Source organism: Dermacentor albipictus, chromosome 1 (genome assembly GCF_038994185.2).
Source record: "Dermacentor albipictus isolate Rhodes 1998 colony chromosome 1, USDA_Dalb.pri_finalv2, whole genome shotgun sequence".
Classification (NCBI taxonomy): Eukaryota; Metazoa; Arthropoda; class Arachnida; order Ixodida; family Ixodidae; genus Dermacentor; species Dermacentor albipictus.
Genome location: NC_091821.1, coordinates 253,649,256 through 254,157,896, shown reverse-complemented (window position 1 = coordinate 254,157,896; position 508,641 = coordinate 253,649,256). Strand labels below are relative to the sequence as shown.

Here is a 508,641-nt window from a genome sequence, read left to right as displayed (position 1 = left end):
ACGGAGCAGGAGGTGATTTCTTAGGCACTATGGCAATAGATGATGCTTCAGGACGTGATCGTGTTGCTAAATGGTGTACAGGCAGAAATTGCACAGTTAATCACCAACAGCACTGATGTCCATGAGAGAAGCTAGTAGATTGATGTGGCCACAAACATATCCCGAGACAGGCGGAAAAGGCACTTGAACTTGAATTCAGAATAGTTTTTTCCCAATCTCAAGGTATCCGTTTCTTTTTTATCTCACGAGCTTATGCACCAGCATTGCAATTACTACTCATTCTCGCTGTCGGAGTGGCTGTCCATAATTTTTCTTATGGCATGGCAGCCACAAGTCTAACAAACATACGCCCCAAAGGGTGTACATTTTTCTAAGAGCGTACACTCTTACAAAAATTTACACCCTTTGGGGCGTATCTTGTCCCACAACAATAATCGTCATCCGTGCTGCCCGCGTTTCCTTTCTTTAACGCTGCGAGCCCGGTACTTTCCAGTCACGAACGGCATGCGCCTTATCAGTGTGACGCAGCATTCTCGACAGGAAAGTAGCGAGCGCAGAGTTTTCAGGAAAGGAAACGCAAGCAAGGCAGATGACGATTATTGTTGTGGGACAAATAAACACCCCAAAGGGTGCAACCGTTTTAAGAGTGTAGTCACGAACGGCTTGCGCGTTATCAGCTTGACACAGCATTATCGACAGGAAAGTAGCGAGCGCCGAGTTTTCAAGAGAGCAAACGCAAGCAAGGCAGATAGACGCCCTGAAGAGCACGCTGACGAGTCAGCCCTGTTGCGATCGGCCAGCAGGGGTAGTGATCTTCTAGCCTCTCCTGCCCCGCTGCGACGAATGGCTTCGTGAAGCTCACAATGTGTCCCCCTCGGACAGACCTGCGGCGTCAGCAAGGCGAGACACGTCTGGCGGACCGAGTATTGTTTGTTGGTTCACTGTTGCCTTCACGGACCAATGGGAGCAAGAAAACTCACGGAAAAGGGTGTTCTAAGGCGTTTCCTCACGGACTCCGGTAACCGCCACGGTCGTTTGACAAACGCCCCAGCTAACTGCGGGGTCATGAAAGCAAGACGCGCCAGCTTGAGTCAAGCGTGGCAATCCCAGTCTACGCAGCTCCCCTCCTTTCTGTGTGTGCAGTGAACAAAGTTGCGGAGTACCGTATTTATTCGATTCTAAGCACCCCCTTTTTTTCATGATCGCGATGCCCAAAGTGAGGGGGGGTGCTTAGATTCGAAAAATCTGGAGTGACACCCCCCCTCTCCCTTTTCGCTGCGACTTCACGACGAGACGGATGCGAGAAATAACATTTTATTTTTCAAACATCCAAAAGAAAAATCGGTGCAGACAGTGAGCCCACCGCTTGTGTCGGATGCTTGGTCACTATCACTGCCACTCACGAGTTCGCGCGGCTCTGCAGTCCGGCTGTGCGGCAAGATCGCGCTGCGGACGCCGTTCCACCTAGCTCGGGACTCCGACGGCTCCGGCTCGATGACAGAGCGAGCAAGCGCGCCTGGCGGTCTTGGCTACGCGCTCTTCTTAACAAATAGGGGGGTGCTTAGATTCACATGCAAATTTTTTTTCCAAATTTTTTGCGAAAGTAGAGGGGGGTGCTTAGAATCGCGAAAATACGGTGTGAGAACCCTCGCCCTCAACGCGGGTCCTTTGAAGACTTTGGACGCTCCGATTGGACGAAGGTTAGATGGCAGCTTTCCGGGCCTAGGGATTTAAGGAGGACTTTAGACAGGCGTTTTCGGCTTCCCGGTCTGCTTCACTTCGGTCATGCTAGACTAATGAGATGCAACGTTCTTCACCTTTCCAGTAAATATTGTAAATAAACCCAGTACTCCTCGTTCTCGATGAGAACACGTTCCTCACTTCAACAACGTTCTTAGCGTGGATGAGTCGGACGACGGCATGGGCCAACTACCCCTTTTTGGGTATGCTGCCGCTGCGTCTGCTTATCGCGAATCGCCGCGAGGGAAGCACATCGCTGGCGTAAATCGCACAGTCAAGCCTGTGCAACTGCCCTGTTGTCTTTTAAGCGGCAGTACACCCTGCTAGATGCTATGTTCGTTTGTACGCGGAACATCTGGGAGCACTGCAATCACGGAGCGCAAGCGGGCATATCACGTGGTATTTCTTGTATCTGGCGGGCTTCTGCAGCAAGTAGAAAAAGACTAATACCTAACAGATAGAAAATTAGAAACTGTTTAATCGGACGTTTTGCAAAGCGTTGTGCAACTTTCTAATTGAAATTTTTAGCCTGACTTCGTTGCTTCAGGAGTTGGTTAATTTATCATGGCTAATTACGCCATTAAGCAGAATTTACTTCGTACAGTAGTGAGCAACATGCATTTGGCCGCGCCGTCTTATGGTGCATGGGCATATTTTTTAACTCTGGCTGAAGTTAGATGGGACACCCTGTATGTCAGTCATGGAAGTGTGGCGGCAGGCCAAACGCATCGACTATCATCAGAAATTATGAAAACCTGAGACAAACCAGCAGCTTTGAAGGGTCCCTCACCAGGCCGCATGGTAAATTTTGGTTATACGCTGGAAATTGTTACGTGACCTCTAGGGATCGTTCTGCCGCAAGAATTTTTCAAATTGGTTCGTTAATGGCCGAGATAGGAATAAGTGAACTCTGGTTAAGACGAACTCGGTTAAGCCGAATTCTCGTATATAATGAACAACATTGGAACGTTTGTTTGATTTTCCATATATTCAATGCAAAGAAGTCCGCTTAAGACCGCTTAAGCACGTCAGGTGGTTCGCCTCAGACGTGCTCTTCGGTTAAGACTAACATTCCGAGTGACCGCCATTGTTACCAATCCTGGATGCTAGGGTGCCTCGATGTGACGCGCCTGGGGGCGCGCACATCAAGACACCCTGTTGGAGGTCTGCAGCGCACATCGCCCGTGGACAGAGGCGAAAGCAAGAGGAAACAAAGCGACAGTGACGTTTGACTTCGTAAACGCGGGTGACGCGCAAGCGCATGGGGGCTATAGCGCATACAAAGCTATCGGCCCTCGGTGCGCCTAGACTGTCCGCATCGCAGATCGTATTCAAGACAGGGCTCACGCGGCCGCGCCGTAGGCAGCAGCCGCCGGAGTAGAACGCCCCCTTGTAAATATTCGCTTACTAGCTAAATTAATTAGCATGGCGTCAGCGCGCACAGGCAAACATGAACACATCACACTCGATGACCGCAGACGCTCGCTGACAAAACGCTGGCGTGAAGAATCGCGGCAGCAGCAGCGAGCGAAGTAACCTTTGCGCTGTCTATCGCTTCACGCAAACTGAGCGGCCAGAACACAGCGCACGCAAAACTACGAGCCATCGGCCCACCTATTGGCCTCGAGATCGAACAGAGTCGGCTCCTAGCGGCGAGGTGACGAAGCTCCTAAGTGTGGATGCCGGTGGCCCGTCGCCGCTCCAGCCGCAGTGTGCAGCGATCGTAGTTCGCGAAATCACGATGGATGTTGACGAGGACGGTTTGTTCGATGGTTAGTAACCTCTAAACCTGTTATTCTTTCATTTTTGCAACGGAAATTCGTAAAGTAAATCGCCGTACGTTTTTAGTGTACTGATGCGAAAAGCATTTGCTTAACGCGACCACACCATGTGCGCTCGTCTCCTTTCAACGTGTTGCGAGGTTAACATGCGTTCTTTTTCCGTTTTACAGCACCCTTGCCTCTAAGCACAATTCTCAACCATGTTAGGGACGGTGTCAGGTGTCTCGTCGAAGGCGACCAAGTCGTTGCGGCGGGCCACATCATTGAGTGTAGTGCCGTCGCTTCCACCTGCTGCTCTGACGGTCCTGTGCACGTTATCGCATTCGTGCTGCAGTCGTCGGCGCTTAGTAAACACCCACACCATATGCCCACACCGAGTCGACCTGAATTTGTCCGACGAGACAAAAATAGCAGAATTGAACTGCACATGCCCTGCAGGGAAAAGTATTGCCTCAAGTTGTTCGGATGCAGTTAGTTGGTCGCGGCGCGTATCGCGATTTGTTTACATTACATCGCACTAAGCTGACTCGCTGATTTGCGATGTGTTTACGTTATGCGATAAATTTAGAGAACTTATGTTGCTTTATCAATTTTTGTTATTAGCCAGACCTACGAAATCGCGAGTTAGTTTCAGAGTGTTACTACCATTGTAAAATGTTTTCGAGTCGCTTTATAACCAGTTGCAACCGTTACACGAAGCTCAAATAAAGCATGCAACGTATAATTTATGTTGTATCATAATCATTAGATCCCTTTAATTACTTTCGCATGCAGGCACTTGAATTTGCAGTGGTGCTTGAATGCAGTGCATCGGGCTTCAATTTTTTCCGCCCCCCTATAAAAGAGAGAACAAAATATGTCAATATGAGCAGTAGCAATAAATTCGCTCGCGCATGTTCGTTCATCGCTTAATGGACCATCCGCTGTTGGCTCGCGAAACGACACTGTTTAATCTGTACGAGATCATGCGTACACACTTGCCGGGTTTCGGTGCTCGTATTTACACTTCTGAACACAGAGAACAATTCCCGTGGCTGAGGAAAGACAACGGAAAACGTGACAACTAGTCACGCTCGGTGACGGTCGTTTAAACGGACTCGCAGCTGAGCGCGAACCTTGAATTCACTGCGCAGGCGGCGCATGAAGTTTATAAAATAAATTGCATGCGTGGACACACGGTTAATTTACTTGCGGAAGTATATAAAAGCACAGGCAACTCATTACTGGCATCCCAGGCACGCCGACACGAACTTTCGCGGACTGCAACGATCTTCACACGCACAGCAACCACACAGCAACTACGCATGCAGCAAACATTAATGCCTAGATTGCCGATTAGGATTCCCAAACGTGATATCATATTGGACTACTCGCCATCCTTTTTCGTCAGCGAACGCTTGAACGCACCATCGTCGAAATGCTTACTGCACACCATCGCATACTTGGAAGGCGCCTTGCCGTTCCGAAGCCTGACGAGCCATTCTCGGCGATGTGCCGCGTCAACGGGATAGTAGTGAAAGCTTATCCCTGGCTCTGTGCAATATGTGCTGCATTGCGGAACCGAACAAAATCTCACGATGGTAAATGAAGCGTATTCTGCGGGCACGGAGCACAGAATCGCGAAATGAAAACAGTAGCTCCCTACACTTCCACACACCGCACGGGCGACGCATCCACACTAACGGGGCGACGGCGCTGCCACCTATAGGTCGATCTCGATAGCGTTCAGGATAAAGCCCGGGCGACGGAAGACGCCCCCTTTGGGCACAAGAGATTGAGCCACCATCGTAGACTCGCCGTCGCACGTTTTCACTCGCACACATAGTGTACGGCGTGCGAGGACGATGTTATAACGAGATGAACCCGTCCGTATCGCAAACGAAACCTGTAGCAACTGCCAGAGGTCAACCCAGCGCGTCTCCGCCTACCTTCCTCCTCCGCGACGCTGCACCTCGTTTCTCCTTTCCCACTATAAGCTCAATGTCACCTAGACTGTTTAACCGGCACCAGCGCTTAGAAGATGGGGACCTGTAGAAGCGTCTAGATTTTTCGAATTGGGTCCTCGCACAAGCGATGAGTCACCGTACTTTTTGAGCAACATCGTGTGCACATATGAAGCTAGTTTTCGCAAATACTCCTAGGTAAATTTGCATAGTGCACACTATGTTACCGGTCGGAAAAAAAAAATGTACGAATTTAGTACGTCGCTGGAAACACGTCGCTGGATACTGTACTGGAAACAGTATGCATTAGGTTTTCTTGGAGTAACGCAACGGCTCTTGAAAATGTATTGGTACATGATAGTTGGGACACCCTGTATAATTCACTCAATAACCGAAATGAGGTCAAGCCGGATTCACTCGAAATCGGGATCAACAGCAGCCATGCGCAGCAACGCTTATACTCAGACTCGCAGAGAAAGAAAAAAAAATGAGAGAGGGAGAGAGGCTGCAGTTTCGCCGGAAAGGCGAAGCAATATTAGTGATAGCCAATTATGCGACAATTACACAAAGGAAGATCACACCATCGATAGTACTCAGGCTGTGAAATTGAACTATCTCCTCTATCAGGTCTTCTAAATTCTCCCAGAAAGCCGTCGCTTTAGCGAACAATTCTTCGAGGTCACATGAAGTTTCTTCAAGTGCAAGAAATGTATATATATGTGGGGTTCGAAAAGTTGGTGGCCCGCCCCCCCCTCCCCCTCCGGAAAAATGAAAACTTTCCGCCTATGCTGCTAGGTATATACAACGCCACTGCAGTTTTGGAGACACTTGACGCCGCTAGTCACTTTCGTCAAACCGCAATGGAAATGGCTCGAGGTGCATGCACAGGACAGGCCTCAGGACCTAGCTGCCTGGCACTACCGCGCGAGTCACAGTGTGCCGCCACGCTGGCAGAGGCGAGGTCCTGGCCGCTGGAGCACTGGAGCTCTGAAAGCCTGCGCAGGGCTCCGAACGGCGGCCCCCTCAGTTCCCAGCACCTTCGGCAACACCATGCACCGTCCGAAAGTTGAAGGCGCGCTCCGGCTCTACGAACAACTGAGCAAGGACATGGCCAGGCCCCCAACACGTCAAAGCGCGCAAAGATATTCCAAGCATCAGCGCGAAACGAACACCACGGTACGCACTGGAGCAGCTCACACGAGCCGTCATGCACCGAGTTCAGCAGGCACCTAGACCAAATGCCGGTGCCGCCGGAAATCCACAGGTTTTTTCTAACGGGTAGAGATGTTCCTGACCTGGTGCTCGGCTCTCGTGGGGGTTAACATCTCGAATAGGGGGCCCAATAGAGATTTCATGAGTTGTCACTGAACGCCTGGCTGTCCAACCACAGAAGAGCATCGAAAGGACGCCGTGTATAATTCGCTCACACGCTGTGGGAGGCAAGTGCTGCCGTCAGGTGCCTACCGGTACAATAGATACAAGCGCGCTCCCGGCCTGGTGCTCAGCCATTATGCAACAGAACGGATTACTGGGCTAGTTAGTTTACTTGCATCTTGAAACTGTGAAAGCGCACAAAGACCATTATGGGACCTTAACACTTGGAAAAGGGTGCAATTGTCTCCAACCCGAAAGCGTCCCCACCTCAACAGATGCATTTGGGGCGCCACATCGGAAATGGCCGCCATGGGAGCTAGCGGCTTAAATATCTTTCTTCGTGCTCACGAGAGTTTCGACGGGAATTTATGGTGCACGCTTCTTTCCCAAGCGTATCACCCCTGAAGAAATACGAACGCCAGGCCGGGGTACAGCTATGCCCGTTTGAGAACCAGTGGATGCCCGGCGGCGGTGGGATTTGAACCCACAACCTCCCGCAGCCGAGGCGGGCGCTCTACATCTAGGCCACGGTCGAAGTGTACACCGACGGCTCGGTGTTGCAAGACGGCCGATCATTCAGCAAGGCAGCCGTCATTCCAACGCCTATGGCGACTATGGAGACTATGGCGACTAGGCAAGGAAGGAAGGAAGGAAAACTTTATTTGGTCCTGCAAGTAGTGATAATTCATCACTAAGCGGGCCGCTCCCACGTCGGGACCGGAAGGCCAAGCATCACGGCCACATCGTGAGCCTGCTGGACAGCCCAGAATTGTTCATCCAGGTCCGGGCTGCGAAGTGCAGCCTCCCACCTGGACGCATCCTTGATCGCCGAGTCTTCAATTCTTTCGCAAGACCAGAGCATGTGTTCGAGCGTGGCTAAAGCACCACAATCTTGGCAATAAGGCTCTGTATACGTCTCTGGATAAAACATGTTCAGTCTCCGTGGGCAAGGATAAGTACCAGTCTGTAGTAAGCGTAATGCAAGTGCCTGAGCCCTGTTTAGTTTAGGATGCGGCAAACTGTAAACCCTGCGATTAAGAAGGTAATACTTCGTGATTTCATTGTATGTGGAAGGGGAGTCTCTATTCTCGGGGAGTACCGCCACGCCGTTGCGCGGGGCAGAGCGGAGGGTAAGATCTCGCGCTGCCTCATGAGCGGACTCATTGAGATTCGGAGGGGCTCCCTCGATCATCCCAAGGTGAGCAGGGAACCAACATAAGTAGTGTTGAGAGATCTCACATGTCTGCATAATTTTAAAAGCAACCTTAGCCACCGAGCCCTTCTCAAAGGCCCTAACGGCCGACTTTGAATCGCTATATACAAAAGGCCTGCGCCTGTCAACCAAGGCGAGCGCAATAGCCGCTTGCTCTGCGACCTCTGGCCTATCAGTCCGAACGGTAGCAGCGTTAACGAGACTGCCCTCATTGTCCACGACAACTATGGTAAACACCTTTCTCTCCTCGTTGAAAGAAGCATCGACGAAGCCAACCTTCTGATTCTCATCACGAATGAGTCTCAGTAGGCAAGCTCCCCTTGCCTTTCTTCTACCAACATTTCGCTCCGGATGCATGTTCCTGGGAACAGGCTTGACATGATATACCGATTACGGACCTTCACGGGAATACCGACATGAAGCTGCGAAATCTTCTCCTGAGGAACCCCTAACTCTCTCAGAATCTGCCGACCCGTGCTAGTCGTAGAGAGACGCGCCATCTGCGTCCTCTCCTGAGCCTCGGCTATCTCATCCAAGGTATTATGAATTCCCAGCTGGAGAAGTCGGTCGGTGCTGGTGCACATTGGCACGCCCAACACTTTCTTCGTGATCTTCCTAATCTGCGTGTCAAGCTTCTCCTTCTCCGATGGTTTCCACTTGTGCATGGCCGCCACATAAGTGAAGTGACACAATACAAATGCGTGCATAAGTCTAATGAGACTGTCCTCCTTGAACCCCGTCTGCCTGTTGGCCACCCTTTTCACTAGGTGTACCGCATTTTCTGTCTTGGCAATGATCTTCTGGATCGTCAGCGTGTTGGCGCCGTTCGACTCAATAATCATCCCCAGAACCCTAATCTTATCAACCCTAGGTATGAGATCACCATTTCTTGTACGAAGCTGAATGCTCAGCTGGTCCACGGGGATCCATCCTCTTGGCTTGCGTCCCCTTCTAGTGGGACTGTACAGCAACAGCTCCGACTTGGAGGGGGAGCACGTTAACCCCGTCGGGTCCAAATAATTCTCAATTACATGTACTGCCTCCTGCAGAACACTTTCTATATAGCCCTCACTACCACCGGGACACCATATGGTCACGTCATCTGCATACATGGTGTGCCTAATCCCCTCAATCTCCAAGAGCTTCTTGGTCAATCCGACCATGGCCAGATTGAACAATGTGGGCGAGATGACGGCCCCTTGAGGAGTGCCCCTGTCTCCAAGATTGAACGTCTTTGACTCCAGCTCCGCAACCTTCAAGGTAGCCTTCCTGCCTGACAGGAAGGACCTGACATAGTCATGAAAGCGCGCGCCGAGGCCAAGATCCGAAATGGACTTAAGAATTATTATAAGAGTGGCGAACGTTGTCAAAAGCCTTCTCCAGGTCCAGCCCTAGGATGGCCTTAACGCCCCTTCCATCTCCATCAATGACCTGATGCTTGATGAGCTTCATTGCGTCTTGAGTCGACAGCCCGGCCCTAAAACCAATCATAGTGTGGGGGTAGACCTGGTTCTCCTCAAGGTACCTTGTAAGCCGATTAAGCACCGCATGCTCGGCTACCTTGCCCACACACGAAGTGAGCGAAATAGGCCTTAAGTTATCGATGCTCGGGACTTTGCCAGCCTTGGGAATCAGCACCGTGAGAGCTGTCTTCCACTGCTCCGGAACCACCCCGTCTCTCCACATAGCGTTAACCTCCCCGGTAAGGTACTTGATTGACCTATCGTCCAGATTTTTCAAGAGCTTGTTCGAAATCCCGTCCGCTCCGGGAGCCGACTTGCTCTTAAGGTTATGCAAAACCGTGCGTACCTCTTCCACAGAAAAGTCCTCATCTAGGGAAAAGTTGTCCTCTCCCGTGTAGGCCTGCTCCGTCAGAAAAGCATCCGGGTCCGCAACAGGAAGGTATTTGTTGGCCAGCTTTTCAACCAGCTCTTCCTCCGAGGCAGACCCCACTGCTTCGTGTACAGCTCTAGCAAGGACGTGCCCCTGACTAACCCTCGTATTGGAGTCGTTCAGCAAATGCTTAAGCAAGCCCCACGACCTCCCGTTGCGCACCTGCTCGTCCACCGAGTTGCATACCTCATCCCACTGTTGCCTAGACAAAAGCTTACAGTGCTCCTCAATCAGCTTATTCAGCTCGGAAATCTTTTTACGCAGCCTGCGATTAAGCCTCTGCTTCTTCCACCTAGCTAGCATAGACCGCTTGGCTTCAATCAGATGGGCCAGCCTGCTATCAACACTATCCACCTCCAAATCCGTAGTGATCTCCTTCGTAGCCTCCTTTACATCCTCCCTCACCTGGGTGACCCAATCCTCCAGGGACGGCCGGTACAGGCCTTCGAATTCCTTCCCCCTTTCTCCTCTCCTCCCGGATCATCCGAAACTTATCCCAGTCTATAAACGTTAACGCCCTAGGGCGCCTACCCTCAACCTCAAAAACGACTTGGTTAATATAATGATCACTACCTAGGTCTTCGGCAAGATTGCACCAACTAGGCTTGGCTGTGTTCTTTACAAAGCAGAGGTCTTGGGTAGATCGATCCCTACACGTCGACGTCCCTATACGTGTCGGAAAGGCAGGGTCAGTGACCAGCGTAAGGTCAAACTCTGCAGCGTTCTGCCAAAGGTCTCTCCCTTTTACTGTGTCATGCTTGTAACCCCACACGTGATACGGAGCATTAAAATCCCCAGCCACGATAAGCGGATGGTCCCTGGCAAGCTTAGAAGCCTTCTGCAGAAGCAGCTTGAATCTCTGCACCCTGTCCCTCGGGGCACTATACACGTTCAGAATAAACACGCTTTTCTTGTTCACCCGGTTAGGAATCACCTCAATCATGACATATTCCAGGGAAATTAAAGGTATCTTTAGATCATGGATCACATGCGTCCGTTTGCTATCCAACAGCATGCAGGTCCCCCGAGCTTTGGATCCGCCGAAGACGGTTCGGTAGCCCGTCAGAGAAACTTCTTCCTTCATTGTCTCCTGCAGTAGAATAGCCTGCGGCCTACCCTTACACGCGCGAATATACTGCTGTAGAGGCGCCCGTTTACGAGCATACCCCCTACAGTTCCATTGCCACACACAAAAAGCCTCATTTTGTCGCGCCATGTTGAAGCATTTGCTGCGAGCCATCTTGCTGAACCTGAGACTTCCCTGTCGTGGAACCAGCCGACTGAGATCCGGACCTAAGAAGGGGAGGGGCACTCAGACTGGATTTGTTTTCGAACACCTCTATTCTACATTGCAGCTCCTTGAACCTTCCATAAATCGAGCCGAGCGACTCTGTGAGACGCGTATTCGCCAGACCATCATTGACCTGCTTAACACTATCTACAACACTCGACAGCAACTCCTTCACCTCAGATCTCAACTTCCTCGACGCGGGCTCCACCTCGTGAGTCATCGCCTTCCTCTTTGAGGGGCGCGACCCACTATAGCCTCACCTACATCAGCAAAATCCATGCTCTCTATGGGCTCAGGCATTGCCCTCTCTGCCGGTGCAGGTCCTGCCAAACCCTTAAGGGCCGAGATTTCTGCCCTAAGCAGCCTCACCATTTCTCTCAACTCTGCGTTTTCCTCTTCTAGCCTCTTGAATCTCGCCTCATTCTTGCTTTGCTCTGGCCTTACCAAACTAGGCATCTCCGTTCGAGCACTTGTGCGCTCCGTCCAGGTAGTACCACTTGCCGCTCCATTGGGGCCCTTGCCTTGTAGACCCTGCAGCACACCACTCTTGCGCACACCTTGTCCCGACGTCCCATTGGGGCCACGCGCACTCTCAGTTCCCAACTGTCCGTCCAGTCCGAAGCGCACCTTAGACGCCGATCTGCTCCCAGACCGGCCGCCGGAGCGGCTGCGAGATGCTCTACCTTGTCTCCTTGATCTTGAACGTCGACGCCCACGATCTTGTCCTTGCCCGCTCTCCAGCGTCTTCCCCAACGTCGGGAACTGGCTGTCGTCGTACCTGAAGCCTCCCTTCTCTTCATCCTCCGCCTTGATGTCCACCATAGCCCGCTCAAAACGACGGCGCCGGACCACATATGGGGTACGGAACCGCTGCTGGCACTCCTTGGCAGCCGTTATATGCTCTCCCCCACACAGTTCACGCTTGGGGGTACACCGGTGGGCCTCACTGGGATTGGTTGAACCGCAGCCCCTGCAAACCACTTCTTCCGGCGAGGGGCAGACGTCAGCGCGATGCCCCAGCTTTCCACAAGCATAACAAACATCAATCTGCTTGCGGTAAAGCGTGCACCTAACCAGCGCGTTACCATAACGAACGTAGTTGGGCACCTTGTATCCATCGAAGGCGATGATGACCGTACCCGACTCCTTGATGCGTTTCGCCGCCAGGGCCAGGGGATTACGCGGGTTGACAATCTTGCGACTGAGCGCTTCGGGTCCCTCGCTGAGAGGAACATTTCTTATGATTCCCTTGCACGTTTCATGCGGCGCCGCGCGATATGCCGCAGCTTCATGCATGTGCCCAGCAACGCATAAATCCTTGATCCTCACGTACTTCGCAGCATTTTCTTCTTCCGGCGTGCTAACCACCACAATATTCTGCTGATAATTGGGGCAGATCGTGTCCGCTTCTCGCTTTACCTCGTCTATGCAAGCAGCAGCCGCGATTGCATCAGCCACCGTGGCCGCACCAATTTTAGAAATATTCAGACCTCCCCTAATCCTGACGATAATCTTGATATCATTTTTCGGCAGCGGAGGCATTTTACCGCGAAGGATGATACCCTTCTTGACGCTATAGGCGAGTTTGGACTCACTTTGCCGTTCTTGGGTCCCGGCCCGCCGTTAGGGCTAACAGCGTTGCCGCCGTATGATGGCCTTGGCTTGATCGTAGAATTCCTCTGGGTGTAAATTTTCCAGCCAGCATCCTCCGACACGTCTTCCGGAGCAATATCTTTGCCTTCCACAGCGTATTCCATCATGACGAAAGCGTCAAGCGGCCGGGGAACCGGCGCGGCCCACGAGCACGGCGGGCTCGGCGATAAGGGTTAACACCTCTGGCGGCGTAGTCGACGAGAAAGGCCGTAAAATCAAGTACAGTCCACTCACTGAAGAAGGTCCTATATCCCGGTATACCGTGTAACTTCGCGGATCCGCTGAGCACAGAATTAGGCACCAAAGAGAGAAAAATTCGGTCAAAACTGCCCATAAAGCGGGAGCCGACGCGGACACGTATCACTACTTGTAGTGGGGAGAGAGCGAGGTAAGGACGAGACGATTTATAGTGAGAAACTTGCACTGCTTATTCAATGGTTGGTGAAGGATAAGAAGAAGAGAATGAAAGAAGTTAAAAAGTACATTGCGGGGCCCCTTAAATAGGCCCACTAAAGTCGTAGGCGGGATCTTGCTCACGTCAACGTCACGTGACATGCACTGACTCCCCCTCGTTGCTTTTCGGCTGCTCCCACTTTCTTGGGCGATGTTCTCCTGAGCTTGCCTCCGCTGGTGGCAACCCGCGGGCCTGGTCGTAGATGGACTGCTGATCCATTCTCCCAGGGTGACGTTTTCACGAGCGTGCCTCCGCTGGCGGCAACCAGCGGATCCTGTCTGATTCGCGGAAAGCGTTCTCCTTGGTCGCACAGACCCAAAGGGGCCTGTCATCACTGCGGGGCGCCTGCCAGACTGGTAACCACTCAAGATAACCACAGCAAATTAGGAATCCACCCTTCGTTTCGGCTAGGCATGGTCTTTGAGCATCCTTTTTGCCCGGGGTGTTACACGCCAACCGTAACAGCATGTATATAGATGACAGGCACAACCTTTGCTCCTATTGCCCCTATTGTTGCCCCTATTCACGTCCGTCCCCCTCGAAACCGACTTCTTTAGGCGCTCAGCCACAGTGGCCACTGCTACACTAGGATAACCTGCTTCTAATAGGCGCCGGACCTGTGAATTAGTGCAAGAGTCGGCTTTTATTGACAGATGCGGTGTTTCCACGGGAGCTTTTCTAGAAATTCTTTCAATGTACTTGAAGTCGACGCTGATTGGGAGGAGGGATGGCGTTTTTCTGCAGAAATCAAGCATTTGTATTGGCTCAAAGGTTGCCCCTATTCTTAGAAATAATTACCTGAGTAAGAATGACAGCTGTTTAGAGAAAGCCTTAGGTGATAGCGTTATCAAGATATTTCGTTACGTTGATGATTACGTGATTTTCTGCAATAAGGAAGAATTCGATTCCGCTGCTACCTCAGTAAGTGAGCAATTTAACCTTTATGAGGGAGGATTAAAGTTTACCGAGAAATTTCCTCAGCGACGCGTAATTCAGTTTCTTGACATTTCCTTGATCTTCGAACAAAATCATGTTTGTTGGCAGTACTCCCCAAGATCTTCGAAGCCGTTGCTAAACTTTCAATCCAAGCATTCTAAATTAGTAAAAAACGGAATTGCCATGTCGTGCCTTAAGTCTTCCCTCACCAGATCCTGCATGCACAAAATGAGCGCCAGTTTTAATGCGCAGGTCCGGCGCCTATTAGAAGCAGGTTATCCTAGTGTAGCAGTGGCCACTGTGGCTGAGCGCCTAAAGAAATCGGTTTCGAGAGGGACGGACGTGATTACAGAGAGCAGTAGTAGCAAAAAAAGAGTAGTGGCTATTCCGTATATTCATTCAGTGTCGCACAGGCTTAACTAAGTTGCAAGTAGATATGATGTTAATGTTGCTTTCAGTGCTCCCAATAAGCTAGGTAAGATATGCGCTGCCGTACAGAAGAAAAAGTATCAGGTAAAAGGCAAGAAAAAGAACAGATATTTGTCCAGTGAAGCACAATAAGAACAACAGTTTTACTGACTGTCGTAAGGGTGTGGTTTATAAAATTCGCCTTAGCTGTGGCCAGTTCTACGTAGGGCAAACGGGACGGTGTATCAGTCAGAGGCTAATGGAACATAAAAGGTCGTTAACAGGTGGATCGCCTTCTAATCTTTCCCTACATTGCCAAGATTGTAAGTGCACGCCAGAGTTAGATGAATGCGCGATATTGTACAGACATAAGAAAGAAGATACGCGTCTTATGGTAGAGGCATGGCATATCTATAATGGTGGAAGTGCATGAGTGAGTCAGCCTTCGATCACTTTACATAAGATCACTTTAAAGTTTGCCTACAACGCAAGTACGCGTTCTGTTCAGTGACCACAAGGCTAGTGCGCTTCTGATTACGTACTTGTGAGGTTGACCAGATTGTTCAGTGGCACCATTACGTGAGATAAGTACGCCACTGCGATAGATTGGAAACATGCTGTTCGTGTAGTTAGGCCACTTAAGTTATGTTCGGCTGTTTTCATTTGTTGTTTGCATCGTCAACGACCCATTTGTTTTTCAACAACAATAGTACTCTGGTCTTGTCGGCAATCGAGGAGAAATGGATAGCTGTTTGGAAGGGTGGTTGGAACTGTTTTGTCAAAATTGGGGAAAGAAAAGATCAGGGTTCATTTTGACTCAGTAATAGCCTGGCGAGTCAGGGGTGAAGAGCCTGCGCTTACACGTGGGGCAGCGCTGTGTTGTTTTGTTTGTTTGACGTATGTTCTCCAGGGCCCAGGATCCCGAAGTTCGTCAAACGAGGCTCGACACTAAAGGCCAAGATATAGTCCGGCGTTATCGGCGCACCAGGCCGCGGCAGGCGAAGTCGGATACGCTGCGCTAGCGACGCCAGGGGTGCAAGAAATTTGCTTCCTCTAGAGTTCGGCGTGCGCGCGCAGCTCGAGGCTGGCGCCATCTGTGCGTCCGGGAGCGCAACTTCGCCGCGGCGAACAGCTGTTTACATGGCGCATGCGCGTCGTTCGGGTAGCGCGCGCGCTTCTCGTTCCGCGCGCTGTTTGTGTGCTAAAATGAAAACTTTTGCGGGATGGCGTTAACTTGTCCTTACAGCCAGAAAAAAAAAAACATAAGGTTTTTACGTGCGAAAACCACTTTCTTTCTCACCTGGGCTTCTTTAACGTGTACCTAAATCTAAGCACACGGGTGTTTTTCGCATTTCGCCCCCATCGAAATGCGGCCGCCGTGCCTGACAGCCAGAACATTCCACTCATATTGCTAGTGCTTCGGCTACGTCAAAAACGAAAGCGGACCATGTATGTACATGCGAAAGCTATTCGGCAAGCGCCCTCAACTCGGCGACTACCACCAGCTAGTACAGGAGCTGCGAAATGCAGCTTACCTGTGGCGAGACCACACTGCTTTCGTATAGCTTCCCACGCGTTGTTCTTGCGCTCTGTGTCGCGGTGGTCCATGCGTTTCACATCGTATACACATGGAAGGTTGCAAATCGCTTGAAGCAGGCGTCCTCACTCGCGCTGTCATCCCACACGGATGTTCAAAAAACCACAGCCGCACTGTCAGTACGCGCACCGCAGGCCGCCATTCTGCCTTCTGCTCGCTGCCGCTGCAGCGCGCACTGCATTCTGGTCTAGCGGCAGCCGCGTGAAATAGAACACGCTCTATGTCCGCGCCGGCGGCGTTGTGCTCGCCAAGCGCGCCTAAGCACGCCGGCTACGCCGGGACGCCGGACTGTAGAGTGCGCGCTTTTCACCGACGTCGCTTAACCGCGCCGCGCGTGGCCGCGCGCGCGCGTTACGCCGGACTATATCTTGCCCTTAAAACCCTGCAGGTTCTTTCAGCGTTCCTCATGGCCAACGAATTGAGTTCACCGGCCATTCAGAACAACCGGGGCGAGGACGAGCTGTTAGATATGGCGCCGTTTCCTGAGGCTACTTCGAGTTCCCCAGACCACATCGAATCGCAGCACAGCTAATTGAGGAATGCAGAAGCAGGAAAGCACATTCCAGAGGAGACACGTGCAAACAAGTTTGCGGCCCCCAGGTCGTGTGCCGCCGGGATTAGAAGGGGCCCTAGGACAATGGAGCCTAATCGTCCCCCCTCTTCGCCTTTGAAGAAGACATTTGCTACCGCTGCGCGGCCGTAGCACCGGGAGCAGGTGGGTCCTCGGACAATGGAGCATGAGCACCCCCCCCCCCTTCTCCTCCTTTGAAGAAGCGCATTGCACCACTGCGAGGCAAGACCACAGAGAGCCGCCGGGTGTGACAACGCGATACGGGCGCCAACCATTGGCTGAAAGTGGCGTCATCTGAGCGGACTCTCCCATTGGTCAAACATGACGCGACTTCCAGTGCTCGAAGGGTTTATAAGAAGCATTCCAGAGAGACCAGAGCATTCCCTGATTCCCTGATTGACCTCTCTCGAACTTCTTGCCGCGGGCCGCAGCGTCCGAGTTGCTGCCGGCCCGTAATGACTGTACGACTGTTACTTGACTCTCACCTCTCTGTATATAATGTAAAATAAATCTCCCAAGTTGGGTTTTCATCCCGAAGTCCGTCCTTCAACCCCTACACCGCCTAACAAATCTTATCGCACAGCGTGGGACGCGCCTGCATGTATCCAAAGTTTCTGGAAAGTTATCGATGCTTCTATCCGCTGTCTGTTGTCGCCGAACCTTGTGTTATGTGATTTCATCGCGGGACGCGAATGGTGTAGAACTTTGTGGGCACAGGTTCGCTCAATAAAAGTTAGTTTTGTCCTTCACAGTATTGCTACTGTGAAGGACTGTGAATCTGCTAGTACATAGCCTCGAACTACAGCAAGTGTAGAAATTAATCGGGCGCTACTAACTTTCTCGATGCGCTCTTCGATGTTTGGTACAGAATAAATCTGATCTTTAGTGATCGCATTTAGCCTGCGGTAATCTACGCAACGACCCGGATCCTTGCCGGTACCTCAACTAAGATCACAGGCCCTCGAGGTGTAATCGCTCTGGCAACGCTCGATAACACCTAGAGTCAACTTTTTTTTTTTCACCTCCGCATCCATAATTGCACGTTGGCGCGGTGACACTCGATAAGCCTTTGAACGTATCGGCTCCAAATAAGTGAGCTCGATGTCGTGTGTAAGAAACGATGTCATTCCTGGCCTATCTACAAATAAGTCCTGAAATTCTTGCAGGATTTCAGCTCCCGCTCTGCTCCAGGCTCCAACTGCGCTTTAGAGACTAGTTCCATTATTAGTTGTACCCTAGCCTCTCCGCTAGTGACTGATACGAGCCCTGGAAGCTCTACTGGAATCTCTTCGGGGAACGTTTACCCGTGCAACAGCATCGTTTATGTTGCTTCGGATGTTCCGCAGGCTGGGATCCTTGTCTTCTCAGACTTCAAGGCTGAGCTGTCTATCTCTAACAGCCGCTGCAGGCATTCCGACGTAGGCGCTACAAACAAATCTGGCGACTGCTGTTCCAAAAACTCGGCTGCTGCCACTACCGGGACTTTTGCTGCGCGGATTCAAACCCCTGCGGTTCCAACGCGGAGGCATTCTCGATCTCCGCTTTCTGAGGTTCCGCGGACAGCCATCCACCTCAGTTAGTTCCGTCTTCGCGACTACTTTTGCAGCTAACTCACGAGCTTTCGATCTCGTTAGTGCTATCACGCTAGCCTCCCCGAACATTAGCCCTTTCTCGCGCAGAATCTGATCCGACCTATTTGAGAACAGGTAAGGGTATTGCGGCGGAAGCGTAGGCGATACGGCAGCTTCCGTCTCAAGTGTGCTGAAAGGACCTTTAATAGATGCCTTTGCGACCGGAGGACATGCACTGTTAGCTTCTACAGTTTGCTTAATCCAGGCGCATTCACCCGTGAACACCCCAGGTTCCACATAATAGTTGTGAACCACATCCATAGTAGCCGCGGAGTCACACCGTACGCCACATGGTTTCCTGTTTACCTCAAGGTCGCGCATGTACGGTCGAACAGCTTCATGTTCTCCTAATTGTAACCGACCGATAAAAGCACTACCTTTGCCTTGTTGCATTGCGCAGCAATGTGCCATGGTTTGTGGCAGTTGTAACAAAGAAAATTTTTCCTTGCTTCCAATTTCTTTTGCTGCTCTGCCTTAACTTCAGAGGTCCCTTCCGACCAGGAAGTATTACATTTTGATGTACCCTCATTCATAAGCTCGTCCTTTGTTCTTTTCAGCCTGGGCTTCGGCCTGCCGACCTTGACATTGGGATTGGGATAGCCTTTTCGACCATCGCTGACTTCACGAGCTGACGCGATACAAATTCCTCGGCTAGTTCAGCGGCTCTGGCTACCGTGCTAACTTCTGGCCTATCCTGAACACAGTACCTCACCTTCTCAGGTAACCGGCTATAAAATTGTTCAAGTGCAAAGCACTGAACAACCTTCGCGTGATCACCATGGCTTTTTGTTCCTTGAGCCATTCATCCATGTTTTACATAAGCTTATATGCAAATTCTGTATAGGACTCATTCTTAGCCTTTTTCCATTTCGCGAAACTTCCGCCGGAACGCTGCTGCTGACAGCCTATACTTCATCAGCAAAGTGGACTTTATCTTATCATAATTCTGCGCTTCCTCTCTGGTTAAGCGAGCGATTACGTCCGTTGCCTCACCCGGTAACAGTGTGAGCAGACGCTGTGACCACGATTCGCGGGAGAACCCTTGCTTCTCACACATCTGCTCGAAAATCACCAAGAACAATGTCCTCTCCGAGCTTAAAGCGCCGCATTAGCTCTGTCATCTTTATTGATACGCGCTCTCCTGCACTGTTTCCTTCGCCCCTCTGCCCTGCTGCTCGAGCGCGTTCTATTTTAAGCTCGAGTCGCTTCAATTCAAGTGTGTGTTTCCTTTCCTCACGCTCTTTCTGTTCTTTACGTTCCCGGTGTTCACGCTCTTCTGTCTGACATTTTGCAGTCTCCCTCTCTCTAATGATCTCCAGCCATTCCGTAAGCTCACCATCCTCAGCCTCTAGAGCAAGAATAGCCTCAATCAACTGTGGTTTTCGGCGTGCGTCAGTGACATCCATGTGCAACTCCTTCGCCAGCTACAACTCCGGTTTACGCAATGACTTCAAATTCATGGCTGTTTTGAGTGCTGCTCTCCCTACTGTACACAACTATCTTGCTGCAACCTAGCTAGGCTACAACGATAGCTCGAATTACCCGTTCTGTTCTAACCATTCAACAAAACCTGACAACACTCAGCAGAGAAAGTCCCACACTCACCACCTTGCAGTCAAGAATCCGGCGTAGATATTGCAAACGCTGCATTCAGTTGCGACTTGGTAGACGAGGCTCGTAGATCCATGTCCCATCGCCGCTTACCAGTTGTTATGGGGACGGGGTTTTGTGACCTTCAACAGCGTCTGCTTGGAGCTCGAACCAGGTTGACCATCGGAGAGGGTTCGACAGGGAAGACGAGGTGAGATAAAAACAAATAACATAAGTTTAATACACCATTACGGGTGACCGTTGCGCGTCGAGACAAAAAAATACAGAAACATTCAGCGTGCGTGCACCTGCACGCAAGGACAGAGCAGATGTGATTACACGTGGTGGCTCGCTGGCTTTCTAATGCCCTCCACCTTGTCAGCACACATCGGGTCGACCTACACAGAGAGGTCATGGGAGGGAAACCATTCCTTGGCGTAGAGAGATTGAACGTAAGCCACGTCGGGTAAACCCACACAGAGGGTCATGGGAGGGAAACCACTCCTTGGCGCAGTGGGGTTGAACGAAAGACAGAGGGGAGTAAGATTTGCACACTCCGCGCATAATCGCGTCGCACACACTCGAAGGACAAGTATTTTCTTGTTGATGAGCGTGATGATTAGGCACTCCCTTGTCCCAGGCGTTTGTTATCTCTTCCATTCATTGCTGGTCAAAGTGAACCGTAACACTGCAGGTGCTCCCGCCCTCGAGCCGCCTATCCCGCGGGCCCGATCCTCCAGGCAATGTCATCCGCGTATATCGCGATGTATACCCGGTGTCGGGCGCGAACTAATTTTTTATAACGATACTGATGTTATTTTCTCCCGTATCCCAACCGAAAGCAGTACATCTGCAGTACATCTGCAGACGTAGGAGCATGTAGCAGAAATTTACGTTGCTCAGCCGGTTTGTGAGCGACCTAGTGACATTTGGATGCGCATTCCTTTTCAGCCGAATAACGCAGAAATACGGAGAAGATAAATAATAATAATAAAAACGAAATATGAGGACTTCTGCATGCTTGGCCGATTTGCGAACGACGGTCACATTGCGGAGCGCACTGCTCATTGACTTGACCCGTGCCATCTGGCACACTGCTGCACACGAAAGCACTGCGTGTACTCTGGCTCTTGAGAGGTGCAGCCGTCAGCTGCCGCCACCCGTATTGATCAGCGGCCCTTCGTGCCGCGCGACGACCGATTGAGGTCCTCGCTGTTTGCACGGCTCTCTCTCGGTGCTTCGCACGCTGGCAGCTCGCCAGCGGCCGTCTTCAGTAAGTGCAGCTTCTGAACAAGACTGTATGCGAGGATCCTGTGCATTTGGCAAGCACGGGGAATCGACTGTCCGTATGTCCTTTGCATGCATGTTGGAAATGGCACCATCGTTGTGTGACACGTGGCCGCCTTTATAAGGCGTCAAACGCCTGACCCGTTCGCAGGAACCCCCCGCAGCGAATCGTGGTTGGCAAGACTTCGCTCCACATTACTTTGGCGAAGGACGAACGACTGTGATTTGGGAAATGCTTCTGACGCCCATTTTTTCGTGTTTCAGAAAGTAAGGTACTGAAAACGTTTGAGACATCTCACGTCTCACGTTTTTCAGGATCCTTACGTGATTTGAATGCGAGGCATAATGACGTCTCTAATTGGTAACGTTCATAATACGTGACGTCATACATTGTCGCATGTCCTTCACAACTCTACCTTAATCCACCTTAATCCTTCTTGCTCTAATTTGTGCCAACCTTAATACGCCGTATTCCACCTTAATCCACCTTGCTCTAATTTGTACCAACCGTAGTCCACGTTAATCCACCTGAATCACTTTGCTCTATTTTGTACCAAGCTTAATACATTTTAATCCACCTTAATCCACTTTATTTCACCTTCATTCACTTTACTTCACCTTAATTCACTTTACTCCACCTTAAGTCACCTTACTCTTGCTCTAATTTTAATTCACTTCGCTCTAATTTTAATTCACTTCGCTCTAATTCGCCGTGGGACTTCGCAGTGCGAGCCGCCGCAGGTCCAGTGCCGGGAACCTGACGTCATCACTTGGTCACGTGGGTTGTGCTGTCATCGGGTGTTAACTCCCGACGCCAGATTTTCTGCTTGATGGGGCATATAAAGCTTTGGCATTAAAAAACTAGCAGTGCTCAGAGAACTCGCAACAGAGTCATGGTTGCGCTGTAGTCCTAATCGAGACTGCTTATTGGGGACGAGGAGTCGCGATCTATCGGATGCGCCTCTCTTGCGTAGTATGAGAGATCACGTGGCGCGCTCCTCACAGGTTTGGCTTACGGCGCTCAATAAAAACACCACGTGGCAGCCCTCCTGGACATTTCTGTCAGTACTCTCAAAACAAGGGAAGGCTTTGCTGTCGAAACAATAATCTTAGGCAAACTGAAAGCACAAAATCGTTTACAGATGCTATCTCTTTACCGAATATGTACAGTGAACGCCACTGCGCGCTGTCGCCGCGAGGGAGTCTCCCGAATCGGCTTCTTGCGTGAAAAGTAAGCAAATGCCGAGAGCAAACTAGGTGAAATATGTTCGTATAGTGGGCTGTCTGTATAACCAAATGGAGCATAACAAAATGAAGCCTCAATGCAACGATCGCACGGGTTCACAGTGACCGACTGCGCGCCTGTATGCATGTCCGTGCACAATGTTTCACTTTCGCTGCGTGCGCGTTTTCGCACCGTACCGTGAGTTTTAGGTCGCAGCATATGAGCATTCGACAGTACACAAGCAACCACTGTAGCGCGGAAGTTATCAGAGCTGTTCAAAAATAATTTCGTTATAGAGACTTCGACGCCTACGGCGACTGTGATGTGCCGTCGCGAGGATTCAATGCTCTCTCTTTCTTCTAAATTCTTGGACGTTTCAATGAAATTGCGTCAAATTGTATGTTCATCGGTCTTCTCGGCGTACGATTTCCTGCTGCTTCTTTTTCGTAATCCAGTGCAATAATTCATAACACAAACATGACCATATGCCATGCCTTTATTTAATGTTCTTCTTACCACTCCCTTTCCATTCCAGTGAACTTGCCAGTATCTAGCATCAACAAGTTCATAGACCTAGCCGCCATGACATTAGCCGGGCAGTGGGCGCGGGCGAGCGTTTCAGTGCGCGTTTTTTGCTACTCACCGAACGTCGCAGTCTCGGCGTGGTAGCAGAAATTGTCCTCGCGTCTGCGCTTCTGCATACCCGACTTATAGCCGATGGCTGTTTGCCGGTTCAAAGTTTCGTGAGCCAAGCTTCACGCAGCGTCTTGTCCTGCGGCTACGTGTGAATAAGGCTGACACCGGGCTCCGTTGCGTACGTCCGGCACTGCGGTACTCAGCAGTAGCCTACCATGCTGCACGCCTCCAAAGGCAGCACTACCTATTGTAGGGCTTTCAAATGTTGTCATACATCCAAGCCGGCAACGCCTCACCACTTAATCAGAACCGCAGTGCAATGGGGACTTTAAACTTTCGTTTTCAGCTCGCTTCGGCGCTTCCGAAGCAGCCGACGCGGCCGCTGTGTCCACGTGATCCCTCATGCAACGTCACGCCGACGGTGGCGCCAGCTTTTCCAGTGGTGGAACTCGCCCCCAATAAAGAACACCCGCCCGGCGCCGTCCAACTAAGCTACCTTCTTACGTCGGAAATTTTCACAGCGAAGCTATTGGCTTCTCGTTGGTCGGCATTTTTCGTGTCCGCGTCCATGGGCATAAATGTGGGCCGATCCCGGAGGTAGCGAAATACCGGGCCGACCCGCTGCCGAGGTGAAGTAGGATTCAAGCACTCAGCAAATTGAAGCGAAAAGTGCATACATTATTTGGAATCACGCATACAACGTACATAACAGCATTCGTTTCAATAAAGAAAAAGCACAAAACAACCATCCAAACCACATAATTGATGATAAGGCGCTCGAGCCTGAAAACAATGCGAAGCACGTAACGCTCCCCGCATAAGTTTTCTGGTAACGATTGTTGTTGCGCAAGCTACCACGGCGACGGCAGCCTGTGACGTGGGGGGTGACGTCACTAACCTTTCGTATATAAAAGAAGCAGCCTAGCAAATGATTTCATTGTTGTTGCTGCACCGCTATGGGTAGGCAACGCATAGTTAGGACTCCCGATTAGCGGCGTGAATACGAGGAGCGGCAAAGGGGGAAAAAAAAGGCAATACAACCAGCGGCGGCGTGCTGTCACAATTACCACTACTCCTGTTAATACTAGTACTCTAAATTACCTTTTCTACCATTACTCTAAATTACCATTACTACCATTACTCTAAAACAATAAAGCATTGCATACCCCCCTCAGCAGTTCTGGTGGTTTTCAACCTATTCGCTTACGCAGGGCCGGGATGGCGATTCAGTTTCTTTTCTTTTTTTTTTTTTGCGTGAAAGAAGTACTTGAATTACCATACAAGTGTTTTTCCCCCCGATAATTTACGCATAGTGGGAGCGTAGTACGTATAAACTTTCTCAGAGAAGTTACTTCCCAAATGCGCTATTTTTGGATTTGTCACGAAAGACCGACAGCAGGCGCAACGTCTCACAATTAATGAAAGCTTCTAAAACGTTTGACATCGCAGAGGTGAACCTTTGAATTTGTACGCCTATACATGGATGCAACCGCAAGGCTTAAGGCGACACGTGGGAATCAAGATTTTACGCGCTTAAGCATGCCGGCGAGGTTTAAGAGCTAACAAATTTATTTGCTTTCCCTTTCTGATTGAGCCAATCAGTTTCTTGTTTGCTTTATGTATAATTATTTTTGTTAAGTCAGTTTCATATTGTGCTTCAATATATTTATCTTTCTTTTTTCTTAAACATATTACTGTGTTGGACGTAAATTGTTCCTACTTAAAAAGTCGTGTAATGATACAGGTATTTAATACACGTATGTTTATAATGTATGCTGTGTAGTGTTATGCTGTGTTACTTCACCGTTGAGCAATGTACGCTTGACAAGGCCTTAGTCAGCGAGACAATATTCTGCCTTTAGCTCTGCCATCCAAGACTTTCACCGTGTCTGAACCAATGCTAAATAAATCGAAATAAATAAATAAATAAAATTAATTCTTTTTTGTCTTTGTTTTACAATGCTGCGGACACTTGGCAATGTCAGACCCGCCGTGGTAGCCCAGTAGCTATAGGGCGTTGCGCTGCCGAGCGCGAGGTCGCCGGTTCGATCCCGGACGCGGCGGCCGCATTTCGATGGTGCGGAATGCGAAAACGCTTTGTGCATAGCGCGCATTGGGTGCACGTTAAAGAGCACCAGGGGTCAAAATCCGGATCCCCCGAACTACGGCGTGTCTCATGACCAGATCGTTGTTTTGGCACGTAAAACCCCAGATATTAAAAAAAAAACTTGGTCCAATCGCACGCACATACACAGAGAGACAGACAGATAGGCGCAAGAAAAATGTTACACCACATTGTATCAGGTGTTTAAACTATACAGAATTTTTAAACATCGCCTGTGGCACACAACATAATGGTTGTCATTGAGTTGGATTTCTCGATGCCGCGGACATCACTTACACAAGAAATAAAAATGCGCGATTGACTAATTACCAAATTTCACTAAGCTTTAGCTAATAAATTTACACCTCGTATTGCGGTTTACGAAATGTAGCAGCTGCGTTTGCAAGGCATAATTAGTCGAAACGAATTCTGAGGCACACACACACACACACACACACACAAACACACACACACACACACACACACACACACACACACATACACACACACACACACACACACACACACACACACATATATATATATATATATATATATATATATATATATATATATATACGGGAAAGATAAAGGGGTACAAAATTGTGCTTTGTGATGACAACTGCATGCCATAGCACTTGTGTGCGTACGTTGGTTTTTGGTTTGTACAGCCGGCGTTTATGTTTGATGCTGTAGGTGTCTTTGTTTTGCAGCGAAGCTGTTTATGGCTAGGGTTCCATGTATTTTTCGTGTCCGTCAACAAATCTGCGTGTGCAAAGTCTCAGCGCCTGAATTTGATGCAAAATCACTTCATTTTATGGAAAAGCTTATACGTCTCATAACTTGGATATGCATTTTCAGTAGATTGGTTATCAACAAGCACCAATTTCAACATCAGTACACTCTCAGGTAGATAGTGGTGGTTGCAACATCTTTATTGAATATCATGGCGAGATCTCAGATTGGCCCCTGTTGGGGGCGACTCCTTCGGCCCAAGTGACAATTTTCAGGTAGATATCTTTTTTTTGTTGCTTCCGGGGGTATAAGCCATTGCTTAGGGGGTATGAGCCATTCATTGTCTTACGTGATGGACAAATTTCTCGTTGGGTAGGCATAGAAATGCTTACGCATTTAATAACAGAGGTGACACGAGAATGTGTGTGCATATCTATCGTCATGATGACCACCGATCAGGGCAATAAATGTGTTCGTACCTTTGGTCAAAATTCTGTGTCACCTCTGTGTCGTGTGCTAAGCAGTTTCGCTGGTCATACACCTTCACAGAGTAGAATGGCTCATTATTTTTTTACTTATGTTTATATTGTTTTTTAGGGCAGTAAGTTGGGGTGCTATCGTGCCTGGGCTTTTCACCTCTTCCCTTTTTAATGCAAATAACGTTTTAAGGCGCACAAACGCAATTTCACTTGTATAGTGTGTAAGCAGGTTTGCTGCTTGGACTAATTTGTCACTACTTCTGCTCCGTGTTCAAGCGGTAGTGTTGGGACAGAACTGACAAGAGAAGGCGTACGCATGCGAGTATTGAATGTAGCCGATAGGCGGACGTTCTTGATTATTTATACTTTTTGTGCGCAAACAAACAGGGACGAAGAATAGGGGCAACACAAGGACGAGCGCTCTCTAACAACTGGTTTTATTTTTGAAGAACTACTTACTTAAATACCCACAGAACTACGCGATCAAGTCAAAAGAGCAACGTCAATATTACATATAACACTTGTGATAAAAAAAAAAGACGTGGACAAAAGCCATCCGGTCATACTAAAAACAGCAAAGTGCATAAAAACAACCACTTACAATAAAATGCGTTAAAAATGTGATGATAAAAGCGAATTTTCTTTATCTAACAATAAAAAAAATTCGCTTCTATCATCACATCTTTAACGCATTTTATTGTAAGTGGTTGTTTTTATGCACTTTGCTGTTTTTAGTATGACCGGGTGGCTTTTGTCCACGTTTTTTTGTTATCACAAGTGTTATATGTAATATTGACGTTGCTCTTTTGACTTGATCGCGCAGGTCAGCGGGTATCATATGCGCTGTAGGCGTGCTCTGTTCACTAGATCGCGCAGTTCTGTGGGTATTTAAGTAAGTAGTTCAAAAATAAAACCAGTTGTTAGAAAGCGCTCGTCCTTGTGTTGCCCCTATTCTTCGTCCCTGTTTGTTTGCGCACAAAAAGTATAAATATGAATATGTTCCAACTAGGCCATCTCGCAGTTATGCTTCAGTTCTTGATTAACCTCCCAAGAACTTGAGCTATTACCGACATCTGTCATCTTTGACGGCGTTATATGAGGTAAGCAAAAAAAAAAACAAACAAACTTTCGCATGCATGGGATACGCCACTAAACATAAGCTATTCATTACCCGTTTATGTTTTTTTTTTCTGTTTTGACCCCCTGAGTAAGAAAAGACGCTATGCATCAGAAGCTATGCCGTACACAAATATCAAAGAAAAAAAAATTGTCCGTTCTTTGTTGGCGCAGTTAACGGGGTTGCCGTTCAGTGTTGTCTTACACGAAATATCACCAAGGCAAACAATCACACTCGTACGCGCACCACGCGAATTCAGTCTGCCTTGGAATACCGCGGCGTCCTAATGAAATGGTCACGCTGTGCAGGCTAGCGGCGCTTGGCATAGATCCCGCCTTCGTCGCTCGAGAGGGTTGCCGGAAGTCTTTCATTGCGCCCCTGATGATTCCTAGGCGCCGTATAAATTGCTTCGCAAGGACAGAAACCTCGAGTAAGCAGCTCTCACGCGCCGACGGAGGCAGCAGCTTCTGCGGGCACGCTAAGCGCGTAGTCGGCCTGAGCGTAAGACAGCGTAAAACCAATAACCACGAGTGAGCCCGAATAAGAGAATATGGGTGAGAGCAGCGACAGGTGCCGGTGAGTGACACAGCGAACCGACGTGCAGGGAGTATGCGCAAACGGTCGCGGAGAGCGGATAATCAGAAAGAAACGTCCCGTCTGCAGCTGTGAAGACGGCAGCTCATGGAGTTCTCGTGGTCTGGCCGGCAGCTCCCATATAGCCCCGATATGGATGGCATCGGACCGCTCTTCTACGTAGCGTTCGCCGTCCTCCTTGTATCTGGAGTCGTTGGCAACATGTCTGTGGTGCTCATGGCCTGCTGTTACGGCCGTGTGCGGACGCCCGCCGGCCTCTATGTTGTCAACGTAGCCGTCGCGGATCTACTCATCTGCACCTTCGGTGTGTTACTTGACCCCGTGTCAGTGCTCCTGCGTCGCTGGCCCTTTGGCGTAGTGCTTTGCTACGCGTGCTCCTTTTCCGAGCACCTTGGAGTGTTTGTGCACGGCTACACGCTCGTTGTGGCCGCCGCTCGCTTCGTCGCCGGCGCACCTCCCAAGCCGGGGTCTTGCCACCTGAACAACGTCGGCGTCTGGTTTCTGGGCACAGTCGTCTGCTTGCCTCATATGCTGCTCATCGATTCTCGCGCGCTGGCTGTCCACGGGCAGTGCGTTGTCAAGTGGCCCGGGACTGTCAAGATGCTGGAGCCGTTCGTCTCCTTTGCCGCGATTGCTGCATTTCCATTTCTGCTGGTCACAGTCTCGTACGCCTGGCTCCGAGCGTCCCTGTGGCTGGGCAGAGGCACGAGGCGTTCGTTTGTGCGGCGGGCGAGCATAGTGCGTGTCTTTTGGCTCATGTCACTACTGCTGCTGCTTTGTCGGACACCCCTGCACGTGACCCGGTGCCTGCTTGGCGTGTGGACAGCTATGAGGGCCAGTACACACCTCACCGTGGTGGTACTTGCCACGAGGGCAATCGCCGCCGCTGTCGTCTGCTTCACGGCAGCCTTCTTTTTCGATCTTAGTGCCAAGCAACTTTCGAGAAGGGTGAGACAGGTGCCCTCGGTAGCGGCAAACCACGGCTCATAAGGACGAGTGTACACCACTATCTGGCTAGAACGGCGACTTTTACAGTAATTTCTTATCGCCGAGTGTTACGATTCAAGCACGTATGTGAACTTTGATTAACTATTGCTCATCGTAGACCTGTTTTGCATTTTATAAGGTGCTGGCAAGCTCGAATTTATGCACATTGTACTGCTGCGCTATGTGCGAAGTGTCATTTGTGCATGCGCAGGAACCCACAACATCGTTTCGCTGAGCCCCGCTAAGGGGCCCTAATGTTAAGGAACGTTAATTGTGCGCCCTCATACGTGGCTCTATTAAGCGCCCTAATGCGCAGGAACGTTGTTGTGGCTTCCTGCGCATGCAGAAAGCCACAACAACGTTTCGCTGAGGCTCTCTAAAGCGCTCCAATAGAAGTACACTGTATGTGTGTTCGCAAATTATTTTGTCGATGGCGCGGAAGCATGAAATTATAGTTCTGTCGCATAATTCGCTTCAAAGTGTCGGCCGATGTTTGCACTTAACGCATACTACGTGGAGATCAACTTCCTTTTTATGCATTTATATGTTTATTCATGTTACCTCTATAAAGGCCCTCACGGGGAGGGTATTACATATGGGGGGGGGCACATAGGGGGGGGGGGGGGCTTTGCTTTGATTAGCGGATAGAATTAAGGAGCATGCTGGGACACAAGCCCGCTTTCGCCCCTGCGTTGTACAAAGTATACACATCTAAAGAGAGCGGCGGGAGGGGGTGCAGCAACCCTTGCCTCGATCTCCCGTCGCCGCTGTAACGGCCTCAGCGCTGGTTGGTCTGTTGGATGCCCATTTGCCGCAATTAAGCGGTGGCCCTGTGTTGTTCTTGTTATGTATGAACCAGCTGACTTACCGCGTAAGTGCTTATTTGTAGAGACCGCGCCAGACGGCGTATAGCCCTTTCGTGTAAAGGTTGACGCCCTCGCGTAGTCGCGGCTCGGTGGAAACGCGGATAAACAAAGTTTGTCCCTGTATAATATGGCCGACCTGATGCTTTATTCTGTAACGTAAATTTTCTTCTATTTTATACTTGTCATCTGTCTGGGCGCACGTCTGTAACTCACTGGGGTGTGCTTGAGCAAAATAATCGTTATGAAATAATGGCCCTGGCAGCCGCGGCTTTATGAGGAGCGGTAAAAACGATTAACTTGAATAGTTCGTAACGAACGCTACGTATTCGAAGTGAGGAAGAAGTAGAACCACTAATAGAAAAAATGTGCTACGCCGGGCCTCGCAGTGTGCAAAGAAACTTCGAGGGGCATTGTGCGCATGAGCTGACATCGCTCCTTGATCCATCAACTGATGCTATTTGCTTGATCTCTAGCGCTGATTATAAGAGTGGCGTTGCATGTCACCTCCCTCATAAAGGGCCGCTGTTGGTGTATAACAAGCGGAGTATTGTATTTAGCGTTGTCTGCCGGAGTGTGTCTGCAGTATTTGAAAGTATGCCGATGAGCACCGCTGCTTAAGAGCGAAGAGATGTCACTTCATTTTCGTCCTGTTTTATTTATTCGAACATTACAATCACCAATAACCCTGTACCTGTGTATGTACGCAAATATTTTTGTTCATACTTATCTGTATGCTGGAGACACATGCCTGTATGATTAAATTACAGTAGCAACCCAGCTTTGCCTTTAGAGAGGAGACGTGTCAGGTAAGACGACTGGTGTTTTGGATAAACCTAAATAATGGGAAGGTTGGTCGGCGTTTGGATCAGGGAAGGCGCCAGTGTACTACTGTTGGGGGAATGGGGGCTGTAACCAGAATATGATTATCCATTTTCATTGGAGGTGCACGAGGGCACTCCATCAGTTGGCACTGCAAGGTGGAAGGAGAGAGGCGATGGCGCCCGCCCTCGCGCCCATTTAGAGTTGCCCCTGGTTTGGGATATTGGTGGGCTCGTTTGTTGGTAGGTTCGAATTTGTCAGTAAGAGCTTGACGCAAGTATAGCTCCACCTATAAAAATGTCGGCCATCGTGTCTGATGCATATGGCGTGGTTCATCCTTTCTTCCTTAGTTTTGCATCTCAAGGCCTGAGCATCTCGGCTTTGGACGTTGCTTTTGAAATTTGGACAGACTAGGAGTGCGACAGTTTGTTAGATGATAGTAATATATGCAACCCTTGGCTGAGCTGCACTTTACCAATAACCTCATGTGAGATGACTGATGTAATGTACCTAGAAGCTTAGCATTTTATACTTTCTTTATGCAGGAGGCGCTTGCCGTAATGTAAGAAGGTGACAGCGCCTATCTTATGTGCCTTTAAAAAATAAACAGGCTTTCTCTGATATATCTTTTGCGTCAGAAAATAAAAAGGCATCGTGTAATGTCCAATGAGCAATCTGCGTATGTGCCACCGGGTACGTGACTATTCCTGGCCAATACCCCAGAATGGATACGTGCCACTGTGACACAGGCGGTGTACAAGGCTTAAATGACGTAGAGATGTAAGTACAGATGTGTACTTACTTGCACATCCGTACTGTGACATAAGGGGTGCATTAAGTATGTGTCATTCTTCCCTCTGCATGTACATCATACCATTCTTCCACCGACAAGGATCAAGCATAGCCGACGTCTCGCAGTGTGGATCCACCTGAACTGGTGGTTGCATTTCGGTATAGCTTGGGAACAGTGAGGTGCAAAAACACAAACATTGCATGACATTAAAGTTGTGTTTTGAGCGGTGCATAAACATCGAGATTACACGTTACATAAAATGAATGTAAAGACAATCGTACGCATCGCACTTAGCTTTATATAGAGTTTCTGAGCAGACAAGCTTGGAATGCCGGCTTACATGATCTTCGCACCAGAAGGCGACGAAGGCGCACCGTAGTTCTTTCGTTCAAGTGAAATTGTTGGACCACCCTGACACTCCCGCGTTCTTTCTTACTTGTGTGTGTTTCTCTCTCTCTCTCTCTCTCTACATGTGCATTTCCCTTTCATCTTCCGCTTTTTTCTTACCCATTTCCCAGGACAGAGTAGCAAATTGGATGTTTGCCTTTCGGTTAATCTCTCCGCCTTGCGCATCTCATTTCGCTCTCTCTCCTTCTACTTAGAAGTAACTACGAGAAGAAGGGGGGTTAACCTAGGGGCCCGATTTTTAATAATCATATCATGAGAAGCCAACAAACAAGGACACCACGAAAAACATAGGGGAAATAACTTGCACTTACTAATTGAATGAAAAAAATGATAAATTAATGACAATGAAAGTGGATGAAAAAAACAACTTGCCGCAGGTGGGGAACGATCCCATGTCTTCGCATTAGGCGTGCGATGCCCTAACCACTTGAGCTACCGCGGCGCGGTTTCCCCATCCACTTTCTTGCGTATTTATGTGTTACTACTAGCACTAACCTTGCGAGCGTTAGCCAGCGCCACCACTCATAAACCTTGGCGGTTAGAGCATCGCACGCGTAATGCGAAGACGTGGGGTCGTTCTCCACCTGCGGCAAGTTCTTTTTCATTCACTTTCATTGTCATTAATTTATCATTTCTTTAATTCAATTAGTAAGTACAAGTAATTTCTCCTATGGTTTCCTTGGTGTCTTTGTTTGTTGGCTTCTAATGATTCGAAGTAACTAGAATTATTTTATTACGTTCAATTATTCGTTTCACGATAGCTTCGTTTCACATAAGTTTCCAACATTTGCGTTGAATCTGCGTAACTTTTTTTTCCCTTTTACCATTTGTCTTACTGACCTTGAGAAATTAGCTTTGGTCTTCTTTCTCTCTCTTTCATTCCCCTTCCTTCTCCCCACGTGTAGTGTAACGAACTGGACAAATTCTAGTTAACCTCCTCTCCTTTCCTTTTCCCTCTCTCTTCTTTAGCTGCTGTGCATCGGTTGAAACGTCTCTATATGCACAATCTATTTGTAGTGTTTTGTTGTTGCTGTTTAATGATCGTACACACATGTGAAGGTAGGCTGCATTAGTACCGGCTATTCCAATACACAGCTGAGAAATTTTAGCTATCGATTTACACATAAATGCGCACGCTCGTACCACAACAAACATACTTAGACTACAAAGAAAGCAGATGTAAACAAGACACAAAAAATCAAACCAGGAGAAGCGACCTATATGCATCCGCGTTAAAAAAAAAGAAGACTACTTTGCGTAGGACACTGCATAAAAAATGCGATTTTATTATGAGAACACACTGACAACATCCATGAAAACCAACCCACACAAATTCTGGAAAACATTTACTCCATCTGGTCGCTGTTCTTCATCCTTTGTTGTTAATGGTAAACCATGTTCTAACCCCCCTGTTATCTCTGAAGCTTTTAATAAATATTTTAAATCGGTATTTGACAGCGACAACGACACTAGGCCGATGTTTAGTCCAGTCACTGGATTGCCATCCTTGCCGAAGTTGGATATAAGTTATAACGGAGTTCTGGATCTTTTGTTGCAAATTGACACGACCAAAAGTGCTGGAGCCGATAAGCTCCCTAACATGTTTCTAAAAAAGTATTCTGAGTGGTGTGCCCGGTACTTGACTGTTATTTTCCAAAAATCCCTTCAAACTGAAACCGTTCCACAAACCTGGAAAATAGCTTATGTAGTACTAGTAGTTGTGTCTGGTAACAAACAAAGCCTCTCCAATTATAGACCAATTTCGTTAATGTGCACTTGCTCCAAGGTATTGGAACACATTATTCATAAACATATTGTCTTGTACTTCTCTAGCAATAATCTTCTGTCTAATAATCAGCATGGTTTTCGGGCTGGGTTTTCTACTCTCACGCAGTTAATTGAATTCGCACACGACATTGCATCATGCCTCAATCATCGCGGTCAGATGGACGCCATTTTTATCGACTACTCAAAAGCATTCGATTTGGTTTGTGATAGTAAGCTCATTACTAAACTTAGCGCCTTTTTCAAGGGAACTCACGGTGTCCGACTACTAAGCTGGATTAAGGACTACTTGCGATTAAGATCACAGTTTGTCATGTTTAATCACTCTCAATCAACGTCTGTCTGTATAACATCTGGCGTCCCGCAGGGATTAGTTCTAGGGCCACTTTTATTTCTCATTTACATTAATGACGTGCATAGTCGTCCAGATAACTAATAACACGTTAGTTAAAACCCGTTTATATGCAGATGACTGCGTTCTGTATTCAAATATAAATAATGCATGCGACTAGCTTACTCTAAATGTGTTTTCTTCATTCTGTGATTGGAGCAACACATGGCAGATGAGGTTAAATTTTAGCAAAACTGTATCGATGACATTCACTAAGAAGAAAAATCCTTTTCGTTTTTCGTACACTAACAACACACATCAACTAACGCACGTGAACGAGTTTAAGTACCTAGGTGCAACGTTCTGTTCAAACTTGAATTGGTCTAAGCATGTAGATTTAACTTGCTCCAAGGCACTCAGGAAACTCGGGTTCTTAAAACGTACATTAAAAGATGCAACCAAAAACTGACCAAGCTGACGGCGTACAAATCTTTAGTAAGGCCTGTACTTGAATATGCATCGGCGGTCTGGTCGCCACACTTCGCCAAAGGCATAATTAAACTTGAAAATGTGCAGAAAAAAACAATAAGATTTATATATAAGCGTTATGACCGTCACTTCTCTCCCACAGTTCACGCCCGCACGTTATCACTTGACACACTTCAACACAGACGCATATGTGATCGCATCATCCTACTTCATAAGATTATCAACAAGCGTATTTATGTTGACGGCCCTTTTCTTTCGCCAGTTCTTCAGCACGTGTCACTCCCCGTTCCAACCCGCTTAACATCGTGGCGTTTATGCCATTTTTAGACAGCTTCAAATTTTCATTTTTTTCCTTTCACAGTCGAATTGTGGAACGATTTAGATGGCACGTTACGTGAAATGTCTGTTGATCATTTTGTTCGAGAATTGCCAAATCATGTATTTTCTTCATAATTCTGTACTGTTTTCTCTGTAAATCTTTGCACTCACATTTGTAATCATGCACTTTCCTAATATTGTTTATGTATAATCTTCTGTACCACTCCTGCAATGTCCCAATTCATGGGATAGCAGTATTTGTAAATAAAAAATAAATAAATTCAACGAGTAAACCAAGACGTCATTGCTGTGTGGAGTGGCTTCTATTGTACGGTTTTCTGTAAACAGGAAAATTGGCCGTAGCTTAGATACCTTTCTGCACCGTTTACGACTAGACGTGGCCTACACATACCGCTTCTTACACCGCATGAGTTAAGTCACTTGGACAGACGTGAATTTTCCATTACGGAAATACTTAGTCTATGGCCTCGCCCCGCTAAGCGTAGATGTGCTTTGACAACCCTACGGGATTTCCTTGTAGACGGCAATCTAATCAACGTGATTTGATTTGTTGATTCTTATGAGCTCGTATGTAACTCGGCAGAAAACGGTGTTTCTGCCGCTCCTTTTATTATCTCTTTCAGAGAGACGATATCCGTAGTTTAGAAGAACTTGTTGTTGGGCGAGTTGGTAGATATTAGCGAACATTGTTTAACTGCGCGAACAAACGGGCCACAAAGACAGCATGGGACATGGACGGGCGCAGCATGGGACATGGACTCTGCGCCCGTCCATGTCCCATGCTGTCTTTGTGGTCCGTTTGTTCGCGCAGTTAAACAATGTTCGCAGACTATATACCATGACCTCCAGCGAAGCCGATAATAGAGGGGTGTTGTGCACACGGCCGCTGACACGCCGGCTGACACACAGCCGTGTCACCGGCCTTGTGCATAGCACCCCTTTATTCGCAATTCTACACCCTCGCCGCTAACACACCTTCGGTCGTTGCCGCACCCACCTGCCCTACCCCCTCTCCCCTTTAGAAGAACCCTACCTATATATACTGTGCCGAGGAAAGCATATGTCGTCTTGAAAAAGACAAGTCCACTTGTCGAAACGTTGGCTCCTGCTTTTACCTTGTTCTCGTTTTGCTCATCGTGTTGAAATTCCATCTCCCGCCGTCCCCGCCTTTTCCCTGTTCTCGTGTGAGACGCTCGCTGTGGTCACCGTCGCCTCCATCGCTACCACTTGATACGTTGCCACTTTCTTCTTCTGTAATCTCATCTACTGTACTCATTCCTTCCAGTATCTTAGAAATGAAGTAGTGCTGGAAAAGTCGTGAGATTAGACGTAATAGTTCTGCGGAAACCCGCAAGGTGGAGAGAAGTAATTAATAAAGGGAAAATGAGACATCCACCCAAACATAGCAAATTGCTACTAAGGAAACTTATGCGAGTTCCTCGAAAGAAAAGGCCCCGCAGTTGAGGACGAATTTTTCTTCAACTGCGAGGCTTTTTCTTTCGAGGAACTCGTATGAGTTTTCTTTGTAGCAATTTGCTACGTTTGGGCAGATGTCTCATTTTCCCTTTATTAGTCGTGAGCTTCGTTTGTGTAGCAACAATGCCGGTTCCACGCCGTCAAGTAGCAGTTCATCTCAGCCTGTCCCCGTATAGTTTCTCCCTCTGAGTCTCTCCCTAAACAGACTGTGAACGGTGGTTGCAATGGACTTTTCGAATCATCGAATCGCACCTTCAGTGCTACCGCCTCAAACATCGTAACCGAATCGACGCCGACTTGGCAGTTTCTTACTCAACATACTGTTAAAAAATTAGTTTTGTGCAGAGTGCGAAGCACTGGGCAGCGATAGATATAGCGTACATTAGGTGCCCTGATATTCGGACTGTTTCGCGAAGCTGTGTCACACGAACAAGTCGCGCGTCACTGTCAACGTCAATTCTAGCCTTGTATGAAGTCCACCCGTCGGGAAAGTGCCGCGGATTAGACAGGACACGCAGAGCTAGCAGGTGGCGGATACGGTTGGAGGGTAGTAGGACGCTAAAGCTTACTAATGTCCAGAGGGCATGGTGCGTCTCATTCACATTATCCTCTTAGGCAGGAGAGAGTGATAACTTCAATGCTCCTTAAGATGGAAAACTGAGCGAGTTGGCATGCGATCATATTGATGTTTGTCCAGCGCTCACAGTTGGTCGAAAGACAAGGAAAGCGCGAGGCACATGCACTGACTCACATCTTACTTTTAACGTTAAGGGCCCCGTGTCGCATAAAATCCGGTGTCGGCGTCTCGCATCGGGCGTCGTTTAGTGAAAAATCATTCCGAACCACAACCATCGACGCCCTCCGCGTGGCGCAGAGGCATTACTGAACTAATTCAATTCCTCAAAGTGAGATGCGTCAGAAAAATTGTAAAGTACAACCTAAACACAAACTGCAGACATGATAGCGTCGGACTGTAATTTGAGTATACCAGAAAACGTAGTTTTGTTACGCGGAAACCCAAACATAAACCCCTTTTCCAGAGTTTCTATCATTCATAGAGCGGCGTGCTGCTCTCGGTTTGTTGCAACAACACCATCCAGAGGGCACTAACCTCCGCGCATCCGCGGCCCACAGAAAGCTCGACCACTCGCCTTCGTGCACAGAGTTCGCCACCAGTGTTTCCCGGTAAGCATTGCGGTTACATAAGCTGCAGTTGCCGGAGAGAGAGAGAGAGAGAGAGAGAGAGAGAGAGAGAAGTCATAAGGGAAAGGTAGAGAGGTTAACCAGGCTGAGCCCGGTAGGCAGTGTTGACGTCTTAGCGGATTTTCCGCTAGATCTAGCAGTTTTTTGTAAGTTTAGTGGAGTAAATTTGCATTTAGCGGTTAGTGGATTATTTAGCGGAAATTAAATAAAATGTTAGTAGATAGTAAAATTTTACCTAATTTTCATGCATGATAGTGGATTTTCAGCTCATTTTAGCTCGCTGGTGGTGGCGCTTCTGTCTTGTTTGGAAAGTTTCGATTTCCACAGTGCACGGCGTGCCCGTGCCATCCGCTAGTTGTCTGCAACTAACCCTAGCCATGCCGAAAGCTGCGAAAGTGCGCTGCACTCAGAAGTTCCGAGAGGAATGGCTGAAGGACCCAGACCTATGCACATGGCTTGTCTGTAAGCGAAAGTCGGACGGAGTGAAGTTTGCCGAGTGTAAGTACTGCAACTGTCAACTTGCTTCTAAGTACAGTGGTTCGAAGGAGCACAAAGCTAGCAAGAAACACCAGCGTGCGACGGCAGTACTTTGTACGACGCAAGCGCAAATTTGTTTCACGAAAAAAAAGATCAGAACATCTTTGTTAGCACAGCCAAAGGCAAGGCAGCATTGTTCATCGCCGAACATTGCAGCATTGTCACGGCCACTCATTTAGCAGAATTCGTCAGGAAATCATTCACTGATAGTGTGGCCGACAAGGATTATCGAATGAAGAGGACAAAATGCGCAGCAATTATGAAGAACGTATTACATTTTAAAGAGGACATCAAAGCCCACATCGGTTACAGTAAATACAGTATTATTGTCGATGAGTCCACAGACATACCCATCACGAAGTATCTGCATGTGTCAGTTATATATTACCGCACTCAAAGGTCAGAAATCGTAACAACGTTTCTCTTTAAATGCTAAGAGCCTGCAATGCAGATGGCATTGTCGAAAGTATAAAATGTACACTAAAGGAATACGGTCTAAAGCTCGAAAACATGGTTGGTATTGGGACTGCCAACATAGGCGCCGACTACGGGGCGGCTCCTAGGCCCGAGCGCCCCCCTCCCCCGGGCGATGCCGAAGCACCTCCCACACACACACCTAAAGTTCCGTTACCAGAGCTTTGCCACCCACATCCTTTGAAGTTCCTTTTGATTTGCCTCGACTTTTTCACTTGAAACTTTACTAGGGCTAATAGCTTACTGTATCATTGTTGGCGTGGACGTGCACAGCTTTTAATTCATACTTTCCCTTTATTTCTGCAAACCCTAACAATAGGAGGGCACGCGCATTAGAAGCGCTAGCCACGGCTGCCTCATCCGTATTTTCTTACTTCAACATTGTTTTAAACTTTCATTGTAAACACCATGCACAAATAAAATATGTTTAAATATACACACAGGACAAAGTTTATTATATTTTGAAAGTGATGGAGGCATATTGCCAATTAAAATTTATTTCTAAAGGGATGGATAGCCTATGCCTTGAGAATGAATATGTTGTTGTATGTTTACCCCGCTTCGAATTGCTTTGCGTGCTTTTCTGACCATGAAAAAAAAAAAAACCAATAGACTTCAGTGACCCATTCGACAGTGTTTTAGCAATGGCGTGTTAAATGCACGTGAATATTGTGTGTCTCAGTATTGCTTCTTTTTCCAGTAAGCAATGCTAACGACTCATGAAAAAAACATTTCTAATAATTTAGAACATTTACTAGGGATGTAAAAATAGTCACTTGCATGCAAAGGTCATAAATATATGCAGGGAGTCCCAATTAACTATCATGCAACAAGATTTTAAAAAAGAGCAATGTGTCACTCGAAAAAAAAAAAACCTAGTGCATATTGTTTACAGTACAGTGGAGTAGCTGCCCGTAATTTTTTCATTACTGAGATTTCCTTAGGTAATTGTAATGAATTATCTAACTCGAGATGTCCTACGCTAATTATCAAAGTGTCAATGAGGCATTGAAGGCACCGCCAAGGGACTATGGAGCACGAAATATGGAGGACGCGAAATATGGAGAATGCCACGTGACTGCGCTCCTACCCAGATCATAAAGCAGCGCCCTCGAACAGGCTCCATCTGAGTTAGTCGGAACGAAATAAAGAAAATAAAGAAAAACATCGTGATAGAGCTGGTGCCTTATCTGCCGCACCCCGAGCGGAGTAACACGTCACGTTTGATGTTAGTTGGAAACAAGCTGCGATAGCTGTTGTCTTAGCGTAAATAAAGTGCACGAATGTCTTTTTTTTTTTGCCAAAAAAGCTATCACCACAAAAGCGAATTGACAACGTCGGCGCAAAGGTTTAAAGGTGCGTTTTGTTTCGTCCCAGTCGCCATGCCTTTCTCTAATGAGCAGAAGGTAAACATGATCCTTGCCTTGGGATCTGCAAATGGCAACAAGAGGAAGGACGCTAATAATTAACAGTCATGAAAGTGTGGTGGTAGACCAAACGCATCGACTATCGTCAGAAATTATGAAAACCTGAGACAAACCGGTAGCTTCAAGAAACAGTGGTGGAGGACTCCATCTTTGAGTCCTAGCCTATACGCACGAATTTTCTAGCATTTATGGCCTGAAACCTTCATGCTATAGTATGCGGGACGTGGCCGCCCAGGTACCAATTCCCAAGTTATCAGTTTGGAGGATTCTAAATGACGGCCTTTCACCCGTACCACCTTAACCAGCACCAATGCTTAGAAGATAAGGACCGGTAGAATCGTCTAGATTTCTCGAATTGGGTCCTAGCAAATGCCGATGAGTCACCGGAGTTTTTGAGCAACATTCTATGCACAGATGAAGCTTATTTTCGCAGAAACGCCTAGGTAAGTTTGCCCAATGCAGACTATTGGAGGCACTCCAATCTACACTGGGCAAAGCGCAATCGGCACCAGTACCAGTGGTCGCTCAATGTGTGCTTCGAAATTTACACCGGTGCTATAACAGGTCCCATCTTCTTCGCTCACACACTGACTGGGCAGCGTTAGGTGAACAAAATCCTTGAAGGAGTGGTGTATAAGTTTCTCAGTGAAGCCCCGCTGTCCCGTCTTCACGTCTTCCACTTCTGTGGTGTCAGCAAGATGGGGCACCCACACATATCTGCAGCCGAACACGAAACTTGCTGGATGGGACCTTTCATGCGCAATAGATTGGAAGGCACGATCCTGTAAATTGGCCGGCAAGGTCACCTGACTTCTTCCCACTCCCAATTAAAAATATTATGGGGTTTTACGCGCCAAAACCACTTTCTGATTATGAGGCACGCCGTAGTGGAGGACTCCGGAGATTTCGACCACCTGGGGTTCTTTAACGTGCACCTAAATCTAAGTACACGGGTGTTTTCGCCCCATCGAAATGCGGCCGCCGTGGCCGGGATTCGATCCCGCGACCTCGTGCTCAGCAGCCCAATTTCATAGCCACTGAGCAACCGCGGCGGGTGATACCAAATTTTGAATGCCTTGTTTGGAGGAATTCTTGACAACCGAGATGGCAACACTGCCGGTAGGCTACCCTGAACTGGGGAAGCGTTAAAGGAGATTGACATAGGAGAAGGAAGAAAGAAGGTCACAGTCTCCACTGTTACGCACTCAAGCGTGCATAAATGAGTCAGTCACAGGCGGTCATACAGGCTGGTGCATTTGAAGAAACGCGCCAGCGCCTGTGTGGCCTTGCACATAGCAGACGCACGAGACCACGGGCCCAAGATCTTCTCTTGTGTGAAAGGACGGTCGTCTAAGTGCTCCAAAGCTGTACGATGGGCGCTCCTCTCGTCTTCGTACGTAGGGCAGTTACACAAGGAAACGCGAGAAGCAGTCGGGGTTACTTGAATGCTATCGCGTTCCACTGTTAAAGGCAAAGCTTAAGCCTCCTGCAATTTTTTATGGGGAAGAACACGATGAAAGAAAACTAACAGCACATAACTAAAACACGTGGAAAAAAAAACGAACGCATGCAAATTTCAGAACGGCATATGAAAAGCAATGCGCACTTCTGGTACTTCTGATAGGCTGCCGCACGCGCTGACCAAATATTTAAATTCTTTATCCCAGAGCCATATTGACTGTTGACTCGCACAGCTTTTTCCTTTCCGTCTGATGTGGAAGGCTTCATAATTTTATATCATATTATTTCATACCAAACGAAACGGGATGTGCTGCGTGAATTGATCACCAATACGTCTCTGGGATGAAGGATTTGAATATTTGATCGGCACGTGCAGCAGCCTAAGATAAAGTGCCACTGGCGCGCATGGCTTCTTATAGGGCACTTTCAAAATTTCCCAAACGTTCTAGTTTTAGTGTTACACGTTTTAGTAATGCACTGTTAATTTTATTTTTTCCTGTGTTTCCGAATAAAAGTCAGTTGAGAGTCAGCGCATGTCCCGTGAACTTTCCTTGTCTTTCGTCCAACTGTGAGCGCTGCACAAGCTTCAACATGATTGGTAGTCTCTGACCAACGAGCCTATGAAGTCGTGCATAGTATACTCTTTAGTGGCATTAATATAGATGGTGGTTATTTCTATGCAGAAGGCGCATGGGGAATATGGTTGCAGTATTTTTAGTATTCGCGGTGTCATGTTCGCAAAACCATAAGCTGCTTTTAATCAGATTTTGCAAAAGAGTGTGTACTCAACTTGCATTCGATTGTTGGATTGATAGATTTATTACGTTTCCTTTCTTTTTCTAGCACTGGACATACCTTACCATACTGGATAGCCTAAACATACGACGATTTCCCTGCTCGAACGTCGCGCTCCTGTCACCCACGCCCCCTTACTTGAACTATTCTTTGCTTACTCTCTCCCTTTATTTCTCTTTCTATTCCCCTTTCCCCCACCCCCAGTGTAGGGTAGCAAACCGGATGCTGTTCTGGTTGACCTCCCTGCCTTTCCTCGTTCGTTCGTTCGTTCGTTCGTTCGTTCGTTCGTTCGTTCGTTCGTTCGTTCGTTCGTTCGTTCGTTCGTTCGTTCGTTCGTTCGTACACCTATAGTTCGTACGCCCGAAGAACAACATGCGTACCAGGAGCGCCGGAGAGAACAGCAATGAGAATGTAAACGGCGCCTGCGCGAAACGACCACTGACGAAGAATGTTCCTACGATGCTGAGCGAAAACGACAATCGCGAGCCCGGGCACCTCTGAACGAGCAACCACGCCAGACTCGCAACGCAAATAAAAAAAAAATGACAACCGTTCCACTATGTGAAGATGGAATGGCAGCGAAAGCACTTTGCTTTTTGTTTGAGAGCTTTTACTGTCGTTAGCTTTCGCTGCCATTTCATCTTCACAGAGTGGAATGGTTGTCATTTTTTGTACTTTCGTTTTATGATTCTACATCACATTGTATAACCTATTTTAATTGTTGTGCTGTGCATTTCTTCCTACATCACGTTATTCTATGAAAACTGTAATAGCGCCTGTTTGATTTCTTTTTTCGACTTACGTTGTCCGGTTTTCTTATAATTTGTTTGTTTCAGTCTTCCTTCTGCAAATTTAATGCACACTGGATGATCATGTTTTTACCGGCAAAGATACCTTGTTGAAACTACAACATAAATAAATAGCTAAATAACTAACTAACTAACTAACTAACTAACTAACTAACTAACTAACTAACTAACTAACTAACTAACTAACTAACTAACTAACTAACTAACTAACTAACTAACTAACTAACTAACTAACTAACTAACTAACTAACTAACTAACTAACTAACTAAATAGAGCGTCGCATTGTAATAGCCGATAAGCGTTTTATTACTTTTTTCTTAGTCATTCCAGGATGGCTTCCAGAATACAAGGAAGACCTGTCCGCACATGTGCGAAGTGAACTCGGAGAATACTGCTGTGTGACTTCTGCATGCGTAGTGAAGAATTTCACTTTTGCATGGCCTTTTTTTTATTGTTGTTCTTTAGGTAGGTTAATGAACGGCCAAGGGGGGGTCTGACAGCCGCAAACATATCGGAGGATGAGGGCCACTCAGGTTATTGCTAAACTTACGAGCACGCGGTCACACGTGGGCTCGTAACATTAACGTTGCCGCATTTGCATGCCACATCCTGCCCTTTAACACAACTGCTGAAGTGCTAGAGGGCAGTTTCCAACAATACTGATTGCTGTTACACAATCACAATTAACCACCAAAAAATCTGAACTTGGTCTTTTTAGTGCAACAGCATATATACGGACCTTCCAGTCGCGCTCGCCGAGTCGTCGTCAAATCCCGGGCGCTGGCGAAGAAAGAACAATAATCATAAATAAAAAAGGATAGCCCTCGCACTGTGCGATGAGACCGCCCAATTTCCCGCCATGCGAAGCCTGTCGTGGGCTGCGGCATCCTTGAAAACTGAGCCTAGCGCAGCGCCCTGGAGGGCAGATGAAGCCGCGGGACGCTAGCTGAGCGTGCGATGAAAGCTGCAACTAAACTCCGGGACCCGAGGCCTAAGCAAAGCGAAAACGCAAGACCGTGCTGTTCGGGAGCAGGAGACAGACGCGCTTTGTGTGTAGCGTGACGATGCGACAGCGCCTATAAAAGAAAAAAAACAAAACAAGCCCTACTTTTCGTAATATTCTAGTGCCTTGATATTGTTGGCTATGCGTCGTCCTCCCGAAACTGCGAGCTACATTAAAAAAAAGAAAAACAGTCGTTAGTGTTACGGTCACCATAAACAGGCCTCTGGATCCGAAAAACTTTACTATTGACTTTTTCCTCCGCTCTTTGCATACAAAAAAATACAGTTGAGGAGAGAAACAGTTTCGACAGCGATATATTTTCTCGGTTCTTTTAGGTGCGCATAAAGTTTCACGCGCATTTAAACACCACGGCTCTCTTACATGCGACTTCTTGGCGTCGACCTAAAGTTTACTGCCCGCATTCATTTTAACCCTTACGCTAAAGGTTACTTCACTTGCTCCCAGCACAAGAAATAATACACAGAAAATAAGCTTTTTTTGACGAGATACTGCATGATGTATTTTTGGTGTATAATAAGCTCTTTTCGGCGAAAGCTTAAAAGTGGTAAACCAGGCATATTGTGGACCTCAAGGATTTGGTGACGCACAACAGTACGAGAAACTATAGAAGTTTTTTTCGTCTGAACAGTCGCATTTGTCTATAGCGTCAAAATTCCAAGACTGTCCACGTTTATGGCACATATTCAGCAAGCAGAAGATTGCCAAGGCAAAATGCCGGACCATTACCTCAAGTATGCACCTCAATGACGACATGTCGCCGTGCAGATATATGTACAACCTTCCCATTTCTTGGCCCTCCTCCTCCTCGCAATCTTTAGAGCCAAAGCGTATGCGGAGCGTAGCGGGAGATAAAAGAAAGGCGATAGGGCAGGAGGAGGGGACAGTGGAACCATGAGGCCCAAAGCGGAGGAGGAGCGGAGGGGAGACGGCTTGCGCATGCGCAGAGTTTCCGGCGGCCTGGGCATCCGCAGCACGTGGGCAATCTCATCTGCATTTCAGAGGAGGGGGGGCAGGGTGCCGTGAAAGGGGGAAGGCTATGCTGGTCCGCGACGTCAGCTGCTGAGGTCAGTCCGCGGTACTAGCGTGTGTGACGGGGATCACTGCTCCTGCAAGGGGCGATGGCGAGCAGGTATACGAGTAAGGCTCGATGTGACGTTCCCTTGGTTGTTGTCGCCACTGACGCTGGTGCATGACTTCCCCGCTGCGAAGGGACGCTCTCGTCGTTGGTGGAACGAAAGTGAAAGAAAAGCGTAGTGCCGCGCAAGACGGGATGTGCGGCGACGATGGTTACGATATGGCGTCGGAGTAGTGCGCATCGTCTCGATGGAAACAAAGTGCTGCATGAGCGGAGGTCTCGCTGCGGTGGCTGCTGTGAATCGCCCCCACGCGTCACCCACGCACTGCCTCTCGTTATCTCCCGATTAGCGAGGCAGACGCGCCACACTTCGCTCTGTTTGGAACGAGCCGCACAAGATAGATCGTCCGCGCCAGCCAATATATCGCGAAATGAAAACACGTATAGAGCTGCGCTCAAATTTTGCGTTAGGGAGTATCGTAATTGTCGGTGAATTTTTTCTTCCGCACTTTTTCTGAGTGTTGCGATCGGATATGGTGGCAGTTATCTTTCAATAGGTGAAGCGCCAATAGCGACGACACACAAGAAGGAATACAGACAGGACAAGCGCTTTGTCCTGTCTGTATTCCTTCTTGTGTGTCGTCACTATTGACGCTTCACCTATTGAAAGCTATGCACCAACTAGCCCCACAACGTGTTTTACTGAGTTATCTTGTCGTCCTCGACTACTTTCTAATCAGGAACAGAGGAAACGCAGCTTGCGGTTGACTCGTGCGCTCGAAATCGTCAGTCTGTTTGGAAATGGCTACTTTGCTTTTTTTTGTACGTTGCACCGGACACATGGGATTCTGCAGCGTTAGCGTTAAAGGAATGTCGCCACAGCCACTCTGTTCAAGAATGCAGGGCCAGTGTAATGTAGCCATTTCTTTCGCTCGATTCTATTCCTTTCGTATCATCCACCTCTCACAACCGGCCGACCGTGGTGGTGACCTAGGTGTGACGCACCTTTGATCACTCACAAAGCGTGAAAAGGATTGGAAAAGGATTAGAATAAAGTCGTTACATTATCTCGGCTCTGCTTATTCCGATGAGGGCAAAATGAGTCAGTTTGCAACAGCGGAACTGATGGTTACCAATGGCCTCACTGTCTCACTGCCTTATTAGCTGCTTATAAGGCAGAGGTGTAAAGGCGGGAGAACAACAATTTGAGCGCAGCTCCATACGTGTTTTTATTTCGCGATATATTGACACAAATAATTTGAGACTGAGATCACCGTGCCCGACTGGCAGTAGACCAGTGCCGTCAACGGCCGTCAAAGAAGGAGGTGCAGTACAGTATGGGAACGCTGGCATGATGAGCGGCATCGGAGTCAGTTGTGGAAGAATACAGCGACGAACGGGCGAGCAGTGGCACGAGCGTGTTCGAGCGGTTACGCCGAGGGACACCGAAGCTCAACCCAGGAACAGGCGCCCCTAAGAGCTGCGCTCTAAAAATTCAGTATTGCCTGACGAAATGTTCAAGCGTTATAAATAGGTTGTTTCCGAGTTTCGTATCAGGGCAGCTATTTTCTCACAGCATTGAAGGCCGATGGCAAATATCATCATCGAAAGGAGGGAAATAAGTACACCCCTTGCGCATAGCACTGCTTGCGCATGGTATACTGAAGCAATTCGAGAAGGGATCTTTTATTAAGGGTGTTCCAGCTTCATAACTTCCCGGCGACGATCTGCGCGCGCAACAGCTTCGCGCGGCCTCCGAGATGCAATTGCACGGCATGCCACCGTCTCGGAATGTATAGCACACTGCGGTCGTCACCACTGCTCGGAAGAGCTGAACGATCAGCGTGTCGAAAGGAAATGTTTTTCGTTCTGGTTTCAGTTTTGTTTCACCGAGAAAAGTTCTGTTCCGGTTATGCTTCAGAATGAAAAGATCCGTGACGGTTCATAACGGTTTTGGTGCACATGCAAAGATTTTCTAAGCAAGTAACGATAATAACACAGTATTCATTTTTGTCAGCACGTGAATTATGAATTATGAGATCATGCTCAGTGCCTTGAGTGAAGGCACTGAGCAATATTTCAGTCGCAGCACGTCATCGAGTGTACTCGCCGAAATGCGAGACTGCTGTTTCGACGAAACGATTATAAACGAATGATAAAACTTCGGTAACAAAGTGTTGCACGAGTAGAAAACGAAAAGATAAGCTCTTTAGCACGCTAGCCTTGGGTTTTGCGACGATGCCGATCTGCTAGGGCACTGAGCGGCAGGCATGGATAGTGGAGCTCTCGACGGGCTATCGCTCGCACTACCACTGCCTGAAATATGCGCTTATGTGGACCCCTGTAATACGCGCTAACTCTGACTTTGCCTGACGCCGATTGTTTCGGATTGTCGACTTTCCCCTTGAACCGAAAACCGACCAAAAATGTTTCAGTTTGACTCCGAAACAAAATAATAAATAATGTTTCGGTTACGTTTTCGTTCCGGACAAAAATATCGTTTTGTTTTGTTTTTCGTTTTCGTTCCGTTCCGACACACTGTGAACAACACGTAAACGGCCGGAGATAGGCGGCAAAATTCGATTCCGTTCTGCTGCATTGATTTATTTAATAGCGTCAAAGGCGTTAGGGGCCCCCAATGGCCATTGTTACCAGCCCACTACAGGTAATGTTGACACCGTGTTGGCGTTGGGGCGCCAGCTACAATTTGTGACAAAATTTTCATCTTGAAGGGGCAGCGCAATATGACGAGGACAGAAGGCAGGAACACACAGGACAGCGCTGCCTTCTGTCTTCGTCATATTGCGCTTTCCCTTCAAGATGTTCAACCAGTACCAACTCGCCCAAACGTCGATCCCTCTCCAAAATTTTCAATGTTTTGAATTAAGCCTCTTAGGGAAGGGAGGGGTTGGGGGGGGGGGGTCATAATAGCTTCTACTCGAGTTCTGAAGAAAATTCACGGACATTTGGTCTAGGCCTGCGATGTGGGACTTGTCGAAATAGCTCGACACGTCGACCTGCTGTCAAAGCCATCTTTATTTAAGACACATAGGCGTCATTACCTATTTTTTTGCATCATTGAGCAAGCGAGTTAGCATGCAAGCTTTACCACGTAATCATCAATTTTCCCAAATTTTCATTTTTTACTTAAGAAAACGCGTAAAGAATCTCTTTTCTTTAACCAGTAAATATTTTCTGAAATTTTGCATTTGCTATTGCAGTAGCCATTGGCGAAGTCAGTATGGTCGTTCAGAGGGAAAGCGCGATGACCAATTGTAACTGTGGGTGAGGAAACAAAGGTTTTGCGCCCCTGATCAAATGAGTGTCCGGTTAATGAGGCAGCTGACCCAACGGGAAGAGTACGAATAACATTTTCAGAGCTGTTTAGTGCATTTAGATATAATATGGCTAGATTGGCTAATATGGCTAGCGTATCTCACGGGCTCAGGACAGCTAACGTTGCCGCAACTGTGTGACTGCAGCTTTTAAAGAATAATTTTTGCGCCGGTCTAAAGGCGCACCATTGACTAATTGTGCCAAAAAAATTTAACAGCTGCGAGAGCTAGCGGACATTAGCAAAAAGACGTGATACGGCTCTCGAAGTGATTGGCCCCGTTGTTCTTCGGCGCCGCTAGCGTAAATTTAAGTTAACCTAAACAAGCCAAATGCCCAAATCGTTCCAAACGTCATGGGCCTGTAAAACAACAGCCAGCGCGAGCAGCGCCTCTTCGATACGACAGCCTCCGAAAGAAACAAAATAGCTTGACCGGTCCTTTTCTGTATATGTCAGCGCGAGGGACAGTGTTTCAAACGCAGTGCGAGTCACGTGTCACGTTAAACGCAGCTGCAGCGTAACAGCTGCTGAACTATCTCAGCGCATCAAAAAACCATTTTTTTCTGTTGGAAAGGCGCAAGCGAAAAAAAAAAAAGAAAGACATTCTGGTTTCAACTTTCTTCTGCCAGATGGCGCCGCCTTTTCGTTACTGAGCTTGATAGCCATGACCACCACTCCGTTTCAAAGGGACTCTTTAAATGCTGCAGGTCCGTTTGCTCATAGAATATATCCGTGCATCTATTTACGCATGTCATAATGCTCTACTTAGAGGTTTCACACATTTTACTCCTAACACTAATTATATATGTTTAAGTGAGTACTGAGTAATTTCACCCATGGATCGGCTCTTTGTATTTTATAGTTTGTATTAATTGCATTATATGCCGAGCCGAAATTCACTCTAAAATAAACAAAACACTTACGCGACACAAGTACATGCGCCTTGTTTAATAAACATCAATTAGGTATTTGAAGCAACGTCCCGCAAACCTCAAGTGGCGGAAACGTTTGCCCCTTCAAAACTAGCTTTTCTGCAACATTATGCTTAATGCGGTGAAGCTGCTTGCGACCTGCTCTTGTGGAAACTGCGTTGCGAAGAAACGGTGGCCCTTGTTTTCAAGCTTTCTGTCGCTCAGCGAAATCAAGGTTTTCTATAGGAAAAAAGCAAGGGCCTGGCCGCCTCCTTGCAGAGCCGACCTCGGGACCACTCCACCTCGAGGAAGAAGAGAGCATCGGTCCCCCTCCCCCATAGAGCACCCCTTTTCTGCCGCAAGGCTTCGCCTATCAAATGCAGAAGTAAGGACGTTTTAAAAAAAAGTTTGGCTGTAGGAGCGGCATAGTCATATTGTCGAGTTTCGGGGCTACTGTGGTAGTTGCTCAGAAGGAGTGCATGCTGGGCCAGTTATTCCATACTGAAGAAATGCAGCGTGCTACAGACGGACGGACAAGCAAAAAGCGATGAGAAAGGCGTTTTGTCATGTTTCGTCGGCGCCCTTGTCGTCGCCTCCTTTTCTCTACTCCTTGTAAGTCGCACTGCGTTTTTTCAGTGCAATAATGACGTAACTTTTGCGCAACGGGGTTGGCCTAGAAGCGCTCAGAACTGTTTTAATTGATTCAATCATTGCCTGATTGTGCTTTACGTCCCAAAGCTCAGCGGCAGGATTCGAGTGACTCCATCTCGAGAGCTCTGGATTAAGTTTAATCACGTTGGCTTCATTCACGTGCACTCTAGTACATATAAGCAAACAAGCAACAGCATTTTATACTCCGGTTGCAAGACCAATTCTGAACAGGCTTGAGCCAATCCAGATCAAGCTCTTTGCAAATACAGGACTTAAAAATTAAATTATGGGGTTTTACGTGCCAAAACCACTTTCTGATTATGAGGCACGCCGTAGTGGAGGACTCCGGATAATTTGGACCATCTGGGGTTCTTTAACGTGCACCTAAATTTAAGTACACGGGTGTTTTCGCATTTCGCCCCCATCGAAATGCGGCCGCCGGCCGGGATTCGATCCCGCGACCTTGTGTTCAGTAGCCTAACACCATAGCCACTGAGCAACGACGGCGGGTAAATACAGGACTGCAAACCCGTATCAAGCATGAAATGCTTTTATCACCAGTTGTCGGCGACTTTCAAGTGACCTTGAGCCAAAAGCCAAAGCCGTTATCCAGGCAAGTTGTGAGAACAAAAGGAGATAATTCGGATAATCAGTCAAAACTTAAGAAAATACGGTCTCTGGCCCTCAACCCTCTGTACAGGACCACATTACATGCGCTAGCTACTGCCCAGACAAGTTAAAAAATATTGCTTCCGAGTTCTTCCTAATCTTTGTTCACAATATCACTCAAGCTGTAACATCTAGTGCGCTGAAGTTTTATTTGTCATTTCCGATGGAGGGGGCGGGGAGGCGGATGCGACGTTCAAACGGCCGATTTAGGGCACCAAACACTTCATTGTCATCTTTTAGCGCTGAGACGGTTGCCTGTGTTGAACGCCAGTGGTCCATGAGTTCCGCGGCGCGGGTTTTGCGCCACGTCGATCTTGTCGCCATAAACTCTGTCTCCCTGTCTCCCATAAACTCCAGGGAGACAGAGTTTATGGCGACAAGATCGACGTGGCGCAAAACCCGCGCCGCGGAACTCATGGACCACTGGCGTTCAACACAGGCAACCGTCTCAGCGCTAAAAGATGACAATGAAGTGTTTGGTGCCCTAAATCGGCCGTTTGAACGTCGCATCCGCCTCCCCGCCCCCTCCATCGGAAATGACAAATAAAACTTCAGCGCACTAGATGTTACAGCTTGAGTGATATTGCCACGCCACGAACTTCCGACTCTAACGCAGGGAACTCGTCACTTCCGGGTATCGGCTTCTCAGTAGGTTGTGGTTTGGGACCACTAATGAAGGACACTCGACGGTGTAAGGCGCTTACACAAAAGGGGCAGCCACCGAAACTCACTGGATGGTCACTCCCACAATTAGCACAAAAAAAATCTGCCTTGCAGGCTTTGTAATCGTGGGCGCCACCGCATCATTTGCAACGTTGATCTTTGATGCAAACTTTGGCTACATGCCCAAAGCGTTGGCACCTAAAGCCTTAGGGAGGAGCTTCAACGAATTCTTTGACTGCATGCTTGGTAAAACCGAGGTCAATTTTTTCGGGGCGCTCGGTGTTGGGAGCAAACATTATCACAACAGAGTTAGTAGGTTTCGCTGCCCATTCTTTTTGTTGAGTCTCCACCCGGCGCATCAGACGTTTCATGTGCAGAACACCTTGCGGTTTCAAGTAGTCAAGAAGGTCGCTTTCCGAATACCACACTGGTACTCCCCTAATAACTCATGTGTGAGTCATGTAGGAGTGGGGCAACCGGGCTTTAACTCTTATGTCACCAATCTGAGAGCACCGGAGAAGAATGTCAACTTGCTCTTCTGTTGCGATATCTATAGATGAAGAGCACCTTGCGTTGCGAAGCGACTGCGAATCGGGGCAGATCCCAGCAGTACTTTAATGGTTTCGAAGAGCTTGATAGGGTTCCGCTCTCTCAAATCAACACCTTTTTCTGTTGGCAAAACTAGCACTGGGATTCCGACCGTTCTTTGCTTCCGATGACTCGCCACCTTGAAGCCATCGCTGTCCACTTCCGCCATATCAGCCACTTCCTCGTCAGGGTCGACGATAGTTGAGTCGACCCCACTGAGCGATGAGGACGCACCGGACATCTGATCGTCCCTGATGTCTGGCCATGGCCTCACGCCTTGCGAGGCTATGGCTGCCTCTGCCACGCTGGCTTCTTTCGGATGGCGCTGTCCCTTTAAAAATGGCGGCGCCGGAGCAGCCGTACCCTTCCCATAGGGACAGTACCGCCTTAAAGATGCAGCCGTCTTCCAAGGATATAAATAACTTACTTAATGAATAGCAAACCCTATGCAAAAATTACAGAGCTGAGGGGACAACAGATCAAACAGCGTCAGAAAGCTGAGAAAACGTACCCCATATAATTGCGGCATAGCACTTGCAGACATTCCCCAAGTTTTCCTAGTGAAGCACATGACAAGATGACAGATGCCTGTGAACTGCTTTTCATGTACGTTACATGGATCTTCATGACATGTATCTGTCAGTTATGACGCCTAGGTATTTGTATGACTGCACATTGGGTATCGTTTGCCCATTGATAAATACAGTGTGGTGCGTCATGGGCTTACGCGGAAACACCACAAGTGCTCATTTCTCAGGTGAAATTGCCAGGCCTTGACTGCGGAGGTAAATTGTAGTCCAAGTGGCAGCTTTTCGTAGCCTTGCGCGCACCTGTAGGCGTGTTACTCCAGACGCCCAAACGCATATGTCATGCGCGTACATTGATGATTTAACTGTGCTTGGAAGGCGACCAAGGAGACCAATTAGAGCGAGATTGAGCTATGTAGGGCTCAGTATGCCACCCTGGGGGACGCCATAGTAGGTGTAATCTAAAGAAGTGCGGCCGTCCCCGGTGCTCACAAAGGAAGATCGCTGAGATAAATAGCCGCATATCCATAAAAACATCGGACTACGAGGACGACGAGGAGCGGCGAGGATGGCTTCGTGTGTAATTTTCTCGTGCACCCATTTTACGTCAAGGAACAAAGAAGCGTAGAGAGGCTTACATCTTTTTTGCTGATGAACCTAGGTGAATCATGTCAACCACATTATCAATCGATGAGCGCCCATGTCGGAAGTCTGCCGTGGCATCTGGGGAGATATTGTGCTATTCCATCTATCTCCGTCACTTTGCCCACATAGCTTTCCAATGCGATCGGGCGATATATGAAAGCTCCAACGGCGACTTGCCAGGCTTCAGTACTGGAACTGCGCCACTGGTCTTCCAGCCTGTGGGTAGTGTACCATCTAGCCAGGATTCATTACACATTTGTAGTTGAACACTCCTCGCCCGCTCACCCCAGATGACGCAGGGCTCCGTAAGAAATTCCGTAAGGTCCTGGTGATGACATACGTCTGCACAAAGCTAGTGGCGCCTTGAGTTCATAGATGGTAAATGGTAGAGCCATGCGAGAATCAGGTGGTGAGGGGAAGCTGATGAAAGGTGGTGAATTAGTGGGAGGCTGCGAGTTGCCCGGATTTATTCTGCGAAATCTTCCGCGACACGAATATCTGGTCGCTGTTGGAAAAGGGCCAAAGCCTTGAACGGGTATACCGCTGTACGGGGATTGTCCTGAGACCTCGTACCGTCTTCCATAAGTGCGCCAAGGGCTTAGGAGGCTCTAGCAATTCCCATAAAGCAGTCCACCGTTGAAACTCCAGCTTATCTAACCGGTCCTTGATCTTCTTTCGCATGCGTCTAGCAGTCCGTAGATCGTCCATTGAGTTCGTGCGTCGGTATCTACGTTCGGCAAGTCTCTGGATACGATTCACATACCTCTTAGTTATGCCTATGTACCTGAATGGCTTTCCCAGAAGAGCTGATAACGGACAGCCCGTGCTTACGACTCACGTCTAATATTTTCGGTTGTGGAACACGGGTCACTTGGAACAGTGACGCTCAATACCTTTCGGCGGGATTTGAGTTGCGCCATCACGCGTCCGTATTGCCCTCACGTTTAACGCGGGTCACTACTTTCTTTGAACAAGGGCTCATCTGGACATGGCGTTCTTCCGTTTTCACGAAGTACGATGTGAATACTCAACAAAGTCTCGCGTTCTTTCTTTTTCTTTTAATTTGCGCTGAATTTGTGTTTTGAAGTGCAGGGTGTCCCAGCTAACGTTAGCCAAACTTTTAAAAACGAAAGGTAGAATATACGAGGACGCACCCAAAAAGTATTCTGTCAGCAGTGACGTACCTCACCAGGAGGATTTTTTTTTTTCATATTTGAACTATCGATAATTAGATGAGATTAACTACCGAACTTATAAATTACTGAATTCAGGGCGCGAATTTTGATGGAAAAGTAAGGATTGTCTTTTAAAACACCCGATCCAGTTGTTTTCAGTGTACTATGTCTCGCTTAATAATATTTTCTGCGTTATAAAGAAAACGCGCCAAATACGAATATAGCCGCACAATTACTCGTCCGCGCGTCGCGACACCAGCGGTCCCAGGCGTCACTCGGAAGAATTAACTTCGCTCAATGCCTTTGTCCTCCTCTGTGCCGCTGCGCACCGCATTGGCTTCGCGCTTCACGCGGAAGAGGCAGCTCGCAGTTCGCGGTGACCAACGTCATTACCATATGCCTCGCCACTTTCACGTGACCGCCGAGGCAGGCATTGAGCAGAGTTAATTCTGTCACTGCTGACGGAAACCACATTGGTTGCGTCCTCGTATGTGTTATATCTTATTTTTAGGGGCTTGGCTAGCATTAGCTGCGACGCCCTGTATAGGCAGCATAAAGGCACCGATGGTTTCGTATACAATGGCTGCGAGTACTGTGAGCGACAGCCTTTAAGCTATATGCAGTGTCACACTTCACTCTCGAAGAAAGTGCGTATTTTGCCTGAATAATTAAAAAGAAAGGAAGTCCAAAAAGGAGCAGCAGACAAACATGTGGCGTTTTTCCGAGAAGGTTACTGTCGACAGAAACGGATCTGTCAGCGTAAGCGTTAGTCTGCGATAAAAATTATGCAAATCCAACGCAAACGTTGCAATCTTATGTGAAAAGAATCTTTAGCAAAGGGTTTAATTAAATGCAGTAAACTGGTCATCTTCTGCACCGTTCTTTGGAGCGTGGCAATTACACGTGCCTGCCTGGCCCGACGGAAAGACTCGGAGACCCGCACCACGGGACTCACGCAAGCGCGGATTACGCGGCTTCCCCGATCGGCGCAGTTTTCATTAAATCGTCTCCGGAATCGGCCCACTTTTCTAGCGCACTGTCTCCAGGATTAGCCTACTTCACTAGGTGAGAGACTGATCGAGCAGCTGCGCCAAAGCCCGGGAAAGAAGGCACTGAAAGTTTCGCTTTAATAAAAGAATTATGCGCTTGAAGGCGTATGTTTGCTGCAGTGAGAATATTTCTTTACGCTTTGTTGTTTCGTCGCTTATTTTATCCGAGAACAGAACCGACCACCGGCACATTTGCCGGGATAGTGCAGATGGCTATATACAAGTCCACTCGACATACAAGTGCTGTTCTTTGTAATCTGTTTGGCAAGACAGCAGCAGCAGCACCGTCACCGAAGTCCGGGACGGTTTGTGAAGAAAGCTTCGCTTTAGAAGCTTTCTTGAACCACTATAGCAGGGGCCAGTTTGTGAGCACACATTTGTATTCGCGAATGAGTAACGGCCGAGCTTCGCTCATCGCCGGCTTTGCACCGACTGTCAGGCCACCTAAATTTTTGTTGCCACGCCGGAGTCAGACCACGAAAGCATAACATTTATCCGGTTATGCCAGGCTTTACATTGCCTAGCTCAACCATCTCTGTTTTCTGCAACAGAGTGTACGAATAGAGTCATAAAAATAAAGTACTTACCTAAATTTTTTTTACTTTTTCTTTTTTCTTGTAACGGTTTTTTTTTTGTTGTTGTTCGTAGTTTCGCAGCCCGAGCCAGCGTATTGAGAAGCGCTCAAACCGCGACCGGCAGGGGCCGGGCCGCAGTGTGGCGAGAGAATCAGGAGGCACGGTGCACCAGCTTAAACTCTGAACTTTAATCACTGGTTAGTGTACACACGGTTAGTGAGTCCATTATGTGGCCAAGCACCTATACACAAAGCTGACAGAGAAGTGTGTTACACTAGGTGCGGAGCGAGCGAGGTTCCCGGCCACGTGGCTCGCGGCAGACCGCCGTCGTCCGCCCGGGCAGAGAAGTAGACCGCTACATACTGCATCTCGGTGCCTTGCCTAATGCCTTGGAGAGCTCCAAGCCAGCTAGCTGCGAACCTATGTAGAGAGAGCGCTATAGAGAGGAGAAACACGAGGGGTGCAAAGAGTCGAGGGGTGGTTAAGGCGGCGGGGTTTGTCTTGCACGAAAGAGAGATAGAGAGATAGACAGACACTAGCACACACACCGCTAACGCTTTACTCGTTGTATCGACCTTTTTTTCTTGTTTGTGTGTTGCCAGGATGAACCTGCGGTTATGAGACGTGAGAAGGCGGAACCTGTGCAGGGGAGGGCCAGGGGAGGTGCAGCGGTCGCGAGCCTTCTAGCTGGGCGTCGTTCCCCGGCGATGCAGCGGTGCCAGTTCCCTTACACAACTTCCGTGGCCCGCCCGGGCAGCGCACGCACACCACCACTAAGACGCGAGAGCGCTCCCACTCCCCACGCGCGCGATTCGTTGTTTGGAGCCGTCCCCGGGACGCCGCCCGAGGCGCGCGCCCCCCGAGGCACCCGCCGAGACGCGGCTCCCCAACTTCCGCGCACAGTCGGGACGGCTGACGGGCCTCGCCCTTCTCCGCCGCGCCCTTCCACTCTCGTTTCTGCCTGTCTGTGATGGCAGCGCCCAGCGTAGGGAGCAGTCACCATATGGTGAACCCCCGTGTATCTACGCAACGAGTTCGTAGCTGCGCTGCCATTAGAGGGTTACGAGATGCGAGGGAAAAAGAGCGCCTGCTTGAGAATCATCTGGATGACACGCCCTGAATTAGGAAAACAGTGCTTCGCGAATATTAAGGCGAGCGTTCGACAGATGAACTTTTCCGCAGGACGATACTGGCGCCTGCTTCCTTCAGACAGTGTTGGAATCCTGCCGACGCCCGAGAGCACCTGGTCTAGAACACTTGCGATCAGTTTAGTCAGAATAAGCACGCTGAGAACTGAGACGCGCCCAAGGGTTAGAGGTTGCCTTTTATTGCGCTCGCGTGAACTTAATTTTGATTTACTATTCGGTAACGCCAGCACAAATGCGCCTTTCTGCAATTCGGCGCATACAAAGCGCTTTAAATAAAGTGCTTCACTTTGCTTTCTTTTTCTTAGTGCTTTTACTCGCTTGTATGACATTGCACTAACTTTCGTGCCACGTGTCACTAGTCTTCCATAGCGCAAGTATATTAAATCTGCTTATTGCCCTCGTTTGTACGGGGGCTACGGTGGAACCGGCCTATCAGTCTGTGACAAGGTGGGTGGACGTGCGTTAAACCGAGGCCCCGGCCAAGGCACGTTCAACCACCTCAACCATGGTGGGAGCGTAAACACGTGTCACCTTGACTGAGACGGGCCCACTTGTCCTAATCTGGCTGTGCGCTCAAGGCGAAACAGAGCAGCACGTCTTAATCAAGGGCGCCCGGAGCTGAAACTGCACCTCGCCGTTCGTGGGATGTTCTCTTACCGTTGTTCTGTGCGCTTCCCGCAGTTTCCCGCTTAGGAGCCGCTAGAGAGAACGCGCGCTCAGCACACGCGTCGAGGTAGAAGAGTAAAGCAGCCCCGCTTTTCTTCTTCGCACTACCTTTTATTTCACCACAGTTCGAGGGTGGGAGGGAGCAGAAGAGGGGTGCGCGGCCTGGTCAGTGAGTCCGCGACGGCGGCGTCCGGCTGTTCGGGCGCGCGGCTCTGCTCGCATGACCGTGCGTGCGCCGCCCCGGCGCAAGCGGTTAACGTCCCACTGCATGGGTCCCCCTCTCACTGCTTTGCACATCTAGGCTTTAGAGAGAAAAATAATACATCTACAGGCACTTACACACGCAAGGGAAAAGAAAGGATGCCGGTGGCGAAACGGACCGTTTTAGAAAGAAGCAGCGCTTCGTCGAGCAGCGCAGTTTGATCGTCACTTCGCCTGCGCTCCCCCGACTCAATCGAAGAATGGTCAGCGCTAATTCACTGTTCGAGTTTGCTGCATTTTGTGCACTTGAGTGAAACGAGGCCACTCATAGCAATCATTTTGTAGATTCCAAGTACCTACCGCTTTGTAAGTTTTGTTGTAGCCTTGGGGGCTCGGTCGAGCGTTAGGGTGACTCAGAGATAAAAGGAGACTACTGATAACATTGCTAGCATGATTGGCGCACATTGCATTCCACCGTTTAGAGCCCAATATGTCGAAGAGCCTTAACATCATTAAGCTGATTTGTACGAATTCTCTTTACGCTGCTCCTGATTTTGCTAATTTGTTCACTAATACCAGTGCTGCCATTTCTCACACATTTCGTGACTTGCAAGACTCAACAAACAGTACCGAAGGTGACTGTGATCACTTGAATGTGGGCTACTTTCACTCATGGTAAGCATATCAGAAGCGTATGCATCCTTCAAGGTACCTGGCCAGCAGTGGTATGGTATCGGGAGCTGTGCAGCTTAGAAGCAAGATTTTAATGTACAGGGCCACATAAATAAAAGTTTTCAAGAAAGAAGAATGAGTATAACGCATTGTCGAATGCTTCTTTATGTGTTTCCAATGCAAGGCCAACCTACCTGATCTGCTCTGAGCTTCCGACGGTGAACGGCCCCTAGCAAGATTAACGCCAGATGCTTCCAAGGCCACGCTCCTTTTTTCTCAAACGGCTCGCTTCAACACCCTGGTACGCAAGGCGCACGCAGGCGTCCGGTTATTGCTGTACAGAGCCAGAAAACTATGTCGCCAGCAGGCAGCAACTCTTAGCATACATATATTGTACAAAGACGCGCTGCAGACCATCTATCTAGCAGACGTTGACTCACGCGTGACCTTTGACGCTTCGCGTAAGCCGAAGCGGCGCGAAAGTAGCTTCGCCACAATTGTGTGTTGTGTTAAGCTCGCACACTGCATCTACGTCGCGTTCCTTCTCGGAATTCTGGAGCGTCCCTTTGAATGCATGCACAAAACAACAGGCGGCGTACGCTCGGTGGCGAGAGGAGGGGAGACGTCGGGAAGCCCAACGGCTTGCGGGTGCCTCGGAAGTGCGCCACGGGACTGCCGATGTGTTGCCGCCCGACTATATTTACTGCCAGCTATGACGCTACAAGAAACGCGACACAGCGATTCGCGAAAGAAAGAACAAACACAACGCACACCGAAACCAAACACATTTTCTTTTTCTTTTATGAAAACGGCCTGTTCCAGCGTAAGTATTTTCCCCCGTTCTTCTTCCTTGGCTAAAGCCCACGTTATTCGAAAATCCCGTGCACCATTCGCGGGTTGAATTTCGACAGCTGACGTCTGCAGCTGAGCTACACAAAAACCAGATCTACAACCACGGCGGTCATTTTAATGTCGACAACATCAAGAATTGAACCGTTTGTGTCGAAGCCAGAAAGTTGTGTCTTCGGTTCCTTTTTTCCCCTCTCCTCCCCGGCTTTTCCATGTCAGACAAAAGCGGGAAGAAAAAAAAAAACAACAACAACAAACAGACAGCCTAGCTCGTGTATTTAGACAAAAGGCAAAAATTGCACGTCGATACGTCGCTTGAAACATGGCCACTGTTTGATAGACAGTTATTCCCCTCCAAGACGCGAGAGAGTCACATACGTCACAGCAAAACGGTTACACACCGCATTTCGGGGGCGAATACTGCACAACACACAATGGCAGGCAGCCGTACCCCAGATAGGACAACGATACAGGAGGTTGTCACATATGTACACGAAAAGCTAGAAATAGACATAGGCCGAGAAGGGAAAAGGAGGGGGAGGGGTGCGCGGGCTCAGCTGCGGGCGACTCCATCAGGAGGCTCCCGCAGCTCGTCCGCCGCTCGGCCGTCCGCGCGTTCTTCCCCGATTGAGCAACTGTCTGGCGCGCTGTGGTCGGGGCCGTTTCCGGGTCCGAGAACGCCGCTTCCGCCCCGGGCCCACATTCCATTCCGGCTTCTCGCGAACCGAGGCAAAACTGCACGCGCACCGTGCCAGCTCTCATTGGACATAAGGCGAAGCGCAACTACTGACGCATGAAGGTGCGTTGGCCAACACCAAGGCCTTACGCGCTTCTATACCTACACCTTCAGACCAATAAAAACTGGCTCGACGCACAAGAAAGCATGCGCGTCTCGGCGTTAGCCAGAACTTTCGCTGGACGCACTGGCGTCGTGCCAAAAGCGCTGGCAGAAGGCGCCAGTGGCATCCGATGATCGAGCGAGGAACAGGGACTGCACTTCCAGGCCAGCGTCTATACAAGAGATCTTTGGCGGTGGCAGTTCACTTGGTGCAAACAGCACGTGGTCTTCGGTCGAAAGTGGTCAGTGCTTACAGCGCCAGTGCGACGTCTGCGCTGCTTTACGATAAAAACAAAACATCAATGGCTCATGTGGACCACGCCGAAAACTTGGATAAGACATGCGCGCTGCTCACAGTTTCGCCTTCGGCTCAGAAAAGCCAGGAATGGAGTGTAGTCGCGTACCCGACCGCGTGCGGACGTCCCGCACGCCGCGGACCGCACGGCTTCGACGAGTTCGATCGACCTCGTAGGCGCTGAGTAGAATCATGACGCATGTCACCTATGGTTCGCGACCTGGAGAGAATGTACCGAGCTCCCGCGAGCGCCCTTCATTCTCTCCGAAAACAAGAAAAGGAAGGAGAAAGATCCCACGAAAGCTAGCTTGCTGCGCTGATGCCTCGACCTGTGGTGTGGTCGGGGTTCTTGACACCGCCACTCCCTCTGCTAGGGTCCGCATAAATTTCTTATAAAACACAAGAAGATGCATAAGTAGGTAGAAAACCTCGTCTCACTACTTGTTTTTATTCATCACGGTCTACTTGTCGTGAAAAGCACGCGCGTTCTTTTTTTCTCCTCAATACTACTATAGTTCCAATCTTCGGAATTAGACATCGAAGGTTACGCAGGGGACAAGAGAGGGACACGAATTCACAAGGCCCAGCTGCAATCCGCTGGGTTCAACATGGCTCCTCAAGGCCTTCTAACGTTCGACGCCGAACAACAGCAACATTTCGGCGACTGCAGAGGCCCCGCGGAGGGCGCTAAGGAAAAGCGCCGTGACGCGAACACGTGGTCAGCCGTGCGGCCCGCGGGCCCAGCCGCCGGGCGGTGTAGGGGAAGGCGGCCCGGTTCCGATTAGGGGGGCGCGCTGGGAGGCAGCGCCTTTTGGGGGCCAATGGCCGATTCAGCCTCGCTGCCGAGGGGAAGACGACTGGGGGAACCGGCTGTAGCCGCGTCTCTGCCGGCGCTCGTCCGTTGTACTTTCGTTTTGTATCCTTGGTGGCGTGTCTCCGAGCGCGCCCCCGGCAGGCCGCCACTGCTGGAAGAGCGCGTATTTTGCTGGGCGCGAGCCTCTGGGCGAAAAATAGAGTATCCGTTCTAGCAAGCGGCCCGGGGAAGGCGGCCCTGTGCCCTCCCCCGTCCCGTGCGGCCTTGCTCTGCGTCGTCGTCGGTGTTCTGCGGAGGCGGCGCAGCTCTGCGCCCTGCTGCTTGCATAGCTGGAGGCCCGCACTCACTGCAGTACGCACTTGCCTTCGATGCTCGACTTCAGCTCGTTCACCTGCGTCTCGATGGTGTTCCGCAGTCCTGCGACAGACACACACAACAGCTTTTTGTCAAGCTTTCCAAAGACTTCGCTCGCTGGTGGCGAGCGATGCGGAACTCAACGCGAGAAGGTGCCGCTTCCGCTGTGCTGCAGTTGCCTCGGGTGCGTTGCAAAGAAAGTGCAACCCAGGATAAATATGCAAGACCTGTTTCGAGTGGGGGGCTAGAAGGTTTAAAATAGGGCGCTCGGTGCGCGTGAGTGATGCTGTGCCAATTAATCCGGGAAGAAAGTTTTCCTGTTTCAGTTTACATTGCTAAATGAATAAACCGATGCACTTAAACGAGAGAAATCTGCCAGCCAGAACTTGTACCGGCCCTGGTTCTGTCATGTCCTGGTTTAAGCCCTATAATATTAAGACCAGATGACCGTGACTACTCCACTGATAGGAGACAACACTATATAGAGCTGACAACGAGGAACTCGCTACCGTATTTACGAACATGCCTCGAATTAATGCTCCTTGATTCCTTCAGTTAAGCAAGGTGCCTCGATGCGCGTGTATCGATAGGCATAGAAGGTGCCCTACCGCCAAGACCATCAAGTAGTGTCCCTGTATACGCTCGCAAAGGGAGCAGCATATTTGGGAGCATATACAGGGACACTACCGGCCGAGTAGAGGGCGGTATCAGCTTTATAGACTGAATTCATCACCACTTTCCAACAGCGTTTTTCCGCAGTTGCTGAGCTACGGAGAAAATTTCAATTGACGAAGCGATGATTGCACTGTTGCACTGCTCAGCGCTGTCTTAAGGGTTGTCCTCTCGGCTGAGCCTGTGCTCGGAGGCAAGTCGAGGCCAGGTTTCCTCGTTACTCACTTGTGAGATCATCCTGTTCCGCGGCCTCGTTTTCCGCGGCGATCTCCTCGGGTGTCTTTTTTCGCCGATTGAGACTGCCAGCGGCAAAATCATCCACCTCGGCAGGCTTCTCCTCCTCCTTCTTCTTGATGCCATACTGCATAAAGAGCCAGGGAGGGGAAGAAACATGAATGACCGCTAAGCAGCGTTTGACACTAGCGTTACACTAGCCAACACATAGTACTGCTTAGTGCTGTTGGGGCAAGTGATACGACTGTAGAAACGACATTCTTGAGTCTTAAAAACGTGAGAATAGTTCTCATGCGGTAATAGTTATCGGCCACTATCCATGTACTTGATGCTTTACTTGTGGTGTAACTTGGAAGATCCGCGTTCACTATCATGGTCCAGCCACGCTTTCAGTGGAATTGTTATTAGAAAGAATGCGCTGGGGGCTGAAGCCAGCTTAGTACGTTCCGTGCCAAGACAAGCACCACTCTACGCTGAAGTGACAGTGAACAATGACATTTCAAGTTGAACTGATAGTGAATAACGACATCTGAAGTACAGCGCTCGTTTAACGCCTTCAACGAAGCCACACTGTCCGTAGGCGTCGTATAAAAACGTAATGTTTAGTTGATATTGCTACTACCACAGCCTTGAAACTAGAACTAAAGTTAAGTTCGAAGCATGACAACAATCATCGGTTTTCTGAAACGTTCCTCGTTCTGCCCATTTCAATGCCTATATCAGGCGCTTAGACAAGGGGAACGCGGTCACTTGCTGCCAAGTCCACTCGACGCGTCCACCCCCTCACCCCTTTCCTTTGTTATATATTTATGTATTGCAATGTTGTCATGAGAACAATGAAGTTGTGGCTCTTAAAAAAAGTAAATAAATCACTTGGGATACTTTGAACAATAGTGAAAGGAACGCTGTTTTTCTTTCTCCTTCTTGCTCGGACGGGCATGCTTCCTTTCGGCGAGTATACGACAGAGATTCCCCTTTTGTCTTTGGCAGAACAAAGCCCGCCACTGCGGCATGTGCGCAGTTCCAAGCGCAACGACCATCGATACCTATCCGTCCTAGGTTATGCGCTTTAATCCGGCAGGTTGGTGCGGCGGACACGGCGCGTCGCCACTCATCGTCCCTCCGCTAATGTTGCGTGCAGAGACCTCGGTCTTTGCACGTAGAACTTGGAAGCCATTTCACATTAGAATTAGGCATTACGCGCTGCTCCCGCTTAGAGGCACGAGTGCGACGACCAACGCTTCTAAATGCGAAGCATTTCTTGGCGAACATTTGCCACTTTGACAGTATTTATCAATTTATCTAGCTGTCTAGCCGTCTGCGTCTTGGTGCTCTTATGGTCTTTTCGTGAACTTGGTAGGCTGCCCGCACACTGCTTCGCATAAAATCGATTCCCACAGGTCGTGGGATCTGCCTGCTTTTCGTGGTATCTCGCGCTACGCAACCGCTGCTCTGAATTCCTGCCCCAGTGTGGTTAGGGATATTGTTAAACAAAGAAAGCACGCAGCAAAAGAGCAACTCGCCTGCCGGTTTCTTACTGCTAACTGTTGGAAAAGTGGACAGAAATTTCCTTTCAATAAAAGAGGTCTGAGTTTTTTGTGAACTTGTTAGTAGAGCGTAAATTATATGCCACCCTTTTGTTCTCATGATTCCTCGGCAAGCAGTGAAATACCAAAGATATATAAAAATCGGTCATGAAAGCTTTGTCTTAATTTTTTTTAAAGCGCTAGTTCTTATTTTTTTTAGTGTGTATGAAATAGTAAAAGAATATGAAGAAATAAAGGCAAAAGAAACCAACACCGATTGAGAACCTCCTAAATACTCTTCAAGCTGACGATGTCGCGATGAAAACTACAGTGACCCAGAGCACGTTCCGAAGTTTTAAAAGCTTGGGATGGGAACGTGCACTGGCACACCGTAGACTCTCACGCACCACGTTTCCCTCGGAGAAAATGGCTGGGAATGGCGTTTCAGCGAGCACCGTTTCTGAGAGCGTCTAACCACGTAAACGGGTGGCCTAGAGGCGCGCGTGGACCAGGAAAGAAAGCAGAAGGAATGGTACCTGGCAGCCGGTTACGCGCATTCTGCGCCGAAGGGATTTCTACAAAAGGCGCAGCTCATCTCTAAACAAAAAAAAAAAAAACAAAAAAAAAATCGGAGAAAGAACGCCATATCGTCTTGCTGCGTTTCCAGCTCCTTTTCTTCATTCCTGTGTGTTACTGCAGGGAAACGTAAGCAATACGGATGATACGCGCGGCGATGCAAAAAGCTATCACTGTCTCGCGAGATTCACGCTAAACGGTAGGCGACATTTAACGCTCAACGTGAGATGCATGCCGTTTTATGAAGCGTGGTGCTGCATTTCTTTCTTTTAAAAGGAACAGGAGCGCCAGTAGTACATTTTCTTCTTTTGTTCTTGCATGCTTAGCGTGCTGTGGAAATTAAAAACAAAGAAATTCAATCTCGAAGTGCCGCGCTTTCAGACAAAGACCGAAAAGCCAGGAGGCAGAACGGATTAAAAAAAAAAAGAAATGCCCATACGACTTCTTCGTGTGCACTCACTCGTTCAAAAAGTCACTGCATGACGTAGAGCTGCGTGCTCCATCCGCTTTGCGTTCGGCTTCGTGAAGATGCTCGTTTGTCTCAATATGAAATGTCAACCGTGTAAGTGTGTGCGGGTAAGCTCCTCGCGAATCATCGGGCCCTCGCCGACTAGATCACTCGCAACGCAAGAGGCGCGATCGCGATGACAGCGACGCTTCCTGGGAGCACGGCCGAGTACCACGCCTGATTGTGAAAAATTGATGATTCCCCAATAACGCGGTGATTTACAGCAAACGAAAAATTAGCTTGAAAAAAAAAATGGAGTCGCAGTTTCGCGTTTTATGCGCTCTCATATAGAGACAAAGAAAAGCAGGGGTGATAGTCACAAAACGCTCGTACGCTAGAATTGTTCGTAAGCGAAGATCTTAGCCCATCCTGACGCTGAACATATTATTAGCGAAGGCGGCCAGCCAATGTCAAAGAGCGCTTAAAAATGAAACGTGTTTTTTGAATTCGGGGACAGGGGACGAATTCACAAAGCTTTCGTTCGTAAATGCTTTTTTGCTATTGGTCGGCTTTCTTCGCTAATGATATGTCCAGCATCTCGATTGGCTGATAATTTCTATTGCGAACAATTGAAGCGTAAGGGCCTTTTGTGAACACGGGCGCAGTTCCATAAACGGGCAACAAATACTATATACAAAGCGACAGCGGTACCATTTGCTATGAATATTTGACAGTTAGTACTGGTATAGACTGCCCAAAACCTAAAGCAGTCAAGCGGCTCGGGTGAAGCGGTGACGTCATCTGACGGTGCGCCGTGTACAGGCATTTCGTGGTAACTCGCATGTGGCACTGTTGTGCTGCTTGAGCACAATCCAAGCACTTTACGGCCCGGCGTGCCCAACATGACGTCCGGATCTTTAGTATGCGTTCCGAGGCTTCAACATTTTCTTTTTTTTTTTTGCGCGTGTCGACCACCGGAGGACGTTCAAGCGTTCATGACGTCGTACAGTAAGCGCACCGCACGGAGCTACCATTTCAAATGGATCCTGCATCATAAGCTGATGGAAGGGTGCAGCAGCATGCGTAACATTTTTCGGATTGTAGCGAACTTTCGCACTCAGAAGCGCTCTCAGCGGGGCTGAGAATACAGAGATATGCACCACTTCTTCGAGTGCTGGCAGTGCTTTTGAATGCGGCGATACATTGCGCTTATGTCAGCTCTCAGAGGGGAACTCACTATCGCGTCCACGCAAGTATAACGGTGAAGTAGTCGCAGCTATACACGTGCGTTTGCAGAAGGCACAGAAAAGATGGGAAGTCGGTGGGCTGTTGATTCGGGCGGCGGAAATCTTCTTTCCGAGCCGAAAGAGGGAAAGCGTGTTAAGCGGGCGTGCGTGTGCGCCCGTGCGTGCTCCTAATTAAATTCCCGGTGGGTCTCACGCACGCCTCGGTGAACACACGTCGCATTCGAGAGGAACACGCGAAGTTCCTTGCTCCTTTCACCGGCCGCTGCTGCCGGCACCCGCTTCCTGCGCTGACAGGGGTCAGGCGCTGCCGCTGGAACCGCACTGCAGTAATCAGTGCGGTCAGAAGGAAGCTGACCGAGTGAGTGGTGTGTGCACTCGGGATTTTGTGATCAACATCCCTGGTTTTTTGCTATTTCTTACCAACAGACCCTGTTTCTCTTTCTTTCCTGACCTTCTTTCTGGCAAGGCAGCGGTTTTGGTGCTTTATCGTTCAGTCTTTGGACGCGCCTGATTAAAAGTCGGCGGCACGCTGTGGACCCAGAAATCAAAACTCTTGGTATCCGATCACGGGGAAAGATAAACAAGGCAGACGAGGCTTCGAGGCATGTACGCATGTAAGTGGCGCCCTACTTCTTCTGTATCTGAATTCACAAAGATTATGCTTCGTAAGTGCTGTTTTCCAATGGCCGAGTGCCTTCGTTCATAATACGTTAAACGTACATGATGATTGGCTGGAGTTTGCTCTTGCAAACAGTTATATAGCGTAAGAGCGTTTCTTGTGACTGCTGATCCAGATTATGCCGTTCCTTTTGCTTGCTGTAATTCGTTGTGGATTTGTCAGAACTACAATACACTTTTCTGCCGAACACCGTAGTGTCGCGGAGCATTTAGGAGGAGTCAGGCTTAAAAAGACTTCATTCTTTGTCCTTTTATATGCGTGCTTAAACACACAGAGATATACAGACAAGAACAAATGAGAGAATAAAAATAAAGCAATGTCGTCGCAGAGAGACTTGTAAATCCATTTTTCAGTTGCTTTCAAGCCTTCGTAATCATCTCATCACTTTGTGTGCAACTAATGACGGCCGAAACAAGATAATTTTAGGGAGAAGTTACTGTTTAAGGACAAGAAAGACTGCTCAACTTCTCAGGCATGTTGTTAAATGAAACTCTACTGCTGAAGTTCTGTTTTATTTTCTCTCCATAATGCTTACTACTTCTTTTGTCTTTGAACAAACGCGAGTCATTCTTAAATTATTCTGCGAAACAAGCTATACAGAAGCACCAGCTCACCTGTAGGTCGGAACGCTGTGTTAGAAAAGCACTTGATATTTGAACAAGCATGATTGATAAGACAAGCGGTGGGAATGGCAAGTAATCTTTGAAAGCGCGTCATTGAGTGCTTGCGATGACTATGAGCTATATTGTAATTCGAATGCGCCTGCAGGATGACATTTGTCAATCCTCGTTTTACTCATCTCTCTTCCCTACGCTTTCATTCACAGGTACATTAACTATTGCATATCGCCCCGGATATTGCATATCTGCGCGGAGCCGATTTACGGACCTGGGGGACCCAACGACGAGGACTCTACCTTGGCCACCGCCAGGACCCGTAATGAAGCCCCTGGGCACGCGTAAGTGCGCGCACGCAAAGAACGCTGCACCTTGGAAGAAGCCCGTCGAGAATAAAACCTTTTTATTGTCCTCTCTTCCCCCGCTCCCTTTCTTTTTTCTCTTCCAGTTAAGAGTCACGCTGCAAAAAACAACTTTCTTTTCTTCTTGGATGTCGTCTCTCCAAGGCGCTCCCTGCGGCCTCATTATTTGCGATACTCTTAACCTAACGTGAGGCCCGAAAGCCACGCCGCTGCACACGTAAGAACCCCTGGAGCCTGGCGCTGTTTCTGTCGCAGGCCGTATCTGCAAGCGGCCACTCACGAACGCGCCGCTGTGGGCGGCGGAACGCGGGGGCCCGGCGCGTCGCTCGCTAACTGTGATGCAGTGGGAAAAAGGGGCAGCTTTGATCAGAAATTATTTAACGACGCTGCGGGTTCCCGCGCGTCACGCAGCGGGAGGCCAGCAGGAGAGCGGCGCAGGCGGTTCTGGGCGTGAGGAGAAAAAAAAGGCTAACTGGATTACAGGCTCTTCAGATATTGTTTAGGGGAGGCGGTTCGGCAACGGCCGGCGGAGAATAACGTGAGCTCCCGCGCTGCGTGGCTCGCCGAGCGGAACATATTTAAGACTGCGCCTCTTGGCGAAACAGCGCTAAAGGCATTTCTGCAAGCATTGCGACAGAGGGGCGGCTCGCCTTCTTGCGCGTTTTCCTGCGCTGCATTTGTTTCTTCGCCCCTCGCGGGAAACGGGGAGGAATTTCGAGAAAAGGAGCGGGGCGGGCTTGGGTCGTCCGTGCCCCAGAATCTGAACATCGTGCACGGCGCGGTTGGAGTGTTTCGGTATGTGGAATATTTTTTGCTCGAAACAGTGCGTTCTCGAACGTGATGTTGGACGAGACGCCCTCGCTGGGAAAGAACAAAAGAAGACTGCGGTTGCCCAAAAAAATAACGGAAGAAGAAAGCGCCTCCTGGAGAACGGAGACAGGACCAGGCCGAAGGGCGAGTGGTTGCGCGGGTGGAGACGCTTCAAGAAAACCTTTTTCGATGCAGATTTTCCGAGTTGCATTTGACTTTTGAGCCCGGGCGGCATGGGACGGAATCGATATTCCATTGCTATTCCCGTCGGGTAGGAAGAATCGAAGAGAAGGCGCAACCACTGGAGACCCCACAGCGTGCAAACAAGAAGACAACGCGAGAAAGGAGAATAAGAAGGGAGCAACAACGAAGCCAGCGGGAAGACGAAAGAAAAAACAAAAAAAAACCCCGTGGCAGCAACTCGAGGGAGAGGGTTAAAAAATAAAGTAAGCAGCGAGTTGAACAAGACAGCGGAAGCCAGTGTCGCCTAAGCGGAAGACAAATTAACGCCGCGGAAGAAAGGACGCGCTTTCCCTGATCGGCTGTTGCTTTGCCTGACAGAGCGCGCAGCGAGCCCCCCCTCGAGGGAAGCGAAGTGCTCCGGAGGGAAGGCAAGGGGACCGCGCGAACTTGCGTCGGTGGCGGCGTCGCCTGTCGCGCGTGCCTTGTCGGGGCTGGGAGAAATGTGCGCCTCGCGACCGCGCTGGCGAGCACCAAACATCCCGCCGTCGTTGTCGCGTCCGTCTGCGACGATCGTAAACAGGATGGAGCCGCAAATGGTCGCGCGCGTGCTGCCCCCGCCCGTGGGGAGGAAAGCGTCTGCCAGGCTCGGCACGGCGCAACTAGAAAAGCCCCGACGTCGAGGAGGCTGGGTGCAACGCAAGAGCTGTTTTCTCGTATCCGGCTTTTCCTTCGTCTGTTGCAGCACGGCATAAAATCGGAACGCATGTTACAGGCGGTCGAAGGAGCGATGGTGACTGCGCTCCTTCGACCACCTCTGTGAGCACTCTGGCTGAGCCGATGCTTCTGCTAAAAAAACAAGAAAAAAAAAACAAGGTAGCATCCAAGCGACAGGATTGTTTGAACAACACTGGCTCGGCCTCGCGCTCCAGTTTAATTTGTTAAAGCGGCGTTCCATCAGTACAGTCTTCAAATGATTGGTCGGTGGCGCCAGGTTGAATTCGTTTTTTTTTTGCTTATTTTCATGGCGCGTGTATTGCTAAGTAACAGATCGAGAATTACTTATGACCCACTCCTTCCCATAATAATGCATGAAGATGTAGCCCCACATGCTTATACAAAAGAACAAGACTTTCTCATTAAAAAAAAAAAAACGCTGACATTGCAGGAAAGGTTGACCGACCCCTAACCAGTGAACAATGCTGCGGCTCGCCGCAGCCCTCATGAAAGAAAGCGACGAAGGAATAGCAGACGGTTGCGTCCTCTAACTCGACCTCGCACCACGTCTCATGAAAAACCCAAGGCAACGAGGATCCGGTAAAGAGGGTAAAGAAAATAAAGTTTTATCTCCCCCGCTCTCCGACAGTAGCTTTTCAATACACAGGCTTAGCGAGTAGAGGTAATTATTTTAATACACTTCAACGAGTGTGTTAAGGCACAAGTGTCCAGCATTCGCCAAATTCACAACTGCAGAGCGTCCAGCGCGGACAAGGATGATATCTCTGACGAGAGAAGTCGATAGCTCCCGCATTAAAGAGAGAGAGAGAGAGAGTAAAGGGAAGGAAAGAAACGCAGGTTAGCCAGTGTAAATACCGGTGGACTACCCTATGCTGGGGAAAGGGGTAAAGAGAATAAAAGGTGAAAGATGGAAAAAAATTTTTTTCGCCGCGTGAGAGCACTTCGAGTGCTATCCTGGCTTAGCCAACGCTGGGGACAGCAAGCACAAATAAGGAATGAAATAGGGGCGTAAAAATTGTCGAGAGCCAAGCAGCAACGTTGGCAAGTCTGAGCAGCATGCTGGAACAATTGCAGCGAACTCTGCATGTAGAGTGCGGGATTCCTATACAGGGAGATTTGTTGGGCGCAAAGTGCAGTCTCCAGAGCCAGTTCGAGAAAAGAAAACCGAGCTCACATGCACTCGTGAGCACGCGCAGCACACGGTCTATGGAATTTACTTCCAAAGTCACACGTTTCGTGCATGTGAACGGTAACACGATAAGCGAGTATCGTGTTTCGAGAGGTTCCGGACCTGTATTGATACCTTATATTTTACAATATCTTTCTTATTATTATTACTATTACATGAAAAGGAGTTGCCGTCGCCATTGTATGCGTGAGTAAATCTTTTTCTTTTATCTTCGTTTCTATTTAAAAAAAATGCAGATCGAACGCCTTTCGCTATAGTGAGTTGACAAGTTGCTTTCCTATAGCGAGTGATAACTTCCTTTTGATATAGTGAGTCGGTTTAACTTGTACCAAAAGACGAGCTCGTCTTGCGTTCTCGAGTCGCTGGGCGCGTTATTTCGACCGGTCTTCGCGTGCCCACCTACACAGAGGTGTTAAAAAACTTCCGCCTTCTCCTCGTGTACACGTGTCAGCACCAGCTGGGTGGTGATGACCGCGTCCTCGTTTACGGCTTACGCCACCTACGCGTAGGCCCCATTGTTTTGCGCGCTCGATAGTAGGCCGAGTTTTTTTTTTTTTTTGAAGTTAATGTTAGGAGAGGTTGGCGCCTTTATGTGGTGGCACCGGCTACTCCTTGTCACTTGGCTGACGAAACAAATTTACGCAAAAAGGGAGAATAGCGACACTAAATATAACACTCAGTAGAACACCGGATCAATAAAAAATATACAGTCCAACAGTACATGAGTCGCAAAGGTCTGTGCATGAGTTCAGTCCACGTACGCATATATGAAGTCCGATGTTTTGAACAGCCAAAACACACAACAACACTTGTAATACACTCCACGTACAGGACAGAATTATACGTATTGCGTAAAAGTTGCGATCACCACATAAACCAACTATGCACCACGATCAACGTTTATGTAACTCATTTAGCGTATTCGGATTGTCCAATACTTAATATTTTCCCAAAATGTTGGTGTCCTCTAAAAACGTTTTCAGAGCAAGAAGCGCTCTTTATTGAAGGCCCGCAGTTGGCCATGGGCCAAGTATCTTTTTTAGAGTGAATGGTCTTCTGTCTAATATAAACAAATTAGCTTGCAGTACCGTTCTTTGTGTATCGTATTTCGAGCACTCGAGAAGAAGATGATGCACATCGTCTGGATGGCCACAAGAACACTGCGGACTAGAGACACGTTTTATTCTGTACAAGAAGTGTCTCGTAAATGCAGTACCAAGACGCAGCCGGTGTACCAAAGTTTCAAATTTTCTGTTGTTTCTTAGAGTTTCCGGCATTGATAAGTTTATACATGGGTCTATTGAGTATAACTCCGAGTTTTTAGTTTGCTGGTCAAACCAGGTAGTTTTGCTGAGATGACAAGAAATCTGTCTCAGGATCAGACGGACTTCACTACGCAATAGGGGAAGATTGGTGGTCTCTGCGTTATTATGCGCTCGATTCGCAGCTGCGTCCGCTGCAGTATTGCCAGGAATATTGCAGTGCCCAGGTATCCATTGTAATGCAATTACGTGGTCCATTGCGTTTGCTTTGGTAAGTTCTTTGAGCGTCTCATACAATAGCGAAGTGTTCAAAGAATTTTTCTTATTGCTCTGTAGTAATGTGAGAGCGGCTTGCGAATCGCTAAAGATAACCCATTTTTGCGAATGTCTTTCTGATGTTATGAAACGCAAAGCACACAGGATTGCAAATAGTTCTGCCATGGTGGAAGATGTCTCCCGGGATAATTTGAATGTTTGCTCTAGCGCTAAATGTGGAATGACGAATGCTGAAGTCGAGGAATTTTTATGACACGAACCATCTGTATAAACGTGGATGTACTGGGGATATAATGAGTAAATTTGGAAGAGTGCCAGTTGCTGTGCGGCTACTATGAACATGTCTCTCTTTGATATAATCCGAGTTCTTGAGTTGTCGTGCACGCCTCGTAGATCCATTGTGCTAGGACGCACTTAATTTTCGCGACTGCTTCTCAACTGCCACGTGCCCGTAATTTCGTCTTCTCCTCCTCGCATCGCAGACGTCAGCACTCTTTTTCGTTCTTTATATAGTACGCCTCTTTATTTGAATATGCATCGGACAATAGTGCGCCCTTACCGCGGCTTTATTTTTTGTTTTCAGTCATTTTTATGGTTGGGGGCGTTCGGTATAAGACTCAATTCGCGAAATTTTCTGACGTAGCTGGGTTTCACGCACAAAGGCCGTGAGGATCCATTATGTGCTTGTTGGTACCTCGGCAACACTCCAACGCGCTCGATATAATGAAGGCCTGGGAGTTTTTCTTTTTCTCGATATTTTGAGACGGTTCTTCTTTCCCACGTTACCGTTTAATGAATTAGCGGTAAAGACAATATTCAGCCGCTTAATTGTACTTTGCATGCATGGGACCAGCCTTACAAGAAAGGAGAGCTCTCGTCTTGGCCACTGCGGACAAAATACACACACATACAACACCGGACGCCTTGTTTAATTGAAAATAATGGAGTGGCAAAGTCTCTAGCCGGTTTGCAATGAAACAACGAGCTTGACGCCGCACGGAGTCTCATCCACCGGCAAGTTGTATGTGTTCTACACTGCGGGTATCATTTTCATGTAAAAAAGTTCTCTATCTTGTCCTTCTCACTTTTAGCCATCGAGTCCTAAGCGATTTTCTTTAGCAGAGTTCGCTGCCATAATTCCAACGAACGATGAATAAAATACACACTCCTTGATATTGTTAACATGTACTCATAATGGTGCGCACCGTCAACGTGCTCTGTGCTAAGGAAGAACCTCGAGATGTCACAAAATAACGGTCGTTCCTTTCCTGCACATCAATTACGACAGAGCGAACGTGAGGACTAAGCCTTGAAGTTGCACGAAAACATTTTACGCAGACAGTTAGCATATACGAAACAAATCATACAGCCCATAATATTTAATTTGTTCCCCGTAAATGCGAATTAACATAATTTATACTACCACTGCGTGGCTTTTAAATCTAAGGAAACATCCTGAAGGATCCTAAAATATCCTTAAAGTCTGTCGATTTCCACAGCGGTTTAGTTTTAGACAAACAGCAGCAAATCGACAGTCTCACAACGACCTCCTACGTGCGAAGTTCTACATCGAAGCTGTATATGGCTAACCGATTCGTACGCCCGTCTGTCTTCTGTACGCCGAAAACTCATCCGGCACAACCCTATGCGCATGCGCGAAAAAAAGAGAAAGAGAGGCGCGCGATTGGCTGCGCCAGTAGTGACGTCGTTGCTCTCCATCGCAGCCGAGCGCACGCGCAGCAGTTTCTCCCCGGCTCGGAAATGGGTAGGCCACACGTCATACACGCTCCTGAGGAGCAGGCAGTTTTGGATCAGACACGCCGCGAGCAGAACCGGGAACGAGTTCGTCTACGCCGTGCCGATGCTGCGCGGCCCGGGCACAAGAACAGGCTCGTGCAGCCGTGCGCAAGCAGCAACTGTGTACCGAGCCCAGCCTACCAAGCCGTCGTTTAATAAACCGTCGAGGTTAACCCAGTGATAAACATCAGGGCCGCACGTTACAGCTTCGCTGGTTAACTATCGGTACGGAGTGCTTGGGCGGTGATTTTCTTATACATCTTCATCATCTTTATATATTTGTCTAGAGTTCGCCTACCTTTCTCCTCTCAAATATTTCCCCTACGGGGTGGCCTCGCTCATAAAGTGTTCCCCCGCACCCTATGTGATGTGACATTGAATAAATTACTGTTATTAAAAAAAAGCCAAAGAAGTCGCGTCAATATATGCCCATTGTTTGAATAAACTGCGGCTGTCACTGGTAAACGAGGAACGCACTTACCTCGCCGTTATGATACTTAATTTCTTGGACAGCTAATGAAAGAAGCTTAGATCTGGCCCTCCACTATTCTTTGTCTAATGATCTACCACTGATTGCATTTTTGTCAACGTTGATTGAGTATTGAGTAAATGAAAGCGAAATGAAAAAGTGCTGAAAATGAACTTTCTGTACTTCATAAGGAAGATTCGCCGGCTCATTTTTAATATTTCTCGGAGCTTCTGCGAGTGTCTCTGGTATGCTCTATTTTTTTAGCATTATTTAATTCTCCCGTTGCGTAATTAGAGGTCGCATTACTGAAATCGCCGGTAACCTATAGGTCATGCATGAAATTTATCCGAAGATGAAGAGAAAGTTGAGAAATGCTGACAAGGAGCAATGGCGGACCAGAAAAAGAGCGAGCCTAAAGAAAACAGGGGCGAAAGCGAGGAACGAGTAGCCCCACTCAATGAGCGGTAACAGCGTGCGCGCGGTGAAGCCATTTGCGAAACAGCAGAAGCCCGACGTGGCGTGCGTATACCTGTTGCGCAAGCGCTTTCGCGTTATAGCTGTTGCGCCAGGTATAAGGAGCACCCTCCCTTTGACGAGCATTGCGTCACCATCTCTTTCTCCATTTAAAGATTCTTTTCGAACTTTAGCCTCTATTTTTGGCGCTCTTAGCCACATCAAATTTGGAAAACAAATGAGAGGCCACCATGACGGGTAAAAGGGAAATGCGAGACGTATTCGCATCGCGTCCAGTGTTGCTGCTCGAACGATTCAACAGCTTGCGTTCTCTGAATGTTCTGCAACATGCAGCTTCCTAATCTTATTATCTTAGTATGATGCTCTAATAGCAACGTCGTCTGGGCGAGACGACGGAATGGTGCGGAATGGCCGGCCAGTTCCCCTTCCGATCCCAGACAATTGTTGCGCGCGAAAGAGTAGGGATGATATTACGGGGCCTCGGCGCTAATGTTTGTGGAGCCAGGACTCGTAAGGTCAGGAAAAGCCGGCGTCTCTATTGACCTGAAAGGATTATGAGAGGCTGCCGGCAGGCTCGGCGCTACGTCTAGGCAGCCATAAAAGAGCGGAAACGAGATCTGCGCGTTGGCGTACACTGGCAGCATCTAGTGAGACCAGCGAGGCCGTTACTACAGCACTGAAGCTGTTCGGAGAAGAGGTAAGTGGGAGAAAAAAAAGCGGGCGCAGAAGTAAATATCGCAGGTGATGCAAACGTGAACGAGACAAAAAAAAAGCGCCTAAAGGTATAGTGGACGATTCATCCAAGCGGCATCTTTTTAGCCGAGCGTATTATACTAAGGCCTCTCACTAAAGATAAAGAACAAATTTTAAGCGCCGCAATCGTTTCGAATGAATTTTCTCCCAACATTGTCCAATGCGATACGGATCCGCAAGAGGGTCATTTTTGTCAGGATTTTCAGGATGATTTTGTTGTACGCTACACGTCTGACCCACCATTGGTCACCAGACTTTCTGAGTTTATTTGAATATTATTTCGTACATGGTTGCACTATAGTGGCTCGATCGTCGGACGGCACCAAGAATAGCGCTCTGGGGAGCTTCCAAGAATGGTCATTACAAAACGTACCGCACCAGTTCCCGAGTGCCGCGAGTCCCGCAATGGCTGCAGTATAAAACGACTTAAGCCCGCTTCTCCGCATCCCTATACGAGACATCCGAGTAAGCCTCCTCCAGAAATTGAATACCATAACGGGAAGGTAATCTTCAATGGCGTTCCGAAATTCCTTCCGCCGTCTTAGGAAGGGAAGGAGAAGGCCCATAGAGCGGCGAGTGGTGGCCGTTACCGATCACTGGGTGCTGAACCACAGCACTCCGAGACCGTCTCACTCGTCCCTTTATTTCAAATCTTGGCTGTTGCGCCCTGAAGTCCACGGAAAACTCACAAAAGGAAACGGCGACGGGAATACGTAAACAGCGTACGTGGGAAAACTGCGAGACGACTCCGGCTTTTGCCCGTGGGGAGATCAGCGCACGAGCGCCCTTCTTTGAGCGGCGTTTGCATGGCAGCACCGTTGGTGGGTGGGGAAAAAAGAAAAAAGACAGAAAAGGCACTGGGACTTGGAGTATGGGCGTATACATTTAGAGTTTTTTCGGCTAGAAAAAGGATCGCTTGACGCGATCTACGGAAGTGCGATGGCTTGGCGGTAGCGGTTTATGCTAAGCTCCCTTTCTCTTTCAATCTCTCTCTCTCTCTCTCACACACACACAAACACAAACACAAACACACACACACACACACACACACACACACACGCACGCACGCACGCACGCACACACACACACACACACACACACACACACCACAAACGCACGCACCAGTGTTGCCAACTAAAACTTAAATAACACCTTCTAATCGAGACCATAAGAAACTAAAGCCCGCGATACGAGTACCCTAAATACTCTATAAACCCGCTAAATGCTCACGACAATCAGAATCAAGTTCAAAATATGTTGTATTGTGTCTATGTAAAACAACGTTAAAAAAGCACATTGGGCAGGAAAGTTTCTTTTCTCCTCCATAGAAGATGTAAATTATCAATATGGATAAGTGCTCTTTTGTGTGACTGTGAAGTGAGGAAACACATTTTAAATTAAATTAGGGGGTTTTACGTGCCAAAACCACTTTCTGATTATGAGGCACGCCGTAGTGCAGGACTCCCGAAATTTGGACCACCTGGTGTTCTTTAACGTGCACCTAAATCTAAGTACCACTGGTGTTTTCGCATTTCGCCCCTATCGAAATACGGCCGCCGTGGCCGGAATTCGATCCCGCGACCTCGTGCTTAGCAGCCTAACCCCATAGCCACTAAGAAACCACGGCAGGTGCGGAAACATACTGCGAAACGAACAAAAAAATGTTTCCGTGAACTACGATCGCTGGCCGGAAAACAGGCTGAACTACGGGATAGTGATTAAAATTACAGAATAATGTACTCTGTTTCACCATGGTATGGTCACGCGTCCTCTGTGTGCATTTGTTTGCAATTGGAGCTGTGTCTAATTGTGCCATCTCTGACCTCGTAGACCTCCATTGTGCCGATTTTGCGAACGATGCGATCGGGCAGCGTGTAAACTCAAGCAGCATTTATCGTTTCTTCGGAGACCAGCTCACGGAGTAAAGATGACGCTTGTAATTGCAGTGGACATTCTGTTTCGTAATTTAGATTTATTTACGTTCATTGGCTGAAAACAAGCTCAACTTCTGTGGTGAACCGCGGAAGCAAAAGTGCTGATAGAGAGCACCCAGCCGACTCCCCGAAGGGGTTTCTGTTAAAGGCATTTTTGTATTTCTTCACCTCGTTCCCAGAAAGAAACCGTGTCTTCCATCAACTAGTCTAGAAGCGTTGGCTGCTGTACCCATTTTTTCCGGGATTTTCGGGTGTATTTCCCCGGACCCATTTCACCAGGCGAAATCCCCTAAAGCGCACCTGTGAAAATGGCGAAGAGCGAAACTGCTACGAACTGCCTAAACTGCTATAGTTGAGCGGAGGCATGGAGACGTGGAAGAAGAAATGCGCAACACACTGCTCATGGATGATTCTTATTTCCAAAAGAGCATGGATAAGCTGCATGTTTGCGACATGTTAAGCCCTAATTATAGTAAAAAAATGCAGTTTTGTACTCATAAAAAAAAGAAGCCAGCATTACAATAAACCGATAAAAAAACGATCATCTGCAAGACAACAAATTATCCCGTTAGGCAGTGCAGAAAGTTGCTAAAGTTAGTGAAAGACAGCTAAATTGGCAACGCTGGCACACACGCACGTACAGACAGACAGACAGACAGACAGACAGACAGACAGACAGACAGACAGACAGACAGACAGACAGACAGACAGACAGACAGACAGACAGACAGACAGACAGACAGGCAGACAGGCAGACAGACAGACAGACAGACAGACAGACAGACAGACAGACAGACAGACAGACAGACAGACAGACAGACAGACAGACAGACAGACAGACAGACAGACTATATAATGCCAAGAGTGGCGCAGGCTAACTCTCCCATTGTAAGGTTATAAATAAATACATGTATGTAAATACCGTCAGACACTGCACAGATGGACAGCCGTCAGCGTAACTTAAGAGGAAGCTTTAGCTCGGGCCCAACTCCGACGCGGCCTATTCAAATACATGTAAAACGCAAAAAACGTTTTTCTGAGATAATTCCTGGACCGATTTTAACGAAATTTGTTGCATTTGACAGAGAAAGTTAAATTATAGTGACTGTTGAAGCGGAATTTCGATTTAGGTCCTGAATTCTGTTAACATTTTTTTCAAAAATTCGAAAGTTTGGAAAAAAAATATAGAATCACGAAGTTTACAAATTTACAGCTCTGCATCAAGAGCAGATATCGCGGCTCTGTAAACGGCATCCATTAGATCATCAAAAGCGGACAAATCCGATACGTCCATTTATATCTTACGTGAATTTGTTACGTTGTTTGCAAAGGTTTTGCAAAAGCTGTATTTCAATATTACTAAATTTTTTGAGATTCATGTGTAAAACGTAAATTTTGTCCGCTTTAGATGTACTACCAGATGCAACTCACAGAATCGTATTATCATTTTTCGTTGCTAAGTTACAGAGTTGTAAACTTTATAATTTCGTTTTCTGAAAATTTTCAATTATTGCCAATTTTTAATAAAAACTGAGGACCTAAATCGAAAATTTGGCACTAAAATTAATTAGATTTTCAGGTTTTCGTTTATATGCAACAAACCTCGTCAAATATGGTTCAGTGGTTGCCGAGAAAAACGAATTTTCCTTTTACATGTATTTAGATAGGAGCACTTGAGCTAAAGCTTCCTCTTAATTGCTAGAGCATCGCATGCGTTGTGTGGAGATTATGGGTTTGATTCCATCAGGTGGAAAGGTTGTGTATTCTGTCAGTTCCGATCATTTCCGTTTTCTGCTCATAAGAGTGTTCAGTAGATCTTAAATTTACCTTCATTCATCCTTAATTAATTAAACACTTTAACACCAAAGAAACAGTTGATTGCCCCGTGCTTCCTTGGCTGATTTATTGTCTCTCAGCTCCTTATGCATATGTAAGTTTCCCGGGTCTCATAATGTCTGTGTATCGCCGATAGCAAGTCGGTCCCTGACAGTGCTTTTGGAATAACAAGATCAGAGATGCTATCCGAGAAAACCACACTGGCACTATACTAAACTTAGCCTGACTTTTACGTATTCTTTGTGTTTGAAATCTCGCTTCTCCTTAATGAACTTTATTTCGCTGATGATTCTTTGGCTAGCTGGTTTTGCATTGTCCCAATTATTTTTTCATTGTAGTATGAGCTGCAATAATTATTCCTACGACGTATTTAAAGAGGAGACAGATGGATGTCATTGAATAATAACCGGAGAGAGAAATAGAGGGAGTGGAAGGTTAACAATAAATGAATCTGGGGCCAAGTTCGCAAAGCTTTTTGGTTCGTAAGTGCTTTTTTTGCCGTTGGCCGGCTGCATTCGCTAGTAATTGTCCAGCGTCAGGATTGACTGAAATTTTGATTTTAAGAAAAATTCTAGCTTAAGAGCTTTTTGTGATTATGGGCCCAGATCCTTGGCGCCAGGCATCTCTCACAGCCTATCTCGCAGGCCCATAGACCGCAGAAAACGAAGTAGCGCGCTATAGCTATACCTTCAGCGCAGACATCCGTAGTGACTACCGTCACCAATATATTTTCTTCTGACAGTGGGCGACTGTTCATCTTGACAGGCGCACTGCACGGCATTTGCCAATCCACACTGTAAAGCGGACTAATAGAGACCAGCCGTACATTTGCCTGATCGCCGCCGCAGATGTCACAGGAATGACTGTAGGCCGTCGGAAGGAGCAATGAATAAAGCCTGGCAAATAAGGCACCAAGCCACAAGTGGCAAACTTTCTTCACTCCGTGGTAGTCTACGCAGAAAACGAAGCTGCAAGTCAGGGGTCAATGCGTGTGAACGAGTGTTCGTGAAAACGGTCGAGTTCCACAAGATTAATGTGTATCACGCCTCACAGGACGAAGTCTATGCCTGTGGCATACCTTTTCGAGAGCGGAATCAAAATGCATCGCCAGCTGTGGGGCAGATGGAGCAGTTTAGTCGGTGCGAATTCTAATCTATGTATTCAGTACAACCTATAGAATATGTAAAGAATGGCGGCTCTTGGAACTGCTGCTATCATGGTCTGCAAATGACAAGAAAATGAAATTATGGGGACTGTTGAACACGCTTAAATTTTCGTATATACACAAGTACCGAAAACATCGTAATGTGGGCCTTCTCGCATGCTACAATCTCCGTCGAAATGAAATCGCATTCGCTGCGATTCTCACCTGAAGGACGAAGCTCACGTCATGTAGAATGTCGATTATTGCTTCATAAGACGCAAACAATGGTGTTCATAGTATTGGAATCGCAAGATCTGGAAATTTTTCGTCCTCATGACGACTGCTAACACATTAGCACCTTTCCTACTGCAGAGAGGCAGAGTGGTTACATTGAGCCGAGAGGAGGAGCAGTCGGCCGGAAGAGCGTACCTCTGGCCTGCTGCTCCTCACCGGGGCAAGGGGAGAGGAGGGGAAAGGAAAATGGTAGGCGAAGCTCTAAGAGCGACGCACCGCAATGAAGCATCGATGCAATGCAGGGCAGCCAACGAGATCTACTTCTGCTTAACGCCCTCTGCTTCTATGTACATCATACCCATCTATCTCTCTAATCCTCGCTAGGAACCTACGTGGTAAGTATTGGTTTTGATATAAAGTGCTACGAGTATGCTTTCTAAAAACCGGTCAGCAGAATTTAATGAATTCGAATGACAACCGGCGGCACATTGTAAGAATGAGCCAAAAATAACTACAGCTAAATAAAAATAACGGTTTTTTTCAGAGCTAAGTAATGTTGGTGGCAAATTATGATCTAAAATGCAGGAATACTGAATAAGAAGTTAGTAAGTTAGGACATTCATTATTTAAGCACAGGAACAGCATTCGATTTCCTGCACTGCACACTGACTTCTGTAAGAACATTTAGCGTAGATAACATCTGAAAACTAATTTGGTTTTTTAGCGATAGGACGTAGATTATTTTTGCGGATATCACCCGAAAATTCCCTAATTTCGCTTTAGTTTTAGCGCGTCTTATCGATGTGAACAAAAAGAAAGCTTATTTTCTTTTAGTACGATCTAATGGATTACAAACAATGTCATTCTATCGTAAGTAGTGCTTTGTATGAGGACAGTGAGAAGTGGAAATAAATCTGGGCCCGTGTTCGCAACGAGCTCAGACGCTAGAATTCTTCGAAAGAGCGACTTACAGACAACCCTGTTGATGGACGTACTATTAAAGAAGGCGGCCGGCCAACGGCAAGAACCTCTCGCGAACGAACGTTTTGTGAATACAGCCCCGGTCACCGAATTCGACAACAGGGGCTGTTGCGCTGCAACACATTAGTTGTGTTTTACATTAGCCTGCTGCAAAACAAATTCACCTCGTGGATAGCTAGCCGTGTTGCCACACGGAAGTTTCTTTGCGAAAGTTTCTTTGTTCCTTGCGAACGCACCTGTCAAGTATTGTATGTATGCTCTGATAACACAGCTGAATGAGAATAAAAAACTCTGTGACATCGCATCATTGTTCCTAAAGATTAGCGACGGTTACTGTGATGCTGCAACCATCTACAAAACCTGGTTTCCAGGCAAGGAAAAAAGAAAGAAAAAAGGCCATCTTACTTAATTTACTAAGTCAAAACGGTAACTCTTTTTAAAAGAAGCAGACTCACCATTTGTTTATTCATCGCCTCGTTATACTATTACGAGTTTCCTGTGAAAAAATGCAAGCCACTTGCCAGAGAAGCTGATATTTATACAATACGAACCCTAATGAAGTCATAGCAGACGAGTTGCGCTTCATGGGTAAGAGTGCTACAGATTGACCGTTAGGTTGAAGGAAAACCTCTCGCTTTGATGAAACAAGGTTCATGGCACATCACGAAAGTGCCAAAGCAGTTGCAGGGGTAGTTGCAAGCTACGTACCTGAAGGCTGATCGCTGTTCAGGAGGTCTAAGACATAAGACAATGCTGCAACTGATCATGAGATGACTTGTAATGCTGTAGGAAAGGTGAATGTCTAGGACTTGAAGCTTACAATGGCTGTAATCAAAGTTATGGCGAGATGAAACTGTAAAGAACCATAACAGGTCACCGCTGCTTACACATATCATCGGTAATCAGCGAAGAAGTCCTCTTTATGCAAGACTTTGGCACTCATTGGCTCGGTCAAATAGCTCTAGGCGTTATTCAATGCCTCCTAAGTGTAGTTAAACGAAGCTCCTACGGATTTTCTGACAAAGGAAGATACTGTGCCTGAGTATACAGGTGCGTCGCTTCTCTCCTGTGGAGCATGTGCACCTCAGACAGTCAGTGGAATCGTACCTGAGCGAGGCCTCTTGGCCTTTGGAATACTGGACAGCTCCCTAGATTTCCCTAGAACACCTACCACGTGTCCGCGGCTCTGGACAGCGTCTGCCTTGGATTGAGTGCAGGCGGGGAGACTGGCTGGGTACCCGCCAGATAAGGGCGCTACTTCCCTATGCCGCGGTGGCGTCGGGAAGTGTTGTGGCTCACCTTGTCTCTGATCTGCTGCCTCATCTTCTCACGTTCTTCCTCCATCCGCCGGTGCTTCTCCTTTCGTCTTTCCTCGGCTTCCCGTAGCGCCTCGAGCCGCTCCTGCTCCGCTTCGGCTTCGGCTTCTTTGTCTTCCGAGGTCTCCCCGTCCCCTCCGATCTGGCCTGCAGCGGGGAAAAAAGAGGGACAAAGCAGTCAGTGGAGCGCTCCCGTGCAGGGACACACAGTGCGCGGTTTCGAGAGCGCGCTGACTTGTGGACTGGAGCAGCCCCACGCCGCCGAGTGCCGCCGGCCCTTTGGGATGGCGAGCCTGTCTGGCGCCAGGTGTTCGTGGCGCGGGCTCCTACTTTTCGATCTCAACTGCGCGCACAGCGCCCGGGTCCTGCTGGAGGGGCGGCTCGCGCTCAGCGCCGCGGCCGGCGGCCCGCGGAAGGCGCCGCCGGCGCCGCTGTTCGTGCGCGGGGCCGCGCGGCACCAGTTGCGCGGTACGTGCACGCTTCGACTCGACAGCGGGGACAGTGCCGCACGACGGCGGGCCCGAAATCAAATGAAAGTGAACCTGGTGTTAATTATTCCGAGTGTACGCGGACTGTTTCGAAAGAGAAAGCAATTTCTAGCTAAACTTGTCCGTTAACTACATTTTACCAAACTTCTCCCGCAATGTTCGTGGCTTGGAATTCCGCGGCGCTTAATGCGGCACCGACAAAAATTCTTCTTCAAACGCGTCTTGCAGCGGCAGCGAGGTATGGGAGGTACTTATGAATTCCAAACATCTGAACGACTTTAACTGGAACGCCTTTTGTGTGTGTGTCTCCATGTGTGCGCGTTCGGTTTCTTTTTTTTTTGCGTTTTCCTCTCTGTCATCTTTCTAACCCCTATCCCCCATCCCCAGTGTAGGGTAGCAAACCGGAGACTCATATCTGGTTAACCTCCCTGCCTTTCCTCTCCATTCTCTCTCTCTCTCCCCAAACATCTGCTCGTCTCACAAGAACCCCGATTGCGTTCGACGATATCGAGGAAACGAGAAAATGCTCGTCTACTTTTCTTTCTAGATAAAGCATTCCTTACTGCGTCCTCTGTCAGGCTTTGTACGACTTCAAGCAAGAACTGGAATCTCAGATTAACACAGCGTTAAGAGAGTATAGTAAAACTGAGCCTTTACTCCGTCTCTAAAAGTAGTGTTTCTTTTGAGGTCAGTTTCAGTAATGGCGGCTTCTATTCTGGTTCCCAAGGATTGCAAGTAATGTAACGTGTTCACCATGCGTTTCACTTGTAGGTCCAAATTTGCATATCGCCGTCTTTTAATAAAAGTTGTGTTATATGTACTTCTTTCTTCTTTTTTTTTTGCTGGTATGTTGGGTTTACGCAATTCATAAACTGAATTGTACGTGCACCGTTCACTCGAAATGCTGTCGGATGGAACGCGTTCATTCACCCTGTTACCTGAAAATATAAACATGTGAAACGACTCGTAGAGAAAAAAAATAGCGCCGATGCATTATTCAGTGGACGTGGTTTGTGCGTAATAATATAAAGCTGGGTCTTCGAAATCTATGCGATCATCCCGAGCCGCGAGAGTTGTCCGGTTTATTACTCTAGCATGCAAATTTGGTGTGAAGCTGATATTTCTACCGTGGATCCATACCGTACCAGTTTCGCTGACATCTTTACGTGAAGTACGCGCACATCTCCAAAGTTATTCCTCACAAAGAATTCATCCTTTTGTCTTGGCAGACTTTCTTCACAAAATTCGTTCGGTGCACGCGGTTACTCGTTTGCACCCGTGCTTGAACCAATTTTTCTCTCCAGGATCGGAGCCCACGCACGGCTGTCATTACACCGGCGCTCAACCATGGTGCTGAACTCGCGCCCGACGTAGCGTCGATCTTTCCGCGAACGTTCAAAGCGAGGGGAAATTAAGAACGCCGAAAGTGCGGCAACGAAAACAAAACACGAAGCATCACAAAAGAAAAGAATCCCGAAGAGAAAGCAAAACAAGTAGTGCGCGGTCCCGCGATACGCGCACGCGACGCTCGATATGAGAGTGCGTTCCCTGTGCTGAGCCTGCCCGCCCATCGGGACCGCTTTTCAATCACTGCACGACCCTTGCGTCCGTTGTGCGGGCAGAGAGCATTTAAGATCCTGGCCCCCTCTTCTCCCCCTTTCCCCGGAACATCGAGCGCAGCGAGGGGCTTACACGCAAGAGAAGTACAAAGAATGAACTTTCCACTTGGCGCCATCCCCCACATTTCTTCCCCCTCACTCTGTGGTTCTGCACGACGTCGACTGCTGCGAGGTGCATAGATACGCCTCGCGCTAACGGATGACACTTAAGCTCAACGAGAAGACGCAGCATTCCTTCAGCCCTGATTTTGGGCTGCAGCCCTGAGAAGAAAGAAAGAAAGAAAGAAAGATAGATAGATAGATAGATAGATAGATAGATAGATAGATAGATAGATAGATAGATAGATAGATAGATAGATAGATAGATAGATAGATAGATAGATAGATAGATAGATAGATAGATAGATAGATAGATACCTTGGTCTTCAAATACTTGGTCTTAAATACCTTGGTCTTCATTTCTCCCATGACATGTCATGGTCGAAACACATTGACATCATATGTAACAAAGCTTTTAGACGTCTCGGTTACCTCCATCGTTCACTGCGTAAGGCTCCAAAGGACACCAAACTGATGACGTATAAAACACTTATCCGACCTATTCTTGATTATGGCTGCATCATATGGAATCCTCATAAGAAATCCGATATTAAAAAGTTAGAATCAGTCCAAAAGAAATCAGTGCGCTTCATTTTTCGCAACTATAGCCGAGATTTTTCCCCTTCTTCCCATTATACAGCTACAGGTCTTACAGTTCTTTCATCTCGCCGCCGCTTAGAATGCATGAAATTTTTACACACGATTATTCATTCTGAGCGCCTTGATACACTAAATAATTATTTGAACTTTAGTCCACCTTCTATCACTAGAAGTTCTCATAATCTCAACCTTATCCCTTTCTTTTGCCGAACGGAGATGTTCAAGCACAGCTTCTTTCCACTGGCCATTGAACTCTGGAATGCACTGCCTGGAAGCATCCGCTCTTTATCTATGCAAGAATTTTTGAAGGCAATTACATATACTTGATATTCATATTTATTTTTGGGCTTGTATCTCGTTTTCTTGCTTTCCTTTTTTTTCCACTACCCACTCCTGCAATAGCCTCACCGAGGCTGCAGTATGTATAAATAAATAAATAAAAATAAATAAAATTGATAGATAGAATTTTATTTAAAAGCGAAGAGGTCGGTTAGAAAAGCTTTGTCCTACTGCTCCGAGTAGGAGAAAGGGGTGGGGGAGAGTTGAGGGAACAAGGAAGCAAAAAGAGAGAGAGAGATGGAGCGCCGGATCACGATGCTTAGCTGGTGGGCACGGAATTTTTTATTTATATAAAAATTAGGTCAACATACTTTTTTTCTTTTGGTTACTGGTTCTCTTCGAGAATATGCTGTCATGTATACGCGTATTCGGATGGGTCGAGCAGTGCGAACGGCGCTGTGGATGAGAAATGGGCCTACAGTTAACTACATATTATTTATTACAATGTCGACCATGACCATGATGGAGAATTACGAAACACAGAGTTATATGCTGTGGCTCAGCAATACGGTGACGTTCATACCGTGCTTATAAAATGTTGTGCATCGCGCGAGCAACTTCGCCGATTCGCCTGACTACCCTGCAGACCTGCCGAAATTTACAAAAATTGTGTAACTGACGGAAAGCACTTTTCTTCTACAAGATAAACGTTGCCAAATTAGAGATAAGCGTTGTTTACGCATGGGTACGCTCCGACAAAGTAAGATGAAAATATAATATATATCACAGAATTTCACAGAACATGCCGTCTTTTTGTGCAAATGGTCGTTGAGTGCGCGCATGGTGTGTGCAGGCCAGGCATTGCGAGAGGTGCTGTTAAGAAACTGTTTCGCTTGAAATGCAAGACGCGTACTGCGAATTTTAATGTTCCTAGCCGGAGCATACGTTCTTTAAGGGGCCCAGAAAATAGCAAAGAGGAAAGATGCAGCTAGATTTTTTACGATCTGCAGTAGTTTCAGGATTTGCACGTGTTCGCGATTATAGTACAGTCTGAAGAGGCTGCATGCAATAGACTCCGGCGAGGAAAAAAGAAAAGCGAACTCGGCCGTCTGTGTCGCTGAAGACCACTCTGTGGATGCTATTCGCACACGGTGCTTTATTAACTCGGAATGGCGCCAGTTAGCAAAGAGGGTAGCTGCTGCCCCCAGAATGTTAGCTGCACGCTCCGCAGTATTCTGGCGACCAGATTTTTTTTTTCATCCGAGCAATCTCTCAGATGAAAAAGGGAATCATTCTGCGTCGCAGATTCCGGGTCTTCTTCGCCAATGGTCTCGCAGCTTCTTTCCTCTTGTTCACAAACCGCGCTTTCCGCTTAGCTGCGCGAAATGCGGAGACAGCGAGACCGGCGCACTATGCTTCAATATTTCTTTTATTCCGCTTCTCGCGGAGAGATGAGATAAAAAGAGGTCGGACGGCAGCGTTGCCACAACGCAGCAGCTGCGCGGGCGGCAAACAACACTGCGGCTAACGGGAGCGCTTCAACCACTGCTGATTTACGATGCGCGCGTGCTCCTCGCTCGATCCTCTCCCCCACCCGCAACCCCTTGTTTTGTTTCGCAAACAGGGTAGGGGCCGTTTCGAGCCAGCGGCTAGACGAAGTGACGAAAAACTAAACGCGAGTCAAATGTATACGAAAAGAAAAGAAAGAAGTACCGCCGAGCCCTCGGAGAGCGTTTCCAAGCAAAGTCCCGCGCCTCGCTGCGTAACCCCGCATGCGCGAGCTGGCGCCCCTGTGTTTACCGCGCATTACTGGGATACAGGGCGGCCACGCGTCGCAGCGTGTACGCGCGCTTCTATTTGCAGAGCAGTGCGCGCGACCGCTGTGGCTTGTCTGGGCCCCCGGCGGCGCTGCTCCTGCTCTGCCGCCTACACGCGCTACGCTTGCCGCAGTTTTACAGCGGTCGCCAGAAAACCAGCATCGAGGAAAGAGCTTCCCAAAACACACGCGTCCGTGTACTCTTCTCAGGGTTCACACACACACACAAAAAAACAAGGAAAATGGGAGCGATTGATAAAAGGAGGAAACCAGATAGACGCCTTGGGACGAGAGAGGAGCTGCCTGCTTTGGCTGCTGCGCAGCTCCGCAAATAAAAGGTAAAAAAAGGTAGAACAACTACGACAACAAACTATGAGGTAAGAAATAGAATAAAATTAACGATAAAAAGCAGGATAAACAGGTACGCAAAGAGCAAGAAATCCAGCAATAACACAAAATTTGCAGACTGAGTGCACGTGTATACACAGTAGGTGACACTGAATGAAGGATATTGAAGACCCCATTCGCTGGCTAGAAGTACCCATTTGATGAGGTAACATGTACAAGAGGAGAGAGAAACTACGAGAGGACAGGAGAGCACACTGCAGCTGTAAAAAAGGCCCAAGAGGAAGCACGAAGATCGTAACAGGAAGACAACACGTTTTGAAAGTTATCAAGATGGAGAAAATTACAGTTTGTGTTCTGACTTTGTCTTCTGGGGAAAAGCGAGTGTCTGCTGCAAGAGAAGCAACGTGCAAGGGCCTGTGTTCCCTGGTAATCTTCCGCGGAACCCGCAGTGAAACGGAAGCTAGTTGATCAGTGAATTTAATAATTCGTGAATGATTTTATGCCAGATTAAGACGTCGATACGATTACGTCTGCAATCAAGTGACGGAAGTGTAGCATAATTATTCAAACTTGAAAAGTTGTCGGTGCGCGAGGTCAGAAAACGATGTTCATATATACTCAATCGGTCTTTCTGCCTCCGGTCAGTTATTATGCTATTTGATTTGTTTGTGCCATTCCACACCGCTGAGGCGTATTCAAAAATGGAAGACGTATGGATGTGAGCAATTCGATGAAGGGAAGTGTGGTACGGAAATCGTTTTCAAGTCTGCAGACGGAACCGATCGTTCGCAGGTCTCGTGATGCTACGCGGTTATAGCGAACGGAGAAGCTTAGCGTACTGTCATAAAGAATACTGAGATCACTTTTTTCAACAACCCTCGTCAACACTGCACCATACACTCAATAAAGAAAGACGAAATTATGGGTTTTATGCAAATATGACCTAATTCTTGTTTTAGACAAATTTATAGTGGGCTTCTTTAATTGGTTGCATAACAGTTTGAGGGTCGGACTACTGAGCGCGACAGTCCTGAATGCTGCGCATCTCTTTTAATGTTTTGACGTCGTCAGCGTAAACAAGAGATGTAGACTTCTGGATTGCTGAGGAAACGTCATTCATAAAAACAAAGAAGAGAAGCGAATCTAACATGGCACCTTGGGGTATACTATCACTAGATACTGTAAAAACAAAAAAACGATTGATCATTGACGCTCACGATGCAGGACCTAGCGAGGAGGTAGCTACGTGGTAGACCTATAATAGCCGCTTCAACACTGTAATGCACAAGTTTCTTGAGCCGTGGGGGATGATTTGCTGCGTCAAAGGCTTTGCTGAAGTCGCAATACACAGCATCAACTTGGCCCCTTTGCGTGGTGGGCGTGAAACCTGCATCATAAAGCTTACAAGTTTGGCGCTCGTAGCGGCCAGAAAGAAATCCATGGTGATTTGGAAGGAGAACGATTTGAAAACTGAACAACAATACAAAGAGTCTCCTTATGGCATTCTTAAGGGAAACTGTTTTGATGGACGTGTGCTGAAACACCGCACTCACTTTATACGTGACGCTCAGCTGGAGAAATTGCCGGCCTTCATCGCCAAGCTAAACCCACCAGCTGCTATAACTCACGCCCACCACCGCCACAGCTTAAATATGGCACAGAGAAAAGAAATCAGCCGATAGCTTTTGCCGCCGGGTTTGAAGATAGGAAAAAAGCGAGCGGTCTTTTACGCACGCCGGAGAAGTGCAATTATTCAGAAAGTTATATTAAAGAATGACGTCAGCATTGGTACAGAGATACTGCAGTAAGTTTTGATAATGGTGGTCGCAATGCCATCAGACTCCCGAGGCATTCGCAGACGAGATTCTCCTCAAAGATTAACGTGCTGGAAGTTCGAACAGAGGAGCGAGGCTCTTCTGTTCCTGGAGCGGCCATTCGCAGGGATATTTTGCGTGCACTTGCGGGCTTTTTTCACACTCGGAAAAACACTTTTTTGTATCACGCATTAAGGAACAGAAAGCTGTATCGGGAGTTTTTCATGTCACTCTACAATTTCCCCATTGACACATTTCATCTAACTATAATATTTGATAATTAGATTAATTAATTAAGACTAATTATCTAATTAGGTCGAATGAAAAATATGTAGTTTGAGTATCTGCAAGCGACTGCACACAACATTACATTTGTTCTGTCCAACTACGTGGCATTTGCATATTTTAAAACTCTGGCTAAAGTTAGCTAGGATACCTTGCATAGACGAAATGTACAGCGAAAAAATTAGCGGCTGCTTGTACTTATCCACCACACGAGTAGAGCATATAGATATGTCCTGTACGTTCACTGGAGCGCATACGAAAGTGTCTCCAAAAGACCGCCGGTGGGTTAGCGGTGCTCTTCTCCAATGACTCAATATGATACTTCTGATCCCCCTAATACAGCTAACTGCAGAGAGACTGCAGGAGTCTCCTGCCAGCAACAATAATGACAACTACCTCTTCTAATAGCAGTACTAGTTGCAGTAGCAGTAGTAAACACGCGAACTACTGCTTCAACCCTAAACATTTGGAGGAGGCTTAGGCTTCGCCTTTACGTGTTAAACGCGATAGCATTCAAATACCGCTGACTCCTTCTCATGCTTTCGGGCAACTGCAGCTTATGCAACCGTAACGTTTACCGGGAAACGCTGGCGAAGAACGCTGTGCACGAAAGCAAGCTTTCTGGCACAAACACGGCCTCTTGCATGGGTCAATTTGCTGCTATTGTTTCGCACGCTTAATACTTCAGTCTGAGCTAGAAGAGCTAACATAAAAGACACGCGCTGTCGGTGTTTGTTTTTTTGCATTACATTTGTTTGCGGGCTGCCGTTCTCAAAATTCCGAGGAATAACTTTGTAAAGAATGAAAGACAAGGCACGAGCAACTTTGGTGGTAGAAGAGTGGTTGGGTATGCGTGGTCTGGAATTTGGCTCGAAATTCATTTTGCCGAAGCGACGTCCGACACCGGACGCGTTAAAAGACATTTCAACCAAACGGTCTGTCTCTATCCAGCTGCACAACTTCCGGCTCCGCGCGCCACAGTTCATTATTGCGATAGCAACTATGTTGACATTCCAGGCTCATTTCTGCCGTCGGCGTCGGCGTGGGCATCGCCGTCGTCGTGAGGTTCCGTGTAAAGTCCACGGGCGATAAAATCGTCGCCGCGCACCGTATGCTGTATGTGCGAGTGAAAGCTTGCGAGGGTGAGCCGGCAATCGCGCATCAATCTCGCGCACGCAACAGCGGTAAGAGGGGAGGAAGGCGCCACCTTCCATTGCGCGCAAGGCCTCGGTGGGAGGGTAGGGAGGGGGGGGGGGCGTGCTCTACTCCGAGCGGTTCGGGCGGCGGCGCGCGCCCGGCCGGACCGCTGTATCCTGAGAACCATCCGAGACGGGTACAGAGCGAGCGCTGCGCTGCGCTGCTATCGATGCTTGGGTCACGTTGAAGCGAGAGGTAGCACGAAGGTCAATTCGCTCGCTGCTGCTGCCGCGTTTCCTCACTGCAGCGTTTTGACAGCGAGTTTCCGCGGTCATCGAGTGAGATGTGTTCATGTTGGCTTGCGCGCGCGTGACACAATGCTTGTTAATTTATTTAGAATGCCAATGGTTACAAGTTTATATGGCCGATAAATCTACTGTCCTTACGACGTATAGATGTTCACTAATTTGCTATCGCAATCGATGCTTCGCCTTTCGGGCGAAACTGCGCCTTTTTTTATCCAAGGATTTGGTAACGAATTCACAAAGCTCTGCGTTCATAAGTGCTCCTTACAATTGGCCACTCGCCTTCGCTAAAGATACGTCCGACGTTATTCACGATAGGCTAAAAAAAAGTTTTACTGCTAGAACTTTTTTTTGCCAGTACGGGCACGAAACCTGTAGTCACGCGCTTCACGTTGCACTGGTCGTTTACGCACCGCCCTTATTCAGTGTCCATCCCTGTGTACAAAAACAAAAGGCACAAGCGCGGCTTCATGGAGTCTCAGTAGTTGCTGCACCGGCGCACGTTTATGGTTGCCGTGGCTCATGCATATACTGAACGGGGTTGCTACGTTCTGCTGCTGGAAACGCCTGCTCCGGTCGCAGCCTGAGCTAGTGCGCCTGCATTCGGGGCCGTCGTCCCATTTCTGCCTCTCCCTTTACAAAAAGCGGGCGGCTATTACGGAGACGAATGGGCAGTTCAAAATGGCCGGTTTACGAAGGCAGCGAGCACTTTTCCCGAAATCCCGAAAAACGAGTGGACGATAGAACTGCGTCAATAAGTACAATGCAGAGAGACATGAAAGTGACAACAGCAGACCACGAAGTCCGTTCCAAGTTATTTGGCCAAATGTGTTACTGCTCTTTGCTGTTACCGAAAAGCCTGTGACTGAAGATGGCGCGCCAAATAGCTCGACAAGAAGTCTGAAAAGTGAGGAGAGACCAATCGGGCTTCCACGGGTTTATCCAGGGCCCGAATTTTCTAACGGTCTATTTCATTCTCCATTATTTTATCATGCGTCCTGTCGAGCAGCCGAACCCAGCGAGAATGACCACTCGGCTGCGTCCGATCCACGTCCGAGCGAATGACGAAGGACGGAAAGAATGGCAAATGAAATGGTTCGTTAGAAAATGGCGGCCTCAGGTTCCCAAAAGAACCTTTGTCGTTCGATCGTATTTTCCCTGTTTCAAACTTGTTGCCGGGACTCGTCTTCAGTAGCAATGACATAAGTAACAATAAGTATTAGTAACGAACCTGGATTGAATAAACAAGTAACAAATTTCCTGGTCCACTGTCATGCTCCTTCGTTTCTCTTTCTGTCGTGCTCATTGGTGCTGCTGTTCTTGTGTCCACTTCTGTTTCGAGATTTAGCAATTCTATGAATGAGAGCAACACCGGGAAAGGTGAACAATAGTGACGTGCACAGCGACTAGCATTGTGTGCGCTTTTTTCAATTAATTAAGATGGCATATACGATAAAAAAAATACGAAGCATGTTGCAGCCATTTTTTATGACATTTATTCCTTTCTTTATTGAACCTGAGTTGCGTCTTCTTTCCTGAAAATCGTCTTAATTAGGCGAAGAGGCCACAAAGCCGTTAAAGAAACCTCTTAAGCAGTAAAGGGAGTTCTACAAAGCGCAGTAATTGCTCACCTCCACTTCTAGCGTTGAACCGAAATGCTTCGCGACGACAAATGAGAAATGGCTTATTACGCTCATGCGCAAGACGTGCGACTGACTCAACGAGATTGAATAGTGAAATAAAGCACATGGTCCCTAACAGACAGGCAAGGCCCGAGGCAAATAGAAACAAACGAAGCAATTTGACAGCCAAGCTATACGAAGCGGCACACTGCGCACGATAGGCTTTACTTCCAGCAACGAAAACAACTTCGCTCGAAACTTGCGTCAGCTGTGAAATATGTAGTATGAGTTTCTGGCCTGCTCGGCCGGTAGTGGGCGAGTTTTTGCAGCAAGCTGTCCGCACAGGGCGTGTCGTGTCTACTCCCATTAGTCTTAGAGACGCTGCCGAAAACAGCCAACGCGGCGGGTTGAACGTCGAGAAACAAAATACCACCGAAACAGAAACGCCGGTTTCTGCAAAGTTTAGCCGCCGTCCAGATTAGCTGGCAGTCTTACCTGCAGCACGCGCCGACATGCACGCGCTACGCAGATTATAAATCAGAGCGCCCCGCCCATCGTATAAGCCGGCGCAAGCGTATCGCTCTTAACGCACTATATGCATGCTGTCCGAACAGAGGCGGGAGTGGGAAAGGGACGCAATAGCCTGACAAACAACGCCTGTTGCCCGACGAACGTGCTCGCTGAAAGCTCTCCCAGCTTGCTTATACAGCCACCTTCCGCCGACGCAGGAGCTCGCTGCTATAGATAAACGGATGTTCTTATCATATTTGGGGGGGGGGGAGGGGGGGAGGGGGGGGGGTCTGGATTACAAAGCAAGAGTAAAGCCGCTAGAAAGCTCCTTAAAAGAACCAAAGAGTGCATTAACTTTCGCGACGTTGTTCAACCTCACCGCCGCCAGTAAAAGGAAGAGGCGAAACCTGAAAAACTGTGCAACTATATACGTCGCTAAGAAGTTCGAGCAAGCTCTCTGTAGCATTCATCCTTAACTAGGGACAATTACAGGGACTAAAGCTGCGCAATACCGTTCGTTTCGGAGCTTTTAAACCTAACTAGAAAGCAACTTTTGAAATTCTTCGTCGTCAAGTCTGCGTTGATGAGCGGTGTTCAATGCTGCAGGAACGCTGCTTTTAATAAGAACTAGTTTTAAGAAATAAGCTGGTTATAATGTGCTCCGACGTCGCCACTGAGGAGAAGTAATGTAATTGGTAACAATTGGAGAAAGCAGAATTACGAGCAGTCCTGGAGAAGAAGGTCTGAGGAGCAAAAGTCCCCGAAGGAAAAGAAGGCACCGGCTGCTAGGAGCCTTTCAATTTACTCACTGCACTGGGAAGATAACTTCACTTGGTCTAGCATTAACGCAAGCACCGTCACCGAGAAAGAAATATGGTCAAGCTTGCAACAGCGCAAGGAATGGACACGAAATTGGACATCCGCAGCAATTCTCTGAAACAACGCAGCTGATATTGAACGGCGAGTGTTTCACAAGCCGCACGTGCGGAGAAAATCAGAGCTGAGCATTGTCTTGTCGATGTCTGTAGCTCCGACTTGAATTCGTATGTTTAATAAAGCAAGTAAACCAATGGGTTTGTGCCGCCAGAGCACTGCTGTATTTGTGTTCGTTCTTCGCAAGAAAGTGTGCGCAGTCAACTTACAACAAAGAACATTCCACGTGCGTATGTGACACTCGAAATGAAAGCTTCGTATTTTGCTTACTCAATTCTGGAACGCTGCGGCAAAAGCTTTTCGCATGTACAAAAAGGAAAGATATAAAATATAGCTTATTGAACAGCAGATAAACAGTATAATGCATGGTACTCTTGCAGTTTTTGTACTATCTCTCTGTCTATACTATATATAGATGAAGAAATCCACGTTCAGAAACATAACGAATTTATTTTCAACGATTCGACCCGGGACCGGCATTTATCAACAGCCGTGATAAAGAGTCGAAACATCGAAAATAAATTCGTTATGTTTTTAATGTGGATGTCTGCAAATAACTGTACAGCTGCGCTCATGTACATATATATATATATATATATATATATATATATATATATATATATATATATATATATATATATCTGTATGTATGTATATTCGAGGCTTGTATTTGCTTTCTTGAGTTTTGAATGACGTGTGTTAAGAGTTACCTTTAGTTTTTCTAGTGCTCAGTTCTCTTTTTCCTAGAATGGTCCTCAATTCCATGTTATAAAATAAAAGTAATACAAGCTGCGCGATAGTGTAGTGGTTATATAGAGCGTCCAGCGCACAACTGCCCATTGCGGCAGGCATGAATTTACAATTATTACTAGAGGGAACGCTGGGTAGTACATGGATTTGCCTATCATATTCGTGCTTGTGGATTCAGACGTTCTGTGGCTTTGTTTATTATGCTTTATCTGCCTTCGTTGTCCTAAATATCAGAGCAATCAATGCTTCTATAAGTGCAGAAAGCTCTGCGAACATGCACAATCGCTACTAATTGCAACGATTAAGCCTGTCGAGGTGACCAAATCGAAATGCGCCGGCTTGCCCACGAGAAATTCATATGTGCCTTCTAGGTCGCTTGTCGATGCATACGTCAGTGGCGTAATGGTTTCAATTTCGAGGTTCTGTGATTGATGTCCTGTGTTCAAACGCGGCCTTGGCACAATTTTAATAATATATATGTAATTATTTATTACACAGTACTTTGTTGAAATTACGAGTTTGCGATATCACGAAGCCGTTTGAAGCCAGGAGGGCGAAGTTTAGGCAAATCCATGTACTATACCTATCACTTCCATGCTGGCTGAACCATCCCGATTGCAGCTTCCGTAGACACTAACGCCAGAGTTCCCTCTAGTAATTATTGTATAAAAGTCTATGGCTGCAGGAGCGTGAGCTCGAATCACAGTCGCGGTGGTGGGCCATGCTTTGATTTGTTCTTGGTGGCAGAGGGTGAAGGCGAGGGTAACCTGATGACGACGATCGTCTTCAGCCGTGAATTGGCACAGTAAATCTAGTTACGAGCTCTCAACTGTTGTCGCCGTAAAAGGAACCTGTCCACCCAGTACACATCGCCCTCAGTTAACTGGCGTAGCTAGCTAAATGGTGAGAATGTAGAAGTACGGACTCAGAAAACACCTTTATACGCCCTATCATCAAGTCTCACATTTTTCAATTCACACGGTTCGCCCGCAGCTTTATCACGACTGGTCCAAAGCGTTTTGATGTTTGCCCGAAATCGAGCAGCGTAGCTTTCTTTTTTTCAATTAGACTACACAGAAGGTCACATCTGACCTTTGCGCTTTGTTAAAGGTCATTTCTTCGTGAGCTGTATTGTCAGTGCTTGGTAATAAAGCACACAACGGTGAAGCTGTGCGGGACGAGCTAGTCAGCTGGCGAGGTTCCCGTTGCGTGTATCGGACACGTCCCATTTCGGTGCCGCCGAGACACGACGCCATTCGACCGAGGAGCGAGCGTTCCGAACATCTGCCGGACCAGATGTTCAGAAAAGAAGAGGGAAATGACAACGCTCCAAGAGGGGGAGACGCGGCCATAGCAGATCTCTTCAACAGAGCAGTGCGCCATGACACTGACGGTGTTCGGCGCAAGTAACAAAGCATGGCGTAAACGACAGACTTGCCCGTTAAACCAGAGTCGCTTCTGTTTCTTCGATTCGCCAGTCCCCGCTTACGCTTACGCCTACAACATTTTGCTCTCATCCTCATAGCTTCAAAAATACCAGAACGCGCAGCATGTTCTTCTTATCTCGCCATACTACAGAAATTGTGCGCACTTAAAGCTGCCTATTTCTCGTGATTCCACTTGAAGGAGCAACCTTGCCAAAGCTCTTAGTGAAATATCAATACAGTCCTTCCTTCCAGTGTTTGCTATTCATATTCAAGAAGGAAAAAAAAAGGAGAGAGAGAGAGAGAGAGAGAGAGAGAGAGAGAGAGAGAGAGAGAGCGATGTACTAGCGGCAAACAATTCATAGCTATACGCGTGTCGATCCGTCGTACACGCGACATGTATAAGCAAATATAGTCAATACTTATTCGTGCACTTCACTACGTGTACTCAGCGATGGCACCGAGGACGAAATAAGCATCACGGTCTACTCCATCATAAATTGGATGCACAAAAGCTTCGCGATGGAAGCGAAGCAGGCTAACAACCTGCTGCCTGAAGTAGCCGTCGTTGAAAAACGCTCAGGCAGTGCAATGCCGTAAAGACGGTCGCTTTTTACTATGCAATTTTCTTTTTTTGCTGAAAGTGCCTTCGTGTACGTCGGAATCGCGATGAGACAGAGAACGGTGAACAGCAGTTCGTGTCATCCTTCGACTTTGTAAATTACGAGGAACGCTGCGCTGCTTAAGAATAACGTAGCACGGCGTACCCATCAAATGTGAGTGTTTTTGAGTTGTCCCGACAGCCTTAAAACTACGTGCTTGTGCTATTATTCTACTATTGGCATACGCTACGCTGAAAAAGAAGATCTCAGTTGATTTAGATTGACGGCGAAAGATAAAACCAGACGTATCGAACTGCAAGAGACTTTGGAGTATAATTACGCTCAAGGTCCCTCCAGGAGCGTAGCCGTAAATTAATGGTGACCTTTTCTTTCTGTCCTGTAGAATTCGCGACTACATAAAGAATCGACAGTGACACGAGATTATGTTGTTTGTTGTAACTCGTATATAAGCGAAATGTAAAAGATGACGCCTTGCACTAGGGAAAGTACCATTCGGTTAACACAGGGACGTCGTAAATGCTACTCTATATGTGTGCATTACTGAACGCTCGTTATACACAGGCTAAAATCTTGAAGCTTAAAGCTCTGCTCTCCCACGGCGCAACACTGAACTGCTATCGGCTGTATGCCTTGAGGGTTGAGCGACGAAAACACGCAGCGAATAATTTATTTTCAATATTTCGATGGCCGGCTGATCCCGTTATTTATGAGAACAATGAAGGGTTCCTTGGGGGTTGTTTCGCTTCCCTGATGTCTTCATAACATTATGTTACATGGTGCAGACTTTCTTCGCATGTTTTCGGAACAACAGCTGACTGCCAGTCTATCATGATTTAGTCGCAAAACGCCCCCATGCCCCAATTCCATCATCTCTTCCGAGAACTTTGCGAACTGTTTGAGTTATTTAAAGCCGCGGCAATTTCGAACGCATTGCTGATATGTCCGGGCGCAAGCGTCATAACTTCATCACGTCGTCGCTAGCGATCCTCATGCTAAGGTCTTTAACCACGCTAAATTTCCTTTTCGAATAAATTCCTATCCACTATACATGTACTCAGAGTTTGATACTTTCGCTGCTTAGCTTATTCTTTAGAAATAACATAAAAAAAGCTAAGCAACGAAAGTATCAAGCTCTGAGCATATGTAGTGGTACAAAAGTTAATTGCCGAGGCAAAGAAACAGATTTTTCTTAGCTAAGAGGTCACGACACAGTCGTATAGCAAATGATGTAGAATGGGCGCACGCCGCAGGATACAAAGCCTACTGCAACCACTTCTTATCACTGGCTACCATACATCTTGGCCAAGAGAAGCACCGCACATGAGAACGAGAAATAAATAATGAATGAAAGAAAGAAAGTGAAAGAAATGAAATCTGTGTGTGTCTGTATAAAGAAGTAATGAAAAAAAGAAAGAAAGAAAGAAAGAAGGAAAGAAAGAAAGAAAGAAAAAAAAGAAAGATAAAGTGGCATGAAAAAAAAAAGCGCCAAGTCCGCGTTATAGCTGCACGCGTGGCGTACCGCCGTGTAAAAGCTCCACTAGGTCCAAGGGCCGTTTCACCTTTCCACTGAAGCGCTTTGCACGACGAAGCTTCTTCACACACTGTCAGGCAGGCCGACTAGCTTTTGCGTTATTGCGTCCTCCCCTGCCCTCACTCGCCGTAACTCTTCCAGCGCTGGCAGGCGGTGGCAATTTTCACGCGGCCTCGGCATCGTGCAGCGTTCTGCGCGCCAAAGTGGAATGTGGCCGCCCTTCTCCACGTTCTTTTAATTACGTGCCTATCTCACGTGCAGTCCCTCACCTAGGCGCCAAACGAAGCTTGTGTCGGCACGAGCTATGCCACTACGCAGAAATAGTCAAGTGAAACGTGAACGAGCAGGTGCGCAAAGTTTGTCGGCGCCTTTGTTTCAACGCTTGTCTGAGGCGACCGTACGAGCGAAGGCAGAAGCAAAATGAAGGCACAAAAGCCGGGAAGAAAAGTTTGGGTAACGTGGAGAGCGATGGCGCAGTTTCGGCGAGCAGCAGTTGTTAGACGAGTGGCGCCTTGTAGCAGCTACTTTAGATAATGCGCAATACGGCATGCAAATGAGGCTAAGGTAGGATGCACATACAACGATTTTCGCTGTAACCGCGCGCTGAATGCTCAGGGCTAGATGATAATAAACTTGGCAAAATAATGAAGCCATCCAGCCTGAATACGAGTGTCGGTGCTTTCTGTGCATACGTGCTAAATTTAAGCGCTCGTCGCCCAATATGAAAGAACGAAGAATGTTTATGGAGAGAACGAACGGATGCTGCAAATGGATTACTTGTTAGTTGGAGCGTATGGCTGTGCTATAGTTGCACGGTGATGAACACCAGTATGACATGCGCCTCGTGGTGGGACTGCCTCAGAATGTAACCTCACAAGTTGTTGACAGCCCACACCTGACGTGGATTTCGGTGGTCAAATGTGGACTGCATCAGGCCACGTATATACAGTGATGCGTGTGCAGTAGGTGCCGTGTTCCCTTTCAGCGACATGGCACTAAATCGTTCCCTAACCATCGCTAAGTCAGAGAAACGACGCCTGACACACAGGGCAACGTTGCTCAGCGCATGCGCATTGGTAAGGCTGTTTCTTGTGGGACAGAGACGCAACCAGAAAGGCGATGAGTCGTCCCGGCTCAAGCTCGCGTAATCCTCCGGCTTGAGCCGTATTTCACAAAGGATGAAAGAAAGGGAGAGCGGGAGCTTTCGGGGCGGCGGCATCTTCGGGCTGCGCAGGCAATCGATCTGCCTCGAAATATAAATCGAAGGGGCGACCCAGATTTTAGCGATCGAGGGACGTCGCGCCTGCGACGCCACAGAACGCAGCAGCGGTGGCGTGAGAGCGCAAATTCAGTTCTCAAAACCAACGCGCTGGTTATCTGCGCCGCGTCAGAGACAGATGCGCCTGATAACAAGTGGATGCGGCGCCTTGATCGGAACGTTTGACACATTCTTCACAAAATTTGGAGGACGCTTAAGCTTCGTTTTTAAGAGTGGAACGCAATAGCATTCCCTCACTGCTTCTCCCGGCAACTGCAGCGCACGTAACCGTAATGCTTTCCTCGAAGCGTTGGCGGCGAACGCTCTGCACGAAGGCGAGCATTCTGGGGCGCACCGCTCCTACGAAGACAGACCTCAAACGGCAGCTGGAAAATGGGTTTGTGTTCGAGTTTCCGCGTAACAGAATTATGTCTTCTCGTACATTCAAATTACAAGCAGATGCTATCATGTCTGGAGGTTGTTTGTAAGTCGTACTTTACGAATTTTCTGACGCATTTTACTTTGAGAAATTCAATTAGTTCAGTAACGCCTATGCGCCACGCGAAGGGCCTGCGTGGATCGGGATGCGTGGTTCGGGATTAGTTTTCTCATACGGACAACGTCGCCGCCGCTGACGCCGGATTTTCTGCGACGCGGGGCCCTTAACGCTGTCGCGTTAAAACGAAAAGCGTGCGCCAGTGTGTCTTCTCATGCAGACAAAAGAAGGTGCGTTCAGGCACCTTCTTGAGGATCTCTTTTTCTTTCTTCGCCATTCGAAGGTGCGCCTATGTGTTGATGCAGGATACATTACTACGTACAAGTTTTGAGTTGCCACACAAACAAACAGACAAGCAAACACCGTCAGTCATCTCGCTCTACTGCATTCGTTTATGCGTGTTATGTAATCTTTTTTTTTTCTTTTTGTATTGCATCGTTGCTTCGGTGCTACGAGAGCAGATACTGAAAGAAAAATGAAAGTGTCTTCGCGATGCATTTGTTTCTCTGCTCCAAGTTCGACAACTCCCGGAAGAGACATTGGATAAATAAATAAATAAATAAATAAATAAATAAATAAATAAATAAATAAATAAATAAATAAATAAATAAATAGCAGAAAAATGACTATGTGACATTCGCGATTTTGTTCTTGCATGAACTCGGGTTAAAATGTAAACTGCACAAGTGAAAAATTCTCTAAATGCTGTTGCGGAAACAGGAACTTTAAATCGAACCAACGTTGCTCTGCACGCCGACGCGGTCTTACGCAGGCACTGCCTACCAAAGAATGTCTTTCAGTACGGTGCTTCAAAGTTTTTATAAAGCTCACCTAATCGGGCTCTCGACCTTCTTATAGAGGAAGATAACTGCACTTGCTTCTAGCATCAGCCGTCATTTCGCAGACGCAACGAAGAACGCGGCCTAAACTGAAAAGATGCGTTGCATCGATATAAGTCGAATTTTCATTTAGTTACGCCTTTGACGCGTATAGGAGGCCGTCCCCTTACGCCAGGAAGGGCCAAGTATGATTGTTGTTGTCCCTTACGAAATGACAGAATTCTGGGATATTTATTACATTGTATTATGGAGTTCTACGTGCCAAAACCACGATGTGACGATGAGGCGCCCCATCGTGGGGGACTCCGGATTATTTGGCAACCTGGCAATTCTTAAACGTGCACTCAATGCATGGTACGTGGGTGTATTTGCATTTCACCCCATCTAAATGCGGCCGCCGCGGCCGGGATTCGATCCTGCATTCTCGGGCTTAGCTGTGCAACGCCAAAGCCAGTATGCCACCAAGGCGGGAAAAATTCTGGTATAATAGGCTACTGAACAACCGGCTACCCCAACAACATAAACAATAAAATCACGCTTAAATGAGAAAAGATTCACCGCCGATTACGATACTCTCTAATGCAAATTTGACCGCAGCTCTATATGTGTTTTCAATTCGGGATATATTGAGGGAAGGAATTTGAGAGAGACATGCAGCAAAGTCAGCAATCGTCGAATATATGATCTGCGGCTCAAGCCCATCGGCTTTTATACATGGCTCGTCGAAAGTTCCATTGGAATCGCTGGTGCCGCGTGGCTTCCAGAAAGTACTACACAATTCACGTCGCGCATGCAATCTGGTTACAAAACTATCGCAAACCATGACAATCAAAACAAGCGTGAACGATACTATACCAAGCGAACCAAACAAGCGCGAGCGAGAGCTGACGCGAGCAGAGGATAGTACGAAACGAGCGGTCCTGCTCATACCAGACGCGAGTACTCATCGAGCCGTCGGGCAGATCAGCGTGACACCAGTTTCTGGCGCGTACACCACTGAAAGGGCCGTGCTCATTGTTTTTCGCCGTTTGCGGCTCTCGTCTTTCATCGCGCGCTCCGTGTTCGTTCCTACACCTCTCGCTGTGCTCGTTCGCTCGGTTGCGCCGCCGCTCGCCGCAGGAACGGGCGCCTGCTCTAAAGGAAAGCGGACTACAGTGCCTGCGAGTGTGCGTGCTTGCGTGGCGCACCACCTTCTTTCTACGATTCCTCCTCTCCAACCTGCACACCTTCTCATTAGGCGTGTACGGTACGTGACTGGGGCGTGCTCACCACACTCCCCCTCCAGTTTTTTTGTCGTGCATCCCGCGTCGTTACTCCGAGTACGGCGCGTTTCTATACTTTGCACGCTTCAGTTTTTTTTTCCCCCTCGCGTCGCGCCAATGTCAGTCAACGCAGCTACCGTGCGGCGGCGAGCGAGAATTTTATGCAGGCGGGCGCGCAAGTGTCGGGAGACGGCGCCTCGTCACGCACTCCACAAGTGTGAGCGCGCACGCCAACTCGCTAGGGCACGCCCGCGTGCTTTCGGCGGCGGAGCGGTCCAGCGGCTCGTCCGCTCGCTGGACCGACTCCTAATGGAGAGCGGGCCCACTGTGGGCACTCATCGCGACACGCCAAGATGTCTCCTCGAAAAGAGCACTCCGCGCCATTGCTTCTGCTAGAAGGCGGCACTCTCGGCGCACCTCTTGTCGGCGGGACGAAGAGTCGAGGGCACTCCTGCCCGCAGTCGTCCATCGCATTCGGCTCTGCCCTCGCCGAGGCAACGCACTGGTCGCCCGCGCCGAGCACGCCACTCGGAACACACGCGCGTGCCTCGGGCACTGTGTGGCACGGCGCCGAAATTGCCTTTTCAATATAGTCCCCCACCTGTCCATATAGGGTCCGTTGTTCAGAATTCACGCGCCCCCGGGGGAAACGCTGTAGAACCGCGCCGCCGGCGCGGGCACTTACGCTTCTCCAAGAACCGGAGCGCGCGTGCCGCCGATTCAATATACGCAAATATCAGCGGCGAAGCGTGCGCGTGCGCGATTGCCTTGCGTGCGAACCGAGTTGAGCAGAGAGAAACAACAGTCGAGGTTCGACGGAAGCAGACATTGGGCACGAAGCGGTTTCTCGCACTGGAACAATATCCATTATGGACAGCGACGGGTGTGGCACGTTTCGCGTCCGTCTGGTGTTGTCTGCACGGGCCTTGGTTCATTCAACCGTGGAGAAGAAACGATAGGCATTTCTCGTTGCCAGCGCGATTTCTAAGTCACTTTCGTTGTGGTTCAATATGCAGCTTCTGAGCCTTAATAGATGTGTGCAGCTTTCTCATCTTCCTCACACAACATGCAGCATATTTAAGTACGGGACGGGAACATCAGTTCTGCCGGCTGGTCATCACATAGTATGTGCATCAAAGCGCGCACGTGACTCAGAACCTCTTACAATTACACTCATTAACCTAACTACAAGCCACTGGTAACCACCACTACCATGTCATCGCGGTAGTGGTGGTTGTGTTGTTCCCATGAACAGTACTACCCTGGCAAAAAGGGGTGAGGGGGGGGGGGGGACGATTGCTCTGACTGGAAGTCGCTATACAGGGTGTTTCAGCGAACACTTTCAAGATGCTTTAAAGGTTGCCTGTGGCAGATAGCTCGATTGTAGTTTTTAAGCCGGTCTACTCGAAGCGGCGGACACTACTTGCACAAAAAAATGAAATGCAAAAGCGACTAATTAACAAGAATCCACTAAATAATAATTTAGCTAATTATCTTATGACCCATATTGCAAATTACAAATTCTGGCAGTGGACTTCGCAAGGCGGATCCACTTGGAACGAATTCTCAAGACGACACCAGTTTCGAGATATAAATTCCCGAACTTTGCGGAGAAATGCATTGGCGTTCCACTTACTTGTGTGCTTCAGTGCATGAAACGGCATATTGTTAACAAATTAACTGGAACGCCAATGCATTTCTCCGCAAAGTTCTGGAATTTATATCTCGAAACTGGTGTTATCTTGAAAATTCGTTCCAAGTGGATCTGCCTTGCGAATTCCACGGCTAGAATTTGTAAATTGCAATATGGGACATAATGTAATTAGTTAAAAACTAAATTAGTGAATTTTTTCAATTAGTCGATTTTGCATCTGAATTTTTTGTGCAAGTATTGTCCGCCGCTTCGAGTAGACCAGCTCATGAACTAGAATTGTGATATCTGCTACAGGCAACTTTAAAGATTTTTTAGTGTTAGCTGAAACACCCTGTATATACTTAAAACCCAAAGCGTGCTATTATTCTTCAGTTAGTTTCCACTGGAAACTAATCCTTTAGTTAGTTTTCAGTCACGTCAACAATGCCGAACTTTCTCCTTTGAGCTCCTTAGTAGCAATAGCAATTGTCGACAAAACTTACTGGAAAGATGACCACGTGAGAGTTGGTGAAGTGCTGCTTTAGAATTCGTAGGTACGACCACATCCTCGTGAGGGAAAACCCCCAGATTGCGGAGCGCAGCAGCAACGGCGGCATATTGTGCAGATGCTGATGAGATTGTATACCATGCAGGGACAACCAGGCCATGTAATAGAACTAGACGGGATCCAGTACACAGCCGCGCATTCTCTGGCATCTACACGGACTTATCCTTGATGCTAGCTCGCTCATGACACCTGTGATGTAACTTTGAAGAACAGTAGACACATTGCTAGGGTGATGGCATAAGACAGGGGCGAATGGAGATCGCTGGGAGAGGCCTTCGTCTAGCAAGGAGTATAGAGCGGCTGCTGCTGCTGTTGATATGGCGCTATTACAGGGCTGCATTTCTCTGGAGTAGTTTCTAATGCTACGTTTATTCTGGTAATCTGTTATTTACATGGCAATCACCCGTGGTTTGAGAGGAAGCGCTTCAATGATATGCAGTGAACTCTGCCGGCGTATATGCAGGCACCTGCATGCTACTCTGGATAGGGAATGGGGTCGAGGACAGAAATGCGCTAGGGAGAGGAAGGCGGGAAAAGAAAAAACAAACAAAACAAACAAACCTGTGTGCGTGGTTTAGTTTTTAATTAGGCGTATAGCATAGCCAGCGTGTGATGTAATTGCGGTGTAGATGCATGAACACGTGTTTCTTCGCATTCTGCTCAACAAACGTGCACAACGAAACCACTGTTTGGCTCAAGGTTTACTAACTTAGATTGTCATGCTCAGAGTGAATAACATCTTCATTGCTTAGACAATGCCTGCATTGTTCTTGAATTATACTGTAGCGTTGAATGATAATCTGCAATTTCATGTTCGAACGAGGCCGAACGTTCGCAAAGCGATACTTTTTGTCAAAGGGTAACCAATCAGTACTTACGGAATGTTTACCTGCTGGAACATGAAACCGAATGTGCGAGAATGCGATATCGCTACACTAAAAATATTGGAACAATAATTCGATCTAGCTATGCAGCTTAGCCTATTTGCATCTGTTTCCAGAGGTGCTTCTGGCTTTTGGGAACAATGCGCTTCCGACGCAGAAACCTTGGAGTCCAGCTCCCGACGACAGCTGCATGAGCAGAGCCATATGCCCTGCGGTATGGTCTAGGAAAAATTAATGTACCGTAATAGCCAATCGTCGCATGCCTTATATGACTTCGAGTCTAGCCGCACCCAGTCGGCACACGCAATTTATGCGCGCCAAGCAACGGAATATGGTAGCAAGTCACCACAAAACATCGCTGCATATACAGGGCACCGCACACGCACTACTCTCTCGAACAGCGCGACGGTAGAACGCCGAGATTCGGGCACAAAGCGTGGCTGGCGGAGTAATTACCCAAATGGAATGGCCCCATGAGTCCACACGCTCTCCTCGGTGAGGGACTGAGCGCTGCCTCGCGTCACGTGTGCGAGCTATCCTGCACTGTCTGCAGCCCCACCCGTTGCCACCACGCAGGATAAAAAGAAAGAAAACTACGCTGTTCGACGAATGGCGCCTAAATTGGTCAATCAAAAGATGTACTGCTCTTTGAAACTGATTTTTGGGCGAATCAGACAATTTGAGATGAGTGCTGGTGCCTCCTCGCACCGCGGTGTGATCGCTGAATAAGTTTTCGCACAATGGTGTCCCCACAGTGAGCTAACGTATGACAGTCACTTGCCTGCATAATTATGCTACACGTGAGACGCAAAAGCCAAGTGGAAGAATGTGTGATTCCTTGTTGAAAAAAGCCTGTAGGCAAATGAACACGTTGAACTTGCCTTCTCAGCTTCAAAAAACGTTACGTTGCACTTTAGACGTTCGATTATGACGCGTTCGGCCATGGCGACCTATTACACATTAGTATAATCAGTGACATACATTGCGTACGGTCGTCTTCCGGAGCACTGACTTGAATCGGACACCAATTGCTGTTAACGTGTGTGTTTGTGATGTGTGCGTGTGTACAACGTATGAGTGAGGTCATTTCCCTATCACCTTTGTTATTCATAGTAACATGGTACATGTATGACCAGGCAAAAGTTTCCAACATCCAATAAAGAAAAATAAAGATGCAAAAATAAAGACACAAAACGAGCACAAGAAGCAAACGAAGACCACCTATTCGAAACGTGGGGGGCCAAGCGCGCCCTCGGGGACCTGGAAGACCAACGACAACTCGTCGCCAGGACCAAGAGGGCAGTCGAAGCCAGAGGGCTCCTGAGCTAAGGAGCCTTTCCATCTTAGGGTCATACCGGGCCTCGCTCGGGTCACTGTTTCGAATAATAAACGTTTCTCTCTCTCTCTCTCTCTCTACTTTGCTCATTCCCACCCAAAAGAAAAAGAATGCAAGAAAGAAAGAAAGAAAGAAAGAAAGAAAGAAAGAAAGAAGGAAAGAAAGAAACGGGACCACAACTAGAGTAGACAACAAAATAATATGACTAGAGGAGCCGAGATGTCAAAAGCCGGATGCCGTCGATGAACAGTTGTCTCTTGCGTGACATTGCAACAGGACGCCTGCGTTTTGTGCAACATGTCGCAAACATTGCGTAGGATGCTGCTTATGGCGCGCCAGCGACCCAGAGATCAGGACTACGCAGGAAACTTTCGGAAGTAGGCAACAGAGAAAGTGAGTTATCTTGACAATTACAGCAGATTATGGCACAGAAGTTCAGAACATGAAAAAAAAAAGAACGATAAGAGTGCGCAGACACCTCGGCCTGTATAGGTGTAGCTGCAAGGAGGCAAGGCGATGCGGCGCACGCGGGTTCTGAAGGGAAAGCCGAAGAAGGAGCAGTGAAACAAAAGCTCTTGCGCAAGGGTCTGGCCGAGGTGAGCTCATCAAGCCAGAAGAAACTAAAAACGAGACGGTGAGCTCCTTAAGTGAACTGCAAACAGATAAGCGCCCACTCTTTCCTGCGCCGCCCTTAGAAGGCGGGCTTCTCCGCACTGTGCGCCGGACACTGCCTACTAGGCCACGTCGCCTCGCCTGCTATTTCAGCAGCACGCTTTCCCTATTTCCGTTCCAGCGCAGGTTGAAGACATGGGAGACACGTGGCCGAGGCCACAGGGCGCGAGAACAAACGAAGCAACGACAGAAGCAGGAACTTGCGCGCTCCCAACCGTTCTTACCATGAGCAGCGCAAGTTGGAACTTGGCGCGTGTCGCATTATGTATATACAAAGCAGCTTGCTGCGCATAGTAACGTGACGGAATAACGGTGCTGCGCCACCCCCCCCCCCCCCCCCCCCCCCCCAGCGTGCTTCGCTCGGAACCGCAGATTCTTTCTTCGCTTTCGTCTTGTTTTTTCAGCGCACGCACGGAGCCACCTCTTAATTACGCAAGGAAGTTTACGGCCGGCAGCACCGTATAGCGGTGCACGAGGGCAATCGAGCTGCAGACGCGAATGTTATCCCACGCGACGTTCTGTGCTGCACCGACGTGGGCTGTAAAAGGGGAGATATCTGGGTTACCGCTGGGACCATCCGGGACTGTGTGTCGATGGTTTACTCTGCGTTCCTCATTCGGCTGGGAAGCCGCTCGGGTGCACAAAACGCCTAGCTGAATGCCGGCTTGCGCACATCGGCGGGATAACAAAGTGCGGAGGGGGGGGGGAGGGGGCGGCGGAGCAGGCGTGGTTGGAAAGACGCGACTGCATAGACTCTTTTTCTGTGATTGTTTCTCGCGTTGCGGCATTTCGAAAACGGGCGCGTGCTGCGTCATTCTGTTCGTTATAGTTGCTCGCTTTCTATTGTTGTGAGTGAGAACATTGCCATCGTTTGGTTCTCAGGAAGAACCTACTGGCATGCACGCTGGCCCTGATGTTGCCTCATCCAGATCGCCCCAGTTGCAGTGTCTCTGGTACTGAAGATGCCACTGCGCTTCCCGATAATAGAGAACGGATATATATTTTTTCAACTGTGCCATGTTCGGTTCATAAGGTATCATCGTCAGCACCCGCTGAATCAATATTTCCTTGAAAGATCTCCTACTGCGTTTGAGATTTGTGCGCCTTAAGGTATTGTCATTTAACACTGATGCTGCTACTCTGAGCAGCCGAAACGGAGAGAAAAATAATTCGGTCGCCGTATAACATAAGTAAGTAGGTAGATTCAACTGGGGGAGCGGGGGGGGGGGGGGCAAAATGGAGACGTTGGAAGTTTTATCATGCTTCCCGGTGTCTATATTGCCTTCAGAAAATGAAAATAAAATACAACTATGTATACATTCTAACTGATGCTATATTTTGACTCCAACTTTCTAGCACACGACATACTTTGCTATATATTTCGCAAACCCATACAAATCAGCAAGCAGTACATCTGGATAAGCTGACACCTCGAACTAGCGTCTAACACGTATTTAATTTATCCGCAGTTGCTACGTCCACAATCCCGCAACAGTAAAATTGCCGCGCTGACTTTCGTCCTTTCGCACGTGGAGTTCGAGCGCACTTTTTTTCATCAAATGTTTCTCTATAAGGGAGAGCAATAAACGATAGCAACAGACTGGCTTACCTGATAAAAAAAAGTGCACCAGCTAAGTCGCTAAACTTCGTTTTACCTTTCGCATGCTGACATGCCAATGTCTCGCAGTATTCACTATAAACATGGATCTCCCCCAGAAACAGAAAAGGAGCGTGTTACAGTACGTCAAAAGACAAAGATGCCAAAGTCCTTGCGGCCACTTACTAATCGGCGCAAGCCAACGGGCGCCGCCGCTTCGTTCGACGACGCTCCTGAATCGATACGTTATCACTTCGCAGCTAGCCCTTCTTTGAACCAAAACGAACGGCCAACAGACGTCGTTCGCCCTCTCTGTTCCACAGCGCGGCGCAGAAGCGACAGGTGTCCGGCGGCAGCGGTGGCCGACACGGATCCATAAAGTGCGCCCCACCCGAAATAGAAACACCAGCCGACAGTGCCGTATGCGGGTCCCCCAACGCGTGGCCATCGACATGCCGGCAAGCGGACAACCGTGGCGCGGGGGCGGCACCTGCGCGACACACGCAGCTGGTAGCGCGCGCAACTGTCGCAATGCTCGGGGCTTCGCCGACCTTGCGGAGCAGTCGGCCGCTGCTTCGTCTGCTGCTGCTGCTGCGCGGTGGTGCGCCAATCGATGGCCGCTAGGAGCGTCGAACGGCCCAGCGGCGCGCGTTGAGCGCTGGCCGCACGCCATTTATCTTGCGCCCAGTCTCCCACGCGCGTTCATCGGCCCTCGTCAGTTGCGCGGCGAAAGTGCAAGTATATCGCGCTCGATCCCCCTGCCGCCTTTTCCTCGAACCTTGCTTCGCCGTCACTTAAGTTGCAAAGCGAAGGCGGAGAGGAGGAACAGGGCAACAGCAGGCGACCACTTGCGTCTGCGCGTTAGCTAGGGGAAAAAAAAAAAAAACGTTTAAAAAAGCAAAACACAAAGACGCGTAAACGCAAACCGGGATTCCTTGCTGCTCTCTCAATCTCTCCGGGCGTTGTTTATCGGGACTAATTCGGTGCTGCTGTTCATAAATGGAGCTAGTTTTGATGGAATGCAAGTTTTATAGCTGTTCTCTTTTATTATCATCTCAGGATCAACTGTTGCTCGAAACCAAATCGCAGCGCACGACAGAATATGAACTGTTATTACAATATAAGTATTTAAAACCGGAGTATATGCGGCAGCTGCTCTGCAAAGCATATTTGCAGAGTCACGCTTTGAAAAAGAAACACAAATGAAAGATCTGCAAGAACAATTGCTGTCACCTATGTAAACTATACAATTATGCAGCCCTCTTACTCAGCCAGACAGGCCGCAATAAATCAATAAATAATATATAAATAAATAAATAAATAAATATATATATATATATATATATATATATATATATATATATATATATATATATATATATATATATATATATATATATATATATATATATATATACATATATATATCGCACATATCGGAGAATATTATTATTATCCGAGGCTGATAAACTTTAAAGGATTCAGCTAAACGGTACACGCGCCGAAACATGTCATATATTCGCATCTTGAATAGATGACAAAACAAAAGAGAAGTGATATAGACATAAGAGCAAAAACTAATGTAAGTAAAGTAAAAGAGAGAGAGGGAAAGAGAAAGCGGACGGAGAGAATGAAGGCCGAGCAGTTTAACGAAAATTGCACCCACTTAGATACCATACACTGAGGGACAGGAAACTTCAAGGGTGAGGAGAATGCACAAAGTGAACTCCATCACACACACACGCATCACAGTTCTCCACGCACTAGAGGCTTTTCCACAGTCTAGAGAAAGAACGACACCTAGATTGCGCGTAATGTATGCTGACAGCTGCAACTTCGTCATATCTTCCTTCTTGAAGCATCTCTCAGCCATTGGGCAAGGAATTCGCGCACAGTCGAAATAAATTGAATCTCACGTTCTGCCCACCTCACGGCTCTTGAGAGAGCGCTTTTTTTTAGAAATAAAAACATCGTCTGCCGCGACGCCACTGCTTTATTCATCGAGTAACGCGGCCTGGAAGCTTAGACAAATATCGCATCGGTGTTACTTGTGTGGATCGACATTCGTGCTGTCTGCTCGAATCAGCGAAACAAATATTCGATCTCATATTTACCTAGCACACCGACGGCCACCTTCATATTTTTTTTCTCAGTGCATTGCTACCTTTCCTACTCTCATGAAACATTCATCATGCGGCATGTGTGATGCCTGAACAGAAACGGCAGCTCGAGATCTCTCACCGCCAACTCGACGGTTTGAGCGTAAACCTTCTCGCCATTCTGAGCCGGCGTCACCGTGAAACAAAGCACTAGCGGCATATTTGATTTCTCTGATTGTTTTCTTCTTCTTCCTGGTAATCTAATGATTTCCTTATGAAAAGCTTCACAAGCGAGAGCCATAGTCTTGACGAAGCTTTTCTGAAAATTCAGTGCACAAAGTGTTTTTAGCTCAATCACTTGCAATGCTTGTTTTTTCTTTAGCTTTTTTTGGCATATGAGTCACATTTCAACGGTGAAACTCAACGGATGCTTTTTCACAAAGCAGGTGCATATTCTCCCAGTCTATAATGTATGCGGCAGTAAAAACAAAGCAACCATAAAATAAAGAAGTGTTCCCTCACAACGCCACCAAAAACGTGTTCACTGAGAAGATTAAAGAGCTGGTAGTTTGCGCTTCGGCCATATTTCTCGCTGCCTTTCATTTTTTCAGCGTTAAAAATCGGCGCAACACCATCGTGAAGGTGCACGCAACTAGCACTGTTCATCGCTTTACTAAAGAAGTCAAACCATAAGAATCGCCAAAAATGCATTTTCAGTTTATTGCGAAAGTATCCTGCTAGAAGCGCCATACCTTAAACTTATACGCACTGATACAATCCAGAGCACCGTAACTGCATTAGCGAAGTTTATTAGCCGGCTGGCTATGCCAACCCAAGAGCCAATTTGAGCTCGCTTCGTTGTTTGTGAGTGAATAGCCTCTAAGAATGAGAGGCTCGTGTATGTATAATGTAACAACTCTTTTCGCTCGATCGATTCCTTTCTTATGATACAGCGCACACGACCGCCCTGGTGATTACTTAGGCGCATCACCGCTCGAAGCACTAACGAAGTGTGAAAAGAAAAACATGATAATTAGAATAGAATTAATACATTAGCGATGCCCTTATCTGCGACAGTAATTAGAACATAAGTAATGAATATATAAATATAAGTAAATAGATAAAGGATCAGTAATTAGTAAACGAATAGTGACAGTATATATATATATATATATATTGTTAGGGCTCGTATATATATGAGAGAAGAGGGGACACCGAGGGGTTCGATTTGTGTGATCCTCTACATATAAAGCCAACCGACAATGAAGCCAAGGAACGCATCGCGGAAATTATATTCACTCGTTCATTCATAGCCAGGGTCTCAAATCTGGCAGTCTTGCCGTCATTAGGCAGCATACGAGGGTTTATTAGCCACGTGCCTGCACTCCTAAGTTCACGTGTTACGTGACGCCATCGAGCAAAAAACAAAAAAAAAAAGGATGTGCCCCATCTGCCCACCACAGCTCTGAGTGGTTCTGGCTGACACTCCCAGGGCTATATCGAGTCAACATAAATATCCAAGTTAGTGGACGGATTGATAGCCGTCGCTGTAGCACAATTGGTAGTGCAAGGCACGCGTAATGCGGAGGTTGCTGGCTGGGCTTCCAGCGGCGACAAGTTGTCGTTTGGTCCACTTTCATTTCCCTTTTCTTAATTAGTTTCCCCCTGACAATTTCAACCATAGTTAATTTCCCCGATGTTTCCTTGGCTTCATTGTCTGTTGGCCTTATATATATATAATGTTGCGGTTTAGCTCTATAGTCGGATACAACTTTAGAAAAAAGGGGGCGTTTACTCCTCCGAGGCGGATGCACACGAGCATCCACCAATGGGCGCGCACTCTGGACCGACGTCATGCGCCGGACGGCCGGTGACTTCGCCGCTTCGGTCATCTGGGCGGGGCCTCCCCTTTTTTCTAAAGTTGTATCCGACTATAGGGTTTCGACAAAAGTGACTCTAGCAGCAGAGAGAGGAACCTGCGTTTTTTCACCTTGTTTTTCTACTCATTGTCAGCGGATTGCAGCCCTATTTCAGAAGGAAAAACTTGCGTTTCACCTAATATGTTTACAAGCCGAAACATGCATGTGGCATGCATCCAGGGGTAACTTTTATGTCCGGACTTTAAGAATGTCTACGGCCAGATATATATATATATATATATATATATATATATATATATATATATATATATATATATATATATATATATATATATATATATATATATATATATAGCAAAGAGAGGGAAGGCTGGGAGGTCAAGCAGACGAGCATCCGGTTTGCTACCCTACACTGGGGAAGGGAAAGGGAAAAGGGAAAGTTCTGCTGCTACAATCCTCGAAAGAGCGCTAAGACATGTGGAGGTAAAGGTGTGGAGTGAAATTCCTGCCACTACCACTGTAGTGACATAATATTCAATGAATTAATAAATTCTAGGGTTTCGCGTGCCAAAACCATGATTTGATTATGAGGCACCCCGTAGTGGGCGACTCCGGATTAATTTTTACCACCAGGGGATCTTTAACGTGCCCCCCCCAAAGCACGTGATATGGGCGTTTTTGCATTTCGCACTAATCAAAATTCAGTCGCCGTGACCGGGATTCGATCTCGCGACCTCGCGCTTAGCAGCGCAACGCCGTAGCAGCTAAGCCACTGCGGCGGGTGACATAATATTCAAATGGCAATAAAGAAATACTACTTGCTTGGTAATATACCTAACATGCTTTGTTTTTTCTAATTTCTTCGTGTCTCAGTGTGCTTGCAGTGTAAGTTGTGTGCAGGCCATTCTCTTGAACTTGATTCAATAATAAAGTAGGTTGTAGTTCTCTTTATGTGTAGGCAAGTCTATCGAATTATATTGGATGTTAGAAAGCCTTACTAACCTCACAATGAATTGTGCTTTCATCTATATAATGCCTCTTTGTTACTTCTTATTCTTTCGTAGTTATAAACTTTGTTTTTGATGCTTGTACTATTTCCCTCTTTCTTTTTTCTTTTCGAGGCGGGAACGCTTTGAGAATGCCTATGCTGCTGCCTACGTCTTTAAACACTTGTATGTGTGATAGTTGATCCGATACTAGTCTATGGTTATAGATCCTGTTAACTGTGTGTAAGTATATGTACCGCTCATGAACATTTGGATAAGGCAAAAGCTGGAAGAAAGAAATTGTCGACACGCTTGCGATATTTTGCTGATGCTGTGGTTCACAGGCGGGCCTCATGATTCGAAAAAAAAATCGCCATAACTTTTTTTTTTCAAGTTTCGTACTTTGAGAGAAAACTTGCGCTACGCCAGGTCTTTCCGAGCAAATGTTGCACTCTTCATGCTTCGTGACTGGTAAGCCTCCGACCAGCACATCGCCTTTTCCCTCTCGTTGCATTGTACAGACCTTGCAATCGTCTGGCGAACGCATATACAGTGGACTCTCGTTAAACGGAACCTCAAGGGACCGGGGAAATATGTTCCGTTTATCAGGAGTTTCGTTTAGCGAGAGGAGGTTCAGGATTTCGCAATCCGTTCCAGACTGCTTGGTCCCGACGAGACAGGCGTGCGCGCAATTGGCAGTCTCCGCTGAAGCGGATCTCAGGTGCAAAATCTAGGTATTAAAGAGGACTGTATGCTACGGGCACAAACTTTATTGCACAAAAGCGGTAAGCAATGAACTTTTTTTTCAGAGCACTACTAAAATTTTTAAAAAAATCTCAATAGTCCACTTATTCCGTGGAAATCAGCGGGAACTGCGATTTATTGGCTTGTGAAAAAGGACTTTATGTTTGCTTGTTTGAGCTCTCGCAACCGTTTTCTTTGAATGGCACCACTCATACTAGACAGGCTGCTCAAAAACAGCTCAGAACCTTCTTCTCGTTGGAAGAAACTCTTCAGCATTTGGACTGCCGATTCCGCCTGCGCAGGTGTCACCACAGGATCAGAGTCGGCAGTCTCGTGTTCGACTTCTTCATCCTCGTCTTCGCTTTCATCGGGGGGACAGACATCAGCTACAATGCTCTGCACGGTATTTTCCGGACATGTTGCTACATCACTGTGAATTTGAACATACAGACAGTGATGCGTACCGCGATGGGGCTCTGCGTGAACGTGAAGTTGCGGTTTCGAGTCTATTTTCGGTTCCGTTTATACGGTGGTCAGAAAATTCGAGTTCCGATTAACGGGATTTTTTTTACATTGCCTTAATACAAAACCAACCAACTGCGAGGCGTTTGTTCCGTTTAAGCGTTGATTCCGTTTAACCGATTTCCGTTTATCGAGATTCTACTGTATATCTGCCAGTCGCCCTAACATCGCCCTAACATAGATTTTTACGAGAGCTACATTGGTTAACTTGAGGCTTTCTATAACAATCCAATACAGGCCACACACAGTTCATTACAGAAATAGTCTGGCAGATCTCATGTCAAATTAGGAGGAAATTGAACGCCCACGCCAGCGTGTGCGCCCGGAATCGACTGGGATTTCCTAAACCTGCACACTTTTCACCGCTGACGGACGGCCCGTCACTCTCAGCAAGCGCGTTGTTATCAGCTGGATTATACATTATTCTGACAGCACTGCGCAGAAAAAAAAAAAGAGGTAGAAGATACAAAAATGGGGGAGGGAAAGTACTGCGCACTACCCACTGCGACTAAAATACACGAAGGAGACGCGCACTTTATTGGCGTCGCTTTCAAAGCACATGTACATTGTGCAATCATGACAGTTTCTGAAAGCCCTCACGTTTATTGTATATATATATATATATATATATATATATATATATATATAGAGAGAGAGAGAGAGAGAGAGAGAGACGTGCGCCGTTTTTTTTTACTCTTGCTCGTTTCATGCTCTTTACACCATCGGCCTTACGCCGCGAATAAACTGCGAAAATGAAGGGGTGACGGAAAGTATGCATGGCAACCTGTCGGCGGTGGAACCTAACGGGCAGCAAAAATGGGCAAACGTCATGCGCGGATACAAAAAAGAAAGACCACGGAAGATACCTATACGGGCAGGGTAAACAGTTTACGGGATGCTGGCTTCCCGAAAAAGTTGAATGTCAGCTTAGTTATACCTTGCAGCCATTGGGACAGTCCTACACTATATCGGTTTTGTGCATTAGCATACCTAGAACATTCCAATTCTAGGGCGCGTGCTCAGGCTCAGCAAGTATTCTGGGGCCGACTTCACGAAATTTTCGTGTCATAAGTGCTCTCTGCCATTGGCTGTGCGCCTTCGCTAATTATGCGTCGAGCATCGGCATTGGCTAGCATTTGCTCTTACGAACCATTTTAGCGTGAGATCTTCTTATGAATACGGGCCTTGTTCTTTTATTTTTTTTAGATCCTGCAACTTCTAAACTTTGACCCTGCGCCTACGTACCTCCTTGAAAACGTACATTTTCGCGCATGCTCTATAGAAGGACAAGAGGAGTAATGGATATGAAATTCAAGCTACAAGCTCAAAGAAGTGTATTTTCTTTATACTGAGGTTGCAAGGTTTTTGTACGCACGTATATTACTAAGAAGAAAAAAACCCAACACGCACACATCTTCCGTGACAAGTCAACGTAGCCCACGTGGACAGCATTTTAAGATGTACTTCTAATACTATGATTCCCACAGTTTGATTTATTCTCTGAAAGTGGTAAAACAGAAAAAAGAACAAGTCAGTAACCGTATTCACGAAGCATTTCGTATAGGCTCAAAAATTGTTCCTAAGAATAAGCGCCGGCCTGTCGTCATGGCGAGCATATCATTAGCGAAGGCGGCCGGCCAATGACACAATGTTCATATGAAAGAAAAACGTTGAATTCGATTCGGAGTTACCACGCTCTAACTCTGAATGTAGCTTTCCAGAATCATCACGGAGAAAAAATAACGAGTTGCATTTCCACTTCCTGGCTGGAGCCGCAAGGCATCCTTCTGTAATACCTGAAGGTAGCGGATTTGAGCACCTAACTGGAAACATGCTATACCTTATGCAGTTTATGTGTGATTTGTGCGAGCTATCACCTCTTCCCCTCTCTCTTCTTCAATATAGCCAAATGGACAAAGCATGTATTTAAATCCCTGATGCGCTTTCTTCCTCTTTCTCTCAGACCATACATTTCAAGCTCTCAGTGACAGCTATAGTGAAAACAAACAAAAAGATAGTCACACAATAGATCATCAATTTGCCTTTATATTCACGTCATGTCTTAGTCGAAGACCAAGAGTCATGCCCAGAAATGTAGCCATATTTACTCGGGGCTGGATTCATTCGCCAAACTGGGCCCGTATTCACAAATCAGTTTGTAAGAATTAGCGCGGTTCCTAAGATGCTGGCCAACAGCGACAATGAACATTTTATTAACGAAGGAAAAAAAAAACGTTTCTTACGAAAACAACAACGACAACAAAAACATCTTGCGGCACAGAGCGATGTTCTGACGCCTATTCAGCAAAACAAGGTGAAAAAAATTCGCGAATCCCACGTCTATGTGCGAATGGGTCTTTAGCCAAGCTTTGTGGGATGTTTGCGCAAATTTTAAAGCAAAAAGTCAAACATGACGCCATCGGCGCCAAGCGTCGTCGTCCCGCTTCTGAGGGTAATGCTCACCACACTCCTCGTTGCTTATGACCGCCAAGCATCGTTGCTACGCTTTGAGTTTACCAGCCAGCAAGCGCTCGCATTTCACGCCGCATTTTGCAGCGTAACGAAAATGTTCCGTTGAAGCATTTTTTTAAGGTCTCCGTCACTACCACACACAGTGCACGCCTTGGTCGTATTCGTTGTTGACGTGTTTTGAGGTGCTGAAACTGAGCTCCACGCTTGGCTGCTTCGGTTGGCGATTTGTTCACTCTGGTCACACCACGCAGCAAGAAACCGAAAGCCGCGACAGCATTATGGTGTCATCGAAGGAGTCACATATATTTCGCATAGAGGCAAGACTAGTGGGTAGTGAGCAAGTGGCAGTGGGATAGTGTGGTATAGTGGGCAAGCGTTGCCAGTGGGGTAGCGGGCAATGGGCTTGTGTCTACTCATCAAGACAGCAGACATCGCTATAGGCCGCATCCTCAAAGTGGGGTGATGAGTCAAAGAAATTATTATTATTATTATTATTATTATTATTTGTTTTGAACACACACATATATATATATATAAATAACAGGAAAAGGAAAGCGAGGAGCAGACTGGCAACTGCCACCGGGAGGGGCACAACGCCTGCCTACTCTTCAGAAGGGAGTTGACAGCAACACAGAAATGGAAGATAAGAAGGAGGGGAGGAAAGGGGAAACGAAGAGCAACAGAACAAATCTGCATCGTACGTAGAGGACATTCTTACCAAAGAAAGCTCTGATTTGAAAATAATAAAGAATCGCGATTATTTAGGACAAGTTACGTTGACGCTAATAATAGATGCATTTTGGACTTCCTATATAATGTTACAGAGAGTTTTCATGCTATAGAAAAAAGAGAAGACTATATACGACACGAGGCAGAATGCGCGCATTGTCTCGTAGCTAGCTACACCGAGCTGGACAGCAGGGCTGGCAAACGAAAATAATCTTCAGGTGCACAGAAGAAACACAGTTCACCGCCAGAACCGCGATTACCTTCTGCACATCCTCAGCATACCGGGGACCGTCAAGAGGCGCGGGCTCCCTCAGTTTATACTTTCACCGACGTCGGGAGTGACCACATAGAGTATACGAATCACGGCTTCGGCGAAGAATTATTATGCCGCGAGGTTATCACTGCCTGCCTATTTATCAGGCAGACGGGACCCAGCCGTCGCGTTATACGGTGTAGCCCCGCGCACCGGATATCCATACAAGTCGCGCCACCGCCCGTAACGCGACGCGCGCCTTGAGGCGGCGGCACCGAGGCGGGAAGATGGATCGCGAGTGCGGCCGGCGGACTGCAGGCCTCGGGAGCGGCGGATTCCGTAATTGCGCCACTTCTCCCGAGCTGGCTCGACTAGAGGCACAGAGCACCGGCCTATCCCACTCGATCTTCGACACGGCCGGCTCCAACAAATTCTGTGCAGAACAGCGGCTACTGCCAATCCTGCCTTACGCTCGTCATCCACGCGGTGTACACCTTCCCGCGCGGCTCTCGCCCACCCAGCTGTCTGAGAAACGGTGATGCGAGCACCGCATGTCATCAGAGATCTGTAGATCACTTGAATTATAATAATTAAGATGGGTTCAGCAGCGACCGGCGGTCAGGTAAGTAGGCGACATTCATTGATGCAGAAATGGTGACATGAATGCTAACTGCATCTGAACTCAGCTTGCTATCTTTCAGAGCTATCCTTACCTTCCGCTGCAATGCACCGCACAATCGAATTACTTTCTCGCTTCGGCTGACATGCAGCTCATTTTGCGCTTGTCGCTGTGGTAGCTTATCGCGTCTGTGGTACACGTGTGACGAGTGCGATATAGTACGGGTCGCTACAACACGGCCCGCTTCTGTTTTCAGCCGCGGCTGCGTCACGTAGGTGCGAGTGAACGCAAATGGCCGTGTGTGGTAATGGCTTGGCGCGCGGATAAACACCATCAACTACCTGCGCAGTTTCCCAGAGACGTAAAACTGTGCGCATTGCGCACAGGGCCAATCTTTCGTCTATGCGTGCTCTAGTTTTATAGCGGGCACTGCAGTGGCCCGCTGCACCTAATTGGGGGCGGGCGGCGCACAGCTCGGGAGGAACCTGCCAGCCCGCTACTCGCACGTCTGCGCCAGAGCGGGCAGTCAGCGAATCCCTGGTCTCTCTTACGGTCTCGAATGCAGCGAGAGAATGATTTGCGCAATCGGCCAAACTCCCGAGTGGACGTGCTGTCCGCGAGCCTGTCTGTAAAGGAGGAAAATAAATGACCTCAGTGTTACGAAGTTCGCTAAGGAGGGGAAATTCATTCCTCGCCAATTGAGTTCTTTTATTTTTTTATCCGAGTAACGCTAAGCTGCACGTGTCATTAGCTTTTGCAAGACGAAAATAGTCTTTAATCAATGTATTTCATTTGTAGAATTTGTGAAGCCGGAAGAAAGGCTCTCGCTCAATATATTGTTTATAATTATAATTTTTTCTCAAACTTTATGAAGGATGCACATTTCATGTAGTTACAGCCGCGCACATGGAGATCGAAAGCCTCGTACATTATTGCAGGCCTCCTAAGGAGTGAAGTGATTGTGTGGTGTATTTGACTGGCTGGTAATGTTCATAAAGAAAGAAACGGGGCGGGGGTTGGACAGTGCGACACAAACGCATGTTGGCAGACCTCAAGTGGAGTTTGGCAGGCGCAGTTGTAGGCTATTTATTTTTTGTCTGCACTGATTTCAGAGCTCGTGACTGCAAACGACAGCGCGCGCGCGCCTTGCTTCCACCAGTTGTAATGCTCTACTTTATTAACTCTGTCGCTTCGCCATATAGCACGATTGATTGATAAATTGATGGGGTTTTGGGTCCCAGCGCAACACTGGAGCTGTGAGAGACGCCGTAGTGGTTGGTATATGTGAGCGCCGCCTAACTGCCACAAAAGAAGGGAATATACTTTATTTGGGCGAAACTTGAAACGCCTCAGACTGCATCTTGGGTGACATACGAGGTGCAGCAAGGTATGACGTCTTCTCGTGGTTAAAGCCCGTCTTTAGCTAGTCTGAACAAGCTTTGCACCGACAGGTACGAAACCAATTCTGCCATAACAAAAAAAAAAAAAAAAAGACGAGCTCTGCACTATACTCAAAGCAAAGAAAAGCGACCCGAGGGTACAATACAGGTTTATCGGCTGGGCCATACTAGAGCCTAGATGACCTGCGGTTGGCGGCCGCAAATGACGGTCCAGGTCTCAGACAGCGATGCCAGCGTGTAAGCTCAGGGTGTGTCCAAAAGGCCCAATTTTTACAACAGTGTTTTCACTACGTCGTAAACGAGCGAGGTCTAGCGAGCTTCCCTTACGACCACCGTTGCTGTACACGCCGTATACGAAGCCTAGTCTGCGAGCTTGCCAGTGCAGCACTACGTCTGTGGGCTGATGCGTAAGCCGCGTGGGGCTCGCTGGAATTAAAAGGCCGCCATTGTCTCTCCAATTCGCGTTGTCGCAAAAACGGCGATGCCGCGAGCTCGACTCTTTCAAAACGCGCTTACACAGACAAGTGGCAGCGCACGAGTTAAATTGAATTCGTAACCTTATCGGTTTCTAAAACATCAGCCTCGACAGAAAATAAGTTTGGTGAGCTCGATCGATTTGCAGTGCCAGTACTGCTTTTTTCATAATACAGCCTTTCATTCGTAAGAACTGTTTTTCATTGGTTGGTAGCGCTCGCTGATAACCTGTCAGCCATCCCGAATAGTGGTCGCTAGTTCTCACTAACAGCTCTTGCGTACGACCTGTTTTGTGATTACGGGCCAAAGGTTCGTATATTGACGAAGCATTTCTTACGCTAGTACTAGCAAGAAAAAGCACCAGCCAATAGCCATTATTGTTAAATATGGGAACATTAGCCACAGAAAGGGCCGGCTATACCAATATCTAAGCTAAAAAACGACAAAAAGAAAAAAGAAAAAGTTAGGAAATGAGAAAATATTTACAACAGCCTATAGCGAAAAAAAAAAACTAACAAAGCAAGTTGATGGATCGCAAAAGAAATAAGAAAAAGAAGACTGGTTCTCATAGTAGCACAACACAACCATGAACCAGGTCAGGATAATATAGAGAAAAGTTAAATGCTCATCCTACTATTCATAAACAATTTATCAAATCACTGTCCACGAGAAAATCTCATAAAGCCTTGAGAACTAATTTTTGTTTGTTGGGGGTCCAACCACGCACCAAGCACCTTTTTCACAAAGGAAAGGCGCCTATCTAAGGTGTTCAGAATGCTGTGAAAGGTCTCTCGCAGCTTGTACTGCTGTGGGCGGTCAATGAGACAATGCTCAAAAGAACCTCCCGTCTTGCCACAGTACGCGCACTCAGGAGAGTGTGATTGCAGTCGATCTTGAGGTTTACAAAGCAGCGACGCAAAGGGCCAATGCTGTACAGTAAAGTTCTTAGAATGATCATCAAACCACATTGGCAGGCATAACTTGAATTGCAGGTCGCAAAGGATAGGTTTGGCATTCGATGGCAAGAAGGCAACAGATTTCAAGTATATGCCTCAGTAGCCAGATTATCTTATACTTCGTTGCCTACTATGCCAATATGGCTTAGCGAACACTGTAAATCAATCCGGCTATCGCAAAATGCAGCAAGTAGATAATGCAGCAAAAAGATAGTGAGGAATAGTCACATTGCAATCATTAATGCGCTAAGATCTACACGGCTGCGTTAGAGTAGCGTAGAATGAGCCGTATGCTGCTATATGCACGTTCGCCAACAAAATTCACAGTTTGAAGGATGCCTAGCAGTTCTGCCACTGTAGATGAAGCCTTGTGAGTAAACCGATAACATTTCCGGGTGTCATGTGTTGGATATGTAAAAATCAGCCGTCCAACTAGCATCTGTGCAAAATCCATCTGTAAATAGAAAAGCGGAGCCCTCCTGTAACTCGCTCATATGCACTGGAGCTAGAAATTTGGCCTCTAGCCGATGCGTTGATGACTCTACTCCAAGACCTGCGACCTCACTGAGGGAATAATCAGCCACCAAGGAAGATAGGTAAAATCTGGACGTTGATAGTAGTATCGTTTGCGAATGAAATCACTGCAAGACTCACACTTTACTGCAGACTTTTCCACATCTGTGACGAAGCTTGTTTCGCAGCGAATGATTGCCGTGCCACGACGACAGCCGGATGAAATACAAAAACTGGACGCCTAGTGAAAAACATCTCTGATGAATGAAAAACATGGTGAATTTAACTGCCGATTAGCTATTGGTGAAAAAAATGCAACTCGAGCGCATTTGTCTACAGAGAAGAATGACGCTAATCCCAATCAAACGTGTTAGCGTAAACAGGCATAAAAAAGTGCGTATTATACGCTATTTTTTAGCCACCTCGTTCCCAGAAGTTAAAACTAAACAAAATGTACTGGGCTGAGCAATTATATATCTGCCGAGACAAATCTGGCACCAACCGTAATTGCAGGAACCTGAGAGCGATGAAAGGAAGATGATGCAACGGGGGCTCAGCTGTACGCTACCTCTGCTTCACTACGGGAGACAGGTGAAGGCGGTGCAAACAGAGACTCCTTTACGGAGTAATGAGCACGCGGGCTCTTCCGACCTAATATTCTCCTATACCAGCAAAGCACGCGCCAGACTTTCACACGAGAGCTGAAACACGCACAGGCGCGCGTCAAAATATCGATCGGCGCAGCCTGTTCAGCGACACCCGTCGCAAAGATATCCAGACGAACAGGATGAGGTGTCACGGCACACGGAGTACCGAAGGAGGCAGGATGAGAGAGTGCGGTTTCAGGGCGCGCGTTTCAGGGCGCGACACAGCATTTGGCTATGCGGTTTCACCGGCGCGCTGGTTTCGGCGCAATATAAACACACACGCACACGGGCGCCCGGCCACGCCATGGCTGCTGACATCGATGAGCTGCGGAATCCGCGAATAGACTACCTGCGCTTCTCCGTCGTCCGCGGAGCGGCTTCCCGCTTCTTCCGCATTGAGGCCGCACTGCTGCTCGGCGATAGCAGCCCCAATGCGGGCACCTGCGGGGCGGCGCGGAACCGCGTGGGCGATTTGTTCCATACGCCAGATGAGGCTGCTGCGGCTGCTGTCATTGTTCTGTCCAAGTAAGCTCGATCCCCACCCCCTACACGTACTGCCGCCGTCAGCAAGAAAGGAAAATGACAGAGAAACATGCATTGTTGTCTCGGGCCTTGTGACCGGCTCTACGGGCAGCCTCTGTGCAGAGTGAGAGAGCTGTCAATCAATGAGGGAACAAGGGAAGGAGAGAGGTCAGCCGGAGAGTGCCGCATTGGGTGCATGCAATCGCGCTCGGAAAGAATGCAGAAAGCGACAAAGCAAACGCCGAAACCTAGGCGCAAAGCGTCTTCCTTCGCAGCGAATAATGAGGGAGACTGAAAGCCTCCGGCGGTGGTCGCCTAATAATTCTGCGCATCAAAAGGGGCGGCCGTCGAGCAATCAGCGAGCCGTTGACGTGGCGAGCTGGCAAGCTGTCTCCGGTGCCCTGATTACCTGCTCCGCCTGGCTTTGTTAGAAGAGCCGCGCTTTGCCGCCGCTTCCCCGCTCTTGTTAGAGCCGCTCCACCGCAGGCGCAGCTGCTGCGCAGCGAACCCAGCTTTCACGCGCTCGCGTGCAGGTCGAGTTTGTAGGCGGGCGTCGTGCCGCAGAACCGAATGTGGTCAAGCGCGACTGCACGGAATACTGCTCGGCATTCGGCATTCCTCGGCATTCCTCGTAGTGTTTGCGAACGCTTGTATGCTTTGGAAACAGCGGGTGTGAGGCCCTGTCGGTGGCAGTCTGCTCCTGCTAGGACTTCTGAGGGCGAACAAGCGCCACTATTTAAGAAAGCTGATATTTAGCTTCACCGCAGCGAAATAAATAGATCACATCTCGCACAAAAAGTTTACTACTGCGCTATTTGCCTTTCGAGACATCGCGTATTTGCTAACCTTTGTGACGCAAGCGACGAGACTTGCCACTTTTCAGTGTGCGCGTATTGAACCAAGCATCGTCCTTCTTGCGACGTATCAATGAAGTATACATTCGTAAGCGAAAATACAATCGCACCTCATGTGAAAGATGTACGTTATACGTCACAATTTCTCATCACAATTAACGTGCAGCTGATATTGTAACGCTCCCCGAAAGGTCCACGAATCTGGAGAAAGAGAAAAAACAAAGAGAGAGATCTTTTTCCTCAAATCCTGGAAATGCCCTTCTAGGTGGCAACCGAAGCCCATAAATGATATGAGAAGAGGGGGTAATTCTATAGGGAAACATTTTTCGTTGTATTGCTGCCAAGAAACCGTCATTAAGCTAAAGTCATTAGTCATATGTGGCATTGCGCCAGCGGTATTGCAAGTAAAGCATGTGTGATACACACGAACACCTAAATGCTTTTATAATAAACAAAAGGCACTGAGGAAATTGTCTGTGGCACGTAATGAGCAATATTTTTTTCAGAAATTTACGACATCGATGGAAAAAGAAAGGTGTGGTCGTTTTTAGGAATAACCATGAACGCTTACAACTAACGTGGTCGAAACTGAGAAACAACTTCGGTGATTGACGGAAAAGCGTTAGAAATGCTGAAGAAGTTGCCCAAAGGTTGAGTAAAACCTTTAGGATAGGATACTTTCATGACATAGTGCAGAATTTCTCTGTGGTTCAAGCAGAAGAATACTATCACGTTATTGATTCGTCAAGTGATGAATATCATAATTAGTTCTGTAAAAGTAAAAGGGCTTTAGGGGCTGGGAAAAAGCGATTTTTATTAGCAGTTGCCGCAGGTACAGCTCCGTGTTCGGCTCCAATCTTCTTTTTGTTATAAACGCAAAGCAAGTCCGCTCAGTGTAATTTGATTGCATTTGTTTTGTTTTCTTTAACGGGCTAAAAGGCAAACATCTCGTTTGTTTCAGAGCAAAAATAACAGGAAGGTAACACATGTACGCGCGCCGAATATTTACATATAAAGTAAAGCAGCCTAATGTCTGGAATGACTCACTTACGTCTGACTGAGCACCAGACGAGGGAGAGAGAGAGAGAGAGAGAGAGAGAGAGAGAGAGAGAGAGAGAGAGGATATTTCACGCACTCTCCAGGCACGAATCTGACATTGCGGTCTTTATTTCTTTTTTCTTGATCATTTCAGCTGCTATGAGAGAATCCTGCCGTGATAAAATAATTCAACATCATTTGTTATTTTTGTTACTATTGGAGAGTAGATATACTATATATATATAAAGAAACGTCAATTTATAAACGTAGAGATAAAGAAGATGACTAGTGCCGCGACTGGGAAGATGTTTCTCAGTCGAAGATGCTTCCCATGCGTGAAATCTCACCTGAACAAGCAATTAGAACTAGCAAACTTTTACGTCAGCCATTATACATAAGGGCTTCTCCTCCCCGCTTCGTATGCAGACGATTAATAAGACCAGACTTTGAAACTAACGGTATTGTATTGAAAGCCGTGCTGTTGTTTAATGCTGGATTTGTTTAACTGTCTTGCGTTTATTGAAAGCTGCGCTTTGCTTTATGCGAAATGTGCAAAATTGAACCGCACTAGAAATGTTCTCGATTCCATTTTCGTGAGGCATTTGATGTTTCTTTTTTTTTTCGTGTCTCATAAACACTTCCCTAGAAAAAGCTCGGTTGGAAAATAACGCACTGCAAGTGGCGACGTGACAGTCGCAGCAAACTTCTCATCTCTCTACGAGCAGGGCACGCGGTGGTCAGGCGTGTCCGGAAGGAGGCTTCGAAGGAAACGAGAAGACAAGAATCGCAGGCCGCAATATTGGCCGCACGAGCTGCTCAGAACAATGGACCAACACGTTCGTGCAGTGGCCGATAAGGCGGTGGGAGAAAGTCGGATGACAATAGGTGCAAGACAGAGCGCTTCCATACGCCGTCCGCTTTTTCTGGAGAGCGTCTCGCGAGCCCGGTCACAACGCACGCCAATTCTGGCAACGGCACTGAGACGCAGTAAGCAAGGAAGAGAGAGAGAGAGAGAGAAAATAACCCCATACATTCATAATACCCCGAAAAGACAAACGCTTTCCCAGGAGCACACGCGAGAAAGAAAAGAAAAAGAAGTGGCAGCGCAAGGAAACATATTTTAGGCCAAAGTAAAGCTCCCGAAAAGCCCGAGAGAAATCCCATCGACGAAGACGAAATCGACTGGCCAAGGGGCGAAATTGAATACGAAAACAAAGCGCACAGTGGGAAAGCAATCTTTCGCTCTCGAAGCAAATGGAGCTGAGCTTTCCGTGTGGGAAGCAATAAGTCGGACGCCTGCTTTCCGAGATCGCGTTTTCGCTGTTTCGCGGTGTGCGTGGCGGCAAAGTCCTCACTTTTTTTTTCCTCGTGTATTTCATCTTCGCAGTTCTACTATTTTCTCGGAGACAAAGAAACCCTTTGTGAACTCTTCCCTGAGTTGCGCGTCGTTCTAGAAGAACTGCAGAGTGACACGAAACAGGCTTGCGAGTCGGCAATTGCATTGCGGGCATCCTGCCTGCTCGATTTCCGAGGATCAGTTTCTGATTAGGACAGGCTCACAAAAATGCGTTATATAAAGGTGTGGCAACAGTAAATAACCGGAACCAAGACGACATTTGGATTGCGGAATTCGACGCTTATTGCGCCTCTGGCGAGATAAATTCCTTCAGATAGGAGCAGACTTGACGCGGGACACAACACGTTTGACCTTTTATTGTTTCTTCGTTTACCTGCGTTCTTCTAAAGCCTCTACAGTCTTAGCTATATTGGACGGCGTAAATATGATTATACGGTAATAGATTAATATATATTATTAACGCGGAGTGCTTGAATGATCTCTACATTTACCGCGGGAAAATCACGGCGGGGAGTATTGTGACTGTTCGAAAGAGCGGCGAATAATTGCGATGTGTGCCAGGTTACTCCTATCGCTATTTGCGCAGCGAACTGACGATGGACTAAACAATTTGCTGGCCAACGGTAAAGGCGCTGTCAAGCACCTTGTTCTCCTCTTTTGTATAGCGAGGCTCCCTATAGCAATATTCACGAACCAAAATTATAAAGTAATAGGCAATACGTAGGGACCGAATACAAGGAAAGGCGCTAGACAAGGCGTAAGAACATTTGGCAAGACATGTGCACATCCGTCTCACCAGACTTCCTTACATATTCGCTCGCTCGAATTGCCCTAAAGCACGTGACATCCCGTATCCACCCACCTGGATTCAATCGCACAGACGCTGTTGCTCCGCGCTGCCACCGTATACACGACCGAGTTCCCTCATAAGACGTAGCGCCTCCTTCACCAAGATGGCAGAGGCCATTGACTGCGCTATCTGTCAGTGCGACAAACGACCGAAGTACACCTGCGCGGCGTACAAAGACAGTGTTTAACCTGCGCGGCGATAAAATGGGCAGTCACGCTCCGTCTGAAATGAGTGCCAAGGGACGCTAGCCGCGGCGTGTTGTTCGAGATTCCTGACTTCGCTGGCTAACTTGCGCTTTGTGCTGCTTGGTGGCCTAGAATGTGTTCGCTTCCTTCACGGTGATGCTTTTGTGCACTCTGGCTCTTACCTAATTTTTCCACTCGAGAGGGCAGGACGAGAAGCCAGTTTTTCTTTTTGTGAGCGGCTTGCCGGTTATCCCGTTGACCATCTCCTTGCAGGACAACCTGAAGCTATCAGCAGCTGCCTCGAAAAACATCGATAACCTTTGTGGAAATTTTCAGCATTGAGATGTATCCGAGTTTTTATGAATGTCTATATAAAATGCGAGGTTATCAGCAACTTTTCCGGCGCTCTAAGGGCGTGTACTGTTATTCTGATCCACAAGGCGCATTTCTGAAACAGCAGACATCCTTGAAGCGGCAACGATGTCGAGTTGAGAAGGTCAGTATAAGCTTTTCTTTTTTGGCGGTTAACGAAACAAACCTGCAGTTACGTACAGAAGGCGGCAGGTATTCTGAGGCGCGATGCGAAGCTTTTGCTGTGCGTACGCATGCTTCCGAGCTTTGATTTAGTTTGTATTTCATCCTCATTTGTCCCGTTCACACGCACGCGAGCCATTATGCCCATTCGGCTTATCCGAACTTGGCAGCGCTAAAGGGCACTTGACACGTCGTACTGCTACGCTGTGCTCGTCCCCCATATTTTGGTCCTCTTCAGCAGTTTGATCACGACGCAGCTAACGCAGAGAAGCCCTCGCCGGCCGCCAGAGGCGGTCGTGTGAATCGGAAAGCGTACGTGCGCCGAATTGGCGCGGCGGACTCGCGGACACCTGAGTTTGCAGCTGGACATTTACACCCGGCACAGTAGGGCGGGTTTTGCTTTTGACGGTAAACATTACACCAAGAGTGAAGATTCCCCTCCCCCCCCCCCCCCGAAAAAAAAAAGAAAACAGAGAAGAAAAGCCTGTCTTTTATTTATTGCACCTCCTTTTGTTTTCGCTCTCTCAAGCGCTCAGCAAACGAAGCCGAAAGTTTCTGTGGCTTCCCCATGACAGACCGCTTCACGAAGGAGGCGAAAAGCACGAACAACGGCGCCTTTCCGGCGGATGAGTTTCTTCTTTTTCGGACCGGCCGCGAAGCGGTCATAGTTCATTTAGACGACGCCTGGCAATTGCTGAGTCACGTCGCGTCAGCAGACTGCGTCAAACCGAAATTGGCGTCCAGACATATCTGACGCCGTTATTTGTGCCGCGCTGTTCTGGGGCTCAATTTTTTGGCGTGTTTATCTGTTATTCCTACATTTTGAAGCGCTATCTTTTTTTTTTTGCTCTGCTTTGCGCAAGAAAGAATCGGCGAGGAGAAAGTCACTAGAACTGCACGTCACAGTATAGATGTTTGCATTGTTGGCTAACTAAATAAAAACAGAACGGCATAAGTTAAAGAAACGCGCATTGCTACGAATCGCCTCCCTGTTAAGAAGGGCAAGAAGGCAGCACCACATAGCATTCGGATGTCAATGAAGTATTAACAGGGAAGTTTGCAGCGTCTCCTATAGGATGCGCGTGCCGGTTCAGCTAACAGGTTCGCTTTACTTGAATTAAAACAAGAAAACTAGAAGAAGAAAAAAAAAAGATGGGTTATTTCACTGGTAAAGAGCTCGAATGACCAAACTCCCTCGTCTGTCACGCCTTCTCACATCGCCTTCCACACCGGGTTGTTGTTCGACGCGTTGTTGTTCTTCCGTGGATACGCAAGAATGTTACGTGACGCCACATATTCGTGCCTAACTTCATTTCACAGTTTCAAACAGTATGATGTTGTAACTGTATACGTGCGTCAACAAAGTGAGAGTACGCACTTTCTTTATTATATGGTATTTAGGAGATGCTGTCGCCTTTGATTCGCGCCGGCTACTCCTTTTCACATAGGGATAAAAAAAAAACGAATAAATCGTAACAAAATTGTGAAGTCATAACAACACTAATTTCGGCAACATAAGTAGACTAATGTCACACTATAACTGAAAGACAACTCCAACTCATACAAACACAAAGTCCAGTCACGTAAGTAGACTAATGCCATACTAAAACAAAAGTCAACCCAGGAACACAGCAACACGGAGTCCAGTTCCATATGTGCACTTAAGCAAACAAAGAGTCCGGCCACTTAGCTAGATTAAAATAAGGGCACATAAGAAATCACGGAAATCACGTTCTATACCTACTATACGCGTCGTCTATCGGTACAGGGACATTCAAAGCCGGATGTGGACGATATCGGCCAAGGCGGCCTATCGACATTGCTCTGCGCAGAATGGCGCTTGCCAGCTCGGGTCTCTCTCCATTCTATAGGTCCAGGCGCCCCTCACCAGGCGAGGGGCGCATGCAATGGAAATGAGTGAAAACGAGTGCCTGCTGCTCCCAGTCAAGTGGGGCATATACGCTCGCGCAACGCCTGCTTAGAGTAGCTTCTTTCACGCAGCACTGTAATAAACCCTCCCACGAAAGCGAAAATGCGTGGAAGATGCACAGGGCGAAGCATTTGCCTGTTTTGTTTCCGGTTACTCATCCTGTACTGCACACTTCACCTTCAATCCCCCTTGTTACCAGTCGAGGAGTTCCATCAAAGTGCGAATGCGGCGCTGTCACGGTGGTCACAAACGAAGAAAGAAAACCAAAAAAATATGAATAGCGGAATGAAGGAAATACAGATAGCTCGATTCTTAACTCTTACTTCCCCAAAAAATCTTGTTTATTACAGAGGCTGTGATCAAGCGAGAAATGTCATTCTTACCAAATATTTCCAGAATGAAAGTGCATACAATAAGCTACCTCTGTAATTAAACGTGACTGCAGTTTGCACTTGCAAGAAAAAAAAAGGGGGGGGGAATAGAAAAGGCCCTTGCGTCATCACTGCACTTTATCCCACGAGAGCACAGGCCCGCGCAAAGAATATAGTGGCAACCAGTGAATACATTCGCGTTCTATGGCTCGTAACGAGGCACCGCGCTTTTCTAATTATCGGCGTGATAATTTTCATTGGATTAGTCGATGCTGCTAAACATGCAAGGAGATTTACATAACGCCGAACGCACAAGCCACGGTCCTACTTTGTCAGTGCACCGAGAGCAACGGTAAGCCTTCGTTCTCTGTCCGTTTATTAATTGCGACCACACAGCATTAGGCCCGCATAGGGCTGCGGCTTTGTTCCAGCTCTCCGCTGGGAGCGGAGGGAAGCGGGGGTGCACGGGGCGCTGTGCGCGCCGGCCGGGCACCGAGAAGGCGAGGTCGGGTAATGAGCGCGTTCGGGGGGACAAGATTCTAGCGCTTGCGCCAGCTACAGCAGTGCTTACGAAAATTAAAGAGAGAGAGAGAGAGAACGGGGCTCTGCCTGTGCGTGGCTCGTGTGGAAGCCGCTCGGGAGCGCACTGTGCAAGCCTTTACCCGATAACCTCCAGAGTGACGGAGAGATTCCACGCTGCAGATGGAATAGATCGTGACGCTAGAGTATTTCACGAAGATCTCTGAGTGCGTTGGATCATCATTCAGTGCGTTGGAGTGGCATCAGTCGCGTTCGCTGTCTCTCTTTCACTCACCCACCGCGGAATCCTTGGTGAAGAAGGGAAATGAATTGAACGAGCAAGGGGAAACCGGGAGGAAAGGAGAGAGCGCCACGTATTTACCAAAGGCTCGACTGCGAAGTGCACGCATAAGCAAAATAAGAAAAATAAGAAAGGAGTGCCAAAATATCTTTCCGTGGCCATTCCGAGTGCCGCGAGGGCGGAAAGCAAGCATTACGAGGCGGGCGAGGCGTCCATGCGACGGGCGTAGCGTTCAACGCATGCATGTACGAGGCGGCCCGCGCTCCCTGCCCGAACATCACGCGGCCCAACGCCTGCCGTTCGCGCACGCGGGCAGCGAGAGCCGGCGGTAATGGTGCGTCGAGCGTGAGCCGACGAACAGCGCCAAAAGCAGCAGCAGCAGCAACAACAGCAAGAGCTTGCCGGCCAGGCCTGCGAGAGTAGATGGAAGGGGGAAGAAAAGGTTTCTGCGGAGACCGGTGAACGCAGTATGCGAATCCCCCGGAGAAATCAATTGGCCGACCGCTTTCCCGCCGCTGCTGGTAACGAGTCCGCGCCGACGCATACATATTCATTGCGAGCCTTGGCGCCCGAGCGCTCCCAAGGCGAGAGGGGCGCGTGTGGCGACGACCGTGCACGTACCGTCGCTCACCGCTGGAGCGAAAGGAGGCCTTGCATACCGCGGCGAGATTGAGCTGTCGTCCCGTACACCTCGCGGCGCCACATCTGCCCACGCTTGCAGGCGTCCTGCCACGCTGCGTTGAGCGTTGCCCGAGGTGAATGCAGCAGGTAAGGCGGGGGCGCCACATGGCGCAAAAGGAAACAAGGGATCGTCGCCGTTTCGGCTCCTGGAAAGACCGACTCCTCAATGCCGGCCTCCTCGGTGGCAAGCGGAACGGGCAACGAAATAAGCGGAACGATGCGGAACCTGAATGCCGGAATATTCGAAGGTGGTCGCGCGTTTGATACTCTTCCCGGGCTATAACGGCCGGCTTTACACTCCCGTCCTCGATTTTGTTTTCTACTTACAACGGAAATAAATTGCAGCCTAAAATTTTCGCGGGACATGACATTTTTAGTGTTCATTATATCGCAGCGTAACATGGCCGCCCACAGCCGGAGATAAACACGACAACTAATTTGACGAAGTGGCGAGGAATGAGGGTCAGATGAGACTAGTTCCCAAAACTGCCACAACGCCGGGGCGGCGGCGCCGTAACTGAAAGAGGAACAAAGTACCCCTCTCCCCCGCCACCCCACACCTTTTTGTTTTACCTCAATATTGAAAATCAGAATTTGAGAGAGAGAGAGAGAGAGAGAGAGAAGTACTGTTCCGTTTTGTGGCTGGCTTAATGGATCCATCAATTACTGATGTCTGCCCTTAGAGTAACATCACCACTGGTTGGCGCAATCCCCCTGGCGGATGAAGAAGTACTGCAACGAATAGGAGGAGAAGAAGCTTTAGGCGTTGATTTCGTGCCATGCGCCATGTCACACACAGGCGTCCCTCCACCGCAACATATTTCGCATTTCGTTCTTTCCTGTAGGCTCCTCTTGCAACTGCGCAAGGGGCGCCATTGCGTGTGCACACTTTATATTTTAGCGAGCAAGTAAAATAATCAAAGCATGCTTTTATGACACGCTTACAACAGATGCCTCATACAAAATGATAGTTGCCTGTCTAAACGCCTCACTGTTACTCGTTCAAACAAACCGTGAATTCAGTTGACCAAAGCTTGAGGCGCTGACTTTTTGAACGTGATGTTATGTGGAGGAAACGATAGATGATGCAAACGTTTGTGAGAACAATGCAAAAGTTACTTAGACAGTGCTCAGCGAGTCATGTGCAGCAAAAGACGAAAACATTATTAAAATACGTTTTAGTGGACACATTGTTAGATTAGCGCCTCTGATAAGTGGTTCCGTACACCTATGCATCATATGACGCACTTATGCTTTTAACTGTAGATTGAACTTGAACTGAGGGGCGTGTTCGGACCTACCTTCCATGTTAGTATGTGGAGAGCTTTTGCACCAACGGCCAAAGACTACAAAGTGTATAAAACGATTCGGTAGCAGCGCGGACAGAAGTGACATGTCGAGTCAACTCTATCGTTGAGGTATCGTTATCTTGATTATTTTCACTGTCACTTTTTATTAATTTAATATTTCTTTCTATTGCTATTACCTTAATTCTTATTTGTTGCTGTAGAACATAAAAAAATTGAGTGTAGGCCAGTTAAACTCTCTACGTCACTCCCTACCAGTGTGTCGGAACGGAACGGAATGAAAAAAAAAGAAAGAAAAGTGGCAGCCCAGGCACTCCGTACAGATGGTTAACCAGCGAAGCTGAAGCGTGCGGTACCGTTGTTTATCACGGGGTGAATCCCGACGGTTCATTAAAGTCCTTCTCAATTATTGGTTACGTCTTCGTGTTTCTTGATTAATCAATTACGACGACGAACGCGGGAGCAGTGGCACTACCGCGTTCGCGCTGTAGTGCCAAGGGGCACCAACGAGCCAGCTGTCGAAGAAGACGACGACACTGGAATCAATGCTGATGATGATAGTTTCTTTCTACACGCGGACACGATAGCGGTTAAAGTAGACCTTAACAGCTTCGCTTTAAAGAAAGAAAAAAAAAACGATATTTTTGACCGGACCGGAAATGTCACCGAAACGTTATTACAGCGAAACTGTTTAAGTGGACCCTGTTCCGTCGTTGTCGAACTTCGCTAAAGAGAGGCCGCGTGACCAAGCGGGAGAGGAAAAGAGCTCAACAGGGGGAAAGAGATTGGAGTGACCCTTTCCCCCTGTGAGAATGCTATCTTATACGCGAATCTTATACGGTTGCCACACGGTGAATTTTCGGCGATCGAGCCAGATGGGCATCGAATTTATCGACGATTGATTCCACCCTGCCGCGAAAGAAACAAACGTTATGCTCGCGGTTTGCGGCCAACGAACAGGGCCCAGCGATTGAAACGCGATGCTAGGAGCGCGTGGCTGCCGGTGCTCCCTGCGCCAGCAAGAAGTGCCGGCACCCACGTCAATCGTCAAACCAATCCAACCAATGTCAAAGCGATTGCAGCGCCCGCATCTCCAGTATACGCCCAATATACGGAGCTTTGGATTAGTGGTTCCGCACATTCCACCCCAGCTTCAACTACGGGGATACCACGAGTAGTGCGTACTATTGAGGAAGAAGCTGCCTACCGCGAGCGTCAGCGAGAGTTGGCTCGTGAACAAGCTCGTCGTCGTAGGGCCGATACGGAGCTGCGCGTCAGAGATGCTGAGTTTAAACGGCGGCGCTCCCAAAGCATGCTCACCACGCGAAGCACGCAAAAGCGAAAATGAGGTGAAAGAAAGGTGAAACAAAAAGATTTACAATATAGACTACTTGCGAAGTTTGACTTGCATGGTGTAACACTCGGTGTGACTAACACAACTTGGCTGCTCGACCATCCTCACGGGCTGGAAGGGGCGATGATTTTGATTATTTCGTTTCAGAGTAAAAGCGAAACAGTTTTTATCGGTTTTCGGTTCAATCCGAAAGAACCGACGTCAGGCAAGGTCAGAATTAGCGCGTGTCTCAGGCAGGGACAGTGCGAGCGTTAGCCAGTCGAGCGCTACCCTACACGCTCAGTGCATTGACTCAAGGAATGGAGCATGATCTCAGAATTCGTAATTCAATTATCGAGAAAAAATGAATACTACGTTTATATCGTTACTTCGCTTCGAAAGTGCTTTTTTTTCTTGCCAGAGCATGAGCGGGACGGAACCTTATCCAGTGGAAAAAAACTAAAATCAGAACGCAAACCATTTCGTTCCAATACCCTGCTCTCTGCGCAGAAAATAAGATATAGAAGAACAACACGAAAAGAAAGGCCTATAGCATGTTAATTCAAATGAATGCAGGCTAGTTAGTCTTGGAATCCTATGCAGGGCAAGTCTGTGCAAGAAAAAACAAACAAACGCACACACAAACGAACGAAACAGGTGGGGACGACGACGATGTGTGAATAGCTTCAATCGTAGCGCACAGGTCGACTTTTATGTGCCAGATACTAACCCTAGCCGACAAACAATGTCGCGCGTGCTGTACCAGGCCTGATCAACGCCATTTCGATAGCAGCAGGCGTTTCCGCTCTGCGCCGCGAGAATAAATAGTGCATTGGACGACACGATGAAACGGGGCCAGCGAGCAAGGGCACTTATCGCGTACGTGATTTTGCCACGCCAGGCTCGGCAATGAAAAAAGTCGGTCGACTCATGTGACGTCACACGGCTCTAAGGGCTCATGCCTCGCGATATCTAGCAGCTGTTGGATCGACTGAGCACGTTCGCTGTGGCCATCGCAGATGGATATTGGGATGAAAGCAAAGACACAGCTGTGCTGGCCGGAGGTGTTGCAGTGCCGCTGTCCGCACGCAGTGGGCAATGCCTTCCTCTTATATCGCAAATCTTCAGAAACTGCTTCCAGAATGTAACAAGTTACTAGCCGAAGCCTGACAAGCATCCAGTACGGCTTGGTCGGGCCCACAATGGCCACCCCGAATCATCGTGTCGCACCGACGAAACACGAGGGTGGACAGCCACGCAGAGAATGGTCCTCACGCCAACATAAAAGTAGCCGCGCCGGACATCTAAGGGTTCGGTCCTACCCCGACCAAATCCCGTGTACATGCCGGCCCCGGGAAATCGGGCAGAAACCTCCCCAGCGGCTGGAGCAAGTGCTCGGGTCGCAACTGCAGTTGCACGGTGCAGTTGTTAACGACGCCATAAAAAGGGCCGTCCACGACTTTCCAAGGCTTCGCGCGATGCCATACCGGGAGGACAGCAGGATTCTGGTGCGCACAAACGCGCGCGCCAGGAAAATGGCACGGGACTGGAAGAAACACGCAGAGCCGAGCTGTCAATGGCAATCGTGCCGCGGTGTGTATAGGCTGCGAGGGAAGTGCGCGCGTGCCGGAAGGCTCGAGGAAGACTGTCGTGATAAAGTAGTGGTTTGCCGACAGTTGCGCTGTTTACTCGTTTTTTTTCCCTTTGTTTTCAATTTAAGCAGCAACACTCAGCGATATATTTTCGAAACCACATTACTTTCCTTAAAAGGAAATTGCGAACCGCGAGACGTTGTGCGATGAGCTCTGACGGCATACAAGAGGCTCTAAGAGGACGCGAAGAGGCACCATGCAGGGGAGTGTGGCAGAGTAATGGCAGTGCGCGCCATTACAACGGCCATATGAAGCTGATACCGCAGGCTGTATTGCCCATTAAAAAAAGAAACGCGCACAATTTGACTATGTTGTTGTCGACGAGGGCATGCTTTCGTTTCGCGAGTGTCTTCCCGGAGGCAATTATTAAGAGCACAATGACAGAGAAACATCTATTACTTATCCTTAACCTTAAAATGCGCGCATGATTTCCACTCCCTAGATACATACCACTGCTGACAATGTTCTTTAGAGAGTTGATTACTTGGTTCTTTTACAAAATGAGATCGATGATGTAACCTGATTGTTGCTGTCTGCGTGCACGCATATTACGGATGCAGTACAACATGAAAAACTTATTCAGTGCTTACTCTTATAGCTCCAACGTGAACACTGCAAGGGGCCAAGGCTATCTTGGCGCTAAGTACACGATTCAACCGCACGGCTGTGCTAGTTAGCTCCGCGTCCACTTTCTCCGCATTTTTTTGTTTCTGACCTTCAAGCCCTTATGAGGCCCATGAAGTTGCTCTAGAATTCAACTACGAGACTCTACTGTCGTCTGTTGTGTTCTTGTTTTGCCTGTGTTATGCCTTCCTATTCTCTTTCTTTCCCTTCCTTCTTTCCTCTTCAAGTAGGTGGGCGTGGCACCCTTTTCAGGATGCAGTTGATAGTCAGTTTCTCTTTCTATATTATGCGGTGTCTCTAAATAAATAAATAAATAAATAAATAAATAAATAAATAAATAAATAAACATACGCTGAATTTCGCGTTGTCCTGTCGGCAACTCACCATACAAAAAAGTTCTTGGAAATTTTCCACAAAGGCCATTGCTGCGTCTCTGACACGAACACAAGAGGGGCATTGTGCCTACCAAACGCTCAAGCCATTCTTGCACCCCCCACCCCCTTTTTTTACCCCGCCTTTGTGCGCTCCTGCTAGTTTAGACGGTTTAGAGACCATCTTGAATTCAGGAGGTCACGTGCTCTACTCTGGCGGTGCGCAATGCACATTTTGTGTGTCTTCTCAACGGCAAAACAGCTGATGTCCCTTGCAGCTTCGCTTTGAAACATTGAAACGCGCGCGATGCGTTGTGTAGCAGGTGTACAGAAGCAATATATATATATATATATATATATATATATATATATATATATATATATATATATATATATATATATATATATATATCTGCTGCTCTACACCTGATACACAATATATATATATATATATATATACAAACCGTTTCTTCACTCGTTTGGCATGTCGGCAACCAAGAGCTGTAATTATCGTAAGTGTACGCAGGCTAATTGTTTGTTCCTGCGTCAGGCAAGCTTAGGTTGTAAATGAGCATTTTTGAGGAACGAACATTTTTGTGGAATGAGCATCCCCAGAACCACCTATGACCTCCTCTCCGCATTCGTTCTTCCATCGCGGTGTTGGAAGCAAAGAAGAATTTGTTGGTCAGTGCAGGAAGCAAATGGTTAATTTCATTTTCTATTTGCGCGCTTTCCTTTTTTTCTCTTTTTTGAATACTTGCCTTGCGACACGCTGAAGTATTCAAACGCACAAAGCCGTTGAAACAGGTTTCAGAGTCACGCGCATACCGCTCTATTTTCATACAACCTTACAGAAGGTGCTTTATCAAGCTTTAAATGTCGTCGTCCTAGTCTTTGAAAGGAATTATTTTTACTCAGACGCGAATGTTCTGCCCATCTAAGCCTGGCTCATGTATACGCTATGGAGGTTTTTATGGCACACAGCTTACGCCAGTTCCTTTACACCAAAAGCGGGGATAAAGCGAGCTCAGTTGCGAGGATACTTTTCTTGATTGTACCTTCCCCATCAAGACAAGGAAGATGGCTCTACCATTACCGCCTGCAGTGTAATATGCAGGAATTCATGTCCGTATAGCACGCAATGTAGAAATCCTTGCTACGAATTCAGGCAATCCGTTTCCCGACATGGCGGCGGAGGATGGCTTTGCGAGCAGCTTACCTCGACCTCGTGCCAAGCCCAGAGTACGATGCAGCAACTGCACTTGGCGCTAGAGTCGGTATAAGAGTCGTTAAAGTGTAACTCGGAGTGCGAGTCCGCTTCAGACATTCCTGACGGTCTGGCTGATTTTTTCAAGTTAAGTGCGCCCGCCGTTTCTTCCAAACTTCGATGATGGAGTGAGTTTTCTTTAGTACAGTTTTTCACTAAATAGAGTTGTGTAAACAGGTAACAAAAAAAAAAATATGCTCCAGATTCAAGGTACTTGCTGCAATCAACCTTAAGCGAAGCTTTCTTTAAATCTTTAATCAAGTTTTATTGAAAGGAACACATGATGCGTGTCAGTTATGCAGATTAAACACATATGTTGCAAAGTACGTGAAGCGAAACATTCGTGAAGCGGTTAATCAAATGTTATATAAGTGAATTTGGCGCGTACAGTCATATTCAGTTTCTTCCAATGCAACATGTAATCTATTGTAATGTTTATATTACTGCAGCGCACAGGTCCCAAGTTTACTGTTATGCAATTTTTATGATTACGGCACTAGTCTAGCTCGCACGCTATTCTGAAATGCAAACAGCAGTACACGCGGATGCACATTGTGAGACGTCGACACAGAAGTGTCATGAGGATGGCGATGCTTGATGTTTCTAGAGGGAATAACGGTAACAGGAGATACAAAGGGAAAAAGAAAAGAACTGGAACACATAAGTAAGTGCACTTAAGGCTTCTATAATTCTTGTGTCACAGCGGTACATACCCTGTGGCACATACACCCAGTGGCCCAAGAATGGGAGAACAAAGATACAAGAAATATAAGAAAATCAAAGAAGGCGTTGAAAGTCATGCACCAATATAGTGCGCTCCCTGGCACTACGTTGTATATATATATATATATAAAAGCCGGAGCACCCGGTAACACGTGCGCAGATCTTAAGAATGTGGTAGCCCAAAATAGGCAAATCAAGTAAGGCGTTCAATAATTTGCGCTATCAAATTAAGAGGTCTGTATGCTTTAGAGACAACTATGAAGTCACACTGTATGTCGAAGTTTTATGTCTTGATATATTGTTTGATTACGCAAAACAGAGGTGCGCTCATTCGCACTACTTTGACAGTCAACATGCAGTAGTTGTGAAGGCCAGCGCTGATTTATATATATCCAGAAACGCATCCTGCGAGATATTTACAGACCGATGGACGCGAAACTGTGGTGGACGAGGCATGAAAAAAAGAACCTTTTCAAAGAAGGCCGGTATACAGTTGTACCTGCAAGGTGCTGTGCTTAATTGCACCGTGATCCGGAACAAGGAATAAATGCAAGTAGCGAAAGCATAATGCGGAACCACCTTAAAAAATTGCTGTCATCCAGTCCACTCTAATTGAAGCTATACGAATTATATTACGCAGCAACGGTAAAGTGCGGCACTTCCACTTCCCGTGATTGCGTAAAGAAAAATACGGGAACACGCAAGAACCTGACTTGCTCAACCGCTGCAAATATGCGTCGAACAAAATCAACAGTCTCTGCTTAGAAGTTGTAGTAGATCACGTAGTAGAAGACGATCCCACGAGACGCTGATGACTACAACCGGCACTGCTAGTCTGTCGCATCGTTGTGGGCCAGCTTGTCACATGTCGACTGAAGAAAACACGCGGCAAATACTTCCCCCTTTTTCTTCGCACTGACTTTGTTTCTTCACCCCTAGTTTCTCATAAGCGTGTAGCAAAGCAAGAGCAAGCCATCCTCTATTAAGTTATACCAGAAAAAAAGTTCCTGGTCGCTGCCAGCGAAATATACTGTAAAACATTGTCATGGACATGACAATGTTTCAGCAAGTAAGTCTATATACGCGAAGGTTACGGGAGTAGTTGTTGATAAATTCTTCGTGGTTAGTTATGTAGCGCCACAACCAAGTGTTCTACACGCATGTGAAAGTAGATCTATATATGGGCACCAAAGCTCCTCCTCGACAGGATAACCTAAACAAACTAATCTTTAAATCAAACAAAACAGAAAAAGAAAACCCGAAAGCACGTGCATTCCACCTGTACGAGCATCGCAACCAACCTTATATGCTTTGAAACGTCAACTCGCTTCTCTTACGTACAAACGCGTACTCCTATCGTTTGGGAAGGGCCGAGAGCCCGATATGCGACTCCTGTGGGTGCGAGGAAACCATCGAGCAGCTATTGTGTACCTGCCCTCGCTACGATGCACAACGCCTCTCTCTACGGGCAACCTTACACCGACTGGACTCAAGACCGTTTACCGAGTCAAAGATACTCGGACCGTGGCCACACCCGTCACTGGCACGAAAAGTGGTTCGTGCACTAGTGCAATACTTGAAGTGCACCTGCTTAAGAGGCCATTTATAGTGTACCTGTGTATAGTGTTCCTCCCGTACTTACTCTCTCCCTTTTTTCCTCTTCTTATTTACCTTTCCCCCACCCCCAGTGTAGGGTAGCAAACCGGTTGCTCTTCTGGTTGCCCTCCCTGCCTTTCCTGTCCGTGATTTCTCTTTCTCTTACATACAAAAAGAAAAAAAAAGAAGAAAAGAAAGAAAAGAAAGAGGGAGCAGCACCGCTAAGCTTAATTCCAGCTATAGAGCAAGTGCTGGTTGGGAAGCGAGCGCAAGAACTCGGACCCAAGCCAATCTCGTCGCCTGTGTGTTCCATGACGCGTTGCTTCCAGAGCAAATGCGAGTTTAGAGCACGAAACAAGGCACGCAAACAGGCGACACGCCGATACTAGACACGTCCGCACGCGCGAGCGACGCTGTTTTAGTGCAGGTCGCATGCTCCGTGCGAGTGTTTCCAGCGTCGCTGGGTAGGAACTCGTCGCGGTCATCGACGGTGGAGCAGAGGCGGAGGAGGGCTTTCTCGCGGTCCGCCGTTCCCGTCTCATTTTGTAATAACTTGGCGAAGAACGAGAAGCGAGACACAGACGGTGAGGGAGCGACGCTGCCTGGAAAAATTCAGCGCACGAAGCGCCCGTGGCACGCTCGAGCGGCTACGCGACGGAGCTGTGATGCCGGCGCCTGCAGAACCTGCTGAATATTTGATGCGGCCGCGAAGACCATGCGCGGCTCGGAAACGTGTTCCGCGTGGCTGCCGGCGCCTTTCTAAATCAGGGCGGTCGCGCCGTCGAAGGCACGCGTATAAAACAGCGCCACGCTCTCCCGCGCGTGGCACGTACCTTCCTTCCTCTTATCCACCGTCCCGAACGGAGAAGTCACCTCCCGAAAGGGATACGCTCGAGTGGGCGGATTAGTCGGCCGAGTAGATCAGCGCGAGCCTGAGACTGACGCCGGGATCAGCCGGGCGCGGTGCCGCTGTCCGAAGCAAGGCCAATGGGGAGGAGTACACGAAAACATGAGGCCAGAAACGGGACGCGCTGAATTTGTTCGTGAGAAACTGTTGGTTTTCTTTTTCTTTTGTAATGATGATGGAATGTTTGGGCCGTTTTCCCCCTTTGTCTTTCACATTAAGGGAAGCTCTTGAAACAGCTGCTCGGGACACTCGCCTTTCTTGCAAGCATCTTGATTTACCGGGAACCGCGTTAGACGGAGAGTATAGCAGTCGCAAACAAAGAAAAGCGCAAAGCCACGGCTCGACGTCTCTTTCAACAGGCTTCAAGCGACGACAGGGCGTCGTCTTTAGGTTTATTTCTTGGCGCTTTAACATCATGAAAGAAAACCGAAGGAAATACTTCAAATGCGCAGAGTAAACGATGCCGAAAGTGGGCAGCATGCTGCTCAATGCTTCAAGGATAATGGGGTTTCTGGCTTTCTGGTTTTAACCGAGAAACGATGGAGCTCACGCGCCTCTAAAAAAGCGAAATAGTTCGTGGCAAGGACCGCAAGCTTGTGGACGTCTTTGACCCAAACGCCTATACGGCTCCTTTCCCCAAAACGCTACGCTGAATTTATGGCCGCCAAGTAAAAATAAAGAAACTGAAGATCAGTAAACCGACAAAATGCGTTTATTTACATTTGCGCTGGTGTAGTGTAAAGTAGCAAACCGGACGCTCGTATGGCCTTTCCTACCCTTCCCCACCGATCATCGGCTCAGAAGGCAATGAAGGCACGTTTGTGCTTTCTAAGAACGTCTGGCTTGTGCGAGCGCCTTTGACTCTGTAGTGCTGTTTGTGCATGTCTCTCTACCCCTACCTGTCTCCTTCTCTCCTTTTTTTCTATTCCCCTTCTCCCTTCTCCCAGCGCAGGGTAGCCAACCGGACTCTTGACTGGTTAACATCCCTGCCTTCCTTTTACCTCTATCTCTCTCTTCTCTTCTTGCATTCTCCCTCTCTGAAGATATCAGTGTTATTAGAGCACCGAATGATTAGCCACCGCCATTTTCTGCTTAAGCTGCCTGAACTGTGAACAGGGTGCGTGTATAGCAATTCTGATGCCCGTTCTTCAGATGGAAGGGCCCGCATAAGAGAGACGGCAATAGGCGTCTGTGCTTGCTTCAAAATTAAATTGAATTGCGGGGTTTAACATATCGAAACTTGCACACTGGGTTAGGAAGGACGTTGTAGCGAAGAACTACGGAATAATTTTAGTGAGTGAAAGAAACCAGCGGAAAAACACAAAGACAAAGAATAACTACGCAGGACAAGAGCGGGTCCAGCAGGACAAGCAGGACAAGCAGGGCCAGCGCTTCTTCTTCGTGGTTCTTCTTCTGTATCTTCGTATTTTTCCGCTGGTTTCTTTCACCCGCTAATATGAACCAACTCGACCAGCAAACAACGTTTCTAGAACAATTTTGAGAAGCTGAGGTTCTTTAGTGCACATCCAAGCATGGTACACGAGCGTTTTTGCATTCCGCCCACATCAGAATGTGGTCGCCGTGGCTGACAGTCAAAAACACGACGTCGTGCTCAACAGCGTGACGTCATAGCCACTGAGTCACCATGGCTGATTATGCATGTTTCAAGGGGCAGGCTGCAACGTTAAGGGGAACAAAACCTTTTATCTCCGGCTGTTAATGCTTTGTCGAGTAAGAAGGAGAGAGAGAGAGAGAAAATGATAAATGTAAGGTAGGGAGGTTAACCAGGACTTAGCCCGGTTGGCTACCCTACACTGTAGTAAGAAGTAAGAAGTACTAAGTAAGTAAGAAGTAAATACTACGCTGTAGTAAGAGTAAGAAGGAAATATGTATTAAACATGCGAATCAATATACATACACCAGAGATAGCATACGCAAAGTGTGATATTGCATGTGTTAGGGTCCGCTATTTAAGAAGATAAATATTCGTTTTATATGCGCTAGAAATTGTGGACCTTTTAGACCCTTGCTCTGATTTATTCGTCGATAACAGCCGCCTTTCACGTTGACACAGCAACATAAACACTGACTTTTCGAATGAAATAGGCCGCGGCAAATACTTTCTAAATGTAAATGTCGCAAAATAAGTAGCCTATGAGCTCCTTACCCAATTTAAGGATACGGGAAAGCATCTTTATAGTCTGCATCTTTTTCTTAGCCCGATTCTGGCTCAACTACAATCCGAGATAGTGAACGGGCAACAATGGAGGTGACGGGAAGAGTAAGCGCCCGTATATTCAGAGAAAAGGTCTCGTTTAACCAAACGCATCGGTCTTCTCGATTATGCGCAGGTGTGTTTTTTCATGAGGATCAACGTACATAACAGCAAGGACTATACGACACCTCAGATTTTGTCCTGGTTTTTGTCAACAGCTTTGGCTTAGAAACGTAATATGGGGGCGAAAGGAAGGACCTCGCGTGACAGTGAGGAATGAAGGCGACTTCCGTGCACCTACAGTGATCCCGCCTTCGCTCAGGCAAGAAAGAAAGAAAGAAAGAAAGAAAGAAAGAAAGAAAGAAAGAAAGAAAGAAAGAAAGAAAGAAAGAAAGAAAGAAAGAAAGAAAGAAAGAAAGAAAGAAAGAAACCTGTCTGACACCCTTTCCGCTGGGGATTTGCGCGCGAGCGCCGGTAGCCTGGCAGAGACTTCTCGCCTCGCTCGCACGCGAGCTCTTTCGCCGCCACACACGGGACCTAATCTACATGAAATAGTCCAGCTGCGAGCCCAGAGCGCGCATAAAGGCAATTACGCGAGCCCTTTTCATCACCTGTACGGCGGCGGCAATGGAGACCACGCAACGCGGAGGAGGCATCGGCTACGGGCCATAAATCGTCGCCGGTGTCGCGAAGCGCGACGATGCGGGAAATCTGACGCGGTCTCGGCTCCGCGCGTGCCGCCGGCGCGCGCGTACGGCGCGTGCTGACGCGTGAATATGCGCGGAGCTCCGAGAGGGCCCATTTCTGCGGAGTGCGTGAAAATATCCTTTCGGGAACGGGCCCGGTCGCGCGCTTCTTCGCAGATTCCATGGGCCCCGCCGTCGCGTAAGCGCTCATTCGCAGACCGAAATGAGCGGCTCAGCCGCACGGAATGCCGAGGCGCTTCCCCGGTGCGCGGTCAAAGCCGTGTGCCGAGCGCTGCCAAGCAGTACTTGATGTGCGCAAGTTTTATATCGTCCTTGGAAGAACGAATGACGCCCTCGGTGCACCCGGAGAATAGCATTCATTTGCGACGGTGAAATGAGTCCCGGCGCCATCTTTCTTTAACTCTTTCTTTGCTCCCCAGCTTGGCATGGGGAGAGCACGCTATGTTCCCACGTAAAGAGCACGCTATGTTTTTACGTAAAGGGTACCTACACGCGCAACTATTTTTTATGCGTCAATTCATGTGCTCGTGTTTTTCATTCATTCACACATGGCCCTGCATGGGACCTGCAGAATGTGCAAATAAATAAATAACAAAATATATTCGACTTCTACGAAAAAAAAGCAAGAAACAACAGCAACATCAGCAAGAAAGGAAAAAAAGAAAGAAAAAAGATCCGCGAAGCGCTGAGCACGGTTAGAATACAGCGATTTCGACGGGTCGGGCATGGAGAGCAAAGGAAATACATTGAAATAATTACACCCCTCCTAACTTATATAGAATTCAAATTTAAAGAGCCACGTGAAGAAATCAACAAAGTTCAAGGATTGCGAAGGTATCATTCCGTAGTTCTTCGCATCCACGTGCAAATTCATCGTTCCCAAACGACACATTAGGTACAGCTTCTGTGCTGTTTACTTCGATCCTGAACCTGAATAAAATACATGCCTCTTTTTCTCTTTCTCCCTTTGACTGCGTTCAGACAGTTCAAACATTCCAGTGTGCGGCCCAGTATCTTAAGGAGAGGCGGCCCAGTATCTTAAGGAGATGTTAGTACAATTCTCCGAGTTGGTCAGAATTTAGACAAACTGGACTCCTTTGTACAGCCGCTCCATGCTGCCGTCAAGTACTGACGCTACTCACTGGCCCTTGAGCGTGACAACACTCGATGCAAAGAGGACTGGCTCAATACGCATTAGTTATAAATTCCGCGCTTCAGGAGGGAACATTGCTTCGCCTGTGATACCAGAACGCAGCATTGATGTCTGAACAAAGGTACAGTTCGCCGTCGCTTCAAAGTAGGCAGAATTATTTTGTGCTTAAGCTTATACGGTCCAGAATAAGTGACTATGTCATCACGTGGCTGAATTGTGCAGCGTACAGCAAGGATTTCACAATTAAGTAGGAATACGATTTGGTTAATGCGTCACAAGCTGCTGCTAATACAAAAACGAAGTTCGCTGCCCAAATGCGCATTGCAAAATGCGACGGGAGTTAGATTTCGTAGTCCCAGGCGTGCAATTTTGGAGCAAAAATGGTTCTTCGTCGACAAAGAAATCTCAATCCCCAAAACAACCTTCTCACAGCTCCCTCTACCAGTGGCACGCGTTTGCAGAGAACTTAATCCGGAATGTTCGTTTTAAGCGTGCCCGATAAAACTGGCACGATTAAACGGAAGCAGTTTCCATTAATGTGGACTGCAACGGATAAATTAGGCGGCCTTTGTTGACTCACAAGTAACCAATAATCGCTTTATTTTTGCTTGTAAAAGAATATGCATCAATAATTATGGAGTGTAGCAAAGGCTGGATGTGCAGTGCGCGCACGGCAAAATTGGTACACAACGTACGTGAAACTAAAGCAAAAGGAATATTTCTGCACTTGAACAATGACAGAGACATTAAATACTGGAGAAAATGATTATTGAATGACCAGATATATGAGCATGCCATTAGAGCTCATGCCTAATTACCACTTCCCCATTCCTTTGCTTCATGCCCTTTTTAGAAGTCTTTCGAACTGCACTCTATTTCCTTCAATATTAAAAAAAAATTACCTGTATCCGTTGTGTACTTCAAGCTAAAAATATATCGAACAAGAGGAATAAGAATTTTAATCAGTTTTTTAATTATTTTTAGAGAGCTCCGGAAACACTTCGAAACTGAAGGGAAAGTGCATGATCTAGATTAACTATAAGGTGGCCATGCTACACTGCGGCTATTTAGGCTGTTACGGAAATGGGATCGTGGAACACAGTGAGGAGAATTTTTCACAAATGAAGACCCTTTGATATTTACGCTTCATTGACTGAAAATAGTGTTTCAAGTGCGTGCATGTGCATGCGCGTACTTTTATCGAGTGTCGCATGCAGGTTCCTTCGCTTCGTTACAAGCACATCTAAGGCGGATCGCCGACTTACGAAAGCTGAGAATTCGTTAGGCTTCCATATTTGCATTTTCGCTTCTTGCGGCGCACCAACTTAATGATCCCCTGCGACAGACCTTGCGATGGACGCTTATGCGTGTCTGTTCGTCCATACTGTGAACTTCTCTCCTTCTCATCTTTCATTCCCCTTCCCCGGTGAGGGGCAGCCAAATAGGCTCAGCCTTGTTAACCTTACTTGTCTTTCTCTTGTCACTCTTCTCTCCCAAGTAACAGTTCTTTTTAACTTCTTGCTGCAGCAACAGCTTGTCTTCGACTACAATATTCGAATGTGGCTGCGCACCGACACTCACTCTTTGGCCAGAAAAGGCAAATAAAAACAGCTGCGTGCTAAATTACGAATACGTCTTCAACAGCGTCAACTTCGACAAATTTTGTGGGGATTGCATTAAATCGAATGTAGTGATATCAGTAGTACACGACGCCGTATTCGCAGATTTTAGATATCAGGTGCAGTACGTAATGAGTAAATAGTAAGGGAACGCAAGGAAAAGTGTCGTTTCACTATTTATTGTGCACAGTTTACGATAATAAAAAGAGGTAAGAGTCCTAGATGTTGGGAGAGGACGGGAAACTGAGTTTGCTCACGCTCTGGCAGAGGGACGTTTAATAGTGAAGTGAAGCTTTCTTTTTCTCGCTTTCTTTGCCTATTGCTCGCGCGTCTCGTAATATTTTTTTTCCACCGTAAAAAATAAGAAGCTCTCATTACAGAAAATTACTAGGGATACGAAAATTAGCACTTGTGGGAATACAGTACATGAACAGAGACCTTCGACCGTTAAGTTGTTAAAGAGTTGTGTGCGCTACATGCCTATACTGTTTGCAGGTACCCATAAGGCTTATACTATGCTAGTGTTTCGAATATCATTACTATATACGTAACCACGGTAACTAGAACAGGCATATAAACATATTCAGTTCGTTTTGTTACAAGTTTACGTTACTTATGTCATCTGTGTAACGGGGTTTCATGGTGACTAGATAGAAAACTGCGGGCTCAGCTGTTTTGCGTGCGCATTCTACTTACACCGGGTCAGCAACAACCAGAAAATAAGCAGAGACGAGTGAACAGTTATTGTTGCTGAAAATAATTTTAACCTAAAGGCTTCTTACGCTTGAGGCGCAATATGCCTATTGCACAATAGCCTGAACACTGCGCTCAGTGTTTCATCCCGTGTGTTTCTGACGTCAGCCGCGCCTGCATCAGTTGCCCCGTTCAACTGAGTAATCCGGGATGCGCGAGGAATGCGCCTGGCCATTCTTACGAAGCCTAGTGGAAGCGTGGCAGGAGGCCGAGACAAACGACGGCTTTGGAATTCAGGGGCCACCGGCCAGCCACCAGTCACTGCTATCCGCGTTCGTGAGAATGTCCGGCAGTCACACTCGGACGAGATTCCTGACCTGACGCTTTCGCACGACATTCCTGACCTGCTGTTTGGTTCTTCTGCAATGCGCTATAGCGCTCTTACGGATTAAAAAAAAAAAAAAAAAAAACTTGGATGGGGGGTCCGACGCATTGTTGCCAATATTGGCGTGCGTGCCTGCTAATAATACAGACAGCTCGCAATTCATAGTTTCAAAGCAGAATTTGGAGCATGAAACTGCGCTGATATTACAGCATCTAACTTACAACGGAATCCTAAGCACCGCAGAAGAGTTGCGAACTAACCCCTATAAATTCTTAAACAAAAAGAGGATCCTTGTCTAGTGAAGACCTTCGTAGTTTCGTGGTCACTACGATTTTCTCATTTAAAGCCTATAACTTGATCCCATTCGGAGCTCATGCAAGAATAAGAGGGTCTGCTAAAAGCCGACATAAAACTGGATCGCCAAGACAGATTCACACTGTCCCAGAGAGTCACCTGCAAGTGAATTAAGGTATTTGTGTCACTAAGTCACTAATATATGTATATGTATATATATATATATATATATATATATATATATATATATATATATATATATATATATATATATATATATATATATATATATATATATATATATATATATATATATATATATATATATATGTTGTGCGAAGAATTGTGTGAATTCACAGCAGTTACACTGTAGGTTACAATCTCAGCAACTTAAAACAATAAGTACAAGCTGGTTTCATTAGGTGGGCTCAACTACAGTGAATTGCCTACGGAAATGGTATAAAAGCCTACTTCCTAAGGAGCTCCTAAACAGCGCTTAGATTCACAAAAATACTAATGATATAATTATGTATTTAGGGATCATATAACTACTGCCCGAAAAGCAATCTTGGGACTATTAATATCACCCACAGTGCGTATACCAAAAGCAATAGGCGCTTAGCACGGCAAGCGTGCTTTTCTGCGTGGCACTGGTGCTCGCAGGCGAAGGTTTCATAAACATAGGTGGCGCTGACGAAAGTGACGAAACTGATAGTGCCGAAATCTATTAAGAGTGAAGAATTTAAAGCAACCTTCTCTTTATCAAGCGGTGGGAAACACAGTTGCAAGCATGCACATCGCACACACACGTTCACCGGATACCCAGTGAACGGTATCCGGTGAACACACACACACACACGCACACACGCACACACACACACACACACACACACACACACACACACACACACACACACACACACACACACACACACACACACACACACACACACGCGCGCGCGCACGCACGCACGCGCGCGCACACACTCACACACACACACACACAAACACAGGCGCACGCACGCACGCACACGTTCGCACGTACACACACACGGCGAGCACCACCTGCGAGTGCATGACTAAGTCCGTGGCATATTTCTGACTAATAACTAATGTCTTTGTAGACTTTCAGTGATGTTTTGGACTCGGTGCGCAATAGAACGCATTTCAAAGATGGGTTGTCAAGGCGGCCTTTCCAGCGACTTAACCTAACCTCTTAGTTATACGGTAACAATTTATATTTATTGCTAAATTAAGTACAGTGCAGGCATGGAAGACTCCTGCGGAAGACCCCCTAAGCGCTGCGCACATTATTAGACACGTGGTGGCAAGGTTGTTTGAAAGCAGCACTTTTGTACATCTGAAATATTATTGCAATGATTGGCGGAAGTATGTCATTTATAGTTGCTGTTGTTGCTGTTATTGTCGTCATCACCCTTCTGACTCATTGCATATACCAACGCTGTTGCTTGCAAAATACATTTTCCATCCCATCTATCATATTCTGGTTCGCAGCCCGTAAAGCGACAGTCCTATAAGAGACAGGAAGAGAGCAGTATGGATTAGGGAGTAAATGGGCGTAGGTGATATTCCAGCTGACGTGAAGAAAAAAGGGATGAAGCTGCGAAGGTGATGAGATTAATACGCAGAGCATATTCATAACCGGTGGTTTAATAGAGCTACAGAATAAGTGTTAAAAACAAAGAAACCACCGTCGAAGGCTGCAGATAATGAGTTGGTACAACGATGAAGTTTGGAAATTCTCAAACATAGAATAAAGCCAGCTGATGCAAAACCGGGGTAATTGGAGTTCGCTGTGAGAAATATTTGTCCTGCAGTGAACATGGAATAAGTTGGTGATGATGATGATGGTTAAATGTACACGCACACGACGCGACTCTTAGAGGTGGCGTCGCGCACACTTCACACCCCGCCAAAACTGCCAAGCGTGCAACTTGGCCGTTTGTGCATGTGTGCGCTTGCTCTCAGTTTTGAATTTTCCATGCAATAAAGAAAACAAATGGCAGTAGTGCCGCTGTCGGCGCGTCCGGCTCTCAACCATACCTGGATGCAGAAAACTCGATGCGATCCCCACTGGTGCCGATGAGCAAAGTGCTTTCTTCACAGCATGGACGCATGACTTGCGTTGTTATCTATTGACTTTCTTTGGGATTCAGATCGACTGTTGTTCGATGGTAGATCCTTTTTCTGAAATCGTGCATGACTGGGCGAAAGAGCGTTTTATACCTAAACGAAAAAAAAAAGAAAAAGGACGACGGGTTATAGAAACAACATTATAACTGATCAACACTGTTCGAATGGGCGATATCTTCGGAGCCAACGTTTCGACAATGGGACTTGTATTCGCTGGTACTTGTTTCCCTAACGAAGACAAGCCCCATCGTCGAATTGTTGGCTCCGCAGATATCCCTCGTCCGGACACTGTTGATCATTTCAAGTCTACATCTTCCTGTGTACCTCTGTTTCGTTTCGATTTATACTGATAACTCAAATTTAATGAAGTGCCGCTTGAAACATTGCAACTAGAACTCAAACGGGCCATGACGTACACTATAGTGTGTTTTCGCCATGTGATAGTTTTACCATGGTTGACCATTCCTAAAAAAAAAAGTTCCTGCCATGGCTTAGTCTCAGTGGCAAAACATTTCCAGTGAAACAATTCATATTAATGGCAGCAGCACGTGCGGCTATGTGTCGACGATGACGGAACGCAAGTTCGCAAATCAACGTGCTCTCCTCGGCGGTGTCACGGAGTTTGATTTGTAGCTAGATGTGCGCTTTGGAGCAATTCTGCAGCACCTTTACTCTTTGTTCCCTCCTCGCTTTTCGTTTTTTTTCTTTTTCTGCAGAAAAAGGAGATACGATGTAGCCAACATGTTCATTATTCTGACCTCTAGACAGCGTTTGAAAGAGAAAAAAAGAACTGCCATGACGGAATGGTTAACGAAATACAGGAATATATATTCAGCTCAGAAGCCATTTGTTCTGTTCCATCTCTGACATACGTCGATTTGATGGCATCGAAACACCATGTATGATCATTCTGAAATTGCTGGTGCGTGCTCACGACAACAGTCGCTCGGCAATCTTCCTGTAAGGCTACCACGCATATGCTGCCACGAATGCTGCCATTGGGCGAAGCTGTTTCTTTCTTTTATGTTTTCTATCGCTCCCTTCTAACTGCACTCTCGACGTCTGGTCTTACTTTATTCCGCGCCTTAAGTAGCGTGCTCGGACACAGGGCCCGGGAATGAGCCGCAAAAGGGCCGATAACTGCCTCTCTCGAAGCACCAATTAGGCGCGCCGACTGCCGGGAATCAAATTACTGTACACTGTACACACTCGTAGGACAAACCGCCCAGACTGCGACCACCAAGCTAATGCAAATTATCGCGTCGATGGCAACGCGAGCCGGTGGCCACATCGATTTACTGCCTTTCGCTGTTGTGATTATTTTTTTTTCACTCCGGTAAATTCTTTATCCCCGCTCGCAAAAAGCCTGACTGACATAGTCAGCGTTAAGGATGTGAATAAAATACTTTTGAAAAAAAACTTCGGCAACCGCGCCACACCACCCGGCAAACTCCAATCTAAATGATTAGAACTTGATGCAGTTGTTTTCATTGTTACGGTTATTTTTTTGCGTCTCCACCGATCAGAAGGCACGCATGAAGGCTTGTGTGCGCGGGAAGAAAAATGCTGCCGCGGTGGAAAGTTCGACTTGGGGCGCATTGTATAGGAATTAGAATAGTTGCGGCATCCATTGCATGGGGGCTTCTCGCTTGGCGTGCAGTTGATTTTTTTTTTTCGGTAAACGACTTCAGACTTCGGGTTTGTGCAGATAGAAATCATTTCATGTTCGAAGTCAACAATACCGGAAGCGAGGCTACGCGCGCACTGTGGCGAGTTGCATTTACCGCGTTGATTTACCGCTTTTATTGTAGGGCGGTGGAACTTTTTTTCACTCAATTCTACTTATTTTTGTTATTATCCACCGTTAATGACCTGCCGGTCATGGCAATAATGTGGGCGGAGCACCCCTCAGAATACTGGTGAAGTGAGAAAAAGGAATCGCATTGGACGAAATAGTTACATTATGCCAGCCTATAGGGTGCATCGGCCGTTGGTCGTTTTCAGCGCTGATTGTACGTTCGTGTGGCGCATCAACCAGCACGATGTCTTGCTTGAGCGTCAACTATCCTCTGACATTGATTGGCTAGTCCTGTTAATGCACTCGTAAACCACGGGACCTGAAGATAAGGCTCGGAGTGCATAGTGGAAATTTAGATTCAGTCACAATATCATGCTTAAAGGGACAGACATCCGCTCAGAACATGAATCTAGATAACCCCGCTGTTGGAAAGATTGCCTATCGTATTGGTTAAAACGCGCCAGGCTTTTTTCACCAAACGTGGATTTATATCTTTAATTCTGCACTAAAAGTCGCGAAAAATGATCTTTGGTGCCCTACGGGGCAAAAACATGGAGATGCATATGAGGTCTATCACGTGACCTTCTATTAGTGCACGCGATTCCTAGTCTTTTATTAGTATTGAAACGCAGTGCAATTTTTTTTCTGTAATAACATCTTACAACTTAAAATGTGCAGATAGGCCTTCGTTTGCAATCAGGAGAAAAGTGACGCTGCCTTCGTCTTCTTTTCGATGTGTTGGCTTGGCTCGTCTATCGACAGAACAATGTCGAGAGCCAGCCACCCATGACGTAGGCGTGTACTTGGGGAAAAACGCGGTACAAATATGAAAAAGGCCTGTAAAACAATGTAAACTTATTGCACCAGCTTTTTATTCTAAAAAGTGGCTGAAAAGGTCAAAATGTAGGTGGTTAACAACAGTTGCACTCACTCGTGTGAAAGCAGGACGACAGGCGGCTTTCACAATTTGCGAGGCGAGCTATCGACATCGCTCTCACATGTCAGCGTTGCTGGAGGAGGGACTCTTATTTTTTTCGAGGTTGCTTAGGTCGAAATATTCTGCTCACAAAATATCCACGCGCTTTTGGACTAACCGCTGCAGGTGTAAACGCTAACCAGGGTGAGCTTTGCGTTGCGCCATAAAAAAACTAGGTATTTAAATATAGGTTGTCAGTGCCTTTAACAAATGGTCGCAAAAGTTAATAGATGCATTTCGACAAACTTGGTTTAGGACAAACTTTTCATCTGAAATTCATTTCCATCGAGAACATTTAGGGTTTCAGGCCAACATGGAGCCTAATTTTAGCGTGCTTCATAATTGCAGAGAAAGCACTTCTATTGAAAGTTAGCCTCGTCTTACACAGGTCGTTAACAAGTTCAGTTGTGTTACTATTATATCGTTATTACCTTCGATTGACTTTCTAATGAGATATAATAGAATACTATGGATTTCTTCAAGAAAAGTTCAACGATATTATCGGTGATTCGAAAAGAATGTCCATCATCATGTTCACAGCTTCAGACTTAACGACTCAGATATAAACTCCTCTTTGAGCGCTTGAAAGCTTCGGAGGTTAACTTTGGAAATGCTTATTAAGTGCTTATGTAATTAACACGAGTAAGATGCGTTAGTGAAAACTCACATTTTTATTAGCCAAGTAAGGCTACTTGCGACGCAATTTCATTGTTCTCTCGGTCATACAGCCGGTTGCCTACCTTTGAGTGTTTATGGATAGCGGCGGTGGGTAGCCATGGTTACGAACTGCCGTAACGAACGACAGCGTGTTCACTCGCAGAGGGCTGGTTTTTTCTCGCAGCAGCAATTAGGCAGAAGAGGGACACAGCCTGGGGACACGGAGTCTTTTTATGGGCGGCCACTTGTTCGTTTGTTCTGTCGGCACGCCGCCAGGAAGTGAATTGGAATTGTTAGTTAGCCAGAGGGCGATAGATACCACCATAACTTTTCCTGAGATGCGGCCTCTTTTTGTTCTTGCCTTCAATTACGCTGCTCAGAAAGTGAGCCTGAGAAAAATAAACAGGCACAAACTCGTCCAAAAATACGGCAATGGAGACATGACGAAAGCCATTGTACAATTAACATAAATAACACAATTCAGCAAGCTACCTTTCCCTTTTTCTTCTAGCTCGAGTTCTTGAATTCGCGCTTTTAGCGGCACTCGGTTCCCCGCTTCTTCATTTGCGGACGACGCGTATAATAGGAATCGCTAAATTGAAGCAAATACTAGATCACAAATAAAACAACCTGAAAGTAGGCTATATTGCAACTAAACAAGGCTCAAAGTTCGCGCGTGTTTTGTTCTATCCCTTGCCCTCGAGAAGTCTGAGCATTCATATAGGAAGCGAGATATCATAAACAAGGTTACACATGAAATAGATAACGATGACAACAGTACTACATCAACGTGGGAAAAAGTGCTCGGTGAATGTGCAGGAGTGCTATAATTAACCGTGACTCATCCTGAACTTAGCCGGAACTGGACCAACAGAACTAGCTTCCTGCGCAAGTGCATGTGTGCTCAAAATAAACCACGAAACGTTGGTGAAAATACTTCCAGAACTAAGAACCACTAATTCAGATAGGCGCACGCGAATTCACACCTTAGAGAGAGAGAAAAAAAATGATAAGTGAAAGGCAGGGAGGTTAACCCCGACTAAGCGCGGTCGGCTACCCTACAGTGGGGGAAGGGGAAGTCCCACCCTAAGTGCTATATGGAGAGGCAGGCGTTGAGCGGAAGCGTTTTCGATGCATGACGATGCGATGAAGCATTAGTCGCAGTTAATTGTACTTGGCTATTATCATACAGTTTCTCTTTGTTTTCTGATATATATATATATATATATATATATATATATATATATATATATATATATATATATATATATATATATATATATATATATATATATATATATATATATATATTAGCTGGTTATGATATGACAAATAAAAGGTAGGATCCAATCCACGCTGTGAGGGTGGTTGGCCAGCGAAAGTGTGGTGTCACCTGATACGATAGACCAGTTTTGGCGTAGCCTTGAACTTGGTCATGCCGATCCTGAGAACGATGCCGCGTTGTATATCGACGTCGCTCAACCTTTCGTCGGTCATCGTATTCGCGCTGCTTTTCAGGCGTCCTAACTGTGCGTGCCTTGCTTTGGGCAGGAACCGCTGCGTCCTGCCTAGCCTGAGCACGACACCGTTGTCGCTGCTGTTCGCGCCGTCGCTCATCGTGTTCGTGCTGCTCTTCGGGAGTCCTAATTATGTGTGGCCTTTCCGTAACGCTATCAGAACAGATATAAAATCCGCTGCTAGGCGGGTTCCTCTTTTGCATATGAAAGTGTAGTTACCTCACTGTCTGCTTCGTATGGTACAGTTGTCGCTTCCCGGCAACTGCAGCTTATGCAACCGTAGCCTTTACTGGGAAACGCTTGCGGCGAACGCTATGCGCGAAGGCGAGCTTTCTGGTTCCTTCTTGCTTTCTCCTGCTCGGCCGGCGCTGCCGTTGCAGTGAATGCGCGGAGGCGAGCGCCATCTGGTGGTGCTGCAAGGAACCAAGCCGCACACGCGGCGCGCGCCTCCCGCCTTGATTGGTTGAGCTTTACGCCGCCGAGGCCAATACATTCCGGGAGCCTCGTAACACACAGCTTCGCTGTAAAATCGGACCCCTCGGTTCCCTTTCTTCTCGTTCATTACATAACGAAGGTCTCGCGTCCGACAGCTTTGATGCCTTTAGGTAACATGTGTGGGTTTATTTACCAGTTGCCTTCGCCCATAAAGTTCACGCACTACGTGGCGCCGGCGGTAGATACGATGTTCCACATCCGTCGCCAAGGCCATGAATCGTGGCGCTGGCTAACACTCTCAGAGTTAATTATAATATATAAGCATGAATACGCCAGAAAGTGGATGGCAAAACGGCGCCGCGGTAGCTCAATTGGTAAGAGCATCGCACGCGTAATGCGACGACATGGGTTCGCATCTCAATTGCGGCCAGTTGTTCTTTCATGCACTTTCATTTCCATTTATGTATCATTTCTTCAATTCAATTAATAATTACATATAATTTTCACTATGCTGTCTATATATATAGCTGTGGCGGCAAAAAAAGCGCACTGGGTCCGCTGGTATAGCACATAAGAATACCCGCCGTGGTTGCTCAGTGGCTATGGTGTTGGGCTGCTGAGCACGAGGTGGCGGGATCAAATCGCGGCCACGGCGGCCGCATTTCGATGGGGGCGAAATGCGAAAACACCCGTGTACTTAGATTTAGGTGCACGTTAAAGAACCCCAGGTGGTCAAAATCTCCGGAGTCCTCCACTACGGCGTGCCTCATAATCAGAAAGTGGTTTCGGCACGTAAAACCCCATAATTTTCTTTAATTATGGGGTTTTTCGTGCCTCCTCCCCGTAATATACCTCCTCCCTGTAATAGAAAGAAATAACTAAAGAATGCGCTGCATTGTTCGCGAACTCCTAAACGCACGCACGCACGCACGCACACGCGCACGCACACACACACACACACACACACACACACTGTAGCTATTCAGAGAAAAGGGTTTTAGAGGAGACCGCAAGCTTCCGTGGATCAACAGTGGTCGAACAATGGAAGCCTCGCTGATAAGAATTAATAATAATAATAATATTTGGGGTTTTACGTGCCAAAACCACTTTCTGATTATGAGGCACACCGTAGTGGAGGACTCCGGAAATTTTGACCACCTGGGGTTCTTTAACGTGCACCTAAATCTAAGCACACGGGTGTTTTCGCATTTCGCCCCCATCGAAATGCGGCCGCCGTGGCCGGGATTCGATCCCACGACCTCGTGCTCAGCAGCCCAACACCATAGCCACTGAGCAACCACGGCGGGTGATAAGAATTAACGCAAGAAAAAGAAAAGAAAGACGCACACAAGGGAAGGGAATGAGGCGTAGAGAAGCCCTGTGTGTGCGTCATTTTTCGTGCCAATTTCCCTCATCAGCCATGCAAGACAAGCTAGCTCAACAGTTGGTCCTCCTTAAAGAGAAGTCTCAAGTTGACCAGCTAATATTTCGACAAAGGGGCTTGCCCCGCCAGAGACGCTTGTCGACAGGCTGCCTCTAGACTGAAGCTTCCCTAGTGCGCCCGCTGTTCATCACCACAGTAGCTACGTTTCTCAGTGTAGTCATTGTTGTGCTTCTACGAGCTAACATTCGGCAGATAGCTGCCTGTTTGCGCACAACTGAATTAAAGAGAAAGAAATCTCTAACCAAAATATATTTTTTAAAAACCCGACATTTCGGAGCCCGACCGGTTCCTTCTTCAGGGATGACGTGGCGTTAGTGGCATCAGTGTTTAAATGCGTTTTTTTTAACGCGCGGATACTATTCCTAGACCTTTAGCGGAAACGGTACTAAGTGCTCCTGGTGAACCACTGATGTTACCCAGCGTCTTTTGGATGTGCCAGTCGAAAGGAGCCGCCGCCGGTGGTTGTTTTCGCTCTCCAAGACGACAGCGCCGTCGAGGCTAAACTGGTGATAAAAAAATTGGCTCGCCATCCCGGCCCTGTGAAAGTGAATGGCCAGCAAAGCTGTTGCGATATCACTACACCTGCTGATAGAGGCACAAGTTTATCACGTTAGAGTAATGGTAGTGATAATCGCTTTGTGGTCGCTGTGGCAGACCGTGATAAGTTTGCGACAATTTTCGCTACTTTCTTGGCGAAGACCAAATCCAAACACGATCTGCACCGCGTGGTTGGTTGATTGGGGTCGTTGTAGCATGCGAGTCCAAAGTTGTCCCTGACGGACGATACGAACCAGTCCTTGTCGGCTTTTCCAATGTCAACATTAATGTCACCGCCAATAACCACTGGCGTGCCTCTCTCTTGTCTCACCCGTGCAAAATGCTTTCGCATGAAGTTCTCAATGTCTGTTTTGGATATTCCAGGGTTCCAGTATTGTGTAATAAATAACTAAACGTTACTAAAGCTGTCCGATGGCAGGATTCGAACACAGGACCTCTACTGGAGAAGTCCGATATTAAAACTATTACGCCACGGACGTACGCATCGAGGAGCGGCATACAACGCCCTTATAAATTTTTCGCGGGCTAGTCATCACATATGTGGTTCGGATGCTTGTTTTGTGCTTCTTCTTTATTGAAACGAATGCTGTTCTGTATGTTGTATGCATCATTACAAAGAATAAGAATGTATGGCTGCTTCACCATCACCGCGTTTAGGCCGGGTATTGCACTACCTCCGGGATCTGCCCACAATTTTTCCCACGGCCGCGGACACGAAAAATGTCGACCAATGAGGGGATAACAGCTTCGCTGTAAAACCTCGTAGTGTTCTGTCACAGCAGTGCGTTCTCTCTTTAGGTGGTGAAGGTCATTCTTGTGTTGGCGAATTCTTTCCGGGAGGTTTTTAGTCGCACCAATATAACGACACGGTTCTTCTTTTTGAAGGTGCGGCAAAGCACCTTCAAAAAGAAGAACCGTGTCGTTAGAAAGAAGAACCGTGTCGTTCAAAAGAAGAACCGTGTCTTGACGAGTCTTCGAACTACGGAAAACTTGTGGCAGGCGGGGTGATTAGAATTAAAGTGACGATAGTGTCCTGTATGTGTCGATTTTCTCAATACAGAAACGTACAGGTGCAGTTGCTCTCTTCTTAAAGTTTTTTAAAATAAATTTGGTTGGAGTTTTTTTTTTGCTTTTTAGTTGTTGCGTTATCATGGCTGGCCAGATTACGATTAATTATCAGACATCAAAAATTCCGAGTACACTCTTGTTGTCTAGGGGCCTCAATTATCTTGTCTGCATTGCAAGAGCAAAATGAAAGGAGTACAAGCAACTCCTTTATGCAAGAGGAACTGCTCGTCCCATAGTTAACTACATTTACGAGAGGTCTGGTACGCCTCCCGACGCAGCACTTTCACTTTACTTGTGCTAGATTGGAGTGAACGCGCTGCTGCACGGGGTACCAGAACTGTCTAAAGTCCAACTAAGTATTGTGCAAGGGGCCATTCCCGCAATTGTAATTTTCCTACATTCCTTCCTTTTTTAGAGAATGGCTTTTGTAACTGTGGCACATGGAACACTGTGAATTACCGGTGTTGAGCATGCGCATGTTCAACAGCGGTAATTTAACACGTTTTATTATGGTGTGTCAAAACTCATAAAACCGGAAACGCGCTCCTGGTGAACCTCACTGCTTTTCCTCCGTCTCTCTCTCTCTGTGAGGCAGACTGGTGGGCGTTCAAACGAGTGATTCAGAGAACATAGCAACAATATTTCCCCCCGATCGTTTTCTCGAATTGCACTGCGTCACATGAGGCTGCTCCTCCAGATGGCGATGCAGACAAAGCATCGCCACAAATAAACGTTGTCCCCCTTTTCTTCTTCCGCTCTGAAAATACGCTCGTTTTAGGCAAAACCAACTCTGAGGGGATAAGACTAATTATAGAAACAGAACATATCGACCAGTTAATAGTTTTTAGCGCAAAGAAACGCACCACACGAGAGAAGGCACGCTGTGTCCTGTGTGTGTTTCCTTGGGCTAAAAACTATTAACATGCAATACCAACTAGCCCACCAGTCTGTTTAGCTGAATATCCACCAGCACACCAGTAAAACATTCGTATAATTGCCGGTTGAGGAACTTGTATACTTACCATGTTTGGATAGTTCTTTGTCACATAAAATGTATCGTGGTGGTTGGTGGTTCTTAGTGGCTTTCGTAAACTTTCGTAATTATTTTTTTTGTATTCGGTACCTTCGCTCAAGAAACGTGTTGACACGTACTCTTGTGGCACATATTGCTATATGTTATTAGTACAGCTGAGCCCGTAATAAAGTTTGGTTGTCGAAAGTAAGCGCTGTGTCGTTCCTGCTGGTGCACATGTTCTCGTGTTGCGCTACACATGTCCCTATTTCAGCACGACTGACCAAGGGCCCTCTAACCTAAAATTATACCATTCAGTTTCATTACAATCTCCCGAAGTCAAATTTACGTAAACGCTGACGCAAGCATCGGGCGGTGACCCGTAGTGTTGTTTGAACTGCCAAATCTAACGCTCTCCTCATAAAAACGACGTACAGCGCGAAGCACAAAAACTGCGAGAGAAGACAAACACAGCGCAGTGTTTATTGTCTATCGCAGTCCTTTTCCTTCGCGCTGTACGTCGTTTTTACCATGAATTACCAACTAGCCCAAGCAACCACCCTAGCTCTCTTTGTTTATGGGAGATTACCTTTGCGTGTTTTCAAAGTGAATAGCGTTGCCTACCTTGACAGGTTTTCCTTATCTAATTGGCTGACAAGAGGCGAGGAGCACGCAGAAGTGGAGAGGGTTTTGGTGGGGTCGAGCTAGCGTAGTGAAAGTAGATAACCGCATGAGGAGGGGTGGTGCCAGAGTCTGCGATTGGCACGCTTCCCCTCGCTTAGTTTGGGGTGGCTGCTCGAAAATCACAGCGGTGTGCAACCGGAAGGTAAAAAGTGCCGCTAAAACACATCCTTAGCGAAGAATAGTTGGTAGAGCGACGCGGTATGCGTGCCGAAGGAGCTGCATGGACAACCTTATACTTCCGCGCAAATTTTAAGCAAATAAATCCGGTCTCTCTGGCAGCTTTGATTAGCCAGTGCTAAAGCGATTGGCGGGCAGCATTCTTCTATTGCTTTCGGAACGGGGCAGTCTCAAACTATTCTGCAAAAAGTTCTGGTTTGTTCGCCATAATAATGCATCTTTAATGCGTACACAGCACTTTGACGTGGTGAATTTTGGCGGATTCGTTACGTCGCAAGACAGACAGGTGAAGTGGGCGCAGCCCGAAAGCTTTTGACCAGTATCAGAAGACTAATGGCGAAACAGGCGTCTAACCGAAATTATTAATTTTTCTTTTGTTCGGTCTAATCATAGATAACTAGTCTGTACACGTCGTACCAGATGGGGAGCTTTCGCGGTTCTCGTGACGTCGCGTGACAAACAAGCGAAGTGGGGGCGGTCCAATAAAATGCTTGGCCAATCGTGGAGTACTGATCCCAGAAATGCAATAGAAAGAGTTTGCAATAGTTTTACGTTATAGCGCCCCAACAAGCCCACATCGTGACCCTTGCCGTACAGCCGAAGGTGCTAATACGTAGTCGTCTAAGTCTCGATGCATGCACACTGTGTGAACTACGCTCTAAATAGTAACTTTCAAAAACATGAAGCGGAAAAAGCCGCGCGCATTTAAAATTCCTTCTACACACAGCGGCTTGGCATGGGACCTGCGATTTCAGAAGTAGTAGAGAAAGTGTTGTTGAATAGTTGATGCCTCGAACCTTCCGCTGGACTTGAGGTTTCCTTTTGGATGCGGATGAATTATTTAAAAGCAGGAACCGTCTCCTAATCCTTCTAGTGTCGTAGTAGTGCGCCCGGGCTCCTTTTTGCTTCGAATCTTAACAGCAACATCGAGCATCAACAAAAACAAGTCAGAGCATGCAATTCATGGGGAAAAAGGGGGTTGGGTGGGATGGGAGGATTTCTACCCTCACGCTGATAACGCTCCAAGGGAGACACTTGTTGTTCACAATGAACACTGAAACTTTTGCTTTCGTTCCTGTTCGACGTCGCGAGCCTTGCTGTAGGCGCGTGCAGTGTCATTAAAGCTTGATACCGCCTCCGCGCTTTGGCCGCGCCTGCGGGCTACGGGAAGCGTGAGCACATGCATGTCCCGTGTGTCACGCACGTCGGCAGTCGCTGTAGTCCCTTCGCGGATCTCGTCCGTCGAGTGGCAACCCAATCGCGATGAAATATTCACGAACAAAATGAGGGCCGTTTCGATTCTCCTTCGCCCCACAGTGATTTGGGGGCCAGAAAAGGAGCACCGACAAATCACAGGCGCTAGAGAATGGCGCGTGGCGGCTGCACCCTTTGCGTGATTGCGATTTTTTGAACACTACCGAACGCGTGCCGGAGTCATTTATTCATTCATTCGAGAGAGAGAGAGAGAGAGAGACCAAGGACAGGAAAGGCAGGGAGGGCAACCAGACGAGCACTGAGGGTGGGGGAAAGAGGAATAGAAAGAGAAAAAAAGGGATAGAGTAGGCACTGAGTGCGTGTGGGAGGATGCACTCATTCATTCGAGAAACAGACGAAAAAGTGAGGGTGCGAAAGCGGATACAATACAGCAGCAGCGAACTAGGAAACGAAAACAGAAAACTATGCACGCGCTGCATCATTATTTTGGTCACGATCGCTAGCTGGCAGAGTTTCGGCGCCAAGTAACACCAGGGTTGGAAACAATGGAACGTCGGGCAGGTCAGATCACCGCATATGCCTTTGTAATTGTTAAGCCGCTCATCTGCCAGGGTATATATTTCGCGTGTCTTTTCAAAATAAACCTTTGTTGCCAGACCGCGCTCGTCCGTGTTTTCTATCTTGTCCCTGTTCCTTTGCGCCTTTCTTCTTTGAGTATGGATTACCAACCCGCCCAACAGTCAGTATTCTAAATCATCTCTCAAACGTGGAGAATAGGCGGTGTGACGCACTAAAGCATACAAGCACTATCTCGGCTCTCTCTATGCACGGTAATTGACTGTGCGTGAACCGCTAAGGTAATTACCTACTGATTCCTACCATGAAAGCGGGAGCATTGGCACCGTTACCAAAGGTGGGAGGTGATGATTTCGCACGCCCTTTTGTCGGATCTAAGTGCCTGCAACAAAGGACTCACAACTGCAAGCACTTTTAACGCTGTCTATGACCTGCGCGGAGACTGTGCTAAGAATTTCCCCATTGAAGAACAGCCCACTCGTGGAAAGCTCATATAGGCCAGCGCAATGAAAGCGTAGGATTCGACAAAAACGCTCATTTGACGAAGTGTCCGTCAATTGCCGGTGCACGTGATCACATTAGGTATTTTATGATAAGCGGGCCTGCGGACAAATTACGCAGAAACGTTTCGACAGAAATTAGAGGCACCCATGCAGTGAGGAATCGCTAAGAGCGTAGGAATAGGAGAGAGAGAGCCATGATGGGAAAGAGTGCCGGATGCTTGCTTAAAGTTGAACAACTCTGCTAAAGAGATCAGGCACAGCCCAGTAGGTGATGGCTAAAGTTCAGCAGTAACCTCATTGGCTAGAGGAATGTCAAGGTCGGCCAGCAGTTGCCGCTTCCCCTTTTTGTTTGTTTATTGAAGTGTATTTAAAGGCTGCATGGAATCCATTCTTTTCAGTCTAGGCAGTAGTCAATAAACTGATAGATCAGTAAGACTCCATACGATGAAACGCTAGTCTGGGCCGGAACCACTCGGTTGTGTGTAGGGAAAATTGTCCTAGGCTCTAACTCGGGAAAAATAGATGAGCAAGGCACCGTGTACTTCTGTGTTTATCATCAGTGTTCTGCAAATCCTGCATTTGAGTGTGCAAATATTTTCGCTGTAATATACCTCCAACTTCGTTACCTCTAACATGCCTCCAGTTTCATCAACAATGTTTATCACTTTGAAGAAACTTGATCAACTTCAAGAAGAAAGAACAAGCTTTACTGTAATGACATGTTCTCGCTAAGTAATTCGACGGAGCCACCCTGCGATTTCAAATGGCACTGTCTCTATAGTTCTGCGCACTACACGGATGCGAAACCGCAGTATCAGTCCGAGAGTGATTTCTACGAATGCAGGCAAAACGTCGCTCCTCGCCAACCTATCAAAAATACGTTTGACCGGCACATATCGTGGAGGAAGCCGACAGAACCGCTGAAGAGTACGTCCAGCCCTCCGTGGATAAAAAAGTCTGCTTTGCTGCTGGAATGTAAATGACCTAAAGTCAGAATTTAGTTCATGCACCATTAAAGTTGTCGTGTAATGCTTGTACGTGAGAGGACAATTCAGCTGGCAGCTCAAGGCTTCCTAAGGCGGGCATATCTGGAGTCGTATTCACAATGATTTTCTTTCTTACCAGAACTGTTATTGACAGGCCAGCCAGGCCGCCTACGCTGATGATGTGTTCACGGTCACGATTGAAAGGCACCTGTTTGTATGAGCTGCTTTAGAGTGCGAACGGCTTTTTGAAAACAGGGGTGTATGCAGGAAGGCCCGAGCTTGGAAAAGTTCGGCATTTACGGGAAGTCTGGCGACGCCCTCAAATGAATGTGCTAACGCACTCTTAAACCAATCGTCTTAAATAATCGTCATCTGTCTTGCGTTTCCTTTCTTGAAAACGCTGCGCTCGCTGATTTCCTGTCGAGAATGCTCTGTCGTGCTAATAACAGGCATGCCCGTTCGTGACTTAACCAATAGCCTTAAATAATCGTAATCTGTCTTGCGTTTCCTTCCTTGAAAACGCTGCGCTCGCTCATTTCCTGTCGAGAATGCTCTGTCGTGCTAATAACGGGCATGCCGTTCGTGACTTGGAAGTACCGGGCTCGCAGCGTTAGAGAAAGGAAATGCGGACAAAACAGTTGACATTATCGTTGTTTGGCAAGCTACGACCCAAAGGGTGTAATTTTGCTTAAGAGTGTGGTGTCAAGACATAAACTTGAACCCTCCGCAGGCCTCCAGTTTCATTGGTTTATCTAGATTCACCGTTGGGTCACTTTTATTGGGTTATCATCACTTGGGCGTTACCTCATGGGCGGTAAAAAAAGAACGAGGTACCTGGTCAAACAATCGGTGCCTTCTTTTCTTTGTTTATCGTTCCACCCATAGCATTACATGTGAAAATAAGGAATAAAAAATGTTACCTTTTAACGTATTCGAAAGAAAGGGAAGAGTTGGCATGAGAATTGCGCCGCGTCTGCGCTGTTCGTCTTCGACGGTAGATAGGCAGATTATGTCCGAAAGAGGAGATAAGCCCGTGACGCGCTCCCGAAAGACGCGGCAAGCGGCTTGTGCCGTGTAGATAGACAGCGGGATATTCACGGGTATCGTGATATTGCGATTTTGCGTTGACAACCATAAGCGGTGCTGGCGCCTAACGTTGCCCACTCATCTGTGCCTGAAACGAAGAAGCGGCGTGTGCAGGCCTGGCGCGCTCGTGTTGACATACGAGGTTTCATCTCGACATTTTATTGCCTGCTGCTTTTGCGCATCCCGCGCTGTCTCGGTTCACTGGGTGCCGTCGAGCAAACTCAGCCTTGCGAGCAACTCGGGGCACCCCGCATAGCACCCCCAGGTCATATAACCTACAGTACTCAGTGATGTCAGCAAGTTTCCACTCAAAAGGCAGCTATCATACTTGCATTCCATACTTATCGACGAACGCGTACCGCTCACTCGTTAATGGATTGTTGAGGCCGGACGTCTATTCGATATGTTCGATTGATGATGATGCATGTAGTTTAATGGAAATGTTCGATTGTATCCAGTAAGAAGACTACAACTAAAATAGGTCGCTGATAGTGTCACGCACTCTGCGAAACAAGAAATTGCTGCCATGATCGAATACCCGTGCGCCAATTGACCATTAGCCTTGAAGAGCATAGCGGAAGTAGGCATGCGGTATCAAACGACAGCTTTTCAGTATGCTCGACCACAATCCTTTTCGAGTCACGCCAGATGCCCATAAATGGGCTCCACCTTCGGAGGAGACTGAGCGAACAGGGCTTTCCTTGAAACGCTCATTTTATGAACAAGATTGCGCCCACACACACAAAAAGAACGCAATATAAAGCGGATCACTGTGAGAGCCAAAAGAAACCGAAACAACTTTGCGTGTTAGCCCACCGAGGAAAAGTTGCCGTAGCGCTATAGCTAAGAAAAGCGGTTTTGCAGTCGAGCGAAGAAAAAAATGTTTTTTCGGATTCTCTCTCTCTTTTTGCCATTCCTTCTAGGGCCACCATGAATTCGAGCTCAGACCGGACGGTCGTAACCCAGATCAGCGAGCGAGATAGCCGCTGTGTGTCCGAAGCTGGAGCGTTTAGCCGGAGCTATTGCGTCTGTTTGGATGAACGGCCGATCTTTGCCGGGGCCAGCATTTTCCCTTACGCCGTTGTTACGGGCACTCGACACAAGGAGCAGCTGACGGAAGAAAGAGTCGCTTCTCAAACGCCACAGACCACAGAAGCGCGCAACGCTCAGCTACACCCCCGAAACGCTATGGCATGAGCCATTGCTTCCTTCTTATAGTGAGTCCAAAAACAAGAAAGGGGCTGGCAGATGGAATGGCACACTGTGGTATAAACTTTTTTAAACAGGGTTGAAGTACCTCAGACAGGCCAGCCTGTCTGAGGTACTTCAACCCTGTTTAAAAAAGTTCTTATAGTGAGTGTCACTGAAAAGCAAAGAGCAAAGATTTTCAGATCCTTCTCATTTTTGTTCATGCACTGAAGGGGTTCGTGTGTGCGCTTACTCTGGTTCATGTTATTGTGCGACGTAGCTTGCACCGATTTATTTATTTATTTATTTATTTATTTATTTATTCATTCATTCATTCATTTATTGCCCAAAACTTTGCGGCTTTCGTTTTGGTCAAACATTTCATATTTAGATTAGTTAAAACTTTATCGCCCGCGGAAAAACGAAAAGGAACGAAAGGAGTGTATCCGGCCGCATTAACTGTTATCTTCTTTTTCCTGAAGCTTACAGCAATACACGTGTCTAACGATCGCGGGTTACCTCCATTAAAGCTTCCTTTACTAAATCCGGCCAGGCTTACGAAATACAATAATATTAATGGATAAGGTGACTGGTTTAGAAATGCGTCTCACAAGGTTGTCACGCAATGTCACTGCTGTTGCGGTACTTATTTTCATACGATGAATGAGAAGAAAGAAGTTTGACGGAGGGGCCCGATTTTTATTAATCATATCATAAGAGGCCAACAGACAGACATCGAGGACAACGACACAGGGTAAATTACTTGTACTTACTAATTTAATTAAGGACAATGATAAATTAATGGAAATTAAAGTGGATGAAAAAACAACTTGCCGTAGGTGGGGAACGACCCCACGTCTTCGCATTAAGCGTGCAATGCTCGTACCAATTCAGCTACCGCGGCGCCGTTCCCCCATCCACTTTCTGGGGTATTTACGTTTTACTACTAGAACGAACCCTAGGAGTGTTAGCCAGTGCCAACACTTACAAACCTTGGCGGCGGATGTGGAACATACCTTATGCCGCAGGCGTCAGGAGTACGCGATCTTTTTGGGTGAAAACAACTGGCCCAATTTCCATTTTCTATTAATTTATCCTTTTTTTAATTCAATAAAACTGTAAGGCAGGCTAGTTGGTTTGACTTTATTGTGGGAAGATTTGCGCACACTGAACTCTTTAATTCAGTAAGTAAGTACAAATAATTTCCCTTATGTTGTCCTTGGTGTCATTGTTTGTTGACTTCTTATGATATGATTAATATAAATTGGGCCCCTCGGTTAACCCCATTTCTACTCGTTTATTACATAACGAGGGTCTCGAATCCGGCAACATCTATGCCTTCAGGCAGCATGTGTGGGTTTATTGACCAGTTGCCTTCACCCAAAAATATCACTGACTGTTTAGCAAGTGATAATGTGGGAAGTTGAAGTGAAACTGCTTTCCGTGATTAAACGAAAGAGAGAGAGAGAAAGAGAGAAAGAGAGAGAGGGAGAGAGAGAAAGAGAGAGAGAGAAGTAAAACTAACGTCCCCATTGCCGCTGCTTACTATGAACAACATTGAGCAATTTTCTAAAATATGGCGGTGCAGGTCTGCCATATTGTCCATTATACGACAGATTTCCGTGCACTGCTGGGAGAAAAATAAAGCGTAGGTCACCAAGCACGGCGCTTTCGTCATGCAAAAATAATGTTTGACTGGCATCACACGGAGTCGGGCAATTAAGGTGCAGGAATTTAACAAACAAAACGGCAATACAAAAACAAGCGCCGTACCTCGTAGTGATACATTGCATTTTCTTTTTTTTTTCTCACCTTTGTTCATTGATCTGGACGCCGCACTTGCCGCGCTAGGGGTACTCGGCGCGGCGAAGAAGAGAATATCAATTCAAACGAATAGTTGCAAAAGACGACGCCAGTGTTTCTTCTTCGTACCATTATTTTTCAATGAATAGATAAGAGAAACGAAATAATTAATATATATTTACCATATTACATGAGAAACCGTGAACGAGGCCGCTGAATCACTTTCGAATTAGGCTTTGGTTGCTGTGTGATATTGTAAAATCTGCTTAACTTGAGTGTTGTCATCGCTCTATCAGCAATCTCTCATCAAACAAAGATGTAGCCATCTTAGTTTGACCGGCAGCACGAAGTAAGCCGCACAGCGAAAAGAAGCAAAGTGGGAGACCAGTAGTACCAGCTCTCATCGCGAAAATATAGTAATTTATTTTTAAAAAAGCAGTAGCGTCAACCCAGTGGGATTCATAGATGTGTTTATACTCCGTTCCATACATAGCAGTCAACGCTGTGGAGGCTAGAGAGACTTGTTGTAGTGGCTTCGTTCGCCCCATGGATATAGTTCGATCTTTTTTGACCGCAATTGTGCGCAACTGTTTCTTATATTGGCTCAGTATCGAATGAAACAAGTTTTAATCCTTAGAAACAAACACACTGAGGTATACGGCTGCTAATGCGTTGTTTTAGATCATTATTATTGTTGTTCTTTTCGGGTTTTTTATTTGCAACCCGTCGCGAGGCGCCTGAGGTGCATGCTCTCGCGAGCGGACGCTGTTGGTGCGCAGCAAAGCATGAACGGAACGCGCGGAGTGATAACTTTTCTTGGCCGAACTTCTTGCGTAGCTTCAACATCGTTGACTGACATGTATGAAACGGAGTACAGGGTTGCTGAGGCTATTGTAGCTCAGTAAAAAAAAAAAAAAGAAGAAGAAAACTCAGTGCCCCTCCACTCTGTGAAGAAGGATGACCAGCGAAGCTGTGTATGTGGGCCCCTTAATAGCAAACTGCACCTTCGCCGCGGGTCGTCCCGGCACTGCACTATCTTTGGGATCGGCTCACGTATGGGGAGTGTTTAAAGCCTGATTCACCTCCGCGCATGTTAGCCTGGCACTGAACTATCTTCGAAATTTGCCCACGAATGGGGAGTGCTTAACACCTACTTCACCTCCGCCGCGGCTCGGGCCGGTCTTAAACTATCTTCGAGATTTTTTTCTACACCGGACACGACAGTGGTGAAACTAGCCCTTACCAGCTTCTCTGTAAGAAATAATAGTAAAAGCCTCCTGTTGTGAATGAATAAAAGGCACGAATAGCGAACAAAATACATCGTTTTGTGCATGTGTTTGGCGCGTGTCTAACACGCTGAGGAATTCGCAGAATTCACTTCCCTCGCCGTTCGCGCTGGCATTATGATACTGACCTTTCTTCAAACTCCTCCCTGTTTGCTGTTACTTGTAGACGGCCAAACGGAACAGAAGCGAGCGCGGTCAATCGGTCTCTTTCAAGGTTCGGTCGGGCGCTACAAATGTGATAAAGGCGTGTTGAAGTGACATTGGTCCGATAGAGTGTTTATTGCCATTCGTTCAAGTACCGGTGAGGCGAGAAATTGGACTCGGCAGGGACTTTCGAAACATCTAGAAGAAAGAATCCCTGACAAATCAATTCAATATGTGGGGCTTCGATACAACATGATAAGAAAGGATAAACGGCGAGAAACAAAATGAACCTGAAACAAGAAAAAAAAATGCAGAAAAAGCATTCGTGTTTGTTGTTTAGTGTGCCATTACTTCTTTTCGGACGCCAAAAAACTTCGAGCTCGTCGAGGTGACGGCTTTCGCTGGTAGTGGGCATAGGAACGATATAAAATGAATGTGACTCAATATTAAGAAAAAAAAGAAAGAAAACAAAACGACGTGAAGTACTTTAATTATTTATAGGTGCTGGAACATCATTAAAAATAATAATAAAAGAAAACAAAAGCAAATGTGAACGCGATATGCGACAAGATAAGATCGGTGAACGTACCAGGTGTTTTGGAATGGGTCGGCAATGAAAGCGGGACTTAATAGCACAGTTAACGGGCGAAACCACGCGAAATAAAAAGAACACGAACAAATAATTCTTAGAAACACGACGTCTTCACTGCTCTCACATCAGCGTTACAAAAGAAGGCCGCGGGGAGGAGCAGTGCAAAACAAGAGAACCGCGGTTGACAGTATCGGAGCCGTGAGCTTTACAGGAATGGAAACTTTCAACGGATATGCACGAGAGACTTAAGTGCAATAAACCAAGCAGGCTCTGCCCTGTCCGGCTTCAGAGCTTTCTCGAACGACCGTGAGAATTTTGCTAATTCAAATGCATCCTTCAATGCGGCTCTTAAGAGCGTGAGCTCGGATGGACTCATTAATCTTGCTATTTGATTTATTCTTGATATTCTTTCTCTAAATGTGTCCTAAGGAAGCAAATGAGGTTGAGACAAAATTCAAGTAAGACATGAAAATATATACAAGGACAAAAAGAAAATACTAGTTGTGCTTAAAAAGACGTGTTACTTGTCAGATGATAAGTTAAGCGACCAATAAGCATTTTATACGTTCTTTGGCGTTTAAATTGTTCCTTAGAAAGCAGGGAACACTCTAATGTTTTACTTCTAAATTTATTTCGCTAGCTGAGTACCCCATGTTAATTTGGGGTCGCGTTTTCTAACGGTCCATTCCGTTTTCAATCCTTTCGGCCCTTCCTCATTGGCTCGATCGCTGCCCCGCAGCCACCCTCGCCTGGATCGGCTACACGGTAAGGTGGATGTTAAAATAGGAATAGAAAATGAAGTGGACTGTTACAAAACATGGCTACTGGTTTAGTTTGCAGGTGCTGTTCAATGTATAAATGTAATACCTGGCACCTTTGTCGACCTAGCTTTCCGAGTAATGCAAACTCACTCAGAGCTGTGAATCTTTAACGTCGAGTTGCTGACGTTCGGATATTCGAATTACAGTTGAAAAAGCCTATTTTGTTATCAGTCTTCTTTGCGAGCAGAAAAAATAAATGGCACAGGGTTTAAAAAAATGTCTCAATCTGTGTGCTTCGAAGAAAATAGATATCTGGCCCCTATATAATGTGCGTCTTCGTTGGCAAACAGGCTTTCCTCGATACAGAATAGCTCACGAAGAAAGGGGGAGTAAAGGGAGAGCGGAAGGAGCTGCGCCACAACACACAATCATCAGTCACTCGGACAGTGGCTCGCTCCTCCGGGGTCATTATGCGCGCCCTTCTCGCGGAAAGTGCTGGTCGCCAGGAAGCGCTGCAGCCTTCGTCCGCACTCGAAACGGCCGCGCGGCAACCCTTTGTCCTTACGAGCCCTGACTGTGCGTGGCGTCGTCGTCGTCGGCGCGTGACCGTCGGCCCTTCCGGCGCGACGCGGCCTGCATCCGTCCAGCGCCTCGCGCTGCCGTCCCCCGCTCATGTTTAATTCAGGCGCCGCGCGCCCTCTCGTGCTGCTCGCAGCAGTCATCCCGGCCAATCGATGCGGTCGTCCCGATGGGCGCCATTTTTGAACGCCGGCATTGCCACGGGACCCGGTGGCGGCGCAGGTCACTCACGTTGCGCGCCGGCCTGAGCAACTTGCTTTGCTGACCGACACCTGCGACGTCCCGAAGACACTACAGCTTGCGCGCTGGATTTGGCAGCCACGGGGAGACACTCGCGGTGCGCAGCCGGACTTTTTCGTGATCAGACGCGCGGCTGTGTCCCGCGCTACGGCTGCCCGTGGCTGCGAGCCGCGCAGTCCTACTAGCAACCAGGCTCGCGCAGAGTGCGCCCGCAACTAAGGAGCAAAGAAAACAAAAGCAAGTTCCCAAAATAAGGGCCACCGTGCAAGTATGAGAAAAAGGACCAGCCATCCCAAAAAAGATTGCTTTTATTCAGCCAAGACTACAGAGCAACCATGCTGGCCTACGAAGTCTACCGCAAGCCGGCCAGAACAAAAGCTCTCGACGCTAAGGCAGCACAAAGAACCAAAAGCGTATACGGCGGCTCCTTACCTACGAAGTCCATGGCGGTGCCGATGTGACGGGACGCAAAACAACTAGCAACGCGCGCTGCTCGGCGCTCGGCTTCCGCGACACATCCGGACAGCAAATGCGCGGCCGCTGCTGCGAGAAAGCGCAGCCGTACTGCGGCACACGGAGCGCGCTTCGCGCCGCCGCCACCAGTGCGGCGCCACGCGCCTTGTCCCAGTTGCCAGCCGACGGCGCGTCAGACGCTTCAGCGCTCCACGAGGCGCCGCCAGCGTGCTCGCCGATCGAGACCGGGCTTCCGGATAGTAAAGCCGGGGGTTCGCGCGACCTTGGCACTAGGTCAAGGGTGGCCCGGAATAAAAGTTTTTCCCCCCACCGGTAGTGGCCCTAATGCGCCACCCGGGCGGACCAAGTGCTCGCTGCCGCCCGACGGGACACAATAGAGCAACTGCGCTCATTAGCCGCGTTCGCGCCTTCTGCACGTCGGCTTGCTGAGGGTTCTTGCGATCTGTCGGGATGCGTCCCGTGCTTTTATTGATGGCCGTGCGCTCCGGGATTAGGTGGGGAACCCTTTGCCCGAACAAATTTGGCACGATAAAACGCCCAGAGTGAATGCCACACGATGAGCAACTCCAAGCTGGCTTTCCCGCACGTCATCAGTCAATGAAACAAAGCCTGCTTTCGGAAATACTGAGGGCTTGCTGTGCTAATTACACAGTCGCAGCTGTAGAGTCTGAAAACTGGGAAAGAAATACTTAAGGATGCGGCGCATAAAGTTCCGCTCTTATGTAATGTTCATAAGGTACAAATTTCACAGTGTACGCAGTGCAGGCAACACGGGACAACCACGTAGGTGCACTAACAACTGAGCGTTTTATTTCTTGACATAGGAATAAATAGCTGCTGCCAAGGATCAAAACAACAAGAAAAAAACAGTGCCGTCATCTGTATCGCGCAGCGAAAAGACGATACTGAACAGCTTCTAAGTACCACTCTCAAGATACGCTAGTTCTTTTGTGGATAGAGAAACTGAAGGTTCACTGATACAAGCAGCTTCTTGATCTCAAACGCTTCCAATATGTCCTTTGTCAATTCATCATCTGCTCTGTTCAAAACACTGGTTCTATTAAAATCTGGAATGAACTTGTGAGCCTTGGCAGCAGCTATTTATTCCTGTGTCAAGAAATAAAACGTTCAGTTGTTAGTGCACTTACGTGGTTGTCCCGTGTTGCCTGCACTGCGTACACTGTGAAATGGAATGCTACCACGGGCTATGGGAATGCTATCAGGGTCCGTATTCGAGGGAAAAATGTAGCTTCAAATGTGCTTTGGTGAAAAAAAAGATAGAAAGAGATGCAGGCATAGCTGTGCAAGACTGACCGAATATCGCGGGCGAAAGGTTTCTCAGGGTTGAATAAAAAAAATTATTGCGTGCTATTAAATACAAGCTTTTATAAAGGCACCAGTGCCGTGGACGGAAGGGAAAACGATGAACAAATATATGAAGAAGAATACACTTGGCAGTAGCAAAAGCAAGACAAACAGAGAGAGAGAAAATGATAAAAGGAAGGTAGGGAGGTTAACCAGGACTGAGCCCGGTTGGCTACCCTACACTGGGGAAAGGGAAAGGGGGACGGAAAGATGAAAAGAAGAGAAAGTCCACTGGAGATATCAGTCGGTCACTCAGTCCGAATCACAGGCGCTCACTGAATCCGGTCGCTTTCAAATACCGCAGCAGCGCTTTTGTGGCCTTTTGTAGCTGCGATATGCGAGGCCAAGGTCCCAAGATCTTCTTCAAGGTGAACGGCTTCCCATCCAGCTGATTGAGAGCTGTGCAGAGGTCTTGCCTTTCGTTTTCATAAGATGGGCAGTAGCACAGTAGGTGTTCTATGGTTTCCTCGACACCGCAGGCATTGCACTCGGCGCTATCAGCCATTCCAATCAGAAATGCATAAGCATTTGTGAATGCGACTCCCAAACGTAAGCGGCACAGCACTTTTTCCTCATTTCGCGGAAGACCTGGTAACAGCCGCAGTTGCATAGAGGGATCGAGGGAATGCAAGCGATGGTGAGTGAATTCAGATGTGTGCCACTTCTCCAATGTCAAAGAGTGCGCTAGCTTGCCTAAGTGTTGGGCTGCGTCGGTCCGCGATAAAGGTATTGAAACAAGGGTTGCTCCTTCGTGTGCTTTTCTAGCAGCTTCGTCAGCGAGGTCGTTGCCGGAGATACCGCAATGACCAGGCAGCCACTGAAACACGACGTCGTGTCCTTTCGCGATCATGAGATGGTGCATTTCTCGTATCTCCGACACGAGTTGTCGACAAACAGAATTCCCGCAAAGGGAAGACCCTCGCTACGACTGCATCCTATATGATTTTGGCTGCTATAGACCAAATATTGTGTAGTTACAGTCATGTATGTCAGTATGCAGTCTCTGCATGTCCGTGCTTCTGGAGATGGGAAGGGGGGGGGGGGGGGGCGCTATTACAAGCTATGCGGGAATGCCTGCTTGCATTTCTGTGTGAGCATGCAAGTGCATTTCAGCGCGTACGCCCATGTATGCATAACTACGCCATCGTGGGACTTCGGTTACCAAAACACAGCTTGACAAGCGCGTTGACTGTCACATCACAACAGTCGCCAATAGGAAGAGGTTTAACGTGGGAATTATGGTGCCACAAGTGTTCCACATTAGACAGATACGATGTGTGATGACGTTTCTGTTGAAGTAACAGCAAGTACAGGATTCGTACCTCATTATCACGCCAGCTAATATACAACCAAAAGAGCACCGCAAGAAAACACAAATGAAGTCTCAGAACACAAATGTACCCCACCAGGAGGCTACTAGAAAACTATTGTTGATGTGCTCTTCGTTCTTTAGTAGTGAGAGTTTGTCTCCTTATCTTCGAAAATATATATAAAAAAGAGTTTCGTGTGATATATTGCACGGCATGAGGCAAGCCGTCAGTTGCCGAATGCTCTGCAGCCATTCATCGTTTGGCTATGAGGCAGTACTGTCATACGCTGCAAGCATCGATCGAGACATTTGTTTGCGCACCCAATGCGCATTCACGTTGAATAAAAAACTACGCTGATGTGAAAGGTGAAGAGGCATGGCCACAGCCAAGGCGCTATGTTGAACTGAACGCTGCGTTTCTTTCCATGGAACCCGAGATGGTGCTCGTTCCAGCGCGAAGAAATCGCGGCTACATAGCTGGTGCTCGGCCAGGTTTCTCCTGCACATTATTTTGCGTAATCGTCTTTATTGCCAGCGTTTCGTTTGCCTTTTCGTTCAAATATTTCTCCACGAGCCTAGGGAAGCACGAAGTATCTGCAGTGCTGACGAAATATTTCCTCATGTGATTTGTAACTTGCTCCTTATATAGATGCATGGAACAAGAAACTACCATACAGGCCTGCGAGAACAATTTTGTAACGTCACGACACGCTTTCTTGGCGATGGTGTTAACGAAATAGCGCTAACTGGAACACCAGCATCATGAAACGATTTTCATTTAAAAATTAAATATTGCCAGCACGTACCAAATGAGTTTATCCCTCCGGGTGCTGTGATTGAAGTCAATTTATACCAGCACACTCCGCAGCACTCCCCGAAGCGTAAGGAGAAAGAAATAACATGAGAGAGAAACATCAAGTGGAAAAAAATGAAGGAAAGAAATAAAGGTTCTAAAAAAGAAGTCAGCCCATCTAGAATTTTTCAACATAAAACAAGTTCAACGTGTAAGAAGGATGCGCCATTCCGTTAAGGTGGCGAAATACCGAAAACTTCATTCCAGGCGAAGCACGACGGAGTAATGTGCGCTCTTGGCATTTACATAAGCCACGCGAGCGCGCCTTGCGCTGCATAACAGACAAAAAAAGTAATGTCATCACTGAGCCAATACCAAGGATAAACAAGTAAGCTGCGGCCAACCAGGTGACAAGCGCACTGCTGGCCGAGCCTTTATCTCGGCCGCGCAGAAGCCCCAGCACAGCACAGCACTCTAGTCCAGTCTGCCGTGGTGGGCGACGTCCGCTGCCTCCCGCCGCCTCGTAATGTAGTCTTTATTCGGACGATGAATAGGAGAATGACGACGCATGAATAAGAGGCTGAAAGCACCGCGCGCTAAAGCTGGAATGCCCGTTATCTGGCGTCGGATGGCGTAGGAACGCCGTCAGCGACGCGCTTCAAATAGGGCCGTCAGTGCTCCTACCAAGCAGGAGACAGCTCGTAGGAGGACCGCTGGAAGGCGCGAACCGCCATTTCAGGCACGGGCGCTTCGAATGCCCTTCGAGAATACTAGGACCAAACCATAGGAGAGCTAGAACACATAAAAATACCGTAGGTATTCATTTTTCGCAGCATTATTGCATTTCTAGGCGAGTCGAGCATGGCGTGCGCATATTCTCCGCCTGTGCGAATCAGAGGCGTCACGGGGTGCGTCGCCTGCCGTGGTACTCCTGTCGTCTCCTTGCAGCCGCTGCACTGGCCAGGATGATTGCTCGCTTTGAATTGAAAATCGACGCCTCGTGCGCTTGACCCACAGGATACGCGCCTTACTGACCCTTCTATGATGGGCTCTCATACGAAAAAAAAGAAAAGAGCTCGGAGCTAGGGAGGAAGGCGCAGAAATGGTCGACCGACAGGCTCTGATTCGTGAGGCCATCGATTTTACAATTTAGCCACACCGTCGTTCTCTTGCCCACTAGGTCCCCGTGCTCTTCCTGTGCGCACTTCGTTTCACGGTCACCGCTCAAGGCGAAGATCCAATCAAGTTGCCTTAAAACGGACCCCAAGAGCGACACGCACACTTATGCGCACAACTGCGAACTGCCGCTTGGGGCAACAGCCGTGACGGTCGAACGAGAATTGGCAGCCGTAGCAGCTCCGCGTAACGCGATTTGAGCCTCGGCGAGGAACAGCGCACTCTACGGTTGGCGCGTGCGGTGCAAAACTTGTTAAGTCAGGAACTTCCCGGCGAGAGTAAACGCTTGCTTAGATGTGACAGTTGGCCGGGAATTATCGCCAGATAAAAAGCTAAAGACGCAGCCTTTGTGGTATAACATGCTTGCCAAGTGGTTACGAGTAGGCATCTGGTTATCTCCTCACCATTTCATTCCGTTAAATGATTGAACAGCTCCTCACTGAGGAGTCGCTCATTCGTCAGCTGCAAGTGAATTAGTAAGACACTGTCGCCACTATAACGCAGTCATTGCATACGGACTGATTGTTGGGCCACCTGTTCTTGCATTCTAGCTCGACTATGTCAGCGCAAACTACTGGAACAGACAAAAAACAGACAATGAAAAGGTTTGTGCCTGTTTTAAGTTTGCACTATTGCACGTTAGTCAGAATGCAAGACCGTCTAGCCAAACAGACAGTACTTCTAAAGGATGACGTGGCTGACCGTTTCGTAGGCGTCTCCAAAAAGAATAGCAGGTAACGCGTCGAGTCTGACACTGCGGCTAAATCTACGCGAGGCTCTCATATACATCTTAATGAACTACACGACAATCACAAGGACTGCTATGCATTATCTTGTACTTGCATGCACTACTGTCCGACATCTAAGCTATATTTACACTTTAGCCTTTCCTATATAACGAAATATACTCGAGTACGCGACGTCGTAATCAGGCATTCTGTGTGTAGCATACTCATTAGGAAAGTCGATGAAGACCAGCCTCTTAAAAGCCGGCCTCATTAGCGTGGCGCTGCATAGACGCCAGATCCTTACAGGCGACGAAACAAAGATATAAAGACGACGGCCCACGTCAGCAGCATGCAGCGGAACACAGCGGACCAAGTAATACGAAAAAGGATAGAGAAGGCACGCTGCCTCTTGATCAGTTATTCATGGGAGAAAAAAAAAGGAATGGGGATGAAACGGGGAGAGGGGAGTTCACTGCAGAAGGTAAGTGTTCATATGGCCGTTCACCAATCTTACAGGCTCTGCTGGGATTCGTGCTTCTGCGACATGTCCGTGTAACCGCAATTAGCGAAGCTGCACCGTGGATTCCGCGAACGCCACCGAACGCGTGCAGTGGGGATGCGTGACCCCGATGGGATTCCACCTTTCCCTTCACAATACGTGATTAAGGCTCGGTCATTAGATCGTGGCCAATGACAGAGTGACAATGACCTCCAGGTCCCAAAGCCACAAAACTGTTCTTAAGACGAAGCTGTTCGTAAAAGCAGGTGCCACAGTCACCCATGAAGTTGGACATAATATTAGCGAAGGTAGTCGGTGAACGGAAAACAGCTCTTGCGAACGAGAAGTTTTGTGAATTCATCGTCAGTTTTCAATCGAGCTCCTGCTTCTAAGAAAAAACACTATGTCTTCCCAGTGAACACGTAAGCTACACAAAATACGCGAAACAACTGATTAATACTTCGGTTTAGAACGTAAAATGAGGCTGAATTTGATGCGCTACTCGAGGGCGTGTCTATACAATTCGTATCTGCGAAGTTTCCATCGCATTACGAAGAGTATACGACAATTCAGCGTGTGCCAGTGGTGATCGCGAGTCTCGTTGCAGATAACTAGCAGGAACACGTTGCTTGACGAAGTTCTCTTGTAGCCCTTAGTTAAGGAACAAGGAAGTTGAAAGAAACTAACTCGCCATCGAACCTATTCTTGCTCTGACGAAAACAAGAAAGACAAAGCAAGCGCTTTGTTTCGGCAAATCTGGATGTTTCCGTAAAGGCTTTTGTCATGTCTCACCACAGCAATAAATTTTACAGTTTCCAAGAACGCTCTTCCAAATATGAAGTCTCTTTAGCTTCAGCAGTTCGTGCTATGTGCCGATAGTGTAGAGTACGCTGACGTTCAGAGGTCACCTTGGAGCGGTGAAAGGAAAAAAAAAAGCCCATAAGCCAGGTTACTGAGAACAGCGACCGAGCGACAGTAAGTAGTCTGACAGCACGATGCGTAACTTAAAAGGAAGCGAACACTAAGAAGACCGATCTAATTGCTGCCTTTTACCTGGGAGACGCCTTGTGTTTGCCGTGCTGTGGGGCGTGAAACGTACAACGCCGGGAACAGCTTCCTGAGAGATCGGCTCTTTTGCCGCCGAGTGCCGTCGTATGGCGGCAGCGTACTTTGTACACCTCAGTCTGTGTTGCTCGCTAGCTGAACTGAAAGCCGACCGCCCAGAGAGGAGATAGCTGCTTGCCCTGTTGCAAAGTGACGCAGGAGTAGAAAGTTGAGGAGCCGGGCACCAAAGGAACGAGCGTGTGGCTACTTTGCGTTGCGAGGCAGTGACAGAAATGTTTGCTCGATCCAGAATCCGATGACAGCTAAACGGAGGCTTGGCTGAATGCGAGACGCGAGCAACTTTGTCCACTCCGTAATGTAAGCAATAAGGAGCTGCCTGAGGCTTCTATAGACATGCCCCTTAGCTGTCATTCGCTCGAACACGGCGATATCAAATGTGGGGGACGGGAAGGCTAACCAGCTTTGCTTCGTAAACTTTGACGCCAATTAGCATCTGGTTTTCAACCAAATTAAAGTATTAGAAATGTTCTATACTAGTCGAAGATAGGTGTAACTATGCCGAAAGAAAAAAAAAATTCCCGTAGAAAATCCTCTGGGGAGTTGTCTAAGTATGCGCACGCATTTTGCCACTTGTTCATCGCCACGCAGCCCGGTGTTATTATAAATGTTACGAAACTTGATCCAACCAATACAAAACACAGCGCTGCGGCGACACGAACTTTGGACGGCGGCGCAAGGTGAATTAATGACGCAAGCAAACTACTGCAGGTGGCGGCGCCAGGTGCGCTGATGACGTTTTGAACATTATAAGCGGTTATAGCTTTTTAGCGCCTTATCCATCCGCTTCGAACGTGATCAACCGTACTACTGCGGCAGCGGCATATGGCGCGGCCGCGCGGACCTGTGTTCTCGCCGCTTAATTCGCGTTGAAGCAAGACGGGCGCGCCCTATCTCTCAAGTGATCTGCGATGGGGACAGAGTGCACCGAACTTCGTGTGTGCTGTGTTGTCGCCTCCCTGCCTGCCTCTCTAATATTACAATTTCCTTAAAAGTTCACCACAAAAATTTTGGTATTATATTATACCTAAAAGCCAAAATGACAATATGATGTCTCGAGAAGAAAGTAAAGAAAAAGCAAACGTAACGAACAACTATTTTAAATCTATTTTCGCTAATGACGGCATGATCCCATGCCATGTTCACTCACTTAATTCGGATGGAATAGATACCATCTTAAACGAGGCAGAAATCCTTAATTTATTGTTAAAAATAGACCGCAAAAAGAAAGGTGGACCTGATGACATACCAAACGAATTCTTAAGGCGGTATGCTGAATGGATGGCCAAATATTTATTCCTAATATTTAACAAATCATTAACAACATGTTCTCTCCGAAGCGAATAGAAAATGGCTAAGGTAATCCCAATTCACAGAGGAGGTAACACAACTGACGCTTCCAATTTCCTTCCTATTTCACTAACCAGTACAATATGTGTGTTGCTTGAGCACATCATCCTTAAACACATCACTACCTACGTCGGAGAAAAGCACTTTCTATCACCATTCCAGCATGGTTTCCACAAAGGTCTTCCTACAGTAATTCAGTTAACCGAATTAATACACGATGTGTCACAAGCAGCTGACAACCAAAATAAATATTGAATAAAAATGAGGTAAAGGACCAATTAGTGACTAGATGCGTACTTAGCTAACAAACTGTACACAGTTTGTCGGAATTAATTACCAAAAATCTGAGATAACCCAAGTTACATCAGGTGCGCTTCAGGGTAGTGTCTTGGCTCCAATCGTATTTCTTATTTTTATTAATGATCTACCCGCATCTATCAAAACTAACATTAGGCTTTTTGCCGACGATTGCATAGTAAACAAAGAAATCAACTGTCCCAATGACCACCTAACCTTCGAAAACTATCTAAAATCAGTATCGCAATGGTGCATGGAGTGGCAAATGACATTAAATATAGGTAAATCAGCTTTACTTAGAAAAACAAGGAAAAACATTACATCGGACTTTTCTTACACACTCGGCTACACCCAACTAACCCCAGTTAAAGACAGAAGTATCTTCGACTGAGCAAATCAGTTGACTCGAGGTGGGAGGCACACGTAAATCATGTAAAGTCATCTGCAATACAACGGCTGTTTTTCCCAAAAAGGCGCCTCCATCATTCAGCACCGCACCCAGCAAAGCTCCTTGCCTATAACACATTCGTTAGACCAGTACTCGAGTACGCTAACGTCGTTTGGTCCCCCATCCACAAATAACTTAATGAATAAACTAGAGAGCGTGCAAAGGAAGGCACTAAGGTTTATTTTTAACAAATACTGCGCATCTGACTTCGAACTAATGGAAAAAGCTGGAATACTAGCCCTCCGTAACCGTGCCAAACTCGCACACCAGAAAACGATGTTTCAACTTTTTCACAACGAGCTTCGTATTGATAGCAGCAAATGTCTAACTCAGAAACTACACCCTCACGTCATAGGCACCCCCAATTTCTTCAGGAATACCGGATAAAAACTACAACTGCTTTAAGTTTTCATTTTTTTTTCCACAGGCGATAAGGGAATGGAATAGCTTGCCTACATATATAACTACTTGCAATAATCAAGATAATTTCCGGAAAATATGAGTTTTTTGCAAAGTTCTAATCTTGCTGTTTGCTTTGTATAAAGACGTTGATTAAATCCTGTAGGAAGTAGTCATTCACTATACGTGCGTTTTTCTTTTTATCATGGCGCGCACTTTGTAACTCCTGTATTAATGCTTCAATCATTATACATGTTATACCATATATGCTTGTTAAATGATTGTACGCGCAACAAAACCCTTTTGTAATTACTCCAAACCTTTATTTGTGACATGTCCAACCATTTTATACTTGCGCAATATGCTTAATATATGTATGCCCTTCCTGCTAAAATCCCCGTTGGCATTGGCAGTATGTCTGAAATAAAATAAAGTTATCCAACTCCTTCCTTTCCTTTGTTGCGAGCTGCCTATCCACAAATTATTTCTAAAGACACTAAACAGCGCCACACATCCGCAAGCGTTTCGCGGCGATTCGCAGGAAATCTACGAATTTGTGGCATTTTCCACCATTGTTAATATGTCTGTGCAAATACAAGGGCCGAGGCAAAGCTCCTTGCATTTTCCGAGACCAGATGCATAGGAATAAATTCACGGATTTGCGAGTCACATGTGACGGCGAACTCACTTTTCGAGCTTATGAAACCATTTAATACTCTTAATGTAAGCAATAAGCGGTCGTTGGCACGCTCGTTAAACGTTATATCTATGTGACGCCTACAACCTGCGCTGCAGCCCTCTGATTTCGTGGTACATCTGCTGAAAATGGAGGCCGCGTAAACATTTGTGACGCTAAAGCATTGCACACCCAGAACTGCGTTGCTTCCCTGCCATTAATCTGTAACAGAAGCCACGACGCCGTGGGAGCATCTAAATCAATAATTAGCTAAGTTATTTGCTTTCTTTATTGATTTAGGTGCTCCAGTGTCTCCATCTCAAATGTGCGCCCGTTTCGTTTCTTCTACTTCACCCATGTCAACTCTGGTCCATCGTTTTCGTTGAGCAACAACCACTGAACATTCCCATGGACGTGTGAAACCGAAAGTGACAACAGTAACAATTAGTACTATTTATTTATTTATTTATTTACAGTACTCTCAGAGTAAGTATACATTATAGAGGGGAGAGGCTACATAAAAGAGGTTCAAAACAGGATTATACAGAAAAGGGACGTTATAAGTAACAATGAAAAAAATTATGTTAGCTCATTAATTACATATCATAATAAACACCATTATAATATACAAAACGTAATAATGGTAGCTCACCAGAGAAGTCTCATGATACACTTTTCAACACACGAGTTAGGAATGATAGATAGATTCATACATACTTAAGTTGCAAATACCGTGTTTATGCAACAAAAAAGTGATATGATGTATTAACCGCAACAACTTTCATGATTTAGATGTAGTTAACAAAAGCAGCTGCAAATTGAGCAGGAATACTAATGCTAACAATAGATGCTGGCAGACCGCTCCATTCGCTGCATGTTTTTGGTAAAAATGATTGCGAGTGTGTTAGTGTGTTAGAGCGAGGCACATGTGCCTTATGTGTATGATCTCTACGTGAGGAGATGAATGGTGCTGTATTAATCCATGCCGACCGTATCGCTGCGTTCTGGTAGTAAATCGCGTAAAATAAGCCTAGGCGTGATTGTCTCCTGGGGGTTAACAGGGAAGAGAGGTTCAGTGTAGCCTTCATTTGTATTACGCTTGCCGTACGATGGTAATTAGTATAATAAGAGCGGAGCGATTATGGACGCTTTCAAGGCAGTTAATTGAGATTGCATGATGTGGGTCCCATACTGACGACGCAAATTCCAACTGTGGACGAACAAATGTCGTGTATAGCAATTGTTTGAGTAATAATGGTTTGAGCGAGAAGTTTCTGCGAAGATATCCAAGTGCGCGACTAGCTTTGTTCGTTATAAAATCGATATGGTACTTCCAGGATAAGTTAAAGGTAATATGGTCGCCTAGATATTCGTAGTTTCTCACACTCTCTAAAGGAATGTCATCAACTAAATAGGCAGGACAAGCTTCATTAAGTACGGGATATTCGCATCGATTTACATTTCTTGACTTTAAGTTGCATGTGCCACTCTTTATAAAAGTCCAGTTAAGCAGTGTGTTTAAATCGTCTTGAAGAGCGGGCATATTAGCATCATTAGGAATTCGGCGACATATTACGCAGTCATCTGCAAAAAGTCAAACTTTAAGTGAGTAGTTATCAGGTAGATCGTTAACGTAGATAAAAAATAAGAGCGCCCCAAGTACTGACCACTGTGGTACACCATACATGACGGGTGTTAGAGTTGAATTAATTTCATTAGCGTTTGCCAATTTCATGCGGCGTGTTAGGAATGCTTTTATCCAATTAAGTACATCAGTATCAATGTTTAGTGCACTGAGCTTAGATAGCAGTTATGTGTGGAGTACTCTGTCAAATGCTTTAGTGAAATCAAGAAAAATACAGTCCTTAAGAAATCCTGTGTCCATACTACTACTACTACTACTGCTAATTATTGTTATATTATTATTATTATTATTATTATTAGTATTAGTATTATTATTATTATGTAAGAACAACAACGGAAGCTTTACGTTACATCCAAAGCATTTTTTGAGTATAAGTGATGGGAATGTTCCTTTGTGTTTAGAGAAACGTTTTCATGTGTTAAATATGTGGCGTGACTGTCGATTTGATGTAGACGGGCGGTGGAATAAACGTTCTTTGGCTTAGTTATCGCGGTTATTTTTTTTTTCATTTACCGTAAACCAAATCTCAAATCTCAAACCTAATCAAAGGGCGAAAACACCGTCACCCCGTGTCGTATGCTGTACGTGCGATTGAACGCACGCGAGGGAAGCCGCCGATCGCGGATCAAGCTGGCGCTCGCGAGCATGGAAAGCGGACAGCAAACGCGCCGTCTTCCGTCGCGCGAAAGGCTGTGGGGGGATGGGAGGGGGGGGGGCGGCGTTGTGCTCCCACAGTAACTGGGTATTATGCGACCATACCAGAAAGGAACTGACAATCGCGGTTCAATCTCGCGCGCGAGTGGGAGGCAAGCGGGGAGGCAGCGCGGGAGGGAGTTGGGGCGCGCCTTCGTCTCCGCCAACAAGTGGAGTCTGTCAACTAGACTCAGTCAGTTAAGAGAGACGATGACTAACTGACACAGCGTACGGCGGGCGGCAACAACCCTTGGACTTTATACGGAACCGGCGATGGCGACGGCAGAAAAGCTTGGCAATACCATTGACTGAGCTTTTCGCAATAGAACCATGAGATCGACTTCCTGACCAAATCTTATTTTCCTTCGTGCGTTCAATGCGCGGCAGGGAAATACACGCATTTGAATAAAAGCCAAATCCGGAAGCGCTCGGGCAGCCAGAGTACTGTGCATGCTGCAGCGCCTCAAGGGCTCTGAGCCCACCGACACCAGCCCACCTCAGCGCGTTCTGGGCGCCATTAGTTGCTTCGGGCTTTAAACCAGGTGCGTGCAAGGCTCAAAAATCTAAATATCCCTCTCCGCGCGCCATGGACACGAAACAGTACGTTGTGCATCTCGAGTGCTACAATAGCGCGACGGCGGTCCCTCCCCCTTTTCTTTTTTTCGTCTTTGCGATACTCGGTGGAATCAGCGTCGTCGGCAGGATCGTGGATTTGGAATGAGTTTATAGGGATCCAGTTGCGCCGTACTTTCGAGAGCCTCTTTTTCGCTGAAGCACCGTCTCTTCTCCTACTTTTTTCCAGCCCGAGGAAACTTCCCACTCGTCACATCTCATTCCGTTTCTGCATTCTCCGCTTCGGCTAGGCTCCCCCTTTATTCACCCTATCTCTTCAGAGCGCCTGTCGCCATGCATAAGCGAAGGCTGCTGATACACTTTAATCTATTTTCATTCATTGCATTTCTATGCGCGGAAAAGGCCGGCACAAACGTAGATACGGCGGCACATGCGACAGAGCAAGTCTTATTAGAAAAAAAAAAAAAGCAATGGAAGTGTCTTCGTGTGCGAGAAAAAGCAGGAAAGCAAGAATATTTGCATACTTTTACTTCAGCATCACATTCAACCTTTCAAGAACGGATGCCGCTTTTGCGTCGCGCATATTCCCAGGTGGCACGAAAACTCGGGGTCAAGTGGGAAATCTCTCGACCGAGCGCACTGCCACCGCCCGAACTCTTTTGTCTTCGTCATGCGAGGAGCAACTCTAATAAAGACAAAATTCCCGTTGCCGCTGATGAGCCGGACTCTCATGGGCGCCTATGTTCGTATTTCATCATCACCACGTCGTTCGCTACAGCTCGGCAGAAGCAAGTGGGGCGCACGGATACTCTTGTAAGGTGGCGATACGAATAAAAAAAAAAAAGGCGCTTGCTACAAGGCCCCAATAAGGTTTCAGAGAGCGCCTTGAGCCCTTGCGCGTGCTCAGTCGCCACTTCTCAAGGATGACAAGTATTCAGCCACCCGCAACCATGTCGCCCAGCCAATGGGCGCGCGGCCTCACAACCTCGAGGGGTTGGCGCGGCTGCTTCGAGGCGCAGTTCGGCGTGTCCCGCGAGACGCATGCAATCAAGCGCGCGCCTCGATGGAGCCCCATATTCTTCGTGATTCCCGAAGCAGGGTCTTCGCCAAATGGTGACGATCGTTCTTGGGTGGCAGAGACGCTTTCTGCAGCCATTACGCTCTGTTTTTTTTCTCGATTCCTCAGAAAACTGTGGCCGCCCTGTCTGATTAGCCACCCGAGAGATGCGCCAGCAGCGCGCGTTCGCAAAACACCCTTTCAAGGGCCACACCGCGTGAAACGAGAATTCTGATGAATATGTGCGGTGAAAGGGGACAGACAGAAAGCCAAAAGTGAAACGAAGAAACGATGTGGCAGGGTCCGTCAATCGCGAGAACAATGGGGCCTCGAAAACAAAACGGCCGTCAGATGCGACGCTCCGCTCCGCGCGGCATTTCGCCGTGTGGATTGACAATGAAGGTGTTATAGGAGAATGTGTGCTGCTTTTTTTTGTTTAATGCCGGGTTCACTAGCTTTTTGTGACGTTGCCTGATGAAAGAACAGTTGTGCGCACCAAGACAGCGCGTCCCACAAATAAAGCACAAGAATAGCAGCCCTAGAAGCCTGAAGAAAAACGGGCTTGCTATTGTCACACGCGACACGGCGTTCCAGCTCTTTCACACGCGCCTCACGCCCAGGCTGCACTGAAGCGCACAGCGTGCCAGAGCAACGAAACAGCCGTCCCATTCTTTGTCAGGCTTTACGACTGAATGACAACGCCTTCAACTCATATGTCGCGTCTCAAATAGGAATGAAATGAACTAAACTGACTATAAAAAATAGATAAAGAAAGAGAAAAGAGAACACCACGACGGCAGACTGTTATACAGACATGGTTAGGTTGGCGCGCTTTTGACGAGCATTTTCGATGATGCGAGTGCCGTCGCTAAAATGATAACAAAAAATCTATCCTAGCATTCCGTTATCGCAACGGAGCAATGAGGCACGCTCGATGGAAGATACGTGACCTCGAAGTTTCAGCTTATTTTAAACGAGGGTTTCTTCCTTGCCTTATGCTTCGCCTTTATGTTGTGTCAAAAAAAAAAAAGAAAAACGCTTGGTGCCATCCAAAAGCCCTGCTTTTACCAAAGAAAGCGCTGGCGCCAACCAGCATTCAAGAAGCACTAACAGGGGGATGCTATGCTTGTCTCTGATAACAAATGAAGAAATGCTGTATGAATACAGAATAAATGAGATTACAAAGCCCTGCATGTGCCACGCTGCCGCGATGTCGGTTCGTGCGCGCACAGAGGCGTTCGCGATAGTCGATGCGAGGAGGGCCGTCGTTGCCAGCGGCGCCAGAGGCCGCGAAAGCTGGCTTCTGAAGTAGCGTTGGGGTAGATGGGGGAAACACGCAACAACGAGCTCTGCCTACGTGATAACGGCAGCTGGACGCGGCTACTTGCGTGGCGGCTGGGGAGAGAGGGGGGGGGGGGGGGCAAGTCGACGAATAGACCATGGCTGTTGAGTCGCAAGAGTAAATGGTGGTGGTGGTCATGTCTTACGTGGTGAAATCGGCCGTCCTGAATTTGTTAACTCCAGCTAGAGGGGAAATATTCATTTTGTTGCCAATATATGAACGGCCTTCGTCAGCGGCATGCTCTTTTTGTATTTTAATTCGAAGGATTCCTTAGCGAAATCGCCGGGGTGTTCTTTTTCATTGCGTCATCATTGATTGGGGTAGTCTCCGCGTCAAAGCCGATTGTGTAGTAGACAGGTCTTCTGCCATGACTTAGTACGTTGTTAGGCTTGTGCGTTCTATACTCCAGATGGCTGGGTCGGTTTCTCACCTTGAAAGCCATTAACAACTTACCACTCAATAGGAAAAAAAAATCATCCTAGGGTTTATTTCGAAACCGGGAGTAGAAGAAGAAGCCGAGGCGAGCGGACGCGTGTCACATGCACTCCGCAGTTTTTCGACTTTTTGACCCATCAAACCCTATTGGACCACCAAACTTTTGGCTGGGATCGACGCCGGAACTGAAGAGGACCACGAGGACCCCAAATTCAAACCGGTGGGTCCAATATTTTGGATTTTATCGGACTTTGAATTTCCCCCGTGGTCGGCCGGACGGTAGGCCTAACGAGACCTAGAACGAGAGCGGGGCTCCGCGGGCTCCCCGACCTCAGCCCGAGGTAGAGACGACCTGGAGCGAAGTCCCGAATACCCAACACCAACTTTGAGCAATCATCGACGAGAGGACCGACAGGTTTCATGGCGGAAACCCAGGAAACCATGGAGGAAGATTTTCGCGACGCCACCGAGCCCGTCCTCGTGCAAGATCGAAGCGGGCCCGCGGCAGGCACCCAAGCCCCCAGAGGCAGCACCCCAACGACAGGAAGACCACAGGCAGAAAGCACTAACGGCGCGGACCCGGAATGGGAGATCGCCATGTCCAGGAGACAGAAGAGGCGCCAGCGAGACGGCAAAGGATCAAGCAGCCAAGTTTTGGCGGGAACGGCGCTAGGGAACAGAAACTCCCTAGGTGACGCAAAGACCACAAGCAGCGCGCCAGCTGCGCCGAAGCGAGGAGGAGGAGAGGGAGTGCCGCGGAGGAGACTGCCTCCGCTCCCCAAGGACGATTTAAAGATAGTGCTCAGGCCGAGGGGACTCGCAGTCAAGAGCTTGCAGACACACCAGGTTGCGCGAGCGGTGGTCGCGGCCACCGGATCCGGATGCAAGGCGGAAGACTTGATCATCAGGCTGCGCAATGGCTCCAACATCATAATAGTAAGCACCGACAACGAAGAGGCGGCCCAACGTATACGGCGCATCACGCAGCTAACGTTCGGGAACAGCACCTACGCCATCAACGCACACGTGGCGGCGCCGGAGGGCACGTTGCGGGGGGTCATCCACGGGGTGGACGCGGGGACCTCGCCGGAAGAGCTTAAGGCGAACCTACGAACCCGAACGCAGGGAGTGAAGATACTCGCAGCCAGAATGCTAGGCCGATCGAGCACGGCTGTCATTACTTTCGAAGGCCCCATTCTCCCCAAGCAAGTTTTATACTACGGGGGAGAAATGTGGTGCTACCCCTACAGGCCGACCAGACAGATATGCTACATGTGTTGCCAGCAAGGACACCGCTCGGACGTTTGCCCAAACCCGAACATCAAGGCCTGCAAGCAATGCGGAGAGCAAGACCCAATTACAGAGCATCAATGCACACCCAAATGCCTAGTCTGCGGGGGCGACCACAAGACGGGCACTAGGGACTGCAAACAACGACTAAAGACAGCGGAGGAGCTGCGTGGCAGATCCGCCCAAAAGGGCCAGCAATGGCGGAGCCGGAGCAGGAGCCGTAGCCGAGGAAAAAGACCAAGATGGTTCGGAGAAGAAGACGACTCCCGGGACCAAAGCAGAAGCAAGTCAAGGAGCCGGAGCAGAGGGAGAAGCACGAGCCAGGACGGACGCCGGGACGAGTCCTACCCGCCACTGGGGAAGCAGAACGGGCCCGGAACAAAACAACAGCAGACGAAAGGTGGCGTTAAGGTGAGCTGGAGAGCAGGCCCTCCCAAATCACTATTTCCGCACTCGGATATCAACACTACACAGACAAACAATGAAAAGAAACTAGAGGAGGAAAACAAGGCATTAAGAAAGGAGTTAGAGCAATGTCGCGAAGAGACTAGGCAACTTAAAAGAAAACTAGACGAGCTCATCAAAGAGTTGCAGTGGCAGAGACAGGAGAGGAACGTGACAAACACGTCGGCTCCATCAGTTGAGGACACGCAACAGACAGAAGAGCAAAACTTCAGAGACGAGATCAAAGGTTTCATGATAACAGTACAGAAGCAGATGCACGAAATGCAGCAAAAGCAAGCGTTGCAGGAACAGAGCTTCCGCACCTACGTTAAAAACCAAAATACCCAAAGAACCACTAACGACGCCAGAGATAGACTCTACAATGAGAGGCGTTTCGGACCTGAAAGCCAAAGTGCAAACAATAACAACACAACATGGCAGGAAAAAACCAATTAAACGTATGGCAGTGGAACTGCAGAGGGTATCGGAGGAAGCAGGGCCTCTTAGAGCAGTTCATTAACACTAAAGGAGCACAACCAGACATAATCATGCTACAGGAAACCAACATAACACCCACGCTAAGGGGATACACGTGCCAAGAGAGCGGAAGGACCGCAACCCTCATTAGCAATAAGATAGTAACCATAGCACACAAGGAGATTGAGGGGAAAAAAATCGAACACGTGATCACAGAAATCATACCCAAAAAGAAATATAAAGGGAGAAGCACGTTCATAATAAACCTATATAGCCCCCCTAGACAAAAAGATGGAGATTTCGAGAAGCTGTTTGCCGAGGCAGACAAACTAGCTAGATCGAACACACTCATCATAGCAGGGGACTTTAATGCCAAAAGTCCGAACTGGGGCTACCAGAAGGCAGAACGAAAAGGACAAAAGATAAGTGACGCGGCGGAAAGGATCAGATGTGAGCTACTCACAGACGAAAACCAACCTACGCGACTAGGGAATAGCGTAAGCCCAGATACCTGCCCAGATCTAAACTTTGTGAGAGGAGCAAGCCAGGTCGAATCGCTACCTAGAAAACCTAGGTTGCGATCACTACATCATAAGAACGTCAATAGAGGCAGGAACAATCAGGAGAAAGATAGGATTGGCCCATTTAACAGATTGGGACGCGTTCAGACAAGGAAGTCAACAACTAAAGGGAGAGATCACATCCATCACGGAATGGTGTCGGCAGCTCAAACAAATACAGGAAACGCATCCACGTCAAAGTGGGCAAGAACAGGCGGAGTTTGTAGACGGTGCCGCAACTCGTTAAATGCCGCCTCCTGCTCCTCGCCCCACTTAAACGTGACATCTTCTCTGGTTAAGCAGGTAAGCGGTGAGGCGATGCGTGCAAAACCCGCAATAAATCGCCGGTAATATGCGCATAGGCCCAGGAAGCGTCTGACTGCCTTTTTGTCTGTAGGCCTTGAAAACTTTGCGACGGCTGCGATTTTCTCAGGATCAGGTCTGACACCTGTGTGACTTACTACGTGGCCCAAAAACTGTAGTTCTTCATATCCAAAGTGGCACTTTTCAGGTTTTAAGGTAAGCCCAGCGGACCGTATGGCTTGAAGAACCGACCGTAGCCGTCTGAGATGTTCATCAAATGTGGCAGAATAAACAATGACATCATCTAGGTAGACTAAGCAAGTCTTCCACTTAAGGTCTGAGAGTACAGTATCCATTAGTCTTTGGAACGTGGCTGGCGCGGAACACAAACCAAAAGGGAGAACTTTGAATTCATAGAGCCCATCAGGCGTTACAAATGCAGTCTTTTCGCGATCCCGCTCATCGACCTCTATTTGCCAGTATCCACTTTTTAAGTCCATCGATGAGAAGTACCGTGCATGCCGTAGCCTGTCGAGGGAATCGTCGATGCGTGGTAAGGGATACACATCTTTTTTTGTAATCCGATTGAGCTTGCGATAATCGATACAAAACCGCAGGCTACCATCCTTCTTCTTAACGAGTACCACGGGCGATGCCCAAGGGCTTTTTGACGGCTGGATGACATCATCTTCTAGCATTTGCTTGACTTGCCGCTGTATTGCTTCACGCTCTTTCTCAGCCACGCGATACGGATGCTGTCGGATGGGTATTGCTGTTTCCTCCGTAATGATGCGGTGTTTCGTCAGTGGTGTTTGACGCACTCGGGACGTTGTAGAGAAGCAGTCCTTAAAATCGGCAAGCAGTTCCCTGAGACTTTGTTTCTCTTGCGGCGCTAAACCTGGGTCAACGTCGACGACGGGTGCATGTGGCATCGTATCGGTGGTCGATTCTTCCTTTACAGCAAAGCAGTGTTGAACGTGGTCAATTTCATCAAAGTATGCCACAGCGGTGCCTTTACTGATGTGACGGCGTTCATTGGTAAAATTTGTCAGAAGTATCTCTGTGCGACCACCGATTAGGCTGACAATACCGCGAGCGATGGCAACACCTTGGTGGAACAGAAGTGCAGTTAGTTGTTCGGCTACGCCGTCCTTGTCAAACTGTTCTCCGCAACTGACGGAGACAAGACTGCATGATAGTGGTGGTATGCAGACGTCGTCGTCGGCGACACGTAACGATGTACGTTGGCGCTCTTCGTCGTGGCTCGTCTCTGTACTAGTTGACAAGGTTATCTCGCCATCCCGTATGTTAACGACGGCACCGTACTCCCTCAAGAAGTCCATTCCAAGGATGAGTGATCTGCAGCACTCTTTTAAGATCATAAAAGTGGCGACAAAAGCTGTATTTCCTATCTGGAGTCGTGCAGTACATTTTCCTGTAGGTGTCATTATCTGGCCCCCGGCAGTTCGAATATAAGGGCCCGTCCATTGCATTTTGACTTTCTTAAGCCGGTCTGCCAACTGCTCACTCATTATCGAAAAGTCTGCGCCAGTATCAACTAAAGCTGTCACGTCGTGCCCATCAATCGTTAAAAGTAGGTCGGAACTCACAAATTCGTCGGCGTTCCGATTCTCCGGGCTGCTCTGCTCGTTTCTCTGTAATGTTGGGGGACTTTCGGCGGTTCGACGACTTGCAACCTTCCCCCCGGAGGTCGCCGATTTCAGTTTCCCCGCCGTGGGCTTGGAGAGCGGCCTCTTACCACGTCGGCGAAACTGCGACGGTTCGGCGAAGAATAACGCAACGGAGACGGCGAGCGCGACCGGAGATTAGCTGAGCTGCCTTGTTCCCGAGTGGCACTGTCGTCGAAGCGTCGATGTCTCTCAGGAAACTGTCGTGGGGTGGCAGGTGGCATTTCCTGGATGCCACCTTGGCGATGAGGGCAAAAACGATAAATGTGCCCTGGTTCGCCACATTGAAAACACAATGGTCGGCGATCAGCAGTGCGCCATACGTCGGTCCTGCGAAGCTGGGGTCGCCTGAAATGCTCCCTCTGTATCCAGGCAGCAATAGGTGGCCGCTGGTGGTACTGCTGTACTGGCCCGGTAGAAAGAGGGCGTCGAACAGCGTCCGCGTAGCTGTATGCGCGCGGCTCTAAGCGTGGCTCGGGACACTGTTGAGGGAGTGGCTCAGGTGACGCAAATGCTTGCCGGATTTCTTGGCGGACAACTTCAGCGACCGAAGCAACAGTGAACTCCTTCGGTGTCGCAGTTTGCTTCGCAATCTCCTCGCGCACAATGTCTCTTATTAGTTCACGTAGCGAGGTCTCGTCTGTCGCTGTCAATACTGCGGCTCCTGCAGGCGCATCGTTAGTCAGGCGTTCGTATTGCCGGCAACGCTGCTGCAGCGCCCGCTCGATTGCTGTGGCTTCCTTAATGAACTCGTCTACAGTTGTAGGCGGGTTACGCACGAGACCAGCGAATAGCTGTTCTTTGACGCCGCGCATGAGATGGCTCAGCTTCTTGGAATCAGGCATGTTGGGATCCGCACGGCGAAACAAACGAGACATGTCCTCGGCAAACATCGAAACACTTTCGTTTGGCTTCTGAATGCGCAACTCGAGAAGGCGTTGTGCATTATCTCGGCGATCAGTGCTTCCGAAGGTGTCAAGTAGCCGACGGCAAAATTCGTCCCACGTTGTCAAATGTGCCTCGCGGTTTTGGAACCACGTCCTTGCGCTACCTTCAAGAGCGAAGTACACATTGGAAAGCTTCTGGTCCGGACGCCACTGATTGACCTTAGCTACGCGTTCGTACTGGTCCAGCCAGTCTTCGGCGTCTTCATACGTGTCACTGTGGAAGCTAGTGGGGACTAGATTGTTTTGAACAGTCACCTATGTTGGACTTGCAAGCGCCATTTCCTGAGTCGGTGAGGTCGCTGACAACGTGCCTTGGAAGAGGCCGAATTCCGGGCACAGACCTTGCAGGCGGCGGCTTGCGCGGTGCACAGGTGTCTCGACACGTGGATGTTGTCTTGAAGGGCTGGATGCAGGGCTACTCGCAGGAGTCGTCCCTATCATTAGGTGATGATGCGATACCCAGCACGTCCACCAGTGTCACGGCTATATACACATGAAATAGATAGGACGGAGCAAGTACCGGAGGTGGACAAACGTCTGCTTGGGCTATGGGAAGCGAGACGTGGACTCACTAAAAGATGGAAAAGACAAAAGCTTAACAAGAAACTCAAAAAGAAAATAGCAGAAATCACAGCAAAAGCAGAGGAATATGCAACGCAACTGGCCAGGCAAAGCTGGCAACAGTTTAGCAGTTCGCTACAAGGTACGCTCAACACGGCCAAAACGTGGCGCATTCTGAAAGCATTAATGGACCCAGGGAAAACAAAGGCAGAGAGCAACAAGGCAATCCAGAGGCTGATTCACCAGTACGATGGTACCGAAGAGCAGCTAATGGAGGCCTTGAAAAACAAATGCTACGGACAGGAAAGACCCGAAGAATATAAAGGGGAATATCAGGGGGAAGAAAACGCAGATATGGACAGGCCAATCACACGAGAAGAAGTGAACGCAGCTCTGGGGTCCCTAACCAAAAACACAGCCCCGGGAGCAGACAAAATTAACAACTCCCTCATTCGCAACCTAAGCGAGGAGGCGATAGATCAATTAACAAACTACTTAAACAAATTGTGGAACGAGGGAACAATCCCGGAGGAATGGAAACACGCCGAGGTCGTAATGATTCCGAAGCCAGGAAAGAAACTACAGATAGAAAACCTAAGACCAATTTCCCTCACCTCGTGCTTGGGAAAGTTATACGAAAGAATAATCACAAAGAGAATACAGCAACTCATGGAAGGGAAGGAACTGTATCCGCACAGTATGTTTGGCTTCCGAGCAAAGCTATCAACACAGGACGTCCTCCTACAGATTAAGGAAGAGGTCCTAAGCAAAGCACCCAAGACAGGAGAAAACATCATAATGGCACTAGACATCAAGGGAGCCTTCGATAATGTCAGCCACACAGCAATAATGGAAGGGCTTCAAAACATAAATTCTGGGAAGAGGACTCATGACTACGTGAGAGCCTTCCTAGCAAAAAGAACGGCCACAATAGGACTAGGGGATATAAGAAGCGAAACCTTTGTCACCCCAAGCAAAGGTACGCCACAGGGCTCAGTCATTTCACCCATATTGTTTAACATTGCGATGCTTGGCCTGGCCAGGGAACTAGGCGAAATCGAGGGCATACGACATGCAATGTATGCGGACGATATCACAATATGGGCCAACCAAGGAACGCTAGGACAAAAGCAAGAGAAACTGCAAGAGGCAGCAAACCGCGTAGAAAACTATGTTAAGGCAAGAGGCCTGGCTTGCTCCACAGAGAAATCGGAAATACTCAGAATTGGAAAGAACCCCACCAAGGCCGAAATCGAAATAAACTTAGAGGGCCAGCTTATAGCGGAAAAGAACATGATAAGAGTTCTAGGAATGTGGCTGCAAAGCAGCGGAAAATGCAGTCACACAATTAGCTTACTCCAAAAATCGACAGATCAAGTAAGTAGGATGATTACGAGAGTTCCAAATAGAAGACATGGCATGAAAGAGGCAGACACGATCAAGTTGGTTAAAAGTTTAGTGGTCAGCAGAGTCACATACTCGCTACCTTACCACTTGATGAACAAGCTAGAAAGCGAACAAGCAGAAACCATACTAAGGAAGGCGTACAAAACGGCACTGCACCTACCGAGGAATACTTCAAACGACAAGCTACTGCAGCTAGGAATACACAACACGTTCAGCCAGCTGGCAGAAGCGCAACTAAACACACAAATAGCGAGACTTTGGCAGTCGGCTACAGGAAGAATGCTCCTAAAGAGACTAGGATACGATACGAAAGGGGCAATAGATCGAGAGGCAGACATCCCAGACAACATCAGACAAACCCTCCAATTCTGACAAACCCACCAAGTCCAATTCCTCGCAACATGGATGCGAACCTACACGCAGCCAGAAGGCAGGCAAGGGCAGATTACGTGGAAGGCCACCTGGCAACACAGGAAAACACGGTGTAGACGGATGCAGGGCTATACCCGTGGGACAAGCACACTAAAACACACAGAGTAGCTACGGCTGTAGTAGACTACATGGGAGAGACAATCAGCTGCGCAACCATAAGGAATTGCACGGTAGCGGAGGGGGAAGAGGTCGCCATAGCGCTTGCAGCGACCGAAGGCTACCGAAGTAACAGATCATTGACCATATTAACAGACTCCAAAGCTGCATGCAGGCATTACATGCAGGGGAGAGTCTGTAAAGAGGCCCTGCGAATCCTCCTCGGAGCAGGAACCCTCGGAAATAAAGTGACACACAAACTTTTCTGGATACCGGCCCATACCGGGATAGAAGGGAACGTGAGAGCAGACAGTCTAGTTCGCGAGATCACATACCGAGCTGGACAGATAGAGCCTCTCGAGAACCCTACAACGGTGGAGCCGACGTGTGCGGAAATATTAAACTACTATAGAGGGCAGAGAATCAAATATCCTCCGCCACACACACTACTTACACAACAGGAAGCAGCCGACTGGAGAAGGCTACAAACCGGAACTTTCTATAATCTACACATATTAAGTAAAATGTACCCGACACAATACAGAAACTCCTGCCCATGGTGCGGAGAAATACCAACTCTTTACCACATAACATGGGAATGTAAGCATTACTACACATTCCATAAACATAAAAACCCGAGTGCGGAGCAATGGGAGGGCCTGCTCACCAGCAGCGAGCTCACCGCCCAAAGGGCGATCGTGCAGCACGCGTGCGAAGTGGCCAGGCTCAGTGGAGCCCTGGAATAGGGGCACACCCATGCTGAGAAGCCAGGCAGCAAGTGCAAGACGGCTCACCGCTAACCTCCTTGATAGAACCAATAAAGTTTTTCTCTCTCTCTCTCGAAACCGGGTTTTTCAGCTCGATTGGCCGATGCTCTACCGACGAGGTCACGATACATGCTGCACAGCCACAATTACAACAACATCGCACAGCAACAATTTTCTGAAAAGCGAGGGCACGTGCACGGGCAAGAATGAGGCCAAGAGGCAGGAATGGAATGCACGAATAATGGTCGACCACTATGACATTGCGTAGCTCCTTTAGAATCGGCCCAGCCCGCAACGGGACAACTTGTGACCGTTACCCGCCGTGGTTGCTCAGTGGCTATGGTGTTGGGCTGCTGAGCACGAGGTCGCGGGATCGAATCCCGGCCACGGCGGCCACATTTCGATGGGGGCGAAATGCGAAAACAACCGTGTACTTATATTTAGGTGCACGTTAAAGAACCCCAGGTGGTCAAAATTTCCGGAGTCCTCCACTACGGCGTGCCTCATAATCAGAAAGTGGTTTTGGCACGTAAAACCCCAAATATTATTATTATTGTGACCGTTCTTTGACAGAAATCGCCATCATACTATCCTCGTCGCCGTCGTAGTCGCCTTGCTGCTGTTGTCACGTACACGTTCGCGTCACACACCGTTGCTTGTCTTACGCAAACATGTTCTGGTAACGCTTTGCAGCACCTCAAACGATGCTAGATAGGAAGTTTCCCGCAAAATTGTTCCTATAACATTGAGCCTCAGAGCACGTGGGATCTGCATGATTATTTATATGTGCAACGAAAGACGGTTTTATTTGCAAGCGCTACTGCACTTCTTGAGGTCGACCGGCCTGTGTGAACGCCTGTGATTGGAACGCTTTTTCTGTTACTTGTTTTCTTTTTTTCCCGTCTTTTGTTTTCGTCTTTCTGTTCCTTTTCTTTTCTCCTCTCGCTCTTTGCCGTCTTTACAGCCAATATATCCGCCACCCCAGTGGAAGGTAGCAAACCGGAAACTCGCCTCTGGTTAATCTCCCTGCCTTTCCTACCCTCTCTCTCTCTCTCTTGCCGAGGTGAGCAGGATAATTTATGATCATAGGAAATGATCAAAATCGGTCATTATTGTGCACACACAGTTGCTCATTGTTCTAACATTTATATATCTCTCGCAAATAAATATAAAAGCGCGAACAGAAAAGAATATACTTTGTTCCCTTAAATATTGTCAGTGCGTGGAGCCATGGTCTGCAGTACTACGGTGCGAGTTGTATCGCAACCAGATGTACAGACGACACGTGAAGAGAGTCGACTGATGAGACAAGTGCGGTTATAATCTGACAGATGCCTTGAATCTACCTCTGTTTAAGCAACTTGCCGGGTGGCCCTCGGTGCCGCTTACCCGCAGCAAGTGGCGTTTTATGTCATAAGGGAGTTAAGATGGTTTCATGCTATATTGGGCTGCAGTAATAAGTCCAATTCAATGATAGGTATTGCCTAAGGACTACTTGTGATTTGCCTCTGCTTCATACAACGTAACGTGTACTCTAAACTGCAAATACAACAGAACACAGAAACCGCGAAAAACAAAATAAAGCGAAAAAAAAATATTTCACAGATAGTACCGAAAGTTTGGAATAAAGAGGCGCAGCATGCATATTTTTTGTGCGAACTACGGCAGTGAACGCCTAAATTTGAGGCTGAGCTGCTAGGACGAGAGCGAACTTTGCTTATTGTTGACAGAATTACCTTCCTTATGAGATCTTGTGGCAGTGAGCACGCGTGTTCTAGGCTCATCTCCTAATTCACCCATTCAGGAATGTTCACATAAGTGAATTACTATCGCTGCACGTTTCAACAGATCAAAAGATGCCACAGATTAGCGGTGGTCCACCATAGCAGTGGGCAGCTAGGGCACTCCACACTAGGAGTGCTAGATCCGGTCGCATTCTCGGTAGCAAGGGGTGAAGGACGGCCAAAAATAACCGCGTGCTGCACAATACGTGCGTACTAATACATCGCTTTAGCCGCCATCGAAAAGCCATCTTGGAAATCTCGAACGCACAAGGTTTCATACAAAGAATGCTAGTTGGAAATCGGGTACCAGTGTCTGGCGTGCGCCGCAAGTAACGACTGTTCGTCCAATATGAGAATTATAGCCAGTGCATGGATTCACCTAAAGTGAGTCCTGTCTTCGAAAACATTGTAGATCCTCACAACAGTCTTGAAGCTCATCTTTCCCTGCATATTCGTCGTTTAGCAATGGTTATCCTAATTTATGCTTCAATTTCTACTGCTCCATGGTTTTGAGGTTATTACGAGCAAAAAAATTGTTTAGCTTCAAAAAACACCTGATGAGTGTTACTTATCGATCATCACCTAGAATTAGCGACACACACATGGTAAAAAGCGTCGTGATCTGTTTATAGGCTGAAAATTGCGTGATAAGAAAAACAAATTATTCCTGAACTATGATTACTTCACTGCTCCAGTGCTTTATGAAAGCGTTTTCAGGCGAGAACACAGCACAACCGGACTACAAAGAATCACGAAAGAAGCCTGAAATGTGCTTCCTCAACAAATCCATGCCGAACAGTAAGAAAATCCTTGCACTATCCATGATTACCACTGTGGCTGAACTACGCCGGATTTCGCACTAAAGAAAATTTAATACGTTACTTTCGGTACATCCGCGACTGCTGCTTTTGTAGTTACGAGGTGCTCCATTTGCCTGATGCGACGCAAAGATCCACAAGGCGCGCCATTCGCGTGTGTCACAATGATCGTGGTTTCCGGCACTTCACCCTCGGGCCCCGCTGGAGATGTGTGTGGCACCAGCGGGACAAACTAATAGGGCTCGCTTCCGCCGAGAGGCATTGCAGTAAGTCTCCGGAATCTGTTCGCGTGCCCACTGCAATAGCGCGACGACGCATGGTAGGCTTGCAGCGTAAGGAAACTGGCAAGCGTCCGCGAGCGTGCTGCTCGCAATTCAGAGAACCCTGGCCAACATTCACGAAAGAGCTCTTGCGATAGAACCCTCCGTCAGGCAATCGGGACGTTGGACATATTAGCGAAGGCAGCCGGCCGATGGCAAGGAACACTCAAGAACGAAAATCTTTGCGAATTAGGTCGACCACGTGCTTCTTCTACATTGGGCTGAATTTGCGAGGCCTTTCGTTTGTAAGTGCTATTTGCCATCGGATGGCTGCCTTAACTAATATGTCCAACGAGACGATTGGATGATATCCGCTCTTACGAACAGTTCTAACGTAAGACCTTTTCTGTGAGTACCTTGATGGCGTAGTTGTTCACACCAAAGGCCGCAAACGTTGGGTTTCGTCGCCCACGATTGGCATCAGAATAGAAGGACGCAGAGGGCTATAATCGGTCGGACCTTTTCCGGAGTTAGTTTAAGGACAGTTTTTGCTGAAGACAAGCTCGAAAAAATTAACGTCGGCACAAAACTAAAGTGTCCCGAAAATGTTGCAATGAAAGCACATCGTTTTACGTGCCCCTTTGTGGTTTACTTTGTGTCCTCAGTATACTCTAACGCACCCGCACCTTTAGACGAGGTATATGCTACATACCGCTTTTATTCTAACTCACGGCCAATGTGTACTTTTACTGAGTCTTCAGTGTTTCCCTGGAAGAAAACTTAAACTTCTTCATTGCATATCCTTCTCAATTTCTGGGGGCAGTCGTTAATTTCTTTCTTCTCTTGTCTTCCTCTCCCATGTCTTTTCTTTTCCCAGCGAAACGCGACGCTCTTCCGGTTGACCTTTCTGGTATTTTTTTCTTTCTTATTCTTTATCTCTTTCATCGGCAAGAAATCATTCTCGCGACACGTTTAAAGAAAAAAAAATACCACAACAAAATCTGCAAGCGTCTTCACGTTTTCATTTCGGCCTACACCCTGGTAAAGTTCGCGTAAAAAAACAACAACATGAAAATGTACACGCAGTTGCTCGCGAACAAAGTTTTGCAACGCTTGCACTGTGCGCTCGGCCATAAGCGAGAAAAAGCATCCTCAAGTTAGCGCCCACATCGTCGCCTCCTCCTCTCAGCAGCTGATCACGTAGTCGCTTCGCGAAGATTCAGCGCTGCAGTAAAATAACGGCGACTCAAGGATGGGTGAAAAGGGATCGCTACTCTACGAATAAGAAATAAGTGTGCTTGTTTATATTAACGAATTGGTTATTTGTTCCAGATTACCTAATAAATTATTTTGCATAATTTCGATTTCCGTAGTGACACCACATTTTTCTTTGTTGCTTTAGGTAGCGTTCGACGTAATCGGATGCTTGTTTTTGTTGCGCTCGTATGCTCTTTACGACTGGTTTGAGTGCAATGCCAATGGTAGCGCCCTGTGACCAATCCCTTGAACTTGTAGAGCGCCACTCACAGTTCGACTGACGCTATTACACCCATGATAAGAACGCAGTCGGCCCTACTAGGCATGCATGCGCACGAAGCAAGGCCGTGGCCTGAAATATTCTGTTTAGGGTACAATAAAAAAAAGCATCGCTGGCAAGCTGTAAACTTGCATTAGTGCAACTAAACTAAGGCTACGCACTAAATGAAAGATTTCTTATGAGGAAGCGTTCGGTAAATGACAAAACTGTCATAACTTCGGACAGATACTCTGCCGTCATTGCAGCACAATTAGCAACAACAAATTTTATCTTCCTGTCACGTGGACAGCTTCGATTATTACTAGTTCGATCTGCACTTGAGCTTCCGAGCCCGATGGCAGTCTGAAACATGAACGATTAGAAGTGCGCTCATAAGTGATGCTCCAACAGCGCTCGATTTTGCGTTGAGTTCAATTGGGCACTGACTCAAGCGGGCTCGGAAGTGTCCGTGCGGTGTGGTATTGCTTGCTGAACTTAATCGAAAGAGTTCCTTCTGCAATTGAAATTCCCGTGTATACCAAGAGAAAGTAAAAACAAAGGAAAGAGAACACCGTGACTGCAGAATAGCTCACTCGATTACAATGCAATCCAGTGAGAAGAAAAAAGCAATGCAACACAAAAAGAATGCTTACACAAGATTTATTTTCACTCAATTTTCTCCTCATTTCGTGCCTGACGTCGCAGCGCAAAAGCCGGCTGAAAAGCAAAATCCGAAGCTAGCCAAACATTCTACTTGAAGTCAGAGGAAAGCTTGTTTATCATGGAGCGTCGGAAGGCGGGCCAGTGCTTTCGAGCATGGTCCCCTCTAGATGAAGCGAGGATTGCATCTCCGCTCACTAGATGGGCGGTGTGCGCGTGAGCCTTGTGGTCGGGGATGGGGGCAGTCGTGCGCTGCATGTATGCGGGGTTGCTATAGACTTTCTCTCCATAACCAGTGGTCGCGGGATCTGTCGGTGGTCATCTACCCTGCTTAGGTTCATAAAGCGCACTGATTCGGGCTCAGGGTCGAGCTGCACTCGAGGACGAGTGCAACACTCGGCTCCTTTGAATTCAAAGCCAGCACACTTTTCTATTGCCACCAAGACTTGCACGTTCGCTACTTCGTTGAAATAATAAAAAGAAACGGACAAAATAACGCACTAAAAAGAAACTCGCAAGGCAGGCTTAGTTGATTAAAGGACTGCTATGAAGCTGTACGCTGTTTTTGAGAAAGTTGTTGTAATGAAGATTGAAAGAGAGAGAGAGAGAGAGGAAAGAGGGGTAGAGAGAGCGAGAACGGTGCATTGTGGGCGCGTAAAGGAAGTTCGTCGTAATAAACCTCGTCCTGTAAAAGAACAACGTGCCGCAACTTCGTTTCAAGGTTAGTTTCAACAAACCGGCTAAGAAGTAGCAGTGCAGCAACAAAGGCTCTCAAGCAAACCGCTGTCAGCAAGCTGAAAAGTGAAGCGAAGCAAGTCTTCAAGAACATGACACATTATTCAGCGTGCGCGTGGGGCGTGCGCCGGACTCGAGCATGTTTTGATTAAATTACAGCTAAGCAGATTAATAGAGAGACGATAGCTTAGAACGGCGCGCGTCCAGAAATCCTGCCAGCAGAACACGACTAAGACTCTGATTAAAATGGTTCGCTCCTCTTATTATTTTGGCATACAAGAGCATCGCTTCCATCCTGACAACGGCTAGAAGCTTGGTTCCCTGCGCGAGACATAGCGAGGCAGTGAACCGGCACAAGTGGCACGTGAGCATGACAATATTTACAATGTACATCGCGCCCGTGCATTTACATCTTCTTTTGCGAGCGACGAAGAAAATCAATTTCTTAAGCCGCAGAGGGTGAGAGATAATGCAGGAACAGCAGGGCGATTGACCAGTGTCGTGCCCGGTTGGCCACCCGACACGTGGGGAAGAGGGAAAGAAGCCTAAAAGGGGGAGAAAGAGAAGCCGCAGACATGGCGTTAAAGTGAGTACCTTATGCTGAATTGCCTTGCTGCACTCGGAATATTAAAAAGAAAGACTCTGTTGGTTCCTTCATTTTAAACAGCGTCAAAAAACACACGGACAAGGAAGAGCACAGGACCAGCGCTGTCCGTACATTTTTCGGCGCTGTTTGAAATGAATGATCCGCACCGACTAGCTCGCACCCAAACCCTTCCAATTCTGTTAGTGTCTATTATCTTGCATGTTTTAGTAAGCTCAGTGCAGGGAATTAAGACACCTGCAAGTTTGACCAGATACTGCCAAGCATGTCTGTAGCCTGGCACGCAGTTAAACATAAGTGAGCGAGTCAAATTTAATACAGGGAGTGGAGTCGATTGCGATATAAGACGACAGTAAGGAGCAATGTATCGGATGTACACACACGACTGCTTGGATGCCGGGTTACGATATGCCGCACGAAAAGGCGCAACGGAACACAGGAAGACGCGAGGAAAAACAAGGGCGAGCGTCAACGGACGCGATAAAAGCCAAGGGTAAAAAAAAAAAGAAAGAACCGAGCGAAGATAAGGCCAACAATTATGGAGATTCACAGCGTCCCAAAGCAACGCCGCAGCGGATGTTTGGGCATCGACTGAGACCGCAGCTGTGGTTCTTTAACGCGCAGAAAAAGAAATCTCGGCACGCTTCGTGCGTGTTTGCATTTCGCGGTTCGATCGAAACGCGGCAACCGTGGCTGCGGAACAGGAAGAAGCAAAACGTGTTCCGGCGGACGTCGCATTGCGGCGACTGAACCTGGGCCGGGCCGACTTGCCACGCACGCTGCCGAGAGAAGAAGGGCGTTCGCGTCGAACACTGGGACTCGTCTTGCCTTTACGACGTGACACGAAAAGTAGAGGCGACGAAAGATCGATCCACTCGTTAATTCTCGCGCGTACCGACACCGCAGTTTTCATTGCGGTCAAACACGGTCTCATTTCTTGATTCAAGATGTCGTCCACGTCCAGGCGATTGGACTGAATAAGCCGTAGAGACACACTTTAATAACTGCGCGACGCACTCGAAGACTAGGGAGGTCACTGTCGGTGAATTGTGACCTCCGCCAATGACGTGGTTGTAGGAGCAAAACACATGTGGCTGAAATGACGCGCTTTTTCTCGCTCTCCTCGAATTATGGCACTGACTACTTTGAAAAACACGGACGTGTGCATGGACGTCGAAAAGAAGAAGAATCATCGCGAAGTATAATTAATGTGCAATATATCTGTGCTAAGCACGCTGCAAAGCCAGCTCTTTCACTTTCTATAAAAGCGCGCAGGTAATAAAGCCAACGTGCCCTCAGCTTCAAGCCAGAGCGGCCGGATGTGCCGTGTGGTTACACTAAGTGGAACATGTATTGTGCACCTTCGCTATTACCACTGCAATGTCCATGTAACAAAAAGATTCAGTTTTAACGAATTTTGCTATGTCCTATTTCGCACTTCTATTTCCTTCTTTGAGGATAGACGACCTCCTCTATAAGTAGGATAGTGGAGAACGCTTTTCGCGGTACACCTAATACTGTTAAGCCGAACGTCTGGGAAGTGTGGAAAAGAATCGGGTGATTTATAAGAATCCAATTTCTTATGGACTTTCTGATAGTTGCCTAATGCGAACCTAATCGTAGCAAGTCTGGTAAAAGCATAATATTGGCGCGTTTTGTTGTTTTCTGACTCGCCGTGACCTTGAAAGAGATGCTTTTGTGTCGTTGAAGCCTTGAAAAATATAGTTTGGTAACATCAAAAACACTAACAATACAAAACAGCACCAAATCAGCTCGACTTTTGACTGATGCATGTCCTTTTTCATTCTTTATAAGCTTTGAAAGATTAGATGTTTGACCAAAAAAAAAGGTCCGATATATTGTCATCTTAATCCAGGAAGACAAGAGGAAACAACGAACACCCATGTACTTAGATTTAGGTCCACATTAAAGAATCTCTGGTAGTCCGAATCATTCCGGAGTCTACGACTACTGTGTGCTTTATATACAGATCATGGTTTTGGCACGTAAAACGCCATAATTTAAATTTTGTGTCTCTTTATTTCTTTGGACTATGCCTATTTTGCAGGATATTGTCGATTCCCAACTTAATATTCACCAGAAGCGTGGTTCCAAAGCAAACACGTAACTTGAGTCGAAACTCTTAATATTTCTTATATCAAATGAGTTCTGTGGAAATTTGCAAGGCGGAAATGGACTCATGAAAATTTTCCTTCATTTATTATCTCAGGCAATTTTCGGTTGACTTTTCATGCATGCCAGTAGCTGTGTTAGATTGCTAACTGATTTATGTGAAGTGTCTAGATACCTCTATTCGAACAAACATTTGAATAACAAATATCTCGCATGGTGGAGTTTGGAGTGCCGGTGAGCATATTGTCAGTAATAACATAGAGATGTGGATGCACACATTGTTTGCCCTACCTGCCGTGGTGGCGCAATGGAGCGATTGATTGATTTATTTGTAATTTACAACCCTAAGCAACACTGGGTATATGAGAGACGCCGTAGGGGAGGACACAGGATTAATTTTAACCAACTAATATTGTATCATCATCACCAGCAGCAGCAGCAGCTGCAGCCTATTTATGTCAACTGCAGAGCGAAAGCATCTCCCAGACGCTCTACAATAACCCCCCGTCTTGCGCCAGCTGATTCTAAGTTATGCCTGCAAGCTTCCTTATTTCATCACACAATCTCTAATTATACGCCGCCCTCGACTGTGCTTTCCGTCCCTTGACACCCATTCTGTATCTCTATTAGGCTAACGGTTATCTGCCCTACACATTACATGGCCGGGCTAACTGCATTTCTTCTTTTAGAGCGCAGCTCTTAGCCACCCGTTCCTGCGGCGAGGGTCGGCGTCGGCGTACAGCGTAAGATGAAAGCGAACGCGCAGCGCAGCGGGGGGATGAAAGACACGAGGAGGAAAGCGGAGAGGAGGGTGCAGCGCAACCAGGAGGCGGGAAGCGGAGGAGGGTACGGAGAAAATGGTGAGGAGGAAAGCGCAATGCCGGCACGACCAGGCATGCGGCAGCGCAGAAACAAAGCGCTGGCGTGGACTTCGGACCCACTGCGCATGCGCTTCTTAGACTGTGGCTCCACCGCTGGTAGAGAATGCACTCCGCGCGAGCCAAGCGTTCCCGTGTTCACGCTTTTTTATGCGAAGCATATTACGAGGGCTCAACCCAGCTCCTCAGGCGCGGCGGTGACCATGAAATCACGTGACACCGTGACGTCACGACAGAGGAGAAGTGGCTTTGGCTCAACTCTTGCAAGACGGGCTGGGTGGGAATCGAACCAGGGTCTCCGGAGTGTGGGACGGAGACGCTACCACTGAGCCACGAGTACGATGCTTCAAAGCGGTACAAAAGCGCCTCTAGTGAATGCGGTGTTGCCTTAGAAACGAGCTGTTTCTAAGGCTCAGGCGTGCGACGCTTGCTCAGGCGCACATTTCGTTGCCGCGCCGAACGCTGCGTTGCTCGACGCTCACCGCGTCCAATGCGGGGCGCGTAGTCGCTGGCGGGTCGACGGGAACGCTGTCGCGTTCCACTCTTGAAGGCGAAGCAGGGTAACGCATGAGTTGTTTCTTCGTCTAGCCGAACCAAATATAGCCAAGGAACAGCAGTTCACCAGGCTAAACAGTGGTTCAACAACTAAAATAAAGGCTAGTATGCTTCGCATCCTGGGCTTAACCTTAGCTAAGCCACAGCCATTTTTTTCTGAACAATGACCGACGCAAACGGTGGAACTGCTTCGTCTGTCGCCGCTGCTAAACGAGCTGCCTTAGCAGAGGCTCAGCTCCGCCGCCGAGAGCACCTTGTCCCTTCAGAATCAAATTCTTTGGCAGAATATATCGCGAATTCAAAACACCTAAACAGCTGCGCTCGAAATTCGCATTAGGGACTATAGTAATCGTCTTCAATATTTTAAAAATCTCAAATAGAGAACCCGGCGTGGTGGCACAGTGGCTTTGGCGTTGCGCTGCTAAGTCCGAGGGCGCGGGATCGAATCCCGTCTGCAGAGGCCGCATCTTCATGAGGGTGAAATGCAAAAATGCTTGTGTACCGTGCATTGGGTGCACGTTAAAGAATCCCAGGTTGCCAAAATTAATCTGGATCACCCCGCTGTAGCGTTTCTTTTATTCATATGATGGTTTTGGCACGCAAAGCCACATTATTTAATTAATCCCAAATAGAATAACGGCTACCCCTGCTCGCTCTCTAAACCACACGGCTGTCTTCCTCTATCTGAACGTTATGGCTTGCATTTTTTTTTCATTCCTTGGCTCGTTGCGCGGTCTTTAACGCCTTCTCAAGCTTCTTTGTTAACCTCAAAGTTTCTGCCCTGTATACCGCGTGTTTCAGAGAACACTTCCAAAAATTTTCGAAGGTTGCCTGTGGCAGATAGCAATATTTTCGTTCATTAGCTGGTCTACTCGAAGTGGCGGACACTACTTGCACAAAAAATTGAAATGTATAACGAACTAATGAAAAAAAATCACTAATTAAGTTTTTAACTAATTACCCCATGGCTCATGTTGCAATTTAGAAATTCTAGCCACGGAGTTCGCAAAGCGGATCCACTTGGAACGAATTTTCAGGACGACACCAGTTTCGGGATATTAATTCCCAAACTTTGCGGAAAATTTATTGGCGTTCAAGTTACTTTCTTAACAAAACATTTTTATGCATTCATGCACAAAACTTACTGGAACGCCGATGCGTTTCTCCGCAACGTTCAAGAATTAATATCTCGAAACTGGTGTCATCTTGGAAATTCGATCCAAGTGAATCCGCCTTGCGAACTCCACGGCTAGAATTTGTATATTGCAATCTGAGCCATAGGGTAATAAGTCAAAATGTTATTTAGTGTGTTTTTGTTCATTAGTCAGTTATGCAATTTATTTCTTTGTGCAAGTAGTGTCCGCCGCTTCGAGTAGAACACCTCATGAACTAGAATCGTGTTGTCTGACACAGCCAACCGTTAAGAATTTTTGAAAGTGTTCGCTGAAAGACCTTGTATGTTAGCAACGGTAGAATGCAACGATTGCACACTCGTATTTTCAAGGATAGCGTTAAGCTTTAACGGTTCTTTAACGTGCACCTAATTCTTAGTAGACTAGCGTTTCCGCATTTCACTCTCGTGAAATCTGGGAATCGTGAATCGGGAACCGGGAATCGTGAAATCCGGGCCGGGAATCGCACCCGTGACCCCTATGCTCAGCAGCACAACGCCACAGTGGCTAAGTGGTTATGGCGTTCTGCTGTTGAACATCAGTTCGCGAGTTTTACTCTAGGCCGCCGCACTTTAACAGAAGCGGAGTGCGAAGACGTTTCTGCGAAGACGTTTCTGGAGTGCGAAGTGTGTTTTCTGTCATTGGGCGCTTCTCCAGTTTGTCTAGAATGGCTGAGAGGACTGCTCTTTGCAGGTTGAAACGAGGGCACTGACAAAGAAGGTGCGCGATTGTTTCAGTGCACCCGCAGAAGTCACGAAGTGGGCTGTTGGCCGTTCCGATAAGGAAAGAGTACGCATTTGAAAATGCTACTCCAAGCCATAGACGGACTATAGAAGAATGCAGTCACGTCGTGGAAGCTCGGGCGGAATACGGAGCTGTAAGTTAGAGTCCAGGGTATGAGGGTGTGCACTTGTGAACTCGGATGAATTCCATTGAGCTAATGTCAGGTCACGCGCAAGTGCGGAAAGTCTTTTCGCTGCGTCGGCTCTCGAAAGAGGAACGGCAACGCAGTTGACACTGTCATGGGCATATCGGGCAGCTGCGTCTGCACGATCATTGCCATGTATGCCACAGTGACTAGGCAACCACTGATATATTATATCATGTCCTTCATCCACTATGCGATGGTGGACTTCTCTGATCTCTGCGACGAGCTGCTCATGTGATCCATGGCGCAGTGCTGAGAGTACACTCTGCAGGGCTGCCTTGGAATCACAGAAGACTGACCATGCATGAGGTGGTTTCTCCTGAATGAAATGAAGAGCCGCACGCAGGGCTACCAGTTCAGCAGCTGTCGTTGATGATACATGTGACGTGTTTAGCTGTATTTTGACGGATCTTGTTGGTATCAGCACAGCAGCAGCTGAACTTGCATATGTGGTTGAGCCATCGATATAAACGTGTACGCGGCCACTGTGCACCGCATGTAAAAGTTCTAGTGTGGCCTGCTTCAGGAAAAACGACGGCATGTTAGCCTTCTTCGTGATTCCTGGGATGCTGAGGCGTATTTCAGGTCTGTGCAGGCACCATAAAGGTGAGGATGGTCTTGCTGTAGGCATGTAGTTCGATGGCAATGTGGTACGATTGGCAACGATTATACGACTGAAAGTTGCGTGTGGCCTTTCTGCGGGTAAAGCGGCAAGATGGTGAGAAGGTAGTCGGGCAACGTGCCGAATATGTGCCCTGAGAGTGTGGGTTGCCATGTACGTTGATATTGGGTGATCTCGAGCTATGACAATCGTTGCCGCTGTAGACGCACACTTCGGAAGACCGAGACACATCCTTAGGGCTTGAGGTTGTAGTCCATGGAGTACACGCAGGTTTGTTTTGCAGGTGTTACCAAGCACAGGGAGGCTGTATCTTTCGAAACCGAGGAAGAAGGCGTTATAAAGCTGCAGCATTGACCGCACCGATGTGCGCCATGACTTTTCGCCGAGAAATTTGAGGAGATATATTATTGTCATTAACCTCTTCTTTAGGTATGAAATGTGCGGGCTCCATGATAGGTCGCGGTCGATAATTACCCCTAAAAAGCGGTGTTTCCGTGCATTTCCGTGCAACTGGTTGCCCATTGACATTTACAGAGTAACGCTTCATTGCCTTCCGAGTGAATGTAAGAAGGCAGCATTTCTCTGAAGACAGCTCTAAGTTCTGTTTTCGCAAGTACAGTGACGTTAACGTAGCTGCCTTTTGTAGCCGTGCTCGTACCTGCAGTCGTGTTACAGCAGACGCCCAAATGCAGATATCGTCGGCATATATTGATACCTGAACTGTGTTGGGCAAGCATCGGACTAGGCCAACGAGCACTAGGTTGAATAGCGTCGGGCTCAACACTCCGCCTTGCGGTACTGCACGGAACGTTTGGTGTTGAGTCGTGGCGCCATCCTCGGTCATCACGAAGAAATGCCTGTCGGTCAAATAACTGCACAGCCACTGAAAAGTGCGGCCACCGATTCCGGCTTCATTCAGAGCCTCTATAATGGCATATAGTGATATATTATCATAGGCGCCTTTTATGTCAAGGAATAATGCCGCAGTGAGTCGTTTCAGACGTTTCTGATGTTGAACCAACGTGACGAAATCGGTGACATTATCTATGGATGAGCGCCCACGCCGGAAGCCAGCCATAGCATCTGGGTACACGGTGTAATTTTTCAGGTACCATTCCTGGCGCGTCAAAATCATTCTTGCCATTATTTTCCCCATGAAACTGGCCAGAGCGATAGGGCGGTGCGATGACAAATCTAACGGTGATTTACCAGGTTTGAGAAGAGGAATCAAGGGGTTGCATTTCCATTCACGTGGAACCAAACCGTTGCGCCAAGACTCGTTGTAATCGAATCCCGGCCACGGCGGCCGCATTTCGATGGGGGCGAAATGCGAAAACACCCGTGTACTTAGATTTAGGTGCACGTTAAAGAACCCCAGGTGGTCGAAATTTCCGGAGTCCCCCACTACGGCGTGCCTCATAATCAGAAAGTGGTTTTGGCACGTAAAACCCCATAATTAATTAAGACTCGTTGTAATGGTTTAGCAGCATGAGTCGTGCTTTCTGCCCAAGATTGGTGAGCACCGCATAGGTAACGCCGTCGGGCCCAGGTGACGAAGATCGCCTGCAAGTCGCCAGTGCCGCTTCAAGCTCCTCCACCGAAAACATTACATCCATGAGGGAATACCGTGACACAGGAGTGGAACATGGTGTAAGTGCGCGTTGGAGCAGCAAGCTGGCAGGTCTTAAGCAAAATTCTTCAGCAATGTCAATTTCGCTGCGACCTTGGTGCAAAGCGAGGGATATGAAAGGAAAACGCTGTTGCGGTGATACGCGAAGTCCACGCACGGTTCTCCATATCTGAGATAATCACTGACGTGGATCCAACGACTCACAGAAACCTTTCCATCTTTGAGATTGTAGTGCATCAATGCGGCGTTGAATCTTCTTTTGCATCCGTCTTGCCTCTCTGAGAACGTGGATGGATTTAGTTCTCCTGTATTTTCTCTCAGCGCGCGCCGGCGAATTGCTGGTAGTCGCTGCAGTTCGGCTTCAAATTCTTATTTCGGGAAAGGCTGAAAACCACGCGTAGCTTCTTGCATGGCTTTTTCAATTTCGTGTTCCAGACTTGAGTGGTTTTCTTGCTGACATACTTCCTCCATGTGCGACCGAAACGCCGACCAGTCAATTCGCCGGAGGGCCGTGGAGGAGCATTTAGATAGTCCCTTGATCTTCAGGTACGTCGGAATATGGCCGCATCCATGTGATTCGATGTCTGCGCGTGGATACACGAACGTCGTACTTAAAATGCTCGCGAAGGCACGCAGCTGTTGGCGACAGCCGATCATTCTGCGTCGGCAACGGTGGGCGACGATTCTTTAGGCGTGTGCAGAGATGTATTAGAAGACAAACCCACTGGTAGTGTCACGAAGGTAGAAATTCAATAAAGTCATTCTTTCTGTAGACAGACTTCCCTTCTTCGTTGGATTAAAGATTAAACCTTCGCTTCGGGAAACGCTTACACCAAGTTACTCATGCCCACACCGGCTCCTCCTAATGTTGGCCTCAGGAAACGCAGGGTGACTACTAGAAATCACAAGCTTGAAAGTATGCATCAAGAGCGCGCGCACAGATTTTCAGAATAATGAACTGGAACTTCCATGATCGTTAAAGCACGCGCACTTAGAATTCAAAGCACTGGTTACCAGATATGTGCTGGGTCTTTGAAGGAAATCCGAGGCGTCTTGTTGAACACTTTATGTCAGTTACACAAACGAAATTAAAATAAAAGACATATAAAAGAAATTCCACGTGGTTCACATGAGGGAAATACGAGCCCTTGATGAGGCCGCAAGGCCTTAGTTTTGCAGCTCTAATGCCTACGTTGTCAGATTTTGACATAAGTCTAGAAAGCCTGAGAAAGCTATCTCGATAAAAAGTTTGCCGCGCTATCCCTTCTCCCCGTTCTTTGTTTATTTAGGAACAGCTGTAATTTGCTACGTGTTTAAGCAGTCACGCGAACCGTAAAACTCCTTGCATAAATAATTTGAATGTTCAATGGTATAGAAAGGAAAACTAAACTTAACTGAAGCGGTTATTTGAAGTATCAGCGCAGAGATAATAAATTCAGCTTTTCACATAACGAAAACAGAGCGCGGACTAGAGGGCTTGAAAACGAAAATAAAATAAATGGAAGCATAATTAATGATAAAACATATTTTAATTAATAAAGAGAGCGTAAGTCGGCTGAATTTTTTATGGGAGTGATACGTTCATTTTCTAATCTTTTTTAATGTTCCTCAGAGTGAACTTTTCGCTAATGTACTACTCGCAGATCTGCGATTCGTCAGGGCAAATAATTTTTGGGCACAAATTACGGAGAGTTGAGCGAATGAAATAGTGAAGATGCCGGCCGAAAAGGACACGCTAAAAACTTTTAAGACGTTTCAGCTTCTGTACGGAAGCCGAAACACTTTACAAGCTAACCTATCCTTTTTGGTCGGTATTTCTGCTATTTCATTCGTGCGATATGCCTCCTCTCTACCAGTCAAGATGTCGTCGGACTGTCGATTTCAAATTACGGACAGTGAATGAGTATTGACCCGATACAATGTAACGATTCTGTCCTCCTTACCCAATCACCATGCTAATTGTTTTCCGCTTCAGATCATCATATCCTGTTGACAATGCGGGCAGGACGTTGCTCGGACCAAGCCCCAGAAGGCATAGATTCAGAATAAAAATTGTTACATCATATCAGCCTAGGGGTGCAAAAAGAAGAGAAAAAGAAAGGCACTGACCTTTGACGGCATTGAGCTTGCTGCCCATCATCTGCTTTGCTACGAACGCTGCCATCTTTGCGGCGCCTGTCTCGGGTCACGTCGGCCGGGAGCCTAGGGTTAACCAGGGGGTTTACAACGTACAGCGGGAGTTCCTGGGTAGACGCGGTGTCCTTCCAGGGGCCGAGAAAGGATAGAAGGCAGGAAGGCGGGCACAACGGGCAGTTGGCAGGCCAGACTGCAAAGACACAAACAACGGGAACGCGCTTTTAGCACTACAAGGTGCCACTTCCGAACGGCAAAAGAAAGTTGCACGGTTCGCATATAGCACTGTTGTAGCAAATAAAGAAAGCTGGCACCAGGCACGTACCCAGGATTTTTTTTCGGGGGGGGGCCCACCACCTCCACCACCACCACCACCATCATCATCATCATCATCATCATCATCATCATCATCATCATCATCATCATCAACAACAACAACAACAACAACAACAACAACAACAACAACAACATCATCATCATCATCATCATCATCAGCCTGTTTTATGTCCACTGCAGGACGAAGGCCTTTCCCTGCGATCTCCATTTACCCCTGTCCTGCGCCAACCGATTCCAACTAGCGCCCGCGAATTTCCTAATTTCATCACTCCACTTTGTGTTTTGTCGTCCTCGATTGCGTTTTCCTTCTCTTGGTACCCATTCTGTAACCCTAATGGTCCAACGGTTATCTAACCGGGCGCATTACATGACCTGCCCAGCTACACTTTGTCCTCTTGATGTCAATTAGAATATCGTCTATACCCGTTCGCTCTCTGATCCAAACCGCTCTCTTTCTCTCTCTTAACGTTATGCCTAGCAATCTTCGTTCGATCGCTCTTTGCGCGGTCTTTAACTCATTCTCAAGTCTCTGCCCCATATGTCAGCACTGGCAAAATGCACTGATTGCACACCTTACTTTTCAGTAATAATGGTAAGCTTCCAGTCAGGAGCTGGCAATGTCTGCCGTATGCGATCCAACCTATTTTTATTCTTCTGTGAATTTCCTTCTCATGATCAGGGTTCCCTGTGATTAATTGACCTAGGTAAACGTACTCCTTCACAGTCTCTAGTGATCCTGATCTCTTGTTCCGTTGCCCGGCTATTTATCATTATCGTCATCTTCTGCATATTAATATTCAACCCCCCTCTTACACTCTCTCTGTTAAGGTCTCCAATCATTTGTTGTAACTCGTCTGCATTGTTGTTGAATAGAACAATGTCATCGGCAAACCGAAGGTTGCTGAGATATTTGCCGTCGATCTTTACTCCTAAGCCTTCCCAGTTTAATAGCTTGAATTCTTTTAAGCACGCAGTGAATAGCTTTGGAGAAATTGTGTCTCCCTGTCTGACCCATTTCCCTATAGGTATCTCCCTGCTTTTCTTGTGTAGAATTAAGGTAGCTGTAGAACCTCTGTATATATTCTTACGCGAAGGACGAGCCAGTAAGACGAGAAACTATTTACAGATTATATTTACAACAACGGTTGCAGCGCTTACCGGTTAGATTCACAGCGCGAGCCCAGTTCGTTCTTCCTCCTCTTTTCTGGAGTGATGGCGCCCACGCACCACGTTCAAACAAACAAATACCACCCGCATGTAGCAATATTTTTCAAGCTTCTTACGTAAGCGTTCTGTAGTCCTTGATTACGTAGTGCCTCTAGACTGCTGGTATCTCTACTGAATCAAATGCATTTTCGTAATCTATGTAAGCCACATAGAGAGGCTTATTGTACTCTGCAGATTTCGCGATAACCTGATTGATGACATGGATGTGATCCATTGTAAGGTATCTCTTCCTGAAGCCAGCCTGTTCCCTTGGTTGACAAAATCCAGTGTTGCCCTTATTCTATTGGAGATTATTTTCGTAAATATCTTATATAATACTGGGAGCAAGCTAATGGTCCTATAATTTTTCAATTCTTTAACGTCTCCTTTTCTGTGGATTAATATAATGTCTGCATTCTTCCAGTTTTTTGGGACCCTTGCAGTCGATATACACTTCGTATAAAGAGCCGCCAGTTTTCCAAGCATTATGTCTCCTCCATCTTTGAATAAATGGACTGTTATTCCACCTTCGCCTCCCGTTCTTCGTCGTTTCATGTCTTGCAGCGCCCTTCTGACCTCATGGCTAGGTATAGGAGAGTTTCTGTATCCTGTTCATTACTGTTTCTGAGTGAGGTATCGTGACTCCTCTGGGTACTGTATACAGGTCAGCTTAGAATTATTCCGCTGCTTTTACTGTATCTTCGAGATTGCTTATGATATTATCCCTCTTATCTTTTAGTGCATACATCATGGTTTGTCCTATGCCAGGTTTCTTTTTTACTGATTTCAGGCTGCGTTCATTTTTTTACGGCTTCTTCAGTCTTTCACATGTTATAGCTTTGAATATCAGTTATTTTCGCCTTGTGGATCAGTTTTGACAGTTCCGCGAATTGCGTAACGCTGTGCGGCCGCCAGTCCCATACAACCGCGTAGAGCGCAGGACTCTGCGATTCTAGACGTACTGCGCTCACCGAGAAAGGTTAGAAAAACACCCACATAAGCACAGCAGAGAAGTGGCTACGTGAGGCGGTTCGACCGATAACTGTAGAAGCGTCATTCAAAGCAAGTAATTATTCTCCACTTCTGGCGGCGTTTTCTCTACTTCCTTTTTAAATAAAAAGATGTTGATCCATAAATATTCTCATAAACAACGGTTAACATTTTTATTATTCGCTTTTGCTTGCAGTTTGGTTGTTGCGTTGGCTCTCTCCTCTCAACTGCTTGCGATTTTTGTTTCCGGTTTCCAATTTTGCACAAAAAGTGCTATACAGTTAGGGAAAACAGACGAGGTAACTGGCAACAGTCATCTTGCCTACGGGTTTAAGGGTTATTGCAGGGTTTCATGATGGACGCTCTTTCACATCATTTTATTTCCCACCTTATCTAACCCATATCACGTGTATATGGTTCCGGGCATCTGCCAGCGTCACGGCGAGCCGTAACTCAAAGAAATAATGAAGCAAAGGGAAAAGTTAAACCCAATTGGCGTTTTCTCCGGCCGCAACTCGTTCCATGAGAGTACAGACCAGCTGAGTAACAGCCGCATCCCTCTCCTGGTCCCAGGATCAGCCTAAACAAAGAAGGTTAACTAACAAAAGCAACGGCTATGCGCGTGACGGTTGAATAGATGGTGACAACTGAGCGCATCTCGAGTTAATCGCGCGGGTGCGGAATCTGTGAGAAAACTGTCCTTCACATTACAAGAGATGCCGATAACTACCGCCATCTAAAAGGAGTGAAAAAGGCGGCATAAGGCTGACCGATGAACAACTGCCAAGTCTTAACATTAATCTGGCGGCGCTTTAGGAATGTGTGAGGAGTGGTGGCGTGGGTGGGGATGGGGGGGGGGGGGGTGCCATTTGATTTCGGGGGGGGCCCGGGCCCCCCCGGGCCCCCCCCTGGGTACGTGCCTGGCTGGCACTATCCAATATGCGAAGACACTGCGTCCGACAAACATCGGCAACCTTATCTCCTTCAACGGGTGCGTTCACGACTGTTCTCAGTGTATTGTACCGCACTACTTTGTGCATTAAACGGCCACACTGCTTGTTTATTAAGATATTACGCTCTGTGCATGCGTCACACATAAGGGAATCTAATGAAACCACATGCTTGAAAGACTAATGTGACTATGCTTATTAACTTGTACACCTAAGTGCGTCATTGGGTGCGCTTATTCAACGATGCATTGCTTTTCTTGATTTCTACACTTGCATAAGGAATACCGATAAAGAATTAAACGAAAAGAAAAGAAGAGCACCGAGATACGACACAGAGGGTATACCTGACAGTAACCCCCCACACTCATACTGTGTGGCGATTCGGGAAACCTATTGCTCGTGTTTATAAATCTGATAGACCCACCAAGTTACTGCCATAGCTGCAGCATTTAGAAGACGGCAACGTGGAAGAACACCCGAGATGCCTGTGCGCTGAACAAGGTCAGATAGTTGTCGTTAATCTCGCTCATTTTACTTTAGCCCGCTAATAAATCAAGCGCTTTTTTAGGACTTTAGAGCAAAAGTAAAAGTTAATCAGTGACGGAAGACGCTACAAGGCACCAAGATGGCGTAGTGTGTAAACACACCAGCCGCTACCACTACCGGTAGTCAAACTACCGATACCCTGTTGTTTCTTGCTCTCTATCTCACCGCAACGCCTTCTTACACAGACACTCTAACCTGCTGAGCAGCAATCAGCAGCAAATCGCCTCAATAAGCCCCAACGCATCAACATATGCGGATGCTGCATCCCCCGACCTTTCTGCGTTACCTGCAACGCTCTGAAAGCTTCCCCACACGAAGAGGCTGCCGTCGAGTGGCGTGCTTCTTCGCAAGGCATTCCACCTTACGCCTCTTCCACGTCGGAGGTCTGGCGAACCTCGAGGCTATTTGCATCCACGGGTACAAGGACGATGCCGGAACAGCAATGGTCCAAAGCGAAAATCGATACCTCCTTGAGCGGGAAAGAAAGGGCGAAGCAGATACACACGTGTGCCCATTGCGTTTCCTCGAATTGTCTACCGGCAACGACTGGGGGTGGCCAAGTGAGCGCTCGTGCACTGGGACAACCTGTTTTCGCCTTGCGCAAAGAGCGAACAGCACTCGCAAATAAAGAACGGGTTGTTGGCTTTTATTTGGCAAAAAGCGAAGCAATCGCCCAGTTACAGACGCAATGTTTGGATACACCTACAAGTAACGTGCGCAATTCACGGCGGAAACCGGCCGCAAAAGTAAGAAAACGCCGACCTTAGATTGCGCACGCACACGTTACTAAAATTGTACTAAAATTAGAGGACTTCGGATACAAAGCAAGGCTTGTCTTGTGCAGCGACGTCTTGCCTGTGAGATGACGCCGTCCGCAGCAAGTACAGGGGGAAAGCTTATGCGTGGGGAAGTGTTTTGGCTTCGAAGAGTTGCCCAAAACATGGTTGCCGTAATGAGAAGTGCCACTCGACCAATAATTTTTAGTAGGCCTGCACTGTGGCACCTGGAGTGCAATTCACTGTGCCCATGTCTCTCGTACCTAGCGTTCAGAAGCTGCATTTCTTGAGATGCCCAGGTATGGCAAGATTCATTGGAACTGCTCTTTGACTCCTCGTTCTCGTTGCTGTTTTGGTGGATCCAATGAATCCTTACCAAAGCTCCCTAATATAGAGACCACGTTGACGTCGAATACTCTCTGGGGCACTCCTCAAGCCTGTGAACGCTATGAAAGTTTGTAGTTTACAAAGGTCGGAAATTTAAACACCGCAGAGGTAATTAAAGGCAGTATACACTAAAAACCTGAACCGACATGTCCACACAATGTTTAGACTTGGAATCACAAAGACGATTTGACATGTGAAAGGGTCAGCATTCACGGAGCCATCCATGAAAAGTTGGAATTGCTTGGCCCTTCGAATGCATCTGTACTCGCACACTAGGGATTTTGCGTGGACTATGGGCGCCTACTGGTTCGCACAGAAAGATTATATGGTCAGCTGAGTGCAGCGCTTCCGCATTGTACCAGGAAGGGTGCAATATCCGTGTAAACCTTGACAGATAAATTTTCTTGATAAATTTTTCCGTATATTCTGATTGGAGTTCGGAATAACGATATAACAGGCACTGTCAAAGCGACTAGTACAGAAGTGGCAAAAACTCAGTGGCCCCGTAAAACGTCTCTATACACACTTTCCTCTGCACAGATGGCATCGACCATGGAGAGAGATAGATAGATAGATAGATAGATAGATAGATAGATAGATAGATAGATAGATAGATAGATAGATAGATAGATAGATAGATAGATAGATAGATAGATAGATAGATAGATAGATAGATAGAGAGAGAGAGAGAGAGAGAGAGAATAAACATATTTATTTCATAAGTGAAGCTTTGGAGACGCGTCCTCATTCCAGAATGCCTTAAGCTTGGGCCGCGTCATCACCCTTAGATTGCACGCAGGGTATGATATGGCGATCCTCACTAAATGTTAGACAAGAATAGGGGTCAGCAAGGCCACATGGCCTGCCGAAGTCGCACATTGGGTCTTAAGTCCACACTGTCGTTTGTGTCTGTCCCCGGTACGGCGTCGAGCTTGAACCTCTCCAAACAGCATTGAACCGAATCAAATCTCGACCATTTTCGAAAATGACGATCGTTGAGTCATCACCGTGCATGACGATGGCATAGAAAGCAACGAAAGCATGATTGTAGTACCGCAATTCGACAGGTCTTGGTGGCCGTGTATTGACTCCGTGCGCACCTTCAAATGTTCTCTTTCTTTTCATCTCTGTATGCCCTTCCCCCCGTGAAGGGTAGAAAACCGGGCGTGCATCTGGTTTACCTAACTGCATTTCCACTCTTCTCTCTCTATCTCCGAGTCACTACAGTTAACACGCAGTGAATGCCACGCAAAAGAAGACACAAGAGCTGATCCGTCACTCCTAGAGACAGGTTTTTCTGAGGAGTTGCTGTGTGCTTGTTTGCTTAACGAGTAGCGTACTTTGTGCCTACATTGCCCGCTACGCTAGAGTTAGAGGGCAGTCACGGCAGTAGGATGTTGTGCATGCCTTGGACGTGCTAACACTAGATGTCACTGACAAAATGTTCATAAGCGCGTTGCGACTTCAAGGATAACAAGGTTGCACGTGAATCTGTAAGGATGTCTCTGGAGCTCGATGGCTGTTTTAAGATGTAAGTGCACGACAGCTGCACGCAGTGCGTCCAGAACCGTGACAGTAGTACAGACCATGTGGGTCAGCGTTACGCAAATAATAGCACGTATTTACATGGAAGAACAGCTATAGCATATGAAGCAGGCGTTAAAGAGTCGCCGGTGTGGATGTGACGACATTTTTTGTTGCAGAACAAGATGAGCTGTAGCGTAAATTGCGTGAATGCTAGATCAAAGGTTCTTGTACTACACTTTCACACAGTTTTTTTTCTTGTTCTACCATCTTTCGCCCCCCTTTCCCCTTCCCCAGTAATGTGTAGTCAACAGGTCATATCCTCTGGTTAACCTCCCTGCATTTCCAATGCTTTTATCTTTCTCCCCTTCTGTCTCTTGAATTCTGGCACAGTCACGTATTGAGCAACAGAAAGCTATATCGGGAGTTTTTCATGTTGCTGTACAATTTTCTCATTGACCCTTGTAATCTAATTATAATAACTGAGAAGTTGAATAATTAATTAATACTAATTACGTCATTAGGCGGAATGCAAAAAATAATCTGAATATCTCCAAGCGACAGCAAACAACATATCTTGGTTCGGCCTGGCTACGTGGCATTTGTATATTTTTAATGTTTGGTTTAAGTTACATGAAACACCCCGTATCGTAGAAGTGACTAAGTGGAGCATCCACCATTTCTAGAAAGCACACAGAAAGATATGAGAAAAACATGGAAACATTTCCTTCAGATGTCACATGCTATGTCGAGACCATGTCAACGGTCTATCAAAATTCACGCATACAAATTTTCGACTGGCGACATAACGCGTACGGGTGCCTTCAACTTTCAGGACATAGGGTACGATGTCTCGCCTCGTAAACGATATCGCAGCACACCTCTCCGGTGACATTTTAAGCAACTGACTACGCGGGGGCTTTTAAATGCAGGTGACAAAGTTCAGGTCACAGTACACGCGTGCTGCAGCCCGAACAACACGTGCACATGATATCTCTATAAAGCGAAATGTGTACAGAGCGCGGCACGTATTCCTCGAACCCACTAAGGCAAATGTTGAACAGTGTGAGGCTCAAAACTTCGCCTTGAGTTACTCCACGCGAAACTTTGTGCAGTGAAGTCTCACCATGTTTGTTGAATATGTAAAGGACCCCCCTGATGCGCCTTTTACTAAGTCCATAGTAAAAAGTTCTTCAGCGGCGTATTGGGCGAAGTATGTTGGTTCTGAGCTGTCATTAGCGCTGTTGCTGTCGTCGGTGGCGTAGTTATCTTCCACAAGTCCCCAATGCATCCAATTTGACACTGCTTCAATGAGAAGAAACAGAGCTAAAACGATGTAGCCGAGCTGGCGGAGTTCTTACGCTGCGCAAAAAGCTCCGCGTTCTCGTAAGTCGGCTCCATATGTCAAGCTATCAGAAAAACAAAACAAAAATGACCTAAGCTTCCTTCTGGCTAGTTTGTCTGGACGGCGCTACGGCGTGCGGTAACGTACGCCTCGCCGTAGGACTCTGATCCTCAGAAAGCGTCTGGGGAGCACGTCTCCCTGCTTTGCGGCGTCTAGCGAACTCCTTCAATACGAGCGTCAGCCACAGGCATCGGTTATCGTTTATGGCAAAAATTGGCAAACCTGCTCATATTTGGCCAAACTGTCTCAGTCAGTGTGCTAAATGCTTCCCAGTCAGTGAAGCGAAGTCGTCCCGAGCCGCCAGCAATGCGCTCGCCAAGGCTAGTACGTAGTCCTATTGTCTTGATGGCATGGCTGTGGCGTGGCGCGCGAATGGCTTGCTTATACAGCAGGAGCAACCAAAGACAGAAACTCAATCGGAAATTCGTGTGCTTACTTGAGCTAGTAGTATACTTTAACAGCATGCGCATCAAGACTGAAACATGCTTTTGAGCCAGTGCATTCGCCACCATCAGTCAGGCGCTATGATGTGTCGTAAGAATAAATTATTTTCGTAGTATAGTGCACTTCTGTCGTTTCCAGTAAGATCTTAGGGTTGTTCCATTAGGTGTAGAACTCCTGGCCGACATCTCTACACTCATCGGTCAGTTCTCGCAGGTGCCCGCAAGGTCAATTTAATCTTGGCGTGCATTCAGATGAAAAAAAAAAACACCTGAACAGCGTCTTTAATGATCGTTACAATGGTGAAAATATATTGCTGATAAAAATAAATAAATAAATAAATACAAAGGTTACTGAATCGGTACACGCAAGCGTTCGAATTCAGAATAAAATTAATTATGGCCTGTCTGGATCCATCGGAATATGGAAAGAAGAATGATGGGTGTAACGTTTTTTCATACATATTTCAAGTACGTTGGTAAAGTATGGTAAGGTTGAAATGGGGCGATAGTTTAAAATGGCCACGCGGTCTCCTTTTGTGGGAAATTTTGTCAATTTTCGCCTGTTTAAGGTCATCTGGAAACACGGCCTTCTTGAACATGAGATTTGTAATGCGGGAAAGAGGGTAAGCGATGATATGCACAACTAGTTTTATACTTGCTAGGTATACATTGTCAAGGCCGGCACTGGTTAGGTTAAGCTGTGTGATGACGGTAGCGACTTCTTCAGGACACGCAAGAAAGAGGAAGAAAGATTGAGCACAACGATTAGATGACCCAAGCAATATGTTACGCTGATTCGAGAAATTATCCATAAAAAAAACTCATTTAACTGCATTGGCAATGTCATGAAGACACGAAATAGGCTCTTGGCAACTCATTTATTGTATTGTCAGGTGTGTTCTTGTTCAAGAAAGAGTTTAGTATTTTCCATTGCTCCTTTGTATTATTACTGACTTGAAGGATCTTATTGTCACTTTTGGCTTCTCTCAAAAATTTATTGAAAGTATTCGAATATGTAGATTATCTAGACCTAAGTTTAGCACTGAAGGGGCGTTTGTCACTTTTTTATACAAGTTTTCTTTTTTCGGCATGGAGCTTAAAAGGGCATTAGTCAGTCAAGGATTGTGCCGGGAGGGGTATACTTTTTTACATTTTACAATGGTCTACTATGTTATGACAGACATTACTTTGGTTTAAGCCATGTTAGCATCCGTTAGTGAAGTAACAAACGACCAATCTATTTTGCTGATACAGCCAATTTTTTTCTTTCTATCTGTTACTTCCTTGTGAAAAGTTGTGTTTTGTTGAATGGAGCTACAGGGGAAACCGAAAGAAATAATAGGGTAGTGGTCAGTTATGGGAACTTGAAGGACGCCGAAGTCATCATGTGAGACTATGTTAGATAATATGTGGCCATTGAGGGTGTGTGAATTATCAGGAACACATCTTGTTGGAAGGGTTATGAGGGGTTCATAACCTTACCCGAAAGAACAGTTCGTGCAACGAGTATAGTCTGAGGTGCTATCGTCTAAAAGGTTGACGTTGATATCCCCCATGATGGCAACGCCCTTCTGTTCCGCGCCCAATGTGCTAAGTAGCACATCTAATTCATTACAAAAATCTGATTCTGATGATGACTGTGAACGATAGAGGTAGACAATAATAATTTTCTTTGCGCTCGGTAGCATTGGTGACTGTATTTATATCAATACTGATTCACAGTTTTCGCAAGAAAGCTTAAGATCGGTTCTCCCTTTGTAGGACACTGCAGATGAGATTAATATTGTGGCTCCAATGTGGTTGCTCGATAAACGAAAACAATGTTCGGAAGCGTATGAGCGAAAAGACAACAAGTTCTTGTCATCAGGAGAAAGCCATGTCTTTGACATGCAGATGAATGAGAAGGGATGGCCCAGTGACGTTACCAGAGCACAGATGTCTTCATAGTGGTTTTTAATACTGCGCACTTTGAACTTCATAGCGACATACAATCTTCGGAGGGAAAGCTTTTTAGATGTTTAGAAGAAAAGTAACATTTCGTGGTGAAAGTAGGCTAGGGTACTTTTATAAGTAGTTCCTGTCTAACGTAAGCCAGACCGATCAATATAAGATCGACAGATCGGCCTCCGAAGTTATACGGTAGACACGGCTCTCGTTTGCTTTTCTGGCTTCGATCTGGCAGTAGTTGTCTGTACACAGATGCTACCAGGCGTTTTCCTTTTTTGAGTAACAGAGCTTCAGTAAACAGCTTCTTGTTTTCGTGAGTTAGATGGTCATTAGCATAAACTGGGGAAATTCTGTGAACCAGAAAAATCTAAGGTACTTGGTGCCCACGCGGGCCTTTCGTGCATTACTGACGAATTCTTGCTTCTTAGCAAGAGAGTGGACCTTAGCAAGAATGTTTTTGTTGTTCGGGCCTGCTTTAGTCGGCACGCGGTGCACGACCTAAGTGTCAGTGTCGAGGATGGGGCAGGTTATTTTTGCACCCAGAGCTTTGACAATTGCTACATAATCCTGCTCTAGCCGCAAGGAATCCCCCTGAGCTCGACATTATTGTGCCTGTAGAATACTGCTCCACTTCTCCGACTCGCTTCATCAATATTTAATTTCCAGACTTAAGTTTCTTGTTGGCGGTCTTAAGGCAAGTATTTTCTGCCAAAAGGCCTTTCACTAAAGTATTGAGCAGCTGTACACTCAAGCAGAGGGCCTCAACTTCTGCTTTAAACTCGTCAACAACTGTATCAGCAGAGCCAATTTTGTCTGTACATTCCTCAACAAATTTGTTTACTTTTTGTTCCATCGATTTTTCAGACCAAGCTTCAGCTGCTGAAATCTTTTCGCTAATTCTGCGTACGACGAGATGACAAACAAAACACTTTTAAAACACTTTTCGGCAGTGCCTTCGGCAGCAGCAGTTACACCAAAAGAGGATAGAAGGTCTAAAAGTTATAGACGGACCAACCTCAAAAAGCAAGAAGCCGCCCTTATGACGCTTAACACCACAGACTGGGCACCGGGGAACGACGCCGGCAAGATCCAACCAACGAATCTAGAAAAGCAACAAGTGTTCTCAGATGCGCTTGCTGGAACGCAACTGCTACTGCCGAAATTTATTCCCCTGACAAGGGAATAAATGGACAGTTGCAAGTAGCACTCCGTTGTGTGTGTTTCTATTCTGTTTGTTCCATCAGAATGTTGCGCAATGCAAGATCTAATTTAGCGGAAGAGTTATCGGTAAGCTCTCGTAGGCGAAGCAACATAGCGCCGGGCGTTGCCGGTCGGTGTTAAGAACATGAAAATGTAAAAGCACGTCAGTCTAACGTTAGTCAGTCTTCGTTTTCGACGTGCGTAATCAAGACAAAACGGAAAGGAGCGTGGAACCAAAAAGCACACACTTGTTCAGAAAAAAAAAAGAATGGTGCGCTGCTCCTCGCGAAACATGAAACGCGCGGTGCTTGCCGTCTCGCAAGCGCGGAGCGAACGCCTAAGATGCTCTAAAATAAATCAACGTGCACAAAAGAGTCGCCAAGCGAGAGACAAGGAGGGAATCTTGAGAGATGGCCACGGTACTAAAGGAACACGGGCTACGAAAAGCGACAGCTAACCAGAAGCGAGCCATGTATGTGCCGGCTCGCTTATCCGACCGCTATGGCAGTTCACTTTCTTTTGTTCCTGAAACCCGGCATAGCTGCGGCGCCATCTTGCGCCACCGCAGCGAGAAACCATCAGTGCCGCGCTGGTGCGTCGGCGTGGCGCATCGCGAGCGCGCTGCTTTCGTAGAATGGAGTTAATGGTTCATGGCGCCCTTAGGTGAGGCTCCGTGCATACACGGCAATGGTGGCGCTTGTGGCGCCCGCGGCGTTGCCGCGCTCGTGTTTCACTCGGCGAGCTGCGCTGCGCGTTTAGACGGGGACCAGTAAACGCAAAGCAAGCGCACGAATTCGCAGCAGGAGAAGCCCAGCCCGAGTATGGGAAGAGAGCCGGAGGAGAAGGAAGAAGCGTCGTCGTTTAGCGCTTGTCCGCCGAGCGGACGATTTTTATGTCCGCGCTCGTCGTGGACGTCCAAGAACACGGGCGGGAATGACGATAAGAAACGCTGCCTTATCAGGCTCCCAGCTGATAAGACTTCAGCGGGCCGGGAACGCGCCAAACGATTCCATTAGCGATATAGCGTTTTCTTTTTTCATTTAAAAAAAAAAGGCCATTTATTATTTGCCCCGCGGCAAGAGCTCCTGACCGTGTGAGCGGCCTATCTATAAGCGAGCGCTGCGAGCCGCGATGCGGCCAAAGTGAAACAAGGAGAAAAAGGAGGCACCGAGGGGAGAGACTAGGGAAAAAAAAGGCGCACGCGAGCAAATGGGCGCCCGGCGCAGCCAAAGTGCAACTGCAGCGAGAAACGCGCGCCGGTGAGCCTCGGCAGCAGCAGAATGGGTTGAAAGGGTGCGCGCGGAATATAAGGGTTGTGAGGAGAGCACGGTGATAAGGGCGCTACAAAGAACTGCGCAATGAAAACAGAGAAACGGGGGAAATAATGGACGAAATTATTCCACGCGAAAAAGATCACGTGAAGCGCGTCATCGCCGAGCCTTGTTTATCCGCCGACTGTTTTCTCAATCTTTATACACTCAGCTGAAATGGCGCGTCACGGGCGACGCACTTTCAGTGGCGGGGGGAAGGAGCCGTGAACAGAAATAAGAGCTTCTCCCGACCGTTTCTTCGCGTTGTTGTGCGCTACTAGTTTCCAATTTCGTTTTCTCCTTATATGATTTTTTGTTTCTTCAGAGAACTGCGTTAGAAGTTTTGAACGTAGCGTCAGAGACAGGTTCACCTATCGCGAGAAACGTGTCGTATGTGCGTGTGTGAGTGTATGTGTGTGTTTGCGCAAACGGAGTAAACTAGACGACGTTGTGCTGTAATGTTTTATCGGGCACGGGGTTGGGAGATGTGCTTTGAAGGGTCTCACCACCCGCCAAGACACGCCCGGGTGGCGCGTCCAGAGCTTCGAGTGGCGAAGACAGACACGTACACAATATATACAGACGCATTAACGGGCGCACGCACGCACAAGCGCCCAAGTAGAGACGTCGTTCCACGAACTCGCCCCGACCTTGCCCCGTTTGAAGCAGCCGATACAAGAACTGGGCCACCGAAATTCTCGTTCTGTACTTTTCCGCCAGCTTTGTGTGAGCCCTAATACCATCATTTCTCTGTTTTGTTCTTCAGAGGTGAAGTGCTTTCCGGTGGTATCGGAATCGCCGCTGTGTGCACGGCTACAGACACAGGAGACCGAAGCTTTAAGACCGGCCAGGCGAAAACAAGCTGCGCTTTCCGTGCTAAGCAACGGAGTTCATTTTGCTTCCGGTATATCCGAACTCAAAAACAGCCGCACGCCTCGCGTCTTTCGAAAGAAATGCTTTTGAGAGCGACACTAACACGGACACCCCGTGTGGCTGATCCTTTTGCAATTACTAGGGAACTAACATCGACAGAAAAGGGTGCATCGCGCTCCCTCGCTCAGTTATTTCTCTAGGCAACACTTCCGAAAACACACACACACACACACACACACACACACACACACACACACACACACACACACACACACACACACACACACACACACACACACACACACACACACACACACACACACACACACACACACAAAGAATAGAGGGCTGACAGCAACGTCGTTCGGTAGAGTCTACACGCACCAAACATACGGAAAATAAAACTGCAATGTAGTTTTTCCAATCGCAAAACAAGACATGCATGGGCTACATTTGTCTTTCTTTTTTGAGTTCTCAATAACATGATTTAGATATTCAGAATCATCATCATCATCGTCTTCGTCAACAACAACAACATCATCATCATCATCATCATCATCATCAGCTTACTTTCGATCCACTACAGGATGAAGGACTCTCTCAGAGATCTCCAGTTAAGCTTTATCTTAAGTTCCTCATACGCTTGCAAATTTCCTAATCCCATCCTATCATCTAAGCCTTTGCGGCCCCTGAAGGCCATTTTCCTTTTGTTAGCACCCATTTTGTTAGCCCTAAGGAACAGCCGGTTATCCGTTTTACGCACGCCTGAGCCTTAGAAACAGGTCGTTTCTAAGGCAACACCGCATTCACTAGAGGCGCTTTTGTACCGCTATGAAGCATCGACCTCGTGGCTGAGTGGTAGTGTCTCCGTCTCACACTCCGGAGACCCTGGTTCGATTCCCACCCAGTCCATCTTGCAAGTTGTTTTTTATTCAAGAAATGCCTGCTGGGATTTATCGCTCACGGCCAACGCCGCCGACCCCGACGACACCGGCTTTTCTGCGACACGAGCTCCTTAACGCTATCGCGTTAAAATCATGCACAGTGAATTTGTCATTGATTTTGACACCGCAGAAGAGTCTCACCGCTCCGCCGATTTCCTATGGGTCCCCTCAGAAAAGTTGTTGGCTCCATCTCAAGGCATGCCCGTTCCTATAGCTTTAAGCCTGGGTCCACGCTCTCCCATAACGGCTTTTTGCGAGAGCGTGAGGGGCGGTCTCTCGACGTCGATGCGGTCGGGCCAACGTTACGCACTCCTTGCCGTTTCGCGGGCCTTCTACGCAAAATGCGTGCTGTTGCGAATGACAAAATGCTGCGGACCATGTGATGTGTGCCCAAATGTAGCGGACCACGTGATGATGTGTGTGGAACAACGGACCGTGTGATGGAGGCGCTGCGCGTCTGCGAAGAATGGCATCCGGTGGTCGCCGACAGTCGAGGCTCATTTTATGCCGCCGGAGGTGGGACATTTGAAATGAAAATAACGCTGCGTAGTATATATGTAATGTAGCACTATATATTTCTGTGTGCCTCAGCTTAGCCATCGGCGGCTGGCTGCGCGCTGGCGCCTGTCGTGATGGAACAATGGCTGTGCCTGGGCGGCAGCTAAACAATGCTGCTTGCGCTTCATTTATCGCAGCACCTGGACGACCGCGCCTGTCAACACTACAGAAGCGTCGAAGCAATCAAGAAAGAAAGGAAGGAAGAACGAAATAACACACACACACACACACACACACACACATATATGCATATATATATATATATGTATATATATATATATATGTATATATATATATATATATATATATATATATATATATATATATATATATATATATATATATATATATATAATTCAATGAAAAGTTCTGTAGGTCCGGTGCATAGGTAGTTGAAGAAACGAAGGAGCACACTTACGAAAATTGCATTTTTTAATGTTTTTAACGTATTGGGCCGGGGCACGGCCTTCGTCAAAATAAACGACGAAGGCCGTGCCACGGCCTCAACGTTAAAACATTAGAAATGCACTTTTCGTAAGTGTGCTCGTTTGTTTCTTCAACTATATATATATATATATATATATATATATATATATATATATATATATATATATATATATATATATATATATATATATATATATATATATATATAAAATGTGTTTTGACGTTATTTCTGAAGCGGACTAGCTGGCAACTTTGCCTGACCTTAACGAAGTTCTTCGAGTAATCATGTTCTATTGTCAAAGAGGGCAGCAAAATGTCAAGCGTTTTTATTTTTCCATTTCGTTCGGCTTTTCCGTTAATGGATGCACTTTCATAACGCGATTTTCAGAGATCGTCGCGTTGTTTAGCTGCTGCTGCATAATAGTAAATAGACACGCAGTCCAACAAAGTAAAGCGAAACAAACACTGGTTTGTTTATATTTCCATGTCAGTCTACGCGCTCCGCTTAGTACTTCAGTAGTAACCTGGAATGCACTTTCTGTAATGAAATCGTGCAGACGACGGAAGGAACACGCGAAAGAAGGAAAACGCTCAGAACACAAGCACGTGCGTTCCCACACGACAAAGGCGTTTTCCTAGCCACTTTGTCCTATTTGACCATTTGTGTATGCCTTAGCAGAAACGTATAACACAGTGCCAGTTTTGCATATAAAGCGAAAGCTGGCTATAAATGAAAAAACTAGAGCGAGTTGTGCACTGAGCTCCAGCTTGTGCCGTGACATCCCTTCTATCAACAGACTGCCGATGGCAGAGACAAACACTTCCCCGCAGGCTTTCAATGCGCAATTCAGACAGAAAAGCACCAGGGGCGGAAATCACAAAGATTTTTCTTCTAGGTGATTGGCCAGCCGTCTTCGCTAATAATATATCCAACATTATAATTAGCTCTTACGAACAGTTTTACCGCACGAACATTTTTGTGAATGTGGGCCTAGGACCTCAAGTATACCTGCGAAGTCATTCATTTGGCGCTGAATTGTGAACGCGCATACAGAAACTATAATGTTGAGCAGTTCTCTCACAGCGCCTTTTACACATACTCACTCTCAAAAGTGTCGGTCATGCGCGCCCTAGCGCTGCTCCCATCGACGAAGGCCGACTCGCAGTGTAAGCGGCGTTGTGCTCCCCGCCGAACGCAAAGCGACATCTCGCGCTCGCGACAGTTTCTGCGCACGCCACGACGCTCGACTCACCGTGATCGCCGCGCAGCGAAACAAGTCCGGTCCTTCCGGCCAGTGAAACGCGTCAGATACACTTTGCGACAACACGACTCGCGGCACTGGCGACGATAATGGCAGCCACCGAGTCCGTCGGGAAAGGAGGCGAGCGAAGGTCGTGGAGCGAACCATGCGAAGACGCTGCACGCAAGGCCCGAGAAATTGCGGCGCCGAACGGCGCGCGCGCTTGTCCGCCGTCGGAGCGAAGGGGGCGCGCGCACGTGGCTCGGCGTGGGGGCGGTCCGAGCAGTTGTAGCACAGCGGCCGCCGACAGCTGCGGTCGCGCGCCGCGAGCGCGTCGCCGCCGACGTCAATCACGCGCCCCGAACAGCGCGCAGCCGCGACGTCATCCGCAGGAGCCAACGCCTGTGTGCAACGCACCGGCGCGCGCTTTCCCCAGGGATGCCACGAAAGTCGCGCGCGGTCGAACGGAACGTTCCGAGCTTGCGCTACTTGGCGGTGTCCCTTCAACGGGAAGGGTCTCTCTCTCTCTCTCTTTTTGTCTCGGAAATACCGCCGTGTCCTATAGCCCATTCATTTGTCTTGTCAAATGTATGCCGTTCGTTCTGCCTTAGGAATGACTGCTTGATTGATCGATCGATTAAGTGGGCTGTGTTGTGGAAACCAGGGAATTGGGCCTCCTACTTACAAAGCGAAGAATTAGTGCTGCGGGTGTTTGTTGTACCGTAGTGAGAGTACGCGCTGCACTCGACTGCAAACGTTATCGCAAAATGGGAGCCAAAAAAAAAAAAAAAGAGTTCAGTTATGCGTCCTTTGAGAACCGCGACGCGTGGGACGAGCAGCACTCGGCTGTACATGCTCTTCATTTTTTAAAAAGCTGCGCAGACACCGAGAATAATTCGTTTAGTGATGCATCCCGTGCTCCAAAAACATTCGCACTCGAGTATATCTAGATATCTAAGAGCCTACTAGAGCCAAATTCCGGTGTCTTATTTTGAAAGCTCTAATGTTTATATCCGTGGGAAGCCCGCGAATCCCAGTGGGCACAAATACGGCCATACCCTACAGCAGTCATTTGCTCTTCCATGAGAAGTTAGCGATTGCACACGAGCACAAATCGGTGGTTTCATATATCTTCGCCTTGTTCTAAATTTGAATACAAAGAAGGGCTCGTATGAAAAAGGCAGCCTCGCATGCCGATCCTCCGGCTTTGGCCAAGAAAAAAAAAATGCGCCGTTTTAGAATTGCAGCGTGAAAAGATGGAGACGACACAAAACAGAACCTCGACAATCCCTGCGCACCGCAGTACGCTAACATTTAGCTCAACACGTTGACAATTGTAGTTATGCCCCTATATTTAGCCAGACATCAATCCTAAAGCAGCAAGGAGAGCAGTTCACAATATGATTGATAGGTGCTGCTTATATAAAGGAAAATAAAGAAATGTGTGCCAGTAGGCAAGCATTCACGTACGATGCTTGATCGTGAATCCAGTTTCCTGAACATCGAGGACATGATATTACACACTTACGAAAAAGAAAAGTAGTCAAACGATGGTAACGAGTGTATAGTCGCTAAAATTACCACCCATCACTACAACTTTAGTAGCTCTTTGCTACTACCGATAATTCGACTTACAGTAAGTGCGGCCTTATTGAGCAATGACCAAGTTTCACAGAGAAGTTAGTGTACGAAGCAATATACCTCCGTCTCCTGCGGTCTATTAGGCTGTATAGTGGCGGTCTTAATGTCATGTTTAGATAAGGTAAAGATTGTGTAATTATTTTCGTTAAAAGTTATGTTCTACGTTGCGTCGCACATATGTGTTTGTGAGGGGATGAGGGGGGGGGGGCACTCTACGTTATACAAATATAAGTTCACAACTTTATTTATCCGAATACGTGAGTGGCGCACCGCTACACGCAACCTGTGCTTCTAAAGGTTACGGCTATACATGCTCATAAGGTTGCTCTTAGAAACGTGCTGCGTATAGTATCGCGATAACTGTATCGCTCGCTACGTTGTTCCCCTTTTTCCTTTGTTCCTTTCTCCACCATGAAGTTTATTACACGCAGTCTAAGTTTCCTGTCAGGACCCTTAATTACGTGCCGTTATTTCTTGCTGTTATGACTGTCATTAAACTGACTAGCAATGTGGTCCTTGCTTTTTTTTTCGCATACACATTTGTATTACAGTTTTAGAATTTAAGGAACCTAGTTTTTTTCTTCGCAATGCAGACACCGCTTGTAAACTATATAGAGGAAAGGAGGGATTTAAATCGGAGGGAAATTTCACTATATATATATATATATATATATATATATATATATATATATATATATATATATATATATATATATATATATATATATATATATATATATATATATATATATAGTTGTTTATTCAGCCACTTTAATTTCCATTAATTTATCATTACTTCATTTCATTTATTAAGCACATGCAATTTCCCCTATGTTGTACTTGGTGTCAGTGTTTGTTGGCTACTCATTATATGACTAATAAATATCGGGTCCCTCGGCTAACCCCCTTTCTTCTCGTTTATATATATATATATATATATATATATATATATATATATATATATATATATATATATCGGTGCCATTGTTAGCTAGGGTTCGTAAACTGGCTCTCGGTGATAGTCATATGCACCACCTCCTTTGAGTAATAAATTCAACTACCAGCGACGTTACTAACCCTCATTACTAGAACGTAAGTTAACTTTGTGACGAGCACTTACTTGCGTTTGGTTAGTAACTGACACAACTTTTTTTCCCTAAGAGTGTACAATTTTGTCATAACGTTAGTTAGTTAGTTAGTTTGTTTGTTTGTTTGCTTCTGTATCGTGGCACATACTCATGCATGATTGTTTGTCTGTTGTGCATACCATAGCCGTTCACGTGCTCCCAATAAAGATTTGTAAGTCCAGTGCTGTGGTGTTGTGGTATTCTTCTCTCTGTCGCATCCATGCTTCTGCGCTCCAGTTCTAAAATGCATTTAAGCTAACTGGCCCAAGTATCGGTCATACTGAAGCCATGTGTAAAGCAGTCAACGGAGTGGGAGACTGACGCTCATGTTTATACATCCCAAGTGGAATAAAGCTTTCTTGGGTATGTGCTCGGGATCACGTGCTGGGCATCATTTTAGGTTTGTTGATTCCTGGTTCAAGCATTAATACGGACTGGCAAACGCAAAGACGCATACGCAGCTTAGCCGAGACTGGCATTCCTTCGACGCGCGTTCGTTTTACGCTTGTCCACATGTCCCGTACTTCTGCTTCATTTCGAATTTGTGAATATTGCATGGATTGCGCCACAAACCTGGATGAGCGCAAATGTCCACAATTAGCACTGCCAATTATACACTGGTAACATTATTCTTGATTGCGCACTGGCCTTGAAGAACAAAACGAGTTTCGCAAACAGTCGCCTACGTTTGTTGGCTCCTGACTTGAAGATCTCTGCACCGCATGTACTGCCAAGGTGTGAAAAAAACTCCGTTGTGCTGGCTGTGGCTTCGTGTCTTGTAGGCTAAATCATCTTCATTTCTTATTGCATGAGCCGACAGCCCCATCCCAGTCATAGTATCCCACTATACCACGTTACAATGTAAGGAGAGCCGGGTGCTGCGTACCGCGCACAGACAGTCGCTGTCGGAACAAAATATATTAGGACGGTGGTCACAACGGACGTATGCCCTAAAGCCGGTTAGCCGACAAGCTTGCTTCCTGTGGTGTACGGGCACGCGCAATAGACTACGATAGTGACGTGCACCACCTCAGAATGTTGAGCGCCGGTTTTCTTTTCGCTGTTCACTTTTCTCTCTTCCTTTCTCTCTGAATACTTTTTCTTCCTGGAGCAAGGTAACAAACTGGTCTGTCTTTATGGTTCACCTCCCTGAATTTTCGTTTGTTTCTACGTATATATAAGTATATACGTAGGATTCAATTAATAGGTTCAAGTAATTTCCCCTATGTTGTCTCTGGTGTCTTTGTTTGTTGGCTTTTATGATGACTAATAAAAAAAGTATCGCTATCGCAAACACCGGAGACCAGCGGAGCTGGGGGAAGTTGGGGCTTCAGAAAAATCCATGCCGTCTTCCTCTGTGGGGGGTTTCGGTTGGGACGGCGCGCCGTTTGAGGCTGCCCGCCGGAACAGAAGCCATTTGTTGGGACGCCGTATGCGTCGGTGTCGTGTGCCAGACGCAGTATCGACGCGACGCCGTGGCAACCGCCGCGCCTTAGCTTTGATGCATGCTAGCTCCGACGCCGTGTACCTGGTAGCTTCTTGAAATCTGCCGAAGCGAGCGCGCGGGGTTTTATCGGAGAGCAATGACATCCCACCACCTGTGTCCTCACCGCGCCACTCCTTCTCCCCCGCTAGGCTCCACCCACCCTCGCCGTGTCGCAATGCTGCGCGATGCTATTTTTACACTCTGCTTTCGCTCTCTCTCTCTCTCTCACAACTCAGCGAAGCTGCGAACGCCAAGAGAAACCCAGCGAGGTTCTAACAGCTCCACTGTAAAATCGGGCACCTTGGTTTCCCTTCTTCTCGTTTGTTACATAGCGAGGGTCTCGAATCCGACATCATTAATGCATTCAGGTAGCATGTGGGGGTTTATTGACCAGTTGCCTTCCCCCCCAAAAAAGTTCACGTACACGTGACGCCTGCGGCAGAAAGGCTTTTCCACATCCATCGTTGTGAGTGGTGGCGCTGGCTAACACTCCGAGGGTTAATTTTTATAGATAAACATAAATACCGTAGAAAGTTGATGGGAAAATGCCGCCGCGGTAGCTCACTTGGTAAGAGCATTGAACGCGTAATGCGAAGACGTGGGTTCGTGCCCCACTTGCCACCAGTTGCTTTTCCATCCATTTTAATTTTCCATTAATTTATCAATTCTTTAGCTATAACTAATTTACCCTATGCTGTCCTTGGGGTCTTTGTTGGCTTGTTATGAAGAGCTTCTTAAAATGTTAAATCCTCTTTAAATTATCTTTTATTTAGCAAATATTACAGAGTTCCGAAAGAGTTAACGCATATCCGTATATGTCGTAATATTATCAAACGAACTCAGGCTTTTCGCAACAGTGTAAAAAAATTTTAGTTGGCGCCTGTTTCGTAAAATATTGAGTGTTTACAGCCGTTGCGTCCCCTAACAATAAACAAATGCCAGTGCACGCGGCACCTCCTCCTGGCGGAGCTCGTCAACACGCTAACGGAATTTAAAACACCGAGCCTAACCAAAATCTTATATCGCTGCCCACTGTTCTTCCTTCTCATATTGGCTTTTTCATTTATTTATTTATTTATTTATTGTCATTTGCTTACCGTAATAGGCGTCAGTTGCAGAGTAACGCACCTCGAAGGAAAGGGCGACTGATCTGAAAAGAGAAGAGCGCGGATTTTTTTTCTCTCTCTTTGTGCCCGACGAAGCAACGGTACAGCCATAAGAGCGCCGCAGCGATATCAGCCGAACGGCTTCAAAAATAGCGCATATGCTAACAACAACGCACCAAAAGAATGTTTTCCACGAAAAAAAAAGGCGCCTTCCTGAAGGAGACCAAGCTCTCAGCCTGTTCCAACAATGATTTTGCACTGGAAAGATATGCCCCTCAACCCCCCGTTCTTTTCTTCTTCTGGCTACGGCGAAGATAGCGAATGGGGTGGCTATCCCGTAAGCAGGCGTTTATTTTTACTTTTCCTTCCGTCCGTCGTTAATGCTTACGGGTTCCATATATATATATATATATATATATATATATATATATATATATATATATATATATATATATATATATATATATATATATATATATATATAGAGAGAGAGAGAGAGAGAGAGAGAGAGAGAGTGCGTCGTTGAGTTGTTCTGTGGGTTCATTTCCAGCTTCCTAGCCCAGGGAAAAAAGAATGAATCGTCAATGTGATAGCCGCGCTTTTGCGACGGACTTTGTCAGCACAATGAGATTAATCTTGTTGAAGATTCATCTAAGCAGTGGTTATCGATTAACCATCTTCATGTCATTCTTGCTATATGCAGCGCCTAATTTTATCATTTGCGAGAAGTATCGAACGCCTAAATAAATACCACCGAGCAGACTTTCACAGTCGTTACGCAGAAGGCGTATATATATATATATATATATATATATATATATATATATATATATATATATATATATATGTATATATATATATATATATATATATATGTGTGTGTGTGTGTGTGTGTGTGTGTGTGTGTGTGTGTGTGTGTGTGTGTGTGTGTGTGTGTGTGTGTGTGTTGCGACGCTTTGCGTGCTAACGTGCGGATGTTATGGCAAGCGTTTGTGTGTCAACGTACGTAACCTTCTGAAATTAAAAGCACACCAATCTGGTCAATAAACACGTCCTAACATTTTTATAGCCTCGTTCAATGTTGGTCGTTTTGGAGGTCCATGCTATGGAAGCCATGCACTGCAATGTCTAATTTAGTGTAATGGAAGCGAAAACAACAATATTTGCCTGAGCCGCCGGGGATTGTGAAATTAGATAAGAAATGGCAATGGGGCACTCTGCTGACAACTGGACAGCACCAACTCTTTTTCTCGGCGCACCCGTGTTCAGCAATTGATTCCTCGCATATGCTGCCTCGGGCGCCATATACAAAAAAAGAAAAAGAAAAACAAAACAAAGTGTGTCGTACCAATTACGAGCCTAGCGCCAAATTTTAAAACGCGACGTCACGTATTTTTCTGAAGAGTTACTTCAAGAGGCTCTTCTTACTTGCCGGTTACTCCCGGGAAGAGATCTCACTTATCTTGACGTTTTTATTTTGTGCAATCCTACTTCTTCCATTCGTTAGCTAATTGAAATGGGCCATTCCTTCAGGCTACAACAGTGAGTGAAGTCTCGCTGCCCATAAGAATGTCCAACATCCGCTGTTATTGCTCTTCGCCTTCCTGTGAGTCGTTACGCCGGCCTTCAATTGCTTGATTATTCGAGAAAGAGCGGCGAAAAAAGTCATCAAGGCCGCTTCGTCGGCAATATCCATCTCGGTAAAGCATTCGGCCGTGCGGGACAGGTTGTATGTAACTAGAGAAACAGAAATGTAGAGGACAAACCACACGAGGCAAAGAAGGTGAGCGCGCGAAGGTGGCACGGTGAAAAAAGAAGAGCATAATTTTGATTCTTTCTGAAAGCGAAACCGTAGGAGAATTTCAGAACAAAGGATAAATATCTCAATACAGAGACCGCTAAGGTAGCGGCGTTAAGAAATGAACAACATTGAATGAACAAAGACAGTGTGGTCTCCCTCCCAATGTGTTATTAGGCGACAGTATCGTCTGTACTTTTGAGACTTTTATCTACATAAGTGTGGAGACATTTACCTTGTATATTGTATGTACCATGTGTTCTTTACGTCATAGTCTTCGTGTGGAAACGTTGCGTGATAAGTCCTGGTGCTTGTGTGAAAAGTGTATTTGATATGTAATCTTGAACCCTGTATGATGTATGACCGAACCACTCAAGAAATAAGGAGTAGCCGGCGCCTAAATTGTGCGCCAACATCTCCTTATATCATATCAATAAAAAAAAAAGAAAGACAGTGTGGTCACGTGATCGATGAAAATACAAACATGCATCGTACACTCATATATCTTTAAAACGAAAAGGGAAATGTTAGTTTGAGACGCTGCAGGCTCTTTTTTTGTTATTGATGTCCCTGTTTAGTTTGTACGATCGCAGTTCTTATTTTCCGTGCACACATAGCCTTTCGCATCCCTTCCAATGGCAAGGGCACACATTCACCGAGAAGGCCACATGAATTTTTTTTTTGTTCTTCTGTTTTTGGAAAGCAGAAGCAGCTACGTGATGTTGCACAAACATACGTTAATTCTTACGCCAATATTTCAGGCTTCATAACCGCACATCTGTGGCTTTCTTCCTGCACCAACTTGACATGGCATTCAACGCCTCTCCCGTGCAAGCTCTGCGAAAATGTTGTCTTCGATGGCGTGAACAATCACACACTACCTTCCACATGCTTGACTAACAGAAAGAATCAGTTGGTGAGTATACTCGTATATATAGACCCGAAGGTATGACATTCAAAAAAAGAAAAAAAAAAGATCAACGTCATGGCATACGTTTTTACTGACGTCTCGCCCGGAGGACCGGCCTTCATCGGAGTGAATATATATATATATATATATATATATATATATATATATATATATATATATATATATATATATATATATATATATATATATATATATATATACGGTAATAAGGCAAGGCTAAAAAAAGAAAGAAAACAGCTGAGCAGAGTTGAAGAACATTTGCAAGCAACAACCAATTCCACTCGTGTTAGGGACATCATGGGACTTGAGAACAGGTCAAAACTAGCATAATGCATGCAGGCCTAGAGTTACTACTGCAAAATTACACAAACCTTCGTCGAAGAACTTAAAAAAGATAACTAACGAGAAATGTGTTAGCAGTCTGTGTATATACCAACGTAGCACATAGATTGAATACTGGTCTTATACACAACCGAACGTCCTGAATACCTACAGTGCATTCGTGTAACCTGTCATACTCTGCAAACTTCTAGGTGCAGGTGTTGTTTGTCAGGTTTCTAGGGTACAGCCTATCTGTTATAGCCAACACCTGCAAAACCAATTTGCGTACAGCTCAGAGCATTCAAGCCCAAGCTCTGAGGATATGCCTTGGATTACCACGCAGTGCGTCAACGGCTGAAACTATTGCCATTGCCCAAGATTATTCAATCACGACGCACATTGCCGTTCAGAGATTGCGTGCACATGTCAGGCACATAGCCCGGACTTCCTGCCACCACCTCGCTGCACTCACCATGGAAAGACCCCGCACGTCATTTAGCACAACTGTTAGTGCATATCGTGCCTCGCTTACATTGGGGCACACAACTGCGGCCAGGCCGGTTACTCCTGCATGGTGTTTGTGCCATCCTGAAATACACCTTAGAATTCCAGCACTTCAGGAAAAGTCAGATCTGACACAACTTGGACTAAAAAAAATTGAGCTTACTCCTTTTGTACGAAAAATACAGTAGCCACGTACACATCTATACTGACGGATCGACCGCATCTACCAGTTCTGGGGGTGCTGTGTTTATACCGACAAGAGGAGTAACACTGCGATTCAAGACGCCACATGTCACGACGTCTACTGCTGCAGAACTCAAACTCACGGCTCTGCGCGGCGCGCTTCAGTTTATTGACACAGAGAGTCCTGGTACGCGGGCCGTGTTTTGCGACTCGAGACCGGCTTTACACAGCATGCAGTCAATTCTCAGACATGGAGCTCACGAATAGCTAGCATACGAAATCGTCAAACTTCATCACGACGTCAAACAAAAAGGCCACGAAATTATTTTCCAGTGGCTACATTGCCATTGCGGGATCAGTGGAAATGATCAAGCAGACAAAGCTGCCCGAGAGTCACATCAAGAATAACACAGCGTTCCCATTCCTCCTTCCAGGACAGACGCTGCAAGGCAGCTTCGTCACCTGGCACGCATTAACAGAGTGGAACACCCCAAATATAAGGCGCACCAGGTTGTACGAATGGGGACCCTTCGCTCCAACTCCGACGTTCACCCGGGCTTCACCGACGTGAGGCATCGCTTCTATACCGGCTGTCGTTGGGAGTGGCTTTCACGAAGGCGTACGCTACTTTGATTGGAATGACCGACAGTGCCGCATGCGACGTCTGCGGCGTGGAAGAGAACATCGAACATTTATTGTGCCATTGCCATCGATTTCAGTCGGAAAGAGAAACAAGAGTTTGTGTGTGTCACACGATGTTTGATTTTGTCGTCTTTGTCTGACCCACATGCAAGTATTTGCTGAAAGTGCTGCCCTGCGCACAAAGAAAGGGGTACACGCGTACTGTGCTGGTGGTGTTCGGCAGCACAACCACCACTAGTACCGCCTGAGCCTCCTGTATATATATATACATATATATATATATATACTTACGTCATACTGTGCATAATGAAGTAGGAGCTAACCGAAAAGCGAGTAGTTAAATAGATTGTCGAGACGTAGAGTGCGCATTTCTGCAAGAAATAAAATTATTATAAAACGGCTAATTGAAACTTATCACGGGCGAGAAAATGCAATCCACGGCACCTGCATGCACCGACATGCTTGCCGTACGTTAACGAAACGAGCGAATCCGGAAAATGAGAAGGTGCGCCTCGGCTTGTTCTTTTGTATATTTGCGTCAGGCTTTCATCGAAAGCGCAGCTACACGGTAGCCAGAAAGAAGCAATCGCACTTCCGAGGAGTTACCGAAATACACATTCCTTAATGCATGCTGGCTCGTACTAGCAGTCGCGGGCGAGGTTTACTGCGCGTACACCAAGTAGGAGACGAAGCCAGCGGACAGGCAGCAAGAGAGAGCGAAGGAAAGGAATCAAATCAGAAAAGATGAGACGCGCCGGGTCCGTGGTCCCCATGAGGACGTTGAGAGCGAGCGAAAGAGAAACGCTCCTTTGACTCAGTGCTGCATATATGCAACGCGTCAGGTTTCTTTTTGTCTGGTGACGGGCTCCACTGCAAGACGTGCGCGAAGAGAGGGAGCCCATTTGGTCTGAGCCCAAATCAGCGGTTGGGCGCACGGTTACTGCTATGTGGTAAGACGGCGCTGCCGCCTCGCGAAGCTATACGAATAGTTCTTGCTTGCCTCACACCTCCGGCGGCGCTTTGTTCGAGTGGCGCGCGTGACGCGTTTGACTCGGGTCTCTAGCGGGGCTTCCCGCCGCAGCTGGCATCGTCCACCACGCGCAGAATGAAGCGGACAGTGAGGGCCGATGTGTCCTTCCCAAAATGGGTTCCCTTGTAGCCAGGAACAATTTTTATCTCGGTGGTCGGCGTGCCACCGCCTCGTCCCATAAACTACGTGCGCCACGGAGAGTGCATCAACGAACAAAGCTCACAGACCTCGCGGCTATCACGTGTGAGAGCGTGGTTTCGTACAGCGGAGGAAACGCGCACCGTCATTCGTGTACAACCCATGCGAGCCGCGAGGGACACGGAGAAGATAGTGCGCTCGCTCGGACTCTGGCCGAGAGCATGGAGCGGCCTCTCTCACCGCAATCAGCCGCGGTTCATAGACTCTGCTTTACGCCTTGGCATTCGCGCGGTGCTTGAGCCAGCTGCTGAACCTCAGAATGAAAAAGTAATGTAAACAGTGAAGGCGTACGACGAAGCCGCGGACTCGATAAGACAGGAAAAAAACTGCTTACTGGAAAGTCCGGAGGGCAACAGACATAGTTGTGCACCTGATGAGGTCGTAAGGAAGTAAATACAGCACGATTGGAACGCCATGCTATAAGTATCATATTACAAATTCTAAAAGCGAGAGCCGCCTGCGAAAAGAAAGTTTCTACGTTCTTCGGATAAGCGAGGTCAGTGGTGGCAACACTAACAAGAGCTGCACTTATTCTCTTGAACAACTGTGTCTTGGTAATTCACCTTGCTGTCGTGCCTCTAATGGCTGGCGAAAACAGTTCTTTCGGCGTGCCAAAAAACATTACTTTCAAGCAACTCTATTCTATAGCCCTGGCGCCTGACTCCTTATTCTAAACTTCTACTATTTCTTTTCTCTCTTTTGTGGGTATTATGTTGCGTTTAAAGGTAAGTCGTGCTCCTCGAAATAATAAATTCTTACCTACTTCGCCAAACAGGCTTCGAGCCACCATTATATATATTATTATTTGTCTCCAAATACTAAATTTTTTCGAAAAAGTGGTGTTATTTTGCGAACACCTTGTAAAAACGCACTTAATAAAAATAACATCTACTACTACTACAACAACGAAATAAATAAAAGAAAGAAAGACACCTGCAACCCGCATACATTAGGTATGATTATTTTAAGCAGCTATGAACTCTCCGCACCCACGGGTATAGTGAACATTGATTTTTACACAGCAAAAAACTAAGAATAGATATACCTGTCGTGGAACAAGTGCAACCCACATGTACTATACGCAACAGTGGTCTTCTTTTTTGATCGGCTGAGCGCTATGCAAGTATGATGGCAATGAGAAAGTGCAACGAAATACCGCAAACTTTCTGTATTTTATCCAAAATTTTGAAGCACTTCACTTCGTTTTCATTTTACAATGACAAGGTATGTCTGCTAGAGTATTGCGGACAATAAAAAAAAAGAAACGACAAAGAAGCCGGATGATTTCACAAAACAGAAATCCAATGAAGACGAGTTTCTCCGTGAGAACTAGCGAAAAACAACAAATTTGTTTAACTTCCGTCTCCCGCTCGAGAGCATCACTCTTGTCTACTCATTGTTGAAAAAGAAAGGTCGCAGATGCCGGAAGAAATAGAGTGAGCCGTATATATTCGCGGTAACTATAACTTGCGAAGCCTACTCCCGCATGCTGCATCACAGCGCCGTATTGCTTAGCGCACTTAAACAGCACCTAAATGTAAACTTACCCTTTGCCAAAGTATTTTCACTTTGTTCAGTGGGCTGATGACATCGTTAAGATCACGTACGACTGTGCCACCAGCCGTGTTCTCAAGCCCGAAGTATGAACAAAAATACGGCGCACTTTAGACAGAACGAAGTTTGGCGGATATTTAAGTTGGATAGAGCGGCGTCAAAATATTGCCCACGTCCTTATTTCGCCAAGCAAAGAAAAGAGCCTGGAAGCACACGAGCTCATTCGTGATGTGTAAGCCCTCCGGGGAGACGCCCATCAAGGTTGTCATGCGAAGAGAGAGAAAGAAAGAAAGAAAGAAAGAGAGAGAGAGAGAGAGAGAGAGAGAGAGAGAAATAGAAGACAGGAAAGGCGGAGAGGTTAACAAGACGCCCGTCCGGTTTGCTACCCTGCACTGGGGGAAGGGGGTATGGGGATGGAGAAAGAGAGAGAGAGAGAGATCACCGTTTCGCGCGCAGTGGAAGATTCGCATAGAGTTTACATATCGTTCCCAAGACATATCGTTCCCAAGAAATGAAGCAGTAATGGGAGACATGGGTTGGGCCTACTTTGAAGTCAGAGAAGCACAGAACAACATTAGTTTGAAAAAAAGACTCAGGACTATGAATGAAAATAAATGGGCGGTTAAAGTACAGAAATATTATACCTCAACAGCGTGGGCACATAATAGAGGAATAGATAAAGAAAGTTGGCAACTAGGTACAGGGTATTTGAAAGTGTAAATAGACAACCAGGAGTCATCAAAATGAGTGAGAGAAACAGAGACAGTAAATTGGATGCAGAGGATGGAAACAAAGTAGACCATGGACATTTACAAGAATGGCAAGAAAGAAATTAAAGCGGGAAATCTGCAGGATAACACAAGAAGTGCTTTGCTAATTGAGGCCCGAGCTGGCTGCCTAAGGACAAAAACATACCAGAGCAAATATTCGCAATAGATGAGGCATATGTATGTTGAAGTAAAAATACGGAGACGACTCAGCATGTCCCAATTGAATGCGAAGGTATTCGCCTAGGAAACGTCGGCCTTGCAGAAACGCTGAGATTAAAAGTAGATGAAAGTACTGAGCGGTCAGCAGTCGAGATAAACAAGAGACGTTTAGAATATTGCCGAAACAAAAAAGCAGGGAAGAAATTGATAGAACCGGATCCGTTATACGCAGAGGTTTTAAGGAAGGAATAAAAGAAGAATAAAAGAAAGGAAAGAATAAAAGATGCCTAAGATGGCATAGACAAAATGCTATATGAATAATTTCTACAGATAACTTGATTATTTAATGCAGGCTATGTTACTATTTGTCGCCTTCCTGTTTCTGATCATCATCGTCATTATAATTATTATCATCATATCTCGCCTGGGCATTTCCTGTCGTGCAAATATACTGTTCAAGGGAGAGACATTTCCTTCACACGCCAAGGTGGGCCACCTGAAACATCCTGTGAGACCATTTGTGCCAAGACCACGTCAACGCCGCAAGTGCATGAAGCCAGGGCATGTGAGCGTCGTTTGCGAGAACTCGACAGTTTGCCCACACTGTGCTCATCCCCGTGCTGCAGACAGCTCTACAGCCACAGCTCTTAAACGTCCTAATTGCCTCGGATCCCATGGTGCTCCATCGAAGGATTGCCCCGCGCTTCCTCTCTCTCTCTCCCCATCCACCAGCTGGAGGGGGAGGGGGGTGCGCTTCTCCATCTACGGCATTTCTCGCAGCCCCGCTGCGGCGTTGGGATGCGAAGCCTAACCACTACAGCCAGGCGTACAGGACGAGGCGGGTTCTTTTCTCACCGCTGCGCAGCTGCAACAAACTGGTCCGCGCTGAGATTTTCGCGTGATCATTACTTGTGTCTCACCGTTGAAACGGAGATACTAAATAACAACTTGCGGAGACAAGAGAAAGTGCGTGTAAGCGAGACAGATAGGCGCTGTAACGAAACCTGGAGAGGTTTGCCTAGCGGCTAACCTAGCGCACTACTCGAGGCCAAATCAGTGACAATAATTCCGTCGAAATTAAACACAACCAGAGCCTTTGAAACGCTCCTTCACCGTCTGCGGCTTGGTACCGCGTGCACAAAACACTTTCTACATAATATTCCAAGAGCTGATAGTCCGGAATGCACTTGTGGCTACGCGGATGAGGATATACAGCATCTTCTGGTACAATGTCCGCGACACAACACACACAGACAACGCTTAGCACGTAATTTAGTGGCCTTAGATCACAGGCTGTTCAGCCTCAGGAAGGTCTTAGGTCCTTGACCAACATACACATTCCAAAGACGAGAGTCACTGGTCCTTCAAATATTTCTAGAAGCGACCAATATTCGCGGAAACTGTTGAGAAGAGTGTTTAAATGTGATAAGTGCATTCTATGTGTTTTTTTACCCGACTTTGGCCAATGCAACGCCTAGTTTTATGTATGTTCATATGAATCTAATCCGTGCTTTCTTATGTGCCTTGATTTTAGTCTAACTATGTGACCGAACTTTGTGTTTACTTTAGTGCACATATGTGACTGGACTTTGTGTTGCTGTGTATCTGAGTTGACTTTCACTTTTAGTGTGGCAGAAGTGTATTTATGTGACTGGACTTTTGTGTTTTTATGATTTGGAGTTGACTTTCAGTTATAGTGCGGCATTAGTGTACTTATGTGACTGGAATTTGTGTTATTTTGATGTCATTATTTTTATTGTTTTATTCTTTTTTTAAAATCCCTATGTGAAAAGGAGTTTGCCCTCATATATGATATGATTTGATATGATATGATTTCGCCACTCATATCATTACTTCCCAAGTACGTTCATGCGGCTAGGAAATCTTTACGGCTTGAAGTCACCCTTTGCACACCCCGTAGATTATATAATCACTTCAGCTTCACGTGCATCTACGGGAACACTCATGCATTCAATTGGTCTGCGCTTCCTGGTGGCGTTAGGTTACGGAACGCTCTTCCTGATTTCATCGTCTCCGAAACAAATCCCGATAAATTCCGCCAGCTCACGAGTTTATATTCCACTGCCTAGCTTCAATAAAATGCATGATGCATTTTCTTTTGTTTTGCATAACTGTTGCATAACTTTTGCATAACTGTTTTTCAGTTATATGGGTCAAAATCAAGATGTGGACGGAAACCCGCCTGGTCGGGAATATGCATGACAACAGTTAGAAGCGGACACCGGCCACGAAAGCTTATAAGAGGAAATAAACTTTCGGGACGGTGTCCGCTTTTAACTGTTGCCAGCTGAGCTCTCTTATTTATGAGCTCATTATTTTGCTTATTATTCCTGTATTTTTGTCCTATGACCTTAGAGTGGCTATATTTTTTACACTGTTTGCGGAAAGAACTGTATCTTTTGTCTTTTCTCTAATATGTACATTACCGGTCCTATTATTTTTGTGCAATGCTGTAATGTTTGTATAAGATGTAGTGTACACATTCTTATTATGTCTAATAATAATGTATGTATATTATGTTTTGTTATGTGCCCATTACATATACTCTTTTTAGTCCTTCTGTGACGCCCCCATTACCCAATGCCTCATATCAGGCCTGTAAGGAAATCTTAAATAAATAAATAAATAAATAAATAAATAAATAAATAAATAAATAAATAAATAAATAAATAAATAAATAAATAAATAAACTGGTGCTCTCTGAACGCTCGGCGATGGATTTAAAAGGCGTTTGAGTTGAATTCGCACTTGATCGGGACTTTGTGCTTCGAACTTTGCGCCGCTTAAAGCTTTCAGAAGGAACAGTAACAGGTCGCCAGGTTAAGCTGCCTGAACAATTCGCAGCCATAGACTACCTGCTGCCTGGTAGAATAGCGTATGATGAACTAGTCGCCTTGAACCAGCGCTGTGAAGTGCCGCTTTAATAATATTTACTTTCCTTCAACATTTAGACACTGCCTTATACTAGGGTTGCGACAGTATCTTGCATGTATAACAGCTCTCTGCTCTAGGATTAACGTATCTTATCAGACCTAGCTGTTTAGTCGGTGCCCTGAGCGATCGGCGGGCACCCATCTTCTATGTATTTCGGAATGGGGCAGTGTACGGCTATTCAGAAAAAAAAAAGTTTTGTTCGGCATATTAATACACCTCTAACGCGTAACGTCATTTGGCCGCGGTGAGTTTTCGCTGTTTTGTGAGGTCGCATGCAAGACAGGCGAAGTGGGCGCCACCCGAAAACTTTTGACCAATAGCAGAGGGATAATGACGAAAAAGGCATCAAATCAAAAATAATTATTTTAATTTCGTTCGGTTTAATCATGCGTAATCAGCGGGCACATATCATATCAGATGGGGCGTTCTCGCGGTTTTCGTCACGTCGCGTGACCGACAGGCAAAATATATAGGGCTGACCCTACTGGAGGGCTCATTCTGGAAGGCTGATTGCATAATTTTAATAGAAAAGTTTGGATTAGCTTTACGTTATAGAGCCCGCGATACTACTTTGTACCATGTAAATCGACCGGCATGTCAGGAAAGTTTTGCAGAAGTCGTGAGTTCTTACGAGCTTCATTTAATTTGATCTGCGAATGTTTATGAGTTCAAACATGATGGCCTAACAGGGATGTGTACATATTTCATGTAAATTTAGTCAACTCATAGCGTGACCTTCGTAAAAAGTAGAATCGCTTGGCGATAGTAGGCAGACAGGCGATAAATCGTGAAGCTACGCTGGTAACGCATGTGCGTGCGTATCAACGGCTCTGCAATATTGCAAAATGTTAACTACAGCGCATAACCGCGGAATATATTCAAGAGAGAAAATGTTACAACGCTCTAGTAATGATCCGCAATTCTCGTCGTTTCCAAAAATTATCTTGAGGCACTTACTGCGGGCTTTCGCAGTTCAATCGTTGAATATATAGACCCAATATTTCTATCAAATAAAAGTGGCCGTTTGTCCAGATGTAGACAATTTATCTCGTAATTTTTTTCGATACTGAGCATGAATACTGCAGTGCAACAAGAGGTGTTCAATACATTCTTCTGATTACAAGCAAATGCTGATCATTTCCACCCCCCCCCCACAAAAAAAAAAAAGAAAATCCCCGAATAACGACATAAATGGTGGCGTCCCAGAAAAAAAGCCGAGTTAAATAAACGAAGTTGGAGAAGCCTGACTTGTAGTAGCCAAAACTTGACTTGGTGAGTGGGTTCATCGTGAATCGTCAAACTTGCAGCAGCGCGAAGGAACGAGGACATGAACAAGAAAAGAACCACGACTGGACGTGGTTGTTTTCGTGTTTGATTTCTTGTTCATGTCATCATCTCCTCGTGCTGCTCTCAAGTTATATTCAAACCTAACTTGTTTCAGAAGTCTTGCCACTAGCATTATTTCAGTTCTTGCACGATTCCTTTATTCTTGTATTTTTAATACTTGTTTCTATGCCTAGCCAATTGGTTATATATGCAGCACCTTTATCGTATTGAAAAAGAAAGGAAAGGAAAAAAAGGAAAAAAAAAGAAACCTTGCCATTTGTAGATGTTTGACAAGTTCCAGAGAATAAAAAGAAAAAAAAACTCGGAGAAGCCTGAGTGAGAAATGCGAAGACGACGCATTATTATTTTCATCCCTGCGCTGTCTACCCACGAGGCAGAATTTATTGAGTCACCGCCAGGCAGGCGCCCCAACGTGACGAAGGCATGCCCCTGGCAACCCGTAGACCTTCCCTTGAGCTGAACCACTGGCGGACGGTGTCGGCGACGGAAGCCACTGGCTGGCAGGAGGCACGCAACGCAATTTCCAGATACCGGCGTCGGCACAGGTCTCTCGAGCGGTGCATCAGCCTCACTCGGAAAATCGACCATTGACAGGCCACTGACGGCCGGTGCCTCCGGCTAGTTTTTACACACCCAAAGAAAGAAAAGACGAAGGAATCAAGTTCTCACGACCGGCATGCAGGCTAGGATGCTCTAGCCAATCGAAGACGACCGTTGCAACTTCTCTTTGTGCCTGCCTGGCGATCTGCCTAGTATTATAGTAGATGGCGCCGATATTATGGTTGTACTTTTCGCCAGTAGTTTCGTCAGAACCGCATATTTACCGGAAGAATTCGGCTCAGTTGAGGCGCTATCAGGAGATGGGACCGTGGGGCGAGTTGAGGGGGCTGTGGGGTGTGGGAGGACGTTCGGTCTAGACGGAAGGGCACCGCTGACAAAACGCTTCCTGACGTCTGCGGCTGCAGGGGCCTGCGCTGCGTTCCGAGAGATTCGGGGAGAAAGACTTGCGAAGCGGAAATTTCCAATGGCCTCGAGCGACTTCGTCGATGATGCGAAGGGTGACGCCGACACGATGATGCCTTCCTGTTCACGCTGAGCGCCACACAGTGATATGTACCTTCGCAACTCAAAATAAAAAGAAAGAGAGAGCGAGCAAAGGGAACGTGGCATCATTGGCTGCCATGCGTGCGTTGCGAAATGAAGCGTATGAAGAACCTCACCAATACCTTCCAACTTCGGAAGTCTGTTTCTCTGTTTTTTTTTACCATTACTAGACCGCGAGGCTTCCTTCCGTTCTGCAAGTTTCACTGGCAGATCTGTCATACAGAGGCAGGTGAAGCGTGTCACATGGGGTCATGATTGCATAATGGGCTGCAGAGAAGCACTGCGTGAGAGTTGTGATGTTGTTACACATCTCATGGTACTGCGTCATGCCTACAACAGGGAATTAGACATTGAAGTTGTCGACGTTTCTTTGCCTCTATACTATAGTGCTAGAAACACAAGCTTCGTTTGTTTCAAATGTTCCTTAGTGGTTGCAGGAATAAGAAAGGCAGAGAGAGAGGGGGCAGGGAGAGGGAGAGTAAGCGCTCGCATTAGCCTAGATGAATTGCACCGTTTATGGTCCACACCTTGTGGGATTAGTTCATATCACGAAGAAAATAGCCTGACTCATACCTGCTAGTACTTCCTGCTGTCGTAATCTCCAAGCCTAATTGTTTCGATCTGTGAAGCACAGAGAGAGAGAGAGAAAGAGAGAGAAGGACAATGTTTAATTAAAGCTAAAAGAGTTAGTCCAGCTGTATAGTTTCACATGGTAGCTAAAATGTATAGAGTGAATAATCATTCTCATACTACGCATGTCCCGGAAACACATAAAAAACAAAGTGAAGTTTTCCTTTTTTGCAAAATCTGACTTAGCCACGTGTCCTGAAATCACAAGAAACGCACCCTCGAACCGTATAATGCCGACAGCGCGCTGTCATAGCCCTAAACGTTCTGCAGTTAAGGTTCATTTGCCAACCCATTTTCATAGGAAGCCTTATTAGAATTATTCGAATCCTTACACGTTATATCACGGAGAGGAAGGTGTTATGTACTTGTTGTTACAGACGCTAGACCAGTCGGCCACTGTCAGAGCAAAAGATACTAGAACAGTGGTCACAACGTACACTCACGCTACAGGCAGCCAAAGCGCTAGTTCGCTTCCTGCGGTCTACGGGTCCGCAAAATAGACTGTGATAGTGACGTGTGCCGTTTCAATTTTGTGCGCCGATTTCTGTTTCTCTACTCTTCTTTGTCCCTTCCCATATCTTTAAATCCCATTTTCTCTTTTGCCCTGTGCAGGGTATATAGCGAACCGGACGTTTTCTGGTTAACCTCCCTGCGTTTCCTCTGTCTTTTTCTCACTCTTTTTGAACACCGAAGTGCATGAAAATGAAAATTACACTACCCAGGTCCATGTGAACATCGCATTTGCGGCGCAGTGGCGCACTGATTAGCTAATCTTTACAGAAAATTATTTTCGTAGCGAAAGAGAGAGAACAAGGAAAGCAGGAAGGTTAACTAGACAGACGTCCGGTTGCCTACCATCCATGGGGGAAAGGGAATGTGAAATTGAAAGGAAAAAAGTGAAAGGGGAGACAGTTCACGGGTACAGTAGCAGGTACATGGCGTCAACAGACTTCTGAGGTCAGTTGATCTTACGGAAGTCATTAATTACAGCGTATAGATTTCTCGTTTGATGACCGGTGAGGCGATGCCCTCAGGATATTTGCTCTTGCAAAGGGTCAATAATTTTCGTAGCGGGTCGTTTAAACGAATGCGATGGCATGCATGCACGATGATGTCGAGGCCAAGTAGCTTGCGGAGGTCACAGTTCGGGTCTAAACAACGATGGAAACAAACTGTGATATAGGATATATATGTAGGGCGTTACCTTCACTGCAAGGTTTATCGGTGGCTTGTTAAGCTTTCTAACACCCTCGCTTCTTATGTCGCTCAATTAATTAACTTGGCCAATTTTAACAGTCTTTCCTTGAAAGCATAATCACATAATCTTGAAGTTAAAGTGGAATGTGAGTGCCTAATTTTCACACGTCACTAATCGACATACGCTGCACCACTGTCAGCCGCTCTTTCATTTATGCGTCAGTCAGACATTCTTCTGACATAATTAATAACACGCTGGAGAAAAAAAGTGTAGAAGGGAAGCATAAAGCTATTATTTATCAGTAATGTTCTGTGCTATCGTGCTTCGATGGATTAAGCAAAGTAGGCATTTGTTAAAACAACAACAACAACAACAACAACAGCAACATAAAAACAAATTCAAACAAGCCCATTAAGAAGATAAAGAGAGAGAGAGAGAGAGAGAGAGAGAGAAAGAGAGAGAGAGCAGAGGAAGTGCATGGCGTTCAACCAGATAAGCGCTGCCACATAGTGTCTCGGATTCCAAACAGTTCGCGCAGATGAGCAATTGTATTAGATTGCTATACATTGAGCCTCATTATAGCCAGTGTATCGTAATCTATGCCAGAGTACAAAATGCGTCACTGCCAAATATCAGTTCGAATAACAAAAGATCAAGAGAGATCCGTGCTCCTATGCCGGAAACTTCGTCAGCAAATAACGCAAATGAAATGAATTTGCATCTCAAACGCAATATCGTTCCCGAAAAAAAGAAAAAAAGAACCGTCTATATTCCACAATTCCTGCCTTTCATCAATGCTATTATTTCTTTCTGTTCATTAACATTTAAACGAAACCAGATACGCTTTATTCATTATGCATTTTGCATAATACTGTAAGACTGCGTGTAAAATTTAGGCATGTAGAGGGCAGCAATGGGACGAAAAACACTGACTTTTATCCTAATAGAAGTTTCTGTGCATGACACTCCACACAAAAATGCTTTGCTGCTGTTTAACGAATTTTCTGAAGCGTGTTCGACGTGACCGCAATACACAGAGACCTTAGAGGTACCTTTCTTTTCTTTTTTTAACTTCTCACTGTAGCATATGCCATCTATTGTCATGTGGTTAGCTTCCTTTCGCAAGATTTCTTCACTGAATCGAAGAACTAACCTAGCTTGGGTTCCAAGGCTGGTGAATTCTCTAAGTGTTGTGCACCACGACACGACCACGCTTGTCAACCGGCGTGCACAAGCGTCCGAACGTGGATACGTGATGGTCAATAAGTCTCTTGCAGTACACCCTTCACAACTCCGAGACAAGTAAAAATAGACGTCAAACTTGCGTTGCGGAGACGATATATCTTCTCGCTCTGTTCCCTTTCGACTTTCTTTTTTGTTTGAGCACACTTTCTTTCAACTTCAACAGGTATGCCTTATCCGCTATTGCTGCTGTCGCTTTTTGGGCAACCAGCAAAATCGCACCTTTCACATCACTCGCTTATGTCGCGGCCCCTTACGCAAATGCGGCCTGCGCGACTCAATCTATTATTAAGCCTGGTAGTGTCGCTTACTCTTTCGCCTACGCCTTTGCGACAATGCGCATGCAAACCAGCAGATAGACACGCGTTATGTAACAGGCGGAATGCGTTACGAGACCCTGAAGCGCCATAGCGAGTGCAGCATGCACGCGCTGTTTTTACGTGACACGTATACTTCCTTGTTAATTTTTACTTACTATTACTTGCGCGCGCTTTTGTTGCGGCTAACTATGCGGGAAAGAAATATAACGTATTGAATGCTTAGTCCGGCAACGCGTCTATATTTCAATTCCTTTATATGAACAGATTGTCCTCGTTCCTTTGGAAAGGATGTCCCAGCTTTAACTACTGTGGCGGGCCTTCCAAATTCCGCTACAACGGAGTTTTGCGAACGACAGCCACCGCGGTGTTATGTTTTGAGATAGCACGCTACCAGCTGCCCTGTATGTCAGCGGCTGCAGATCCCCTGCAGTAACAGTAGCCTTACAACTCCATGTTCCCGCCGCAAGCTCGTTAAAGGGCCCCTCACCAGGTCAGGCCATTTTGAGCTGACAAGCGCAGAGCATACAATGCGCGCCAACGATCATGTTTGCAAAGAATTAGATCGCTACGCGCCGCGGAAAGGCCTGAAATTTCAATATGAACGCCATTTCCCTCTTCACTCGCGGCGAATCCGCCCGGAGAAGGACGGTGAAGTAGTCGGGCTCCCGCGCCTACGTAATCGTGTCCTCAGTGTGACGCAGCTCGTGGTGACACGTGACTCCGAGAATTATTCAAGGCAGCATCTGTTATTTGTGTGATATGTTGCTTGAATTGACGAATTGAGGTTAAGCGAAATAATAAAAACACAAACGGAATGTTTGCGTGTTTTTTTGTTTCACTTCGCACCGAAGCAAGAGCGAACGCTTAGCCTGCAATTGTTCCCTCATCTCATAGGTTGGTAGTAAGGGTGTATCTGCAGAATCCATGTTTTATTTATTCGCAATATTTTCTTACTCTTTACCGCTAAACGAACATACTAGCCGCAGTCAGCAAGAGATGACTGCATTACAGAAAAAAAAACGCGAAAAAAAAAAGAAGACTAGGGTACTTCAACATCCATCAAATTTGTGAAGCATTTGGTACGCATATGGCAAAGACAGTGCCAGTTAAGTGCCACTTCCACCGAATTCCTGCAATCCTCCGTTACCGTTCTTTCGGTGTAAGCGTGACCGGCTTCGCTCCAGCAAACCTTCCTTGGCGCGTCGCACTACCGGCGTCACTTTTGCCAGAGCCATTGCAGAGAGAGAGGGCTCGCCAAAAGTATGACCAGTTTTACACCTGAGCCTAGCGTCAGACATCGCGAGACTGTCCGAGTGCGCTCCATGATCCGGCTTGGTGCAAGGGAAGCCTCCAAAATTGCTTCCCGACTACGCCTCACCCTACTTCGGCGGCCGGTAGCAGCGAGCTACCTTGTGCGAGTTAAAACCTTCGTCTAGGTACTTTTGATTGTCTCAGAGGCATTTTAACGGCTCGTTAGCCGTTAGCACAAAGCAAGGGTACCCGAGCTTTGTGCAATGCTTAAGCCCGCTAGCTCTTCTCATTTTGCTTGTAATGATCGTTTAATACTTTGAACAGGTGCTACCATGTGCTACTATACAGATGCTACGCGAGCACTGCGCTACGTATTTTATTAACCTTCAGTGATTACTAGCCGCTTTTGGATTTCAACAAAAGTATTTTCATGATGTTCACCAATATCTACAGACTCTCTTCTCAAACTGCTACAATTTTCACCCCGGTACCGCGGTTGGTTCTCGCGCACCAAGAGTTCGAACATGGAACTGTTGAAAAGAACATTCCAGGAGATTTTCGCCACAGGGACGCGCACGTCTGCAGCAGAGCCGTTTCTGAGACCAGCAGGCTGTACAACGAACAAACAAACAAACAAAAAATAGAAAGGAGAGCTACCGCGTAGAAGGATATAACTCGTAGCTTTTCACGGCGCACCATGTGCAGCGTCTCACATGCGAAACACAATTAATTAATTATGACACTTTTGCAGGAGAAGCCAAATGTTCGGTGTGCTGCCGTGATCAGTACACACACATATTATGTTGATTTGCTCGGATATTCGCATGGAACCATTGTGTGTTAGCATCGAACCGGACGTGCGCCTGGTTATACCTCCCTGCCTATCACCTCTTCTACCCTCCCCCCCCCTCTCTCTTGTGTCCACCCTAGTGCAAAGTCAACTCTCAGGTGATGAAATAAATAGTTCCACTACATTATACAAGCGCAGGGAATGTCATAGCACCCCCTCTTGAAACGAGAGGCACGCAGGGAAAGTAATGCCGCATGACGGGAAAATTCGAAAGAAAAATTTGCCCGTCCCATTCCCTGAAGTACCGAGTGCCGGCGCGGGAGAGCGCCCTCGATGGAAGTGTTTAAAATATTTACACTAACCGGTAGTTCCACCATCCCCGAAAGCTCCGTGGCTTAGAGTTTAAAGCTTGCTGGCATTAACGGAGCGATCCAAAATGGAGCGGAAAAACAGCGAGAAACTTGCTCAACCAGGGCCATCGGTCATTGGCGCACCGTTCGTTCAGGAGCTTTAACGACTGCGCTCATCCCACGCCTCAAATAAAAAAACAATAAGAAGAAACGCGGACAGAAAGCTCGCGTTTTCGAGATGAAAGGCTTCGTCAAGCGGCGTTTTAACGAGCCCGCGCGAGCCGGGGCTCACCGGCCACTGTGAAAACGGAAGCGCCGCGCGTCTCCAGCACAGGCAGGGCGTGCCGGACCCGGCGTGCAGGCTCTTACGGAACGGGGAGGGTGCGAGGCGCGCGGGCACTCCGTGGGCGCAACCGCCGCGCGTGTATACCCTGGTGGCCGCCACATTCTCCCTTTGGGCACGCGCGCACGCCGCCGCAGGAACCACTTAGCGTGCCGCCTCCCCGTTCGCATGATCTTCGCGTGAGTCTCGACCATGGGCTGCGCGCGGCCACGCCGGAGAGCGATGCAGTCGAGATGAAAGTTTCGCGAAAAATTTGCCGATCTGAAAGGAGACGCTCTAGTTCTTTCGGGACGCGGCGCGCTCTCGAGAAGGGGCGAGGCGGTCCTTCTTTGATCTTCCGAAAGGCTTCTGCGCGTCGCAGCCCCAGAGGGGGCCAAGTGCACTGAACGCCATAAATTCCTCGGGGGCACGGCTCGCCCAATGACCGATGATGGCGGAGATGCGATGCACGAAAGGGCCGCGCGCGGGAGGCCAGATGCGCTGACTTTGATGGGAGTACAGCGGCGACAGAGAAAGTATCACAGAGATATGAATACTCGTGCGCGCGCCTGTAATGCTCTAATATGGCTTGGTTCTCGACGATGGTAAGCGCAAAAAAAGGCGCAGCCTCGCGGTGAAAGTACGAGACGGGGACGTTTGAGCATGGAAGTGTGCGTTTTGAGCGTTATTTCTGATTCGCTCATAAAACGATATTTTTTTATTATTTTTCGACTTCTAAGGCACCGGTATTGGCAATCAACAGACTTTATCGGCACAACTATGACGGCCTCGATGGCGCAATTTATTTACCATACAGATATATTCATTGCACTTGGTATTATGCGCATGTGCGGAATCTGCGAGCCAAGTTCTGTACTTCTTTTTTTCTACTAAGCAGACGGCTCGCTCACCCACCCCACGACCTCTTGCATAATTTAAAGAGTATGACAGGGCTAAATACAGTCAGAGATTTCCGCGGCAAAGTTGATATATTTATATGCACGAAAAGCAATTGAGTAGCACCTTTCACGCATCGTTGCACTTCTGGTCTGGCTCGTAAACGGTTTAGTGACTACTGTTCTTCCACTGCGCGAACATCAAATAATTGCGACGCATCTTACGGTTACTTTTTTTATAGTCAAGACAACGTCAAGCCTCTGAAGGGGACACGTTTCGTCTTTTGGTAAAAACATGAAGGAAATTCCATAGTCGTCTGAGGGGTAGCTTTAACTAATCGCTTTACTTGCCCGGCTACCTATCACTCGTCGTACTTTTACGAGCACTGGCTATTTTTTAGCAGTCATCTACAGAGCTTAAGTTTTTATATTTACCCTTAAAAATGCAGGACATCTCTGGGATAATGGCAATAACAGAAAAGGAAGAGAAAGGCGTTGCGCAACATGGCATGGAACCGGTGAGTATGGGTGCGACGTCCTCGGGAATGGAGTGCTTAAACGCTGTTCTCCCAAGCTGCCTGTCTCTTCACGCATTCGAGGTTTATCCTAGCCATAAAACGACAGGACCACTGCCATGCATGGCGGCCCTTGGAAAGGGTGATCAGTTCAGGCACATTTCAGCCACTGTGCAAGCACGAGCGAGGCTCTTTGTTCGGCTTGCGGATGCATGAATATATGTGGGCAATAAAATGGGTGAAGCTGCGAGGTTAAACGAAAGCAAGCAAGGTCGCTGAGGTGCAGTGCTGCGTGCTGGATGCTCGTAGGTGCGTGCAAGAAGCAAAGAAACAAGCAAGAAAAGAGACAACAGAATGAAAGAAATGGAAAAGCGCGAGGGCTGTTACTTTTGAGAGTGCAGAAATAAACTGGACAAGCTCTTGTAAGGCTTGTCTTCGGGTAAGTGATCAAGCATAAAATAACTGCTTCTCGTTGGATAGCAAAAAATACAAGTCTAGCATTAAGGTATAGAACGAAGATCCGCCTTACGAGTCTAGCAATGCCGGCAGCGCATTACGTGAAGCCTTTTTGATGTAGCATTATATCAATATTCTTTTACACGTACGGAAATTATAAAGGCGGTAAATAGGATAACACTGAAGATTTTAGCCAACGGGGAGGCAGTTACAAGCTTCGCATTTGTAATTTACACAGACAGTGATGTGAAGCCGTTATGAACTTATTAAAGAGCTTCATAAAGCGCAAATGTGAAAGCGACGCCGTGTACGCTGCATGTTTGCGTCAGCTGCACTGAAACAAAAGTACGAACGTGTAGCGGGTAACATTGGTATTTGGGACTGGTGGACATTAAAAGAAATGTACGAAGGAGCCTAATACTCCTAATTATTTTACATTTTATATATGCGCATTTTTTTGACCACTTGCTCGTCTTGAACTATTAAATATAGTAATAAGAATATTCTGGTACAGCAAAATATGCTGCACCAAAATATGCAATTTTAATAGTGCAAGTATCTGGTTGGATATTGCACTAATAAAAGAAAGGAGGAAACGGCAAAATTCCTGCTGACTGCATTACGGCTAAGACCTGAAGGGAGGCCAGCAAAGGGAGTTAGAGAAATATGAGTAATTTAGAGAGAGTGGAGATAGCAGACAGTGAAGGAGACTACATAAAGCTACGTCCAGACAGCGACTAAATAACTCGTTCCGCCATGGTTCGCGCGTTCCGCACCCGATAGCCATCGTAGTGGTGGCAGCACCGGATGAAAGCGTACACCCGTGAGCAAAAGTATACGGACCACAGGGTCGCCGAAAGAACTAAAAGTGAGTGAAATTGGTGAGTATACTGCTCAGTTCGCAAAGCCAAGTTCGGACTGCAGTCCTCAATTTCAAGTTGCATTCACAGGCAGATGAAAAAATTGGCTTTATCGCGCGATCCCTGGTCCGTATACTTTTGCTCACGGGTGTACGTGGCTGTGGCCGCGACGGCCGATTCGGAAGTAGGTTCTGTTCTTGTTCGGATCAAACAGCGAGAGGTGCCGTACGGACGATCGTCGTGGTTGAGAGTCAACCCTTCCCGCGCAGCAATGAGAGAAACGATGAACAGCGGGGCCGTGGTGCAAGGCTTTGAGGCACCTTCGCCTCTAGACGAACTACCTGCGTTCGCTCGGAGGTGAAGAGCTGACGGAAGGGCGAGAAGGCAGAGAACGCAGGGAAGAATTTCCTTGCGTCAAGCATTGGTTCTCGACTTTCTGACCTCGTTGTACATTACCTCCTTTCTGTCTTCCATTTCTCCGAAAGAAAAAATGACGAACAAAAAAAAGCCGCGCTGCCACGCCTTCCAGTAAAAGCAAGGATGCAAAACGTGTGTTTCGACATCCAATCCACCCTTGATGGTCTTATTTTTCTTAGCGTGTAATGACTGCATTTGCGGTCGCATCAGCGCTTCTCGCGCTTGTATCGGGTAGCCGAACGACTTTTGCAACAGCGTTTCCGGGACGGGAACCACCGCCGGGCTAAGTTGTCTTCTGTGCCAGCACCGTGTACGCGCATTAAATTTTTGCTAACGCGCGCGCGCTGGTAAAATTGAAGTTCACAGAGCCTGCTTTACAAGAACATCGCAGCAGCGGATCGCATCAATTTGATACAGCAGGGCATACACGTGGCGCACCAAGTATGACTCTCTAGTTTTCATCAGCTCACGGCGGCGGTCACTTGTTTGTATTATATGTGGCCGTCGGACAGGTTAATGGGACGCGTAAACCTATAGTGTATGCGCTTTTTTTTTTTGATGCAGGAGCAGTGCATCAGAACCGCGCTCTTGAAAACGCGGCCTTGAAATGTAACCGCGCTCTTGAAATGTAGCCTTGTTTCTGCTCCTTCTTTTTCAAGTTCGCAGCGACAGCGAAAACGGTGGCCGCATATGTAGGTATTGGATATCGTAAAAACAGTCTCTGCGGAAGCAGGCTTCACTACAAAACCGCGTTCAAAGCTTGAAAGCCCGAAAATGCCGGGCTCAGGTCGTCGTGGTGGATTTAAAGAGAAGAAAATTTCGCCCCGAAGCGTCTTATCAATAGACCGGGCATCGTTATAATTCGACGCACTAAACGAATTGGCGGCAACGCACCGAACTGCATGCAGGACCGATCGCGAATGCTCAGCTAGAGGCCTGTTAGTTAAACGCGTTAGTGCATGGCTGCAACCCACAAACTGCGTATGAACGAAAGAACAGCGTTTAAAACACGAACGTTGAATATAGTCGAAACCGCGCGGATCACGCTTTGTTCGTATGTCTACTGCACGAAATTCAAGCCCCTTCACGCGAAATTGAACCTTATTTGCGTGTCACAGAATTACGGAACGACTGCCTGGGCGGTGAAGCGAAGGCAGAAATTGTTCCCTTTAGATAGCCGCTATGAATAATAAGACTATCTTAGCCCGTATTCACAAAAACCTCTTACGCTACGATTGTTCATAAGAGAAAATTCCAGCTAATCGTGATGTTAGGCATACCATTAGTAAAGGCAGTCAGCCCATGGAAAACAGCACTTGCATGGCGTATTTTTAAGCCCCTCAAGTTACAAAAACCACCTAAATAAAAATGAGGGAAACCCGCACCACCGCCCGGGCTGGGTGAGGTAGGCAGCCTTACACCAGGGGCCAAATTGACAAAGCTGTTCTTTCTTAAGTAGTGTTCGCCTTCGCTGATAATACGCCCGTCATCGCGACTGGCGGGCGTCTGCTTTTACGAACAATGGTAGCATAAGAGCCTGTCGTGAATACGGCGCACACGAGGTATGCCGAACGTCTGAAACGCGACGCCAGCACCCCTCCGGCATACGAAATGGTCGCCAGAGCAAGAAACTCCTGGGCAAACAAAAGCGACATCTGTCACGGGCTACAGCGTCTCTCTGGATTCGTTCAGATGAGCCGACGTCATTACTGGCGAATGCCTCACCGAGGCCGATCGGATGACGCGCACACACAGGCTCCGCGAATGTTGTGTTTCCCGTGTCATCCGTGCGTAGTGTATAGGATCTTTCGCCGCAATCACCAGAATGACGAACTGCAGTGCTAATCATGGAAATGTGATGCTTAACGTTCCAAAGCAATGGATACGTTATACAGAGACGCCGACAATAAAACTACTTCAAGAATGAACACAGAGCATATATGAATATCAGTACGCTGCCTCTTAGCTTGGAGAGAGAGAGAAGTAACAGGGGAGAGGATGCAGAGGTAATAACTTACGAGGTTTAACGTCCCAGAGAGCCACTCCAGTAGAAAGATCCAGATTAATTTTGACCGCCTGAAGTTGCTTAAGCTATCCTTGAGCCTCTTCAAAGCATACAAGACGGTTAGACTTAATCTGGATAAGTCATGACGGAAAATCGAACGAGCCTGCCAGCCCTGCGCTGTCCTCCGCCGCGGCCCGAGGATCTGACAACTCCAAAGCCACACACAGTGGTAAAGGGCACTGGCTAAAATCTTGTGTGCAGGGCTGTGCTGGGTTTCTGCGTTGAGTAAATTGATATACTAGCCTAAAACAGGCATCGCCTTGCGCTCGAAGAAGGAGATATATCTCCTTCTTCGAGTAGCCGAAGGAGATATATCTCCTTCGGCTACTATAGTAGCCGCGTCTGTTGAGAGGCGTGTCTCGCGTGGGGTAGCAAATCGCGTCTTTCACCGCTGCATTGCGCGGCTACCTCAGTGTTCCTGTTACAGTTGTCACATAATACAGTTGCATTTCTTCCTATTATTTTTTTTACATCGACAAGCTGTTCACTTGTACCTCTAAAGCGTGATCCGCGCGGTTTCGACTATATTCAACGTTCGTGTTTTTAACGCTATTCTTTCGTTCATACGCAGTTTGTGGGTTGCAGCCATGCACTAACGCGTTTAACTAACAGGCCTCTAGCTGAGCATTCGCGATCGGTCCTGCATGCAGTTCGGTGCGTTGCCGCCAATTCGTTTAGTGCGTCGAATTATAACGATGCCCGGTCTATTGATAAGACGCTTCGGGGCGAAATTTTCTTCTCTTTAAATCCACCACGACGACCTGAGCCCGGCATTTCCGGGCTTTCAAGCTTTGAACGCGGTTTTGTAGTGAAGCCTGCCTGCGCACAGTCTGTTTTTACGATATCCGATACCTACATATGCGGACACAGTTTTGGCTGTCGCTGCGAACTTGAAAAAGAAGAAGCAGAAACAAGGCTACATTTCAAGAGCGCGGTTACATTTCAAGGCCGCGTTTTCAAGAGCGCGGTTCTGATGCACTGCTCCTGCATAAAAAAAAAAAAAAAGCCCATACGCTATAGGTTTACGCGTCCCATTAACCTGTCCGACGGCCACATATAATAGAAACAAGTGAGCGCCGCCGTGAGCTGACGAAAACTAGAGAGTCATACTTGGTGCGCCACGTGTAAGCCCTGCTGTATCAAATTGATGCGATCCGCTGCTGCGATGTTCTTGTAAAGCAGGCTCTGTGAACTTCAATTTTACCAGCGCGCGCGCGTTAGCAAAAACTTAATGCGCGTACACGGTGCTGGCACAGAAGACAACTTAGTCCGGCGGTCGTTCCCGTCCCGGAAACGCTGTTGCAAAAGTCGTTCGGCTACCCGATACAAGCGCGAGAAGCGCTGACGGGACCGCAAATGCAGTCATTACACGCTAAGAAAAATAAGACCATCAAGGGTGGATTGGATGTCGAAACACACGTTTTGCATCCTTGCTTTTACTGGAAGGCGTGGCAGCGCGGCTTTTCTTTGTTCGTCATTTTTTTTTGTGATAAATGTCTCTCAGAGCACGTTCGTATTACCTAGGCGGACATCCGAAAGACTAGGGTCGTGCTAGAACAGATATCGCAGCAAAAAGAAAGCGTAATGTACACTTTGGCAAAACAGCCATTGCAGGAAAGGGTGCAATTAAAAAAAAATCACCCATACATATGAGTGTATTAGTTTGCTCAAACACCATTTTCTATGCACTCTTAAGAAAATGTACACCCTTTGCGGTGTATATTTGCCACACAACAATAATCGTCATCTGTCTCGCTTGCGTTTCCTTTCTTGAAAACGCTGCGCTCGCTACTTTCCTGTCAAGAATGCTCTGTCATAGTGATAACTATGACAGAGAATTCGCGACTTCGCGACTTGGAAGTACCGGGCTCGAAGCGTTAAGGAAAGGAAATGCGGACAAGAGAGATGATTATTATTGTTTTGTGGCAAGATACGACCCAAAGAGTGTACTATTGCTTAAGAGTGCACACACTCTTAAGCAAAAGGTCATAACAGCGAAACATAGCTTAATAACATTTGCCACGTCATGAAGAAATGTGTGGGCTTCCCCCGAAAAAAAAAAACTGAAATGCGCCTCTAGTGCGAAATAATGCCTTCATATTCTCTCATTTTTTTATTACATGTACTCATAACGTCTGACTTGATGCGCGATAACGTAAAGCTATTCCAATGTGTTTCTCTTTCATTTCCGCCGTTAGCTCTCGGCGATTGGTCAACATTTTTGAAGCCACGCTCACTGTGTCTGTGGTTACGTGATGTCACAAAACCACAAAAACTCACCACGTCAAAATTACGTGTACGCACTAAACAAGCATTATCATGCTGACCAAAACTGTTCTTTTTTTTTAAATCTTTCTATCATATAATTTTGGAACAGCCGCAGACTGCCCCGTTTCGAAAGGAACAGAAAATGGCTACTTCCGTTCGCTCTGGCACTAGCCTTTGGGCGCCACCGGCGAGGTCCCCCCCTCTTCTTTTTTGCGCATACTAAAGATGAAGTTCAAAACGGAACATCAAGCGACAATTATAGCATATTCCGAGTGCAACACCACACATCCATTTAGCCTACGCTCGCGCACAACGAAGTTAGGTAGAATGTTGTTTCCTGATCTCATTCTACTCTTGCGTGATTTCCCGCTTGACTGCAGTAAATGCAACACTCGTCGAGTGAAAGCACAGCTTGGTAGACGAGACCTCAATCAATCTCGCCGCGCTACAGGAAAAAGTAAAGAAAACGCGGTCTGTAGAGCCGATGAGCTGTTTCGAGAGCGCTGAAGTTGATATACAGCCCCTCCAAAAAAAAAAGGTGCAGAAACAATCGAAGATGATTATCTAAGGAAATAACTTTCTTATCCCGCTGAATGGTGCGTGGAATGCTCAAATGCAACGGATGTAGTAGCAAGCGTTTGATGTCATCCTGCTTAAGGTTTTAATGATTTTTTTGTTTGATGATACCTGTATGAATTTTCTGTGTAATTTTCTGAACCAGCAAAGACAGAGGTCCGCGCCAATCAATCAATGTTACCTTCTTTTTTTCTTGATTATCGTACTGATTTTCTGATTGGAACCAAAACTGGTAGCGCGCATCGCACAGAAAGAGTGATCAAAGAGCTTTAACCCTTTATTGACGAGTGTTGCCTACAGGCAGCATGCCAGAAAAGAATTTTTTCCTTGCCGAGTTTCAGTATTGAGTAGGAAGTTTCTCGCTAATTGTCTTCGGCCAACACTGAATGACAGGCAGCAAGCGGTTTACAGCAGGAACACTGGACGAGGAAATATCAGTTTGGCACGCGACTCACTGTGTTTTCAAAGCAAAGTCAGAGGAGAAGTGCCGATGCAACGTACCCAGCTCCAGTGGTGTTACAGATGGGATGTAAAGGAAATGAAATGTCACACTTATGATTCACATATGATGAGCGCTGTCCACACAAATTGAAAATGAGTCCTTAGGTGGCTTGGGGTGAAGTCCACTTCCAGTTTCCTGCCTATGGTTTTCCCTCTATTGCTGAAAAAAGTTCAAAATATTTCTTCTTTTTGTTGTTTATGCTTATTCTTGATATGTTTTGCATATTTAGATAGGAAATAAACCTTTTTCCTGGGTATTTATATGCTCGTCATGAACGGGTTTAGATAGATAGATAGATAGATAGATAGATAGATAGATAGATAGATAGATAGATAGATAGATAGATAGATAGATAGATAGATAGATAGATAGATAGATAGATAGATAGATAGATAGATAGATAGATAGATAGATAGATAGATAGATAGATAGATAGATAGATAGATAGATAGATAGATAGATAGATAGATAGATAGATAGATAGATAGATAGATAGATAGATAGATAGATAGATAGATAGATAGATAGATAGATAGATAGATAGATAGATAGATTTAAGTGTCTCTCCACGGCCCAAAGGCATTTGTGACAGTATGCAACGTCATGCGCAAAATATGTACAGCAAACAATAAAGTAAATAAATGAAAGCGAGTTAGTACATAAAGAGGTAAAAGTAACCAGTCGAATGTAGTATAGGCCCCATACCATGCCATGATATAATGAGGAGTTGGTGAAAACATAAATGAAAGCATAACTAAGCAAATTCAAATAAAAATGTCACTCTGTGAAAACAGTCAGTTGAAAGTTTCTTCTAAGCGTATCATAGGGCAGACAGCTGGTACCTCACGGTAAAACGCGTACAGACACTTACATTCTCTGTCAGACGGGACGCGGAATGGTAGAGACGACAACGCGTCATAGCAAATTGTACCGCGCACAGCTTCATGCAAAAATTTTATATCACATGCGACTCTCCTTTCTAATAAATGCTCTAAGGCAATGTCGAACAGTGCATACTTATAAAGACGACGTCGCCCTATGTGCCTGTCATATACTATACACGCACAAATTTTTGCTGTGAGTTTTTAATCAGATTGTTATAATATAGAGGCAGCGAGTTCCACACCACACAACCGAACTCAATGCGGGGCCGAATGATGGCAAAATAGAAGGTGCGTAAGCTCTCCATTCTCAACAAACCACCCCCAAGTGATCGTAGCGCAACGCTAATAATATCGGATATATGCATGCGAAAACCAAGCACACAATGAAGTTGGAGACCTAGGTCTCGAACATGCCTCAACTGTGTCATTGTTCTGCCCGCAAGACAATATTTGAACGCTGTAGTTTGAATCTTCTTGCTAAAAGATATCACTGAAGTTTTTTTCCAAGTTAAATGGAATATTGCTTGTCGATAAAGATTGTTAGGGAACCCATGCAAGCACTGGGGCCCTCTAGCGCTTCGGTGCGTCTGCGGTTGCGAATACATAAGCAGGACAGGAAAGCGTTATAGGTTCGCATCCCCGAACGCAAGTCGCACGCGCTTGCAGAGCCGTCATCGTTCTATCACGGTGGCGTTTGCATTTCCTTAGATATAAAGCTATCCATAAAGAGAGAATTACAAGAGATAGAGTTTTCATGAATAATAGGTAATTTACACGCCAAACGCTTCTGTTGACACGAAGCAAATAAAGCATACACGCGTAGGTTGCGAATAAAGCCGAGACGAAGGAATCGAGAAGGCTAGAAATTTTGTTGCGGAAGTGCATTGTGTTCGGTGGTTCGTCGCGTTCACTTCCCGGAGGAAGATAACGTCAACATCTATTGTGAAATGCAGCCGCGAGATGGCAGAATGGGATGGCGTGTTCAACGCCTATTGTTGTTCTCTGAAAGCATGCCATAGTTAGCGTCGTCTCAGTTCGCTTCCTGGAAATGCTTGTTCATGGCGGAAGGAATAAGACCTCTTTGGAGCAGCGATGTTTCTTCCTAGTCGGCAGCCCCAACTGCGCCAATGACTCAAGCGCAGTGCCACAGCCCCTATTTTTGTGGGTACGCAAGCCGCTTGCCTCCCCTAATCTAAATTTATCTATTAACGAAGTGCTTCTCGAAGTAACTGTTAGGGCAGCTATCGAAGCTGGTTCCCGATGTTCCGATTCGCGGCGCTGATCTCTGAACCTTCTAATCACGTCCAGTTGTTGCTGCCGGTCCGTACCCCTATTGGGAGTATAACCTTGTCGAGCCGATTCGGCACGTATAGAGAGAGCCCTGTTGCAACGCGCCCCGATCATGGAGGAGCCACCTTAAGCTAAGAAAACGCAAATGCACCAATCGGAGACGCCGGCACCGCTCTCCTCACTTCTGCCACTCCTGTGTAATGCTGGCATGACGTCAGCACCATTCGTAACACTCGAAGGCGCCGGCGCAGCCCTACTCCCCCGACGGTCTACTTTAGCTCCACCGGCTTGGTCCGACTTGAGGCGCTATAATAGACAGTCTTAGCAGAATGTTTTCTGCTCCCCGCCCCGCTCGCGTAGGTCCGCTCCGCCCCAGCGGTTGAACGCAAAAAATGAATCTGTTTTAGCTCAGCGTTCGCGCGTTCGGCGGGCGTGCCGTCGCATGTTGTGCGACCTGGTGGTAGGAGATGAGACAACAGCAAACGCATATAGTATATCCATGTTGATCAGTTCCAAGCAGTGACATTTCTTTTTTATTTTGCAATTTTTGAAACGTTTTTTAAACTCGCCGCGAAGCAAACAAACTACAGACAGCACTTCAGAAAATGCTCTAGCTACGCCAAAGAAAGGAAAATACGGAAAAGTCATAGAAATAACTTCAGATATGCCTTTGGTACCCTATCACGTAGATTATTATTAAAGTGGAATAATATTCCAAAGGATGCCTCTTTAACTTAAATAGGTCTCTTCAACATGCATTGACGAAATTAGCTTACTCTAATTACTGATCAACTGAACAACATAATGCTATCTAGAGACGAAGCAGCAGAACTCCGGTATCTGTAGAAAAATTATTATCGAAAGAACAGCGCAAAGGTACACTCGCCACAAACTGCGCCCGAAGTAATCCTCTATAGCCTGACCTCCACAACAGAAAATCACGGTGCTCCAATTCAACCCACGGAACAAGGTAGCAACGTAGTAGAAATATCACAGATCTTAATAGAATCTTCTCAGACGCAGTCTTGCGTTTTGCCCAACGAAAACGCAGAAAACGATGACGAACAATAGAAATATGTAGCATGGTTTTTAATACACATCCGCATTAGGGAATTCTTCTTTGATAAGCAAAACGGCGAAAAAGCTAAACAGCGATGCTCTGCGACCACCAATCTCATGGACATCATATGCCGAACAATGCCAATAACTAAATCAATACATAAAGCTAGTCTCCAGGAGCACAAGGAAATAGTGTCACAAACGCAGGGCCTTATCTCCTAGACAGTACGACATCTTGAAAAAACTCGAGAGTAGACAGGCATTACAATAAACCCGGCCGACAAAGGCAGTAGCATAGTATTTTGACCGATATGAAAATGCAAAAATGAGGTGCTCCGAAAACTTAGTAACGACGCCATTACCAGAAATTGGATTCTGACCCGACCTCGGAATACAGTAAGATTATAGAGCATACGGTAACGGACTTGTCACTCAGAGAATTAATCACACATTCCGAGCACCGCTTGATGATACCTAATAATAAACAAGCAGGCCCGTTCCAATTTGTTTAGAAAATGTATAATGTTTCCGTAGAAGAATGACTCACCGCAGAAATTCCAGGTAGACCTATTGTGCCCGACAACAACACGCCTACTGGGCAACTATCGAAATTCCTATGTCATTACCTGTCACACGTGTCCCTCACCCTTGGATATATTATTCAGGATACACCCCACTTCCTTGGAATTCTAGATTTCATTAATTTAACACAAACACTATCTGATCAAGCCATTCTTGCAACTTTGGATGTGTCTGCCCTATACACGAAGTTGCCTATAACTGAATGGATCGAAACGGTCTTTAATTAACTCAAAGATAGGAAGCAAGCACACCTCTTTAAAGTCTATCTCACATTACTGAAGCTGTTCTATCACCATCATCATAATCACCATCATCATCATCATCATAAACGTATTTTTATGTGCACTGCCGGACGAAGGCATCTCGCTGCGATCTCCAGTTACTCCTGTCTAGCGCTAGCTGATTCCAACTTGCGCCTGCAAATTTCAAAATTTGATCACCCCACCTTATTTTCTGCACCCGCCGTGCTTGTTCAGTGGCTATGGTGTTGGGCTGCTGAGCACAAGGTCGCGGGATCGAATCCCGATCACGGCGGCCGCATTTCGATGGGGGCGAAATGCAAAAACACCCGTGTACTTAGATTTAGGTGCACGTTAAAGAACCGCAGGTGGTCGAAATCCCCGGAGTCCTCCACTACGGCGTGCCTCATAATCAGAAAGTGGTTTTGGCACGTAAAACCCCATAATTAAAAAAAATAAAGAAAATATTTTCTGCTATCCTCGACCTGTGCTTCCCTTCCCTCAGCACTCATTCTCCATGTCTAATTGTCCGTCGGTTACCTACCCTACACAATAATGGCCTGCCCAGCTCCATTTTTTTCTCATATGCAGCGATTCCTTCCTCTCATGTACTTTGAATTTGATTTGACCTACTACTTACAGATTTTCGGCACCAGCATGAGAAACTCTTTTGCGCCGACGTATGTCAATATCTTTACGGGAGAGCTGGAATCAGAACTATTAAAATCACCCCCGTTAGAGCCTACCTCCATTACATACATGACATCTTCATTATATGGGAACATGGCATAAGTGCATTCAACGCATCCATTACTCATTTTAACCCCTTTCACCGTAGTAATAACTTCACCATGCATTACTCTACTACTCAAATTAGATTCCTTGACATGACAGTTTGCATTGAAAATGGAAAACTAAAAACGACGCTTTACATAAAGCCTACGGATAGTCAGCAATATTTAGATTATACTAGTCATCAAACGCGACACTGTAAATGAGGAATATTTGCTGGGCAGGCAAAACGCATAGGACGTATCTGTACCGACGACGGTGATTATTTTCAGCGTTTAAACAATCCAAGGGTAACACTAACTGAAATAAATTACCCGTAAAACACCTTAAACCACAGGAACGCGTGTAAATTATCGAGGAGCTCAGCGATAGATAAAAAAAAAACTGTCTACAACACAGTCCAACCAGCCAACTAGCATTCATAAGAAGATATGCCAATGCACTTCCAAATATAAACAAGGTTCTACGGGAATCCTTTCCAATCTTAGAAAGCAATGATCGCCTTAGAAAGGTATTTCCAGATGTACCAAAAGTCACATATCGCCGCAATAGAAACTTTAAAGACATCTTAGTGCACGCAAAAGTAAACCATCAATGCAAGGTCAGCACGCTCGCCCCAGGTGTAAGACCTGGAAATACCTTCAAAATGGCATAAAGTTAAAAGCACTGCAAGTGATAATACGCACGGAATCAAATCTAGTTTTACCAGCACTAGTTCAAGCGTTATCTGCCTGTTGGAATGTTCCCTCTGTCACATACATCGGCGAAACAGCACAGCCAATTAATGTTAGAATAAACGGGCACCGCGCGGACATGACCGAGAGAGAGAGAGAGAGAGATGGAAAGGAAAGGCTGGGAGGTTAACCAAGAAACTTCCCAAAGTGGACCAGTGCTTTAATCTATCAGGACACAATTATGATGGATTGAAACTTTATTTCCTTCAATCAAACTTTCGATCTCCCAGAGATAGAAAATATAGAGAGTAGTATCTCAGTCACAAGTTTCATATACTCCAACCAACGGGTCTAAATGATTCAACTGAATCCAATCGGTATACTAATCACACAGAATACCCAGTATAGTCCTTAATTTCTTTTCCAGACGTATGTGTATGCATGCTATTTCAGTTTTTATTTGTACTCTAAACCAAACCAGAGTCCCTAATATCTCTTATTATCGACGATATTGAAAGACGCTGACCTAACACAGGTTGTTTCCCCTCTTTCCGCCCCTTTCGAATTCCAGAGAGATTGGTTGAACAAGGCCTGCTTTCCTAGAGTGCTCGAAAACTGGATTGTTATTGGCCGCAACCTACACATGTCCGTAAATAATTTCCTGGTTCGGGTTGTTATTACATCTCCTAGCTAGAGCCCCAAACCGCTAACCAGTACCTCTTTGCCTAGACCCGCATAACTCCAAACTTATCTTTGTCCCTTCGTCATTTCCGATCCGTCTATTAGTCTTTTTTAACGTAAGCTATGCCACACCACGCCCTATTCAACAGCAGATAATCTCTGGTTACCCTCCCTGTCTTTCCTTTGCCTTTCTCTCTCTCTCTCTCTCTCCTCACCTCCCACTGAGGGTGGGGGAAGAGTGAAATACGCGCACATAAAAGCACTGCTAAGGAAAGCAGTTGGGGCCCTTAGGAAGACAAGTGTCCTTGTCGAAACGTTGCTTTGAAGCGATGTTCCTTGTTAGAATACACCTCATCATTCCATGCCGTTTCGGCAGCTCAGTACCGGTATGTCGCGAGATCATGGCAACCGGCCGAAAGAGGCTTGAGCAAATTGAATGTTGTTTACAAAAGGAACATTTGAAAGAATGCGATGTACGGCACCTTGGGCGGTCAATATTGAAAAAACAAAAATTGATAAACTATACCGATAAGCGCTGCTGGAAATGCACATACAAGAACAATTAAAGAAAGGAAACGTGCACAATATTTTCGTCCTTGAAACAAAGTAGGTGCGCGCAGAAGATACGCGACAGGGTGCGTATATGTACAAAAAAAAAACTACTTAAGCTAGAACTGTTCGTAAGAGCAAAGTTCAGCCAGTCATTATGACGGAACACACTCTTAACGAAGACAACGGGCCAATGTCAAAAATCCCTTACGACAAAATGCTTTATGAATTCGGTCCCAGGAGCTGAATTCGCAAAGATTTCCGTTCGCTAGTGCTCTTGGCCATTGGCCGACCGCCTTCGCTAATAATATGTCCAGCATTGGGATTGGCTGAAATCTTCTCTTATGAAAAATTCTAGTCGTAATAGGGTTTTTGTGAATACGAGCCCAGATGAGCGCTTGAATGGAACATTGTGTCGATATAAAGGTGTCACCTGGAGAAACAAGTCCGACCGCTGATTTGCGCACGTTCCAGAAGTGATGCTACAATACTGCACAGAGTTGTGCCTCGATGGCCTCACTGGGCGTAGTTAGTCTGTCCAAATAGTCTCATGCGCGATGCGTTTCTCTCTAGGCTGCGCTGACAAATCTGGGCCCGTATTAAAAAAAAAAAAACGTTATCACGCTAAAAGCGTTCGTGCCAGTGGATATATTATTAGCGAAGGCAATCAGCCAATGATAAACAGCATTTACGAACGAAAAGCTTTGTGAATTCGGCCCGACTAGTCGCGCGCGTTGCTTTCGCAGCCAGCAGCCCCTTGACTGCATCGCTCATTGCTCATTGCGTAAGCTTCTCTATCACCCTTCCTCAGTCCACATGGCAGCAACCCTTGGCGTCAAGAGAGCTTTATTCCAAGCGCGGCGCCCTTTGGAATCCACTTAGTCTTCGGCAGTAGGCTCATGATTTTATGGCATATTCGCGCAAATAACGGTGTCTGCCCGCTTGATTAGAGCAAACGCTTCCACCCGCACACCTTTTACGGCAGGGGGCACCGTTGATGCAGACAGCCCGCGCTTCGCACATTACACAAGTTGTTTATATGATGCATGCTGTTGGAGGTTCTGACGGTTGGCAGCGAGACTTGGAATGAAGATTTCGGGAGTTCAAACCTGCGCTTGTCATGGGCTTAGCCTTCCTGGCAATATTGAGCTGCTGCCACCTGCGCACATTGCCGTAGAAACTAATAATAGCCAGTTCCACGCAGTCAATCAAGCGCTCAAAGTTCAGGAAGAGTACGGCTACTGCATGCGAGACCAGCCGATCATGAATTCGAAGCCGCAGGCTCAACATGGCCTCGAGCTCAACGGTGTCGAATGACGCAATTTTGTTATCGCACACTGTGCACGCTGTCTGAGAGAATACGGAGCATGTATCCGACTGCAATATTCCGCTTTGCTGAACTACTCGATTGAGAGCTGGAAAATTCGGGCCAGCTTTAAAAGGAAGAAAATACCGGCGGAAAGAAAATGATGGCGATGGCTGCATTGATCTTTAGAATAGCTGGTCGAAGCCAAAGGTACCATGTTATGTTCTGTGGCTTATAGCTGTGACGATAGTTGGCCTTAAAGCTATACAATGCCAGGCTAGTGATGAAACGTAAAGAAAAACTGTGGTTTGCTGTTTCTTTACGTGCCATAGCTAGTTGCAGTGCGTTCATAACAGGCTCGCTCACTCCTCCCTCGGGGATCAAACCGGATTCGAAACCTTTGCCTCTAATTTCTGACAATCGAATTTCAGGCGTGTACTTTAAGCGAGTAGCTGCGATTTTATGCCCTTGGTGACATCTGCACAGCACTTACTTCATATATACTTTCACCACTTCGGAGTACTACAAGTCATGTGGGTATAAGTGCAGCGTCTTATACATAGCCGAACCATGCTACGAAATGGATAAGTCACGGTGAAAGTAAGGTGTGAGGAAAGCGCATTCAGAGCGAGAAAGGGAATTGCAGAGTAGATGGGTAAGAATTGTTCCATTGCAAAAAAAAAGAGAATGATATTTAACAAATAAATAAATAAATAAATAAATAAATAAATAAATAAATAAATAAATAAATAAATAAATAAATAAATAAATAAATAAATAAATAAATGCAGAAACGACGCAACACTTTATGTTTCTTCAGAAATAGGAATGAACAATTCACTATGAGTGGCTGTCGCCCCGGCACAAGAAGCATAAAAAGAAAAATCGACCATGAGGACAACGTGCCAGCCACTTGCCATGGCCGATGTTTCCGCCCTTTGTTTTTCCCTAGCCGGCATATACTCCGCCTCGGTCACTCGTTCCGCCGTTGCCAAGCCGGCCCATATGCCAGCTGTAGCCGCAATATTCGGTCGCACGAGCTTATTGTTTCCATCCCTGGTTGTTTCGCGGGGCAATAATGCTCCACGCTTAAAGGCACGCGGCCACGAGACAAAGGCGCCTTGCGCAAACCTTTATTGCGCAGCAAGAATGATTGTCGAAACTTCCCGCTGAGTCGCGTCGCTCTGTGGTTGCATCGGCACGCTCAAAGCACGGCGCCAGTTTAGATCACGAAGGCGGTAGCCACATTTTACTTGCCTGGTTTGGAGCATTCTTTCATTGCGCAAACTTTGTATGACGTATACCTTTACATATTCCTTCATAATTCTTTACTGTTTCTTTAACGCGGAGAAAGTGATCCAAACATTTATATATTATTATATTCAGCAAGTTTTACTACAAGCCCGAACAATTTCAGGATACAGGGATGCTACAGAAGCGTGATGCGCATGCTCCCCATTCTCTCCCCTTCTGCTTCCCCTTTCACTTTACCTGCTGAAGGAAGAAAATTTTAGATATGCACTGAAAAAAATTGCTCTTAGTGCCACCTATTATAAGGATAGATAGCCGAACTTTGTTCAGTCTGAATGTTTCACTTTAAGTAAGAGTACTCTTTCATGAATTGGAGAAGTGTACAGTGTGGCCCTTTGACATGAGCCATTCTGATGGGACATACTTATTTTTAGTGCCAGTCTTTATTGGAATATCTAACGTTCTCCCGCTCGCCCTATTTATAAAAAATTATGGGATTTTACGTGCCAAAACCACTTTCTGATTATGAGGCACGCCGTAGTGGGGGACTCCGGAAATTTCGACTACCTGGGGTTCTTTAACGTGCACCTAAATCTAAGTACACGGGTGTTTTCGCATTTCGCCCCCATCGAAATGCGGCCGCCGTGGCCGGGATTCGATCCCGCGACCTCGTGCTCAGCAGCCTAACACCATAGCCACTGAGCAACCACGGCGGGTATCGCCCTATTTATGGGTTCGAACTGCGAGAGTTTATCAACTTCGCTCAAACGAGTCTTTAGATTGTAATCTAGACAGGCCGTCTGGGCGATTTAGAGGAAACCATCCCGGCTTAAGGTAGAGCGCGCAGCTCATCTTGCGAGAGACATCGAATCGATACATTTCAAAAATAAAAAAAATCAAGAAAACCTCGTAATTTGTCTAACATTCTTAGAACTAGAAGAGCCAATAACAGCTATCGATATGTACGAAGAGTGGGTGAAGCAGTTCAACATTAAACAGCACGCCGCAGTCACGCTCATGCGCAAGCAACTCATGCGCACACCTGGGATTTTGGAGAAGAATAAAGAGAGAAGTTATTGTGATGCCGCTTTCGTATATCCGACTCGTGAATCTCCCAACTGGCAAGAAAATACACCACCGAAGGACGAGTTCGCCAGCCGTGGCCTTAACTAGTGCTTCCTATGCAAAGCACCTTCGCCCCAGATAGAGGCTCACGCAACTGCACTGTCTGACAAAGACGAAGACGTAGAGGTGCATCGTAAAGAGTAGGAAGAAAAAGTAGAGCATGCAAATCTAACTATCTGGGTGCCTGATACCTTGTAACTGAATTCAGAAAGCGTTCCCTTAGTGCCTAAGGTACTACTGGGTGGCTACTTCCGGACACGGAATAGAAGGGACGTTGTGCATTTGGCTCGATACTAATCCAAGCTGTAAAATTTGAGCATTCATTTATTTTGATGGCGTTTTGACAGCGTTTTGACAGAGCATCGACCTTTGCGCGTGGTTTATGCCAGCCTCTGTTAGTTGATTTTACCGCTGACACTGTTAAAACTCGAAGTATATTTGATCACTATTTACCGCCATGCCTTCGAAGAACCGCTTAGAAGAAGGTATGGTTGACTCCCTAAGATATGATTAATTGACTCGCCGTCACAGGCAGCCTTATCAGGGGAGAAGACCTAAGACCTGTGCATTATTAAAAGTGGCCCTGAACGACCCCTCGGGCTTGGTGAAACAAGCACAGTCCGCGGATAGCGTACGCCGCTGCGAACATCTCAGCCAAGTTTTGCAGTCGCGCACGGTGCGCGGAGCTCGCAAGCGCAGCTGGCTGCGCCTGCGCAAGCAGGCTGAAGTAAGCGAAAATACGCTTTCGAATTTCGATAATAATTACGCACTTGCAGAAGAAGCCGGCTAATCGACTGCTCACGCTCGGCCGCGGCCGCCAGCGTAGGAATTACACTTTGGCCACACTGCTTATCGGTTTCGGTAGCCGTCGGATCTCCCTAATTTCGACTAGTTTTGAACACTCAACTAGCCTACAACCACGCGACTCTTAAGGCAAGACCACAAGCACCACTGCCAGTGCGCGATCACTCTTCGTAGCTCCTGGTTAGATTCCTTGGCAGACTTCGCTGCGTATTGAGCTATGGATAGCACTTCAAAACGGGCACGTTTAACGTGGCTACTATCCGCCGGTCAAGCTGGTGCAGGTCAAATCCAGTCCGCATCGCGTGGCACGGGCAGAGTGGAGCATACGGGCGCGAGTGGGCAATGAGGCCCTGCCGTGCACAAAGCAAGCGCTGCGTATACGCACTGCAGGTGCATGTAGCTGCGGTATATGCTACTTAGCGCAGACACCGCGGCCGCCGCGGGACGCCGCGGTGAGTCCGCTGGCAGAGCACACTGAGACTCGTTGCGGACAACCGCGTTTGGCTCGTTGGGCACGTCGTAGGTGCCAAACTTGCAAATAGTGGCGCGACCGTGAACACCCGAAATCTAATGAGAACTGCGTGCCACGGTGACGTTCAGTATAGGCAGAGCGTTGCGGGTACGCTCCGGTCCCCCGTAGCCATCTCAGTGCAAGTCATTGAAGAAGGAATGGAAGCACCGCTAACGCGATGTTTGGTTGCCAATAACGCCACTTCTGCTGAACTCATTGAAGTACTTTTTGAGGCAAAGTATTTATGAAATAGCCTAGTTGAACTTCAAATGCATTTCTCGACTTCGATAAAAAGTGGTCCGGGGCCCCTTTAATATAACAATACTGAATCCTCATAATATAATGTGGTCTGACTTGCTCTTTGCATGCTTTTATTGAACAGCGTACCCGCGAGCCTATGTGATGAGCGCCTTAATCTTTTTCGTGCAGTTACTTACTCCCTGCGTTTTTTTTTATTTTTCTTATCCTGCTTGCCTCCTATCTCAACTAGGCGGTAAAGCGCCGCTTCGCCATCATTTACAGCATGCGACATGATGGAACCTATATTTCGATAGAAATTATATGGACCCTACAGGCGAATTTTCGTCGTTGTCGTCGTCTTCATGTTCCGTATAAAAACCAAGTGCGATCATATCCTATCGCGCCCCGCAGGCAGTGTGCGGTGGATGCGAGTCAAAGCTTGCGAAGGTGAGTCGAGAAGGACGGTGGCTTGATGCGCGCCGTCTTCACGCTCGCCAAATGTTAGAGGGGGTTACATCAGCGTGTGTTTCTTTCCCTCACCCAGCCATGGCTGCATATGCGCTCTATCTTGGAGGTAATCTGCGGCAGGTGCAACAGCGAGCCATTACGGCTGGTGGCATCGTGCGCGCTGTGTTCCCGTTCGCCTATAGGTTTGTTAGCCGCACAAAATAGAGACAGCACAAAGCGTTCTCTTCCCACTGCCCATGCTCTTCATTATGCCAGTGTTGTGACAGCGAGTGTTCGTGGTCATCGAGTGAGATCTGTTCATGTTTGCCTGTGCGCGTGTGACACCATGCTTGTTAATTAGTTCACTGCAATTTGTACGGTCGGCATAGCTACGAACCTTACTTGGTGTAATCGCCCAATACATTGCTACGCTATCAATGCTTTGCCTTTCGAGCAAAACTGCGACTTAAATTAAAAAGAGAACAGTTTAGATAATCGGCAACGTGACGATTTAATTCAAACACTCGCTCATTCGTAATCCGTAGAAAACGAGCCCGCGGATTTAGGAGCTCAAGGAATCTACAGCGGGTCGGTGGCACAGCTGCGAAGCTGTTTCAAACTGAAATAAAGTGCAAAAAGAAAGGAATGGCTGCCCATTTTCCTCTGAATGCTCAGACCCTACGCATCCTATGCCTCTCCGTGTACGAGAAAAAAAGAACGAAAGTGTCGCTTCTACGAGGCATCTGAGGTATACTTAAAGAACACTCCAGAGCCTCGCAATCTTTCCACGATCATGAGGACACAGAGGTGCCCCGTTAAAAAAGCCACCGATTCCCGGTCTAGCTGGAAGTTATGGGCAGCAAAATCAAAGGAGCGAAACTCTCTTCGAGTCGCTCCTCGCTGGCCCACTTTGCCGTCGTATCGCCCGGCAGCACCATTAATTCGACTTGCGCCTGACAGGCCACTGGCACAGCGTTTGTGCTCTCTATGTGTACGCTTTCATTCAAAAGCGTCTCGCTTTCCAAGATCAGAGCCAGCCTCCGGGAACGGTACAAATAGCTCGAGGATCGCTTTGTAAGGGACCTGTTTGAACCAGAGGCGGCTCACAGCAGAACCCTGTTTGGTACTATCTGCAAGTCCTGGCAAGAGGGAGAGAAAGAGCTGCCGAGGTACGCGGCATGGTGTAGCCGCTCTTCCGCTTAATTATAATTAATACTAAGAATTATTTACAATCATACAGTCACTTTACAAAACAAGCCCCCTTGAACACCGATTTCTCGCCGGCACTGAAATTATAGACACCGAAAATCGCCGTTTCAAAGAGAGAAAAATAAACATCGATAAATACTACCTAATTCTAAGGAAAATGGATACCGAAAACACGGAAAAGAATTTATAATTTTCGAAAGTACCCTCTGCTTCATGGTGTGCAATAACACTATGTGAGCATGTTCTTTCAAAACATGTACAATAAAATGGTGCGAATGCTTTTTTGGACAATCCAACGTGAGTCATATATGTCGCAAAAGGCGAATATATAATTTAAAACATTTCAGTAAACATGGGGTTATATGAGAATTTCTGATAAGTGGTCTTGTACGTATAGGTATGATGGGACGCGTTTATACATGCTGTGTATTGTAGTCTGAACTTGTAATGAGCTGTGTGTTTGGACTTGCTATCCGTTCAGTATGTCTTGCACCAACGGACAAAGAGTACGAAGTGTATGTAGCATTTCGATGACGGCGCGGACAGACGTTATATGTCTAGGGAACTCTTCATTGTGGCATTGTTATGTTTATGATTAGTTTCATTGTCATATTTGTTTTATTTCATGTATTATTATAATAAATTATATTTTTACCTTTTTCCCTATACCATACAGAAATGGGGCAGCTGAGATACTCTCTGCCTCATTCTCTCCGCAGTAACCGATGTAAGATTGAACAGAACAGACCAGAACAGTGGAAACTTATATTTCAGAAAGGCAACACTGGGGCGCTATAACGTAAAGCTATTCCAAACTTTTCTATTCCAATCTTACAATCAACCCTCCGCGATTGGTCAAACACTTTTTTAGGCCACCCCCACATCGCCTGTCTGTTACGCGACGTCACGAAAACCGCCATAGCTCCCCATCTGATACGACGTGTAAATATTGATTATGCATGATTGGACCGAAAAAAACAAAAACAAGTTATTTCTGGTTCGACGGCTATTCGCCATTAGCTTTGGTATTGGTCAAAAGTTTCCGTGCTGCACCCACTTCATCTGCCTGTCACGCGACGTCAAAAAACTGCGAAAACTCACCGCGTAAAAGTGACATCTACGCGTTAAAGATGCATCAATATGCCGAACAAAACTCAATTTTCATCTGAATAGCCGTAGGCTGGCCCCTTCCGAAAGCAATAAAGCATGGCGGCCACCGATCACTCACGCTCTGGCTACTCGCGCCTGCCGGAGGGCATGGGTTTATTTGCATGTAATAAAGCTTTTTGCGTGGCCGTGTAGCATTTTCAAGCATTTTCGGCACGTATACGAACTCGCTCTGCCAGCTGTTCCCTGCTGAGGATACGTTTTAGCGGCATTCTTAACTTTCCATTGCACGCCGCCGCGATTTTCTGCGAGCCACCGCAAGCTAAGTAACGGGAAGCGGACCAATAGCGGACGCCGGCACCACCCTCTTCATGCGGTTACCTATTTACAGCGCGCTGGCTAGGCCCCATCGAACCCTCTCCATATGAGCTTGCTTCTCGCCTCCTGGTAATTAATTACGAACGAAAAATCTCAATCTAGGCAATATTATTGATTTTGAAAGCAAAGAAAAGTGACCTTCTATAAATGAGGAAACCGCTTGATTCGGCTGTTCAGGCAACGCTGCAGGTCACCGCCCGATGCTTGCGTCGGTGGTTACGCATGTTTGACGTCAGGAGATTGGAATGAAAACATATTGAAATACCTTTGCGTTATAGGGCCCCTGGATTCTGTCTAAATTCACTAGGAATAGCTGTTTCAAGCTATATGAACATGAGACAGTAAGTGAAATAATAAGCTAAATACGCTACGTATACATGGCGACAAAGTGCGCTAACACGTGTAGTCTGTTGGTAGGACGTCGCACGTTCGATGCTGAAGGCTGGGATGGTATTACCGCACGGAAGCCTCGTATACAGTCTGACACAGTTAAGAACTGATTACAGGATGTGGTGAACACTTTTTGGCAATTAAAGAAAAAAAACATAAATGCCTTTGCATTTATGCCTTTTCGGATACGGTCGAATGATAGCGATGTGGTATTCTTTTTGTACGATTTCTTGAAAACAGTAACTGTAGTTCAATGTTTTTTTTTATTCCAATTATCCTGCACTAGAGGATAAGGCCTAACTACACTTAAAGGGATACTCCCGCTCGGAGATACGGGAAGTTCTCGGCCCGCAGAGAAGCTGCGCGGTGCGCGCAGCGAATGCGCTTGTGATTCTTTCTGAGATCTACATGCCCTAATGAGATCTTGTGTATAGCTTTAGTGTGCATGCTCGGGTCAGTGAGCGTATGTGCGTGCCGGTTATGTGCTTTAGTCATCACTGTGCGTACCGTGCTTCTCACCCGACACTTGGAGTATAGCGTACACGGTCTTTAGCCAGTCAAACGTCGCCGCCTTCTCGTTAAGGTTAGTATCTTTCTTTCCTCACTACTTGACTGCTTCTGTGGAAGAGCGGCGACCGGATTGAAAGCGGATGACGCATCAAGCAACCTCGTCCCACTGAAGCAGTTCTCGACAGCAGACAGCGACCGCGCGACCAGCGACCTCAGCACAATGATGGTCCTCGTCGCGCAATTCAGGCGCGCCGACAGTGCAAGGGTTTGTGAAGTTTACGTTTGCCTTGTGTCGCCTATACTAACATATTAAAAATTTGCTGAAATTAAGCGTAAAGCAAGTTGAGAAACTAGTGTCTGTTTCCTTGCACAGCGGGAACACATCGAAGGACCAAACACGATCGCGTTGTTCGGAGCGACAGTGTCTTCGATTTGTACCTTCGGTTTGCAAGGAATAGTGTCAGTGCAAAACTCGATCAACGTTTTGCAGTCGTCGCATTTGTCGTGTGTTTCTTTTCGCATCTCTTTGGCACTGGTTGACATCAAGTGGCAAACTATTGGCTCCCTATTGCGAATGGAACTTATAGCGCACACCGGATTGAGTGACAGTCAGTGATCCGCACTGAAGACCGTCTTTGATATAGAGCAGAAAATCGTTATATATGTATACGTCGGTGATATCCACAGCGGTCTTTCTGTTCTCTTAATCTTTCCATTCCCTTTTCCATTCCCCCAGTGCAGGTTATCCAACTGGGCTCAGTCCTGGTTAACCTACCATTTATCCTCTTTTTGCCTCGCTCTCTATAGAGCACGCTAGTCATTATTATTGCATGGAGACTGCAACGCATTACAGCGAACTGTAACGAGAGGGGTCGATGTTGCGTTGCAGTAGTTAAGAGGGAAGAAATAATTTGGGCCAGGAAACGGGCGCTTAACTTAGAGCTGAGAGAACAGTGGTTATTGAAAGGGAGCCGAATGTTTATAACATCTTTAGATTTTTATAGAATAGAAGGTTTATACAATAGAGTATGGTCTGTAGTTGAGTGTTTAGATTCAGAATTCATCTTTGGAACAGTGTAGAAACGCAAGGGAAGAGCAGGCAAAAGTGTGCTCTCTTTCCTCTTCTCTGTTTCCTTCGCGGAGCTCCTAATACGGATTCCTACATAGCGGTGGCATGGAGGGGAATAGGAAAACGAACATGTAGTATTTCTTCCATTAATTTCCTTGGGCCCGAGTTAAAGAATGTCTCGGTACATTACTAGGATAGTATGCTGGCATGCAGGGGTTATACTGCGCTGACAAAATTTTTTATAACGAATACCTGAAAAACATTCCAAAGAACGTCTAGTCGTTTTCTCGGCATTTAGTCTGCACCTGTGGCTGATGCGAGCGAGGTTTACTCGTTCGGGTGTGCTTCGAGCGCAGCGAATGGCACGGAAGTTGTTCGACCCATGAACGACACAGTTTAAAAAAAAATAACGTACTGCGGGCGACGGTGAGCAGTGAGTTCCAGGCTCAGTTGAAGCTTAACGGCGCGGCGCCATCTTGCAACGACTGATGGCCGTCGTTTTCCGAATAGTTACAAAGACGTAGCGAGCGTTGGTCGCGAAGTTGGTGGCCACGATGTAAAAAATCGCGAACACGTACACGAAAAGCGGGGTATACGAAAGAAGCGAGCATGGAGGAGGAGAATGGGTCTACACTTTGTCATTCGGGCACAGAATGCTGGCTTAGACCGCCGTGCGCGCCTATGAACAGCGTGGCCGGGGTGCTTCACAGGAGCGCTCTTCGCGCACTGCACGGTCCGGCTCGGCCTCGCGTGGCTCCGTTCTCTCGGTGATCGGTCGTACACTTTCCGCTATGAGCGGCGCTAGAGGTTGACTGGCGCGAAACGACCTCGGCGGGACCATCGAGGGCCCCGTGACAAACGGTCCCGGTGTCCCAGCCCCGAATGGTCGCGCTCCCGGGGGCGCCATCCTTTCGGCCCTCCGGCGCACTCCGCCGTGTACAGAAAGCCTCGCCGCGGGGGAGCGGGTGCGCGCCAGTCGGAGAGCTGGACGAAGGCTTCGACACGCTGTCGGAGTGCACCAGCGTTGTAACGACACTGCTCACTGCTGCGAATTATAAGGAAAATGGGTAAACTCCGCACGCCTGGTAAATCGGCTTCATGGGAAAATACAAGTGCCGACGATCACTCCCCCCCTTACCAAAAAGAAAGATATAGATAAAAATAAAAATAAAATAAAGGTTTCTTTTCTCCGCAGTTCAGCTCGTCCGCCGCGAGGGGACGCGCGTGCATTTCTCGTTGTGCTGCTGACGTTTCGTTATAGCCGCAAAGTAGAAAGAGGGGGGTGGGGGGGGGTTAGAAATGCGAAACTTCCATCGCCAGCACAGTTGCACCATGTAGAGTTTGTTTTCTTCGTTTGTAATATTTGCTTCCAACTTCCACTGCGCTGCGTTCGGTATTTATTTCCCTCCCTCTTAATTTTCACTGCAATTTGTCGGAGCGTCTGCGCTCTTTCTGCGCGGGTTAAAGTGCATGGAATGATAAAGGACAAGTGAGCGATTCCATGAAATCAGACACAAAACAGGCGGATTGGGTTGCTAGGTAACTAGCAGGGTGAATAAATAGGGAGGTTGCTTTGAGGGCACGGTGGCTGCTGAGGGAAGATAAAACTCTCCCGGGGACTCAAGCATCTGCGGCGAAAACTTTCGTAATTGTGCGAGATGGAAAAATAGCAGCACGGGCCCCAAGGGGTAGAAATCGCGACGTCGGGGTAAACGCAGCGTGTGTGGCCTTTTTGCAACCTGTACTCTGCACCTTGCGCGAAGGCTCCGCGAAAACTGTCTCGAGTTGATGCGAATCGCCTTCTCTCAAGGGTGTACATAGGAACATCCTGCGGTGTTGTGCCATTACCACAAGCCCGGATTCCGAATCTGCAAGATGCGGAATCTATCCTGCGAGCGCCATAATTCTCCCTTCACAAGACAAGATGCTGCGCCGTCGTGCGGGAGAAGCCTCGGCGAGCAGCGTGTTTAGACGTGTCCGCGTGTGCCAGACGGCCCGGCGCCGCACCTCCCTTGCCTGGAGGTCACCGCGCGCGCGAACTTTGAACCGGGTGGCCAGCGCGGTCGCTGGTTGGACCCCTCGGACGACCGTCGTGTGCTGACTTTGTATTGGGCCGTTTGAGTGACAATGGGCCTCGGGGATTATAAAAGCAGCGACACGCCGCTCGAAAACAGGATCTGCCGACCCCACCGGGAGAGAGTGTCGCTCCCGACTGGGGTGAGATGTGTAACGCGTTTTCGCCGGACGTCGTCGTGCGAGAACAGTCGCGTTTGTTGTGAGCACTCGGCCCCAGTGCCGACCCGTTCATGTCCTGTATGATAACCTGTATATAATGTATAAAGTCCCTTTTGTTATTCTCATCGACGCCAGGCTCGGAGTCTTCGCTACCAACGCTCTGTCACGAAACGGGTGACGAGCGCTACGGGACCACAAAGCCGTATTCGTGGTGCAGCGGTGCAAGTTCGTAACACTGGATGGCAGCTACGGGATTGACCGGCATCAGCTACCTCGGCGCGGTGAGTGCCTGAAGTTTACCTCAAACACCAGACTTTCTCTGACACAGGTTATAGTAGCTTAGGGAAGGATTTGGTGTTGCATTGTGATAACCTTGTGTGTTTCAAGCCTAGTAAGAGTGTTTTGAAAACCAGGGGATGCTGAGGGGGTAAACAGGGCAGTGTGTGAAATACTTGCATATGTCTTACTAGTAGCATTATAGTAGCGTTCGGCAGGTATATTCAAAAAGGGTAAACAGCAGGAGGACAGTGTGAACGATGGAGAAGTACAAGGTGAAGGAACTTCTCGAAATTTGTGAGGAGTTGGGCATTGAGTTGGGCTCAACCAAAAGAAAGAATGCGATCCTTGAGGTCATGAGGACTGGGGACGTAACGGCTGAGGAAGCCGCAGAGGCCTGGGCGGATATCAATGAACGTCGGGAAAGGGAGGAAAGGGAGAAGGAACGTTGCGAGCAGGAAAGGAGAGAACAGCAACGTCGCGAGGAGGAAAAGGAGGAAAGGAGAGAGATTCGTGAGCACGAGCTTAAAATGAAAGAGTTGGAGACCCGAAATAGCTCGCCAGCGCCTAGTCTCACTTCTAATGTTCCAAGAATACGCGATCAACTTCCACCCTTTGTCGTCGGAGAGGATATGGCCAAATACCTCGTGAAATTTGAGCACGTGTGCGAACGGAATAGCATTGAGCGATCCCTTTGGGCACAGAATCTGTTAGCGTTGCTTCCTGGGGAGGCATCAGACGTAATCACTTGCTTATCGAAAGAGGCGTTTGAGAGCTACAGTGATGTGAAGGAAGCGCTACTGCGGAAGTACAAATTGTCGCCCGAAGCTTTCCGGCAGAGGTTCCGGTATGCAAAAAAGGGCAAGGAGTCGAATGTTGACTTCGCGTTTCGTCTAAAAGCCGACCTGGTGGAATGGCTGAAGGGCGAAGAGGTTTACGACGACCGCGACAAAATTGTCGAATGCATCGCGTTGGAGCAGTTCTACCGTTGCATTGATGAGGATGTCCGGCTCTGGCTGCAAGATAGGCTAAAGGAGGTTAAGCTAAACAAGGCAGCAGAGTTAGCGGAAGAGTATTACACCCGCCGCAGCTTGCACAGCAAGGCAGTGCGCATAGAAAAAGCAGATAGAAGAGATGGGTTTTACGGGAAGCCCGACGAACGGAAGCAAATCACGCGTCGCGAGTTTCGGGACGACGAATCCCTTACCAAAGAAACTGTAAGGGAAGGGCAGAATACATCTCAGAATGATGACGATGGTCCGAAACAGCGAAACGAAATGACGCGTTCTTTTGAAAAACGGAAACCGTTAACCTGCTACAATTGCAAAAAGCAAGGGCACATCGCTGCAAGCTGCCCAGAGAGAATTGCTTTTGCAACGATACAGGAAACTCACAAGAACATACGTCTATTGGAGCCCTATGTGCAGGAAATTAAGGTAAACGGCAAGAAGTGCCGTGCACTTCGGGACTCTGCAGCAACTATGGACGTTGTTCACCCGTCTTTCGTCTCCTCGAGTGATTTTACGGGAGAGTGCGTTAGGATACGGCAAGTGGCCGAGAAGGAGAGTGTCTGTTTACCGATCGCAACGGTTATCATTGAAGGAGAGTTTGGAAAACTTAACACCGAAGCCGCTGTGTCAGCCGCCCTCCCGGAGCAATTTTCCTACCTCTTCTCAAATAGCTCGGAGCAGCTGCTGAGGGATCAGGGCAAATCATTCTTTGCCGACGTGGCGTACATGGCCCCCACGCGATCCAAAGCGCGCCCGCTGTCGAGGGAACTTGACTTAGCGTCGGTGAGCGAAAGGCGGTGCGGCACACGGACTGATCAGGGTAACTTGAGTGGCGAGCAGTCACGGGAGAGGCAGAGCTCGGAGGCTGGCCTAGACGAGCGGGTCCTGGAAGTGAGTGGGAGTGACGCGTGCAGTGCTAGCCGCGATATAGACTCGACGCCGCAATTAGGCGACGCGGGCTCCACACTCGCTCCGGTTTCCGCCAGCTGGCAGGAGCAGGCTGCAGTTGAAAGGGAAACTCGGATTCGCGAACAACAGGAAGATTGTTCACTAGCCGATCTGAGGAAGAGCGTCAAACGGGGAGTGAAAAAAAGGAGGTTTCATTTGGCAAGGAATCTGGCTTATTGTACCGCCGCTACACGGATAAGCAGGGTCGCAAATATAAGCAGCTTCGGATTCCGCGAAAATATCGCCGGGAAAAATGAATGGCCTCATTTGCTTCCTCAGAAGTATGTTTTCGGTCCAAGTGATTTCAAGGGGACCATTCTATTTGTAATTATTATTGATGATTAATAATTGTTTCTATTTTGTTGCGTTGATAATTTGAAAACTGGTTGTTTAAGCCTTGTGTGCTAGATCGTACACCTGCCTCTTGTTGCAGCGGGAGAAAAAAGGGGAAAACAATTTAGTTAGGTTGATTTGAATTATGGCCTTGTCTGGTGTTTGACGGGAGACAGAGGGCACTTGTTCGTGTTGGGTGTTGCCTTTTGCCGGTCGGTTTTGCAAGCTGCAGAACGACCAAGCGGGACCAGTGGCGAGAAGCAAGGTCTTAGGAACGACCCGAGCGGAGCTGGTCAAGGTGCCTTGGCGACGACGTGGTGAGCAGAGCTCCTGTCCTGGCGAGTCGGACCTGGGCACGTGATGTTACCTGGCGTCCCGACACTGGACGTGAACTTGGACGAGCCTGACGAACGTGCGCGCCTGGCATCCGAGCCACGTGGAGGCAGCTCGTCTTCCCGGCGCCTTATCTGAGGGCGGGGATGCTGTTGTGCCATTACCACAAGCCCGGATTCCGAATCTGCAAGATGCGGAATCTATCCTGCGAGCGCCATAATTCTCCCTTCACAAGACAAGATGCTGCGCCGTCGTGCGGGAGAAGCCTCGGCGAGCAGCGTGTTTAGACGTGTCCGCGTGTGCCAGACGGCCCGGCGCCGCACCTCCCTTGCCTGGAGGTCACCGCGCGCGCGAACTTTGAACCGGGTGGCCAGCGCGGTCGCTGGTTGGACCCCTCGGACGACCGTCGTGTGCTGACTTTGTATTGGGCCGTTTGAGTGACAATGGGCCTCGGGGATTATAAAAGCAGCGACACGCCGCTCGAAAACAGGATCTGCCGACCCCACCGGGAGAGAGTGTCGCTCCCGACTGGGGTGAGATGTGTAACGCGTTTTCGCCGGACGTCGTCGTGCGAGAACAGTCGCGTTTGTTGTGAGCACTCGGCCCCAGTGCCGACCCGTTCATGTCCTGTATGATAACCTGTATATAATGTATAAAGTCCCTTTTGTTATTCTCATCGACGCCAGGCTCGGAGTCTTCGCTACCAACGCTCTGTCACGAAACGGGTGACGAGCGCTACGGGACCACAAAGCCGTATTCGTGGTGCAGCGGTGCAAGTTCGTAACACTGGTGGCACCGGTTGGGTGTCGTAACAGCGGGTAGCAAATAGCCAACTAGAAGCTAAACAGTTCACGGGAAATGGAGAGAAAATAAACGAACCGATCTTTGACGGAAGTTTCGTTTGTGTTCTGTTTGCCTTTCTTTTTAAATAGATGTGGTGAAGCGAAAGGGGGAAGGGAGGAGGTTGACAGATTGAGTAAAGAATACACATGAATCAGATTAACTCGTACAACATACGTTCAGGGGATAACGAGGACTCGCGCTCTGAGTACAGCTCATTTCTGTCCGCTGTTACGGACTTTGCACCGCTGCACCACTATTACGACTTTGTGGTCCCGTAGCGCTCGTCACCCGTTTCGTGACAGAGCGTTGGTAGCGAAGACTCCGAGCCAGGCGTCGATGAGAATAACGAAAGGGATTTTATACATTATATACAGGTCATTGTACAGGACAAGATCGGATCGGCACTGGGGCCGAGAGCTCACACAACCGCGACTGTTCCCGCACGGCGACGTCCGGCGAAAACGCGTGACACATCTCACCCCAGTCGGGAGCGACACTGTCTCCCGGTGGGTCGGCGGATCCTGTTTTTCAGGCAGCGCGTCGCTGCTTTTATAATCCCCGAGGAACCATTGTCACTCAAACGGCCCAATACAAAGTCAGCACACGACGGTCGTCCGAGGGGTCCAACCAGCGACCGCGCTGGCCACCCGGTTCAAAGTTCGCGCGCGCGGAGACCTCCATGCAAAAGGAGGTGCGGCGCCGGGCTGTCTGGCACACGCTGACACGTCTAAACACGTCGCCTGCCGATGCTTCTCCCGCAGGACACCGCTGCCTGACGGCTCAGCATCTTGACTTGTGAAGGGAGAATTAGGGCGCTCGCAGGATAGATTCTGCATCTTGCAGATTCGGAATCCGGGCTTGTGGTAATGGCACAACACCGCACGCGATATGATGCCGTTGCTGGCTGCAATCAGGATGAATGCTCGGGAAACAAATTTTCTTCAAGTTTCGTCAAATTTTTCTTCAAGTAAATTTTAACGACGTAGAAAGGGGAAATGATTAAGCAATGGCTCACGTAACCCTGCCTGCCATCGCAGACGAAAAAACAAAAAAACGCTATTGGTAATACTTGTGCGAGCGTGGCGCTGGATGTCGTTGCTGTTGACTGCTTCTGCATGGTTTGTGGCATTTGAGTTGGTACCAAGGTACTGAGGCGTAGACGGAAGGGACCTTGCCAATAAGAACGCAAAGGCAACCCGCCACAACATCACGAAGGCCTTAGTCCAATTTTATCGATCAGACGCTGGTGGTTAGCACGGTTTATCGTCTATTACGCAGAAATACTATAAAATATAGGCCTAAGCCGCATCACCGCCATCGCCATCTTCGTGGACTTGGACAAAGCAGATGCCACTGAAGTTGCCGCCTTCTATCGGCATGACGTACACCCGGCCACAAACGTTTACGGACCAGGGGACCTCAGAAAACGTTTACTTTTCGAGGAGCCTGTAACAGTAGTCAATAAAACCGAACAGTACAGCGTTGTTCACATATACTAGTAGAGGCTGTAAATGCGAATACTAGGCTGCGTTGTGGAGCTGCGCAGATATTTAGCTTTTTCTTAGATCTCGGGTTCCGTAAAGAGTTGTGACCGAGTGTACATACAACTCTATGCTGTCGGATGCATTCGAGGTGACTATTAGTAGACTTACGAAACAAGTGGGCTGTTGCCGTGCACATTGTTTTGCTTTTCCTGTTTTAATATCGTCGACCGGGACTGCATTAACTGCAACAACATTGTTTTTCTGCGTGAGCTATGTGCAGAAATGTATAAGGGTGTGTGTGTAAAACAGTTTCTGTTAAAGAGGAGAAAACGTGCCGGTGCCATATTTGAGCGCGAAAATCTCTTCTATTTCATGTCAATGCAAAAAAAAACCAACAACAACAACAACAACAAAAAAAAACATTGCAGCGTATATTTTTAGCTATTTTTATGGGAGCCTAATCCACAAAGCTTTTCTATATTGCAAGCGTTGTTTGCCATTGGCCAGCTGCTTTCGCTAATGATATCGGCAACACCATGATTGGTTGACAACTGACCTTACGAAAATTCTATCAATGTTTTTGTGAATACGAGCTTTGACGATCAACTATCACGCAACCAAAATAAGGTATTCCTTGGCACAAACACACACGCAAACAGGAAAAGAAGAAATAGTGGAAGGCACGAGAGAAATGAGCTGGCATCCTTTCCAAGTTTTCCAGCGCATCAGGGGGCGACGCCGCGCAGGCTGGGAACATTGCATCTTGTCTTGCCCCCTGCGCTTCGCCACAGCGCACCGAGTTTTCTCTGACTGCGTCGCCTAGACCGCGTGTCAGCACGGCGAGAAAGCAGATGGAGATGCGGCACGAAGGTGGCCCAAACCAAATAGAGCGCTACGCGAGAAAGAAAAAAAAAAGTGTGTGTGTGTGGGGGGGGGGGGTAGGGGCGATGGCTCTCTGCGTGACAAGGAGCCGACTTCCACCTATAGCGAGCTCAATCTCATTTCTCCCATTTTGTTCTCCTTTTCGCAGTCTCCACTGCGCTCGGGGTCCACATTTCCAGTGGCACCCCGGCGTGACGAGGCAGATAAAGGGGATGCATTCAAGGTTCGTGGCGTGGAAATTCATCTCGAAGAAAACTCCAGCCTTGCCGCCCACCCCAGGGGCCGACAATGCGCTCGGAGTGCGCCTGCGGTTCACGGTGGTTGGGCTTGCAACTTCGTAGCGCAAGAGCCGCGGCTGCATTAGACCGAGTATAGCGCGAAAAAAAAAAAAAAAGGTGGGGATGGGGGGTAGTGGGGGGAGGGGAGGTCGCATTGCGTGAGAGAGAGATGAGGGCATAGGAGGCAGCTCGGAACGCTCCAAACCTGCTCGCCCATCGACGCGGTCTCCAGTGCGGATCGCGCATTGGCCGCACGTCGGCGGTAGTCCGTCTACCTTATTACTGCTGCTACTGTTCCGCTGGGCGCGAGAGGTTTCCGCAGGAGGCGGGAGATTGGCCGCTGCTTGAAATGGAGAAAGCGCTGACAGGAACGTGCCTGGACTCGGCGGCGGAGGCACAGCGGCTTGCGAGCTGCCACGTGGCGCGCGCCATTGTTTTCGCGTGGCGGACGCGCGCGCCGGCCGCGAGGAGCGGTGTGCAGCCGAGTGTCTCGCAGGAGAGGCCGAACTGGTGCGCGCCGCCCAAATCAAGGCAGCGACAACTGCACCGCTGCTCTCTCCCTTTTGGGTCTCCTTTTTGTTCCCATTCAACATCGCCGGGGGGGTGGAGGGGGGTCACCAAACGAGCTTTTCCCATTATCGAGTTGGCCGCGCTCGGCCCGAGCGGCATGTGGAGCACGGCCCTAAAAGCGCCGGCCAAGGTCTCTCTTCCCCACGACGAGTGCGCTGTTCCGTTCCTTCTTCCCTTTTGTGCGTTGACACTTCGTGTAGCACTACGTGGCCGCCAACTCACGTGGCTGACCTTAACATTTTAACTGCGGTGCGTGCTTCCGAACGAGTCTTGACGTCGGGAGCAATGAGCACGTAGAAAGCTGGCACGGCATAGAAATAGACACATACGTCAGCAAGCGAAAAGAGAACTCTTCTTCTACCGCAAAAAAGTCGCAGAGGCACTGTGGCCCCTGATGGGATGTCAGTGATTTCAAAGCTGACTGAAATGCGCTCTGCGGTCAAAATTTTCGTTTAGATGTTCTTTCTCTTACAGTATCGCGCGTTTTTCACGAGCAGAAAACCTATAGTGTGTCCTGCCCTTACCGAAGTAGGGCTTTGCAGCTCTACAGAAACTAATGATAATAGTAAGAGATAGAACAGACGCTAACGTCATGTATTGGAGTAAAATAATCCCTCCGTTCCGGAAAAAAAATTAATTTGCGCACTTTGAAAAACTTTACTAACCTGAAATAGAGGCACATGTTCAACTAGGAAGTGGCACAGTGCTTGATCCGACAATAAGCGGAATATTTTAGAAGTTGTTCTCTCATTGCGAGATAGTCTTTACGGAGACTTCAATTGGCATTCTGCAACGTTGAGTTACAGTTCTTCATAAATCCAGCATGTTCAGAATTAGGTTCCCAGCAAATAAAAATAAATACCATGACATGCTGGCTCCCATCGAGGGACGATCTCTATAACAACAGTTCGTTAGTTTGGGCACCGTACAAAGAGTGAGTTTTTCGTGATGTCATTCCTGCAGGCGTAATAAATTCAACATGCTCGTGCACATTGCAAAATATAAATTCGGCAGAACCCATCTCACAATGACTGTCGATGGAAATGCGTTTAGCATTGAAATAATAAAGCGGCGCAACGTATTGCCACCGTCGAAACGTGTTATTTATGAGGTGTGTACTGCAGCTAGACTCCTCTTTCGCGCTTTCCTAAGAACACTCGGCGCCGTCTGGGGCCACCGTCGACAAGCCTGCGCCGGGTATCCAAAACACACGGCGCGTCGGTGTACGTGAACGCTTAGAAACCCGTCCTGTGGCATACGGGCTCCTCTTGCAGTTCTATTCAGACAAGCTACTCCATCTAGTGACGCCGCCGAGAAGTCCGCCCATGGCTTCCGAGACGAGACGGGTGCACGCTCTACTCCCTCAGCCGGCTGGGCTGCCCATTCGACCATAGACTACCCAGTGACCCAGGCAGGCGGGTAAACGATTACATACAAACACATCGAGATAGATAGACACCGGAAAGTGCGCAAGGTACCCTAAGAATACGCGTTAATAAGCATCACAGCTGCAGCCCCTCAGCTTCAAGAGTCTCACCTTGTGTTATTATCGACATCCTTCCTATACCTGCAGTTTGTCTCGGCGAGTTAGTGTAACTAAATAGATGAGGGCTGTTTTTCTTTTCTTCATCCAGCCTCGGCTGAATAATAAATAAATTACTTCGCAAGAAACAGGAAGGACAAAACATATCTTGTTTTAGGAGAGCCTAAAGTATGCTCATTGCGGACTATTCTCACACAGTCACGCAACATATTCGCACATTTATCATTTAGAGGCGCAAGTGCATTGCACAGCCAAATCGAAGATGGCTGCCATCTGTGCCCTAACCCAATTCACTATAATGGTCAACGCCGCATTCCCAAACAACCACCGCTCTATACTGAGGGAAAGATTCGGGACCGAATTCGCGAAGCTTCTCGCTCGTAAGTGCTTTTTACCATTGTCCGGCAGCCGTCGCTAATAATGTATCACGCATCAGGATTGGTCGGAATCGGCTATTCGGAAAAGTTCTATCATAATGCATTGTTTTCTTATTGTGAATATGTGTCAGGAAGGCTGCCGCAGCGAGTCCAGAAAGGGGTGCCTAGAGCGGTTAAGCCGTTTCTCATACTGAATTCTCAATGAGGCTTTCCATCTACTTCGCGTTGTCGTAGAGAAGCACGAAACCACCCGAAGATGGCCACTTATTCCTACTTCCTGAATAATGTGGCAACATTTCATCCCGGCATCATCACCGTTGTCGTCGCTTCCATACAGAGGACACAGTATTCGGTGAGTTTAGGTGGCGTCTCTGAGGTTCCTAGCTGACGATCCGTTTTATCGGCATCCATAACCTTCCGTTGCATGCCGCCGCCATTTTCGACCAGCCACCTGAAGCTAAGTAAGGGAAAGCGGACCAATCGTTGACGCCGGCACCATCCTCTTCATGCGGTTATCGATTATCAGTGCACTCGCACGGCCCCATCGAATTCCTCTCCACTTGAACGGGCTCCTCGCCTCTTGTCAGCCGATTAGATAAGACAAGCCGCTAAGTGTAGGTAATGTTATTCATTTTTAAAGCAAACAAAGGTGATCTCCTATAAACAAGGAGAGCGTTTGATTGGTCTGTTCAGACAACCCTGCGGGTTACCGCCCGATGCCTGCGTCGGTGGTTACACAGATTTGACGTCAGGAGATGGGAACAAAAACATATTGGAATAGTTTTAGTTATAGGGCTCTTGCACTCACACAAAAAAAGGAAAGCACAGCAAAGTGCAAACAGAAACCTCACGCGCAAAAGAAAAAAAGAAATGGCTGGGAGAACCGCAAAGAGGAAGCACTCCTAAAGAATGCTCACCACGTGAAGCACACGAAAGCGAAAATGAGGTCAAAGAATGGTGAAAGAAGGAATTTACAGTATAGACTGCCTGCGAAGTTTGACTTGCATAGTGTAACACTCGGTGTAACTAATACAGCTTCGCTGTTCGACCATCTTCGCGGATTGGAAGGGGCGATGATTTTTTTGTGGAGGCTCCAAGTAGCTTTGAAGAAATAACAAAATAAATGCAGCTTTTGTAAAATTGGGTTTCGGTTAGAAGCGAGACCCAAAGACACAAAGAAGTGCATAATTAATTTTGTCAGGCTGGCTTTCGCCTTTATAAACTAGCCTTTCAGCTAAGACAAAACTGCAACGCATAAGTTATGTTTCTTGTATCACACAAAATAATTCTTTTAGAATTATGCTGCATTAGAAGATCATTTGATGAATAGAAAGGGCAGCCAAAGAGTTTTTGTGATGCGACTGCGGATGTTCTAGCGCTCGATATTGTGAAACACAGCAGGGACTAAAAGATATTGCGCCAGCCGACAAGGACATTTTATGCATTGAAAAAAAAAGAAATGTAATGTGGCCTCGTCGCGTTGCCCATGTACACGTGCCTCAAGTTCCTGCAAGGCAAGGAAATGAAAAAAAAAATGGAAGTACCAACGTAAAAAGTTTGTGTTTTGACAGAAGTTTGTGACACGTGAAGTTTTTCTTTCGCTATATATCGCTCAAACAAAGAACGGAGGGAAGACAAATTGATGTAAAGATTAATAACAACAGCATCGAAACAAACTATTGTAACCGGAGCTTTGCACCTGTCGCGATAAACTAAATGTCGGGTTAAGCTAAACTATTTTTCATTGTATTTATTGCATTTCGCTCAGAGAGTAGTTCTGGTGGGTGTAATGGGACATGCTGGCAAAATGCCAGGATAAGTCCGCGTATATGCTAGATAAAATTGGGAGAAAAAACGAAAACAAGACGTGCTAAGCATGGCAGACAAAGACCGTCTGGGGCCGAATCCGGAAAAGTTTTCGCTCGTAAAAGTTGTTTACCGTTGACCGGAAGCCTTCGCTAATAATACCTCCAACGTTAAAAAGACGACGCGGCAAGCTATGTTGGGGAAAGCCAATCGTTAATAGGTGTAGCATACGCGCTAGTTTAGCCCACTTTTCGTCATTCCCGTAAACTTGCGCATACGTGAGCGAACACAATATAGTGCGCTGCCTTCAGAACAATTACGGCCAAGCTACTAGCCCACCAATATCACCGTCAGTGGGACCATCTGCATTGTTCACAAAGCGCTCATCTCCTTCACGTAGACGATTCTATTACAAATTTTCTCCTGCTTCATCAGTGCTCCGTGCGGCGCGCTCCGCTTACGTTATCAACAGGATCGGCTGGTCATGAGTGGTCGTTGATATGAAAAAAGAACAGGATCGAGAGACTGAATCTCTACATTATATCGGCCCTTCTTTGGCATTGTAAAAGATTATAAGCGCAAGTAAAAAACGGGGTAATGGAATTAGCGGTCATCCTGTCGCCTTCATTGTCCTCGTGTTTTACTTGCGTGGTTAATCTGTAAGATTGCGCTACCAGCTCAAACCGGCACTTTGGCATCCAGAGGGTGCGTAATATGGGACCGAAATAAATAGATTTGTTATCCCTTATTCGCAGGTATCCTATGGAACGTATGATAGTAGGGAATGCTGATAACTACTTCGTTGGCACAAGCATCTTACTTTCTTTGCATATCGAGTTTGTGGCTCAGTAACTCTTCGGTTCTGCGAGATAAACATGGTTGCCTGTCTGTACGCTAGTGCCGCTTGCTAAATGCTACGAGTCGCAGGCCTTGGTCCGTTGATTTTAGCCTTTAGCCTTAACCACTCTAGTAGACTGTGAGTATGGTGTCTGCTGAAACAAGGTCCCCTTCTTCCAGTTTCCTTGCAAATCACATCTTTCGATACCGGAGAAGAGGTCGGTGCAGGGCTAGACCTAAAACAAAAATTACTCGTACACGAATCCAGCAGGTTTGGTTTCTCACGGAAGCAAAAAAAAAATCGTAGCTGTCTTTATCACGGAACAAGCCACCTTCCTAATTTTTCTAGTGGCCTTTTAGGTTAAGACCTCTCGTTTTTAAACGTAACATATGGTCATCCTAATCGCACTCCTTCCTCACTACATATAAATTCACTGATTCGTCACATCTTGAATGCTTCGCACATCCAAGCAGATCATACCAGCTCCTCCAAGCTCACAGTGGCTCGAAAGTGGTCGAGGCTCATTCGGCACCGACCTGGGTTGTAATAGCCCCTATTTCGATTCGCGGCTCGACCAGTGGTGCAGTGGTCTTTGCTTTGTTCCCTCGTTACCGATGACGAACAGTATCCGTGACCTGGCCGCCCTCTGAGTTTGGCAAGAACGGCGATTAAGTGCGGCATGAATGCGACAATGCGGGCACTCATCAGGCAGATTTCCAATCGCTGAGGCTTTGTGATGCTGCGTGAGCTCGACGGGTTCCTGCTCGACGCCGTCAACACGCATTTCCCGTTTGGCGACCGAGCTGAAAAAGTGGTGCTGAAAAATGCCTGAAAAGCTATCTGCTCGCCGACCCAGCATTTCCTTCGTGAATGGAGAAATCATAGCTTCGAAAAGTTTTGCAACTTGAGACGCTTTGAGAGAGATCTCCTGAATACTGCTCTCGAAAAAATGCCGAGACTTCAGTATCCATTGTTGCTTCGCTTTCGTAGTGGTCTCTATGGTGTGACGCAAGCCTTCAGTATGAACCCCGTTAAAATTCATCCGTTTTGTGACTTTCGCATGCCGCGAGACCTCAATAGGCAACGCAAGCATCCCTTATCCGCAGGAGTGTTGATGTGGCCTACACGAACTATATTTAGGTGCAAAAATCAATGGACAGACTCGCTGAAGGGTACTGTGTGCATTGTTTCTGACGACTTGAAATATATTTTGTGTCACTGCAATCATTACTTGTCAGACAAACAACCTCTGAAGGTCGTTTGTCTGATTCGAGGCTTGATTCTGACGAATCAAGCCTCGAAGTGCGAGGCACTCCCCATGCAGGCCGGGTGGAAACATCGCTCGTACGTTGTGCACTAGGAAAGGGCTCCTTGTCTTTCTGATCGCTAAAATTATGCACGTCAACAATACATATATATATATATATATATATATATATATATATATATATATATATATATATATATATATATATATATATATATATATATATATATATATGCTGAATTGCATTATTTTAGTGTGCGTGTGTTTGTGTGTGGCTCCTGTATGTGTCGGGTACGTGAGTTCACTGCAAATATGTCACCCAAGAGCGGGAGTATGCCATCGGCCAGGCTGACATCTCTTGCTTCTCATTTAAACTAGCATTTCTCTCTCCGAGACGTTAGGGTGCTGCATGCTTACAAGGCCCGCATCTCGGACAGCAAATCGGAGAATAAGAGCCACTGAAACGAGGTTCCATTATTTCTGAGTGGCTAGAGAAAGCAACGTTGCAACCATGTCAATAAATCTGCGATAGTACTTTTCAATGTTTCGTTTTCAAGCCGAAGTAGAAGTGGTGCTGTCAAAGTTATGCACGTGTTGGTTCACGCACCTATGTCAACACCTGCAGGCTTTTGGCGTAGGCAATCAAAGTGTTTACAAGACGTCCTGCAAGCACTCATCGGCTTTGTAGCAGGCCAAGACGAGCTAGTGTTCAGACAGAATAAGGAGTGGCACAAAGAAAAGTAGCGATGCAAGTTACAGGCAAACTTTGCATAGAGACTTATCGCTCCACACCCACCCCCTCTTTTTCTGCTTGCATTGAAAATAAGAATTACAAATTCATTTGATAAAACCTTAAGCGGAACAAAACACGGCTTGTTGCTTTGTCTAAATCTTCGATGCGGAAAGCGGACAAAAACGGTGCCATGAAAGGGGAAAATGTCGCAGAAACATAAAGCGTTGTAAACTGGCAGGAAGTGCCACAAATGTATTATATAGTAGATATCCACCAGCTATCTACATGTCATCTTTGCTGTAGGAGTGCTCAATAATAATAATAATAATAATAATAATAATAATAATAATAATAATAATAATAATAATAATAATAATAAAAGAAAGCTGCACCATTTCAACTGTAGTTCGACGTGTTGCATACGCGATCAGTATTTGGTCACGCTCTTCTCCACTTCCCGTTAGAGTTGCTGAAACGCGTTTCGTGTACGGAAAAACACCGTGCATTTCGTGTACGTTCCTCCATTAGCATTTCCTGGGCCCGTATTCAGGGAAAAGTACTTACGCTAGATACGTATGTCCATAGGATAAGACGCCAGACAGTGGTGACGTAGGGCATATTCTTAGCCAAGGCGGCCGTCCATTGGCAAAGAGTATTTACGAATGAGAAGCTTCGTGAATACGGGCCTTGGACCCGTATGCCCAAAAACATTCTTACGCTAAATAGGTTCGTAAGACCCGATGCCAGCCAATGGCGGTGTTGCACGCATCATTAGCGATGGTGGCCGGTCAATGACAACGATATTTTACGAATAAAAAGGTTTGCAAATTCCACCCGATTCCTGGCAAGCAACAAGGACCATTTTATACATCGTGGCAGGAATAATGTTAGCGTGCACTATGGTAATGAAATCTGTTAGTGGTTCGGCAATTACTTGTACTTACGCGTAGCGGCCATGGCATAGCCGGCACGAAGAATACTTTTGACGGATTAAGAGGAAATGCGCAGCCACAAGTTGCGTCAGTGTAAAATTTTCCTCGTGCCTTCGAATCGACGAGATACGGAGAAACAAAACTCCCTTCTCGCCACTGACACTCATTTCAAAGCACGCTATCTACTCGCGAATGTAAACTGTCCGTTTATGTTTATAATGCTCGCCTGCCTCAAAGATGCGGCTTTATTTTTTATACTGCATAGCGCTCATTTCCTCTCACTTATAGAGCCCAAACCTGAAGTGCTGATCGCGTGCAATACTTGAGCTTGTCACATCCCCGTGTATATAGATGCTTGGAATCCGGTTGGGATATCCCCCCAAAATATATTTTCGTGTTGCTTCTTAAGTATCGGCGATGGGGCACCACGTTCTTCGCGACGGCTGACTACAAAAAAAAAAAAAAAACGAAGCAAGACTACAAAGCTTCTGTAGCCTTTAAAATAAGCCAGAGCGCAGAGAGTGGGATGGCGCTGTTGCTTTGAACGGTAGAGAATTCTCTTTAGTAACTTTTCACAGTGGGGATAGCTGGTAAGGGAACATATTGTGGAAAATGACACAAAATACGGCCACTTGGGCCTTTCTTTCCTCAAATCTCATCTTTCTAGCTGTTTTTCAAAGTGTACATTAACGTTGTTTTCATAGCAAGTGGAGATGCGGTCATTGATACGGCGCACCGTGCAAAACACTTGTGTCCAGACAAATCTTTCGAGTCAGTGCCCCCCTTGCTTTCAGATCCTGGAATTCACGTGTTTGCGGCGGCTTCACTGGAGGGCACTCTGTTTGCTCGAGCACTTTGCGGACGCCCGGCTTCCCAGTAGGCGCCAACCGAAAATAGCCTGGTAGCAAGTTTGCAGCTCATTCGTGGAGCCCTTGTAGTTTAGCAAAGCGCCGGGCGGGGAATTTACTTGTCGCTCAAGTATTCTTCCGTGTCTGCAGTACTCTCAGATATATGCGCCTGAGATGGCGAAGGAATCGGGGCCCGAAAGAAAGTTATTCCTCTAGGATATTGCGTAATAGCAGATGCAAAGTAATGATGATGCCGGCAAGGCAAACAGCACTTCAGAACCAAAAGCTTTGCGGGTTCAGCTGCTGAGCTCCTGCTAAATTCATAAGTAGAGAGATGTTGTTTTGGGTAAGGGGGAGCGCTAAAGTGCTCGCCCCGCTTTGATCTACTCGCTTTCTCGTTGGCGCATATAATGCGCAGTGGGCATTTAAGTCTCCTGCCGAGCTGTTTTTCCTGTTAGCCGGACGTGGCCGCCCTACTTCTCGCCCACTTGAAAACGGCAATGTGTATGTACTGGAAAAAAGAAGGGCATTGCATTCACTTACAAGGTGGCCGGCAAACCGCGCAAGACGAGTGCGTCATCATCTTTCACAAGACTCCCGATGTCTTGTTCGTCGGCTCACTGAGCCGTATATGTGTGGTAGTATTACACGCGTGCCCTCAGTGTACTAAAATCACGTCATACACTCACGAAACCTCGGTACGCTACAAATAGTGCCGTCATTGAAAAAAAGACATCACACTAAAGCGCTTGTTTCGGTCTTGCGCGTGGCCATTCACCACACGAAGTTTCTGCAGTGTTCTGCAGACGCTTGCGGTCCCTCGCATGACAGTGCGAGCCGAGGAAACGCTACACGCGTGGGCACGCGGGATGCGCGGCCGAGTCGGGCGGCCATCTGTCAACGAACTCGGCCTGCGCGCGTGCAGCAACGGCGAGAGCCCGTGGTTGGAGGGTAGATCGCAGAAGGACGCCCGCCCCTTCCGTTAATCTTACTTCCAGCGTACGCCGAAAACGGGAACGCGCAAAGAGAACCGCATCAATCTTGCCTCCACCACCTCCTACAACTCTATCCGACACCCGCGGGCGCATTCTTCTGCTCCGTGCTCGATTCGCCGCCACTTCATAATTTTCGTTTGCCCCCCTCTCCTCCGGCGCCACTGCGCGCACGCGGCAATTCGACGCTTGGGCTGGCACACGCTTCTCTCTCGAGGTGGAGCTTCTACCGTGGCTGTCATGCGCTGACATTTCGAAAGAAACAAAAGTCAGAAGAAAAAAGTAAAGGAACGACAGTATTCGCACTTCAACCCCTGGACAATCTGAACACAGAATCGGAACAAAAGAAAAGCAACACGACTAATAAAAATGCGACGGCAACATAAACCGTGTAACGCGCACGCCGGCATGCAACACGCTCTGAGTAAGCTGAGCCTTTTTTCAATTAATTCCCAACCTGAGACCTGACAGCAGATCCCCTTAACCACTGCTTCCCATCTTCCACGAACAATCAAATAAAAAAAGAAAAATGTCAGGGCATAGTTGCACTGAAAATCTCCCGAAACTGATGAACAATGCATAGCCGATGTCAGTACAACAGCGCTCTTTAAAAGTTTGCGGTAGCCCGTAGCATTTGTTTCGATGGTCCTTTGTGTCTTGCTCATAAAAGGGTCTGAAGTTTGAGATTGGTTAGGTGAGAACAACTCCAACTTTTTAATTTTATTTTTGACGAGCATCTCATTTCGGCCTTGCCCACTATAGATTGAAAACCAGCATGTTCGACGATTCTGCCTGGCTAGCCGTCATCGTCGCGAACCTATTAAATCGCGGAAGATTCATGATTTAAAAAACTTGGTGAATAATGGCTTCTGAAACTACTCGTTACAGCAGTATGTAAGACAGGGATAGCGCGCCCTAGCACTGATCCGTAATCTCTTACTAGCTGGGGCTGAAAACAAGTAATCGCCAATGAAGAATTAAGGGTAACACACAACGGGTCCTTTAAAACTTCGCAAAAAAGAAAACATTTTTGAGACTGAGTCGACCCCGTGCTGTTGAGTATCAGGCCTCCTCTGCTTAAATACATCTGTCGGGCACTTTCGCGCCATGCCAGCAGTCTTTATGTATGTACAGAGCGTAAAAAACCCGCGTGTTACTACATAATGTCTCAATCGATATGCATGGGAGTATCGGAAGTATCAATTACAGTTTGTTAGGACTCGAGCAAAATAAGTTAAACTTATTAAGATGTGTGAGTGCCCAAAGGCAGAGAAAAGCGCATCTCAAAGGAGTCTTGTAAAGGCGCACAAGACCTTCTAAGTGAATCCTGCACTTGGCTCCCATGGCCACGAGATTCGGTCAAATCAACACCCGCGAGAGTGTCTCGGTTTCAGCGACGCCAGCCAGCCTCGGCGGATGAAATGACGCGAGCTGTTTTCGTCTTTTCGGCGCAAATCGCGCGTGCCGCGTGGGCGTGCCCCCTCTGGGAGCTGCGCCACTGCGCGCTGTCGTCTTGCGGACGTCGGTGGGGAATTCCTGCCGACCGGGATCCGAATGCCTCGCCATCATTCTGCGAGGCTCGGCTACCACGCCACGAAGTAGCTAAACCAGCGGCGGAGGAGACGTCACGCCGTCTCCTCCGATTTGCCGCACCGTTTGTCCGGTTCCCTTCTGAGGGCGGTGGACTCGCCGTGGCGCGGCCCACCCGGTGGCCAGCGAAGGAAACACGTCAAGCTTCATCTCGGACAATCCCCGTTCTTCCGTGGGCGCCTTCAATGTTGTGCAGCAGTGCAGCGGAATTTGAGGGGGAAAAATCATATCAGGAGTCGTCATTCTTCTCGTTGTTGTTTCGAGAAAAAAAAGAGAAAGAAAGAAAGAAGAATAAGAACAAGAGCGTTCTGCCTTTTGGCATCCCGAGGAAAAATTTATCAGGAAGCAAGCAGCTATCTCGCAATAGCTAGTTATATTTCTTTTTTCTTCTACTATGAAGCCCAAGAGGTTGCACAAACAATACTGTCAGAGGGATGGCAGAATTGCAGAATCTACAGGGATGGCAGAATGGATTCCATAGGCACCCCCTGTCGAATATATTAAATATGTTAAAGAAGGAGAGGAAAAGCCCGAGATAGGCGGGCTCTAATATTAAATGTTTGTTTCTCTCTCTCTCGCATGCTACTACTATGCGTATTCTGTCCGAATATTTACTTGAAGATATGTCTTATATACTTCGGCTGCTATATTTCTCAGTAGACTTGAGAATTTGGACCGCCACACGATCGTGTGAAGTGCCCGAGATAGAATTTGAGCTGAGTCGATTCTTTCGTTCCGTTCCAGTCAGATACTTTTTCTTTGGTGTATGCTGCGCATGTTGAAGGCGGGGTTTGTATAACATCACGTTTTTCATTTTCTCTGTCAGTGACTGCTCTTTGCAGAAGTATGTAGTCCAGATTAGATGCGGTAATACCGTCTGCTTGTCAATTTAGCATTTTGAAAAAACCTCCCTTCCTGAAGCTGAATGCATTATGTAATACGGTCTAACATTGCCAACATTATATGAAGTAATTTAATCTTGCAGGTCGACTTAGAGCGAGCGCTGGCTGCCGAACGAGAGTGATCCAATGTCTGCGCGTTTGCTTTGATGAATTTGAGCTGAGGTTTAAGCAATAACATCTAGGGCACATCCGGCTTGATTTCGAAGTATTTTTTCTATTTTGTGGGCTTGTATGAATACGATAAGTAAGCTACCAGAATACATTTTGTGAACAAATACTCGGACGTTCCGCTCGTAAAGAGGACAGTACATTTCAAGTTAGTAAGAACCGAAAGAAATAACTTCTCGATGCAAAAGCTTTCATTCAACAAAGACAAAGTTAGAGCTGAATGTCATTCGTCCTATTGTTTGCATGTAAGTGCCCTAGCAATGCTCAGCGCTGAACCTTAGTAATGCGGTCGGGTTCTGGCCGGGAAGATATTGCGAATGGATGGAGTCTGCGTAGCAAATACAAGATTGAGAAAGCTTTTACCGTTGAAGAGCGGACGCCGCGAGAACTCGATCGGTTGCTCTCCCTTTCTTGTTAAGAGAACTGGGCGTATAAGTGAATGTTAGGATTTCTTATTATTGTGCAAAAATAATCGGAACACTAGAAAATGCCACTTATAACAAAATAGAGATGGCAGAATATACTGTAAGCAATAGCAAGAGCGAGTGAAAAAGGCTAATCTAAGCAAAATACGAAGAACGAAGAAACTGACCTGTGCGCCTACTCAACTGGACGCGAGTTTCGTCAGAGCATCTTAGGTTTGACGCCCTTGCGTGTTTATACAGATGCCAGAGCCCTGATGCGCTTAGGCGAATACAGTGACTGAATCGGAGCGTAAACGCATACATACTGTATAATGTGACTAAAGGATTTTTCCTAATCGGCTGAGAGAGAGAGAGAGAGAGAGAGAAACGAAACGGGAAGGGGAGGAAGGTCAACCGAGGACGTGCCCGGATAGCTACTCCACACTTGGGGAGGGCGAAAGGGGAATAATAAATAAGAAGGACAGAGGCGAAAAATAATAAAGAGTCAGTCATGCACAGAGTCAGTCACAGAGAAATGTCCACTGTGACAAGCGCTCGTACAGACCAGTAGCCTTCAAGCAGTGCAGAAGGGATTTTGTGGCCTTTCGCATGCAAGGATGCATAGGCCATGGTCCCAGGATCTTTTCCTCTGAGAGAACTCTATTACCTAATAGACTGAGTTTAGCTTGTAGAGTACGTCGTTGAGCGTCAAAGGATGGGCAATGACACAGAAGGTGCTGTAGGGTTGCACGCCGTACTGTTGGTCATTTCGATTAGGAGTAAATAGGAACCACATGCGACACAGTAAAGTTGTTTCGCTGTGGGAGAGTTCAGGTAGCAGGCGAAGTCGCAAGTTAGGGTCGAAAGAGTGCAAGCGTGAGTTGCTGAAACCCGATAGATTCCATCGTACAAGTGTGATGTGGGCGAGCAAGTGTTCGAAGTTGCCGCGCAGCATCCGTTCTTGAGGGTGGTATAGGCCCCCGCTGACGTTTTTGATGAGCTGAGCGAGCAATTTCATCTGCATTGTCGTTGCCGATAATCTCGCAGTGGCTCGGTAACCATCGAAATACAACGTCGGGTTCTTTTTCGAGCGCGTGATGATAAGCGTGCGTTATTTCGTACGCTCACTGCTCGTGTAACACATGACGTAGGGCAAACTGCAGAGTTTTTAGGGCTGCTTTGTTATCGCAGATGATGGCCCAATGATTTGGCGGCTGCTGGAGCGCGTATACTTGAGTGCACCTTGAAGAGCCGTAAGTTCTGCTGCTGTCAACGTGGTATTCTGAGAATATTTAAATTGCAAAGAGACGTCATCCGATGGAACGATCACTCCTCCTGTGGAACTGTCGGAATCGGTGGAGCCGTCCGTGTAAATGTCGATGCGGTCAAAATAAGACTCGTTAAGGAGAAGCAGAGACAACTGTTTCGGGGGCAGCGGTGACAAGTCTGCCTTTTTAGCCATCTCAAGAACTCAGAGGCAGACGTGAATTGGCCGGAAACAAAACAATTCCGATGTTGGGCGTTTTGCAGGCTTGAAGCCAGATGGTATCGAGTCATGGTGTCTCGCCACAATACTACAGAATGTAGCCTGTGGTCTTCGCGCTGGCCAACCAGCTAACTGGTGGGATGGCAGCCGTGAAAGGTGTCGAATGTGCGCTCTCAGCGTCTCAACGACGATATCAGTGGTGATCGGATGCTCCTGTGCAATGATAATCGTTGCAGCTGTCGAAGAACATCTCGGGAGCCCAACACATGTCCGAAGTTCTTGGCCTTGTACGCTCTGTAGAGCAAGGAGATTAGTCTTGCATGTGTTGGAGAAGACAGGAAGACTGTGTCAAAGAAATCTGAGAAAAAGTGTCGTGTATAGCTGTAACAAAGGAGCGCATTGGAGCGCATGGATGATCCCCGCGATTTTTCCGGCTACAAATTTAAACATATTCTCAATACATATGAGTTTTTCCTTTATGTAGGAGACATGGGTACTTCAGGTGAGGTCACGATCCACAATAACATCTAGGAACCTGTGAGTTTCCTTATACGCAATTGACTGGCCCGCGGTGTGCACCGGGTACAATGACATCGGTTTTCGTGTAAATGCCACTAGTGCACATTTTTCTGTAGATATCGTCAGACCTTGTCGGCGAACGTATGCCGCTGTCAGGATTGCCGCTTTCTGTATTCTGAAGCGCATTTGTGGCCATGTCACCCCGGGCGCCCAGATGCAAATATCGTCAGCGCAGAGCGAGATATTAGCAGTGCGGGATAGCGTTTCGGTAAGCCCCACTAGAACGAGATTGAAAAGAGTGGGGCTGAACACTCCGCCTTGTCGGACACCACGACTGGAGATTTATCTATTTGTCGTGCCATCCTCTGTAAGGACAAAGACAGGTCTCCGTGAGAGATAGCTCCTAATCCACCAAAACACGTGGCCTCCAAGATCTGCCACCTCAAGAGCTCGGAGAATGGCTTAATGGACTAAGAATCCGTGTGAATCGTCTGTCGGATAACTTCGGCTCACGAATATGAATAGCATGCAAAGCTTTGTGCCACGAAAGGGTTAAATTAAGGCAAAAACGTCTTCGTGAGGCGCTGGGGAAGAGACTAAAAAACACGTTAAATGTAATAAAAGCGGAATATTCGAGGCTGCGTTTATCGCATTCTCGCAATTATGTTTGTGCTTAGTTTCCTGTTCCAAAATAGACTCGTCCTGCGGGCTTGCCGTCAATGTGCCAGCACATAAAAACGTATAGAATGTCGTAAAGCTGAAGTGCAGCTAAAGCGTGAGGAAATCAGAGGAACGTGTCGCAAAAAGAACAAGAAAAACGCCTCATCAGGCCGGGAATGAGTGGTAGTTGCAGCGCCGCTCCGCTCAGACAGGATGAGTCGCCCGAACTCACCGTTACACCTCGGAGTCGTCTCTGTCTCAGCCCCCGTTCACTCTTCGCGAGGCGTATGAGACAGGCTGAGACCTGCCTCGACAGCGCTGAGGCTACGGCTATCTTCTCTGCTTGCGAGCAAGCAGGCGTCCTGATTTCCCAGCGGAGTCATACGTTTGGGATGCAACTTCCAAGAAAGAGGTTGTCCGGCCGCGGATACTGTGAAACGAACCTCACGTGGCGTGCACGCTATGAAGACAATAAACGAAGACATATGAAAAAACCCGCGCACAACTTCCCCGTGCGCCGTATACGCCATGGGGTCTCTGTGTGCAGTCCATTTCGCTCACTCTGCTCAGTAATGCAAACCTAGACCGCGTTGGGGCCATTTTGAACTCGAAGAACGGCATGTGCCGGGTGGTTGAAAGTGCAAAAATCTGTAGCCGCATTCTTCTGCGCGATTGACAAAAGGCGCAGTAAGCTGGTGAATTTAGATGATGCAGGCAGAGAAACATGGTTGAAGGTCGACGCAAGCGAAGCGATCGCGTGTAGGTTGTTTGAAAGAACCAAGAAATAAAATCGTACATGCCATTTATGCCATCATCTTACTTGCACTTCGATAAAAGCGTAAGAATCTTTTAGCTTATTCGTTAGTTTTGAAAAGAAAAAAGGACATTACGTTTAGATATCAAAGCGTACTGCTGTACCTCATTGGTAAGAACCATTTGGTGTACAAGAATATTTTCATTAACTTTTTTTCTATTATTTTTATGCGTACGAAAATGGTGGCGCCTGTTACAAGAACCCTTTTCTTTTATAGGGTTTGTACTGTGTAAGATCACATACAGTGCGGTTGTTGAAGGAGACCCAGCACCCTGCTCGCCTGCTATGTTGGCCCACTTTGGTTCTTCACTAAGTACCTCATGCGATGACATTGGCGGCGTTGAGCACTTCATTTCTGCCTTCGTTATTGTATCGAAATACACAGACAGCCTATGAACTTCGGGAGCAGAGACCTTCCTTGCACATACGCTCAGACGGGAGCACTCGTGCAATATGCTGAGGTAGACAGTCGGCAGTGCTGTGCCTGTCGCTCAAGTTTATTCGCGGCACCAGCCTTCTAGATACTCGGTGAAACAAATTTGAATTGGCGTAAGTGTGGCCTGTGAGAGGACGAGAGAGAAAATGATAAATTAAAAGCAGGGAGGTTAACCAGGACTGAACCTGTTTGGCTACCCTACACTGGGGGACGGGAAAAGGGGAGAGAAATGTTAAGAGAAGAAGAGAAAGTCCACTGTGGATATCACCGACGTGGTAACAGATTTCTGCTCTATATCACTGACAGTCACTCAGTCCGGATCACAGATGGTCACTCAATCCGGTAGCTTTCAAAAATCTCAGCAGCGCTTTTGTGACCTTATGTAGCTGCGATATGCGATGCCATGGTCCCATGATCTTGTTCAAGGTGAACGGCATTCTATATAACTGTTTTAGAGCTGCGCATAGGTCATGTCTTTCATTTTCAAAAGATGGGCAGGAGCACAGCAGCTACAGTCTCCTCCACACCGCAGGCATTGCACTCAGCGCTATCAGCATTCCAACCAAACATGTACGTGCATTGGTGAATGCAACGCCCAAGCGTAAATGGTACAGTATCGTTTCCTCACTTCGCGGAAGCCCATATAACAGCCGCCGTTGCATAGACGGGTCGAGGGAATTGTATGCAGATGTGTTGCAAACGCCGGTCTGACTTGCTAAAGCGGTTATACCCGCCTATTGGCACACACTCACCACATAAAGCGTTCACCTTTTAAGATGGCGTCGGCCAGCCATGATAGCGAGAGTGATCGTTTTATAACGGCACTATATCCCCACAGCGATGGCCAACCGTCGACATCACGCAGGAATAGTTTCGTGAATACGGACCTTGGTTTTATTAAAGGGGCTCTGTAACATCTTTATTCGCTTTTCCTGCGTTTCATTTCTTTGTGATATCTCGTCCTACAATGGTGTGACGAGAGACACTATGGATGTCAGTAGATCACATCCGCCATCTCGCTGGAGAAATATGGGATAAGCAAATTCAGAGCCAACCCACTCTTTGAAGGTGGGTGGTCAGCGGAGCTGTATATATGGTGATAAGTATCTTGATAATCAATATATTGATTGAAAATAAAAGCCGTACCACAAGGAATTTAGTTTATTTAAGATTTTTCGATTAAATTGCATACTCAGCGTTTCTTTTATTTTGAACCTTCTTTTGTTTGCTTTTTTCAATTTGTTATTTGGTCACCAAGGTGACTATCGCTGTATGATCGCTGATATACGGCCAATGGCTCTGTGGCGACACTGTAAAGGTTCTTGGCCAATGTGAGGTCTATAAACGACCGATGACGCGTCATGGGCACACTTTAGTTTGTGTAATATTGAATGCCAAACCTTTCCAAGAGAAACGCCACGAACCACTTTCCGTCTGGCCGAGACACGTCTATCATAGAGAAAGGAATTCAACAAGAGGGGACACTCGGCGAATACACGCAACAGGAAATAAGCCACGCAAGTATTAATGTCGTCCACTAGCTGCCGCATGCATAGAAAAAAAAAGAATGAAATAAAGTTAACAGATTTCTTTTGTTTTTTAGTTCTTTCTCACTCAAACTAAAACGCTTTGAGTAAAAAAGAACTCTGCGACTTATTTTTCTTGCGTCACCTAGCAACAAGCTAACATGTCTGTGACATGTTAGCTTGTTAGCTGAGACATGTTAGCTGAGACATGTCTGTAACATGTTTGTGAGAGTGTGATTGAGACGCTCCGTGATGCCATTTGTTTGCGGATGGTATGACGTGGATAGCTTGTGCCTCGTGACACAGGACTGCAGGATGTCCGCGATAACTTTTGATAGGAATGTCCGGCCACGGTCTGTGAGAAGTTGTCGCGGAGCTCCATGTAATAAAATCACGTCACGTAGAAGAAAATCGGCGACATCTGTGGCCCAGCTTGTAGGAAGCGCTCGGGTGATAGCGTAGCGCGTGGTGTAATCCGTGGCCTCAGTGATCCACCCGTTCCCAGAGGTAGAAAGAGGAAAAGGGCCAAGTAAGCCCAAACCAACCCGAAAGAATGGTTCCGCGGGAATGTCGAGTGGTTGAAGCTACCCAGCACGGAGCGTCGATGGTGTCTTGTGTCGCTGGCATTTCTCACACGCAGCTACGTATCTTCGAACGCAGCGAGCAAGCCCTGGCCAAAAGAAGCGTCGGCGAATCCGGTCATAGGTACGTGACACACCCAGGTGACCGGCAGTGGGGAGGTCGTGAGGTTCGTGGAGAGCAGCCGAGCGAAGGTCTTTAAGGATCACAAAGAGTAATGCAGGGCCGTCGGGGTGAACGTTGTGGCGGTAGAGTACGCCATCTTGAAGTGTGAATAAGCGAAGGAAACTGTCGGCAAGCGACGATTCCAGGCGATCTATGATGATACGCAAGGACGGGTCACGGCGTAGCTCGTCGGCGACATGGAGCAGTGGAAAAACTGAGAGAACACAGGCGTCGGTGTCAGTATCACACGTAGATATCGCGTCTTCGACTGGGTAGTGAGAGAGGCAATCTGCGTCCTGGTGTTGACGACCCGACTTGTAAGTCACTGTGTAGGGATATTCTTGTAGTAGGAGGGCCCAACGACTGAGCTGACCAGTAGGATCCTTGAGCGACGAATGACAACAGAGTGCGTGATGGTCTGTGATTACTGAGAAGGGCTTCCCATATAAATATGGGCGGAACTTTGAAACAGCCCAGACGAGAGCAAGACATTCGCGCTCGGTAATCGAATAGTTGCGCTCTGCAGTTGTCAGAAGCCGGCTAGCGTAGGCTATAACGTGGTCGTGTCCGTGTTGCGATAAGACGATGCCGATCCCATAACCACTGGCATCGGTTGGGACCTCTGTAAGTGCGGGCGGGTCAAAGTGGGCCAAGACCGGTGGATTGGTGAGAATCGTTATAAGGCGTGAAAATGCGGCAGCCTGAAGGGAACCCCACGTAAAAGGCACGTCTTACTTCAGAAGTTCAGTGAGTGGCCGAGCGACTGCTGCGAAATCTTTCACGAACCGTCGGAAATAAGAACAGAGCCCCACAAAACTCCTGACGTCTTTGATAGACATAGGTACAGGAAAAGCCGTTACTGCTCGAACCTTCTCCGGGTCGGGTTGTACTCCGGAAGCATCGAAGAGATGGCCTAGCATTGTAATCTGTCGGCACCCGAAGTGGGACTTCAATGAGTTTAATTGGAGCCCAGCCTTGCGGAAGACGTCAAGGATAGCTGCGACGCGCTCAAGGTGCGTCTCAAATGTAGGGGGGGGGGGGAACACAAGGACGTCGTCGATGTAACAAAGGTATGTAGACCATTTGAAACCTTGAAGCAAAGAGTCGATCATACGTTCGAACGTGGCGGGGGCATGTGCGTAAACCTAACGGCATAAACTTGAATTGGTAGAGGCCATCTGGAGTGACGAAAGCGGTCTTTTCTTGGTCTTGCTCATCGACGGAAATCTGCCAATAACCAGATCGAAGGTCGATGGACGAAAAGTATTTAGTACCGTGAAGACAATCAAGAGCGCCGTCGATTCATGGTAAATGGCAAACGTCCTTTTAGTAATTTGGTTTAGGTGGTGGTAATCAACGCAGAAACGCCACGTGCCGTCTTTCTTTTTGACGAGCCCGACCGGCAACACCCAAGAACTCGACGAGGGCTCAACAATGCCTCTGGCGAGCATCTTGTTTACTTCCTGCTGAATATTCTTGCCGCTCTGCCATGGACACGCGAGACGGCTGCCGGTGGACGGGAACAGCATCACCAGTGTTTATCCGATGCTTAACAAGGTACGTCTGACCAACTGGTTGATTGTCAGTGTCAAATATGTCGCGGTGGGAAAGCAAAAGGCGATGTAGGGCGGCTGCTTGATCAGGTGCGAGGTCCGGAGTGACCATGGGACGTAGTGGGTCGTCGAGGTTCAAGACATCCTGCGGGTAACCAGGAGGATCTGGAGACACGTCGGCTGCAATAGCAGTGACGTGGTCGTCTGTCACTGACCGGAGCGTGGCCCCCGCTATGCCTTCAGGTAACAATTTCTTCGTCCAGCCAAAATTGATAACGGGGAGACACAGGCGATTAGCGGCAAGAGTTACGACGGAGTGTGGCACAGAAATGTCGCGTGCCAGGAGGACATAACGAATATGTGCGACGACATAGTCTCCATCAGGCACGGTTGCCAGTGTGGCCAATTCGACGAAGGATGGAAATTTAGGAGGTAAGCGAACAAACGCTATATATATAGTGCAGAAGGTGTTCGGTTGTTCGGGGCGAACGTCTGAAAGAAGAGGAAGCTCAAGGCACAGCATACCGGTGGAACAGTCGATGAGGGCAGAATGCGTCCTCAGAAAGTCGAGCCCGAAGATTAGGTCATGAGGGCAACTGGTCAGCACGGTGAACATGACTGCAACATGGCGGCCAGCAATTCCTATGCGAGCAGTGCACATACCGCTGACGGCAGCAGTGGCGCCATTGGCGCCGCGTACCGCTCGAGTGATGGCAGCGTAAGAACTTTTTTGAGGCGACGACATAGGTTAGCGCTCATTATGGATACTTGGGCTCCAGTATCAATTAATGCCTTTAACGGAACACCATCTACGTCTACTTCAATTAGGTTCGTGTTGGTGAGGAGCGCCAACGGAGGGTTTGGACAGGACGAACGTGATGCAGCACTATCTCCAAGAGCTGCATGGCCTAGTTTCCCGTCCGTCGGTTCGGCGAGGAAAAGCGGTGAGATTGGGGTGACGGGGAGCGACGGCGTTGAGGCGACGGCGATCGCACGGATGAGCGGCTGTCAGGGGCATCAGAAGTAGGGTACAGACGGCGAGGTGAATAACGGCGAGCGTCGGCGTATGGGCGAGGAGCACGGAATGAGCTCCAGTACGGCTGCATCCAGGTGTTGCGGCAGTGCCGGGATACATGACCAGCGTGGTGGCAGCGGATGCAGATCGGTTTGTCGCCTGGGGTTCGCGATTCAGTAGGGTTGCATGGTCTGGGAGCGAAATACTGGTCATTACAGGTTGTGGTCATGGGAATGGGTGCTGTTACGATCGGCCTGCAGGGGTACTGCTCTGCAAAGCTATCTCAGCCCGCTGTAGGCGCTTCGATCGACCCGCGGTGGTGGCGCCCTTCAGAGAACCGGCGAAGACGACAGCACTAACCGGCCATGAACTTCCTTCGGAGAACTGGAGACTACGGCAGCGTTAATCTACCATGCGCCTTCGTCGGAGAGTCGGTGACGGCGGCAGGGCTGGCCACGTTTGGCGGACCGTGTATTGTTGGTTGATTTGCCGTGGCCTTCATGATCTATTTGCAGCAAGAAGAGCTTCCCTACAAAACGTTGCTTTGCGGTACGTTTTTCCTCGGGCCCCAGGATTCGTCACAGTCTGCTGACACTCGTGGCGACTACCGGAGAAAGTCAGCTCTGGAATTAAGAGGCGCCGGCTGGGGTCAGGCGTGACCACCTGGCTACGAGGACCCGCTCAACTTGGGTTCTGGGAATCCAAAGTACGTTCGTGTGTGTGTGAGTCCTCCCTCTCAAAGGCGGGTCGACCACACCCCAACGACTGTGGACGGTCCGATTGGACGAAGGTTGGACCGCAGTTCTCCCTCCCCTATAGATCTAGGGAGGACAGAGGCTTTTTAAGCAGCAGTTTGTCGGCTGCTAGAGTGTGCTCGTGCTCGACAATCGGTGTGTACAGGCTGAGTGGAGCTTTGTGCTCGTGTGCTGTATGCTGCGTCTTCGGTGCTGTATTTGAGAGTCACGCCAGACTGTCGAATGTATCTCTTGTTTTAATGTAAATGTGTAAATAAATCCTGTACGCCTAGTTTCTGACGAAGAGCCTGGTCCTCCCTACAACCCTGAACACAACTCCTAACAGTGCCAAATCAGGTCCGGAGACAGAGCAGGCGGTAGGGATGCCAAGGTTTGCAATTTCTGGCCGCACAACTGCTTGAATAACGGAAATAGCGGGAGCCGCTTGGTCAAAGGTACCACAGGGAGTCGTGGATGAAGGGGGGCCGGACTCGCCGCTTCAATCTCACGGCGAACGATACGTGTGACATTCTTTTGAAATGGTCGAGTGGCGGTAAGAGCGGAGCAAGAAGGCGTGGTAAGGGTGTTTGGGAGCCGGGAAAACTATGAAACGACGCGGCGGCTTTTGGCTACCTCGAAGCGGCGGCATTCTTTGACGATGACATCGACGGTAGAAACGTCGTTATAGACGAGCAAATTGAAGGCGTCGTTCGCGGTGCCTTTTAACTTATGGCCCACCTTGTCAACGTCGGTCATGTGCTCGTCGACTTTCCGGCAAAGAGCGAGCACTTCCTGTATGCAGAAGACACACGATTCGGTCGACGACTGGACCCGGGTGGCTCTTCTCGCGCAGCCTATTGGTGACCTGACGGATTGCCAAATAGGTCGCGAAGCCGCTCTTTGAAAATGTCCCAGCTGGAGAGCGCGATCTCATGGGTACGGAACCAGACACGCGGTGTCCCGTTCAGATAAAAGATCACATTGGCAAGCATGATAGTAGAGTCCCAGTGTTGGCTTTGGCTAACACGCTCATACATGCTGAGCCAGTCGTCGACGTCAACGTCATTTTTGGGCGGAGAATGTCCCAGGATCAGGGAGACTAGGAACCGTAACGTACGTTGTGGTTGGCGCCGCAGGTGAAGGTGGCGACGGGGTGGTTCCATCGGAAGCAATGGATGAGAAAACGACGGTGCGGCCGCTTCGGAGTTCTGTGGCGAGGACGAGGAAAGTTCCATCTCCACCACAATGTTATGCGAAGGACGAGTCAGTAAGACGAGCAACTATTTACAGGTTATATTTACAACAGCGGTTGCAGCGCTGTTGTTATATTGAAGCAATATAAAGTAAAATGAACATTTCCTCATTTACAATGCGTCTTGCGTCTGCTTTATGAAATTGCACGTGGCACAGTTTCGATGCAGGATTGTAACGATCATTCGCAATCATTTGTGCTAAATAAAATGATCCACTACTTAGAACGCGCGCGATTGAGCAGCACATGCAAAAAAAAAAAAAAAAAGAACAAGACCCGCCGATTAGCGCAGCTGGAGCAGCGCGTGCTTGCTAACGTTCAAAACGCGTGCTCCCAAAACCGAAACTTGTTAATCCCATCCGCTTGCTGTGCTACAGTAAATTCGGCCACTGGGCTCTATGGGAGTGTCCGCTCTGGCTGAATATCTTTATGAGCTCGCTGTGCGACAGATGCAACGGGCAGAGCGCCCACACATCAAGGCCAGATACATTGTGCGCACACGTTCATCACGCGCACACCCATATTTGCGGAGCGCAGCAGGCATGTTCATTCTTGTAGGATCTCCGCCTAGTGCAAGTGCTCCGCCTAGTGCAAGTGCAAGAGGAAGCTCAAATACAAAGCCATTTTCTAGCTCCCGTTTGAGGCCTGTTCGAGTGGCCGCGGCAACTATATTCGGTGGTGCTGTTTTTTGGTGAGCACTAAATGAAAAATGCCGATCAACTAGAGGCTAACAGCACCGCTGTAAAAGTTAAGTAGACGGGAGATGCTGCTCAGCCCACAGAAGTATGCGCTCACGCAAAAGTAATAACTTACCATCGTTGGTGAACTCTTCCCTTCCACATTGACCTCCGTAAAATTAATATAAATTCTGTGGCCACTGATGCATTAAAAAAATACCTTTTCTTTAATGAAAAGGTGGTTGTGCCGCAGTTTATTTAGAGTCTGATTGCCCTTTATCTGGGTGAAAGTCATTCTCAAGAAGTGTTCATTTTCATATTTTCTCATATTTATTCAGCTCCCCGGGGGTTTAGAAGGCCACGCACGCACCCCCACTCCCCCCCCCCTCACAGACACGCACGCACGCACGCACGCACGCACACACACACACACACACGCACGCACGCACGCACGCACGCACACACACACACACACACACACACACACACACACACAAACACACACACACACACACACACACGCACGCACGCACGCACACACACACACACACACACACACACACACGCACACGCACACGCACACGCACACGCACACGCACACGCACACACACACACACACACACACAGTCAGAAAGACACACACACAGAGCCTAGTTTCAAGTTTGAAAGTTGACACTGTTCCTTGCCTCTGGCACCGTCGTGTGGCAACACGTTACTACACCGATGCACATTAAGCACTACAGGACACAAGTAAGCGCTGTTGACAAACCTACTTAGCCCTCGTGCGGGGCTCTGCTCATCTAATCCCGGCACGCACACAACAGAAATAAATAATAATGATGAATCGTAAAGCCAATAGACAGAACAGTATAAGGCTGTGCACGACGGTTCGCCGGCGGCGACAGCGCCGGCGTTAATTCTCTGTTCCTTACAAGCGGCAGACAGATTTCAGGAACAGCTCGATCTTGTCTCGGCCCGCAGGCGCATCTCGGCCGAGTCTTGATGGCTGATCAGTATTCTTTTTTTATTTTTTTGCACGCCGAATAGGATGCGTCGTAAACGGCGGCGGCCAGAGAAACTGCAGCTTTCCAGCGAGGCGCGTATACCGAGCGGCGCGCTGTAAAACGGATCACTTCCGCCCACGGGGGATCCCGGGGCAGAGCGCGCCCGCACACCACTGGACCATAGGAACGGCTTCTTGAATTGAAAGCGAGAAGCGCCAAAAAGAATAAGCAAAAATAAAAAACAAGAACGAAGAAATGGGCTTGGAGGTTGAAGCGTTGATGCCTCGAGGCGGGGCATTACTGCTCACTCCGGGGGCATGTAGCGTCAAACGCGACCGACTCGCGGACGCATTTGCGCCGCGGCATGGACACGTTTGCTTCAACTTTTCTTTGCCTCGCGTTTTTGTTCCTCGCTCGGCAGCGTTCTCAAGGTGACCTCGAGGCTGACAACACGCCCCCAACAACGACAACTGCAGATGTGTGCGTTACATACGTCTCGCGGCTATTTCCCTCCTGCAGCGAAACCCGCAGATAAGTAAGGAAAGCACCGACGATAACGAGCACCACTACAACAAAAGCCGAACAAGTAAAAAAAAATTACATTAGGCAGAAACGACCTGCGCAGCATGTGCATCTCAGGTAAAGCCGTTGCCTGTAACTGAGTCGCAGAATCAAAAGTGCGTAAGGTTTATCTCTGGCGAGGAAAATTAGTTTCTGCGGGTTTGGGTGAGCAAACCTTGTAGGCCAGCGCAAACGTCATTTTGAAATTCAGATATGAGTGAGACCTCGCTTCTTAGTAATGTATGCAGTACCTTCCGGCGAAAAATCAGTAAATTTATACGTGCGGTTGCAGCACTAGTGCCGGAAAGGTCCGCTCGATTGGATCGCACTTCAGAGAGAATGCGTACGAAGGAAGGTCTAACTGTATGCAGAAAGAAACCTTTTAAGCAAATAAGTGGAGTTTGCGTGCGCGTTGCAGCCCTGGCGACAGCAATGCATCAATAGACAGATGTTTAATCTGCTAAAAAAAAAAGGAAGAATGTTCAGCGATAGAGCTGTGTAGCCACGCTTTCGTTCTTTTGCATTCGTACTGTGTGTTGCACTTTTCGGATATGGTTTCAGCATAAACGAGAAGGTGGGGTGGTGGGCCAATGCTTTTTTACTTACTTCCGAGCTCTTATCGCGACAGAAACTCGCCTGTTTTTCCGTATATTGCCTATATTTAAATAAAAAGAAACACGACACATGCAACAGTACAAATGCATAGCTTTATACAACCTTATACTGCGCCTGCGGTGTTCCCGCGGCCATTGTCTGTACTGTAGAAGGTTCCCCTTGTTCTCGTGGTTGTTCTCGTGATTGGACGTTTCACGATTCCTGCACCCTCGCCTCCTCAGCCACGAAACAATAAATTCCACTTTGAAACTATATTTGATATTACCGAAGTTCAACATTAAGCTATTGTGTGGACGTCAAACGTGGTATTATTAGGAAAAAGTTTTTCTTAGCATATAGAAAAAAATTACTTAAACTTGTGCACATTTCCGACATACTAGGTCGTCGACAGGACTCGCGCAATGACACTGTTATGTGATGTGGTTATAAGTGCGTATAGTTCGTCTCCCTGTTGCATTTTTTTTACTTTCTTGATCGTTCGTGAATTCGGTGTCCGTGCTAGCAGTGCTTACGCTCTAAGGAAGAGCGTGCCACCGTTACTAAACTTTTCACATTGCGAAAACAAAGAATGCATATTTTCAGCCCAGGTGTTACATAGACGTGGTTGCGGGCAGTAACCTACAAGCTTTGTCCAGAAGTGAAAAAAAAAACACGAAAAAAAAATACCCTGGCACATTCATTTGCCATGAACATTATAGAAATACCGGAGTTCGGATTCCTAGAAAGCTTTCTCAGTGGCCAGATAATGGGCAGCTTTAGCTTGACTGCAAGCGCAATACCACTTGCGGAATATCGGGTTACGTGAGAACTGGACACAAAACTATTGTTGCGCTCACATACGATAGTCTGATTGAATGCTGGTGTAAAGCGTCAGTTTATGATCTTCCTTCGACAAGAACACTCACGCAACACAAAGACACTTCAAGTGTGTTGCGCGACAGATACTTGCTGCAGCGGTTCGCGGTTGTTTCGTAAAAACAAAATAAGTTTACGGACTTACTATTAGACGGAATGCAAAATTATTATCTTAGAAGATATAACACAAAAATCTAGATAACGCTGAAAGGGAGTGACCCGAGGGAACATGAGAACAGGCTCACTTGTTGAAAGCGCTGGTGCGGGATGACATCATGATCTTCTAAGCGCTATATTAGCGCCAAACCTACAGGCTTGCTTACAATTTCGCACATCAGCTCTTCCTCATCTGCTCCGAAAGGGGACGGCCATCAACATCGTATCACTGTAATGCGGAAACACGGGACCTATATAGCAACATATGCCTGGTGCGACCTTATGTATGTTGTGCGGCGCCTGCCAGAAAGCAAGCACAAGAATAACTATAGCAGCAAACATGGCTCAAAGTCACGTTTGCCTGCTACTGCCGTGACGAGCCAAACGAGTCCTTAGGGAGGAGATTTAGCGTCCCGAACAATTGGTGCAGGCAGCAGGGAGGCATACATACGAGTGCAGCACAAGAGCTACGAACTCCTCTAGCGAGAGATAAGTTAACAGACAGTAAATGTTTATCGTTAGGAGTGCGCGGTGGGCGACTGGCGTTATAATGAGGCTGGCTAATGCGTGCAGTTGTACTTGCATCAAAACGAGACAACACGACACTCCTAACGACAACCGACACTCTCAGGGCACTAGCACCACGGTGAATGCTGGGAATGTTAGTCGTGGGCACGTAGTGGCCGAGGACAACCGCTATTGACAAAATACGCGACAATTTACGGCTGTAAGCGTTGTTTTCGACGCAAATGTAACAGGGGAAATGGAGGAGACACGACACATCAGTGTGGCTGTTTAGCGTTTCGCCTCGAGATAAAAGAGCAATGGCAGTGGCCTGGAAACTATAGTACGTTCATTCAAGTCGATGAGATCAACCTTACATAATGTTAAATGTTGTAATATACAACCCAGTGCCTGTAAATGCAGGCCATTTATGACGACTTTCCCGCAGTTACAAAATGTCGGTGAATGCACTGATGAACCAAAACTAAACCGCAATGTTTGAATAAAGTAGTCAGACAATACACTCCTAGGGCCGTATTTTGTAACCAGTCTTTTCATTTTCCTTCCTTATTGTTCTGCGTCAATGGCCGGCGCAACGCCGCGCCTTCGTTATAGTCGGCATCGGTCACTCTCTGCGACGGGTGATAAGAAATTCATAAAATCGAACGAAAGGAATCCACACCTAATTCGACTGAAGAAATGTCCCGCAAATATGGCTCGTAGGTATTCAATATAAAGTGTACCGTAATATTGGCCGACAGAACATTTTCAGCGAAGTGCCTGGTTTTAGTACTTTAGGTTGCCCCTGCCCCCGTAACAACTTGTTTTGCTTCAAGATATGCACCGACAATATCTAGCATATGCTATTCATGCTTTCTAGCGCGCTCCTGTCATCAGACACTGTGACGTGAATAATATAATTTAAAAATAGGCGATTATAGGCGGATTTGCTTGACGAATTCTGAAAGACAGAAAATGATGCTTGAAGATGTGTAAGAAATAGAGCAAATACATCAACTCACTTTGGTTCCTATGCTTTGTGTTGCACGGCTAAAAACGAAAAATAGGCTTTTGTAGGCAGAATGCAGAGCAGACTCAATGCAACTCCTAGGGAGCCGACAGAAAGCGAGATAGTTTCACCGAGTCGCACTTGCTGTAGCGCACATATCTCGCGGTATCTGTGCCGTCCTTAAAGGAAGGCACGTAAAATGAATGAAACTCTGGCACTCGCTAGGAATAATGGGTTAAATATAGTATGCATTCGCATGCATTGTTAGATATGGAGCTGGTTCCTGCGATTACTTCGAGTTCCCCAGACCACGTCGGATTGCAGCACAGCTAATTGAGGAATGCAGAAGCCGGAAAGCGCATTCCAGAGAAGCGACCAAGACAACAAGTTCGTGCGTCGCCGGGATTAGAAGGGGGCCTGGGACAATGGAGCTCAATCGACCCCCTTCGTCTTTGAAGAAGGCATTTGCCACCGCTGCGGAGCCGAGTCACCGGTTGCAGGTGGGCATCCGACAATGAAGCAGGTGCACGAGCGCCCCCCCCCCGCTCCTTCTCCAGCCTACAAGTGGATTGCCAGTCTGCGTGGCAAGACCGCAGAGAGCCCCGACAGGTGTGCCACGCGACACGGGCGCCTACCATTGGCTGCAAGTGGCGTCATCGGAGTGGACTCTCCCATTGGTCAAACATGACGTGACTTGCAGTGCTCGAAGGGTTTATAAGAAGCCTTCCAGAGAGACCTGAGCATTCTGGGACATGCCCTGATTCCCTGATTCACCTCTCTCGAACTTCTTGCCGCGGGCCGCAGCGTCCGAGTTGCTGCCGGCCCGTAATGACAGTACGAATGTTATTTGACGCTCACGTCCCCTGTACATAATGTAGAATAAATCCTCCCAAGTTTGTGGTTTTCATCCGCGAAGTCCGTCCTCCAACCCCTACATCTGGTTGGCAGCGGTAGGATCGCCTCCGAATACATCAGCTGGTGGCAGCGCTACGAATCAACCTTCGTCGAGAGAGATCGTAAAGAACCGGGAAGAGCGAAGAAGAGAGAGCCTTCGTCGAAAGAGGTCCGAAGAGACTGGGAGTATCGAAGAAGGAGCGAGCCTTCGACCCAGGGAGTCCGGAAGGAACCGGCAACAGCGGACGAACGAACCGGATGGCAGGGTGCTGCAACCGTAAGTGAGCGCGTGGTTTTTTTCCTTATGATTCGCCAGACTCAAAGGTTGTGTGTTCAATTTTGATAGTTCTGGGAATCGGGAGTTTGTTGCATTGTGTGTTTGCACAAATTAATTAAGGAAAACAGTTTTAACCACCTGTCGGGGCAGCTGCCATGGATCTTAGAAGGTTGACGAGGTTAGACTTGTTGTTGGTGTGCGACGATTTGGGAGTTGAGGCGGACGAACGGATGGAAACGCCAGCTATCATAAAGGCGATTAATGATAGTGGCAATGATGAGAAAAGCATTGAGCTTGCTTGGGAGGTGATACAGGAGCCACGGGAGCGTGTGCGTCGTGTACGTTTTCGAGAGCGTCGTGAGCTTAGGAGTGAGCGTCAGCGTGAAGAACGCGAGAATGAACGGAAGCAGGAGCTTCAAGAACTTGCTCTTAGGTGTGAGCTTCACGACCGTGAGAATCAACGTAAGCTTGAGCGTGAGCAAAAGTATGAGAGAGAGAAGGCAGCACTGATCAAAGAGATACAGTATTGTGATCAGTTATTGGCACAGAGACAACGGCTGTCTGAGAATTCTGTAGGAAGTACAGAGCGAAAGAATGTGGAAGTGTTTAGCAGATTTTCGCCAAAAGCCGAGGAAAAGATTAGTGCCTGTGATATTGGCTGCCGATTGATAAGTGAAGGGAAAAAGCTAGCTGCTAACGATGCCTTAGTGGCAACAGAGGCCGTTAAAGGCCGCAAGGAGAGCGACGAGGTGCTGTGCCAACAGATGACTGTAGAGACAGCTAGGCCAGCTGCGAACAAATTGGCACAGTTACCGCGTGTGTGCGTCGCTGGTAAGGTTAGCGAGGTTGCTAGCGAGGAAAAGGGTACTGTTGACGCGACAGACGCGAGCACCCATGTAGAGCCAGATGTGCGTGCAGAAGTGAAGTGCGAGCTGAGCGGTGCAGTTGAGGGTAATTCTCAGGATGGCGAGCTCCGTAGTCCACGAGAGAACAACTGCATTGTTCAGGGATCGGTGCGGCTCTCCGCCAGTCTAGATAGCCTAGAGAGGGATGGTTCAGTCGTTAATCATTCGGACTGTGCGCGTGAGACAGCGATCGATACCGACGGGCTGTGTGCCGATTCACAGCGTGAGCTGGGCAATGTAGTAGAGGGCAGTTCGCAAGAGTGCGCGTTGTCTTACTCGAGTAAAGCCTACTGCATTGTGCCAGAGTCGGTTGGGCTGTCCGCCAGTCGAGGCAAAGTGAGAGTAGATTTAAATGTAAATCACTCAGACTGTGCGGGTAAGAGGCCGATCCGGGCCGACGAAATGTGTACCGGCCAGCACGAGGCACGAGAAGGCGACATGAAAACGAGTGCAAAGAGAAAGCGCCGTAAAAAGAAGCGCAGTAAAAACCGAAAGTCGGTAACTAATGAGGCGCCGCCAAAGATGGCGAGAAACCCAAATGGGCAGGGCGCGAGGAAAAAGGTGCGGTCGTCAAGGACGATGTTGACGCATCCAAAATGGTCGAGCCACCGGTCAAAGGGGGACCGCGAAGAATGTTCTGCGCGGACGCGGACAAAGGGCACGAGGCAGTTAAGCTCCTCGTCGTTCCGTAGTTCTTCTCATAGCTCAGCGTGCAGTTCGAAGAAACGCAAGGTGGCAGGACGAGACCAGGTGGGGAGTGGCGACGCGGTCAATCGAGTTCGTGTTGAAAGCGGGGCGCGGGGACGCAAATTGGCAGGAGACCGTAACGTCTTGGGGGAGCTGATAGTGAATCAGCCTTTTTGTTGTCTCTCGGCAGCCAGAGTAGCTTTCAGACCACGTCCACCCCGGGTTAGACTCAAAGTATGAGTCAGACTTAAGCGTTTGGAGAGGGAGGCCAAGAGCCCTTCCGTAGAAATGAAGTGTTTTGTTTTTTATTTTGAGCATCGGAAAGTTTTTCGCGAATTGAGACTGGGATTTCTTTCAACGTGTAAGGTTTGAGCTTTGTTTGTGTTTTCGTTTGAGAAGCTCCGTGATTTGAAAGATGAGGTTTATGTAAACATGTAGTCTCGCGAGATGCTCATTAATAAGTAGATAGGTTTTTTTTGTGTGTGTGAGTAACCTGAAGGTCAAGGTTATCGTCGAAAGGCCTACGGTAAAGCGCGTGTGTTATTTAACCTTCTTTCTTTTTAAGAGTTGAATTTTCTAAGGTTAAGCGCGTAAGTTTTCAGTAAGTGCATGATTTGCACGGTGAAGCGTTCTTAGTTCCATTAGCGCGTGTCCTGTGTGGACGGAAGGAAGCAGACTTTATGACTGGGTTGCTCGTGTGTGTTAGGGCAGCCGTATTCTGACTTCTCTGATAAGTATGCGTGGAACGAGTTATTAAGACGCATTATTTTAAGGGTTCTGCGGAGTGTGTAAGTCCCGCAAGTTTAATTGTTCGTTTACGTCACGTGTCCTGTAGGACTTTCAGGAAAGAAACGTGAGTAAGCGTGAATGAAAAGTTTGCCTACAACGCAAGTACGCGTTTTGTTTAGTGACCACAAGGCTAGTGCGCTTGTGATTACGTACTTGTGAGGTTGACCAGATTGTTCAGTGGCACCAATACGTGTGATAAGTACGCCACTGCGATAGATTGGAAACATGCTGTTCGTGTAGTTAGGCCACTTATGTTATGTTCGGCTGTTTTCATTTGTTGTTTGCATCCTCAACGACCCTTTTGTTTTGCAACAACAATAGTGCTCTGGTCTTGTCGGCAATCGAGGAGAAATGCATAGCTGTTTGGAAGGGTGGTTGGAACTGTTTTGTCGAAATTGGGGAAATAAAAGATCAGGGTTGATTTTGACTCAGTAATAGTCTGGCGAGTCAGGGGTGAAGAGCCTGCGCTTACGCGTGGTGCAGCGCTGTGCTGTTTTGTTTGTTTGACGTTTGTTCTCCAGGGCCCAGGATCCCGAAGTTCGTCAAACGTGGCTCGACCCCAGTACCCTGCAGCTTCTATCAGCGTTCCTCATGGCCAGCGAATTGAGTTCACCGGCCATTCAGAACTACCGGGGCGAGGACGAGCTGTTAGATATGGAGCTGGTTCCTGCGATTACTTCGAGTTCCCCAGACCACGTCGGATTGCAGCACAGCTAATTGAGGAATGCAGAAGCCGGAAAGCGCATTCCAGAGAAGCGACCAAGACAACAAGTTCGTGCGTCGCCGGGATTAGAAGGGGGCCTGGGACAATGGAGCTCAATCGACCCCCTTCGTCTTTGAAGAAGGCATTTGCCACCGCTGCGGAGCCGAGTCACCGGTTGCAGGTGGGCATCCGACAATGAAGCAGGTGCACGAGCGCCCCCCCCCCCCCCCCCCCGCTCCTTCTCCAGCCTACAAGTGGATTGCCAGTCTGCGTGGCAAGACCGCAGAGAGCCCCGACAGGTGTGCCACGCGACACGGGCGCCTACCATTGGCTGCAAGTGGCGTCATCGGAGTGGACTCTCCCATTGGTCAAACATGACGTGACTTGCAGTGCTCGAAGGGTTTATAAGAAGCCTTCCAGAGAGACCTGAGCATTCTGGGACATGCCCTGATTCCCTGATTCACCTCTCTCGAACTTCTTGCCGCGGGCCGCAGCGTCCGAGTTGCTGCCGGCCCGTAATGACAGTACGTCTGTTACTTGACGCTCACGCCTCCCTGTATATAATATGTAAATAAATCCCTCCCAAGTTTGGGTTTTTCATCCCGGAGTCCGTCCTCCAACCCCTACAGCATGCACTTTACATAGGTTCAAGAAAACTGAAATCTCAAACTGCAAACTCAGGAGGAGGAGGAATAAACTTTTATTGTAGAACCAGCACTTTATGATGGCCGGGCCTACGCCTCCCACGAAGGGACGTCGAGGGCTTGCCTCGCCGCCGCCTCGCGGGCGTGCTGGGTCGCCCAGGTTTGGTCGTTGAGGGCGGAGCTCCGCAGAGCCTCATGCAACCTCGACGAGAGAGTCGTGGTGTTAGTCTGTGCGTACTGTGCTGGGCACTCCCATAGCATTGCGAAAGCGTAGCCGGGTGAATTCCACAGCACCGGCAGTTGGGGGTAGTGTAGACGTCCGGAAATATAAGGTGGAGGCGGGCGGGTGAAGGTTACGTGTTTGTTTGTAGTAGACGCAGGGTGGTAGCCTGCGCCCGGCTGAACTTTGGGTGAGGCGGGGGGAAGATTCGGCGACTCAGGTAAAAGGCCTTAACAAGATCGTTATAAGTTGTCAGACTGTCCCTGGTGTCCAACTCATCTCCAGTGACTACGGCGCGGTTGACTAGGCCTCGCGCAATGGAGTGGGTGACCTCGTTGAGATTGGGGAGGTGTGGGTGGACAGGGCCCGCATGAGCCGGGATCCATGTTAGGGAGATTATGCTGTCTTTAGAGTGTGGTGCCTGGCAGAGGATGCGAAGAGCTTGGGGACAAATACGCCCTTTGCTGAAGTTAGTAACGGCTGAGCGAGAGTCACACACTATGGTGTGACAGGTGGGATCTAAAGTGGCCAGGGCGATGGCCACTTCTTCAGCCGTCTCTGCAGTGGGGGTAGTGACGCTGCAGGCATGGTGTAGGGCTCCATCGCGTGTGGCAATGGCCACAAATCGTGTGCCATGGGAGTATCGGGCTGCATCAACAAATGTGACGCCAGGTACGTTGGCAAGGGCTTTTATGATAGCTCCGGCCCGAGCTTGGCGCCGGGCCCTGTTATATTCAGGGTGCATATTTCTAGGGATAGGGTCTATGTAGATCCAGCTACGGATGTCGGTCGGGATCGGTTGTTTGGGGCCCTGTTGCTGATGGTAGGTGAAGCCAAGCGTGGACAGAATAAAGCGCCCCGTTTCAGTATGGGTGAGCCGTTCAAGCTGAGAGCGTTGTTGGGCTTCAATGAGTTCGGAAAGGTTGTTGTGAACTCCCAGTTGGTTGAAGAGTTCAGTAAACTCAAATTGCTTATTTAAATAGGAACAATGCGATCAAAAATTTGAGTACGTTCTCTCAGTATCATACCAGTAAGCAGGACTTGATTCTGCTCAGTTTGTCCGAGCAGCGTGCCTGCCCAGCTATGCCATTTTGTTCTTGGTATTTAAATCACTTATGGAAGACGCATGCCACAAAGGCTTTTCGTCCACAATGGGAATTCAGATCGCCAAGGTCATGCAGGATACTTTGCGTTCACTTCGGCTATTGGAGAAATACACCGATCTTGAGGCGGAAATACAGCACCTCCCTGCAATCCGCCGGCGAACGCAAAGGCGATACAGACGGACTAAATCAGTTTGCGGTCGACTTTAGAGAGAATTCAGCGTCGCATTGCTGTGCTGCAAAATCAACGCCGGAAATCTTTTTGTGAGTTTCTCGATCCGTGTAAACCTCTGTCGGTTGTTCGGCGAACAGTCCATGGACTTCGAACAGCTCCTCAGCAGCGCCGTCCATTTAAATATCTAGCCTCCATCAAGGTCGCCGAGAAGTTGACGTAGCAGAAGATTACTGAGCAAGGATCGCGGGCCCCACGTTCCGGTCTTGCACACCTATTCCTGTTGTCACTCCTGATTCCCGAGACCCGAGACGCTCGTAGAGACGCTTCTTTCTCCACAGATGAACTGGATGCCGCACTCGCTAGGTGCAGGCAATCTTCGTCACCAGGACCCAATGGCATCACATACTCTGCGCTTGCAAACCTTGGTCAAGAGGCCAGAGATGCACGTCTTGGCCTATACAATGCTTGATGGCGTGATGACTTGGTCCCTACGACGTGGAAATCCAGTCGCTTTGTTCCACTCCTCAAGCCTGGCAAATCTTCATTAGAATTGTTATCTTACCATCCGACAGCACTGGCCAGCTGCGTCGGCAAGATAACGGAGATAATCATCCATACACGGTGAGATTGGTAATTGCGATTCTACAACGTCTATCCAGAGGTAATGGCTGGCTTTTCACGCGGACGCTCGTCAACAGATAGTGTTATTGACCTTGTAACGCATGTACAGCACCAGAGACACCTGAAACGAATTACTGCGGATATATTCCTTGATGTTAAAGGGGCCTACGACAATGTAAATCATCATGCAATTCTAGACGCCTTAGAAGCTGTTGGGATTGGTGGACACGTCTTTCGCTGGATACGCAGCTATTTGAATGTAACCTCTTCATTCATTTGGCTGAAGACTGACCAACGCCGTCCAGCCAGTCGTGGTGTATCGCAAGGCGGAGTACTTAGCCCTACTCTATTCAACCTGGTACTCATTGGTCTCGCCGATTCGTTACCGTAAACCGTACAGCTCTCCCTATATGTAGATGACGTTTGCATATGGGCTGCAGGAGTGACACGTGTACAAGTCTGCACACGACTTCAGAAGGCTTCGACGGCCATGTCAACATGCCTAAGGTAAGGCCTGGAGTTTTCATCTGAGAAGTGTGTACTCATTGATTTTACTCGCAAAGCGATGGCCGCCTATGTTTTGTGGATTAATGGCCAAAATCTACCTTGCAGACGGACGCACCGGTTTCTTGGCGTCATCACAGATAGAGACTTGTCTTGGAGCCCTCACGTATTCTACTTGACAAAGCGTTTGAACGCTATTGTGGACCTTTTCGTGTTCCTTGGCGGGAACACCTGGGGCGCTACAGTACCATCAATGTTGCAATTATATAAAACCATATTTTTGGGCTCTCTGCGGTACAGCTTACCTGGACTAGGAAATACTTTCACTACAAAGCTGTCCGCCACCACGTGATCACCGGTTGGATCTACCATTCTCGATCCACGAACTTAAGGCAGCATTAGCTTTGTGTAGCCGCACATCAGCGCCAGGACCTGACGGAATTTCCTACCGAGCTCTGTGTCACCTGGGGGAGCGAGCGAGAGGTGTTCTTCTTGAGGTTTACAATGAATCTTGGAGAAATGGCATGCTACCAACAACCTGGAAGACAAGTCGCCTTGTTCCACTGCTGAAGCCTGGCAAGTCGCCGTTGAAGCTCTCATCATATCGCCCGATCGCGTTGGCGAGCTGTGTGGGCAAAGTAATGGAGAGGATGGTCCTAGGACGCCTGGAGTGGTACTTGGAGTACCACAACACCTACCCAGATGCCATGGCGGGCTTCCGACGCGGTCGATCATCGATCGATAACGTCGTCGACCTGGTCACCTACATTCAACATGAGAAATGCCGTAAGCGTCTCTGCGCGTCTTTATTCCTCGACGTTAAAGGGGCGTATGACAACGTTACGCATGAAGCCATCCTCTCTGCTCTCGCAGAGGTAGGAGTGGGTGGGCGGATGTTTCAATGGATACGGAGCTATCTATCCATGCGATCCTTCTTTGTAAGCACGGAGGAAGGCCATACTTCTCTACATTATAGCTACCGCGGCGTCCCCCAGGGCGGTGTACTTAGCCCCGTGTTATTTAATCTAACACTAATTGCTCTCCTTGAGCACGTGCCAGCCACAGTCAGGGTATCAATGTACGCGGATGACATCTGCATATGGACATCTGCAGTAACACGCCTACAGCTGCGAGCGAGAATCCAGAAAGCCGCCACACAAACTGTTCTCTACCTTCGTAATCGAGGCCTGGAAATTTCCTCAGAGAAATGCGCACTAGTGCCATTTACGCGCAAACCCATGGCCAACTACAGTGTAATGATAAATGGCCAAATAATACGACGGGTCCGATCGTACAAGTTCCTAGGTGTCATAATCGACAGGGACTTGTCATGGAGCCCACACGTATCATACATGAAAAAACGGTTGACAGGCATCTGCCACCTGTTCAAGTTTTTCGCTGGCAAGACCTGGGGAATGTCGCCAAGTGCGATGTTACGACTGTACAGGGTGCTTTTCCTAGGATTTCTGCGATACAGCTTGCCAGCAATAAACAACATTGGTAAAACAAATCTACGCACAATACAAAGTCTTCAGGGTCAAGTGCTCCGGATCTGTCTAGGCCTGCCTCAGAGTGCTTCAACAGTGGCTACGATAGCAATCGCTGGAGATCACCTTGTCAAGACCCACATTGAAATTGAAGTACTCAGGACCCATATCAGGCATCTGACCAGGACTCCTCGTCACCACTTGGCCTCCCTAACAGCGGACAGACCACACACATCTTTCAGCCGGACGATAACCGCATATGACGAATCATTGCCAGCTTGTTTTACCCCGGCTGCGAGACCTTCGATTCCTCCATGGTGCCTCGCTCAGCCAAAAATCAACCTCACAATACCTGGTATCTCGAAAAAAGCTGATCTATCATCGCCAGCCCTTAGACAGCTCACGCTACTACATTTGTACGAGAACTACCGTGATTCTACGCATATTTACACTGATGGATCTGTCCTTCCAAGTAGCACCGCGGCGGCAATCGTCATACCAGCGAAAGCTACAACAATCAAGTTCAAGACGACCCACGCGACAACATCGACGGCAGCAGAGCTCGCAGCGCTCTTTACTGCCCTTCATCACATTGGTGATGAACCACCACATAAATGGACAATATTCTGCGATTTGAAGGCGGCACTGCAGTCTCTACTGTCACCTCTGCGACGTGGACCACACGAGCAACTAATATTCCATATTACAGAGACTTTGCAACATATAAGTGAAGCAGGCCATGAGATAACCTTTCAGTGGCTTCCAAGTCACTGCGGGATTATCGGCAATGAACGGGCGGATCACGCTGCCCGCTCAGCCCATACTGAGGAGCGCTGCGTCCCGATTCCTCATTCTAGAACTGACGCAGCACGGAAGCTCCGCCTACTTGCTCGGTAGTGCACCGCGTCGCAATGGAATGAGCCACATTTAAGAAACACGCGACTGTACTCACTTGACCCAACATTAAGTCTTCGAGCGCCATCACAGCTTCGCCGTAGAGACGCCACGCTTTTATATCGACTTTGGTTGGGCGTTGCCTTTACTCAAGCCTATGCATTCCGCATAGGGATGACCGACAGCCCAACCTGTGACCACTGCGGCCATGAAGAATCAATTGGCCATATTCTGTGTGCCTGCCCGCAGTACAGTACACAGAGGGCATGCCTTCGCCACGAACTTGACAAACTGGACGACCAAGCGCTATCCGAAAAAAGAATTCTTCAACATCGAAAGGACCTACCGTCACAGAAGAAGGCCGTGCAAGCGCTATTGCGCTTTTTGCGATCTACCGGCCTGAGTGAACGACTTTAACTGGAACGCCTTTTTGTGTGTGTGCCTCCATGTGTGCGTGTTTTTTTTTTCCTTTTTTTAGCGTTTTCCTCTCTGTCATCTTTCTAACCCCTATCCCCCATCCCCAGTGTAGGGTAGCAAACCGGAGACTCATATCTGGTTAACCTCCCTGTCTTTCCTCTTCATTCTCTCTCTCTCTCTCTTCACTACAAATATCCACAGCCTTCCGAGTGTGCAAGCCGAAACACTAAGAACTTGTCTTGGTCTGCCAAACATTGTCTTAGACTGCGACAGAGGCCATTGCCAGTGATTCTCCTTTGACAGTCTACATTGCTACAGATGTCCTGAGAACACACATTTTACTCAGATTGCCTCACACCAATTTGCTTGCTTGCCAGCAAGCAGGCCACATTCAATTTTTGCCAAAAGTATTCTGAGACATCAGTCCTACCTGCCAACAGAATTCACGCCTGCTACACGATTATCAGCCCCATTGTGGTGTCTGCACTGGCCGCAAGTACAACTGACAATTTCGGGCATGAAAGAGAAAGCCGTAGCACCGCTGCAATTTGTAAAGCAAGCAACTTTGGAACACATTCACAGCGTGCACCGGTTACGGCAACATGTCTACACAGATGGTTCGGTAAAAACACAACAGCTCTTCTGCTGCAGTCGTTATCCCAACAAAATCTGAAGAAACCAAGTTAGAGACCATGTTTTACCACCTGAAATCGCGGCACTGCGTGGTACACTGGATTTTATTAATGAGAAACCACCTCAACAATGGACGCATTGGCGCGACTTGGGCGCGACTGACGCAGATCTTGGCGAATCCTTTAATGACTACTTTGTTACTTTAGGCACCATTACACAATGCAACCAGGGTGCCTATGATATAGAATTTGTTTCTTTTTTACCTCCTTCTCAAATAAACACATTTGCTTTCTCTGAAATAACAACAGCGGAAATCATAGATACTGTAAAGCTTATGCCATCAAACAAGACCATGGGTCACGATGGGCTACCTGTCAGCTTACTCAAAAACAACATCGACATCTTGGATCCAGTGCTTGCAAACTTGTTCAATGAATCCGTTCTATCGGGTACATACCCTGACCAGCACAAGATCGGAAGAGTGGTAGCAATATACAAAGCAGATAAGCCAAATGACTGGGCGAACTATCGACCAATAACTATTTTATCATGTATTGATACGCTCATCGAAAAACTAATTGCAAAGCGCGTCACAAGCTATCTTGAAAAGTACCGCATACTTTTTAACGCACAACATGGTTCTAGAACCTGGTTACTCAGTTACAACTGCAGTAAGTTCCCTAACAGAAGTTATAAACCAAGCGCTTAACAAGAACTATAAATTAGAACATTATGGTATTAGAGGACAAGCACTTGGCTTTTTTCGCAGCTATTTAACCAATCGTAAGCTATACGCAGTAGTTAGAGGCAAAGAAACTTCAGTGACGTCAGCAAAAACTGGCGTTCTACAAGGATCAGTACTGGTTCCAATACGCTTCTCTCTTTTCATTAGCGGGTATCCTAGACCACTCAGATTTTCTCATTCTCTTATATGTGGATGATACAGCTCTAATAATTCCACAAAGGTCACTACAGAGATCAGAAGAAATCGTTGAAAGTGAGTTGCAGAATACTTTAACATGGTTTAAAACTAACAAACGTGTTTTAAACTCCAAAAAGACCAAGTATGTAGTATTTGCTTCTAACCGAAAACCACTCCGGACATACAGATGCGTCTACCGCCTGGTCTGCTACGACGTGAACAGACCATGCTGTACTCTCTGTGGCTAGGCGTTGAATTTACCAACTTTTATGCCTTCCTTATTAGAATGGCCAACAGCCCCTCGTGCGACACATGCATATGTGCAGAGAGGCTCGCACACATTATCCGTGTCTGCCCGCGCTATAGTGCCGAGAGCCAAGTGATGTGCAGAGTGCTGGACCAGACGGACAATCGTCCACTATCAGAACTAAAAGCTCTAGACCAGTGCTACCAAAGAACATCCGCGCAGAAGGCATTATTCGCGTTACTAAGATTCCTGCGTTCTACGGGCCTTCACGATAGAGTTTAAGAACGCCGCCCCCTACTGCTCTATAGTGCCCGTGGTTTGTTTGTGCTCGTCTCTCTCTCTCTCTCTTCCTACTCCTTCCACCCGTGCAGGGTAGCCAACCGGAACTACCTCTGGTTAACCTCCCTGCCTTTCTAAAGAGCATTTTTCTCCCTTGTACCTGGCGCATGGCGATGCTTCGTTAATGTGCATTTTAACAAAGGTAGATGAAACGTTAAGTTGCATGACAATCTAGGACTCTGCAGCCATAGTGAACTTCGGCTGGGCATTTGTCCATTTGAAACTGACTATAGGACCACAATCTTAGGACGCTCGGAAACGAAGGTCCCTGTGATGGTACTCTTTTAAAAGATCGCGTTGAGGCGGAACATTTTGACACATCGCCAGTTGACGTCACTTGGACTATGCAAGTACACACGCGCAAGTCACCTCGTGTTTTCTCCCACTTGCCCCTGTCTCGCTGCAGCTCTTCTTGATTTATTCATGCAAAGGCTAAAGAAGGTACCGCCATATTTACCGCCATCTCTTCTCCTTTCACCGAACCATTCCGGATTATCTTGGTAGCACCACCTACTATTTCACGTGTGTGCATGCTCTGGCTATGAGAGAACACTTCAACGATGGTATATATTGGAATGCCATTACAACAGAGGACTCATTCTTATGCTAATGCGAACGGCCGAGAAATGATCAGGAAAGTTGTGCTGTTCCTTCATTACTACCACCATGAAGAAGGCTTTTGAATTTGTCAGTGTGGCATTCTCATTTTGCCTTAAACACGTCGAGAGAGAAAGAGGAGCCTCTACGCACCATTACCCGCCGTGGTGGCTTAATAGCTATGGCATTGCGTTGCTAAGCACGAGGTTGCGGGATGAAAACCCAGCCACATCGGCCACATTCCGATGGGGGCGCAAAGCAAAAAAAAAAAAAGAACAGTGTACTGTGCATTGGGTGTACGTTAAAGAACTCCAGGTGGTCCAGATTTATCCGAAGTCCCCCACTACGGCATGCCTATAATTAAATCGTGGTTTTGGCACAATTATTTTTTTCTTGCGCACGCGCACAGTTGAGCTGGAGGAAAATTACGTGTATATAGTGATCCCCGCAAGAAAACTGCACGCTGAAGTCTTGTTGATCTCACTGTATTGTGCGTGTAATTGTAGCATCGTGGTTTTTGGAGTTGGAAGTGTTGAGTTCCGGGACAGGGCAAAACGAAATCCTGCCATCGCTCCTTGTAGCGGCGGGGCGGAACTCTGGCTACGACGCTAACCTCTCGCCATTCAAGATTAGGACAACAAACGATGTGAGATGAGAGAAAGTGGAGTCGACAAAAACATGGTTTTGTAGCTACCGTTATGTTACCACCCCTCACTGGCATTCATGGGTAGTGCACCGCCGAGCGCTCGACGTCGATACCACGCGTGACAAAGGGGTTGCTAGGTTCAGTAGCATCGGTGTTGCATCGGTGTTGCGAAAGGCGAGCATTATCGCAAGGGCGCGCGTGTAGGCTTCCCAACTACTAAGTTTTGTTAGCCCTCATTTCATGGAGAAAAGCTTAAGCACTTACAATATGGACGCTCGCATCGAGGTGTTCAACGAGCAGTGTGGCACGTGGTGTTGTGAACATACGAAAACGTAGTGCAAAAAAAAAAGGCGAAGCCAAGTAGATGCTGCTTGCGTGACATCGTAGGAACGTTTACACACGAAATCGCTTGCATTGTCCGGTGCGTTATTCGCATTGCCATCCGATATTTTGTGCAGATATCTACAAATAATTTTCTGGATCACACAGGCCCGGAAAAAAGACAATTGAAATGTTCATATTTTACGTCTTGTCTCAAGTGTCACTTTTCTGCTAGCTCTCTTAGCAGCGTTGAATTCTGACATAAATGCAGCCATCTTTAGCGGAAAGCGAAAGTTAGGCCTTTTCCGTCACTTTGATCTATACGATATAACAATGCATGCCTGAACTCAGAATGAATTGGAAAGAGTGGTGCGTACATTGAGGCTAGTACGCTTTTCACTTGCATCTTCTTCTCGAACATTGCACGCTTTATTTTCTTGCGAGAACTGCAGTTATAGATAGGAAGAGTTGGCAAGCCAAACTGGCCTTATCGGGCAGAAGTCACAGAGCTTTTCGTTCGTAAGCGCTGTTTGCCATTGGCCGGCCGCCTTCGCTAATGCCCAACATCACGACTGCCTGGCGTATGTTCTTACGAGCCGACATAGCGTAAGAATGTTTTTGCGAATATGGTCACTACAACGTGACGATATAAGCCACGGACATTTTGATGGGCCTCCCCTTACAACCATACAGAAGCTCTTGCGCACTGCGGGCAATTTTCATAGGTTTATGGCAGCAGTGTCATGTCAGTGGAAGTAACATGACCTTCCAACAGCACTCATTGAAAACAAACACACACAAAAGAAAGAAAAAAGCTTTTGCAGTCGGATGCAAACTTCAAATTAGTTATTTGCCAATTATTTGCTTGCGAATGGCTTTCGCTTATGTTACTAAAGCTAGTTGATGGCCTCACCTCAATACGCATTTTCCGCCTTACTTGAAGACCATCCCCATTGCTCATCGGCCCAGAAAGCTGTGAAAGTGCTTTTGTTTTTCTTGAGGGCGACTGGCCTAGTGAATGCCTTTCCCTTGCTCAGGGCCTCCGCGTGCGCGGGCGAGCTCACCGCGTCTTCCCCTCTCCCCCTCCTCTCTTTATATCATCTTTCTATTCCCTCTTTCCCGTCCCCCAGAGTAGGGTAGCCAACCAGACTCATTTCTGTCTAACATCCCTGCCTTCCCTCTTTCTCTCCTCCTCCTCCTCCTCCTTTTCCTGTTTGTCTTTTCTCAGCGGTACGTTTACGGCTCGCAGACAATGGAAAAAGAAATAAAATCTCTCAATCATAGTTGGCTTCACAAAGCCGGCGTGTCTCATCCGCACTTCCAAAGTTTGCTTGATGGCCACTTTGTAGCAGCACTATGCTTTTGCACGGCACTGCATGGCTGACAGAACATTGGTCCTTTACAGCAGCGTACGAATCACATAGTTACACAATGCGCGAACCATACCGATCGCTTCCTCAGGGCATCTCACCGCTATAGAAAAGAGAGAAACACACGAAAAGAGAACAATATTGGAGAGCATAGTACATCGGAAGAAGCGCTGCCACCAGGATTAGGATTTTGCGCCCGAAGACACAGATTCTTAGAGACAGGTATCGATTGTGTCCTTTGCGGCATAAGGCTACGTAGTCTGCAGTCCCATTTCGCAAAAAGAGCGACAGTAAAGAAAACGCACAAATAAGATGTGATGGATGGAGACAGGCTGCTGGCCAATACGAAGGCGTAGGTGAGAACTGATGTGTCCATCTCATAATTGGCCGCCTACTTGATCAAGGCGCGTTTTTCATCTGTGCTCTATCGACTGCCTTCCTATCTTTCTAATAGAGTTGAGAAATAATAGGGAGCAAAGTTAACAAAGGTCAACAAAGGAAAGGTATTAGCTACACTAATGATAACCTAAGCTCGGTACAAACATTCTAGTATTTGCAAGTATAATGCAATCTTTTTCTGCATGTGTCCATGTTTCACCTACCCTTCGAAAAGTTTGTTCGTGTCATACTTGCCGTTAAAGCTCAATGTCCTTGTTGTTACAATGGATATTGCCGCAAAGGCAAGTTTGTAATAAAACTATACATGAAGTGTGCAGACGCCATGAGCTACGTTCGTAAATATTAAACAGCTAATCTAAGACACCTAATGTCTTGCAGAAAATGCAGCACCAGTAAAATATGCAAATTTTATTCTAAATGGTGCGTACGTTACCAAGCAATACCTAGGCTATGGTAGATGGCGCTTTCGATGACTCTGAGTTGAATTTTACATCCTTTGATTCGTTAACGCACGTAGAAATGTTCATATACACAAAATCAAGATGGCGCTAAGGTTTCAAAGACAATTAGAAAGAAAGGTAATCTTGCGAAGGCACCAAAGCGTGCTTGCGAATGCGGGGGTCAGCCTCTGTTGGAACGAACTAAATCAAGAAAGTCGCGAGAGATGAAGACTAATTCAAGGTGTGCGCGTAGAAAAGTCGCAGTGAATCCCCCAACTCTTATTACATATGCAGAAAATGCATCACATATGTCATTGATATATTGGACCTCTTGAGCTTCGATATTAAGGACTAAGATTTTCGGCATTCCATGGACACAGGCCTATAATTCAGAATTCCTCGTCGGTGAAAAATTCGCTATCATGGGCTCCTGCTCAGCGTTGTCTGACGAAAACTTGTCCTCGTTTCCCTGGACCCTCTGCCAATTCTATAGGTGCATAGTTGCGGCTCGTTAGAAACTGTAGAGCTTATGTTCTCATAACTTTACATATCAGCGCGATAATTTGTTCTGGGCACCAAATTCCTTAGAGTTCAGATTGATTTGGATGGAACCCCGATATGTGAAGGTTTAACATGCCTTATACTGCTAATGTCTTCTTTGAAGAGCATCAAACGTTGTTCGTTTACGACAACGTAAATTTCTCAGAAATTCTCAATGGCTGGCAAGAAGATGGCACTGTCATCCTCCTTCCCTCAGTTGATTATTTTGTTTCTCGTCCTTTTTCTCCGAAAGCATTTCCGTCTCGTACTCCTTCCGTAAGCAGCGCACCACCTAGGCAGTCAACCATGCTCACGTCGGTAAAACCCTTTCCACTGTGTCTCATCTAGCTGCCGTTTATTATGGGGCCGCACTGAGACCGTGACATTGAGCAATTCTTGTTGTACTAAATTTGGGCTCCGTGGGCTTTTCTTCAAAGGAAAGTCGACTGAACATATCCAGAAATAATTTCTGCAACGATAAAATGGTTAAATAACACCACCTCACGGACGTTGCAATCACGTAATGAATTAAACGAATGTAGCAACCCCGTAGATTTATTGTTCTGATTACATCGTTCTTGCCAGCCTGGCTGATTTGCAACCACCTTGCAATCTTGAAATGAGAAAGTTAATTTTCTCTCGCAACAGTTCAACGAGGCTGTAGGAACTGAGGAGGCAAAAGGACCGTAACGCCTTGTAAAGGATTATTGCCTATTGCATCTTTTAAAAGCACAATAAGCGCTCACAGCGGCTTATAAGCTGTGGCGGATTTCGTAAACCTAGTGGCAAATTCGTTTCAGCGTATTCATGCCACTCACAATAAAAGATTATTGCCTTACTTTACTGCGGTAGGCGAAATTCCACCATGGTAATTAAATGTGCAAAATTAACAGTGCTAGCATGATAATATCTCGCTAGCAAGTTTACATCATCTGAACACGTGATTTCAACAAAATATAGTACGTGCCTGCCAAAACTAATAATAATAATGTTTGGGGTTTTACGTGCCAAAACCACTTTCTGATTATGAGGCACGCTGTAGTGGAGGACTCCGGAAATTTTGACCACCTGGGGTTCTTTAACGTGCACCTAAATCTAAGCACACGGGTGTTTTCGCATTTTGCCCCCATCGAAATGCGGCCGCCGTGACCGGGATTCGATCCCGCGACCTCGTGCTCAGCAGCCCAACACCATAGCCACTGAGCAACCACGGCGGGTGCCTGCCAAAACTATATATATAGTAATGGTGATGTTATGTACAGACTCACCTTTGTTTATTTATGGATAATCATTCAAAGAACTAAGCTAATATCAATGTAAGTAAAGCAAGAAAATAAAAGAAATAAGAGAGAATCATCAGCCTTAAGGGGTTTTACAGCGTACACCAAGCCAAGTGTTTTGATTTGACTTGTTGATTGTCACGAACTCTACTTACATTGAGTGTTTGCGTTTAGGATTGCTTTTTTTTCCCTCTTTCTTCCCCTTCTTCCTATCTTCCATTCATATGTTTCTGTCTCCACCTTTCTGAAGAGTAGCTAGGCAGGCGTTGTACCCCTTCCGGCCGCAGTTGCCAGCCTGCTCCTCGGCTTCCCTTTCCTCTCAAGTCTATATATGTTTTCAAAGCAAATAATGAAAGTACTAGAATATATGACATTCGTGTATGTGCGTATATTAGTGCCTTTATTGAGAAATGTATATGAACTTCTAATACTAGCGCGGGTGTAATGGGACGCTTCTTGTGTTTAGATTATTTTTTTTGTATGTGTCTTGTTCGTGTTTGTTTTTTTCTGTAGGTTTATGTTTCCGTGTCACTGGTATATGTGTGCGTATTATGAGGGTAAAGGGGTAGCTTAAATATCCTAACTGTGTCATGGCCTAGCTGGACCTCATGTAGCCCACCTTCCCGTAACAAACAAACAAACAAACAAACAAACAAACAAACAAACAAACAAACAAACAAACAAACAAACAAACAAACAAACAAACAAACAAAGGAACGAACGAACGAACGAACGAACGAACGAACGAACGAACGAACGAGCGAGCGAGCGAGCGAGCGAACATACTTGCACGTTAGTCGTGTTTATTAACTTTGCCTTTAAGAGCGGTAAACAAGAACTTTCATACACATTATTTAAAGCATCCCTCAATGTATAAACTTTTTCAAGAAAAGTTGAAAGGCCGGCGTCATAATCGAGACCAGTGTGTGGGCAGCTCTTTCTATACTATTTCAGCAGCTGTAGAAGAAGCTGCACGGGGCTTCACTACGTGACTGTAGCTGTTCAAAAAGGCTCCATGGTCTCATGAATACTTTACTCTTTATCAAAGTGAGCGGTCTGCGTAAACAGAATGACGCTCGAGTTCTTCAACATCGCAACTTCGCAAGCAATGTACAAATAAGACAGAGTTGTTCTCGAAGGAACTGAAATGAACGAATGGTTATTCGTGGGCAAAAAGCCAGGACATCAGATACAATAATGGATACCTATAAACTTAGCGACAAATTCTATGGTATCGCGGGATACCTTTAGTCTACAATTTTCTGAGAGGTACGCCCAAAAAAACCAAATAGTTATAGGTTACATAAAGATAGATAAAGCGCCCCAGAAAGGCCTTTCTGAGGTACGTTATCCCTGCTTAGGTAACTTTTGTACCAGAGTGTGCTACTTCATCTGTCGGCCCCCTTCTTGATTTAGTTATAGAGAACTTTAAGAACAAGGCAGTGAAGGCACTTTTATGCTTTCTCAGAACTTCTGGTTTGCGCAAGCGTCTTTAACTCAAGTGCTGTCCGTACACGTATCTACACCTTCTCTCTCCCTTCTCTCGCTTCCCCTTCTCCCTTCCCCCAGCGCAGGGTAGCCAACCAGACTACTGACTGATTAACATCCCTGCCTTCCTATATTACTCTCTCTCTCTCTCTCTCTTTCTCTCTCTCTAAGGAAACAGGAAAATCCAGGGAGCAGGCCTCAAGATAGGAGCCGCTCTGGTACCCGCATACTTCCCCTGCAATCGTGGAAAAAGAATCCAAACGCCTGCCGCGCGGAAATAAAAGGTTTACCGCAACAATGACTTCATTTTCTCATGCAAATTGCGTTGCCCAAAAATCGTTCCAACTCACAGCGACAGCGGTAGTTTCTACCGGATGCTTAGAATTTGTTCCGACCGCAAATAATGGGAGTCATAGGCTGTCGATAATTGAGTTGCCCACGCGCCGGCCTCTTTGCTCCTGCTTTCCGCAACCAGGAGCCTACTGGCTGTGTAAAGTTCTTGTTCGGGCTTTCTGTTTTGGGCGTCGCAGGCGCAACAACAACACATGTCTCGTTAGCAATACCGCTCGCTCGTAAAAGAGGCGCTGCATACAGGTGAGGCAAGAAAAGGAACGTGACTAATAAGCAAGACGATGGGATTCACTGCAGGAAGACGTGAGGTCAGCCAGCTGTGCACGAGAAAAAAAGGCAGAAAAAGATATGAGGCCGCAGAGGTTTAGCGAAAAACGGAGTGAACGACGAGCGGGACACAATCCGATGCTGGAAAGGGAGATACTTGTTTTTTTTTTTTCGAGAAAGCTCTTTCTCTCTGTCTGCATATTGATACTTACAATAAGAAACTAAGCTGCACAATTGAATGACAGTATTCGCTGGGCAGCGAAGAGAAAGAGCGACAAAAGACAAATAAATAAAGAACGAAACTAAGGAACGAACGAACGAACGAGCGAAGCCCGTCTGCGCGGCAAGCCGACGCGCCGAAGCGAGCGCCGTGCTCGGCCAGATATTCGCTGTCGCGGCGCGCGCGGTTTCGAGCAACCAGCAGCTTTCGAGCCAGCCTGCCACGCACGCCGGGCGGCGCGGAAAGTGTGCAGAGCCGGCGGATGTTCCACCTCCGAATGCGGCCTCAAAACGGGACCGGCTCTCCCTCGTGCGTCCAATTATGTAGGCGCGCGCTGTGCCCTGCAAGGATCCGATATACCGGGGCGCGCGCCTTTGTTCCAGCGGTCTCGTTAACGAGAAGATGGGGCGCGAGTGACGGCGCGATACGGAGCCCCGGTGTGATTCCGGCGGCGCACGCTCCAGTCGTCACCGAGCCCCGACCATCCCGCCGAGCTCGGCTCGTGCCGCCTAGATTAGTCGGCGCGGCAATTAAAAATCTCGCCGCCTGGCCTGTCAGCGCGCCGGTGGCGATACAGCGGCGCGCGCGCATGACGCCGCCCCGCGCCGAGGCGTTCGGGCGGCTGGCGCGCGCGTGACGCGTCGACGGCGCTTTAGCGGCGGCCGCTGCGCCTCGTCGCCCACGCCGCCGAGAGTTTGCGCCGAGTGGGCGGGAAATTAATTCGGCGCTTCTGTCGTGCGCACAAATTTGTTATCGTGCTTCTCCCTGTGTATAACCTCGTTTACACCCTTGCTGTGGAAAATAATGTTGCGCTCCAGTTCAGTTAGCTAATTACGCGGTTCTGGTAGACCAAGCGTTTGTCCGCCTCCGTAACTCACGAGAACGCTAAGGCCTTCTTTTTTTTGTATTTGTATACGCTTCTATAGCGTCTTGGTACTCGACCTTGTAGTGACACGGCGTCTGTCACGTTTTATGATGAATTCAGACATTTTAATGACGAAAAGCAGCGAAAACTTGCACTGTTGTCGTTGCCGTCAGCCGAAGTTTTTCGCCTTCCACTTTCATCTTATATGACCAAAAAAAAAATAAAGAACCATTCTAGCATCCCTGAATGAAGAGTGTAATCTAACCTAACCTTTCAAGCATAACTATACCAGTTATTCTTTGCAGGTCTCAGAAAAACTTCAGTAGAGGAAGAATGTCATGTATGTCCGATGTAGAGTAAATTATTTATACTCGTATATTCTCGAAGCTTCAGAGCAACACGATTTTACATATAGACTGGAAATTCTACAAGAACGCATGGTCATTAAACCAAGTTACGTCTCCCGATTCTTCAAAGTTGTTCTATGATAGAATGAGTCAGTAAAAATATTCGACATGGTGCTTTTCGTAGCTGAAAGCAAACTTCCCGTGTGCCCGTCTATGTGGATGCAAAATGTGGTTTCAGTGCATCCCTGCGCCATATTTGTCGATGTGTGCGTCGCTACCCGCTTATGAAGAAGAATCAGTCAATTGCGATCTTGGACGGTCATGACCAATCAATCGCTTTCGGTAAATCTCGACTACGTTCGCCAAACACACGTTGTTCGCGACTAAAGCCGAAGCACATGAATACGCGGTCATTGCGTGTGCGTCGAACGTGTCGATTAATTTGCGGCCTTTACCTAAGTTTGGCAAGAAGCGCGCGTGCTTGCAACCTTAGTTGCGAGCTGTGGGGCTGACGAGGTGTGCCTGAAAGCTACGGTTTTCTCCTGAGATCCGAAGAGGGCCAGGAGACATAATCGGCTTTTAGTTCAGTTAATTCTTGTTACTGGCGGGGACATTAGGAAGGCGAAATTTTCACTTTTTGTTTAAGCGCCACGACTAAATGCTCAAAGCGGCATCTCGACGTAACCGGACAATGTAACCATCTCCTCACGTGTGTTATGTTAAAAACCCCTTTCTTTTTTTTTCCTGCCTAAACAACGAGATGGAGATGAAACGTCGTGTGTTGGGATGTCATGCTGACGTTGTATCCTGGGTTTTCATGCGAGATCTAGGTATTGTAAACGTATTTCACTGTTGCTTTTCGTCGTTTGTAACGGCACAAATGTCCAGATCAACATAGCGTCAATTTTCGAAAGTTAACGGTAAGAATGCGATTAACCCACTTCAATACATTTCCGAACGCATGTGCCACAATATCCGGGATGAATATCTTACGTAATTGTTTTCAACTTAAACTTGATTGGTTTGAATAGATTGAAGGCAATGTGCAATATAATGCACAAAGCATGCCTCACCAAGACATAGCCACGATATGATTGATTGTTTGTTCGTTGATATAAATGACCTCCGCTGGCCAACATTCACAAAGAGTCCATTGCGATCAATGGCAAACGCAATTCAATAGGTAACATCAAGGTCCAAGTGACCTTGACACTATTCGCCACGTTTCCATTGGAATCGATAGTGTTGAGGTGTTGGGTGGGCCTTGCCCTTTGGCAGCGAAGGAATTATACCGACAGGGCACGATGAAGATTCTCTGCTTCAAATTTCGACGGGCATTTATGAACCGCTTGAAATTGGGCCACACAATTGGGAGGGAACAGACATGTGGAGGTTGATACGTGAGCAAACTTGGAAGCGTCAGGATGATGAAAACTAGCAATAACTTTAACCTTTATTCAATAGCGAATCGTTCAACTCGCTCAATTATTAAATCTATCAATCGAATTGAATTGATCAAGCAACCAATCGATTACGTTAATACACCAGACTGAATGCTTCCTTTTTCATTCGTTTTTCTTCGTAAAAAGATATAAAACATTTGCAAATTTCAGCGCCATCTTCTCGCTGAAGCGAATGGAGAGCACGTAGCCGTCCTGGAAGACAGTGTACGTTCAATAAATCGAAATAACGGCGCGGAACGAATGGTAATTTAATAAGAGAAGCATAATTTTTTCTCAAGGTTCGGCAGGCTGCTGTGCCGTCTCCTTTGCTCTGAAAATGTTACGCTTCTGTATGGCACATTTACGCACTAAGTTCAAAAGCTTCCACGACCAATGTCATTTTTTTCCGCTGTCAACTGTTTGAACAGCGAAAGCCATCGCTTATTTTTGTGAACTCGGTAGCTGTTTGTATGAAAGCCTTGCTTATGTGCGTGTTCTTCTATAATTTTTTTTTGTTCTAGTGAGAAAAAGGAAGCACCAATCCAAAGAAAGCGCTGCGTCTGCTCTGTTCTTAAGTAAAGCAAATACTGCAGGCTTTAACAACAAAACAAAAGAAATAAATATCCTGGTGATGCATCAGACGGAAAACGCAGTCACCCCGAAGCTTCCCAAGCTGTGGAATTGACGCTAGCTCCGCGTATAGTATAAAGCATGGCTATAGATGAATAATGCATGTGGCCTCGACTGCAAGTGAATTCTTCGTTTTATCGGCTCTGAAATGTATGCCGCTGTCAGGATGTACCACAGTTCATCATCACTTTAGTTGGCTCGCAAAGATGGTAGCCAAACTGATGCCTCGGCTCCCTCTGCTTTCCAGTTTTCCCAGCAACTTCCCTCAATGTCTTCCCGGTGCAGGATAATGGACGGCTGTCTCGCCCCAACCTTTCTAAACCAACCAGTGCGCAAGCTTTCCCTCGATACCAGTTTCTTGTTTTTTAACATCATCTGGCCCCAGGACTATTACGGCCAACTAAACGGAGTAGTGCACCGGTAGAGATCACGCACAAAGTACTTGTCCGTTCCTTAGGTTGCACGGTAGATAAGGTCACCGCCGATGCTTAAAAAGTCATTAGGCTAGCGGTCGTCAGGAGTGGCTCAAGGACGACGCGATAGCCATGGCAGTACGTTTCTGTCGAAGTCTGCTTAAACTGCCCGTTATCGTTCCCTACGAAATGAATTTATTGTTACAGTCGACGAACTGCGCCACTCGATGAACAACGAAGCAGCGGCACTGCGAGCGGATTAGAGGACATACAGACTCAACGAATCTCAATAAACTCGCATGCGCCTTTATTCGGCTCGCTGTAACTGTTTCGCGTCGATTGCAGAAGGTGCGTGGAGCAGACGGAAGCCTTTGTTGCTCGGGTCCCGAGTGTTAGCCCTTCAGTATCGGTGCCGCACCGAAATACTGTTTCAGGCTCAATTTCCAGATTTTGGTCCTTCCAGGATAGGCGTTTCGTTTGCAAAGTTCAATCAAGCTGGGTGAGATGGTTGTGCTCGATTATGCAGCGGGCGATACGGTAGACGTCGCTGTCGCCCGCACCATCACTGTACAGATGCCGCGTCAGCGACGCCTCTGAAACTCTCGCAAGTGTATACCCAACCAAGTTTAGCCAATACCGCCGCGAAAATTGCCTGCGTTAACATATCTGACGGTAGGAACTTCACGCTTTCATTTACATGCGCCCAACGAATAGATTTTGTCTGCTTGCGGAACTTATGGAAGACCCATGTAAAGGAAAGCTGTAAATGTCGCGCCAATTCTCAAAGCACATTGGACCACAACATCACAATGCAAAAGAGGCTAGAATTCAGGGTCATTGAGAGGCGGTATTCTCATGGCAAGCTGTTCAAATTCAGTCATTACTAAGCCGATAGCGACAGTGATACTATATCGGGTTTATCAGACAATTTCTAGATGTTTGATGAATATATATAGCTCTTGCTGCGCTACTGAGTCGGCGAAATTAAATGTTTCTTGGAGAGATTCGCACACTAAAAGGGAGCACGGGGTGCAAGTCGAGTTACGGCGGCTTGCAGGATAATAACGCCCCGGTCATCCTTCATTGTTGAAAAAGTATGCGTGGCGCAATAAAAATAATAATAAAAATAAAAACAAGAAACGAAAACACGCAAAAGAAAATGACGTGTTACTGAAAGAGAATGTTCGTCTTCATTAAAAGTCCCATAGTTGCGCCAGAATGATATCTTGCGGAAGCGTGCGGTAATGACACTAAAGTTTATTCAAGACTGCTACATTTCTCTGCAAAATGTAATATCTTCGGTGATGATTATTCTCGCCTTGCGGTTTTGTACTCGTTCTTTCACCGCTACACGTAAACTTCAGAATTCTTTTCTATTGGATTTTAGTTTTGTACGTCAACCATTCACCACACAGCACGTTGGTGACGTTTTCTTTCGAGCACACAACTGTGACTAGCGCTCCTGAACGCAGACATTAGAAATTTAACTTGCCGAGTGGCGGGCACATTTCTTTTAAAGAAAAAGAAAGACTGTTGTCTCGCCCGTTTATTTTTTTCTTATGAGCTTCGCTTTCCATGGCGCCACGATCTCATATTTAACCACAACGGCGTGCATTCTGTTTGTGCAAACGCAAAGCGGAAGGTAACAGTCGGCGTCACTCACCGCCACGAACGTCCTCGCGTCTACGTTTCAACAAAAAAGAAAGGGCTGCAGCCGTTGCCATCATGGTCGCCGGCTGCAAACGTATATACACCGGGCCCCCGGAAAGTCTCTCGAGACCAATACGCCCGGAAACGCGCCCCTTGAACAAACAGCACGCGCGACCACGCTAGAAGCATTCGCTGCCCCGCGGGGAATCTCTTGCCGCTCGACGCCGGCAGTCATACATCTCGGGTGCATGCTGATCGCCGCGCGAAGGGAAGCATCTCTTTGCGGGCTGCTGCCGCATTGTTCCTCTTTGCGGGCAGCGTCGGAGCGCTTTCTATCCGCCGGGCGGCACAGCGTCGTCGGGAGTCCCGGAAGAGCGACGGCTATCTTGCCCTTTCTGACGCCGTCCACGCCGCCGACCAAGCAGCATTGATTGCCGCACGGCCAGATCGACATTTGATTGTTGTCTCCGAGGCCAGCTGCCGCCGCTAAGAGCCGCGCTGCAAGGCGACCCTTTCCCGCGCGTGCCGTCTGGCCACAAAAGAGACGTGCGCGTACGCGACGGCTCGACGAAGGCCGCGCGCATTCAGATGCGGACGGCCAATCGGCGCGACTGATCGCAATACGAGGAGACAGCAGAGCTTCGTATAGGCCGCGGTGCCCACTGTCCTGCATATCTCAGTTGCCCAACTCTCGATGTATACAGTATATGGGCACCCCCGCGACCGCCGTCTGTTGCTGGCACAAAGCCGACGATGAAAAGGATCGGTACGACGCAGCAACCCTGATAAGTTGCCTCCGTCACTAGAGCCAACTTTTACTTCTGTTGCTCACTGTCTCTCTTCCCAGCCTTCATTCGGCAGCTTCTTGCTGTAAGGCACTGCGGATATGCCAGTCTTGCTCTGGAGGGCGATAATAAGGACCATCGATCAAAGCCGAGAGGATGCGATGCCTATAGTGACAGGTGCAGCGCCTTCTCAAGCCACGGTAATAGTAAAAGCTCGGAAAATGCGTTGTTTTGTGTGTATTCGATTTTAAATTTGGGAGTGCGTGATATGACTTTTTTCTTCATAAGTTCCATGCTATACAGTTGTAATCTCTACTTACTCTTATCTTTCTGACGGTGACCCAGGATGTCTTTATAGAAATTAGTTGCGGAAATGACACCCTAGTCAGAGAACCTTAGACGCCTTCGAAAGAGTAACCAGCTAACCTAACTCTCGAATTTGCTGTGCTTCTCTTCATTCAGATATATCATAGCAGCCATGACAAGGCACACAACATATTATTCCAATGTCTTCCAGGACGTTGTAAGATCAGCGGGAATAATCACACCGCGAAGCCTCCTGACCTGCGCATGAAAGTGGTCAACGTGTCTTGATTCCGCTTTCGCGAACGGACGCTGCGGCTGGGCTGCTATTGATGTCCCGTGAATGTACTTTGCCCCTGTGGGACTCGAACGTGTTTCACCATGTGTCGTTTGCTTTCGTTGTCGCCGGATATGCGGGTGCATCTACCGCTTGGGTTACCACGACGTGAACAGACCATGATGTACCGTCTGTGGCTAGGCGTCGCATTTGCGAACTCATATGCCTTCCCTATTGGAATGGACAGCAGCCACACGTGCGACACGTGCAGGAGCGATGGGACGCTCGCACACATTAGCTGCGTCTGCCCGCAATATATATATATATATATATATATATATATATATATATATATATATATATATATATATATATATATATATATATATATATATATATACATATATATATATAGTGCCCAGAGAGAAGTGACGTGCCGAGTGCTGGACCAATTGGACAATCGTCCACTATCAGAACTAAAAGCTTTAGGTCAGTGCTCCCAAAGAACGTCCCCGCTGAAGGCCTTACTAGCGTCACTAATGTTCCTGCGGTCTACAGGCGTTCAAGATAGACTTTAAGAACGACGCCCCCTACCGCTCTATGGCGTACGCAGCTTGTTTGTGTTTGTCTCTCTCTCTCGCTCTCTCCCTTGCACTCTCTTTCTGTTTTTATCCCCCCACTCCTTCCCCTAGTGCCGGATAGTCAACCGGTACTACGTCTGGTTAACCTCTCTGCCTTTCTATGCATTCTCCCTCCCTCCTCTCTCTCTCCCTCTCTCTCTCTCTCTCTCTCTCTCTATTTTGATTATCTTCCTCCAACTGTGTATTTCTTGTGACAAATGCAGCGAACAAACGGGACTTTAGCAGCCATGGCGCAATGCGAAATCGGCTATCCCAACATATACTAAAGTATGAACGCAGCAGTACGCGACATTAGAAAATTAGCCCTAGGGGCCTAATAGCCGAACCCTTGAGCGTGCAAACAAACAGTCAGGGACACGAGAACTATAAGCGAGACAAGGCAAGGAGCCTCGCGCCGCCCGACTCGGTGCCGCTCTACGGCGGATGAAGCGACGTCGGCGGAACACGGCGCGCGCCTTCGGGCACTGCGTGCAGCGGCGGAGGCACGCGCGCGAATGCAGCCAGCCAGCCGACCTGGCGGCACGCGAAGGGGTAATGAATTCACTCGCACGCGGTAATAACAAGCATTTTACATCTGCTCGCCCGAATGCTCACGCGTGTGGCGTACTTCTTTACACGGACGTGAGCACATTCCGGCAAGCCGAAGTCGAGACCCTGCACCCTGAGCGCTCCGCGTGTTCCCGACTGCGTGTGCACTCCAAATAGTAATCGTCATAATGAGAATTACACGGAGACTCTAATTAAAGCCATACTCTGTGGCTCTATCAAAATACAGAGGTAATGAGCGTAAGTAACAAGAACAAAAAACAAAAACAAAACATAGTATCTTAAACCTGAGAACATTAGTTTTGTTTTGCCTTGTTATGCAATCAAACCGCCGCCTCCCTTTTTTTGTATGTGCGTGTGTGTGTGTGTGCGTAATGCGCGTCAGGGCCTTTAGAGTAAACAAAAGCAGAGATAATATGCAAGGACGAAAATAGCTGCACCACCTTACACACTAACCACCTTTCGGTTGCCAATCTCCCGCGGAAAGGGTTATAGACTCGGAAATGACCATCGTTCCATCGAGCCCACCGAAAGCAACACAAAATAAAACTCGTCAAGAGTTTTCAGCACACTATACAGTGATTGAGACCCAGTTTCAGCGTGGGATTTAACTCCGGTCACCTCGAACATAAAGCTCTGATTATAACAAACACGGGCTCTTTTTGCGAAACAAACTTAGCTCGTCTCGAGTGATTCGCAACTCCAACGCGGATGGAAAGCGAAAGTCGCTTTTTGTTCCGAGCAGTAACGAGCACGCAAACAAGAGGCAGTCACGAAGACGGCACACGAGAAAGCGACAGCGCTACATGCGCGCTGCCCCGAGACAAACTCCGTGAAACAATGTTAGGGAGGAACGACGATTCGCCGAGCTTACAAAGAAAGAAGTCTCGCACGGAAATCGTCTTAATTTTCTCGTTTGCCGAGGCGGGGACCGAATCCTCGAGCCCGAGTTATCAATGAGGACGCGCAAAGATAAGGAAGAAAAAAATATAGAAAGGAAATTTTATTTTGCACAATTACAAACAGCTTCGTGTTGACTCCGTTCATCAAACAACCAGTCTGCGTGCAAATGAGCACCACTGCTTTCGAGTTCCTCGGTGCAAATTACGTAGCTATGCGCCTGCGCCTGTTAATGAGGACGAGAAGAGGGAAAATTAGCGAGAGAGAGAGAGAGAGAAAGAGAGAGAGAGAGAGAAAGAGAGAGAGAGAGAGAAAGAGAGAGAGTGAGAAAGAGCGAAAAAGAAAAAAGGAGGGAAGGACAGATGCCGGGGTGTGCCTGTGTCATGACTGCAAAGGAGACATAGCTATAGTTGCCAGGTTCTGGCACCTATGCCTTTTTGACATTTCTCACTTAAGCGGCGAGCCACCGAAGACCGAAAGGGCGTTGCTTGGGCGGAAATGGTCGTTCACGCACAGAACTGGCAGCGTAATGTAATTTTCATTGTTCAGATAAGGGGGAATTACTGGCATGGATGAGAAAGGCGCTGTCCCGCATTATTCCAGTCATCTTTTTTTCCAACGTGAGTTCAGTGTGTGTGAGGATCGGCGCGACTTCGTACACGTCACCGTCGAGAGTTACGAGTTATGCATCCTGCACGCACGAGCGGTAAGGACGTGCGGGAACGTTTCGGGCACGGATTTCGTGTAACTCAGTGCAGATAGCAATCTTAGCCACTTGCGCATCTGCAGCGATTTGTTGTCTGTCTAGTGTGAAATAGAAAGAAAAAGTATTGCCTCCTGAGACCCAAATAAAGGTAATGTACGTCGTCGCTTTTGAAGCCGGTTATAATTAGCGACTGGCATGTTATCAGCGTGAAAAAAAAGTTTTTTTGTTTGTTTTTGTGGTTACATACTGTGGTTACATGCTGAAAGCAGCATCTCCATGTACGCAGAAAAAGCAATTTTTTATGGTAAATACCATTTCTATGAATACAGAAGTGAAGGTGCAACATCGTGTAATGGGTTGACATGTTTATGCTACGCCCTCGATTTTTCATGTCATCATTCTGTATCAGAAGCGCACTTCACGGGTCATTTTCGTTGTGTGCGACAACGCAACAGTCCAGATAAAATTAGTGTCAATTTTCTAAGTAGCTGATCACCAACAATATGATACATCAATTACGTACATTTCCGCATGCATGTGACTTCTTATCCGGCTCCTGCATCAATATTTTACTTCCTTGTTGAATCGGTTGCACTGAGTTTCACCGGCGGCTAATAGATGCAATATGATGTGCTTACTAAGCAAAGTGCGATGAGACAAAAGGAAAAAAACCTCGAAAAATGCGTGTACCTTGAATCGGTTGTGGATTAGTTAGTACATTAGAGCTTTAGTTTCGCGTTAGACGTCAATGGGCGTTTGCAGAGCCTAGAGTTTAATAGAACCTGGTGGGGAAATGGAAACGTCGGCGTCGGCGTCGGCGTGAGGTTCCGTATATATTTAGGTATATGTCTGCTATATGCCACGACATGCTACATGGCATGCGGTATATGCGGATCACGCCATTCTATCACTAAAGTTGCTCATACCAGGTCTTACATTCTTGGCAAAATTATGCCGCAGAGTTTTGAGAATGGCAGTTCACAAATAAATGTCATGAAACAAAACACCGACAGCGCATTTCTGTTATCTAAAGTATTCTCAGACATAAATATTAAAAGTGGAAACAATCACAGAAGACAAACCTTTAAGTCAACATTTTATTGGCGCGGCTGTGCACAACCTTCGGGATCGGCCCAGGAAAGAGGTTTGAAACATACCCGATACAGAAAACTGGTAGTCGCTAAGAAAGCCGTTGGTTTTAATTAATTAACATAAACGAATTTGTCCGATGACAGGATTCAAGCAGAGGAGCCCCAGCACAACAGCTCATTTTTACTTAGTCAGCATACGTTTACTTCAATTCATACTGCCACTACAACTACGGCTCCCACACTTAATATAATATCCTAACATGTTGCTATCGCATTCATTACTTCGTCGTTATGACGAAACTGAGATTTGTTTTATGTCCTTAACGAAGATATGGGAAAGAACTCAGTCCGATCAATTATCTATTGAGCATCATTATCTTGCGCACCGGGAGATAAAAATATTACGGTATGCCGAGCACTGTAAGCCAGATTCAGCAGGAAACGATTACGAGCGTACAATGGCGCACAGACAGCGCGTAGGCCGTCGAAAACTCCGCCGAGAACATCTACTGAACAGCCTACGCCTTTCTAAATCGTTTATTCATTAGGGATGTCAGGTGTGTCGTTGGCTATAGTTGACCACCGAGAATAACTTTCTCATTCTTACCGAAGTCGGTCATGTCCGTATCCCTCCCTACGGCTTCTCGGTCCTCGTCGTCTTACTCTACGGCTTCTAGCCTACCCCCATCCATTTCTGCCTCTGCGACACCTGTCTAGAGGTCACCAAGGCGCAAAAATGTCACAAATTCATAACATGCCTTTACAGAATACTGGACATCTGCATTTTCTTTAACGAGTCGGCGCTGTATTCGTGCACAAACATGTCCTTTATGGTGTCAAAAAAAAAACTGGCTGTGGCTTAGCTAAGGTTAAGCCCAGGATGCGAAGCATACTAGCCTTTATTTTAACGCGACAGCGTTAAGGAGCTCGTGTCGCAGAAAAGCCGGTGTCGTCGGCGTCGGCTCAGGCGTGCGGCACTTGCTCAGGCGCACATTTCGTTGTCGCGCCGAACGCTGCGCTGCTCGACGCTCACCGCGTCCGATGCGGGGCGCGTAGTCGCTGCGCCGTAGCAAAGCCACCTAGAAACAGTCTCTGTAGCACGCCGCAACCTTCGCTTCTCATTCCAACGAGCAGCTCTGTCTCCAGGAGGCATCTCACCTCGTGAGTGTCTAGCAGAGGCAAGCGCAGCTGCTTATATACCGCCGCGACGCCGCGAGCGACGGCGCGAGTTGGAGCCCCGTTTCTCCTCTGTCGTGACGTCACGGTGTCACGTGGTATTGAAGGCGACACCGCCGCGCTTGAGGAGCTGGGTTGAGCTCTAGTAATATGCTTCGCATAAAAAGAATGCTGCCTGACTTGAGTCCGGCGCTGCGGCTTATTCGCAGCTACCTATACGAATACATGCGTGCGCCACTCAGGTTTATACCACTCTTTGATCTGTTATCTCCGCTTACTCATAGAATCAGAAGTGAAAACGCTCAGGCCAATATATTGGTCAGCGTGCCTGAGACACTTGACTTGGTGAACAGGTTTTCATTAAAGCATAGCCACAATCGCGTCTTCAATCCTGTGAAATGTGAGTATGTAGCGTCCAAAGCGAGAATTAAATGGAAAGATAACAAAGCAGCTTGACGCTGCCACAACAATAATCCCGTCTGAAGAGGCACAACCCGCTGACTAAGAAATGGCAGGGGAAGGAGGGACGCGGGTGAAGTGGGTGAAAAGAAGGAAAAGATTTGCAGCACAAAGCAACAGTAAATAGCATGAAAAAATTTGTTAGGCATGAATAATTGATAGACAGAATCACGTATAAGGTACATTTTAGTTTCTGAGCGTGGAAAGCTTTTTTTGCCGCTATAGCACAAACAGCCGCCTTTTTTTTTTATTCTGTCGTTGTGTGCATCAGGAGGCGCGTCGCATATTTGGCACGTCGTTATTATTGTTTATGTCATTCATTCTTTATATACGGTAACATCGCAAGAAGGCGATGTAAACAAGGTTTCGTTCGAGGAATCGCCGTGCTACGTGGCGGAAGTAATTGCGTGTTCACCTAATAATTAAATGAGGCCACCTCAAGGCTTGTACGAGGACTTCACACAAAATTCCTTCATCGCTACGCGTTAAATGTGCCTCGCAGGTGTAAAGTGCGTGGGACAAGAATTGTTGCATAGCAGCGTGTGAAGGCAACGTCCAGTAGAGGTGACGTTGGAACACTTACGTTTACGGCGAAGAGAAAGATAAAACGCTGGGCAATTTAGAGAACACCTAACGTCAGCGGAGACAGCTCAAATGTATAGCAACGCTCCGGCGAGTTTCTGTTCAGTTCCTTTCCCGAGACCGGCTTCATTAATTTGTTTCTTTGGGTGCCGGGTGAGCTATTTAGAGCTATCCGAGCTATGGCCAACACCGCACGACGTGCATGATCGCGCACAAACTTACGCCACAGCTCAACGATTTCACCCACGAGCTCATAGTGTGGTCGGAGTAACACTGTGACTTCGGATGTCAAGCCCATGTACACACATGCACACGCACAGACATCCTCGCTTGCTTATAACATGTACTCTGAACGTCCAATAAACGACAGAATTTTAACACCATGGATAGTACCTTCTCACCAGGGCCTGTATTAAAGAAAAAGGCACTTACGCTACAAGTGTTCGTAAGAGCGGATGTCAGCCAACCGTGATGTTGGACATCTTAGCGAACACAGCCGGCCCATGACAAACCGCACACAAGAACGTCAAACTGCGTGAATTCGGTGCCTGTTCGATATTCGAAGAGGTCGGGTAGGCTAATGCACGAGTGCTGCTTCAAGTATTGTTTGCCTTCAGCGTAGCTTTGAAACTCTATGGTACGAGTCTTATTTCTATTAGATGCAGCTATTGGGAATCATATCGTCTAAAAAGGGCGTCATGCAGCTACTCTTCCTCTATGAAAAAGAAAAAAAAAGCGCACAAGGAACATTCGCAATGCTTGCATATGTTCACTGATCGCAAACGGTCTTCCCGGGACCTCTCAGCAGGTAAAACATAATTTCATGCCTGTTTATCATGTCTTGCTTTTCTTAGTTAATTTGGTTTAATGAAGCAGTCTACGGGCCTGACGACCCAGTAAAACCTGTCGGCGTCAAACGCTCGGCAGCCTAGGAACAACTTGGTGGCAGGCCTTCAGGTGTGCCGGCCCATCGGCGTGACGAGGAGGCTCGTCGGCCGTTTCCCGTTTGCCATCTTGCCGGCCGCGCAGTGCACCCCTAATTAGTTGCGAAGCAGAGCGGGCACCGGATTTCCCTGCCTCAGGCAAGCCGCCTTTGCCCTCCTCCAAGTACGCGGGGGGAAAGGGCAAGGCTGCAGGTTGTTACACGGGAGCAAAGCACAGCCGACGAACTGACGACGTCGCAGCGCTGCCGTACTCGGCGCGGGATATTGCGCGATTAATAAATTGAAACGTTCACCAGCCCTGCGTGCCGCACGGCTTTCGGCGTGCACGGGGACCCTCGTGCTGTTTGAAGTCCCGCCCATCCTCCCCGCTCACCCTTTGCCCACATGAATGACAAGATTGATCGGCTTCGCTCTCTCCCTTACTGAAACGCTCCTCGGTATCTATCTCTGTCAGAACAAGCTCATGAATTGGGGTATCACCGCCTCCTTCGAAGATCCTGGCGTTCCGCGTGACCATATTTTTCGCGGTGCGTCACGCATCCTTCTTCCCCGCGGGTGACGACAAGAAAAGAAAGTGAGGAGCTTTCTTACTTGAGAAGAAACTTAGAAGAGGAAGATTAATGCTTAAAAGCAAATGTGCGAGCGCCTATGCTAATGGGCATATTGTTACACACAACAATAAGTAAACACCTTTGGAGAGCAAGAAAACTTTGCGAAGTATAGAGAAAGAAAAAACTAAAAAAAAACTAAGGGTTACAAATGGGAATTTCCTCCTGGAGTTATACCGGTGCAAAGTTATTGCCAGAGGCACATGGAGAGCGCCGCTTTATTAATGCGCAAATATATACCCTGTACACAGACGATTACCAGCGCTGTTACAACGCCCACATGCCGCTCTTGAGAAAGAGGGAGCGGATCTACCGCCGGAGGTCACCCACAAATGCTGATTAAGGCCGCCGCGCCCGCTAGATGCAAAACTCGGCGCGCTATATTGCTTTAGTCTTTCTTTCTGGAACGGATCACTGAAGCACCTTTCATGTTATAGTAGTTCAAAGAACGAGTAAGTCCCTCTGCGGAAACGAAAAGCTTCTCATTATGCTGAGGAGAAGGCACACCGAAGCAAAGACTGAGAGGACGAGAGGACAGGACTCTTTCTAACACGTACGAAGCCTTCTCAATGGCAGCCATTTCCTTTAATCGAGCCTAGGGCAGACTTTTGCACTATCGAATTATAGCGAATGTGCAATGGATTGAACTGGAAATGTACGCACCTAGCGACAACTTCGAAAGAGGCTTTTTCATCAGACCCTGTGGCTCTTTCTACGGGAGAGAAATAAAAGAAGCAGGGAGGCGTATTAGGCTGGTGTAATGGGCACCCCATTAGCTTATTACCATAGATACGTGGAGTCAGGAGTCATAACAGAGATATTTGTTGAAGGAATATCCTTACAGACGCTTAACCGCGAAAGGCAAACAGGCGGCTGCCTGACGAAGTTGATTAGCTCATTAAGAGAATCTGTTCTTGTTGGAAGGAAGGGGAAAGAAAACGGAGTCATCGTAATGAGCTCATCAAGTCTGTTCGAAAGGAAGTCAAAGAAAATTGTGCGTGTAAAACGAGAAGCCTGGAAGGTGCGCGCAGATAATTTTTACTGGTCCGTCGACAAACAGGCAGGGGTGGAGTAGAAGACTATAAGAAATAAACGAGAGCTCCGCAGGAACACTGCGATCCCCTTAATACGTTGTTCGTCCTTTTTCCTATGCTTTCCGTGGGTTCAAATAATCCACCTCGAAGACGGCGAACGCCCACACAGCACCGAAGACGCCAGCGAGCACGAGGGGGCGTGACGCTCAATATCTAATGCATATCAGGGACGCTAATGGAATGGAGATGGATGAGGAACTGAAATCGCGGCACTGAGCTTGTAACAAGGGCCGAGCACTAATTCGAGTCCCCGCATACTGCGGGTCTTTTATACTCCGGTGAGCTCGCTTGGTGGCTGGTCTTTCAATGTTATTATACGTAAGATGAAAAGACCAACGGGGCGCCCTGTGGCCCCTCTTCTTTTTCGTAAGAATGCTCCTCCTTGCGAGCATATGCGCACAGATTAGAGGAATCGGGGCTTTGCGAGAATATGAGCGAACGCAGTGGCGCAGGGAGAATACAAGGCCCGGTCGTCTGCAAGAATAATTTCGCTCGGGTCGTAACATTGTTGCGAGAGGCACGTGTCGCCTGTCGGCACTAAAACGCGTGCTGTACGCCCTCTTTACGAGACATCAGTCGCGGATTCTGGTTACATTAACGGAGTCTGCGGCGCCGAAGTTTGCGCAAGGTACACTAGGCAAGCACGCAAGGCTCAAGGTTAAACTGCACCGTCGCTGCTGACCTCTCAGATTTGTTTTCGATGCAGTTTTAGTACTCGTTAAGGGAGAGGGTCGAGTTCCATCCAGTTGTAGTCCTACGTAAGTGCGCAACGCGGTTTCGCGGGTGCCTTGTCTCCTCATCGTTTCGTTCGCTTTCAGGATGGCCTGGCAAACGAGCTTCATATTCAACCACTAAACGCAAGGAAAGTTATTTTGAATAATTTACAATGACCGAAGAATGAATAAACATGCCCGATCTTTCATGCAAAAAAGAAAAGCACCGGAAAATTGCTGCCAGATCGTCCACAGACATTTTAACACGTGTGGGTAGTGTAACAGTTTCCAGAACGAAGAGCCACTACTCATAATTTCTTTGAAAGCGATTGCAGTCAAATGATCATGGGAATGAAAAAGCGAGTGATACAGGTCACTAGAGTGGGACGTGACAATTGAAGACAAAGTTAAAGGCGAGAAAAAATGTTTGCTCTCGGAAAAAAAAAATAAGCCAACCCCACACAGATATGCGTCGAAACTGCTATGCGAATTTGAATTCACCGTGATAATTTGTCCTTAAGAGTGGCGTTTCGCTACCCAAACGAGCGCATGACAATAAACAGCGTGAAGGCGATAAGCCCCACAACGCACAGGGCCACTTCACTACTTGTCAGAAATGCGACACAGTCGGTATTTGTAATAGTAATTTCGGGGAAATCAACTGGAAGCGTTATTACTTGAGTTTTTTTTCCCGTACCATGGCCACCTAGTTCTATTTTTCCAATCTCGCCATCAAAAGAGTAAGGCGCAATAAGCAGTAAAGTTTCATGGTCACGTACTTCAATAATGACTTGAAATTGAACGGCCAGATTTCGCGTGAGAGATTTCTGCAAAAAGGAACAAAAGGAAAAAAGAACCGAAATGATGCGAGGCTAGAGCATGTTTGACGAAATAATCGAAGGAGCAGTGAGACGTGAAGAGCGGATCTGATGGCATGGATCATTGTTTCCCAAAGCCTAGAGGGCAAGAGGCTGCAACGCGACCCCCCCTCTCTCTCTCCCCTCCCATCCTACCGCTTACGTCAGAAAAAGGCTTTTCGATTTCAAAGCATGAGCAATAATAGAAAAACACGACAGAATTTACGACAATATTTCATTCAGCCGATGAAAACGCGCTGCCACGCTGCGAAAGGCGAGTCAACACCAATTATTGTTTCTTTTTTTTCTGTCTTTTAAGATAATGTGATCACATTTGTTAAAGCAGTTTCCGAAATTGAGTGCCCAGTTTGGGCACTGCTGCTACCATACTGTCGTCTAGCTTTTAATCGGCGACTCGCACATGACTGTGAACAACATCGCCTGGATCTGCTGGCCGGTTGTTTAAGTTTCAAACCTTGCGGCTCGCTACTTGAGCAAGCAGCTGGCATTTTTAATATGAAGTAACGCAGCATCCATCTCCATCTCCCATCGCTGTTTTGGTCATTCCTGGAGAAATCCCTTGTGGCGCTCGAACAACACCGAAATGTTCATGTTGCCTGGGGGTAAAACACGTTACATTCTAAATTACGTATTGCGACTGTGTGTGTATGTGTGTGTGCGCGTGCGTGCGTGCGTGTGTGTGTGTGTGTGTGTGTGTGTGTGTGTGTGTGTGTGTGTGTGTGTGTGTGTGTGTGTGTGTGTGTGTGTGTGTGTGTGCGCGTGTGTTCAAATAAATATGAATAGGTATCGCACTTCAGTAAAAATTCACTAGAAAGATCCACACCTAGGTTGCATTCTTATGTACTACTCACTAAGGACAAAGATAATATTTATTTCGTTTGAAATTAATGAGCTAACGAAGCTGCTTCACTCTTACATAAAGGAAGCGCTGCCATCATCCTACCTTGTCTGGTTCACGGGGAAGCAATGAGAAGCGCAAACAATGCAATCGCGCATAGACGCGCGATGCAGCTAAAGGGTGCCAGAAAGAACTAGACGCACGCTCGTCGGAAAAACGCTTTCGCGTGGCGGCCCCCTTTCCGCTTAGTAACAGAATGAAAGGTCTGTCTTGTCTAATCATCGTGTAAATAAACGATTGCCGTTCGTGGAAGAGGGATATGGAGTGCTAGAGAGGGGCCCGCTCGATGCATTGTTTATACTCCCCGGAGAACTTCCTCAGGTTCGGGCGACCTCTCAGCGCCCCATCCGAGAGAAACAGATTTATATACGCGGCCTGTCTGCGGCAGAGAGTCGGGCAGTGAGAGCGACGACGCGGCGGAGGGCGCGCAGCAGCCGGCGTAAACGTGCGCCCGCTTCGTGCGGCAGCAGCAAACTCCGCGGTTACACTGGCTCCGCTATGATCCTTTCTTGCCGCGCGTGTATCGCTTGCGATGAGTGGCGCCAGGTGGTGGCTCGTTCAAGCCGCGCCACAGAGCCGAGCCCGCAGCCTGAGGAAAGTTTGGCAGCTTGCCGAGTGGCCCGAGAGAAGTTGGTCACACTCGACATGCCTCATATGTACAACACTCGGAGCATGTACCGAGATTTATCGAGCACATTTTCGGCGCGAAGGTCGTCGCTGCGGTGCTAGCGCGAGCGGTCAAGTGGAGCAGACGTTCGCTTGCAGTTGAGCCTAGGAGGGAGCATGCCAGGCAAGGAACATCTGCCGATGGCGGCGCCGGTGGCCCGACGAACTGCTTCTTTTTTGCGGCCTCTTACAGCGCCATACTGCCCCGCTCTTGTCGACAGTTAACGCACGTGCGTGCAATTGCAAGTTGCCCCTCGATGTACACAGCCCCACAGCGCCGTGTTTGACGTGCGACTCTTCCGGGCGTCGCATCAGGACACATGCACGCATGAGCGTGATGTTGTGTTGGCTTTCGCTTAACTGTGGCTACACTGTATATCTCACGAAAGCAGTGCAACGTTGTCGAGAAAACTAGAGCCGGCGTCGATCGCCCAGTGAGTGGCCGAATTCACTAGGCCATGCACACATAAGAAGGATGCCTGCCTGTCCGATTTGTGGGGTATCGTAATTGGCGAGTGGGAGAATTTCATAACTTTTCATACGAGTGAACAGCTTTGGGAATCAGCCATCTTATCGGCTCACTCCAGCTCCAGTGCTTTGTGAGATTGTGTAGGTCGCAAATGCGCACGACGTGTATTTCTTGCTTCGGTTTCTCCATCACTTCCTTCTGTATATGTCGCGCCCATTGAAAAATCCAGCTACTACCATATATATATATATATATATATATATATATATATATATATATATATATATATATATATATATATATATATATATATATATATATATATATATGGGTCATTCCATCTCAAGTGTGCTCGGTGTTTTATCGACCATCTGCGATTCTGCTGAAAAAAATCATACTGGTTTACCTCAAAGTGCGAAGTAATTATTCAAGCGATTTTTCTTGAAAAAAAATTTTCTAATGCCCTGAGGACGCTTTGAAGGTTGCACGCACAAGTGAAACTATGCCAGGTAGAAAAATTTCTACAGAGTTATTGCTTTGACCTGCTACTGCGAATATTTTTTTAAATAGTCGCCAGATGGTGCTCTTTCGTGGCTATTGTCGTTTATTACTTTTTGTTTTAATTTACATAATTTTTAGCCGTAAGAAAAAGTCGACAATTGCCCCTTTTTTAACATTTTTTATAAAAGAAAGTAACGTTTCCATGAGGAATATATTCACAATAGGGACTTGGTATGTGTGTATACTAGATGATAAAAATATTCGTATAAGAAATAAAGCCTAAACTTTTGCTTAATGTCATGGTAAATATGAAAAAAATTACGTTCTGACTCAATATGTGGCTTCATTTTCACTATGTAGCGTTCCAAGTAAAAATATGGCATAGTCGGCATTGCATAGTATGCTTTACTGTCTATCTATGTACAAAGATTCAAAAGATTAAATTTTGTTTTAAGCGAGAAAAAAATTTTTGAACTGCACCATCACAAGGTTGCGTGGAGCATCTCTTTGCTTCGCCTTCACTGCATAGCACGTCGGTCGGTGTTTCACTCTCGCTCATATTACGTGCTTCTTCTTTTTATTTTTGAAGACAAGGTCTTCTTTGGCGACTTCAGGTTGATTTGCGGTTCGTGGGGACTGAGTTTCTGGCCATTGTCATCTTGTAAGATTAGATACTTGCAGGCCTTCTAGTGCACGTAGGACAAGAAATAGGCGTCTGAGTTAAGCTTGGAACGAAAAAGATGCAGAAAGTTAGTGTGCTACTATATACGGAGAAGTTATAACGCGTAATTCTTAAAAAATACGGCGCAATAAATTCGATCAACATGCCACCAGTCACTAAAAACGCGCCAGAACAGGAACCAGAACTGTGGCTTTATTCAACGAACAGGCGATTTGTGGCGTTCTGCTAAACCTAAAACAACGAAAAAGGCCACTGGCCGGCTTGATACCTAGAATGTCTGCGAAGCGGCTTTAAATGTGTGGTTGGAACACGTATTCGTATCGTAAACGCGTCCCGCGATGCCACCCACCGAGGGTGGGAAAGCGACGTCAAGACGACGGGAGGAGCGTGCATTACGAGCAGACAATAGGTGTGTCGTCTGTTACTGCTCCTCTTTATCCCAGGCAAAGCTACAGCTGTCCCAGAAGCAAACCGGCGTTCATGTTTACAGTTTCTTTCCGATGATCGAGGTGTGAAGAAAATATATCAAGTCGACAGACTGGACGACAGTTTTGGTGCGTCTTCAGCATCTGAGAATTCAGGTACATGGATTTGCGTAATAATTCATGGCACGTTTAAACTATACGATGTCTCTAGTTCATGTATTTCCTCTCCAGGACAAGGGGTGATTTTAACGCCATTGTGTTGCCGGATGCATATAAAAATGCATCTTTTTCGTTCCAAGCTTAACTCAGACGCCTATTTCTTGTCCTACGTGCACTAGAAGGCCTGCAAGTATCTAATCTTACAAGATGACAATGGCCAGAAACTCAGTCCCCACGAACCGCAAATCAACCTGAAGTCGCCAAAGAAGACCTTGTCTTCAAAAAGAAAAAGAAGAAGCACGTAATATGAGCGAGAGTGAAACACCGACCGACGTGCTATGCAGTGAAGGCGAAGCAAAGAGATGCTCCACGCAACCTTGTGATTGTGCAGTTCAAAAATTTTTTTCTCGCTTAAAACAAAATTTAATCTTTTGAATCTTTGTACATAGATAGACAGTAAAGTATACTATGCAATGCCGACTATGCCATATTTTTACTTGGAACGCTACATTGTGAAAATGAAGCCACAAATTGAGTCAGAACGTAATTTTTTTCATATTTACCATGACATTAGGCAAAAGTTTAGGCTTTATTTCTTATACGAATATTTTTATCATCTAGTATACACACATACCAAGCCCCTATTGTGAATATATTCCTCATGGAAACGTCACTTTCTTTTATAAAAAATGTTAAAAAAGGGGCAATTGTCGACTTTTCCTTACGGCTAAAAATTATGTAAATTAAAACAAAAAGTAATAAACGACAATAGTCACGAAAGAGCACCGTCTGGCGACTATTTAAAAAAATATTCGCAGTAACAGGTCAAAGCAATAACTTTGTAGAAATTTTTCTACCTGGTATAGTTTCACTTGTGTGCGCAACCTTCAAAGCGTCCTCAGGGCATGAGAAATTTTTTTTTCAAGAAAAATCGCTTGAATAATTACTTCGCACTTTGAGGTAAACCAGTATGATTTTTTTCAGCAGAATCGCAGATGGTCGATAAAACACCGAGTACACTTGAGATGGAATGACCCATATATATATATATATATATATATATATATATATATATATATATATATATATATATATATATATAGGAGTGCTTGTTCTTCTGCTCGTTCTGTTTCTCTCTTTCTTATGTAGACTCTCTATTGAAAGTTTAGAGACAATCACAAAATGTTTTTCTATCTTTTATAATTAACCTATCCTAACCCATTCACAGCTTTTTCGTACACGCCATAGCGATAAGCTTAAGGCTGATTTGCGAATACGGCACACCTCCACTGGCCTACAAGTTACTCGACAACACCTTTCTGGCTCCATTACGATTTTTCTCTATATATGTGCCGGTCTCCAAATTATGGTATCTGTACTTTTCCGGTGCCACGTAGCGCGTCAATTGGCACAGCTCAGCCGATGTCACTTTGACACGAGCGCCTAATGCGACTTGAGATGGGGCGCTCGAGCTGCGAGTTGCGAAAAGTAAGCTCGACAAAACGCGCAAATGTTAATCGGCACGAAAACTGGAATGCTTTATTGTTAGACTCTCTTGCAACACGAGAGAACTCACTAGCTTACAACACGTTATTTTTCAAAAGTATGCAGGAACAAAAGCGTACTAAGCTACTGGACCACGGTAACGTTGAAATGGTGAAATACAAGGTCTAAAAAATTGGCCCTGACTTGCCGTTGGAAATGTCGGGCTGAGTTCACACTATAAGTACTTTGCTTGTATATACGCTTCGTGATTAGCCCGTAGTCTAGTGTTGGGCATTGACATAATTTGAGGGTGACGACGCGAAGGTTTAGCGAAATTTCAAACCGCTTTTACGCAAGAGCCGTATTGCGAAACCTCGCTCCTCGGTTGTAAGCCATTTCAGAGTATTGAACATTTCCAAACCAATGTTTACGACTTTGGAGCGAGCGACGTATACGTACGGGGCGTTAATTCGAAAGGCTATCACGCAATTCCAGTCGCAAGAACACGCCCTCGAGGCTACAGGGTATGGCCGCAGAAGTGCCGCAGTGACGCCCACTTCGCCAAGGGACACCGCCATCACCCGCTGTGCAACGCTGTTCGCGGCCGTGCGCTGCTGCGGGCCCGCCGCTCGTCAACTGCGCATCATCCGGGGTCCGGTCATGCGCGCCGAGGGGGGCTGCAGGCTGCTCCCTAATTCGTAGCCACGGCTCACTATCCCACAGAAGGTCCTTGAAGGGTCCTCGCCAACATCCCCTCCTCTACCAGAACAAATGTGGACTGCGCACGGCCGCCGTCCCGAGATCTGGCCCCGCGGCAATCAACCCCACCCGCTCAGAGCTGCGCCAATCGATACGGCAACAAATTGTCCCAGGCGCACTGTCAGACACGGGCCACGCTGTAGCGAGCACGACAGTCAAGATCCCACAGTTACAACCGGCTGCTACCTCCCCGCAGGCGCGAGACCGCGCGCTGCAAATTAGCGTTCGCGCCGTGACGCGTTGCCGTGTGACATAACGCGTCTGCCTCAGCTCCTTTCTCATCCCGCGTCTTACTTCGGCGCTGTAGCTATCTTCCTCCTCTCCCCGCTTGCCTCTACGACTACCAGGGATTCTAGCGACCGGCCTGTGATTCACGATGGCATAGAGGGGCCAGACACGTGGCCAGCAGGACGCACGAAGAGCTCCGCAGTCAAGGCAGTCGCTACGATCAGGTCAAACGGGCATCGTCCAGAAAAAGTCGGAACGCCCCGCCGGGGTAATAAATTGGAATTCCGTTCGGGCGTCGCGAGAAATCGTCCGTCTTTGGCCTACAGGGATCGCCGCGCTACTGCTGATGGATGAATTTCGGGAGAGCCCCTTCGTAGCTTGCCTAACAGGATCACTTTTCCAGGCTTCCCTTCCACCACTTTAACTTATAGGCTAGGCACACGATGCCTACAGCGATCCTTTACGAAAACCAAAGAAAATGAGCAAGAAAGTGTGAGAGATTGCGCTAGAAATGGATGCTCTTGGACGGGCTACCAGCTGAGCTCATATCCTACACAGGTTTCCTGGGAACGCCAATTGGAATAGTCTGTCACGTGAAGGAACGCGTCAGCGTCCCAGTACTGCAGCACTTTTTCCTTCTTTTCCTCTAGTTCGTGCTCCTCTTTTATTCTTTGCCTGATTCTTCAAGGGGCTAAGACGGAATGCGGCTGCTCTACTGAAGCACCGTTCGGACCACGTGTATCTCGGAATGAACAAGCACGCGCGGGATCAGTGAAAAAAAAAAATATCAGTATTTAAGGACGAGTTTCAAACACCTGCGCGCTACAGGCCTGATAATATGCACTAGTACGGCATTCACGCTATATAATGTCTGCATATAACAAATCAGAGTTCCGGAAATATTCTACTAGCCACGCGACGAGAAAATATTTATTCGACAGCTTTCCCCTCCCTCACGCCCTTCGCCCCCCCCCCACACACACGCACAGCACGCGCACGCACACACACCTTTTCACGAAAAAGTTCTTACGTTGGAATTTTCCGTAACAGGAGGGGTGAGCCAAGTGTGATGTTCGATAGTGTCAACTTGTCTGACTTTCATGTACGTAGCCAATGCATTTGGTCCTCCGATGCAAAGCTGAACGCAATTTTCCAATTCACAAATATTTTTTGTTACACTTCTACCTCTTCGCTAATTGCATTATTTCATGGTTAGCATTTTTTTTGAACAGTCGAATGGCAACGAATTGCACGCAGTGAATCTTAGTTGTAGTGAAATATGATTTATTCTTCACTATAAGAATTCACTGGGAGTTTGCAAAAGAACTAGATGAGTGCATACTAACGCAACATGTTTGACACCTCAAGTGAAGTGCACAAGAGATAGATAGATAGATAGATAGATAGATTGATAGATAGATAGATAGATAGATAGATAGATAGATAGATAGATAGATAGATAGATAGATAGATAGATAGATAGATAGATAGATAGATAGATAGATAGATAGATAGATAGATAGATAGATAGATAGATAGATAGATAGATAGATAGATAGATAGATAGCGGGGGGGAAAGGCAGGGAGGTCAACCAGACGAGCGCCCGGTTTGCTACCCTACACTGGGGGTAACGCAAAGGGTCGAATAGAAAGAGGGAGAGACGGAGCACTGAGTGCACGTGTTAGGGTGCACAGGGACGCTACAAGCGGTCTCTTAAACCGGTGCGCTTCAAGTACTAGTGCACGAATCGCTTTTTGTGCCAGTGACGGCTGCAGCCATGGTCCGAGTATTTTTAACTCAGAGAACGGTTTCGAGACCAGTCGGTTTAAAGTTTCCCTGAAGTGCACAAAGTACATACTAAAGATGCGGCAGCAACTCAGACGCGTTGGCACAAGTCCAGCTTTTGAAAACCAGACGCTAACAAGTTTACAAGCAAAGGGCCGTGTTAATCGCTCTTACGAACAGATAATACACAGATATGAATATTCCGAATTATGGAATGGCACTGCTCAAAATATAACACCTTATTCATAATTCCGCGTAATTGTGGCACAAAGCGTGCTGGGTCGATAAAAAGGAATATGGAAGGCATGAAATACTGCCGTTGCCGACCACACATTGAAAGGGCTTAACTAGAAAGTGAATGGTGAAACACTGGTAGTGCAACGTTTATGAGAAGAAAAAAAAATAGAAGAAGAGAATAAGCTACGTGAGTTCTGCAAAAGGTGCAACATATGCGTGTGTAAGTTTCTAAAGAATGCTGTCGTGATTGAAATGCGTGTCGTAGTTTTTTTCCCCTGTTGCCAATAGTTCGGGCACAGTAAGGAACCTGAAGTGCTGCGTAAAGGCCCATAACCAGCTACATGTCGTGCGGACAGCACTGGCATGTCGGTATACTGGAGAGTACGAAGCTTGACACCTGTCAGGAATCCAGCAGCTTTATTGGTTTCTATCCCCCGCGACTCGCTTCTTTCTCGCTTCGCGACTCAACCTCTCTCACGGATCTCCTGCCTGCTAGCGAGTACTGACCCTCAATGCTTCCATGAACGGTGCGTCTATGGCAGCAAGCCTGTTATGAGCTCATCGAATCGCCTGAGTTTAACTATTTGACAACTTACCAATATATGTTTCATAAGTTTTGCTTAGCCGCATCCGGGGCATTTGTTGTATTTGTTTGTGTGAGAGAGAAACAGTTATTTAATAAAGGATCGGCTCCACCGCGGAGAGCTGTCTGCTCTGACACACTTGCAATCAAAGACCGAAAACAGCCACTAATTCACAAGGACGAATCAAATAAAGAAAGCACAGCAACTCTCTGAACCTGAGGGCACACCGTTCGCAGTATGTGCATTCCGCCACTAGAGTCTTGCACACTCCATTCACTCTAGTGTTGGTGATGGCAGTCGTGTGCCATTGATCATTATGCAGATGACTGCCAACCTATCTTCCATGACTCACACTGCTGTGCTGTCACCACAGTCAGTATCATCTTCAACGTGTGAATGTGATTCGTTTCGACCCACTTCCGAAAATCTTCGATCCTCTTTTTTTCCCTCAGGTGGTGGCTCCTGTAGCCTGAGGTGCTAATTTATACCATCTGGAATGTTTGGGAGATTGGTAAAACACGTCAAAATGAGCCCATAGGGGTATGTTCTTTAGACCAACGCGGCCTGCGGTTGTCGGCAGAAGCAGGGCGGAATTCACGATTTCCATTTACGAGAACTCTGCTTTACGTACAAACAACTCTAGCTAATGATAACTGCGATGATTGGCGTGAGGACGTTCATGTGAACTCCTGCTTGCAGCGTACGAACTGATATGTCAGTACGGGCCACCATGGCGCTGAAGATGTATTGTATATCTATCACTAGCCACAAATTCCTGTATGTGACATCATATCATGCTGGTCAAGGCGACCAGAGACTTCATGACACCAAACCAAAAAATAAAAAAAAAGTATGATTTACTTCACACTGCACGCGGTAAACTAAGAAAGAGTAAAATCGCACCGACACAACAGCGCGCTAAGCGTCAGCGGGCTCCACTACTGGGTTGCCGAGGGCGTCTGCTTATGCATGTTTTGTCTATAAAGAGCTAGGGCATACTTTGCCGTCGTACCGGAAAAGAATTCCCATCTTATACGCGCGCCCCTCTGTAAGTGGAAGAAAAGGAAGCAGTCTACTCACTGGTGTACGACAGCGTGTAAGTTCTCAAATAGACGGTCTGGATGTTATAGCACAACGAGACGAAGACGGTGTACTTTTTGCCCTTTTGAACTTCAGGTATGTTTTACAGAAACCTTTGAGACTGTAGCGTCATTTCTTTCGAGCACATGTGCGCCTCTCCCCCTCACCCTTTTTTATCTTCCTTTCTGCCTTTTTGTTTCCCCTACCACCGAGTAGGAAAGCGGATATTCTCGTCCTCTTGATTTCTTACTTCTGGCACTAACAGCTGGCGCATAAAGGTCGATGTCAGCGAAAGGTACTAGTATGTAAAAGGGGAGTAGATGCATGTACAAATATGATGAAATCCGTTAATTGCTATTAATTGGCGCCGTTAAAGAGCACGTTAAGCGTTCCTGATGACAGCGACCACATGATAAAACGCGGTAGGTCTTCCTCAACTGTTGTCAATGTTGCGCCTACTTTCAATACATGACATGAGACGCACATGCGCACACAGAGCCCATACATTGTATCGGAAGAACACCACAAGCACCGAGATATTGAGCAACGTACAAAATGTTACTTATTCTCCTGAGCGTATGAGACAGCCTGTTGGCGAAATAATTTCGGGCGTGACCGCCTTATGGATCGGCCGTACGTACAGAAAACTGGGCCAATATAATTTAAGGATTGATTTCACTCGACTGGCCGATCACGGTGATAACACGGGCTGAGCGCCGCTCTGACCACAGACGAAGTACGAAAAGGAAGCGCAATGAACTGGAATCATTGCGTAGTCCCGGCTCTTCAGTAACTCGGTGCTGCGTTGGACTTGAGGCCCTTATGTGATACACAGCGTCATGTAGTTGGCGATCGTAGACAAATGGTGGCTTAAGCTGTGGGGAAGTGAATACAAAGTTTTGGCCCTTACACTACTCGGAAAGCGATCTCAGGCGCCTGGGTCCATGTCTGGCAACGATCCATTTGAATTTCCACTCTTTTCGTCATTCATCACTGGCTCGTAGGCCTCCTCGCCTGTTATCACGCGCATCGGTTACTCAGCGCGCCGGATAATATGCAATAAATAGAATTGAACTAAAATAATACTTGCGAAATACAGCCCCTGGTCGAGTCATCACTGAGGCCGTAACCGAGAAAGAGCTGTATTTTGCAGTAATTTTCGTCATTTTTCATTCTTCTTACACTTTGTAATTGACCCGTACGAAGCGACGCCCCTGCTATTACCAGGATCGGACATTGGGCAGAGAGAGGATAAGATATGAATTGAACTATAGGAAAAGTGCCTTCACAAAATAAGATCCCAGATCAGGAATAAATGAATTGTGGGCAGAAAAACAGTGTAAGAAGACGGCCCAGTAAACGGCCTTGCCAGCCAGACATGAAGGAAAGGACGCGTCACTTGCAGCTTCACTCAGCAGGAGTGCCGCAGCTCCAACCACCAGAGGCGGCGCTTTAGGCAAGCGAAGGCAGCGCATTATTAGAGCCTCCTCCGTATAGAAGTGGCAGGTGACACGCGGAATGGTTCGTCCTTTTCCCTCCTGCTCCTCATGTCTTCATTATCGGTGACAGCGCGGCAACGAACGCGTACTGCAGGAAGCCGATGCAGGAATGTTATCGCTCGTAAACTGGATGGCAAGTTGACAATAAAAATGGCACCGAACATGGCTCTTGCAAGCGACGAAGAATTGAGCACCTCCCGCTTTGTGAGCCTGCCAGCAGCAGCCCGGAACTGACGGCTCAGTGCACCGCTCCCGCCCTAATATCTCGGCGCCATTGTGCCAGCAGCAGCAACAACTGAATCGAGAACTCAGCGGCGCGTGTGCGAGCCGTTCCTTGCGCCGTGGCCGCGCTCTCGGACCCGCGCGCTTGACCGTGAAGAGCGACGTCCGTGAGACGAGTGGCTCGTGGGACAACGCAATGTCGCTCACAAACAACGGAACATTATTACGCGCACTTTCACATGTCACACGCATAACAACGTTCAGCCATCTGTGTGCAACATGGAGCAAGAGTGTCGACGCCCTCCGTGCCGTGATGGGACCAGCTGTCGCGAATGGGCAGGCACTGCTCGCTACGTGCTTGCCCGGGGGCCAGCCTTCGACGTGAGGGAAAGAACCGGAAAAACTCTCGAATTGCTCTTCCGCGCGCTTGTCGCCATTGAGACAATGCGTGCGCCGCTGTAGCATCCCTGGTTCTTAGCGTAAAAGCACCACTCACGCATCGTAACTCCGGCAAGAAGCCCAGACCTGTGTTGCCTTGAGAAAAATTCGGAGAATAGCCGCCAGTCTTGGACGTGGTATGCTATACAAAAGTTGCAGAGATAACCTGAGCTGAATGTGTTGTTTCGTTTAGGCACTCTTTAACGTGAATTCAGACGACAGGCAGGAATTGCTGATTCCCTTCGATATCGAGCGTGACTTAGCTTAGTGCCATCTAATAACGCTGCCCCAAGAGCGGAAGGGGCTTGCTGTTCCTGGCGAGATGGGCTGCAGTCCAATCACGTCATGCTCCTCTGCGAACTGAACAAGCTGTTCGGCTCGTCGTGTGAACCTTACTTTACTGAGGATCGGTTAGGCATATTGTTCCCGACACAAAATGTCATATCAACAATAACTAGATCAGATCACTGACCTTTGCGTATGCATCGAAGGGAAGCAGAGGCGACGATAGAGCACAGCAGCAGTAACCGTTCTTGAGGAATTGACACCGTGGCTTTGAGATGTACGAGTGCGCCTTACTGCGAAAAGGGCAACTTTCTGGTGGCGCTGAATCGTGTGCCATTTAGTTTACGAGGCGATTATACAGAAATGGCAGTGCTGAGTACAGCCGTTGAGGCCTATTTTTTTTGCGCAGCAAATTGATTTGTCGTGCAGCTGTCTACCTAGTAGGCATATACGTGTAGCACGCTGCCGCGACGAAGATATATTGAAGGCTTTGTAGGAGGATCTGTATGCAACGATCCATTCGTTCACTAAATTTGGTTGTATAAGAAACTACGGGCAGCGGGAAATCGTAGTAGCGAATAAGGTAATAGAAAAGATGCTGATTTTAGGAGCAGCTCTCAATTTACGAGGACTCACTTCTTCTTTACTGGAATGAGTGACACACCTACGTATGTGCTACTCTTCTGGGAGTGAACAGACTATTGAAGACTTCCTGTGCCTTTGTTCCCGTTACGATTTACACCGCCGCTCTTTCAGGAAAGCAAAAATGTGGCTGGGCTCGAGACCGTTATCAGAGAGAACGGTCCTTGGGCTATGGCCGCGTGATTCGTTGGCGCAGAAAGCAACGAAAGCAATACGACAGTTCCGCAAGTCAGCACATCTGTGCGACCATTTATATACACGACGTAAACCTTCACGTGGGCGTGCATTTCTTTCCCTCTTTTCGCCACTTTATGCCCTTCCCCAGGTTCAGGGTAGCACACAAGACTTACGTATCCTCACTGCCGTTTTCCTATTCGATTTCTCTTGAGCCTCAGACCACTCTTTGCGTTATTGTTGATGCACCACTCATTACCGCTAAGGAGTGCTCTCTCTCTCTCTTTGCAGCTGCTGACAAGCACATCAGCTGAACCCAATGCAGTAGTTCCGCTTAGGTCGTGCGGGCGGTGTTGTCCTCGTGGCGCAAAACCCTAGAGCACTCGTCTAGTAAACTAGGAGGTTTAATGCGAGCTGACCGTGATGTCGCCCGTTCCCTTTCTTCTCTCTCTCTTTCGCTCTCATTTTCTTTAGCGACACTGCTACTGCTACTAAGAGGGGTCTTGACAGCCGAAAACATCTGCCCTTTATAAGCACAGTTCACAGGACGCGAACTTCTTCATACTTTGATGAAAAACGCCACCGCTACGTTTCCCCATGTTCGGTAAACCAAGTATAGAGACGATACTTGTCAAAAACCTACGAAGTAAATGCACCTGCCTACAAGTTTCCGTCGAAAGACTTTCTCATATTAACAGTCGACTATGATATGTTCTTTCGTTTTTTTTTTCACTGTACTTTGCCCTAGGCGCAAAGTTAACGATCTCGTTATGCGGCGCCAAACGCAGTCGTGCAGCTGTTCTGCGTTCTGCTGCTCGGAAACTGGCGCAATAAACGTGTTAAATAGTGTGCTCAGTTTCTCCGATGAGACTCTGATGTTCTCATTTAGCGGCGGCTCCATCATAAGACCCCCCCCCCCTTTTTTTTGTTGCTCGTATGTCATTCTCTCTCTCACTGTCCACCTTGTCTTGTGTAGGAATCCAATACTTTACAGTGACGACCTGTTACTAGCATTGGTCTCTAAAAACAAGTTCTGAACCTATCAAGAACGTATTACAAGGACATTTTGTTCGCAATAGCCCAAATGTCGTTGCTGCTCGCTCTAAATGTCCTGCGTTCATCATTGACGCGAAAACATGAAATGGCCCATTGAGCGAAAACGCCAGCGTCTGTCGTTTGCAGCAGCGAAACGGCACCTAAACTCGCAAAACCATTCACTGAGATGCCATGTCGTGAGCGCCTCGATGGAGTTCCCATTGGCAGCGACTCCATGCAGCGAGCAGCGCTTCGACTGAGCAGAGCAGGCGAAAGGGGGGACACGCGCTGCGGCATTAGCGCGCCAGGTGCTGCGTGAGGGGAGAGGGCATCGCCGCGACGGCACGTCACCCTCACTCTCGCTCTTGGCACAAACGCTCCTCACCGGAGCAGAGTGATATCAGGCCTATGCGCTGTGCTTTATGAATAACCTGATGCTATTTGGACAGAAGCCCTGCGTGACGATAGCGGTAACGTCAAAATCACCGCGACTTACTCGGGAGCATCCCCATTAGATTCTATGGCTGTCGGACAAGGTAGCATGATGTCGTGGATCGAAGTGATCACATTCATAGTCTACTCAGCCGTGGATCGAAGTGCATAGCTATTGTGCTGTCTAGGAGGCGCTGGCAGTGCTGTTCAATTGGACGTTAATGCTTTCGCATTCATAACTCATAAGAAGTGCTTGGGTGTCCTCAGATCTTTTTAAACTGATTTTAATATACCCTTCTCTGAATAAAAATCCATATGCCCGATAAAACCCTTGTGGCATTCTATATGACTCACATGATCTTATTGTACTGTCGTTTATAGTGTGTATGGATCACCTTAGTTTTTAATAGAGATATTGAAGTTTTCGTCCTTTAAGGAGCGTCGGACATTTAATTTGTTATTTAAAACGATGCACAGAGAAAATTGCGAAGAGAAAAGCGCTGTCATCGACGTCGCAAAAATTCTGCATCCGCTATATGCTGCATCTAACGGTGAAGCTGCGATAGCTGAAGGCCCGACTGTTTGTTGTAGAAGCGTCGTGAATGCTCAGCAGAAACACAAACCATAGAAAATCACCGCGTAGTGTTTTTCTTTTTTTAAGCATTGCGCTGGCGAACGGATATTACAACAGTGGAGTTGAAATGGGCCACGAGAGGCTGCTGCTTACGAAGCGGAAGTTCCGCACTTTCAGGAAGTTGGAAATGTCATCTGTGCGCTTTCGTTTCCTGTGCGACCGACTTTACACGAAACAAACTTGCTCGAGCTGTATACGGTCGTACTGCCACGTCCGTGTTTCGTCTCGCACGTGTGTTCTTGTACGCCCAACAGAAAGACAAATGTTATGATTACTACGGTGGCTCACTGTCTATGGCATTCTGCTAGGCTGCAATTCTCGTCCACATTCCTGGAGGTGGAATACAAGAACGCTCGCGTACCATGTTTTGTGCATGCATGGTACGCATTAACGTAAAATACATGTTTAACTATAACAATAATTGTTTCGTATTTCTGTCTGCGAACTAAACTTTATTACAGTAATCATCTCTAAATTTTCTGCCTGTTACGCTTGCGATTGGCATATCCAGAAAAAAAGAAAGAACGCAAATAAAAATTATCAAGAAAGTTCAGAGCAAATGCAAATGAATTTCCAGCAATCCAGAGCATTTTATATGTTGGAGAAGTGAAAATCAACAGATGTCTTAATACAAATTAGAGCTCTAGACGCTACTCTATATCTTATATTCAGAAACGTCGGTCAAGGGCATCCCTTTCTTCTGAGTTTAACGCGGCGTTATCTACATTGCCTCTACTACTACTACTACTACATTAAGATGAAGTGCGAAATGCTCGAGGTTGCAGTGACTGTGAAGCCACTAATATAATTCGCCGCAGATGCGCTATCACTCGAATAGGTCAGCAAGACGAAACTAAAGTAGACCGATGGCACATAAGCGCCACTGAGCACAGCAACTCCACTCCTCTAAAGTGTGATCAGGTGCATCGATTCGGTGAATTACGCGTAATAAATCAATTCACCTAACAGGTCCGCGCAATTGCGTTTGTAGATTGCTAAGTAAAGCTGTAGTCTTTTCAAACGATTTGGAAATATATTCTATGTTATACAAGTAGTTTTATTGAGAAAGAAAATTATTTGTGACACAGCAATAATACTCCGCTCAAGCGCAGGCGAGTACATCTGGTACCCCACGACGGGACTATGCCGATACAGCAATGTTGGCGTCAAAAATTTACGGACCGCGGGATCTGCGAGAACACTGCCTTTTTCAGTAGTCTTTGATCGTAGCTAGTAAGAGCGCGACACTATGTTGTTCACATATACTAGTATACAGGCTGGAAAACCGAGTACCGGGCAACGTGCTCAGGCTTTGCAAATATTCAGCTTCTGAGAATTCGCGCACCGCAAACTTTTGACGCCGAAAGTACACGTAGAGTATGGTCAGCTGCGCTGCGCTGGCTATACTCCGCTGCGCTGGCCATAGTCCGACCGAAATTACGGTCAGACTAAATTTTACTTGCTTATAACAAATCAGCCTTAAAGGACACTTTAGAGGGAGTTCTGGATTTTAGTTAGCGATGTTTAAACTGTCTAAAATTGCATACATTTTCAACAGAAGAAATGTCCCTGCGCAATCGAATTCTCATGGTTGCTTCTCACAGCTGCTGGGCAGGCAGAGAAAAGAATTCAGAGACAAAATGATTTGTCCGAAAACAGGTGCGCGAACGCTGAAAAAAAAAATTAACTCGTCTATGCAAGAAGATGTCATGTGCCTGGATGTATCCCGAAAAGCACTCACTGCATGGCGTGAGCCGTCAACATCGTTGACTACCTTTGTTTACCTGCATCGTGGAAGACATTAGAATGCCGACACTCTCACGCCATCATTCTTAATGGCATGCGTGTCAGTGAGCGTGTTCAGATCAATCTGTCAGTCTTTCTTTTTTTATTTCAACGCAGTCGATGTCTGTTTCTTGTGTAAATGTTGCGCATCTCACGCTACGTCAACTCTCAGCACACGTGGCCAACATTGTGACCAGCCCATCTTGCCAGGATTCGCCAAACTAATTTTAGGCTTTTTGTTTAGTCTATTGGAAGAATGGTCGAGGAACAAAATTTGACTCGCGTACATGAATCAAATACTCACAGTGTTAGCAGACAGTAGACACGGGGTTGGTGGTGGGACAGTGGGCTACTGATGTAGACACCATCAACTGCAAGAAAGCAAACCACAAACTTCAATCAGCATGACAGCAGACAAGAAGATTTATACAGGCGTGTGTTCTCCTAGCAAAAAGACAAGCTGGCTTACAGGGCCCGTATTCATAAAAATTCTCTTTCGCAACTGCTATTTGGGCTTGGGCTTCGCAGTGGTGACGCTCTCACTATTTCACCGGTAGCTATCGTGAGCGGCTGTCGCTTGAGCGCCCAATGAGGAAACACCGTTACCAAAAATTAGTTCTATGAATATAAGGTGAAGGGGGGAGAGGCCTAACCCAAACGCCTAACTTTACGAATTTTTATTGTTAATTTGACCTTTTTCGCTATCATTGGCACTCTGTCTCGACATACAACCTGTTACTCGCGAGCTGGTCAATCGCGAAACATTCTTTTGGTGTGTGAATCTTTTTTTTGTTTTGCTACTGTAGATTATGTCTCCATAAAGAGCAGAAACTATCTTTAAGGCACTACTCGCTAGCTTGGCGTTAGAGTGCGAAGAGTTGAAACTCTAAACGCCAACATAAACGTTCTCTAACACGAAGAGAAACAAGTCCTGAAAAAAAGGAAAACGAATTCACGATGCAAGCAAGTTCAGAATTCAAATTAAAGTAGGCGGCACGCTGCATGTGGAAGTGAATATGTGGCTCTTATCATGTCCCCGGCGCAACTGAGTCACCGACGATGATCGGTCATTCTCATTGAATTTATGAGAAATTGTCAAGTGATATCAGTGTGCATCTGGGCTACCCACCACATTAAAGCACCGGAGCCAAGGCAGTCGCTGACTGATCACTCAGCAGAAATTTGAGAACCGGAGGCTTGCGAAAAGCGAAAGAGGCCGGCAGTAAGCATGTCACCAGATAGCTCCCAGCGCAATTCACGACGTCAACAGCAAAAAATTGTCTATCGACTAAAACCACAGTTTTCAGCAACTGCTCTTGTAGCCACTTGAACAGCATGGTGGTGCATATATTTTGCACAATCATTGAATGAAGCAGAAAGTGGTAAAACAGCATAGTTAACCGGAATATCACCACACTGCTTATTATGCAGTAGTTGTCCTTTCATTCACTTTTGTTCGTAGATTACAACTTTCCCAACTTAGGTCACTGGTGGACCCAAAAGAGTAGGCCCTATCTCCGTCTATCCCCATCTCCGCCGGCGACATGCCGGCACTTTAGCGCTGTCAAAACTGAGTGTAGTATAAACCCATCCCCCTTCTTTATTTCCCTAGAGGGTACCTTAGATCCGCCTTTGACTTAAGTTATCACATTCTGGCGTAAAAAAAATTCAAATCACTCGCAATTCGTTTGGCGTTGTTGGATTTTCGTGCTTATACATATAAGAATCGCGTAAGTTGATTATTTTTGGGTGAGTTCCGAGGAGTATATTGATTCTACAATGAAACTTCAGCTTGGCTAAACGTTCAAGTTTCATAATATTGAGAGTAGTACGCTAGAAAACTACTAGCTCTTGGGCTAGTAGGTTTTACATGCTACTTAAGTGAATTAAAGCCGCAGATCCCGTAATCAGACAGCCGGAGTGCTCGTCTCCGTTTTCGTGGTTTTAGTTTTATTACGCTAATATACCAAGGTATTGCTTCAGCACGCAACAAAGCTATATGTGACTCCTCAGCATACAGTAGCAGAGAGCGGGCACACACAAATGATAGAGTTCTGTGAGTAAACATCGCAATGTGCTGTCTATATTTCGGCTTCTTTCTGCAGTTTTGCCGTTCTTCTTCGTGCTTTCAGAAGCAGGTTGACTCCTGTGCTTCGGTCTTCCCCATTCGTAAACCAAACGTGACACATAGTGAGCAACAAACGCGGCCGGCCACGGTACATCAAGAGATATCCACCAGAAATTGATGTGTTCGTAAGACCATATCTCAAACGTCTGCTGCAACACCACCTGACTCGCTGTTCGTGTGGTCACACAGTACTTTTTAACAACGCGACCCATCCCTGAACGAAACGGAGCGGTAGGTGACAAAGTATGTAACATATGAACGTTCTAACCATTAAATTTTGTTAAAATTATGCGCACATTATTTATAAATATGTTTCTGTCCTGTCATCAAAAAGAATAAGAAGATCCTTTGTAAGCAGGGCGTGGACTGACGAGGCCGACTAGGGAAGCACACAGGACGACCGTTGTCTGTCAATTGATAGACGCCACTCCACCTGTGTTCTTCCTTCGTCCTCTTCGTTCGTTCACGTACGACTTAGAATGGATCACTACCAAACTGCCCGCTTCTCCGTACTTAGGATAAGATGTCTCAAGTTACATCACGGTATAACCAACACGGTCAACAAGCGTAAGACAGCTGACATAAGGAAGTATAATATGGATAGAATTGAACATGCTCTCAGGAAGGGAGGAAGCCTAAAAGCAGTGAAGAAGAAACTAGGAATTGGCAAGAATCAGATGTATGCGTTAAGAGACAAAGCCGGCAATATCATTACTAATATGAATGAGATAGTACAGGTGGCTGAGGAGTTCTATAGAGATTTGTACAGTACCAGTGCCACCCACGACGATAATATGGAAGAGAAAATAATAATGGAAGAGAAAATAGTCTAGAGGAATTCGAAATCCCACAGGTAACGCCGGAAGAAGTAAAGAAAGCCTTGGTAGATATGCAAAGGGGGAAGGCAGCTGGGGAAGATCAGGTAACAGCAGATTTGTTGAAGGATGGTGGGCAGATTGTTCTAGAGAAACTGGCCACCCTGTATACGCAATGCCTCATAACGTCGAGCGTACCGGAATCTTGGAAAAATGCTAACATAATCCTAATTCATAAGAAAGGGGACGCCAAAGACTTGAAAAATTATAGACCAATCAGCTTACTATCCGTTGCCTACAAACTATTTACTAAGGTAATCGCAAATAGAATCAGGAACACCTTGGACTTCTGTCAAGCAAAGGACCAGGCAGGATTCCGCAAAGGCTACTCAACAATAGATCATATTCACACTATCAATCAGGTGATAGAGAAATGTGCGGAATATAACCAACCATTATATATAGCTTTCATTGATTACGAGAAAGCATTTGATTCTGTCGAAACCTCAGCAGTCATGGAGGCATTACGGAATCAGGGTGTAGACGAGCCATATGTAAAAATACTGAAAAATATCTATAGCGGCTCCACAGCCACCATAGTCCTCCATAAAGAAAGCAACAAAATCCCAATAAAGAAAGGCGTCAGGCAGGGAGATACGATCTCTCCAATGCTATTCACAGCGTGTTTAGAGGAGGTATTCAGAGACCTGGATTGGGAAGAAATGGGGATAAAAGTTAATGGAGAATACCTTAGTAACTTGCGATTCGCTGATGATATTGCCTTGCTTAGTAACTCAGGGGACCAACTGCAATGCATGCTCACTGACCTGGAGAGGCAAAGCAGAAGAGTGGGTCTAAAAATTAATCTGCAGAAAACTAAAGTAATGTTTAACAGTCTCGGAAGAGAACGGCAGTTTACAATAGGCAGCGAGGCACTGGAAGTCGTAAGGGAATACATCTACTTAGGGCAGGTAGTGACTGCGGATCCGGATCATGAGACAGAAATAATCAGAAGAATAAGAATGGGCTGGGGTGCGTTTGGCAGGCATTTTCAGATCATGAACAGCAGGTTGCCATTATCCCTCAAGAGAAAAGTGTATAATAGCTGTGTCTTACCAGTACTCACCTACGGGGCAGAAACATGGAGGCTTACGAAAAGGGTTCTACTCAAATTGAGGACGACGCAACGAGCTATGGAAAGAAGAATGATAGGTGTAACGTTAAGGGATAAGAAAAGAGCAGATTGGGCGAGGGAACAAACGCGAGTTAATGACATCTTAGTTGAAATCAAGAAAAAGAAATGGGCATGGGCAGGACATGTAATGAGGAGGGAAGATAACCGATGGTCCTTAAGGGTTACGGACTGGATTCCAAGGGAAGGGAAGCGTAGCAGGGGACGACAGAAAGTTAGGTGGGCGGATGAGATTAAGAAGTTTGCAGGGACGGCATGGACACAATTAGTACATGACCGGGGTTGTTGGAGAAATATGGGAGAGGCCTTTGCCCTGCAGTGGGCGTAACCAGGCTGATGATGATGATGATGATGATAACCCGCAGGGTATACTGTGCGCATTTTAACGCGATAGCATTAAGGGCCCGTGTCGCATAAAATTCGGTGCCAGAGAGAGAGGGGGGGAGAATCAACTTTTGTACTGAGCCTTTAGTGACGGTTGGTGCGCGCTGGCACCAGCTGAGAATTCGGTGCCAGCGCCTTGCATCGGACGTCGTTAAGCGAAAAATCATACCGAACCGGAACCACGCAGGCCCTCTGCGTGGTGCAGAGGCGTTACAGAACTAACTGAATTCGTCAAAGTAAGATTCGTCAGACAAATTGTAAAGTACAACCTAAACAAAACCTATAGACACGATAGCGTCGGATTGTAATTTGAATACGCCAGAAAACAATTCTGTTACACGGAGACTCGTACATAAACCCTTTTCCAGCGTTTCTACCATTCATAGAGCGGCGCGCTGCACTCGATTCCTTGCAACAACACAACCCAGAAGGCGCTCGACTTCACGCATCTGCGGCTCATGCAAGAGGTCGCATTTCTACCAGAAAGCCCGCCCACCCGCCTTCGTGCGTACCGTTCTCAGCCAGCGTTTCCCGCTAAACATTACGGTTACATCAGCTGCAGTTGCCGGGAAGCGTGCGAAGCAGTCAGGGATATTTGAATGCTATCGCGTTCCACTATTAAAGCCGAAGCTTAAGCGTCCTTTAAAATTTTTTTGTTAAATTGAGCCTCAAATGTTAGACAGAGCAATCCTGTTTCTTATTGATATGTCGCCTTCCGTCACTTTTCCGTAAATGTGGATGCAAAACAACTCGCCCAGTTCTCTTTCCTTCTCAAGTAATTAAATTAAATTATGGGGTCTTACGTGCCAACCACGATCTGATTATGAGGCATGCCACAGTGGGGGACTCCGGAAACTTGGACCACGTGGGGTTCTTAAACGTGCACCTAAATCTAAGCACACGGGTGTTTTCGTATTTCGCTCCCATCGAAATGCGGCCGCCGCGGCCATGATTTGATCCCGGGACTTCGTGCTTAGCAGCCCAACACCATAGCCACTAAGCAACCACGACGGGTGCTTCTCAAGTAACGGATGCAGGAGAAAATCGTTATGTTCCAGGCGGCAACAGCGGCGTATTCTCGGGTCAGAGAACCAACGTGTAGTACGGCGGATGTTGCATGAATCACGGTGCAAGAGCTCACATCTAGGCAAGTCACCATGCCTCTTGGGTGCGTGGACTGGCCGTCCCTATATGCTGCTGATTATAATTATCTATCAGGGTTGTTGCGGTGCTTTCAAGCTTACAGTCACCAGTATACAGTTTATTTCAGCGGCATGAATACGCGCAGGCGAGCATTACCGCGTAAGAGGCGGCCGTTTGCTGTTTACATGACCGCAGTCAGATGGCCCTATAGCACTGTAGGAAGTACTTATATTGTGCCACTGGAGTCGATAAGAATACATACGTAGTTGGCCTCGATCTCTCTGACGTGATTGAAACTTGAAGAGAGAGTCACCAGAGGACATTTCGGGAGCAATGTTAAGATGGCAGCTGAGCCCACATACAGGACCTTCTTCAATGTCTCTGAAATGCCACTGCTTCAGGCACAGTGTAGGGATGCAAGATAATGGACTCGTCTTTCTTTGGAAAGCGGTGTCATACGTTTGTTGTCATTTCCTAATGCTTCCGCCAGCATGATCACCAGCTCACTTTGATGTCTTTCTTTTTGTAAACACGGCTGCCGGGAAGCATTTTCTGTTTGTTCAGATTTCGATTAGAGACGTACGACAGTGAAATCTTGGATTTGGTCACGAGCAAAATGAAAGGAGGGTGTTAAGAGCACGAAAAAACTAACTTTTTGCATTGTCTTTCTTTGATGGCTTTTTCAAAACAAACAGCATGGAATAAAACGAGACCTTTCTACTCAAGATCGAGTCAAGCCATGCGAACACGATCTGTTTCATTTAAAATGGCACGAACTCGGGAAAAATGAAAAGACACCTTACAAAACGCAGAGCCCTTAGAAGAAGCTCCTCCTTCTCACGGTAGCAAAGATACGGGAGAAGATACACGAGAGCAGATGGCTGAAAGGAACTAAAACCTGAAAACTGAGCAGCTCGTTCCCATGCGCAGGAGGCATTTATCGGAAATTCCGTTTAACAAAAGCTGACAAGGAAGACAAGAGCTCCAATTAAAAAGAGACCAAGAGTAAGAAATAAAAAGAAAGCACAGAAGCTGCACTGCTGCGCTGACACCGTTCCCTTCTCTGCTTATGGGAGACCAGCCGTGGTCCCGCTTCGTGTAAAAAGGGCAACAAGCACACGATGGAGATGATAGAGAAATAGAGAATAAAACAAATAGCAGGCAGCTGCGAAGCGAGAGAAGTGCACAATTAAGATAACAATAGCATCAGAAAGCTCGGGGGGGGGGGGGTGCAACTAAGAGAAGAGGATTAACGGACGCGGATTACCAACTCTGAAGGGCCCGCGTAAGAGCCCCGGCCGAGCGGCGGCCGTATTCTGGTATAGCCCGTATAGCCCCTCGGCGCGTGCTGATGGGCCTGTGACGACCGAGCGGCGCCAATGGACACTTCGAAGAAGCCCGCGAGGACTGCGTCGCACGCCACACTACTTTTCTCGGCCGAGGCAAAGCAGAAACGACGACGTCGTCTCAGCCGGGACAGTGTGCGCGCTCTGGGCGACTGCATGCGCCGAATGGTGTCGCTCGTAACTGGTCGAGCGAGTGGGGGCTGCCGCCAAGACTGGTGTAGCGTCGTAACTTTATACGGCTTCCGCGTGCTCTCGCAAGCACTTTATGCTGGCGCTGAAAGCCCCCTTGCAAAGCGGACCCTGTGGACGCGATCCCATCGCATGCGGCGCCTTCGCCATCAGCTGCGTACACGGCGTGGAGGCTCCACAGTGACCACTTGGAGAAGCAGCAATCCGGTTTTCGACCCGTCACTGTCCGCCCAGATATGGTTCCAAGTTCATACGCCTTGCAAAGTAGGCACTTTTGTAAGAGTCGAAGGAAAAAGTGACGAATACAAGTGGAACCTATACGCCCGTCTTCTACGAACTAGGATATGATGCTGTGGTCCTAGTTCCACTGAGACCTTTCACCACCGTCGCTCTATTATGCAAAAATTTGGATTTCAAATGCTTTGTCAGGTTTGGCAATGTACGTCGTATTCAGCTGTTTCTATAATCAAGACATTTCCGCTAGCATCTGTGACTTATGGATTTCGTATCCTCCACGGCCACTGTCACCGCATGACCCTCTATTAGTAACGTTGTGAATTGCAAATAAACTGAGAAAAAGAAAAGTGAACTAGTTTGAAGAGGTCGGCAAACGCACTCATGAGTTGAGTAACTCAGATCCAACCGTGAGTCTGAATCTGAGGAACTGCAGTAAGTCTGAGTGGGTCTGACTATGAGTCAGTCCGAGAGAGCCCGAGTAATTGTCGACGTGGCAGTGAGTGAGTCAGAGTAAGTCTCATTGGGTTGGCGCTTTGGTTAGTGTGAATGGCCGTAAGTTTGAGTTTGTGTGAGTTCCAGTGAATCGGTGACTGTGTGAGTCCGAGTTCAATCCAAGCCTGAAACAAACGTTATTCCAAAGGTTTTTTTTTTAGTCCACGGGAATGCATACAAGGATGAGTCCACATGAAAACGAGTGAATCTGACATCGTGTATAAACAAGAATCCACTTGTGAATATTTGCAAAAGTGGCTTTTACGTTCTGAACTGTGGATCATGATGGCACACAAAGCTTTGTGTCTGACCCTTTTATTCATGTTAGTACATAGAGGATCATTAAACGTTAAAACTTGTAAAGAGCACCTGGCATTTGTGAAGCCTTATAGAAACCTGCTTGGTATTGATTGAACTCATTGAAGAACCTTACTTTATCTTTTCTCAGTTTGTCATTGTTGTTCTTTTTTTTTGCGCTTTAACAGTGAGAAATGTAATATGTATAATATACCTCAGTCTTTCCATCTACAGCAACAACTTCATAAAAGAAGAGAACAGGAATGAGATTGCATGAAAGGGACAAGAAAAATACTAATAAAGTAATAACAATAAATAATAAAAATGAAATCAAGTGCAGGCATAGAAGCAGCATATAATGAATAAGTCCTGGCTGCAAGAGCGCCTGGTGATTGCGTTGAAAAAAGAATAACATTTATGGATTTTATTGAAGCCTCGGGGCACACTGCACGAGTTCACGCAGGAATGCTCACGCAGAGCCCTAGTTCCTTTTTGACTACATGAACTGCTGTCGCTGTTAAATGCAAGTTCACGGATCGCTGACGTGACCTCGGGCGTGCTGGATATGCTCAAAGTGATATGATCAAGACAGAAAGTGATCAGGGATCACTGTCTCCGCCTCGCCGAAGCTAGGCAGCGATCCGCATGAAGAGCGCGCATTTTCTTTGGCAGAACGACGCATATGAGTGCGCAGCATGCATCTTCGTACGGTCAGTAGGTGCCCGCACGGGCGCGATAAGTACGCGGCGAACCCAGTCGCACACCGCGGCCGGCATCAGTGGGTGTCGCGAAGGCGAGCCCTCCTTCTCCTGGGGTAACTGGCGACGCCGCGGAAACCCGGAAACAGCCCGTGGGCCCATTCCGTAAGGCGGCCACCCATTAGGGCACTCGAGCACCGATTTCCACCTCGCACGGCCTTCATTAAAATAGAGACCCCCGCCCCCTTCCCACTCACCCCTTCTTCGCCACCCCTCCACGCGACCCGAGGGTGCCAGAGGGGAGCGCCCGTTTGGCGCTTCTTATCAAATGGGCCCGGATTCGGAGAGGGGGTGGCAACCGATAACTGCGCGCGCGCACCCCGCGGTGCCACGGCGACCTGGAGGACACAACGGATCTTCTTTCTTGCGCGCAGTGCGAGAGGGTCGGGGCACCTTCGGCCGCCGCCCGCGTCGTTCCCGCACCCAAGTGTGCGTGCTCCATCTTCATTTGGCAGGCCGGCCTTAATGATCTTTTGATCTCGCGCTGATGGGTCGCCCGCGCCTCGGCCTCGTAGCTGCTCCGCTCAGAGGGAAGAAAAAAGCGGAAGAAAGGTTCTTCGACCGGCCGCGTTTCTTTGCTCGCGTGTCGGCGCGCAGACGTTTTGCGGTTCCACATTCCTGCACCCTCTCTTCCACGTTTTATCCTGCATCGAATCATTCCACTTTCGGTAGTTCACCCGTTGTTGTTATTTTCTTTGCCTTCTTTTTTCCGCCGCCTCGAGTTAATCGTAAGGCCTCTTCCAGTACCACTCCCAATTTAGCCGAGGTGAGAAATGCTTTTCCGCTCAGCACAACGGCGCTTTATAGTGGCCGAAGACACTGGCGCTCCTCCTTTAAGCGGAAGATTATTTCTCTTTGCGTTTCGCACTGGCTGATTTGGGTGTTCAACATCCAAAAGAAAAGAAAAAAATCCCGACTAAACGTGTGGACGACACTGAACAAACAGAAGCAACTCATTTGCCGCTGGAAAACTTTCGCGGAAGGCGCTAGAGCGTGAACATTTTAGCTGCCAACTTGCGCAGAAAGTAATTATTACCAGTCCAACCGGAAAGTTTGTGGTACTTGGATGATGTCTATGACACTCGACTTTAACTGTCTGGCTTAGCGAAGTCTCCTTTGTTCTTTCGCCTCCCCCCCCCCCCCCCGCCGTCTTTTTTTCCTTTATATACAGAGAGCAAAGTTGCGGATAAATTACGGTAGCACTTTGCTCCCAAGGCACCATCTATAATGCTCTCCTTCCACTGAAGATTGTGAGTTATTGCTCGAATTCACAGGCGCTGAGAGAAAAGTCTAGCTCATGGAACAAAACCATAGAGCACGACAAAAAGCTTCTTGAGGTTAAGAGCAACAAAAGGCAAAGTAAGGTATTGCCTTGCCTTTTTGTGAGATTTTCGAGGCGCACGAAATGTCGGCTGCGGATATCGACGTTTCTTCGAAACGACTCTCTGCTATTCCCGCCTTCCGTCTTCGCCACGCTTCGACCGCACTGATAACGCAGGTCGGCAAGCTGACAGCGCAAGCGGGACACACCCGGCGCGCGATAAAAGCGCAGAAATAACGCGCGGACGCGCGGAGCATCGGCGAGAGTCAAGGAGGAAACGACAAGAAAACAAAGCCGTATACACAACGGCAGGCAGGAAGAAGGGGAGTACGGCCTCGCCGTTTCAGCAAATCCTACGACGCAGAGGCCTTCATCGGCTCCCGCTCCACGAGGCTAGGAAAGAGGAGACAAACGGCGATGGGCGAACGGGGCATACGCAACACGAGACGAATCTCCGAGATCAGTGGTGGGCGGCGGCGGGTAGTTTCGCGACCAGCGAACCCGAAGCCTCCGAGAAGAGGGAGGGGACATCTATCCGACCCCGAGCAAAAAAAAAAACAAAAAAAACAACAGCGAAGGCTGCCTGGTCCGGGAACTGCGCCAATAAGGTCGCCACGCCGCCGTGCCGCCGGCGAGCGGAGCCGTCATCTATCGCGCATTAGAGCAGATCGGAGTGGGCACGGAAACAAGACGCCCCATTCATCCTGGTCCCGGGGCGGCCGCAACACCGTCGCGCGAGCCCGGGCTCGCGCGCCAGCGAGGCTGACACCGCGCAGCAAGAGAAGGCGCGCCGCCGCACCCGGTCCTCCCCTTTCGGCCATCGGGGCTCGCTCTCCGGTGCGTCGTCCTCGTTGCCCAAGCGAGAGTGTCGGAAGCTCGAGTGGGTGCTTTCGGTGATGGCGATAGCAACTCGACAACGGCGGTGGCCAGCGCCCTTTCGTGCCCGCCTCTCCGACCGCGTCATTTGCAAATTCCTGGCGGCGCTCACTTCGCGACAACGCCGGTAGCTCGATCACACCAACCGAGAAACAAGCAGACGCTAATACATTATAAAAGATTAGAGGAGAGAATAAATGAACGTGTTTGCTGATGTGAAACGAAGTGAACGTGAAAGCAATGTCAATAAAGGACGTTGCTATTCCTATCGCTTAAAACGCCCAACGCGAGTGCTAACTCACCTTATTCTTTTCTTTCTCCATGTTTTCCCTATCCATTTTTGTCTATCTCTCCGTAGAACTTCTTTGGGAAAGAAAAGAAAGCAAATATTTCACAAAGTGTAACCACATCGATTATTGCACCATCCTGTTAACACGATTAGAAAGACTGCGTCTTTTTTTTGTTCTTTTTTTAAACCTTTTTTTTCTCTATCCAAGCTTTAGCTCCCTCTCTAGATTGAGAAAACGCTATCGTGGAAAATGAGGCAGTAGTAGTTGTTTGTCCATGCAAGTTTAGTTTGAAACGCATAGCAGAGCGATGGCGGTATCGCTATGCCTATCGTCTCACCGGAACGATCGCTATGTGACGCAATCTTACCGCAAGTAAAACAGCCATATTCAGCGCTCCAAGAGATGACACGTAATATGGGCATGCCAGGCCGCTGAGTTGTTCCGAATAAATTGTCGGTGACGCATATGTTTCAAGCGTAGCCTTAAGTTAGTATCATCGCTCTTTAACCGAAGTTGATGCGCAAATACGGTGATGACAACCAAACTAATCATTTTTCATCAACGTTGTGAATAACTTCATATGCCTTTGGATACACTATTTCAGTGACATATTACCTGATGTGTCGAGTACAACTCGTTCTCTATAATGAAGTACGCATGCAACAAAGTAACTCGGTGATTACACTACGACATCAGAGTGTGCGTGTTCTGCCATACATGCTTAAAACATTTACATTTAGTAGTCCTAACGTCGGCGTCAATATATATATATATGCCTTGCTATGTATATGCGTCCACTCGCGTAATTATTACACTTAACACAAGCAAACGCGTTCGCGTATTGTCATCTATAGCGTCCGGTATACATCTCTCGCGTAGCAAAAACTATGACAAGGTTGCAACCTGAAACAATACGACCGCAGCTATACAGCGGTAACGTCTGAGCATTGGCTTCCGTTTTACTGTGCTGTTCTTGCCATTAGCGCATAACTCAGAGAAAGCACTTTCAATGTGAATATAAATCTGGAACTGCGAACAGAACCTACCTAAAACACAGATCTTGATCAGCGACTTAAAAAAAGAGAAAGTGCGTTTATAAAAAAAAAAGCATATATAACGTTATTTACCATTTCACGCCATGCTAAAAGCTAACGAAAGAAAGCAAAGAGAGTCATTACAAACAGTTACAAGCGACGCAAACGCTGATTAAACAAAGAAACTAGAAGAAGGAAGCCCGCCGGGCAAGAGATTGTGCAGAAGCAATTTTAATGCCTCACGGGAACGAGCAAGCTCGATGCACTGCGGCAGAGGCGACGCAGTCGCGTGCTTCGTGCTTCTCAAAATGTGCGCATTCTCTGCATGGCGAGAGTCGTTCAGCGCGCAGAAATAAACGGCGGCCATTACTGTTCCCGAAAGCACCTCGGTGGGCGTTAAACATTGACGCGAGCCCCGACCGGTGGTCCCTGCGAAGCCAGCAGGCACGATAAGCGGGGCAATCTCCCGCTTCGGCATGCACAGCGCCGACAGCGCTTTCCTTTCGTCGTTGTTCTTTCCTCAGCGTAGCGCCACTTTTCTTTTTCGTAATTTCATGCTACAGACTGTGTCGGAAAGGATGCAAAACGAGAGTGAAAATGCGTGCCTGAATGGAATCCGACCATGCGAAATTGCGAGGCTCAAGTCGGTAACTACAATGTAAAGATGGTAGCGGTTGCAAAAGTGAGCGTTTTCCACTCAAAGAAAACGGTATTTTAACCTGAATTAGGGCTAACGTCTGTGCAGATTTTAATGTCCTGGCTATTTTTAGCCATGTCGATACAAACAGACACTCATGCTTTTCTCATCTGATAGGTGCGATAAACTTTGAACAGCAGCAACGAAATTGTATTCACAAATGTAATGCTGATAACAACGACACCTGATGAGCCGCAGGTGTCGCAAGTAGGGCTGCCGGCCATTCCAATGCGGAAGGTCTAGGTGTTCGGGAATGGCACGCCAAGCCACAGGCGGCACAGAAGTGTTGCTTCCGCTCGTGGTAACCCTAGTGGAAGACGGAGTTGCAGACGAGGATTCAATCTGTGGATACGTGCGTTAGTGAATTCACTGGTGTTCCAGAAAGTCTCCATAAGCTCGCGTGCGAGGGAAGGAAGACTTGTGGCTGCATCTGTTCTTGACAGTGGTATTGGTTTAATATGGGCACCATCGTGGGCCGACCGGGCAGCGTCATCCGCACTGTGATTTCCCGAAATTTCGCAGTGACCCTGTATCCACTGGTAGATGATGTTGTGCGCCTTGTCGATTGCGTGATAGTGAAGTAGTCGGATGTCTGCGACTAGTTGCACATTTGGTCCGTGGTTGAAAGGGGACATCAGACACTGGAGAGCTGCCTTTGAGTGGACCATGAATGTGGTGATTTGAGAACAATAAACTCCAGAGCAGCACGGATAGCTGCGAGTTCTGCAGCCGTCGATGATGTAATGTGAGATGTCTTGAACTTGAGGGTGACAGACTCTGTGGGAATCACCACTGCTCCAGCTGAACTTTTAGAGGAGACAGAACCGTCCGTGTAAACCTGGATGCGTCCTTTGTGCTTGTCATGCAGGAATTAGGGCATGGTTTGCTTGGGGGCGAAAGATGACATCTCCGTTTTCTTTTTGATTCCGGGAATGACAAGAAGGGCCTGGAGTGGATGCAGGCACCACGGCGGTAGAGATGGTCGTGCTGCAGGTGTGAAGGTTGACAGCAAAGTTCTATGGTTGGCAGCAATAATCCTGCTAAACGCTGAACGAGGTCGAGCGGCAGGAAGGGAGGCGAGACGATGCGATGGAAGTCGGGCGAAGTGCCTGATGTACATCCTTAAAGCGTCGACTTCAACATACGTGATGGAGTGGTCCTGCGCGGTGACTATTGTTGCTGCCGCGAATGTACACCTAGGAAGGCCAAGACATATTCGCAAAGCTTGACCTTGCACAGACCGGAGTGCCAGGAGGTTATAGTCTTACCAGTCCCACCCAGTACAGGTAAGCTATAGCGTAGGAGAAGCAGGAACAGTGCGTTATAGAGTTGGAGCATCGCACTCACAGACGCACCCCATGACTTAATTACCTGCAAGAAATCTAAGCAAATGGGTTATCATGATTATATCACTTTTTAGGTAGGAGACGAGGACTTCAAGAGAGGTCTCGATCTATCATCACTCCTAGAAAACGGTGCGTCTTCTCGTATGCAATAGGCTGTCCATTAATTCTGACAACGTACGGTCTCATCGCTTTGCGAGTGAAAGCGAACATAGAGCACTTCTCGGAGAACCGACACCTCCAGACTTCATGCTCGAAGATAACCTGATGTTAGTGTGGCTTTTTGGAGTCTGGCACGCACCTGAGGACGTGTCACTCCTAATGATCAAATGTATATATCCTCTGGATAGATCGACGCATGGACGGATTGCGGAAGGGTATTAACCAGGTCGATGAGCAAAAGGTTAAACAGAGTGGGGCTCAAGACTCCGCCTTGTAGTACGCCACGGCAGGTGTTGTGTTGTGATGACGCACCATCCTCTGCTTGCACAAAGAATGACCTGTCATTCAAGTAGCTGGATATCTATCGAAAAACAAGGACACCTAGGCCGACATCACCGAAGGCGTCAAGGTTCGCAAGATGGGTTACGTTGCCGTAAGCACCTTTTACGTCCAGGAACATCGCCGCTGACAGTTTCTTTAGGCTTTTTTCGTGCTGAAAGACGAGACAATACCTATGACGTTGTCTATAGAAGAGCGTCCGCATCGGAAGCCTGTCATAGCGTCAGGGTATACCTTGTAGTGTTCTAGATACCACTGTATACACGTGTCAACACCATCCTCTCCCTCACCTTTCCTAGACAACTGGCCAGAGCAATGGGACGATAAGACGCCATGTCTAGGGGTAATTTACTTGGTTTGAGCAGAGGTACAAGGGACCTGGACTTCCATGCAGCAGGAACCACTTCTTCACGCCATGAATTGTTGTACACGTCTAGCAGAGCGTGTCAAGATGTTTGACCAAGGTTGCCAAGAGCTGCGTATGTCAGCCCCTCAGGCCCAGGCGATGAGCAACGTCTGCACGCTGCCAATGTCGCTTGCAACTCCTCGATGGAAAACAGATTGTCCATACTAGAATGTGCGGGGAACGAGGACGGTTGACCAGCAACCTTCAAACAGGAGTCCTCCGCTATGTCGATCTCTCGGCGACTTTGGCAGAGAGCCAGGCATTTGAAGGAGTGGAATCGTTGCGGTGATGTTCGAAGACCGCGTACTGTTCTCCGTATATGTGACAGGGGTTTATGTGGAATGACATAAAGGGAATGACAGAAAGTCGTCCATGGACCCTATAACGTAAAACTGTTCCAATATGTTCTTATTCCAATCTCCTGACGTCAAATTTGCATAACCGCCGAGGCAAGCATTGGGTGGTAAGCCGCAGCGTTGTTTGAAAAGCCCAATCGAATGCGCTCCTTGTTTGCAGGAGGCCGCTTTCTCTTGCTTTCAAAGCGAATAGCATTGCCTGCATTGAGCAGTATTTCTGATATAATTGGCTGAGAAGAGGCGCGGAGCACGCTCAAGTGCAGAGAGTTTCAATGGGGCCGAGCCAGCACAGTGAAAGTAGATAACCGGATGAGGAGGGTGGTGCCGGCGTCTACGATTGGTCCGCTTCCCTTTGCTTAGCTTGCGGTGGCTGGTCGAAAATCGCCGTGGAGTGCAACGGAAGGTTCAAAATGCCGCTAAAACGGATCCTACGCAAAGAAGAATCGGCAGAGCGATCTAATACGTGCCGAAAGGTCTCGATAACGTTGTATTGCCACGCACATTTTTTCTTTACTATACGCAAATAGACCCATGCACCCCGTCAGCTCCGAGTTGTCAGTACCACAATGGTCGGCGGCAGCCATCTTTTGCTCCTTTCTGCTGAATGGGGCAGCTTGCGGCTATTCAGAAACAAAATTCAGTTTTGTTCGGCATATTAATTATTAATATTAATTCACGCGGTGAGTTTTCGTGATTTTGTGCCATCCCGTGACAGGTAGGGGAAGTGGGTGCAGTCCTAAAGCTTTTGACCAATAGCCGAGGTCTAATGGCGAAAAGGCGTCGAATCAGAAATAACAATTTTTTTTCTTTCGTTCGATCCAATTATGCATAATAAGTGCGTAACGTCATATCAGATGGGGAGCTATCGCGGTTTTCGTGACGCTGCGTGACAGACAGAGGACGTGGGAGTGGTCCAAAACAATATTTGACCAATCGCGGAGGGCTGATTGCATAATTGGAATAGAAAAGTTTTGAATAGCTTTGCGTTATAGTGCCCCATCTTAGACAGTGTAGGGAGTTGATCCGACGCTGGATCTTCTTCGGTATGCGTCTCGTCTCCCTTAGGTCGTAGGTCTTCGCTTCCTTTTTCTTTTCTTCTTTCTATTACCCTTTCCCTCCCCCAGTGTAGGGTAACAAACCGAACGCTCGTCTGGTTGACCTCCCTGCCTTTCCTCTCTTTGCTATGTCTCTCTCTCTCTCTCTCTCTCTCTCTCTCTCTCTTGGTGCGCCCGTACCTTAATTCCGCGTGACGACGAATTGCTCGAAGCCGCTTTAATTCTGCTTCGAATTCAGAAAATTTAGGAATTGGTCTGAACACTCTTGTAGCTTTTTGAGCAGCGTCGTTAATTAGCTCTTCGGTGTTGCCAAGTAGACAGTGCTGGACCTTTTGGCAATTCTTCTCCATGACCAACGTGTATTTAGGCCAGTAGATGCATTGAAGAACTGTGGTAGAGTGTGGCTTGCGCATGCCGTCCATTTTAACGTATGTTGGAACGTGGTGACTACCATGCGTTTTGTTGTCCGGAAACAATTTCAGACCGGTACCGAGGCACCTTGAAACAAAAGTTGAATCCAGGCAGCTGCTGTATGTCAGTCCCCACAGATAAGTGGGACTGCCATCATTGAGGCAGCAAAGTTCATGATCCGACGCGAAAGATTGTACGCGTCTTCCTCGACGATCCATCTTTAAGTTTCCCCATAGCGGATGAAATGCATTGAAATCACCGGTAATAATCCATGGGCCAGGTGTCGTTATTAAAATTGCACTTAGTCTTACGTTGTCACAACGACTCAAACGTGAAATGTAGGCACCTACGAGCGCGAGGGCGACGTTCTTGCATTTTATAGTCGAACATACGTACTAATTTTCGTCATCAGGTGCCACTGGGCGTAAAACTTAAGTGAAATCGAATCTGAGATAAACGATGATTTTGCTGCGGTCGCTACAGGTGGCAGACATGAAACCTTCATATCCTGATAGGCGGATGGCGCTCTGAATGTTTGGCTCACAAATGACGATGATTGGAAATTTGTTCTTAAAAAGAAAGGGTCAGTCCGAAATGCGGGATGTAAGGCCTCAGGTGCTGCATGGCCATTATCGATCGCTGTTTCCCGCACATGCTTTTGCTATCAGTCTTCTTCGCAGAGGTGCACTGGAGGCGATCGTGAGGTTTTATTAGGTGACATGGTCGTGGCATTTTCTAAACAATCCACTTTGGCCTGGGTCTAAATTTTCATGGTTCCCCGTAAAACATTTTGCGCCGCTGTGTACTCTGTTTCTGCAGATAACGTGCCTCAAATAGGGGCGTTGATACAGGGATGTACTAGAGTATGTCCGCCAAATATATTTGAACACATTATTTTTTTCTTCTTACTTACATACAAACATTCTTGTTTTAAAAAAATGGCTGAAGGCATATTTGTGGGCCATTGGAAACAAACTGTCGTCTACTTTCGTGTGAGCAAAATATACATATAGGATGCAGGAACGTCTTTGCATTGGACATCTCAATATCTCTCGATAGGCGGATGAAACTTAGACCCTTCCCCTTGATTTCTTGTATTCATGAAACGAGACGAGACCATTCCGTATTACTATTTTCATCGTCTCAGACAAAGGAGAATGTCTGACACTCAACGGTCAAAGTTTAGGATATAGATGAAACTGCTTTTCTTTTTTTTTTGACAAATAGCAAGTTCACAACATGCGTAAATATAGTGTGCGTATGCAGCTTGGGGTCCGGTGCCAGAGTGAACGCCTTTATTAGAGATGCATGTGTTTGCTTGCTCTAGCATTAAGTCCATCTGCTTGTAAATTACGATTTCCTGTGTTCCACCGTTTTCTCTGTTAATTTCTCCCGCCGTAATGAAACATGGTAGTGCTGCAGCAGAGTGGTCAAGCTCGTCGCTTGAAACTCCGAAAAGACTGCTTTGTATATACAACTTGCACATCAATGCTAGCGCCAACTTGTATACAAATGCTATGAAAATCCGGCCTTTCTTTGTTTCTAGCAACCAAGTGTGTACTCAACAGTCAAACAGGATGGCGCATTTTTTTGCGTGCACATCAGTTTGCAAGGGGCGAAATATTTTTGCTAACTTTTTCTTTCTACATCCTTCTGTGATGAGTGCGACCTGCATGTTTTTTTTTCTGTTCCTGCGTGTACTTTCTTGCTTTACTTTCATCATTTCTGCCTGTCATCTTGCTTTTTCTTTCTTCTTCCCTTCTCCTTATCTTCAACTTCCTTTTCTGTGCACTCTCCTTCCTAAAGAGTATACAGGTAGGCTTTGTGCCCCTCTCGGTGGCAGTTGCCAGCCTGCTCCTGCCCTATTTCCCACTGTTTATTTTCGTATAATAATAATAATAATAATAATAATAATAATAATAATAATAATAATAATAATAATAATAATAATAATAATAATAATAATAAGCTCACCACAAGTCAAAAGTCCGAAGTCTGTAACAAACATTTGTTCAACTCGCCGTCGCAATACTGACCGCCCACAGGTCATGTATAATTTAATGTGTACACGACAGAAAACCCTGAAACACGCACACACACAGATAAGCGCGCGCAGTCATAAACAAAGATATACATATGGCTCTGGAACGGTGGTCGTGTTAGATGCCGGTGCCCCAAATTTGAAACTCGGTCAAAGTAGCCTAAAAATGCTTATCTCACCGCTTCCGTTTTCTTCGTGTCCCATCGATCTCCAGGCGGCGCCAACGTTTTGTCTAAGGTCAGCGAAGCCTTCGTTCGGGGCACGTATCTCTGCCAGAGATGGCGCACAGGGGCTGAAATTTGGAACCCTATTTCTCTAGTGCTCACAGTTGCCCGGCGTACGTCACCGCGCACCCACGGCAGAGACAACAGCAGCAGCGCAAGCCGAATGCGTACAAGCTTGTCGGCGGCTTTTGCGGATGACAGGCCTGAAAGAAGATAAACGATCGCCTGGGATGTCGTAACGAACGCGCTCGTCCGCTGCCGCGTCTCCGGCAGATACCCGCGTGGCACGGTGCGAGAAGGTGAGGGAAACGGATGGTCGTGCGCTCCAGGAAAAATACGCAAGGAGACGAAGAAACAACGACTAGCACTCGTGCACTTTGTCGTTTATCTTGCGCACCCAGGGACAAACTGGCTTGTGTCGACGTAGGCAGTAAACCAGGCGTGTAGAAGCGTAGCGAGATGACATTAGCTCGTTATGACGATGAGTGTCCCGGCACTGTTACTACCATCCATGGCTTCAAAGAAGGAACTCAGACACGAGTGGAAAGGAAGCGACAAAAAATCATGTTACATGGCGATCATTCGGAGGGAGAAATGCATGTTTTTTCTCAAAGTTTATCTTCTTTCTTTATTTTGAAGATTTCCAAACTAGTCAGCGATTCAATGTCCTTTTGATAACGCTTTCTCGGGCAAACAACCATGGTAAAGAAGCGAGTGATGAAAAAGTGAAACCGAGGGAGAACGCAACTGCAAAATAAGCGCCAAAATGAAGAGCGCACATGGCGCCTCTTGAAGCTGTCGAAAAGACAGTGAGCGACATCAGAGGCGCACAAAACGGGTAAGTACTTGATGAAACCACTGACATGGGCCTCTTTCGAGGCAGAGTGCCGCCAATCGCCTTTAAAACGTGCGCCGATAATCTCTCGAGACAAGGTCGTAAATTTAATGGCACACTTGCAAGTCCCCGAAATGCTTCTCCACTTCATACCAGCCACATAAAAATGCGGTTATCAATTGCAGAAAAACGTCGACATAAAGTAAGGCGCGAAAGGGTACGGAAAGCAAAAGAAGCACGGAGAAACTAAACGAGTGACTGCCGGAATCCGGTGCGCTGAGCAGTTTTTCTGTGGAATGTTGAAAGCTGTGATTGCCACTGCTTAAGGACGTCCAGATCAGCAATATAAATGTACAATACCCAAGTGAGTGAAAAAGGAAGGATGAAAGAGAGAGAGAAAAGAAACCGCTACGCATCGCGACTGCTGAGGGCGGCGGCAGGCTTTGTCGTTGTCTATTTTTCCGCCTCTTCCACGGCAGCTACCAAAAATACCCGTAATTCCTCAGCGGACAGAGAAGGCGCGTCTTACGCGCTGTGCTGCAACCACATCGCAGGTCAAAGTTCACGCTGCCGCTGTAGATAAATTCGTAAGCGTGGTCTGTTTACCTTTAGCAAGCTACAACGTAAAGTAGTGGAATCCTTTTCTTACGGTGTTTATTACGAGCGCGCGTGTAGAGTGACAAGAAGACAGACAGTGTGGTATAAACTTTTTTAAACAGGGTTGAAGTACCTCAGACAGGCTGGCCAACGTTTCGATAGGTGGACCTATCTTCGTCAAAGGTGGCCTCGTCATCCTCGGCGTGTTAGTTTTAAAGGGTTAGTGCAGTGACGTCACGTGCGGGTGTTGTCGCTGGCGGCTGGTTTTAAAGAGAGAGATTACAAGAGGGAACAGGCGTTGTCGTCCGACGTCTGTGAGCCTCATTCTCAAGACGAAGGGACAAGAGCGTGAGAGTGGGCACGCGGGGAGGAAAGAAAAGAAATAGAAGCAGAAAAAAGGGGGGAAAAGGGGGAAAAAAGGGAAAAAAAGCAGGGGGGAGCCAGGGCCGTACCAAGACACAACAAAGGGGGGGGGGGTGAAAGAAAAAGAAAGAGAAAAATGAAATCTTTAAGAAATACGGGGGCTTGGGAGCGTGTTGGGGATGCGAAAGGTTAGGATGTATTCAGGGGAGTCGTTGGCGGCATGTTTTTGAGGCATTAGAACGGCCGGTCAAGCAATAGGTCGAGTAATTTTGAAATAGTTAAGGTGGCGACGAGGAGTCTGCGGTGCAATGTGTGGGGTGACTGAAAGGCAGCGGCATGGTCTTTCAAGGGGCACTGCCACACGCGCTTAACGTAGGTGTCGTTACGATGGCTCCCCCCCCTGCTTTTTTTCCCTTCTTTCCCCCTTTTTTCCCCATTTTTTCTGCTTCTGTTTCTTTTCTTTCCTCCCCGCGTGCCCACTCTCACGCTCTTGTCCCTTCGTCTTGAGAATGAGGCTCACAGACGTCGGACGACAACGCCTGTTCCCTCTTGTAATCTCTCTCTTTAAAACCAGCCGCCAGCGACAACACCCGCACGTGACGTCACTGCACTAACCCTTTAAAACTAACACGCCGAGGATGACGAGGCCGCCTTTGACGAAGATAGGTCCACCTATCGAAACGTTGGCCAGCCTGTCTGAGGTACTTCAACCCTGTTTAAAAAAGTTTATACCACAGTGTGCCATTCCATCTGCCAGCCCCTTTCTTGGTTTTAGAAGACAGACAGAGGATTCCCCCCCCCCCTTCCTACTCTCCTTCCTAAACGGTTTGGGACTTTTTAGGATCTTTTTTCAGTCATAAGCACAGGTTACGTTTTTTATTAGAGAAGAAGAGTATGTTAATTCACTCTAAAGCAATTGTTTTGAGCACTGCAATCCGCTCGGTTTATACTGACTGTTCCTTCTGCTTTGAGTTCATTGAGAACAGCAGCCTTTGAAAGTTACTAGAAACTGACAAGCGAGGTCAATTATCTGATAGGGTCTGTTCGGTATGAACGAACTTAAATAGTTCTTTTTTTTGAAATCTGGTTTTCACATTAGCGACTGAGGCAAGCAAGCTTAACAAAACAGAAAAAGGAAGAAAAAATCAGAAAAGGAAATCGTAAGAAACAAAAACAAATCCTTAATAAAATGTTGAGAGACAGACACACACGAGAAAGAGAAAATGCAGGGGGGTTAACCTGAAAGGCAAATCCGGTTTGTTGCCGTGCACGGGGGAACGGGACAGGGGGAGGTAAACAGATGGAAAAAGAGAGAGAGAGAGAGAATGGACACCCGATCACAGCCGATCCCTATCACGGCAGACAACCACAGCACATTATCACTTGCAGCACAGGTAACACCAATTCAGGCTACAGCCGTTCGCACAGGTCTATTGCCTTTAAATATTGTACCATTGCGCTCGTCACCCTCAGTTGCCAGGGTTGGCATGCCAAAATGGTTTGCTGTCATAATGGTTTTTGATCAAAGCGCGCTAGAGCGATTTCGAGCGATCGTTTCTGTACCCCGTATTGAGTACAACCACACAGAAAATATTGTAGCGTCTCCACGCGACGGCGCTCATAACACGTAGCGTTGTCAGCCATTCCGATGCGAAACGCAAACGACTTCACAAAAGCCACTCCTAGCCGTAGCCTAGAAAACAGGGTGAAAACAGCCTAGAAACAGGGCGTCTCTTCGCTCTTCACTATCCATAGTGAACGGTAATCAAAAGCCACTCATGCCCACGCTTACGGCAAGCTATCGACTGAAGCCAGCTTAACAGCGACGCCGCCAAGTTGTAAGCAAGCCTCGCAGCTGAATCGAGGGGGACTCGGAGAGCTGTGGCGAGGAGACAAATGGACGGCTGGCCCGCAATACACCGATGCATAATTTCTTTCCAATTTCGCGTAACGAAGGATGCCCCAGGGCAATCGCAGTGGTGCGACGCAGTCAGCCCCGCCGGAGCGCGCCAGATAATCGAAACGCGCGACGCGTGGGTCCGTTTAGAGTTCGCGGCGCCGCGGGGTGCGGTCAGAGAGACGCCCGATCGGGAGGGCAGCGTGTCGAAGCGATGCGCATCTCTGCGCCCGACAGCGGGTCATTAGAAGTTGATGGGACCATTACAGACCGAGCCCGTCTTACTCGTCCTCAGGTCCTCCTGCGCCCGCTCCCACTGGACCCAAGACCGAGTTTTAGCGTCTGATAACAGGATTACAATTAGGGCGAGGCAGGTGCCTTTTTTTTTTAGTTTTGATTTCCCGTGGCGGAGGATCGACCGTGTGCGGGAGATTCATCCGGCAGCTGTCGTATTAATAACCTAGGAGCACAGTTGCACCCGAGACAACATTAAAGTGAGAAAAGGCTCACCGGGAGAAGAAAGATTGTGAAGAGCGAGCGCTTAAAAGCGGCGCTCTTTGCCCGATTGGATCGTTTTTGTGTTTTGAGCAGATCTAGATTCAAATTGATTTTCTTGATTTCAATTCCATCAGTGGGGAGATCTCCAATAAGGCCGTATAATTAAAGTTAAGGTAAGCAAAAACATTTCGTGTGTCTTTCAAACCAAAAGACGATAAACTGCTCTAACAGCAACTTAAAGAGAAGAAATTATGATCTTAAACCGTATAAAAAGGTCATCGAGAGAGAGAGATAGAGAGAATGGGAAGCAACAAAAGGCAGGGAGGTTTCACCAGGGGCACATTCCATTTGCTACCCTGAACTGGTGGAAAAGCTCACATGCACGTAAAAAGAGAAAGAAAGGGGAAAGGGAGAGAGATCACCAGTCGAGCGTAATTAAAGTTCGCAATTCATACTTACTCTGAATCTGTCGCACAACTTCCTATCAGCGGCTTTTAGTAATTTTTTTTAGTTTCGGCACTGACAATAAAAACATTAATAAAATTGAACATTTTCTTCGCAGTCGTCAAGGCTAGGCAAACCTGTCGATGGACTGCGTAAAGTATTCATGAGTTTTTCCAGGTTGACTTTTTCTTTTATTTACGCGACCGCCCCCCCCCCCTTTTTTTTTTACAGAGTAACCGCTACATTAATGTTGATGACATAAGGTTTTGGGATGATCGCTTTATAACAAATGGAATAAATCATAGGGCACGAGGACATACTTGCAGCGGCAAGAAGGTGTACTCATTTTTGCCTAAACGGCTGCGGACTTTTCCCCGAGAATGACTCTCTTCTGCACAGAAAGCTGTTTTAATTATTTTCCAATCAAGGTTTTGTCTCCCTTTTTGCGACTAGTCAACTGTCACAGATGTTTAGCAGAAATATTGTTTTGTGTAGAACAACTTTGATATATTCCTGGTAGCTACTTTCCTCGCAGACATACGAGAGAATGGCAAAGCAGCCTTTGCAGCAGTCTTCATGGTCGCAGTGGCCGAATTGGCAAACCTTGCGTTCCTTTGTGAACTGTTTTCAATTATCTGGCCCCCTTGGCTAATTTATATTCGCTGTCGACAAGAGCTGCAGCGTTCTTAAAAACCGCTGCAGCGCATACGCCACTCTGTGAATACGGATCCTATTCAAAAAGCTTTACGTTCGTAAGAACTGCTTTCTATCGGCTAATAATACATCCACTATAGCGATAGCCTGGCGGCTGTTGCTACGAGCAGCTCTAGCACAGAGGCTGCTTTATGAATACATTAAGACAGTTTGAAAGGACAAAGAAGGACATACGACTTTTGTGAGTTTAGTGGTGTCCGCAAATATTTCATTGTATTGGGGAGTAAAACATTATAAAGCACGTAAAAAAGGTAGAAAAGGAATTCTGCTGTGTTAGTTTGCACCACTTCCAATCCAAGGCGGAGGCAAACACTTTAATCGTGACATCAAAGCCGAACGGGGCTGGAACCACAGACGGAAGCATTCCACTTTGTGTTGTGTGCCACCAGCGTTCCCGCTACGCACAACCCGAAAGTATTAGTGCACTCAGTATCAGCGCATTGAAGTATGCCAAAACATACACAGATTCAACGTAGTGAAAGTAAATAGGGCGTATGAGCGTGTTCAGTGATTAGCATGTTCATGCATTCATGCCCCCTCGCATCAACACGAGAACGCACGTACTGTGCAATATCCGTGCTAGAGAGCCGAACCAACACGTGTGTCCATCGCGCGGGAACGACAGACCAAGCAGTGAAAGACTGAGCATCGAAAAATCAAAGAAAGAAAGAAAGAAAGAAAGAAAGAAAGAAAGAAAGAAAGAAAGAAAGAAGGAAAGGAGGAAAGAAAGAAAGAAAGAGAAAACGTCATAAAAACCGAGAAGCATGGCATTCGTCATGTCGGCAGTCTAGGTTTAAGAGATCCAACGTACACCGCGACGCAGTAGCGCGTAGGCCACGCTACTGAGGAGCGGTCAGACCAGTCGGCTGCCACCCATTTGCATTTAAATGAAAGATCCTCAGACAGGAGAACGCGCTCTCTGGCGTCGACACGGAGTTTTGTACGGTGCCGCCAACGAACTGGGACGCCGCGACGGCAGCAGCGCTCCGATTAATCCGGCCGGCGAATGCGTCCGCACGGAAATATCGGACCGCTTTGCTCCAGACTGCCACGCTTCTGAGCGGCCGGGGGGGACATCCCAGATCGGCTCCAATCAGCACAATTAGAATACGCCCCCGCAGCTCACGGCCACCGGGGGAGAGAATTGATTAGCCTGCGAGGCAAAAAAAAAAAAAAGGCCGCTTGCGCTTTCTCTCTCCTCTATCTTCCAGCGCGGCGAGAACTTGCACGGTCGCAGCTCATTAGCGACGTAGATAGGGAAACACTTTTCGTTGCGGGGCGATAGTGGGACGCCTTCGCTTGAAACGAGTGATTCAAGAATGGCGCTGAATAAGGACCGTCGCTGAGGCGACTCGCACACGCGCGTTTGTGTGCGAACTCGGGATGAAGAAAGTTGACGCCGTGCGTCGCACACTCAGGGTGCTTTTTATTTTTCGCCTTTCGCTTGGTAGCGACCGCTGGGCGTGCGACCCCTAGACCTGGAAATAGCCAATGTGCCGCAGGAAGTAGCTCGTGCGGCTGCAAGAAAGTTCCACCGGGTCTCCTTAGAGCTGGTTAGAATGAGGTGGTGCGTAGTGCAGCCTAATTGGAACTCAAATTAATTATCTTCCTTTGTATAATTTTTTACGACACTGTCTGAGAACTCGCTCGAAATTACCAGAGACCTGAGAACTCAGATTATACAGAAGAAACTTCCTATACTAGAGTCCCCTAGGGTATTGACGAATGCTGCTTACCCAGTACTGGTAAGTGGATCTACAAGTTCTACAGCTCTTATCTGAATAAAAGAAGCGTAAGGACAGGCAAAAAAAAATATAAATTTCAGCTTTGCACTGATAAAGGTGTAAATTAGAACTGAACAGAACGCTTCCCTGAGTTTTGTTGCAATAGAAACATTGTGAAACGCAATCTTTGCATTCCCCTGAGTTTTCGATTCACAAAACCTTTACTGTTCGTGATTAGCCAGGCGCAAAATTCAGAGCACCGGCAAATTGCATGAGAACTTGAGGATTCCAGGGAGCATTCATGATAGCTGTTTTAGATTGGCTGGTTCCTTCACTGACAACGTGTTAACTACCATGATTCGCAGGTGCCTTAGATTGCAGGTGTCTTAATTTACAGGGTTAGATTGGTTATTACTGTGCCGTCTAAAACAAAGAAAGAAAACTTAAAAAGAAGACTTCGTCATTTATTGTTATATTTATTTCACCCAGCAAGACCAGCACCAGTACCAATAAATAAACTGCAGCATATTAGAGTAAAACTTGTTGCGCAGATACATTGATACCCTTTCAACGTGTTCGGTCGTGGTAGAGATTGCTCACCTGCACACAGTAAAATGCAACGAACTAGAAAGACAAACGGGGTCCTGAACGAAATGTATTTTTGACAATATTAAAAGAAAGGATAGCAGCCGCTGGTGGCTGCTACGTGCTCAAGTGCCGACAACCAAGGCAAGCAGGGCGGGTACCCGATACATGCATCCCCCCCCCCCCTTTCCCTATGAGTCGCTGCCGCCTCGATTTATTCTGCGTCAGCACTTTGCGGCCATCTTTTAGACCAATGTTAAAAAAAAAGTTAATGAATGGTGATGAGCTACTGTACGAGTGCTCCTTGCATGTTGTGGACTGTGATGAATCAGCGCTGCGGGTCGTGAAGGCGATGTGGAAGGGCGCACCATCACCCGCACTCATGAAGGACCCGCGCAGGCGCGTTGGGCCGGCGTGGGGACCTCGTCAGTTTCCGGACGGCTAGTCGAGCCATCAGTGAGCCATGGGCAAGAACGCTGTGTGATAGCGTGGCGGAGGGCCCTCCAGAGGCGAAAGCGTTTTCACGCTTGCCAGCCTATGCTGGCGGGAGGTTCTGCTGCGCTGGGTATTTTAAAATACAAACATATTCGGCGGGGCCAGAGCGCTGACGCGTGCTGGACCGTACTTTAACGCTGTATGCATCCTGCTCGCTCGCTGGAGCAACGCCGAAATCTGGGCTTCTCATTCTTCCAGCCGGTTTCGTCAAGAATCTTGATGGTGCCGAGCCACCACCTCTGCCCTTTGCTTCTTCCTTTTCACTTTTGGCTCTCTGATAAATGCGCCGGGCTGAAGAGCTTCGCGGCCAGCGCTTTCTTCGGATGTGTTGGTCGAGCACTCTTAAACATAGCTTCCCAGTGTATAAAGCGACGGCTAAATGACTTGCCTGTGCGTTCTACTGCGCATGAACAAAGCAGCGGTCTGCACTTGCCCCGATTATGTCTGTATGAAAAAAGAACGCTAAAAAAAAAGGACAAGAAAACGTTATTCAATGACGGCTCTATAGTCAGAGTCTTCTTCATTTGTGAAGGTGGCGCTCTCTGGTGGTAGAGAAATGGCGACAGCCGCCATTTTCTTCTGGATGTTCGAGCCACACTTGACAGAGGCGTAGTTTTCAATGGGTCCCCTGCCATCTTGAATTCAGTAGATGAACTCACCTTCCGCGGTCGCTTAGTGGCTATAGTGTTGCGCTGCTAAACACGAGGCCGCGGGATCACATCATATCAGATTGTGTCATATCACATCATATCATATCATATCACATCGTACATCATATCACACATCATATCACATCACATCATATCAGATGTGTACACATCATATGAGATTAGGAGGTATCGCGGTTTTTCTGACTTCGCGTGACAGACAGGTGAAGTGGGAGTGGTTCAAAAATGTTTTGACCAATCGCGGAGGGCTGATAGCAGAAATGGAATAGAAAAGTTTGGAATAGTTTTACGTTATAGCGCCCCAACACGGCACTATTGACCTCCACTGAGAATTCAAACCAGTAATATATGTAGGATGTACGGCGTGTAAATATGGCTATGTTATATCCAGTCAGTCAATATTCAATGCAAGCAAAATAATTGCATCGTATAACATAGTGCTCGTTAATACTAATATTTATACCTCGAAAACAGCCCTTCATATGCACACACACAAGGCTCATGAGCCAATCAGATGAAAAATGCTTTGCTTTATGTAGATGTCAACTGGAGTTGAGCCAGCGTGTTTTTTTTTATTTAACATCCACCCTCGGTAACGAGCACATTTCTGCTGATTCGGTGCAATTTCCTAAAGCAGGTAAGAGTCGACCACTCATGAAGCAGATAAAACCTATAGCACATTATATTATGCAGCTCCTTGTTACTGCAAGTTCACTTGACGGGATAGCATTTAAAGCTCCGGCAGATCTCATTTTTCTCACTCACGCCTGCTTATCAAGATTCGAAACAATGCCTTGGTCGAGTGCTTAGCGCTGTCTTTCCCACGAAGGGGAACTGCCTCATGGATCTAGGAACACCATGTATCTTGGATTTTTTGTTTTTGCAATAACAAGTATATGGACACTTCAGGCGAACTGTCGCCACCACCGTCGCCGTGATGTTCTGTATAAAGTCCAAGTGCGAGGAGAATGAGCGGCGTGTACACCATAGTGCACCATAGTACACCATAGTGTACACCATAGAAGCAAACACAAGACGTGAGATTAAGAAACAACTTAGAATTGTCGATGTTTGATGTACCATTTTGTATAACTGTTCAACATTTTGCTCCGACCCTCTAATAGCTAACTCCGCTATTAACCCTATGCAATTTTCTGTGACCTGACTGTCAGGCACTGCCAGTCAAGCCCTCTGAGGCTTTGGTAGGCCTGCTATATGTACTTTGTTTTCCTTATGCACAATAAAGATTGTATTGTATTGTATTGTATTGTATTGTATTGTATTGTATTGTATTGTATTGTATTGTATTGTATTGTATTGTATTGTATATGCTGTGGGTTCGAGAGGAAGCGTGCGAGGTTGAGTCGAGAAGGATGGTGGCTTGACGAACGCCGTCTTCCCGCCCGTACTTTTTATTCCCTTCCACATGTACGTGTTCTTTTGTTGTTGTTTTTTTTTGTCTCCACGTCTTTCTTTACTCTCTCCTATTTTCAGTGATGTCTCACGTCTGTACTTCTAGCAACAAGAGCAAGGAACACAGTGTACTTTCATAAAATCAGCATCCTTTCTTACATTTCATCTACAAAAACAAACAAACAAGGGAACGGACGGCATTGTCAAGTTTCTTCACCGACTTATAAACACGTACTAGTGTGACAAAACTTACAATATATACAGAATTTGCTAACACCCATATTCGACCTAATTTGATACTTACCTGACATTTCTTTTTTTTTTCTTTCGAATTGTCTTTTACATATTTCTAAAAAAATTCCTCTGGGTCTTTACACCCCTTACTGTTATATTCTTAAATGATTTTACGCGTGTTCTACTCCGGTGGTGTGGGCTTCCCTCTCTTTTGTTTTTCATTTAGTTTTACGTGAAGGATTAAAAAAAATTCGCCGTGTTCGAGGTTGCTTGATGGAGCGCGCGTCTTCAGTTCTAGCCCTGCCGTGGTTGCGCATGGTTGTGCGTGCGGCTGAGGGCATACGCGGCTGTCGCGCAGTATGTTAGATATGTTGGAGGACATCTGCGGCGGGTGCTAGTGCTAATAGCGAGTCCAGATGGCTGGTGGCATGGCGCGCGCCGTCTTTATGCGCTTAGTCTGAATTTCGGAGACGCGGCACCGTTGACGATGGTGCATGATGGTGAAGCGAGCGGAAGAACGAAGCGTTCGCTCCCCGCTGCCATCGCTCCTCATCATCACGCCACAGCGAGCACTCGCGTTCATCGAGTGAAATGTTGTCATGTTTCCCTATGCGCGCGCGACGCCATGCTTGTTAGGTAATATTTTAAGCCAATGTTTACTGCAATTTATTCAGCGTATAAAACTACGAACCTTACTCCGTCTAGTTGTCTAATAATTTGCTGTCGCTATCAATGCTTCGCCGTTGAGGCGAAACTGCGACTTTTGTTTTTATTTAACTACGTAGTTCACATCTACATATTAAGTACATGCATGCGTCGTGCACGCGTGGCTATCGAACGGTTACGAGCCCTACAATGGTATCGCATTAATAAAGAACAAAAAGAGCAACCCGACTGTGGCTCCCGGCATCGTATATGTTCGACAGGAGAACACCGAGGGGTTCCTGGCCATCGTGCAAGCGCGACTGAGCAAGGGGACCGCACAAAGCGGCCAGGGTATGGCTGAATGAAACAATTTGTCTCGCCTCACGTGTGCACTTCGATCCGCGGCAGCCGATGCTTGCAGGAGATAAAGTAAAAAGCTCGCGCGTAACGTCGTCCTCGGCGTTTCCCTTTCAAGGACGACGCGGCTCGGTCGGCACCGATTCCGTCACCGTCGTGTCAACCGCTTCGCGTCCCTTAGCTGGCAGCGCTCGCATCGATTCGCACCGGGGCCCGAACGGCCCGTTATTTCTGCTCCAATATCTGCTAGAGTTAACGTCAGCTCGCTAGCTGACGTCAGTACGGAGACATGTATAGATACCACTATGAAGTGACTTTGTTAATAAAATCTAAGTCATTAATTTAGAAGTCGAGGTAGCGAACTAACAGGATACTTAAGCATTCACTGGCAGCTGGATCGAAGCAAGCAAGAAAGCCACAAAGAAAGGCAAGATCAATGCCCACGAGGCAACCATCAGTAATTTCTCAACAGAGGGAGATACGTTTTTGTTCTGTTTTACCTCACGAGAACACTGTAGCCACGACATCCCATGTTAAAATATTCTCCATATTATATATATGTTTGACAGTCAGTACATGTTTTGCGTTCTTGACGTTCCTCTGAGTCTTTTTGCCGCGTGGTTAATCACATAATGGATGGTCCGGCTCACTCGTTATGACGAGCATCGCACGGCGGGCTCTCATATAAGCCTGATGACGAAACACGCTCATCTAAGGAGCACTTCAGTGACGCGTAATAGACCAACATGCCATTTGAGTCCTATTAGGGAATGCCCAAAATATCCGCTAAGCAATGCCGAGAGCAGACGGCTATGTCAACCACAATCATTGCTTAGCCATGAGCATTATTGATTTATAGTCTCTTACAATAATCTCTTTTCGAAATGTTAGGAAAGCACTAATTGCAATGGCGCCAAGCTGGGATGATATATTTCATCAGTGGAGCTGCGTTATTATATAAGGCTCGTCGCCAGCCTGGCAATCGATGCACTTTAACCAGAGCATCATTTTTGGCAAAATCGATTAAAATTCTGTAATCACATGTGCAGCATCCTTAAGGAGCTACGTTACTTGTTGAAGAACGCGTCCAGTGCATAGCATGAATCTATATTCATGCAGTATACAAAGCTCAATGTCAGATATTTCTTAGCAATTAACGAAGAAAGGCCGTGTGTCATAGACATGCCTTTGTGCACCATGCAGCGATAATCGTGGTACGGCCTGCAGGTGACGCAAGAGAGCAACAGCCTACTATATAGGTGTATGTATGCATTGGTGACGACCAACTATTAACTAAGAAAAAGAAAATTTATCGATTTGGTAAAGAATGTAGAGTAGGCGATCTACATTGCTCCACGAACTGCTCGCTATTTCTTCCAAGGGGCCAGAACTACATGGTGGTGTACCTCATTTCACATCAGAAGAGAGCTAACATATTGCCGAATGACAACTCAGTGCACGAAATATTGCATTCAGGCCGAAAAAACCCAGCAGATAACGTAAGTGCCCGTTCTGGCTAATACAGATAAAAATGCAGAGGACTATTCCAAGGAAGTCTTTAAGCGTCAACCAAAAGCAGCTGCATGGAAGCAGGTCCGACGAGGACGATGACAAAAACGAGAACATGACGAAGAAACATCGGGAGATTCAAGGGAAAGCCCTTGAAGCAAGAAAGTATTTTTTCTTCTAATTATTTCGCTTCTTTATTTTTTCTTGCGCTTAGTCTTGGTTGCAGATTGATTCGTTTGTTTCTTTGAGAAGTCTCTCTTACAATTTCTTTATCAGTGTTTTCGCTGTGTACTCTTCATTCTGCACCGGTAGGGAATGGGAAGCACAGAGTAAGGGTACGAATGTACTATTGGTTGATTTTTGGGCAAAACCCTTCCTACGCTATTGCAAGTCATGGAGCAGAAATTCTATAATAAGTATATGTATGACACAGTGTCTGGCTATGCGGAAACACAACATCGGTGCTGTCAGGCAGACTGGATTTCAAGTGCTATTTAAATCCTATAATTTCTTATGAGATATGAAAAACAAAAATGGCACTGACTGCCTCAAAAGTCAGTGAATACTGACTATGAACATCATAACCTTTGTAACTATAACCATCAGCATATTTAGCTACAGATCCATTGTATGACGGGTACTTCGTACAGAGAACATTACCAGTTTTTAAATATTTTTTTATTCCTCTAAGAGTCGGATTCAAGAAGGAGAAGGAGCAATCAAACACGCGCACCAAGGCAGAAAATAAGAGAAAGAGAGGACGAAGTGAAAGCGAAAGAGTCCGCCATGGGCAACGGCTTTAAAGCAACGGTAGAACCTAGTAAATAAACGAAGTACAATTCATCTCTCAATGTAATCATCGCGCCCTTTAATTCTAAAATTGGTGCCGAAATCCGGAGGCAGTCATCGGGAACCTTCAACCGGAAGACAGTGTGTCGAAAGGCCAGCGGAAGGCATTGCCGAATGACCGCCGGCAAGGCCACCACCTGAACACTAGGAAAGCGCGGACAACAGTGGCCCTCTTATAGACCTCTTCACGGCAATCCCGTGGGTGCCTCCATGTTTGATCACGCGCTGACGCGTCCATTGCTTGTCTCAGGTGCCTCCGTTGCCTCCGTGTTTTCAATAGATGTGCATGCCTCCGCGGAGCGGCTCGCCAAGCCTTTGTTTCAGCGTATATCGTAGACGGTGACTGGGTGTACAACACGAAGCTTTGGCCAGAGCTTCAGAGGACATGTAAGCGCTTTCGGAGCTCATTACACCTTGTCCAAGCGGCGCGAGCAGCGTATACTGTGCCTGTACTGGAAGCGCCACTAAACCGGAATTCCAACCTGTTCGATCTTTCCGCTTGTGAATTAAATCAATATCAGTGTGTTTTGCTTTTTTCTCTTTGTTTGGCTAACACTTTGAAGAAGCAGCTTGTCATGGTTCCGACTCAGTAGAGTTCCTCGGTGCAGTCGCTATTTGATTGTTTATTTCCGGCCCAATGGCTCGCGGGTGTACTTAGTTGGGATAGATTTGTTCTTGCTGCGCACAGGGGGCTTGGAACTTAGATGCTCTGTACTTTGTAATAGCTTGTAGCAAAGAAGTATTATCGCTAGTCACTCACTTACTCTGTGTACCATCATGAAACGTTCAGCTTCGAACACGTGTTCGTCGTCAGTATAGTCGCCGTCACCCATGTATCGGCGCGTTAATTCAGGTGTTCCCATTGACTTATTGATACGTTGGCGATAGAGTGGGCGTAAGTTTTCGTGTGAGTTGGGGTGGATGTGTGTAGATACCATGCAAAGAACTTATTATGCCCAGAAGCGGCGCTACTCCCTTCGTCATTGTGTAACGAGCGGTATACTCACTCTTGCCGACGTTCCGCGGTTGAAGTTCTTTCTTTGGAGGTTGGTGAGACAACGCTGGTGGATGAGCGAATTTTTTTTATCTTCGAGGAAAGCCATGCATCGCGAGAGGCTGGCAACACAGTCATTTCTTATGCAGCAGCGGTCTGTGGATTCGGTCACGCAGATTCATGACATTCCTTAATATGACAGTCATTAGGTTTGCAGCCAACTACTGCACACGTCCTCCCTCTAACGTTTCAACATGAACGAATCGCAGTGCGCCAGCGAATGCCCACTTGCACTTCTGACAGCTGATCGCGCAGTAGCAAGGCAGATGCGGTGACGGTTTCTTATTCCTGCGGCACTGGCTGAGGCAACGGGTGGCGCGGCGCCGAAGGCGCCATCTCGTTCCTTTAGGGCAATCCGATCCCCGAAGAGGGTCTACACCTAAAGACGACAGTATAAGATTCAAACGACCGCATGTGAAGGTGAGCCCCTCCGCTGCTAATAAGCGTTTTGTAAGAAGGACCGGCTGAAAGAAATGCGAAATTCGTGCTGACAGGTGAGCACACGGCTGATAAATGAAGCGAAGGCGGCCGCAGAAAGCGAGGACTTAGGAACAATCTCATCTCCCACCGAAAAAATTCCAGCAAACAACACTGACTTAGATAAGCTCAATGCGTAGCTAGAAACAGCTATACCAGACGAGGAATTTGCAGCCGAATTTGAAACAGTGATGAAGTACGAAGATGCCGCAAGAAGAATGCTCGGTATGCTAAATGCTCAAACGTGCAAGGGAAGGCAAGTCACGTCCATGTGTGATCCCACTTGGAAGCCAGGAAAAGTAAGCGCATTTACTACAGTCGACGCAAGTAATATTCATAATAGCTCAAGTTCATGCGGGGACACCAAAGCATTGCAACAGACATTTCGTCTGTGAGCCATCAGTGAGAAGCAGGGTGCGTGCAATAGTGGCCTCAGAGACAGTGGCCGTCAGCGCACCTTCATACTTGAAGACTTCTCTAAGACGCTCGGATTGAAAGAGCTAGACAACGTCTGCCTTTGAATATCTTTGGACAGAGAGGATCATTTTCAAGGCTGCACCCCGTCGTAGAAGTCCCTATGTGTAGTCTATGCGACTGTCTGGAGTACTTGATTCCAGCTATTGAAATTATCTTCATTTGCAACAACGTAATGCAGGCACCAGTGGAACACAAGTTAATGCGGTCATCAAAGAAGTGGCAAAGCGCAAAGAAGCCACCAAAGTTATCTTGCTCGGACTTCGTTATCAAGTAAAACACATTCGGAGTCACGACCCTATACCTCTGCGAGTGACTTTGCATCCCGTAAAGAAGAATAACGTCGTCTTAGCGAGCTTATATACAGCTAGAGAAAGATGAAGCCATGCCACACCTTGTGCGCGGTAAGTCTATTACAGAGTTGACTGAACAAATAATTCATCAGCAGGACAATGGCACCGAAGTCCGCAAGAAAGGCAGCGTGCGCGAAAGACAGGAGCAGACACAAGACTTCACCAACGCGCAAGCTCCAGGTTCCAGCCCAAGAAAGCGCTACGGGAAATGCCTGCATATTGCCAGAGCACGCCAAGGACACTAAAGCTCGCGGATCAGTAGCGCCGAGCTTTGTTGAAAGAGAAACAGACGCGAAGGACAACTAAGTGTCCTAAGACACGAGAAGATGTCAAGCAAGCAACTAAGGGCCCAACACAGTCTGTCTGAGCTCTCTTGCTCTTTTCAAAACGCGCGCCTATCCTGAGGATATTAAATATTTATTCTTCCTCTAAGAGCCAGATTGGAGACGGAAAAAGAGCAATCGAACACGATCGCCAAGCGGTAGAGAGAAGGCAGTGAAGAACATACATGGTAGGGGGGGGGGGGGGGGAAGCGATAGAGTCCGCCATGAAATGTTTTAGGTTAACTGTAGAACCACGTAATTGCGTAAATAGAATTCGTGTCCCAGAGTAACCCTTGTGGACTTTCGTTCTACGTTACCCTCTAATATACCAGAAATAATGAGTAATATCACTGTAATGCCGCACGAGATTACCGGAGCTTTCTTTTTTCTTGCGCTGCATAAAAAAAAAAAAAAACAGCGGTGTGGCGACTGCGTAAGGAACTACGAAAAACATTTATTGAAAAAAGAAATTTGCTCAGGCATGTAACCCTCTTCTTGACCAAAAGGACTAAACGCAATCTCATTTCTTTCCGCACGATGGCGCTTTCAATCTCCCGCAACAGAACATAGGGAATGTTTAGACGCATTATTTGCATTTTCCATGAAATTTTATTCTGAGATATCTAATTAGCGGCGCGGCTGTCTTACACGAGCGGGCAGCCTATGCATCCAGCAGGTGACCACTACAGACTATTTCGTCAAAGTTACACGCTGAAGGCGTTATTTTGCATTCCACGGAAGAACAGGAGCCACATCGTACTAATAAATGGATGTAATATTGCGCAGGCATACAGGAAAAACATCCTGTTTACGAGCTCGTGTCTCTGGTGCCTTGCGGTTAACAAGACGCGATTTGAAGATGGTCGCCCACTGCTAAGCTGCCAATATGCCTTCAACTTCGAAAAATTTCACTTCCTACTTATTAAAGCCCTCTTCTCCTTAAACCAGGCGAACTTTTTTTACTGGATAAATAGAAACGGAGGGCGCCCGTCCCACCCGTAATCCGAGCGCCTAAGGCGAGCGTGCGGCGTGCACCAAAAGCGAGAGCGTATATTGGGGAGAAGGCGGCTCACGAAACGACATTCACTTTGCGAAAGCTACGGTGCCACATGGCCGCGAGCTGCGCACGCACACCGTGAAGGAATTTAATATCAATAACCCACGCGTCCACCTGCATAATCATCAAATTTTCAGGTCTCCTCCCGTTCGGTGGTAGCGCTCACTGCGCAAGAAAGTGGAGAGGGAGGAAGGACTCGCCACTTTAAACAAAACTAATCAATCAAAAACATATTAAAAGAAACAGAGAGAACAAACTCTCCCGCGCGGGGGCGCAAATGCAATAAGGGAAAGCTGTTTCGCAGTTTGCACGCTTGCTTGTATTCTTTCTCGGACGATTTTGTATTCTTCTTTTCCTCTCATTTCAGGGCGGGCACGTTAGATTCTTCTTAGTACGTAGTAAACGTCCAGCGCGAAAAACTCTGGCTGCGTGTCAAGTCACGGCAAGAAAGACCGCAAGGTCTTCTTTTCTCTTTATTCCCGTGGATTTCGAAACCAAATTCAGAGCCTTACAGTTTCGTTGTTGCGCTTTTTGCGCGCAAGCGAAGGCACGCGCTATCCCCTTCTATAGCGCCTACGCCTTCAAAGTCCGTTCATAAAAAGATGCGAGGCCGCGTACGCTGCACGTCGTGTATCTTACTCAAATCTTGCAGCAGATTTGAAAACGCTCACGTCGTAAAACAAGGGTGAATAGTCGCGCCATACTCCCGGCTCTCGCTCACTGGTATCCGGTTGTTCTACTTGCCATCACCCGAGGAGCCTCAAATTTAGTTTACAATTTGTCTTTTGCTGCGCTAAGCGCCTACAAAAACAGATTTAACGCTGGTATGGTCGGGGGAAAAGCAAGTTGTTAGCTAATGCCAAGAGAACGGGGGTCGCGCCTTCAACACAGCCCGCAAGAACGCAGAGACATTGAGGGAACCGTGCGGGGCGCAAGTGGTTCTCGAGAAAAGCGCGCCGAACAAGAGCAATAAGAACGCTGATGGTGCTGCATTTGCATGTGTTTCGTTTTTTTTGCTTGTGCAGCGTGTTTCTTCCACGCGTCCTTCCCGGAGGCTCCCAAATTGGATGAACCAAAGGACGAAACGATGGCTAATTCCGGCTGAGAGCTTCCCGTTGTCGTTCGGCTGACATCGTGCCTAATCCCGCCGAAGGCCCCACTCGTGCGGACGCGGCGCCGAAATCCCATTTGCAAGCGCCCGGACGCACCACTCGAGTCCCGCGATTCCACCTGGACAGAGCTGCGAGCGTTACGGCTTCCCGACATTTTTTCATGTTTTTTTTTTTGTCTCGTTGGCAGCCGGCGCGATCGCTTCGCAAACGTGCTCCAGTCAAAAGCTTCGCGAAACCTCCGGGGCTCGCCCGGCGTTTGGTGGCAGCGTACGGTCTTGCCGCTGCGCCGTCCTCTTTGGCTGCGTAAAACAAAGCGCGAACGGCTGCAAATGCCAAAAGTGCGAAGAAAAAAAAAACTGGCCGTGGCGTTAACTGGAGAAACACACTTTCGCCATCAGAAGTTGCGTTTCGCGAGGCGCCCCCTGCTCTTGTTCTCGACACCCCCCCGTTGCACTCGTGATTACGCTGCGGCAACACGCCCTCGCCCTTTGTCTCTGCCGGTTTCCGGGCCACGACCAAGTCGAGAGCCTGTCGCTGCGTGGTCGTGGAAGGCAGAGAAACCTCAAGGGAGGAAGGCGCGGCCTTGTCAGACCGCTGAGCAAAAGCGAAGACGAAAAAAATGGTGAGGACAGACAGCCGAGGAGCCTGCCAGCGTGGCAACTTCAATCGGCTGTCAATATTTCTGGTTAGCTAGCTCCGGTGCGCAGCATTCCAGACATTTCCCGTCTGTGCGCTCGGGCCTGTCGAGAGAAGTCGGCCACGCGACAGATGCAACTCGCTGAGGTGTGTTATCGGCGCCGTGTTCCCCGACACGTTCCTAACGTGCCGCCCAAATGACAGGGCGGGTCCCCCTCTTTCACTAGACGTTCGCTCTCTCGTCCAGCAGAGCTCCTCGAGGCCATTAATTAAGGCTGCCAACGCGTTTCCTTGCAGTCGGGTGCCATGCTTTTACTTCTCTCGCGTGTCTTCATTTTTGTGCTAGAGGCATCGCAGCGGTTCAATTAAAGTATCGGACAGTGGCTTTAATCAGTCGCCGGAGTCTTGCTCGGCGCCTCGGCGTGGAACATGGCTGCCGCGAAGGGAGTCGAGCGCCTCGGGTGCCACTTCCCGGTCGCCCTCAAGAAGGCCTCCAAAGGTCAAACTGGGCGGCAGCTCAAAGTCACGCAACCATTTCCTCCCAGCCATTGTGCACAATGGATTTCTATGCCCCCAATTCGGAGCCTTTGCCTAATCTTTTCTATTTTATCTTGCTGCTGCCGGGACTCAATCGATTCGCGGTCGACCAGCATCTTCCCCGCCCCCCTACTTTTATTTTTTATTTGCTCCTTTACCCGCCCCGTCACACTACTTTTCTTTCGTTTCTGACGGCGCAAACTTTCCAAGCCAGAGATAGCACAGATTCTGCGTCCACAGGCTTGGCTGATCGTGCGAAGCGAGATTACGCTGGATATTGATGCCCTGCTTCCGCCTTTTTTATTGTTCCCATTGTCTTGCACCCTCGTTTTTACGGAGCTAGACAAATGCGAACTAGCAAAGAAACGTGCTACCTTTTTAATCTGGGCCTCTGAAGTACACTCCCCGAGCACCATACTAACAAGTAATTTACATTTCTTTATATTTATTTCCTACACAGGTTGCATTATTCGACGCGTCTATACTACAGTAGGTTCCGAAATCGTGCCTACGCCATGCATCTGCGAATAAACAACCGCGTGTTTAAGGAAAAAGTGCCTTGAATGATGTAAGAAAAAATTGTTCAAATGCAACGCACATATTGAAATCTATATGAAGCAAAGCTTGCGTGAAGTGAGTAATTAAATGCTATAAAAGTGAATGCGATGCGGCAAGTGTCTTTGCGGTCTTCTTATGCAACGTGTAATCTTATGCCATCTTTATGCACCGCACAGGTCACAATTATAATGTAGACTAGGTGGTCCACAAACTATGGGGAAATGGAAACAGTCGTTAATGCAAGTGTACAATGTGAGATGTCGACGCAGTGGTGTCACAAGGACAAAGGCGATGCTTGACGTTTGTCCAGGGAAGGATGGTCAGAAGACGTGTATGCAGAGATAAGTACGACGAGAAAGGCATCGGAAGCACAAACCCGCCTCCTTCGCCGTACCTTGTGGCCATAACTCGTCAGCCATTGCCTCTAAAGATATAAGTGCAGCTCAATTCCCCATACAACACTCCGTCTCTGGTATTCACGGGAGGAGGAAGAGGAGGAACTTTATTATTGCAGGAACCGTTGCGCGGTTTATTCCTGGGTGGTTCCCTCTGACAGGGCTCCACTGGCGATCGCGGCTCGCCGGGCCTGGTCGAGGGCTGCCAGTTGGCTTCCCAGGTCCAGTTCGGAGATTCTCGCCTCCCAAGACCACGTAGTGGGTATGTGTGTTGTGACTCGTGGCGAAATTGCGGCGAAATTGGTATTCACGGGCAGACATTATGTGCCCGCTCTGTACCAGCTAACCCTTTTCCACTTAACTGAATAATATTATGGTCTTGTACAAATTTACACACAGGCATAAATTCATGACAGCGGCGAAAGAGCGTTTGCTGCGTCCTTCTGTCCCAAATTAGCAGCTAGGCACGTTGTGCGTATACCATTCGCAAACTCATCACAACTGGGGGGTTGGGGCCATCGACGTAGAAATCAAATGAGCAAAGGAGAAATGGAAGGCTTACGAGGTTCTTCTCCTCAGTGACTCTCGCGCAGCCTTTAGGCGCCTAAGCAGCCCGACAATAACGACCCTAGGAAGGAAGGAAATCAACTTTATTCAGGTCCTGCAGGCCACGAGAGCTTTGGGCTCTCATGGAGTGGGCGTCTCCCACGACGGAACCGGGAGGTTGAGTTTCCTGGCGGCGTCGTGGACCTGCTGGACGGCCCAGAGTTGGAGAGCGAGTTCTTCACTCCGGATTGCCTCTTCAAACTTGCGCTTGTCCTGGTCGTAGTTTACGTGAGCTTGCGAGCACGGCCAGAGTAAATGATGTACGTTAAGGGATGTATTGCAGTTGGTGCAATGAGACTTGTCGTAGGGCTCAGGCATGTAATGGTGTAATCTGTTTTGAGTGGGGTATGTGTCTGTCTGTAGCATTCTGAGTGTAACCCCTTGAGCTCGAGTGAGCGTGCGGTGTGGCGTGCTATACTGTCTGCGTTGTAGGTAGTAGTGTTTAGTGATTTCATTGTATGTAGTGGGCGCGTCCTTATTCTCCGAGTGGTTGGGTGAAGCCGCGCGGTCTGTAAGCGCGCGCGCAGCCTCGTGTGCCGCCTCGTTAAGGTTGGGGACGTCGCCGATCTTTGGTCCTAAGTGTGCCGGGAACCAGTATATGAAGTGGTTCTTAATCTCTTTCTTTGAAACAATCCTGAGAGCCTGTGCGCAGACCGTGCCCTTTTGGAATGCTCTGATAGCGGCTATTGAGTCGCTGTAGATATGAGAAAGATTGTCGTCGGTGAGCGCAACAGCGATCGCAACCTGTTCGGCCTGCTCAGGCTTCCTTGCAATTACCGTGGCTGCATATCTTGTGGATCCACGGCCGTCCACAACCGCCACTGCGAAAGCTTTGTTTCCCGTGTATGCCGCCGCGTCCACAAAAGCTGAGCGTTCACGGTTCGCCAAGGCTTGGTTAAGAAGGAATTGTCCTCTCGCTTGTCGTCTGCCCCTGTTGTTTTCGGGGTGTACGTTTCTGGGTATAGGGCGGACCATGATCTTGGCGCGGATGTCCCGTGGGAGGTCCGCAAAGTCTTTTTCTATGTCTCCTTGCGCAAAGCCTAGCTTCTCTAGGATCGTGCGCCCTGGAGGCGTCGTCGAAAGCCTAGCAAGCTGGGCGCGCTGCTGGGCTTCGGCAATTTCTTCCAGGGTGTTGTGCATGCCCAGGTGCCACAGCTTCTCGTTGCTGGTGCTGGTTGGAATGCCGAGGGCTTGCTTGGTGACCTTTCTGATTTGGGCATTCAGTCTATCTCTTTCAGATCGTGTCCAATTGAGCATTGCCGCAACGTATGCGAAGTGACAGGTGACGAACGCGTGTATTAGTTTGATGAGATTATGTTCCCTGAGGCCCCTGTGTCTATTGCCAATTCTTCTGATGAGCCCAATAGCGTTGTTGGTTTTGGTGATGAGCTTTTGAACCGTAGAGGCATTGACGTCTTTAGTCTCTACGATCATACCCAGGACTCTGATTTTATCGACGGACGGTATGGCGTGTCCCGAAGTGGTTCGTACGGTAATTTCTTGATTGTAATCGAAGTCTGACGAGTATGGCCTGCGGCCCTTCTGCGTGGGTCTGCGTACGAGCAGCTCCGACTTAGTAGGCGAGCATCTGAGTCCTGTGGGAATTAGAAATTCTTCTATGGCGTTCACTGCTTCTTGCAAGATGTCCTGCACCATGCCCGGGGTTCCTTTGGACACCCACATGGTGATGTCATCTGCGTATATGGTATGCTCGAGCCCGTGGATCTGCCCTAGTTTCTCAGCAAGTCCCGCCATGGCAAGGTTGAAAAGCATAGGGGAGATGACCGAGCCTTGGGGAGTGCCCCTGCTCCCCAGCGAGAGAGTCTCCGTGGAGAGGTCGGCAAATCGGAGCGTAGCCGTCCTGTTATCCAAGAATGACTTGACGTACGAGTGGAACCTAGCTCCGAGGTTGAGTTTAGAAATGGTGTCCACAATGTATTGGTGAGAGAGGTTGTCGAACGCTTTCTCTAGATCCAACCCAAGAATGGCCTTGGCGTTTCTAATGGGGTCATCAATGATTTGGTGCTTGATTAAAATCATGGTGTCTTGAGTTGATAGACCGGGTCTAAATCCGATGAGGCTGTGTGGTAATAGTCCCTTGGTTTCGAGGAATCTGGAGATTCTGTTTTGAATGGCGTGTTCCGCCGCCTTACCCACGCACGACGTGAGTGATATGGGTCTGAGGTTCTCGATGCCCGAGGGCTTGTTGGGCTTTGGAATGAGAACCGTGGTGGCGTTCTTCCATTCCGGTGGGACCCTGCCGGAAGCCCAGACCTGATTGATTTGATCCGCTAGGAACCGGACGGAGTCTTCGTCCAAGTTACGAAGGGCCTTGTTACTAACACCGTCCGGACCTGGGGCCGATGTTCCATTCAAGTTTTGAAGGACGGTCCTGATTTCTTCCAGGGTGAAGGGTTCATCGAGGTCGGGGTTGTCAGCTCCCGTGTACGGGGAACCGGATGCCTCGGCCTCGTTTTCGTGGCTGCTCGAGAGTGGCATGTATCTTTCGGCAAGTCTTGCCATAAATTCCTGCTCGCTGTAGTTTTTGAGTTCACGTTTCGCTATCTTGTCAGCCGCCTTGGTCTGGGAGCTCCTGGTTTGACCTTTGTTAAGAAGGTGTTTGAGTAGGTTCCAAGTTTTTCCATATGTCACGCTGCCATCGGCCCTTGCACATACTTCGTCCCATTGTTGGTTGGAGAGTACTACACAGTGGTGCTCAATGTCCTTGTTCAGTAATGCGATCTTTTTCCTAAGTCTTCTATTGAGTCTCTGGGTACGCCATCTCTGCAGTATGGATCTTTTCGCTTCCAGCATGTGAGCGAGCTTAGCGTCCATCCCGATTGTCTGGACATCGGTTTCTATTTCCTTGGTCGCATTGCGGGCGTCCTCCTTTAGTTCTTGCGTCCACTGTTCTAGTGTAGCGGGCTTGTCGGTACGTTCCTTTCTTATCTGTCTAAACGCATCCCAATCCGTGTATCTCCACTTTCGTAGTGGTTTCAAGGCGATTGCTATTGACGTTTCCACAATGTAATGGTCGCTGCCGAGGTCGTCGCCGGTATTATGCCAGGTGGCCCCCTCGGTGTTGAGAACGAATGTGAGGTCTGGGGTGGTGTCCCTCGAGACCGAGTTGCCCATCCTGGTAGGGCAGAGCGCGGACGTGATAAGGTTGAGGCCCATCTCTTCCGCATCGGTGGCAAGATTTCTGCCTTTGGCGCTGGTGACGCCGTAGCCCCATTCTACGTTTGGGGCGTTGAAATCTCCGGCAATAATCAGTGGGTTGTCCCCGGCTTTGTCCCTGGCCTTCTTCAACAGTCTTCTGAAACTTTGCGTTCTGTGGTTCGGGCTGCTGTACATGTTCAGTGCTAGTATGCTCTTAGCCTTCTTGCCTTTGGGAAATACTTCGATGAACAAGTGCTCGCATTTGCTGTCCGGATTACTTCTGTCAATTTCGGCCCATGCGAGCCTGTTACTGACAAACGTCGCTACGCCGCTGCAGGCTTTTGTTGGTGGAACGGCAATTGTTTCATATCCCGGAAGTGTTGGTGTGTCGGTGTTGGTCTCTTGAATGAGTATGATGTCCGGCTTGTCTGTAGTGTGTCTGATGTGCTGTTGCAAGACCGATTTCTTGTTGCGGAACCCGCGACAATTCCATTGCCAGATTAGAAGCTTGCCTTGATTGTTCGGTTGCGCTTGGTGCCTTTCGGCTGGTTCTCGCTTATTTGCCTTCTCCATTTTTACTTTCTACTATGGTTGCGGACTTTACCGCCATTTTGGGTGTGACGACATCGCTTGTTGCAGTGTTCCTTCTGACCATGGGGGAGGCAGGGGAGTTGACCGGTGCCGTGGAGTGAGTAAAGACGGTCCTTTCGAGGCCCTCGATCCTGGCACCGAAGCCCTTCTCCATCACTTCTACCCTGCTCGTTAGGCCATCGACCGCCTCTACTAGTCTGTCGTGCCCCTTCTTTAGTGACTCGACATCGAATTGTAGTTGACCTAGGGTACTAAGGATCTTGTCCAATTTACCGTCTATGTCCTTGGCAGGCGTGTCGCATTCCGTGGTCTTGACCTTGCGTTTCTTGGTGGCTGGTGTGCTCGCGGGTGGGCTTTGACTAGTCGTTTCTGATTCCGCTACGCTGGAGGGATTCGGACTGGGTGAAGTGTCCATGTGCATGTCCTGTGTCTGTGCAGTTGGTGAGCTAATTTGCGTTTTAAGCAATCTATTCTCGTTAGCCAGTTCTGTCATTGTGCGTCTGAGTTGAGCGTTTTCGTGCTCGAGTGCTTTTATTCTCTCTAAGATGTCTTTGTGAACATTATTCTCTGGCCGCGCTTGCAAGCTCACCTGTGATTGGTCCCTCAGTGGCCCGGAGTTAGTGGGCAGCGTCCCTGCCGTTGCCGAGGCCTGGCATCCCGTTGTCGCCTTGACTCGCTGGGCCCAGCTGTCAGCTCCGGCCGCGGGTGCGAAGCGCACGCCCGAGGTGGAGCGGCCCCGGCTCCCGGGTGTGCGGGAGCGGCTCCTGCGACCTCTGCTGGCCGATCGGGATCCCGAGCTCCCTCTGGATCTGGAGCGTCCTCTGGGTTCGCGATGTCCGTCCAGATGCTGCGCCGCACCCGCGCCGTTCTGCCTTAAGAGACTCGTCGCTTTTTCTCGAAGTTTCTTGGACGCAATGGCTGCCTGCTTGTTCTCGATTCTTCGTTTGCGTACCACGTACGGGACCTGGTATCTGCTCTTGCATTCCTTGCTGGCCGTGGGGTGTTTCTCGCCGCACAGCGCGCAAGAGACTTCTTCACAAGCGTGATCTTCTCCGGGGTCTGGAATGCCGCAATCCCTGCAAGTCTGCTTCTCCGGTGTGGGGCATACGTCTGCTCGGTGCCCTAGTTTGCCGCAAGCCTGACATATGGCGATCTGCTTCCTGTAGAGCGAGCACTCTACCCATGCACATCCGTACATCACGTGGTTGGGAACTTTGTGTCCTTCGAAAACTACGATCACCGTCCCGGTTTCCTTAATGCGCTTCGCCGCCAGTGCGAGTGGGTTTCTCGGGTTGACGATGGACCTGGTTATCGTTTCTTGCGTGTGGTGGAGCGGAATGTTGCGAATGACTCCCTTGCACGTGTCGTCCGGTGCAGTCTGGTAGGAGAAGGCCTCGTACGTCTGCCCGGCGATGGTGACGCTCTGAATTTTCAAATATCCATTGACGTTCTCGGGTAGCGGGGAACTCACGACCATGATGTTCTGTTTGAGGTTGGGGCAAATCGTGTCCCCGTCGCACTGCATCGGTTCGAGTCCGGCTGCTTCTTGAATGGCTTGAACGACCCTAATATGCGCTTTGCTGACGCCATTACCCGTTGTGGTTGCTTAGTGGCTTTGGCATCGCGCTGCTAAGCACGAGGTCGCGGGATGAAGTTCCGGCCGCGGCGCCCGGATTTCTATGGGGGCGAAATGCAAGAAAACGTCCCTGTACCATGCACTGGGTGCACGTTAAAACACCCCAGGGGATTGAAATGAATCTGCAGTACCCCAGAACGGCGTGCCCCACAATCATATTGTGGTAATGGCACGCAAAACCGCAGAATTTCTTATTTGTCACCGCTGCTTGTTTAACTGCATATCGTGGTGTCTGTGACTGGCAGCCCGTGATTACCGCCGCAAGTGGGTATTGCTGGAAATGAAGGGTCAGACTGCCGGTCCGACTTCTCGGGCGCATGAGCACGGCATTTCTCCAAAAGCTTCCTCGTCTCATATCCGCCGCCACCTCCTCGGACAGCGCTGTGACCATGACCAAGGGACAGTTATTTGTAGAACCCTAATAATTTGTTATCTACAATTATCAAATGTTTAAATGATTTTTTATTTATTGTGAGCGTCTGAGAGAGAATGGTAGATTTCTCGTTTATAAACTATTCGTAGTAGCTCGATGATTACAAACATCCCCGAAGAACATAGTTTGCTCTCCTTGTTCTTTAGTAGCAGCCTCGCCTGCTACTAAAATTAGAATGTTCATATCCACGCATGCTGTGCTAGCGAAGCGGACAAGTGCGCAAGTTCGTGCGTGGCTACACATTTAGCAGTCACAGAAACCAAGAGATTTAGAAACGAAGCAGAAATGATAACTCTAACGCACAAGAAATATTCATTGCATCCTAGCTTACACAAGTCTTCATCTGCCTTTTTTTATGTGTCTTGTGCAATTTTGTTTTCGCTGGTGTATATTAATTAAGCAGTCTGGTAACGAGGCTTGAACAGCGCATGCACGCCTGAACTTCTTCGGGGAGTGAAGCTCGTGCAAGGACAGCAGGAAATGATCCTATGAAACACGACCATGGCCCGAGCGAACGGCTTGCTTTATTATCTAGCACGCCTGCACTGCGATTGTCATGTTTTCCTTTCGCAATGCCAAGGTTGCATATTTCCGCACCGGTGACGAAATTTCTGTTTCTCCTCTGTGCTGGCAGCCACGTAGGCATTGCAACCACTTTGTCACTATTCCCCTACAACAATATAAGCCTGCACACATCACAAACTCAGCTCAGAGAACCCCAGCTAACAGCATATGTGCGAACATTTAGAATGTGTCGAATATAGCCGATAATACTGTTCCGAGGGGCGAAATACGGATGCTTGGTTTCCACGGCTGTCAAGCACCCACCGTGTTTGACAGTGTAGGCTTCTCTTCAGAGAACTGGTAGTTGCTTTTGTGCCGACCCACAAATCGGCCCTGTATATGCTGAGCGGTGTAATACTGTTCTGGCAGACTTGTGCGTAAAGGAAAACAAAAAGGCATTATTGGAGCTTCCAAGCATAAGCAACAGCAATAAGTGGTATTGCTCACTCTATGTTGCTGCGTCGAAGGATCATACAGCTATTGTGGGTACGTTTTTCTTTCTTGCTTTATTATTTTTTTTGCGGGCTGCATTGTAATTGTGTAACGACGCGGTAGTTGTCTTATGACTTGTGAACTGTTCGCAAAATCTCATGCTTAAGTGCCCTTTGTATCCATTATAGCTTTATTCTTCGCAAAGTGTTATTCTTGGCAACCATAGTCAACACCTCCTTACATATATTTATTTAAAAAAGGGGTGTTTTCGATCCTAGAAATTGTACGTGATTTTGCTTATTATATTTAACATAAACAATCATCGTGTTTTGCTAAAAGTGCAGCCTGCCTTGTTTTGTAGTCTCTTGCAGAGTGATAAGTTTAGAAGCGTTCATAGACACAGTAACAGTAAACTAGGTAGCGCAAAAGCAAACAATCACGTTACGCATCTAAAGATCACGCTGTCGGAATCATCTATCCGTTGCTCATATTCAAGCGTTGGATGTCTGTATTACATCTAGCGCGACTGCAAAAGCACCCGCGGCCAGTCTCTCAGCGGCTCTTTCAACGGAGGCGCCGCAATTTGACGGCTGCAGGTGCAAAATATGCAGGGACAGTGCTTCGCTTACGCGTACGCTGATACGGCGAGGCGATCGCCGGAGAAAGCCCATTTATCACACGCGCACGCCGAGCATGCATATTCTCCCAGCTCGCCAGTGCCCTGCACGCATCCACGTAATGGCCTTCGCAAACAAACAAAAGTAAACAAGTGTGGGCGTAAATGCTGGATAAGGGAGGGGGATCGGAGGATGGGAGGTTGGCGTAGTAGTCCTGGGAAGTAATGCGTGCTATGCGTTGCATTTTGGGGCCTTAGACCGGGTGAGACTATAATGGACGTCGTTTCGCCAGAAGAAGAAGAAGGAGGAGGAGAAGAAGGATAAAGGAAGTCCTGCACGATGGATCAACACGCAGGCGGGGTTGGCGAGCCCAGAAAGTGCGGGACGCTGGCCGGGCTTCAGTCAACGCATGTCTTCATCGTGCACCCGTCGACGTTCTGCGGCAGTCTGCCCCTGTCTCTTGAATTTATGATTACACCAATTAAGCTCGAAACTCGTTGAAATTTGGCCGTTTGCAGACCTCATGCGGCACTCTTGAGTGGCCGTATGCGACGGCTTGGCGAGAGGACAGAGCGAGCAGCGACGACCGCCCATGCGTGCCTCGGCCGAGGGGGGCACATTAGGCTTAGTCGTTCCACTTAAAAATAACGCTCATTAGCCTTCCGCTGCCTCTGAGTGCTTCTGTCAGCAGCTGAGCGAGAAAAAAAAAAGGCACTACGGAGACAGAGTCGCCAACTCGGCCCGCATATGAAATGGCTCCAGGAGGCTAATTGACATACAAGGGCGAGATAGCTTTTTAGTGTTTCGCTGCTGGCTCATCGATGGCTTTACCGCATGACAATCTGATTGACGCAATAGAATTTGCACGTAACCTCTGTGGTGTGAAGCCCCCTTAGTAGACCATTACCCCAGTATCTTTCTGAATAATAAATTTTTGTTCTCTCTCTCTGCGATGTGAAGGGAGGGAGGAGGCAATGGTGCATTGTGTCAAGCCGAGCAGTTATGTATTGCTGAGATAGAAAGAAGGTCAAAGACTCGCAACACACTTGTTGCGAGTTTTTGCACTTTCCAAATACAGAGACGCCGAAAAAAAAAGGACGTAAAGGACGAGAGCAGGGCGCATAAGGTAGCTGGATAGTGAGGCAGTTGTGAAGCATAAAAGCGAATAACGGAGTACTGGTTCACCTGTTCCATGCGGTTTGTGCTTGCGTTACTCTGGCTCTGGGACTGAAAAGAGAGAAAGACGGTGACTTTAATGATTGGCTGGAGATATTATCTTGGCTAACAATCTGGTATGCCATATACTCCAGGTGTAAGGTCAGTGACACACAGAGGGATAACACGAAAATAATAACTGAGTGATGTTTACGCACGTAAACACCAAGAAACCTGAAAGTAGAACGTTGTATAAACTTGAAACCAGTATAACTGCCTAACTGTAGGTCTTGACATTGTCGCAAAGTTGGGTCAAGTTCCATCGGAACGACTCCTGAAACACAACTGTTACACTAAGTACTCTTCGTGATGAGTCACGCACATAGAAACGCATGGTGCCGCGAGTGTTCCGTATAATGGACGTCGCCATTAAACCAGCGCCGATAGACATCCACAGACACGCACCTGCACCCCAGAGCTAATTCAATATAATTAAGAGCTGTAGATCTCCGGGAAACAGGAAGACCCTTCGTTGCACTAAACCCGCAGGTTTGAGGAGCTCGAAACTAGAGTCGCGGCGCAAGTGTAACGCAATCTTTATAGCTTGTCTGTCGTTTAACTAAAAACTGTAATCGTGCAGAACATGCTGCAAGTTCTGATATGCCAGCCGGCACTACTGAGCTCAGTAAGACTCTCAAGAAAGATATATAGTGTGGGTGAGTGATCGGCATTGTAAGCATCTTAAGCCGACACATGCAGTATTTTAAATGCGGATGCCACAAGGTCATCGCCGATAGCGCCGAACACAGTTTATGACCTCGGAACGCATAGGCTGTCACAGACAGCACTGCACCCATTGTCGAGCGGGAAGTCAAACCTTCTAGCGCTTGATCCCGAGACCGGTACCCTGCTCACAAGCGTAACAGTGCTAGTATGCGCGTGCCATGTGCCACGGGAAGAAGTGTCGTGATGACCAGCAAAAAGTATTGTGAGGAGACGATCAATTCATCAGTCAACGTCACCCTTCCTGGCACGGAGAATAACACGGAAGTAATGATGGACAAAATAAAACGACTCAGACACTCGAAACAGAATGCGATTACGGTGGTTATTACTCGTTGTAGCTGGAAAAAGTGCGCGTGCGTTTGTGTGTGCGCGTGCGGAGGGTGGGGGGTGCAGCAGACTGATGCCGGCAAATGGGAAACAGCCAAAGCTTTCAGGGCAAGTATGATGTATGCTTGTATCTTTAAAGTTTTAATCCTGCACCAATATCTTGCTGCACTCCGGTAAGTACGATTTACAAAGATACGAAAAAGTACATACGTACAATTGTGAAGCACCTAAGACACAGCGCTACATCCGGATACGGAGGCCGTCTCTAATTTCGACATGTTTGCACAGCGCAAAAGACGGAGACTGAAGGAATAACTCAACACAGGCGCTGACTTCAACTGATCTTTATTTGCGAAATCGCTAGAACTATATACATGAGCAAAAGTAAGTTCTTCCTTCAGTCCTCGTCTTTTGCGCTGTGCAAACATGTCGATATTGAATCCCCAACTCGCCCAAGCTTCGACATTATCGTCTCTAATTGTTTTCTTTTTCTAAATTTCTCCATTAGGCAAAAAAGATTTACCTGTTCATTAGAAGAAGGGAGAAGACGGCAATAGAAATGTTTTAATGCAAAATAAATTACAGTTACCAAACGTTATGAAAGGCTACACGCTCATGTGACTGTATGCGTTAAGTAAAATTGATATCTTGAATTAATCTCTCGCCCCTCAGCCATTTCCAAGCCTTTGCCAGCATTATTTGCCGAACTACGAAGGGCATACGGTCTGTGAACAGGTTACGCCCCCAGGCCGAGTGTAAATTTAGGCTTTGGAAGCATTTCCCTAAAACGGGGAGGAAGCCGAAGTGATTCCTCTGTTGAACGCTGATTTCAGTCTCTGTGATTTTTCAAGTTTTTTCTTTGGTGTTTGCGGAAGACGCCGTTCATGTGACTGCGGAAACGGACATGGAATCATCGGGGCCTCCACCCATGCCTTCCAAGAAAAGCGCTCCGGCCACCTGAGCAACGCCGATAGTGAGGACACGCTGATACACTCTTCGATCACTCGTGAAAGCTCAGATGAAGGTGACTTTGTGGCCATGACAAGGCATAAAGCAAAGAGAAGAGTACTTATGCCTTCTCCTTCAGTAAGCAAGCATACTATGATTACGCGAGAGCCACCGGTTCACACTATTTTGTTTGTACTGGTGGATGCTGCTGATAGGCTCAACCGGCTTAATCGTCAAGCCACGACTGTGTCTCTTGAGGCCCTCGCCCTGGGACAAATCACAGATGTCAGGATCAATGGTCGCAAGAATGTCCTTGCTATCAACGTTACGCAGCGTAGTGCGCTGGATGTATTGAACAAAGTCAATGTGTTGGGGGACATCAATGTACGCTCTTACATGCCAGACGGCAAGGACTCTACGGAAGGTTTTATTTACGATGTCGACACTTCCATCAGCAAAAGTGACTGTCCGATTCTCATCAAGCCGGTGACGGAAGGCCTGCTCATATTGTAAGCCCGTCGCCTTGGCAATTCGAGATGTGTAAAACTTGTTTTCAAAGGAGACATCCTACCATCACAAGTCAAAGTTGGTGACTTGCGACATGCAGTGCGGCCGATTGTTCCAAGACCACTTCAGTGCCGGAACTGCTGTAAGATGGGACGCGTCAGCGCTGTTTGTGCAAATTCTGCCGTGTCCTCGCGATGCTCAGTCACACAGTACAGACACCTGCCGTGCAGAACATCGCAAGTGCGGTAATTGTCATGGCCCTCACGATGCGTCTTCAAAGAATTGCCCAAACATGAAGAAGGAGATGCAAGTGCTGAAGCAAACGGTTCCATCCACAGAGAGGCTGCTGCCAAGGTAAGACGTCGGCGCTCTCGTCGCCGGAGACCTTCTAGGAAACCTGTAGCCGAAGCTAGGGATGCGCCTCTCCCACGGACGGTCCACCTACCAGCACAAGCGTCTAGCAAGGTCAGCAACAAGGACCATGAGAAAGACACAAGTAGCATTGGCCCACCTGACGTGTGGCCAGCGCTGCCGTCGTTAAACCTACTAGGAGAGCCGCAGCATCGTTCGTCCAAGGACACTTCAGAACGAGTCTGTGGCACCAGTCAAGAGAGAGAGAGAGAGCAAATGATAAAGGAAAGGTAGGGAGGTTAACCAGGACTGAGCCCGGTTGGCTACCCTACACTGGGGAAAGGGAAACGGGGACAGAAAGATTAAAGAAGGAAGAGAAAGTCCACCGGGGATATCGTTCAGTCACTCATTCCGGATTACAGACGCTGACTCAATCCTGTATCTTTCAAATATCGCAGCAGCGCTTTTGTGGCCTTTTGTAGCTGCGACATGCGAGGCCATGGTCCCAAGATCTTGTTCAAGGTGAACGGTTTTCTATCTAACTGGTTGAGAGCTGTGCAGAGATCTTGTCTTTCATTTTCAAATGATGGGCAGTAGCACAGTAGATGGTATATAGTTTCTTCAACACCGCAGGCATTGCACTCGGCGCTATCAGCCATTCCAATAAAAAACGTATATGCATTCGTGAATGCGACGCCCAAGCGTAAGCGGCACAGTATTGTTTCATCATTACGCGGAAGCCCTGGTAACAGCCGCAGTTGCATAGATGGATCGAGGGAGTGCAATCGATGTTGAGTGAAATCAGGTGTGTGCCACTTCTCCAATGTCATACGGTGCGCTAACTTGCCTAAGTGTTGGGCTGCGTCAGTACGCGATAAAGGTATAGAAACAAGGGCTGCTCCTTCGTGTGCTTTCTTAGCAGCGTCGTCAGCGAGGTCCTTTAAGGATGTCATAGCCATGGTAAAAACCCTAATGAATACCCTTGAAGTGCTCCTAACTCCGGCTGCTCATAGGCACTTCAAATATTGGATGCTCTAAATCCTTTGCTGTTAAGTCTGGAGAAGCACCATGGCTTCTCCTCTGCAGCCCTTCCGTAAAGAACTCAAAGAAGCTTCGATTTTCCACTGCAATTCCCGAGGCCGTAAACACCGCATTTCAGGTATATTCGGCCATTTGTATCTAAGAACCAGTTCCCCATTATCGTCATTTGCGAACTACGCCTTCACTATGCCATACAATTACCTAGCTACGAACCTTTCAAGTCTGCTACCTGCAACGACCACAGCAAGGTCATCGTTTATATCTGGTGCTAGCTTATCTATATTGAGCATCCAGTAACACCTGATGGTAACAACCAATACGTGTGCCTGACAGTAAAAGGCAATAACCTCACTTTCACTCTAGTAGGTGTGTATATTTCACCTTCAAGCTGTTTTGAGAAGACAGGATTAAACGCTCTAATATCAGCGACACCTGGGCCGTGGATTATCACCGGTGATTTCAACGCTCATCACCCACAATGGGGAAGAACGAAGCTAGATCGTCGGGAAAGACGAGTTTTCTTCATTGCGTCAGATCATGAAATGTATTGTGTAAACGACGGTAATCCTACGTTTTTAAGGGGACTGACATATAGCAGCTGCCTCACCCTGATGTTTGTGTCACGCATCCTACGCACATCTCCATTTCTTCCCACATCGAGTGGTCAAAGTACAGGTCACTCATAGAGAAGCAGTGTCCGGAAAATGAAGAAGGTTCTCCTGAAAGCCTAGAAGTCATAATCAAAACTGCTACTCAAAACACTGTCTCTAATTTTATACCTTTACCACAGTTTTGCAAATATGAAGCGGAATCGGAGCAGCTCCGATCAATCCGTCGTCGTGCCGAACGACAGTATAGACGCACAAAATCCACCTACAATTTGAGGGAGGCGAGACGGCTGCAGAAGAGTCAGCGCCGAATCAATATACTCCAGTCCCTAATATTGAAATCTTTATGCGAGTCACTTTATCCACACAGGCCTTTATCTCAAATATGGAGAATTGTCCGCGGCCTACGAACATTGCCACACCAACATCGTCCCTTCAGGTGTCTTGCTCTCCACCAAACTCGTCGCGAAATTGAAGTAGCAGAAGACTTCTCTGCGAGGGTTGCCAGTAAAGGGTCCGCGTTCACCGCGCGTACTCCAGGAAACGCACTGATGTCACGAGGTTCCCGGATGGACAATATGTTTTCTGTAGAGGAGCTTCAAGCAGCTTTGGCAGCATGCAGGCACCCCTTATTATCTGGACCTGATGGTGTCAGCTACATGACCCTGTGTAACCTCGGTCAAACAGCTCAGCGTCTCCTTCTCACCGTATACAACGACTCGGGGCGCAACCGATTGGTTCCTCTTTCGTGGAAGTCCAGCCACCTCGTTGTTCTACTCAAATTAAGCAAATCTCTCCTTGACCTGGCTTCCTATCGCCCCATCGCACTAGCCTGCTGTTTTGGAAAGGTGATGGAGAGGATGGTACTGACTAGCCTAGAGTGGTACCTGGAGCATAACGAGATATACTCTGATGCTATGACTGGCTTTCGTCGTGGACGGTCCTCTACAGATAATGTGATTGACCTTGTCTCGTCTGCACAGCAACAAAAAAAAAACCTAAAGAGATTATCTGCGGCGATGTTCTTGGACGTGAAAGGTGCATACGACAATGTATCGCATGAAGGTATACTCCGTACGCCTTGGGGAACGTTGGAATGGGGGGCCATATCTACAAATGGATATACAGTTATTTGAAGAGCAGAACCTTCTTTGCGCAGACAGAAGATGGTACAACAACGCACCACTGTACTTGTCATGGTGTGCCTCGAGGTGGAGTCCTGAGCCCCACTCTCTTTAACCTTGCGCTAATCGGCCTTGTTGATGTACTTCCCCGGTCCGTGAATGTCTCAATATACGCAGACGAAATGTGCATCTGGGCATCAGGGGTGACGCGTCTATAAGTTCGTACCAGGCTTCAGAGAGTGGCTACATTGACGTCAAACTAAGTTCAAGGGCGGGCACTAGATCTGTAATCTGAGAAGTGCTGGCTGCTTACCTTCACACGCAACGCGATGGGCCCATACGCCATTAAAATCAATGGACAGGCTATTAGTTATGAGAATACTCACCGCTTTCTGCGAGTAATAATAGACCGCGACCTGTCCTGGAGCCCTCATATTGCCTACATGAAAAAGAAACGCCATGATCACCCACGTGCCGAGATTTCTTGCGGGAAAATCATAGGGGACATCTGTACGAGCGATGCTTCAACATTATGCTGTACTTTTTCTCGGGTTCATGCGGTACAGCTTACCTGTGCTGAGCAGGACCCGAAGAACAAACGTACACGTCCTCCAGTTGGTTCAAGCTCAAACACTGAGAATATGCCTCGGCACTCTGAGATGTGCATCTTTAGCAGCCACTGTGGTCATCGCGCGTGATCACCTAGTCACAACATAAATTCGCGTCGATGCCCTAGGAATGCACATCAGACATCTCGCCCGGATTCCATCACACCACCTCGCCTCACTCCCTGCTTCTAGGCCACACACTGCATTCAGCGATATTATTGCGTCGCATCGTGCAGTGCTTCCCTCGAACTTCACACCTGCAGCTAGACCACCATTGTCGTTGTGGTGCCTACATCCCCTCGAAACCCTCCAAACTATTTCTGGAATCCAAAAGAAAACACAGTCGTCATTTCTGGCCCTACAACCAATCCACACTACTGCTCCTCCATAAGAAACACAGAGGACGCCTTCACATCTACGCGCATGGTTCAGTTTCTTCTGCAAGCTCAGCAGGAGCAGTGGTTATTCCCGCCAATTCCGCCTCCATAAAATGTTTAAAAAATCGCATTTTACATCATTGACAACTCCAGAACTCGCCGCCCTCCGTGCTACTCTGGAGTTCGTAATTGAAGAACCGTCACAGGCATGGTCCATCTTCTCCGCCTCCAAGGCCGCTTTCGAGTGCATTATTTCGCCACTTTGTCATGGATCGAATGAGCAATTAGTCACTTACATAAAACTTCTTCGCTACCACATACAACATATCAGTGGATACCACGCCATTGCGGTATCTACAGAAACGACCGTGCAGATGAGGCCGCCCAATATACTCATGGTGGTCCGCACTTCGTAGCTATACCGTCACGGAGAACAGACGCAGCTACAGGGCTTCGTTCACTCGCACGTGAACTTACACTTGCACAGTGGAACTCGATGGAATTTATCAACGCTCGTCTCCACAACTTGGATCCGAATCTACGGCTCCGCCTTCCGTCAGCACTACCAAGAGTTGAGGAGACGCGTCTGTGTCGCTTGTGGCTTGGCGTGGCATTCGCGAATGCGTACTCATTTCGAAGAGAAATGGCCAACAGTCCTACATGCGATAACTGCAGCTGCAAGGAAACAATCGCCCGCCTTCCCTGTGAGTGTCCCCGCTTCAGTGCCCCAGAAAAGAACTTTCAACAGTGCTAGATAGTCTTGACAAAGGCCCTTTGTCGGAGGAAAAGGTCCTGGGACACTGGCCTAGACTGTCCTCAGCACAGAAGGCTTTGAAAGCGTTCTTGTGCTTCTTGCGGAACACTGGTCTTAGAGACAGACTTTGACCAGTGCCGTATTCTCTTTTCCCTTTTCTCTTTTATTTTTGCTCTTCCTTCCTTATTTCCTTTTTTGTAATATCTCATTTTTATTATCTTTTATTCCCCTTATCCCTTTTCTCTTGCACATGTTTGCCAGCCGGTGTGAGAACTGGCTAACCTCCCTGTCTTTCCGTGTATTTCTCCACCTCCATTTCCCTAACGTGAATCCAGGCACCAGCATCTAAGTCCTATACATCACATATTAAAAAAGAAAAAGTGCATCCAGGAATGCATTATTGAGTCATTGTTCCCACTCTATCTATAAAACGCAACGTCTCTAACAGCGTAAAAAAATACTAGAAGTGACTGACTCTTGTTGGCTATGTTCGCTTTGAAACGCGGCGATCTCAGCAGCATCATTATTGGACCTAAGTTGCTCGATCCAAGGCAGCTGATAAAATGAAGGGATTCAATAAGTGATAGACCATACTTGTTTGCTAATAGCGGAAATACTCTATTTTTAGGCATTGCGTTAGCCAAAATTGTGGTGCTAATAAATCGCAATCAAGTAGCGCTATTTCCGTGCTACTACATCAGGAACAAGTTGACATAATACTTCCAATGGAGAAGGTGACTTCCAGTTGTATGTAACTCATCCTATAACTCGCATACGTTCTGGCACAGTGAACGAGTAAGCTATGACGCTGTACCGGACGGATTGAATAAATGATTTGTGCACATTTAACTGTAAAGAAGGTCATGCGAGAAAGAAGAAAGAAATGGACGAAAAATGTAAGCAAAAGCAAGAAAGACGTTTCCATGTGTCTTGTTTATTCCTCCATGTTGTTTCAGTTATAAATCACGAAACCTGCGAGGCTCTGACAGAGGTGGGCGATTTTTCGGTTATTATGCGGAAGCAATATTTTCCTACGGAAACGCAGGAAGGTGACGTCTCGCGCATGGACGAGGACCCGGAACATCACAATATATCATATTGTGTTGCCTTGGGATGCAAATATAGTAACTAATTTACCAACATTCCAGTGGTGTCTCTCTCTCAAACGTTGCGCATTTCTTATTTCCCAGTTATGACTCTACGATTCTTGTGAAATCCTTCGCAACAATTTAGAAAAAAGGAATTGGCCACACGAACAGCAGCTATGCAACAGATAAAGGTAATGTCAATCATAATGTAACGTTGGCTTGCAGTTATGATTATTATTATTCAATTGAATTACAAGAAAGGAAACCAAGGGGCCCGATTTTTATCTCATATTTCAAGATGACGATATATATATATATATATATATATATATATATATATGTGTGTGTGTGTGAACGAGAAGAATGGATATCGAGGGGCTCGAGTTTTCCATATAAAGCCAACAGGCAATGAGCCCAGGGAAAGCATGGGGGTAATTAGCTGTGGCTGATAATGGAATGTAGAAAATAATAAAGAAAATGAGAAATGAAAGTGAACGAATAGATAACTTGTCTCCGGTCGGGAGCGAACCCACAGCCTTCGCAACATGCCCCTTTTCTTAATTATTTTCTTCATCTCAACTTCAACCCCCCATGCTTTCCTTGAGTTCATTGCCTACTGGCTTTATAACGTCGCGATTAACAAAAATTCAGCCGCTCTGTTTCCCTTCTCCTCCTTCAATCATAGCGAGGGTCTCGAATTTGGCAGCCTTGACGCCATTAGGTAGCATACGACGGTTTATTAGCCACGTGCCTGCTCTTCTAAGTTCACGTGTTACGCAACGCCACCAGACAGAAAAAAAAAAGAATAGGTGGTGCACATCCGCCCGCCATCACTCTGAGAGGCGCTGGCTAACACTGTAAGGACTAGATCTAGTGCTCATAAATACCCAAGTTAGTGGGAGGATTGATGGCCGCCACTTTAGCACACGCTGTAGGACATCGGAAGCGTAATGCGAAGGTTGTGGGTTCACTCCCCACAACTTTCGATATGTACTGACATAAATTGCATCAATTCACCGAAAACTGCCTGGCGCTCCATGCAACCACTTCCCCGCTTTAAAGCGCAAGGGAACCTGCAACATGCACAATGGAATGTTCCAGAAAATACCGCGTCAAATACAGAGAATTTCAATAAAGACGCAGATCATGTTTTCCCGTATTTCTCGTAGTATGAAACGAGTTAGAAACATCCAACTCATTTTTGAGTGTTATACATAGCGTTTGAGCAAACTTCTGATGAAGGGCAAGTAAATTTACATGGCTGCAGTTCGGCCAGCGGCATTGAGATTTCTTTCAGGGAGTACAGGGCCGAAAGGTGGCATTTGACGGGTAAATAATGTGTCTGAGATCTTTGTTTCATATCTTTCCTTTCCAACTCTCATTCCGGCAGCCTTCAGTGACAAGTTACGAGTGCTTACCACATAAAACTCCCCGAAGCATTTGCAATCGTGCGCTCGACCGAATGCATTGTGCTGCGTAATAACCAAAGCACCTGCCGTCAAAACCAAGACGAACTGTATTCTGGCATTTCCCGCGTTTATTTGCTTTTGACCAAGATTCTGGCTAAACTGGTTTCCTGTTGACTGCACTGCTTATGGTTCCGACAGTTCTACCTGCCTCTCGCAGTTTCTTTCTTTCGCAACAGCGAGGCGATTTAGGATCTGTCAGAATCAGCGCGCTCAAAACCCGACTTCTATTGCGTTTCAGCGAGGACTAAGCTGAACTAGTCAGTAAGACAAATTTGTCGTCTACTTCGCTGAGAGAGGAAAATACAAGTGTGTGGCAGCGGTCGCGCCGTTTATCACGGCCCCCCACGGACGAAAAATGAGAGACACAACAAAAACAGAAATGGCCACAATTCTTTTGGCAGCGGGTAACAGCAACGACAATTCATAAGTTCAAAACAGGATGGGAGTTGTTGCTGTGGCGTTTATTGCATTGATCTTGGTAACAGCCGAGTTGCAAATGGCAGCTGAGAATTTATAGAGAGTATCACCAGTTGTAACGAAAAAGGAATTCCGTCTTTGGTCTGGGAGGAGCACCGTGCACATAGACTTAGTGCTTCTTGAACATAGGCAAGATTCACAACTCCTGAGTTTCTCTTGATTGTAAATTTTCCAGACGTCAAAAACATAAAATAATAAAAAGTACTGGCGCAACCTTTTGTCTATGGCTACTTTATTCATCTAGGTTTCAAAATACAAGCGATACAGAACTGCTTCTTTGGCCACTGTGAGGCAGTCTACAAAGGCGTTCCTAGTGTTACACAGTGTCGCCGTCCCATTCTACGTCACACAGTGCACAGTCGCAATTTGTCACAAAGTCCGGTGTCTTTTAAATAACGCAGCAGTGCCTCCATAGCGGCTCGCGCTGATGTTCGCGTAGGCCAGTTTCCAAGGGTGTTGTTTTCCGTTATTGGGCGCCTGTCCAGTTGGTCTAGGGTGGCTGTGAGTTGCGCGCGTTGAAACGAGGGCACTCATTTTTTTCACTCAGTCATTCTTTTGCTCTCTCTCACCTATCGTATGCATTTGCTCATCCCCCAGTACAGGGTAACCAACCGGAAATAATCTCTGGTTAACCTCCCTGTCTTTCCTTTGCCTTTCTCTCTCTATCTCTCTAAGTTTCAAAACTTTACTAACAATCTGTGTGTATACTTTATGCAAAACTCTCTGGGTACCGAACTGAAGAGGAGAAAAGCTCCAACCAAAATTTATTTTAAAACCCCGACGTTTAGGAGCCCGCCCACCTCCTTCTTCAGGGGGAAGATGGCGTGAAGCGTACCAGCACTTATACATACATGCGCTTTTGGCGCTTAGACAAGCGCGTAGACAAGAGCGCAGGCACATTTCGTAGACCTTGAGCGTAAACGGAAAGAAGTGTTCCTGGTAACCGATTGGTGTTACGGGTGTCCTCTGGAAGTGCCAGGATTCCAAAAGGATCCGCCGTCGGAAGTTTTTTTCTCTCTCCTACATTCTCCAAGACGACAGCGGTGTCGGGGCAAATCCAGTGACCAAAAAGCTCGCAGTGTTGTGCCACAACATTGTGTTCTGTCTTTGGTTGGCGAAGGTCATTCTTGCATTGACTAATTCTATCCAGGAAGTCAATTTAGACTGTGGGGCATTCAGTGCAGGTAATCTTGCACACTATGCCCTGCGCCTTTTCGGCCGGAACGCAGTCTTTTGGATGAGGGAGGAGGCTACCGACCATAGAGAGAGAGAGAGCGACGTCAACCCCTTTCCTTCACAGCACAAGGGCTAACTTCTCGCTGACGCCAGGAACATATGGTATCGATACACAGCGCCGTTGCGTGGGTGGTGCGGCAGCCGCCGTCTTGCTTTCATTCTCGTTCTGCCGGCAGAATTCGCGGTGAATAAATGCCTACTGAGTCTCTCCAGATGTGTCTCTTAGCCTTTCGAGCCAAAGTAAAAAATGTTATAGTACATGAGAATCGCTTGTCATTCATTGCCCAGTCATCTTCGGTACTATTACATCCACTATCATACTTGACCGGCGTCCTTCGTAAGAACAGCTGTTAGAACTGGAAGTGTTTTGCGAACACTCCTTTGAGATTACGGCCGCGAATACTTAGAACTGACCAAATGTCAAGTCGGCAGCATAAAAGTGTTAGGCCAGCAGTGAAAACAATCAATGCGTGACTGACAGTGCGACTTTCCGTTGTCTTGTTTCTGGGCATCTTCAATTTGAATTTCAGCATCAGATTATTCCACATATTAAGTAGCATTCAGACCTAATCTAAGAACACAAATTTCTTATCGTAGAACTTTCGTGTTGAATGCGGTGTATACATTCCCGAATGTTTCTGGCAATCCTGTTGAATAATGAGGTTAGTAGATTCAGCTTTCTTACAGTAAATCATTCCTTTTTTTAACAATAAAGTAAGTTCATGCACAGACTTTGCCTGTGATTGTGGTGGTAGCAGTAAAAGCTTCAAGCAGGTCAGGCCGGTGATAGAGGCTGGCAATCGCATTCACCTGAGCCTGTCTTGCAGTGTCGCCGGGTTGTGGTGACCGCAACTCCAGCCAAATTTCCAACAAACTAAATTTTCCCAGCAATGCAAATATGCTATTGATGAGAAGATTTTCGCTCAATTTTGAGCAAACAGTGCAAGCTTTGACGTATTAAACTGTGAATGCTATTGCCTACAGACCGAATTATGGCAAACACAAATTTATTTCAAAGAAAAAGATAGAATGGAAAGTAAAGGGGTCGGCAACTCTTACCGGAGACACCGGCCTACCTTCACTTCCCCCTTCACTGCTGCAAATCAAATCATTCGGCTTGATAAAGAAGGTAGAAAAGAGCAGCTAGTTTTGAGTATGAGGAGTAATTCCGGGAAGGCGCAATCATTAGAAATAGGCTAGTGTATATGTAGATGTGTACAGATGCACATAGAATGTACGCAGCGTTTCAAAAAAAAGCACTAGCCATCCATTGCCGTTCCTTTTCGTAATAGGGTCATGTGCTATGCGTATTCATGCGAAGCAAGATGCCATTCAAAGATACGGGGTGTTTTATAATTAGAGAAATCAGCCTGTGCCGTAGATTTATCTAGCCACCAGTGAGCGTTTTCTGCTTAGCTGCTTACAGAGAGTGATGACTTAGCATTTGCCTCATGCAGCGTTTAGCTTCTGCGAAAGATTGCTGGAATAATCAGGCCGAAATTACGAATTTCCTCTCCGCCGTTGACACAACTATCTCTCTAGTTGCTGCTGTGAATGAGTTACATTCACATTGCCACATTTTCTATACTTCACTATATTCATGGTCTGATCGTGGAGCTGAGGCCATGTTGCCCCATGGTTGTGCAGTCAATATTGTGTGGCCACTTGAATTTACTTTTTAATGCCTAAGCATTTCTATGTGGTCACACTGAAGAAAACCGTCGCTGATGCGTGACGCGTCACGCTCAGAAGCCGAGTATCTTACCCACCGGACTAAACCCCCATGCCTCCAGAAGGTGAATATATCTGAACCATATGAATATGTTGTACCGCGTGGTCTGTATTGTCGAGCAACACCGACAGATAAGCAGTCACTGAGTTGATGATGATGATAAGGACTCATTAGGGGTTATATGGGGCTGATCGCGGTTGAGAATGATTTGACGCGCATGGATAAGGTACTAAAGAACAATTAAGGCTCCTGAGGGTCGGAGCAATTCCGATCAGGTTGATAATGACCTATAAGGGTTAATAAAGGTTGGATTAGTCCGACAAGGTTGATAAGGCCAGATAAGGGTTAATAAGGGTCAGAGTGATTCAGATAAGTTTTATAACGACAAATAAGGGTTGCTAAGGGTCGATGAGGATTGTATCGAGTCCGATCAGGTTGATACCAACTGATAACGATTCACAAAGGTATATACAGGTCGAATCAAGAGCCACAACAGATAACAAGGTCAATAAAGTGTGCATTTTATGAACCGTCCACTCCTTCGTCAATTGCAGAATACAATATACATTGCGTTATACGCCTGGGGGTGAGCAAGTGGCATAATGCTTATGCATACTTAGACAACTCCAGTGTAGATCCTGCATAATTTTAAACGCGTAGCATTTCTATGCCTATCCAACGAGGAAAAACTTCTGTCAATCGACAATCGCTTTCAAGATAGAACCCGCAGCTGCGAGCGAACTGATCTTCGTGCTGCCTTTCGCTCCAACGCGAACTAAGCGGCAAGAACATAGTGCGCACGAAGCTATCAGCACTCGCCGCACTGTGTCCCTCCCCATCGCAGATCGCTTTCAAGATCACTTTCGGCGGTGGCCGTGCCATACGCAGCCGCCACCGGAGCACGGTTGGTCACGGCTTACAATGCTTCTACGCGATTAGATAAGGCGCTAACGGCTTATAATGATGGGAACGTCATCAGCGCACATGGCGCCACCACCTGCAGTTGCCTGCTTGACTCATTAATTCACCCTACGCTGCCGTCCGCAGCAGTTTGTGCCACCATATGGCGCTGTCGTTTATTCTGGTTTGATCAAGTTTAGCAACATTGATAACATCGTAACGGACTGCTTCGAGGTGATCAAGTGGCACAATGCTCGCGTACACTTATACAAATGCTACAAGGGTTGCTGCGCAAACTTTTTTTATAAAGCTTTTTAGGAACCTTGTCAGCTTACTTGGAGACTGGATAGTTTCTTCGCTTTTGTTTCGTGTATCTGCAGCTGTGTTTCCCAGTCATGTATTTTCGGACAGCGAAATACGTTATGTAGAGAAAGTCGGAATTACTTTGTTACAAGTCTTATTACACGTCAGATAAGGCGCGTCAGATTATAAAATGAGGCGAATGGCGGCAGGAAAAAACGCGATCGCATTTCTTCAAATAAAGCCTTATAGCGCGCGCGCTTTGAAGAGGCTGCGCGAACTTGTCCCGCCCAGCTTTAGAGCTCTCAGACCGAGACTGTACCGCCGATCTTCCTCTCGTACAAACCTCATTTTTCGCGGTGAAGCATGTTCCGAGTAGTGGCACAAAACGACGCGTGAGCTCCGTGACCGCATGCGTGTTCCGGAAAGTCAGCTTAGACAATGCGGGAGTCCGTAAGTTAATTTCCACCCTCGTCTCTTGCGCAGCTCCGCGAGTGACAGGGCGACCTCCGCCCTCCTGCCTATTTTCTCGTCTCTCATTCTTCGCTCGCTCCCGAAACCTGGCCTGCTTCGTCACCGATCTACTCTCCTCCTATGTACAGCCATGGGTGAGCGGTAGCTGCAAAGCACGTACTGAATTCTACTCGTCTGGCGGCGGTGGTCGCCTCCATTTCCGAAATGAACTCATCTTCTGGCCCTTCGCAATCGCATTGTGCGCTCCGGGCGTCTCAGCTCCACGTTGAATCCCTCACCTCCCCCCCCCCCCCCCCCCCCCCTGGTTTGGGTCGGTGGCCATGGGTCTGTTTCTCTGACGGCGGCCAACCCAATTATTCGTCGCGATTGTGGAGCGCAGAGCTCCCCTTTTCCGTCTGCATGCGATATGCCCTGCCGTCGGTATGGTATGATAGATTATAAGTATGACAAGTATGATGATGAGTATGATAAGCTACATAATCTGCATGCTGCTCATGGGTATATTTCACGAGTGGCGACCGTCTTTTGTAGCTCTATGAGCCGTCGCTCCCTTTCACTGGTCGCACGAGAGGCACGTGGCTCCGGCTGCGCGCTTAATGCACCAGTGTCATTGCTTACGTGAACTTGGGAATCAAGCAAAACTACTAGTCTGCAACAGCGACAGGCTCCTGGATAAGTTTTTTGATGATGTATAATAGGCTGGAGGTTAGTTTGCACGCACGCACACACGTACACGTTAGCGCGAGCAAAACCCGCAGATAAAGTGACAGGTGACGTTGCGCGCTTCATCGCGCTCATTGGCCCGACAATGGCTCGGTGTCGCTACAGATGGTTCGATAAACGCGCGTTCCAATGGAAAGTGGCACTAATGGTCCCATAAGCATTGATGCGCTCTTCCCGAACATTGGAATAAAATGACAGCGCATATAGCGCACTTGCTCGAATCCGCCTGCGCCGCTTCGCATTTGTCGTTAGGGCGGATAGTTGGGCGTGTTGGTTACACATGATCGGAAGTGAAGGCGCTAAAACGACGGAGGACAAAGAAGAAATACACACACGCACAGGGCGCCCTGTGTGTGTGTGTGTGTGTTCAGAACTTCAGAACCGCTTTGCATTTTCCGCTCTTTCCTTTATGTCCCCAACTCCTCTTACTACGCTTGCCCTCCGCGCAAGTTAGCCGAGGAGGGCTCAACTGCTTCTCCACCCACTCGCGCTCCTTTTTCAGCTAAGTGCGAAGCGAAATTTTCGTAGGTATAAAAGTTAGGCAGAACACATCTCTGGTGTCTATGTGAGCGAAGCAAAACGAATTCTCCTTTTACATGTATTTAGATAGGAGCACCCGAGCTAAAGATTCCTTAAAAGGGCTGCGCGGAAAAGGCGCAGGACGTGTCATTCCAGTTAAACACTACAGTGTGTGTTGATACAAGACTATAGGTATATCTTGTGTCCCGGTTTCTACAAGTTGTGGGAGCGCAGTGTCTTGACGTCGGTGTGCACCTGCCCAGTCTATACAGCGGTTAGATGAAATATAGCTCCAAAACCACCGAGAGGGGCTAAGAAAGCCTCGCTTTAAAGCTACAGCTATATAAAACTACGTTGGTTTGGTTTTAAATGATATTCGCTGAGTCACGTTTTACACAACAGTCTCGTGCATCCCACTCGCTTGGACGAAGACGTGCTTTTGTCGATGTCATCAGTCCGAGACTAGCAATGCGTCAGCCCAACGACCTAATCCCTGCGTTCTCGTGGCGTCGCACAACAAATGGGGAGGGCCATCGCTCAGCGCCACTCGCTGGCACTCATCCTGATGCCAGCTGCAACCCGGATCGCGAGGGCGCTAAGGGGAATTGGAACAATGAGACTCCAGTTTTCCTTCTGCGCTATAGTAGCGTACAAATGGAAGGGTGAAAGAAACGAGATCAAACAAGAGAAGAAAATGACCCGATTAGTGTTACGAGTAGGACGGCGCGCAACTTCGGGAGCGAGGGATTTGAGGCGCGTAGATAAATTGTCCCTGCCTGGATTCCGGACCCCTTTAGTAGAAATGAAATGGCTGTGACAAAAATGAATCAGCGACAACCGCAAAAAGCGCGGCAGTCGAGGCGTTTCTGACGGCGCTACCAGATTTTTTTCAGCCGTATATGCACGCAAAGCGTCGGACTAAATAAAAACAAATAGTAATGGTAGAAGAAAATGCAGGTCGAATGGGTAAGAGAGAAAGGTCTAGACCACGTTACCCTTAACATAGGTTGCCATCCGATAAGTTTTCTGCAGCTGGGTGTGAACAAAGACAAAAGAAGGCATCCATATATGTTAAGGAAAGTCACAATTATTTATAGCCTCCTTCTGGCAGTGATTCATATTATAACATTTACTTTATGCTATACTTAGGGGGGGCAGAGTGCGCCATGCGTCATGGTATGATGCATGATGTAAAACAAAACAAAAGAAAGAACGTCTAAGCACAATTTCTGGCTCGTGATGGCTCACTATAGGCGCATTTTAGTAATGCGGAAACAGTTTTAAGAAATCAGTGGCTAAAATTTCTCAACCTTAATTGGAAAAGGGTAGATTTTAACAAATTACCCAGAAAAACTAACTTTTTTTTTCAGGTGCACGACGAAAACGTTTTACTGAAGAAATAAATATGGGTACACGTAAGTTGTAATTTCGTAGTGTACAGGGAATTACGCTGCTCTGATGCAGCTGAGACCGTTACCAACGTGGATATTTATGATGCTGCGAACGGCAACGTGGTCGCATCGGCTTCAAGAAACCTCCTGACAAAAGAGTCACCAGAGGAGGAAGTCCGCACCTCTCGGCAGGAAGCCGGAAGCGGCTAGACTGAGACAAGCGGGTCGCTCCCTTCAAAAACCAAAAAAAAGGGGACCCCTAACGAGACCAACTTCCTGGCATGGTGACGTGGCAGCCTCGATGCTGACCTTTGTCCACTGCTTCCATGAAAGAAATCCTCGGGGTGGTGTCGATAACAAGAGTCCGGACAAAGTTGAGGACAAGAACGAACAATGGGGGGAGTCAGTTATTGCAAGTGCCCGTGCTTCTTTCCTTTTGCTTAGACTGGTCCTTGTTTCCTCAGTGAGTTTAGTTCAGCGATTTCCTACAGGAAAAGGGCCCGGCCTGCTTTGTCAGTGAAGCGCGTCCGTGAAACTTGTTAACCTCTATGCTGGCGATAAAAGACTTTGCAACGTAAGCGTCTATGTCTGTGCAAAGCGACAGCATTACTCTTTTCTTGGAAAAAGTGAACGAGGACAGTGCAATGGTGACTGACAACATCACTTTCGACAGGACTTCTGCAACGCTTTCTTAATAAAGAATAACAATAAAATAAAGACGATGAAGAGGAGATTCTAAGGAGAGGAAACTTGGAATCCTGCGAGCGATTCCCCGCACTGCATGGCAGAAATATAAAGTGCGGGTGGCTTCTGGAGGAACTCGTCGGAAGAGCGAGCTGCGGGAATGATTCTAGCTTGATTAAAGAAGGGAATAAAAAAAAAGAAAGAAAAAAAAACGTGGAGACGCCAACCTCAGAAGGGAACGGAGACGCAAGCCTCCTTAATGAGTTGCACTGCGATCGAATTCCACTCCAGCGCGCGCGGAGAAAAACGCGCTCTGCGTCGGTGGAAGCGACTCACCGCCGGTTCGTCGAGGAAATGCCTCCGCCGGGAGTCGACAGCGCTGCCGGAGTGCGGTCGCCTTGGGCTTCGGACGGCCAGGCCGAAAGAAAAAAACAAAAATTGCTCGCGGCGCATCTGCTCATGTGCGGCCGACGGCTGCACGTAATAACACAGGTCACGCCCTCACTCAGGTGCGTGGTGCAAGGAACTGCGAAACAGATGTAAAGGCTTACACGAGTTTCTGAGAGCCTTTCTTGCGCGCGTTATTGTCCGCCCAAGCAAAACACGTGCAGACATGCCGGCCTTTCTTTTTGGGTGGCCGCACGGAACAGACGGCTCGAAGTGCGCTGTTCTATCTGGCTACAGGCCCTCCAATGCAAGCTGAAAGTCGTGAAAGCCGTTCCGGTGCAAAATAGAGGAGAACGGACTGCCGCCAGGCAGTCTAGGAAGACGGATCAGCGCTGGTCGCAGTCGCAGGCCTGCAAGGCGGTGCGGACCCGTACCTGAACCCCGCGTTTATTGCTCCGTAGTGGATAGAGACGTATGGTCGTACGGCGCCACCCGCCGCTGAAGATAAAAGGTGTATACGGTTCAACTACAGTATTAGGTGAGCCACCGCCATTTTCAATCCAAATAGGCGATCGTACACGTCACGTCGACGGCTGGGTCAATTTCGAATGAAGCACGCACAATCCCCAAACGGTCAGTCGATGCTAGGTAGCTTGGTCAGTGGACGGGTCATTTTTACAAGGTCGCTTAACGTGCGCATATTTTATGACCTAGCAAAGAGTGCGGTGTGGTGCACTAAACGTCAATGGCACATGAATGGGATGAATAAGAGGGCTTGCTTAAAAACAGTGATTGTTGTTGGCCGCTGCGTCTAGACTTCTCCCTATTTCAAACTTGGAGCAAGACATCGCCCTTAGAGCTTCAACAGTACCTGTGTCGCGTAATGTAACGCTGCGTGAAGTTCATTTCTAGACAATCAGACTTCACGCCCATGGAAGTAAGAATGTGCATTGCGGTAGCAATAAGAGAAGAATTCATTTCCGGAAATCATTATATAAGAAATTATTCTCCGAAATACTGAGGGAAATCTTTTCACCGTAGGTGTTTTTATCAATTTTAGCAAAGCCTTTCATAGCACTAATCACAACATCTCACTGCTTAAGTGAGATTCGTGCGGAATTAGCGGTAGGGCACTTGCCTTGATAAGATGATATTTATAGAACGGTCCACAGCGTGTTCAATCAGGTAACCAAAGGTCGTCATACTTACATGTATGCTGTGATGTTCCTCAGGGAAGTCTACTAGGACCACTGTTAATTAACATCTATATAAATGACACATTGTCGATATCGATACCATTGTAACTTTTGTTATATATTATGTTATACACGAATACACTTTTCTCAGGCCCTGATGCAAACGTTTTCGCTATTAGATGCAAATAATTATTACATAAACTGTCTGTGGTCTACCGAAAACTTAATAAAATTTTACCCATTAAAGACAAAAGCAATCTCCGAGCTAGAAATAAAGAATTCCAATCAACATAACCCCTTCTTTATGCCGGTGAAAATATTTGCTTCGTTGATGAGCTTAAAATTCTAGATGTCACATTTTCTTTAAACGTGCTTCAGAGGCTTTTTCGCTAACATCAACAACAACTATAGTGTAGTCGGCGTATTATCACGTTGTCGATATGTCTTAGCCCAAAGGTAAAACTTCAAAGGTACAACACCCTCTTTTGGTTTCGCATAAGTTACTGCAGTTTAGTTTGGGCTAAGACGTCAAGAACTAATATATCAAAGCTCAAACGTTACGAAAGAAGGAGCGCTATAACGTAAAACTATTCCAAACTTTTCTATTCCATTTCTGCTATCAGCCCACCGCGACTGGTCGTCAAAAATTTTTTGGACCACCCCCACTTCACCTGTCTGTCATGCGACGTCACGAAAACCGCGATAGCTCCCCATCTGATATGACGTGTACACACTGATTATGCGTAACTTGACCGAACAAAACAAAAATAGTTATTTCTGATTCGACGCCTTTTTTTCATTAGCCCTCGGCTATTGGTCAAACGTTTTCGGGCTGCACCCACTTCGCCTGTCTCTCACGCGACGTCACAAAACCGCAAAAACTTACTGCGTCAAAGTAACGCGTACGCGATAAAGATGCATTAATATGCCCAACAAAACTGAATTTTCTTCTGGGCCGCTATTTTGTAGCGATGCCTTATGCCTTATTCTATGCTATTCTTATCATCCACCACACACAGCCGCCTGATCCCGTTGATAATGTGGGCAGACCGTCACTCTGACCACTCGCCAAGCGCGAAAAGCCTGAAAAAGCATAGAATCGGAAAAGGCATCGCTACAAAATAGCGACCCTGAATAGCCGCAGGCTGCCCGGTTCCGAAAGGAATAAAAGATGGCTGCCACCGATCGCTCCGGCACTAGCTACTCGCCACTGCCGGAGAGCATGGGTTTATTTCCGCGTAATAAAACGTTTTGCGTGGCCATGGAACGTTTTCGAGAACTTTCGGCACGTTTACCACCTCGTTCTGAGAACTCTTCTTTGCTGAGGATCCGTTTAAGCGTCATTCTTAAGTTTCCATTGCATGCCACCGTGATTGTCGACGAACCACCGCAAGATAAGTAAGAGAAATCGGACCAATCGCAGACGCTGGCACCACCCTCTTCATCCTATTATCGATATTCAGTGCAGTGGCTAGGCCCCATCAAATCCCTCTACACTTGAGCATGCTCCTTTCCTCTTGTGAGCCAATTGCGTAAGACAAGCCGCTGAGAGCAGGCAATGTTATTCGTTTTTCAAGCAAACAAAAGTGGCCTCCTATGAACGAGGGGAGCATTTGATTGGTTTGTTCAGACAGCCCTGCGGGTGACCGCCCGATGCTTTCGTCGGCGGTTACGCCAATTTGACGTCAGGAGATTGGAATAGAAACATATTGGAATAGCTTTACGTTATACGGCCCAAGGTTTTACGCACATAGCTAATCTAAATTACCTCTAGTCAACGCACCATTGGTTTCAGGGTTACAATCTTATTGAAGTTGAAAATGTGCACGTTTTCTCTTCTGACGCTTTTAAACCATTTTTTTTTTAAAGATGCCGCATGCCTACCTGATAGAGATGTTACCTCCCGCACAATATTTACCGATATTTAGTTTCTTCAAAAGATTTCGCAGTAATTACAAGTTCCAATCGTTGATGTATGATTTGCCAACAATACTCAATCAATACTGTCATGCAAAAAAAAGAACGTTAAGTTAAAAAAGACTACCGTTTGCTTTTCTAAATATGAATTATTTTTTTGTTGTGATGTGGAATTCAAAAATGTACTCGTGATACTGTCCTCTTTCCTGCCTTGGTTGTGCCTTTTTTAATCCTTGATGGCGTTTTGTAGAATACAAGATATAGGGAGGGCAATTAACGTGCTAAAAATGTACTTCTGTAAAATGTTCTTCTTACCTATCATATAGTCGCAACTCTCTTACCTTTATTGCGTTTTGCTGGTGTTTATTTCAGTTTTTCCGTGAGGAATGCAACTGTGATGTGCACTCATAAGTATGGTTATCACTTCTTTCTCTTTCGTATTGGTGTGATGCATTATTACAAGACTTTCAGTGATCTACGTTTACCGTATTATGTATTCTGCCTTTCGGGCATGTATCGTTGTCGTCCTAAATGCCTTTTCAAGGGTTCATTGGCACAGTCAAGTTGTCCATAACAGCTTTCACCCAATGAACCCCTCCAGAAATTGCTCTTTCTGGGGAATAAATAATTTGATTTGATATGATTTGATTTCGGGGACGTTAGCCGACGCACTGGCAATGTCGCCGTCAGTGTTATATTTTGTCCAAACAATTACGTGACAAAATAGTCGCAACGAGTAAGCCAGGTCATAGTGACTCCTCTAACAACCACTACGGGTAGGAATCCCACCTAGTGACGAGCGCTTATTTGCTATTTTCTGGTTCTTTCTATTAAGTAGATTGCCTGAGAGAAGTTGTAACAGGCGATATGCGAAATGGCAACCAGACAAGAAGAGAAGATACGCAAAAGTGATAAGCACCAGCACCATGTCCGCCAGTTGTTTTCCCATATAGCGTTTCTGTCTAGCCCCGTTTCTATATGTAGAGTCATGGTATGTAATACATACGAAAACACGCTCTCGCATCACGGCAAACTAGCGCTTTCCCAAAGCAGGGAATACAGCTTCTATGCATCCGCGGATACCGCAGGCTCAGTTGCCTCAGCGAATGGGCCCAGTTCTCCGAGAACTCACATTGCACCGGCTTGTGGTCGCTGGAAATTGGCAGTTTCGGATATACAGGCACGGTGGTAAATATGTCTGGTTTTCAGTACAGGGCGGCGAAAGGGTTTCTTACGAAAAAAGTACCCAATGAAATTACATCGCGTGACAGTGCAAAGATGCTGCAGGATTTCACATTTTTATTGAAATACTTCACTTCGCTAAAGAACTTCCTAATAAATTATACCAAGACCGTTTGTGCTCTTGGTTGTTCTTTACACAAGCATGAAAATGTCTGCCACATTCGAATAACTATTTCTGATGAATTACACTCTCTTAGTTCGATTTTTTTTTCCACAGGTTTAAACTTGAAAAGTGTGCTGCGGCAAATGGTAGCAGGCTTCGTGGTCGCTGCTGGTTTGTCGTTTCTCGACGTGCAAGCGCCAAAGACAGCGAGCTTAAACCCGAGCGCATATAAATTACCACGAGCGTTGAACGAACCCAAGGACGTGCATGCATCGAATGAAAAATAGCCCCGCTGTCACCTAACTCGGGACCATTAATTACATTTGTGACACCATCCACGCTGAGACGTCGCGCACATAAAACGATATACCTTGAGCCGGCCGTGCGCCGAGGAAAGACTCCTTGACATGCCTCGTTGCCTTACGGAGACCAAAATGCGTTATTTGACCACACAGTACTAGCGAGCGGTCTAGAGTAGAGCGTATACTTCGGAATTCGAAGTACGGTTACGCTTTTCGCCGAACGCTAACACGTCAGCTCAAAGTGCGTCTTTCTTCGTGCGAAAGCATTAAATGGCTCATTGAGCGAGAGGGAAAAAAACGGCGTCTGTAGCAGGGAAATGGCAGCTAAATTCCCATTGGTTGTGACACCACGGCACGAGCGCGCCTCGACGGAGCACGGCGGGCGAAAAGGTGTTGCGTCAGGGGAGAAGGCATTGGCCGCGGAGCCACGTCACCCTCGCCTTTGGAAACCTGTGTTATCGGCGCGTTCCTCCTTCGCGCAAACTCTCGCCTGCGTTCTAACTGCGCCTCGGTAAGGTCGAATCAAGCGGCACCAATCGTCTCAACGCGCTCGCTTGCCCGTGAAGTGTTCACAACTTGAATGACTGCTCAGCGGCGTTCAATTGGACATTAATGCTTTTGCATTCGCAATTCATAAGAAGCGCTCAGGTGTCCTCGGATGTTTTTTCTTAGTTTTGTCGCGCACGGTTTCTTCCCTTCTTTCTCACTTTATCATTATTTCTCTGTGTCTTATCTTTCAGTACCTTTAGCACATTAAGCAAGTAAAAAGAAGCTAGCGGGATCTGACGTTATAGGTAACTTCCTTGTCTGTCCTTCGCAATTTCTAATCTCTCTCACTATCTTTGAACATGCATTTTGGAGCTTCATTTTGAGGGTCTTTGCAGTTTTGTGGAGAAATTTTTAAAACACTAAGCGGACCCAGGTCTTTACAGTCAGTATAATAACGGCGCAAACGCGAGCGTACTTTAGAGCGAATTTTCGTTTTGTAACGCAAGCTGGGTTTTGAAGAAAGTGCCTAGCTGAGAGAACTACACTATTCCTATTCAGTGAACGGCGGGCAAGAATCCAGCAACAGAGAAAATCCATTTCATAATAGTTTGTTTTGTTTCCTTCCCCCCCCCCACACCTTTCTTTCTATTTCTTTCTGTCTTAACTGGAACCACAAGACCTTGAGATAATTCACGTAAAAATGCAGGTGTGTCGGAGCTCCCGCCTTTATCCCATCACCAGCACCATCCATTCTGACCAACCGCCAGCGCGTGCGCTCGGATAATAAGCCCACGCTTCTCGAACGATTCATTTTGCGGATATAAACAACCGAAGGCTAAAATAAATTGCGCAGTTTTCTTTTTACCGAAACTTTACATACGAGAGAACAGATCCCGTCCATCACCTCGTTTCTTCTGTTCCTAATGAAAGCGTCTGCGCACGCAAACGCGGTTTCTGAAACACCGCGACGCTGTTTCTCGACGTTTCCCCGTACACGCAGAGCGGAGGAGCATCGCGTTCGCGCGCGAAGGACACGGCGAAAACCGAACTGTTCTTCGAGACGGTAAATGGACGCTCTCAATAAGCAACTGTGCTAGCGCTCCCGCAGAAACGAACCCCGTAATAATGATTACCAGGCACCGAAATAACACCAAATGCGCCGAGGCGCGTGCTGATGGAGCGCGGCCGCAACCGCTCGCTCGCGCCGAACCTTGGGTTGCACGAGGTAAGTAGTTGCCGTTCGCATAACGGGAGGAGGAGGGGGGCGTAATTAAGTTTCGCCCCCATTATGCGCGCCGGTACGTATTCGCGCGGTCTTAGACGCCCCACGCAGCGCGCTCCGAAGTGCGCATCGGCTGGTCGCGGCGAAACCGCGCACGTGCGGTCGGCCGCAAGGACGGCGCGCTGCTCTCCGAATGTTACAAATGCGGTAATTACCCATCGCGGCCAGCGCAGTGCGGCCGGTGGCAGCCGGAGTTTGCGCGCCGTGTCGAGAGGGCGCCGGAGCGACAGCTGGCTCGGGAAGGAGGGCACCGCGAGATGGCTGCCGAAGAGCTGCGGTGTTTTTTTTTTTTTTCTTTCCGCACCGCTGCCCAGCGACGTTGCTGAGGGCTCTCTTCGGCCGTACTTGCCATGCATGATTCAAGCTGAGCACACGGCCGTATTTAATTCAGACTGCGGCCACGAGCAGGTGTAATCGCCAGGTGGGACCCACAAACGAGCCCCTCAAAACTGGGTAGCCGATTTTGCGGGAGGGCGGTATGGCGGCAGGCAAGGGCTGAGCGCGCCTGTATCAAGGGTGATTTAGAATTGCGAAGCGTATTCCGGTTCGCAATTGGCGGCTAGCGTACTCCACCTTTTGAAAATGCGGCTGCAAATACAGGCCAGCTTCCTTCCGCGAGCAGCATAAACGAGCTTCTGTAAGACACAGAAGCAAGGAAACTGCTCCCAGGGAATCTTATTAAAATTATTTGTACTGAGAGCCCCCCCCCCCTTTTCAATTCCCTTGTTTAAATGACGTTAAACAAACCATTACACTCGCAAAATTTTCGTCCGTTTTAGTGAACGAGCGCATATCGGGTTCATTGCGGGCTCATCTACCACTTCGGATGGTGTTTTCTGCGCCAACGGCTCGACAAAGAAACGTTTGTAAAATATCGTTGATCCCTCTCTTTTTTTTTATTGATATGATATAAGGAGATGTTGACGCACAATTTAGGGTGCAGGCTACTCCTCATCTCTTGAATGGTTCCATAATACAACATACAGGGTCCTTCTCTTTGTGGCCTTTGTATGTTTCACTTGCGCCACCTGTACGTGAAAGTTGCGTTACCATCATTTTTTTTTTCTGATTGAAAGTGTATCGTAGTACCGTGTAATTTAAAGAAAAATGCCACGTTGGAATCGAAGTGTTGCAGTAGTTACCCTCTTGCTGCGGGTGTTCAAAGCGCTTAGGCTCGCTGCCGGCATTCCAATACTTCCTTCAGCCTGGCGAAATCTCCCGCCGGCCGCGAGGCCGTACGTGATGCCATAATACCTAATAGCTGGCGAGGGTGCTCGCCGGCGTCATTGCGGCGCGTGGCTGGGTCTGATTACGGCAAGTGATCTTTAGCTCGAGGTGGGGCAACGCTCAGGCTGTATCGGTCGAAGAGATGGTGAATTCTCACTATTGCCACCGCCGCCAGCTTCGGCCGCCGTCTTAATGACCTTCAGCGGATAAAGAGCCCTTTCGCGTAGCGCTTCACTCTGCCGCTAAGCATAACTCTCCTCTCTGGCATAGCCGACTCCTTTCCACGTCACGTCTCATTTTCCTCCACTTTCCCATCCGAAAAATTCCAAAAAGGCGCAAGCAATAGAGCACTCAGGCCAGACTTCCACCTCCTCGGCCAAGTATTCGGACTCTTCGGGACGTGAGCAACCATGGCACCCTGAAGAAGGCAGCTGCGCCTGTCGAAACGTTGACGCTGCTTCAGTGAAAGCTCGGCGGCGTTCAGCGATAACTCCCGCGAAGTTTTCGTGCCCCATAATTTCATCTTGTAATTCGTGGGCGTCACAGTTAATGTAAATTGTTTCTCGCTACTGGGGTAGGTTTTTGTGTGACTTGGTTATTCACAATTTAAGGTCATGCTCCGTAAAAAGGGGCCTCGTACAAAGCATTCGATTAGTGCGGAAATATTCTGAATCTACACATTCCCCTCAAGGTGCAGTCCGCTTGAAACTACAAGTACACCATTTAAAGCAAACAAAACTATTTTATTGGTAATGTACGCACGTCAATCAATAATTCAAGTGATAGTTCCTTACTTAACTCATGGGCAGAAATGGTTTCTTTATTTTCTCGCAGGCGGAAAATAGCGTGTCATCTAGAGCTCACCGCCAGGACTCAAACAGCGACAGCGGAAATGCCCTGTAGAAATTAAAGACTCGCCTCTTTTAGTAATTGTATTCAGTTAGTAGATTGCAAAGCGTGCTGCCAACACTAGATTACCACTGAACAAGCTACTATGCTGCATAGGGATGGAATCTATCAGAACGTGATCGTTCAGACATTCTTGTTGTTCATCGATGTTTGACCGAAATTTTCCTGCAACGCTCATGATGTAGGTGATTTGTATTTGGGGAGAAAAAGAAAAGCCCCCATGCTTTGACATTCTTAGCCGGCAGCCGACTCGTATGGGTATTGAAGCAGGTAGGACGGGGTTGACGGACTGCGTGCCTAATTGCTGCGCCAAGGTATAAATGGCAGTGACCGCCTGTGCGCTGTATCGGCGACGATGGCAAAGAACGTGTTCAATAGTTTCCTCGGTGCCGTAGTGGTCATACGCAGCACTATATATTTTCAATTTTGGTTGCGGAAAGCAAATTATTTTGTAAAAGTGACGTCAAGCCACATGTCGTCGAAGCACTGTTGTCTCGGGTCGGGATAGTCCAGGTGGAGGACGAAGTCAAAGACAGGGGTCCAGTCGTTGCAGACGTGTTTGCTGGAAACTAGGTGAGTTCCACAACGATTGTGTCGCATCATTCGTAAGTTTCGATGCTGCATCTGTTCTTGACAGCTGGAGTGGCTCCTTCACGCCGCCTTCATGAGCGAACGTGCTGGCCGGTCGTCAACTTTCGGGGCCGACAGTCTTGGAACGCCGGCCTATACAGTCGTCGCACCACAAATCGGTCAAGGCATTCTCGAAGTTAGGAGGGAGATCACTCTTGTACCCCGTGCTGATACTCCTAATGAACACGAGGTACGAGCCAAGATGCCGTGTACGTAAACTAACGAGAAACAATTACTATTAGCGTAGCACAGTATTACCCAATTGAGGCAGCGTTTCTTTGATCTAGGCTTGTGCAGCCAGCTAGCGTATGGCCGAAGTTCAACGCGATCTAAGGTCGGGAGCCCGTATTCCCATCGCAGTTAGTACCTTGGAATGGTTTGTAACAATGGAAGCCGACGAATCGCGATAGCGGATATTATATTATCGAAAGGTGCATACAATGACCAACACTTCTTCAAGCGAAATCGTCTGCGAATTGAGCCATGTAAAGGTACTGGAGTTCATTACCACCTTGCAGTTGAGCTGGGAAAGGCAAGTTCACTTTGAGTATGACAGCGTATCAAACGCTCCTTTAGTTAAAAGTTTTAACTTAAAACTGTTGCATTGCACGAGTATATAGCAGACGATCTCCACGCTTTCCGATCGCCTTTCAGGCGGCCCATATTTGTAACGCGCATAATTTCGCTTGATCAGAATGCTTTCAGACTGATCCCGCTCGTTGTGCAGGCGCCACAAATGACTTTGTTCATCAGGTCGGACCTCGACAGGCGGACGGTTCTCGCAGAGAGTAAACACCATCGTCGACGCTCTCCGGCCGCGCGAGCCGAAAAAGCGGCGACGAACCACTGGGCGGTGAGCGAGAACGGGGCCTAGCCGACCAATGGGCCACGTCGAAGCGCGGGTTGCGTGTGGAGCAAGTTAATAAAACAAAGGCGTGGCTCGGTGGTCCAGGCCGAGCCGTGCTCGTCGGCAGCTGCGGCGCACGGAAAAGCAGCGCTGGTCACGCGATGCGAGTGGGCCGCAGACGGTGGTCCCGGAATAGCCTACGTACCGGCCGACCTGTGTTGCAGCGCAATGAGGCGCCAATGCATGCGCTGCCGCGCAAGTGGCCGAGTTCTGGGTGCGACGGAGTGCACTTGCGAGCGGCAAGGCACTACATGGCGCCGGAGAGTGCGCGTCTGGGAACATTCTTCGACTCCGTCGAGCGCCATCACCCTCGAACTGCTCCCTCGACGAGCTCCGATTTCTTGGACGATTTGCGCATAGCTGTGGAGCTTCCATTTTTTATCGAGCGGTTGCGTCTGCCCCAGGTTCGACGTTGTCGGGAATCGCTGAGCTTTAAATGCGTCCCCTTTGGATGATGGCCGTGTGTGATACTGTCAGGCCTGCGGTTATTGCCGAGTCATCTAGAATTTCGTTCTATTCTGTGGACTCATCTTTGTCGTCCGCGCTCACAATCATTTGTCCCGGAATAACCATCGTAGCCAATGCACGTAGCGGTCAGTATATTTGTTGTATGTGCGTTTCAATTTACGTGCTATAATGCCTGTCGTTCTTGCCGTAGGTATGCCGGACTTTTCAAGCTGTTGATAGCAGCTTTTAGCCGGCAAACCTCCAGAAAGCTTTTTTTTCTCCTCACTTTCTGGAAAATAAAGCGAATTGAAATTTATCGCCGAAACTAAGAAGCCTGAAGACGTCCCTAATTTTCTTACTGGGTGGTGCATTAAAGCCAGCTAAGTGGATACGCATGGAAGTACCGTAGTATACTAGCACTTCGGAGCATTCTGTAAGGTTGCCACTGCGGCACTATTTTTCTCACTTTAACGAATGCAGACCGAGAAGTTCTTAGGAGGTCCTCAGTGGAAGCATTAAAAATAAATCTAGAAGTCGGCACAGCACATTTTGACACTCTTGGAAAAGGCTACTCGGATGATAATATCTTAGGTGATCAGGTGAAACGAATGTCATGTCTATAGGCACTTTCACGTGCAAAATTTACTAGTGATTTAAACTATTTATTATGTGCACAATCAGCCTTACACCAAAATAAAAGCACACAATGTCAGATTTTAGTCTTCGCCATTGAAAAGGAAACGCTCATTCGATGCTCACACCAGCTCGACCTTGGGATGGAACGCAATCAGCTAAAAGCCCGCCAACGCGAAAGAGCACCCGGAGAAAGGAAGCGCATGCCAAACTGTCTACTGTACATGCGCTGGCGCGTCGCTCAGGGGTGTATGTAGGAAGTCGCACGACATAAGTTTTTGGCAGCTTGCGCAGGTCTAAACAATCTCAGGTCTTGCGCTCACGCCAGGAGCAGGAAAGTGAATAACGAGTTACTTCCGGAGCCAGCCTCGCTCGGATGGGCGGACAAAGCCCCCTACGACAGTGACGCCGAGTTGCAGGATGCCGGGTCAGACGCTGACTGCGCCTGGGCGTCGTGTCGGCCGGCTCCTCGGCCCACCCGAGCGGCGAAGCTTTCAAAGTGAGCGCTCGTCGCGACGTTCGGTTGGCCGAACGCGAAATCGTCCCGGAATTGTATTTCCTTGTCGGCCGCATACCCGACGTCAGCCTCGTTCTGTATGAAGCGAGAAAACTCGAACCACTTTTCTTCTCTCGTTCTGGCGCCATCGTGCTCTGTTTCCCTGTCCCGAATGTCAGACGGCCTTCCCTGGGGGGAATTCCTGCTTCGCTGATGCCTGCGAAAATATGATCGGCCTCTTCCCCATTCGCTGCCAACTCAGCTCGCTCCCCTTCGCTGCCGCTCCACTGGGCCCGGCAAAAGCCCGGCACGGCGGCTGTTGCTGTAGCGGCTGTTTGCCTTTGTCGGGCGATACTTGAAAACACGCTGGCTGGTGCGAACTGGGGAGGCGCGAACTGGGGAGGTGCGATGGTGGGCTCTGGGCTCGAGTGCCCTGAGCGACGAATGGCCAACGCTGACGCACGCGCCTGATGGGCGCAGGGGTTATGCGCACTTAGGAATGGTTAAGAAGCACTCCGAGCTTGCACCTGCACGATTTCGCTTCTCAAAAGAACGAATAAAAGGAAAGGAAGAAGAACTTTTGCAGGAAGGGTAGGTTGGGCACCGTTCACCTTCAGGGGGAGTGTTCGCCAGAAGGAATAAGGAAGATGTTTTTCATTGTCAGCATATACGACATTTGCTGAAAAAAATCTTTAGACTGCATGACAGGAACGTAAGTGAAGGTAATCCCTGAGAATTTTATGTAAAAGGCGGAAAAACTTTCCAGACACCATGTATATAAAAAAAAAGAGTTCCCGGCTATGTTTCGTCGCTTACAGTGAAATTGCTAGCCTGCTTTTCTTTATGTATGTCTATTTGTGGTGTTTATGTACAAGAAGAGAACAGATTGGGTGTGGGAACAAACGCGAGTCAATGACAGCTTAGTTGAAATCAAGAAAACGAAATGAGCATGGGCAGGGCATGTAATGAGGAGCGAAGATAACCGATGGTCATTAAGGGTTACGCACTGGATTCCAAGAGAAGGCAAGCGTAGCAGGGGGCGGCAGCAAGTTAGGTGGACAGATGAGATTAAGAAGTTTGCAGGGACAACATGGCCACAATCACCACGTGACCTGGGTAGTTGGAGAAGTATATGAGAGGCCTTTGCCCTGCACTGAGCGTAGCCAGGCTGATGATGATGATGATGATGATGATATTTTTACACGAATAACAGTATTAACAATAATAATAATAATCAACCATGTTTATTTAAGAGGCGCAGGGTAAACACAAAACAAAAAGGAGGAGAAAGGAAGTTGAGCAATGCGTGAAACTATAACACATATCAAAGCAAAGTTCTTAAAAGAACGATACAGCCAGTTATGAAACATATCACGATCATCAAAATAGGCCTTATAAGGACTGTGTGTACTGTGGACGGTTGAGTGTTGGCGACGACAGGCAGGAGAAACATGGAAAGGACTTCGGGAGAGGTGAGGATACCGTGAAAGAGTTTGAAAAGAAACAGAAGGTCAGCGCGATTACGTCGGCAGCAGAATAAGGACAGTGACAATAATCGAACAGTGCCAGAACAAGGTCCAGTGCCCGCGTTAGCAAAGCGGTGATGCTCTATAATGTCACTGTTGGATCTGGAAAAGCTATTCCAGACGATCGACGCATATTCGAGTTGAGGAAGACAGATTGCTCTGTACAATTTCCGGGACGGTGTAGGAGAATAAAATTCTCTCGATAGTCTGCAGACACCTGGACATGCTTCGCTCCATGGTAATGAACGCGCTAATGCGGTAGCCCGAGAGCTCACTAACCGGGCGCCATTGGAAGAGCTGCCCAACAAAGACGACGCACCGACAGAACCACTGAACTACACTGAGACTCTACAACATTAAATAGATAGCAGGAGACACTTCTCGCCACCACATAATTCCCTTAACCATTATATCCCTCATACTGTCCCTACTGTAAAGCCCACAGCATATCACTGCACCTGAGAATGCCCACACCCTCTGGATTACTCCCCTATTCATTCACCTTCACATTCCGCCTGGGAGACTGCGCTGACCAGCTTAGAGCCACGAGAGCAGCGACGGCTGATCCGGCGAGTACGCGGAGTGGAGCAAGCCAATGGGGCCCTGAACTAAGGGCTCCACCCTACGCGGAAGTCACCCCACCGCATTAGAAATAAATGTTCTCTCTCTCTCTCTCTCTCTGCAAAGACAGCTAAGAGAGCGCACAGCCCGCATTGCAACGCGTTTAGTGGGAGCAGAAAACTGTAAGGATGTATCGAAAAGTACACCGCGAACATTGATCTCACAGACCCTACACAACAGTACAGAATATACAGAATAGGAAAAAAAAAACATGTTTGCTGTTTTGCACGTGAAAGTCATGACTTTGGTCTTAGCAGCATTCAAAGTGAGGTTATCATCTTTGCACCATTCAGAAAAAGAAAATAGGTCAGACTGTAGGGTGCAACAGTCATCAACAGTACGAATTTCCTTAAAGATCTTGATGACACATAGGGAAAGAAGAGTTCCAAATAGTGGAAAGAACGTCATTAATAAAAATTAAGAAGGAGTGGTCCTAATACTTATCCTTGAGGGACGCCGCTAGCTGCCATGTAAAAAAAAGACTTTGGCCATTGAATACTACTACTACTACTACTACTACTACTACTACTACTACTACTACTACTACTACTACTACTACTACTACTACTACTACTACTACTAATAATAATAATAATAATAATAATAATAATAATAATAATAATAATAATAATAATAATATTATTATTATTATTATTATTATTATTATTATTATTATTATTATTATTATTATTATTATTATTATTATTATTATTATTATTATTATTATTAATTAGCTTCACTGGCGGTAAGAATATAATCTAAGATGTCTTTAATGTTTAAAGAGGCAAAGAACTGCAACATCAGACGGGACGAAGGAGTGGACAGGACGAGCCGTCATTATTGTCCTTAATGCAGTGTAAGGAATAAACTAATTCATATCTGCGTTGCAAGTCTGAGTACAAGTTCACTGTGCTTATTAATGTAAGCGTATCCATTTTCCCAGCCGTTAGCAATAAATCTACTCTACAAGAAAGCAAACTTATAGCTTTGACAAGCGAAATCGCTGACCAATAATAGACTTTGCCCTTGACCCTTGTTTACGAGAAAGCAAGGCCGCAGCAGCAAAATAAAAAGGGGCAGGAGAAAGGTTCTGCCAACCACTTTAACACAAGTTCTGCAGAAGGACAAAGGAAACAAGCGACAACGTTCATGCGATCTTTTTTTTCTTTTTTTTCCTTTTTTTTTTACAGCGAAGATATTAAGTGCTACTTTCCCCACTATCGTGTCCACGTAGAAGAAAATACCGAAGATAGTGCAATGCTGGGCCGACCCGCGGCGGAGGTGACGCAGTCGTTAATCACTCCCCATACATGGACCGATCCCGAAGATAGAGAAATACAGGGCCAATCAGTGGCGGAGGTGAAGCAGGCGTTAAGCGCTCCCCATACGTGGGCCGATCCCGAAGATGGTGAAATGCCGGGCGGACCAGCGGCGGAGGTGCAGTTCGTCATTAAGAGGCCCACATACACAGCTTCGCTGGTCATCCTTCTTCATAGAGTGGAAGGGCACTCAGTTTTTTGGTCAAGAGGTATTTGAGTTTTCTTAAACGCCACATAGCCATTTAAAAGTAAAAAAAAAAACAGCAGGTGATTTCCTCAAAAAAGGAAGAAAAGAAGGTGCGAGCGGATGCAATCTGGAATCCACGGAATTCGACCGCCAGTTGTAGCCCCAGAGGCAAACGTGATCTCGCCTTCTGGGCTTGTACGTTCGCCTACAGTGTATACACAACACGCCTATGGCCAGGCAACAAAATAAGTCAATTTAATAGATGCTAAAAAGCATCCCGGTTACAGTGGCCCTGATAAAGACTACTAAGGCAGCTTTCTTAGAAAGCGTAAGTACGTGTTGCGCCATCCGTCTTATGCAAAAAGTTATGCTGCGCACAATCACAAAACAAATGAAAGAAATAATAACAAAAAATGACAGGCTTTATTTCTTATTAGCCTTTCCTTGAAGTTTCAAATTTTTCTTCAGCGACACAAAACCGTTTAACTCTAACTGGTTTTCCGTGGAGGTGTGGGCAAATAATTCTGTCGATGGGCCCCATGAGCCACTAAAATTCTCTTTCAAAGAAGACCGCTGCGTCCCCATTCCTCTCTCAAGGACCGACGCTGCGAGACAACTTCGCATTCTATAGCACGCACGCCCTCCTTAGCACAGTAGAATACCGCACATACAAGGCGCACAAGACTGCAAGGACTAAACCCTTCAATGCAACTCAGACCTCCGGCAGGAACGGAACCGACGTGAAGCGTCTCTTCTGTGTCGGTTGTGGCTTGGAGTTGCCTTCACGAATGCCTACTCAGCACTAATTGTAATGGCTGATAGTCCTTCATGTGATGTTTGCGGACGTGAGCAGAACATTGACTACTTATTGTGCCACTGTCCTCAATTTCAAGCACAAATACAATCTTTGTACACTACAATGAGAAATTAGATGATCGTCCTCTGAGCGAACAGACAGTACTACAGCACCGTCGTCACCCATCGTCGGCTCAGAAGGGAGTGAAGGAACTTCTGTGCTTTCTCAGGACGTCTGGTTTGCGCGAGCGACTTTGACTCAAGTACTGTCCGTGCACGTCTCTATACCTGCTCTCTCTCTTCTATCTTTATTCCCCTTCTCCCTCCCCCAGCATAGGGTAGCCAACCGGACACTGACTGTTTAACATCCCTGCCTTCCTTATATTCCTCTCTCTCTCTCTTGGAAGTCGGGAACAATTTGCCAAAGAACATTTTATCCACACGAATTATTCGTGGGATACTTCTTTTTTTTTGCTATTGCAACAAGTAGACGCGTGCCGCGATCAGAATATGAAAATGCAGAACAGTCTGTTTTAACGCGGAAAGCAGACAAATTGCGGGTGGAGCTGGTTCGGCTAGCCGGATGGGGCAGATGGAGGGCTGCATGTGGCTACGCAGGCCGTACCCTGTCTGGTCTGGCATATATCTACCTATTGGACGCCGTTGCCCATGAGTCAGAAAACTCACTGCCCAATTTTTTAAAACTTATTCTCTTTTTGCGCTTCTCTCTCTCTCTCCCCAATTCCCTTCCCCACGCAGAGTAGCATGTCAGCGATGCCTATACGCCGGCTAAAATCTCAGCCTTTCATTAAAGGGCTCTCTCTCTCTCTCTCTTTAGATCTACCTACTTCCTGTGAAAATCTGCAACGCGACCTGCGTGCACGCTGTAAGCCAGACCGTGTTTGAATAGTCGTGCCAATCAGCCTTCCCCTCTCGAATTATCCCGAGCAGTCCTGGCGATGCTTATTAGGTGCGTAGCTATGGCGTTTGCCTGCATTCTTTTTGAAATAAAATGTCCATAGTGTTTTGTGCCTTTTTCAGGCACACACGAATACCTGCTGCTGTCTAAACTGTTAAATTGTGTAAACTATAAAGATATTGCGGTGGACGATCGGGTGACAATACATTCCATGAAGCATATTTACCCTTATACAGCAGCAATGGTCAGCAGCTGGAGCACCGATGGCTGTGCGTTCGTCCATATAAGTCAAACAACTGTCGGCAAAAGCTCTCGGTCATCGTGTGGCGTTCGTTGTTTGCCCGCACTACACACGCGCTTACTTTAGACAAGAAGCATCACGCAGACGCTGTGGCAAGCGGGCACAGTGTGCGTCCTGAGAGCGAGACGGTTCCCCAAAGCAGCGCTTCTTTTCACCATTAAAAATGGCGACCCAAAAAAAGGGGGCAATGACAATAAAAAGGACTCCATTCGTGGTTAGGCTAAATAACTCGCGATGCAGCCCACGGAAATCGATGACGCACGCTATTTAAGGATTCCACCTCAAGGTTGTAGTGCCCAGTATTGATCCGGTGGCCTGCCCCACTGGCCTCGCCGCAGAGGGCCGAGTCTGTTTGACGTTGCTACTTCATCAAGCGCACATGAGTGCCGGCTTCGAAAAAAAGACGATTTTGGTCGCTACGGGTCCCTAATGGCTTTCGGGCCGCCCTCGTTACTGTGGCTTACCTTGAAGCGACGCAAACCACCATTTATGCGCGTGTCCTAAATTGTCCAAAATTGTAAGCGGCATTATTCTAGAGCTGTTGCTAAAGTTTTATAAAAAATTACTCTGTGAGGTTTCCTTAGCTGCTGAGAGGACCTCGATATGCGGGTGATCTGATTATTGGGGAGCTCAGGCTTCATATTTAGGTTCTACAAAAAATTATAATATTGAACAGCGATTCTCTGGCCTTGATTTAATTTGGTCTTGGGCTTGATTGATTCAATACCAATCCTTCCTAAATACCATTACATACAGGCGCGTATGCTGTGAAGAGAGAAGTGGCCGTTCGTTACCGTGGCTATGCAGGCTACGTGCCGCTAGGATAAGCTAAATTGCGACTATTCAAAACCATCCTCTCAACGAAATGTAGTGGAATTTATCTGTGGAAAGGTAGATACATTGGCGTCAACTTTTGGGTATTCTGCATTGGGCAAGGGGAAAAGCGGCGCACCAGCTCGTCTGGTAGGCAATTTTTGTCTTTAATAGTTTGCACGCACAATATCAAGGAGGAGGCAAAGAAGGAAGGAGGCCAACCGGACGCTGGTCAGGCTTGTTACTCTACGCGAGGGGAAGGGGGTTAAGAGCAGTAAAGAAAGAAAACAGGGAGAGAGAGGGGGGGGCAGAGAGAGCGTGAATCTACGGTGATAATATGCTAATGTGGTTGCGCTTAGATTCACAGAAAGATTTCACGGAATATTCACGGAATGATTTCACTTCAAGTGATTCAGCGCAGAGGGAAGTATGTCGAACTAACACGACCACGTTTTGCAAGTCTGCAACCCGAACGATGGCTTGGCAGCCGTTTGGTAGCGAATGCGGTCAGCGGGCGTCCTGAACGTGGGCCTTCGATATGAAAGCATCATTAGGGGACGGTCGAAAGACCGCCCTCATCGATACCCGAAAAAAAAAAGAAGCGTGGGGAGAGAGGGGGGAGGTGCAGCCGGTACCGGAACAGGGTGCCATCGTTGTTATGGGCACGGATCACGTAGCTGGGACCTTGCTTATTGCCCGGGAAATGACACATAAACAAGGCGTGCGCGTCGGTCGATGGCGCTGCAGCACAAACTGATGGCCGCCGTGCGTCGGACTCCGGTCACGTCGCAAGCGTTGGGTGGCGAAAATTAACAAGACTGAGCGCACTACAGACGTGCCTCCCCGGTGGCCCCCGACCGGCTATACGCTCCCCGGATTGACCGACGCGGGTCACTGCGGCCGCTGTCTGCGGGCCGCGGCGAGACCACGCTCCTGCAGAGACGTGGACGAACGTCGGAAGGGGTTATCGCTTAACTGAGAAAGATGACGCGACTCAATCTTTTTCACCGGCCAGTCGTGATCGCTTCGACCGGTGGGGCACAAATCTGAACGCTTCGCCGCCTGCCAAGAACTTTCGTCCTGCGCAGAAACGCCATTGGTATTAATAACGAGTGAAACTTCCCTAGCCAAATAGCTTTCGCTGTCGACTACAGAAAGCATAGCACTTCGGTTTATTTAAGCACACTGCTGGGGTTTCGTTGTTTTTGTTCCATAAAAAAAAACGGGCTCTTTTAATTAGTGCAGCCGTTACTTGCTACCGCCTCCACTTAAGGGTATCCAGGAACTCGAAGTACGTGGTCGCCCCCGGCTGCACGGCTGAAATGCACCCGCTCGCATCATGTACCTTCGTAATCGAGTCGCACCCAGCTGGCTCTCGATCGGAATGACTCAATCCACCCCTACGGGATAGAGTGACTCAACCCGACACACTTTGATGGTGCATGCATACGTGGTCAGGTCGACTTAGTGGAGTGGTGCCAGAAGATACGTTCGCACGTTCTATGCTCTTGCCCCAGCGCCGGATATTGCTTTGATCTGTAATGCAGTCATCTGCAAAAAAGTCGAATTTCTCAGTTTGTGCCAATGTGAATTGCGTTTATATATAACAACCGACTAATTCACAAAAATTCACTAAAATGTCTTTACTAAACGTCGTTTCATGCATTGAAGCACAAGGGTAATTGGACCGCCAACGTATTTCTTCGAAAGTACGGGAATTATTATCTGCGAACTGGCATCATCGCGACAATTGATTCGAAGTGGATCTGCTTTGCGAACTCCCTGGCTACAGTTTGTAAATGGTCATATAAGGTGAATAGTATATATCAAGAAACTTAATTGGTGAATTTTTGTTAATTAGTCGGTTGTGCATTTCGATTTCTCGTGCAAGTGATTTCCCTCACTTCTAGTAGACTAGCACAAGGACTTGAACTGCGTTGTCTGTGACAGGTGATATTTACAATGGTTTTGTTTTAGCAGAATTAGCTGGCATATTAACGATAACGCTGGTACGATATGAGCCCCGCAAGAGCATAAGGAAGTCGCAAGCATAAACGAGGTTCTTCCTTTCTCTGCGAGAAAGAGACAGACGGAGAGAGACCGCTTCTTTAGTAAGTTGCCGCAATGTTTATCAGTTTGTACGCCATGAAAGACGCATGAAATACGCATGGCACTCGTCTCACCTGAACGATTGCAAAGAGGCCGAGTTGTAGACATCGCGACTACAACTTCCGCTGCCCTTCATGTTGCAATATTCCAAGGTTGCCGGCAAAGTGTGCCCACGGAAACTACAGGGGAAGTTCTTTGAAATGTTTGCCCTGTTCCACTACAGTCGTGCGACATCCCCAAGAGCCACGCAGGGAAAGGAACTGTGTCCTCGCGACAATAGGCTATAGAACCGCGTTTCCCTGAATGAAATAAGCAGAAAACCACTGCATTATGCATGGGGCTTCTGGGTGGAAAGGAAAAATAAAAGCCAGGCAAATGGCGCGACATCTTGAAACTGCACAGCAAATTGTTGGCAGTTGCTGGGTCTCTGTGTTCCTCGGGTGCGGAGCTACAATGTGCTCGCGAGCTTGCAATTCAAAATACGGCGCCCGGTGTGGGCCGGGTGCACCTCAGAAGAATGCGAAAAATTTCGGAAAGCGCGGAGCTCGCGACGTCGCTGCTATCCGAGCGCGGCAGGGCGCGCCAGCTTTTACCTTTCTTTATTTCTTTCGCAGACGGCAGTCGAAGAGCATATTTCTTTATTGGTTCGTCGTTTGTTTTATACGTGCTCCCTAGTTTCCTCATTTCGAAAAAAAAAAAGGAAAAGGTTTCTTCTGAACATGTAAGAAATTGATAGGATATATACTCTGTTGTTCATCCTGAAGGAAAAGAACGAAAAGCAGGCTTGTGATTTGTATAAAAATACTGATTGCTTTAAGGCGTAGGACCGAAAAAGCTGTGTTTTATTTTTATCAGGAAAGGATTTGTTACTTCTAAACAAGTGGAAAAATGTACACATTACTGCCTTGACAAAAAAATAAATAAAGCAAGAATTTAGAAGAACGTGCCATTTACAATCATTTTTTTCATTAAGTGAAGAAAACTGGGATGGTAGGCCTGTTTATCCATCGTCTGATCTGAGGAGAAAGCGTAGTGAGAGATACCTAAGGAGTCACAGAGACTACTGCGAATGTACACGTGTTCAACTGCACAACGTGATGTCAGGCGGCCCATAAGAGCTAGCAACGATGTCTTCTATAAACGTAGTGTCTTACAGTTTTGTAAACGCTTGGGAACGAGTACTGACCGACTGAATCGCTACGCTAAAGTATACATTCGGGTCAAGCGCTAGTTTCGTATCGCGCGGGTCTCCAGTTCTGTACTTACGATATCCCAAATCTCGATGCGATGGCGTGTAAGCGTACACATGTTCCCCTATTTACAGGCACAGACTACCTTAGCTTTTACAAAGAACCTTGGACGAGTGTGTGATTCTTACGGACGTAAGAATAAGAACAGCTCGTGCGACACAGACGAGAAAAGAAAACGACAACGCGGTGCTGCTGGATCCTTGCTTCGTTTGCACTGCTTTCGGCAAATGTACAGATGGCAAACCCGCCGTGGTTACTCAGTGCCTACGGTGTTGGGCTGCTGAGCACGAGGTTGCGGGGTCGAATCCCGGCCACGGCGGCCGCATTCCGGTGGGGGCGAAATGCGAAAACACCCGTGTACTTAGATCTAGGTGCACGTTAAGGAAGCCTAGGTGGTCGGAATTTCCGAAGTCCTCCCCTACGGCGTGCCTCATACTCAGAAAGAGGTTTTAGCACGTAAAAATCTATGATTTAATTAATTTTTACAGATGGCATATTTTCCATATCTTTCATTCGTTTAAACAGAAATCCATATTATGCCCATATGTTCTGCGTTGACCTTATGAATACAATTCGACACGTCAAGGCTATTCGAACTAGTGTGAAGCCCAGCGTTCCCGAACATAAATAAGTAACAAAAGATCTAGTGTGGTCAATCCGCAAAAGTAAATCCATGCCCAGAGAAACTACTGCGATTGTGCGTGGTTTGGCGACCCTGATGAGAGAGAAGGAGAGAGAGAGAGAGAGAGCACGGGACACTAAAGACGCTATAACTTAGACACAAAATGCCGTTGTCTCAGCGTACCACTCAAAATCTAGAGTGGGCAGGCGAAGGAAAGAGCAAGATTGTAAAGAAAGACAAAAGAGAGAAAGCGGAAAACGAGCAATGCGTTTAAACAGATAGCCTTTTACAGAACCTCAGAGACGGATATATATACATATATATATATATATATATATATAGGTGTGTGTGTCTGTGTGTGTGTGTGTGTGTGACGGCTATATCCCTACGAACGTCTGCAATGGTTGGAGGCAGCATCGGTGAGGCTCGCCTGCGTCGCGAACCCACGGTTCGCGGGCGCACTGGCGGCGGTCAGTTCCCGCTCGGCGGCGCCGGGCACTTTATTCGCGGCCATAAATTGCGGTCGCCTCCTTGGTGGCAATCTTGTTGGCCCGTAAATCAGAGCATAAAGATAAGCCCGCCCGCACGCGCTTGGTGCTCGGCATGCGGGGCACGAAGCCGGGGATCCGGCGACGACAACGATTCGGACGCGAGCGATCGGTGCACCCCCTTGCCCCCAGCTTGCGCCCCATAACGTGGCGACGGGACGATGCAGGCATCGACGCCGCCCGGCCAACCAACCAACGCCGCGCGCGAGCCGGTCTGCCGAGCCTGGAAAAGCCGGCAGCGAGGCTCGCGGAGGGAGAACAGACGGACTCGGAACTGTGTCTTGGCGCATAACACTGTGCCGTAGCGCTCACTACATCCGCCCGTTGGCGCGGCGCCATATGCCCACGCATGCATTCGGATACCTCTACCCACCTCCATTCGCCGGCAGCGCCAGTGCGGAGTCGGCTTCTTGAGTGCGAGAGTTCAGGCGTGACTTCTGCGGTAGACGGGTGCGCTAAATATACATAATTTGGATATACCTAAAGTTGGAAAGCGGTTTTTGAGGTGTCTCGAATTTTCATCGTGAGAAGAGAGAGAGAGAGAAGGATGCATAGAAAGGCAGGTAGGTTGACCAGAGGCAGTTCCGGTTGGCTAGCCTGCACGGGGGGAAGAGTGAAGGGGAATAAAAAGAGAAAGAGAGCGGAAGGGGGCGATAGTAAGAAATAGAGACGAGCACGACTAAACCGCGTACACTACAGAGCGGTAGGGGGCGGCGTTCTTACAGTCTATCGTGAAGCCCTGCAGACCGCAGGAACCTTAATGACGCGAGTAAGGCCTTTAGCGTGGATGTTCTGTGGGAGTACTGGCCTAAAGCTTTCAGTTCTGATAGTGGACAATTGTCCAACTGGTCCAGTACTCTGCACAGCACTTTTCTCTGAGCATTATATCGAGGGCAGACACAGATAATATGTGCGAGCATCTCATCGATGTTGCATGTGGCGCACGTGGGGCTGTTGGCCATTACAATAAGGAAAGCATACGAACTCGTAAATGCAACGCCTAACCACAAACAGTACAGCGTGATCTGTTCACGTCGTGGTAACCCAGGTGGTAGGTGCATCCGTATGTGCGGAGACAATGAACGCAAACGACACATGGTGAAAGCGTGAAAGGCAAAGTACGTACATTCACGGGACATCATGCAGTCACAGCACAGCCGCAGCATCTGTTCGCGAAAGCTGAATCAAGACTTGTTGACCACTTTCATGTGCAGATCGGGCGGCTTCGTTGGCGTGGTCATTCCCGCTGATGCTGCAATATCCTGGAAGCCATTGAAAAATTGTGTTGTGTTCCTTGTCATGGCTGCAATGATACATGTGTGGAATTTCTGAGGCCAGTTATTCATTGGGCCCATGGCGCATTGGGCTTTGTATGCACTGAAGGGCTGCCTTGGAGTCACTAAAGACTGTCCATTGTTGCGGTGGTTCATGATTAATGAAATCAAGTGCAGCACGGGGTGCCGCTAGTTCAGCACCCGTTGATGTGGTCAAACATTAAGTTTTTAATTTGATTTCTCCAGATTTTGCCGGGATGATGACTGCAGCAGCAGCTGAGTTTTACCGAACCATCTGTGTAGACCTGTTGCCGGAATCTGTGTACGTTGTGAGTGTGTTTCAAAGTGGCTTGTTTCAAAGCTTGCAACGGCGCTCCAGCTTTCTTTCAGATTCTTGGAATTGTCAATTGCACTTGCGGCTGGTGCAGACACCACAATGGATCTGATAATCATGTAGCGGGCGTAAATTCTGATGGCATGTAGGACTGATGTCTTCCAACATTTTTGGGAAAAGTAGAATGTGGCCTTTTCGCTGGCAAGCAAGCAAGATAGTGTGAGGGAATCTGAGCCAGGTGTCGGATGTGTGCTCTCAGGACATCTGTATCTATATAGACTGTCAAAGAAGTGTCTCCCGCAATGGCCTCTGTCGCAATCGTTGACGTAGTTTTGGGGAGACCGAGACAAGTTTTGAGTGCTTGTGCTTGCTCACTCTGAAATTTGCGGATATTTGTAGTGCGCGTATCTCCTACTACAGGTAAGCTGTACTGCAGGAAGCCCAAAAACAGTCCTTTATATAGTTGCAACATTGATGGTACTGTTGTGCCCGACGACTTCCCGCTGAGAAATGCAAGAAGGTCCACGATGGCGGCCAAACGCTTTGTCATGTACGAGACGTGAGGGCTCCAAGACAAGTCCCTATCAATGATGGCGCCAAGAAAGCCAAACGCTTTGTCATGTACGAGACATGAGGGCTCCAAGACAAGTCCCTATCAATAATGGCGCCAAGAAAGCGGCGCGTTCGTCTGTATCGTACAGTATGGTCATTAATCCGCAAAGCATACGGGGCCATGGCTTTGCGAGTAAAGGAAACGAGTGCACATTTCTCAGGTGAAAGCTCTAGGCCTTGCTTTCCTAGGTATGTTGACATGGCCGTTGAAGCCTTCTGAAGTCCTGCGCGGGCTTGTAGACATGTCACCCCTGAAGCCCATATGCAAATGTCGTCTGCATATACGGACAGCCGAACGGTCTGCGGCAACAAATTGGTGAGACCAACGACCACCAGGGTAAACAGGGTCGGGCTGAGCGTTCAGCCTTGCGGTATACCACGACTGGTATAGCTAGACGGCGTTGGTCTGTCCTCAGCCAAAATAAAGAAAGATCTTCTATTCAAATAGCTGCGCATCCAGCGAAAGGCGTGTCCACCAATCCCTACTGCTTCTAAGGCGCCCAGGATCGCATGATGATGGACATTGTTGTACCCACCTTTAACATCAAGGAATAAAGCCGCAGTCATTCGCTTCAGATGTTTCTGGTGCTGTACATATGTTACGGGGTCAATAACGCTATCTATGGACGAGCGTCCGCGTCGAAATCCAGCCATTACCTCTGGATAGACATTGTAAATTACCAAGTAACATTCTAACCATGTAAGGATCATTCTTTCCATTACCTTGCTGACACAGCTGGCCAGTGCTATCGGACGGTAAGATGACAATTCCAGTGGAGACTTGCCAAGCTTGAGGAGTGGAACAAGGCGACTGGATTTCCATGTGGTAGGGACCAGGCCGTAACGCCATGATGTGTTGTATAGGCCAAGAAGTGCATCTCTGGCCTCTTGACCAAGGTTTGCAAGCACAGAGTATGTGATGTCATCGGGTCCTGGTGACGAAGATCGTTTGCACCCTGCAAGTGCGGCCTCCAGTTCCTCGATGGAGAAAGGAGCGTCCATACGAGGATCTCGGGAGCAAGGGGCGACAATAATAGGAATAGGTGCGAGAGGTGAATAGGTGAATGCCGGACCCGTGATCCTTGTGCCGTAATCTTCGGCTACGTCCATTTGTCGGCGTCCTTGATGGAGGGCTAGAGATTAATATGGCCGGCACTGTTGAGGAGCTGTTCGAAGTCCGCGGACTGTTCTCCAGACAATTGACAGAGGTTTATGCGGATCGAGAGACTCACAAAATAATTTTCAGCGTTGATTTTGCAGCGCAGCTATACGACGTTGAATTTTCTTCGGAATACGTCTGGCCTCTCTAAGGTCGTAAACCGATTTAGTCCGTCTGTACCGTCGCTCCGCTAGCCGGCGGATTGCACGGATGCTCTGTATTTCCACATCAAAATCTGTGTATTTCTCCAATGGCCGGAATGAATGCATAGCATCCTGCATAGCCTTGGTTATCTGAATTTCTAGAGTGGACGAAAAGCCTTCGTGGTATGCATCTTCCATAAGTGATTTAAAAACGACCTAATCTATTGTTTGTTTAAAATTGGATGGGACGGATTTGGTTAGGCCTTTAATCTTCAGGTAGGTAGGAATGTGGTCGTTTCCGTGACTTTCTATATCTGCGAACCAAAGGACGCGGCGAGTGAGGCATAGCGAGACAAAAGCCAAGTTTAAACAGCTACTGTGCGTCCTGCCGCGCAGAAACGGGGTACTGTCATCGTTTAGACAGCAAAGTTCGCAGAGTTCGCCTCCTTGATATCGAATGCGTATAGGCGGCGTTGACCTGGTTTCGAACAAACTTTCACACGCGCTCGGTGAATCCGCGAAGTCCTTCGTTCTTTATTTTTTATTTCGGGCAATGTACAGTACCTCCGATCTCAGCAGCCTAGCTAAGTCTCACCCCAGAGATCAGCCTAAACAGGAAAGCGCGGGAATTCGCCGCACATTACAAGCCAGATCCTCTGACACCTGCATAGCTAATCGGATACTAAGAGGTGAATGCGCTTGCACTGCGACAGCAGTTGGGAGCTCGAAAGTGGATTTTTGATTTGCAGTGTGCGTCCATCCTTACCGTCACGCCGCCACTATGATCGCCATGTCATTCGTATGGTGTCATCAGCCACCTCAGCATCCTCAGATGAAGAGGGAGCTTTAGCTCGGGCTCAACTCCGATGCCGCCTATTCAGATACACGCGAAACGCAGAAACGCTTTTCCAAGGTAACCACAAGGCCGCATAGCTAATCGGATACTAAGAGGTGAATGCGCTTGCACTGCGACAGCAGTTGGGAGCTCGAAAGTGGATTTTTGATTTGCAGTGTGCGTCCATCCTTACCGTCACGCCGCCACTATGATCGCCATGTCATTCGTATGGTGTCATCAGCCACCTCAGCATCCTCAGATGAAGAGGGAGCTTTAGCTCGGGCTCAACTCCGATGCCGCCTATTCAGATACACGCGAAACGCAGAAACGCTTTTCCAAGGTAACCACAAGGCCGATTTTAATGAAATATGTTGCATTTGAGAGAAAAAGTTCAATTATAGTGACTGTTGAAGGCGGGATTTCGATTTCGATCCCAAATTTTTTAAAAAGAACTCTAAAAAATTGGTAAGCTAGCAAAAAAGAAAACATAGAAGCACGAAGTTTACAAATCCGTAGCTCCGCACCAAAAAGAGATATCGCAGGTTTGTAAAGTGCACCCGTTAGAACACCCAAAGTGGACAAATTTGATATGTCAATTTATATATTATGTGAATTTGTTAGATTTTTTACAAGAGTTTTGCAGAAGTTATACTCACATATTAGCGGTTTATTTCAAAGCGACGTATATCCATTTTGTCCGCTTTATATGCACGATTAGCTGGAATTCACCGAATTGTGATCGCATTTTTCGTTGCAGAGTTACGGAGTTGTAAACGTGATAGGTTCGTTTTGTGAGAATTAGGTATTTTTACCATTTTTATAATGGAAAAATCAACGACCTAAATCAGAACTGCATAAGCAACAGTGACTAGATTTCAACTTTTGCTTTTAATCGTATCAAATCTCGTCAAATTTGGTGCGCTGGTTGCCGAGAAAAGTGATTTATACTTCCACATGTATTTAGATCGAGACCCCCCCCCCCAGCAAGAGCTTCTTCCTCTTAACTCTCGCCATGTAGCGAAGAGACCAGAACACTTCGCCCATCACCGCCACTGAGGATCGAACTCATGCCGCTGCAGCAAGGTACGGTTTCGAACCGGACGCGCTGACTATTCAGCACGCGACACTCGCATTTAGTAATTTGTGGGGGGTTTCATGCGTCATTCACGCAGAACACGCCACACGTGATGGCTATGTAAGTGGGGGAGTGTCCAGTGAACAGAAAGGAAACGTAAGACCACAATTTATTTGTCAATGAGCACAGGTGCACTGAAGAAAAAACTAACGGTGATGATGTCGACGAAAACATTTGGAATCGGGTCCGCAGAGATGCAGTGAAAGGAAGCACGGCTGATTATCGAGGATTCCGTCGCAGTTACTTAGATTGAATTGACAGCGGTAAGCATGGTAATTTCATTATGTGTTCAGAAACATTATATGCTTACAAAAATAAAAGAGAAAAAAAGAAAGGAGAATACGGCACTGCTTAATGTCTGCCTCTGAGACGAGTCCTCTGCAAGAAGCGCCACAACGCGTTCAAAGCTTTTTCTGCTGAGGACGGTCTCAGCGAGTGTCGCAGAACCTTTCCCTCCGTCAAAGGGCGTCTGGGCGCACTGAAGCGTGGACACTCACAGAGTAGGGGGGTGATTATTTTCTCGCACCTACTGTTGTCGCATGTAGGGCTGTTGGCCATTCCTATCCGAAATGAGTACGCATTCGTGAAGGCCACGCCAAGCCACAAGCGGCACAGAAGCGTCTCCTCAGCTCCAGATAGTACTGACGGAAGCCGGGGCCGTAGATACGGATCTAAGTTGTGGAGACGAGCGTTCGTAAATTCTGTCGAGTTACACTGTGCAAGTGTAAGTTCACGTGCGAGCGAAAGAAGCCCTGTAGCTGCGTTTCTTCTGGATAACGGTATAGCTACACAGTCGGAACCATCATGAGCTGATTGTGCGGCCTCATCTGCAGGCTCGTTTCCGTAAATGGCCCGGTACCCACTGATATGCTGTGTTGTGTGTTCTTTTTTTTGTATTGCATGGTAGCGAAGAAGACTTCACCACCAGTTTCTTTTTTTTGTAATATCTCTTTTCTATTATCAATTATTCTCCTTACCCTCTTTCCCCAAGACAGGGTAGCCAGCCGGTCTGAGAACTGGCTAACCTCCCTGTCTTTCCGTCTATTTTTTCTCCTCCTTATATGCTTACACTTCATTGAGGGTACGCCATTGATCTTTTCTTTATTGCCGAGATATAAAATTGGCGAAATATAAAAGATTCTCTGTTGCGTTTCATTTAATGCAGCTCCTTCTTTTAATGTAATACATAGAGCATCAGAAGAAAGGAACTGAGAATGCACGATTGCGTGCTGCTATTCATTAGCCACTTAATTCATTTGCTATTCATTTACGTGCCACTTTCATTTCTGGAGCATAGGCAGGGAGCATAGTTGGAGTTGGAGCGTAGACTGTTAAAGCAGTTCGAGCATAGGCTGGGAACTTCGCAGAGGAGTTATTACTGCCTGTCTCATTAATATTGAAGGGCTTTTTAGTTCTGCCTGGTACATGTTGATTGGACTTCACAGAAAAGAAACCGTCCAGGAACTCTCCAGCTCGCACAGTTGTAAAATTGATTGCCACTCAAATTTTGGAAAAGCTTGCTACATATTGGCAGTAACCGGACTACTTGAGGCCACAAAAAGTTCAAGAAAGTCTGTCTGATTTTCCGTTGGAGTATTCTCAAGCCTGTGTTTCGCTCTTCCTTGCTTGTACACAAGTGACATGCACGATCTCTAAAACCTCTCTTAGAAACGTGTACGCCACTATAAGCGGTCAGGACACGTGATCAGGAGGCATAGAGTGATGCCACAAGCTGCTGGCATGCTCGCAATCGAATTGTCATATAGCACAGAAGCGTCTGATTTACGATAGCTTTGCTATATTTCTCGAGTATCTCACAAAATAATACACCAAGAAACTCGTGCTGCCGTTATCTTTAATGAACGTACTGAATTTGGCATCAGCATGGAGATCATAGCTTCGCAGAACACGCAGATAGGAAGTACAAAAAATTGATTGTGTGCCAATGATATACAATGTTTCCCTTTAACTGTGATTTAATAAATGTTCAAAAGAACACCACCGCTTGACAAAGCTAGGAAGACGTCACGTGTCCCTCTGCTACACTAGGCAACACACCACATCGCCCCCCCTCGACCAAGTCTCTCCCTACAAGCTGTGCCCTAATATCACGTGTTGGTCTTTAGCCTCACCTTTCGATTGACTCTCTTATGAACAGCCTACCCAACCGCTGTCACGTCATATTCTTTAGTGCTTTCCTTCACTCAAGTCCATTAGCGAACGATGTGCACCGATGTCACTATTCTGTTTCAGTAACTCTAGAAAACTACATCTGCTGTTCTTTTGTTTTTTCCCTCATGTTCCAAGTCTTTCCTACTGCGCGTTTCGCTTGTGTTTATCCCGTGTGCCATAGCACAGAATTCGACAGCTGTCTCAGGGAGACATTTCATCCATTACCGCTCGCCAACGTTTACATGGCGCAGTAAGATAGAACTTCCATTTACAAAAAGATAGACCTCAGGATCAAAACCGCCTGAGGCGCCTTCTTTTCTTTATTCACTGGTTTATACTTTCTTTATGCACTACGATTGCTACCGTTGCCATGACAGCGCGATGAGAGAGGGATAAAACTTTAATGATATGCTGGAGATGCTAGCCTGGCTGATCACCTGACATGCTATACTCCAGGTGAAGGGTGATGATTATGATGATGATGATAATTTTTAGAGTTGTAACGGTGACAATGGGGGGGGGGGGGAGGCTTTGTTTCGTTTCCTGAATCTACGTATGACCAATTGCCATCAGTAAACGTTTGTGGCTGTTTCATTTCGGTAACAAACGAGGTAAACGCAGAGCACACGAGCACTTATTTTTGAGGCGTCACGACGCATAATTTTAATGAGCTACACTAAACCAGCACGGCGATTGCAATCTGTGCAAGCGGTGATGAAAGTTACATAAAAGAAAGATGTTGGACGAGAAGTTTGCGGAAGCACAGTTCTGCAAATGAAGTATATTGCACAATGCCGATTAAGCAACAAAAAAGAGACGTAGAACAGCCACGTGAGGTGTCATGGCATGAAATCAACGAAGAATAAATACAAGGGGTGAACGGATCGAAAAAATTATGAGGCCTTCATCATCATCATCATCATGTTTCGATGTGGCGAGGTGATTGCAGTTGGAAAAGATGTTTTGGCATACCCATTATTTTAAATCTTCCTCACTAATTCGAGTATACGCCAGTAGTAGTCTAAACGCTTTTACAAAGTATGACAAGAAGTCGAAAGAAGACAAAGACGGAGATTCCTTCTCCGTTAACACTACTGATGGGAAATTAGTGCAAGCGCGTTGCATGTCGAATAAGGGCCTGAGTACTTAAAGTTGTCTTAAAGTTGTTTGTGACGATGACTCTGAAAGAAGTTAACTAAAAAATTTTTTAAATGTTCGCTTGAGTTAAAAGAGCCGCCTCGCACCCCCAAGATTTTATTTAGCAGCAACTACAACAACTAAAAGAAAGTTCGGAAAAGTTATTAGCACATGTAGAGTGTGCCTCAACAAATTGGAACTGCCAGGCGCTTACTTTCTTTAAGAAAGAAGATAAACTCGGGCAGTAGTACCTCGTGCTCGTGCTTAATATGCTATAATACAAGATTCTGTATGCAGTTGTACTACTGTACCACGTTAAAATACGTCACGGACAAAAGCGATTCAGAGCTATAAGGCGATATGTTTTGCACCTTTAGCAGTGAAGCTTTGCCCTCTACCATCAAAATCAGGCTCAGTAGACAGCTCAGGTGTAAATAGCTGTGGAATCTTGAAAGCGTAATTCTCACGGACGCACGGTTCCACGCATACTTTAAGAACAAAACTTGCCTCAAGGCTGCCTTCTTTCATCACGTTAATACTGATATCAACATGTAAGAAGATATGGCCATGTCAGGTTGACAATTTGTGGGCAAACGTGGTTGTTTACGCCTGTTCTACTAATGAGCGCGTAGCAATAAACAGCACGATCGTTTACTTTAGAGGTATCAGAACAAAAATGTTATGACTACAAATCAGTCAGTTGGCCAACTTTCACACTTTCACTGCTTCAATAACGTTTCGTTACAAATAAAGAACCAAGCGAAATGCTCGTAGAAATTCTTTAAGTAAGGAAAAAAAGCTCTCCAGAATCCGGCTGCCACTTAATCTTTGCCGTGGCTTGCTCAAACATTCAGTACCTACCTTCAACACATAATGAATATAGCTGAAACATAAAAAGAAAGAGCAAGTCAACAGTAGAAGCCCCAACGCATGATCCTGGGATAGATATAACTGAGGAAAGCTTTTCCTGCCTGGTGGCGGGCTATATCTATATTTAATAAAAGGCAGTGAGTCATGTGCTCCCTTCTGCTTTGCTGGTGCCAAAAGAGAAAGACAAGAAAGACATGCACTTGGGTGTTTATTTGCGTTAGCGTCGCCTCAGAGTACGTGCAAAAAACAGTAGATTGGTGACGATACCACTGCGGAGTGACAGGGCACTTCGTCTTAGGTAATACCATGAAAAGCAAAGAAATGAGACGAATGGTTGTTTTGCACCTGTTCTCACCAGCATCCACTCAAATGCTTGGGAATTGCATAGAGAGCGTTCCCACGCACGCCTGGAAGCACGCTAAAGGCAATCAAATAATTAATATGTCCAGAAATTGTTCAGAAATAATTACGCTATGCTTATGACTTTCTGCTCGAAAACTTCCCGAGATGCTGCCGGGGGAAGACGTTCGCGAACAACTCATGCTTTAATTGCCTTCGCAAGTGCCGAGAACAAGAATCCAAAAGCGTTGATATGAAGTAGTCACGCTCTTGAAGTCTGAAATGATCGAACAGGCCTGTCGCACTTCTGTGCTGCTGCGTAGGGTAATATGAAGACCTATATACACGCTCGCCCGTTCAGAAAAGTATATGCACTAATGTCAATTATCGTTGCTTCTATCTGCGGTTCATAGCGAATTATTAGCGACGGGGTTTTGGTACCTGGAATTCCTCATTGCCCTTTGATCATAAAAACTGCAGGTTTATGCACTATTATTACTGAATTCTCCGGTTTGACGTGCCAAAACGAGGATGTGATTATGAGGCCCGCCGTAGTGAGGGACTCCGGATTAATTTTGACCACCTGGAAATCCTTGACGTGCCCCCAGTGCACGGAAGAGGGGCTTTTTTCGCATTTCGCCCCCATAGAAATGAGGTCGCCGTGGCTGGGATTCGATCCCACGACCTCGTGCTTAGCAGCGCAACACCATAGCCGCTAATCCATCACGGCGGGTCGTCATCATCGTCGTCGCCGCCGCCGTCGTCGTCGTCGTCGTCGTCGTCGTCGTCGTCATTATTATTATTATTATTATTATTATTATTATTATTATTATTATTATTATTATTATTATTATTATTATTATTATTATTATTATTATTATTTCAAATTGTGAACTTACCGAAAGTGCGCAAAAATAGTTCACATGTATATTTGAACATCGATTCTGTAAAAAGCCTTCCATCTCCATAGAGCTGACACAGGCTCTCACGTTACCTACCCTCACCTCTAGATGGAACAAATCGGATGTTCTTTTAATCCACAAATTAACATAGGGAAAAATTTGTTTCTCGCACTTCCTTTCTAATGTGCGCTTTTACATTCCGCAGAAAGGCACAGGGAAACAGCGCGCCTTTCGGCCTTCAGCTTTTGTGACCCTCTATATATAGTGCAGGCGGTAACGCCCATTCGGAATGCTTGGACATCTTCATGCCTAATTTTAATGTTTTCCTGAAAGAAGTTGCACAGTAATTTTAATAACTGAACAAAAACCCTCATATATGCTGTGTGTTCCGTCATTCTGTAATCCTTTTTCGGTTTCCCCACTTTTGCTTTGTATTCTTTTCGTGTACACATTTTACGCTCTGTTAAAATCGGCATTTAGGAAACTATTACTTTTTGTTATGTGTGCGCGCGTGAGTATGTGTAAGTGGGCGTGCACTGTTTTTCCTGTGCATTGTTTTCCCGAGTATACCAACACCAATACCCTCGTGATTGTTCCTGGGCACTTTAATAAACACAATTGATTGATTGTTTTTTCTACAGCTGCGGATAAGGAAAACTACTTTATATATGTATAATAAATAAATCAACAACCATTAAGTAAGCTGCTTTAAAAGCTGAAGGACGACCTCTGCGCATCTCCTTTGTAAAATCTGGATAATTTTTTTATCATGGTCAAAGTGAAAATGCTTGTTTAGTCGGCAGAATAATTTTACCCGAGAGCACGTGGAAAAAAAATTAAAAAAACATGAGACGGTAAAAGTTACAGAGGCGTGTTTTAACTAGAAGGCATAAACACAAGTTTAGAAAAAAAAAGGAAGCCTGAGAAGTTTAAAGGCGTACGGAAATCTAAGCACATAGAAAGAAAACTAGGATAGTCCCCCTGAGCTCAACTAAATGCCATAGAAGCAGAGCAGCAGCAAGAGAAACATGGACGCATACGGATTGCGGAAGATTACCAAAGCCGAGCCCAATAATCCCCTATCAGGAGTCTAATAAATGGAGCGCGTCCACCACATATCCGCTTCCTTTCAGGCTCGAAACCAAGAAAAAGAGAAGACAGAGAAGCCGGTAAGCGAGGAAGGGAAGGAAGCAGACGAAAAAGAAAAAAAAAACCCGCGGGAACATGGTCAATGTTCGAGAAACGCAAACAACCACGGGCCCGTCGCTGCCGTTTTCAAACAAAGTGCCAATGGAGGGGGAGTGCGGTTTGCGAGGTACACAAGAAGTAAAGTGGTCGAAAAAAACGAAACGACGAGGAAAGAGTATTGTGCCACGAAAAGAAATACCCTAATTAGGCGAACGACTTGCGAGCGGGGCAAACACGCAAGAGAGTTCGGGGGACAGAGTAGTGTCTTAACGTCCAGCTAAGTTCTGCGCTGTCAAAAAGAAGATCCCTTGTGTTCGCAGCGCCTTGTTTGGAAGGCCTCTCGAGCGCTGCGATGGACAATGCGGAAGGCGATGTGATGTCTTTGGCCCTGGATGGGTGATTCCAGGTGATGACTTCTCGCCCATCAATTTAGCGACTTCATGCGAGCACGCTTTCGATGTTCTCCTCAATCGGAGCAGGACTTATCCAGTGCTGGGAATGTATACATAACGCCCCATTGAGCCGACGTGCATCAGCCCCGCAATATGCGCCACATTAGAACACATAAAGAAGCGTGTTGCGTCGCTGAGCCAGAGGTCGCGGGATTGAATCCCGGCAGCGGCGGCCACGTTTCGAAGGGTGCAAAACGCAATAACAACCGTGTATCGTGCATTGGTTGCACTTTAGAGAACCACAGGTGGTCAAAATTAATCTGGAGTCCCCCACTACGGCGTACCTCATAATCATATCGTGATTTTGTCATGCAAAACTCTAGAATTTAATTTCGGTTAATTTAACGAAATAGTACGTTTCAAGCGAACGCAGGCTTCTCACTTGAGCCGGAGTTACAGCTCGCGCCGAACGCGCTTACGCGGCTCCTTATACATTACCTTACCTTTGTTCTTTCAGAGAAAAAAACAGGCATGAATGCAGGGAAAGCTGGAAATTGGGATTGATTCGTCCATTCGCTCGTTCGTGTGTTCTGGTACGCCGCAGCATCTGCGTGATTCCACCTGATCACCCTCAACGCTATCCAGAATGTACATCACTATTCACGTCGCGCACGCAAACTGGTTGGGCAAGCTCATTTAGCTCTAAAGTCGGTGATCACATTCGAGAAAGTTTCGATACATGAAGGCGCGTCTTGCGTCCAGCGATAACTTTGCAAGAATTGTTAGCCGGGGAAAAATGGTTACTGGAAAAAGTTAACACTGTAACGTGTAGATACGCTGAAGAAAAAAAATACACGGATTCCTCACGTTAACATCGCAGATATCTAACGCCATAGCATCAGGAAGATTCTAGAACTCGACGTCTTCCAACAAAGATTTCCACTGAGTGAATCTAAACTTTGCCAATCTAAACTTTGTGTGAGACATTTTCTACAAGAAACCTCACCCCTTTCATTCAGATTATTCTCCTGTGTATTGTATTTTAGAGTAACATTTACGAGTAATAGTAATATTTATAATAACCGCAGTCTATCAGACACACAACAAATGTGGCTCCCGTCTTCTTCCACGATTCGGCGATTGAATTAATTTGTAGGTGCTACTAAATGTAAGGGGCGTCTTTTTTTTAATTACTTCCTTCATTGTGGCTTGTAACGCTTCCAGCGTAGCTTCCTGCTGCTTCGAAGTCTCACGCCGACTCCGCTACCCTCTCGTTCTATGACTTAGTACGACAAAGAGCTTCGCGTTATTCTGTCGGCGCTTTTTCTACAGCGTGACTTTTCACGCGTTTTCGGCCTAGCCACACCGTCTGTTCACTGCAATAACGGCTTTCTCCTCTTCGCACAGGAACCACCTGCTTCCGAGGGTAATGCGGCGCCACTTGCGCAACCCAGTGAGCGAAGAGCACGATGCCTTACTTTCACGTGACGCTGACAGAAGTGCCCGCGCACGCCTCCTCGTCCTCGCTCCCAACTGTGTCCGATGATAAGCAACAATACAGAGGATACGATGCTCATGCGTTAAAACTAAACTTTTTCCCCCACCGCCACTGGTGATCGAATTGGTGTTACGGCGGCAATGTGCAGTTCGGAGTCGGACGAGCCCGCGATTCAGCTGTGGCCCAACCTGCTCGCCGGGAAGATTGTGCGGGGTGCAGCGTTCGCGGCGCAAGACTGAGTGAGTTGTGGCATCCGTACGTGAGTTGCGCAGGCAGCTGCGGGTTGTACGCTCATGAAGATTAGCTAACGCGTGAAGCAGCAATCGTTCACTGCGCCGCTCTCAGCGCAATAGGCATTATCAGCGTTTCTCTCGCTAATACAGCTTCTCGCTGTCTTAGGCGTCAGTGAACAAAATGTCCTCTTTGCGCCACCATTGGCGTCGTCATGCCACCGTAATCATTACGCCGGTGTCGTCACGGTGCTGTCGTCGTCGTTTTACCGTCGTTGCCGCTGTTAGCGAGCTGTAATCGTTGCACAGAGATTGCGCAAGATTGCGGGGGTCTTGTGGATAGTTGTGTGTGTTGAGAGAGAGGGAGATGATTTTATAAGTACTGAAAGTGTTTGCCGGGCCACGCGTCTTGCACGCTGCGCCAAATGACGAGGGCGATATATGAAATGAATAATGTATGAATCGTACACACGCAAACAACATACGGAATCACACACACAGTAACAAGCCACTATTGTGACTGTTAGAGGCCAATGTGAGGGGAACCCAGGAAGTAATTGCTGCGGCACTAAATGAGCTCGTCGCGGGAGGAATCGTTGAAGGCCGCAGCTTTCTTTTTTCTTTATGTTTTTATATTGCATGCGCAAGAAATTATTTTATGTCTGCTCTGCCTTTGGACTTTGATCGCATGAACGATTGCCAAATGGCGGTGTAGGTCGTCAATCTTTTTCTCGAGAAACAGAGACACTGGAGTAGCCGACAGTTCTTTATGGCTATTTAGCTGAACGGCACCATTGAACTGTTTTTAACAATGCAGTTCAGACGCAAGTTTTTTTAAAGGATTAGATGCAGTTGTCGAGTGTTTAATATATTATTTTTTATATCATAAGAAGCCAACAAACACTGACACCAAGGACAACATAGGGAAAATTACTTGTGCCTAATAAATGAAATAAAGAAACGATAAATTAATGGCAATGAAAGGGGATGAAAAAACAAGTTGCCGCAATTGGGCAACGATCTCAAAACCTTCGAGTTTCGCGTGCTATGCTCTACCAATTGACCAACCCTATGTTGTCATTGGTGTAAATTTGGCTTCTTATGATACGACTAATAAAAATCAGACCCCTTGCTTAATCCCCTTTCTTTTCGTTTATTAAATAACGAGGGCCTTGAATCCGGCAACACTGAAGAATTCAGGTAGCATGTGTGTGCTTATTCAACAGTTTCTTTCACCCAAAAAGATCTCGTTCTCGTGACGCCTGTGGCAAAAGGATGTTCCCCATCCGCTGCCAAGGCCTGTGAGTGGTGGCGCTGGCTAACACTCCCAGGGTTCTACTAGGAAACATAAATACCCAAGAAAGTGTATGGAAAAACGGTGCCGCGGCCGCTCAATTAGTAGAGCACCGCACGCGAAATGCGAAGGTTGTGGGATCGTCCCCACCTGCGGCAAGTTGTTTTTTTCATCCACCTTCATTTCCATTAATTTATCGTTTGTTTATTTCATTTATTAATCATAAGTAATTTCCCCTATGTTGTCATTGGTGTCAGTGTTTGTTGGCTTCTTCTGATATGACTAATAAAAAGTGAGCCCCTCAGTTAACCCCCTTTCTTCTCGTTTAATATATTATTTTGTAATTCTGCCTTGTCACAGAGCAGTAATGCTCGAACACATTAAGTAGTTTCTCTTATGAAGAAATTCCTTTACTACGGCGGCTATGTCATATTTTTGTCTATTTTCTTTGCCTACGTATGTCTGCGCTGCCTTCATTCGAAACCATCACTCGCCAGCAAGCCCAACTTTTCCTTTTGCCGTTGTTCATTTTTCATCATGCAGACGCAGGTCCTTCTTGCTGCGTTAAGTTGTATTCTTCAGGGCCAAAGAAACCAGGACAAAGCACAGAGCCATCGAGAGAGTGGATCATGACCCCAATAGCAGGATGTGTCCCCACGTGAACACTATCATGTCACTAGTTCACTCTCGCAAGGATACAACCTACATCACGTCCTGTAAAGCGTGCACCGCCGCATCATTGAAAGGTTAACGGAGAAGTTTACTTAGGTTATACTAGAGAGTTTTCGCCCGACTAGTAAGATAAATGGCGAAAATAAACAAGTGATCTGTTGTCTGCTGTGCAACGCTACGGAAAGATTTAGGCATGCGATACCTTGTATTTTGTTGTTTTGAGAGCTTCACGTGTTCAACTGCGAAAGCGGTTCCTTTGTGTTATCGACTTCTCAAAAGTGCTGACTGCACTATGATTTGCCTCTTTAGCGCCATGAGCAGCGTATGTTTGAGACGCAAATAACAAAGTAGACTATCTCTTCTTTCTGATCGACAGCAAAATTTTAAAAGATATGTTGTATTCTTATTCATTACATCTTCAATATTACTTTCATCGCTGGCTGCATTGCTCTTCAAACACTTCCTTATGCGCCCCTCTCGGCATGTTTGAATTTTATCGCACTACAGTAAAGCAAAATACCCGCCCTTCACACTCTCTAACAGTTACATATCTCTACCAACTTTTTCTATATTGTATTTTGCGTCATAAATAGGAATACATGCAAGTTCAGCGTGCTTTGAAATGTCTATCTGCACTTACTTGTGAAGAAATCATTCAACAAACTTATTACACCGAGAACAAACGCTATTGTCTTTAGGGTAGAACTATGTAATAAAATTACAATGAAGAAAATTCCGTAGGCATAAGGCTTATGCCTAAACAGAAAGTTTCAGGACCACAGTCCGTAACATCACAGACGACTGCGTGGCGTAGCATCTATGGCATACTTTGCTTGCGCTACAGCGAGTACCCTTTTTTGCTTTTCCGCTTTATTTTCAACTTAGCGTCTTTCTTTTATGTTCCATCTCTCATTTACAATAAATTCAACTTCAATGCTCCTGTATTTCTAGGTGCGGATTTAAGGATGAACAAGAACACACGCTTCCATCAGCACCTTACGACACAAATTTCTGGTACTTTTTCAGCTATTAAGTTTGCAAGGCGCATAATTAAAACGTTTGAACACGCGCCATATCAGCATCGACTGCTAAATATAAGTAGAAAATTACCGGTCAGGTGCTTGCGCAACAAGAACAAGACAAGAACAAGAACGTGCTGACGCATTGTTTTACACTCGTACATTCTGTGCAAGATGAATACTTCAATAACTCAGTTTGAGCACAGTTAACTTCCTATGCTGATGTGGGTGTAAGCAGAATTTTCACCATAGGCAGCACTCAATCTTTCAAGGCAGTGAGTGACGGAAACGTGCTTGCCGCTCGCATGCTTCCCTTACATGAGGTATAGTCGCTTGCCCCCTGACGTTAAGGTTGATATTCAAGACTGATTCAAGGTTGATATTGCCTCACTGTAAAATATTTGCGTAAGCTATCTTACAAGCATCTTAATTCAAAAGTGCTTCTACACATCAAACAGAATTTTTCCATGTGAAATGTAATTAGGCGGTTAGCGTACCGGCACAGCAGTGCCATCGTGCGTGTGTACAACGCTATGGAAATATTGTGCATGACACGGATCTCAGTAACATAGCGCTCTAGAATTTCGTGCACTTATTGGCTTGCTCTAAGGGAACAACGGAGGTACTTCGATGAGAGATTATAGTAACAACCAGCTGAAAGATAGACCTGTTTTCTTGCATGGTTAATTTTGTGCACACTTTCTCTAGCACCAAACGTACGCAATGCCGTCTGAAATACCCGTCGGGAATGAGCCAATAGCGAGAGCTACATGTATGAGTGCTTATCATGTCCTCCCTTGAAATAACGTTCCAAGCTATAACACGGGCGCTGAATCTCTCTAGTGAGCTAGACAGTCGTGTGCTTTGGTTTTTTATCCCAATATCTTGCACCCCTGAGAGAGCAGAGCAAGCCTACCAAAGTCAGCGTCATCCTTTTGAAGAGAGCAAAACAATTTTGAGAGTGCGTAGCGAAATTTTTGTCGTGTTACTTATTCCGATAAATGTGCCTAATTTTCTGAGCGAATCGGCATTGAGTGTTAGTGGTTAGGACACAACACTGCCTATCTTGTTCAAGCAAGTATGCATAGAGTTACTTGTCTTAAATAGCTCTCTTCCATCTACCGCTGTTCTAATAAATGAAAAGCGCCTGAATCAGTCTAACAAGACTGATTACGCATTCCCATGCCCTGAACTAATAACACTAAGAGCAGGTACTATAGGGTAAGATACAGTCGGAGGCGCCGATCATAGTTATTTCTGTTTGGATGAATCGCAACCCAAGAAGTGCTTCCCAAATAGAACAGTCACGATAATCTTATTATAAAAAAAAATATTCGACTTACAGGCAGCTGAAGACTGGACGAACAGACGTATGCTTAAATTTACAGGGCTTCATTAACAATGTTAACAGGTCGGTGCTCCCATGAAATGTACATACAAAAGGACACTACTTTAATAAAGCCTTTCAAGGAAAAAATATAGTGCTCGATGCTCTGAGGCGGCAATTCGTTGAGCAGAACCTTTTTCATTAATTGAATTCTAAGCGTGCCTTAGCATAACAGCCGTGAGCACCAATGGTCTACTCCTAAACAAGTGTATCTAAACGTCGAGTTTGAGCTATAAATTGAGTCCTTCGCTTCAGTGTAACGCTTGTAGAAGGCAAGACCTCATAACAATGTCTTTTGTGGAGCGAAACTTATTTAGACAGATACGCATCCTGATTACAAGGACTGATTTATTCACAACTAATTAAGCTAGAAAATGAAGGAGCAAGGTGCGTAAATAACCGACGGATTTAAATCCTTAAGGCGCAAGCGAGTCATACCTTGGAACAATATAACGAGAACGCCAACGAACACTGCCGTAGTCGGCATTCAGGTGGGACATTTGCGCACTTTCCGGTGCGTTAGAATATCGTCGCCTTAACTGCCGTCTAGTAAGATAGCTCCCATATTTCCCGAAAAACTATACATTATTGAAACAATGCGTGCTCCATGACGAGAAGGCTGGCCGCTTCCCCGTTGTGCATTTCCGTCGCGCGTGTCTGTAAGAGAGGTAATCAGTGCTAGATTGTTTCGTAGAGGTAAATATGCAGTCTGGCTGCATACGTTTAGAAACTGCTGGCAGCAGGAAGTTTCTATCAGGGCTCGGCGCTCGAAGGCGGTCATGGGCACTTTTCCCATCGCCGTTGAAGGATTTTAACATGCGAATGTGTCTGTTGTTGGAAAAGAAATTACGTTACTAATTTACAATCTTCATATTGGTTTGGATTACTCAAATGCAATTTATGTGAGTTTCAAGTGGGAAAAGAAAAATGCTCTTCAATTACACGGCCACGGGGAAAGCATCAAGAAATAGGAGTCCTTACCCAACGTACTGATGTAACTAAGGCACCGTGAAAAACGAATGTTAATGTTAATTTTTGTTCAGTTTAAAGAAGTTACTATCATTTCATTTAACTTTCGTCAGCATTGAACTCGGCGCACACTTTAACGGCCATAGCGCATCGTACCAGAGGCAGAAACAAAGAAGATAGAACTCGAACAGACATCTTCTGTGCGCACTTGAGCGGCAAAAAGCTACAATTTAGTATTCGTACCATGAAGTAAGAGTTAAGGACGCGCGCTTACAAACATCGTCTTGTCTACTGATAAATGGAAAATGAGACATCCACCCAATCGTAGCAATTGCTGCAAAGGAAGCCCATACGGGTTCCTCGAAAAAAAAGCCTCGCAGTTGAAGAAAAATTCGTCCGGGTCAAGGACTCGAACCCAGGACTACCGCCTTTCCGGACCATGTTCCAGGTTCAACCGGTGATCCGAGTTCGTTATTTTCTTTCCCTACGCAAAGCCAACCTCACTGCTATCTCCAAATTATTTCTGTTCCAAGTTTTCTCTCACAATAAATTGTGCGCGTGTACTTATATAGACGTAGAAATGAGTATTACCTGACAGTTTCTCTCGTCGACAAAGTGCGCTGTCTCATACGTTTAGGAACATCATGTTTAGAAACTGCTAGCTTTAGTATGTCCTGCTTTTCTAGCGATATTTTCGAACTTTTTCGAGTATCCGAACGAATCCACTGCCTTATTTATTTAAACGGCGCTAGGAATAAAACAAGAGCTGTTACTCTGCCCTTGTTTTGTTAGGAGGCGAGCAACGCTCTTAATATTGCATTCCGCGCTCAGCACACCCCGTCGGGAGGGAAGACATGTCGAGCACTCGGCTGGTGAGAAAAAAAGAACGAAAAGAGACAAACGTTCTGCATCCGCGGCACGATAAAAACAAGCCAGCGGCACGCGCGGGATAGTTCAGGGGTTTGCATTGGCTGCGCGAAAGGACAGGCGCCAGCTGTTCTCCGCCGTGGCGTAAGAACAAAAAGCGCGTGGCCAAACTCGCAGCACTGAAAAAGAAGGAATGAAGAGAGGAACACGATTGGACCTGTGTCTGGACGACAGCCACGGGATGCAAATGCTCGCTTTTCCTCATGCAATGCACGTCGCGCACACGTAGAAAGTTGGTATGGCCGTGTACACAAAGGCATGCGCCTCCCGATCCCCTTTGTACGCGTTGCTTTCCTGGTGCATTGGATCGGCAGGCTGGGAACCGCAGCGGACTTACATTCGCAGCAAGTGACGCGCTGATAATAGAAACGTAATCTTGTTCTTTGGCTAAAATAAACTGCATCAACGCGTTGCAACGCTGCGTGCATTGAGGTGAATCACGGACAAGAAAATGAAGGCGAAACACTCTAAAAGAAAAATGGAAGTTCTATGTCAGCAAGCAGGGCCAACGCTGTCCAGCGCGCGGAGACCGCAGCGTGGACCGGAGCCACTCACCCGAGGCAGCATCGGCTACGGCGGAGCTGCGGCGCGGGACCGAACCAAGCGAGCGGGCCGGACCGCGGCAGGCATAGCACTGGGAACCAGCGGTCGGAGGCGATCCCAAAAAAACGCACGCCCCCTCTGTCGGTGGCGAAGCAGCACGGACCACGCGGCAGCAACTCTTCCCCTCGCACTTCCCCTGCTTTCCCCAAAGGCGCACCTCTCACCTTCCCTACTTCCCCAGGCACTTCCCTAAGCGCGCAGCGCCCTTTCTTCAACTAGCGGCCGTCCGGGAAAGTCCACCGCCTCGGAGCGGCGCGCGGAGCGAAGCGAAGCGCTGCGCGGGTGCGCAGTCCCGCCCTCATAGAAAATACAAAGTGAGGAAGGGAAAGAAAAGGAAGGAATATAAAAGAGGGAAGGAGAGGCAGCACAACTCAGAAGGCAGGACGAGCGAGGCGGCAGGAAAATGATGAGCAAAGGGGGTGCACCACTCAGGCGCCAGAAACCCGTGGAAGTGGCGCGGCAACTCTATCCGGGACGACGGGCTTGCACCACTGTCACGCGCTTGTGGCCTGAGCAAACACGGGCTCCAAGTTCTGCGCCGTCGCAAGACCACTGTCCTCCGTTTCTTGCGTCCAGCCGAGACAGCTCGGAAAATGACAGGCGAACGGAGACGTGCTTACGCAACGGCAGTGCCTCACAGAGCCTATCGCCTCGGGCAGCAAGAGCTGGAGAGCTATGCCGGGGCACCTTGAGATGCGAACTTGAGATTAATATCCGGCCCTAGGATGACGTGCGATCTAATAGATTCGCGACAAAAGGTGAAATCGGGTAACCTAACGTGACTTCACGGCACGTTTATAATTCACGGCAGTTCTCGCCTCTTTCATATGGCGACTAATTTTACCATGTTCAGGAAACATACGCCATTTATAAAGTCCCCCCCCCCCCCTTCTTCTCCATACACACACGCGCTTTTCAGGTAAGTGTGTTAACCTACTGCCATTTGTACGTTTCTGATCGCTAAATACTGTAAGCATTAAAATTGTGCGAGTATACTGCGATTTGGTGTCTGTGAGACAGTCAAGTACTTCTACTTTTATGTACGCAGCACACTCCTACAAACCCATATACGTTTAACACTCGAATACATCAATAACGACCCTCAACACGCGGCGTACATCACTCCTGTATTACATCACTCCAAAGCGTATTAATCGGTTTGTTCTACGGTATCGGATTTCTGAACAAATGCTTGAAAGCAAGGGTTTTTGAAGCAATGTACTTTTGTCTCTACGCATCCAACACATTCTTTTTTTGCCAGCGCAGCTAGAGCGCTTTTCTTACACTTCTTTTTATACATGATTCAAGCGACATGAATCTGAGCAGCACTCTTCCAATCAGTACTGCATCAATTTAACATTTCTAGAAGCTCTATCATACTTCGGCATGACAGATTGAGCCATTCACCTACAGCATGCATTCCTAAACTACGTTCGAACTGCAAAAATTATGAGATGTTAAGAACCATCGTATCGCATAGTTGCCGATGAAATGATTTGAGGTGTTCCAAAACTTGCATTGCATTGACTATTTTGCGAATTGCACAAAGATAAATGTATTGTAAGGAATGTCGCGCTCAACACAACACGGTACGCAAGACGTTCTGGAGGCAGTATGCAAATTCAATTAAATCTTCTAGTACATCTTTTATTTTTACGGCACGAGGTCGCGGGATCGAATCCCGGCCACGGCGGCCGCATTTCGATGGGGACGAAATGCGAAAACACCCGTGTGCTTAGATTTAGGTGCACGTTAAAGAACCCCAGGTGGTCAAAATTTCCGGAGTCCTCCACTACGGCGTGCCTCATAATCAGAAAGTGGTTTTGGCACGTAAAACTCAAAATATTATTATTATTATTTTATTTTTACGTATCATTTCCACCTTATTAGTTGAGTTTACAAATAGCATTTGTCCGTTATCTTTTGTGCACTACAAATGTGTAGCTGAAAAGACTGTAATAAACCAAAGCCAAACACGTGGCTAAGCACGCTGGCTTGATTGGAGGAGTTCTCCTGACCTGCTTCTAGAGCTCGTTGGGAATGGTCAGCCATGTGGGCCGTCATCATTTTACAGAGAACTACGTCTCAAAAGAAGCCACGCACTACCACATAGCGACCGCTTAACACTTTCGTGACTGCGGGAAAATCGGTAGTTTTAAGGTAGTCTGGTAATTATTTTTTTTCCTGCCACAGGAAATGATTCATGTTGAAGTGTATAATATCAAATTGTAGAAGAAGAAATTATCTTTCCAACGGTATTAATTTCAAACAACATTTTTATTAATAATAGTACGAAAAAATTAAGCAAAACGAAAAAATTGCAACAAAAATGAGAAACATCGATAAAAACATCAATGCTGCTTTGCACAAAAAAAATATTTACAAAAATCGAAATATACATTTTCAACAAAAGGGCCATATGAAATCAGCCTGCAAATTTTAGCTCTGTATCTACAAAAGTTCTTCAGGTACACAAGAAAACATTAGACCTAGTGTCGTCTATCATGCCACCGTGCGAAGCAGTTTCTCGATGAAGTGAAACAGAGGTTAGCTGCACGTTTCGCAGATTTGTTTTCTGCGCAACTTTTCTTTCTTCATAGCACAGTTTACACTTTTGAACCTAAGGTGCGCTCCGAGAGGGAACAATAGGCGCAACTAGGGGGTCCACAAAATGTGGCTCATCATATCCCAGCAGCTGGTCGATTAGTTCTAACCTGAAGGCAAACTGGTTGAAGTGCAAACTTCGCGATAATTCTGGGACTTCTGAATGCTGCTGATGATGCTCGTCAAACATCATAAAGCTATTTACTACAGCTATATCGATACAGTGGAAAAACAGTGTCTTCCACCAACGCACGGACTTCATAAGAATGTTGTAGGATCCGATGAGCTGGTCAGATTTATCCACTCCAAGCATGCCCACATTGTATTTCTTGATCAGCACCGGCTTCTTCACGGACACTTCTGTCCTCATACTCCCAACTTTCTTTCTTCGCTTTGTAAGGACGAGTTTATTCGCTGTCTGCGCGGTAGACATATTCACAACCCGCCTGTCTTTCCATTGCAAGTACAAAACATCCTGCTCCCGCAGCCATTGAACTCTGCCTTCTCTTTTCGCTTCTTTTCCCACTGTGTGCCTTTGAGTTCACTTAGAAAGCCACGCCGATCTTTCCACATTATCCCACATGGAAGTGTCTTGCGCTCCAGTAAATGAACAAGCAAAGATGTGGAAGTGTAGGAATTGGCCAAGGAAATGATGCAACCCTGACCAAGATAATTTTTGCACAGCCGCGTCACACCATCGAATGCCAAACCTTGCACGCTAGGCTCTTCGCGCTTTCCCGTGTAGACGCTGAACTGAACAGTGTACCCCGTTTCTGAATCTGCCAAAACGCATAATTTGTAACACTTTATCCCTCATGCACTGGCGAATTCCAGACCGACCTTTTGATTTCACCATTTTCTCCCCGACGGATAGGTTCCGACGCGGTTGAAAAAATAACGTGGAAATATCGTTGATGTGCTGAAGCAGAGAGGATATGCGGTGAAGCTTGCCATGGGATGCGACGGTCGTCTTCCCTGGATCAGACACCCTCAGGAAGGAAAGCAACGCCTTGAACCATTTCCTTGGCATCACTGTAGGCAGAAGAAGCCCGGAGAATAATCTGCATGTGCTCCAATAACAATGCAAGCATGGGACTTGCACGATTCCCATGTATACGACAAGTCCGATGAACTTGAGCATCTCCTCTTGAGTGACTTCCTTCCGCGATCTATCTCTCGCTGTACGTGGGCTTCTCGAAAATATGCATCCACGCATACTTATTTGTGTTGTTGCATATATCCCTGATGATTTCGGCGGCGAAAAACAACAAGAAATTGACGGCTCTTACGAACCGCCGCGCAGCACTCTGGAGCGCGATACCAAGGTCCACTCCCGGCGGTCTTCATATACAAAACTCCACTCTCTGCGTGGCCGCCGGCAAATGGTCCTGTCTGAATGACATTGATACCCTGCAGCTAGGAACTGTAACCCTTAGAACACGGCGGAAATCCTTACGATGCGATAACTTTTTTCCGAGAAGAAAGCAAAACTCACCGGCGGATACCTGTCGATGTTCCACGGCAGTTTGCTGCACTGTCGTCGTCCGTACTGAAGTCCGACGAATTGAAGTCGTCTTCCGAGTTTGTGGTGCTGTGATCATCCACAAATTCGAGCCCAGATGCGTCGGAATCCGTCGAAACTCACCGTTTCCCTGGAGCGGACGCGCACGACGTAAATGCCATCTCGAAAACAACGAGTGCTCTTCACCCCGACCATGCAGGCGCTTTAAAAATCCCTACACGGTGGAAAAGAGAAACACAAATCTGAACCTGATAAAGTAGTCTCTCTTTAACCTGTTCGATGGTGCTAGCTGTCCTAAGCGCTTGGAGAGGCACCAAAATTCGAACTTGTACCATCGAGAACATACTGTCGACGGGAATAGGTGCGGTCACGAAAGTGTTAAGGAATGCTCCTGAAAATACTAATATCTAAGTAAATTGTACTGTGTCATTCTCTGGTGACATTGTTCGCCGTGGCGACTGAGCTGAGCCCCATCTTGGTATTTTATCCCTGAAATAACAGACACGAAAATAATAGACACACAGCACAGCCGACGAGTCTCGTTAGTTTCCGAGAGCGTGTGCGTGTAGCGTCGTGAATAACGGAAGTTGGTGCAGACGATACCTTGAAGAAAATATGACTATACCTATGCGTTCTTGCATTGTCTAACGTACCGTGCTTGTTGTTTGCGTGCTGCATATTGCTCACAATCCAGCGCACGCTGTAACTTTGCCTGAATACCGCATGTGTTTCTCATTCTATATGCAGACCTGGTGACCCCGCGTGTAATATCCAGGTAAAAAATAACTTCAAATTTAGTACACGAACCACAGGCCCAAACACACTAGTATTACACACCGCTATCAAACCGTTTTGAGGCTAGTTTGTTTCTTTCTTTCATACTGTGTAAGCGCCTTCGAGTTTTTCTTAGTTGTTTTCCCATAAGCCCGCGGTAGATTTATAGTGGTTGGGCTCCTCCACACGAATGCTTTTATACTCCACCAACTTATCTCTGTCTAGAATTCATTCGTCAATTTACCAATATTCAGGACTGCTTTCTGATATTGTTTTTTAATCGCAACATTCAACCCGATCGCGCTCACTTTTCATTCTTTCCATCTCTGTTTTTGCCCATGGAGTAACCACTCACCTACGCCTAACAGCCGTCAGGAAGATGCCTCTGGTGCATTCCTTAATTCCTCGACATTTTCAGTGCATATACATCACCAGCGGATTGTTACACCCGCTGGTTGTGTGTACAGACTGAAAATGTCCAGGAATTAAGGAATGCAGGTTGTGAAACCCGCTTGTTACCCGCTGAGGTTGCTCAGTGGCTATGGTGTTGGGCTGCTGAGCACGAGGTCCCGGGATCGAATCCCGGCCCCGGCGGCCGCATTTCGATGGAGGCGAAATGCGAAAACAACCGTGTACTCAGATTTAGGTGCACGTTAAAGAACCCCAGGTGGTCAAAATTTCCGGAGTCCTCCACTACGGCGTGCCTCATAACCAGAAAGTGGTTTTGGCACGTAAAACCCCACAATTTTTACAACCGCTTGTTATTAAAATTAACGATATATTATATGAATGTTATGCGAGACGCAGAGGGATGGATGGATGGATGTGTGTTGTTTAGTGGCGCAAGGGCCAGGTGTGGCCAAAGAGCGCCATGACTGATAATGATGTGTTAAGCGCTGATTGGTGAGTTACGATGATGAGGTGTAACATGGCTGTAAAGTGGCCTAAAATTAGTCGCTATCGTAGAAGCATAAAACGATATATAGGTATAAAATTATGACAGTGATACGTGGAGTGGTCTCTGGGTATAGCACGAGTGACAAGTGATAATGGGGCTAAATTGCATGAATATGGGAATAGCACATATGCCTCCTTAAAGCCTTTGAGCCCAAAGGCTGGGAGGCAGGTGCTTTCTTTCAATGCAGCTACCGCAGCAGAAACCTCTGTTAAGAGGCTGTGCTACGAATTTTCTGGGGCTATAGTATGAAATCTATGTACAGCTTTTAAAAATTGAAACAGTGATTGATGTTTAAAGAGAGGTTCCATACCTATAATCATTTGGGGATGAAGTGGAATTTGTTGTCGATGAGGTAATGGAAAATGCTTTTTCCTATTTGCATCTAATTCTCTGCATTGCATCAGGATGTGAAGCACGGTAAGTGGCTCACCACACTTATCACACATGGGTGGATCACCACCTGACAAGAGGTATGCGTGTGTACTGTATGTGTGTCCTATTCTAAGTCTGCAAAGTATTACTTCCGTGTGGCGGTTCTTTGATACCGGCGGCCAGTTGCCAAGATAGGGCTTGATAACATGCAGTTTATTTTCTGTTTCTTTATCCCATAACCGCTGCCAGAAAGCCCTGAGCGATTTCCTTATGGAGGGCTTAATGTCCATTACAGGGACAGTCGTGGAAATGTCTGCAGCGTTCGCGTGCACGGATGTGGCTAGCTGGTCAGCCAACACGTTTCCTTCAATCTCGCGGTGCCCCGGCACCCAGCATACTACGATATGCTGCCTGGACGCATAGGCGGTGCATAATGCTGGATGGATGGATGTGTGTTGTTTAGTGGCGCAAGGGCCAGGTGTGGCCAAAGAGCGCCATGACTGATAATGATGTGTTAAGCGCTGATTGGTGAGTTACGATGATGGGGTGTAACATGGCTGTAAAGTGGCCTAAAATTAGTCGCTATCGTAGAAGCATAAAACGATATATAGGTATAAAATTATGACAGTGATACGTGGAGTGGTCTCTGGGTATAGGACGAGTGACAAGTGATCATGGGGCTAAATTCATGAATATGGGAATAGCACATATGCCTCCTTAAAGCCTTTGAGCCCAAAAGCTGGGAGGCAGGTGCTTTCTTTCAATGCAGCTACCGCAGCAGAAACCTCTGTTAAGAGGCTGTGCTACGAATTTTCTGGGGCTATAGTATGAAAACTATGTACAGCTTTTAAAAATTGAAACAGTGATTCATGTTTAAAGAGAGGTTCCATACCTATAATCATTTGGGGATGAAGGGGAATTTGTTGCCGGTGAGGTAATGGAAAGTGCTTTTTCCTATTTGCATCTAATTCTCTGCATTGCATCAGAATGTGAAGCACAGTAAGTGGCTCACCACACTTATCACAAATGGGTGGATCACCACCTGACAATAGGTATGCGTGTGTACTGTATGTGTGGCCTATTCTAAGTCTGCAAAGTATTACTTCCGTGTGGCGGTTCTTTGATACCGGCGGCCAGTTGCCAAGATATGGCTTGATAACATGCAGTTTATTTTCTGTTTCTTTATCCCATAACCGCTGCCAGAAAGCCCTGAGCGATTTCCTTATGGAGGGCTTAATGTCCATTACAGGGACAGTCGTGGAAATGTCTGCAGCGTTCGCGTGCACGGATGTGGCTAGCTGGTCAGCCAACACGTTTCCTTCAATCTCGCGGTGCCCCGGCACCCAGCATACTACGATATGCTGCCTGGACGCATAGGCGGTGCATAATGCTGAATAGAGAGATACAATTATAGGATTTTTATATTTCTTCACAGTTTTCAATGCGTTTACGACGCTCAAAGAGTCTGTGTATATAACTGCCTTTGGGATATTCAATTCTTTAATGTGTTTAACGGCAGCCAATATGGCGTGGGCCTCTGCTGTAAAGATACTTGTGCTGGTGTGCAGAACACCGGTATCCGAAAAGGATGGACCGACTGCTGCATAAGATACGCCAGAATTACACTTTGATGCGTCTGTAAAGAATTCAGGACCTGAGTATTTGTGTTGTAATTCCAGGAAATACATTCGTATATGTGCGAGAGGCGCGCGCTTTGTAATAGTTATGAAGGATGTATCACACTCTATTGGTTGCCACTGCCACGGTGGGGGCCGTATAGCAGGGGACATAAGGTGGTATTGAAGCAGGGGAAAACTTGTTTCTTCAGCTATGTCTCTGACACGCAGTGAGAAAGGCTTCGCCACTGTGGGTCGGTTGCGAAAAAGTTGACAACTGGACAAATCATTTATGGTGTTATACGCGGGGTGCTGACTGTTTCCGTTTACTCTAAGAAAATACATGAAAGACGAGTATGTTCTCTGCAGTTGAAGTGACCATTCATCCGATTCAACGTACAGACTTTCCACTGGGCTTGTTCTAAAGGCACCTGTGGACAGGCGAATTCCTAAGTGGTGGACAGGGTCTAGCATCTTCAGAGCAGTTGGAGTAGCCGACTGGTAAACTATGGCTCCATAGTCTAGTCGTGTGCGTATGAGGCTTTTATACAAGTTCATGAGACATTTTCTATCACTGCCCCAGGTTGTGCGTGAGAGCACCTTTAAGATATTCATTGTTTTCATACATTTGATTTTAAGATACTTTATGTGCGGTACAAAGGTTAATTTCGCGTCTAAAATTATGCCTAAAAATTTATGTTCCTTGTTTACAGGCAGACGCTCACCATTCAACAGAATTTCAGGATCAGCGTGCAGGCCCCTTTTTCTCGAGAAAACGACACATGTGCTTTTTTGTGGGTTCAGTCTGAACCCGTTCTCGTCAGCCCATTTGGAGACTTTGTTAAGGCTAAGCTGGAGCTGTCGCTCGCAGATTGCAAGAGAACTTGATTGGAATCCTATCTGCACGTCGTCAACATACGTTGAATAGAAGATGTTACGTGGTATGTGTAGACGAAGAGAATTCATTTTTACTATAAAGAGCGTGCAGCTGAGCACACCGCCCTGCGGCACTCCTGTTTCCTGTATAAATTTCCGTGACAAGACATTGCCCACTCGAACACGGAATGTGCGATTAGACAGATAGCTTTCAATAACACTAAACATATTGCCATGTATACCTAACTGTGAGAGGTCTCTCAATATCCCAAACCGCCACGCAGTATCATAAGCTTTCTCCATATCTAAGAATACTGATAAAAAAAACTGCTTATGAACAAAAGCTTCACGAATACGTGCCTCGATACGTATGAGATGGTCACTGGTGGATCGACCCTCGCGAAAACCGCACTGGTATGGGTCGAGGAATTTATTTGATTCGAGGATATGTAGTAGGCGACAGTTAATCATTTTTTCGAATACTTTGCAGAGGCAACTTGTTAGCGCTATAGGTCGGTAACTTGATGCAGAGGAAGGATCCTTCCCATGTTTCAGAATTGGAATTACAATAGCCTCCTTCCAAACGGAGGGGATCTTGCCGGAAGACCATATAACGTTGTATAGGTAGAGGAGGGTTTTCTGTGTTTCGGGTGGTAGTTGTTTTAACATCTCATATATTACGCGGTCTGAACCTGGGGCGGATGTATTACAACAGTTTAGTGCTGCCTGCAGTTGTGCTATACAGAATGGATCGTTGTACGCCGCACTTTTAGCTGACTTTCTTTCTAATTTTTGCTGTTCTATTTGTGTTTTGTACTTTAGGAAGGTTTCGGAGTAGTGTGAAGAGCTCGATATGTATTCAAAATGTGCACCGAGAGAGTTGGCTTGGTCTTCAAGGCTTTCTCCGTGGCTATTTACTAGAGGTAAGGAATACGTTTGCTGCCCATTAACTTTCTTCACTTTATTCCAGACTTTTCTCTCATCTGTATACGAGCTGATGCTTGATATAAATTTTGCCCAGCTCTCTCGTCTTGCTTGCCGGCGCGTTCTCCTTGCCTGGGATTTGACATGTTTAAAGTTTTCCAGGTTTTCAGCTGTAGGAGAATCGCGAAATATCGCCCACGCTTTGTTCTGGTTCCTCCGTGCTTGCCTGCATGCATCGTTCCACCAGGGAACACGCCGCTTGGAACCCATGCCGCTCGTTTGTGGAATACATTTACAGGCGGCATCCAGTATAAAAGCTGTAAAATATGCAACAGCATCATCTATGGTTATACCAGACATCTCAGTCCACGTCATGTAAGTAAGAGTTCGGTACCGTTCCCAATCGGCTGAGTCAATCTTCCACCGAGGGACCAGCGGGGGAAGTTGATCTTGTTTCGGCGTAGTTAGGATTATTGGGAAGTGGTCACTCCCATACGGGTTGTTAAGCACATTCCATTTAAAATAGGGTAAAAGCGTCGGCGATAAAATGCTAAGATCTATGGCAGAGTATGACTTCTTGGACAGGTTAAAATACGTGGGCTCTTTTGTATTCAAGAGGCATGCTCCAGAAGAGAAAAGCATCTGTTCAATGACGCGACCTCGCGCATCACAGCGTGGATCGCCCCACAAACTACTGTGTGCATTAAAATCACCGAGAATAAAATAGGGTTCTGGGAGCTCATCTATTAATGATTCTAAATCGCGTCTGTGAAGCTGATGATGTGGTGGTATGTACAGAGAGCAGATGGTAATTAGTTTATTTAAAAGTATGGCTCGAACGGCCACGGCCTCAAGGGCCGTTTGGAGCTTTAGATGCTGACACGCTACACTTCTGTCAGCAATAATGGCGACACCGCCAGATGATGCGACAGCATCCTCGCGGTCTTTGCTAAATGTAACGTACTTTCGGAGAAAGTGTGTGTGTATAGGTTTTAAATGTGTTTCCTATAAACACAGCACTTTTGGATTGTGTTTGTGGATGAGTTCTTGTACATCATCTAGGTTTCTAAGGAGACCTCTGACGTTCCACTGAATTATTTGTGTATCCATTTTTATAGTAAATTGGTGCTGTGTTTACGGAAACGGCAGTGATGTCTTAGATTACAGAGCTCTTTCGAGGCCCTGTAATCGGGGCTTTGCCCTTTCTGGAGCGTTCGAGGGAGCCTCGACGCTCCTTAGGCGCTTGGCGCGCCGTGGGAGTCGGTGTAGTGTCTATTGCGTCTGGTGAGGCGCCGGACACGTGCTCTTGCGAGCGAGAAGTTATCAGCGGGGGTCCCGCCTTGGGGAGCAAGACCCCTGCGCCCGGCTGCCCGGAGGTTGATGGGGCTCCCTGAGGGATTTGGCTGCGCCGGCTGTTGCCAGCGCTGGAAAGGGCCGGGGAGGCCGGGGCAGCCTCGGCTGCGCCCACCTTCGGGGTCGATGGCCCCGTTTGCTGAGTAGGCGGAGCAGCGCTAGCTGCAACCGCCGCGGGGGCAGATGGCGTAACTGCCGACTCACTACCTGTGGGTCGGACAGCCACCGGAAGCCGTTGTGACGCTGCCCCCTGACGCGCCACATCGGCAAAGGTTTTCTTTGGCAGGTACGCTACCCGCCTGCGTGCCTCTTTGAAGGATATATTCTCTTTCACTTTGATCGTTACGATTTCTTTTTCCTTCTTCCATGAGGGGCTCGACCGCGAGTACGCGGCGTGATCCCCGTCACAGTTTACACAGTGGAAAGCATTCTCACAAGCTTCAGAGGTGTGTTCTTGGGCACTACATTTAGCACAAGTTTGGCGGCCTCGGCAACTCTGCGAGCTGTGGCCGAAGCGCTGGCATTTGAAACAGCGGAGTGGGTTTGGCACGTAGGGCCTGACACGGAGCTTGATGTACCCGGCCTCCACAGACTCGGGCAGAATACTTGATCCAAAAGTAATTATTAGGTGTCTCGTCTGAATCTCTTTTCCATCCCGTCTCATCTTAATTCTTCTCACATTGATCACATTTTGTTCGCTGAAGCCCTCCAGGAGTTCCGCTTCAGTCAGCTCAAGCAGATCATCATCTGACACAACACCACGGGTGGTGTTCATTGTACGGTGTGGGGTTACTGTTATGGGAGTCTCGCCAAATGACACTAGTTGCGGTAGTTTTTCATATTGTTTTATATCGCGTAGCTCCAAGAGGAGGTCACCGCTTGCCATCCTCGACACCTTGTAACCTGGACCGAAAACATCAGTCAGGGATTTTGAGACAAGGAATGGTGAAATGTTTCGGACTACTTTGTTTGGCTTTTCCGAATGAATAACGTGGAAGCGGGGAAAATTTTGGGTTTGGCGTCCAGAAAACTTGAAAACATCATCGGTGCGCCCTCGTTTTTGAGGGCGATCAGCAAGGGAGGGGAAAGAAGTTTCCATGGAAAAATGTATATATTCGGCAACAGCGCCGACCGCCCACCACGGAGCCCAACGAGGGGACGCGGCAGAGCTTGCATGCAAGTCTGCACGACGCCAGTCGTACGCCGCCACTATAACCAAATATGGTGTACCCAAGGTTGGATAGCCACACAGGGTTAACCCTTGCCGCCAAGAAGAAGGAAGTAAATAGAAAAGAGAAGAAGACAGGAAAGCTGGAAAGTAAGGGAAAGACGAAGGTTGTAGGAAGAGAGAGACAGGAAAAGGCGACTGCCGTTTTCCCCCGGGTGGGTCAGTCCGGGGGTGCCGTCTATGTGAAGCAGAGGCCAAAGGGGTGTGTTGCCTCCGCCGGGGGGCCTTAAAGGTCCAAACACCCAGCATCAGCTCAACCCCCAGGATCCCCCTTTCCCCAGACACGGCTAAGCCGCGCACGGCTACGCGCGGGAGGGTCCAACCCCCGTGTGCTCGGGTACGTGGTGTCGCAACACACCAAACGCCTGCTTGCGCAGACGCCCCTGCGGGGGGAGACGCAGAGGGATGATTTGTACCAACCATGATTTGAAAACATGGGCGATGAACCAGCGTGATTCAATTTTCCCCTACATAGAAATGCGGTAACCCCTCCGAAGTATCAGAACTGTGGCTGCGCGCTATTTACTAGAGTGCTTTCCCCTTTGAGTAACTTCGGCGATATACCTGGCGTGCTTTTTTAGCTGCACCGAACTTTTAATAATTGCCTGTGGTAGACAGTGCAAGTCTACTAAACCTTTAACAGAATTACTCGGTGAGGTGGACACGAATTCTATGAGAAAACAAAATGCTTAATTGAATAATTAATAGTTTTTAACTACTTACTTAACGCACATATTTCAATTTACGAATTGTAGTCTGTGAATTCCACTTGGAAAGAATTCTCAGGACTGCACCAGTTTAGAGATTAATATGAAAGTGTCCGACAAAACGAATTATCGTTCCAGTTACTTTTGTGTTCAGTGCATAAAACAGCGTTTTCTTTAAGAAATAAATGGAACAACACCGCATTTTTATCGCAAGATTCAGGGCGCATATCTCGATACTGGTACCATCCTCAGAATCCGTTTCAAGTCGATGTGCCTTGCATACTCACTAATTACAAGAGGTAAATTAAAATATGTGCCGTAAAATCATTAGTCAGAAAGTTACCCAGCGTAATTATTTTATTTATTCAGTTAATCATTTTGACTTACCGTACAAGTAATGGCCACCTGGTCTAGTAATTTAGATAAAGGGTTGAAATTGTGCTATGTGCCACAAATTAAAAACAATTTCGGTGCAGCTAAAGACACCTTGTAAAAAAGAAAGCAAGTGAAAAGCAACAACCTTCTCTACTTATAAGCATCATTGCTCTAGCTCGCCACACAAAAGAACGTTGTTGTACTTCTTCGACAAACATAGTTGTGCAGGTGGAGCGTATGGCCTACACTGGCCGATGAAGGTGCAGGCGACAGTTGTGAAGGCAATATTGATGATCAGATAAAAACGCGTCGTAAATTTCTGGCGAGTATGTGCACAGCAGACGCCTTCACATAGACGGAGGTGGGAAGAGCGATAAGCCTTATCTTGAGATTCGCTATTTTGTAACGCTGAGTAGGGGCAGGAAAATGTTATAGACACAGAAGGTGAAGTCCGGTGCCTATATATCGTGGCGTAAGATGACCTCACTGCCTCGGAAGGCAAGCTGGATGATTCTACCGAGCAATGCGATGAAAACAAAGTGCAGAGTGACGATGAACTCACGGTTCCACTTACGACAGTGACCGAGAAGGGCAGTGTTCTTTGAAACAAGTGTCACGAACCTTGCACAGGTGCTGCAAGTTCAAGCAAAGAAAGCAAAAAGCAAAAAAAAAATACGTAGGCAGTACAGAAGCAAGCGCTAGGAGTGATCCCACTGCTAACGACATTTCTGGTTGTGTTCTCGACTACCGGTGCGCTAAAACCGAAGGGTCCAGCTTAGACTCGACTCTCCGCTTCTAGAAGACCCGGAGAACGATAGCTTGCCGCAGTCGCCGAGTTCAATGACTTCAAGAGCACAACCTAAAGTAAATATATGGAAGCAGTGCCCTCGCCACGCCTTCGGAGAGTGAAGAAAGTGACGGAACAAAACAAACTTGGGATGCACCAATCTCGAACCGAAATCAAGCGCGCTGCGTCGTGTAATTCTCCTGCCTCCGGAGGAACCGTGTGTGCGTGGGACGCTGGTCACGTTTACCTAAGTGTGTGTGTGCAGGCGAGGGGGGTGCGTGTGTGAGTGCGTGTGGCGTGCGTGCGTGTGTTCGTGCGTGGGATGTGTGTGTGTGGCATGTGTGTGCGTGTGTGTGTGTGTGTGTGTGTGGTGTACGTGTTTGTGCGTATGTGTGTGTGTGCCTGTGTCTCTACGTTTGCATGTGCGTCCGCATGCGTGTGGCGCGTGTGTGTGTGGTGTGGTGCGCGCGGTAGTGTGTGTGTGTGTGTGTGTGCGTGCGTGCGTGTGTGTGTGTGTGTGTGTGTGCGTGCGTGCGTGCGTGCGTGCGTGTGTGTGTGTGTGTGTGTGTGTGTGTGTGTGTGTGTGTGTGTTTGTGTGTGTGTGTGGTGCGTGCACGTGCGCACATGTGTGTGCGCGTGTGTTTGTGTCTGCGTGCGTTCGCGCGTGCGCCGGGCTTCGACTCTCGAAATTATCTTTCTAGAGCGCGGTTCCGCTCAGCGGTGGACCTGCTCCCAACAGTGAGTCACGCTGAGGCACACGCTGCCGCTGACAGTTGACAGATAAGCCTACACAAGGGAAACGGAATTGTGTGGTGCATTCTAAACAATGAGTAAAACAAATAAAGGTAACTGATGTAGTAGAGGACTCCATGGGCCCTATAACATAAAACGATTCCAATCTGCTTTTATTTCAATCTCCTGACGTAAAGCTTACGCAACCATCGACGCAAGCATTGGGCGGTAAACCACAGCGTTGCTTGAAAAGCCCAATCAAACGCGCTCCTTGTTTATAGGATGTCACCTTCTTTTGCTTTCAAAGCGAATAGTATTGCCTACATTGAGCATTTTTTTATCTAATTGGCTGAAAAGAGGCGAGGAGCACGCCCACGTGAAGAGAGTTTCGATAGGGCCGAGCAAGCACAGTAAAAGTAGAAAACCGGATGAGGAGGGTGGTGCCGGCGTCTACGATTGGTCCGCTTCCCCTTGCTTTGCTTGGGGTGGCTGGTCGACAATCGCGGCGGCGTGCAACGGAAGGTCCAAAATGCCGCTAAAACGGATCCTCAGCAAAGTAGACTTGGCAAAGCACTGTCGTATACATGCCCAAGGTCTCCATAACGCTATACGGCCACGAAAAAATGTTTACTATACGCAAATAGACCCATGCAGCTTGGCAGCTACGACTAGTCAGTGCTACAGTGGTCGGTGGGCAGCCATCTTCCTATTCCTTTCGGAACGGGGCAGTCTGCGGCTATTCAGAAAAAAAAAATTCAATTTTGTTCGGCAAATTAATGCGTCTTTAACGCAGACACCTCACTTTGACACGATGAGCTTTCGCGGTTTTCTGACGTCGAGTGACAGGCACGCGAAGTGGGCGCAGCCCGGAAAGGTTTTACCAATAGCAATTCGTGAAACGACGCCTTTTTCGCTAATGGCGAAAAGGGCATCGAATGAGAATTCATTATTTTTCTTTCGTTCCGTCAACTCAGGCATGATCAGTGTGCACGTATCATAGCAGGAGGAACGTTTTCACGTTTTAGCGGTGCAGTGGATGGTGGCCCGAAACTTTTTGACAAATCCTGGAGGACTGATTGCAGAATTGGAATAGAAAGGTTTGGAATCGCTTTGTGTTATAGTGCCCCATGACGGGAAATCTCGTTTTGCGCTCGTAGGAGTGAGGGAACTCAAGGTGACAAAGCATGTAAGCCGCGTAAAATACCGGTGGTATACATCCACTTGGAAGCAGGCTAGAATTGCGGTAACATGTTTCAGGATTGCAAACATGCTCCGATGCATAACCGCCAATAAACAAGCAAACATGTCCATTGTGGTGCTATTTTTTTTAATTTCAGTTTTTGTAGCGGCTGCATGCGACATGATAAGGTTCAGCAATAAAGATGGCAGTCAGGCCCGCGAAACTACTGGGAGATTTCTCAAAGATTTTTCTGTAAGCTTTATCAGAAACGGCTATTAAGGCGATAGTATCCGCTGATGGCGTTGGACATCGTTTCACGAAAAATAATTCCGAACAACAACTACGCAAGCCCTCCGCGTGGCGCAGAGGCGTTGTTGAACTAATGTAATTCCTCAAGGTAAAAGGCATCCGAAAACTAGTAATGTACAACCAAAACAACACCTGCAGACATGATCGCGTAGGATTGTAATTTTAATCTACCAGAAAACATAATTCTGTTACACGGAAACTCAAACACAAACCACTTTTCTAGCATTTATAACATTCATAGAACCGCGCGCTCCACTCAGTTTTTTTGCGACAACACCATCCAGATGCCGCGCGCTTTTGTACATCCGCAAGAAAGATGTGGTTGCCGAGAAGCGTGACAAGCAGTCAGGGATCTTTGAATGCTGTCGCATTCCACTCTTCAAGGCGAATATTAAGCGTCCTCCAAATATTTTTGAGGGTACGTTTATGCAACATTTGATCAAGCGAACCAATTCAATGTTGTTAGCTTGAAAACTTCGGACCGTTATTTTTTTTTTCCACTGCTGCATTTTCACGCTGGTATGTTGCTTCTATGTTATCATGGTATCTTATGATTCCAGAATGTTCGCAATTTCCGCTAGGTAAAAAGAAAGAAGAGTCGTAAAATATTTACTGACTGCATACGAGGAGGGAAGGCAGCCCTGGATTCACCCCGTCATGCCCCATTGAGCGGCCCATAGCGCGATGCCCCGTTGAATATGCAGCGCCCCATAGCATCTTACAACGTGTTAAGGCAGACTGTAAACGAATTATGTTTCATACGCCAAGTAAGCAAGAGCCACCATCTAGCGTTACATATGAGAGAATACAGCGCATTACACACTTGTGCGTGATATATGCAGCAAGGATAGAGCCGCGTGGGCAGAAGATTAATCGAGGATGTTGCAAACACTTAGAAAAGGCACTGCTTCTGCGATCACTGCCTTGGGCGGCCGATGAGGAGCATTTCTACCCTGCCACGATGTCGAGAGGCCATCTCTCGTTGTGCCAAGCCCCTAAGCCCATTCTCTCCGGTTCCAAACCCGCATGATGCTCATCCACTGTATTCCACTCCCACTTTTCGACGTGCCTTTGAAACCACCGTAATAAGAAGTGCGGGATAAAGGCGGAGTTAAGACAACACACTCCCGCGACGAGCTCTAAAGTGCTTTAACCACTTATCATTGCGCGAAGACCATTATGTGTGGAAGAGAGACTCGGACAGAGGTGATCAGGAGTTAATTGTCACTTATTCGTGTACAAGTTCATATACGGCGCGTAACATGCATTTGCCTGTTATACTCGTGTGCACACGTAAAGATGCCAGTGACGCAAAAAAAAAGGAAACGACAAGTGTTCCAGTAAGGCACAATATCGCAATTGGCCGTATGTGTGCTAATAAGACACACACACACACACACACACACACACACACACACACACACACACACACACACACACACACACACATATATATATATATATATATATATCAGCAGGAAATAAGTTGCACACGTACGAAAAAGCGTCTTTATTAACGTTTCGGCCTGGACAGCCTTCGTCAGTAAAACCGGATGTTTCTGCAATGACATTGACGAATTTTTAAAACTCACCTGTGGCAGATAGCGCATTTCTAATCCTTGAGCTGGATTCCTCGAACAGTCGGACGTTACTTGCAAGATAGATCTAACTGTACATAACTAATGAACTATATAAATATCTAATGAACTTTTAAATGATTTATTAAATGGGAAATATTGGAATTTACGAATTGCAGCCGGTGGATTCGCAAGGCGTATCCACATAGAAAAAATTTGCAGGATCACACCAGTTTCTAAATATTAGTTTCCGAAGTTGGCGACCAAATGCATGGGCGTACCAGTTACTTTTGTGCTTAAATGCGTAAAATTACGTTTTCGTAAAAAAGTAAGTGGAGCAGCAGTGCATATTTACTTCAAGTTTGGCCTAGCAAACTCACTGGGTACAATTCTCAAATTGCAATTTGTACCGTAAATTAATTAAGTCAAAAGATGAGTGATTTTTGTTAATTAGTCGATTATGCGTTTTGTTTTCTTGAGGGAGTAATGTCTGCCTCTTGGAGTGGACGAGCTCAAGGACAAGAATTGTGCTATTTGCCACAGGCTATTCGAAAATTGCTTAAAGCCTTCGCAGAAACACCTGGTATATATCCTCCTGGCTACTCTGAAACTTGTTGACTTGAAAACACGCCTCTATAGCTCGACGAAAAGTGTGTTTCTGAATTCCAGACATCATACGTAAACATACACGATGAAACCCTCGAATTTATTGCAGATAAAGCTGTCATCAATAATTACACTTTATTTCTTCTAAATGGCGCTAAATTGTTTGTGGACACTATATTTGGAGAAAAAAAAACACTTGCTAAGTACCTACCATTGCCTGTGTGTAGAAAAGCAATAAAGCAGTGAGAATGCAGGCAGCTCTACTTTGCGCCTCTGCTTATTCAAAATTTGCCTTCTACTCTTGCCCTCGAACACTGGCCAGTGTTCCCAGACGTAAAGTCAAATCAATACACGCCAAAGACTGCTGCATAAAAAAAAAAGAGAGCGAGGCGCGTTTGGCACCTATTCGTACGAATTACTCCAGCATGCGATTTGCTTTTTGAGTACAGGCTTTGATTTCTCTCTTTCGTCTTGTGAGCCCCATGACTTTCTTAAACTTTCTTACTGTGTTTTCGTTCAGCACTGTGACTGACCTCACAAACTGTTGCTGAGCGACGTCTTTTGTATCTTTGTTGCGCTTTGTTTTCCTTGTACCACTGTTTTCCTTTGTTTGCCTGAGTTATACTCTTATATTGACTTATACCGAGTTAATGCAAATTAATGTAACATAGGTAGCCACGCATACGGCGTAGAGCCAATATTCACTATTATATTCAGGTGAATCACTGCGCTCTCCTCGGTGTCGCTCAATCTAATGGTTTTGCAGAAACAATATTATTTTCCTCATTCACGAGCCCATGGCCCACGCGGCCCAAAGCTAGCTTTAACTGTTCCTGTAATAAGCATCCGCAACCGAACGCAAATACCGTACCTAGATCAATATATAACATTCCCAGTGCGCGCTCTTTACACAGGAAGCACCGTATGTTCATTATTAACGTTCTTTGCTGCTCTACATTTCGGGCGTCATTGTGTCTATTTATACTGACAATGTCTTTTCTTTCTGCTGACGTGCCTAGGGCTTCGCCCACGTGCACCTCTTCGGCCTCTCGGTCGTCGCTTCAATGGCTCTTCACCTATGACAATTACAGGCAAGAAAATGTCAGATGTCAAAGCAGAGTAGATGCTGCAACACCAAACAGAGAAGAGAAGGAAGGCAGGAAGGTTAGCCAGACGTACGTCCGGATTGGTACCCTGCACTGGGAGAAGAGGGTTCACGGGGACGGAAAGAGAGAAAGAAAGGGAGACAAAGAGCACCAGTTGCGCTGATACGTGAATGCGCGCCCCACGTTTATGAACGGTCGCAGAGATCGGTCGACTTGAGGCACTGTAGTAATGCTCCCACTGTTTTCTGCGGTAGCGATGCCATGGTTCGAGGGTCTTCAACGGGCCGACTTTGAATAGGTGCAGAAAAATTAGAGATTCACATCAAGGTGCTGCTGAAAGCGTCATCGTGAACGCCCTTCCAGCGACCGATCGGCAGAATCCGCTTATCAATGCCTGCGATGAAAGAACAAGAAACCTGGCGAGACCGGAGCGGAATTTTTATTGAAGATGCGCGAACGGGGCGCTGCGCCCAAGACACCACCGCATCGGTCTAAGCAAAGCACAATAAAGCGCACTTTCAAGATACTTCTCTTTGGCTCCGCCAAGCCGGTCTCATGTGCGGTCACTGCAGATCGAGCCACTGCGCTAGTCTGACTGCCCCGCCCCATTCTCCGAGCTCCCATCCTTCAAAGTTTGGTGAGATAAAACTATGCCCGGCGCAAGAGAGTGGGGCTCTTTTTTGAAGCGAGATCGCGGAAAGAATTCTATGGAAATGCGGAGATAAATTATATGAGAACTGCTGGAGCTCTGATGAAGCTTTCTGTTTACTTGGTCGCTTCACGAATCCGGATCAAGAACGGCAGCTTTGATTTTGCATGTTGCATAGAGGAACCATAAAACTGTTATCTACATTAATTAGGCTGAAGTTTAAACAAGCATAGTTCACACGTCAGCTGCAGCCAGCGCGAGA

At 47.3% G+C, this 508,641-nt stretch overlaps 2 protein-coding genes across 7 annotated transcripts; one reads left to right on the top strand and one right to left on the bottom strand.

Annotated features, from left to right (window-relative positions):
- Positions 1 to 27,539: 27,539 nt before the first annotated feature.
- Positions 27,540 to 29,808, top strand: LOC135900234 (somatostatin receptor type 4-like). Its single transcript, XM_070534726.1, has 2 exons — positions 27,540 to 27,641; positions 28,322 to 29,808. Exon 2 carries the CDS (start codon positions 28,340 to 28,342, stop codon positions 29,240 to 29,242), a length of 903 nt encoding a protein of 300 aa, XP_070390827.1. The 5' UTR covers positions 27,540 to 27,641; positions 28,322 to 28,339; the 3' UTR covers positions 29,243 to 29,808.
- Positions 29,809 to 59,772: 29,964 nt separating this feature from the next.
- cpx (synaptic transmission protein complexin) lies at positions 59,773 to 488,162 on the bottom strand. 6 transcript variants are annotated; one of them, XM_065431135.1, is made up of 6 exons: positions 488,077 to 488,162; positions 376,205 to 376,271; positions 215,936 to 216,152; positions 83,713 to 83,876; positions 62,873 to 63,008; positions 59,773 to 62,038 (listed from the first exon to the last, which is right to left on the bottom strand). In XM_065431135.1, the coding sequence occupies exons 3-6, from the start codon at positions 215,988 to 215,990 to the stop codon at positions 61,965 to 61,967; spliced, it is 429 nt and encodes a 142-aa protein (XP_065287207.1). In that variant the 5' UTR covers positions 215,991 to 216,152; positions 376,205 to 376,271; positions 488,077 to 488,162; the 3' UTR covers positions 59,773 to 61,964. The 6 variants fall into 6 exon arrangements, with proteins under 6 accessions (XP_065287207.1, XP_065287209.1, XP_065287201.1 ...); XM_065431137.1 differs by lacking the exon at positions 488,077 to 488,162 and adding an exon at positions 425,463 to 425,504; XM_065431114.1 differs by lacking the exons at positions 59,773 to 62,038; positions 488,077 to 488,162 and adding exons at positions 238,394 to 238,446; positions 395,392 to 395,431.
- Between the last annotated feature and the right edge of the window lie 20,479 nt (positions 488,163 to 508,641).

Coding starts and splice junctions, on each gene's coding strand:
- LOC135900234 (XM_070534726.1), top strand. CDS start 28,340: ATGGAGTTCTCGTGGTCTGGCCGGCAGCTCCCATATAGCCCCGATATG.
- cpx (XM_065431114.1), bottom strand. CDS start 395,416: ATGGGACACGAAGAAAACGGAAGCG. Junction 376,272..395,391: donor ACACGAAGAAAACGGAAGCG/GTGAGATAAGCA, acceptor GCTTTCTTGCAG/TTGATGGTGTCTACATCAGT. Junction 83,877..215,935: donor CAAGCTCAATGCCGTCAAAG/GTCAGTGCCTTT, acceptor TCCCCGCTGCAG/GCCAGATCGGAGGGGACGGG.